Below are 489,966 nucleotides of genomic sequence, written 5' to 3'. Positions count from 1 at the left end.
ATGTGTACACACAGACCCTGTGACGTCCAACAGCATCAGTTTACATAATGGAAATTCTATATATATTCATTTGTGTAGTTGCAAGTTGAGCATTCTTTACAGAAATAGGTAGCGTTTTAGTATTTTTGCTTTACTTTCAGTGCAATAATTGTCATTGCCATGTTGTTTGAAGATACATAGTATGCATTATCAAGTACTTAAGTGGTGTGCTTGGCATTGTACATTAAGAGGATAATATTTAGTTCATTATGATAATTATGGGGGAAAACAAACCCCAGGGAACAGTAAACATCTAACTTGCAAACAAAGACCCACTGGGAAAGATAGACTAGACCTGCATTTTCACACAAAAACTTAAAAAAAATTGCTTATTGCATTTACATAGCTTGATTAGGTTATTTATTTTAATTAATCAGTCAGTGTTTGTAGATTGTTCCCCATTAGCAGGTGTAATTTTCATTTCTCTCTGTGCGCAACACATTTTGCTTTAAGTCCTATCTTTTCTACTGCAAGTATATGACCACTTTCACTTTTATTTTACAAGCAGTGGGAGAAGAGATTAAATTATCTCTGTGTTCTGTAAAGATATGCCAACTCTGAGCCCTGGAGCTCGGTGCACATCTCCTGGAGTAGATGTGGATTTGAATAGATAAAGATATACAGTGCAGCATTTTAGCAGTATACTTACTGGCACAAAAGCTGTTTGCAGAGTACTGCTGTACCACTTCCAGCTTTGATCCAGCTTCATGTGCTGCTAGGCTGGGTCTCACATTCCTTACTGCCACTGGGTGTAGTATATGTGAAGCCAGCTCAGCTCAGCTGTAGCTCATCTACCTACACAGAATCTATGTAAAAGATAGGAAGATACCAAAACCACATAAAAATCTTGTTTTCTGTCGAAGAAAGCCATCTCCAATATCTATCTTCCATATTCTGTAGCAAAATTATCTTTGCAGAACACCTGTACTAACTCCATTGTGCACTATAGTATATTTAAAAACACATCATGACATATAGGCCTTACTTAAACCTATAAGCACCTTAAATCAGAGAGATTCCTCTAAATGTATTTATTAAAAGGTTCTCTGTCTGTACCAGTGTATCTTACAGAAGGTTTCTCTTTGCTGAAAAACATGCTTTAATTAGATTAATGCATAGCCTTATATAAGCCAAGGCTGGTTACCCCTTTTAGGAATATTCCAAACGAGTTGTTGTTTGGATGGCTGTGTCTGTACTTGCTGCTCTGCTACACAAATGTTTTTGACATAGTACCCACTGAGGATTTTCTCAAAACTTACATATGTGAGTTTTTTGAGTGCCTGATAAATAAAAGACCTTCCTGGGATCTTGGACAAAACCCACTTCTGGGTGACTTAGTACTAAGCCAATGCAAAAATGTCCGGAATTTGTGAAGTAAGGGAAGTGACCCAAGCCATGCTTAGACTGGGAAAAGTGAACAGTACTTTTATGCAAAAGGAAATCCCAATTACTATGCAAAAGGCATGCAGAGCTCCAGTTCAGGTCACGGAACAGTGCATTAAGCTCTACAAATTGTGGAAAACTGTACAAGGTAAGATAAAGGCTAGCATCAGGAAAAGGCTAGAGGTATTACAACAGATAACATTACTGTGCAAGAATTTTAAAGATTTTCTTGACACACATCATGAACCAAGAAGTTGGCAAAGTCCCCACTTCTGGGGCATAATCCCCAGGAAGAATAGCTAATATTGAAACTTATGTTTGGACTAACCACCTGAAGGCAAAAGGTGCACAAGTCAGCTTTGCAAAGAAAAGTTATGTGAGAAGCACAGTGTGCATGTAGCTTCAGTACCGCTTTGCAACGAATGTGTGTGCTTCAGTGGAATAAGAGAGTGCATGATTTCTGAAAATGAGGAACAGTAAAGAGGAATTTATCAATTATTTATTAATTTTATCTAGTCTTTCTCCAGCTCTCTGAGGACACTACTGCAGGAATCCCAAGAGACATGGGATGCAAAGTAGAGAAAGACTTTGGGAATTGAAATGGCTAGTAAAATCTGTAGTCATGAGGGACTGTGACAATGCAGATAATATGAACTCCTGGATGACTTTTGCACATTCCACATAAATGTATATATTACAAGGACACTTATATAGGTCTGGACTGTGAGTGGACATGGTGGAATGCAGAAGCAGAGTATATTTGTACCACACAACTGAAAAGATGAAGTATTAATTTCTTTGGCTAAGAAAGGAGTTTGTTCCTTCAATAGGGATGACCAAGGATATCAGGTTTTGCAACGACACTAGGTATCCTATCAGTGGACATGAAAGGATGAGGGAAAACTTTCTCTTTCTTACAAGAAGCTGTAAGAATTGCTATTTCTCTAGCTGGAAAGTATACAGTTAATGACAGGTTGGGTCTATGACAAGTGCAATAAAAAAGCATTATGTATTCAAGAGAAATATAGGGGGAAATGTGTTAATGTAGTAATGAGATGCGTGTGTGGCTGATATATCAAAGACAAATGTCAACTTATCTATTTGTTAATGAATCTATTAAAAGCTTTGTTTATACTTGGGTTTTTTTTTCCTCAAGCAGTGTCGATTGTGCAAATACTTCATTAAATGTAGGAGCTGGAGCCAAGTGAACCCTTTTAAGTCTAGAATCATGTCAATTAACCCAATTTAACTGCATTCTTGATCCACCTCTAGTTTTTTCCCGTTTCATTTTAGATTTTTTGGATAAGACCAGAGGTGCATTGAGTGATTCTATGTGACTGAATGACTCTATACATCCTATTTTACTAATAAAAATACAATCTGTGCTCTCAAAATGGCACAGTACCACGGAATATAAACCCAGCACAAGCACCAAAATCCAAAAGCTTAGTTAGAATGAGTCACTGACGAAAAGTTGGCATGAACAGCCCAAGATTCCCAAGCTCAAGTGAGCTGGTGAGGAGAGAAGAATCCTATTTAAATATGACAACCGTTTTGTGTTGAAATATTTCCTAAGATGCATTTTTCCTACTGCTGAACAGCTACTTTGTCAGTACCAATAGTTCAAAGAAATTTGGCTTTAAGTTGAACTAATGAGTCATTATATGTCTAGTTGCAACCTATACATGTAGGTTTGCCACTTGGACACAAAAATGTTTTGATTGGAGATATTTTTAGAGTTTATAATAAGAAATGGAGTTTTATCTACAGCTAGTTGCATAACTCTAGGACAATTTTGTTATTAAATATAATGTATAGTGCAAATGATTAGCTTGATTTTTTTTTTCTTTAAAGCAAAAAATTACTAAACTAAATGTGAAAATTGGCAGCAACTGTATCTTTCATTATTTCTAACTGACTAACAATAACTGCATGAATTTTCAAATTGCACTCATATGGTCTTTTCAACTAATGAAAGATCAGATGTTGAACAAGATGAATTTAATCCTAGATTTTTGACAGCTGTGTCACTAGGATGTGGTCAAGCCTGAATGCAATTCTGTACAAAACAGTTTTACAAGTTACAAGCTGGTAAAATGTTATGCATAAAACCTAAAATTGTAATGTTTTTCCTTCTATTATCTCACTGGTGTACATCTCATTATCTTTGGAAGACATATGTGATATCTCTAAGTAATTAAATGAAGGACTTTGGCTATGAAAGTGTTTCTGGGATTGGGTAAAGGATCAATCATATGATGCCATATGCCTTTGCAAATGGGTAAATGATTTTTTTTCCCCCTAAGGTGAAAAATAATCCTTTTAAGGATTTAAAGAATAGTTACTGAGTATCAGTTGCTGAATATATTAAAATTTTAAGACTACAAGCATTTTCATTCACCATCTCAGTTCTTGTGTTTATCTCAAATTCTCTCAAATAACAAAGAGTGTTTTTAATAGTAAAAACACAAATGTAAAGTTGTTTATAGGTCAAATAGTGATTTTTTTTTTTTAATATAATTTAAAACTTTTCAGACCCTCCACAGCTTCTTATAAATCCATGGCATTTGAGCAATTCCAGTATCTGTGAAAATCCAGGATTACCATTGAGCAAACAGAATTCCATGCCGAAAAAAACGTGATTGAGCACACTGTTGTTAATGTATTTCTCCAAAGAAACATTTAATTATTCAGTCCTTCTGAACAATGTTACAATAGTAACTTCAACATAACCTCTCATTTGGTTTTCTCATTATGCTTGCTGAAGTTAATGGGACTATATGCATGCTTAAGCATATACTCTAGAGCTTTCTTTATAGGTTGTAGGTCAGAATGGCAAGGGGATAATATTTAATCAAGGAAACAAGTTTTAGTTCAAACTTCCACTGCGCTGTTATGTCTAATAGTGAAGGAAATTATTTAAAATCTGCTGGCACCAAGTCTGTATTCAGCATGATTTCAAAACCACAGGATGGTCTATTAAATTTTTCTGGCATGTGAAACTTGGAACATGAAAAATTAAGGGACTATTCCCACAAATCCCTTGCTTGCAAGAATAAGTACTTACAGGGCTGAGCTGAAAAACCTGAGGTTCCTTCTGAGTTTTCACTGGAAGCCAAGCAAAATCAGGGACTTAGAGTGCAGGCATCCAGCTTGGCACTTAGCTTTTATCTGAGCTCAGACAGGATTCAGATCCAGTCGGTATGTCTGCTTAAAAACCCCTGAGAAAAACAATTTAGCAGGAACTCTTAAAAGCATGCCTAATGAGTAATGAAGAGGTGTCTGCCCCACAAATGTAGCTTAGGCCACTGTTTGAAACCTAACTGCAAATTAAAATATGGCTGAAGAAGGAAATCTCCCTTAGAGCTGACAGCCTAGTGGTTGCAATATTTCTCTAGAAAGTGACAAATTCTGGTTCAAATACCTTTTCTGCCATTTCAGAATTGTCTGTATCTATTTTAGGAGTGAATATTGGCCATCTTTCCTGAAGACTTTTCCAAGGAAGCAGCATGTTTTCAGTGTTTCAGCTGATTGTGGGTCACAATTATTATAAGATACATAAATTCTTATATCAAGAATAACTGACATATTTATGCCATAGAAGAAAAACAAGTTAGCATCTTATTTAGGAAAACCAGTGGGCATTTATTCTTTTGCTCCCTGGAGTATTTCTGTATTTTACTTTTAGCAGTCTCTAAAGAGTTTTGTGAACTGCCAGTTTTCTAACTTTATAGAGCTGAATCCACCTCTAAAGCAGGTCTTCCCATAGACACACAGCACCAGTTATTCTCTTTTAGGAGGGAAATATTTATAATTTAGACATGGTATTCCCTAATTTTGTGTGATTGTGCTATGTGTCAGATATCTGCTATATATTAGATTGCATCCTTTTTCCTTACTGTGGCAAGTTAACAGACTCAGAAATAGAAATTTAAGGTAAGCTAAGCTTTAATCAAAACTGAGTTTTTCTTCCTTTGATACTTGGATATAGAGAATATTAACACACTCCAAAGCATGGGAACACTACCTAATGATTCCTTTGCCTTGGATTTATCATATTCTCACTAGGGTCTTTACATTTTTTGTACAGAAAATTTCAACAATGTGTGGTTTAGAAAAGATGATTATACTGTAGAAAAGTAGGAAAGTTCTATCCTATGAAACGTCATTAAGTGTGATTCCAGTGTTTGTAGATCAATTTGGTGAACTTCCATCTCATCAGAACAAATAACACTTGCATTATTCAACACGTACAAATGTTTGATCCTGCAGTTCAAACAGGAAGATTTACTAAAATCAGTATTATCACTGAAAATGAAAATTTTACAGAATCAGACCAGTATTTTTTGACTTTAATCTAATGTTGGCCTAACCTTAGTATTATATTGTCCAAAATATTTTTGAGAATTCTGGGTAAAGTCCCAAGCCCCTTTAAGTCAGTTGACTTGATCAGGTGCAGAGGTTCACATAATCATATTTTTTTCTATTGCAAATCAGGAAATTGTAGAGCAGAATATGATAACTTTTATAAAACATTTCCTTCTGTGTGAATGAATACTTAATACTGCTGCTTAAGTAAGAGTGGAAGAACTGACTGTAGTGCCAGATGCACCTAAGTCTAAGAGGGTGTTCCATTGCTCTGAAGAACTGCTGAAGCTTTTAATATTCAGGCTTTTTTATCTCTAGTCTCTTAAACCAGTGCTGCGCAGAGTGCTTTTAGAAGTGAAGAGGGACTCTAGGTATGTAGACTTGAATTATCAGTATTTCTTTCCTTTTCTGTGTGCAGCTGTGCTGAAATTTGTATTGAGTTTGGCTTCTGAAAACAAATGCATAGGCTTGTATTCAGAAATAAAGTCTAGTGTATGTGCTTTACATCTTTGGTTTTGTCAAACCTAGCTTTTTATTCTTGTACTATGTTTTGAAGACTGGAGTGCCCTAGAAAGATCTTTCGTGCCATTAAATGAAACTCATGCCATGGGGGTCCCACAGGGTAAAACCAACTGTCTTACACATTTTACCTCTCTGACTACTGATAGGAATCTTTGGGTTTTTTTCTTATATTAGCATGAGCCAATGAATGACTGAAATGGATAAGAACCACCACTATTTAAAAAACAAGTAAGTTACACATGATGTATGTAACTCTGTATCTATATAAAGAATGCTTTTGAGAGGCATAGGATTATGAAATCCTGAGAGGTTCAATGTATTTATATTGAAAAATATGAGATGGAAATAGAAACAGAAGAAGGCAGATCTGAAGCCCTTCTATGTGTGTGGTGCTTTGCAGTTTTACTGTAGCTAGACAGAAAATGTAGAAAGACATGCATCATTATTAACAACTCTATTTGTGGTTTGTCAGTCTTTAAAAGTCAGGTAGTTCCATAGTACGTATCTGATATATGGCATCTATTTCCATATCCCTTAGTCCCTGGCTGTTAAATCTTAACTTGAAAAAGTGTATTGGGAACTCAGGAGGTGTCAAAAATTGAATTGTATTTTTATCTCTAGTCTATAGGAAAGGCAGAGTCTGGTTGTGACAAGCTGAAGCAACCCTAGGGTGGAATGCTGCTTTTTTCTGGTCAGCAATGTGGAGCTGGTTTCTGGGAGCAATGTGTTGTACAGCTCAGCTATGCACTGGGTAAAATAGTAGCTGCTTCTTTCCCCCGTCCCCATTTCCTTTTCGGGACACAAATGTTGTTTTCTTTTTATCTATTCATGCAGTACTGTGGAAATGTTTATTTTGACCAAGGCTGAAAGATTGCATAGGTAAAGGCCAAAATTCATCTGCCTGGTGGTAAAGCCCCCGCTGCTGCAGATACAGCTGTGAAGAAGTGCTGAGAACACCCCCCATTTCACATTGCATACAGATCTGGTCTATGCCAGCTGTAAGATGTGCCAATCAACTAGGCAGCACATGACCTGACATGCATCATAATTGCGAACGTTACCAGCATCTGCTTCTCACTCCAGGATGAGATTATTTTTCTGGTGTGTATGAAGAGAAAACTTCTCACACGGAAAGGGGATACCTTGGTTAGCCTCCTCCTGATGGTCTAAATGTCTCCCTTATACCTCTGAACCCTTTCCTCCAAAAGAACAGAATTGCAAAAATTCTATTATTTGGGGCAACTAGGTTTCAAAGAGGGTTAAGTAGTGTGTGCCACTGTATTTGTGATAGTTGTCTTTGTAGCTGTGCTGATTTTAGTACAGTAGCATATCAAAGAAGGAGGAGGCAGTGAGACAAAGGTGTGACGCAGTAATATTGCAATAAGCTAGGAACCCATCAGCATGTTCTGCTAGATGGTCAGGTCATCAGTGTCAATGTACTGGAATTCAGATACTGAATGTGACAGAGCTGTGGCCATCCCCTCGACTCTGAATGATCCCTGAACACTGCATGGGTCCAAGATTAAAAGGAATAGAGAATAAACCCTGAAAAGAAATGTTTCCATTAGGGGCCAATGAAAGCAACAAAGAAACTTGAAGAAGGATGAAGGCAACGGAAATTTGAAGGAATGTTGTTATGTGATGACTAGTGGGGAACCAGCCAAGGGAAAAAGAAATAATGTTAGTGGTCAGGGATCTCCCGTACACCTAACTCCAAAGGAATTTCCTTATTTTGGTTCCATATTCTTCATTGATGTTACATAGAAGAACAAAAAATGTTTTCCTAAGGTTATATTGGAGTGATAGATACCTACTTAAACATTAACGCAGCAGCTCTTTCAATAATTAGGTCGCTATTCAAGTAGGGGTAAACACAGGCCAAATGATGTAATTTTGTGTTTAAAATTGCAAATCTCTCTTATTCCGTGTGGCTTCACGCTAGCACGTTCTCATTTCCAAAATCACCTAAAGCAACAGTTTTTGAGTAAAAGCCAGGGGAAAAGCCATACAGTATAGTTGCAGTAGATTTAATAGTGATTACACTTCCATAACTGTACGAGTTCAGTTGCATTAACATGTTACTCAGAAAAGAGGTAGCATGGCCTGTGTTTGATGTGCTTTTAACCACTGCCGTTAGGGTCCAATCCCAGACAGCATGTTCAAGCATAACTCCAGTGGAACAGAAACTAAAACCCTGAATTATGGTAACAGAAACAAAGAACAAACAAACCATTTGCAGTTGCTAGTATCATAAAACCTGTGTGAGGTTTTCTGCAAACTCCTGCAACCTACCATATGCCAGAGGGATGCTACAGATGTTGTGGCTGTTGGCAGGTTGATGCAGAGCCAGGAGAGGTAATGTTTCATTTAGTACCTTCCTCTTGAAGCCCCTGGAAATAGGTTTTCTGCAGTTTCCTACAGACATTTTCCTAGAGCAGATTCTATCACCAGTTACATCATGTAAAACTGACTTAAATTTATATAACTACTACTTTTTAAAGTAAAGCACAGCAAATATGTATCTGACACAGTGACAGGGAAACATATTTATAACAGGGAACACCAAAAAAACAGGTTTTACAGGTCATATAAAATGTATGTCAAAAAGGAAGAGATGGGAATTTTCTTTCAAACTGCTAAATTTATTTGATAAGGAATTTGGAAAAAATCAGGGAAAATTTCTGTCATTTTGGGAAGAAGTAGAAATAAGTATCTCTAAACTTTTTATCATAGCTATTTCTTTATTAAATTCTGTGGCTGGGGTAATTATAAACTGAATTTAGCCCTTTATGACTGGCATTCTAATCTTCTCTCAAGCATCCCTGGGCATACTTTTGCTCTATATTTATTTAAAATCCAATTCCTCAGGGTATCCAGAGCAGAAGTGCTAGCAAATACCTGAAAGCAGTGAGCCCTCTTGGGGTCCTGTCTCTTGCATATCTTAAAGATTATCTGGCTTCTGATCCAGCTCTTGAGTAGCATTTCCATTTCATTAGATATTATGAGGGGCCAGGAGGCATCCATGCAATAATTCCATAGCTTTGAAAACAGAAATCTCTTTTACATTGTTTTTCAGTCAGCAAAACTTGACAGACCTAAAAAAGCAGTAACTATTCAGTTTTAATTCATACTTAACTTTTACCATTATTATTTTCTTCAGGAACCTCCCAATTTATTTGTGAGCTACTAAACGGTGGTACCTGGAAAGGCATACTTATATCCCTCTTGGGTTAGTGCAGTTTCCTCAGCCTGCTCTAAATTATGTAGTGAAATATTGGAATACGTTAAACATTAATACTAGGATAAATCAACCTGAGATAATAAACCTTGTAGTTTTTCAGCATATTGGATGAAAAGACAAAAATATGCAGGTAACTGTGTCTCACAGCAACATCTCGGAGACAGAACTGTGATCCAAATAGTCCCCTCTGATTAAATTTGAGTAAAAGTTTCAGCAGAATGTACTTTTGGCAGGACATTCAATATCTAATAGGATCATTTAAAATTTAGGCTTCTAGAATAGTAACTGAAATGCTTTAAGGTCAAGGCTTAGAGCTTTCCATGTTTATTGCCCTTGGTGCATCTACCTAGAGCCCTCTACTCTTTGGGCAGACCCTCAATTGCTTTTTACAGTCAGCTGGATCAAACTCTGTGTGTCATGAAAAAGGTAGGTATAGTTTATGAATTGTATCATCTGTCCTATCAGTTGGAAATGTATCCTTCATTTCCACTTGCTGGAAAATGACTTTTCTGCTGTTAGGCACAATAACTGAAAGAACAGAGGTACATTGAAAGAACCACAGGCAAGGGCATAAAGAACAGAAATAGTGCTTTTCAGCGTGACATTGTTTCACAGTTACCTACTCTTTTCCCTAGTTTCTAGGAGTAGAACAATATTACACTCAGAGGAAAGATTCTGGGAAGTGAAGTATGCATTGAATTTTGGGACTATGTAACCTGACAATTAAATTTTGCAGATACAAAGATAAGTCACTATTTATGCTTTATGCAACAGAAAATAGTAGGGGCTGTCTTTTTTTGTCAAAATTTCAGTACTGAGGTCCGACTCCATTCCACATTCCTTTTTATGATGTGCATCTATGCTTCTAAACTGACCCCCCGCTCTGTGAACGAATTAAAGACCAAGAAGCAAAGAATATGACTTGATTAAGGTTTTGCCTTGAAGTTTTCAACAGCCCCAGACAGCAGTACTCTCATGTTTTTGAGCTGATGAGCATCCCTGCTGCTCAGCATGCAGGTGCCATATCTTTGCTGAACTTGATGCCAGTGTGTGCATAGCTGCTCCTAACACATAAAAGAAGGAAAACTCAGAAAGATTATACTGAGGGCTACAAAGTTGTAGTGTGGATGGAAGCTGCTATTACCCAGGCAAGAGCCACCATAGTCTAAAACCTGCTCTGTGCCTTCTCTTGTAGCTGGTACCAAAGCTACCTCATTGGTTTTCCAATTACTCCAGCACTGGGAAGCATAAGAGGAGTGTACATAGGCCAACCCAAAGCAATGCATGAATACAGCTGAAGTTGCCGTGAAGGAGCAAGCTGGGGCAGAGGTGCTGGCTTAGCTGCTTTATCACAGCTTTGCACCTGTGCAAAGCAGAGGAGAGCAGCTGCAGGCAGGTAAGTTAGTCTGGAAAAAGATGCTTGTTTGCTTCTGTCTGGTTGGTACAAAATCACTTGCATATTTACATAACACATTATAACCTGGAGGCGTCTTCTGGATGGGCACAGGTTCCCATGTGGAATGTGAAATGATGCTCTGCAAGGAACCAGTGTCATTTTGTGAACTGCTTTTCTACCCCATCTAGCTTCCCTCTGTTTGGCCAGGTTAGAACGTAGATATCATCAGTACCAAAAGGCACAAAGAGAAAATTCTTGTCAATGGTAAATTATGAGGTAAATTATGCTAGCAAGTTTTGTACTGGAAGACAAGAAGGGACAGAACTGTCTTGGGACTTCTAGATTTGAGCTGGATTGTTATGCTGGACTGAGCTCAAGCCTGACAAAATTGAGGTCGTGTCCTCAGACTGACAAGGCAGAAGTTACTGTATATTCCCCTTTCCAAAGGAAGCAAGTGTAATAATTTCAGCACTGAGAAATGTTACTACTCAAAATTCTTCCATATTATTCTTAGGTAAAACAACAGATGCCTAACCAAAAAAGCAAGTACAGCACTGCTCCTATTTGTCAAGGTCTGAATAAGTCAATTCATTATACGCAAAATTTAGAACACGTATTCAAATTACCAGTCTGTTTAATGTGTCTATGCAAAGAACATGTTAAACAGAGAGATATGACATCCAAATACTCCTTTGCCAGTGGAAAAACAGCCCCAGGTTAATAAATGAAAACAGTTGTACATCTTTAACATTAGATGAGCAGGAAACATAAACAAGAATAAACAAAAATTAGCCTGCAACTTATGATGCTACCCTAAAGGAATAACAGTATGATACATAGAGGTATCACATAACATTTCAGTATCATCACTTTATGATATCTGTACCTTTTCTTTTCAACAGAGGCTGCTCGTATTCTCTATAACACCTTCTGTTGGCATGTTATGAGTAAGTGTGATGGTCCGTTAAATCACAGGTACTACTCACTGTAATTATATCTAAGAAGATTCTTATGTTTTTCACTGCTTAAAAAAAATATTATTAAATGGTAACATAATTTTTTCAAGAAGGGTTTGCAAATATGTTTTTCAGCTGTGGAAGTTTCTGAAGAAATACCTCTTTGTGCAAAGACAAATTTAAGACTGTAAGGTCAGTATAAATCTTTTTTGATTTCTCCTATTTATTAAACTCATTCTGGAATATTAATTCTCCATACAACTATTACAGACTTTTCCTTCTCCTCACTAATTCCTTGTTTTAGATGTTATATATTTATATAATTTGAAAATATTGCTCTGTACAAAACTTTTTATACCATGTTCTTTATTTGCATTCCAAATAATTGCTGTAGGAGTTTCATATTCTTTGCAGAAGGAGAGATATCTCCAGAAGTATTTTCTTTTGTTTTCCTTTCGTCCTCCTCCCCTGTGTAAACACTATTCTAAAAGTACATTTACCAAAAGACTATTTGCTATAAAAAACATCCCCATGCAGAACAGCAGTGACATGATACACCACAAACACACTTGTGTAGTCTTTATCAATGACAACAGAAGCAGGATGAAGTGAAAGAAATAAATATGTGATTTAAATCAGCCATTTGTGTATTTATTTGAGATTCTTCAAGTGAAGATGAATAGCAGGTTTCTAAATGCGGGTAAGCAAATGAGTCATTATTTGTATTACAGTGCAATACAGTTGGGCAAGAGTGACACTACAAGAGGGAATAAGCAGTCATATCTAACTGTTTATTCTATTACATTCATCACCACGGGGTGTATCTGTACATGTCAGGTCAAGGGCAGTAATCCCTGTTCACATGAATCATTCTCAGTGCTAATGAAAACCATCCCTGATGCAGCGTGCTCAAACACCAACAGCTTCATTGGGTGACAAAATCAGACCAACTCACTTCTGCAAGCCAGAATTCACAGGTGAGGCAGCAGAATGGCTAGGGGGGATTCAGGGTTTAGGATGGAGAACAGATTAGCAGAGCCTGTTGAAGGAGATTAGCACTGAAAATAAGGTGGATAACATTTAACTGGAGAACAGTGCATCATAAGCTATGTCTCCTTCCCACCTTGGCGTTCGAGTTTCAAAGCCAGAGTCTCTCTCTCTCTCTCTCAAAAAAAAAAAAAAAAAGGCAACTTGGTTCTGAGTCAGTTTCCAAAGAGTAAGTTATAAAGTTATGATGACAATGAATCCTGATTATCTTTCTTCACAAGCTTCTTGGAGTCAGGGAAACAGAGATGGAATATAGTGGCACAGGAAGGAGGTTTTATCTTCCTTTTTTATCCCCCCCCCTTCTTCTTTCAGTCAGTGCAAATTCTGCATACATTTTCTCTGTATTTTAAAGTGTCCAGATAAAAAGAATATGCCTGGTCAAAGTGCTGATACGTATAGATACATGTGTGGATGAAAAATTAAAAGTCAACTGTGGAATACCTTTTCAGCACTGTGGCAGTGACGGCTGCGATTTGAGATACAGGTGGATTTATTACCAAGATTACAAACAAAAGTTATGCGCATTATTTGTCCTTAGCAAATATACTGTTTAGCAAAGCCCTGGGAATACAGCTGCACTTTAAACTATTTTTTCTTGCCTGAAAATTGCCAATATTCCCTCTCTCTGTGCCTGTAACTTTTTAATCACAAACCCTAATTTTAGGAGGGCAACGAATTTCAGAGAGTGCGGTGTTTCTTACATTGCAGCGACGTTTTTACAGAAATTATGGAGTCCCCATGCCAAAGCAAGGGGTGGAAGGCACTGGCGGGGGCGTCCCTGGGACTCTAGCGAGGAAGAAGGGGCTCGGCGGAGGTGAGGGCGGGAGGCTGCTATCTCACCACACATGGGCTTGTGGGAAGTGGGAATCTCAGGTTGAGTTACTCATCGTTTTGGAGTCAGGAGTGTGCAGAACCAATGATTTTGATGGCAGGAGGTAACGTACACATGTTTTTCAGGGAAGGTGCTGTGGGAGGACTTGCCGGCGGGCAGGAGGAGGCTTATACCGAGGACTGCCATCTCCCAAGTGTGCAAGCCTTCTGGTCCAGGAAGCCCACCACCACCACCACCACCGCCGCCGCCGTTGCTGATGTTCTCCCTCTGCACGGTATGAACAGGGGGCTGCCGCCGCCGCTTTACCCCTCGCCGGCGGGCGGCGGCGCTCGGACCGGAGCGGGCAGGGGCCCAAGCGCTGTCCTACGGTGCCCCGTCCGCGGCCGCGGGGGGCGCGGGGCGGTGCTGCCCGGGGCTCCGCGCTGCCCGCCCTCGCTGATTGACACCGGGCCGGGCGGAGGCGGGCTCGCCGGCACCGCGCCGCTCCTCCCGCCGCCGCCGCCTTCGGGCAGCGGGTCCCGCGCTCCACCGCCGGGCTCGGCTGGGCGCGGGGCCGGGCCGGGTCCGCCGCGGCATGGCTGGCTCGCTGGGCAGGGGGGCGGCTTGCTGGCGGATGCGGAGCGCGGCGGCAGGCAGGAAAGAGAAGCCGCCGGGCGGCAAGCCCCAGCCGCGGCACGGTAAGGGGGCGGCCGCGGTGAGGCTTGGCGGGGCTCACAGCGAAGATGGGACGGGGAGCGCCGAGGTCCGAGCGGGGCACCGCCGAGGCTAACTTGCTTGTGACTTGCCTTAGCCGCGGGGCTCTGCTGGGGCAGCGGGATCCTCGTTTCCTTTCCCGTACAGCGGGTTGGGAGGGAAGGGAGCTCCCTGCCTCCGAATTCCGCCGAGCTGCCCCTCATGGGTTTTATTTACCGCGTACCGGAGCTATGGGAGAGGAAACGGCTTCGCGTGCATTTTGGCATTTGCTTTGATAGCGGCTTTTTTTGATTGTTGCAGAAAGCATTTGCAGCCTGGCAAACGCTGGTGAATCTGGGGAGAGTCCTCGAAATCTTTTTTGGCTTGCATCTGTCTGGTCTGAATGCTTGGGAAACACCGTTAAAATCACTGCTCTTGTCCCCCCTTTACTTGTTCGGGGAGACAAGATGCTCTTTTCCAAGGCTATGCTGTGCACAAATGTTCTTTCAAAATCAGATCCTCACTTTGGAAACAGAAGGGAACTGTCTTGCGTGAACTGTTGAAAACAAGTGTTGAGGTTCGTGACCTCTTCGTTGTGTGCACATCGGTGAATGCGGTTACCCAGAGCTAAACCTGTCATGAATGGTTTCATTACTGTGCCACTTGGCTGTCACTGTAGTCTGCTTTGATGAGCAAACCCAACTGCTCGTGGATCCGCTCGCAGTGTCTGGAAATCTCACTGGAATTTGTTCTGAGTGTAGGGAACAAATAGGGGAACAGTTTGGGTGAGTAAGTGGGTTTGCAGAAGTCTCCCACCTAGCCCCTCAAGGATAAAGTAACAGTTTAAGTTGTGTTTGAGTTCTGCTTGAATCTGTGCTTGTTTGTTGTTGGGTATGTTAGTTTCCAGAGTAACTTTCTGCCTTTTTTTCAGAGAAAATTATTTGGCTGAGGGAGTAATTCGCACTCCTCACAAGTATGAAGAGTGCTGTAGTGCATGCAGCAATCTTGATGACAAAGATGTTGTGATGATGGGCAGCCTGGCGTTTTAGGTGACAGTGTTCTGAAAAAGGTGCTTGCTATGAAAGTAATAACCCTGAGTGCCTGTCTGAAATGAGAGAAAACTAGAAGTCACTTCTCCAACCGACTGTCACACAGGTATTTCTGAGCTGGAGTGCTTTGGCAGCCACACCTCCTCTTCTGTTTGGCTTGTTTGTGCGTCTTTCACAAGGCAAAGAGGAAACAGACTAAAAGTCTGAGCGAAGGTTTTGTCAGTGGATGTCAGAAAACCTCTAAACGAAGTGACTGTGCAGAAAAGGAAGTGTCATCCAGTTAGAGAATGGAAGTGGCTCTTTAACAATAGTTGTAAATATTTATCCTATGAATTCCAAGTGTGATGCTGGGAGTGGGGAATAGCAGATGAACAAAAGAGTTGGTGAGATCCCTCTAAGTTACATCCATGTTATTTGTGGGTGTTACGCAGTAGCTAGGCACACAGTGGATGCAGTGAGGTCGGTGGGAATTTTGCCACTGACCTGAGAAGAGCCGTGATTGAACCCATAGACTGTGTGGTGTAAGGTGTGGGGCCAAGCTGAAAACCTTTGCCTGATACAGCTATGCAATTGTGGCAAAGTTTGTACTACTGCAGTATGCTGCCGTGGTCAAAATATTATCAAAGTAGCTCTACCATAAATTAGTTAATTTAGGGAGATATTTTGTAACCGAGTTCTAATTTAGCTTAACAAAAAAGGTGTGGCGTGCTTCAGTCTCTCAGTTACTTCTTCCAAATGTTTTGTAAAGTGTCATATGTCACTAAATTCTCATTTAAGTAATTGCTGTAACAACATGGAACACTAAATTTAAATGCAGCACATACAGTTCGCATCCCAATTAGTTTTCAACTGTACTTTAAGGATAATCGTTCTTTCTGCTGTGCTGTCTTTTCAAGGTACACTGTCATTATTTATCAGGTCATTTACTATCCTTTAGGAGCTCCAAATGTAAGCAAAACCAAAATTAGACCTAATTTGTACATCCCTAATACTGATTATGTTGTACAGGGAGATTTTTGGGGAGGAAGAAAAAAAAGGTGTAGTATTACTTTAGCATGCTTCTTAAATTTTCAAAGTTACAGAAACTCTCTGTTTTCCAAGAATGGGTTCAGGATTTACCTGAAATTAGATAAATTTCAGCTTTTTTTAGACAGTATTGATGATTTCATGCAGAAATAGGAAATTGACATAAAATGTTAAAGCTGTAGCATTAGAGGGTTTGTAGGTAAGATAAACTTAAAAATACAAATGTGCTGTGTGAGCTGTCAGCAATATTTAACTGGCAAGCAGACTGACTGGTTTGACTCATGCGTGCGTGCAGTCATCAAAGTGAAGTGAGAACTGTCCACAAGAGAACTGGAAGTTATTGAAAGTATGGAAGACTTTAGGGGCAGTAATGTTGTTCTTTCCTATTCTCTCTGCTGCAAAACCATTTCAATACGCCACCAGCCTGTGTTGGTGAAATGTGGCATAGCCCTGTGTATCTGAATGGCACTGTTATGATTGACACCAGCTAAAGACCAAGCACAATACTTCTGCGTATGTTTGGCTTCAGATATGTTTATTTGGGCATCACTTCAGGATCTAAATTGGCAGAGTGCCTACTGAGCTGGGAGCACCTGAGCAAATCTGCCATTTAACTGAGTCAAGTTACAAATACTTGCCAGCTTTGACATTCTTCTCACCTTTTATATGAGCAATTATGGAGACTATTCTATACTTTTCAAATATTTGAAAACACGAGATTTTCCCTGTTACTTCATGTTCCGAAGTTCTTGGTTTACACTTTTTATAGTTTGTAAAGTACAAGCATTTCTATCCATTGTGGTCTAGGCAGTAAACAAAGTCTTTGTCAAGATGCAAGCAAAAACTCAAGATCCTGTTAAGATGATGAATAATAATGGTCTTGTAAAAAGCCTATTTTTAAATGATTTAATGTTGGGTTGGCATTGACACCTTACTTGTAAAGTCTCCTAAGAGCTTCAAAACCTAGGTGGAAGGCTACAGCCAGAATTCTCTAAGTGGAAGATGTTAATGAGTAGCATCACGGAAACAACAGTGTAAATCAAGTAGTATTTTACTGTGCTACTTAAGAAAACTTAGAAATACTTGTATGAAAAAATCTCCTCTCTCGAGGAGTAGTTACAGAAAGAGTGTGACTAGAGGTTATGAAACACAAAGGTATTTTCAGTGGTGTCAAATAACTGAAAACAATGGAGAGAAAGCTTTTTAAAGCTATGTGAAAGTTAGCAATAAAACAATCACCAGTGGAAAACAGAGCAAGTAAACAGTGCGGGATGAACACGTGGGAGTGTGTGCATACAGAGGTGTTATATGTAGTATGTTAACACATATTTTAGACAGAAAATGATTTCTTAATTTATTTTATTTTATTTTTTTTTTAAACTGTCACAAATTTAGGCTGGGGAGCAGAAGTCCTCTGTGCATCAGCCAGCACAATGAAAACAGTTGGTATTGGGCCAGTACGTTGGATCATGCCCAGGTAGCCTGGATAAATGAATGTCAGCTGTAGCAGCACAGCTCTGTTTTTCACCTGGGCCTGCTGACCAATTTTAGTCTTCACCTGTCTAGAGCTGTCACAGAACAGGACAAAAAAATGTTGTTTTGATTTCTGTTTGGTGTTTATTCCACTTGAGTGTAATGGAAAGGCTGTAACGCGGTAAGGACAGAAGTTAGCATATAATCTCTCTAGAGAAGTGGACTCCTCTAACTGTGTTGAACTGGTGGAAGAGCTACATACAGACCTGCACGTTGTTTTCCTCTTGTATAAACTTAGATATATACATATATGCTACTGACTTCTGGTTGCTGCTGGACTAGACTAAATCCACGCTTAATGGCAGGGAAATAAAGTTGTGCTTGAGTTTTTCCACTTTCAGATGTTCTCATCTTCTCACATTTCTTCTTGAAACATTCCAGAATGTGCTTCAGTATTTTCTGTCAGCTTGTTCCTTTCTTTTCCCTTCTGTTTCTCCTGGGAAATAATGTTCTTGGTCATATTGAGGTAGTCGTAACTAAATCTTCTGTTTTGTTGGAGGCATAGTTCTCAATGCCTCACTTTTTACACTTGGCTTATTGTAGTATTTGTAAAAGTAAATGTCTGAAATTCATGTAGGCATTTTTTATATATCTATTCATATATATAAATCTAAAAATAGAAGTTGTCTTCTTGAAGCAAATAAACCTCTTTTCTGTGATCAGCTGGAATAATCTGCAGGTAGACTTTAAAACTTAAAGCATTTTTATAGCCTGTATGTTCAGAAAGTGTGAACATTGATGCTATTTCTGCTTAGATCTACTAACACTTTGTTGCCTCAGCCACTTTAGGGTCTCACTAGTCAGTGAATATGTGTTTGTCATGTGTAATGCAGATCTTGCTGTGAAGGCATGGCTTTCAGAACAAATAATGGGTTAAGATACAGGGTAAAAGAGTTAGTTTACCACATGTATTTTTAACTTGCTTAGTCTTTTCTTTAATGCAAGTGCCAACTGACCTCTTAATCAGACTATATATGTAATAGGTACAACCTCTTAAAGAACTTTAAAGATTTTTTAGGACTTAAGTTCCATTCTGTGTATTTTTTTTTTGTTTGTTTTGTTTTTAAAATCAGTTCATAATCGTGTTACTCTAAAAAAAGGTAATACCCTTTGTGGCCAGTAATGGTGCAATAAAACCAGTAGATACCTCTTGCATGCCTGCATGTGCCTTTTCTCCCCTAGGTCACCGGAGAGGTTATTTATGATACTGATAAAACCTAGCATTATAACTTGCACAGTTAAAAGTAATCAGAGCTACTGATCCATGGTTTATTTTAAATTTGAATTTACAATAGAATGAGAAACCCACCATCTAGATCATCTCCAAATACAGTTTTACGATATTCATTTAAATCTAATTTTGGCACAGGAAAGCAGTTAAGAAACCAAAGACTTCCCCTCCATAACCAGATTTATTTTTCTAACCTTTTTTTTTTTATGAAGATTTGGAGAATTTTAATCACACAGAGGTCATAAATCACTTTACTGGGAAATGCAAGGTGTGCTTTAAAAGCTGGGGGTGGGGAGATCACTTTCCTGATTATTTGGTTCATGCTGTTTAAAATTGTGAAGCTGGGTGAAATGATTACTCTGACAGAACTATAGAAACTATCTCATTTTAGTACATTCTGAAGCATTTCATATTTTGAGTAGCCCTGGCTCAGGGGCATTTTATACTCACATCTGGAAGTTTCCAGTGTTAGTATTCAGTTTAGTGTCTCTGCCTTTGTCTTTCCATTTAGCCTTGCCATAATACAACAATGAATCATCTTGTCCATTAACTAAAGTTGGAATGTCTGTTTATGTACTGAATTTGTTTCCTCACGTCAGCATAATAATTGATTGGAACTGTGGCAACTCTGACTGCTTTCCCATATGTATTTGGGCTGGACTTTACCCAGTGCTGTTCTGAGCAGCAGAAGGATAAGCCATCCCAAAACCTGGAATGTCTTTATCCTTTTAGGATTCAACCTCTCTTTCTCATGAAACTGTAGGGTAGCATTTGCATATTTGTCTCAGTGTATATGAAATCGGAGAGAGGCCGTAGTATCTCGAATCATACAAAGTCACGGCAGAGTTGCAATACACATACACGTATATCAGTTAAACCAGGAATATTGTTGTAGGTTTGCTTTGTTGTGTTCTGTTCTGTTGATGGATTTTAAATAGGTGCTAATTAAAATATTGAGGCATTAAATGAAAACAAAACTATAGTGGCATTCTTTGATTAATAATGTTAATAGAGTGAACAAGTGTCACAGTGCAAATGAAGGGGCCATGTCTCAGGGAGGCTGCAAATTCCAACGTCTTGCCATGTGAGTGGGCTTGCAGATAGTGCTCCGGTTGCTAGTTAAACAGTGTTTTGAAAATAAAGGTCTTTTTATTAACAAGCTATTACACTGACTGTACCTTGACTCATTTAATAGCACTAAGCCTTTTTTTTTTTTTGTGGTAGTATCATTGAGATGATTTTCTTTATTTCCATTAAAAAAACCCCCAACTTTGTTGCATTTGGAAGGTAAATGCTGAAGGATCTGCTAATAAATAAAACTGAAATGTTGTGTAAAACATACTGTTCTTTTTAAGATGGCTTTGGGATCTTGTGTACTGTGATGTCTAAGAATATTTTTGTGTGCTCTCTGTGAACAATTTCCATTAAGAGTTGTTGATGCTGCATTCCTGTGGAAAATACCAAAAAATAGAAATGAGGAGTAGGAATTAGTGGGTAGAACTTTCTCCTGAAGGCAGATTAAAGTAGAACTGTTAGTTTGTGATAACAAACCCAGGAGCCTGTGGAGGGAAGTGAGAAAAAAGACTTGTTATTGTCAATGACTGCATTGAGCTTTGCTGTACAAACCATTCCAGTATTTTGTTCAATACTTATCACTCTGAAGCTCTGAAACTGCAGAGCTGTCTAAACTGCTGGCATTTGTAGTGAGGGGGAGGAATGGGAGGTTGGGAAGAGATAGATACTCTTTCTCCAGAAGCTGGATTGAGTAAATTTGCATAGTATAACCAGGTGTCCTACCAATTTCATCTTTTTGGCTGAGAGTCACTGTGGTTTCATGTGGGAGGTCATGGTTGCTCCTAGAAAAGAAGTGAGTGTGAGTAAAGTTTTTTAGGGGGTGAGAGGAGGTTCTGTTATAAGAAGCTGTATATAGAAAGATCAAGGTACCCTTGCGATGCATTTGCATCATCCAGGATTGCAAAACAGATGAGATGCTGTGTTTGATGGTGGGCATAATGTCTCTGGGCTTTTGCATCGCTTTTTAATACAAGATATCACAATAATCAAATCTTGATGTGGTTAGTATACAGCTCATAATGTTCCAGCCTGTGTTCGAGGGAATGGGAATCTTCAATTTTTGTTGAAACCAGAGGTGTGATTTTTTTGCTGTCTAGCTATTTGGAATTTCAAGAGAGATTCAGGTCTCAAATCCATTTAAAAACTGGAGGAACGTGCTTTTTAGAACACACAAAATGCTTTAGGGAAACACGGTCTTTTCCAGTCTGAATGACGTTGGACTTCTATAGATTCTCTATGGCAGGCTGCTCCCATCCAGGTATTGATTTCAGTTAACATTTAAGTAGCCTGAGGGATGGTCAGTTGTTTGTGTTAATGGTACAGTTGGGTGCAGCCTAAATTGCTTCAAGCCTTTCGCCTACCAAGGCAAGTTCTAATGAAGCAAAAATGACCTCATCGCTGGTTTTATTCTTTGTGCAACAGGAGGATATCTTGTTATTTTTTACTGAGAAGTAGTAACAGTCTAATCAGTCCAGCAGCAATTTTTATTTATTTTTTATTTATTTTTGTATGTGTATAGTCTTTGTTTCCTGAATGTCCAGGATGAGGAGCTAGTCCCAGCTCAGCTACTTTACTTTTAGGGAGAGGACTGTATTGTGAATGTAAAGATGGGAAAAAGATCACTTTTCAGAAACTGTAGTGACTTGAGTGAGCTTCTGATCTTGGAATGACTTGATTCTGTGTGATCAAGCTATTTGCTGAATGCACTATATCAGTTGGTAAGCTTATTTTCTAGGGTTTTTGAATTCTACTGTTTTGCCACTTGTTACGGGGACTGAAACACACAAATGATCTCACAGAATGATAATTAAGTGATACCTGAGAGTTTTTCAGAGTTCTTAATAGCTTTGTTCCATTGCAGGGACAGTAGTTCTGGAGATGCATCATGGCTAGCTTTATTTCCCCTATCTTATTCCTGTAGCACCATGATGGGAATTTGATGGTAGAGGGACATTTTTACCCAATGCTTTTTGTATTCTGCAGACTGAAACTCTACTATTTCTAAGTGTAAAAAGAGGAAAGTTGCCAAATTCTGTATTGCATTCTTTATATGAGTGACAATAATATATGACTTTTTTGTTTTAGTCAAGATAAACTCTTTAGTTTTAGTGAGTTCTGATCATATTCAGCATATTTAATAGAAACCTGAGGAATTAATAGAATAATTGATGTTGGAAGGGTCCTAAGGAACATCTTTAGTCCAGTCTCCTGCTCTGTGTCAGCTGAGATCTGATCAATCTGCCCAGGGCTTTCTTCAGTCCAGTCCTAAAACCATCCAGGAAAGGAGAATCTACAAAATCTGGCTGCTTTTTCACAAGTCAAGATTCAAAATCGAGTCTGCAAACTGGAAAAATGGGAGTTCTAGACAATGACCCCATCTTCCTAGAAATCAGGCCAAGAGTAAGTGGTGCCAAAATGATTCCACTGGTAATCTGAAGTATCACTTGCAAAACACAGTGCAAAATGCTGCATTTTAGGATGTTCCAGAAAAAAATACCGTGGAAAGCTAACAGTTTGCCTATATGGTTCTTGAATAAAGTGATAACTATTACTAGGCTTGCAATCGCTAATCAGAATTCACCTAGAAGAACAGTAACTTTTTAAGAGATACGGAAGTGTATGCCAGCTGTCTGGCCCTGAAGCTATCTGTCACAAAAATCGAAGTGTGGATAAGATTTTCTGACAAGAAGGGCCTGGCAACTTGAGTAATTGAAATATTCCACTGTATTTATATCACAGCGATCTCTGGTCATTATGATGGAGCTCTGTAGCAGAGGCCATTTCACTATGTTCTGTTAGCAGAAAACTTGTGTGCCTCACTGGCCATGAACCAGATATTCTGCATGTCAGTGGACATGCATTCTTTAATTCTGAAGCTTGTCTCTGGCTTCTTTGGCAAAGAGTCTGAAACCCTGACATTCCGGTTGGATGTGGTCTCACAGCCCTCTCTGGGTCCCACCATGGGGTAGTAACATGGCTGTCTGCTCTGAGGCTCCATGTACCACTCTGCATCATGTTGGGTGGGTTTCTCTGGAAGTCACCTGTGTCTGTCTTGAGGAATCTGTGAAAGAAGCTGCAGTTGCGTTTTGTCTTTATGTCCTGGTATCTTCCAAGGAAGCACTTTATTTAACAGCCATTGTCTTACATATCCTAATAATTGCTCCTCTTTGTTATATTTAATTAATTAATGCTTCTGCATTCATGTAATAGGATACATTGGACCATGGACACTGTCAATGCACTCAATGTAAAAGCATTTTCTTTGCTTAGTATTGTAATAATATCATTCATTGAGTTCTGTGACCATTAAATACTCAGTTTGAAATTTTTCTCCTTGTGTTCTCCCCAACTGTTTGTTGCTATTGTTATTATTTCAACCTGGTACCTGATTTTATCTTTGTCCCTCTGCCCTTTGAAGGATTTGTTTTTAACAAGTACATGGATAAGCGTTTCTGTCAGTACAGGTCTGATTCAGAAATCTTTATTCAGTGGTTTTCCTAGGACCTTACATTCTTAGTAATACTTCAGGTGTCAAAGTTAGGGGCAACACATGGTTTAGAAATGAATTCAGTTAAGTCTTTTATGATTTTCCTAATGTAGGGAAAAATTAAGGACTGTATCTGCTATCAAAGCTGTGAAAATTTGGCAGTGGCTGATCATAATGGCAAGGCAGGCTTCTCCTATTCCTAATCTTTAACATGTTTCTTGAGAATTAACACCTGCGCTAAACCAGTTGTATTTTTAAATGTGTCTATGTGCAAGTAGGTGTGTATGAAACCAATCTGTGTAGCAGAAGGAATTACAGTGAACTAATAGCTTTTTCAGAAATCTCTGTTCTCTGGCCATAATTTACTGAGCCTTGAATCTGGTGCATTGGAAATGTGCTGCGTGAAGGGTAACATGAAGTATTTTCATTGTCAGAACAGCACCGCATGGTGCATGTGTGTTACCTTGTTTTGTTTGTATGTTTTTGCTATAGAAGAAGATAGCAATAACAGCAGGCACTACTGAGGAGCGTGGCTAGGAGCTCTGCTGCCATCTGTGTTAGCACTGTCTGTTCATGTTGTGTGCTTGTTTCCATATGTATAGTTTAGCACCTAGTTTCTACAACCAGCCATTGGTAACATATCTGAAAACAGTTGTCATAATGAAAGTCGATGGCAAGCAGTCATTTAAGAAGTTAATTTACTTGTTTTCAATATATATGCTCTTTTTACTTCCCCTTTTTTACTTTTTTTCTTTTTTACTTCCTACTACTGTAGACACATTTCGTAAGATACTGCTGCTCATTCCAAATTTAAACTCATCATTTCTGGCTTTGTACATTGTAATAACCTCCACAGCAACCACTGTGATGCCATAAACAGAGGGTTTGACTTCAGGTGAAGAATGTAGGCAGTAAAAGCAGAAAAACCCATAAAGGAAAATGTGGGACAATGAGGAGCACAGGGAAAGTGATTATTCTGACTTTCTGGGTAGTGATTCCCATCCTCCCCCCACCAACTTTTTTTATCTTTATTGATAGCTGAGAGACAATAAATTCTTTTAAAATGTCACAGTGGAACTTTCATTTCAGGCAGTATAATTGAAAAGCTATGTAAGCAGTGGGGTCTTATTCTGTATAGGGTTTCTTTTTCTCTTCTTTCCATTCATTTTTAAAAAAATCACTTTAGTAAATCCACCGTGGGAGGATAGTTTTGCTGCTGTACTTTTCCCGGGATGTGGCAAGAGAAATTGCATTTGCTGTTCAGAGGACGAAATTAAACTTGCTCTGTCCTGATGATCCACTACTCCTACACCCAGCACATTCCTAGGAGAGGCTCCTGTGTGCTATAGGAGACAGTGCCCTGAATGTGCTTGCACCTGCTCTTGTGCATGAAGAAGCAGGAATAGATTCGGGCCCACGTAGCTCTCAAATTAGAATTAGGTACTGTGTGGAGTGCCTGTGTGTGTGTCTGCCTCCTCTCTGAGGTGTCGCTTTTGGAAAGGGAGACTTCAAACATGTCACTTTGCTTATAGAGGTTGAGATTACTTGCCGTTCTGTAACATATTTATACATGCTCAGAAAGGTCAAGGGTCTATGAAGCATCAAGCAATTGAGGGATACCCATTTTCAGCTTGCATCGTTTCATGTTAAGAACATACTGCTAAACTGTAAGATCAGTAAAAAGGAATTGGCAAAGGCAGATTCCCATTATGGCAGCCGAAAGAGCAGACTGTTATTTATTTGTTTACTTGGGTGGCAGTGGGAAAGGCAACTTATCCCCCACACTTTTTCTTCTTGAGTAATAAAATCTCGCTCTTCAACCACCCATCCAGTAGAGATTATGTATATAAACCTCTATTTCTCAGTTTTTGTGCTGCTTTTACAGCCATCCACTTCTTTCTTCTGGGCTGTGGCTTCTCTGTAGCTGCTTCGGGTGGATAAATGCTCAAATGACATTACATGCTTATGTAGCGCCTTCACTACATGCCTAAAAGATTGCACAGCAGTAAGTACTTTTCTTACAGATTAGAAGCTGAATGCATGTAATGCCTATGGAGAAAAAGTTCTTCAGTAACATCAGAGAAAGCCCAAGGATCAACAAGGATCTCTGTTTAATATAATACTGATCCTGTGCTCCACAAAGCTTGTTAATGTGAGGAGACTCACACTATATATATATATATATATATATAAAGTTAGCTCTTTATATTTGACAATTCCAGCAGTTTTCATTTACATTTCAAAGCCAGAGAGCAGCTCAGAGCAGGCCTATCTGTAATTCCTATAGTTCCTCTGTGTGGATGGCTGTTTCTGTAAAACTGACACAGTATGGGCAGTTTTCATCAATTTAATTTGTTCCATCTTCTCAGATGAGCCTTTAATCTCCTGCTTACTGATCCCTGGTTTATAATCAGATTTGACAGCGATAGGATGGTGGTAAATATCGTGATGTGAAAGTCTGTAACAAGATAGTGCTGTCATTTCTTCTCCTTGCTCCTCTGGTGAGGTGAAATTTTATTAGTGAAGTGTGGATAACTGAAGCTTAAGCCTGCCAAGTTTCAGGCCATTTTCAGGTCCGTCCGTTTACAAGTAAGCCTCTTTTTTTTTTCCCACTGGAAAAGGCAAGAAAAAGGGTTATTTGTTGACTTGCTTGGTAATGTTTTGGAAAGCAATTTTATGTCAAGTTGATTAATTATTCTGTTTCCCCATAGGTTGATAACATCCTGATTTCAAGTAAGACCTGAAATAATAGATATTTGATGTGTGCATAATCATTTTGGTTCCTGAATAAAGCCATTCCTGAATGGCTGTAATGCTGTTGATAAAAACCTTGCAGTTAAGGTTTTTAATAACCTTAAGTTTATGAATGAAAATACGATTAATAGCTGTGTTAAGCAAAGCCTGTTCATGTTTGGGCTTTTTTTTTTCCACTGGTTTGTATACATGTTAGCTGCGAAACTTCTGCATCTATTTTGCTTCCCATGAAAATGGAAGAGTCGTTTTTGCTTTTTAAGCCATCCTCTGCATAATCTTAAATCTCAAGTTTTGCCACAAATTAGTTCAGTAAGAATATTCAAAATATAGAAGGTTAGGGGTATATACAAACTGAAATGTATACCCAGGTTTATGTTAAGCATAACCTGGGCCTATGGAATAAAGCAGTTTTGTCCAAACTATAAGATGGTAGCAATCATTTTCAATTTCAACAAAGAGGGTTTTTTTCTTCAATATTTTTACTTGGTTGTGTCTCCCCTATGCTTTTTATATTCTTATTTATAATTCTGGCATTATCCCATGGTAGCCTGTCTGCCACCAATCTTCCTGTTACCAATCTTGGGAGGAAAAAGACTAAATACGCTACCATATATTCTCTCTTTCTCTCCCTCTGCTTTTCATGATATGCTAATTTCCATGTCTTCGCTGTTCCAGAAATTCTTTCCCCTTTTTAGTCCCCATAACCTCAGTTAAATCCAAGTGTCACTGTCAAAAGCAAGGATTTAAATGTGATTTCCTTTCCTGCTTAACCTCTTGCTTTTCATTTTTAGGATTTTGTGTTCCTGCAACCTGCCTGTTGGAATTTCCATCTGGTGTGCTACATATTCTTCTATTAGATCAATATGAATTATTTGCTGTTGAGATATAGCTCGTAATTTGATTTTCTTAAACTAATTTGTGGGGTTTTCCATGGGTGTGAAATTCTTCAGGATTTTTCCTAACAGTTGTAATAAGAGTCCAAATTGTCTGGAATTTGGAGCCTGATAAGCCCCAAATTCCATAGCTCCACATGCTTCCCTAGGTCATAGTACTGTCACTTTCATTTATGTTTTCTGTTTCATGTTTGTTCTGTGCCACTAATTCCAGGAAGACCAAACAGTAAACTTTCTAGGTGTAATTTTACAGAAAGAACAGAAGAATTTTTTCTGAGTGAACTATGCTCCTAGCTATACACATCAAAACCAAACTGAAATCACAAGATCTACAGATGTACATAGAATCATAGATTCATAGAATAGTTAGGGTTGGAAAGGACCTTAACACCATCTCGTTCCAGCCCCACTGCCATGGGCAGGGACACCTCACACTAAACCATGTCACCCAAGGCTCTGTCCAACCTGGCCTTGAACACTGCCAGGGATGGAGCATCCACAACTTCCTTGGGCAACCCATTCCAGTGCCTCACCACCCTCACAGTAAAGCACTTCCTCCTTATATCCGATCTAAACTTTCCCTGTTTAAGTTTTAACCTGTTGCCCCTTGTCCTATCACTACAGTCCCTAATGGAGAGTCCCTCCCCAGCATCCCTATAGGCCCCCTTCAGATACTGGAAGGCTGCTACGAGGTCTCCATTGTGTACATCACACAAGTGCTGGTGATGATTGTCCTCATTGGAAGCTGCTGTTTCCACTGATGTGGCTGTGGGATAATGTCTTTGATGTTTTGAGTACATGTGACTTAGAGAACTCTGTGGAAATAGCTGATGCAAAGTGAGAATCTGATTTGGGAGGTGCCCACACTTGCATGGTAGTGAGGGTCTACATTAGTGCTCTTCACTGGCAAATGGTAGAAATCCTTTTTTGTTGGGTCAGTGTTTCTGTTTCATCCACCCTTCTTTTGGGTATTCACTGGATATGCTATTACAGAACTTTGAGAGAGAAACTGAAAAAGTTCCATGCAGTAAATGAGCATTACAACTTCCTTATTAAGATACTTTTCCCTTTGGCAAGCTTTTCAACTTCAGAGAGTATATTTCTTCTCCTGCAATTAGAATTAATTTTGTATGTCTTGACAGCCAAGTTAGTTGAAGTAGAGTAAAACTCCACATATGGCAATCACTGAATACTCGGATCTACCAGCATTCAATAGTGTCCAACTGACCATGAGGCAGAAGTGAACTCTGAAGTGTGAGGGAATTGCAATGTGTATGGCTAAACTGAAAACCATTGCTGTTTGTGCCAGTGTGTGAATTGACCTTTAATTAGAATTATACATTTTGCAACTTTAGATGAAAGGTGGTAAAGACTGCATCAACTGAAAGTGAATTGCCCAGGGTTTTGGAGGTTTATTACTGAGAACAATACAATCCCAATGAAAATATGAATTCTATATTATATAGAATGTATTTATATTTAATGTATGTTATATCAATTTATAAATTATATATTAATGTATAGGAATAGGGTGCTTGTTGTGGAAAAGAATATGCAAAGCTCTGTATGAGAAGGGACACAGCATTGCCTGACTCTTTTGAACAGTTAAAGGGAGTTTTCTGGCAGTGAGTGAGGAGCTGGTTTTAATGACTTGAACATATAGGGGCATACAGGCAATGTCTGCACAGTGGTTATTTGCATTTTAGAAATGGGAACAGGTATCCAAGGAATTTACTGAGGCAAGTTAGTAGGTTTTTGACAGTAGAGAAAGATGCGTGTGCTGGGGAAAGGTAGCATCTGTCCAAGTCTGCATGTATAGGGGTTATATGTTGTTGGCACTTTTTGAAGTTGCTGATCAGTAGCTTCTTGAGTAAACAGTTTAATTTTAAAAGTGTGGAATAGTTTTGAATGATGAAATATGAAATATTATAGCAGTGATAAGGAGAGCAGTAGCAAAGGTTATGATTAAGAAGGAGACAAGCAGTAGAAGCAAAACAGCAGAAGTCCCACAGGTTTTAATTCTAGATAAAGGACATGATACAACTGAGCTTGCACAAAAGTTAGTATAGTAGGTTTAAAAAGAGATGTGGAGAAGATTATATATTTAACTGGTTAAAGAAAGCAAAGAGGAGTGTAATACATGGTGGTCATCAGTAATGATCATTCCAGTTCAGCAGCTGAAAAAGGTATTTGACAAGTATGCTAATGACAGAATAAAACAGCAGAGAGAGGCTTTTTAAATCTTTTTAATCCTGGCTCTTAATTGAAGCCAGGAAGCAAAGGAGAATACTGAACTGAAAGTCTTCTGGTATCTATTCTTTCCCTGTGGAAAATTTACAGTTCTCCAAGTAGAAATACAATTATTTTTAAGATATGTAATTCATACAGTGAAAAAGTTGCAGGTTTGTGTGTTTGTGGAACTGACCTGATTTGTGGATGAGAAAAGTGAAGGCAGCTTTCCTATATAAAGATCAACTCTTTAGATTAGCTATTGGATTAACAATGAGGTACTTCATTTAGTAACGTTTTATCTAAGAGGACAGAAAATCATAGACCTGCATCTTTTAATAAGCAAGTTCACATAGAGTGAGTAGTGAATGAATAGTGCCTCCCAGTTCTCATCAAGCAACTGATCAGTTCAGGCTGAAAGGGGTATGGGTGTATCGGGGGGTTTCTTTCCTTTTTAATTTTTTTTTCCTTTTCTCATTTTCTCATTTGAGCCCAGAAATACAGATAGTTGGTCTGCACCTGCAACTTCTTGTTGTCTGTGAGTAGGTATCACTAACGATGTCTTTGGAGTTAGTCTGATGTTTCCGATGTTTCAGTGGAAATCGAAACAAACACTAGGGGCGCTCTTGGATGTTGAAATTGGTGCTGGTAATGTTCTTTCTGTGAGGGAAGGAAAATTCAAGTAAGAGGCAGTAGAATATTGTGATATTGGACAGTAATAACTCTTTGGGGCATGCCAGGCAGTGCTTGTGTCTAAATCAAAGGATGAAAGGGAAGGTACCTCTTGGGGCAAACTGGAAAGATCAAAGGAAATCCTAAGGGTGTCTGTGGTTCTAAAACTGCATAGAGACAGCAATGTTAGCTGCACTGGAAAGACTGCACACAGTGGTGGTTGCTAGCAGAGTCTTTAGGGACATAAGAAACTACAGCACAGTAAAATTGCTAGTGGAGCTACCTAGGAGACTGATAGTCAAGGTTAAAATGGCAGTTCCCTAGTTGAGACTGTTTGACTGCTCACATTACTTGAAAGTGAGACAGTAGTACAGCACAGGGACTCCAGTAAGTTAGAGGAAGTGGATCCTTTTATTGCTGTCAGCAGCCTTTTGCAGTCCATGCCACTGCCATGCAACTGGCAACACGTGGAAGTAATTCATGCCAATCTTTTATGCCTATGTCTCAGCCTACTAAACCTGCTTTTTCTGGTTCCTAGTCTAGATTTCCTTCTCCTGGCAGTCTGAGGCTCCCTAACGCTCTTGATTCTTCCCTGTATTTTCCTAGCCCTTTTTCTGTCTTCTAAGCCATTCACATCCAGTAATTGAGCAAACAATATTTTTCCCTAGCCTAATTTTCCCAAGAGTCTTTAGCCATGTTCCCCAAAAAATTCCAGCTAGGACAGACATGGAACTATGAAAAATAGCATTGCAATTAAAGTTTGGCAAAGTTCTAAGCAACGGAAGATGGGGTCTTCCTGATAGCAAATGATGGCAGTGTTCATGTGCAGTGCTATCAGTTCTTCCTGTAATGACAACTTTTGACATATATTGACATAAAAAAACATTGTCAAAAGTTTGGAGGAACAAATTATGCCCAGTGCTCATACTCAGAGTGATAGGAGGCATTTGAAAGAAAGGGACTGATGAAGATAGATGGAAATTAAAAATACACTTCTCTCTGATGCTGTTGCTTAATGTTCTTAGATGTGGCAGTCAGGGATACTTTGTCTAAGGGAAAAAATGCATTCTTTTTTTGTCTTTAAAGTATTGTGTGTTTGATAGGGCTTTGTGGTATTTGTGTAGATATTGTGTACTAATTTTTAAATGTTAAATTACCACATTGTGCAATTTGAAAAGAGAATTCAGATATAACACATGAACATTCATTGAATTTCCTTTTTGACACTGAATAAATTCGATTGCAGAGAAATTCAGCATTGAAGTGAGGAAGCCATGTTTTATGTTCTTATTTGGACCTCTGTCTTTGATTGAATAAACTACATTTTCTTTAGGCCTTTTTAGAAAACAAAGTTTCCTCTGAATAAATTTTTATTTTAGTGGATAAGGTATTTCAGTATCATACACAATTGAACCTGAAATACATACATATATATATATATATATATATATATATATATATATATATATATATATGTTGTTACATTTTTATTTCAAACTAATCCTTCCTGGTCGTAGAGTAACTGTCTTCTAGAAATAGTTCCTATTTTCAGTGGGAAGTTTGTATCCAGAATAACTGTTCCACTTCAGGCAGCCGTGTTCTTTCAGACTAAAATATCTTTACACCTGAATTAGTTGATCTGCATGCCCTTTATTTCTTTTATGTCATTCACCATTTCAGTGCTGGTATCCAGCCAGTTTTGCCCCCTTGTATTTTAATTCATGTGAAGTTAATGCAGCTGGAATCACACAATTTTCAAATCACCATGCTTTGTTCACAACTACAGTAGTCCAGGGCTCCTAGACTCTCTTCAGAGTGAGGAACAGTGTCCTGGCTATGTGAACACTGAAATGAAAAATTCTTGGCATATTTGGAAGCATGAATAGAGAAATGCAGAAAGGGACCAGGCCTGCTTCAAAATAAACAAACAGGAAGGGAGCAAGCTAAGAAAGTGTCTTGGGAGGACTCTAGGAATAAAAGCTGTCTTAGTGCCTGTATCCTTTGATGAAGTACAGGGCTAAAAGTGGGCTGATGTGATGAATGTGCCATGGTGCTGCATTGCCCTGAAACATTTGTGTTTCAGATGCAGCAAGTTCATTCTGTCCTAAAGGCAGATTTAAGTTGAGCATCTTCTCTTCCTGTTGCCTGGTGCTAAATATGCCAAGCAAGGAGCTCAGTCATGCCAGTTATGCTTAGCCTCTGGCACTGTTAAAGGCATTCCCACAAAGATGGTGGAGAGAGCGGGCATCCTTTGTCCCCAGGCACGGAGAAGAACAAGCTTATAATTTGTTCCGTGTTATTTTGTTCGCTGCACTTGCATTGAAAAGCAAGTGAAATTTTCCAGGGATAAATGAAACAATAGCCTGGGCTGGGATAATTGACTAAGTTTGGAGTGGGTGGGAGCAAAAATGAAAATGGGCACCAACGTGAGCTTGGCTTGCACTGTGACCACCCTTGCATTGGAGGTCTCTCAGAAAGGCTGAGTGCAGAACAGCTGAAATTGCAGCCGTAGATGCTCTCTTAGGAAGTGTCCTGTTTTTCTGTTGGAAGTGTCCTGTTTTTCTGTTGGTTCATGCGATGGGCAGATACATGCCAGAAAGGGAATGGGAGTGTATGGTTGGGGAGAAGATGAAGGACTAGACCCACTTGGGCTGCTTCAGGTATGCAACATTTGGCAACAAATCACTCTCCTGTAGCTGCAAACAGGGCAATAGCACTAGGCAGTGTTTATGCCATGTTTTCTTTCCCCTGCCACTAGATCACCTGTTTTTGCTCCTTTACAGTTTTAAGCCTCTTGAAGGCATGCCTCAAGGCAACATGCTGATAATCTGTGGAGCTGTACATTGGAGTGGGTATTGCTGATGCTAATACCCACTCTTACAATGCTGAACATGTCAGTTATTGAACAAAGGCTCAGTACAAAAAGGCTTTATGATCATCAGAGTGCTACTAAGGTATGATAGGAATGTCATCAGATACCAAAAGGGAGGGAGAATACATGCACTGTTTATTGATGCTGATATGGAGGGAGACTTGTACTGGAATAATAGTTTTGTGTAGTGTATCTTTAAAGTTGTCTGTAAACAGCTCAGGGTAGTGTGACCCTTATGGAGAAAAGTCTAAAATAGCTGCTGAGGATCTGAGACATCTCTGTAAGGAGTGAAAGAGGGCAGAGGAGACATGTGTCTGATCTCTAAATGCCAGCAGAAGGCCAAGAAAGCAGATCAACTGAGGGGGAAGTACCTGGAAAAAGCAGGGTCAAGCAAGAAGGGCATCTGGGCAAAGGTGGAAATAAACAGCTCTTCAATAGACTGTACTGTTGATGATGAACATCCCAAGACAGCCAAGCACTATGCACTGTGATGAGGACAGGAGGCCAGTTAGAGACCACTGAATGATCACATCTGTTTTGCAGCATTTTACCACATAGGAAAGGGAGACTTTGCCTTCATGATTTATAACCTATTGACACTAACTTATGAGCAGTCAGAACTCCAGGCATGTTCTGTTACATCTCCATTGTTGTTTTATATTTTGTTGTTTATATCCAGTTAATAAACTTATTTTTTATGGTGAAAAACATGGCGAAATAATCTCTGAAGTGCACATTCCTCCTAATGACATAAATTCCTAATAACTTGTTTATGTAAAGACAAAACATGAATTTTCTTATGTACAGTAAGGAATAATTTTTCCTGCCATCTACCCTCTAGACTCCGACTGGGAATGTATGATGCAGCTCTGACCCAGATTCACTTACCCTCTGGACTACCTCTTAGAAACACCCTTTTTCATTGTTAGTAGCATCTATAAAAGCCCTTTAGCTTTGCGCCTTCTCCCCCCCCCCCCCCAAGTCTGTTAAAGGGGATCTCAGATATAATTGCACAGATTACAGCAAAACGCAGCAGGCATACATGACACAAACGCTGTTGCTTCCAAGCATCCAGCCTTGTCACCCCCAGTTTACTTTCAGTCTTACAAGTACCTAGTTCTCTTTCATTGGAGTAAGTGCAGCTGAGTTTCCCAAGATCCTGGCTAAATAATCTCACTGCTGCCTTCCTCTGTGTTAATACATGGTATTAAGCCAGGCTATGAAGTGCCCTGGGGAAGACCAAGACCTCATTTCTCTCATTAGCCTCAGAAATTAATGGAGAAGGCTAACAAATGCTGTTAGTGTTCAAACAGAACTGAAAATCTCGATCAGTTGGTTGTTGTTTCCATGAGATCAACTATGTGAATTGATGTATCAGAACAAAACTAGTTGGCTGTCTATCAATAGGAACTGAAGTGGTGAATTTCTAGTTGGTAATGACCACAAAGTTAAGAAACAGCGCTCATGTTAATGGAGTAGCACTGAAAATAGTTTCAAATGAAGGCATTTTCCCAATGATGTTTTGTTTTGTGTTACCACAGTCACAGATGGAGAATGTTAATTTAAGCAACAAACCCTTTCTAGCTGACCAAGCCTCAAAGTATTGGTGACCGATGAAGTTGGTCTAGGAAAACTTTTCATTGTTGTTCTCATAACCATTTCCTAGCTCATGAAACACAATGCAACTGCATAACAGTGATGAACGTAAGATAATTGACTGCTTAATAATGGTGAATATTGGGATGTACTTTGGTAAGTTGGTAAATAGTAGTCTGCAGATTTTGAAGAAATCTATCTTGTAAGGAAAAGCAGTCTTTTACAAATACCTGATGTATAACCTGTTTCACTGAATGTCTTAACACAATTTACTTACACTCCTTTTGCATTTTTTGCAATATATGAGGTATGTATGTGTATGTATGTAACTTTTCAGTAAAATTATCCTTCTAAATTTTACATGAGCATGTGCAACTGTCTGCTTTTTAGAGAAAAGTGCATGGGTTTATGGTCAGGAGTTGTCAGAAAATTGGCACCTTTGAATAAAAATTAGATAAAATTCTGAGAAAAATAATTTGAAATTGTAACCTTTCATTTTTGTGCATTATAGCTGACTTCATTAGTTATAATCCTTCAGGTAATGAACAAAGATGATTTGTATGTCTGATTAAGACCAGTGTGACTGGAATTTCGAATTCAAGGACATTCTTTTTTCCCTCGCAGAGTCCATAAGGCAAGAATTGTTTGTTTTGTATTTTTTCTTTTTTCTTAAACTTTCAAACTAATAATTAAAGAATACAATAATCTCCTTGGGGAAAAAAAAAAAAAAAAAGCTAAATGCACTACCCTATTTAGATTGTTTGACCTATTTAGGAAACTAAGAACTTTGATCTTCTGGACTTTATTCTGTCAGTATTTGGCATCTACCAAGGAGTGCATCAGTTATTACCAGTAAATATGAAACACCTATGAGCTACAGTGAGGTCTCTGAAGAGAAAGCAAAGAATTACAGATTCAGTTTGCTGTAATTTAAAATGTGAACCCTAAAGTAAATCAAACATCAGGTTCATGAGGTAGAAATCACTGCTTTTTGCTTTCCTGTTGTACATGACGTGATTTGCATGTTCATGACACAGTCTAACTGGGAGGAAAACAAAGTTAGTATTTGAGAACATCTGAAATGAACTAATGTTGTGATTTGTGCCAGATGGGTGCCTGAAGTAATTACAGTGTCAGTGCTTCCTAAGTAGGGTAACGATACGGACCTAAATCTGGTCAGTCTGAAGAAATCTATTTTGATGAACTTTCAAGTCTGTTTAGCTCAGACATATGTTGAAAGATAACCTAACGGGATGTTACTGCAATCTGCTTGTATTTCCCCAAGGTATTGAATACACCATTGATGTAATTATACTGACGATGGTCTGTACAAGTACTGAGACAAAAAGGCCAACGCCTATTGTTTTTCTGCTTAGTACGAAGCCTAAAGAAAGAATCACTTTCACCTTGGTACTGCGGTATGTTAAGAGCTAAACTTTCTTGGGAATCTTTGTTGAATTTATTTTTGTTCCAGTTATCATAAACTTCTGGATTTGGGTGTTGAAAGGGGAATAAAAAGAAACAACATAAACAGTTAAACAAGTCATCTCCTTTCCTTCCCATTCCTCTGGTGCAGCTTAACCCAGACATGTATCCTTAACCCTTCCTAGCATCACCTTCCCTTATTTTCACTGCAGGTTAGGTTCAGTATTCCCTAGATCTTTTGTTGAGATGAAGTGTGGGAGGTAGGGTCACGTACCATAATGCTGTATTTCTGCCCTTCTCTGTTTTACTTTTTTCTCTGCCATTCTCTTTTTTAATATCCTTGCTCTAGAGTGGCATGCACAGGCCAAAGTTCCCCTGGGGGTGTCCCTGCCCTAACATGGCTTCCCCACAACTGCAGTCCCGCAGGGAATCTCCCTTTGGCATGGAGAACCTCCTGCCCAGGCCAAATCTCCACTTGCATTTACAACACCATGTCTCTCATCCCTTGTGGCTGCTACTGGCTCTCTTAAGCCTCTCGTAAATCTGCACAGCGTTTTGGGTACAATGGGTGGTTTATGCTGGTTTCGGAGCTCTCTGGAGCTGGATGTCACCAGCTCAGAGCTGCCTTCCACACAGGGCACTGCTGCAGCCCCCTGTTGCCAAAACCCTGCCCTGGGTACCCAGTACACATCTGTAGTGCAGATTTTCCTAATCTTTTCAAGTTTTACTCTACAAAAAACAGTGCACAGGCAGACTTGAACCTACAGTACTGAATTAGGTTAGCTTTTGGAGGAAACAGTTACCTTCAAGGAAGGGCTGTTCGATGAATAGCCCATAAAGAAACAAGACTTTGTAAAGAATTATTCCTTAATTCTTGGTTTTGTGTCTTAGTCCTTGTGTTTCATTAACATCGGAGTCATCTTTCACCTTAAATAAGAAGAGACAGCTGTATTTCCTCACAGACTCCTTCAAGATTGCTTTTTAGAGGTAAGCATCATACTCATTTACCTTAAGCTGCAGAATGCTTCATGCCCTTATTCCTCCTTTTAATATGTTATTTGCCATACTACTGAAATAGTCATTTAGCTCATTTGGATGAAACAATTTTTCAGTGAGCAGAGGCAAAAGAAAGCCTCAGTGCCTGGGAGCAGGCACTGTCTTACCTGTATGCTCATACCTCCAGCAGCTGATGGTCATCTCCTGGCCTCTGTAATCTGGCATTTCAGCAAGGGTACATGTCCGGTTTGCTGACTCAGGATACACAGCCCTTCCTTAGTGTCCCACCTAAATCTTGGCAGATGTGTCCCAGCTGTGTCATCTAAAGAGCTCAGGACTCAACTAACTGATTTATAGTTCATCTGTGTGAGCCCAGTAGCGTTGGTTCAGGTTGGGGTCTGAAGGCTGAGAAGTGGAGCCTTGGTTAACACTTCCTGCATGTTTTAAAAGCTGTTTGAGTTTGTTTTCTAAGTGGTCATATTCTAAAATTTATCTTCACTTTAAGGAGAAGAACTGGGATTTGAATGTCTTTTTGGATACCACATATTGAATTGAACGCTTCTAGACTGCAGCTTTTCTAACAGACGTATCCTATTCATCTGAACAGAGCAGTTTGTATATAAATTGTCCAAGACCTGTTTTAGTCAAAATAAGCTGGCATTCAGGCTTTACGTAAGCTGAAGAAAGTATCCTTTTGCAAAGCTGACTGCAAGTCAGTAGACCAAATTGTGTAAAATTAGAGTTTGGTATTCCAATTTAGAATTACATTGAGAATGGAGGGTAAAAGGAGAGATCATTTTGTGCTGAAAGTTATGATTAGGACAAAAATAATTTTAGCATAATAGTCTCTGTTTGGAAAATGGGGTTTCATTAAAATCACCCTTCAGCTGAGCCTATCAGAGCTGTCAGTCACAAGAAGAGGCCATTAGACATGAAAATGTCCAGAAAGATTGTAGGTGCACAGCCTGTCTGTTTGTATCTTCCACGCAATAAATACCACCACACATTTTGATTTGGTAAATATGAGAACAGTCTAGTCAGAAAGGCGGAAGCAATGAATTTCTGAGGTAAGATTCTTGTGTGTGGGGGGGTGGTGGTGAGTGTACAACTTGTTCTGAATTCTGTGAAGAGCTTAGATGATACAATTTTTTTCTGCCTTGTAACTCATCTGTAGTGTTGTTGAGTTTGGTTTCAGATGTGATGTATATGTATGATATTGGACATTGCGTAGTGCTTACAAGTTTTGGATAATCTGTGACTTGGCAAGACATCTGCTTTATTGAGGTTAGGAGGTTAACTGCATGTTTTACCCCAAGAGTTTTTCAGCAATGAAACACTAGGGTCATCTTCATGAAAAGAATTATAAATAATGCCAAAACACTCGTATCTGTTATTGGAGTAGTATATATCCCAAGGTGATATTTTAAAAAGAGAAACCTCTTTCATATTTGTAATATTTTCTGCACTAATTGACTTGGAGGCCTTTATAGTGCTAATTGAAAATGCCAAAAATCTAAATAATAGTATTAATGTACAATAGTTCTCTTTTTCTGTTTTACTACTATTTCTAAATTGCTTGCTTTCTGAATCTTTCTGAATGAAATGGTACTGAAATTGCAGTTCCTATTTAGAGAGAGTGAAAAAAGCCAAGCTTGGAATATTTTTGTTGTCTGTGATGGATGCTTGACATCCAGTATTTTTGATATATATAAATAGATGGCAATTGCCATTTACCCATCCTATTTTATGTGACATGCTATCAAACTTGTTCTGTCTGCATGCAGCACAATTTCCACAGAATATGGTGATAGCTTTTGGATTTAGCTTTGAGGGCTTTTGTATCAGTTGCATTTTCTGATTTATTTTAGTACATGTATTCAAGCCATTAGAAAGCGAAGGCTCTCAGATTTATATGCGTGTGATCTGAGGAGAAATAACACTTGTTAGTCTAAGGGTGGCCCTCAGCCAACAGACTCTTCCTTCAAAAGAGTAACTTGACCAGTGTATGTACTTTGGTTACAAGAAAGAAGCAACCAAGTATGAGCAGGTTTTTTTTTGTGTGTGGGTTTGTTGTTGTAGTGGGTTTTTGTGTGTTTGTCTTTCCCTCGCTATTGTTACATTCTGTATTGCATATACAATATATCATAGGCAACTTTGACTTCTACAAAGACAGATGGTTTCTTATGAGAAGTTTCCCAACTTCCTTTATTTTCCCTCACTTTTATTTACATCAGTCTTCAGTCAGCCTCCTGTTCCCTAACATGTACAAACTCATCATAAGATGAAGACTCTCTTTGGACTAACAGCCATAATATATCTTTGTACTTGCAGTCTGGCATGGACTGATTGGTTTTTGACAATTAGATACCTGCAAATTTCAGCAGCTGGTATGTTTTATCCAGTACATTGAGCGCTATTGGAGTGGGCAAAATCAAATAGAACTAGCACTATACCAGAATAAACTTACACAGGCAATGAGTAGTGGACAAAATAACTAAGAAAATCAACATTTTCTTTAAAAAAATAAAAAAATCCTGATGTCATTGTCTTGATCCTCAAGGTAAACTGCAAAAAAAACACAAACCCAAACAAAAAAAACCACCATTAAAAATGAACATCAGTGCTAGAAATAAAATTTCATTAGATATGAAGTGCAACAGTGACATTGGTGTTATGGCAGATTATCGTTTTTCCTGAGTAACACTTCCTAACTCCCAGCTGTTGTCTAGGAGCTAAGTATTTATTCCTCATGCTTGGGTAATGTATTATGAGTTAATTGCTTCTAGCCTTGCTAAAAGTGTTTTTTCTGCTCAGTAAGAGTCTAGCTCCCCTTTTCTAATGATTGTCTAATTGCTCTGGAACCCAGCTAATTATATAAACCGAGTGTTTCCAGAGTTTTACTTAGCTTGATGTTCCTCTGTTTTTCAAGTCTGGTCAAAAAGCTTTTGTTTCCTTCAATACCTCTGTTTCTGCTGATGTAAGAGAAAGGTAGTATCTCTGCAAATGCTACTTCAGCTGTTCTTAATGCACTCTTCTTGCTTGTCCTTGTCTCACCTGGTCAGTAGTTGGAGGTTGTAAAGATTTTTGGAGGTTGTAAAGACTGAGTTGGGGAGAGATTAATTTCATTCACCCTTGAGGCACTTAAAAACTTCATCATGGGGGTCAAACTAATCAACTAGGCTTCCTTTGCAATGGAGAGGAATAGGCACAAGCAAAAGATACTTTTGTTCTTTTATTAAATGGGGGAGAAAAAACAGTCTTAACCTTGAAAAGGTCCATCCAGTTCATGTTTCTACTTTTCACTTCAAAAATGACTGATTCTGGAGCAGTGTTTCTGCCCGGATCTCCAGGATACAGTCTGGACTTGGTGGCTTACCAAAATCAAGATGGAGGAAAGGCCCATTGATTTCTGTGATACCATTCAGGTGAGTGCATTTAAGTATAGGAAAGCAGTGACTAGAGAGCTAATTACTGTTAGGGATTTAGGAATAGGATGCTGGTATTTGTTAGTCTGCATGCAGAACAAAATGTCATTAAAATAGTAATTTTAAAGTCTGCATTAGTTGCACTTTATATCTGACTCTTTAATGCTCTACTACAGTGGACTTTACGTACCAATATTGTTTGCTTTAGTGGCTGACATGTAATTTTGGGTGAAAAATGCTGCACTTAACCTCCTATTATTAATCTTTGAGACTTTTGTACGCTTTCCAAAACTGAATTACATTTGAATTCTGTAGTAAAGTGTTTTAACTAACCTCTTCCTCATCTGACATTTCAGTAGTGTGGCAGTTTTTTTTCTCTGCCTTGAAAAAAAACAAACCCAAAAGTTTTATGCTAATGTTACTAGTTATCATTATACTAAAATGAAGATCAAAGAACTTATACACAACTTGGAATATATTTTGTAATTATTGTGGTAGACAGTGGTTTTTTTTTTTTTTTTTTCAAAACAGTACTCCAGGGTGTCTCCAATTTCTAAACTCAATTAAATGAACTACAGCTCTGTTTTAATAGGTTTCAAAGAGAGACATGTTCATTCCCATCTGCATATGGTGTTTTTACCTGGAGCCTCAAGAAGACATTTGTGGGCAAGTTAATTTTAAAAGGGAAAGGAAGAATATACTAAAATATGTCTGTGAAGATTTACTAAAGGTTGCTGAACTTTCTATATTGTGTATTAATATTTGTTTTCAAGTGATGTGCATTTAAGCTGTGTATTGTTTTCTGGGAAAAAAAACCCAACCCAAACCTCCTGTTTTCCTGGTTATGGTTGGAATGTATTTTCTTGTACTACCAAAGCAAAACCTAAAGATGTAGGTAAGTACCATCACAGAAGGAGAAAGAGACAGGCAAATATGCTGTACTTTTGGAAATGCTGCAGAGATTTGAGATGTTTTAGTTATAAATTATTCAATTTCTAGGGTTGCTTTCCTAGTAATGCAAGTTCATCCATAGAATAGATCGTAAGAGGCAGTAGCAATTACAAGTATTTTTAGCGAATAAATATTAGAAGTTCTAAGAGAGCCATAAAACTAATTATACCTTTTTTAAAACATTATGTTTGAGCTACAAATAATTCTGAAATAGTTCTGAATACCTTTAAGTTCATACACTTCTCAAGTGTAGAAATTAAATGTTTTGGCCCGCAAATACACATCCTATATGCCTATACACTGTGCAATTTGTACATAGTACAGATCTGACTAATGGTGTAAAGTTGATGTGCAAATTTAGTCCCAAAGAGAAATATGTGTAACTTAGATGGAAAGTTGCAAATTTTCTTGTATCCTTGGCAAGAAGTAGAAAGGATTTAAGTGATAAATTTGTGTATCTGCTTTTAGCTGATAACCATTTGGAAACTTCAGTGAATTTAATCTGCCAGAGCTATTGTATTTGGAAGTTTATAGAATGCAAGACCAAAAAATCTATTTCCTGTGACTTTACAATTTAATATAGGGTTATTAATGCTGTCTTAGTTCAGCATATTATTTTTTTCCTCTGCTTTACAATGACATATTATTTTGTGCTTGCATATTTTTCTTATATGGAAAACTGTTGGTTTTAGTTTCATATCTGATTTGGGAGATGGGAAAATCTTTTCACAGAAGTGTTTGTTTATCCACTTTTCCTACACGCCAGTCTAATAGGTGGTACAGTTTGAATTACTGTTATTTTATAGAAGGTCTTTAGAGAGAAGGATTTAAATCTTATGGTCTCATATTCACTTTTTCATTGAAATAAAAAGTAAATGGTTTTGATGGTCTGTTACTAGTCATAACATTTAGATTAAATGGACTAGAAAATAATCATGCTTGAGATAAGAGTGTCCATAGAGTGCGTAGCATGTCATCCTTTACAACTGTCCTTCCATTTATATTTGTTATTTATTCACCTTCCTCAGCAAGGACAAGCAAGATGAACTATATTTGAGTCAGTAAATGCATTGGAAAGGGGTTAGTTCAGTGACAGTGCCTCTCTGTTCAACATAGCTGGATTTAAATTTATTAAAATTCCACATCCTGCATAAAAGCATTTAATGGAAACTGGACAGTTGGACATGGATTTGTTTTGAAATTCAGTTAGTTCTTCAATGACTAAGGATGCACTCAAAGATCCACAGTAAGATTTTCCATGTGTATTCCTTGGCAGTTGGTTAACAAAGTGACGATAACCTAGTCTGTTGGGACAACTTCAAGGTCCGTGGAACTTACAATTAAAGGCCAAGTAATTTTTTGTGCCTGACAAATTGGTGCTTTCATTACCTCTTTGTGAGCAAAGGTTTTCTTCATTACGTTTGTAAATTAGTACTGTTTGCTGCTGGCCTGTAAAAATACTACTATAAAGCAAATAATGTAGATCAAATAGCTCTATGACAGTGGAATTAATAAATGATTAGATAATCAATTTTTATGATTGATTGCAGAAAATTAAGCAAAGATGACTTGTTGGCATTTAAGTCAAGTAAGATGATCTCTGTAGCCTTTTAACTGCATGTGACTGAACAGTGAAAAGTAAACGGATCAGATAACTGAAGTCAAAATAAAAATTCCCATTGTATAATGGGCTTTGAATGAGCACCAAAGAGAAAAAGCTGGAAGTAATGCAGTACTTGCTCACCTCTCTTGAAATATTTTCCAAGTCAGCTACCAGGGCAACTTATGCTGCTCCCAATTCCATTCTCGTGTGATGTTCTGTTGTACTTTTATTCCCTATTTGCATTTTATTAGCATTTGCGGAAAGCATAAAAATAGAAACATTTAAAAAAGCACTCAGGTCCATTGTCACAGCTTAGACTAATTACGCTCACTCATTTAACATGGCTTTGAATTAATAGCCAGGTTTTATTTGGGTTATTAAATCAGGGACTTTCTTATATAAAACACTTGCAAGTTTTAACAGGTATTTTGAAATGATGTGCAAGATGGACAGCTATTAAGGTTGCTAATATCCCTGTGCCACTACTGTGGACAAGAGAAGAAGAGAACATGCCTTTCATGTTCAGGCACAGGGAAAACTACATATATGTCAAATTTCTACTGTAGGTAACTGAGGGCCAGATATTCACATACAGGTACACAGGGCGTTACTTGTCTGTGACACGTGGCCTCCTGAAAGAATGTGGCATGAATGTCACTGCTTATTTTCTCTTCCCACAGTACTACTCTGATCTTGCCACATCCCATGGTATTTCAAAGGCATAAAGAGGTTTTGCCTGGTGCTGTTTCATTTATCATAACTGATTATTTCATCTTCTCATTTTCTCTTGGAACAGTGAACATTTTTCCCAACTTTATTTTTTTTAATATGAAGAGTTCAGAGCACTTTCTACATTCTCTTCTGTGTTTTGTTCTCATCGTGTCTTTCTTGTCTCAGACTGGTTTTACTGACAGCCTGCTGCAATATTAGTGAGGTTGCACTGGATTTCCAGGCAGATGCTTGCTGAAATCGTTGGAAAGTTGCAGCCCTCTGAGTCTGTCACACAGCTATTTCTGCTGCTGTGGCCTGCAGGCTTTTGCTTCTGGATGAGATCCCTATGTGCATTTCTGCCAGTGGGCACATGGACGTCCTCTGCTACTCAGCGTGTGTTAGTGTGTTGGAGCTTACTCTACCGGAAGGTTTTGGCAGTAGTGTCACTCATCAGGTTGAGTGAATGCATCCATGAAACTTGGGCATGACAGTTACTTGGGGAAGAAGAAAATAGTAATATCTTTTGTTCTCAAATGCTTTTTACAGTTAATGACATCTTAATAAACTTCATTGCACTCATTAACTTGAAAATAATCAAATTTCAGTAACATGTTGTGAAGCAGATAAACTATAAAACATAGCCATTTTCATGGGTAATATGAGGTGAAACCTTTGCTGTTCAATTCAAACTTCGAGCTTTGTGAACAAGGCTACCCCTGTAATTTTAATGAGGTGACCTGAGAATCTTTAGCTTACCCAAAAGCTGCAGATTCCAGTGATCTTGAGAAAACATAATGAAAATCAGATTTTAAGTTAATATTGAATATTGCAGAACTCGTGATGGAGTCAGAATTTTCATAATTCACAGCAATTCCATTTCCACTGAATGGACTGATTGATCCCAACTTTATCTTTGAGTGTCATTTATTTTTGTTGTGGTTTGTTTATTTGGGGAGGGTGTTTGATTTTTGTTTCCGGTCTGAGGATTCTTTATGATTTATTTTTAAGTAGGTACAATTCATTTGATTATGTGCCAAATATGATGATTTCCTTTTAGCATTATTGAAGCCCATTGAGAAATGGTCAGATTCAAACCTGAAATGAAGCTGGTAGTTGAACAGGAGTTTATTCTCCAGCTGAAGTCACTTGGACCTTTCCTCTGCCTCACTCTTTTCTCTCAGCCCACTGGGCTTTGGGATGACAGCTTATCACATGGAGAGACTACTTGAGCTAGCTTTTTCTGTCATGAACATTGTAGTTTCAAGCTGAGTGACACTTAAGACAGAATTTGAAGGTTTTTCAGTGCCAGAAACTGGTAGGTGCATATATTTATAATTATGCTGGTGATAAACAAGGGTATATGGACACAGAGAAGTACTATTATAACTTCTGTTGGGAGGCTGTCCTGAGTTCAGCAGTAGCAGTCATGTTTTCTCCTTAGTAGCTGGTGCAGCGCTGTGTTTTTGAGTTTTGGCCTGGGAACAGCGCTGATAACACCGATGTTTTTAGTTACTGCTCAAATGTTTGGTCTGACCAAGGACTTTGTGAGTCTCATGCTCTGCCAGGGAGAAGGGGAGGCCAGGAGGAAGCAGAGACAGGACACCTGACCCAAACTAACCAAAGTGGTATTCTATACCACAGCACATCATGCCCAGGATGTAACGGAGAGTTACCTGGAAGGTCAAGTTCACTGCAGGGTTGGACTAGGTATCAGTCAGTGCTCGGTCGGGCTGGGTATTATCGGTCGGCGGGTGGTATTTATTGTCTTCCCTTGTTATTGCCTTTATCATTATTATTATTGATGGTAGCAGTAGTGATATGTGTTATACCTTAGTTACTGGACTGTTCTTATCTCAACCCACGGAAGTTACATTCTTTCAATTCTCCTTCCCATTCTTCCTGGAGCAGGGGGAAGAAAAGGGGGGGAGTGAGAGAGAGACTGTGTGGCTGATTTATGGCTGACTGGGTTTAAACCATGACAGAGGTGTCGGTGATATATCCTTAGACAGATTATATAGTATGAGAAAATACCAGTAAAACTTTAATTAGGTGTGGAGTCTGCTGTCACTCCAGTAAACACACAAATAAAGCCGTATTTCTGTTCCGTAGTGTAGCTGTGATGATAACATATGGCCTCCAAGCTTTTAATTTTTTTTTTTTTCTGGAAACATTTATGAATCAATACTTAGCCCTTCTGGTAGAGAATAAAACAGCAATTAGGAGCATTCCCTTACCCATTGCCTTTTCTTTCTGTCTCAGCACGTAGGCATATTATTGGTCTAGGTGGGATGAAAAGCGAGCAAGAGCTATTTAGAAAACCTCTTTCAAATACTGGACACCTACCCTATTATGTTTTTTTCCTAATATAAAATGTCACTTACATTAGAGATTTTTATGATATTTTGACACTCAGTAAATATATGAGTTTGAAATTAACTAGACTTTTCCCAGCACAGTGATCCTGATGTATCCATATTCTTCAGTATTACATAGGGTTTGCATTTTGGAATCCTGATGCACCTAAACACGTGTATCTGTACCTAGAGGAAAAGGTATGTTGTAAGTGCATGTAAATAAAGTGCTAGTATCTGAATGTGAGTAATTTTATATCTTGCACTTGCAAACAGTATGCTTTAGAAGAAATATTTTTCCTTGGAAACTCTGCTTGCACGGATAATTAAGGGAAAAAAACCCCATCATGGCTGCAGAAACTGTGGAAGGATTTATGTTTGTTCTCAGGTGTTCTTTTGTATTTGAGAACCTCACTTGCTGGGCTTCTCTTCATGATTGGGAAGGTGTGTTTGGGATGGGGGTAGGTTGAAATTCCAGGTGAGACTGTTCAGGGCAATTACTGCCTGTGCAGGTGCACTTGGCATCCTGGCAGTCACACCAGTAAGACCAGACAGTAGTTGAGATGAGTCTGCAACCTTTGACTCAGCAGAGTCTCCAAGCGGATCTTTCTCTTGCATCCAGGTATTAATTTTCTTATTAAATTATATTAAAAATAAAATGTGTTGGTAATTTGGTATTTCAGTTGTCTTGGTGTACCTGAAATTTTGTGAAGGTGAGTGATGTGGATCTAAGGTATATGACAAAATGTGGCTGTGCAGCATGCTGTTTGCAGAGTGGAAATTCTGTTGCAGAGGTTCAATTTATTTGTTTTAAATTGTAGGTTTTTAATTAAACAAGCAAAATGAGAATAAAGCCAGGCATTAATGCTGTTACCTATTTTGATATTGAATCCTATTTCAGGTTCCCTGTTCATTTTCAGGCTTTGAGTTGTTGAAGGTTTTTCTGTTGATAATACCTGAATGCATCCTAGATACTAAAAGGAGTAAACTTGGAGCTTTTGGTAGAAAACAGAGTTTCTGGCACACAGGAAGTTTTGGAAACAGATTGTGAGTGTTAGAATAAGTCTATTAGCGGGATGTTTCTGCAGAAATGATCAACACTTAAAAGTCAACAGCTGAGATTTACATTATGTGTAGGTGTTAGACTTCATAAGGTACTGTTATGACTGAAGCAGTTTATGCATGTTGCAGGCTGTCCCAGTGCTCTGAAGACCGAGTTGTCCTGTGTTGCACTGGTTTTACGTCCAAGCATAGGGGTTAGAAGCCTAGCTCTGTTTTTCTAGGAAATAAACAAATAAATGAATAAAAAGGCAGCAGAGTAGTGAGGATGGCCTAGCAAAGCAACATCTAGGTCGCAGAGTAACAAGAGAATGGTTATGGGAATGGCACCTGCTTGTGTTTCTCTGAATGAAGTGGATTTCATAAGGCAGGAAAATGTGGTTTCCGTTGTTCCTCTTGTGCAAAGAGTTAATGATGTTTTAATGAGTTTTGGGGTTTTTCCTTGGTGTTATCTGCAACTTTTTGTGAGGTTGTGTGGCTGACTGTAAATGTACCCTGGTGCTTGTAGGGTTGCTTCTTGTAAGCTCCATCAGGTTTCCAGACTGGCTGTTGGAACTGCTGTAAGTTTAACTATTTTTGTTTATTAGAGTTGAAAAATGAGGCAGTAGGAGGCTGCATCTCCTTCCCACAGCTTTATCCACTGGCATAGAGGGAGTGGGGGGAAAATTGTACCTTAAATGTGGTGTTCAAGATTACTAGACAGAGGCTCTAAAAAGTTAAAATTGCTATCCGGAGGCATGCTAATTGTCTTCTATTCTCCTGTTGAAATGTTCTCGCAGCAGCTTGAAATAACATTAAGTGAGGCTCCTGAAAGACTTTTAAATGTGTAGTAGTAATTGTTTGAACTCCAAAAAACTAGGGGGAGATTACAGCAAAAGCCTGCTTTTTATAGCACAGTTGGATACCAAGGCTTTACTCTTGTATGTCTGCTCTGGTCTTTCCATTTGTTCATGGAGTTAAGGTATTTACACAGCTGTGAAATCATTTTGAGGTGTATTTATTTAAGATCTTCTCTAAGGAGTAGCCTCCTGAGGTGGGGAACTTGTTTTTTTGAGAGCCCCAGTGAGATACCAGTTATCACGGGTTCCTTGAGCATCCTTCATCTCGACACAGTGCAGGCTATATAGTACACTGAATTCTGTTCAAATGCAGAAAAAGACAGTTTTGAATGTGAACCACATTTGCGCTACTTTACACAGCAGGGGCAGCTGTTTTAAGGATGCTGAAGTTCACAGTTCTTAACATGACATCTGAGAGGTACTGCATCAAAGCCAGGCAAAGTACATTAAGTGTTCACGGAAGTATCAGTAAGTGTGTAACCTGCTGTGGACCCTTTTAGAGAGTGCAACATATTTTTTGCTCTGCAGCGCTAACTGGAGATGTCCTTGTGTTTTATGAGTGGAGATACTGAAATTCTATTTGAGTGTTGTGTAATAGCACAAAGATAGTGGAGAAATCTTGCATTTGTTGCTTCCTGTGAACTTTTTTTAAGGCCTCCAGTCAATCTGAGTTTCAATATCTCACCACCTGTTCAGCTTGCTTCAGAATTGTTATGTTCAGCACTTCCACAGCATTTTGCTTTAGGAATGAAACTAAAACTAATAAAACCCAGGCAAATTTCATGATGGAAAAGCTGTTACAGCCTCGTTGTATACCATAGCAATAGTTCTGACAACAACTGTATTTGAAGAGTTCCAGATTTGTATTCCAATCTAGTAGTGTATTTTCTATGACGAATCTATTAATTATATGTATGCATTCTTGTTCTTCACTAAAGATGATCGATTTATTCTGTCCTAGTAGTAAAGACTTCTGTATTTTGATACTGAAAATTGTGGGTTCTTTTCCTTGAGTCACCACTGAGGCTGTATAGCTAGCATATGTAATATGTTTAAAAACTGATAAACACCATTTAGATAGCACTTACTTTTTTTCTGTCTCTCTCTCTCTGCTTCCAAATATATGTTTCTCTTTCAAAAGCAAAATGTAATTATTTGGTGCCTAGAGAAACACCCAAGACAACGTAGAAGTTTGGTGTTCTGATAATTTGATGGTGATGTTGACTGAAATTTTTCATATCCCTCATATATAAAGTTGTATATGAAGCATAATTTGGAACCCTGTATATTATGTAATTTGCAAGACAACAGATTTGTGATCAATTATGGATGTTATTGTAACAATTGAATACAAATATGGCGATTTTTTTGTTATGGTCCTAGGTGAACACTTCCTGCTTCCCCTGCCTTTCTTCTCTCCCTCCTCCCCAAGATGGAAAGGATTGTACCACACAATTTAATAGATTCTAGTTAAGATACATTTTATAAAGAGTCTCACAGTAATGCTTTGAGCCCTTCAGAAACAAATGTGCATATGACAGTATGCGAAAATTGATGAGTGATCACATTTTAATGGATGTGGGGTTTCCTAGCATGAATAGGAAAGAACAGAGAAATTTGAAAAGAAAATGGTGTGATGGCATAGATTGTGCTATTGGTGGTAACTGAAGGGCAAATTTGAGAAAGCATTTGTTTTCTTGAATAGCTCTGCTAATTAAGTTGAACCTAAATGGACTCCTTTGAATCTCTTTGGTGGGAGAGATACAACAGTTACTAATGGCTAATGCATGAATGTGTTTTATCCAATAGCTGATGCAGGGGATGAAAAAGCTCGTTGAAATATATTTGCTGGTTGTAGGTAGAGAAGAATTAATTACAAATTTTAATTCTTATCTGAGAACTTATACCTTGGAATTTATAGCATGGCTAAAGTTAACTACAATTTGTTTGAAAAATCATATGACAAGCAGGAAACTGTTAGCTCCCTTGAAAGCATTTACTAACCAAAATGTTAAATTCCTCTCTTATAGTTTTCTAACTATACTGCAGAAATATAGAGAGTTTAATTTCTCAAGTTTAAATTAAAAAAAAACCCAAGCCAACAACCCAAACCCCAAAACACTTGGGCATACACAGTCTAGCCTTGCAATGGGATCACTCTGGGTACAATGTATTTTAAGTTTGTTATTGATATATCTAGCTCATAAACCAGCTTGAGGTAATTCCCAGTGATTGTGATGACTCTTTAATTATGAGAGCAAAGCTAATCAGCTGAAAGCTGTCCTCTTGCTGATTTTTGCCAAGCATTTGTCTTGACACCATCAGATGCTTTTTTTTCCTATTTTTTTCAATATATATTTCAAGCCAGCAAAAACCTTATGAACCGTCTTCTGTTGAAGAAACTCAGTTGGTATGACGCTGTGAGTGACTTGTTTATGGCAGTACCAGTAAAACGGTTGGCAGCTCTTGGAATGCAATTCTGTAGTAGTAGGTTGTCTTACGGAAGAGAGGGTATTAGCTAGTTGGGGGAGCAGTGAGGGAAGGGTCTTTATTGAGCACAAATGTATCAGGCCTGCTTTGTTAAATACAGCATATATTTTCAAGTGTTTATTGTATAATTACCTTGATTAGATGAGAAAAAAAGTGCCTGGAACTAATCAAAGAGGTACAATTTATTGGTTTTATAATGTTTTCTTTTTCCCCTTGTGGCATGCAGGTGCTTGGTTTGAGTGTGAGGATGGTGGTGCTTATCCTCTATGAGGTTTGATTAATATCTAACTCTGCATCATGGAAGGAGCTAATCAGGTATTCAATTGGCTAATTTGCTTCTCAATTTGATTAGGAATATACTAATCACTTAAAATCAATGTGAAATATGTTTAAGGTTTTTGACTTAAAAGTTACAACCATCTTTAAGGTGGAGAGGTGGGAGGATCTGCTTACTACTAACAGTTTGATGCAGCATTAAGTCTGTGGCAGCTGCAGCTTTTCCAAGAGTACCAGAGAGAAGAGAGGAAGCTCAGAAGCAGATGCTTCAGGACTTGCTGTTACAGGCTGCACTTGAACTTGTGTCCCTGGTGCCTGCTGCTTTTCCTAGTCAAGAGCTCATTTACCTAGTCAAGAGTGAAAGTGAGAAAGCAATATCCCCCTTGCTCAGCTGATTACTTCTGTTCTCACTCTTGGGATTTCAGTGGGATTTCCAATTTGTAGGTGTGGTTTGGTTTTTTTTTTTATTTATTTTATTATTTTTTTTTTTACATATCCTGACTGTAGAAAATCTTAATTTTAGTATTTAATTTTGCTTCATGACAGGTGTCACTGAGAAGGTGGCAACATGTGAAATACTGTCACCAGTGGTGTTGGGCTTTTTCTTCACACTGTTGACAGGTACTGCTACTTGGAGAAATGGAGCTGTTTCTCTTCATAGGAGAAGCCTTTGCTGTTCATCCTGTGTGTTTCCTTTTTCTGTTAATGGTAAAACGCTCTCTCCTAATCAAATTAAAACTTGCTTCCTCTGTTGTTTTTCTCTTCGCTTGATAAGAATTGGACAATGCTTGGCCACTGCTTTTGTTATACATAGATTTTCACTATGTTTGCTCATTTACTGATGCTCAGAGTGCATTATGAAGCCTGGACTCTATTAAAATGAATGGCAAGAGGAGATGTAGTTGAGCCCTTGTAAACATAATAAAAGTCAGAGTTAGCTGCAGATATGCAGCTTTATTTATTAATAATGCTTTCTGCTGTTACAAATCTGTAGGGGTATCTCTGCTATGGCACAAAGGCTGTATTTAAATCCAGATAGGGAAGTAAACTAGAAATTAAGCTACTAAGTCTATGCGCTTCCCATTTATGTTGTTGTGTAAATTAATGAAACCAAAGTCAGATGAGCCATCTACTGAAGACATAAGAGACCAAACTGCACACCTCTGTGAGACAACTTGTTAAAATAAGAATGTAATGGACTTCATTACATTAGTTGCTTTTTGGTTCAACTTTAAAAACATAAACCAGCATTTTAATTATTATTTAATCGATATTTAATTTCCACTTAAACAATTTTGTGCCTTCAGCTCTTAGATGTCTCATCTGTTCACTTGTCCATTGCCTGGCCATGTTTGCAGTGGTAATTAGCTGAATGTTGGTTTGAATAAGAATAAGGAATTTGTAGTTGGAGGCTGAAGGTGTAGTAAGGATGGCAACAATATCTGTGAAGGTGTTCCCTTTGTTTGTCTTTATATAATGAGTAGGGGAATTGATGTATCCCCATCTGCTTCAAGTAGATTTAATATCAGCAGTAGCAAAAATTTTCTTTAAAACCGTGTTTGACTAAAAGCCAACACATTCTGGCCATGTGTTTATCAAAACAGTAAAAAGCCTGGGACCTGAATGATAAATATTGTGATAATTGTTTTTCATATGTCACCTTCTAAAAGGCAATATGAATTTGGCTTGTGGATGACGGAAAAAAGTAATTTTAAAATGTAGGAACATGAATTCTGAAGTTATGGCAGTCTTCAGCTGCCTCTGCCTGACTAGTTCAAATTAAACATTATTTGCAGGCCTTCTCTAAGGAGTGGGCATGCAGAATACAAGAATGCATTTTAATATTTGATGATAATTGAACAACCCTCATTTTTTTCCCCACCTTTTGATAGTATGTGTCTAGATAGAAGGGTGAGTGTGAATTTTACCTTGAGCTGAGTTTCAAAAAGTCTGAAAGTGTTTGTATTTCATTCTCCGTTTTAGTCAGATGACCCTCCTAAGTTGAATAGGGCAGACATAGAAAAGCATCACTTTTCCTAGTCAAGAGCTCCTTGACTTTACCTCCACAAAAGTCTAATGACATTTCCATAAGGAACCTGATCTTGTTCTGCTCTGTAACTGCAGAAGACTTTGCTAAGATGATGTTCATGACCTTTGATTATTTTTTGGCACAATATCCATGAGGGATTACATTCTTAAGTTAGAGCAAAGTTTGGATGCTTTGGTTTCATGACAGGCCGAAGTGTTTTTTGGGATCAGTGTGTCAGGACAAACCTAGAGAAAGAGAGACTATGGCTAAGCCAAGGCTGCTTCAAGGGCTGGCTGAGCAGTGTTTTACTTGCAGAATAAGTATATTGCTAAGCTCCGAACGTGAAGCCCCCCCTTTGCTATGAATACATAAGGTGATATTCCTCTGGGAATATTTGTTTGACTTCATGAATATTTAGTTTACAATGTGTTTTGAATGCATTGTTACCATATTTCCATTTTAAATACTGCCATTAACAAAAAAGAAAAGAGGATGGCATAATAAGGCAGGGGAGTGTGTGTCTTTATGTATGCTCAATTAGCCTTAGCAACTATTAATTTATGGCCAGATTGTGGCACTAATACTCACAGATGGAGCAGGATATTGTGGAAAGGTTCTGCCCAAATGGCTGAGGCTGCAGGCACTTTCTCATTGGGAGGAAAAATGAGGAGAGGATATTCCCAGTGTGATTTGGTAGTGCCTGCAGTGTGGTAAGTTCCGTACCTTTTAACTGCAGTGTTACTAACCATGAAAAACAAACAGTTCTCTGGTTCAGACCTTGTATTTCTTCAGCCTGTTCTGCCTGTCAGTAGGGGTGCAGGGTGCTGACGATTCTGCTCTTTCCAAAGAGTATAACAGCTGGGAATCAGACTTGTGCTGTCTCTTGTTACTCTTTCCATGGTGTTTCTACAGAAAAAAACCCAAACAAATGGAATTAAAAACTCCACAACCCTGAAAACCAGATCTGGGCACATCACATGGCTTTCTGGCAAACAGTCAAAAGAGTATTCCGCTTTGTGGCATTCCTTTCTGTCGTGGTTTAAACCCAACCAGTTTACCCACAGTAAATATGCAGTTGCCTACTGGTGCTCAAATGGCATGTGATAATGAATTTTCCCAGAGAAATGGCAATGTCATTGCAGCCTTCTTAATAAAGGGGTAGCTTTAGATAATCAGGAGTATGTTACTATTATGTAGAATTAAAAATATATTTCCTATGGTGTTAGGCTCAAAGAAATGTGAGACTTTCATTAGGTTGTTAATAAATCTGCCTGCTCCTTCTGAAGAGCCAGAGACTGTGGTAATGGCTTTCAAAATGCTGCTGACATCAGCCCAGTAGTTCTTGCCATGACTGAAAGAGCAAATAGTTGCCATTTAATTCTAATGCAGCGAGATAGCCTGGAGCTAAATAATACATTTTTGTTAGTAATTATTTAGCACAATCCCAAAGTGAAAAATAAATTTACATATGACTTGTCTGTTTTCGAGTATCTTTCTTAAAGGGTATATGGGAAAACAGAAGGGAAAATAACTCCCAAGAGGATGGTCTGTTTGCATTATTTCAACTTTTAACATTATCATAAGCCTTTAAATAAAAATGAAATCTAAATAAGTTACAAGTTTTAAACATTAAGGACTCCTGCATGCAATATTTAACAATATTCCATCAAAGATACTACCTTTTCATGTGAATATATGAAGACAAAACCACTTCCCTAGGTCCTTAGGTACAGAACTCCTGTGATGGTTTTCATTAATATTCAAGTAATTGAACATATGCATTGAAGGCTGTGTGAAATTCCTCCTCTTCTCACTCAGTAAATTAAAAAAAAAATACCAATCTTTGTGAATCAATTTTTATATAACTTTAAAATGCAGCACTGGTTGTGTTGAACTGAAAGTAAAATGCAATGAAGGTTTGTTTGCAGGTGATGTGAGACCTGCTCTGTGCTATTGTGAGCACTCCAGTCACCACTTCCAGTGTTAGCATGCTGGAGGCCTATATTCAGTGTGACTCTGGAAAATCCTGAAAACAACTGTACTGATGAGTAGCATTTTTCTTCAACAAACTCCTTCAGTGGAAAGTGCTGTTCCTGAGTTTTTATGCTGTATTGCTCCTCTTGTATTTTATTTTATTTTTGCATCCCTTTGGTTTGGTTCCTCCAAGCTGGCACTGGTTGTACCAGAATTGCAAAGTTTCTACTCTTGTCCCAGTATTGCAGTGCCTCATTGTCAAATGTTGATGCCACAGTATGTATTAAACAGGATAGCACAACATCACTTTTCTCTGACCCTTCTCACACATGTGTTGTTTCACTGGCTAATAAGCATTTCTTATGAGGAAAGGCTGCGAGAGCTGGGGCTGTTCATAGAATCAAAGAATGGTGTGTGTTGGAAGGGTCCTTAAGGATCATCTAGTTTCAACCCCCCTGCCACGAGCAGGGACACCTTTCACTAGACCACGTTGCTCAAAGACCCATCCAGTCTGGCCTTACTTCAGGGATGAGGCAGCCACAACTTCTCTGGGCAACCTGTTCTAGTGTCTCACCACCCTCATAGTGAAAAAAAATTTCCTTATATCTAATCCAAATCTACCCTCTGTCAGTTCAAAGCCATTCCCCCTTGTCTTGTCACTACATGCCCTTGTATAAAGTCCCTCTCCAGCTTTCTTGTAGGTTCCCCTTAGGTACTGGAAGGTCTCCCCAGAGCCTTTTCTTCTTCAGGCTGGACAAGCCTGACTCTCATAGGACAGGTGCTCCAGCCCTCGGAACATCTCTGTGGCCCTCCTCTGGACTCGCTCCAAGAAGCCCACATCCTTCTTGCACTGGAGGCCCCAGAGCTAAACAGCTGTTCAGCCTTGAAAAGAGAAGGCTTGAGGGGGATCTTATCAATATGTATAAATACGTAAAGTGTGTAAAGAAGATGGAGCCAGGTTCTTTTCAGCAATGCCCAGTGATAGGACCAGAGGCAACAGACATAGTAGGCTCCATAGCTGAACATCAGGAATCATTTTTTTTTCTGTGAGGGTGACCAAACACTGGCACAGGTTTCCTAGGGAGGTTGTGGAATCTTTTATCCTTGAAGGTATTCGAAAGCTTCTGGACATGGTCCTGGGCAGCTGACTGTCGGAGGCCCTGCTTCAGAGGGGGGATTGGACCAGATGATCTTCAGAGGTCCCTTCCAGCCTCAGCCATTCTGTGATTCTGTGAAATGCTTGATCTGGTGTGTTACAGCTTTGGCTTTATAGTTGTTTTTCGTTTGTGTTTGAGTTTCAGGCAAAAAAGAGGGGAAGAAAAAAAAGGAAGCATTAAAACAAACCTGGCAGGCCTTGTTTAAACAGATGGATTGAACGAGAAGAGAAGCATAGTCCTTTGGGTTAGCTGGAGCTGTAGATCTTAGTCCTCTGAGAGTGGGGAAGAAGTTAAATCCAGGGCTTCCAAATGAGCTCATGGCCTAGTTTGTCTGATCTAGGCATACTCAGCAGTTGCTGACTGGTACTGGAGAGGCAGCACAGGGACCTCAGAGTGGGAATACACACTTGCCAGATCTGAGAGCTGCTGAAGCTGCAGTTGCCTCCAGCTCTTCCTTGGCACATTGACTGTAGATAAATGGGGAGACTAATTATACCCAGTCAGGGTGTAGGCTGTCGGTCCCACCATCTCCTCCTTCACCTGCAGCCTGCTGTCTGTTACGACTGAGTGGATAGCTCTTGAATTTGAAGGAAGGCTTACATGAATGTTTTGTGTGCTGCTTAGTTCTAGTGTAAATGAGCTTGTCTTTATAGAGACCTTTTTTGTTCTTGGGTGCCTTAGTATGCAGCAGTGATTGCTGTTTTCCCTTAGGAGAGGTGATGAGGATGCTTTTATCTTTCTGAGGCAATCTAATGTAAAGCAGATGAGAAGAATAACAGCAATTATAAATGCTTCCTTTGATACCTATTATTTTTATTGATGATGCTTAAAATTTACACACAGAATAATGTTTCTGTGACTTTGTGTTAAGACTTTTAAAGTCGAGTTTTCATTTGGAGATTTTATATTGGTGAGTGTGTGCCTTTGCTAATTTTTTACAAACTGAACCGCAGCGTTAAAATAGTCTGTTTACATTGACAAGCGAGGGTAAATCAGGTTGTAAAGGCTGCCGAGCTGAAGGTTTTGTTTTTAAATATTGATTTGGACTGGCTTATTCTGAGATGAGTGCGTATGGGGGAGATGGTAGATTCAACCAGTTTGAATCTAGCCTTGAACTATGATTCATAGTAATTAGATTATTAACATTTGCTACTAAAATACATATGATTATATTTAGCTCCATTCATTCTTAAGATGGCCCATTAGCAAGCAGGCAGTCCTCAGCATGCTCCTGGAGGTTTCTGAAAAGATGTGGCATTTTATTGTAACACTGAGGAAAGGGGAAGCACAGCATGGTTCAGGCACCTGTATGATTGTGGCATTTGATTCTTTCTTTTAATTGGCTTGCCTTGGGATTGACTTGCTTTTCAAGAGAGTCACATTTGGAGAGTAAGGGAGCTAGATTGTCCTCAGGTAGTGGCCCTCAGCATAGAGTTGAAGGCCTAGTGCTGTTTGCCACTTCACAGGGACAAGTCAGACATACAGGTTAAAACTGGGACAGCCCGAGCACTGTTTTAGTTACTTCGTTACCAGCTGCAGTATTTGCTAGATGTGAGGTGAAGGAATTATCTTTGTCCACTAAAACTCCAGACAATTTAATCTTCCTACAGAGTAAAGATGAGAAACAATTCACTTGGGTTTGGTCCTCTGTAGTGAGGCTGCATGTTACTGCTGACTTGGAAGCGTGGGCTTACTGATGGTGTGGAGTCACAGGATTGAAATGCCTTCTCAGTCTGATCTTTATCAAAGGCCAGGAAGATCTGAAAATGGTTGTTCCTTATCATGGCTAAATTATACGTTGCATAGAATACCTAAGACTTACTGTTTTATATATTTTGACTTCTTGACTTGTAACCATTTAACACCTTGAATCCGTGTTTTTTTCTGAGTTAGGCTTTAATTCACAGACTAATAAACTTTTTTTAAAAATGGCATGTTACTGGGTTACCATCTAAGTCATGCTTCTCAAGTACATGATTTATGCAGAAGTGTGTTGTTTCTAATCGATTACATGCCTTTCTGCATGCTAGTAATGACTTCATAATTAGAGCAAATAAAAATACATTAGATTTCAACAAGTAGTAAATAGTGCTGTAGGATTTATGGTGACTTACACCAAAGGTGTTAAATCCTCTAAGGAAGTGGAACAAGTAGGTAAATTAATGATACTGAGTGACATCTAATACCTTGAGAAACTAATTCCGAAAATAGATTAATATAATTATGGATTTTATCCATGATATGCTGCTAAAAGCCAAGGAGCTATCAAAAAGAATACTGTATAGTGGCATGCTTTCAAGTTATTTCTTTCAGTAGATCTGACAAGCTTTCTGTAGCTAGGCTGGAGACTAACTGTGGAAGCCCTCAGCAGCCAACGTCTTCCTCTCGAGGTACAGAAAGATGGCATCATTTATCACAGGCTGTACAATGGGTAATGGCTATAGTGAATGAACTGGTGACCAGTTGCCTTCTCTAGCTGGAGGGTGTCATCTCTTAAATGTCTCTGCATGGCATACTGCATGGAGCTGGGATCATCAAGCTGCATGCAGGTGTATTGATTTTTCAGATGCTTGACAACTAGGAAAAGAATTGAAGCACTGGAATTAAGATAAATGGCAAAAAAAGAGTTGTTATTATAAATACCCTTGCTTTTTTATATATATACTGCCAAACAGTAGAAGCCTGTAGCAACTGAAATATTAGTGTTTTATGCCTTATGTGTAAGCTTCCAGTATTCTGCAGTTTTTTGCTGTTATTTGAAGGCTGGTGCTAAAAGGGGAGGGGAATGAAATTATTTCTTAGGCCATTTTTTCCTAGAACATTTTTCCCCCCTCTCCCAAATCTACATAAAGTTTTAGCTATTGTGTTTTGAGATAGTGCAACTGGAATCGAGTCAAGACAGCATTCTTAATGTGCGCATCAGATCTCCCATCTCACCACAAGAAGAATAATCCTTCAAAATTCTAGGTCCAGAGCTTTGTTTCAGGTGATGTCAAAGTAATTGAGTATATCTGTATGGATTTGTGTCACTGTTAAATGCAGTATGTGTATTTGTGACATATTTCAAAGTGTTTGCATTAGAAAATCCTGGCACATCCAGATGTTTGCTCTATTTTCTTGCCTGTGCCTATGGGAAAATATGGTCATGGTTAAATGGCAGATTCTTTTGTTTATCTAGTTCTAACTGGAAAAAAAATAAATGCGTAGGCCTGCTACAGGGCTTTCTCTCTGTAGAATGGCATTTTCTGGCCGTACAACTTGCTTTTACTGAAGGATTCACTGGTGTCCAGAGCAACCCACAACATGACCTTGCCGGTGCAGTGTAACTCCTTAGTTAGGCTCCTTCCGCCTTGGTCAGACAGCATGGATTCATTTTTCAGTTGAGGTAAGAGGTTGGAAATACAGCAACAGACCTGTCCAGTTATGTCTGTGTAGGGGGACTGAATGGCTCTTCTGTCTTGCTGGGCTCTGCAGTGTCCCCTCTGAAGACTCGTATCAACCTGGAGAGAAGTTGAGGGAGCTGGATGCTGCTGGAACTGCTGCCCACTTTCACAACCATTCAGCTAGTACTCACCTCCCATATCTGACTGCTGCCTGCTGTGTTCCACTGCCGTACCTGGTTGCAGGTGGTGAGTTTTAAGAGATCTGATGGAAACTGGAGACCGAAGATGAGACATGACAGGCCATGTGTTCTAGAGTACCCACTCTAGTTGTTGCTTGGGAATGGGAAAGTGTTACTCAAGTAATGTGTTTCCTCTCATATGCTCAAGGGCACCCTGTAAAAAGAAGGCTGTGAGTGTTCTGGAACTATGGCTTGAAGCAGGATTATTGTAGTAAAAATTTACTCAGTATTTCAGCTGTTTTCTGTTCCAACACCATCTCTGGGCAGCTGAGATGAGATTTCAGTAATTTTAAAATACATTTCATCAAGATGCCTTTGGGAAGCTTCCTGAGATTTCCTGGTAATTTCATTAAGTAACTCTGCTGTTAGTTATGCACAAATTTTATTTGGATGGACTTTATTAAATGGCCTTTGACTTGATATTTAAGTAGAAAAAGCTGCTTGTGGCATTTGAAAATGTTCAGGTTTGGTTGTTTTGTTTGTGGGATTATTTTTTTTAAAGTTTGTAATTAAGTTTTATGACCAGACTTGCAGTTATTTCTCCTCTGCTTGAGTATGTGTACCTAGAACTGTATTTTCATTTTTAGCTCCATTATGTTTGTTTCTGTACTTAAAATCCTCTGAAAGTTTTCTCAGGTATCTAGAATATAGCTGTTTTAAAAGGTTCATTTCATGAAACTGAATTGTTTTTTAAAGTGCATGTGTGGATTTGCGTAATCAGCTCTCTGAAAGGGGTCTAATCTTTCGTGTTGTTCATGAACAGTGTCTTATACAATTTTGCCTTCTATTCTGATTTGGAGCTTTTAGACAAATAATGTAAATGCCAGATTTAGAGTTATTAATGGCCAAGGTTAAGAAAATGAAAATTTTATGTGCCTGACATTTTTGAACTCCCATGTTCTCAGCAAATCCCAAATCTACTGAGCAGCCGTGGTGAAAGTGAGAAACCATTACTAATTAGATTAAGAAAAAGTTAGCATGCTTCAGGCAGGTTGATTATGTGGGCTATTTAAATGGCTGTTTGATGGTAGGTGTGCATTTTATTTCTCTGGCAAAAAGATGCATGTAGTAGAGCCCGGAGTGCTTTTGAGTGTCAGGATGGGAAACGCATACATTTTTTTGTTTGTTTTGTAGCGTATGTGAGGCAATATCCGTTAATTTATATTGAAAGTTACGGAACAGAATTAAGGGGAAAACAAATGCAAGTTTTCTGATACTTCAGCTTGCAGTGAAAAATGCAGCTAATACACAATTATGGGAAGCAATAAGTGTGCCTTTTGGTTTTCTGGTTTTTAATAGCTAATCTTTGAGGGAAAATGCCATCTTCACAATAAACAGGTATAATGGGGGGGGGGGGGGCGGGTGTGCAAATTCTAATTTTAAAACTGCCTCTGACCCTTAGCTCATTGTGGAGAATATAGCTCCAACCATATAACAGGAGACTAAGATTTAAATGTACATCCAAGCAAAATGTCCTTAACCTTATAGATATTCTTGTGATCTTGTCTTGAGAATTGTCTCCCTCATAATTATTTCAGTCTTATTGGAAGATTCCAGACCTTCCTGTGTTTTGTAAAACTAAATTCTTCCAAATGTCCATATAGGGCTTTTAAAAGGGGAAATAACTTTCTTTTACTTGGGGATTTCTGCTTTGTTTCTCATCTGGTTTTATCCGTATTTATGTAAATAGTAGCTTCTAAAGACAGACTCTTTTCAAAGCTTTGGCCTGTGTATAAAATCATTAGTACATTCTGAGAAGAATTCCAGAGTATTCTTATCTTTTTATATACGTATCTACATGTAAAATATGTTTATATATATGTAATCTAACAACTCCTGAAATGATATATGTTTATAATATATATACAAAATTTAGGAACTATATATATAAATTTATGAAATTTATACCTAGACAACAAGGTAGACTTCTAGTTACTTTTGATAGCATGTAAAATATCAGAGAAATGTTACTATTTGGGCCTTTTTGTCTTGCTGTCCAAACAAAATAGACATGAATTTTTTTTGGGCAGCAAACAAAATGTTTTTGTGCTTTCCCCCTGTATGTATTATAATATGGCCTGCTTTCCTCTTGACTGTCCCTATTAAGTACATTTTTCTTATCTTTTTTGAGTGCTATATTCAGGAAAAAATGCTAGATATTAAATCAGATAAAAGGTGAGACAGTATTTTTGTATTTGTATTTATTTATTAAATATAAATATTTTAATTCCATTAATAGATCTGGAATTGAGAATGGTGCCGGAAATTTGGAGAAGGATAGCAGTGGTGAGAAGAACAGTCTAGAGATAAAATTTGGTTCAGGAAATAGGTTTTACTATCCCTAACACAGAGCTGAACCAATATTGATTATAGAAACTTGGCACTTTTGGATTTCTACATGGCCTGGTACTGTATTGGAGTCCCTTGGTTGTTTGCCTATTGTTTTGAAGTACTGTCCTTGTATTGAAACCTTGCTCTGCTATCATCTTTACCCCATTTTTCTGTTCTTCACCCTTTTGCTGAAAACATTACTCTGTATAGGGCTAATTTGACTGTTAAGAATAAGCTACATTGCAATATTTTTAGTACTTCAGTAATCGTCATCATGGCTTGACTTCGTGAAGCAGATTTGGGAAGGGCTTTACCCATGCTTACGAGAAGCGTGCTGATGACTAAGAAGGCCAATGTGGGATAGGCAAATCGGTTGCAAAAAGCACAATGAAAGTTCTCCTTGGGTGGTATAGGCGGGGCGTGATTCTTTCTACATTGTCTTTTCTGCTTGAGGCTAGTTCTGCGTGTGTTCTCAAAGGAGACAACAGCATTATGTATGGTGTGTCTTCAAGTCTCCCAGTTGGAGGCCAAGGTGGACCACTGATGTTAGTCAGTATGACCAAGGCTATTGTTTCAGGGGGTCCTTATATCTTTTCTTTGGGGCACTTCTCTTGCGGCAACCGGTGGCAAGTTCACCGTAAAACACAATCTTAGATAGGCGATGATCCTTCATCCTAGAGACGTGCCCTGCCCAGCGCAGCTGCAATTTCATTAATATGGCCTTGATGCTGGGCCCCTGCCTGTTCAAGGACAGTGATATTTGACACATAGTCAGTCCAGTGGATGTTTAGAATTGTACGGAGGCAGCGCCGATGGAAGCGTTCGAGGAGTTGCAGGTGATGGCGATAGATAACCCATGATTCAGACCCATATAAAAGAGTAGACAATACAATGGCTCTATAGACACTAACCTTTGTACTTCTCTTCAGGTGTTCTGAAGGCTCTATATGCTTTTGCTATTCTGTTGTCTATCTCTTTGTCAATCGTGGCATCCGAGGAGTTAATGCTTCCCAGATAGCTGAACTGCTGAACTGACTTAAGCTCTTACTCACCAATGGTAACGTGGGGATGGTGATAATCTTGTGGTGCAGGTTGGTAGAGAACTACTGTCTTCTTCAAGCTGACTTTCAGCCCAAAATGCTCAACCGCCTCCGCAAAGCAAGATGTTAAATGCTGCAGAGTTGCTTCTGTGTGAGCAACAAGGGCGGCATCGTCAGCAAAAAACAGTTCACGGACAAGATGATTTAAGGTCTTAGTGTGGGCCTTCAGTCGCCTTAGATTGAATAGGCTACCATCAGTACGATATCAAATATAAATGCCGTTTTGTTCATCGAGGTCTACCGTAGCCCTTTGGAGCATCATGCTGAAGAAGATTGTGAATAAAGTTGGCACGAGAACGCAACCTTGTTTCACACCATTGGTTATTGGGAAGGGCTCAGAGAGTGCATCGCCATATCTGACTTGGCCTTGCTGATCCTCATGTAACAGAATAATCATTTTGAGGAACTTGGGATGACTAATTATTCCAAGATAAGCCACAGGCCTTTTCTACTCACAGTGTCAAAAGCTTTGGTGAGGTCAATGAAAGTTACTTATTATGTTCTCTACACTTTTCTTGCAGTTGTCTGAGAACAAATACCATGTCTGTGGTACTTCTATTAGCTCTGAAACCACACTGACTTCCAGGTAGAAGTTCTTCTGCAATAGCAGGTACTAATCTGTTTAATAGTATTCTTGCAAGAATTTTTCCAGCAATGGAGAGCAGAGTTATGCCTCAGTAGCTTGAGCAGTCTGACTTTGCACCTTTTTTCTTATGCAGAGTGATGACGATTACATCATGAAAATCTGATGGTAATTTACCTTGTTCCCAGCAGCACACAACTAGCTTGTGAAATTTAGCATGAAGTGCTTGGCCTCAGTGCTTCCAGATTTCGGGTGGCATTCCATCGACCCCAGCTGCCTTGCCAGTTTTCACCTGCTGTATAGCCTTAAGAGTCTCTCCCATGGTAGGGGCTATATCCAATTCATTTTTCACCAGATGTTGTAAAATGTGCTAGATTCCTTCGCATTGGACTACACGCTTAGCACTAAAGAGTGTTTGAAAATGTTCAGACCAGCAATTCAGGATGGAAATTTTATCTGTAAGAAGCGTTTGGCCATCTGCACTAAGTAAGGGACTTTGAACCTGAAATGTGGGTCAATACACTGCTTTCAGAGCCTCATAGAATCCTCTGTGGTAACCCAGATCTGCACATAATTGAGTCTTCTCTGCTAGGTTGAGCCACCACTTGTTCTGGATGTCTCGAAGTTTCTGTTGGAGTTTACTGCGTTCAAGACGAAAGGCTCCTTTTCTTACATGGCAAAGTGGCTGAGCGAGGTGTGCTTGATGGGCAGATCTCTTTTTTGTCAGCAATTCCTGGACCTCTTGATTGTTATTGTCAAACCACTCTTTTTTTTTTCTTTAAGGAGAACCCAAAGGATTCTACGGAGGACTGCAGGATGCTGTTTTTAATGTTGCCAAAGCGCTTCAGGAGAAGAATCTATAAGACAGTCTTCAGGCCTAGTTTGAAGGTTAGCCTGAAAGCTGTCCCTCACTGCAGCTATTTGGAGATTATTAACATTGAGCCTTCTCCTTGGAATATGCTCCCTTAGGTTTGGGCTTGAAGTGGAAGTTAAGTTTGCAACGCACAAGGTGGTGGTCTGTTTGACATTCTGCAGTAGGCATCACTTGGGTGTGACAGACATCACGAACATTTCTCTGGCGCACTAAGACATAATCTATGAGGTGCCAATGTTTAGATCGAGGATGCATCCAGGTTGTCTTCTGGCTGTCTTTCTGCTGGAAAATAGTGTTGGTGATGGGAAGCTGCTGCTCTGCACAAAACTCTAGCAAGAGGTGACCATTACTATTGCAGCTACCAACACTGTGCTTGCCTAGTACTCCTTTCCAGGCTTCAAAGTTCTTACCTACTCGGGCGTTGAAGTTACCAAGGATTATGATCTTACCATCTATAGGAACCTTTTAAGTGAGGCGATGCAGGTCAGAGTAGAATTTGTCTTTTTCTGCAGAGGCAGCTTGCAGAGTTGGAGCATATATGCTGAAAAGAACAACATGTTGCTTATTGTGTAGTGGAAGACATAAGGAGACAATACGATCGGCAAATTTTCAAGTTTAGAGATGATAAGAGTTTTTAATCATGAAGCCAACTCCAGAAAGATGACTTTCAGTTTTGGATTTGCCTGACCAGTAGAATGTACAGCCGACATCATGTTCTTTAAGGCTACCTTCCTCATGAAGGTGAACTTCACTAAGAGCAGCAGTATCGATGTTGAGTCGTGACAGTTCTTGGGCAATTAGCACAGAACGGCTCTCTGGACGCCCACTGTTCTCTGTATCAAGCATGGTTCTGATGTTCCAACATGCGAGTGTCAATCTGGACACACCTTTGGAGGCAGGTGTATGCCTTTGTCTCTTTAATCGACCGCAACAGAAGATGCCCGTTGGCCACGGCTAGCCAACCAGGTGGAGGGGGAGATGAGCTGTGGTTAGGCCACCTTTTCTAGGCCTCTCTCCATATGGAGCAAGCAGTGCTGTCCTTGAAAAAAGGCTGCTTGATCATTCAGGATGTTGCCGAGCAAGACTGTCATCTCCTGGGTCAGTCTTGAGTGACCGATGTCCTGAACTGCCTGCATGCAGGGTTGGGTCTGCGACTCCCAGTGCACCTTATCACCTGCTGTTTCGTCCCTCGCCTGTCACTACAGGGCTTTGCAAGTGTGAGTAAACCCTTTGGGCCCGCGCAGTGGATTTTTTAGGTGAGGCACAGAGTGCGGAGAACTGGCCCCACCCTTTAAAGCTGAGGTTTAACTGCCAGGGCCTAGCGAGCTTGGACGGTGACAGCAAAGTCCTTAGGTCATAGATTTTGTTAGAGTGGCCTTCTCTTAGACGGATGGCCTTACAAGGCTAAACGAGCTCCATCTGCTCGGGTTCAAAGTTAGAGTTGTCCTTCTCCTACGATGGTTACCCAAAGGCTAGTGAGCCCATCCTGCCCATGGACACACTTTGTCTGACCCTTCAGTTGAGACCTGTCTGGCATGGGAGACCCTACCGGAGGCATATGCCACCACCAGCATAGCTCCCAACCTCACAAGGGCGTGCAAGCTCTTTCCCCAAGACAAGGGGGTGTCCGTGAAAGACTAAGAATAAGCTGCATTATGATACTTTTAGTACTTTGGTAATATATTATTTACATATCACTGACATAAGTACTGTGTGGAACTCCGTTATTGACACCTACACAGCAGCATTTCTTCAGTCTTTTTATGTTCATGCTGTCTGCATATTGTGTGTTTAGGTAGTGTTATTGGTATGTGAATCAGAGATATTTTATGATGCAATGCATTGTTCCTCTATACTGCATGTATTTTTTGAGTCTGTCTTCATATGCGCCCCTCCTTCCTTTATTCTTACAGAAAAATTTCTTCATTATCTGTCATATCATTAACTATTACATTTTCCAGGAAAGTATCTTTGGGGTATTCTTGTATTATCCTTGTACAAAGTATCTCCTATAACTTGTTCATTAGTGGTTTTTCCTGTATTATTCCATGAAACTTTGCCAGTAAAAAGAAATTCTGCTTGTCTCAGTCATGAGTATCATCACAAAATTAATCAAGATTAATCATATGAACGAGAAAAGAGCATATTTGACTTGTGTTACTCCACAAGTAAGTGAAAATAAGCCAGCTGTCAAATTTTAGTGTCTTCTTCCGGAACCATGAAAGTGTGTTCTTGTGGTGTTGTCTAAAGCTGTGTAGTATCTTATCCTTTTAGAGATGAATGTCCACTACTGGTGTTTAAAAAAGCCAAGCAATGTCAGGAATTACTAGGAAGAAATAGAAAATAAACCAGAACATCATTACGACACTGAATGATTCCATGGTGTGCCTGTGTGTTCAGTATTAGGGTCAGTTCTGGTCTCCATCTTTCAAAACACATGCAGTAGAAATGGGGTAGATTCTAAAGAGGTGATCAAGTATGATCAAGGGTATGCAATGACTTCTGTGCAAAGAGAGACTGAATTGGCTTGGCCTGTTTATCCCCCAAAAGAAGGAGCTTACTTTAGAACATTATAAAATTGTAAGTGGCATGGAGAAAATGAATAGGGGAGAAAGAAATATTCACTGTCATGTCTAAGAAAAGAACAAGAGGGAATAAATGAAACTAGCAAGAGCTGGCGTAAAGCAAACAAAAAGAACTACAGTCCATAGGCTCCTTGCTGCACAAGGCTGTAGATAGTAACATTTGACATGGGCTTAAGGTACGATTGGAGAGTTTCAAAGAAAAGAAGTCCATGAAGTACTCTTTTAAAACAAATATAAAGCCCACGCAAAAACAAACAATGAAGCAAAAAAAAAAAAAAAAAAAAAAGAAAAAAAAAGAAAAAAAAGCACCCTTAAAAGAAACCCCTGCAATTTCAACTTTGAAAATCCACAAACTGTTGGAGACTAAGAGGATATTCAAGGTGTATGTGCTAGGTACTTGCTCTATTTTGAAACTCTTCTATATGTCCAGTCAACTTCTGTTGTTTCAGACATGCTGGATGGAATTGTATTCTCTCTTATACTCTTGTGATCTAGAGCAGATTAGCAGATAGAAGAAAATTGTTTTTCCACAGGTTTTATTTTAAAATGATACTTTGTGGAGTGTTTGTGTATATACATATCCAAAGATACCTAAAAATATGTCCATCACAACCAAATGTTACTCCACACACTTTAGTTTAAAGTCATATGCCAGGATAGGAATTTGGTTTCCCAAATTTTGCACCTGTAACAGTGATAAAATTCTTTATACTCAAATGAAAAGATGCAGAAATCTATTTGGGGCATCATGGCATTTGTTTTAAGGCTTTATGATTTAATTTTGTAGAAGTATAATTTGAAGTAAAACCTAGATATTTGATGGTATATTTCAAAGGCTATGTTCTTTGAAAATACAAGTGGTTCCACCTATTCCATTGGTATAACCCCTGCTTTTAAGTAGCACTTGCTGGAAAAGCTAAATAGTAGAATTTTTTATTTTCTTCTTTTTGTGGCATGCTCTGTCACTAGACTTTAGCACTTACATTTCTTGTCTGGAAGACAAGAAAGCTTTATCTTTCAGATTGCACCAGCAGTGTCATACAGGCATGTAGCAAGGAAACCCTGAAGATCTTACGGTTATTTTCTTAAGGGCAATGCTCAGAAAATCATTTTGGTGGTGCTGGAAATGTGCCGGTATGAGCAACACAATCCAGGATGTACTTGAAACTGGCCACTTTGCAGAGCTTCAGTGCAAGGACCATTTATCAGATAGTCAGCCCAGCAGGTTGTGCAAACAACACAGTCTCCCAGTCACCTTCTAGTGATAATAAAAGGGTATGAATGCATTGTACTTTGTACATTGTGTACTGTGAAAAGCGTTAGGATTCTGCATGATTTATTGAAACAGTTGTATTGAAATAATCATTGCAAATTTTAAAAGAAGAACAGTATCTCATTATATTTTAAGATGAAAATTTGTCAGTGGGTCCTGCTTGTGCATTTCAGTTATTTATAAATTCCCACTGTCTTCAGCTATGCACATATAAATCATTTTTGCTATAAAAAGGACCAACCAATTCCTTCCCAAGAGGCTTTTGCATGGTAGAAAGCAAAATAAAAATAAAAATAAAAAAATCCCTTATAATACAGATCTGTGATATTGTGTAACTTAAATTTCTCTTGCTGCTTGACATTTACTTACCCAGAGTGTATCTCAGAGAATGGTTTGTCATTGTGGTGACATTTTTTTTTTTAATAAACATGAGTGTGTTAAATGCAAATAACTACATTAGTGTGACATTATTACTGGAATTTACACACATAAAGTCAGGAATTTCAGAATAATGATTCCCACAGCTATCATAACTTGACTCATTTCTTACGTGAGGTGTACTATGTTTCTGTTACCCTCTGTAAGCATTTGTGTCTTGTTAAACACTGAATATTGTTTCTGTGGTTGGACCACTGCCTTTCCCATATGCAGCTTTGGATTTTGCTAAGGTGGTAATTGTGTTATTATTTCCTCAGCAGTAGTTTAATGTCAGTGAAATAAATACAACGAGAATCCAATGCCCTTCAGTCTGAAACATCTCTCTTTCCTCAGAGATTATTTTAACCTGAATGGGACAGTGTCAGGGAGTGAAACTGTGCAGGAGTCCTGGCTAAGGGATGTTGACTCATCAGACCTTCAGTGCAGACTAAGCAGAATGAAATAATTTCGGCTTTTGTTTGGTTTGTTGGGGTTTGGGGTTCTTTTTAACCCCAGGGCATGTTTTGACTGGGCATAGTTCACCTTTATGTAAGCATAAAATATCTCTACTATAACTTTTCTGTTAGATTGTTGTAGCATATTCCAGTAATGGGTTTTCAGTTGATGCAGTGACATTATTTTCTTAGGTGAGATCAATTAACAAAACATGCAAATGCTCTGGAGTTAATTTAATTGAATCTAAATGAACAGTTATGCCAGATTATCTATATTGGCAGGAGGATATGAATCTTTTCCTCAGAAAAGCTGTATCGGAAATCTTTTCAGCCAGTGTTACTACCAAATCTTTGAAATACCAGTTTGAGTTTATACATAGCTTGCTTGGGAGGGAACTGCAGGTTTGGGAAGAGAGGTATCGACATGCTCAGAACTTTTTCTTAGAGCAGTGGGAACTGTTTGGAAATAGGATACAGTCAGCACAAAGTGGGTAACTGCAGGAACAGCAGTTTCTTTATGCTTAAGTGAAATATGTTTTTTCCTTACTTGGCTAAAGTAAATAAAAAAGAAATGCATTAAATGCACGAAACATGGTATATTTTCACTCTTGTAGGGTTTTTTTAGAAATAAATATCCTTCTAATTGGCAAAGGACACAGTGTCGCTCTGTAATAAGAATGTCATTTTAAGGGCAGGCCCTACAAGACAAAAAATCCTTTAATGCTATTATTAGGAAGTCTTGTAGCTAGGAACAGAGGGCAGGGTTGTCAGGCAGTCAGCAAGTGTCTGCAGCTGAATTGTTACAGTGGATACCTAGAAATCTGGCATCAATTGTATAGATTAGCCCTACACCCTGCAGTATTTAGGCCGTTCAAGGTGGCATCTCCACAGGCTTTTCTGCAGGACAGCTGGCAAAGAAATGTTTTGGTTTCCTATCTGAAACTAGGCATTTTTCATTGTTCTGCTTTTTTGCCCTGTTTTAGTTTTAATGTCTATGAATACTGTAGGCTTTTGTGTATGCACTTGAAGTCAGTTTGCTCAGTTAATCAAATGGCTATTAAAATCTAATTGTCCTGGTACTTTGTGTACATGTATTTGTAAAAAATATCCGAGTGCATGGTGAATGATGCTCTTTAATGTGTTTCACGTATGTTGAAAACAAACAAAAGGAACTTAATTCACTTGGAGGATGCCTAATAAATTCTTGAGCTAAGACATTTTACCCTATGAGTGATTTTTCTTTTAATGATTTATGGCAGTGACTTATATGGAAGTGACTTATTTGAAATTTCTTTCACCTTAATGACTTCTGTTGGTGGAACAAAGCTCCAGCGTCATCAGCATTCTGTGCCTAAACCTGCCATCTGCTGAGGAGCTGCCAGGTACATTAACTCTTGTCAACTTAACAGAGATTTGTTGTAAGAGAAGCTGCCTTCTTTTTAAGAAGTTCAGACTGAGCCTTAACACTTAATCTAAATACTGAATCTACAGGGATTTTTCGGGAGGTAATTTTGAATATTTATCAGTTGATTAAAGTAGCTCCCTGTGTCAGTTTCAGTCATGAATTGGCCTTATATGTGTTGGAGTCAGTTTATCATGCTGATGGATATTAGGGTGCAACTGAGTGTTTTTCACATAAATTGGAAGAACAGTTTGGTAATCCCCTTTTACAAGCTGTAACAAAATCCCTCAGAGTAGCTCTGCAAACATGTCCATCTAATGCAGTAGCACTAAGCAGCTAAAGGTTAAATACCATTTTCACCTTCTGTTTTTAAGGTAGGCTGTCAGCTGTGTCAGAACTGTTGTGTGATGCAAGCTTATTTAAATATAAATAGGCATCATAGGTAATGAAATTTCAAGTGAGTAAAAAATGTAATGACTTGGATATTCATCTGTTTGTTGACTATAAACAGAAGCACTGATTGTAGCAAATAGTAAGTTATTTTGAATTTGTCATACTGAAATGAGAAGTACGTTTCATTTTTGAAAATATAATCACAGCAGTGATGAGCTTCTGTGCCATGCTCCAAGTACATTGTGCTTGGAGTTTTAGCAAGCAACAGGTCTGACTATTGCTTTTTGCCACCTTTGCCTCTTTTTGCTGTAAGCTCTTCCAGTAAATCGTGTATAGTTTGCCCTGAAAGACTAGGCTTCGACACTTCCCTGAATTTGAGTTTCCTTTCTGAAAAGATAATCTGTTTCACTGGGTTCTAAATAATACTTTAATACACAAGTATAAAGTTTGATATAAGTACAGGAAGGTACCTTCAGCTTGGAAGCAAATAAAAAATATTTTTTTTTGTCTTCTGTATACATCTGTAAAATTAGTTACTTTGTGATTAAGTAATTAATTAAAAGAAGAATCTCATTTGAAAATAATGCATGGAAGTTGTGCTAAATTTTTGGACTTACAGTGTGAATTCTAATTTCCAGGTGTTTCTCTTCACATTTCTTTTATGAGCTGTTGCCATCAATTTAGAATCTGGAAGATTGACCATATCATAATCATGTTTCCATCTGCATTAACTTCATCAACACGCTTAGCTGCCAGTTCTTGTTTCGTTAGATAAATTGGCAGTTTCGTATAGCTTGATGTGGTTTATCTGACACATAATTTGGATAATTTGTGAGTTTTTCTCCTTTTAATCTTGGAAAGCTGGTGATTGGAAGGGCACGTTGGAAAAGGTTTCATTAGCGTTTAACTGCTCGATGTCTGGCATGTTGATTTGCATTTGTGTGCATATCCAGTCCCATGGTGTGTAGAGGGGGATTTCTGGAAAAACATTGCTGGCTGCTTCCTCCTCCTTTAATTTCCTATTTTCTGGCATTTCTGGGGCTTCAGTGTGTATTTTGTCCTTTCACAAGTGCAAGTTCTGATGCGCAGAGTTTAGAATTAGGAAAGGTAACCATCCATATCCTATGCATACTGGACTTCTTCAGGAAAGCCTTTTTATAATGTTTTGGGGTTTTACAGATAAACACAGCATTTCTGTGCCCTCATTTTTCCAGTTTCTAGGTTTTGCCATTCTTCAAATTCCTGTTTGGCTTCTGTAAATTCATGATAACCACATTGGTAACTCCAGAGATACATGATTAAGATTTTACTTATCATATATGAAGATGGAAAATAAAGCTATTTAGTTTTTCCACTGTTCTTGTTGGAAAATGCAGAGTTCTTTAATTTTACATAGTATTAAAAGTTGCATTAATACTGTCTTTTTTATTTTTTTTATCTCTTCTCTGTACATTTTTTGATTTGTACTGTCTGTAGTTCTTAAGTGTTGTTGTTGTTATTGTTTTCTTTTTTGTACTCTGAGGATTCCATGGGAGTTAGTATCAGAAAGGTCATTCAGGTTTTTATACTACTGTGATCTGAATATTGGATATTAGCAAATTTTGTTTTTACCATTTTCATGTTTTCCGTTTATATGTTTAAACGTGAATGATCTTTGCCAATTTTGATAGAAGGAAAGGTTAAAACTGTTCGGCAGAAAGTTTCAGAAGTAACTATCTTATTCTTAGATTCGAAGCTCTTTACGTGTTTCTGAGCAATAATCAAGAAGCAGTAGATAGGAAGTTGATAGGGCAGTGGGGAGCCTTCAGAGGGTATAAAACCTTTTATCAAAAATTTATAATTTTGATAGATTTGCTTAGTAAAAAATGACAAACCAGATCCATAGCATTCATGAAGGTTCTCCATATTTCTGTGCTGACTTGTCCTCCAGCCCATATTGTAGACCTGAATCTTCTGCTGACTAAAACTTTTAATAATTGTATCTTTTTCAGTGAATATTCGGAAAAAATGAGATTTTTTTTTTTTTAATGCACTGATTTATAGATATTTGCACAGTGAATTTCCAGATATTAATTTCATTTAAATGAGAGTTAAATATTGCATCTTTTCTGTATTGCAATACCAGCTACCTTAGAAAATCTTCCTTCGTAGAAAATCTTCTTTGTAATGGGCAATACATGGTTTAGACAAAGAAAGGAAATGCAGACACAGAGAAACATTTACTGGTTAAAATTCATAGTGGATAAAACTTAAATTTTCTTGTATACACTCTCACTCTTGTTTTCCTCTCCTTCTCCTCTTATCCCCTGTGAAATCCCTGAATTACGAATTTTAATATAGTGCTGTGGAACTGTTCTGGTGTGTGTGTGATTGTTTGGTTGGTTGGTTTTGTTTTTGCTTGTTTTTTTTTTCCCTTTTATTTTTAATGAATGTTTATATATGAAGGAAGCAAGTATTCCTTTGCAAGTGTTGGCCTTCTTTATTCGCAAATGGTGATGGAGACCTATATATAGACATATTTTAGAGAAGACTGATCCAAGGAGGTGCCTTTACATCTATGCCCGTTCCTCTTCAGGCCAGCTTTGGGGTTGCTGACCACAGAAAGCTGCCATAGTCTTTATGAATCTTTGAAATCATGATTATTTGAAGTAGGATTAGGAAGAGGAAGAGAAGGGTCAAATTGAGAACTGCATCGTTTTCTGTAGCTCGGTTCTTAAGATACATGAAATGTATTTACCTCTTTCTGTTCTTTTCTGGTGGCATTGCTTTCCCCTCAGATCAGTAATTTGCAGCCATTGCATGACTACACTTGGCAGTTTCATGTGTTGAACAGGATGCGGCCTTCTGCTTAGGCAAAAAGGGGATTTCAAAATTGCCTTGAAAATTCAACCAAATTGAGTAAGTGATTGTATTGTTCAGACAGGTAATAGTGAATCTGCTTTATTGAGCTGGTTCTTATCTGTCTTCTCCCTCCTTTTGCCCCCCTTATCTTTTAGGATAAAGAGACTGAGTGCCATTCAGTTGGTCTGGAATGGTTACAGCTGTGAGATAATATTGGCTCTTCAGTTTGTTTGCTGAGTAAGGCAGTATTATACTTGGAGATGTGCTTTACCTATCTGTATCACTCAAATGGTGTGTGAGTGAAGAGGCATGTAATTGATTTAGAAAGGATGCCTTTTCAAATGCAGCTATATATTTTTCATTAACAATAAATAAATGAAAATGAATGAATTTTGTTCTATATTGTATTATTCTCTTTAGCATCATAAGCTTACTTTCAGGTATTCTTTATTTCTGAGTATGCAGATTTTTGCAGCCAAACAATATACTGGGAACCTACTCAATTTATATGTGCCTCTAGGAAGGACAGGTTTTTGAGACTTTATTTTGAAGCAAAAGTTTTGTGCGTTTTTTGCCAAGATGTTTAAAGGTTTGATGTGATTCAGTTTGATTTACTAGACTTATATTTAGATGTTTCCATTGTTTGCATTCTGCAACTAAAGCAGTTTATCACAAAAATCTGTCTTGGTGTTCTCAACATAAGAATGATAATCTTCCCAATTGCTCTCCTGACTTGTCAATGTGTGCAGTCTGAAAATGTTCTCAGACATGATATCTGGTGTGATGATATTTCATAAGACAGAAAGTTTGAGTTGTTGGCCAGAGAAAGAGTAATGCTTAACACATGCTATTCGTGCAAGCATGTGACCATCTTGCTGTACTTCTTCCCTCCTTCCCTCCCTCAAGCCCTGAAGAAATGTGCAGAACTAATTACAAAGTTTAATCCTTCAAAGACTGGGCCCAATTCTTGGATATATGGTACCTTGTTAGAGTGTAATTGGTTTGAACATAATAGTAGAGCAGTGTACTGTGAACATGGTATTTAGTGGCCAAGTCTTTTGCAAAGATTTTTTTTTTCCTTTTTGGAAAGAAACCCCCCTCCAAAACAGAACCCCCCAACCAAACTCCAAACACATGGATTTTTCATATCTCATGTGTACTACTTAGACTACTACTTAGATCTCGGGGAATTCATGAATATTTTGGCCTTTTTTCTTTACTTTTTTAGACTGAAGGATAGTACACAAGGATGATACCATGGATACTAAATTGGTTTTTATCATAAATCTGTGAAGACACAGTAACTTTTTTTTCCCAGCTCTTCTGTTATTATGGAGATGTTTTCCAAAACCAATTCTTTTGCTCATCCTAGAGGGTTGTTTGGCTCTTTTAAAGCTGTATTCAGTGCTTCATATAAAGTGAAGTTACTTGGAATAGATTTTGATGCTTATCTCCTGCAACAGACCTCATAAGTCAACTGTTCAGACTGACGTTACTTGGCTTGTTTAGCTTGGAGAAGATGACCTCATTGTGGTCTAAAGTTCCTCATAGTGGCAGTGAAGGGCAAGGTGCTGATATCCTTCTCTGGTGACCAGTGACAGAACGTGAGGAAACTCAATCAGACTCTGTCAGGGGAAATTTAAATGGGACATTAGGAAGAGGTTTTTCACTGAGAAAATGGTTGATCACTGGAACAGGCTCCCCAGGGAAGTAGTCATGGCACCAAGCCTGTCAGAGGTGTCTGGACAATGCCCTTAGTCATATGGTTTAGTTTTAAGTAGTCCTGTGAAGAGCAGGGAGTTGGACTTAATGATCCCTATGGGTCCTTTCTAACTTGAGATAGTCTACAATTCTATGATTCAAGTTTGCATAGAAATGGAGGGTGACAGCAGCCATTAATATTCTGCTAATGACAAAGTGGCAATACTGAGCATATTCTAATGTAACATTTTTGCAAACTGAGAATCTAAGAAAGGACAGATAAGTTAATAACAAAAGAAATTTTGTAAACACTGATCAATATTAGCTTTTCTTTAAGAAAACAAGTCTGAAGTGCAAATGTAAAGTAAATTAAATATTTTCAATGAATGCTTCTTTGCTCATTAAATCTGGAGAGAATTAATATTTTGTGCATTTTAATTTAAACTGATGTAGCTGCTCAGAGAAACTTTTTGACAGGAATTCTATTCCATGGTTGTTTATCATCCTCATTGTAGAACATCTGTCTGCCTTAAATCTACTGTACTTGTCTGTGAAAATGTCACTGCAAATGGATTCTTCTTAATAGCTAGGATACCTGTAATTACTGTATCTAGCTTTAATATAAATGCTTTATGTACTCCATGTGTCTTCTGCAAAGTAATGTGATTTATTGAAATGTACCAGAGTCTAAAAGCAGGTTTGAAAGTACATTTTACTCCATTTCCAAAATATCTTATTTCCTAGTTGTCTTCAGAGTAATTTCTCTGTGGTAAGTCCCTCATAAAAACAGATTAGGAGCAGAATCGTATAATTTTGGAACACTGGATGGGGTTCAGTTATATTGATGTAAGTCCTGATAATCAAACGAGCTACTATATACCTGCAAAGTGTTCTGCAGTTCAGAGAATCAGAGGATGTCTGAGGTTGGAAGGCTTCCACTACCACCCTACAATTAGGTATTTATAAAAATTGATAAGATCCCCCCCTGAGCTTTCTCTTCTAGGTTTATTTTGTGTTTACCTATTGTTCATCTGTGGGCACTTTTCATACACTTATGTTTCGCTGCTTTATAGTGGTATGTGGAGATCTGAAGGGTTATTTTTGGAAACTTTCTCATGGGATATATTACGTAAATCTAAATCCTGAATTGACAGGTAACAACATGTTCAGGTTGCTTTAAGCATAAATTGATGAATAGTGACAAGAATAAATAGCGATATTGGGTAAAAATACTGAAATCGTTCTAACTGAAAAAAGAAAGCCCAAAGCATAAAGGAGCTGTCTGGCTGTCAGAGATTGAACTTTAATCCTGAAATCACTTCCAGAAGACTGTTTCTGTTGTATTTACAGGAATGATGTGATGCTGAATGAGCCATAGAATGGGTTCCTTTTAAATTACCAGATCAGTGGTAGCCCTGCCTACTCTCCACTGAGGTTCATTAGATCACTCTTTAAGTTAAGAAGTGTTGAAGTGAAAACAATGCCAAAGAGAAAGATCTGTTACCAGTTATTTGAGATGATCAAATGCAGTTCAGGTTTGTACAACTTCTTCATTAGAAGCCCGTTCTGCCAAACTTGGAACTCATTTGTATAGAAAGCATAATCAATAACAAAAGGGATTTTTTTTTTTTTCCTTGCACTCAAAGGATGTGTGCCTTACCAAGAGCATCAGGAGTAGTTTCAAGGTCCCATCTTTAAAAGTACTGGCAAATGTTAGAGAGTGAGAGTGGAAGAAGAAAGGGCATGGTACATAATGTTAAAAAATGAACAGCAATATCTAACGAGTATGAATTCTGTAGTGTCCAAGAGTTATTATTCTTGCTTCTGCTTTAGATTCATTTGAGCTTCATTGGAAGAGACTTTATCCTTCAGCCATTGTGCTCAACCAAGATGACTCCAGCTTTTTTTGCAGACATTCTAATTAGTCGAGCAGAAATGTATGAATGTAGTTGTTGCCTTAGAGAATCTGTCAGCAACCAAAATTGTAATTTTAACTGCATACTATAGCAAGTACATTCTGAATCTCTAGATGAAGCAAAATATAGAATAGCTTGTATTTTAACTTCATGCACTTCTTTACTACTGCTTCCTTACATAAGTTGATAAGATATGCATACCTGACAACTAGATTATTTTTTTCAGTATTATGTATTTTTTATTTTGCAAATAAAATTTCACTTCATAAGTTAACCCTTTGTCCAGGAATACTTGTGCTTGTGCAGCTGATAATAGTTGTTGCTGTCTAGAGAAACTCAAGATCAAACCTGTTAGAGCTGGCTTTATGTGTCATCTCAGTTGAGTCCCACTCAGATTGGATTCAGTACCCTGATGAGGAGTAGCTGGTTTGATGATGAGTAGCTGGTTTATTCATGTGCTGCAATAAGTTCCTCTGTCAGAAGAGCTCACTGTTCTGCTGTGCAACATGTGCACATTAAGTTCAATGCAACTTCAGTTAATACAATTTACAGCATAGGTGCTACATAGGTGATGCATTACAGCATCTGTGTGATCCAGCATGTATACGTATTGTATGCCAGACTCTTACTGATCAAGTTCTGTGAAAATGTTTCATTTGTTTTTGAATAGCTTTCCTTCTCAGATTCAGAATGAGAAATAGTATTTTATAAGCTCAGCTTTATTTTCTTAGAAGTCTGGTCTTGGGCAAACCAAAACCTAAACCAACTTCAGGTTCCATATTTTTTATTTTGCATGCTAACTATATTTAGAACATTAAAACTTCTGGGCAAATATACAGATAGTCACCAAATAGTGATATGGCGCAGAAAATCTACACGTATGTACAAAAGAAAAGTGTTAAATTGAAAAAAATAGACTTAATAACTCAGCTGTCAAATTCAGCCATAATCTCCAGTTCTCACTTTTCATGTCCTTTGAGATAGTTCAAACATGGTGCTTCTCTCACAGAGTACTGTAATGCACAGTGGAGAAAAGGGAATTCTCCATGGCTGATGTGCAGCAGCCCCACAGTGCCTGTCACTCATGTTTTGCACTGATTTTTTTCATTTGTTCTTTTCTTCTCTTTTTTCATCCCATCCTGTTGCTGGAGTTGTCATGCTGAGTTTTTATGCTTTCCAATACCTTGATCACTGCTGAATGCCTGTGTATAGTTTTTGTACCCAGCTGTGGTGAAAGCATGTGCTATTAAGATGTAGAAGAAAGCTGAGGCTTCCTTGCTGAGGCAAACCCTTGAAAAAAACAGAAACTTTGTACAGAAAAAAGAATACATTTTTGCAGTAGTGAAAAACTTTTTTTTTTTTTTTTGGTAGGGGGGATTGTGGTTTTTGCTTGCTTATTTGGTTTTTTTTTGGGGGGTGGGGGGGGTTGTGTTTGACCTTCACCGTCGACTTTACCTTCCTTCAGGAATCTGTTCCAGTGTCACAGTCCTAATTTGAATGACAGTACTGGGAGAGATTTTACTTCCATCCACCGTGTGAATGAGTTCTTGTTTCCCAAATTCTTTCCGTGTTTAGTGCAGTGCTAAGCTCATTTTTCACAAAAACATAAGGAAATATTAAGGATTTTTAAACAGATTATGAATATTGGTGAGTGTGACTGAATGCCAAGACAAAAGGGAGGTAAATCTGTTATGCAAATCTGAAGAATGAATGCAGTATCCTAGTGGTATGGCAGGAAGCATTTATAAAGCCATATGTATTCAAGATATAGTCCATAATACAGCCTAGTTCTAGTGATCTCTGGCAGAAGTATGAAGAAATGACACTCGAGTGACCCTGAGCTGGAACAGAAATAAAAGAAAAAAACTCTTACACTGTTATATGAGGAATTCCAACAAATTACTCTGGCCCTGGAGAAGAGCAAAATGCTCTTTCTTAGCAGATGCCGGAAAAGATGTTTCTTACTTGACTATGGTTTAGCCTTTCATCTTAGAATGATAGTCTTTCAGACAGTACCATTCATTTATCATGCTTAATTATATGTTCAGCTTGTGATTTATTCTAACGTTTATATTCTTTAAAGCTTCAACCTAGCCATTTTTTACCCATCTTATATTTGTGTGGGTGATATTTCCATCCCTGTCTTATGGGATCTTCTTTACAGGGCTTTTCTCCACCTTGTCAATTTAATTTTGAATTTAATCTTTGCCTCTGATGTGCCTTCCATTCCTTTGTGCTTGATGTAATCTGACAGTTTAATAAGTATATACTGCATTCTATTGTCCAGATGTTAATGAAACTAATGAATAATATTGGGCAGAGAACATCCCAGCAGAGCCTGTTAACACATATTTCTCATTTGGAGAAATGACAGTTACAGCTTGGTCACTGTTTTCTCATAACTTCAGCATTGATCTCATAGAAGTTTCATTTAGACCATTTTTTTCAAAATGGGAAAAAGAATGGAAAAATGGTATGAAGCAGCTTCAAGATAAGTGTTAGTGTCTGTTTTTCCTCTCTCTGTAAGGCCACTTACTGCCTGAAGAGGTGTTTTTACGTGATTGATTTTGACACTTTCATGTTGGCTGTTATTCAGCTTTTTGATACTTTTTAGGTACCAAGTTTGATTATTCTGTGTTTTTCTGCAAGTTGAAATTAAACTAGATTGTATCTCCTTAGTTTTTCATCTTTTCCTTCTTCCTGCTTCTTAGAGGCAGACTTTGTATTTGCCTATTTCTAGGTATCTTACACTTTATCTGTCTTCTTTGAATTCTCAAAATTAATAACTCAGACTCTGTGTGTTGGGGAGTCATGTTTGTTTATTTTGTTGTTTTTTTTTTTTGTTGTTTTTTGTTTGTAGTTTGTTTGTTTGTTTGTTTTGTTTAACAATTCCAGGTCAATAGACAACAGTCTTGTGGCATTTCTACCCTAATACTGTTGTGTATCAGTTGAATTATCATGATTCCTCATTTTCCCCTCGTGCTATTATTAATGGGCATAATGATGAAGAATTGAAATGAAACGGCAGACATTTATTTGCTTGTAATTGTTGAAGGGACTAGCAGTGGTGATAGAGTTAATTGAATATGGGCAAGTTTGTTTACTGGAGAGCTCAGCCTCTAACAATTCGTTCATCATTGCTCAGTGAGTGAAGGAGCATTTTGTGCTCTTGCTTAACAAGGAGTTCTCAAATCAAGGCACAGACAGTAGATTGTTGTAGTGTTATGAATATTGCTAGTTGTATTTTCACTGTATAAATGTTCTCTCCATATGGACTGAGGCTGATTAAAGCTTATTTGTGCCTCCTATGTTAGTTACTAGTTAGTTACGCCTATGTTACTAGGGAGATTCATTCAGTGTGTGGTACTATAATTCTTTGCTTTATTTCTGGTGTTTAACTTTTTCAATACTGTTTTTATTAGGTTCCACAAAAGGCAGTTTATGTTTATACTTAGTATTTAATTTTTTCCCTGCCAAGCAAGTTCACGGGAAGCAATTCAGTTTCTTGTAAGGTAAAGGTGAGCTACTAAGGTGAGTCAAAACTCCGTGATTGGTGCAATTTATTAGATAAAACCGCACATACTGTGGGAATCCAGGAACATACCATTGCATAAGGCCATGGATTAATACTCTAATGAAACAGGTGCACTATACTGCTTCCTGTATATTGTGACAGGTTGAATGATGCCTAAGCTGTTTAAAGTTTCCTTTTAACACCTTGCTTCTATAAAAAAAAAAAAAACCAAACACATGCATGAATGCAGTATAAGTGTAGATTACTAAAAGCTCCTTTTTTATGACAAAAAGGAAAAAAAAAAGAAACCAAATAAAAAGAAAACTGCATTAAAATCTGTTACTTGTTTCTTGATAGCACAAACTAACAATCCTCATTAATAACAAAACCTTTATTATGAATGTGCCTTACATTTCTGTGTTTACAAGTGGCATGCATGAGAATGCATATATGAACAATAACTATTTTGTGTAAAGATCATAAAATCACAGGATGATTTGGGTTGGAAGGGACCTTAGAGATCATCTAGTTCTTACCCTCTTGCCATGGGCAGGCACACCTTCCACTGGACCAGGTTACTCAAAGCATCATCTAACCTGACCTTGAGCGTTGCCAGGGTCTGGGACGTGACCTTCCTTTCTTTTTGTATCTCAGACCATTTACTCTGCAGAGGTTAAAAAGGATTAAGATACTGCATGTAATTTGAGGTATAAGCCTATTTTATTAGAATATATTATAAAGTGTAGAAAGCTACTCCCAGGCACCTCCCTATATTTTAATACAGGCAACTGCCCTTTGCCCCTATAACTTCCTCTTGCAGTTTTGTTTAGAGACTGCCCACTTTTTCTTTTCTCCATCTTAATAATGGATATGAAAATTTCCCAGCTGCTTCCAGCAGAACTATGAACCTATTGCACTCTGTCTGTTAAGAAATCGTTTTCCACAAATCAAAATGAAATAAACTAGGAAATTGTAGTAAATGTTATCACTTTACAGTTAAGAATCACTTTACAGTTAAGAATTGGGCTGAAAAAGAAGCTTCTTTTTCTGATGTAGGACTATCTAACTACCCCTTGGAGGCACTAAGTTATTAACATGGTAATGATATTTCTTTTAATTATGCTGACCAAGTTGTAGGCAGCGCAAAAGTTGCCAGCAGTTGACATTTGAAAGAGTTTTTGAATTACTAAGTGGAAAATTGAAGAGAAATTGCTATTTTACGGTAGAGTGGATCTTTGATTAAATGTTACATGCAGTCACCAGTTTTCCCAAAAAGGTGTGAAGTGCAGCACACTTCAGAAGCTATTGTGCTAGTACAAATATTATACTCCTTATGTGAATGTATTTTAAGGGAACATGGCTAATACTCTCTCTGGGTCTAATACAACTCTCTGGGTTGCTATTCCCACTTTAATATCACTTCAGATCCTCTCAGAAAGAGGAAGAGGAGTAAATAATTGCCAGAAGGAGGAACAGTGCAACCCAGAATATGGCTCAAGTGACTATTGATTTCAGTAGAATAATAGGGAACTCAAGAAAGGAAACAACCAAACAAACTCTAGTTTGCAGGAGAACTCAGCACATAGGTAGGATTATATTGCAACATACAGTTAAATATTCTTGAAGTTTGGTAACTTTCTTTTTTCTGTGGCTTGCTTTTGTCACAGATTTAATATGATTTCATCCAGATTTGTGATTTTAGGGAAGACCTATTCTTGGTTCTTTTTTTGATTCATTGATAAATAATAAGTGGAGGTGTCTTCTAAAAAGGCAGATAAGGGCCCCTTGCTCTTTTGGATCTTTAAATCTATAATGCCAAGGCAGAGGACAAAACGCCTGTCCTTGAAACTTCCTGCTAGAATACTCTTTGTGTTCAGTAAGATACATAAAAAAAGTGTTGTGGTTGCTGTTAAATGCTGACATTGAAGAGGTGATGTTTACTGGGATATATTGGATGTCTCTAAAATCTGAACGGTATGATTTTAAGTTTCTTTTGATCCTTTTTGTCAGCCTCTAGTGTCGATTTAATGTGTTTTAAATAAAATTCCCGGATTCAGAGCAGACTCATTAAAGACTTTTATAATGAAATGTTAGAGCAAGTGAGTTGTGTTTCAACATGAAACAAGGCAAGCCTGAGCTAACCAAGATTTGTGAACCTGGACTAAATTTAATATATTCTCCCTAACTCTTTTTTTTATTTCCTTTTTTTATTTTCTTTTTATTTGGAAAGAATTTGTAAATCAAATAAACACTTGAAGTTTTAAACCCATAGAAATTAAAGATAAATGTATGCTGAACCCCAAACTCCTGAGTTTCAGTTTTTGAAGAGGATTGATGTTCAGCAGTTCTTGGATTTTCACCAATGTTTTGGAGGTTTTCACATATCCAGTAGAATTTGATTACTGAATTCTAGGTGGAAAATCAAACTTTTGGAGCGTGCCCTTGTGCCTCAGTTGTACTCTCTAACCTGTATTTCTGTTATGAAAAAGCAGGAGTTAGGAAGCGGGCATGTCATATTATTCGCTGCTGATGTAAATTCATGTGTCTGTCTTCTCACCCTTCCCCATGAGATTTGGACTTTATGCCTGTGTTGTGAAACCTACATGTCATCCTCTTCTGTTAAGTAACTGCATTTGAAACAGACTCTCTAGAAGCAGAGTTGCTATTTCGGTAGAAGATCATATTAAGTGCAGCAGTGGTATTGATTTATGCAGAGTTCAGGTAACACACTCTGGAAATGCTGCGTACAAATAAAATTAAGATGACCCCAATTCAGATTCTTCACTAGAGTAGAGATAATGAAGAATCATTTATAGAAATAATTTTATTTCTGTTGAACACCTAAAGTAATTCAGATTAGGTGAAACTCCTGATTGTGGTGTTATTACTAGGGGGAGAGGGGACAATTGTTTGCGCTGTGTATCTGTTTGACTGTGTGTTGGTCTTTGATAGATGATATTGACAACATTGTAAGCAGAGTTTAGTGTACAATGGGAATGGCTGAGAGAAGGCTGGGGAATGATTAATCTGCCAACCTATCCACTCTTAGCTGCCTGCCCCGGAGCAGGATGTTGCACATTCGGTGAAGAGTGAAATGTATGGGCACAGTAGATTGTGAGTCCTTTTGTGTGGCTAATCACCTCTTTGTCCCAGCAGCGGTTTTGGTTAGTCCCTGTGTGCAGTTGTTTTAGTTTTTAAATATTAGGATTTTTTTTTTTCTTTGTAGGGCTGCCTTGAGCCTGCAAAATCCTGATCTTAACTCTCATCCCTGTAAAGGCTACTTGGGTTTTCTACATTTTCTGCACTTGCACAAGCAGGATACATTTGTCCCTCGGTTATAAAAATCACCTATTTATTTCTCAAACATTTTCTACTGGCTTTCTAATTTTGTTCCATAATTGTCTTAGAAAAATATTTCCTGTCAAGTACTTAGACTCTATTACTCACAACTAACTTCTCACTTGTTGGCTAGGTTGATAGAATGGTTGGGATTGGAAGGGACCTTGAAGCTCATCTAGTTCCAGCTCCCCTGCCATGGGCAGGGACATCTTCCTCTAGACCAGGTTACACAAAGCCCCGTCCAACCTGGCCTTGAACACTGACAGGGATGGGGCAGCCACAGCTGTTCCAGTGCCTCACCACCCTTACAATAAAGAACTTCTTCCTAATATCTAATCTAAATCTACCCTCTGTCAGTTTAAAGCCAGTGCCCCTTGTCCTATCACTACATGCCTTTGTAAAAGGTGCCCTTTATGCAGTATAATCCTTAAATATCTGAAAAGACACATTTACCTACAGTCTAAAAAAGTCTGACCCACACTGCTTTGGTAACAGCATTCAGCTGTTCTGGAGAATGTTACATGTTCAAAGTACTCAACACATATTAGCAAATTAATCAATTAAATTAAAGAACAAAGTATTCTTCCAGCAATGCAGAAGAATGTGCTTAGCACACATTACAGTACCAATAAATGGATTCTAAATCTCTGTAGCAGATTTAGAGGATACACTGTACTGTTGTCTGGTGAACACATTTGGGTAAGTGTCTTAATCTGACTCAAAATTTTATGCCACAAAATGGACAAAACCAAATGTAATTTATCTTGAAGTCCATGTGACTACTGATAAGTATTTGTATGCTTCCCTTATGTAATGATGTTCTTATGATTAACTATTTTTAATTATTACTTAGTGATTGCTTTTTAAGAAATTGTAGAAATATCCATGTAAGTTAGACTAAAGTTAGAGCATACTAATTGCAGGTTTTATGGTTTGATTTGGTTTTAGGCTAAATTTGGGCATGATTTTGAGGTTCTTATTCCTTAAGAAGAGATGGTGCCAAAACTAAACCGTCATGTCAAAGATTTATTAATGTCTAAAAATTTCACTTCAGCCGTTTGTGTTTAGGGTGTACCTAGGATTGTTGTGCTTCCTATCCAGGAAGCACTAGATTAAGGTGATAATGAACTTAACTGCTCTTTATATATGATATTTGTGGAATTTTTTCCAACTGAATTCCCAAATGGCAAGATACTGAATAATCTTCTAGTGTAATTTTCCTTTAAATAGCAAACAGAAGGGAGCAGGAGGCTATAAAGTGTACTGCTGATCTTCTCTCCATGCTAGGCATAGTATCGTGCTAACAAAAAATACTCTGATGTTCAAACATAAAAAAAAAAATTGTCAGTTTTCCTTAAAAGCACTATAATAAAGTTGGGTAGACAAGGAAGAGCAGCAGAGCAGAGTGGGGGTTCGAGGAAAGGAGGGGAATCGTCCATTAGTATTAGAATCTGTGCTAGGTTAGGAGCTCAGAAAGCATGAATTCAAGTTTCACCTCCTACTTCACTTGGCAACTGCATGGTTCACTGAAGTGTTTTTGTCTGGATACAGGCAGGAATTGTATAAGGTTTACAGATATGGTAAAAGGCTTTCAACAGAGTCACTGCTGGCAGGACCAAGTGGTGTTGTGCAAGGTGTTAAGTGTTATTCTGTATGGTATTTTCCTCAAGCTCCTACAGGTAATGAGGAAAATAAAATAGGGCTTTTATCTGATCTTCTCAACTTCACTTCTATTTCCAGTGCTAAAATATTACAGTACTTCATAATGGTCTTTTATTCTAATAATGCATTTAATTTAAAGACATTTCTGCTATATTTGAGAGTTCAGAAAGTTTTTTGTCTCTGTTGTATCTCTGTAGGAACTTTCTCAGTTTTTTTAGATGGTCCATTATTTCCTTTAATGTACTTTGAAAAAATAATACTTTTTGTAGTGGGAATGAGAGATCTTTGGGCTTCACAATAATGCAGTTCTAGACTGCATGTTCTTTTCTGTGATTTCTTGCTGATAAAAGATTTAAAAAGTTATGAATATATCTTAATAAAACTGCTCCTTTTTAAAGGAATTATTTGTTCTGTGTGATGAAGTATTTCTGTGATGAAGAGTTCAGTGTAATGAGTCTACTTTGAGAAAGGGAGTTGTACCTAGCAGTGTGGAAGCAGTTGGGGCTGTTAGAGTAATTGGGTAGGTGGTGGGACAGGACTGTTCTGCAGCCCTAGTAAGTGGTCAGCTCCAGATGCAGCTGTTTGATATAAGGAACTGGGAGGAAGCATTAAATATAAGTGCTCTAGGAATAAAGCTATCTTTGCAGTATTTTGGGGAGAATCTTATGTGAGTGATTAGCGACATTCTGTTGGGACAAACAAATGAGCTTAGTGAAAGTGATGTAGAAGTAGAGGAACAAATGTGAACGTGAGCGTGGAAACAAATATGAGAAACTAATGAGGTTTGGTGTGTTGCATAACCAAGAACAAAACATTTGTTAAAGACATGGACTGTACATGTTCTGGGCACATTTAATTCAGAGTTGCTCATAAAGAAGAAATCAGAATCAAATTGAATAACTGCAGGGAGACAGCCTATGGACTGTGAAGAAAATGAGTTTTGACTGCATGACTTTCTGAAAGGTCAGCCTTATGGTACTCTCCTTTCTCTTTGTTCCTTGGCATAATCCTGAAGTGCAGTTCTAAGGTCTGAACGTCCCACAATTTACAGAGTTACTGTTACTCAAATGGACACCAAACCATACCAATCTAACATCTGCAGTGGCAAAGTGGATTTCCTCTAGTTGCATTGTTTTTTTATATATGTGTATAAATATATGTATAATTTTTTTCCTTTGCCTTCACTGGTGAACCATTAGTAGAGAGGGTTCTTGTTTCATATAGTGAAAACAGAAAGTCCTTGCATGCATGCAGAGAAATATGACTGGTTATGAAGGTAGTTAATGTTATCAAGTGGATAACTTGGATAACTCCAGGATCCTCTGATTTTCTTACTCCTGAAAATTGGTGGAGCCCGAAAGTTTGTCAGAGGGTGAATTTGGCAAAGTTAGTGTGAGAGAAGAGCTCAGGGATGGAATAGCTTTGTTTTGTTATACTCTTTTATGCCAGAATTTAGCATTTTTGATTGTACATTTTGTCAGGGTTGGTGGTTTTCATGTCTGTGGTGAGCAGGAGACTCCTGCAGACAGAAATAAAAGCATCTTGTGTCATCGTTTGTCAGTGCTAATCCCTTTGCTGACAAAATGCTCTCTTGAGTGAAGAACAGCCTATGCTGCATTCACAGGTGTGATAATATATTGTGCCATTGTGAAACTTATATCTAGGGTGTTGGCTGCTTGCTTTCATTTCATACTTTGACACTTGGGCACTTGTTTTTTCTAGTAGGCTTGTTCTCAGAGAAAATCCACCTTCCTTCTGATACCTCTTTCACTGGTTGAAATGGTGACAGCACGAAGAGTGGTAGCTGCCTTATCTCTCACTTAAAACTCGTAAGTGTTGAACATGTGTTAGTAGGTGCTGTACCAATTGGTTGTAATATGAGCACATTCTTGTACAGAGCAAAATTTGAAATACAGTGATGCCTTCTTTGCCTCTGTCTTTACTCCTGCAGACTCTCCCCGAGGGCCCCGGATTTCTATAGCCCCAGAAGGAGTCAGGACAAAGGAGGAGTTTGCTTTGGTAGATGAGGATTGGGTTAGGGATCAGCTATGCAATCTGGACATCTGTAAATCGATGGGTCCGGATGGAATGCACCCACGGGTGCTGAGGGAGCTGGCAGAGGTCATTGCTAGGCCACTTTCCATCATCTTTGGTAAGTCGTGAGAAATGGGCGAGGTGCCTGAGGATTGGCGGATGGCAAAGGTCACACCAGTCTATAAGAAGGGCAAGAAGGAGGACCCGGGTAATTATAGACCGGTCAGCCTTACCTCCATCCCTGGAAAGGTGATGGAACAACTTATTCTTGACTCCATCACTAGGCATATCAAGGATGAGGGGGTCATTAAGAACAGCCAACATGGTTTTATGAGGGGGAAGTCATGTATGACCAACCTTATAGCCTTCTATGGGGAAGTGACTAGGTGGAGGGATGATGGTAGAGCGGTAGATGTAGTTTTTCTTGATTTCAGTAAGGCATTTGATACTGTCTCCCACAGCATCCTCATAGATAAGCTAAGGAAGTGTGGGCTTGACGATCAAGTAGTGAGGTGGATCGAGAACTGGTTGAAAGGAAGAAGGCAGAGAGTTGTGGTCAATGGCGCAGAATCTAGCTGGAGGTCTGTGACTAGTGGAGTTCCTCAGGGGTCGGTGCTGGGACCGGTGCTGTTTAATATTTTCATCAATGACCTGGATGAGGGAACTGAGTGCACCCTCAGCAAGTTTGCTGATGACACAAAACTGGGAGGAGTGGCTGACACACCAGAGGACTGTGCTGCCATTCAGCGAGACCTGGACAGGCTGGAGAGTTGGGCGGGGAGAAACTTGATGAAATTTAACAAGGGCAAGTGTAGAGTCTTGCATCTGGGGAAGAACAGCCCCATGTACCAGTACAGGTTGGGGGGTGACCTGCTGGAAAGTAGTGAAGGGGAAAGGGACCTGGGGGTCCTGGTGGATAGGAGGATGACCATGAGCCAGCAATGTGCTCTTGCGGCCAAGAAGGCAAATGGCATCTTAGGGTGCATTAGAAAGGGAGTGGTTAGTAGGTCAAGAGAGGTTCTCCTCCCCCTCTACTCAGCCTTGGTGAGGCCGCATCTGGAATATTGCGTCCAGTTCTGGGCCCCTCTGTTCAAGAAGGACAGGGAATTGCTTGAAGGAGTCCAGCGCAGAGCCACAAAGATGATTAAGGGAGTGGAAGATCTCCCTTATGAGGAGAGGCTGAGGGAGCTGGGTCTCTTTAGCTTGGAGAAGAGGAGACTGAGGGGTGACCTCATCAATGTTTACAAATATGTAAAGGGTAGGTGTCAGGATGATGGAGCTAGGCTTTTTTCAGTGATATCCAGTGATAGGACAAGGGGCAATGGGTGTAAACTGGAGCATAGGAAGTTCCACGTTAACATCAGGAAGAACTTCTTTACTGTAAGAGTGACAGAGCACTGGAACAGGTTGCCCAGGGGGGTTGTGGAGTCTCCTACACTGGAGATATTCAAGGCCCGCCTGGACAAGTTCCTGTGTGATGTACTGTAGGTTACCCTGCTCTTGCAGGGGGGTTGGACTAGATGATCTTTTGAGGTCCCTTCCAACCTTTGGGATTCTGTGATTCTGTGATTCTGTAATGTTGCTTAAGCCAGAAGACCCAGAGGCTTTTGCTCTCCTTTCTCATTAAAATTTAAGTTTGTGCAAGGAAGGTTGAAAAACTGTTGTCATATTTTTTTGTGTGTGTGAAAAATACTGACTTTGGCCAAGCTCTTAAAGAGAAAATTTCCAGTGTTTTTGACCCCAGATGATTAGCTCAAATAGCCCTGTTGATAGCTCTTTCAAAAGCCTTTGATAGCTAAATCTGGATATATATTTACATATATATTTTATTTGTGTATACATAAGTACATGCAATAAATGCTAGTTTCCTGTCCTTTTTGAGGTTATTTATTCCACAAGGAATAAATACTCAACAAGGGTTGAAGCTAGTTGCTGCAACAGAAATAAGTGTGCTCTGTGGCAGATGATGTTTCAAAAAAGTCCATGTAGACTCCTAAGTGGTTGGTGGCCATTGAGAATGGTTAACTTCCTAAAGCCATGTGGTTAGTTTTTTGTGTGTTACACATTTTTGAATTCTTCAATACTGAAAAATTGTGTCTGTAACAAAATAGTAAAGATAGAAGTCATAGAGTGCTACAAGGGGAAAACCAACTGCTCCTTCTGCTTACTTCTGGGTAAATACTTTGCAACAAATTTATTTTATTTTATTTTATTTTATTTTATTTTATTTTATTTTATTTTATTTTATTTTATTTTATTTTATTTTATTTTATTTTATTATTTTATTTTATTTTATTTTTTTCTTAAATAAACACAGATCACTGCAAAAAGTCTTGATATAGTAAGAAATATCCAGTGTAAAGTATCACTGCATTGGTTTGTATGTGAATTCTTGCAATGAAAGCCTGAGTTTGTTGAACTCTGAGCAGTATGTGGAATGAGGTTTAGTGAATGAAGAGCAAGTGCACTGATTAATAATCAAGGGATTTGTGGAAAGCAGTTGGTGACAGTGAGTGTGTGTTGGTTCCAGATGTGTATGTCCTGTAGCAGCAAGGCATGCTGAAGTGGAAAACACTGCTATACTGTGAGGTAAGCCATGCCTGTTTGCTTTCTACCCATGAGTGTTGATTGCAAATGATATCAATGGGCCAGATTTAAATAATGCTAAGTAAAAGAATGATGATTTTATCTAATCTAGGGAAATGAGGGGTTGGATGGAATAGTCTCTTGTGTGCAGTGTCTTAGGGGAAGGTCACTTGTTCAGTTGTTTCGTTTTAGGCTGTGTTTTTGATGGCTTTACTTACTTGCAGTGTTTACTCGTCATATGACTGTGACAAAATGAAAATGTGACAAAGATTTCAAATGGATTGCCATCAAAATGAAACAAAGTAAATGAATGTATATTGAACGGTGTGGCTTTTCTGTTGTCCATAGCGCAACAATTTTTCCTTCTATAAAGGAAGGACTTTTTTCAGGAAAGAAACAAGGCTGACAGTATCAGGGTTTATGATAGAAGTAGTAATTTGACATAATATTTACTTCTGTTACTTTACAGATCTTCTTAGGAAACTAAAACCAGCTGATTAATGAAATTAATAAGGAATGTATTGTGGCCTTTTGAGTCATACAGTCAACAATGAAGTTTTAGCTATTGTATCCTTTGTACTTTTTCATCATTAAATCAGAAAAGCTTTGCAATTTTGCAAAGCTTTTGTTATGTAAGAAGTTCTTAGTCATTCAAGTGATCCCATTAAAATTCACAGAGACTGCTATTGTGAATAGCCTGGTAGGCTGGGTTTAAATTAATAAAGGAGTCTCATTTCTGTTCTAGAGTAAAGGTATATCAAACACTGAAAGTGCTCTAAGTGTTCTTTAACCCAAGCTATAAAAGATAGCATAAATTTGAAAAGTGACAGTTTCTATAATGCATGGCAAGAACAGCAGAAATAATGGTGACTACTGAGATGCTGAAATCACAGCATGAATTTTGAGGCAAAAGGAAAATAGGGATCTGATTGCTTTTCTTGCACCATTTGTATTCCAATGTGCCACTCACTTCAATGACAGTCATCCTGACTTGCACCTCAATAGAAGTATGCTTATCTTGCCATTTTATGAAAATGTATTCACTTAGATGTTTGGTTTTTAATAGAAGGAGTCCCATGTTGTGTAAAGCTCTGTCAGTAGCTGGGGGTCACTACTGTCCTTGTATTTAACACTTCTCTAACTTGTCTGAAAAAGATGATTTAGGTTGAGGTCTTGTTTATGTCCAGTGAGGCGCAATGTTTTAGACAATGAGGTTAATCAGAGAAGGTATTTTTGAGAAAAGTCTTGAAATACCAGGCTTCAGTATTCCGCCAAGTATTCTAACCTCTTGTCCTAAAATCATGTTTCAAAATGAGTTAATCCTGAAAATTTCATATATATTTTATCCAGTAGCCTTAAATGACCTTCAGTGCTAATGAGTATTTAATGCCAAATAAAGCTGTCATCCTGAAAAGTGGTTTGGTAAGTCCCAGGGATTTTATAAACTTATCCTGTGTCTAATAGAGTTTAAAAGCTTCTTCATATGAATCAGCAAGGCTAAAGGAAGAAACTTCATAGGTCTTACACAGAGCTTTGAATTCTACCGTGCATGACTTCTCAGAGGTTTTCAACAGCTTTAGCCTGTGATGATGGGGTGGGAGAAATTGCAGATGGCTGGTGGAGCTGGAAATATTTTACAGACTCAGCAGCAGTACTTTTTGCAGGTCACAGTGGCTGAGCAAAATGCTCAGGCTTCCCAAGAGCAGCAGTTCTGGGTCTGTGCTACGAGCATTTGCCTCAAAGTGCTGTACTGCTGCTGCAAAGGTCTCTAGAGAAAGCTGGAGAGAACATGCTTTCCGTGTGTTTTGTGGTGTTATTCCCAAACTTTCTGTGGTTCTTTTTCACAAGTATATTTTTCTTTTAAATTTTTTTATTTTTTTTTTATTTTTAGGACAAAAATGACTGCCAGTCATGTGAAGGATGTTTCAGAAGTAAGCACTGATGCCTTTTAATTGTTAGCAACCCATGGTGTGTAAAGCCTAATAAAAATAATATGGTGGTAGAATCCTGAAGGTGGTGGTCCAAGAAAACTTTGCTCAGAAAGGATATATAAATATACATGCATATTTTTTCTGTAAAACTGAAGCACCTTTCTTAGTTTAGAAGCCCATTTTGTATTTCAGCAATGGTAAGAAAGACACCGTCATTGACCAATGTGTTCAGAAAGCTCCTGGGTCTCTCTCGTAATGTTCTAGATTTTGGAAGATATTTCTGGAATATATTGCAAAGCCAGCAATTTCAAACAGGGGCTATTTTTACAAGCAAAGTGAAGCAGCAGTGCCTGCTCTATAGAGGGACTATGGGCTTGAAGTTTCTAGTTTGACCATGTTTTCCTCTATTTCCATATTTTCATTATTGAGCTGCATATGATGAAATTGTAGATAGGTAACATTTAAGAGATCGTGGTTCGATAAAAACTCACAAATAATTTCAAGCCCTCTCCCTTATACTTTACCCTAAAAACTGTTTTAATGTGTGTAACTTATAATAAATATAAGCAAATTGTCCCTGGTGTTCCCTACCCTAATTTTTCATACATGAATTTAATGGAGGGATGAATTACACTTGTGGGACAGTAATGCAAGGAAAAGTTACTGCAATAAATATCTCATTGCTCACTAGGTCCTCTTAGGTCATGATAGGCTGTGATACATTTTCCTGGACATACACTCACCCTGTGGGATGATGGCAGTCATATTTTGAAAATACATTTGCATTCGCTAATAATGAATCACCTGAATTTATCCCAATAAAAAATCATCCCAGTTTCTCTTTTCAGTAATTAGATCCCTTTTGCACAGTTTTATTTTTGATGCATAAGCATTTCTATAAATGCATTACATCTGGGTGCTGTGATGAAAAGCTTATTGGAGATGCGACACAGACAGATAGGCTTTTGTGTTAAAAAATTCCTCAGCTGTGAAAGTGAAGCCCTATGTTGGCCATGTGTGAATGTAACAAAAGAATTTAGTTGCTGCTATAGGATACTGTGTCATCCTAGGGGAACATGAAAAGGTCCAGGTATCCCAATTTATCTTTCAGAGTTTGACTGATATATGTCAAAAACAGTCTGGTTTGCTAGACATTTATCTCTGCATCCCGAATACTGATGAACAGATTGAAGCAATTGACATGAAAGAACATTATAGTAGTATAAGTAATAGAGGAGCTGACAAGGAGAGGTGCCTTGCTTGACCTCGTGCTCACCAACAGGGAGGGGCTGCTTGGAAATATGATGCTCCAGGGGCAGCCTTGGTTGCAGCGATCATGAGATGGTTGAATTCAATATCTTCAGGACAGTGAGAAGAGTGCGCAGCAAGCTCACTGCCCTGGACTTCAAAAGAGCAGACTTTGGCCTTTTCAGGAACCTGCTTTGTAAGGTTCCATAGGATATAGCCCTAGAGGGCAGGGGACCCAAGACTGTTGGTTGATGTTCAAGGATCACCTGCTAGAAGCTCAGGCGTGTTTCATCCCAATGAGAAGGAGGTGCAGCAGGAGGGCCAGATACCTTCTTGCATAGGTAAGGAGCTGTTGAGGAAACTTTGAGGGGAAAAAAGAGGCTTATAAAAGGTAGAAGCGAGGACAGGCGATCTGGGAAGAATACAGGGATGTTGTCCGGGAAGCTAGGGATCAGGTTAGGAAAGCTAAGGCCCAGTTAGAATTAAACTTGGCTAGGGATGTTAAGGATAAGGAAGGGATTCTGTAGGTACGTAGCGAATAAAAGACAGGCTAGGGACAATGTGGGCCCTCTCTGGAAGCTGTCCGGAGAACTGGCTACCCTGGATTTGGAAAAGGTTGAGGTTCTTAATGACTTCTTTGCCTCAGTCTTCACTGGCAGATGCTCTGACTGCACCACCTAAGACTTGGAAGGCAGACACAGCGACTGTGAGAATGGAGACCTTGGGCCCACTGTAGGAGAGGATCTGGTTCGAGACCATCTTAAGAACCTGAATGTGCGCAAGTCCATGGGACCTGATGAAATCCATCCACGGGTCATGAAGGAGCTGGCGAATGAAGTTGCTAAGCCACTGGCCATCATATTTGAAAAATCATGGCAGTCAGGTGAGGTTCCCGACGACTGGAAAAAGGGAAATATAACCCCCATTTTCAAGAAGGGGAAAATGGAAGACCCAGGGAACTACAGAGCAACCAGTCTCACCTGCGTCCATGGCACAATCTTGGAGCAGATTCTCCTGGAAGGCATGCTAAGGCACATGAAAAACAACAAGGTGCTTGGTGACAGCCAGCATGGCTTCACTAAGGGGAAATCCTGCCTGACCAATTTGGTGGCCTTCTATAATGGGGCTACAGAACTGACAGACAGGGGTAGAGCAGTTGACATCATCTACCTGGAATTGTGCAAAGCGTTCAACACTGTCCCACACGACATCCTTGTCTCTAAATTGGAGAGATATCAATTTGATAGGTGGACCACTCAGTGGATAAAGAACTGGCTGGATAACTGCACACAGAGTTGTGGTCAGTGGCTTAGTGTCCAGCTGGAGACTGTGGGAATCGCTGGGAGACGAGCTCATCAGATGATGACCGACAAGTCTCGTTTATTGCTAAGCAGATGGATACTTATATACCTTGCTTGCATGTTTATAGTTTGGTTACAGAGAGATCATTGGCTTACAGCTTTTACATGTTACAAGATCATTGGTTTGTAGCTTCTACATTTTTGCAGCTACACCGTGCACCCCCCCACCATCCTCCTTCTCATGCACTTATCACTTAGTGGCCTTGGCTGTGATTGGTCATAGTATGTTGCTGTTTGCCGGTGTCCTTCATTTCCTCATTATCTGGCGTGAGAGGTTTGCACCATCTTCTACACAGATGTCTTGTTTCAGCTCGTTGATGGGAGCATGACCTTTTGACCTTTTTCGACAAGCCAATCCTCCACAGGAGACCAGTAACAAGTGGTGTCCCTCAGGGATTGGTGTTGGGACCGGTCTTGTTCCACATCTTTGTCAGCGACATGGACAGTGGGATTGAGTGCACCCTCAGCAAGTTTGCCGATGACACCAAGCTGTGTGGTTCGGTTGACATGCTGTAGGGAAAGAATGCCATCCAGAGGGACCTTGACATGCTTGTGAGGTGGGCTGATGCCAACCTCATGAAGTTTAAGCACGCCAAGGGCAAGGTCCTACACCTGGGTCAGAGCAATCCCAGGCACAGCTACAAGGTGGGTGGAGAAGAAGAGATTCAGAGCAGCCCTGTGGAAAAGGACTTGGGGGTGTTGGTCGATGAGAAAATGAACATGAGCCAGCTTCAGTGTGCGCTCGCAGCCCAGAAAGCCAACCGTATCCTGGGCTACATCAAAAGCAGCGTGACCAGCAGGTTGAAGGAGGTGATCCTGTCCCCTCTACTCTGCTCTCGTGAGATCTCACCTGGAGTATTGTGTGCAGTTCTTGTGTCCTCAACATAAGAAGGATATGGAACTGCTGGAATAAGTGCAGAGGAGGGCCACGAGGATGATCATGGGACTGGAGCACCTCCCATGCATGAAAATAGGCTGAGAAAGTAAGGGCTGTTCAGCCTGGAGAAGAGAAGGCTGCATGGAGACCTCACAGCAGCCTTCCAGTATCTGAAGGGGGCCTACAAAGATGCTGGGGAGAGACTCTTTGTTAGGGAGTGTAGCAATAGGACAAGGGGTAATGGGTTAAAACTTAAACAGGGGAAGTTTAGATTGGATATCAGGAGGAAGTTCTTTACTGTGAGGGTGGTGAGGCACTGGAATGGGATGGCCAGCGAAGCTATGAATGCTCCATCCCTGGCGGTGTTCAAGGCCAGATTGGACGGAGACTTGGGTGACATGGCTTAGTGTGAGGTGTCCCTGCATGTGGCAGGGGGGCTGTAACGCGATGATGTTAAGGTCCTTTCCAACCCTAACTATTCTATGATTCTAATATCAGCCTCTCATACAATAACAAAGACATTGGCTGTCAAGGCATAACAGAGAATATTCATTTTAAGTTATATGCAGTATATTTATTCTTCTCAACTAAAAGTGCGCTGTCTACCCCCCAAAAAAAAACAGGCTGAAAGCTACCAGAAATTATCTTATTGTTGCCATGAATGCAGAACTAAATGCATCCTCTTTGTGAAAGAGAATGCAATGTAAATTGCAAAACCAAGATAAACAACAGTAACTTTCACCTGCTCTTATAAAAACATCTGCTAACCTTTCCAAACACAACAGACTCTTACCTTGATGTGTTTGCATTGCTTGGAAGACGATCTGCTCTCCATTAAATTCAACATTAAATGGCCCAGTGTGTGTAATGAAGCAAGAAAATAATAATAATACGAAATCCTTACAACTGTAAATGCTGCCAAAGCTACCTGAGTATTTATAATGAGCAGATAAACTGGAAAGAAAAAGAAAAGATTACTTTCGTTGAAATATGAATGATAACATTGAAATACAAGCCCTAATTCATCAAGCTTTTTTTATCACAGGTGTTTGCAAAAGTACAGTTACAAGGAAACAAAATGTACAATATTTTGTTTAATCTGGAACTCTCCTAATTGAACTAAAATTGAACTAAAATGAACTAGAAAGAGCTCTTCTGCTCTTCTAGGTTTTTCTGCTTTAAATGTCCTTTGTTTAAAAAATGCCCACATAACAATTCCTTATAACAAATGTATTAAAAGAGAAAATGAGATTGACTTCTAACTTTTAGCTGGGTTTATATGTGGTAAACATTGCTGTTTTCTAGGGCCTCAGAGCTTTTAAAAATTGAAATCATATACTTTGGCAATCTTGAAAAGTTATCTTGCAAACTACAGGAAAATAACAACTACTGAAATAGTTTATATGGAAAAGTACAAACCCAATCTTTTGGCATTCCTCTTGAAGGGAAAAGTAATTCTGAGTTTTAGTAATTCCTTGCTTGTGACCTTTAATTTCCTTTTTTCCACCATGACTACATTTATTGCCAGTTTATTTTATTCAATGTCTGGAGGCTGCATTTGATATGCATAACAAAGATTGTAGGGGATGAACTATCTCTCTCAAAATTACCATTCTCTATTCTGCAATGTTTTTTGGGGGGATTTTTTTTTTTTTTTTTTTTTTTTAAAGCAGAATTCCCAGAGAGCTTGCTCATGTGACTTGCCTTTTAATTCTTTTTCTAATTCATTTTGTTGATGTATTTTCATCAGCATATTGCTGAAATACTTAGCCACAGAAGAATAAAAAAGTGAATTGTGTTTCTTAAGAGATAACCTATCAATAAAATAGAGACAAAACACTTAAAGTTAATTCAAAAAATTACCTACTCTGATACAGTGGTTGCTAGTGGTTGTATTGGAGTATTAAGAACAGAGCTCAGTTGTCTGCAAAAATGAGTTGCTCCTTATGCCCAAAAACCTGGTCATGCTTTTGCTTTCTGCTGAGATATAAAGATTTGACTGGATGTTTAGTTACTAGGAAAACCAAAGATCTTTTAAGGTGGTACATGACACTTAGAGGATATCTGGATGACTGGTTGTAGGCTGATTTCACATTAGGGAGTTGATCCAGAGAGGTAGAAAGAGGTGATTTCTACCTGTGAAGTCAAAAGTAATATTCTTCTATCAGAAATATTGTGGCCACAGGACTAGGGAAGTGATGATCCCCCTATACTCAACACTGGTCAGGCAAGTCTTGTGAGGAGTGGCTGAGGGAACTGGGGTTGTTTAGCTTGGAGAAAGGGAAGCTTCTTATTGCTCTCTACAACTACCTGAAAGGAGGATGTAGCAAGGTGGGTGTTAGTCTTTTTTCCCAAAGGAACAACTGATAGGATAAGAAATAGCTTCAAGTTGCACCAGCAAAGGTTTAGACTGGCTATTAGGAAACATTTAGGGTTGTCATTCATTGGAATGCACTGCCCAAAGAAGTGGCTGAGTCACCATTCCTGGAGGTATTTAAAAGATATGTAGATGTGGCTGGGTCGTGGTTTAGTGGTAGACTTGGTAATGGTAGGTTAATGTTTGGACTTGATGATCTTAAAGGTCTTTTCCAACCTAAATGATTCTGTGATTTTAATTGCAATACCTACAACAGTTCTGTAGTTTTGTACAGGTTGAGTGTCATATTTTTCCTTTGCACATCCTTTTTCCTTTAGACCCTACTAAATGGTCTTACTTGTATATAGCTCAGAGTTAACTTGAAAAATCTGCATTATTTTTCTTTAATATCTGTGCTTACTTCCTGCCTTCTCAGAAATAATGCTTAACCCAAGATTTTGTTTAGTAGAGGGATTCTGAATCGCAAACAATCACTTCTGTGCCTTCCTTTTGAGCCAAGCCAACTCAGTGCTGTTGACTGGAATTTTGAGGCTGAGTGGAATTCCCAAATATGGAAAGCAAGAATATGGAAAAAAATAATACACTTCAGGGTGCGTAGCAACACCAAATTTTCTTGGTAGGCAGAACCTTCATAGCGTTGCTAGCTACACCTTTTGCCATTTTAACTACTGCCTTCTATACACCGTCTGTACCACAAGATACCCCTGTTGGAGATGAGGGTGAAGCAACGCAAACAGCCTGCTTTACCTGCGCGGGAAAAGCAACCTTAAGGACCTAGGTACCAGACACATAGCTGAATACATGTCTTTAACTGGCCCCATTTTAGGCAGAAATCTCTGTCTTCACAAGGACCGTCTCTGAAAGCAGATTGAATAAAAAGCAAATGAGGGAGTTTTCATGGCTTGGCTTTGGCTGTAAGTCACCACGGTAGTGCTTCTCAGATTTTAGAAGCTGATGTTTGCAAATTAATTGCTTGGCCTTTAAATAGTTCCAAACCACCCAAAGTGCTCTATTATGTTAGTACAGGCTTGAGAAATAGATATGCATTACTAGCTAATTGAATAACATATGGTGTTGATTAGTGCTTAGCTCTTTATAGAACTCAATTAAAAAAAATGACTGCAGTATATTTTGAGAGTATGAGATGTCTGTTGGTTGCTTCTGGCATGAGAGAACTGCTGAACCAAGAAATGATGAACTTCTTCTGTTTAGTTCATCTATAAGTTCCTTTAGGAGCTTGTGGTGCACGTGACTGTGGTGGGAGATAGGCTGGAGTCTGTTCATTTGCAGCAGGATTGAAATGCAGCCTTTCCTGAAAGATTTAAGTGCTCTCCTGGCAAAACAAAACAAAAGCCCAGGCTTTTTTGTTTTCTCTGCTATTGCTCAAAGTATACAAATATACAGTGAGCCTGTTTCAAATGGATAAAAATCTACTCTTATAGGGTTCAGTTTGTAGAGTTGCATTTCTTGGGAGGAATCCCAGGACACAGACATTAAGTTATAAAGCCCTTCAACCCCAAATAACCTCAGTCTCCTCCCCCCTCATCCTTCTCCCTCCTTTCCCTTCCCTCAGCAATAAACATGTGGGGAAAACCTGTCTTTATTTCTTTCACTTGATGCAGTTTTTGCTCAAGAGATTATTTTCCTCTCAAACTTCACAAAAATTACCGGAGATGATGATAATTATGATTTTCTTATTATTTACATAGATAATTGAAGCGGTATAGTAGCTAACAGCAGAGATCAGACTGGGAGGAGCTGGAAGAATACAGAAAAACAATAAACAGGAAAATAAAGTGTTTCTGACTTTTTTTATCCCTTCCACATAAGCTAACTCTTCTACTGTATCTTTTGTGGATTTTTTTAAGAGAAAATTTTGTAAATAGTGGCTTCAAGCGTGACGTGTGCTGTTTGAGATGGCAACAAGAAATACTGACTTCTGTCTGCAGTTTTGTCACTGACTAGTAATTCAGCTCTTGGGTGTATGATCTGACAAACTCTTCCTTTACTGTTTAGAAGCAAGTGATGGTTATTCTTACAGTCCTAAAATTCTTAGTAGAAAAGCCTACTGACAGTGTAAAATTATTTAATGCATATATTTTCCAGGTTTTCATCAGCTTTCATTGTATTGTATACTATTTTGTATTTATTTTTTGTCTGAAGGACAGCAAAATCTGAAAAACTCAGAACAAAGGAGGTCCTGAAAAATCAATTATTTAAAAAATAAACCCTTTCCAGTCCCAGTAGGTTCTCATTCCCCCGTAGCTCTTCTGCTGAAATGACGTTCATTCATCCATCCAGACAAAACAGATGAGGCCTGCAGCATATCCTGAAGGTTACTCAGGTCATTTGGGAGGGAGCTGCACTTCAGAGATGCAGTGCTTTTCACTGGGAGTGCCCTTTCGCCGTTTCCACATTGTGTGTCCTTCTCATTATGTGCTTGTAACTGCCACAGCAGCAATGTGTAAAATAGAGCATTCATGACCTAAATTACTCTGGGCTCAAAACCAGGAGCAGGTGCAACCCTCCTCAGAACCGTAAGGCTGCAATGTCACGACCACATCATCCAGTGATAATGGAGGTGGAAGAGGCAAAAGCTATTTTACTTTTGTGTTCATGATCTTCCCCCAGGCTGTCCTGCCCCCTCCATCTATGTATAAAATAGATGGCAATATGTTCATTTTTAAGCTTCTCCCAGGTATAAGTGTCGAGAGCCTACATTTTTTTTTATTCAGTGAGGTCAACCTAGAGGTTGTAAAAGCAAGTTAGTTGTTACTGGCTTCTTGTTAAAGGTGCTGGAAGTACCCAATGCAGCAGGGATTTTTGCGAAGCATGAAGGGTAAATAGGGAGTCCTTAGCATGCAGATGCCAGTTTTGGGAAGGTTCCTGTCGTATATGGGCTCACAGTATGGAAGATATTCTGTAAAGGCTAATACAAAGGTCACCCTACTGCCATGGTTGTTACCAACCAGTAATATTCTATCACTTGACAGATACAGCAAAATATTTATGAAGTTTGAAGAGATTTGAAGACTCTAGTTCCAGAAGGGTGTTTGTGTAGCATGCCTGTAACATTCCCCCAAGATGTGAGAACTGACAAGGTGATAATTAAAGAGAAGATCTTGATAAGTCATTGATCTTTTTTTTTTTCTTAAACATTGTGCTAGCAACAGTTTCTTTGAAAGCAGCTGCTACCTGTTGATATCTGAAAATTGAGTTTTATTATTACCTGCAAAAGTTCAGTCCTTTTAACATTTTCAGAGGCTATTATGGCAGGCAGAGTGAGATTCAGCCCATCTAACTTGAGATCTAAAGCAGACATCTGTAAAGGAAGAGGAATACATGTTCCTAGGAAAAAAACCCACCTATGTTTATAATTTTAGTCTATTTCACAGGGAGATGACTCTTTCCATAGGCCCTGTGGGTGAGATTTACAGTGACTGCAGAGTCTAGGGGTGACTGCGATGCAAGCTTCTACACCTTTGATTCCCACTTAAATGTCTTTCACAGTTTTGGAATGAAATATTAGAAATCCCTGAATATTGTAATTAGGGGCCTTTTCTCCTTTAATGCTGTGTCTGTATTTTTCTGTCCTTCAGCTATTACAGGAATGTGTTTGTTGTAGCAACCTGTTTGGAAGCATACAGGGAGATATTCCCTAAGATGTACTGTATCATTCGTCAGTGGAAGGTGGTCTGCATTGAGTACAGCTGGCTTACCTACATAGTGGTCTCTTACTATTGGATTCATAAGTCTCTGTTGGTCTCTTAAATATACCCAACATACTTGACTATTACATGCGCTGTGTCAAGTCACAGTGACTGAGGCAGTTCTGTGCTGACAAGACAATCTGGAAACTGAACAGTTGTAATACAAATGAGCAAAGTTTCCTTTCAATATCCTTGAATAGAAAGCATGATGTAGTCTTGCATTTAAGAAGGTAAGGATTGTTTCATGGAGAGGATGTAACTTCTAATCCCTTACATTCACGCACATTTCAGCCTCTATGTTAGCTATGCCAGCAAACACCACAGTTCGTAGTTGTGCTGCTTTTCCACATGGGACAGTTTTCTACTTCACAAAGCTATAATGTTATGCAAAGTTCATTTTACTGGTAAGCATCATTGAGCCAAAATTGAGTTCAGAACTCCAGGGAAAATAAATGTAAGCATTTATCCACAGTGCTGTTTCAATTGGCTTGAAATTTTTCAGTCTTCATCAGGGTACCTAAAGTTTGAGAAGTTAGCTTTTTTGGGGAGGGAGAGGGAGAGGGTGGTGGAAGGAGAGGAGAGGAGAGAAGAGAGGGAAAAGTTACCTGCAAAACTGATGGCTAAGATATGTAACCGTTATAGTTAAGATTAACTCTGTAATGTGGCAGCAGGGAAAGAGGGTTTTCATTTAATGCCTATCGATCAGACTGGTAAGATATTTATAGCAATTAAAAATTGCATTTTAAATTAAGATTATAATGTTTTCTTCTAACCATTTTCCATGGAATTTTCCAGTAGAATAAACTAAGCATTCTTTTCCTTACTCCCACCAATCAAAATTGCTGCCTGAACATTTCAGTCGAAAAAATAAAGTATGCAGTAATGAAGGCACAAACTGGAAGTCTGCTGCTTTGCAAGAGTTAATCTGCAGCTGCATTAATTTAAACACTGGTGGATCTTTACAAGATTTCACAAACTTGATGTTTTTCTTCTTTTAAAATACTAGTTGGAGTTGCAAATTGTATTTTATAAGTATACCAGCAAGTTATACTCAGTAGGATGTCTACCCATTCATCCTTTGCTGTCTTTATTTCCTTGTCCTTTAAGGAATATCAGGTAGGAAGACCTCAATGTTTTAAACTGCTGCTGCTTTTAAGAATTCTTTTGTGTTAATGTTCAGGATTCTTTTTTTCCCTTCAAAGCATTTGTATCCAATCTGCATACTGAGTACTGCTATGTAACACCGTTTTACAACATCAGATCAAGTGGTTTGTACAGGTCTGTACTATTTCACCTTAGTCCTTTAGTAATGCCATTATATACTCAGAAATCCCTTTGTATCTGTAAAGGAAATGGTAGCAGACTGTAATGTAATATGTCTTCCTGAAACTTTTGTTTTCCTAATAGATACCTGGTCTGCAGTTATCATAAAATCATAGGATAGTTTGGGTTGGAAAGGATCCTAAGATCATTAAGTTCCAGCCCCCCTGCCATGGGCAGGGACACCTCACACTTAAGCCATGTCACCCAAGGCTCCGTCCAATCTGGCCTTGAACACCACCAGGGAGGGAGCATTCACAGCTTCTTTGAGCTACCCGTTCCAGTGCCTCACCACCCTTACAGTAAAGAACTTCCTGAACTTCCCATACTTGAGTTTTAACCCCTTACCCCTTGTCCTGTCAGTCCCTAATGGAAACTCCCTCCCCAGCATCTTTGTAGGCCCCCTTCAGATACTGGAAGGCTGCTGTGAGGTCTCCATGCAGCCTTCTCTTCTCCAGGCTGGACAGCCCTGACTTTCTCAGCCTATTTTCATGCATGGGAGGTGCTCCAGTCCCCTGATCATCCTCATGGCCCTCCTCTGCACTTGTTCCAACAGTTCCATGTCCTTTTTATGTTGAGGACACAAGAACTGCACACAATACCCCAGGTGAGGTCTCACGAGAGCAGAGTAGAGGGGCAGGATCACCTCTTTCAACCTGCTGGTCACGCTTCTTTTGATGCAGCCCAGGATACGGTTGGCTTTCTGGGCTGTGAGCGCACACTGAAGCCGGCTCATGTTCATTTTCTCATCGACCAACACCCCCAAGTCCTTTTCCACATGGCTGCTCTGAATCTCTTCTTCTCCACCCACCTTGTAGCTGTGCCTGGGATTGCTCTGACCCAGGTGTAGGACCTTGCCCTTGGCGTGGTTGAACTTCATGAGGTTGGCATCAGCCCACCTCACAAGCGTGTCAAGGTCCCTCTGGATGGCATCCCTTCCCTCCAGCGTATCAACCTAACCACACAGCTTGGTGTTATCGGCAGACTTGCTGAGGGCGCACTCCATCCCGCTGTCCATGTCACTCACAAAGATGTTGAACAAGACCGGTCCCAACACCAATCCCTGAGGGACACCACTCGTTACTGGTCTCCAGCTGGACATCGAGCCATTTACCACAACTCTTTGTGTGCAGCCGTCCAGCCAGTTCTTTATCCACCAAGTGGTCCATCCATCAAATTGATATCTCTCCAATTTAGAGACAAGGATGTTGTGCGGGAAAAGTCCAGGTAGATGGCATCAGCTGCTTTGCCCCATCCATTAGTTCTGTAGTCCCATCATAGAAAGGCCATCAAATTGATCAGATGTGATTTGCCCTTAGTGAAGAATTATCCCCTTCTTTCTCTAGATTTGACAGACATGTGAGAAGGCAAAAACATATTGCAGCTCTAATGCCATCACAACTTTCTAATGAAAGAGAAATCAAATCGTAGATGCTCATTTTTTTTGTTTCCAAGGTGGAATTTCCCTTATTACTTTTCTGTGTCTCTGTTGACTGTGCATTTTATAATTGCTTTTTCTGGAACAAGATGCAAGACAGAAGTGTTCTATATGCCAAAAATAAGAATCTCATATATTATTAGTCTGTGTTGACTTGCATACTGGAAGGATGCAGTAACATGCTAGTATACTTTATTAGGCTGCCAGCTTATTTGTTTAAATGTTTCAAAGAGAATTAGATATGTGTACACATAGTATATAAGATTTGTTTCATTTACTAGATTACATTTGCTTACAAAGTTTTACACCTTGGTTAGAAGACACCTTGTATTGCAGTAATCTGGTGCCTTTATGACTAGCACTGTATGTCTAGAGGTATGTTTTACTTGTAATTTTAAATTTATACTGCTCTCTAGTGGAGAATACTTTCAATGCAGAAGTATATATATATTAATGTAGAGATGTCTATAAGCTGGGATTTCTGAAAAGTTACTGTCATCCAGAGCAATTCAGTAAAACTAATGCTATCATGTTAGAATGTAGTCCTTGTAATGCTTTGATTAAAGACTGAATGTCTAAACTTAAAAATATTTCAGACAGATGCATATACCTCTTTGGAATGAACAATATCTCCAGCAAACTCTGCTGCTTCCTCAGGAGAAACCTCCTCCTTCCATTAGGAGAAGTATGCTACAGATCTACTATAGAAAAACCTCAAGTTTTCCCCTAAGCTTCCATTCTCATAATGTCTTATGGGAGGGTTGTAATTTGTCTATAAAAGTTCCTATCATCTGTTGGTATAATAGGTTTGATTTTATTAAATAACTGCTTTTATGCTGGGTTTTTTTTTTTTCCTCTCTAATTTTGCTTTGGAATGAATTCTTTAGCCGGCTTTCTCATTTCTTGCTGTGGGCAGTTAAAATCCTAGGTACGAATTGACTGCGCACAAAAAATGAAATAGTAATACTGACTGAACAGGTTGAGTGAGGTTTTAATGTGCAGCAATTGTGGAGCTTTTTCAAAACTGGGTCTCTGCTTGCTTAAATAAGATTTGTTGCCATAAAAGGAAACAATGCTAGTTAGATAGCAGACAAATCTGAAAACTGAGATTGGGACTATTTTGAATATTGGTAGGTGTTAGATTTGCATCTTCAGATAAATTGATCTTTACGATTTGATTGGAAAGCGTTTGAATTCTTGGGAGGACTGGCAAAATGTTTTGCTGATGAAATTCACAATATTTGAAGCTCTCCCAAGTGATTTGCAGTATTATGGTGTAGTCAGACCTAAATCTGAAGGCCTGTTGAGATTTATTTTTAGATACTGAACCTTGTCTGGATCTGGGATCAACTGAGTCTGTAGCCCATTTTCTTGTGTTGCTGCAATCATCATTTTTTGTCTCTAGGTTGACTGATTTGTCAGGTAGAGATCAAATAGTATCATCATATTTAAGTCTGCAGTAATTTCGTCACTCTATGTACCGATTAGATTCTTTGGCTAGACCTTCATTTATTCACTAAGTCTAGGAGAACAAGCAATTTAAAGTTTCATATGCTATATAAAGGTCTCATCAAGATGCTAAGTTGGTATAAGATTTTGCACTCTGAATAGCAAATTAGGCTTGCAGTGCACAGAACACTTCACCTGCTTCATTTCTGCTCACCTTTAATCACAGAAACTCATGTTTACATTGGCTTCACTTGAAGTTTTGCAGATGAGATTATCTTCTCATTTCTTGTAGTTGTTACAGCTTGGTATTAGCTGAATATAAACTAACTACCCTCAAATTATAATCCTGGGAGGTTAAGATAAGAAACTAATAGAACATGTTCATTGTTTGTCTTTGAACTATTTTGAATGAGACAAGTTATAAAATAGATGGGCTTGAAAGCATTCATGGGAATAGGAGGGGGGTGACTAGGGGTTGCTAAATATCTAATTAATAAACTCAGGAGTGGGGACTATGCATTTGAGTTTCGCAGAATAAAATATAAGGGGGTTATTTTTTCTTCTAGTAATTGCAGCACACCAAAATATGTACATACAGGAAACCCTGACTAACTCTCCTCCCCCTCACTCCCCCCCCCCCCCCCCTTTTTTTTTTGTTTGTTTACCCTCAAAGCATGGGTTTTCCAGGGGCTGCAGCTTCCTTTATGGCATGTCTGCCTGCTCTGGTGTGGCGTTTTCCTTGGGCTGCAGGTTGGCTATCTGCTCATTGAGGTATTCTGTGTGCTGCAGGGAGACAACCTGTGTCATCAGAGCCTTCACTGTGAGCTGGAGAGGAATCTCTGCTCCAGTGCCTGGAGAACCTCCTTCCCCTTCTTTTCCACTGTCTACAAGGCTGTTTCTCTCACATGTTTTTGTTTGCAGATGTAGAAATCTTGTGTATATTGTTTCGTGTTGCTCATCGCTTATCCCCCTTATGTCTTTTCCCCACAGAAAACATGAAGAAGCCGTGGAGCCCTGATTTACCAGCTGATAACCAATCATACAATTCAGATTTCACATCCGTCCCCGATAGAGAGGGTGAGAAAGAGTTAGCACCTGATGGCACTGAAGAAAAGAAGGAGAGAGAAAAGAAACACACAAATTTCACTTTGTGTAATGTTTGTAACATTCAGCTGAACTCTGCTGCTCAGGCACAAATCCACTACAATGGCAAGTCCCATCAGAAGAGGTTAAAACAGCTCAGCAATGGCAATCTCAAAGGTGATAATGGTAAGCATTAAAATACGTATACCTTTTTGCCATTTTTTGTTGAGAGAATTGCAGCAATGTGCAGTAGAATCTATATATGTGAGTCTAAACATTTTTTAAATTCAGACAACAAATTTTTTGAACTTAAGACAAAGGCTTCTGATGGCCTCAGAGTGCTTGGTGTCATCCCTAACGTGAGCATCTGGCAAATAGCTAAAGGTATGCCATCTGTGTTGTTAGAAGTGTTTTCATTTTATGTTTTGCTTATGTGATGATGTTTATTCAGATTCTTTCTCATTCCATTTGCATTTTGATGGTTTTCAGCATAATCAGTGATATTCCATATTTCACGGTCGACTGAAAGGTTATACTTGCTGGGGGTATGGTTGCTTGATGAATGTAAGGTGGTTGCAAAATAAATAAATTGAAACAAATATGTTACACAGAACAAATATATTCCCAAACTCATTTCACTTTAGTCTGCTAATTCAGGTTCAACCCATAGCAAGCATATGTCTGTTTAAAGATCATAACTGAAGTCAAATAGAGATGGAACAAAGGTTATTTTGGTTTTAATTGATTTACTTGGCAGCTTTGGGAAAAGCATTTTATAGTAGGTTGCATGTTTTTCTGTCATCAGAGTGAGTTGTATGCCTCAAAGAAAAATGTTTGTGCTGTATGTACAAAAGTAGATAATAGAGGCAAATTATGGTCCCTGACAGGAAAAAACAGATTACTAGGTTATCATTTTCTCCGTGTTATAACACGTAGTAGTCAGCTTTGCTTTCTATGGGTAGAGTTGTACTGTATTGCACTCTGCTTCTATGTACCATGTCACAAAAATAATGGTTTTAATATGATGTAATTAGGACTTTGAGACTCCTTTTTCAGACCTCACACTTTACTTAATATTTTGTACTGTGAGTTGCTTCTTGTCTGCAGAGGGATATGCATAACATGAGTCCTTAGACAGGTATTTTAATAATCTGAGGAATAATGTAGGTATGTTACTGAAGTGTGTTGGATGTGAGTGCTTTTCTGTGCAAGAGGTGTGTTGCTCATTTCCTTAAAATAAAACAATAAAACAAACAAAAAACCACTGAGAAGCACAAATCCTTTTGTGCATACGTAGCAGGACTATAACATGCGCTGCTGTTCATAGTTCAGGCTTATGAGGAATACCACTGCTATTAGTAGGAGCTGTGAAAATGCATAGAGATTGATTTCCTAATTTATTAAAGGTGCAATATGGTTATCCACAAATGCATTTGTTCTAACGAAATAAACAAAAAGTCTAATGTTACTGCTATCTTCCTTTAAGGTAAAATTTTATCATTATTTTTAGCACAATAATTTTGCTAATGGTAGAGTGTGTTTTTCTCCAGTTCATTTTTCTGCTTTTATCCATAGTAATGAAAGAATTAGTAATTAAGCAGCACTGAAATTAGTGTCAGAGGGCTTCAGTAATGCTTCAACATTTGTATTCTGGCAGGGTTTCTTTTCCTTCTTAAAAGTATCCCTGCATCATGTGTACCTGCACCCATTTGTAGACAGAAAAGAGCAGATTGACTATCTAGCTTTTTGTTTCAAGGTGCAGTTATTTTTTGGGGTTCCCTGAAACTTGAGGCTTTTCAAATCTGGCAGATCTTTGAGTATAATCAAAAGTAGCACTCAACCGAGAGAGCTACGTAGGGAAGAGCATAAGGGAATGATATTCTCATGTTATTAGACTTGGAGATTTCATTTTTTTAAACTGAACGTTAACTGAAATAGACACCGATATTAAATATTTCTTGCTAGAAGTCAGAACTGTATTACAGCTGAATGTCCGAGTAACCACCCCTCTCTGCACTTTGAACAGAGTCCTTGTTAGAGATCCCTCTTGTAAGTCAAGTAGAAATCGGAACTTGACAGACCTTCCCAGTAAGTTTTCTTAAAACTGGTAGTTATGAAATATGGGCAGTGTTTTCCAAATGAACTTTTTGTTGATGAGACCCCAGGAAGCCCAAGCAACACATGACCATGATTAAAAAACCTTATGACTTGACCCTTTCAGTTTATCATGTACACACAAATGATGCTTTTTGAAGGTCACTGAAGTAACTGTTAAACATGTACGATACGGTTTATTCAGTGTACTGTCATTGGTGTGCATATGTCGTTTATGAGAATGGTATTTCTTGTTTAGAAGTATGATCATCACAGAAGACAGCTGTTATGCTCAATGTCCAGGTTAATGGTCTAATAATTCTTGAGATTAGATTTTTCTGTAAATTAAAATTAAGTAAAGGCTGTGCTTCATGAGATTATCTTCCAAGGCCTCATCATTAGTAGTTTTTCATTATATCTCATGTTGAATGAGTGAAGTGTTTGCACTGTGCACAAGAAAACCCCGTTTCCAAATGCAGCAACTCATGGACTGTACAATGGGTTGTATATGCCTTTGCAAAATTGTGTGCTTCCTTGGAACTAACATATGTGGAAAGGCTGGGAAAAATACTGGAATTGTGACTTACTGTTTTGCTTTATCTCTGAATTATTCTATCAAAGCAGGGCAGGTTTGTGTGTTTCATATTGCAAGGGCTAATAGAAATGCAGGACTGATTGTATGGAGCAACAGCCCATGTTTAGTTCCAAAATAATTTGCAATGGACTGCTGAACAAAGGTAGGGTTCAGTTGTATTAGCATTTGACTGTGTAATTAATGTTGTTATCATCTTCAAACTGTATGAAGTAGCTTTTATCTGCTAGAAGAAAGTAACAGCATGCTACTATACTGGAATCTCATAAGGTAAGTTACTTAAGCACAAAACCTATTAACATCTGCAAATGTACAATTGATAGATAATGTTGCTTTTTACCCCACAATGCACATTTCTTTGCTCCTGTATTGGTATCTGTTCTAATTTGCACACCTCCCCAGATTTGCTCTAGAAGATTTTGCTAGTTGTTTATTTGTTAGCTTGGTAGCTTTATTGTATGATACCCACTTGGTTCCTTCCTGGGTGCAGAGCAGCCTCTGAGCAGCACACTTGGCAGTCACAAAAATGATGTGAACCCATCGTTTCATGTGTCATTACTCGGTACAGTGATTTGTGATGACTTCACATGACATAGTGAGACGTCAGCAGTTTGTTACTGAACTGTATGTGCTTGGGAATAACAGAGTTTTCTGTTTCTTCTTCCTAATAATTGCTTGTTATGTCGCTTTAAAGGAATTCTTATACTTTTCTCTTTACACCCTATAATGTAATCCTCTTGATGGTGACTTTTTGCCTTTCTGCTCTAATACATGCAGTAGCAAGGTGACAAGTAAGTCAGTGAAGAACTTTTGAGGATTAAAAGAGGGCAAAATGAATTTTGTGTCTGGTCTGCTGACATTGTACCACTTCTCACAAAACCAGGCTGGAAGCTGTGAGAAGAGGTGAACTCTTGTGGGAAATAGTTTATTCTGACCAGTAGAAGCAAGACTTGTGTTTCTACTGGCAGAATGAGAAAATAACTGTGGATGTGCATGTGCGGCAGTACCAGAGAGAAAGCTGATATTTGTAAGACTTCTACGCAAACCAGAATTTCCCCTGTGCTTTCTTTTCTGTAAATTGCTGAATCATCATGAGTGAATGAGGCATGGTTAGGGCAAAACCTAAAACTGCTTACCTCTGCAATACTTCCTACAATACATTAGATGACAGGTGGAAAAATAATGGAGAAGAGAAATGGCACAAAATTAATAGAAAGCTTTTCACTTTAAAAATTGGTTTCTGAAACATTATGCTTTTAAAACATAGGAGCCAGAGAGGCATTTGGCAGTAGCTTCTTTACCTAGGTCTTTGAATTCATAGCCCAGACAAAAGACTATCCAGTTTAGCAAGTTTCATTTACTTTCTTTTAAACTAAACCTGCCTACAACTTTTTTTTCAGTGAAATGTCATCTTAGAAAAATCTCATTGTGCTGTGAGCAAGGACGGTGAATGCATGAAAGAAAGGAAAAAGATCAGAATTAAATAACCCTTTTTATTTACTCCTTGCTAACTTCAAAAAGAAAAACTGTTAATTCAGCAGGAGATATTATTTAAGAATGAAGAATAATTTGCTACAATTATACTGACATGTACCCTAAGATATGAAAAAAATTGTTTCACACATATTTTTTTTTTCAACTGCATTTGGTGGTTGAATGTAGTTTCCTACAACTCTTGAGATAAGAATTTCTTAGTATCAATGCTGTAAATTTTTTTGCACACTGATCATTGAAAATATTTAATCTTTCATGATTTTTTTTTTTGTGTGTGTGTGTAAACCTTGACTTTTTTACTGTCTTGCAGGTAGGAAATCCAGAATATCACCTAAACCACATGCAGATCCTCCTCCTTGCATTTTTTTTGTTGTTGGTTCTTTTGTAGGTCAGTTGCTACACTTGTGCTGTCAAGTTTTTTGATCATGAAAGCTGGCAGCTTTGGGGCAGATAGAATCTTACTTTAAGGTGGTAAACTACAAAGATACAGCTTTCAGGGAAATGGAGTCACCTGCTCTTTTCATTGCATTAGTCCTCCTTTCAGAGACACAGGATTGGATAAGGCATTGAGTGATGGAGGAAATCATCAGACAAAGTGTGTTTTCCTTCAGAAGAAGGGACTCTGTGTTTGTTTCCTGGGAAAGAGGCATTGTCACATCAACTTGAGATGTCTCTGGAAATCATGTCTCTTGCAAACTTTTTTGGTTTTTTTTTTTTTAAATTTTCTGATGCGGAGCCTTGTGGCTGGTTAACAGTAACTCTGATATGTGTTATCCTCTGGTTGTAAGCCCCTAGTTTGTGGCTTATAGATACCAGTATTTTGTAAAGAAGCAGAGCAGGTTCCTTCAGGGCATTCTGTAATACTTCCCAAATATCCAAGCTGGAGATCTTTGGACAAGTAGGACTGCTGAGGGCAGTGTGTTGTCACTTCCACTGTGCTCAGATGTGAATCTTTCTTTTCATTCCAAAGCACTTGTTTATTTTCATCATGTTGCTATTCCATTTAGTGAACATAGTTTCTGCTTTTAAGAGCACTTGATGTGCTTTTAAAGCACTATTTGTGTTTGCAGAATCATTTTTTTATTATATTCGGAAATTTAATACCCACCATCTGACATTGTAGCTAATCACTAAGCTTTATCACGTGGTAACATGGGTATCATTGAATGAATGAAGTTCAAGAAAGAGCCAGCTCACACCAACCACATGCATGATGTTCATATTTCCCCTAATAAGTGCATTCATTAGGATGCACTTGGCTTTGTGAATACACAAAAAATAATGGGTGGAAATTGTAGACAAACTCTTTACACATGTGCAAATATCCACTGCAGACTTACTATAGTTAGCTGACTGCTATCTATTGCGAATAAATACAAAGGGATGTTACTAAATTTTAATACAGACCAATCTTAGGTAAACCCTAGCATTGTAGCAAGTTGTTGGGAGGCTGGGGAGAAATTTTGATGAGTACACCTGGAATAACTTCTGTAATGCCATGGAGTCACTAAGGTCACTTATATTTTAGCAACCATCAAAACATTATCATATATAAATCCATTATTTTGGATTTGGGGAGGAGAAATTCATTGTATTTAAACAATTTTTTATGTAGTGTGGTCTACTGAATAGCATGATAATGAAAATAATATAGGAACCTAGAAAAATGTGGTTAGTTATGATTAGTTCTTCAGAAGCTGGGGAATAAGTGGAAATTTATGGCTAAATATGCTTAAGATGATATTGAAGTTCCTTATTGTTTATCAAGGGCACTTAAGAATACACTTATGTCCTTTGTTGAAGTATGTTTTTTGTCTCAACTGGCAAATTCCTTTCCTGTCTAACCATTTTAGGTGACATCTGAACAAAACCTGCTGTGGCAGTTAATTATGAAACCATTTCACTTATATGAAGAGTCTTAACCATCAAGAACATCTGCCTAAGGTCTAAACAAACCTCTTAACTGTAGGTTGAAAAAGTTAAAAAGAATTGGTTTTTTTCTATTTTTCTTCCTGAATGTAAGACTGCACAGGTTCACTTTTTATATCCCCAGCTGTTTATCTTTTGGATACCATTCCAAAGCAAGATGTTTAACAAGTTGTCTTCATCAAAAGGACATGAATGTTTGTTAATGAAAGATTTCACAACTGTGTTTTACAGCTGGAAGAAATTCAGAACTGGGTCCTTGCTTTGCTGCCTTCTAGCAAAGGTTTGTAATTGCTATACTAAGACAATAGGGGCTGAGGTACTTAAAGGTTTCTTCAACAGCACACAAAGGTTGCTGTTATATGCAGGTTAAAGTTTGAAAACCTTCACCCACTGTGTGCCTGCTTGCTATGTAAATTTTATCTTCTTCCATGCTTCCAGTTCTTATTCTACGTGTTCCAAATGTTGTTCGCTTATGGTTCACTTGTACTTTTTAGACACTTATGTCTGCATGTCTTCAGGCCTTTATGTTTCTTCTAGATGTACAACACTTTTTCTTCTGTGTTGAAAAATAAATGCCCTTTTAGTCCTCAAATCTGTGCTTAAGATATGCTTGCAAAAAGCAGGAAATAATGTTATCTTGCTCTCTTGGCACTTCTGCCTAACACCAGCATAGTTGGTATCTTAGGGCTTCAGGCTAGATCTATTTGTCTGAATTGGTTTGTTCTTCCGTTTTAAAGTTAATACTGTTTTAGGTGTGTTGTCTTAATGTTTTCTGCTGTAGCATGAATATTGATAATCAATACTAAATGAGCCGTGTAAGGTTCAGTTACTCTGGGAGCAATCCGTGTCCATCTGTGGTGCTTCTGAACTGTGCTGAGATGTTGGTCTGCCATTCTTTGCTTCTCCCTGAGTGTGGCACCAGTCTCGTTTCTAAGAGTTGGCATTTGATCTCTGCTTACATGTACAGCTAACAAACTGTTGAAACCTTTTTTGCAGGATCTCCATTGAGTTCTGATTATATCACGAGGTCCAATATAGATTATGATGAGCATGGCTTTCTTCCAGACCTTCTCAGTAACTTGTCATCTTTTAATATGATGGGATTTCTTTTTTCTTCTGCCCTGGCATCTGGTAGGCAACAAATCATCTATGAGTCATGACAACACACTAAGTTTATCAACAATTCCCAGTATTAATTTCCTGAGAGCTAGCTTTTCCAGTATTCAGTTGTTTTCCTTATTCCTCAATGAGGCTGCAAAAGGAAAATTTTGTATCTCTCATATGATATGATTTTGTTTAATTTTTAGGATATTACATAATATAAGGAGAATTTTTAAAGTATATCTCAGTAGAAGAAAAATAAAGTACTAGTGACACATATTTTGGTAATACTTTTTCTTATTTATGACTTTTTACTCCTTTGTTTGAAAATATACTGTTTTCCTTGTAGTCACCTCACTGAAAGCTTTAGTTAATTTTTTATCCTCTGACATGTTTCACCATAGGGGAACTATCTCAAGATTAGTGTTTTAAGACCATCTCCAATGAAATTAATTATAAGCTACTGTTGATTTTAAGAGAGGGAGGCATGTTCCACAATCCTTTGAGGAATTACTTGATGAATTAATGTTAGCACATGTTTATGCCAGTTCAGTTTACATCATTGAGGAAGCACCAATTCTAATCTACAGTTCACACTACTACTGTGGGAGTGAGTTAATTTGTATAATGTCTTTCCTTTGTTTCTCACATTAATGCTTATACGTTATCCTGGCTGGAGTCCCCGTGCAGACAGCAATGTAGATATGTAGGCATCATCAAGAATTCCTCTCAGTTTTCCATATATATGAAATTAGAGAGCTGGAAAGATACACTAATTATAAGCAAAACAGCTCCCTTTACTAAACTAATTCTTTGTCCTGTAATCAAAATTTAATTTCTTAAAATTCTTCTCTAGACACTTTATGTCAGGGTAATATGTCTTTAAATGTAAGCCTTCCTAGTGGGGATAGTATAAAAAATATTATATGGAGTATAACATGAATGTGTGACTTTTTCACTATAAAAGTAATACTGAGGCTTTAGCATCATAATGACTTTTAGACTAGAACCAAAACCATGGCATAGTCTCCCTCTGTGCTGGATCCCATGATGTTGTAGAAGAAATGAGAAAGTAAATGAAAAATAATTTTCTGATCAAGTATTTTAAGAGCTTTAAGCAATTTCATTCATAGCTAAGTACAGTGAAAGGAAAACTGGAAATGTCAAAATTACTTCGATATCTCTGAGTTCAGTTGGTTAGCAATTTTGTGAAAGATTATTCAGAAATGAAGTAGTATTATTTTTCTTCTGTTGAATCTTTTCTATTTGTAATTGTTCTTGGGAACTCAGCTCATCTGTCCACTTTTTTTGCCAAGAGAACCCCATCCCTACCTTTGAGAAATTCTCATTCCATCACAATAGAACTAGCAATACTGTTAAAAAGTGCATAAAAAAAATTCCTCCTTCCACTTCCATTCCTGTCCTCAAATTTGGTAGAGGTTTGAATCTTTACAGCTTATATTGTGAATAGATGTTTTCCCACTGGGGAAAGACAGAACTTGTCTTTTTCTTGGTCCTCTTATTTTAACTATTTTGATAATATGTCCTAGGTGGTGGTTTGTTTTTTTGTTGTTGTTGTTGTTTTGTGTGTGTGTGTGTTTTGCTTTTTTTTTTTTTTTTTTCTCTTTCTGTGTTTTTATTTGATAATCAAATGGAAGAATAAACAATCATTCCATGGTCATAGTTCTGGCTGCACTTAGCTCCATTTTTCTCATTTTTGATTGAGTCATTACTAGTCATAAAACTTCGGTATCGTAAAACCACTGATGTATAGTAAAACACAGATGGATGCGTATGCATAGCTGCTTATTCTCAGTAAAATTCCAGTTTCAGTGCTGCCTTTTTCTCTTTTTGCTCTTGCAAAAATAGTACCTTTAATGTGGGTTTTTTTTTTTTTTTTTCTTTTTTCTTTTTCTTTTTTTTCTTGTTTTTTTTCTTCCCTGGAAGAGGTAGCAAAACTCTACTGATAAAATGACAGCATTCCTCTTACCAAAGGCAGTTAAGGACTGTAGAGAAATGCAGAAATACCAACAGGGATGTCCTCAACTAAGTACTAATATGTGATACTCTGAAGTATTATTTTTATGTGGTGTAATAAAAATTAGATTTCTTTAACAGAAGCAGCTCATCTTCTTGGCATATTCTCTGACCTCACACCCATAGGACATTACAGTCAAGCCTGTGGGAGTTTTTCTTGTGGAATCATATACTGGGAAATTTTTCAGTGGCAAGCATAATAGTACATTTTCAGTGGATCTGTATGGGAAGAATATAAAATAAGGATGCCTGCAAAAGGTAAATGTCACTTATGTCTTCAGAAAAGGCAAGAACTAGAAGCCAGTCAGTTATCAGTGGCTGAGAAGTATATGGAGCAAGTCTTTATAAAAGCCATTTGAGGGTACATGAAGTGAAGGAAAGTGATTTGGAATAGCCAGCACAGATTTACATGCAGACTTTGTAAGACCAATCTCATTACTTTTTGTGGTGAAGTGTGAATATTTTTGGACTTAAAGTTTTTGTCATGGTCCATCATGGTCTCCCATAGGATTGTTATAGCCAAATTGGTGAGATAGGGTTTGGATGAGTGGAGTACAAAATAGATTAGAAAATCACCAACTATCAGGTTCAAACTGTCAGCTATCAGTCTTTCACAGTCATATAGACAGATGGTTGGTTATGGCACTCCCCAAGAACTGATAGTGAGGTCAATGCTGTTTAACATCTTCCTGAGTGACCTTGGTGATAAGATGTGTTGAATGCTTACCGACTCTGCAGATAACACTAAATATGATAAAATCAGTAGTGTGATAGTGTACGAAGCTTGAAAAAAAAAAAAAAAAGTCATAGGAAGCTCAATAAGCTGCAAGAGTGCCCTAGCAGTAACCTCATGAAGTTCAAGAGATGCAAAGTCATGAGGTCCTGCATCTGGAACAAGTCCTGCAAGTACAGGCTGGGTATTGACTGGGTGGAGAGTAGCTTTGTGAAAAAGGACCTGGGTGTCCTCGTGGGCAACAAGTTGAACATGGTACATGAGCTTTTGTGGAGATGAAAGCTTAACTGCACACTGGGCTGCGTTTGCAAAGGGGTGAATAGCAGTTTGAGGGAAGTGATTACCATGTGCTCTGTGCTTTTGTGATCATATCTGAGTACTGGGCACAGTTTTGGGCCCAAAATGCAAGAGCAACATCAACAAAAGGGAGTGAATCTAAAAGAGCATCCCTGAGGCAGTCAGGTAGCTGAGCACATGACTCATGAAGATAAGCTGAAGATCTGGTTTTATTTACTGTGAAGAAAAGAAGGGCTAACGGGGGATCCTGTTGCAGTCTTCAAATGCTTGAAGATTTTAGAGAGAAGATGGATGTGAGCAGTGAAAGAGCAAGAAGGTATAGTCACAAGTTGCAGCAAGGGAAATTCTGGTTAGATACATAGAAAAGAGCATTCAGAACCTCACTGTAAAAATGGGTAAGCACTGGAATAAGTTACCCAGAGAGGTTGTGGAAATTACTCTCTGAAGATTTTAAGAACTCAACCTGGGAAGTTAGTTCTACTTTGAGTAGGAGGTTGGGTAAAATGAATTCCATAGATCCCTTTCCACCTAAATTAATCTAAGGGTCTGTAGGAAACACAGTGGGAAAAAATCTGTTTTAAAGTTTCAGGGGTCTACTTGCTTAATTTGCATCTGGCAGGAGCAAGATCTATACAGCCAAAGGCTGGTATTTTTCCTCATAGCTGTGTGTTTAAAAATAAAAAAACAGACAAAGCTCCACTCTGAATGTCAACTTGCTGATGTTCTGTGGCAGAGACAAAACAAATAAAGTAAAATCTGTATTCTTAGGAAGGCTTTGAGATGTAAAACAAACTCTTGACGCCTTTTTTAGTATTTTTATTTTTCCATCAAATTGCCTGTAGCAGTCAGAACTGCTGTTGATGCATGTTGCAGTCTATCTAGTTAAAGGTTACAAAATTCTTATCCTCTAAAAGGGGAAATCTAGGAACAAAGCTACTAGTATACATAGACCTTGTTTTTTAGACCTTTCTTCAGTCGCTAGTGGTGAGAGAAGGAAGAGGCTAAAGAATGCAGTAACAACAGATATTGTGTTGTTCAATGATGTATTAAGACAGATTTGATCTTCGTGGCAGGCCAATATTAATAGCCATTCAGACTTACTTATCTTAAAAATGCATTAGCTTTTCATGTAAACCCTTGAAGATGTCAACAGTAGACCCTGCCAAAAAAACAGTCATGATCAAACAGCTCATTAAAAAATTTTCCAGCAATTAATACTGAATTTGTGTTGTCTGAGTTGTGTGTGTGTGGTATTTTGTTCTAACAGATCGTATCTCATCATGAAATTAAGTTATGATTAATTAAAAAGTATTTTTTTTTTATGTGGGGGGAAACATGTACATGTCTCTTGAGAATTGTTGTAATCTAGTATCGAAACTACCACACATCAGTAATGGCATATTCCCAGTGTTTTAAAATCTTGAAATGTTTAAGGAAAAAACATTGCTATAATAATTCACTATATTTTATTTGATTTCAACACTGAGTCTTTTGATGTCAGTGACCCTTGTCACAAACAGAGGACATATGCTTGAGAAAGCCAAAGAGAAGATCCTGGAACTGTCAAGCTTTGAAAAATGTATATTATTCAGAACTGCAGCATTGGCATTTAAAGACTTACTACTGTGAAATAAAGTGTTTCAAGAACAGTGACAAGCCTCTCTGGTCTTATGCTCCAAATTAAAAGATTCTGAAAACAAACAATGCTTTAGCTAAAAACTTTAACAATTAAATAAGTTTATAGCTGGCTTAGAAGTCTTAGTACTATTCAGCAAGGAAACATTTTAATTTTTCCAACATTTTATTCTTTACAAGGAAAAAGATTTTATTTCAACAAATTTACTCTTTGTGAGATTGGATGTATGTGTAAATAGTTATAAATTATTCTATGTGTTTTGGTATAGGCTGAAAATTTAGACTGATTAAACTTATATACCTGTAAATCTCTTTGCAGGGGGAGGGGGAGGAAATAATTAAATAATTTGTTTCTTTTGTGTTTCCTTTGATACTATACACAGGCCATCTACAAAATCCATTGACCGCATTGAGTACTAGAGAGGTTAAATTTGAATATGTGTGCTTCTGAGTACAGTGATTTTTATATTCATACGCACATATATGCACACACACAAATTATGGCACAGCTTTTTCTTAGTCTGCATACAAATATGCGAGCTCTTGGGCTAGTTTGGAAGAAGATTTTAGTGCTTCGCTCTACTCATCTGTGCCATCTCCATGTTAGGACAGTCAGTCCTGTATGGTAGTCACCAGGTAGTTAGTTTTTAAGTTTTGAAAAATGTAGTGAATGAATTTTCTGCTGAAGAGCTGCAGTCATTTCTTTTCTTTTTGAAAGAAATTTTCCAAACAATGTGTCTTTATTTTGTCAGATCAGAAGCCATATCAATGATGTTTTCAAGTGAACATCAGTAGGAGTAAAGCTTCCCAGTCCTTAATGGCTCTGGAAACCTGAGTTGCGTTTCTTCTAATTCAGTTTTCTTCACTGATGCTGCAAATATTATAGACCAGGGAACCTGCTGTTATACAATATGACTAAAGTTTTTTTCCTAAGTCTTAATTATTTTTTTTTCCATTGAATGCAGTCCGTAAAGCCTCTTACACTTTTAGTATTTGTATTACATTATGGCTGATGTAAACCAATACTTAACAAGAACAGGTTTTACTGCTTTTGACAGATATCTAGGAGTATGTTATTTGTTGCTAGGATTACTGAAACATCATATCTTTATGCAAGATTTTTTTTTCCTCACTGGGAATATGAAGTAGGGTAGTTACTGTACAGTGCTATTAAGATATCCCTAGTATATTTTGGTAAAAACCATATCCCTTGCTGTAGCCATTCTTTTTAATTTCTTTGAAGAATGATCTTCATAACATGGCTTTCTTCTTTTGCCAACTAACTGTGTGTATTTTGGTAAGCGTCGCCGTAAAAAGCTTGAGTAATCGAGCTTAGCTGATCCCCAAAGTTACCTGGAAGGAGAGTTGTCACCATGTCTTACTGTTTGTGGATACCCCAAAGATTTCTGGTTAATGCGTTCTGACAGAGTTTCCCATATTCTGCAGTTCATCTGCTATGGATGTTATTCCGTTAAGATGTGGTGACTGATGGAGCATGTGCAAACACAGAATGGCAGGACTGGTGAGTTTATAGTGCAGTTTCTGAAGACAAGGCGGAGGCGGGGGGGGGGGGGGGGGGGGGATCAAATGATACCCGCTTCATCCTCTATATTCCTTTGATAATAAAGCATTCCACAACATTCTTGAGACCAAAGCAGGCAGGAATATGTGCACAAAGCACAGCATGGATTTTTGAAATGTGCTCAGGTTATTTGTTTTGTGTACAAATGTGCCTAGGTTTTCTTTCCTCTTGACATTGTGTAAGGTCAAAAACCACCCACTGTGATCCAGAGAAGCCCTACGGGAAAAGCAGGGTATTATCCATACAGAGGGTAGTAATCAGGCCAAGAGCAGCTTCCTACTAGGCCATTTTGCTGTAACAATATGTGAGGTCAGATTCATACTGTTTAATCTCATGGAAAACTTTACAAGGGCTTGGTTCCCATAGAGAAGTGCTCTCTCTGGTGGTAAAAGGCCTTGTGAACAGTGTCATGAGCCGCATAATGAACTTTTATGTAGGATAAAAGAGGATCAGTACCGTGACAGGAGACTAATGAAGGGATAGTAAGATTCAGATGGGGCTAGGTCAGTGCTGTTTCATGACTCGTTAGGAAAATGAGGCACAAAAAATAATTTTTATAGGATGCGATTAACTTGCAGAGGTAAATATAAATAGAGAAAATTATTAGAATGGGGAAATGAACAACTGTGGGGAAGACTACGGGATAGGGGAGGGAAGTGTTTGTCTTGTACATCACAGTAATTGAAAATCTGACAAAACATGAAATATGTTTTTCTTTCTGACCATCTTGAAGTCATTATAGAAATTACCATTAGCTTCCATAGAATTTATATTCCACTTTCATTTAAATGCCTGGTGCATATATTTTCTACTCAGATGGGCTCCTTCTTTCAGATTCCAGCAGGTTGGTGTAAATTAGAGAATTTACAGAGAGGGTGACCAGGTATTTGAACAGGCTTCCCAGGAAAGTGGTGGAATCACCATCCCTGGATGCGTTCAAAACCCGTGTAGATGATGCAGGTTCTTGGTGGATGTTTTTCTCTTCTAAAAACACTAATTGAACTGCGAAGTTTGCTTATGTCTTTTGGGGGTTTTAACTCGCATCTCTAAAGTATCTTACTGTTTTATATCCAAATATTAAATGGTGCCCTGGAAAGAACAAATGTATCAAATGTTCCTTTTTGCCTGTACAAAGCACAGGCTGCAAGTGGAAGTACAACCTTATGAAGTTTAACCATGCCAAGTGCAAGGTCCTACACCTGGGCAGGAGCAATCCCAGGCACAGCTACAGGTTGGGCAGAGAAGAGATTCAGAGCAGCCCTGTGGAAAAGGACTTAAGGGTTGTGGTTGATGAGAAACTTAACATGAGCCAGCTTCAGTGTGCACTTGCAGCCCAGAAAGCCAAGTGTATCCTGGGCCGCATCAAAAGGAGCGTGACCAGCAGGTTGAAAGAGGTGATCCTGCCCCTCTGCTCTTGTGAGACCTCACCTGGAGTATTGTGTGCAGTTCTGGTGTCCTCAACATAAAAAGGACACGGAACTGTTGGAACAAGTGCAGAGGAGGGCCACAAGGATGATCAGGGGATTGGAGCACCTCCTGCATGAAGACAGGCTGAGAAAGTAAGGGCTGTTCAGCCTGGAGAAGAGAAGGCTGCATGGAGACCTCATAGCAGCCTTCGAGAGTCTGAAGGGGGCCTATAGGGATGCTGGGGAGGGACTCTTCATTAGGGACTGTAGTGATAGGACAAGGGATAATGGGTTAAAACTTAAACAGGGGAAGTTTAGATTGGATATAAGGAGGAAGTTCTTTCCTGTGAGGGTGGTGAGGCACTGGCATGGGTTGGCCAGGGAAGTTGTGAATGCTCCATCCCTGGCAGTGTTCAAGGCCTGGTTGGACAGAGCCTTGGGTGTCATGGTTCAGTGTGAGGTGTCCCTGCATGTGGCAGTGGGGTTGGAACTTGATGATCATAGGTTCTATGATTCTATAACCTCTTTATATTCCAACTTGTTCTTCCATAAACAAACAGCAGCATTGTTAACTTCAGTGTGTACAATAACAAGAGAATTATGTGTACAATAACAATATTATGAAGGAATAAAAAAAAACAATTCTTTGTGGTATGCTGCCATTTTTACTCCTCCTTCCTGTCTCCCTTGCCACTCAGACATTATTTTCTAACAAATTCAGTTAAACAAATAATTCCATCAGAAGCTCCCTTTCAGCTTTATTTTTAACTCTCCTAGTAATACTGAAGCATCAGCAGCCACCAAATTTTCATGATGTTTACAGAATTGCTGAGAAGTTACAGCTTTTTTTTTTTTTCTTAATTTTTCTTTGTGAAGTCCAAAATACCAAGTTTTTATTGTTCAACATTTGATAGCATATAAAACCTAATATTCCCACGGGTATATTGGATCCTATGTATTAGATCCCCTTGGCTTTTTACAGTCAGAAAGAAGAATAATCCTGGTGGATATTTCATTTATCTGTCAATTCACTGGTGTCTCAAGCTGCTACTGCCAAACTCTGGAAGCATTTGTCCTGAGTAAATACTTGATCTGTAATTTTTAAACTGCCTCTGGGAGGTGAGATCAGATGTGTAAGAATGTGATTGTGTTTATTTTTTACATGCATCCTGCTGGTAGGATCTTTAGGGATTTGCTGTATTAAAGATATTTATGAGAAAATTGCTCTTGGCTGCAGTTTGAAAGGAAGCAATGTAGGACAGGGTATGCAAACTGGGGACTCTGATCATAGAGAATGGGTAGAGTCTCCTAGATCTGGAGTCCCTTTCTGATACCTAGCACTCAAGCAAATTAAGTCAATGTGAAAAAATCTGCAGTCACATTTCCACTTCAAAGATTTGCTTGTGTATACAGTGTCTGAATGTTCATAATTTCAGACGTGACAAAATATTAGCGCAATTAGTCATGCAATAGATGGACTCAGTATGTGCTGTTGTCTGTACTTCAAATAAGCCCATAGTGTGGGCTTATTTGAAGAGCAAGATCTTCAGGCATCTGACTATTATATTTGGCCTTTGGTGTGAAACAGATGTTTGCCATTTGTGCACATGAATACTTCTGTGTTCTTGCAGTCTTTCTGCTTTAAAGAGAAGAACTGGTCAAGAAGATTGTAAGTAAAATCTGGCAAGTTTTCATAGCAGTTCAGCAGCGTGTCTAGGTTGACGTTTCTCATGAGTATTAGGTAGTAGAAATGATGGAGCAAACAGAAAAAGAGGAGTTACGGAATCAAGTATGCGAAGTTTCTTTCACTAAGGATGTATTTTTCCAGTAAGAAGGAGGAGCTATTTGCCCTCCATTCAGTAAGAGATCTCAAGCAATGCAGAAAACTGTTGGACTCGCTTTCAAAGGTCTTCCAGGCTAAACGATTCTATGAACTAGCTGAAGTCTATATAAAAAAAGTAATTATGAAATCTAACATTTATGTCAATTTTTCTGACCAGAATAGTTACATACTATATTAGTAATACACATTTGCTGATTTATAAAAATATATATGCACATGTGCACACACATACAGAGGGTTTTAATTAGTTGCTTAGTGTATAAATCTCTGCCCCTTTAAATTTGCTGACTGAAAGTTTAAGAATTCCTGCCCTTTGAATGTTCAGCTTTCACAGAGGTTACAGTAAATCTCTTAATCTCCCAAGCACTTATTCTCCACTGGGTTTTTCACAGGCATTTATCCACAGGACATTCATTTCCAATATGTATTTAAATCCAGGAATAACTACGTGGGCTTTGAGCTATCTGCTTTCATGCACTCATAATGGGCTTTACCACAGGAACTATGGATGAGCTGAAAGAAAAAATAGATTCAAGCTCAGTCATATTTGGCTTCCATTTCAGCTTAAACTGAGTCTCTATTTATTCTTGGTGAACAGGGCATTAAAGAAAACAATTATTTGAGGGTGAGGGAAGGGGAGGAAGGATACACAATAAAGGATTCATTCTGGCTTTAGGGAGAACACCAGAGTATCAGGTTTTCAGGCTTATATAATGGGGCGTAGTTGGATCTATTGGCAGAATTGGGTGTGAGGATTTGAAGCATATCCTCACACCCAATGCCCCTGAAACAAAACCTGTTAGCACTTATTTTCTTCTTCCTTACAGGAACTATAGACCAGATTCTTAGATGTAAATGGTCATAACCTCTCATTGTCCTGTAAATACACAGTAACTCACAGTAGCATGCTTTCCCATTACTTAGTAAATTCTTTGTAGTTAATATGCAAAATGGCCCACTTTTTTGTAATAGAAACTTCATATCAAATTAATTTTATGCTGTGAAAGAAAATGCAGTATTCTTTAGGTCTGTCTGACTTCTGTCATTTTTTCTGCTGTGCATCAAAGAATTTGTTTCAGTTTCATTAAGAGTGTACTTAGGGAAGGCAAGTGGAGGAAATTGAAAGAAACTGTGCAGAGGATGCTTTTAGTTCTGTATTTCCAGCCTGTGTAAAATGACCTGAATTTGAAAACTATCTTAAATTGTATCCGAAAATACGTGTGCTATTGCCAAGGAGTATAAATCATAGAATCATATAAAACATAAATCAGAGAATACTTGTTGGAAAGGACCTTGAGATTATCTAGTTTAAACTCCTCTGCCCTTAAACAGGAGTTTATTCATATTCTTCTGTCATTTTTTTTTTCCCATCCTATTTTCCTCTCTGGCATCATTCTCCATTATAACTGTTCTCTTTCTCCATTCTTCAAGACTTTCACAGAATCAGAATTGGAGGATCATTAGGGTTGGAAGGGAACTCTGGGGATCATCCAGTCCAACTGCCTTCCAAAGAAGGGCCACCCAGAGCAGGTTACACACGAATGTGTCCAGGCAGGTTTGAATGTCTCCAGAAAGGGAGACTCCACAACACCCCTGGGCAGCCTGCTCCAGGGCTCTGACACCCTTAGTGTAAAGAAGTTCTTCCTCATGTTGAGGCGAAACTTCCTGTGGTTTAGTTTATGGCTATTGGTCCTCATCCTGCCACAAGTCACCAGTGAAAAGTATAAAGAATTGGAACAGTATTCATTATTTTCTGGTAAATATGCTTAAATTGAGATTTTACCTTTGAAAATATTCTTACTAGGGAGCGTATAGAGTGATGATGAACTGTTCAGTAGAAGATAGATTTTTGTCTTTCTTTCGAAATTGCATGTCTTGGTCTCATGCAGTGCTAGTACTACAAATAAAAATAAATGGGCTAATTATACAATGATGCTTATTAAACTCTTGAGAAATTCAGTCCCTCTTTTCTGGTGCTGGAAAAGTCCAACACAGATGTAAATGTCTGGATAGATGCTTATTAGGAAGAAAATTCAGGTCAGATTTTGTGAGATGCTGGTTAAGCTTGGGCCAAGGAATATCTTGAGGGGAAGTGATGGACTCACACCAGTATCTTGACCTCTCATGGTGACATGAAAAAGGAATTGGAAAGGAGGAAGCTAGTCCAGGAAATTGGACGAGTACCAGTTTGAGGTTTAGCTTCATAAATTACTGATATGCATAGCCTAAAGAACAGATCATACTTGATCTAATTAAGTGCTATCCAGCTATTTAATAAATAATTGCCTGACCACATTTACTAAAATCCTCTGGTGCTAGGAAGAGAATAGCAATAAGCCTGAAACTTGCTTTTTATGTATGTATCTCTTTTTCCTCCTCAAGGGATCAAAGCCCTGGCCGACAGTTCTAAACAAGTCTCTGATTCAGTAAGTTTATACAGTGTTGTCTGTTTTCTTACCAACTTAAGCAAACACTTATAAGAGAATTCACAATATTTCTTTGACCAGGAAAGTATTCTTTAAGATCACTGCGCTTGTTAGATTATTTAAACAAGATGCTCTTCAATTGGCCTGTGTGCAACATCCTATCCTGGCACTCCAGATTCCTAGCTAAAGTAAACTTAAAAAAAATGTTCAAGGTGAAACAAAATAATTTAAACATTGGATTACTTTGACGTGGGAGATTTTAAAACTGGAAATCTGTCCTTTAATAGATTAGTGGTCAGTGACTTCTTTTCAAAACCAATGAACTGTTTGGTCACACCAAGTTCTTGTTTGTTGTAGATTGCTGAACATTGCTGATGAATGTGTATGTGTCCTAGCAGTAACATTTCTTAGTAGAGTTGACTATAGCAATAAAGAGAAATTGTCTGTGAAAGAAACTTGTTTGAAACACCATTTAACTTGCAAGCCATAGAGGTTTATGCTGACTGATGGCACATTTAATGATCATGATCATGTGGACCAGAGCCAAGAGAATTCTCCTGTTCAACTTACTGAATTGTTCTTCATTTCTTAGGACCCTGGATGTTACAACCCTTCCTTTATCTTTTAGTTTTGCAAAGTAAATGTAAGGAAGCAAGATAAAGCCGTGCTCTTCAGAATGTGAAACCTCAAAAACTGACTTCTGTTTCTCTTATTGAAAAGCTCATAGATTGAAATGCAAGTTTCTCTTTGTCACTTAGAGATTTGGCATTTGAGATTAATTAATTTTCTCAACATTTAATAACTGCATTTTAAATGAGGCCTGTCTTGGTGTTTAATTACTGGGAATTTATGGCTGTCTTGACATTTCTAATATACCACTGATTACAGTGGAATCACTTACAAACTTGCATGCATTTTAACTTGTTTGCTTATGAGCTGTTTATTCATCCACATTCATGGGAAATTGCTATAGCAGAAGGGATTGCTGGTACTCAGTATGCTGCTGTATGAATTAGTTTACAGTGGCTTCTTATCTGGCAAATTATCTAATAGTCTAGCAGGCATTTTCACCTACCTGTAATAATGATGGAGAAATTCAGTAGTGTAATAACACTTGTATCCAACCCAAATACAGGTGTGGAGTATGAGACATAGAGTTTCCTGACTTGTTCAAAATCTTGCAGGGAGTTTCTGGCAACTAGAACTAGAATGAAACATACCTGATATATGTTCCAGTTTTGGCTTACCTTTCTTCGGATATTTGCAGTCCAAAGCTGGCAGGTAATTCACTTACTGGTCTCCATATTTTCATCAAAATCTGTGGTACATCTCTTTATGCCCAGCTCTCTGACCAGAATCAAATATATACATAATTGTAATATTTCTTTTAAAAACTAGACTTATTTTAGTTCAAGGATTTTTGTCCTTTAATAAATTCCCTCTGATAGTAGTTTCTAATTCTATGGCTTGTAATACAATGTAAACTTTGATGGTAGCAGGTCTGAGAAGAAGGCAAATTCTGCAGAGAATACGCTTACATGGATATATTTCTAGGATTGAAAATGGAGTATTCAGCTATGTTTTTTTCCCCCAAACTTTGACACAGGAGTGGTTTGTGAGAGTAGCTGCATGCCTGCTGAAGCTTATTTTTCTTTGAATTTTAGTTTGAGGATTTTCTTACTGCTTTGTAAAAAAATACCAGGAAAACAGAAAATCCCCAACCAAAACCCAACACCCACTCCTCCCCCCCCCCCCCCCCCCCGACAAAAAAAGCAACCCAAATCACCCACAAACAAACAAAACTCCACCAAACCAAACAACCACCCACAAAGCTCCGAGAAAACAAACAAACCCCGAACCAAACTTCAGGTCTTCTTTTATTGGGGAAAAATGAATAATTTTAAATTCTTTTAGGACATTGAATAACTTACAGCATAAATGTTATGCTGTGTACATTATGTAAAGCATAATAACATAAGAAGTAGCTCCACCGAGTACAAAATGGAAATTTGCAGCTATACCAGCTACACTCATAATGCTTAATTTATAAGTAGCAAAGATGAGGTCATGAAGTGGAAGTTACAGAAGTTCTCAATACCAGCCAAATTAATAAATTATTTTGCTATTCTGAAATATAGTTGAACTCTTCAGGTGCTGAAGGGTAGATGCCAAGAAATTATGGTCAAATAGTCAGGCTCATGCCAATGAGCTGTAGTTCCCTTTGCTTCCATCAACCACACGGAGCTTTATTGTCTGAGGGTCTTCTGATATTTCACATAGGCTTCTGTGACTATCACTGTCTTTTTGTTGTTTGTTCATATTGTCACTTTTGCATAGCCCGTTTAACTGTAATGGATGGATGGATTTAAAAACCATCTGCAGCTACTATTAATATCACTCTTCAGTGTGTGTATTTCCACAAGCATTTGGTAACAGCTGTTTGAGCAGAACACTTTTTGATTTACTTCCTTTGAATCTAATTTTACAGTACCATTTCCATTTTTATTTGACTTAGGTAATACTTGTCTATCAGAAAATATCAATCATAAGATTTTAGGAAAGTAATTTCCAAATGTCCAGTAAGGTATTTGAACTTAAAGGGAAAGCACACGTTGTGTGTCAGTAATTTAGAATCTAACCAGTTTATTTTAGTGTTATTTCTGACAGTAGGTTATTGGAAGTTTTGAGTGTTTCTATAAAGCTCATTTGTTTTACTTTAATTATATGTGTGTTCTTCTGGCAAATCAAAGAAATTATTTACTGTAAATGCTGTACTAAGCATATATTTCTTGAAAAATTTAAGATTACTGTTAGATTTTAATGACTTCAGTGGTCATATATATTATGCTTACTACTTGATTACTGCTTCATGTGTGATTTACATCTGGGTAGTAGAAAAGCTTTCTGATTAAATAAAAGGTTATACAAACTAAAAACATATGTAGCTTTTAATCAGGTCAGGAAAGCTAAGGCCCAGTTAGAATTGAGTCTGGTCAGAGATGTCAAGGATAGCAGAAAGGGCTTCTACAGGTATGTTGCCAATAAAAGACAGACTAAGGATAATGTGGTCCCTCTCCAGAATGAAACAGGAGAACTGGCTACTCTGGATTTGCAGAAGGCTGAGGTTCTTAATGACTTCTTTGCCTCAGTCCTCACTGGCAAGTGCCAGTCTGGTTGTGCCACTCAAGTCTTGGAAGGCAAATGCAGGGACTGGGAAAATGAAGACCTTAGGCCCACTGTAGGAGAAGATCAGGTCTGAGATCATCTTAGGAACCTGAATGCGCACAAATCCATGGAACTGGGTGAAATCCATCCATGGGTCCTGAAGGAGCTGGCAAACAAAGTTGCCAAGCCACTGTCCATCATATTTGAAAAATCATGGCAGTCAGGTGAAGTTCCCAACGACTGGAAAAAGGGTAATATAACCCCCATTTTCAAGAAGGGGAAAATGGATGGTCGCACTAGAACAGGTTGCCCAAAGAAGCGGTAAATGCTTCATCGCTGGCAGTGTTCAAGGCCAGACTGGACAGAGCCTTGAGCATCAGGATCTAGTGTGAAGCGTCCCTGCCCATGGCAGTGGGATTGGAACTAGATGAGCTGAAGGTCCTTTCCAACCCTAGCCGTTCTGTGATTCTATGATTGGAGTTTATTGCTAGAAAGAAGAAAAGGAAATACTTCGCCCTACATAAATTCTTGTGTTCTGCAGGAAATTCCTTCACTTAATGTGGTTAAAGGTTGGGATATGGAGGAAAAATCAGTGACCTCTTTAAAAAACAGTTGACTGAAAGTAATGCCACTCATATTTGGAGCAGTAGAATATATTTGCCCTTGTTATATTCTAGATTGACTTTCAGTAATTTTCTTTGAAATGACTGATTTTCCAGACAGTTGTGGAATAGTGGTAACAATGAGCTTTTAACCAGAAGAAGGAGTACACCAGGTTAAAAGTAGGTTTTACTGTAGTCTTCAGAACCACAGGACACAAAGAAAGGAAAAGACTCTGAAAGTTAAAATCTTTTCAGCAGCTACTTTGGTGCCACAAGTGTCATTCTTATTTGACTGAAACAGGCTTCCCATGTTCTAGAAGATGTAAAAGTGCTTGGTGGGAACAAGTAACAAAGATGTTTTATATTCTCTTTTACCAGATTATGGTTTTAGATAATCAGTATATTTTCTATTTATACTGTAGTAAGGAGTAATACAAAATTTTCAGTTAAAAACCTTCATTTGGTAATGATTATGCAAGCTAAATTATTTCTTGCTGTTACAAACTGATGGTGAGTGAAGCATATAGTACTAGGAAATAAATAGAATCCCAACTTTTCTTGGCTCTCTGAGGAGGGTTTGGCAGGTCTGCCTATAGAGTTATTGATCCTTCTTCCTTTGTGACTCACCACCTGGTCAGGCTATTATTTGCAGGTTAGCTGATACTTATAGTATTTTTGTTTTGGCATTCAGGAACTTATAAAGGGTTCACTGCTTTGAAGTGTCTTCATCTTGAAGGGCAAGAAATGTGCAAGATCGCTTTCTGAATAGGCTTTTCAGGTATGTCTCTAGTGTGAGACTGTGCTGTGCATCTTCTACCCTGCGGTCTAAGGTAAATCATGGACTTGGAGGAAAACTCTTAAGTGTCTGATACCTTTAATGAGGATTTTGTTTTGAGAGCAGGATATAACACTGAGTGCGTGTTCTCTGAAAATAGATGTGATGATGACATTGCTGGGATCATTTTCCATTTGAGGCTTCTATATTATCCTGAGAGCTGAATTTTTCTTGTTGCCTTCATCATGTTCACTGGGTAGGATTAGTTCTAAGTCAGTGTTAGTGATTTGGGTGTACAAATCTAAAATCTCCAAACAAATTGTACATTTCAGGCCAATTGATTCATGACAAGCCAGTGATTTCCAAAAGTAATACTCTGTGCTGTACATTCTGGTGACTGCTTTACATTTCAGCACTACAAACGGAATTTTGGGGGGAAGAGAATGCTGTTTTACAGCCAATTTTTGTAGGATACAGCCATGATTCTGGTCAGCATTGTACTGCTTCAGCTGAGGAAACTGCCCTAGCTGTTTTTCCATTGACATTGGAAATAAAGCTTCAGTATTTAGTACTTCTTTTTTATTATTTTTATTTATGGTTTTTTTAATTTATTTTTAAATACTAGTCAAAAGACAAAAGAATTCAAGTACTTCTTCTGAAGCAATATTGTCTGTTTTCACCATAGGTGAGCTTGTATCTCTCTGAAAACCAAAGAGCTGTTGTAGCAGGATACCTTGTTGAACAAACTATCTGATGTTGTCACTTCTCTTGTCATAATAATCATAGCTTTAGCTGGTGAACAACACCACTGAAGCAAGAGTTGATTTTTTTTTTTCTAGACTTTATATTGTTCCTTGTATCAGATGCTAACTTGCAGTGCTTCTTCTAGCCTGTCCTGAATTTCTTGGTGATTTACAGCTGTTATTATATTAAGGTACCAGCCAGATTACATTAAAATGAAATACAGTTCTAGCTGTTTGGTTTTTTTTTGACAGGTGAAGTGCATAACAGTTCTGTTTACTAGTCCTATCATTTGGAAGGATCAAAGGAAGCTTGATAGTCTGAAATTTAACATTATGTCCCTTTGAGAGTAAAGTAATCTGTTTTCATGTCACCTAAAACCAACTAATCTATGTCAAAACAGGAGAGAATAATTCCAGGTTTTTGTGCAAAATATACAGGAAAAAAGGATTGTTGATGTTTTGTTTTAAATTTAAATGTGCTTAAGTAAGTGATAGCTGTTTATCAATATAAATATATTTAAAAAAATATATATATTTAAATATATTTAAAAAAAAAAGAAAAAAAAAAAAAGAAGAATTTGCTCCAATACTTGCAATAGCACTCTAATTGCAGAAGGCGAGATGCATTTCTGGAGTAAAAGGTAACAGCTTAAAAATGCTGTCTTGGCTAGTTCTAGCTTTATGTAGCTAAAATGCTAAGCCACTCCAAAGAGAGCCTTTGATGATCCATATGCTAATACTTCATGGCCAGCATTACTCCTTATTATCAAGAGATCTAATAACTTTCCTTGGCAGAGGTTGCCATCTTCTCATGTCACCACCGATCTCTACCAGCAGTTTTGAGTGGGTAGGTTCATGAGAGGCCCATGTGTTTTTGCACTGTTCCACAAAGATCTGCCCTGCATGGCTTCATTTGGAGTGTGCTTTTGTGAACATGGTATTGTTACTTGCCTCACCAAATTTCAAGGAGGATTTAAGACTAAATATCACAGTTGAAGTGTTTTGTTTTGTTCACTAGCAATGACTTTCGTGTGACAGCTGCTCTAAGGGTTGTGGAAATGGATGCATAAACACATAGGAGAATTTATCTCTCTGTAGTCATAAATCAGTCTTCTGGCAGGGTTCATTCATGGTTTAGTTTGTTGTTCCTGCTAGACACCTATAACCCCTTGTTAATATTTCTATCATTGTTTTAAGAAAAGGCTTTTCTGAAATGTAGGTGACATTTATATTTTTGCCATGCTGTTATATCCCTCTTAATACATTTGGGATCTACCTTCTATGATTCTCAAAAGCATGTATTCAAGAACTATGTTTTTGTGTGTAGTGAACAAAATCGTGAACGTCAAAATTCCCAGAGGCAGCACTTTAGTTTAAAAAACAAAACCAAAATAACACCCTACCCAAAACCAGCAAAAGCTCCTTATCTGGGGAGTTTAAACTAGCTATCTACAGACATTTCCTGAGTATTTTTTTCATCTACCACTGCAATCCGTGTAAGATACATTGCCTAAAAGGATGCAGGCTTAAGAATTGAACTTGGAGACTGATTTTGAAAGGTAAGATGAACTCCCTGTTGAACTGGCTTGCCTGGTTTCTTTTCAGAACATTTTTAATATGAAGAACATGTGAAGTGTAGGTCATGTTTTACGAGAAGTTACTTGATACTTTATTTCCATGGAACACTTGAAAGGTTTTGATGGAGTATCACTTGCTCTGTGCTAATGTTATGCTGTGGCATAAAGAATGACTTTATATGTTTACTTTGTATGTTTACTTTGAGTGCTTCCAGTAGGTGATGAAGATTTTAATTTTGGGGTAATATGGTTTTCTGTGAAATTCAGTTTTGCAGTAACATCAAGGAGACATTAAGGGTATCTCTATTGTGTCTGGAAAAATTGTACAAATTGCAGTCTTCTGGATGTGGTTTTTTTTGACCAGCATCTGACATAAATGTTACCATTCTCTTTATCTTCATCTCCAATTTTAATTAAATGCAGGTGCAAGACTAAATAATAACTTCAGCACTGTTCCCACACAACAAATCCATGTCACTTCAGAAACATTTGATGTCTGTTGCTGTTTCCTGTCTGCTTGTGAGAAATGTTTTCCTTAGGAATTAGTGTCTTATGGAGAACCAGCGGAGCTGCAGTATTTGCTGCAGGTTGCAATCCATTGTACAGCGCTAGAAATCTAATCTCTGTAACTGCTGTTTCTGAGTAAATACTTTAAGTGGCAGATTCTTAAAGAACAGAACTCACTACTTGGGATATAATACATTCTTGATCTTTTCCCTTTCATAATTTTCTACCTGTTCTCCATAATCTGCAACTTTCAAATCTAGTAGGGTTCTTCAGGATTTCATTGATTTATTTTTGAAGAGCAAATCAAAGATCCTCAGATCAAACGAATGAAAGCTCAGATACGTACTGAGTTTTTCTGTATGTGGAAGTTAATTTAACCTACAGTGCTTTACATAATTTCATATGAATTATATTTTTGATATATGGATGGGAATTCTTTGTGTTGTATTTTGTCTTGGAAACATGTATGGGAAAGAATTCTCATAATATTTTTTAATGAATTAGAAATATTTCTGCTAAACCTGGCTACCCTTAATGTACTTTTCACTAGACTAAAAAGGGTTATTTGTCCTATGTGAAATTTTGCCACATTCTCTGAGCCTGGTTCCAAAAATGGTTAATTTTCACACAAGTGAGAAAAAGATCTTGTAGTTAATTAGTCTAGTTTTGGCTTCTGAATATAGAATTAAATTAAAGTCCTCATTTTAACTTTTTCAGTACTTTTTACTTATTTCATATTTAACTCCCTGCCTTACTTTTGAATGCAGAAAACAAAATGAGTGTTTAGAAATACTTAAAAAAATAAGTATACCTGAGGATTAGTTGCATTTTCCCCATCTGAAGTCTGAGACAGGAAATTCTTTACAAGCATTAAAATTCTTTTTTTTTAGTATAGTAATAATTCAGATTGTTACACAGCATGCTTTTTAATTTGAACTTTTAACTATTAAGGTACTAGTTCAGTTTTCCTATATCTGATGAACTTGTAGAAAATATCTTGAAATATAACATCAAGAGCTTTTTGTCTCTGAGAAAACAGGTTTAGAGGTTTTCAACTGGTTCTAGGAATGAAGACTGTTGACTTTTGGTCAAAACTGTAAATGCTGTATTCCTGGTTTTGACAAAATTGCTAAATGTTGTAATTTATCATTTTATGTGTGTGTACACACATTTTTTATATATATATATATGTATAAATGGAATGTATGTGTTACTCTAACTCTATAATATGCCGTGTAATATGCCATAAGAGAAATTAGCACATTGAATATCTGTACCTGAATTTGCATGCGTTAAATGCTGCCAGTATTCTAAGTTGTGAGCAAAATATCCTGTACCTTTGCAGCACTCTGTCCTTTCACAGCCTTCTTAAAAGACTTAAATTTAGTGAGTCCAATCCCTGAGGTTCTGTCTTTAACCAGTGGAATAATTTGATCTATTTCTGTTATCACGTCAGAAACTTTTAATTTCAAAAAAGAAACAGAGTTCTAAAAATATTTTCAATGCTGCATATAATGAGATTTGCTTTAAATATTCTGCATTGAAAATATGAGCCAAATAATTGACTTGTAATTGAACAGCAGATCACTTCTTCCCTACCTGCAGTGCCACCCAATTGTTCTTGTTTTTCTAATAATACAGATTGCAGGTGTAATTGTGAATAACAGAAATGTGCTTTGTCAGTTGCATTTCTGTTGAAGGTTTCTGACTTTGCTCAAGATCCAGAATAGTTGTTTCATAAAGCATCGTGTTTGATTTTCAGTGTATAATTATGTTAGTGTTTTTCTTTCATTTTGTTAAATGCTGTAGTACTTTTAAACTTTTTGTAACTGAATTTCGTTCTTTTTAGAAACTGTGTACTTCCAAACTCCTACGCTCCCATTCCAAGCTCTTACAAAACTGTTATTTCATTATAGCCAAAACTGCAGTTAAATGCTTTTACTTGATGTTTATAAAAGGTGACCCCATTCTGTTGATGTCCTGGTGGTTCATGAAAGGTCGACGTATGCAGGCTAAGGAAGAGGCTAAACCATTGTTTTTCTTCTATTTCAAATTTATAAGATTTTACACAAGTCTAGATTAGTTGTCTTCTAGGCTTATTATTAAACCTTTAATTTTATTTACAGCCATTAGGCCTTTACATGAATGCTGTGACTGTATTTGGTAATTTTTAGATGATTGCTTATTTTCTTCACGCACAGATCTAAAAAATTCTAGTTAATAGATTTTTTCCCACTGGATAACATAGTATTTATGCCGCTAGGTATGTTGCTTGCCCGTCGTAACTATTTGCAGGGTTTTGATTATAATCTATTTTCCTATTAGGTTTGTTAGTCCTTTTAATACTTTAAGAAGATGAATTTTAAACAGATAAATTTATTTCTCCAAAATAATTGTAGCTATATAACTTTTTGCTGGAAGAGTTACTGTAGTATCTCCCAGCAAAGAATACAGCCTGGATGTGTTCTGTTGTTTTATGCTACCCATGAATATAAAACGGAGGAGACTGTTAAATAGCTGGGTCTTGATTGAAGACACTCCTAGTAGAGGGTAGAATAGCTTGAGAAAGTTGTCGTAATTAATTTTATACTGAAATATCTGAGGGAAAGATTGGTCATGGATCACAAACCTCAGAACAGCTTTCAAACACTGCCTTTACCTAAAGTTCTGTAGGTTGGTTGCAAAGTTGAACACTTATGGTAATGAATGAAGTCAGTTGGCTGGCAGTCAGCGGCTTTTTATGGCATCTTCCCTTGTTGTGGCATTTTATGTAGCCTGTTAGCTCAGGGATGAAATGATGTGATCCCACGTTTGGTAGTGCCACTCTCTCCTGTTAGGTGTTTAGTATCCATGAGAGGGCACTATAGCATGTATTACAGATGTGGAGAAGAGATGTGTGGAGAAGAGATACATGGAGAGGCTAAGAGAGGCAGCATGTCTTCAAAGACATCTGAAAATAAATCTGCTAAGCGTCTTATGCTATTAAATTGAAAAACCAAGTTTAGCTACTTTTATTTCTGCAGAAATATGAACAAGTTTAGCGTATGCCGAGACTTCACTGTAATTTAATGCTAATACTCTCTATGCAACAGTTAGCAAGAGAAGATAGTACAGGTTTTTGAAATATTGCTTGTTTTGTATTGCTGGACACTGAAATTATTTAGGTACGTATGTTTAACTAATTTATTTCATGATTGGAATAAAAGTGAAATGAACACACCAAATACTCTCACCTCCTTTTATTTTTCCTAGCTCATTGGCAGCAGAATAAAATAATAATAATCACTTTTCCTTGTTCTTTCTGAATCCAGGCAAACCGTTAAAATGCTAAAAATCTGACACTGTAATTTTAAATTATATTAGCATCTGCAGAACTAGATTTTCAGTTTTTCTACATGAGCAAATTAAACTAATAACATGCCCCCAGCCCCTGAGGGGCTGCCATAGCAGCACTAGGCACAAGTAATATCCATACTGCAGAGCATGAAGGAATTCTGCTGAGGTGAAATTGAAGCCTGTATCAGGATTTTTTCCTGGTGGTTACCTGTATCAGCTCTCCAGAGAGTACGTTTAAATGCTGAAGCTTAAAGGCTTCCATGTTTTGAGAGCTGGGAGGCTATCTAACATCAGAGTGTTATTTGTGCACCAGCCCAACTGTTTCAATTACCAATTTATCGCTGGGGAGCAGTAATGGATTTTTAAAGTTTGAAGATAGATCTGAGCTCTTACTCTCGAAAAGAAAACTCATAATTCCATTAGGAAGATAGTGTAGATGCTGAGCAGCTACATGATTTAACCCTACTGTTTTCAGTAGCATTTATTAATATGCTTTTATAAATCCTGTTACAGCTGCAATATTGCCCATTCTGCTTACACTGTAGTATGGAGCTGAAGTCTGTGTGAAAATACTGGAAATTGTGTTATTACTCCTATTAGTTTAATGTAATAAAATTGCTTTATCCCTTCCTTCAGACTCATGGTCCTTTGGCAGACTTAGTAAATGGCTGTGAAAGCCCAAGAATCACATTATCACCTCTTGAGAGGTGAAACATAATACACGTGTTTGTAGTGCATAGTTCCACTCTCGCTCTGTTCCATGATGCACCTAGACAGGCAGTTAATTTTCTGCATGTGCTTACATTAATTTGGGAAGAGCAGGAAGCATTTAAGGTAATTGTCTGAAAAATCTGAAATAATATGTTACTGCATATCAGTATAATGGGATATTATTTCGGTATTTTTGTAAATAGCTAATTTGTATTAACTGCCATTAAGAAATGTATTCTTCTACAGCACTTTTTCTGACCACGAGTGCTCCAAATTTGCAGCCTGTTTCAAAGGCATCTAAAATATGCTAGTCAGAGGAGTTTCATGCAGAGGAATTTCATAGTCCAATATGGAGTGATCAGGACAAGATAGTTATGTTTACATCCATCATAGTGTGTGTCTTACAGCTGGGACACCTTCTCCCCCTGCTCCCTGTGGGTGACCAGTAGGAGCCCAGCCTAGTTGTAATGCCTGCCTTGCAGTGTAGATGTGCTCAGGTATTTGTTTAGTCACCTCCCTGTAGATTTGAACAACTTCTTTCTGTTTCCTCTTCCTTAATTCTAAGTACAGTTTATTGAGGGTTGGAGAGGTGGTTTTTCATTTATTTTGTGGGTTTTTTTGTTTTGTTTCTTCCAAATAAGGTCCCCATGTCAGATTTCCTTTTGATTTCTGTGAACTGGTATTACATTGGGAATACAAAAGGAACAGCTGACTGTGACTGGTTTGCTCTAAGCTGGATTTTTCTATAGCCTATCAAATAGCTCTGTTGAGGAGGGTTACCCAAGAGGTGTTTTGTTAGTGCTGCTGCAGGGCTTTTTAAATTATGAGACAGTGTTCTCAGGAATGCTGATGAATTTCAGTGACAACTTCAGTAAATCAGAAAAACCATTTTCAGCTGTTCTTTTAAAGCTGGTGCCTTATTCTTTGTGGGGTTTGGCCATACAAGAGACTCTCTCAGAGGGAAAGAGGTGACTGTCATTTCACAATTCAGAGCATTAAAAAAATAATAATTTAAGGTTTTGTATTGGTGCTTAATACATTTCAAGAAAGATTAGATTAGAATGGTTTATGGACCTATCAATTCTAGCGTGTCTGTAATTGAGGGAGGGGAAGTGGGATGAATTCTTCAGTATGTTTCTAATACTCATCATGAATCATTTTGTCTAGCGTGTCATTCAGAACTTCAGCTTCAGAGCAGCCTGTTGACAGCAGTTCATGTGTTAGAGCCATGTGGCTTAGCAGTATGTGCCAGAGATTTTCTTAAAAAAAGGTGAAAGATATTTTGCATTTATTTATTTTCATTTTAAGCATGAAGGCATTTGATGTCATAACCGCTTAATTCTGGTTGGAGAAAGTGGAGTGCCCCTAATGGGACATTGGGAATTTATGGTATGGTGTTGAAACCAAGATCGTGACTAGGAGCACTTCACACCCTGTCTGTCTAAGCAGTTACGTCTGCGGAAGGTCATATCTTTGCCTCCCATCAAGATTCTTGTATAATGCAGAATGTCATTTGTATTTTTAAAATTGGTATAAAATGTTGACTGTCCTTGGAGTGTGATGGCTACTTTAAAAATTCATATTGTAATTTCTATTTTAGAAACAATTCTGTCCACAGTTGCAGACTCCCTGAATCATACGACCTGGATATCAAATAGTTTATGTGTGTACTTGTGTACTTCAGCTGGTTGAACTGGAAATGTTTCATCATGCTACATAACATGTTTATTTGCACAGGTAATCTCGTTTACCTGTCATGGTCTGCTGTGTGTGTCCTCATTGCAGGTGACAGGAGATATTGGTAAAAAAAACCAATTCCTGGTTTCAGTATTGAATACAGTCAGTTATGCTGCATAATGAAATCCCTAATTTCCCCCAGTTAAATGGCTTCATAAATTTTTTAATTAAAATAATAAAGAAAAGTAATCCTAGGGATGAAATCATGTCTCACTTAACTAAAATTTGACGTCAGTTATTCAAGTTTGAGTTCCTACAAGCATGTCTGGAACATGGGGAAGAACTTGTTTGCTGTGAGGGTGACTGAGCATTGGAATAGGTTGCCCAGAGAGGCTCCTTCCCTGGAGATGTTCAAGAGCCATCTGTACACAGTCCTGAATAATGTGCCCTAGGTGACCTTGCTTGAGCAGGGATGTCCAACTAGATGACTTCTGGTGGTCCTTTCCACCCTCAATCGTTCTGTGATTCTGTGTCATTTAATGGCAACAGCAAGTGGAAACTGCTGTATGGGCTAACAAATAAAGCCATAAGACTGCCAGTGAAGTGTGATGCACTGTGAGTTCAGAGGTCCTGCCATCACCCACTGGTGAGTCCAACAGCTGGTGGTACAGAGGACAAATGCATTACATCACCTTGCTGTGAAAGGGTAGATGAATTGACTTAGGTTACTTCCCAGCATTTTCCTCTTTAAAGAAAACTCCAGAGAGTGAACATAACAGCCCTAAAACCTCAGGCAGAAACATAACAACCCTAAAACCTGGCTACAGAAGAGAACTTGTTTACTGCCTTTTTTTTTTTTTGAGAGAGAGAGAGAATAAAACCAAAATATTCCTTAACTAATTTTTGAGGGTATAATTGCTGGTTTGGTTGGTTGGTTTTGGTTTTATTTGGGTTTCTGTTTTGTTTGTTTTTTGTTTGTTGTTTTTTCGTATTTAGTTCTTTCTGATTTATTCAAATCTTCCATGGTCTTTGCATTAACATTTGCCAACTAGAATAAATCTAACTAGGACTGTTATAACTAAATACCTGATTAATAAGAATCATTCAGACTGGAACAAACCCCTAAATTCTTATCTCCAGGCAGAAAATAGTCATCCCCTTTAATCGGTGATAAGGGACTCTACTCTTGAATGAGAAGGCTGATACTCCCTGAAAAGGATATCTACATGTTTGCTTCTCTTATTGGCTAGAATGGATGATTATGAATGACCTCTATTTTTTTTTCCAATTTTGATTGCTCTGTGTAAGATTCTTAGTTTGAAGCCTGCTTTTATTGCTTATAATGACATGTCAAGAGTGTAAATAGCTCCTCACTTAAATGTAATACCAGAAATAATGATCAGCTTAGGTCAGGCATAAATTCTGCAGGGTCTAATTTTACATTTGGTTCTAGTGTTTCTTTTTAACTCAATGTATGCCTGTCTATAAACACTAATTTCAGCTAACTAGTGATGTCAAAGTTATGCAGTCAATCTATAAGCACAGGGAGTTATCGCTATAATCCCATGGCAGCTGATCTATTCTAAATATGTATCTAATGCTGTCGTTTATACCTGAATTTGTGTGTTATAGAGGGAATGTGGGGGATTGTAGGGCTACCATTAAAACACGGAAAAGAGTAATTTACAACAGCAGTGCTGTAACAGTAGTGCTAGCTCATGGTTCTCAGTGTAAAAAAAGTACATAGATTCAGTCAAAAGAACTAAACGTAATAGTATGCAGGATGGGTAGGAAGGAATCTAGTGCAGGCATTCTTCAAAGTGGCTCATGCTGTCATAGCAAGAAGTACTTGGCACTGTTGAAAGCTCTGACTGTTTCTAGAGCTTTGACATGCTGTAGAATAATAATTTGTAACGTGTACAAGCTCCTAGGTCAGCCTGAGGAGTTCATAAAAGCCAGCTGCTGACAACTTGTACCTTGCACTTGTGCCTCGTTGGCATGAACTGCATGAAAATAATTCTTAATTTCATGAGCCCGTGTTTTTTGTTTTATTCTGCTTTTCCACAGGGCCTTTGCCTCATTCAGTGCATTATGATAAGTAACTAATTCTTCTTACTATATTTTCTCTTTTTACTTGACAGTATTTTAAAGTTAACATGCTTAACAATATAGCTCAGGCAGTTTTAAACTCCCAACTTAATGATACCAAGATCAAAACCCATCTAGTTTTTACGTTTAACTGATTTCAGCATGTGCCATAACACATTTTGTTGCATCTGAACACTTACAGTATGAATAAGGAAATTATGAAATATGGGCTCAGTTCATTTCACTGGCTTCTGAAAGGCAAATAGTATTTCACTGTGGTCAATTTGCAGTGTGAAAACATTAAGTGGATCTTGGATGCAATGATTTTTCAGCTACTATGACAACAAAACTATTTTAGTGTTAGCTCAGACCCAGATCTAGCTTAGAAATTAAAGATATCATGAAGAAGGCATAATGGGCTTGATGGGGCACCAGATACCCTTCTGTTGATTTCTTTAAGCTTTGTTACACGTTCTGCTTACAGTTGATAAGGCAGGAGGTGATATGTGGCTGATTTTTCAGCAGCAACAGATGGAAGGCACCAGCAGTAATTGGAACAGGTTAAGCAGAGAACATGTACATTCTTGTACTGCATTTCTGTGTGGCTGTAGAGGTGCTCATAAGTCCTGGAGGCTTTGACAGCTTATTCCCACATGTTTACAGTTAAGAAACCACAGGAAGCTGCTGAGAGCTGCTGCTCTTCCATGGAGAGCTGGGAACTGCTGAGGAGGCTGAAGGCATATTTGTGTTCATTACTAGTCCCTACAGACCTCCTAGTTTGAATGCTACTTTAGGGCTATGCTTCTGCATTGACTGGCTTCAGTATCCCATGCTATTAATAGGACACAGCCCTCTACTAGTGACCTTAAAGAAGAGGTGGCATCTAGGGGCTCACGAAGTGCATTGTATTTTAGCGTTGTTAACCTTGCCTTCATTTCTGTTCCCCACTGTCCTCTGTCTTGTATCCCCACATTTTCTTCAAGGCAGATGCTTCTGCTTTGTATGCAGAAATAAGAGAAACAGGTAGGAAGGGATCAATAATGTTAAATCCAATGCAAAAGAGTTGGGTTTTAGAAAAAAAAAAAAATCTGAAGAATTTTGCAGGGAAATTTATGTTATTTCCCATGGGTTACATTTCCCACTTGGCAAGGAACATGAAAATAAATGTAACTTGTAGAATTAAACTGGTAGTAGTACAGTATAATAGACTGCACTTCAGGCCTGATTATTAGTGTATCTATAAGATTGTTCTCATTTGAAGCTTAAGGGTTAAATCTGTAGTTTCATAGCCAGCTATCTAGTAACAGCTTAGCATGTGAACAACAGGAGCCAAAAATCTGGGTGATTGATTTAGTACCTGATTGCATTATATTTGTTACAACTTCCCTAAAGAGTGAATTCCATGCTTGCAAGAGGTGTCAGATTGACAGCTCTGGAGCCTTACCTACCAAAAGAGAACATTGCTGACAGCAGGAGTTTGAAATCTCTCTTACTGCCCCAAAACTCGGACTAGTAGGATTCAGTGCAGAATATAAGGGTTCAGTTTTGTCCTCAAACCATTTAAGACTTAGTTTCTCTGCAGAGGTTAGCAAGCTCTTGCACTGCATAGGGAAGGCAAAGCTCCATGAAAGGTGTTAATGTCATATGATGGAAGAGCCCCAGATTAGTGTTGTGCACATGACTGCTGACTGTGGAGCAGAGTTAGAGACCATCCAGGAGCTGTGTCTGCATCCCGACCTGTGCTGCTTTCCCAGACCGTGCGGAAATGGACCATCCAGCTTCTCATTTGCAGAGGGATTCCCCATGCAGTGTCGTCAGGATTTGGGGAGCAAGGGGGGAGAATGAGTGGGGAACAGAATAAAGGAGAAGAGTCATCAATTGCTTTCTTGTGCATACTGGCACTCTTGTGCTTTTAGTAGTGTGGAGAGGAGGGCCAAATCTTCCTGTAGATGGCTAACTGCAACCTTTACTGGACTTGCCTTGGTTTTAAGAATGAGCATTTGTATTCTTAGGTGCATGTGTGAGGGAGTGTATGTAACTTCTTTCTTAAGTTGGTTCTTAATGATGGAAAAGTGTTAGCAATTTTGGCCTAGAGTCTTTTGCTTGCTTTTATGTCTTTTAGTGGTTTTCTTCAGGGTTATGCATTTTACTCACTCTCGAACTTCGGTTTTGTGTATGGTTTTTTCATTATGCTTTCATCTGAAATAGCATGACAGCCTCTGAGTGTGGTAAACTGTAAATATGAATTATGCTGGTGGAGTCTTTGCTATCAGTGGCTCCTGATCCATCAGCATTATTGCAGATGAAGATTGTTTTCAAAGGGCTGAGAGATTGTCCTGACTTGATGGGTGTCCGTGGAGCCACCTGGGAATTGTGCTTTGACCAGCCTGTGCTTCTGCATAGTCTGCTGCTGTACTTCTGGAGTTTAGCAGTGGGTTTCAGATTTATATCCATCCAAGCAAGATAATACAGAAAAGTGAAGGAAGGAAATAACATTTCCATCAGTGATTTTATCTGAGCAGCTGAAGTTTGAAAGAAGTTCAGAACCTTTAAGATTACTCTTTTAACCGTAAATAACTGAGAGAAGTGCAGGTAATGGGGTTTTCAGGTAAAGCTCAGATGAACTGAAATGTATTTAGTTCTGTGATAGTCCTAGAGAAAATTGGTGAAAAATGCTGTTTAGAACAGGATTAGATAAAACTCTGGAAAACATATTAAAGCATTAATCTTGTATTGGCAGAATGGAATAGATGATTACTGCTAAGTTATTATTTATTGGATCTACATATCCAGTATGTGAAGGAATTTTTATAAAATCTAATTTTGTATTTTCTCTGTTGGATTTTAATGAGTGGTAGTTTCTACTGAAATAGTGTCTTAACAAGCACATGCCAGCATCCTTGGCTTTTCAACCTGAGATTTATTAGCACTGCATTAGTGCCCAAGGTTGTCTCTATTAAAAACTTGGTGTTTGGGAGAATGGAGAGCCAGCAGATTTTAATCATAAATTAGTACTGTGATTTGGCTCCAATCAAGAAAAAACAATCTTTTTTGTTTGTTTGTTTGTTTGTTTGTTTTTTCTGAACTGCTGGCTTTTCTGTAAAGATGTTCTGTTTCTCCCAGACCTATAGCAACTCCAGAGGGCTTGTCAGCATTACCACAGCTTGGTTAGAAACAGCCAACAGGATGTGGAATATTTGTGCAGCCTTTTAATTCCACAAGGGAGAAAACACATTTGCTGATTTAGATGCAAACACAAGAGATGGTGATATAAAATGCAAAGAAAGAGTAACACAGAATATATTCTTTATGTGTTTTGCACTGAATATGTCAAAGTATTGCTATTCATAATTGAACATAAGTTCAAGATTGAATACAAGATTAATTGTTAAATCCAAAGTTGAATGGAAGCTAACCAGTCTATCTGTTGGGTTTTTTTTTGGTTTATCTGGATGCTCTGGCTGTTTATGTTGGAGAAGTCTGTTGCTTTTTAGAAGCCTGGACATTATAATTTTGCTTAGAGAAGGAAATCTGAGCTTTATATGAAACTGGAACAGTAATAAGCAAAATGGAGTTCAGAAAAGTATATTTTTGCTCTCTGTCTTTCAGATATAGTGGAGGAAAATTTAGTTTGTGTACATGAAGTCAACAGTGAGGTCATTCAGTGTCCACACAACAAAAATTTGAAAGGGAGAATATCATACCAAGAATTTGTATATATTTCTTTTACTGAATTCTGCTAAAGCTCATTATAACTGTCATCCTTCTCAAATTTATGGACAGGAAAAAAAAAAAATCACTTTTCCAAAGCAAAAAAGGGGAAGTGATTGCTTCCTCCCCCTCATCACCCCCAGCCATTTTCAAGTGGATGCCTTGACTGTGCAGAAATCTGTTGTTTGTGCTAAGTAAATGTTTGAGCACTGAGTAATTTTGTTTCTGGCCAGTGTTGTTAAATAATTTTCCATTCTTCATAAGTGTTTTATGTGATTTATCCCTAAATAATGATTTCTTTTATTTGTTGAGTGCATTTTTATTTTTCATGTGAGAGGGGTCTGGTTCAGCACATAAAGTACTTTGTCAGGATTATCTGATGCTCTGAGCTCCTTGCAGTCCATAAATATTCAGACTTGCAGCATGTGAGTGAGGTCAGAAAGTGATATCTCCTCCTTTTCTCAGGTAGGAGAGTGAGGCACAAAGAAAGAGAACTAGCTCCCCAAAGGGATCCCACTATTCATATCCCGCTGATTTCACAGGGAGATAGGCACTTAACTATGTTTCTGAAAATGGCTATCTGGCTTACTGAGAACTCACAAGAGGTCCATGGTAGACTACTGTTATAAACCTCGGTCTTCTAAATTTTGATCTATTACCTGGCCTTCCTTCTTTCCTTCTTTCCTTCTAGGGAAGTTTAAATGTTTTTCTTTCATTTGATCTTTCTCAGAGAGAAAGGCAAAAGGAAGGCTTCAGTAGTAGCTGTAGCACTATCTAGTAGTATCTCTAGGTAGTTTGAATGGGGGAATAGGGAGAAAAGAAGTTAATTCATATTCCTCTTCAAAGTTTGTTTTAATTCTGACACAGTAATCAAACTGATCATTTTCTGCTAAAGTGTATGCCTGAATACTGCAGACCCATCTTTGTTTGACTTAAGTGTCAGAGCAATGCTTTGCCAGCCTTTAATATGCTGAGTATTTCTGTGACCATGAAGCAACCTTCTATAAATACATTTCAGCAGTTGTACATGGCTGTCTGAAGAAGTCTTGTCTGTAAAGATCTATTTGCAAGTGTCCTTTTACCCCCCTGTTTTGTTTGTTTTTTTTTTTTTTTTTAACAAGCAGCTTTCAAAGTCTGTTTTTATTTTTGGCAGAGCTGTGAGCTTTCTCTCAGGGCTACTCACATTTCAGAGAACAGGTGACTTGCATACTTCTTATTTATAAATTACAAGTAAACTACATCGTCAGTACAATATATATTTAAAGCATCTTAGCTAATCATATTGCTAACAGTTTCCAGTTCGTTTTAACATGCTCTGAATTTCTGGTTGGTATTTTCAGGAGTCATTTCTTTGTTTTGGTTTAGGTGTTGGTGTGTTTTCTTTTTTCCTTACCCCCAACTTGGAGACCTCAAGGTAAGTCTAGGTATGTTGAAAATGACATTTTCAAATAAAGCTCTTTTTCTGCACTCGGTTGTACTTTGTGTGTATTCTCTGGAGGGGATAATTCTCCTATATTTGCTTAAAATCACTAATCATTTCCTGTTAGAAAAGAGAACACTCAAAGATTGCTAACAAATGGTACATGCGGGAACACATAGGAAATCACAAAGCATCTTATCAGCCCAAGAAAATGAACTCCTCATCTCTTGGCTGATTGAACACCGTAGGGCTATTTCAGGAATTTGTTTGTTTCTTTGTTTTAAATTCTGAATGAGTTGTATAGAAACTTTTGGGAAGTGGCGTAACGATCTGCACTTCTTTTGTGCCTCAGTGATGGAAAGAACTTGCCTTGTGGTCCCCAGGGCTTAATTCGCTGTTGGAATCATCTGCTTGACTGTTGAAATTATGCCAGTGGATAATTCTGCCCCTGATATTCCAGGAAACAGAAAAATGGATGCTGAAAACTGCTAATATCCCTGGTCTGTAACCAAATATCCCATACTTATAAGGGTGGGGGAAACAACATTTTTTTTAAGGAGTGATGTATCTAGCTCCAAGATCAGGCAAACTGTATTTTTGTATTCATGTACAAGTCAAAACTTATTTCATGAAAGAATGAAGGTTATTTGAGCACCGTCATGTCTGTCACACTATGTATTAGAAACCAGGAAGCTGAGCAACACAATTAAATAGAAATAAAAGGGAAGGTGCTAACACTAGAGCAAACTTAAAAAACAGCACTTCGTACAGTCACCTGAGAATTCAGATGCTGCAGTCTCCTCCAGCTCCAGAACTCTTGTTTTCCCCTTTTGTTGTCCAGCTGTACATTGGTTTTCTTCCTTGCTCAGCCTCTCTGACCATCTGACCTCTGTCAGATGGTATCGGCTCCTTTCCATACTGTGATTAACTGCACTGCTTTTGATCTGATCACACGCAAGTCACATTCTACCTGGCAGGGTCTGTGAGGGAAATGCCATCTCTGTGCATGGCATGGGTGTCTAGGGGAAAGCCCTCTACAATTCCACCCTCTTACCAGTTACCAGGAAACCCAAGCCTGGCATGGTGGGATTCCTCATCTGCCTTGCCCTCTGCTGAGACTGTAGGAACAGAAGCCAAAATAGGCAGGAGCAGTCCAGTAGCCCTGGCACTTTCTTCTCTGGATGGCAGTGATTCTTCTTGGCAGATGGCTCTGCCTGAGAGGTTTCAGTCAACTTTCAAGCCTGTTTTATAGCTCTTCTCCCTTTCTACAGTTTCAGAAGATGGGAACAGGATGAGAGGCAGTGAGAAGACAAACTGCGTCTGAGGGTGTCACAAGGGCATAAGGTGCTCAGGCCATGTAGGAATATAATCTCAAAGCAGAAACACACATTGGTTCTGTGTACTCTAACACTTAGCTGTGGTACAGTCACGAGAGATCAGTATCAGAGATCTCCAGACTCACAGTTTGTTCAGAATTGCTTTTGTTTCCCGTTCAGAGCTAGACTGCCTTAAACCGTGAAGATAATAATTGTTATCCTGCTATTTGCACCATAGCTGAGATACCAGTGCCTAATGGAAAGCAGCATGGTGGCAGCAGTAGATTTTAAGATTACTGTAATGGAAGTTATCAATGGCTGCAGAAACTTGGTAAGGAAAAAACAGTATTCTTTCTATCAAGAAAATTTTTCATTTGTAGACTATCAAAATACCCAAAATAGCATCAGCATTTTCAGTGTTCAAGTTCAGACAATGCATAACAAACATATCGGTGAGGGTGTTAATAATTCATAAAATGTCCCTAAGTAGGCACTGATGACATACATCATAAACGTTTGAGCATTTTATAATTGCATTTCTTAATCACATAAAAATGCATATGGTAGAAAGGAATGTCTCTCGAGGCCTTTATACAGAGAAGCATGATTAAGGTGTGTTTTTAAAAGTGTGCAAATAGCATATGGCCTGAAAAGATAAACCACGTGATGGGAAAAGTAATTTTCAACTATCTCTGGGCACAGTCTGCTCACAATAAATAAGTGAATGCATCAAATTGGTTATAGGTAACAAATCCAGGTATCCCCAGATTCTGTTTAGAACATTGTTTTTACATGAGAGGGTCAGAGAGTTACTCATAGGTACTTGCATGAACAGATTTAAAGCAAATCGGTCAGTCCGATGTTTTGTTCTATCTCCCAAGCACATATGTACTTGTTTCCTTCTGTGCATTAACCTTACAATATACTGTCAAAGTCCATCTGCAAATGCTTTTCCTTTGTCTCATTGAGATTGCGTCCGGTACTTAGTTGGTGAGCAGGCACAAAACAAGGTGTGACATTACTTCCTGACATCATAAGCAAATCTTGCATTTCTTGTATCCATATACCCTTATGGGATTATGAGGCTCCGCAAGTTACCTAGAGTCTGTAACCTGTCTTGTATTTTTTTTCTTGCTTTCTGTCACATCATTTAGACTCTCCTTGAAGCATGCACCATCATATTTTGTTGTATGGGTATATATTTGTAGTGGAAAGGCACCTTGACCCACCTCTGATCTGTAGTCTAGCTAGCTATTATGTAAATTTTAGCCTTTAATAACCTTGAATAATTGCTTTTCAGTAATATTGATTGGCAGCAGTTATCTGTGCTATAGTAGGTTTATGTTCTGAGAAAAGGAGGAGACTATCACTTGAGACAAATCCTCGAAAGTGACCTCTTGATTTGTGGAATACATACAAAACAGCAAATCCAGCATGTTGCTGAGGTGCAGCAATAAATATATTCTGTTTGCTTAGCATGGGCTGGAGTTGAAGTGCCCTGAAATATGTGTGATTGTTGTTATAGGCCTTATTTTAGCCTGTAGTGTGTTTATTGATCTTAAATGGAAGTTACATTTTGTTAAAGAGATTTCAAAATCTACAGTGAAAGATACACATTTAACTGCAGTGTAAATTTCTCTTGATTTACTCAGTGCATTTCAAATCCTATATAAATGTGTTTTCTCCTTGTACTTACTAGGTTTATCTTGCCCTGGCCTGTGCTGAGCTCTTTTACACCTCTGTGAATCTTTATAGTTCAATATATTTTTTTCAAAGCTTATGTGCTGTACAGCTGAGCTGTTGGAAAGAACAAAAGCGTTCTGAAACTGTTCAGCAGGTGAATCGAGACTGTGCCACTTTCCAGCAACTGCTTAGTTCAGCACAGCATTTAACTTAGCCTCCAAGAGTTCCCCTGAGCCCCAAATCAGCATCAAACTGAAAAGCAGCATGGTCAGGATAGCACACTGTTTCCCACAGCTTCAGAACATTTATTTTCTTTTCAACTTATCCTCCAAGCAATTGAGTCTCTAAATTGGCATCACACTATGTGACATGCTTAGGAGGGTACATCACTAATAGCATTAAATTGCTGATTTCTCTTAAAAGAAATACAAAACAAAAAGGAGCCAGACAAAAATACAAAAGTTTTCTGATGTTAATGGAGCCTACAGATGAGACGGGTGGAAATAACTGCTTGTACAGTCATTATCAGCTTTGGCTTTCTTTCAAGTACCACACTTCTTTGGAAGTAGTTACAGCTAGCGGCTTCTTGAGAAATTATGTTTTGTGAAAGCAAAAGGGTAGACATGGTCTGATTGAAAGCCATTTAATACGGTGTGCCTGAACAGTGCCACGAGATTCAGTTTCTGCCTCTCTCATGGCTGTAGTTTGGGATGGAGTCATTAGTAGCTATGAGAAACAGATCATTCTGACCATCTTCATGGCTGTTTTCTGGACCTGCTCTTTTACAAATGTGACAGATTCACTAGTCACAACACTCGTGCAACAGTTTCGGGTAAATCCCTTGACTTTCAAAAAGCAAGTGGTGTTTGTGGGAGAGTTGCAAAATACTAGTAGCAGTTTTATGGGGAAGCACCCCCCCCCCCCCAAGACTAAAATAATATCAAATGACCTTTGCAACCTGAAAACCTCATTAGTTCTATGCTAATATACATGTATCTGAATCATCATTAGAAACAAACTAAAGCTGTCAAACCACACCATCCAAATTATGCTTTAGTACCTTCCTTTATGTCAGTTTGTTGGGATTTTATCAGTGTTATCTTTCATGGCTTTGAAAAATGGTTGCACAAAGAGTTTTTTTGTTGGTACAAGTTGATAGGATTCTGCAGTATTTTCCTAATACTCCTCTTTTTGTCAGTTACTCTGCTTATTTGTGTGCTGTCACAGAAAAGTACTCTTTGTGTTTTGAGACAGAACAGAAGATGTCTTGTGTGCAGATAGCTGCTTGTACTTTTTGCAGGCATTTCACACTGTTTTTCCCTGCTGTGTCCATTGCTGGCAACAGATTCAGTGCTGAGATAATCTGACTTTGATTGCCAAAGTGCTTATTTTATATGGTATCCAAATTTTTAGTGTGTCTATTGCAGCCATGCCAGAAAATAGATGTGGCAGCATTTGGATTTGGCAAAATAATAGAGTCTGTAAACTCTTTTTTTTTTTTCCCCATATAGAAATAGAACTTTAAAAGAGATGAATTGTGCTGAGTGAAAAAGATTCTTAATATATATTAGTTATTTTGTTAATGACTTTGTACAGGAAAAGGGGTTGGTTTTGCAAATGGGACTGAAGTATTCTTTGTCTGAAAGAAAGCGAGTGTATAGGGAAACTTAGCAAAGCACATATAATCTTTCATCCTCTTTAACACTTCGCAGTTTAGGGACTGCAGTTGGAGCCAGAGGTGATTTCTGTGTGTTTAGCACTTTTCAGAGGATTATTTCTTTTTCCTGTTGGTCTGCTCAGTCTCCCTTTGAACCCATGTAATCCTTAACCATCCACAACATTTACGGGCCAGAAATTTCACCAGCTTGACTGCTCATTGTATGAGGAACCATTTTGTTTCTTTCAGTCTTGCTGCTTGCTTCCTTTGAAATGTCCCAATACTTGCATTGGAAGAAGCTGTGAGAAGTTGGACTTCTAGCACACTATTTTAGAAAGAACAAGCTTTCCTCATACTGTCTCATAAGTTGGATATTTGGGGTGGCAAAAGAGCAAAGTATCCTAGTCATTTATAGATTTCCTTGCAATATCTCTATGAATTAGGGTGCTATTAAGTAGAAGCATGGAGAGGCTATCTTTCAGATTTTCAGATGTCTAGAGATACACAGATAATAATGCAACAGGAATTCCAAAGTACACAATTGTCTAATTCTATCATCTTCTCATTTTAGTTTTCGGTATACTGTTTGTCTTAATTGACCATAGAGTATCTTGCTGAAAATTGAACAGGTATTCTGTACTGCAGCAGAAAGTTAATACCTACCTCTAGGATGTCAGAGTAGAATCTGCAGTAGTGGATCATCATCTGTCTTGGATATAGAAATAGGTTTTTGTTGACTTCTGTAGGAACAACATAGATCCAATTCAAGCCAGAAACAGTCACCTGCATTTGTAGCCCTCAGGACTGGTTTCTCAGGGTACCTCCAGCATAACTGAAGCAACATCTGTACCCTGCAATAGCTAAGGAGCACTCGGGTACAATACTTGATTGCAGTTCTCCATGCTCTTCTTCACTTGAACTGTGACTCGCTATGTAGTCCCATGTAAGATGTCCTACCACCCACTGTAAGCATGAAATAGCAAGATGAGGAGCTGAGGGCACCCAGGCACTCTTGGCAGTGGAGGGAGGAACACTCATCATGTGTGCTGGGGAAAGTACCTTGGTGTTTACTTCAGGGCCAGGGCATCACCTTACATCTGGGGCAACAGACTGGCTACTCCTTGCTACCTGTTCAGTGCATTGCTGCAGGAAGTAACAGTTGAGGATCAGCAGCTGGTCCACAGTGCTCCTGAGATCACCATCCTTTTCAAACTTCAGATCCCCTAAATGTACCATAGAGAGTGTCTGTGTCATTTTCATTCTGTCCCTGATAGGTGAGGAAGCTGATGTTGCTATAGTTTGATGCATCCAATTATTATAAGATACTGTACTAAAATGGCTATTTCCTGCTATAAGCTGGTGGCATCAAATAAAAGGACACCAGAATGAGTCAGGTCTAAGCTGTTGTAATCAAACAAAAAACTTCAGTGCTGAAGTTTAAATAAGATTCTATTTGGTATATATTTTGCAATCCCTTGTGAGTTTGTTTTATAATGACAATTCCGTCAGTCCTTTGAAGAGTTCCCTCAAGTATCTGTCCAGTTCTTAGAATGGTGATAGTCTTTTATTGATTTAAATGAAAACCAGCAAAATCTAACCCTGTGAATTACAGTGAGGCTAAAGATACCCTCTTTCTAGAAGATAAAATGCCAATGTAGAGTTGATATTCTTTTAATTGGAACCATATTCTATGTATAGCTCATCTCTTCCATTAGTTCTATAGGGACTTCCCATTTTTAAAAATACTTTTAGAAATGTCCAGCTGTCTGTCCAATTTCTTAGATAACTGCTGTAATGAGCACTGTATGATAATTTTAGTTGTTTTACAGCTACCTGTAGCTGTCTATTTCCCTTCCAGTCTGAATAGTTCTGGGGTTTTGTTCCTGGTGTATTTTACATTTGACTCACCTGCTTTTTATATTGAGCAGGAAAACAATAACTAAGTTGTTTAAAAAAAACCTTGCACTCTCATACAAGTCCTAGCAGAAGCTATTTTATTTTTGACATATAAAGTTCTTATGAGATCAAAATACCACTTATTAAAGACATTGTATTTGAGTGGTCTTGTCTGAATATTGACTGTTGTATAAACATTTTAAAAATCATGTTATGCTAAAGAATCTTCATATGCAAAAGGTACACAAATTTTTTTGCAATGCATAGGTAAATGTTTACTTGAGGTAGAATGAATGTAGGCTTAACTTGTTCAGAAATGCAAGGATGCTCTTGACATAGAAAGGAGGAGGTACGCTGAGAATTCAAAAGGGAGGAATAATTAGGAAATTGTCTACCAAGGTTATATACAAAGCCTCAATTTCCTAGATTCTTAATTTTGGTATCTTAGTAAAATGCTAAATTTTGTCTTCAACCTCAGTGTTTTGGTTAGGTGTTAGCTACACATGGATTGATTCACACCATCGTGTCCAATAGAGCAGAAACTAACAGAAAGACTTCACAGGCTGGTATGGAGAAGAGTGCTTACAAAGCACACAGAGTCCCTAAGTACTGCAGGCTGAGGAAGGACACTGACATTGTACCAAATATGCTGAAAGGAGCTTTCTTCTTCTGCTCTAGTGCTCTTTCTGCAGAAGTTGTGAAGTGTCACAATGAGGATTATGCTACATTAAAAGCGCTGTTCAAAAGGAGAGGCTGCAAGACAGTCCAATGAGAGACTTAAAGAAGGAATAGTATTTGGGGCTGTTACAGTTGTTAAACTCATCTAGTAGTTTCAGTAAGATGAACTTAGTTTTCTTTTTAAAACGGTTTGCCATTATATTATCAGTATATTTTTTAAATAATAACGAATTTTCAGAAGTCTGTTCTATGTTTCAGTGTCACTGCTGGTCACTGACTCCTTAAAAGAAAAGCTGCAAATATGTTTCATTTCAGTCTGTTGTGAAAGGACAGTCTATATAATATACAGTGCAGTGTACTGGAGCATGAGGTCTGAAAGTAACGGAATTTCAGTATTCATCTCCCAAAAGCTGACACTACAGTTTTGAGGATTGGTGAGGAGTATGAATTTTCTAAGATTAGAAAAGACATCTCTAACTGAGAGAATAGAGGAAGAATATAGTAACCAACCCTCCAGCTACAATCCACAGCAATTTAAATTTGTGGAACAAGCACTTTCTCATGCATGCAAGGGTTCTCTTGACATAGAAATTAAAAGGTTTATGAAGAATTTCAGAGAGGGGAATAATTAGGAAATAGCCTGAGATAATTCTTCTTGGTATGTATTTTTTTTTTAAGAGAACAGTCAGTTTCTAATAAATGCTAAACCATTGAGAGAGACACTATTTAACCGTGTTTGAACTATTTTAATTTGCCCTGCGTATCTGTGTAACATTAGATGTTTGATTACGTCCTTGGTCTTTGGCAGTCTAAAGCCATAAAAATCAGGAGGTATTTTTCTCTGACAACTATACCATGAACACTTTTCTTCTCCCTCCAAGGCATTTCAGCCTCCGTGACTGGTCTTTCAAACTGAGTTTCTGTAATTTGTCAGAGTATGCTGCTGAAAGAAAATGTCAAGCACAATTCTCTGTTGAGGTTCATGACTGTCATGTAATATTAATTTTTCAACAGTATATAAGGACACTACTGTTGAATTTTAGGGGTGATCATTTTGATACAACATTCTGCTGCCATAACCAACAAATGTTAGCATGTGGAAGGTCTTCTTTTCTTTTATGGGAACAAGAAATGACTAGGGCTGTCTCTGGTGAGCCACTGCATTGAATGCTGTAGAGGTCTGGGTTATTATACTGTGTTCTAAAAGCAACTTTTTTTTTCATAGAATCACAGAATTATTTAGGTTGGAAAAGACCTTTAAGATCAGAAAGTCCCACCCTAAACCTGACACTGTCAAGTCCACCACTAAACCATGTCCCTCAGTGCCACATCTATTGGGTTTGCATGGCATGGTTTTGGTAGCAGGGGAGCTTGAGGTGGCTCCTGTGAGAAGCTGCTAGAAGCTTCTGCTGTGTCTGATAGAGCCAGTGCCAGCTTCAGGACAGACCTGTCACTGTCCAAGGCTGAGTCCATCAGTGGTGGCCCCAGGGAAAACAGGGCTCCATCACATCTAACAGTTAAGTGGGAAGACAAATGGCAACACTCCAAATATCCTCCCCTTCCTTCTTCCCCCAGCTTTATATGTAGAGCATGGCACCATATGGTATGGAACATCCCTTTGGTCCCTTGGGGTCAGCTATCCCGGCTGTGTCCCCTTCCAAACTCTTGTGAACCCCCAGCCCGCTTGCTGGTGGAGTGGTGTGAGAGACAAAAAAGGCCTTGGCTCTGTGCAAGCACTGCTCAATAACGAACACGCCCCTGTGTTATCAACAGTGTTTCCAGCACAAATCTACACTAGAGCCCCATACCAGCTGCCATGAAGAAAATTAACTCTATCCCAGCCCAAACTACTGCATCCTGTCCCTATGTGCCACTGCGGGGAATGAGGTACTAAAAATTGGGAGTGAATTTGATCCTGAGAAGGGAGGGGTGAGGGGAAGGTGTTTTAAGATTTTGGGTTTATTTCTCATTACCCAACTCTGATTTGACTGGCAGTAAATTAATTTCCCGAGTTAAGTTCTGTTTTGCTTCTGACAGTAATCGGTGAGTGATCTCCCTGTCCTTATCTTTACCCACAAGCCTTTCATTATATTTTCTCTCCCCTGTCCAGCTGAGGGAAGAGGAGTCATATAGAGTAGCTTGGTGGCATCTGGCATCCAACCAAGGTTGGCCCACCACATGCACCCAAATTATTTCAGAATTCATGCATTCCACACTAGCTTTTTAAACAGATTAGTTAAAGGCAATCTTCAAACGTCACTCAGCTATGTAAAAGGTTTCCAAACAAGAATATTCATCAAGCCATATTGGAATATTCTGTCTAATTTCAATTTATTTGCTTATGTGAAAGATTGTAGAAAAACTCGTCTTCAGTTGAAAAGAACGTCTTGAAAATCTTTTGAAACTTTGTAGTTTTTTAATCTCACTTTAATTAATTTACTTGTCCAGAGAACAATTCTGAGAATGATTCTGTAGCCTGGTGGTGAGGTCACTCATTCCCACCTTCCAGTCGCTGTACATGTAAACCATTTTAACAAGTTTGTGTTAATGGTCTAGACTGAGAGAGTGCCTCTCTCACAGCAGACTCTATGTAGTTTAGTGTTTATGGAACATTGAACTACAGTCTTGAACTACAGTTTATGGAACTACTGAACTGATAGTCTTGATTGACAACCCAACTTCAGGATTTCTTTGAAGTAGTATTTCTGACAACCCCAGACGCTGCCTTAAGTTTTCAGAGATGTGTCTGAGCACCAGATATCAGGTATGAGCATTATTTTTCTTCCCATATTTTGGTGATTCATAGCTAGGCCTATGAAGCCAGTGCCAGAAAACTGGAATATTGTGGTGTCATGGTTTAAGCCAAGCCAGTAACTCAGAGCCACACGCTGCGTTCGCTCAGTGCCCCCATCTTCTCCCTCCCCCTGCTCCTGGAGGGATTAGGAGGAGAATCGAAAGAATGTAACTCCCATGGGTTGAGATAAGAGCAGTCCAGTAACTAAGGTATAACACAAACCACTGCTGCTACCACCAATGATAATAATGATAAAGAAAATAACAAGGGAAGAGAATGCAACCACTCACCACCCGCTGACCAATACCCAGCCCAACTCAAGCAGTGATCTAGCTCTTCCGGGTAACTGCCCCTGGTTTATATACTGGGCATGATGTGCTGTGGTATGGAATACCTCTTTGGTTAGTTTGGGTCAGATGTCCTGTCTCTGCTTCCTCCTGGCTTCCCCTCCTCCCTGGCAGAGCATGAGACTCAGAAAGTCCTTGCTCAGAGTAAACATTGCTGAGCAGCAACTAGAAACATCGGTGTTATCAGTGCTGTTCCCAGGCTGAAAGTCAGTAACAGCACTGCACCAGATACTAAGGAGAAAAATGACTGCTACTGCTGAACCCAAGACGTGGTTTGGAGGAGAAATTAATCCCTTACATTTAAGATATTAATTTTTACCTTTGTATCCATCTGAACTATTGAACAAATGTTATCTTGATGTAAATTGTTCATTAATGGAAGGTTGTCCAGCTGTGAAGGTATGGTGCACATTTTCTAAAATACAGTTACTTTCTGGCTGACATATGCTGGGCACTTAGAAACAGAAGTACCTAAAATCACTAATAGTCTTTTAAAATTCTTTCATGGTTGATATATCTTGGAATTCTTCACGGTGTTGAAATATGTATTAACAGATCTTCATCTGTGCAGAAATGCACAGTGGCACATTACTTTGAGGTTAGATGGTTCAACCCAGTGTTGTTCATTCCTTGACAAAACATGAATGAGAGCTTTCAGCAGGTTTCCTAAGGTTCTGCTCATTTGAATTTTTGTCTTTTTTAAGATTTCCAGACAGGATTTTGAAACATAGCACAGTATTGGCTCTTCAGGGCAAATCATTCAACTGAAGCCTGTAACACAGTGCTTCCACTTTCAGATCTTCTAGTAAACACCTGATTGGACCTAAATCATAATTATCATCCCCTTTGGGTAGTACCAGAAGGGTTCAGGGTGTAGGGCAACTTAACCTTGGCAACACATCCATGCTAGAGCCATCCTCCTCATTATTACCTAGTTCTGCTTGTGAAGCCTCATACCTATTGTACAAGGACACCTAGGAAGGTGGGGTGGTCACAGGGGAGAGATGCCTGCTACACCAGGCAGGAACTTGTCCCCATTGTCCCCTATCTCTTAAGTCATTGTGTTCAACCAGGCAGGGAATCCTCTGTATCATGCCTTCTGTCTGCCTGTCTGGTCTGTCTCGGGAAAGGTAGAGTGCATTTCCAATAGCATGTCTTTCTTCATCTCTGATACTCCTCAACCTACTCATCTACTCACTGAGCTCTGTCACTAAGGGCTCCTTTCACATGTGTGGGAGGGCTTGGCCATCATTGCTTCTGGCCTTGCCCATGCTCATCAACTGCAGTTATATCTTTCTGGTTCCACTGGTTCAGGAAACCCTGCTGTGCACTGCACTAGAGCATTTGAGTGCCGATCATGTCGGCAGGTGAGGTACTCGCTTCAGCAACTGGCAGTCTTTAATGTCCTTTGGAAAACTGAAATACTTATTTGTGGTGAAACCTGAGTTTTAATTTAAAACCAATTTACTAAACCTATAAGGCTTGTTTGACCTTCAGGAGAAGGAAAAGACAGTTTGGTCTTGTAAAGTCTTAGAAGAAGATACGAAAACCAACTTTGATAGTGTTGCAAATTCTAAAACTATGACTAAGGAGATAGCGAACGGTATTAGCTGTCCCGTACCATTGCTCAGATGAGCTAAAATAAACTGTCATATTACGTGACCTATAAGTGGTATTAGGCATTTTATTACCTTCTTGCTATCCACTTGAGCTCTAGACCTTTATTAAAGATTGTTTACAGAAGTTATTGAATGGCACTGGTTTTATTTCTAAAGTACTGACGGGATGGCATTAATGTCCCTTAAATATAAAAGGAAAGAATGAGATGAATTGTAAAATCATGATCTAAGTGCAAGAGGAAGTAAGATAAATATAAACCAAGCTTGTACGTTCTTCCTTGCCAAGAGTCTCTTTATATGCCAACACGTCTGCTGTTACTTTAACAGCTTCTATCAAAGTAAATTGCGAAGGAAAAACATTAAAAGAGTAATTCAGTGCACAAAAAAAATGCTTCTTCAGAGTCACATTAGGCACAGACTTTGCATAAGATCTTTGCTTTCATAATGTATTTGCTGCTTTGATGATGTTAAGGTTATAAGGATGCTAAATGGGGATGGAACATTTTTGATTATGGGCATCATTGATCTTGATGAAACACTAGGTATGACTTGGATATAGAGATGCAGCCCATGTTTTTTATTTCTTTTTATTAATAGTTTCTTTGTCTTCAGGGCTTCTGCTTTGTCCCCTGTTCTGCTGTTAATATAAATGTGGTGACTCTCTAAAACCTTTTTAATTTTAGATTTTGAAAGGTGTGTGTAAAAGAAAATAGCTTTAGTAAGCAGGAAAGGTCAGAATCACAGAAAATGTTCCATTTCTTTTTAATTGTCATAAAGAATACATGCAGCTTGAAAGATACTTCCACCTATGGTTTGTGTGTAATTTTGGAGCTAACAGTCTATTTTGATCAGTCAAATTGTTATTAAGATGTATATCCTGGCTATTTGTGGCTCAAATGAGTTTGAGATTACCCATTTAACAATATCTAGCAGGTTGGTCAATTTGTAACACCATTCTTTATAGGTGAGTAATAGTGATTACTGATTTTGGTACACTTTTTGATAGGGGAACTGTGTTTGAATGTTCTTACCCATTTCAAAGTAGTCCAACTAAAAACTAAATGGGATTAGCAATTTGTCTATACTGTCTCACCTCAGATAAATTTACTATAACTAGAGTGATACAAAAACAGTTAATAAAGTAGGATTTCTCCTAAGATTATAGTTAACAACAGATTTTTAGTCTGTTGCTAAACTAATAGGGCTTTTTCTTTGTTTCATAAAAACGTCTGATAATGTGCTTCCTTTAAATTCAGTTTACTACTAGGTCGTTGAATTCCCCCAAACTGTTACAAATACGAATATTTTTGTGTGATTTGGTGAAGACTCTTCTAGTCTGCCTCTTGTACAGCTGCTGTGAAAATACTTGCTTAATCAAAAGATTTACGTGCCCTTGGGTACAATATGTCATGAGTTGTGTTTCATTACTAGTGTACGCATTTTCTGCTGCTGGAACATTTGCTGCTTGTTTGGAAAGGTGTAGGAAAATTCACTGTACAGATAACAGATAATAAAGCCATTGAGCTTGAGGTAATTGCTTGTGCTAAACTGAATTTCTTTTGCTGCAGGCCATATCCTCAGATCTTTGACCCATCTTTCTGAGGGATTAAATCAATTTTTTACCAGTGCTGTATTGAATTTTAGTAACTATTGCTATTTGTTGATAGCTGATGGTTTGTTTTGACCCTATTTGTTATTATTGTTTGCTGCTAAAATGTAAATCTGACTATACTTATGTTTATTATAAATAGCCAGTATTTTTACACATTCTTGGTGCATAAAGTAGTTCTGTTTGGTCTTCAGCTGTTTTCCTTCATGAATTTTACACAGAGAGGTGCCAGTTCTCTAAAATTATATTTAGTCTTCACTAAAAATTTAGTTAATTTTCAGGACAGAGAGTATATCAATTTATATTTAATTGATTATTAACTTATTTTTATCAACAAGCTGTTTGCTTTCCCTCTGCAAAGTCAAAAATTGTTGGTCTTATAGTAACTGAAACACTTTTGGAATAGCAAATGCAATTATTTCGAATCAGTGATAAAATTAGTAGTAATTAAGTGCTTAGTACTTCCTATATATTTTCAGGAATACCGAGCAACTAATAGTGGCTGAAGAATATCTTAAGCTCCTGTAGAGCAAATTCAGTTCAACAGACTGAGCTGGGGAGAGAGTTTGTTTATTTTTCACTAAATGGTCTGTGCTGACAATGAATATTGTAGTGATAGAAAGTTTGCAAGATCAGTTTGTTTTAAGTATACTTGAGTGTTGATTCCTGCAGGGTTTCTGAGGCGGCTTCTGAGAAAAGGAGAAAGCGAGAGCAGAGCAATCCTGTGGGGAAGGATAAGTATTTGTTAGAAAAAAACCAAGATTTATTAGAAAAGGACTCCTTGTAGCCCATAGCAATATTACTCATGATTTCATTCACTGGGATATTGAAATGATATGAGTATTTTCAGTTTTGTTTCTTCCCTGCGGTATTTAACTGACTTTTCTGCTTTCATCAGGGTTGTTCATCCCTATATGCTGAACACTTTCCTTGGCTGATGGTGACTCCCTGACCTTGCCAGGGATTTTCCGGCTTTATCTGCGAAGGCTGATAATTGTTTTAATAACAAGTGCTAGCTCAGTAATGTTTAGCCACTCAGGCCTCCTCCCTCATTATTTTTCTTCCCTGGGGGCAACTGATCTGAAAACAACCTCTGGTCTCACCTGAGGTTTAAAGATATGAAAATTCATTCAGATCAGTTATCTTTCCTGCTGTCTTCCTTGATTCTGAGTATGGTGAGCTTAACTGAAGTTTGCTAGAACAGCTGGTATAAATGGCTTGCCCACTTGGAGTCTACTTTGAATCCAGCTGCTTGTCCCGCTTGCATGAGGCAAACAGAAAAGATGAGCAGGAGTTTTAATTACATGTACATTTCAATATCATGTTCTAAATATTGTTAGTAGCTTCATTGCTTGCCCTATTCTAAGTCACGTGCTGCCAGAAGTTCTCACTTCTGTCTGTTCTCAGTTCTCAGCTCTCAGCAGGAGGCTTTCAAGCTGAGCCCAGGAACCCTGGCACACACAGGGCATTCCCAGTCTGTGTTTATTACTGTCGTAGCCACAGGGGACCATAGCTATGGACTACACTAGTCTTTGCCCCAAGAAACTTACAAAGAAGTGGTGAAGTTACTTTAGAGAAGCTCCTTATTAACTAAAAACTCAAAAGACAGGGAAAAAAAACCCAACAGACTTCTAAGGATCTCCACTGTCACTTCTTGGGTAAAATAAAAGGGCTGTTGTTCATTATTCAGGGTCAAGCAGTGTACTTGGTTAAGCATTGCAGAGATTCATACTACATAATAAAGCTGATTTCAGTGGCTTATGAGGACATTTTCCGGTATAATTTTATGAAGTAGTATGTTAATTTTTAATGGAAGAACAGAATTTGAAAATGCAGCACTTTAACCTGCCATTCTCTGGTGTGTAGTGGATCTCTCCTGAAGTATTGTTAGTGTCAGCAACAGCAGCATTGATAATGAATTTAGATAATTGTTGCACTGAGGTGTAGTAGATCCCACAAATAAAGCATTGGACAAGAGGGAAGAAGCTGTTCTCTCTGTCCCTGACAGGGGCAGTTTTGGTAATACTAGCTCATGGCACGGGGCACTAGATGACCTTTAAAGATCACTTCCAACCCATACGATATTGTGGTTCTAAGAAGAAAGTGTCAGAAGATGAATGGAGTGCTACTGATGTCAGTCTGTAGTTTAACGAAGTATGCATGTCTGAGACTGCCTTTTTTTTTTATAGTAATTTTAGTACTTTGATAGCATTTCCTAGAAGTCCTTCAGGGTGAGAAAAATGGGCACTTGTAAAAGAATATCTAAAAGTCTACTTCAGCGTAAACCACTGAAACCTATGCCACTAAACAGTGGCTCATTGCTGGAAAATGTTGTGTCAGGTAGGCGTGATAAGATTCCCCTGGCTAGATACACGGAGAAGGAATCTGCCCCTGAGTTCCCTTCTCTTTTTGAAGGTACGAAAAGATCAGTACAGAGTCTGATCAGTACAGTCAGCAGAGCCAAAAGTATAATCTACCTCTTTCAAAAGACACATCTAAAATAGATTAATAAGCTATGTAGATCTTCCTTAGGCTATGGAAGGATATGACTGATGAAGACAGTCATATATATGTACAAATAGTATATGTATATTTTATATACATATATTTTTTAGATGTGTAAAGTTAGTGAAACCTGTGGAAAACTAACAGTGAAAGAAAACTGTGTCCTATATTGCCATTTAGTAAAATGATCTGAAATCATGGAGGAAGGAATCTACAGAAATCAAACTAAGCTGGCAATTAAGTACCACACAGCTGCTTTCTAACTTCCCTTCACCAGTGGGATAGGGAGGAGAACTGGAAAAAATACCCCTGTGTGTTGAGATAAGAACAGTTTAATAATTGAAGTAAAGTAAAATAATAATAATAATAGTAGTAGTACTAGAAATGGATATATATGTGTATATATGCTCTCAAATATATTTATGTATATATATATATTTATTAAAGAAAACATTCAAACTTCATTTTGGATTTCGTGTAGTACCTCAGAGAATTCTGATCAAAAAACAGCTGTTTTCATCCTTCAAGTTCTGACTGCCTCCACAGGCAGAGTAAAAAGGGGTCTCAGCACAACACAGTTGGTTGGGCACAGGGAACTCCTCCATGACCCACTTGACAGCATGCTGCTCTGCAGGCTGAGGAACAAAGAGAACATCCCTAGAATATCATGGAATCCTCCTTATAAGTTAAATTTAAGGTTCAGTTTGTGGCTTAGCAGATGAACATCCTGAGTATAATCAAGTAACTTTCTATTTTAGCTATTAAAGTGGAGTTCAAATAGAAATTTGAAAACCGAGCCTGTTAGATCTGACGAGGTGCATGTTTCTAAAGCAGTAGATGAAGGAAACAGTCATTACTTGGTGGTGAGGATCAAGTATTTTTCCTCCAGCATTACATGGGAAATCATAGCATATGAACAGCCATAAAGGTAAAAAAAAATAAATAAAAAAAATAAGAAATTAGCATTGAATGATTGAATGTGATAGAAGTAAGAGACGAAAGAAAGGTAGAAAGTGGGTCTCTGATGATCAAAAAACTTAAGAACTGATCTTTATGATCATAAGGGATTGCAGCAAAGCTGCTGGAGGAAACATTACAGCACTGATCAAGAGTAGGGATGACTACTTAATTTTTTTATTTTAGTTACCAAAAGAGTTTCAGGTTGAAGACATGTTTATGAATTTGCATGGAATTTGGCATGTGCCTCTGGCTGAAAAACAGTGAACAGTTCTCTTCTGTGATTGTAAGTAGTTACTGAAGCTGTAAGGGATAAATATTTGATTGGGAAAACAAAGCTTCCCCCACCTCCTAATATAGTTACCATAAAAGAAATAAAAATAAAAATTTGAATGTTTTGGTTTCAAACTGGATCAGGCACTTGACACAACCTGAAACAGTTTTATGTTAACTTGTAATTTCATCCGAGAGATTGCCTAATGTACACTGCTTCAAAGCATTTTTCTTCTGATTTTTCTATTCAGCCTTTTGCTGACTTAACAGTGATTGGTGACTTTAAAGAGCAGATTTGGAAAGGATGTAGGGTAGGTTTAAATTAGACATTAGGAAGAAATTCTCTACTATCAGGGTGATGAGACATTGGCACAGGGTGCCCACAGAAGCTGTGGCTGCCCCATCCCTGGCAGTGTTCAAGGCCAGGTTGGACGGGGCTTGGAGCAACCTGGTCTAGTGGAAGGTGTCCCTGAGTGTGGCAGGGTTTGGGAACTGGGTGATCTTTAAGGTTCCTTCCAACCCAAACCATTCTATGATTCTATGTCTTCTAGAGAAGATTTTAAATACTTAGATGTTGTTTGTTTAGGAGGGGTGTAATGTAATTTAATGTTCCAGCTTGTGGTTAGTTTTCATCCCTAAATTACAGAAGTAATCCCAACATTGGCCAGAAACTCAGAGCAAAAAAAGTTATTCCCATCTTTAGTATATTTATTGTATTATTATATTATTATCTTTTCACTATATTACATATAATAATACTATATTATTACATTATTATATATTATATAGTATTATTCTATTTCTTTATTATATTTTTTATTTTTTCTTTATTACCTTCATGGATCTGGACCTTAAATTCTTATTCTTTCCCTGCAACAGTGCTACAGTGCATTTGAGTTTCATCTATCCCATGTCCCAGCAAAGCAGTGCTAGATCAGTGTTTGTTTTTGCATAAATGCATGCATATGCTTTTTCTTGCTTCTACCACATACTTAGCATGTTGTTTTGTAAGTCTTTATAATGAGTTATGAAATACTATTTTTGTTGCTAACAGGTTGCCGCTAAATTGAAACATGACCCACGATAAATTAAAACTACTAATCTTAATTTAACTTCTGTTTGAGGTCTCAAGTGTAAATTTCAGAGGCATTTATGTTTATTAAAAATCGAGATCCAACAGTAGAAAAATTAATTATTGGATATTAGCCAGTTAAAATGCACAAAATCATAAAGTGGGTATCTCCATCTAACTCCAGAGGCTGCACAGCCTTGTTCTGGACAGATACTGGTCTTTCAGGAGTCAAATAGTCTCATGGCATGAAATGGTGAGTTCTTGCGCGTTGGGTATGGGCAGGCAAGCCAGATTTTATATGGACTGAGCAATTTTCAATCGAGTTCTAACCAGGAACATTCTTATTTTACTCACACTTTAGATTGAACTTGACAGACATTACAATGCTCTTAACTTCTGTATAGGGGTTGAAGGGTCTTGAAATGTGAAAATAACTACCCAGGTTGCAAGAATTAGAATCTAAATTTAATTGATATCTGCACTATTTTCATATGTATTTCAAGTTTCTATAAATGAACAGATGAATTTATATTCATATGTAAATATGAATAGGTATATGCTCTGTACAGCTTCCTGAGGAGGCGAAGTGGAGAAGGAGGTGCTGATCTTTTTTTTCTCTGGGATAGAGTGATGGGATACGTGGGAGCAGTGAAAGCTGTGCTGGGAGTGTGGGGGTTGTGGGGTGTGTTACACTGGACCGTAGGAAGCATTTAGCTTCCAAGAGGGTAGTCAGATACTGGAACAGGCTTCATAGAGAGTTGTTCAATGTTCAAAGCCTGGCCTGGATTTTGCTGGCTGCCTCCAAGCTCACAGAGACAGGTAGACAACAGCTTGGTCTGAATGTGAAAAGAGGTTCATGGAAGAAAATTAGAGAGCTCTTTGCATTGTAACGGACAATTTTCTGGTTTTGAATGCATAACAACTAAATATAAGCAGGGTTGGGCCTGACCCATTCCATTCTTGCTGGTTTTTATGCCTTTATTTTTCATTTTAAAAAGCAATAATACACGCAAAAGCACAGTGTTATATAGCATGTATATCTACAAGTAAAGACCGTCAGGATCGAAATGAGTGGTTGTCAGGATTTTGGTTTCTTGGCTGGATGATATGTTAGATATCAAGCCATAATTCCATTTATTGACTTTCCCAGCAAAGAAATAAATCATCAAGGTTTTTATAGCATTTGCAGTAATTGACTTGAATGGCTTTCAGCAGAAGAAAATAGCAAGCAGACTGTAGAAGTATTAAGATAACCTGAAATATTTAGATTGGACTGTTTCTATGCAGTACTGTTGGGATCTCAGGAGCCTGCTTTACAGTGCAGAAAACATGTTGGATTTACTTTGGATGTACTTGGATCAGAAACAAAGTACTATGTAAATGTTTTCTTATTCTACAGGTAACCAGTAACTGTATTATGTATATTGTGTAATTACACACACAAAAACATTGGTTTCACTGTGGATTTTATACAAAACTATATGAAAGATACATACAACACAATGAGAACATACTTTTCCAAATCTAGAGCTCTGCAGAAGATGGGTGCTCCAGAGTACTCTGCTTCATGACAGTATTCAAAGCTTTTTGTGATTATTGCAATGCATTGGTTTATTTTATAAAGTGCTTGAAGCTTCATATATTTGAAAAGATGAATCATGACAGAAGTGTGAATAAATAAATTTTCATTTTGTCAGGTCTTTGGAAATATGGTTGCTATAGTGTATTGATTTTATTTCAGTTTTTAAGTACTGAATGTAATGTCTTTGGAAGTGTAATCTATATATTGCTTATGCATTATGGCTTGTTCCATCTTTGGCATGCAATTTATCAGTGTCTTGATAGAAAAATGATTGCAAGTTGAGTCACAGACATGTATGGACATAATTATTTTCAGTTCTGTTTCTTAACAAGTTTTTGTTAATATTTTTACTTAAAAAAAGATCTGGAAATAAGTTTGCCTATTGTCATTCTCTTCCAAGCTAGCAGACAGTGAAAAACACTAGCGAAAGGATATGCAAAGCAGTTTTCAAGGTATCTGACACAAATACTCTGAACCACTTAAAAATAGGTAGTTTTTTGTTGTGGCATGAGTAAAAGGTACCTAAAGTAGAAGTGTGTGTTCCTCTCATAGCTCTGCACTGAGGAATGATAAAATGTAATATACAGTAGTGGTCTGTTTTTATTCTGTTGTTCTAGAGATCACATTTCCAGTGGAGGCGGAAAAGGTGTAACTGGAGAAATTGAGAGCAACCTGCCTTGTATCTTTTCATAGAGGGAGAATTGTTGTTCTTCTAGCAGTAATGTGAATTTATTCCTCTGTTTCCTTTGCTCTTAATACTGATGTCCAGTATGAAGTGTTACATCCCAGGTCAAGTAAGTAATCTGATCTGAAACACTTTCTTCTTGCCAAAAATGAGAATAGGAGGGACTTGTGGTTTAGTTTGACATGAACTGAAGCTTCCTTATTTTTGCCCAATAACTTAAAAAAAACCCCATGTATTCTGCTCAACTCTTTTTATGCCAACAAACACAAGGATTTATTTTTAACTCGTTTAGGTTAATTATTGGCCTGTAATAGTGTAGTGATGTCATGTTGCTGAATATATGTATGAGAGTGCGCTTGATTCTAGCTGGCCAGTGCTTCCTCTGTTGTTCTGGTGTTTTCTTTTCTGGATCACCATATCCATTCGGAGAGTTTATGAATAAATTTTCTCCCTGGTCCTACACTTTTTGATTTTTTTTTTTAAATACTTTTATTATCAGATCCAAAAAGATTCTGATAGGAGAAATCACTCTAGGCTATCCAGCTATGATATTAGTCTGTCTGAGTTCAGACATATTGTTATAAGATTATAGTGAACGTTTCTGAAATATTTACTTCAAATCACTTCTTCCAAATAAAAGGGTGTCATGGTTTAAACCCAGTCAGCCACACAGGAGGAGAATCGAAAGAATGTAACTCCCACAGGTTGAGATAAGAACAGTCCAGTAACAAAGGTATAACACAAATCACTACTGCTACCACCAATAATAATAGTGATTGATAAGAGAAATAACAAGGGAAGAGAATACAATACCACCCACCAAAACAAGCCCCACCGAGAAGAGAGTGCCCTTTCGGGTCACTCCCAGTTACCTCCCTGGGCATGACGTGCTGTGGTATGGAATACCTCTTTGTCTAGTTTGGGTCAGGTGTCCTGTCCCTGCTTCCTTCTGGCCTCCCCTCCTCCTTGGCAGAGCATGAGACTCACGAAGGCCTTGGTCAGAGTAAACATCAGTATTATCAGCTCTGTTCCCAGGCTGAAAGTCAAAACGCAGCGCTGCACCAGCCACTAAGAAAGAGAAAAATTGACTGCTACTGCTGAACCCAGGACAAAGGGATACAATGAATTTCTCTTTTTCTTTTCCCCCAAACTGCTTGCTTATTTCTGAAGTAGAAATACCGATGTATTCAAGGTAACTTTTTTGTACAGGAATTTTGAAGCTACTCCTTGTAAAATTCCTACTAGTAAGTCACTTACTCTAAGATCCTGGGAAAGGAGAGGAGAAGCCTGACACTGCTGGACATCTTTTGAGTCCATCTGCTTCATTTCTTGCTGAAAAGATCTGTATGATAGTACTTGAGAGGTACTGTTTTATTTTCAGTGTAGTAAGTATGGCTGAACTGAAACTGTGATTAAAATCCTAAAAGCAAAGTTAAAACCAAGATCACCAAGGAAGAATTCTTGCTTATAATAATACAGATTATGATAATTTAAATACGTGTCAATGAATTGAAAATATAGGAGTATGAGTCTGTATATTTCCCCTGACAACACTATCAATGATCCATTCATACAGTACCAAAAAGAAAATAAATTCTAACAAGTACAATGAAGGAGGTGGAAGTGTGAAGTGCAACTTGTCCTCTACATGCACTTTTGAAAAATACATCTTTAGACTTTAATGTTTTACTTATAATCAGGATCAATGTTTTGTTGACAATATACTTTCTAGCAATAAGAAAAAATGGCATCAAGAAAGAATGGCATATTCCATGCAGCATAACTGTTTGCTTGCATTGGGGTCTCTAACACCAGGCTTCAGCATCACTAAGTGATCATGCAGTGCTTGTTATAGTTTGTCAGGTGTTCTGGCAACGTATATGTCAAGATGAATAGTTGAATGTTAAAAACCTTTTCCTCTCTCTCTGTTTTTTTAGATACAAAGCATTTTATACTTACTTTTTCAGTAAGAGAGAGATACTTTGTGCATTTGCAAAGTACATATCTATATTTAATCATTGACTCAGTTAGGTTGGAAAAGACCTTCAGGATCATCACATCCAACCATTATCACAGGACTGCCAAGTCTACCACTAAACCCTCTCCCTAAGGGCTTTGCCTACTCATTTCTTTGAACACTTCCAGGGATAATGTGTGTATACATGCTTATATATCTATATACATAAATGTACAAGTGAGAGCCATCCCTTTATTGTTGTGGTTTAAACAAAGTCAGCCATAAATCACGCAGTCGCTCTCCCACTCCCTGTCTTCTTGCCCTCCCCCTGCTCCTGGAGGGACGGAGAGGAGAATCGAAAAGAATGCAACTTCCACGGGTTGAGATAAGAACAATTTAGTAACTAAGGTATAACACAAATCACTGGTGCTACCACCAATAATAATAATGATAAAGGAAATAACAAGGGGAAAGAATACAACACCTCACCACCAGCTGACCCATAGCTTGCCCAACCCCACCCCACCGAGCACCAACCGATACCTCGTCCAACCCTGCAGAGAACTAGCCCTTCCGGGTAACTCTCCGTTACATCCTGGGCATGATGTGCTGTGGTATGGAATACCTCTTTGGCTAGTTTGGGTCAGGTGTCCTGTCTCTGCTTCCTCCCAGCTTTCCCTCCTCCCTGGCAGAGCATGAGGCTCAGAAGGTCTTTGGTCAGACTAAAACATTTGATCAGTAACTAAAATCATCAGTGTTATCAGTGCTGTTCCCAGGCCAAAAGTCAAAACACAGCACTGTACCAGCTACCAAGAAGGAGAAAAATGACTGCTGCTGCTGAGCCCAGGACACTTATTTACAGGAGCTAGGAAAATAGTGCCTGTTTTTTTATGCGTTTTTCCAAATATGAACCCTGTTCAATGAATATGCAGTTCTTGTAATGTTTTTCTCATATGGAGATGGAGATAGATTTTACGACTTTTTTTTCTGCAGTCTGTCAAAAAAAGCTGATTTAAAGAAACAGCTTCTCTTTCCTAAATGCCTGTTTTCCACACCAATTAGTTGAGTGAATGTTACTGTCAGAAAGCCTTTTTTAATGTCTTCCAGTGAATTTCAGGAAAGAGGCAAAGGCGTTGCTATCTCCTTGTCTGGGTTGGAGCTAACATCTATACCCGGACACCAGGTGGAGGTTCTGACCTAATCTTTATCCTCTTGAAAATCAATGACCATTTCTTTGCTTTGAAGTTAAAAAAAAAAAAAAAATGAGCTCATAGGACTGTTTTCCTTGTGGGGCGGGTTTGGACCATGGTATACAATGAAAAAAAGTGCTCAGACCACTGAAGACAGAGTAGGTTATCTCAGTCAGGTCTAGTGAAATGTGAATAATTTTACAAGAGGAATGAAGGCAGAAGGAGGCTAAATAAGTTCCAGAATATTTCAAACATTAAATCATGGACTTGTATCTGAGTATGTTTCTGTTTTCTGACTGTCCTTTTTCTCTCTTGTCCTTCTTCTGTGATCATCATTCTAAAATGATGCAGTACGTAAAGAATTGCCAAAGCCTGAACATAAGTTTTCTCTATTTCTTACTTTCTGGAGGGCTGAGAAGTGTAACCAATAGGAAAGAAAGTATGGAAAAATGTCTTTAATGCATTAAAATTAATTTTCCTACACTTGGAGAAGGTTTCTGTGCAGGGGACTGTCCCGTTCTTCCCCTGTCCATTTCTCACTGGAGAGGTAGGCAGATGCTTTGAGCAGCTTAATGTTGAACATTATGCTAACTGCAGTTTTGGATTGATGACAGGCATTTTCCCTTATTGCAGATCAGCTTGTGCACTTGCATTTTTTCCTCACCTTTTCTTTGCAGCCCAGGGAACTGGTGGAGAGATTTCATTCCCCTGACAATTTTGTTCCATCTTTCGGTGCTTCTTTAAAGGCCTTATTCAGTTGGTTGTTCAATACCCAAGTAAGTCAGAAATGAAAGTGAACCGACAGATGACATTTCCTGTAGGATATCAGAAAGAGTCTTGTATAGTGAGTAGGTAACTCTCTGATACTTTGGTCATTAGCCAAAGAAAGCACTGTGCTCAGAGACATTTGCCTAAACTTTGTGTTCATTATTAGCACTATCTTATCAAGTTGAATAGGGAGATGGATGTTGATGGCAACCTGTGTTATAGTTTTCACAGCACTGTCAAGTAGTATGGTTTATAAAATAAGAGTGAGCTGCATGAGATGAGCTGCTGTCAGACTGCTTCTATTGCAGTCGTATATGAAGGCATGCTTTCATGTGTGCAAGTCACATGAAGGCATGACACAGTGTTGACTTAATACATTCATGCATTGGCAGAATGAAGACAATCCATACGGGGCATGATAATTTACAATATTTTTGTAGTAATTCAGGGGGTTAAACTGATAAAATTCAGATTTAAGAAGCAGCAGATTGTGTCTTCTTGGTGCTTGTTTTTTATTTTTTTGTTAAGGAAGTAATATCTGTGCAACATTCTTTTGTGAAGAGTCATTGACTCAAATTGTTTCCTCACTAGACTGTTCTGCCAAAGCTGAGCATCACTACTGTCAAGTACTTTTTCTCTGAGCTTTCTCATTATTACGAACATTCAGCATCAGTGCTCTCTCATTAACAGCTGAATTAAAATCTACACCAAAAAAAGTTTTAATCAAGTTAGCTGAATGAACAGAGCTATAGGAGCCTAGACAAAAGTGAACAGTAGTTGTCTTTTGGATCTGAAGGACCATGGCTGTAACAAACCCTGTCTTTTCTCATTTGAGTTGTGGCAGAAATAAAAAGTTGAATTATGTGGATAGTACAGAGCTGCAGTAGCTCAGTGAGGAACCTGTTTTAAAGCAGGAGAGAACCTCAACCCTGTAACTTGCAGTTCCTCTGCAATGCTTACTTCAGGCTTCATCTTTGTTTTAAAAGATTGATTTTCTCATCTATGTGAAAGCAGTCAAACTGTAAAAGTGGTGGGTTCTAACAGGATGATAATTCTGCTGTAGGCTTTCTTCCACTGCCATTATTGTTTTCTTTCTTATTTTTTTACCACTGTAAACTAATTGTCAGATTTTCAGTGTTCACATGTGCTGTTTTTGGAGATTTCCACTGCCATAAATGCCAATCATTGTATTTGTAGATACCAGTGAAAAAATAATCCCAAACTGTTGTCACCAATAAATGTTTTCACTTATTGTAATTATCCAGCTCTATTTTTTTATTTTGGTAACATTTTTTATCCCACTTATTCATGTCATTCACTGCAGCACAGTGGTATTAAAGTGTGGGGTACCTTGTCATGATGCAGGCTCTTGCATTCACAGGATGTAGCAGTGTGCTTTGATAGTTGGTTTAAGAGAGTGGCATATTTGGTGCCTGCAAGCTGGCCAGAACAAGCCACAGCTCTTTTTACTGATGCCTTTTTTGAAGCAATTTGGGCTTTCAAGTTGAAGAATGTTTCTACTAGCTGGTGTCACTAGAGCATATGACAGTAAGACAAAAACAGAGACCTGAATTACAACTGTAATACTTGCATATCTCCTTTTCTTCTTGTAATATTGTTTCATCCATTCCTTAACAAAGTTTAGCTGTTATAAAATAACTGCCTTTTCTGAATAGTTTTCCCACTGTGATGCTCTGTCTTGTTAGATGTTTTCTGCTTACGTGTGCTTGTTTTATAGGCATGGATAGACAAAATGGAATCTATCATAAATTATCACAGTTACCAGTGAGAATAAATCAAATCTTGAAAAATAATTCAGTGTGCTCCTGGGAACAAGTTGGGTGTGATTCACTGCTGAAATCTGTGTTAAACAAAGTATCATGACTGCACTGGTAATTAAGTCTTTCTTAGTGTGAGTTTGGAACAGAAATATTTTATTTAACGTATTTTTGTGTCTTTTAAACTTTTGTAGAGTGTTCCCTTCACCCACTAGACAAATATTTTCCTTTTTAATTAAAAAAAACAAAAGGGTCTGATTAATTGGAAATAGATGCCATATGTTAAAAAAACACCAAGTCATCTGCTTATGTCTGTCTTGTTTGTATTGTGTCTGGGAAACATGGTTTTAACTTGCTGTCTTTCCTCTTGTGCTTAGCTGTTACTCCCATGGGGACTAGAAAGTCTTATAGTCTTAAAGTCTTAATAGATTATCTAATCCCCAGAGACAAAAGGTCAGATCTGGCCTGGTACATATCAGTCTACCTCTCTTGGAATTAGTGAAATTAAGACAATTTGCAGCTATGTGGGATTTGGCACAAAGGGTATTACCCATTCTTATCTATAATGAAAGAGCGATATTGAGATTGTGAAATGAAGTATTCAGAAGACTAGGAAATGACCGACTTACACGGCTTTGATGTTATTGGAATGATGTTTGAATTTTTGTTTTAAGTTAGGGGATGTCCTTAAGTATGGTCCTGATTAGAAAGCCTTTCATCGAATTGTGAGCTTTGTATTCCCCTTTTTTGAGCCATCCACAAGGAAGACATTGTTAGGTGCAGTTCAGAATAGTACATATGCATGTTCTTAGTGCTAAGCAGGCAGTACTACTTGAGTAGACGTTCTCAGGAAACAGGAAACAAGCTAGAATATAGTGATATGTAATTGAAGGTACTTCTCTCAGGTAAAAAACTAAGTAGGAAAGAGCTATAAGATATTTTCCCTCTATACTGTCAATTAACATTCATAGTGGTGCTTAGGGATTCATATTTTCACCATTATGGCTGACTCAGAGCCTGTACGGAATTATCCATGACTATTAATTTCTTTCAGCTTTGTTTTAAATAAAATTCCTGTGATTTTTCTGTGAAAGTCTGAAGCGAAAACTAAACATGTATTTCTGGGTTAAAAATATTATTACTTTAGAACAATTACTATATTCTTAAAGTTCACTTTCTTGCTTTGCTGATACTACTTCAGAGAGGCTTTCACAATTAGGGGTGCAGAAGTAATTGTTGATGCCCAGTTTAGATACACAAAATGTCAAAAGAGTAGATCTCTAAAGGGCTCTCTGTCTGGATCATATTGCTACATACATTTTAGATGTTATCATAGTTACTGTATGTAAATGTGTATGTTTGCTGTAATCTTTTAATGTAGTGGTAGCCCATTGTATGTGTGGTATAAATGTGGCTGTCAGTACTTTATTTAAAAGCTGTATAATATGATCCATGTAACATGCCATATTTTTTGGCATATGCATGTGTCTTTATGTTTACATGCATGTACACATACCATGTTTTGTGTATTTATGATGAAAAACATGAAATGATGTTCCTGTAACATGTAATGAGGGCTATTGGGATTATACTTCCAAGTTAAACAACTCTACAACCACCTAAGTGTATTAGTTACTATGACAACCTTCTAAAAATACCTATGCAGTTTTAAAAAGGACAAAGCAGTCTACAAAAAATGAAATTGTAGTATATGATTGAAATCATATACAATTATATATGTTATCATAAGTCATTAATAAAAAGGTGTTGTTTTAAATAAGGAATTGTTTGCGTAACGTCAAAATTACATGTGTTTGACATGCAGGAATCATGAGAGCCCTTGAGAAGCATAGCATGGAGTTTATTTGTCAGAAGCCAGTCAGGCTCATGAGGAAAAGCTCACCAAGGTATTTGGTGAAGCTCAATGTGCACCACAGCGGCCTGGTGTTGTAGGATCCAATGCTGTCTGTGGGAGAAGGGAGGCACCAAAAATACAACTTGTTATGTTCCAAACGTCTTCCTACTCTTTAATCAAGCTTAATTTCCTCTCCAGATCTTGTAAAGAAAAGAGGATTGCCAGTAAATAAATGTGAAAACTATCATTGAGCCATTAAGGGTATTTGGTCTGAAAGCCGTGACCGATCCATGTTTAAGCAAAGCCTGAGCCTTGCTCCAGAAGTCAATGTATTTTTGCACTGACTTGGCAGTCAGATATATTTGGAAGTGTTTTGGTAATTTTGCAGAGTTGTGACATGTTAGGGCTATTTCCAAAAGATGTGGAGCAGTGCGTGGAGTTGAATGAATGACTCAAAGATTCAAGATAACTTGCATTAATCAAAAAGATTTGCTATATGTGACTATTGATGATGCATAATTATATGGTCACAATTCTTGGGAAAATTGTTTGCTCTGTGGCTGCTGAGGTCACGGGTAGTTGTTTTAGTAAGTCATATTCCATCTATAGACATGGTTCAAAAAGCATTAAGAAGACTTTTTTTTGTGAGAAATCAATAAATTGGTACTTGAAGGTGCACCCACTGGAGCACATTGGGAAATGATAAAAATTCAGTTCTCAATTATGATTCTCGAAAATAAGTTCTCAAGAAGATAAAGACTATAGTTTTCTTCACAGTGAGAAAAGATATGAGCAGCCATGTCAGCGTGTTTTGTTTAGCTTTACCAGGTGTGTGCAATAGTGTATCTTCTGGTAGCTGAGCTGGGTGAGCCATAAAAGCTGTACTGAGGAGCTGGAGTTCTGCTTATGGCTAGCGAATGACTTTTAATAGTAAACTGTTTTGTCAGAACAACTGGGTGCTTTGTTCACCAAAATTATTTTCTTAACTGGCTGATGTTCAGGAGTAAAACTTTTTGAGTGTAATTTAGAGATCATCCATTTTCTTCCTTTTACCATTTAAAATGCATGAAATAAGATTACTGTCATTATAATTCTTACCAACTAAAGAATCTTTTCATTTCATCAAATTACCACACATTAACTCTTTGCTGATTAGGAAGTAGAATACAGGCCATTTGCTTTTTAAGGTGTGTAATTTAAAAAGAAAACCAGAACAACCCGCAGCTGTATGATGGCAGGGGAGAAATTAGTTCAGAGAATGAACTAAGTGCATTATTTATTTTTAGAAACAGTCTGAAAGAGATCTTAATTTGTCATCATGGAGTGCTAAAACTCTGAAAAATGTTTAGCATTTCTTTAAGCTGGTGTGCTTTTCAGCTGCTTTAGGGAGAATTTCACATTCTAATTTTTAATTTTTTGCTCAGCCTCTTCATTGAAGAGTTGATGGCTTCAATCTCATTAAAATGTGTGGCCCAGTTTTAGGAAATAAGGGGGAAATGTAGAAGGCAAGTAGGCCAAAAGAAAATTAGAGATGAGAAGTCCCTGGCAATTTCTTGTTCAGAGAGAGTATTAGACATGAGAGAACGGTTATCTGGCAAGGTTGAGACACCTTTGTTTAGTTCTGACGAGTTACAACCTACCTCATATACAAGAGTTAAAGAAGGCTTTTTTTGTAATTATTTTGGCTCTAATATAGTCAGAATTAGAAATTATTTTGCATGCAGCTCTTTTGAGAAGAAAATTAGTAATACAAATACATTTTTTATAAACAAGGTAGCTCAGGACTCATGATCAGCATAGTTAGGAGAATATTCCAAGAAGAAAATAGACTCTCAGAGATATGGGAAATCTACAGCTTAGATTGCACCAAATAAAAGAGATTTAAAACCACTTAGTGACATGAGCTAATGTTTCACTCCTGAATGCTGACAGCTTCAGAACTTATGGCAGTATAGTATTACAACGGTCATGTTGACAATTACATTGTGAAGGCAAACCTAAGTATTTCCAGTGAAATGATTGCAGTCCTTTTACTGTCATTTTGTGGTGAGTGAAAAATAATATTTATTGTAACTAGAATGAAAGATAAAATAATCTACAAAAATCAGTAGTTGATATATGCAGCACTATGCGTCCTTCAAAGGGTGGGAAATAATTTCTTACAAAAATAAGGTTGATATATAATGCCCTTTGAAATATTTTTAAAAATTATATTGGTGTTGAAGCCTCCTACAGCCTCAAGTCATGCAGTCCATTTGCTTAATGGAAGGCAAAGGCGATCCCTTTATACAATCATCAAAAGAGATGTATGTTATTGTTCCTTAAAAAAGAAGGTACAAAGCAGCTGATAATTTAAAACATTAAAAAGCCATAGTCAGAAATGAAATAGAATATCTGCCACTTGAGAAAAAAAGAGGTTTTTAAAAAAAAAAACAAAACACAACTTTAATTAAACTGTGTGTTAGTGCAAAAAGAAGGTAAAACCATGACACCATATTTTCTTAGAAGAACTTCGGTTTCTTTTTCCTCTTTAAACTGCCTGACTTCTTTAGTGCCTTTGGTGTAATTTGCATGAAATCTCCTCTTTCTCTTTTGTATCATACTAGACATACTTTCCTGAATTTTTTTTATTGTTACACTTTCCATGAAGTAACAGAAAAAAAATTCTACTATCAAAAGTGGAAGACGCTTTGGTTTTGTTATTGTAAAGGAATGAATCAGTCTTATCAAATGTGCCATGTAAGTGGCTCTATTTTTTTTTCCAATGACAACTTATTGTAATTTAAGTACTACCTAAACCGAAATATTTCAGCTGCAGAACTAAGGGTTCCAGAACTTCACTGCTTGTTCTGCTGTCCACCAACTACCTTCAATGAATGAGTGCGCAGTGCAAAATAACCCATTAGTATGACACTATTTATAGCAAAGTAATGGGAATCTATGTATAAATGCTCTTTTGCAAATAATTGAGTCATCCTTACAGCTGCAAGTAAGTACAATTTGCCAAAAAACTCCACTCAAATTCAAGAATGGCATTTTGAAAATTTAGCTCCCTCTTTTAAATAGTACATGCAAAGGCTGATTATTCGAACTGTAAAGAAAGCAGCTGACATTTATATACTAATATATGTTTTTAAAGTAGTCACAGGTTAGCAACGTTAATATCTTCATCCAGCATAAATGGGAATTGAAGATTTAATTGTAACCTTAATGGTAAAAACCGGGGATGGTTAAGTCCAATGTATGCAGTGAACCACAGGGAGCATTTTATAATTGTATTTACTGGGCTTTTGTTGTAATTAGTTTGCCATAGTCTTTGCCAAAACTCAGTCACTTACAGAAAGGTGAAATCCTACATCCTGCTATACTTCATGATTTTTCTGAACTGTATGAGCTCTAATAAATGCTGCACTCTCTATATATAAACTTAGATTTGCCTTATAAGCTTTTATGGAAAAGTCTATACCTACCCTGGACACAGGTACATTAAGCACCAAAGGAGAAGAAAGCAAATCTTCGTATGATAACTTAGAACACAGGATGTACTTACATTTTCATAATTACACAGGCTTGTTTTACAGGGAATGTTATAAATTTTAATTGAAAATTGTAGTAATATAGCACTATTGGTGCTTTAATAATTTTTGTCTGTATTGTTATTCTTGACCATCAAGTCTTTCACAGTCTACCTGCTGGACTAGACTGAGTAATTAAAATTCAGTCCACCAAATGAAACTATTTGCTAGATAGCTTCATGTTATTGGGTGTGACATACTGCCTTGAAAGGGAGGCTCAGGGGCTAATGTTGTGTTTCTTTGAGGGGCTTATTTTTCCACATTGAAAGCTAATAAATCTCAGTTTACTTCCTAAGCTTAGGTCACAAATATTTGTTAAATATAAGCATGCACCACACACAGAGAAACAGATCTAAATCAATATTTAAAACAGTGTTGCAGTGAGATAGAGATACTAACTGGCCTAAAAGTTAGGGAGTTCTTGTTGAAAGCAAAACTTACAATAACCAACAGAAGCTTTTAATTTTATTATTTACATATAATAGTGTCCACAGTAGTCTAGCACTGCATGGCATGAAAAAGTATTCACCTTTTTACAAAGACATTGCACATCAGAAAGGGGATACACAAGCTAAAGATGCTAAATCTGATGCCCAATAGGTCCTTTGGTCCAGGGCTTTTATTGTCTCCTGAGAAATTAAAGTAATGATCCATCAAGTGGGATCAGGAGGAAGGGAGTTTGGAAGATGCTGGGAGACAAGCTCTTTTGCATTAAGTATCCTTGAAGAAATTAAAGTCCTGTGCCAAAAGCATTGCGTCCTAGGATTGTTTAAATAAAAATTACACTGGTGCATTTAAGACACAAGTTGAAATTATGGTATAGTTAATAAATTCATTAAAGGTACAATGAACTTTTGTCCTTTTTTGCACCTTTACACTAACCTGAGCCTAAATCATCTCTCCAATAGAACTGCACCATATGAACCTACATGCTTCTTGGAACTGTCTTCCCCCTAGCCCCCCCTGTCATTCACTATACTTTCTTACCTGTTTGCTACATATTATTTGAGACTATACATCATTATGATTTCTGTCTCTAAAGATTCTAAGTCCTGGCCTTTATTGCTGTCCCTACATGTGTTCCTTATTGTCTTCTGATATAGTATTATAATCCTTTCATCTCCAATTACAGATATTAATGCCCCTTCCTTCAACTGATGTACATTTTTCACTGTTTTAATAATGAAACTGCTTTCCTATTCTCTCTCTTGTTCAAGTTCTTAATCTTTTTAGTAATTAGAGTTTTTTAGTAATAAGGTATGGTTACACTCTATCTGCTTTTGGCTGTTATTTGCCTCTTAATTTTCATAAGTTCTACTCACCTTGGATGACTCTGTCCATTTTAGACTTGCATCTGCGTGTTATTGCATGAAGTGTTTCAGCTTAAAGTGTCATCTCATAGTTACAACATTTACTCTGTCCTCCTCCATCTCTCTTCTCAATACCTTTTGGATTTCTGAAAGAAGTTGACTACCAAGGGGATTGTCTAAATTTAACAGCATATTGGAGATAGGCAGGCTTATTTATAAGAAGTTGTTTGGTTTTTTTTTCCTAAAGAACAGTTGAACATTAAAACACTTGTAAGCCATCAAAATGAGCATTATCTGTGTCACTGTGCTATCTGATCACAGTTAGTTTGGTTCTTCCTACTCCCGTGCTGTCATACTGGTCCCCCTCCCTGTCTTGCTGATGCTGTGTTTCAAATTATAGCATATATTTTTCAGGATGGCGACTGTCTTTATTTACAGACTTACTCCCAAGAGGCCCACAGCCTTGATAAAGGCATTGAATGGTACAGCCATATAGATAGTAATTGCAGTTCAAGCGAAGGTCCTAAACTAGCTTCTTAGAAGGAAGAATCTATTGCACAGCAAGGTCTTTTGTACTTCTCCTTTCTGCTACATGACAGAGTCAGTCCTGCAAGGTTATGAGCTTTCTGTAACCTGTTGGACTCCTTATTGCACCTTGCAGAACTCTTCACCACAACAGAGACAGGAGTCTTGTTTTTATCTTCCTCTTCAGGTAAACTTGCAAGGTCTGAAAATCATACTGTAACAGACTTGCTATGTAGAAAGAGGAGTTGTTTTTGCATAAGAGGGCTTGGAATCTTTGTAGCATGGATGCGGAAGGAAGGAGGAGAATAGTCTTTACATTTAAAAAAAATACTTGAAGAGAATAAGTTTTAGACAGCATATGTGCAGAAAAAAATACAATATAGTGCAGAGTGGTAGATTAAAGTGCATCTTGTTAAGGCTTCAGTACTTAACCTCTAGGAATAAGTTTGAATTAGAACTGAAAAGGGAAAGATAAAAATCTGAAGGTATTTTCATCAGATACCTGAAGGGTCATTTGTGATGTTCTGACTAAACCAGCAGATGCTTTTTCTGGTATGAGTAGCAGCAAAAGGAGGAATATGTTCCTGCTTAATAGTTTGACAGATTTCATCACGAAAAGTGACAAGAACCAAGCCAGAAAAGGGAGGCCCTCATTGTTATTTAAGCAGAAACAGTGAAGGCAATGTAGCATAGCTAAAAGAAAGCAAGCACTTTAATTTAAAATAAATTTGCAACACTGACTTCATGTCATGTTTTTGCCAAATTGGCAGAGGATATTAAACTCTTTTTCTGAAGGACAAAATCCTCAAAACTGTTGTTTCTTAAATGTTCTTTAGGATAGAATAGTTTTAAATCTAGTAAGGCTGCTTTGACACTCGGTTGCAGGATTTTCATTTTGTCTAACTAGGATTTGCATAATCATGGCAACATAAAAACATAGGAAATATAACATTGCACCTTTTGAAATAAGCACATCTGGTGGAGGAGATAAAAATACAAGGTGGCTTAATGTTTCCATTAGCTTATCAAATGCTAGAATGCTGTTAATGACAAAATTCATAATTTATATTTATCGTTCAAGTCCTAGAGAGACCTACAATGAGATAAATTAGATAGACTGCCTTTAACCTTGTGGACCAGATGAGGTTATGAAGCAGTGCAGATGACCGCAGATAATATAGTGGAAAGGACCTCTGATGTGATTCTGTGCATTGTTGTTACTAGAACAGGAGGTTGCCTCCTGACTTGTTCCTCCTTCTTTAAAGGGGAAAAAAACTGATTTCAACCATTTACTAGGGAAAAGAAGAATTTCATATATTTTATTTAGCTTTGTTTGCATTTGGCCAGAATATTATTCTTGCATTATGTGCTATCTTATATTCTGCTGTGTAAATCGGGAACTTGCTCACCTGCAGTGATTGAAAGGAAAGCTCTTTCATGCCCTTAGATGCAGAAATAAAGGTATCACCCACCCTAAGTTGTCATGTACTGTGACAAGTATGTGAGCTGGGGCATGCATTATGAAGAGCTTCCTTTTGTTTATAAGCACCACAGAATGTAATTTTTCACGAGTATCAGAATAAAGCTAACTGACCAGTCTAAATGTTTTTTGCTATATGCGCAGCATATACATTGCAGTGTGCCCAAGTGTGTAAAGGCTGAGTTGTATCTTGCAGAATTTTTCCTGAAGTGGTATTTTAAGCATAAATAACCAGAATTGTAAGAGTTCCTTTTTTGAGAAACAATTTGTTAGAGAAACTTAAGACTTGACAAATTATAACTGCAGCTGGTGTATAGTGAAGCTGCTAAATACATTTCCTGTTAAAAAAAAAAAAAACAAAACAAAACAAAAAACTTTTTTTTAATTTTATTTTTAACCTCAATAAGTACTTTATTATTTTAGCAAGTTAAAAATATAAATACTTAAATGATATGACTGCCAATTTAACTTGACTTTCAGACTCATCACTCTTCCATAATGAACAGTGTTATTCTGGACAATTCACAAGACAAACAGAACCATGTTAGAACTGGATGATGAACACAAATTCTGTTTCATAGATAAAATCAGAATGTAAAATTTTTGATATTAATTAGAATGAAATTAGAGTCCAAAGTAAATTCCATAGAAAACTGCTGAGCATTCCAACTCCCCTGAAGTAATAAGCTTTAGTAATGTTTCAGTTGGAGAAGATACATGGGAAGTCAACACAAATAAATTCAGAAGCTTTCAGCATTTCTTTTTGTGGTACTACTTTGCACATAGGTCGCAACATTCTGCCTTCAGTTTCAATGGATGGTAGGGTCTGAAACGGTTATTAATGCTATTAATGACCTCCTTTTAAACCTGCTAAAGCTTCTTTCAAATGAAGACATATGTAAAGTGGGGTTTTGGAATAATCAAACTATCTACTTACAGAACTATCATAATATACTGCTGGGCCCATCTCTTTCTTCTCCAAAGATGACATGTATTTTAGCTATAATTTCTAGCTCAGAAAACTTTGAATTTAAGCTCAGACCATTTTTCCTCAACTTGAGCAAGGCTGAGGGTTCTTGATGTTGCACCTGGCTTTAGTGCTCACCATGAGTGTAAGCAGACTTACTTTTTTGCTGCTAGGATGGAAGTACCTGTGTGTTGTGACATTAAGCTCAACAGCTCTTGCACACCTGTCAGTGTTCATGGCTTTGGGGAATGATAGTTTGTGCTTGGTTTTAGTTTTGAAAGCAGAATATCTCATAAAATTAAGAATATGATTTTCATTAGTTTTACCTTAAAAGTAATATTATTTATACCACTTTTTCACTTTGGTAGTTCTTTGTGTGAAATAACATGGTTACCATGCATTTGGAAACAGTTATTGCAGTACTCTAGGTTGCCGTAACATTTACCTATATACAGTGCTCCAAATGCTTATGGGATGACATGAAAATGCTGACTTTCACGCATTTTCAACTGTTGTGTTTGTCACTATACATACTAGGAGCTAGCTGTAAAACTCCCAGGAGGTCTGAAGTTGTTAATCTGGATATCTTATCAGCTTGTTCTCTGTGGACATTAACATGGGTATTAATATTCAGGGTCTCCCATGTATTGCACCATTATCTCAAGCTGTCTAATAATTTAAATGCATTTTTATGATAACGCAAAACTAAACACACTGTATAAATGTCTGATGTTATTTATGCTTCAGTAAACTATTTTCACTCCAGATAATTTGATATTTTTGTCAAAAATACCAAAATAGCCTAATAACATTGCTTAATCCCAAAATAACATTCTTTCAACTTCCAGATGAATCCATGTTCATGACATGTATCCATGTTCATGACACTAACTGGCAGCAGCAGACTCAAACAGTGTTAGAGATATTTTTTTTTTCTATTAGATAGAAATAACAAATAAATTCGTACCACATAGTCTTACATATTCTGCTAAACAAATATAGTAAGTCAACATAGTTTGACAGTTGCTTTGAGCCAGTTGGGTAGCTGATTTGCAGAAAGTAAAGGAAGTGAAAGGAAAGATGCAATTCTATTGCTATTAAAGTCAATGGCAAAGCCTACACGCATTTTGGATTTGAAAGATATTTAAGAGGATGTTTCTATACGGACAGAGATTTTAGAATGGAATTTTCTTATTCGTTAGACATGATCTATTTGAAGGTTAAGGATTCTATTTTCTTTTGGTAACAGGCAGTGATTAAATTAATTTCTTGTTGCTGTTAAGAGAATCAGCATTAGGAGGGGTTAAGCTGTGTTCTGTTCTTTCATATGCATTAATGGCTATTGTGCAGGCATCATGGTTGTTATTCTTTGTAACTGAAAGCCTGATCTTGTCCATAGATTCTTTTAATATTTGAACATGGAATCCCTCTTTTTATATTTTTCTTTTTCCTGTTTATTTTCCCATTTTTCTTCTTCTAGAGCTTTTAAATTTTTGAGGAATAAGAAAGTTTGTATGATACCATAGATAGCAAATTTAATATTCTGAGCAACAGGTCCAATCAGAACCTTAGGATTATGTCTGTGAAATTTGCATGGTGGAGGAAAATTACATATTCACAGAATAGTTACTGAAAAATACCCCACAGTGATTATGCATATCCTTGCTCTTTGATTGGCTAATGATAGGTTTCAGGCAATCACAGTAAAGGAAATAGCACATTATGCGGGTTTTTCAAAATTAGCTTGTGCGAATCAGACATCTATAGTCAATCAGAATGCAAGGAAGCAGATAAATTTTGAGGAAAGATCAGAATTATTTCAGTAGAGTAACAACCCTTTTGAGCAGAAGTGATTGATTTGTCTTTTCTGAAACTTAAAAAAAAAAAATCATATTTCAAGAATAAGAAAGCATGGAGAATATCAGTGTAAATGTTAGGCCAAACTATACATTAGAGTTTGGGGATTTACGAAAAAGATATGCCATCTTTGCCAACTACTGCATCTACATGGCCGTTATAACAGAAGCACGAGTTTTAATTTTGCTATTAAAATGTAAGACATACATTTAAAGGCTTTGAGATTAAATTTTATGGTTGGACCTTCTCATGATGAAGAAGCCATTTCCTGTTGATCTGTTTGTTTTTCCTGAACACCCTTTTATTTTTTCTGAAATTGTAACTGTGCATTCTAGCTGAGCAGCTAGGCAATAAGGCAATATACTAGTATTTTAAAGGTTAATTTGATATTGCTACTTTCATTCAATGGACTTCTGTAGATAAGATGAAGGAAATTGTGTGCTGTAACACCTGCTCTAGAATAGTTTCAGATTGCTAAAAATGGAGGGCTTCATTATCTAGTCTGTACCTAAAAGGCAGACTGTTTTTCTTGAGAATCTTATAGATGTAAAAAGTTCAATTAGTAAGTGTATTCCAAGAAACATATGGCAGACTTATGTAATTTGAGGGCTAATACCCATACAGGAATTGCCTAGAAACTGTTATTATTCATACTGTGTTTGTCACATGGAAGGTGATTTGAAATTGCAAAATGATGTCATTTGTTACTTCCTTGAAATCTTCACTGGAGAACCAAGGTTGGTTTATCCCCAGACCTTTCTCATTTTATTCTTTAGGCTCTTCTTTAATTTTGTTAAATATTGAAAATCAAAATACTGACTGTTCTATGCATAGAAAGGTGTTTTAATTCATCCCCTTTAAGGTTCATCCTGGAAAATAGTTTTCTAGCTGTAACTGCTGGTAAATTATTTGCAATTTTAAAGCCAAAAAGGCCTGGTTTTTAAGTTCTGTCAACATCCTACCTAGTGATGCTGGCTGTGAGGGGATTTTTGTATTACTGTATATAATTCGTAGGGACTGTAGGGATAGGACTAGGGGTGATGGGTTAAAATTTAAACAGGGGAAGTGTAGATTGGATATAAAGAAGAAGTTCTTTACTGTAAGGGTGGTGAGGCACTGGAATGGGTTGCCCAGGGAAGTTGTGAATGCTCCATCCCTGGTGGTGTTCAAGTCCAGGTTGAGCAGAGTCTTGGGTGAGATGGTTTAGTGTGAGGTGACCCTGCCCATGGCGGGAGGGTTGGAACTAGATGATCTTAAGGTCCTTTCCAGCCCTAACTGTTCTATGATTCTATGATTCTATGATTCTATGAAATGGGCAAAGCAAACCAAAGAATTAATTCCCTTCTTCCCACTGGCAGGCATATGTTAAGCCATCTCCAGGAAAGCAGAGCTCCATCATGCATAACGGTTACATGGGAAGACAAATGCCATCACTCTAAATGTCTCCCCCCCTTCCTTCTTCTTTCCCTCACTTTATTTACTGTGTGTGATGTCAGATGGTATGGAACATCCCTTTGGTCCTTTGGGGTCAGCTGTCCCAGCTGTATCACCTGCCAGCTCCCTCTGCACCTCCAGCCCATTCACTGGTGGAGTAGTGTGAGAGGCAGAGAAGACCTTGGCTCTGTGTAAGCACTGCTGAGCAATAACTAAAACATCCCTGTGTTATCAACACTGTTTTCAGCACAAATGCAAAACATGGACCCATATCAGCTGCTATGAAGAAAATTATCCCAGCCAAAATCAGCACACAAAATAAGGATTCTAGATATACTGAGAATTCATCACCAAATTTGTTGGCACAGTATTTAGTAATCCAACAGGATCAGCATACATCAACTACAGAAGACTAAAGCATCCTTTCAGTGCTACTTTTCACTATCTCATTATTTTGCTATGAGTCTCATGAAGTGTACTATCTTTTCTAATGTCCAGATGTTGAACTCTAGGATTGTAACCTTGTAATGACAGCTAAAATAATACTAAGAAAAGAATTTTTTAGGTCTTACAGCGTGCAAAGAAAACGTTTAAAAGATGAATACAATTTGCCAGGAGACAAATAGAAGTAACTTTTGCTGTTTTATACTATTTCTTGTTTTTAATTTTTTTGTTGTTTTTTCTTTTTTGTTTTCTTCCTTTCTTTCTTCCTTCATTTCCTCCTTTCCCCCAGAGTCCTTATGGGTCCTTTCTCAATCACCCGAACAGTCAGAGTTTAGTGCTAAGTGCTAATATTCAGAGAAGGTTCTAAATCTTCCTATTTCAAAGAGTTGAGGGAAGCATGGCCACTAGAAACATGGAGCTTAGTCCAAGTAAAAACATCCTCCTGTTCTTCTTTCAAACCTTGTTCCATCAGGTGGAATATTCTCAGGACTCCCCACACCTACAGGTATGTCCTGTACTGCTGTTGGTTACACTGAAAAACTTCCTTCATTTCCAAACCAAAACTGCATCCAGATTAAGTCCAGTTTAGTGGCATAAAATGGTGACAGAATTTATATTTTAAATTTTTATGTCTCTGTGTTTTAGATTTATGTTTTCTTAACTTAAAAACATTTGGATTACAGTATGTTGTAGATTTAATTGTAAATAGCATATCAGGCTAGCACGATTAATTTCTTTTTTATATTTCCTTCAACATGTTTGTTAGTAGATGTCTCCAGTAAATATGCGTTCTGTAGATAGATTGTTCATCATGAGGAGAAACATAGAAAGTAACTCAAAGGGCAGGTTGTGTTATTGTAGTTCCACGGAAATATGGTTGCAAATAACTTGCTTCAGAGAGCTTAAGTGGCTTGGATAGCTTGGAGTAAATTGCTATTTTAACAGTGCAAAGGTGCTGGAATCGCTCCCTAGCACGTTCCACTGTAGTATACAGAATAGTTCAACTTCCTTTGCAGTGAGCTCTGCCACTCATGCCCTGCTATGAAGACATTAGACAACGACTGAAACATAATTACTCTTTGAATGGCAATCAAATGGCTGTGATTTATGATGGAAGGTTTTCCTATTTGTAGTCTATTAGTTGTTATCATAGAAATATTCTTGCACTGGCCTTGTATTGACCAATATTTGGGTAAGAATTACTGCTATTTCTTGTCAAAGAATTCCTGTGGGCCAAACCGGTAGTCCCCTTTTTCTCCTTGGCTAAAAACTAGGTAATGCCACTGCCCTTGCATGTTGGGGAACCCCATTCCTCTCTGTTTCTGAGTTTTGTTATATGTAACGTAAGTAATTCACTAAAAATGAAAAATTCAGGAATGACATCAACATTTTGCAAGATAATAGTTATAGTAAAGAACCATGCAGTTTTAAGTTAGAAAAATATCCTTCATAACCCAATTTTTGCTCCTGCTCCTTCTCTAAATATTCCTAAAACCGTGGTAAGACAGTGTGGCAAGTAAAGGCATGTTCTGTAGGCATGAGCAGAAATGGAAATTGTGAATAGTACCACAAATATTTGAACAGACAAATTCAATTAGTATCAACAGAAAAGAATGTCAGTGTTATGGAATAGCTGAAAGTCATGCACAGCAGGAGAAGCAAACACAATTAGGGTGAACGAGTGTCTAGAGTAACACTGGGGGACTTTTTTGGTGTATTTTGTGGTAAGATGTGGGGAAAAAATGGACTATTCTTGTCAAGATTATCTTTGGTTCAGATCCCATCATGTTAGCCACATTTCTGTGTGCTCTGCTTATTCTGCCAGTACAAAATAGTTTTGGACTAGAAAGGTTAGACATCCTCATTGGTAATGGATGGGTTCAGAAATTGGAATGCAATCAAAATATAAGTACCTTTGAAAAGGGAAAAATGAAAGTTAGTTCCTGAGTAGGAATTATTATTAACAAGTTGGAATTTGTTAATAATATGTGAGCTGTACATGAATTAATTTTTATAGTGAAGTTATTCATACTTATTTTTTTGAGTACATGGAGCCTTTATTTCAATGATTAGTAAGTGAAGTCATTCATAAAGGAAGTCCTCGTGCATTGCAACTAATGTTTAACCTTTTTAAAAAAGTTGTTATTGCATAGTTCAAGAGAAGATCAAATGCTGAATATTTCTATGCAGTAAAATGCCAAAGACAAATGCAAATTCCACTTTTTTGTTTCATCAGCTATCTACAGTGAATATAAGATTATTGAAAAAAATAATGAAAGTAATACAGATTTACCATTGTTATTATTGTTTATCTCCTAAGGTAGCCATTAAAATCAAATGTTGCCTAGCTATTGTCATGTTCTCCCCCTGCTGTTTGTGATAGCTTTAGAAGAAAATCCTCTATATTTTATCATTTAAAGCTCCTTTATATGTAAGTTTACCTACAACAAAGGCAGGAGAGTAATTTTAATTAAATGTGCAATATTAAAAGCTACTTGCAGCTCATAATAAAGCCTGAGAAAAAAGCCCACTGTTTACTGTATAGTTTTCTAGATGCTAAATGTGCTTTTGAATGTGGAAGGGAAAAGCAGAGAGCTCTTCTGTTCTTCAGTGACACAACCCAGGGGCTGCAGTTCGCTGTAACCGACCGCCTCACAGAAAGCAATGTGAAAAGATGCAGATTAACCATATTTAGACGCACTGGTTTGATGTAACATCAGCTTGCTTGAATTAATGTCCTGTGACAAGCCCTCCTTTGCAAAACCTTTAGAAGCAAACTGTTTCTTTGTCTACATTTTTAAGCTTGGCTACAGCCTCTGGTAGATTCTGCATTGTCTCTTGCATACCGTTTTTTGGACAAAGTCGAATCATCATCTCTGAAGGACTACCCAAAGGGTATACACCAAATTACTAGTGGTTTATTCAGCTTTGACACTTCCCAGTGTGATCCTTACTGCCTTTTGTAAACAAGCAGGCAAGGGAAAGGCTCCAGAGACTTTCTTCTATTCATTTCTGTAATAGTTTTCTTGCCACAGGAGGCTTAAGAAGATTTGTACTGCCTGCTTTCTTTTCATTAGCAGTGAGTGCAATGCTGTTGGGTAAGTTAATGTGTGAGACTATAAAAAGAAAAGCACAGGAATTGGGAAAAAAACCAAACAAACTGTATTTTCTCATTGATCTATTTTTAATGTTATTTTTCTTGATTTATTCTGCATGGAGTGCAAAGAAAAATAAAATAACATGTAACAGTTGAAGTACGTTCAGTTCTCAGCCAAACAGAGAATTAGAATGTAGCTGTAGTCTGTTTCTTGAATGCAATACTATGCTTCACTGGGTTTTGGCAGAGCATGTTAAAATTCTTGTTATTAGACTGACAAAGAAACCAGACTGAATTTTCAACACAATCATACCTTGTCATGAAATGTAATAATATTTAATGATTTCTTTGTATTCCTGTATGCAACAAAGTGCCTCAATCTTTGAGCCTTACTTTGACCTCTGTATTGCACTAACCTTTTATACTTAAATTACCTTTATTTACCTTTAAATTTTTTCCTCTGTATTTCATTCTGAATGTTTACTTTAATGAAAATTTGTTGAGAAAACTCCAAAAGTTTGGCAAATGCATTTATACTTTCCTTAGTACAATAGCTGTTTTCATCAGATTAAAATTTGACTCTGTGTAGAAACACTTCAGCAGTCAGTTTTGTGTGTTGTGACAGTTAATGTGTAAATCTACATCTGTATATATAAACATAATAGCGTTTAAAAAAATACTACTATGCCATCATTATTGTTATAATTTTCCCTAAATCTCTGGGCTCATAAAATTTGTTGCAAACAATGCAGAATAGGTAATGAATATAAATTAGCCTTAAGAGAATAGTCCTTTTAGAAGGGGATTAATACAGTTTAAAAATCCTATTTTATGGACTGGTGGATGATAACTCATGCAGGACAGTATGTGTTAAGAAGAATGAAACTGATGATAAATGCTCATAGTCCTTAAAAGATTACTGGATGCTACGTCTCTGAACTTTTTAATCATGCTGCTTTTACTTTGTCTCCCAACACACACTTAAATTTCTCTTCTGGGATATAAGGAATACAGTAATGACTTAGGAAAAATGCTGGTAACTCAGCTGAAACAATTCTTTTTAAGAGGGTAAGCACAACTCTGCCTGGTAGACCAGATGTTCAAGATTTATAAAGCAATTTTTTAGTGAAATACGTGGGGGTTTTTAAATGCCAAGTTGGGTTTTTTTTTTTTTTAATTTTTTTTTTTCCAGACAGTTACTGGTATATTCCTAGATGTTTTGAAATATTCAAGCAGAGGTAACTGTTGATAGATGTAACTCAGCACTATTTTATATTTATAGAAATCACATTACCTCCAGCCATACTTGTCAGCAGCTCGGCTCTTTTGATTCCCAGTTGCCGGAGAAATGTAGCTTGAAGCATTATCAGTATGTGATATCATTAATCAAGAAACCAGTTATACTCTGTTTTATTTCTATTTGCATACCCATGACTATAAATTACCAGTCACAGTTACTCAGCCCTCAGAACACTATAGTCACTGCTTGATGGTTTACTTGTATTCTATTTGTGTAGTTTTACTAAGAGACATGACTCAGTAGAAGCTAGCATAGATCATAGCCTAAAAATGGCAGTTACTCATTAGAAGTTGTGTAGAGAAGTAAATCTCCTTAGTAAAAGTTGTATAGGGGAGCAAATGCTTCTCTAGACAAGCATTTGCCTCTCAGATAGAATTATAATTTTGCAAGATGCAGTTCTTTATGTCTAGAAAGTGTGGCTTTTCCCTTACTGGTATTTTATTTTTGCTAGCTACGATAGCTCAGTAATAATTTGGAGAAGAGAGCTTGTGAAATCTGGAAGTCTGCTTGGTTGTGGTGCAGGGGCAGTTTCAGTTTGCTGACCAAGTTTTATCAGATAACTCCAAAATATTGTTCCCTGGCATAATAATCAAAACATTTCTGGATAGCATGTATGAGCAAACATACATGCAAGCAGCACATGAACACATTTTATTGAATTTAACATGATTAATCTTTTGCCCTCCTTATGAAATGTGCATTAGGGCTGTTGCAGCTATTGACTTTATTTTTCTTTTCCCATTTCTTTGTATTGTGTACATTGATCTATCTTTATTAAAAGTTTATCTCATGGTAGCCATGGGATAAAATTATTGCATGGCTGAAGTCAGTATCAACATTTAGCACCTGAATACAGTCAGTTTATCACCATATTGTATTTAGACAGTACTCAGACTGCAGTGTGCAAGGCAGAGGATGAAGGGAGAATTGCTACAGTGATCCAAGCTTGAAGTTTTGTAGCCATATGCTGCAGAAGTGGGTAGTGTCATAGAGGTGCTTATAACCAAAAAGAAGTCAGCATAATTCTGATTCATTTCACCTTCCTCTACCTTTCAAATATTTTGTAAAGCATTTAACTTAAAAAATTCAATATAGTACCTTAAGAATGCCATTTGTAAACTAATAAAGGTGATAGGTGTATTTCTGCTGCTGCAAGCAATTGTGTGAGCTTTTTTTTTTCTTTTTAAAGGTCCTTGCTATGTACAGTTTTTTTTATGAGATATTTTCTTATTATAGGAAAAAGAAACCAACAACCACATTTGCATAGCCTTTCAGCAGAATATAACTTGTAATAATTCTTTTTAGAGACTATTTTTAACAGTCCCATTTTTAACTCCCATTGAATTCAATAGGCATTTTCATGATTAAAACCACCCAGAGAAGAATGTTGAATACAGTTCATTTATTCAAATGCAAGCAAATCTTTCAGCCTATATTTTCATAACAATCTGGTTATTACACACAGGAGAAGCCTAAGCTCTCATGCATTATTTGGGTGCCAAAAAGATGGGATCTACTCTTTTAGAGCTATTTGTTATTTTGACAGTGTGGCTCCAAGCTACATTGTACTAGATAAACCCTTAATATTACATAACAGATAATGAAATATTATTTCTTCATCTTCACTGCCTCTCTTCACATGATTAAAAGAGATTAACTTTGTTTAACATCACTTCATATTAATTCCTTATGGTATACCTGCTACTGAATACTGATGTTCATTTTTGAAATATGCATATTGGATTTTTCTTCTCATTATGACACAGTCCTCATTATAGCACATCGAACTTAAAGCTAGTCGTCTTGTCATATGGTACGACACCTTTTAAGGGAAAGAATGATGAGGAAATTGGAAAGTAGCTTGGGACAGATTTTCTAATGCTCCTTGTGTTAATTAGGTGACTCCCAAGGGGACAGGGGATCCAGAGAGGACAGTTAGAGGACTGCACAAACTCCCAGAAAGGGAATGAGGAAACCTTAATGTACCACCATGTGACTTGAGAGAGAAGACTGAACAATTTTGAAAAAGGCCAGAGGTATGGGAGATTGCAGGAGACTTTGTGACACGGAAAGCTTGCTTGAATCCTGTCAGACATTGAAGATGGCTCGTGGAGTCCATTAATAAAGAGGAAAATCATGCAAGATTATAGCCCAAAGGAGGAGATGATGTATGAAAAAGGCTTTCCAGAGATGTGAAAGGGGTCTCCCAGAGGTAAAAGCTGGCTCCAAAGGAGCTGGAATAGAGGTAGGAATCCGAATGTATTGGAGGACAAAGCGTTTGAGTACACTTTATTAAATCCCCAAGATGTTTTGTACTGTGGTTTGAAAATTCATTGGTAAGCATCAGCTGAAGGTCCAGAAGGCCTGTACAGAACTATCTATGCCATTAGGGAGCATTACAGGGTAGAAGGATGCAGATGGATTTCAGTTCTTTCTCCTCTCCAGGCTAATGAGAAGTGAGCCATATTCAGTCTGAAAGTGATGTACCTATGTTAGTATGTGCTGCCATCAGCTAACTTTTGTGTGTTCTGCCATGGCAAATTGGAATCACAGGTTCTGGACTGGACCACATGAGCTTGTTCAGATTTCAAACTTCTATCAAAAACTGTCTACTGTCTGCTGGTTACTCATGCAAGAGCTACCTTTCTTGACTTACATAATTCAGTTAGGAAATTGTCTTGTAAGGAAGAGATGATAAAAGATGATCAGATGATTACAGATGAGGAGGCAATGTAGGTTTCTGAAAGACATGTATATAGGATGTTGAGGAGGAATGCAAGTTAATGGTACAATTTTATTGCATTGTTTAAAACCATAAAATTTGCTAGATTCTTAAAACTTAAAAAACAAAGTTTTTAATGAATGTGATAGGATTTGTTTGTTATTGCCTTTGGAGTTGTCAAATGTGTGAATGGAATTTGCTGTATAAAGAGAAGTTTCATCAAGGAATTTTCTGTGCCATACGAGAGAGATGTAGTGGAAACTCTATAAATAAAGGCATTATATTTGTGATGCTTGTTAGGTTGTGTATAATTGTATTGAAGAGAAAGAGTTTTTTTAGTTATATTAGTTTGCTTTGGGTATTTTGCCCTGTTGCTATGAGAATGCTGGGAAAAGTAAAGTTATTCCAGTATATTTATTGGGATGCTAACTTCATCTTTGAGAGTAGGAAAGTACAACTCCATTTTATGTAACTTAAGCTGTTCTCAATAATGGAATAACTAGCTCTTCATCTGCACTGATGCTTCTGTTTCAGAGCTCTACCTGATCTACTCTTGTCTGTTTAAGAAAAAGTATATTTAGTGCTTTTATGAACTGGCCTAAGCTTTACAGGATTTATTTTGAAGTCCAGCTGGAGGCTATTCTGTCTCTCTCTATATATATCTTTTTTCTGTTTCTCTATCCTTATTTCCTGATACTTTCTCAAATAGTTATTCTCCAGACGGTTTTTCCCCCCTTCTTTTCCTTCCTTTAGAGCTGCATGTAAGAACAGTTGTTACACATTCTCCTCATGCCTTGCTATGTGCTGTGGACAGCATAAGTGACTTACATAATTTTTACACTTAACATATGAGATCATGCTCTTCTCATATGTGCTCTACCACATGACAGAAACAGTGCAAATAAAAATGGGAATGAAAAGGATAGCAATATGGTTTAAAAAGAGGAAATGCTAATCATCATCAAAATCAAAGCCAAAATGGATCTCTTTCGTGAACCTGAGTACTTTACGTGAGATTTAAAGATCATATATGTGTGTGTATATATATCTCACATAACATATATATATATATAGTGTGTGTGTGGTTTAGATACATATTAAACAAAAACAATTGCTGGCTAAGAGTAACTATGCTCACATGAGTAAAGTTCCATAGAGAACTTTTCTTTGTAGAAAACCAATACAGTTAGGTCTGACAGATCTTGATAGCTGGTTTCATGGGAACTGTTGAGAACTTTAATTCAAAGCAATATTATGTGGAGATGCATTACGGCCCTAGCTGCATTCCCAGATCAACAGACACTTCTCTCACAGGCCTACTTGAAAGATTTTTAGCAAGGTGTTTATCTGTGATAAGTCTTTATTGCTCCTGATATGGAAGGTCCTTGGTGACCAGCCAGCGAATCTTTATCTATGTCATTTGTCCTATTCAAGTGTCTTTCACAACTGCTCTGTTGAACTCAGCAGATTTATATTGTTCAGGCTTGATAAGTGCTTCATTGATCAGTTTTCTTTCCGTGAAGAGAGAAGGCAGTAGAATAATATAATCTATGCTACTTTGACTTATGCTGACTGAGAGCAATGCAACACAATGCACCTATTTTTTGTGAAATTTCCGCAGGCTAGCTCTGGAACAGGTACATTTTATGGTCCATTTGGCATGCTCTGTATATCTGTTCATACTAGAACTGATATCCTTTTTATCAAAGTCCATCTTTCATTATGTAGCATTTTATTTTATTTTTTTTTTTGTCAAGCAGAGAACTGGAATGGTATCCATTAACGCAAAAGTAATTTTAGTCTCCCTGTGATTAGGCTGACTTGATTCAGCACCTGTTGGATGAAACAGATACATAAATCTTTAACCTCAGTAGAAGTACCCTTTAAATCAATAAGAATAAATGAAAAAGGATTAATGTGTTGTAATCACTTGAGAATGCTTCTGTTCATGAGGTTGACAAGTGTTTGTGGCCAGTCAAGCAGTTAACAAACATGTGGCAATTCACATCTTTAATATGCATTCACTTGGTTTTAGCTAGTCTCTCTTCATTGACTTTTCAGCACAAAAAGAGTAACTGTTTCAAGGGGGCAAGGGGATTTTTTGTATCTGCCATTTTAGGCGCCTATCTTCCTGGACAGCATAATAGGTATTTGATAGTTGGATCTGAATTCCAGGTCAATGTCAAGTTTACTTACTGTCTTTAAACAGTGACCTGCAGTAGGAAAGAATCACCTGGTTTCTATCAAGCTATTTTACTGCCCAAGATCCTTGGGGCTACAGAAGATAAGGCTGATATGTTAGAGGGAAGGCTATTACATTCTCACAGTTCTGAGGTAGATAGAGCTCAAAAATATGTTGTAGCTGTAACAGAGGATGACAGAAAAGTTTCCTTGCATGTTCTGAATTTTCTTCTAGGTTTTGCTTTGAAGAATAAAATAGTCTGGTGAAAAACAATATATGAGAACTTTCTTGGCTGAGAGAAGGATGATCTTTTATATGAACAAGTAGGTTCACTGGGGCTGGGAATGGCAGCTGGAGAATCTGCTCCAAAGAAAACTAAGACAAGCAGCTATCTTGACATCAGTACAGATTTCTGGCAGTGTTGCCACTCTTGAATGAATCTGTTTTTATTACCTGCTAGGTATATTAATTAGCATTCACTTACTCCTTAATCAAGCCATTTTCTTTTTGATACAGAAGTACTTTTACTACATAGACGTCTTGTTGTTATAGTCTCCTAGCAACAGAAACTTTTCTTAGGCTGACATTTGCTATCTCAAGAGTTCTGTAGCTCTGTGTCCAAATTACTTTGAATAGCCTTAATTTTCCACAGAGTTCCTAAAATTTAATCAATCTCATCTTTTGTTAGTTTGATTTTATAACAAAGGCATCTGATTAAGTTATTTCCTGAGCCTTGGTTACAGTATCATCCCAAATGTGAGTATTTTAGATAATACCACAAAAGAAAAAAAAAAAGGAAAAAGTTCTCAACCCATTCTGCCTGCATCTTGAATGGGTTATATTACTAAGATATATTCATAGAATCATGGAATGGTTTGGGTTGGAAGGGACCTTAAAGGTCATCTAGTTCAAATCCCTCTGCCATGGTCAGGGTGTCCACAACTTCTCTGGGCAGCCTGTTCCAGTGCCTTATTGTTTCTCAGGCATCCGCAAAATCAGTGATCTTGAATAGAACTTCTGCATTTACTCTTTTAACTGACACAGAGCCTCTGCAGTTATTGTTTGTCATACAGGTGCTCTGCTTCACATCTAGATAGATAAATTCAGAGGGAAAATTTAGGAGCAAAAAAGTCACAAAGTCTTTGTTTATGCAAAATAAATGCATATCAGTGGAGAATGGCAGCAGTTATTCATCCAAGTCGTAGATGGGGAGGACCTCTGGATGTATTGCATCAAGCAGTCCACTGAATACTCTGCAGGCTTACTGTCACCTTTATTGCTCTGAGACTGGCTCCCATGTATCTGCCTGGAATTACAATCAGACCTGAAAGTGCTGGCATCAACAATTATGTGTATGCAGCAAGTACACATAGTGTATACAATAGAATTGTCCTACACCCTAATATCCTAGTCATGTGTCCTGTGGTTATGTCCAGGACTGACTGTCTAGTGGTAGCCAGATTGCAAAAAGCTACCTAAGATTTGGAAATTCTGGACAAATGCATGTTTTCAAAGTATTCTAGGATCACTATTTCAGGAAGAGAACAGCTTGAGTATAGGAGAAATTAGGTGCTTGCTGAATTTGGACAGAACATCCTCATGTTGATCTCTGAGTTACCTCAATTCATTGTGATCAATGCAGCCACTGAATGGCAGAACTGGTACTTACCTTGCTTATTTATGTCTGGCCACTAATGATCTTTATGCAGTCCTACACCTTCAATTAGTTCTACAAGATTTCTGTTGTTCTTACCTGTGGAACTGCCTGTGGCTTACTGAGGACTATGTACTCCCAAAGAGCAGATCCCTTAGTTCCTGACTGTCACTTTATGCACACATAAATGCGAATTTAATGTAGTACTGGAGACGAAGGAGTTGTACATCTGTAAATAGGACTTACCTTTTGTTTACCATGGCACAGAGAGGAGTGATTTTTTTTACCTGTTCCTTGTTAAATTTCTAGCTTCTCAATGAAAAACAAATTGTTTGATTCTTGGCTCTTGACAGTTTTATCAGGAAGCAGATGGTGGCAGTAAATGACGTATTTTCTCCTTATGCAAACCATGAGTACCATGGTACAAACCATGCAGGGTTTTTTAGGGAAGTATGTGAATATAATGTGTGGATTCATATGAAATTCCTGTGTTTTGTTGTTGTTGTTGTTTTTTTTTTTTTTTTTATAGATATTCTACCTTCTCGATCTCTGGTTTGATTTTTTTGTCCAAGTGCCATGTGGTCTACTGCTTCCTTGGGATTCTGATACCACTTTGGCACTTGGGAGCGCCTAGTCCTGGTTATAACCCATGCAGCTCACTTTATTGCATTTTAAGACATACTGCACTCACAGTAACAGTCTGTTTCTTAGTTATGTATGTTGCATAAACACCAGGTTTTATATATGAAAATGCAAGATGTTCTATATGTAATATGGTTGTAATAATACTCTGTGGCTTTCTGAATCAAAATGTTTTGAAGTAAATGGGAAGCCAGCTATCTGTACAGATGGGAACTTGGGAACAAGCTGGTTTCAGGATACTTGACAGTTATTAGCTTGGGGAAACTCCTCACAAATAAAATATCACTATCTTCTGAATGAAGCATTTAACAATTGAAACCCCCTTTTTGTAGCTACAATAAGGACATCCAGACCTGGAACAGCTGTGATATTTTTCTTTGAACGTGAATCACAAATTCCTATGTCACTTTTTGAGTTGATCTGCTTATGTGACCCTTTATATTATAAAGATCATGCCTTTAAGCTTGTAGACATTTCCTATTACACTATTCAGGAAAAAAAGGTAATAAAGCTTAAAAATACCAATAAGCAGTCACAATTAAAGTTGTGGAAGCTTATGGATATGGAAGCTTATCCCCCCAAGAAAGAGGTAGTGTTGTTTGGGTTTTTTTGTCTGATTTTTTCCCCTTCAGAATCTGTTTCTTGTCTTGACTAGAAGAGCTCTGTTCAAACTTCCTGTGAAGAAAGCTGTGACATAAAATCTTCAGTTTCTCTGGAACATGGCATGAAGTGTGGACATTTCCCTATATCTGTACCAACTTTGCATGTTGAGTCAATCACTTTCTCATTTCCTCTACTTTAAAACTATCATTGTAATTCATAATGAAGATCATATTGGTAGAACTGTGATATTATTGAGTTTGTAAATTACTTGTACCTCTGAATTTCACATCTTTAAAAAACACATTAATTCACATAAAACTTCATGTCAGCATTATGAAACCGATCAACATTTTGTGCAAGAAAAACATGTTTCTAATTTAAAGGAGGTTTGCTTGAAAAAATAGTTTCTCAAAATAAACTTCTTTACTGTTTTGTAAAATAGGGTTCTATCACTGTCTTAGCACTCCTAGTACTTATATCTATAGAAACATGCTTCATGAGAGTATTACAAAAGAAGGCCGGTTTATGTACTAGAAGATAATCTGTCTGTCTTTTCTTGGAAAAAAGTGGCTTGTGCTTCCATATTTTTATTTCATTTTTAAAATGTGTGGTTAATATTTCTATTTTTATTACTTGTACGTATATTCTTTGCAGTGAAATAGAAGTGTTCCTTTTACTCTTGTGATTGCATTAAAAACTTAAATAGCATTTCAAATTTGAAAGCATATGATTTGCTTTAATTTGGTGCCCTGAATTTTGTATTCTGCTGGTTAAGCAACAGACCTACAATTATCTGACAGAGGCTGCCTTCTTGACATTTTCCAGCTTGTTTTTCATCCTCAAGTAGAGCTGCATATTTTGCATAAGCTTTAGATAATCATGTAAACTAGTTGCATCACTGAAGTATTTTTATTTCAAATTCAAATGCATTGAGGGTTGCATATATGAGCTTAAAATAGTTTTTGCAGATCTTCTAATCTAATGTCTATCTGATTTAAATTGTTCTTGAATCTCTTTCCCTCACCTTCCCTGTCAAGGCAAAATCTATTTAAATTTAAATCTACAAAAATATGTGAGCCACTTATGATACATCTGTAGAAATTCAAGTATTGTTATAGTGTATGATATTTAATCCATATTTTTTTTTCCTTTCTCATATGTACTGGATCTTCACTCCTGAGTTACATTAATTGTTAGGTGCAAATATTGTGAACAGTTCTTCTAGGGCAAAGCATTGGGACTCTTCCAAACAGTTAATTATTTGTACAAGTTTTGAAAGGTTTGGTGTCCTGGGTGGTTAGAGTTTCTGGTACAGTTTTTGCTGAAAACACCAGGTATACTCTAAAATTACTTACTCCTGAAGGGTTAATGTTAGCCGTTAGCGAATAAGCTGTTTTTTTTTTTAAGATCCTGGTGAGCAGCAGAACTGCTCTCAGTTTTCTTATAGGATCAAAATACAGATCTACTGAACTGTCAGGTATAAAAAATGGGAGCTCTATATCATACTTAATTCAGCTCAGGCCGAAGCACTGACATAAAATATAGTGGTCTAGGTTGCGCATGCAGAGAACATTTTACAGATGCGTATTTGTCTCTTTCCTTCAGCTGTCAGCCCAGATACATCGTCATATATCATTATCACTTCTAGCAATGACACTGGAACATCTTCAGCAGTAGTATGCTTACTGTGCACATATAAATATAATTCATGGTAGTTACTTCCCTATGGAATATTCCACAGGCAGAGCCACCTCATTTCAGGATTAAAATACCTTGCTACCTTCTTGTATCATAAATAAGCCAAGTTTGTATTGGTGCTTAACTTGTTCAACCCATGTACTCTTCTTGTTGTGCGAGTGCAAAGGTGTCCTCACTCTTCTTGTTGTGCGAGTGCAAAGGTGTCCTCATACTGCACTGAGAGCTAAAGGTAAAGAAGTGGTAAAGGTATCCTTAGGACATACATACCTTTTAGAAAATGTTGTGCTAAATTAGCAACAGAAGAAACGTACCCAGGGAATTTAAATGCTCAGATCAGGTCAATTTCATATCTTGCAAGGTGAAGAAAAGAAAAACAAAACAAAACAAATCCCAAAGTTTTCAAAATTGTACACTTCTTAATTTTCTGAAAGACTATAAGGCCCTAAAAGCCAGGTTTTGGAGGGTATTTGGGTACTCAGAAATCCAAGCAGCTACCTGTGGTTTACAAAGGACACCTAGCTGCTTTACTTGTACAGAAGTTGCCTTTCAGTTTGTCAGGCATGTAACTTAGCTCCTTTTGTTAATTGTACAGTGTTTATCTGCATTTTGGAGTACCTATTAAAATTAAAATGCAATTTTAAAATTTTGCTTTCAATCTCCCAGTATGAAACTCCTGTATAACCTGCTAATGTGTCTGAAAATCTGGTTCCTGTTTCAGTCATTGAACTGCCGGGAAAATTGTATTCCATTTGGTACAGGCTCTAAGTGTACTCCAGCATACTCAAGTGTAATGTTCTCTGCACTTGAACTGTCTTTGAGCATATGGGAGTTTGAATGTCTTTTATGACTTAAATATGATCCGTGCTAATTGTTGGTACTACAGGAGAATGTGTTTTTTAGAGCAGGTAAAGCTGTCACAAGAGGTGTGAACGATTTAGTATTCATCTTTTAATTGTTCCTAGTTATTGCTAGTTTACACAGGGTTGTTTGATTTGGTTTAGAGATAATGTGGTTGTTTGTCCAATGGATACCCAAATGAAACCATCAAATTAATTTCCTATGAAATACTGAGCCGTAGTTAAATAGCAAAGACTTTGTAATGGTAATAGTAATTGTCATTGGTAACAAAAGTGTATGTGAAAATTTGATCATACAAAATGCATGTATGTTAACTGTAGCCATTCAAATAGTGGCAAATGGCTGTAATCTTAATTCCTAGCTTTTTTTTGTGACCGAATAAAATTTGACACTCTGTAAACATTATAGAAACCAGAAAGGAAAAAACATTCTAGGTAAAGATATGCTTATTTTCCATAAAATCTTTTATTATCCATATCAAAGTTCCTAAGGAGTACAAGATTAGCTGAACAGGAGAAAATGAAGAGAGAATTGCACCTTATGGGTGTGAAAATATAGCTCCCCAAGTCTTTTCATTGTCTGTGTGTTTGTTTAGCCAAAGAATAAAGATTAGACCAGTAAAATTTGAAGGTTTCCAGGGATGGCGATTCCACCACTTCCCTGGGCACCCTGTTGCAGTGCCTGACTTCACTTTAAGTGAAGAATTTTTTCCTAATGCAGTCTAAACTGGATATGAAATCATAATCCAGTTATGTGTAGATCTCTTTGGTTACTTAGCTGTTGAGTTACAAATTTGATTGATGCAAATAACTTCATTATAAATAAATGATTTTATTTCTAAATCCAAATCTAAATGAGTTAATCTTTTCACGGAACCTACTATCCTTGAGAGAAGGATATGCTTTCTGTACTGTTTAACAGATATGAAGGTCAGGGATTAAAGCTCAGCAGAATGACAGCCATATGTCCATTTTTGAACATAAAATTCAAGTTTTTGCATTAATATCCCCATCTCCTAATTTAAGTTTTTAAGAAGTATAAAAAGGGGTCTAAAACTCTAATGAAATGTTTTAAGTGCTTAAAATAATACTCGTGGTGGCTTACTTTGAAAGTAATTTTGGTGGGTTTACTTAATTTAGTCTTTTCCTGAATAAATGCAGCAGAGTAAACTGGTAAATAACAATCTGTAGCCAACAATATCCAGGTGGTCTTGGAACCCTAAGTAATGCTACAAAACATGTACTGCAGATTGCAAGGAAATGAATCAAGGATAGGATGGGAAGCTTTATTTACTTTTCTCTGTAAGTTCTTGCTTGTGTGGTGTATACCTGACCTTACTGTTATTTTGCCACAGTCAACTTGTATTTCACTGAATCCTAATATATATAGATGGAAAGTGTATTTGTCTTAAGCTGTGAGAATTTCAGGACAGATGGATGAACAGAGAACATCACTTGCATTCTTTTAATCCCATCTGGTTAGTAAATGCTAGCAGGAAAGAAGGAACATATGTTGCTTTAGCTTGCCCTGTGTCTTGCCAGAAAACACATTAGACTGGCATTGTCCAGGGGTACATACATCCAGTGCTGGAGATACAGTGTAGATTTTCATAGGTGTGAGAAGTTCTTACTAATAGCAGAGGAAAATTTAACAGTCCTACCGAAATCCTAGGCAATTGTTGATCTCTGGAGATGGTATATGTGGGACATACAGAATATGACTTACGACGTCATATTGCCAACAATGAGTAAGTACATCCAGACGCTTGTTTAATAACTTCACATCAGTTCTTTTTCCTCACCTGCATCTGAAGTAGGAAGAAAACTTTGTCGGGATTGGTAGAATAAAAACACATGGGTTAAACTGTGTGAGGCAAATTTTGTTCTAGGCTACTGCTGCCCTCCACACCAGAGAGGTTCCCTGACAAACTGGAACTGAAAATAAACAGAAAGAACATGCCCCTGAAGGGAGATGAAGGATGAAGCCAGTGCTTGAACTGCCTGATTCATCCCTGCTTTTCTCCCATCCTCTTTCCAAGGGTCAAATAAGCACAAATGCGTTGCAGCCCCCATGCAGCTGGGTGCCAGTGGGTACTCAGCCTCGTGCCACAACAAAGACATGACTTGCTGACCTACACTAATGACACAAGCGTAGTGATATTGACCTTTCTGTACCCACTCGTCAGTAAGTTCATGCCCAAAGGTGAACAAGTCTTAGCAAGTGTGTATAGAGGGTTAGTGAGAGACTACTGTCAATCTTTACTAGGCACATTAGATTGCCAAGAAAGTAAGTGAGAGGTCAGCTCAAGGTAGCTATTCCATAAGAATTTGATTTGATTAAGACCAGGCTATGGCCTAGCTAGATGGGGCAGGAGATGGTGTGGAGAGTTTTGCCATTAATTTAAATGGGAGCACAATCTTTTGCTAGCCTGCAATCTTTATCATTTATAGCTTGTGATTTCATTATTAAAGCAAGCTGTTTGGTGAAGCTCAGAGGCAGAATTTCTATTGATTATTAGATAGCTAGCACTTTATCTTTTTTTTTTCTTGTTTAAATATAAGCTTGTTTATTAGCTGTCAAGCAGCTGTGTACTCAAGTATATAAATGGCATTAGGAAAAAAGGCATTTAACTTTTAAAATCTAAATTTACTTTCTACGTAAAAATAAATTTTCTTTGAAGATTGTTGGTATTCAGCAGATTAAGCTGTTTCATTTTTGCCAGTTTTTCACTTTACTACCTTTTTAACAGCAAGATAAAATATCCATTGAAACTACAATTATAATGAAATGGCACAATATAAATAGACGACTTTCATCATAATGCACTGGTTTTAGAAATGTTCATAATTTAAACAACTATGTTCCTTGACTTCTTGCCAATTAAGTTTAGTCATCTAGGGACTGTGAATTTTAATGAGAAAACTCAACGGTCTTTTACAGATATGATCTGTTGGCAGGAACACAGTCAAACAAGGAAAGGTTTAATCTTTTCTTTTCCCCTTATTTCTTTACATATCATAAAAAAGATAAGAGGAAAAAAATTAAGTGGCAGAGGAAACAAAATCGCTGTACAGAAAATGGTTTATAGCTTTGTGTAGATTGAATGTATAAAAAAAAATCTTTGCTTACTATCGCTTGAAATCAATGTGACAGGCTTAAAAGATACAAGGCATGTTAAACAGACCCATGAAAAAATTAAAATTAGAAGCAAACTGTAGGCAATAACTGTTACTCTCTGATTATTCAGATAGTTCTAATGAACATTTTCCAAAAATTTTGGATCCAGAATCATAAGGAAAAAAAAAATAAAAATAGGAGTGGCATAAGATACTTCAGATATTAAACTGTGGTCCCTGTACTTATCTTTCAGTGGCCAAAGCAGAAACCCCCTGGGGGTTAGAATTAAATTAGCTAAATGACTAACAGCTGTCTTACAGGCATGAGACTAGATAAAGCAACCAAGCTGTAAATCTGTGCAAACTGCATGAAAGACTACATAATGCAAATTGATTAGTTTAGGACTTGCATTAATGTGGTTGTGAATAAAAATAACCGACCAACAAATCCTGTCCTAATTTTAACAGCTACTGAAGAGAAAAAACTTAACAGATGGGTCATTGTGAGGTATGAGGCTACAATAAATTTACATTGTGATCAAGGAAAAAAAAAAAACGAACCTAAACTACTAATCCCCATGAAGTAAGAGTTCTAATCTATGCAGAAAGACAAATATTTGAGAATTTAACTTGGATTGATAAATGGCTTTCATGAAATACCAATGCCCTTTGCATTTTGTAAAGATGAAAAATATGAAAACCTTTTGATTTACAGTCAAAGATAGAATATGTGATGTGGAACACATATCACTAGATAGTTCATAAACTATTGAAAAGTAGCGTACATTATTAGTACTGATTAGTTTTCTGCTGTTTCAGGAATATAACATTTTAAATTAAGAATGGTAGAAGCATTGACTTAGTTATTTGCATTTCTTAAACCTACGGAACCTGGTGTTAAATCTGTTACATAGTATTTCTTGTGTATTCAAAATTCTATGTCTTTTATTCAGTTGATTTTTATCACGTAAAAATTAATACTGTTTAATGAATGCTTTATTTGTATGACATTTGTGAGTTGTTGTCCTGGGTTCAGCAGTAGTAGCCATTTTTCTCCTTCTTAGTAGCTAGTGCAGTGCTGTGTTTTGATCTTTTGGCCTGGGAACAGTGCTGATAACGCCGATGTTTTCAGTTGCTGCTCGAATGTTTGGTCTGGCCAAGGACTTTCTGAGCCTCATGCTCTGCCAGGGAGGAGGGGAGGCCGGGAGGAAGCAGAGACAGGACACCTGACCCAAACTGACCAAAGAGGTATTCCATACCACAGCACGTCATGCCCAGGGTGTAACTGGGAGTTACCTGGAAGGGTTGGGACTGCAGGGTTGGACGAGGGATCGGTCAGTGCTTGGCTGGGGGAAGTGGGGTGAGTTATTGGTCGGCTGGTATTGAGGTGTTGTATTCTTTCCTCTTGTTATTTCCTTTAGCACTATTATTATTGGTGGTAGCAGTAGTGATTTATACCTTAGTTACTAAACTGTTCTTATCTCAACCCGTGGGAGTTGCATTCTTTTTGATTCTCCTCTCCGTCCCTCCAGAAGCAGGGGGAGGGCAAGAAGGGGGGGAGTGAGTGAACAAGGTTTGTGGTTGGGTTTAAACCATGACAGTTGTAAAATTTTATGTCATAACAAGTCAAGAGGTGGTAACCATGGGATGGTAAAACCACAGTAATATCAGTGACCTATATTCTTTCTTTAACTGCTGTGGCTTTATTTCACCTTACTCTTTATTTATTGACCGCTACATTAATATTAATGTGGATTTGTTCTGTGCCATGTGCTAAAAGAATGTGAAGTTTCATCAAAATGTAAGGCTTTTGGATGTAACCTCCTTGTATGAAGAGATGAGTTCTCAAAGCTTTGGGCATTGAGTAGTATGCCTTTGTGATGTTTTTGAATGCAGATAGATAGAAAATTATTCTGCCTATTTTTAGATTCAGCCAGAAGTCACCTAGCCGTAATTTGCATGAAAGTAAAGCCCAAGGTGATAGGCGAGATATACTGAATCAGGTGCTGTTGCAGCCATACAGCTTCTGGCTAGGTAGAGCACAAGCAGAATAAGTTAATCTACACTGTTTCCCTGCTCTGTTCCCTAAGTTCCCACAGCCACAGAGAGTGTAGATACCTATCTTACCTACATGCACTGAGAATACACCATCAAAGAGATTTTCTGCCTCTGCCCCTGCAATGCCTGGCATGTTTTATGTCTTTCTAATACCAGTCACTATTGTAATAGAGCATCTGTAATCCCAGTTCTAAAGCCAATCCACTATGTCTGTGATACTTAAATGCTCACTTGACTTGAATAAGATTTCCCTCAGTGATAACAGTACTTACTGGTCTATAGAGAGTCCTGGTCTCTCTGATCGAGCAGGCACTGATTAATACAGTATTTCAGTTGTTTCAGTGTGAAGGAAGAAGAACAGAATTGTATTTTGGCTTCCAAAATTTTACTTGAACAATTGAAAATGTATTCAGTTTGCAATACTTTGGATTTCTTTCACTGCTTCTGTGACATAGGAAGAAGTTTTTAGTTTTTGATTTTAACTCGTGAATGAAAAATGCCACAATCTCAGTAACTTATTGAGGATGGCAATTAACATTATGGTACACCAAAACACCTAACCTTTTGGTTTGAGTATTTGTGTACAGTACTCCTGTTGAGGAGAAAATCATAGAACCATAGAATAGTTAGGGTTGGAAAGGACCTTAAGATCATCAAGTTCCAACCCCCCGCCATGGCCAGGGACACCTCACACTAAACCATGTCACCCAAGGTTCTGTCCAACCCAGCCTCGAACACCACCAGGGATGGAGCATTCAGAACTACCCTGGGAAACCCATTCCAGTGCCTCACCACCCTCACAGGAAAGAACTTCCTCCTTATATCCAGTCTAAACTTCCCCTGTTCAAGTTTTAACCCATTACATTTGTCCTGTCACTACAGTCCCTAACAAAGAGTCCCTCCCCAGCATCCTTATAGGCCCTGTTCAGATACTGGAAGGCTGCTATGAGGTCTCCACACAGCCTTCTCTTCTCCAGGCTGAACAGCCCCAACTTTCTCAGCCTATCTTCATACAGGAGGTGCTTCAGTCCCCTGATCATCCTTGTGGCCTCCTCTGCACTTGTTCCAACAGTTCCGTGTCCTTTTTATGTTGAGGATACCAGAACTGCACACAATACTCCAAGTGAGGTCTCACGAGAACAGAACAGAAGTGAAGGATCACCTCCTTTGACCTGCTGGTCACGCTCCTTTGGATGCAGCCCAGGATATGGTTGGCTTTCTGGGCTGCGAGTCCCTGGAAAGGTGATGGAACAACTTATTCTTGACTCCATCACTAGGCATATCAAGGACGAGGGGGTCATTAAGAACAGCCAACATGGTTTTATGAGGGGGAAGTCATGTATGACCAACCTTATAGCCTTCTATGAGGAAGTGACTAGGTGGAGGGATGATGGTAGAGCGGTAGATGTAGTTTTTCTTGATTTCAGTAAGGCATTTGATACTGTCTCCCACAGCATCCTCATAGATAAGCTAAGGAAGTGTGGCCTTGACGATCAAGTAGTGAGGTGGATCGAGAACTGGTTGAAAGGAAGAAGGCAGAGAGTTGTGGTCAATGGCGCAGAATCTAGCTGGAGGTCTGTGACTAGTGGAGTCCCTCAGGGGTCGGTGCTGGGACCGGTGCTGTTTAATATTTTCATCAGTGACCTGGATGAGGGAACTGAGTGCACCCTCAGCAAGTTTGCTGATGACACAAAACTGGGAGGAGTGGCTGACACACCAGAGGACTGTGCTGCCATTCAGCGAGACCTGGACAGGCTGGAGAGTTGGGCGGGGAGAAACTTGATGAAATTTAACAAGGGCAAGTGTAGAGTCTTGCATCTGGGGAAGAACAACCCCATGTACCAGTACAGGTTGGGGGTTGACCTGCTGGAAAGTAGTGAAGGGGAAAGGGACCTGGGGGTCCTGGTGGATAGGAGGATGACCATGAGCCAGCAATGTGCTCTTGCGGCCAAGAAGGCAAATGGCATCTTAGGGTGCATTAGAAAGGGTGTGGTTAGTAGGTCAAGAGAGGTTCTCCTCCCCCTCTACTCAGCCTTGGTGAGGCCGCATCTGGAATATTGCGTCCAGTTCTGGGCCCCTCTGTTCAAGAAGGACAGGGAATTGCTTGAAGGAGTCCAGCGCAGAGCCACAAAGATGATTAAGGGAGTGGAACATCTCCCTTATGAGGAGAGGCTGAGGGAGCTGGGTCTCTTTAGCTTGGAGAAGAGGAGACTGAGGGGTGACCTCATCAATGTTTACAAATATGTAAAGGGTAGGTGTCAGGATGATGGAGCTAGGCTTTTTTCAGTGATATCTAGTGATAGGACAAGGGGCAATGGGTGTAAACTGGAGCATAGGAAGTTCCACGTTAACATCAGGAAGAACTTCTTTACTGTAAGAGTGACAGAGCACTGGAACAGGTTGCCCAGGGGGGTTGTGGAGTCTCCTACACTGGAGATATTCAAGGCCCGCCTGGACAAGTTCCTGTGTGATGTACTGTAGGTTACCCTGCTCTTGCAGGGGGGTTGGACTAGATGATCTTTTGAGGTCCCTTCCAACCCTTGGGATTCTGTGATTCTGTTATTACCAAGTATTTCCGAAGTGAATTAATGCATTTGTGCTCTTATTAAATGTTGTATTGTGCTGAAGTTTAGTTTGACTTGGCATTGGGAACTCAATCAAGTTATCGTGGGAAGGCTGCAGCAAAATACATACATGCATACACACTGCTTTTTAACATTCTTATTTACTTATCTCAATACTTGATCAAAACGAGTACTTTAATGGTGACCATAGAGCTTCAGTGATAGTGTGGTAAATGGGAAATGAAAAAGTAGAGTATGTTCTCTGCAGAAGGTGAGGGAAGACAGACACAGATAAATCAAGTGTGTTTTTACTGGAGGAGATAAGGTTGGAGCCAATCCTCCCTTTCTGTTTTTCCTTTGTTCTTCTTCTTCTACAGTCTGTGACTGTCTTGCATCTTCTTGTTATTTTCAAAGTGTGTGGGATATTTTACATATGTCAGATAAAAATTCTTTGTTCTGTTTTTACTGTCCTAAAACCAGTTCTAGCCCACTGCCAAGGCTTCTTCTTTTGGTGATCCGTAGCAGACCATTTGTGACTTGTAGACTAGGGGCCTCTGGTGTCTTCCTGTGCCTTTGTTCTCTAGGCTTCTGGTGCTCTTTGGGCTTGCTGTCTTGATGGACCTTGCTACTCTTTAATATCCTGTGCCTTGTCTGTGATATGCAGAAGAAACATCACCGTGTATCTTCTTTTAGTTCTTGGTATAAAATTCTCCCAAAGTTTGCAGAAGCTTCCAGTTGCTTGTGGTTCTAAGGAAAGGTAGAAAACAGCAATGGTACCTTATCTGAGTCAATCTCTCGAAGTTTCCAAAGGCCTTCATCTTTGTTCTTGATTGTGCATCATGCACCTGGTAACTTGGAGCTATCTGTTAAAAACATTTTGAAATCTTACTTTGTATGGAAGGGATTATTCAGCAATTGTATTTGCTGCTGGTATCTGGGGTTAGCTCTGCCTTTGTGACAAAGTTTGAGAGGCTGGTCCAATAAATGCCAGCTCTCTTATCTGTGTCCTTTCTTGTCGAAGAAGGTGATATTTTAGCATTGACTTCAAAGGGTGATGAGTTGGTTACTGGACATATCCTGCTGGGCAAAGGCCAAGAAGGAATTCTAGTGAAAGAGGGCAGCATAAGAGGGGTTCCTGCTGATTGCATGATATATTCATTCAGTACATATGGGTAGCTTAATACAGCTGTGCCTGTGCCTCCGATGCCTGTTACCAAACTGCTAACACTCCCAAGTCACACATACCGATTTAAGGTCAATGAAACAGTGGTTACAGAGCCTCTGAGACCCCTCCCATCCATGCACGGTTTCATGTTCTCTGTTAGGATGCCCACAAATTCATCTCTCTGAGTCATCTATATCTGTAAATTAAAGTAGAAAAAACTTCATTGGAGTGATGCTGAAGGTATGAAAATATTTTGTAAAAGTAACTGATAGGAAATGGGAGTTGTGAATAAATGCGAGGTTCTGTTCTATGTCAAAACATGCATCATATTCTGATAGAGCGGAGAAACTGATGCACTAGGTTGTGTTGAAATATGATACCATTTACATTGTTTCCTTGTGCATACCTATTTATAAAATTGAGACAACTGCACAGATAGAATACACATACTTTTTTATGAGCAGCAAAAGCCAATTTATGTCCTTTTCCTCTTTTAGAAGATAGCTTAATTGTTTCAAATAATCCAGTAGAGGAATCCAAGCCACAATTCAGGTGACATTATTTCCCAAGGCATGGTGGAGTGCTTAAATTTATGATTCCTGAGTTTTCAGCCAGATTAGCTCTATATGTGGTGTGCTTTACTTGCATATATTTAGGTGATTCTCTCCTCATTAATCTGTTCTACAGATATTACACCATGGCACTGTGGCCATGATTTTTTTTTTTTTTTTTTTTTTTTTTTTTTTTTTTTTACATTTTTTTCAAGCTGGTGGTTTCATGGAGAGAGATTTTTTTTTTAATTTATTTATTTATTTATTTATTTATTTATTACCTTTTTCAGAACAGAAGTTAAAAATATATTACTGTTTCTTTTTACAGGAAAAACCAGCCAAGCAAAACAATCAAACCAACAAAACTGATTAAATGTAATTGCTTCTTCCACTGGGTCATTTCAGATCTTTTCATCTGGAATGCTGACACCTGAATCAGCATTTTGCTTCATTGTAGGCACAGTATAGACTATAAAATTAAAGCAAGCTGTGCATTCAAGCTTCCTATTTCCTTGTGTAAAAAGTAAAACTTCCACGTGATGTCCTCTCAAACGAGAGAACTGCTTTGAGAGCCAACATAATTGTAACAGGGTAGCATTATTTTTTATGACTTACTGATTTCACTTATGTTGGAGTCTTACCATGAGTTGTAATGACTATCTGTCCTTTATTTGTATAATCATAGAATCATAGAATAGTTAGGGTTGAAAAGGACCTTAAGATCATCTAGTTCCAGCCTTCTTGCTCATAGAATAGTTGGGGTTGGAAGGAACCATTAAAGAGCATTTAGTCTAACCCTCAGTAATGAGCATCAGAATCTAGTAGTTCTGAGCAGAGGTTATCTTCAAGCACAAAGTGGTTCCACAAAAGCAAACTAAGCAACATGTTTAAAATTAAGTATATGTGATTTGCTAGTTTGTGGCTTAGCAACTTTGTGGCTCCAAGCAGATGTTTACCAAGTGGGCTTATCTCAGTCACTCTCTTTGCTAGGTATGCAACATTGTATATCAGAGAGAACAGTAAGTAGTGTAGAATAAAATGAAAAGCAAAGTGTAGCTATGCTGCAGTGAAGTTTGTAAATGAAAGTGTTTCACAGTGAGCAAACCGGGAGGTAAAAGTAGCAGTAACAAGGTCAGCAGCTTTCTTGTAAGCTGCGTTGTCTCTGGAATTAGACAAAGCCAAGAACACTCGTATTAATTAGTCACAGTGTCTTGAGCTGATACAGCCTTAAGAAAGTGTATCTTGCATTCTGGGATAGGCAGGAACAGAGCAAATCTTGGCCAAAATTGGAAGCTATGTCTTCCTCTTCCCTAAGGAACTAATTTTATCAATTTGTAATGCATCCCTCTGAGATGCCAATCATACTTTGTAGGCTTTGACAATACACAGAATTTAAAAAGAAAAACCCAGCAGAAAAACCAAAACAAAACCCAACAAACTGGTAATATATATATATATATATAAATTTCCTAAATCATGTAAGTTTTTCTTTCAAAGGTCTAGCTTGACTTAAAAACCTGAGGTCTTTGGAGGAAACAGTTTGTTTTGAAACTTAAAATGTTGAAAAGTTTCATTTGCAACCTGTAGATTTTGTGTGGCATTTAATAAAGTCATTAAAAATGCTGTCAATATCTGATCTAATTGGAAAGAAAAAAAGCATAAATAAAAATACCATCCCCAAAGGGATTTGATCTCTTAGCCTTAAATGTGTGTGGCTGTTACTTGTTTATTAGGCTAAATGATTAAGTACATAAGCAAGTGTGAAGAGTTTTGAACGTTAAATTTACCACTGGAGGGAGCCCATATTCCATAAATGCTGTAGGAAAAAAAAAAAAAAGGATTATAATTTTAAAATGAAAAAATAGTGCACTTTTATAATATATTTTTCCTGGTGCTGACTTTGCACGTATGCAGAATTTCTGATATACTTACCGTACTGTTCATTTTTATTCCTTCCACATAATGTGGAAAAATTAAAGGTCAGAAGTCAGAAAATCTGAGTTGCCTGCTTGGGATATAGCTTTTTCCAAAGAGATACTTTGTAAAAAAAGTTATAATAACTGCCTTATTTTTAACACTGGAGTAAATAGATACACCACTAGAAAGTTACATGAGTGTAGTCTTTGAATTTCTTGGTCTTTAAGTCTTTGACTATCATTAAGTTTCATTTTTCATAGCAATAATAATCTTCTAAGATAGGTGGACTTGCCAGTCTGATCTTTTATCTTCTAAGCCCTCTGACTTTTTAAATATGATCTGTAGTTAATCTGTTCTAAAGCAGGGTTCAAATGTCTAAAAAAGTTACCAGTGTAATGCTGTTTGTCATCATCTTATAATAACCAGTTGACAGGCAAGAAGCTATTAAAGCTTTCTTCTCCCTTGTGGGTTATTTGAATTGTCATTCTCCATTTTTGCAGCCCGTGTACTCAAACCAATTTGTGATAACATGACCAGAAAGCTAAATTCAGTAAAGAGTTCATGCTGACATTGTTATTCCACTCAAGAGGCCCAGCAGGGAGAAATGCTGCTATAATTCAGATAACATGATGAAATGAGATCTGGTATCACAAAGACTTCGGTGGATGAAGAAACATAAACATCTCCTCCTTTTATATAAATTAGAAGAAGATGTGGGGTCATACTGAAGTTGCATCTCCTCTATTTAACTTTTTTACAGGCAGTTCAGCTGAATTGAGGGCTGGGGAGACAGTTGAATTACAATATGTTCACTCAACACATATTTTAAGAATTTAGATTTACTTTGGCAGGTAGCTTTTATTTAGAATATTTGAAGTAGGTCAGAAGAAAAGCATGCAATGAGTTATATTTATCACAGCGGATACTTTTAAAGTAAATTACCTAAGCCTGAAAGAGTTTTAAGTTTCTATAATTAAAGTGATATTGATTTGCTGTATATTTTAGAGAATCATTTTTTTGGGAACATGCCACAGAGCAGAATATCCTTGCTCTTAGCAGTGAGACCATAGACACTAATAGTTTATAGTGGAAAAGCTCATTTCCTACCTACTTTTTTAGCATTTTATTTCAAACATTTTGCGTCTTGATATTTGAAATGGGATGTTCCTTTTCAGTTTGGTTTCATTTTTATGTAAATGCATTGTAGCCTTGCTAGAATTATGGTTTGTGGATTTGCATGCACCTTAGTAACTGAATTTAGCTTGCATGTTATATGTTTCTAAATGTGCCTCAGGAATACCTGTATTTACATGATAGTGTAGCAAAGCAAATTAAATGAAAATTAAGGTAGAATTTATTGAAGAGATTAAAGAGGAATTATTACATTGTAAAGCTATATTGAACTGAGGTCAGAGATATGTATTTTAGAAGTTACTATTCTGTACTGTCAAATTTCAGGATTGTTTTTCTGTAAGAGTTCTGACAAGTCATAGGCAAATAATTTTAGTCATTCTTGCTAGTTTGTACTGAAAAAAAACCCCAACATGTACTCAGATGAATATCTGCAAATTTTAATGAAGAAAATTGGCAACATAGCAGATAAAGAACCTTAACTTTAATTAAACCCAAATCAAGTTAGTATAAGTATTGACATGGGGAGTTTCTGAATGTTTCGCTGGTTTCAAGATAAACAATGTTTTCAGAGTGTTTCTTTCTTGTTTGCACAGTTAGAGGCTTTGCTGCCTAAAACGTGCTATTAACCACAAGGGAATTCCATTCTCAAATGGCTTTCCAACCTTTTCTTTAGTATCAGGTACATTTATCCTCAGAACAGCTTTTCAGTGAAATGTAAAATACAGTAAATAAAATATCTGGCTTCTGTAGTGTTCTTTTGATGTAGGCATTTCAAACAGTTCAACCATTGTTTCTTTTCATTAGGAAAAGGTAGATAAACTGAGTTGCAAAGCTGAAGAAAGCCCAAGTAAAAACAATATTTCTGGAATCTTGATCTAGCTTAATTCATTAGATTGCATATCTGCATATCACCATTTCTGCATCCTCACACACTGTGGAAAATCACAGGTTAAATCTGCTTAATATCTCTAAACCCTCTTTTTTTTTTTTTATTGAACAAATCTGCATTATTCCTCCATCTCAACAGTGGGTTTAGTCTTCCTTCCTTAGTGGATGCATAGCAAATGACTATTGGCAGTGTTTTCAATATTGTTTATATCTTTGCTTCACAAGTATCAAAAGATCAGCTCCAAATTAAGGGGAGAAAAAAAAAAAATAAAAAAAATGGATGAGATCTGAGAAAGCAGATGGTATACCAGAAACTGTTTCATCAGGAGATACAAGAGAGGCCTTTGTGACCTTGATCCCTACCTTGGTGTTCCAAGGGGTTTTCCTGCTTGGGCAAATAACTGACTCACTCTGTCTCCGGAAATTTGATATGAAAATCTTCCTCTGTTTTCTTGAATAACTTGTGGAGTAAAACAAGGAAAGAATTGAGCATGACATTTTAGAAGAAAGCTCATACCAAAGTCTATTTCTAAAAAAGCCAACTTGTCATGTTCAAAATTCAGCTTTATTTTTCTCAGCAGGAGGAGGAACAAAGCTGAAAAATAAAAAAAGGAAAATCAGATTTAACTGAATACACTTTTTGTTGCAGAAGAACACGAAAGTTGCATGGAGGGAATGGCACAAATGACTGTGTATCCCAAATACCATGGAATCACAGTAGATACCTGCTAATTAGTTAAGTCAGTTGAAGAGAAAGACTCTAAATTTCTGCCCTAACCCAAAAGAACAAATTTGCTTCCATATTTGTCTTTACAGTTGATATATGAATGAGAAGTTGTAATTTTGCATACTGTAAAAGACCAAACAGTTCTCTTCAACAGGTTTTTACGTACCAATTATTAGTGCTTTCTTTTGGGCAAAGGCATTTTTTGCTGATCCCAGACATTCTTTAAAGATAAAGGTCTAAACCAGAATGATATCCTTCCCCTGTGCTTGAGATGTTTTGGGTTTTGTTTTTTTTTTTTTTTGAATGCTAGTACAAGCTAGAGGCAATAGAAACAAAAATGAAAAACATACCTAAGTGCCGGGTACTTAGAATTAGAAACATGGAAAAATTATTTGTAGCCCCAAATGTTGTTAAACAGATTACATTAAAAAAAAAAAAATAAAAAAATTACAAAGCCACCCAAATTTTCAGGATGAAACTAAGAATTTATGCATATATCATAGCAATCCATTCCTTTGCACTTGGGTACAGGTTAAAGCAAGGCTGAATTTGGCTGCACAAGGGAAGAATGTGTTTTTCAAAATTCACCAAATTGTGTTGCAGTGATTTTCTGAACCCTAGCCCTATGCGAGGTCTCTGCTGGTGAGATGTAAAGTGCTTAATTTTTTCTTCTCCTAAGATGTCGTGCCTGACACAAGATTAAATGTGCACATAAAAGCTTTTGGTTTATTGTGAATTGCAGTGCTTCGTATGTGACATAAAATGCAGACTTGATCCCAGTATGGTTTTGGGACTTTTTTGAAGATGTAGAAGAGTTAGTATAAATTGATTGTCCTAATTTGAACATAATGTGTATTTTAAAAAATTTGCTTAGGCCCTGTACTAAGTGCTATGGCAAGCATATCTCAAAGTGAAATTTGAGGAGAATGCAGTGGCTGGTTTGGGAGGACATCTAAGTGACCTGAAATTGCTGAGTAGAATATATAAGTGGTAGGAATTTTTTTTTAAATCACAATGAAAAGTTTCTTTGTTTTTGTTGCTGGTTGTATCAGTGAGTCATAAATAGGCAAGTTATAACTTCTTTGTGGCTGACTTTTGTAATATTACTGTAAATATCTATCTAATTCACAGATTGAGCTAAATTAGCATTTGGAAATGTATTAAAGTCTTTTAATTGAACTGTTTCTAATATCATAAAGTATTAAATTATGTGAAAATGCAGCTGTTTAAAGTAGGATTGAGAATGTGTTTTTTATTTTGTTTTTAAATTGCAAGAGGGAAAAAGTAAACAACTTAAAAATTATGTAACAAAAGAATGAAATGGAAACCCAAATTATGCAGCCATCTACAGGGCATATTTTAATGACTGTCACAGAACTATTTTTATAGGTTTTGAATCTTTTAAAAATCCAACTGTTACTTAGAAGCTGACCTTATTAAGTGACAAGGGATGGCTGTGGCTTTGGTATCTATATGATGAAGCAAAATGAACAAGTCATGTGGATTAGAGATTTAGGTAGTTATATGAGTTGTGCTTTGTGAACGGTATAAAGGAAATGAATGCGGCTTTCTATTTTAAAGAAATCAAGCAAATTAAAGGGTCAAAATAAGGTGTTAGATGTATAAGTTCATATAAATACTCCTATTTCAAAATAGCAATAAGATAATAAAAACTTTTAAGGACATGTGTCTTTAAAAGGACTGTGGGTTAAATAACAACTATAAGGCTTGCTTATTAGCAGACTAACAGACGTTCCCTTCCTTCAAAAACTATCTGTTTATTTGTTTCTCTGGAACTGTGACACAGATTAATTTTAATAAAAATACCCCTGTTTCCTGAGATCTTCATTAAGAACACCAAAGACCACTAAAGAATCACCAAAGCTAAGCGGGTTTTAATTTATCTCTGAATAGCCCTGTGTCTTAGTGGCTAGGGGAACCCTCTCATCTGTTCACACATACAAGGGAGTTCTGCAGCTTGATGTAATCTGTGGCCTACAGAAGTGGTACAGAAGGGTAGGGGCAGAAGTCAGTCCCTTCGGTCCACAGACTCGCTCAAAATATAATTCTCATCTTAACAATGCTTAGCTAGGTTTTAGGAATATTGAATTAGAGACTAGAAATGTGTTTTGTGACTATAAAGGAGTGATATTGCTAATTTAGAGTGCATGATTTAGTTATGTGGCTACTATAAAACATTTATCATATCAAACAAGAATACTAAGGATTTGGTTTTATGGAATTTTTAGAAAGTCTGCTCAGTTTGGAAACCTTATTTATGTTGCAGCACTTGCTCATCTGGGTCCCACTAGACTGCCCATTACACAGAGTCTAGCAAGTAGCATAAGAAACAATTCTGCTGTGAACAGAAAAGGTTTCACCTTTCTTTTGCTTATTTATTCACACTAGCTATTATATACTAACATCAAATTTTGTGTAGTCCTGTGGAGACTTGGACCAGAGAACTGGTTTGGTAGAAAATTAACCAATTTTTTTAAAGTTTCCAGTTTTATAAATTCACTAATCCATCTTGGAGATAGATGTGAGGAGTGTGAGCACCAGAGCAAGGAAGGCAGTAGGGTTTAGTACTGAGATTGCCTCATTTTGTAGAAATGTGGGGGTGTTTTTGGATTAAAGTGACTTGCTTTGCCTAGAACCAGAGCAGAGAGGGTAAGTACAGAAAGTTAAAGAAAGCAGAGTTCCTATGTGGAAAAAATATTGTGGACAGACCCTTCCCCCCCCCCCAGCATTTATTCAAAAAGGACTAAAGCAGTTGATGGTAAGGTGGGTTTACTTTCACTGCAATAATGGTCCATTTGTAGGAAGATTGAAAAAAGTTTCACCAAAACTTAAAACCATTAAAACACACACATTTGAGCTTTTATCACCACAAATAGTTCTAACTGTCATGCTTTTAAAAATTATGTGATTTATTCTTCTCGAAGAAGCATCATCATTTTCTGTAGTTTCTCTGTAATTTTAGAGTCTTCATACAATTAAACTTTGGTGGCTTTCCTCAGAGTAAGGGTTCTCTCTTGAAATTCCCCATTGCTCCTTTCAAGCTTTCTAATTAAAAGTAGACTGCAGAAAGTTTGAGTGTTTGAAGTCAGCCGTATAGTAACTATGAGGTCCTTTGGCACACACTATAGGCAGGAGTTCATAATTTATATGTTTCTGTGCGGAATAATTCTTGGTATTGAGGCAGCAACAATAAGAAGTCTTTAAGAAAAGTCCTGAAGTGACATAGCTGGTGACTTGAGATGTAAGGAGAATGAGTTTGCTAACACATTTGGTCTACCTAAGTAGCAACACAATGAAGACATATTGCAAATGTGAGAAGATAGAAGTAAACCACAAAATATGTAAGTTCTTAAAATGCAAAATAAGATGTCTGCATTAAGAAGCATCAGAGGATTTAAAGGTAATTTAATATCTTCTCCCATAGCCCAGTCTTTGCAGTGTTATGTCATTAAGCAATAAAATGGAATTTCTGCAGGAAAGATATCTTGTGTTTTCAAATCAGTGACATAAATCTAACCATATGGATTAGGAAGTCATCCTTATCTCCTTACAGTCTAATCTGCTGATGATACATGGTGTGTTCTGTTGTCATTTCTTTAATATGGTAGGAGATGAAGAACCCGTAAGTCATTTCCAGATTACCTTCAATAACATTTTCAGAATGCTCTTTTAATGGTGATAATTTTCCATAGAAAATTGTGTAGAACTGCCTGACATGGATGATGAAAGTCCAATGAAGAAAAAAATAAAAGGCAACTGTTATAACAAGAGCTTATTGCTATCTCTTACTCCAGACTTATTCCTCATGATTAGTCCTTAATCTTCACATATCAGAAAAATCCATGTCTGGAATTTCTGCAGATCAATGGAAGCATGCACATCCGAATAATAAAGAATTACTGGTAATGGATTTCAAGTATCAAATATAAGCAAATGTTCTTACTAATGTATTTGAAAAATATGACCACGTAAATATGAACTCTTGGCAATAAATGCTGATAATTTATGCATAACTTTTGGGCTTGTAAAATTTCTTTTTTTGTATTTTAAATTGGTTAATGCATCACATGCTGTGTAATGCCCCTTGATGTTCCTGCTGCAGGTTTACACTGGTTTGTACATGTTAAACTTTTTCATTGCACCACTGCCATACATTTTTTAAGAGAGTGAGTCGGAAGTATGATATATTTGGGGAATCATTTATTTATTACGCTCTTAATAGTATGGAAACAGACTAAAGAGATGATCTGAGGAGGGAGATGTGTTCCTTTCAGTAGTTCTTTTCATTCATCTCCTTTGTAGGCAGAGTATGTTGAGACTGTGAAATCCTGTTTTACCTAATGAGTTGTATGAAGTAACAGTCTCTTATCAGGATCAAAGACTGATGATGTCAAGAACGGTTTATGAAGAATGGTGCTTTATAGTATTTGGTGGGGTTGTCACAAAGTTACTCATGTAAAACAAAACATGGAAAACTATATAAGGTTTTCTTACATAAAGATGTCCTTTTAAAAATTAAAGCAGTGCTGCATTACAGTGGTGGCTACTGAAGTATTTTTTAACTTAGAAGGTAAAATCTGAGAGCTTTTTATAGAATCAGTAAGTCCTATATAATGACTAATTACTAATAAACTAAATAACATTAACTCAGGGTGTTGTGACTAGTTCAGATTCTTGAGTATTAAATAAGAATAAAAGCAGTTCCCTCTGCTTCAACTTTGTACTAGATTAATGTATGGCTTTTGATGCAAAACAGCTATATTAACTGTGAAGACAGCAGCAGCTGCAAAGGTAGCAGAAAGCTAGCAATAGAAGCACAGAGATAGCAATAAATTGATCCCTTGTGTTTTCTTATAAGTATACATTCTGTCACTTAGATAACTTTACATTCAGTCAGGAATAATTTATGAAAATAAACTATTCAATGTCAAGAGAACTGTATTCATTGAAGTCATGGCAGACAGCAGAATGGTCTTTTTTCTATATCTGTGATGCCTTTTGTTTTTTAACCTGATAAGGAGCAAATTATTTCATCAGATGACTGTCTTCTTAGTGTCACTTTTGATAAGCCAAATGTGAAGGTTTTGACATGTTTTAAAACTCTTGATATATTTGTATGTAAAAAGAAAGAGAAAAAAGGGAAAAGAAAAAAAGGGAGAAAGAGAGAAGTTAGCTCTCAGAATGAGCACATAGCAACCCAATTTTCAGAGTATACTGATGGCATATCCAAATGAAATTGGGAATGGCAGTAGAAATGACCATGCAGAGGCTAACTAGTTTCTTCACTTCTTTTGTATTTAAAGGAAAGCAGTCAAAAGCTGGGGTTATTTTTAACACTCTAAGATTGGGTTTTATGCTGTGTTTTGAAAAGTAAGATGGTTACCTTGTTTTATACAATATAACATAGTTTATTATGTAGTGTGATGTTTCATTTTAGAAATATCCAGAGCTACACACCACTGAAGAGTTCTCTCTCATTTTTTCTGTTGTACTTTGGAAAGAAACAGGTTCATACATATCAATAAAATCTGCATCCAGGGCATATCACTTTTATTTCTCTCATTTGTGTCTTTTGATTTATTGTGTGTTTACATTCATAAAAATAAATAAGTCTTGGCAGCATATTAAAAAAAATAATTGCTAAGAGTTAGTTTCATTATTCATAATGAGCACATCTATGAACAGTGCTAGCCAGCTGTAAAACCTGTATAGTCTTACTAGAAGGTACTTTCTTGTGTATGTGCATGTTTGATGCAATAAAAGAACATCAGGAATTTAGCTGATCTCAAGCATGTGCCAGAAGTCTAGTTTCCAGGCTGCTCTGCAGGGCTGAGAGTTCAGATTTGAAATAGGCATGGGGATTACCAAACTTAACCCCTTGTACTTTGGCTGAAGGAAATATAGTGAGACTTGTCTCAGGATCTCACTGCACTGCTTTTAAGAACCTACAATTGAGTAGATTTCTCTAGTTTGCCATGCTTCAGTGTTTAATTACCATAATCATTAGAAAGATTTTCCTGGTATTAATTCTACGTTTTTTTTTCTGCAGACTAAAATGATGATTCTTCTCTTGCTTTTGTAGACTGACATGGGGAAATGGCTCTGACATGGGGAAGGAGCTGATGACTTTTTATGACGAGGACATAAATGGACATGTCTTTCCAAAATAATTTGTTTTCAAATTATAAAAATCTTAATTCCTTACACTTTTTTTTCCCAGGAGATCTAGTTGTAGACCTTGTTTTTGGATGAAGAAGCCCATGAGTAGAAAGCAAAGTTGACAGATTTCATTCCAGTCATCACGAATCGCATTGTGAATAAATCCACAAATAAGGTTTGTCTTTTTTTTTTAAGCAGCGTCGCATTCCTGGTTTGCATTCAGATAATGCTCACTGCAAAACTGCAGTGACAACTGAGTTTTTCCTACTTGGTACTTGTGAATTTGTCTTCTCCAGATTTATTGCTGTCCTCAGCTGAACTTTTGCTGACTGCTTTGTTCATTGCAGAGCAAGTCTTCAACTTGCCAAAATCATTTGGATCTTTGGCCTTATTCTCCAGATACCTATCCTACAGGAGAGGTTGCAGTTTCTCCTGATCTGAAGCTTTAGACATGGTGAATGTATCTATTTCCTTATTGCCTTGATGAAATTTGCCCGTGGAAGCTGTTTCAAGACACCTTTTTTATATGACTGTCAGACACTGATAATTAGCTTTTTGGTGCAATTTCATTTTTTAGCTTTTGCCCTTACCTTATGTAAGTGGCCTGTAAACTAGATTCCTTAGCTTGAGTATGCTTACAATGGAGGGTACTGAAGCCTTGCTGAAGTTTCTGATCCAATGCCACAGTATACATTCAAATGTTAGTTATTGGAAGCAGAGAGGGTTGCTATCTCAAGCTAATGCTGATAAAGCCATTCAGTACCACTATCTTTGCCTCACTTCTACATGTCGTATGCAATTTGTAGCACATCTTGCTGATATATTTGTCATGCATTCTTCTGTTGTGGCAGTGCTGAAAAGTATTTTCACTGAATTAACATCTCATAGATCAAAGCTTTAATATTAACAGAGGTTCTCCATAATGGGCTGCAATCACTTTATACTATTAGTAGGACATCTTCAGCTCTCTCTGGATTTACCTTGCAGCTTTCAGTTATGAATCACATCTCACTTTCAGATGGAGTTTTTTCTTTGATGGTCAGAGTGATGTCTAGGATGCTCATGCCCTGCGATACGCTTTTGGCATTAGTATGATCATTTATGGCATAAGAACTCTATTAAGAATTCGTTGTAAACCTAGAAAACTATTTTTAAAAGGGATCTACATGCAGCTTTTATTATTTTATTTAATTTTTGTCTGAGGAAGGGGCAATGACATTTAATTAACATTTTAGGGAAAGCTGTTGACTTGAACCACTGAAGTGGTTTCATCTTGTTGGCACCCTGAAAACATGTACTGAATTTTGGAAGTGGAACTGTGGCTTCTTTTGCTGGCAAAAGAAAGGGACATGACTTACAATATAGATAGTTGCATATATAGGGGGTCAAAAGAATCAAAAGGCAGAAAAAAATAATGCTGACATTTGCAAAATTGCATTCCTTGGGAAGCTTTGGTATTTTTTTTAATTAAAGTGAAAGACAAAATTTTGAACACCATCTTGGAAGCTGTGTCAGAAGGTTTTTGGTAGTCACAGGTGAACGAGATAAGGTTTTGCTTCCTTTATTCTCAACAGGTTTCTTTGACCAAGGAAGTGCAATAAAAGATGTGTTCAATCAATATTGAAAGAAAGGTATTTATTGCTCAGGTATTGTATATTAAGTTCTACAATTTTTACAGTAATGAGGTATCCACAGCTTACACAGAGCAAATATTGGATCTGGATTTTTTTTTTTTTTTGTTTATTTGGCTTTTTCTTTGCTTTTCCTTTTGGCCTGTAAATATTTTTTCCCCAATATTTACCGGTTGAGGGAGAAGCCACACTGCAGTACTTTTTCACTGAAATTGCAGGGAAAATGGTTTCAGCAGCTCTCTCCCTGATTCCCAGCCAGCTGGAGGCACGCAGCTGCCAGTTCCCCACCCCTGCAGCTGCCTCCAGAGCTGTGCTGGATTTAGCAGAGGTGTGGTACTGTGGTTGAGACAGGCAACTGAGGAGGATGGCTTTGTAAATGCCTTCTGTGGTTTTGGAAGGCTGCACAAGAACAGTCCTTTCCAAGACTAGCTTTTACACCTGGAAATATTCTGACTAAAATAGAATGTTCAGCAGTAATATGTTCTATATTATATTTATTCTTATGTTATGACTCTCATTAAAAGCTGTGTGTGATGTTCAGGATGCAGGCAGGAGTGTAATATTAATTAACAGTAGAGATCTCTGCTGCAGAAAAACTTGGAACTTTCTAAATGAGCATTTTCTGGTCATAAACAACCACCAAAGGCAATCAGATCTACAGCTGGAAGGATTATTGGCCATGAGTGATTATGTGTTCTTTAGCAGAGAACACATACTTGGTTCTTGAGCATTTTTCTTTTCAATTGAAGTAATGACAAGCTCAATTAAAGAGGATTGTATGCTTGTACCTTGATTGGGGACTGGAAATTAGGATATGGGATCAGCACAAAGGTACTTATCTGAAGTGGTTCCGAAAATGGGAAGGTGGAAACTAGGGGTAGGGGTAGTTATTTGGATGTGATTTTGGTGGTGACTCTTATTTTGAGACTGGGAATTAGCTGAGGAACCACAGAGTTTGCTAAGTATGTCAGTGGAAGTATTAGGCAAAGGAGACTGAGGAAGTTATTGGCTAGCATGGATTTTGCTGTTTTAAGTTTGGATAATGCCCCTTTTTTTTTTTTTTTTTTTTTGTTTGTTTTTCTGTAGGCTGTTCTTTTTTAGTTTAATTATTGTTATAATACCACTGCCCCTCAATTATATCTTTCTTCCTTTGCCTGCATTCCTGGCTGTGATACGTCAGCTGCACTCCCTTCCTGTGTTGCTTTGATTGCCATGCTGCTAGATCTGAATAGATCTGTTCTGTGATTTTTCCAAATCTCCCTTTACCACCAGAAAGCTAATTTTCTGGAAAAGTCCAGTGTACTGTAGCTACCTGCACTTCCACAACATGTCTTTTCCTTCATCACCATTTTCTGTTTACAGTCCTTTGTTCATCTTTCAAACAACTCCTGATGCAAACATGAAATGTGGAAATGAACAAAGTCTGTAATGATAGAAAAACTCTAATTAGGAATTAAAAAATGGCAGTGGGAGATGGATGAGTAGAAGAAGTAGTAAATGCAGGGAACTTTTTCACAGCTCTGCTCCTTGACAGCTTTCTCCAAAGCATCTTTGTAATATTCCTTTGCGGGTTCATGTAGAGAAACACTGCTGAGATCTGGGTAAGCAGAGGACAAAAAAGCATCTAAGGTCAAAAATCATTGGTATAAGAGGTTTAAAGCTAAGAAGGTAGCATCAAATGATGGAAATAATTGGGTAGTTTCTTCAGCTTCTCTTTAGAAAATTAAGCCCTTCTCTGTGTTTAAAATTTGCAAGAGCTCTCTGCCTGAAAATATTTGTCTGGCTGTCTGGAATTTCTAGACTGTGGTTCATTAGCTATTGAGGCTGAGAAAAACACTGACATTTTAATGAAAATGTTTTAAAAGGTATATTTGATTTTTATGTGTTCCCTAAGCATGAAAGGAAGCACCTTAATAAGCATATATGACAGAAGATCGATCTGTGTTCTGAATGTATCATGTTGAATATTAAATCAAAATTCAGTCTTCAGAGTTTGAAAAAGAAATTGTATCAGGCTCAACGTGACCTTAAATATGATGCTACCATCAGTGCCTTTATGATAAGTTACCAAAAGCGATAATCTGTATCTGTAATCAGATACCGCCACAGTGTCTGCGGAGTTTGTTTTCTTCTTATGCAGAAGGCTTCATTCAGTTAATCAAAAAAAGTGGATTTAAAAGCAGAATGCAATATGTTAAGATGCAAGACCTGGCAAGTTTTGTGTTTCTTCAGTAGTATAAAATCTGAATTGCTTTAGTTCTTGATGGAATTAAACTTTTCCCTAGATGTCTGTGATATTACTGCTTTTTTTCAAGAGGCACTGAAAGCTGGCAAGGGGATAAAAGAGGAAAATGTTTTTAAATATTTTGTTTTAAAGCACAAAAGTATATGTCTGTCTCTGTGTTTGTGTGTATTAAATGGATGCCTGCATACTGTTAGCTACTGGAATTGGCAAGCACTCATCTCTGAGTTTCATGTTTTTAACCAGGACTTTAAGCTTATGAATTAGTTATAGAAGAGTAGGAATCTTCAGAGTAAACTTCAGAGCTGTCTCTGTCTCAATCTGGAGAGAAACCTGGGAGACATGTTTTCATCCAAGAATGTTTGGTTTTATTTGTCTGAGGAAGAAGCTGAGACAAGTAGCCTGCTAAATAAGTAAATATATAGTCACTGTGATGGTAAGAAGAGCAGATTTGCTATATAAATTTGGTAGTGAGTAGGATGGTTGTAAAGGTGAATCAGGCAGGGCTGGTGAGACTTCTGGGGATCACCCCAGCAATTCTGCTACGTGGGAACAAACAAACAACAAGAAGGGTCAGCTCAAAATCTAGAAACATACATGTTTTTATCACGTTTCAATTTCTGTTGAAGTCAGTAAAGAGACTAATTTTCTCCTGATGTCCTTGACTGAGGCAACTTTGGATCATATCCCTTAAAATACATTAGATCCCTGCTACAACAGATCTCTGATCTGCTTTTCTTGTAATTATGTTTTATGAAGAAGTCATACATTTATTGCTTCTTTGATTTCTAAGACTAACCTAATAATTTGATTTTGGAAGGTTTTGAACATGTTTATCATAGATCACACAGCACTTGAGAATTTATATTTAGTTTTACTTAATTGTGTGTTGAACAGAAAAAGTATAATTTGAAATCTTTTCAAAAAAAGGAGTGCTCTTTTGTGTTCAGCCTAGCACTTAATATTATTAATTAATGTATGAAGTACAGACTGGCACAGATTCTTGCCTTCCTTGAGTTTTAACTACCCGTGATGGATAATACAATAAACAAACCTGTCTGGCTGTTGAGCATTTTAAATGCTTCATTAAAAAAATAGTTATCTTCCTGTTTGAATTGGCACCATGTTTATTTTAACAATATTGATTAATTAGGTTTCTGTTTAATGATACATATGCAAGGTAGAGGATATCTGGCTGTGTATAGTATAAAGTACTCATCGAAGTGAGGCTTGAATTGAATGCAGCAGGTCCCTGCCTCTGCAGCTTAAACGTGTATCTAAATTCCTGCAAGTACAGAGCTTCACAGGCAAAACACAGGTGGAATACGGGAAAATGTTGATACTTTGCAGGGGGAAAAGTGAGAGCGAGACAGCATTTTTAGAGGCAGGAATCATTATTTTACGGAACACCACCACCAAAACCCAGAGCCAACAAAAATTAGTTAGGGCAGGTATGTGAGATTGCTTTGAGCTTCTTGTAGCTAATTCTAGTAATTCAAGAATGAATTACTTAATTTTTTACAAAAAAATTGTCAAACTGTCTGAATTGGCTATCATGAACTGCAGATAATTTGCTTCTTAAGAAGGTGTGCCTGCCTATTTTGTATGTGTTAAAGCAATTTAGGATTTCATGGTATGCAAAAGCATTTGTAGGAGGAACTTGTGGATTAGAAACAGTGATAATCAACAGCTATTTTTCAGTTGATATGTTTTAAATTATTGGAAATTGTTTTAGAACAGGGCTGATGAAGGCTGCTTGAAGCTATCTGTGTGCATTACTGTTTTTTGTATGGACCCTTGTAGAAATAGACTTATGCACAAACAGTGGTCTTTAAATGGGATGATCTCTTTCCATTGCTATGACCTTGTCCTTATGAGTTTGTATAAATCTGCTTCCTTCATTGCTATGTATCACACAGAAGGTGCTAAAAATAACTGTTTGATTTTTTTTTTTAGTGCATACTGAAACAGATAAAAATATAAAGTATATTTTGGTTTTATGTAAATCATGCTGGGCTGATAGTACTCTTTGTAATGTCATTTATTTCAACGCACCCAGCGAAAACTGAGGACCTTAAATACCATCCCCACAAATAGTCTCTGATTCCTGCAAGTAGTTGTTTTCCTTAAGTGTCTATCCAACATATGGATAACATTTTCCTTCTATGGCAAAACCAATTAAAGTAGGATAGAGCTATAGGAACATCATATTACGATGTAGATTCAGTTAATTTTACTTGCTATCTTCCTGTAACTCACATAGCATCTTGAGACATTAATGATCTTCCCTTTTTATTAGACATTAAAATTTTCATACTGTGCTATATTTTCCTTTGTTTTAAAACTCTTGCCTGGCTTGGAAATTTAATATGAAGAGCTTTGGCCTGGCCAGTCACTCTTAAGTTTTGATAACAACGGGAAAAGTTTCTCTTGCTGGACTGAATCATTCCTTTGGCAAAGGAATCATAAGCATTCAAGCTTCAGCTTCTACAGACATATATGGTGCTATGATAATAGTGCATGGAAAAAACAGATACTAGAGTTACTGCTCTGTAGCTTGGCTAAGTGCATGCCTGAATAGATATTATCCCATTTGTACGGAACTTTGTTGAGTAAAATTGTGTCAGGTCTTTTTTTTTTTTCCTCATGTCAAGTTACCATGTATGCAGGACTACTTGTATTCTGTTCTCTTTTTAGGCAGCAGAACTACAAAGAACTGATGTTGAGAATGACTACTACCATCTTAAAGACTGTGAAATAGGTTTTTCATGGGAGATGGGAACAAAATTAGGCTGGCAGTCATTGCATAGTAAATGAAAAGGAAGTCTTGCTTTTTAACCCTTTCTCGTGGCTCTGTAATTCCTCTGTTTCCTTGCCAAAATTAATTTTCTACTAATTTAACTCTGAAGATCTTGGCAAGCTTTGGATTTATTTTTTTTTCTTTTTGACAAATAAATTCCTCCCAGCTTTCCCAGCTTTTTGATTGTGATCACTGCCATTGATGGGTTGACACTTTAGATTCCTGCAGCTGCTTTGGGTGTTTTTAATGCATTTCAAGATCAGCAGCATGGAGGCAATACATTTTAGTTTCTGATCCTCCACCAGGTGTTAATTCTGTTCTGTTGAAACTGGTATTAGTTAAATGTAAATGAGTCTACAGCCTGCCATTGTGAGTCTTGTAAGCTAACATTTAATATACATGGTAGTTAAATAGACAGAGTTTTCCCCAGACGGAAAGACTCTTTATGACTAAATAATTGCCAAGGCCTGATATTTATGTTATACTGTTGCTTCTTTAGAGATAGGCCCAACTTCAGATCCCATTCCAGTGAGATCCAGTGATATTATTACTAATGTCCTCTGGTAAAAATGAGAGAAGATCCAAATTCTTGATCCCTAATATGTAAAAATGTATAGACAAAGTATTAGTGCATGCTCACTTCAGGGGGAAGATACAAAGGGTGGGAATGAAGTACTTAATGCTGAGTTGCATGGGATCAGAGCTGGGGCATGGCCAACTGGAGAAGAGAAGGAAAGAGTAGTGAGAAATTTCTGGAATGCAGCCATGTGGGAATAAGGATGTGGGGAAAGACTGCAATGGAGAACTGTCAAATGATGGGCTAAACGTTGCCTCATGTGACTATGTACTAATCAGAGGTGGATTATTAATCAGATATGATCTGGAGCATGGATACGTGGGGCACATCATAGGGGTGAAGTCACTGCACACTAACAAACAGTTACGTATTTCTCCACAGCCATGTGGAAGGTGAGGGGGGCAACACCATTGAGAGGTTGTATTTTTGTAATCTTAGTATTTAAAATAGGACGATGAGATCTGGGGGTTTTGTCCCTTTTTTTGTTTTGTTTTGTTTGTTTGCTTTTTTCTTTTGGACTTCAGTGCAGTTGTTCCCTGTATGGCCAAAGTAAACAGTATCTATTTCCTATTTGCTATAGAAACACGGAAGCAACCATACCAACTCCTTGCTGCACTCTTCATTTTCAGTAATGCTTGAGACAATGTTTTCACCCCATAAGGCTTTTTTTGAAATGTCTTTTTAATACATTTTACCTGGAAGTAAGGTTGTTGAAGGAACAAACATAAAGAACAGCTGCTTCAGGATATGGCAAATTAATCTTCAGGAATGCAATATCCTCACTCAATATTCTTTGAAGAGTAAGAGAAGTAAATTGAAAATCTTTGGTTGGTAAACATCTTCCTATCATTGACACTGGGACTCCATATATCGCTTGTCTTAGTGACAAAACATACCGTGTTTTTGATTTGCTCCTTTAAGAGATACTTGGGATCTAGATCTGCTGTTGTGGTGTTGGCTGGACACCACCAATGTTTATAATATATATTTAGCATATTTTGCACTGCCACCGTCTCATTTTTGTTTATTATTATTAGCTCCTTAACTTCCCTTGGGGAAAGGCAAAAGAAGATGCAGATGAACAGAAGGTACGGTTGTATTACTTGTCTGTTACAGATGTCTTTCTAGAAAAAGTGTACTTGCTTTTCTGTTCTGCAGCGCTATATGGAATTAGTTTCCAGTCTCACTAGCATGTGTAGTGTGAATATACAGTGTCCCACTGTATTAGCCATGCATAATGCATGAGTTTGCCTTGCAAAGTTCCCTTACATTAGAAACAATACACAATTACACATTGCTTCAAGTGGTATAACAGGGGAATAAGGGCAAAGAAAAGAATTTATTTGGAATAACTTAATTTCTTAAAGTATTTGTTTACAGTATGAATTTCAGTAATTAATGTATGGATTGAAACATTTTGCTTATCTTCTTCTTCCAGCAGTAGTGTCAGCACCTATAGCTGCACAGAAGGAAGCCAGAAAAGCTTCCAGACGCAAAGCTGACAAGGGCAGTGTTTCATCTGCAGGCTCAGCATATGCTGCAAAACTCCATACGTTACTGCACTAACGGGAATGTGTTTGTATTTCCTGGCCTGTTCACCAGTGTGCTGTTTAGATTATCTCTTTCTCCTGAATGTAATTTTTTCCTTTTGGTATTACAGAATGCATATCCCAAAACCTATATGTAGCTTTTAATGTAATAGGAATTGTCCCTAATTCCTTTCCTGTTTTCAACCTTGTTCATCTTCAGGAGTCAGCTAAGCCATTTCTGAACTAAAATCTCCTTGTTTCTCTGTAGCAAATTCCTTAGTAGCTCTGTTGTAAATGTTGGTATTACAGTATATTCACTCTAAAACTGAGCTTTAAAGTGTAGAGAGTTGATAGTGCTGTGCTATTTTTATTGTTTTCACAAATATAAGCAGGAATGCACACATTTGTCTCCTTCTAGGACAGTAAAGCAGGGTAAGATTCTTCAATTAACCCATTTTATACATTATTGACAGGAAGAATAAAATCCAGTGTCTGTTAAAGCAATGGAAAAGTTCTTTATGGATGAATCTTCTAAAATTTTGAATATACACAAAGAAGCAAGCAAATGCTTTGGAAGCATGGAAGTTTTTAATTTACATTGCTTTCTTGTGCATTATTGACATTGATTTAAAAATAAGATCATGGTGGATTTGCCGTAAGTAGGCTATCAGTTTATTTGTATGAGTAAACAATGAAGGGGCATGAAAACTTCTACCTGGAGAATGCAAGGGGAAGATGATTAGAATAATCTGTTCCCTAAGAGGAAAACATGACAGATATTTGTGCTAAACCAGAAAGGTCTGAAGGATGCAGGGAGGAATGGGATTATCTGGTAGGCACCTACTCCTAAAAGGACATTAGCTGAGAACTACAGTTTCATTGTAAATTTATTAGGGCTAAAAAACCTGAGCCCATTACCCCTGTTTCCAGAAACTGTTAGGTAATACCCACATATTAAACGAAAGCAATTGTACACTTTGCCTTGCTGTGTTGTAACTGACCCATGGTATTTAATTGATTTATACCTGGAATTAATCAACTTTACTTTGAGTAACCCAGTTTTTGTAAGTAAAAGGGATTAATAAATGCAAGAGGGAAAAATAAGAGATTCAGAAACAGATGTTGGACTCATTCATTGTAAAAGATAGTTAAAACAGATAAATATGGTGGAAATCTGATAAATGATTAAGGTGAAAAAACATAAATCTAAAAGCATATAAATAATTCAGACCCAATCCACTTATTCTGTCTCAGGTGAAAGAAAACTATTTATGTTTGTTAACAGAAAGCATGTTTTTGAAAAAATACATTTAAGTGAATAGTCTTATCTCATTATATGGCAGTCAGCTGAAGTTCGTGATCATAGAATCATAGAATCGTAGAATCATAGAATAGTTAGGGTTGGAAAGGACCTCAAGATCATCTAGTTCCAACCCCCCTGCCATGGGCAGGGACACCTCACACTAAACCATCCCACACAAGGCTTCATCCAATGTGGCCTTGAACACTGTCAGGGATGGAGCACTCACAACCTCCCTGGGAAACCCATTCCAGTGCCTCACCACCCTAACAGGAAAGAATTTCCTCCTTATATCCAATCTAAACTTCCCCTGTTTAAGTTTTAACCCGTTACCCCTTGTCCTGTCACTACAGTCCCTGACGAAGAGTCCCTCCCCAGCATCCCTGTATCCCCCCTTCAGATACTGGAAGGCTGCTATGAGGTCTCCACGCAGCCTTCTCTTCTCCAGGCTGAACAGCCCCAACTTCCTCAGCCTGTCTTCATACGGGAGGTGCTCTAGTCCCCTGATCATCCTCATGTCCCTCCTCTGGACTTGTTCCAGCAGTTCCATGTCCTTTTTATGTTGAGGACACCAGAACTGCACACAATACTCCAGGTGAGGTCTCAGAAGAGCAGAGTAGAGGAGCAGGATCACCTCCTTCGACCTGGTCACGCTCCCTAGTTTCCTGGACAACATCCCTGTACTCTACCCAGGCCGCCTGTCCTTGCTTCCATTTTTTATAAGCCTCTTTTTTCCTTTGAATTTTCCTCAGCAGCTCTTTATCCATCCAAGGAGGTCTCCTGGCCCTCCTGCCGCACTTTCTTCTAGTTGGGATGCAACACTCCTGAGCTTGTAGCAGGTGATCCTTGAATATCAACCAAGAGTCTTGGGCCCCCCTGCCCTCCAGGGCTATATCCCATGGAACCTTACTAAGCAGGCTCCTGAAGAGGCCAAAGTCTGCTCTTTTGAAGTCCAGGGCAGTGAGCTTGCTACACGCTCTTCTCGCTGTCCTGGGGATCTCAAATTCGACCATCTCGTGATCACTGCATCCCTGGAGTACCACATTCTCAATGAGCCCTTCCCTGTTGGTGAGCACAAGGTCAAGCATGGCACCTCTCCTTGTCGGCTCCTCTATTACTTGCAGAAGGAAAAAAATAATAATAAAATAATTAATAATAAAAAAATAATAAAATAATTCCAGTGATGACTGGAAAAAGGGAAATATAACCTCCATTTTCAAGAAGGGGAAAATGGATGACCCAGGCAATTACAGACCTGTCAGTCTCACCTCTGTGCCTGGTAAAATCTTGGAGCACATTCTCCTGGATGGCATGCTAAGGCACATGAAAAACAACAAGGTGCTTGGTGTCAGCCAGCATGGCTTCACTAAGGGGAAATCCTGCCTGACCAATTTTGGCCTGGAGAAGAGAAGGCGGCATGGAGACCTCATAGCAGCCTTCCAGTATCTGAACAGGGCCTATAGGGATGCTGAAGAGGGACTCTTTGTTAGGGAATGTAGTGACAGGACAAGGGGTAACGGGTTAAAACTTAAACAGGAGAAGTTTAGACTAGATATAAGGAAGAAGTTCGTTACTGTGAGAGTGGTGAGGCACTGGAATGGGTTTCCCAGGGTAGTTACGAATGCTCCATCCCTGGTGGTGTTCAAAGCTGGGCTGGACAGAACCTTGGTTGACATGGTTTAGTGTGAGGTGTCCCTGCCCATGGCAGGAGGGTTGGAACTTGATGATCTTAAGGTTCTTTCCAACCCTAACTATTGTATGGTTCTATGATTTTCTCCTCAACAGGAGTACTGTACACAAATAATAAAACCAACAGGTTAGGATAAGTTTTGGTGTACAATAGTGTGAATTGCCATCCTCAATAACAATTACCGAGGTTGTATCATTTTTCATTCATGAGTTATAATCAAAAACTAAAAACTTCTTCCTATGTCACAGAAGCAGTGAAATAAATCCAAAATATTGCAAACCATAGGCATGAGGTGTCCCAGAGCATGGCAGGGGGTTGGAACTAGATGATCTTAAGCTCTTTTCTAACCCTAACTATTCTGTGATTCTATGATTATTTGGGTGGACTGCTGGTAGGTTTCTAAGATCAAGCTGTACTGCTACGCTAGTTAAAGATTCATCAAACATGTGCACATGTCATCACACCTGTAGTCTAGTTATGGCCTCTTAATGCTCTGTATGTCCCAGTCAGTAAAAATGTTTCCTAGTGAGATTTGCATTGTTACCCCCATTTTCTCCTCCACCACAGAAGCCCTGAAATGGCACAAGGAATGAGAAAATTGGTTGCAGGAAGCACAGCTTAAAGCCTGCCATTTTTTTATTCTGTCTTGTAGGCTTGTGCTCTTTCTGGAGACTTATATTTAAGTATCTCTTTAGTATGTATGAATATTTGTATCAATTTGTCTTAAGAGACAGGAAGGGAAAGGGTTTTTCAATGTTGACTAAAGAATAGCTTTGTCCTAAGAGGCATAACAGATCAAAAGATTTGTTGCATCTGATAGACCAACTCTTGCATGCAATTGCTTAAATGTATGCATGTGCAAATGTGACCACTTACACAATGTACACACAGCACATCTTAACAAAACTTTGGTGTATACAGGCAGTATTCTGTTAGTTTATGCAAAAAATATTCAGCCACTTGTCTTGCTTTGATTCTCTTAATAATTTTAAGGGATTATCTTTACTCCAGTGATATTTTCTCTTGAGGAATGCTTTCATATATTTCAAGCAGACATAAACTGAAATGAAAATGCTCACATTTCATTTTGGAAACTGTTTGCTGTCAGGGTCTGACAATGCTTTTACTTGTGCCATAATATCATGAATTTTTGACAGGACTGTGAAATCAACAGAATTTTGAGATTTTTAGTGTCTTGGGAAGTTTGGATACACCTAGAAAAAGAATTTGCACTTAGACCATACTATAACCCCATTGAAATGTGGCTGGGTGAAGAAGCAGCTATGCACACTGCACCTTACGTAAGTCAAATATCCTAATTTTCTGGTTTTAATTTTGATCTCTAATATAAAGCTTGGAGTTTCTTTATTTGCTAGAGGGTTTAAGGTGGGTGTGTTTATTCTTGGGAGCTAAAACTCCTAAATCATTGTATCATTGTCTTCAACATCCCATATGTCATATGAAGATGACAGTGGAATTTGTATGCTAATTACAATGTATTGAAATGTTAGAAGATTGTGTTGTGGTTTGTTTTTTTTTTTTTTTTAATTTCTTCTATCACAGTTATCATACATTACATTTACAGACTTTTGCAGGTTTATTGGAATATGTTTTCTGGATGAGAAAAAACTGTCAGCCTATGGAAGCTGAGCAATTTTTAGGTGAACAGTTAAGTCAGTGCATGTTTTGGGGGATAATTAGTAGTTGCAGTTACCACTTGCAATCAGTAGAGATTTTAAGCATTGGAATAATTTAAAACACTCTCTAATTAATCCTGGCCACACTGCTGTGAAGCAGATAACAAATGCCATACTGTACAACCATGTTAGAGCTGATAAATTGAGGCACAAATCTGCTAAATTTGCAGTTAAGCCAGGATTATCACCTACTAGATCTGAATTCTAGTCAGTCACGTGCTTTAACCACTAGCACTCATGTGAATTAACAAAGAGTTTGCATCTCAGAAAAGAAAACCCTTATTATCAGAGATTTTCACATTTTTCCTGTTAAGTAACTTGATAGGAGCATGATGTTCTGTGGCTCGGGTCATTCACCAGCCTTTCTAATGCATATGTATTTATTTAAAGGCAGAGATAGACATAAAACTCTGATGTGGCACATGTAGCTATTTTCATTTCATTATAATGTGATCCCAATCCCGTACAAAATTACATTTGCTTAGTAAAGACTCCTTTTACACAGCGGGCTTTTGAGCTGAAAGAACCACTTTTGAAATAAAAATAATAAAAAGAATAAAATAATAGCCTTAGTGTTAGATGCACTGGATGTGGGGCTTTTATGTCTTGAGTTCATGGTAGATGAGAGCAATTACACTTATTATTGTCTGTTACACAAGAAGTAGTATCTTTGTCTAAAGAGTCTGTCAGGCGCAGCTTAAATCTCTGCATGCTTATTTTTCATCACAGACAGCTAAATTCTATTTCAGTTAGAAACTTTTCCAGTCAAAGAAACCCAGCACCTAGAAATTCTCCCTGGTTAACCAGAGGAAGTGTGTAGCTGTGTTTTATAGTTAAAATCATTGTACAGGTTGCATGTGAGTACCCTTACTGCATTAGAGGTAATTATATGCTACAGGAAAATATTAACAAGTATAAAGCAAGATCAGAAGATACTTAATACACTTTTAAGACAATTTGTGTTAAAGGATCATATCTTATATAAAAATTAGGTCCTTTAGGAAGTCATTAGTTAAAGTCAGTATTTTAACCGGTATGTTCCTGCTTACAGCATATTTAATTTAAGAAAAATAGTAGCATTTGCTGTCTTTCTTACATCTCTCTGAAGTATTTTGAAAATATTTTGAGATTTCTACTTCTCTACCAATCTATAGTTACACCTTTTCTGTTTTTTAAAATAGTCAGCTTGGACTTGTTTAACTGCAACTATTTGGAAATTTTAAGTAGGATCATTTTTTGTCAACAACATGTTCTCATTTTTTATGATAATAGATTAAAAGAAATAATACAAGTCTTTGTGACTGACACAAGCTGTCAACAGCTGCTCGGTTGTACAGCAAGAACCTTTTTTTTGCATGTGCATACACAACCATAGATGCATATATGTATAGATAATTCTGAACAGTGGTCAGGATTTCACAGGGAAGTGCAATGGTATCTAAGAAAACTTATAGGTGTTCTAGGATTAAAATGCCCTAACACATAAGTCTCTTAAATGTGGGTGTACCGTCAGCTGATTCCACAGCCATGCAAACAGTTGTATCCTTCTCTTAAGCTTGCAAGTGGTACTGTGTTTTAGATAGGGATCATAGTGGAGTTAAGAAAAACGTGTGTGATAATCAGTATTAGTTCTTGGCTGGAAAAATAATAATATTGCTGTCATTGCATCTTACATTGAAAAAGGACCCTATTCCACCTTTACTGAAAGGCGAAGGGAAAGAATTCATGCTGGGCTTGGAAATGAGTTTTTTTCTATCCTAGCTATTAAAACAGTCATGTGAAAGTCTGCATGGGAAGCACAAGCAACTGGAAAGCTTTTCACTTAAGCATGTCCACGGTCCTGTCAAGCCAGCTATTTCCCACTCTCATTGGCAAATTTGATGTCAGGTTTTGTTTACTCCTTGAGTATTAAGTTTCAGATAGGGTTTCTGTTCTCTTGATTTTGTATGCACACACCTGCATGAAATATCTCTATGTGCATTATGTACATATATTTATAGAACATTACGGGCCAAACCATATTATATGCTGCAGCATGTGAAATTATGTAGTAATGCTTGCACTTTTCAAAGTTGTTTTTAGAAAGAGGTAAGAAGATACTGTGCTAAAAAGTGGAAAAGTGATTTAATGCTCCTGCTTACCTGTATTATTAAGCTCATTTGTGTAAGTCTGATATTTTAGTTCATGTTAACGCTTAGGTCTTTACTCCATGTCCTGCCTGATAGGACTCTGCTGGTTGGACTAAACAAGCCTTTGTTTTGAAAGTTGTATGCTTTGAAGATCTGTAATTTCCTTAGCAGTAAGCTCCCTTTCGTTGCAGTGGGAAGAGGACTAGGAGCCTCTGCTTCTCTGCTTGAGAGAGTGTATTTAGAGAATAAGAGGAAAAAGAAAACTCAGGGCTGGAATAGGACGTCACCTGTAGTAATATTCAAAGCAGCACCTTCCTAACTCATACATTTTCCTGGGAAGTCTTGATGGTCCAGTGGAAAAAACTCCAAAATCTGTCAGAAAACCTAGCTTTGCTATGGTGTGCATAACAGATTTCATAATGCAGCTGGAAAGAAGCTGGAGAAATTACATCTTGCTGTTATATAGATCACTATTCAAAGAAGAAATTTCAGCTTAAAATATGTTTCTTAGCTTTTAAATTTCCTTTACTTTCTTTAAAAGTCCGTATTGTTTTTTCCCCACGCACATTGTATTTACTTTGTAATAGAACAAACAAAAAATGAGGTTCTAGCTTTTTATTCAGACAAGGAAGAAGTTCTACTAAAATGTTTTTTTATTTAAAAAATAGTTTATGCTAATGAGCTTATATTTTTGGAAAGTGCTTTCCCTGTGTTCAGGATTGCGTGCTGTAATTCAGTCAAAATGGAGTAATTTAAAAGTTCAATTTTCTGCACTCTCTGCTTCTATTTTTTTTTTCCTCCTGAATATGTTATGTTCTGTAAGAAAGACACAAAGACTTTGCTTTGAGTATTTTTATGCATTAACATAATGGCTGATTTGGACCAGATTTCTGCACAACAAAGGAAAAAAAGGCCAAACCCTGTTGTTAATTTCACAAATGTTAAATATTGATATATTAAACTATTTATGAGGAATTGTATTCCTGCTATTCATTACTGTATTTTTTAAAACACACATTTAAAAAAGGCAGAAAACCCTCACAATATTACATGCCCTCCTAAGTTTTTTTCTTACAAACTATACAAGCTTGTTTATATCATCAGAGTTAATGTAAGGGGACTTAGCTTAGTTATTGTTTTATTTATCTGTAATACTAATCTCTAGTTAGTTACATAGATTTTATACTAAAGATATATTTGATGCAGATCCTCCAAAAGTACTTGTAGATATTTTTATAACTAGCTAAGAGGGAACATAGAGTTTATTCGAAGCCTGAAAGCAGAAGTGTCTTTAGAGGGAGGAGGACTGTAAGGGAGGAGAGCAAACACCTTAATAGAATCTGAAAAGCACATTCCTGTTCTGTGATAATAGATGCCATAGCAAAATATTTGCCAGTTTTTAGCAAAGCTGATAAGACCAGTGGACTGGGAGAAAAAAGTTAGCAACTCAAACAAATACTGACTATGAATGATTTAACTAGAACATTTATAAATAGTTTTTTTGGCGTGAGTGAAATTCAAACAAGAAAAAATGGTGAATTTTGCCTAAGTGGTGTAATGACAGATCAACATAGCTGGCCTTAAGGTCATTTTAACGTTTGAATAGCAAATATTTTCCATGCAGGAGGGCCAGACGTTTAATCTGTGTCAGAACAGTGCAGATTTTACTGGAGAAAGTGGTGGTAGCACTGATTTCCAGCATTTTTCGAAGAAAATGTATTGAAGATAAACTTGGCTTTTTTACTTAATAAATTTAACAGATTAGCAGATGAAATCTATATTATCACAGACAGAAAAAGGATCCTCTAGATAGATATCACAGGCTTCTAGAAAACAAAAAAAGTTATATGAATATATGCATATGCATATATGCACATAAATATACCATCATTACGTACTTACACACAATTAGATGCAATTCCCTGTGCCTGGTGCATAACTACTAATTGGCTAATCAAAAAGATTTCTAAACTCCTAGTTCAGTAAAGATTACCTGGATGATAATTGCCATTTATTCTTTTCTTCGGGCAATTTAGTTTTAAATCCAAGGAAAAAAGGTATGATTTTTTTCCATAAAGTTTCCAGCACTTCTTAATTTAGCTAGTATATATCCGTATCTGTCATTAAAGAGTCAGAATATAGGAGAAAGTAATTAGGAAAAATAATTAATACTTTAAAAGATAAAAATGAAAAGAACACTTAGGTACTGTGAAGATCATATTTAGGACAGACTACCTAAAGAATTCCTAGTTTTATTTAAACCAGTTTTCTAATCCCCTGCTAGGCCAATTCATACATAATATGGTAAAAGGACATGGGTTCTATTTTTGGGTCTGCAGTCATATTTTAAATGAATCGTATTATTCCCCTGTCTCATTTTCCACATTTCTAAATAGGGATAATAAGATGTATCTGCCTTGGCAGTACATTAAAGACAGTATAAAGCTCCAAATTAGTAATTCTTATTAACACATGCAGTTGCACACCTAATGATGAAACTAAAATAGGAGAGTGGCCAAGTGTCACAGAACTGAAATCTTACCCTTTGTGGAGAAAAGTTAAAAAGCACTGATTTGCGCATATTTGCAATGTATTTGAGAGAGAGAAATTAATTTATTTCACAGCAGTGTTCTGACATATTGAGGAAATAGAACACAAAGAAGGTGCTAGCATGTTCATGGAAACCCTTACTTGGAAAGCTGATGTTTTAAGCAGCCATGTTACAGGATAAGTCCAACTGGGAAGACCCAAAAGTGCTTCTGGCTCTTGGGTGCTGCTGTGGGCAGTAGCTGTTCTGATTTATTTACTGTAACTCGGGCATGTATTATTGTCCCCTTTATGTGCTGTGGTTCACATGAGAAGGAAATCCACAAGTACCTTACCCAAAGAGATGCTGCAGGTGTGGGCCCAATCTCAGTGGTTCAGGAGCATGAGCATTTTACACTTGCCAGCAGTTAAGAGACAACCCAGAAAAGTACTACTTGGGTTACAGTAATGTCCCACATTTATTGTAGTGATATGTATAACAACTCACAGAAACAGTGTAATGCTGTAATATGATTATTGACAAAGAAGATTTACAGTATTAAGCAGAATAAAATTTTAGACTTAATGTTGGTTTGGTTTTTTTGTTGGCTTGTTTTTGGTTTGTTTTCTTTTTTTACAGAAAGAAGCTAGAAGGATTGTTTTTGATTGCATGCATTTCTATAGTGTTTTGTAACAGAACCATTTATATATTGTGCAAATACATGGGAACTGGAAAATCAAAGGGAAGAAAGCCATTAATCAGCTTGCTAATGTGTTTTCCTTATCAGGCTGAAAAGAGTGCTAAGAACAGGCAGGTAGCATACATTATGAAAAAGAGACGGACCATCAGATATAGCTTTGTGAGGTAAATCTGTGCAGTGGGAGAGATTTAACTTTTCCCTTTATATAAAATTTGCAATTCCATAAATAACATGATTAACAAAATACTCTTGTGTGAATAATGACCTGGTATAAATTTCTGAATTTACTTCTTGTTTCCCATATGACATTAGGCAGGTAACACAAATCTCCTGTATCATCAGTATGTGTATGCCTCGGGAGTAACCTTTTCTGCCAGTTCATTACCCATATAAAAATACAGTATTTCATCCTCCTTTGATGTGTCATGTCATCTGCCTCCAAACAATTGCAGCTGCTTGCTGTAAGCATCCAGGTGATTAAAGCAATCCAGAACCTTAGCACTATGGGGTCTAGTATGAGGAACCCATTCTCTCTGTGTTTTAACCACTAGCTAGTTTTGTGTAGTGTCTTTAAACTGTAAACAGTAATAAAAAAGCTGTAACAGAAATAAAAATAATTGTATGGATAAGCTTGGCCTTCTTATTGTTATTTCTAATGTGACCATTCTTTAGGTTAGTTTAATGTTAACAGCCACTTAACTTTGACAGTTATATAGTTTTGGGAAATTATTTTGCATCTAGTCATCCTAAGCTTTAATTTGGAGTGCAGATAAAACTGAAGTGCCAGAAGGGGATTCTGTCCCAATATAACGGCATAGCTGTGGTCTAGCTAGTCATCTTTTATTAGTGACTGTCCACCTTATGGTTTGCCAGATGTACTGTGAGAGTAGAAAAGATGCCATTTGACAATGGCTGGGATACAATTAATACAATGAATGCTTGGCTAAAATTGTATTTTTTTTTTTTGTACCATGCATCATTAGGTATTTTAGGTAATTAATGACTGCACAATAGAATGACAAGTTGATTCCAGCTTTGATGTACAGCTCTATTCAACTTGCATAAGTTGACTTTAAATAAAGAAAGCAACAGTGTGTCATAGAGGACTGACAAGACTGATTTCTGTTCTGCTTTGGGGAACATAGTGAGATAATCTGGTTTAGGTCATATATTGCCATTTGCTTCATCTGCATTTTGCAGCATACGTTTTGAAAGAGGCCATCTGTGGATCTAGAGATTTCTGTTGTAATACTATTACTGAATTTGGTTTCACATATAGAGTCTTCTGGTTCACCTTTGGGGTATTGGTATTGCCTGTTCACATGATATCCTTCGGTCAGAAATTTCATCTTTATACAGCAGTGATTGCATTGATTGTTAAAGAAGGCCTGTTGCAAAAGCAAGTGAATTAAAGCTAAGTGCATACTGACAAGCTAAACATACAAAATACAGCAATGTAACTGAAGAATTTATTACAACATCTGTCTTTCTTTAGTTTATTTTTATTTTATAAATTATTAAAATTTGTATTTATGTTTCCTGTTATGTCAGGTTTGATCATCTTTACATAGAGATGATTCTGCAACAGGCTTATAAATTCCATGGACTGTGAGGCCACTGTAATTTATTGTGATGGACAGACTGTCTTCCAGAATACCCATCTGACATGTAGGATAAGTATGTTCTTGTATCTTGTTTACCTGAAAAACCTATAAATTAAAAGGACATTCAATTAATTAAAAAAGATAAAATATTAGTGAGTGGCCAAGTTCCATTCAGTTCTATCAAAAGTAATAAATTAAAAGAGAACATACAGTAAGTACCTCAAACTGGCTTGAATAAATTTGATTCAGCACTTATCTTGAATTCCTAAGAATCCATTAATTTCTTTCAAAGAAAACATAAATGAATACACTAAAGGTCTGCACAGAAAACCCAAATCATTAGTACTCTGTTGGAAGCTATAATTTTATTAATAATTGCTTTGAACCTATATAGTAATTTTTATTCTAGTGCTGTAAAAGAATTTGCTAGTCATCTGTGTTGATGCAGAAAGAGAGATACTACTTATTTTACACTGTGAGATAACCTTTGCTGGTTTGTCAGAAACAGCAAATAGTGATAATATGAAGCTCTTTAGAGTGTGTGCATCCTTGAGCCAGATGTTTAAAGTTGCCAAAGCATCAGACATGGTTATATTTATATACCCAACTATTTCACTTAACCCTGAGGTGAAAATTTCAAATTATTTGCAATCTACAGCTAACTTCAAGGTGATATCTTGTGAAGAGCTGGTGGAATAATAGAATTAATTACTGGCTAGAATAATGGAAATCAGAATGTGTGATGAATCTTATTCTTAGCTGTGCTCCATATCTACCAGAAACAGTTGGCGAGGATGCAGGGGAGGAACAGGTTAAAGGTACTGAGTTCTTTTACCTTGACCCCTCCTACAGTTCAGGACATACTCAGGAGAGCCTTAAACTGAATTGGCTGGGTGCTGTTCCTTGATGCTTGGCACATGCAATGCAGAAGAAATCTACATCATCATCTGCTGGGTGCCATTGTGGGGTGCTGGTGGGAGAAGGAGTTCTGTCAGTCTTTCATGCTTGAGGAACTTCCATTTTGCTGCTGCCGAAGCTATTGATGTTATAGCTAGTGCTTCAGCTGGAGCAAAGGAACTGTAGACATGGGGAAAAACTTGGTCCCATGTCCAAGCAAATAATTACTCATAATCTCTACTCTTGAGTGCAAGCCAGGAGAAGATGGTGAAGGCATGCAAGAAACGAGTCTCACAGCTTATCCTGAGTAAGCACATGGCAGTAAGCTTCCAGGCTCCCACTGATATTAATAGCTGAGCTATAAAAATTACTTTCAGTTTAAATCCAGGCTCCCCTATTGATTTCCAGCTTGATTTTTATATGAACGTCCCATCTCTCTCTTATCAGCTTCATGCAGCTCTAGGTGGTTTGGCACTTTGTGATGTTCTTGACATTGTTCAGAGAGATGTTAAGTTAAAGCTGAACAGCTTCCTTGACCTGAAATTTAAACAGGAATGTGACAGTCCTGGAATTTTACTGAAGACTCAGAAACATGTCTTCAAAAGTACCTGAAAACTGCCTGTTAAGAAGCATTTCAGACAAGCACATTGTTAGCATTAACTATTTAATAATTTGGAGCAAATATTAACTGGTCAGTATTTTCATAGGCACTGTTCGACTAGAGAACAAAAATTACTTAGGAAGGAGATTTTTATGCTAATCTGAAGTCCATGGGAAGCTTTTCTTCCCTTGCCCCACCCTATTTCTTTTCACAGGAATACATTAACTGATATGGGTGCCTTTTACACATGATGGAATGAATAAACCATAGCTTTCACAGACATTCTGTCTGGATTAGCATCAGCTGTGTGGTTTTGCGCTTGTTAAAAGAAGCAGTGCTGCTGGGGTTGGAAGAGATACTGGATGATGAGGATGTGGTCCTGTTGAAGAAGAAGGTATGTTAAGGCACGATTACACACACACACCCCTACCCCCCCAGTTTCTCGGCGGAGGTTTAAATGAGGACTGGCAGTGGTTGGACATGTTACAGAGAGCAGAGAATGAATGATAAACCTATTATTTTTAGTCATAATTGAAGTGCTTTGCTGCAACAACTCACTGTCCAAAGGCTGCAGTTACTGTTATGAGTTTGTATCCCTTTTTTTGTAATGGGTTATTGCTTGTTTTCCAACTGACATCTGAAATTGGCCAGGAACTGAAAACTAAAAATAGGAAAATACATCAAGAAAAAGAACATACAAGCTTTTAAGACCTTTGAAATGGCAGCATAGGGGAGTTTTCTGAGGAATGGGCTGGGGAAATGACTGTAAATTGTAAAGAACTGTCTTGTGTGGTAATGTCTCCTTTCCCTGCAGTTGCTGTTTTGATGTTGTATTTGAACTCACCGTAGACTCCTTTCTGATCCTTTAGGTCATGCTAACTCTGCTAGTTAGGACTTTATGTTTAGGAGATTATAAAGAGCCTTCATTGATCTACCTTCAGGTCTTATAATTTGTTGCCTTGTGATCACATTTTCTACTGAATAGAGCAGAAAACTTTCATATTCATGGTTGGAGTGTGTCAAATCAGATGGAGATCTATAGTAAGTTTCCTGGATGGTACTCAATGCTTTATATATATATACCAACAGAAAAAACTCTTCTGACCTTAACGGTGATGAAAAATATTTGTTTGGAATGTGTGTATGTGGTGGATTGGGGTTTTTTTAGTGTTTCCTTTGGAATTTAAAAGTAGATTGCCAGGACATGCAGAGAGGAAACACCTGAATTAAATACATGGAGAATCTGAGGAAAAACTCCAAGCAACAAACCTAATCTTTCCTTGATGAGCTAATTACTCTTAATAGGCTTGCAGAGAGCTTTTAGGGGAAGGGAGTAAGATGTGGATAAAAGTGATGTAGAGAATTTCCTAAACTATTACAGCATTTTCACACTTCGCTGTAATCAGATACTGGCTGATACTAAGAAGTCTTGTGCCCTGTTAACATATTGCAGGATTTAGAAGAAAGTCTGTGAGATAGCTATGTGCAAATGAAGAGAGCTTATAATATGAAATAAATGTGAAGAAACTGTCTGTGGAAAATAGCATAACACATCAGGAGATGCAAAATAAAAGTGTTTTTTATTTATTTGACTTGGATATAATTTTTTTGTTTGTAGTTGATAATACGAACTCATCAACATACAGGTGTCTATCTGCATACATAATGGTGAATAATTTGATATAAATATGTTCTTTCTATACTAGAAGCAGTTCATAGTTATACTTTGGATATTTTTGTTTCTATCTGTTGATTTATAGTTGGGCATTTTTTGTGTATATTAATATAGTACATAATGAAGGCTAATTCAAATAGCGTTATGTTTAGGTGGTTCTGAATTTTTAAGTAGCTTTTTTAGCTTGTGAAGAAGAATTGTGTGGGTCCAGCTGTTGTGGCAGTTACAGTCTCCAGGGACTCTTTGCACAAATAAACAGACTGGATTCTTAATTCAGTAGAGAGCAAGCACAGCAAGAGAAGCACTCGGATGATCCAGTTCATTGTATCCCTGTTGCTAAGCAAGAAAGGCTTTTGTACCAGTTGGAACGTTTTCAGATTCTGTGGCTGCATTCCTAGATGAGTTGCAATAATTAAATGTGAAAGCAGTGATTGCCAGCGTTGCTTGCCAATTCCAGTTTTACAAAAATGGGCAAAACCATCTGATCAGCCCTAGACAGAAACAGAAATTTGTTTGACCTATAATTATGTGCCAAACCAATGGTGGTGTAAGTTTAAAGACACAAAAGCATAAAAATTCTCCTAAGCTACAGATTGTCTTCCTATTCCAAGAAGAAATAGTAGGAAATACTATACTTTTTGGTAGGGAGTACCCTGGAAGGAGGAAAGTGATTCTCCAGGAATAACAGCCTCTTTTTTATTAACCTATTTCAAGGCTCCTTGAACTTCTGATTTTGCTAGGCAATGAGTAAATTCTTTTCATGTAATAGATGAGGTTGGGTGTTATCTGTAATCTGCTGGTTGTCTGGTTTGTGTTATCTCATCAGCTTTTTTACCCACCTCTGACTGAATAAGAAGGGAGAGAGAACTGAACTGTTTGCTGCTTTTCAGTTGACAGGGGCAGAGAAGTGGCAATAATGAACTTTTGGGTTTCATGTGAGTGAAAAGGCCTATACAGTTGTTGAATGGACCCTGTGGAAGTAACTAACACAGGGCTATTGGTGGTTCTTGTTGCTAAATGCTGTAGAAAGGTCTGATAATAGGAGCCCTGGTACCACTTGGAGAATAAAACAAGGTCTGTTAAAAATGTGGAGAGTTTGTTTGATTTTGCAAATTTATTTAAAAAAGGACAAGTATGTTTCTCCAACATAAGACGATAAGGAAAAAAAAAAAAAAAAAACAAGGTGAGAATTTAATGGACTACTTCGTTGGTACTAGAATTTTTATTTATCTAAGTATTTTTAAGTTTTCAAAATTTCACAGTTTCTGTGTAATTTCTCTGATCTTCTGGCCTGCACATAAGCTTGTTTCACAAGTGATAAAAGACTAAGTGAGAAAAGAGGTGGGACAACATGCCTCCTTATTGAATTCTACCTCAATTAGGTAGAATTCCTTAGAGCTCCTTGCTAACTTGCCTACAAGAGGCAAGATGTATTGAATTTTTTTTGCAGCTGTTATATTGACGTGAGCCTCTGGGTAGGAAGCAGTTAAAATCTAAGTTTCTTCCATCATGAAATGAGACAAAAATGGTAGGTATTCAGAAATGGTGGGTTGTTTGGTGTTTTTGTTGTTTTTTTTTTTCCACTGAAAAATAACTTTGCATTAAAACTTATAAACAGCTTTTGTGACTATAGATACATTTTCCTCTCTTGTGGATAAGACCAAAAAGATGAGAGTTCAAGCCACAATTCAATACTGGGGCTGGATGATTGCCTTCGAAGATGATGAATTCTCAGCATGGAAGACATGCTTTGCTATGTGCTTTCAGAAGAAGGTACATAAAGGTAATTTGTGAGGTCTCTAATATCCAGTAAGTATTTTCCTTTATACAGGTCAGACTGCTGTAAGTTTTAGGATGAATACAAAATTTGAAGTAAGTCTAAAGTTATTTTTATTTTATTTTTAGTTTTACTATTTGTATGGTTAGTATCATAGGGCTCTGTCAGTTTGTTAGACTAAGTAAGAACTTGTGTTGGGCATGGTAGTTAAGGAGCAGCATCAAAACAACACAAAGCAGCTTTGATGAATGGTATAGGAAAATGTCCTACTTATTCTTCCTTTGGCTGCAAATAGCTTCAGCCACTACTTTGAATTTACCAATAGTGCTAACTTATTTCTTCTTAATAACTAGTTAATTTTTCACTTGATTGATTGTTGGGGTTTTTTTGCTGAACCCTTACCCTTTACTAACAGCTCTCATTGCAACACATTTTGCTTGTTTTAATGATGGCTTGTATCAAGAGTTACTTTGTGTCTTATTTCAAGATGAAAGTCATGTTTTATCATGTAAACAAAACAAAAATACATGGAGAGGAATAGCTGTGAATAATGCACATGTATAAATAATTTACATATGACAGAATGATACATGATGCTTATGTTAGAAATGTGTTATCTTCCATCTTGCTGTTACTGTATTGTTTCATTGTAGCTTAAATGTGTAATGTAACATTAATTATTTACTTTTTTGTGTTGTTTAATGTTACACTGCGCAATAGATCCCTTTCATAAAAGCTGGAGCTTTTGCTCTTTGGTGATCTGATGTGAAATCCCTTTAGCATTTCAGCTGCTATATGTAAGTTCCATGAAGAAGCAGTATAGATTAAATAGGTGTCAAGGAATGCAAAGTGATCAGTACTAACATGGAAGGATGAAAGACTGGAGAGTATTTCTATGAACACATTCAAAATGCTCTGTGGTTGATGGTTCCTCAAAGGAGGATGCTTGGTCATTTATCCATTGAACCTATCCCAAGATTTTTGCTATTCATAGTTATTATTTTGAATAGACTATCACTACTTTTTATGGAGAAAGCTTGCAGGTAAATGCCCCCCTGTGTGAGGGCATGGACCAAAGTCTCACTTTTTTGGGCTTCCTGACTTATTACTTTCAAGGATGAGCAGCCATTTGGCTGAGTTGGAAGGAGCTGCTTGGTTGCTTAAGCATCTAGTCTTTTACCTGTGGTTTAAGTCCAGTCTTTTGACTTTGCAGTGCAAACATAGGCACAAGCTTGCGTACTCATGTACACTAAGAAGCTCTTTATCTTGCGTGCAGGAGGGCCCTGGCTCTCACTTGGGAGGCTGCACCTCCCACAGCGATTTGCTCTCAGCTCCCCTGGGGGAGTTGAAAACAACAGGAGAGGAGTGCTTGGGGAGCGCATGAGTTAGCAGGAAGGATCTTGTGAAACTTCAGCAATATACTCAAATGATTCCTTGCCCAGTACTGCTGCCTTAAAAGCAGGCAAAAATTAAGCTTCAGACAAACACCCTGGATGTGGGACAGTGCTGGCACAAAATAGTTACTATGTGCTGAAAGGAATAAACAGTATTTTGAAACAGCTCCCCTGTGGAGACAGGTCCTGGCACTGCCCTAACAAGGAGTGCAATACAAACAAGTCTTAAATCAAGAGATATTTCACAACTTTAGTAGGTGGGGGTTTTTTGAAACTCACCTTGGGAAACAAATATTTATGAATAGTCACTTCATAAATGCATTCATGATGAATATTCATCTGCTGTACAGAGGAGTTTCTGACTCGGATTTGACTTGCATGCACGTACTAGGACAAATTTTCTACCACAGGCAATTACAATCGTTTAAAGCATGACATGATGAGAATAAAGAGTAGAAAGAGCAGTTGTAGTTGCCTTAATGATTCTGTTTCATCTAAGAAATGATTCATTAAATTTGCAAGAACGTCTGCCATATTATTTTTTTTCTGATTTCAAGATAAATAATATAGAAGGTTATGATATTTGATTTTAAAATAATCCATTATATCTGCTATTTTATAAGTGTAATTCATGTTGAAAGGGACCTCATGAGGTCTCTAGTCCAACCTGTGTCTGAAATCGGGGTCAGCTGTGAGATCTGACTGAGCTGGTCAAAGCTTTATTTGGTCCTTGAGAACCTCCATGGATGGTCATTGCATATATTTATTATGCATATTTGTTTTTCTCAACTAAGGAAAATACTCAGTCTTGTGCTGAAACTGAATGAGACACTGAAGTTACTGTGGGATGAATCTGAGTTTTCAGGAGCAAGGTAGTAACTTCCAGCATGTTTTCATGCTGGTGTAAGCAGGAGGCAGTCTCTCAGTAGAAAGGGGGGTGTTCCCTTGCTGCTAATACACGCAAAAATGTGAATTGTGGGCACCTGCCATCAAAAAGTAATTCATGTTGATGTTGGTCTACTTCATTATGATTTGGTTTTATTTTTGTACCAGTTTTCACTGGAATTTGCCCTCTTATTGTCAGTTGGAGTGAAGCAGTTGAAACACTCCAAGTGTTTATCTCAGTTCAAATCTAAGTGATTTTTTTTCCTTTTGGTACTTCCACAAAGTAAGATAGTGAAGGATTTCTGTGCAGAATTATCGTAGTTTCTGTCAAGGCTTCCCTTTATGGCAACATGTCTTGACCTGCTCTGTCTCACCATCATGGCAATGAAAGGTTATTGAGGATAGATAGCTACTTAGGCCAGAATCATGCTAAAGCTTTGCATTAAATAGATTTGTTTAGAATAGATTTCATGTTTTTTCCATCCCGGCTGCACTTCAGGCAAGTGATTACCTGTAGTTAGACATGAATGTCAGCAGAGTGGAAAGCCAGGTTTTTTCTGTCTTTAGGAAAACTGTGGCAGAGACTTTGTGTTAACTCTCACTCTCATCACTTATTTTTAACAGAACTGTAATCACGTTCCTCAAAGTCATGTTCCTATGGTGTGATTCCAGTACTACAAAGAGGCTGTTCTGATCATCTGGTGTTAAATCCACACCATAGTCACAATTAGACACTGGGAAAGCTACAGTTATGGAAGATGCACTTACTCTCCCTCTGATTCCATTCCTACACAGGCATATCCTCCCTTTTTTAATTAAATGTCAGGGAAACTCTCATCTGTGATATCCAGAGGGGGAGTTTTGAGCCTTACAAGGGTTAGAAATGTAGGAAGAAAACTTGGCTGTAGGCAATTGAATCGTTATTCCTTTACATTTTTTTGATTATGGAGCAAGAAATCTAAACTTATATGTGTTATCCTGCATGAATAACTTTTGTTGACTCAACCAATTTTATGTATTGTTTAGAGAAAATTGGAATTTATGCCTCCTGGGCAATTAGCAACATGTTATGCCACCTTTTACTGCATTTGTGGTTTTGATCTTGAATAATTCACATGCTACTTACAGTTCTAGTCTCTTGGTCACTAGTCAGTGCTTACTTCTGGTTTTATTTTTCCTTCCAAATTTCAGTCATACAGGTTAAAAAAAAGCAAACTGTATTGGACCTAACAGGATACGCATTAATGTGGCATGGACTTGGACTGACCACAGGAAAAAGCATTTGTGATTAAATACTAGGTTTTTACTCACCAATTTAAAATTATTAAAATGATAGAATATTATCTACAGTGGCATGAATTTCCAGCCTCTATGATACTATATTATTTCATCTTTCTGTATTTGCAGATGCGTTTTTCTTAGTGTTATGAACAAAAGCATCTAAGATTGAAGGCCCAAGAAAGTTTTAAAAAGAGCTTACCTATAATATTTGCAGTCAAGAACATAAGAGTGTGGGGTTTCCACATTGATTTTATAACCTGCCTCTCTGCCAGGACAGCATGTGAAGTACTAATCAAACAGGGTATGCTGTGTTTTCTCAAAAGTGACTAAGCTTCCATTGCTAATCACTACAAAACCTGAAAGTTACAACAGTTTTATGATAAAAGTTGTTTTTATAACACGTTTCACTTCAGTTTAAGGAGAATTTGTGATTTGGCTAAGAGAGCGGTCATGAGAGTGGTAGTGGTACCAGTGTAAGTAATCATCGCCATAAGCTCATACAATTCAGTGTTAGCTTTATTTTGCCTTCATTGTTTAATGAGGTATAGGATGTAACTACCAAAGCAATAAATATTGCAAAATATTATGTGTATTTCTGTAAGGATAATTTTCATGAGGTATGACTGTAATTCCTTGTGTGCTTTATTTGTCTGTACTGCCTATGAAGCCTAATACGTTAGTCTGAGTCAAGCCAGGCAGGATATATAAACAGTATGTTGTTTCTGCCAACTACACTGGTAGCTTCAAGTGCTTTGCATTATTTATTTGAAAGTGTCTGTTGCTTAAACACTGCCTTTGACTACATGCTTTTTAAGCGACAGGAAGTCTACCAGTTTGGATCCATTTAGTGAAAACGAAAAGCCTTTCCCGTAAATTTTAAGCTGCAACAATAGGAAACAGTGTCAGAAATGGTAGTGAATCGAGTTCTGTATGGAAGTGGTAATTGAATCTTCTAAACAAATGGTTGCATCCCTGTCTGTGCTTTGACTTTCATTTCTCACCACTGCCATTTATACAGTGAGCATGTAACATGATTGTGTCATCCTCAGCTGTTTAGGCAATCTAAAAGATTCATAAGAAAATGACTGACAGTTAGTATTCCTAATTTAAAGCACATGATTACTTATTCTGGATAAAATAGTCTTGAGCGTTATAGACTATATAGATTATTCCATGCGTTATATATCCATAGATCTATAGATTATTCCATGTGTTATTTAATAAGAGGCTTCAGCAGACCAACTAAGATCCAGATTTCAAAAGCCTTGAAGATCCTACAGGTTTATGTTAGTATTATTAGTAATATATTAGGACTTGTACTTAGTATTTAATTTCCTAAGGAGCCCTGCCAAAATGCTGAGAACTGCAGAGACACAAGTCTTCAGGCAGTTAATTTCTGGCACCTGCACTGAGTTCTCTGTATAGTAAGGGGAATGTCTGGTGGCGGTTTCCAATTTTGCAAATCCTGCATACAGACCACCATTCAAGCTCTGTGTTAACTGGACAAAGGTTGACAAAGCCACCATAGAGTAGGAAATATGAAATACTTCCAACAGAGGTTCCCTGAAGTTCCTACAGTCTCAGATTTGCTGACACTTCATGGTGGTCAATACTTCTGCAAGCAGAGTGTCAGCGTATTTTTCCTCACAATGAGTAAAATATTTTACAGTATTTTTATATGCTGAGTATTTCACTGAGGCTGTTTAAGAAGAGCAGTCACAATCCTTAGTCATAGAAGACACAGACTTGAGAACCTACCGGAAAAATGAAGCACGTTGTATCCTCCAAGGAGTTTCTTAGTATTAGTTTGACTCAGTAAAAAAGAAAATGATAGGCTGAGAAAGTTACTTTAGAAGAATTGTCCTTAAAAATACTTGGAAAGCCTTTCTACTTGTTTCATAATGGAAAGGATAAATATTTTGTTTTGAAAGTGTCAGAATGTTTTTTAACTTGAGTAGTAATTTATTGTGATATTTAAAAAGCGATTTGCAGTGCTTATAAAATAAAAAACCCAGAATGTTAGAAAGGGGCAAGCCTTTCAAATTGTACAAGTATTTAGCTTTATTTATTTGATGAGAGTTTGTGGGATAAATATGAGTCTTCATAAAATATAACAATACTTCTTTATTGATAATACTTGTTTAAAGTGAAAGTTAACACCTACAAAATGATAGCAATTTCTTTATTACTGAATTAAATTTTTAATAAATATAGTAAAATAAAATTTCTAGCAATGCCTAGTTGGTCACAAATGTGGGGTGAAAGTGGAAGGTGTAGGAGAAAACAAAGTACTGTCATGTTAATGAAAGAAATCCTTATTACCGGCTTTGTACTGGGAGACTTCAGTGTTATGAGAGTGCTGACCTTAGATTATTGTCAGGGTTTCCTGGAATATGCAGTCTAAATAATTATTCAGCAACTAGCTGTATTTCAAATATTATTTTATCTGGAGCTTGGAAATAAGATAATGAAGACATTTTGCTTGAGATCCATGGTTTAGCATAGTTCATGTCCAGTGAGCTTTTCATGACTTCTCAAAACCAAGTTTTACAGTGCAAATGTAGTATGGTTACAAAATGCAGGTGGAAAAAGGTGACATTGGGCTGAGCTGCTGTTTGGAGATGAGATTTTATTTTGATTACATTTTGAGATACAAGTTCATTCACTTCTGCATTAATAAATTTTTTTGCCTGGTTTCTTATCTTCAGTGTGTGTGCATATGATATGTAATACTATTTGAAAACATATTGTGTATATTTAGGACAAAAATGGGATACTTCACATTGATTCAATATAAAAACCACATAGAATTTAGAATCTTCCCTGGGGTCCTGTCCTATTCCCATTTATATTGATACCTCCTGGTTGTTCTCCGTTAAAATAGGCTTGGGGTCACAGTATAAATTTCAGAATACAGAAGTATTTGTAATTCTCTTTAAAATTACTCTGATAACCCCTTAAACTATACTTGATGCTTTAGTGTTTCTTTTGTACGGATGGTAGTGGCTACTCTTAATAGCTGATAGTTTGATGGAGAAAAGCAAATTGCAATTTTTTTATAACACAACTAATATAGGCAGACTTTTGTTTCTATTTTTAACATTAAGAAAAAATCCATAGATGTCCAAAGGCAGATTACAAGTTAAGGAAAAAGGAGGGATCAATTGGAAAGGTAGCTATAAACAACCTTTGGAATTTAATTAGCTGTCAGGGTCCTGGACCATACCTATTGATGAACGTTTTATGAACTAAATAAAACAGTGATTTTCCTCCCAACTGGCTAATATAGATAGTATACGTAAGACTTGTTGTTATATCTTGTTGACTCTTTATTTCTTTCTTTCTTTATTATACTTTAATAGTTAAAGCCCTTGGGATGCTTGAGTCTCCTTTGGATATACTGTCTTCAGCTGCCCGAGAACATAAGGAGAGTTTAGCTGGGACAACAGATACAATATGTTATGTTTGGGAAAGAACAATAGCAAATCCTATACCTCTTTCCCTCTTGAGCAAAGAAAGTAAAGTATCTCTCTAACAGGTCCTGTCACTGGAAGGTTTTTTTATGTGGCATGTCTGGTTCATCTTATTTTAGTGTTATCAAAGGGATGGAGCTACATCTGGAAGGGGAGGCTTTCCTCAGGGCTTTATAAAAAAAAAAATGAATTCTCAAACTAATTCTTGCAGCTTGATGGGAAGCACATTGGTTCCTGAGACTTTCAGACTCGTTTGCAGGCGCTTGGGGGTTTGTCTGTCCACAGGACTCTGCTTCTCGGGAAACAGTGGGCGCAGTTAATGTGTCTTGAGTTTCTCAGTTGAACAGCATTAATTTTTCAGACTAGTGAAGTTTTATAGGTTTAAGAAGTATATATTGTGAGTTCAGGCAAAACAGAAGTTTACATTATTGCCTGCCAAATTAGAAAAAAAAAAAAACCCACCAAAAAAAAACCCCAAACCAACAAAACTCCCCAAAAAACAATCAGAAAGCTTTAACATGAGGAAGTTAAATAATCAGTGTAGCCTTAGGGTTAATCAGAGGTGAGATAATTTCCTTTGCATTGTTTAGAATTGTTGAGGTAAATCTCGGCCTTAGGTCAAGGGGGATAATTGAAATGGTAAACACCGCTTTGTGGGATGCTAAACCTCACAGTGGGAGTCTGAAGCCAGTTGTGTGAGGGAGGTGCTTGTTCTTGTCCCAGGCTGCTCTAAGCAGCAATTACAATGAGAATTTTCTGTCAATTTGTCAGGGGTGGGAGTCCCTCTGCTCTCATCTTTTGGCATTTGTAACCTGTCTAATGCTGCTTATCAGAGGATGCACAGCTCTTCCCTTTTGCTGATTTCTCTCAGATTACAGCTGTGCCTCGTTAGTCCATTTCTTTAGCTACACTGGCTTTCCCCAGTCAACGTTCCAAGACTGCTATCAGTCCTCTAAAATCAATAAGAGCATTGATTGTACATCTGTTCTCTTAATTTTACAGTCTCTACCATGTCCATAGCTTTTCACAGAAATCATGTAGGGTATGAATAATCCAGGCATCCAATTTAGCATTATATATAAGTTTTAACTTCATAACTTTTGTTAGTTGCATACCTGAATACATCCATATGAAACACTGATGTTTCTAGACTAGGGGGCCAGTTCCTAATGCCATTACTCACCTTGCCTTGTACCTTTCAGTTGTAATGGCTAACACACATTAGGTCTGTTCACATAGTTCAAATCTGAGTAGAATAGCAGAATTTCATTTGAAAAAAAGTAAGTCTTTATAGATGTTAGAAAATTATGAACTTTCAGGTTTTGTAAGTGATAATATCTAAAGAAAACTCCTGAATGTCTGGAATGCAGCAGTTTCAAGGGCAGCTCAGGCAGTCACGTCGACAACTTACCATACCTGGTGTCTGAGGATCAAAATATCCAAATTAGTATTTTTCTTTAAGCTGACTCTTTCATATAGGAAGACTCCTTTAGCAAGAAATTATGTGTATTTTCTCTCTGTTCATATGTGAAATATTTGCCGTAATAGAGGATAGATTGTCATCCATGTGAGCTCTATTTTCCTGTTTTGTAGAAGTGTATTACACCCATTCCTGATGTTCTTGAAGCATTAAGGTATTTTCTGTTTTGGGCCTATTGCTAAATGCCAGATAGTTTGGAAAAGTGGAAGTCAAGAAAGAAATTTTTCCAGATGCTGGAGATCATAATATTTGTTATTTGAGTCTAATGAACGTTTGGGTCATACCCTTGTGTATTTGGAAATATGAGAATAAGCACTATTTTTCCTTTAAAAAGTAATTAATGCAAAACTGTTAAAAGTTTTTCTTGTTGATTCATGGTTAATAGTACATGGAGTTCAATTTATATTTCAACTGTATATATACTGTTGCTTTTAGCTTTTATGTTAAAAATATAACCAAGTAAACAAAACTTCATCTGGAAAAAAAGATAAATGAGACTATTTTTTGATAATAAAAGTCAGCAAAGCATAGCCTGATTCCTTGTGATAGGGACAAATATAGTGGCACTAATGTGCTTAAAAGGCAACTGTTAGTTTTTAATGACCATAAGAGATTTACTCTTTTAGCAGAGCTACTATAATAATAATCATACATAAAGGAGTACTTCACGCAAATTCAGGAAATTATAGTCAGAGATTTAGCTAGGGAATTTGGTTCTGGTTTGAAAGATAACATTCATTTATATATACAAAAAAAAAAAAAAACTTCATTAGCATACTTTTATTCTGCAGGCACTGAAAAGCTTTGATGCCCACCAAATTACATAGATGTAACTTAGTTTTAAGAGTTACCAAGCACTAAAGATATAAATAGCCTTATTATTCTGTCACAGTTAGTGCAATACTGTTCCAGAACACTGCTATTCACAATTGGAAGCATTATGAAAGGGTGTTTTCCCCCTCCACACTTGTGTACCAGATTAGCTTGATTCTGAGATAACTGACTGAAAGTGGATGTGTGATTTTTAAGACATCTGGTGAAGTGCAGACTTCGACATTAAAGGACTAAAATGATTCTAATGGGCAGACAATGTTTTTGTGAAGTGCAACTTCTGATTCATAATGTAGCGCCAATGGAATATTAGTAAAGTAATTTTAATGAATAAGAAAAGGAGTCAGACCAAATGTGTCACTTTGATGCTGGAGGCAATTTTCACTTGCTCACATCTATGAACATCTGTTTGTATATATGTATATAAAAGTGTAGGGCCATTGGCGACTGAAACCAGTGGAGTTGCAGTTATGAAAAACTGGAATAAAGAAGCAGGTGTTTGGGCTCTTAATTTAGAAGAGCTCATCTGGGTGTCACCAACAAGTATCAATAGTAGTGGTCGTGGCTGCAAGATTCATAGCACTTTGAGAATTTCTTATAAATTGGAATTAATCTCTCCCTTTTCTCCAAAGATACTCATGGCATACTATATAGAAATTAGTATCAGACAGCAAAGATAAATATGATTACAACAGCAGTGGCATTGATCTTTAATGACTATACAAAGAAATGCTTCAACTTGGCTGAATTAGGCACTAAGAAAACCACTGTTAACTTTGTTTTAGCTCTGCCTGCCTTTTGCTTGGAAGTTTGTATTAATCACTGTGAGTGTATCAGATAAAAATGAAGAAACTGGAGAAAGTGTTGAAAGTAATTGTCATTCTCTGGAAAATTGATTCAAAGGAACTTAGTGGCAACTTTATAGTTGAGAAATTTTCACAAGTAATACTTTTTGTCTTTACTTGAAAAAAAAAAAAAAAAAAAAACAAAACCAACCTGGTACTACTATACTCTAAAAAGCTGCTAGCTGTTAATACCCAAACTGTACTAAGTGATAATGTTCTTATACCAGACTGATAAACACCTGTACAAAAGATATAGATTGCTAGCTAAATTAGTCTGGTAATCCTGATAAACCCATAGTGAGGTCTATAATATCTGCAAGGGCAGAAAAGTATTCTGTAAAACTTGCCTACAATCTGTATCTTCAGTCTATGCATGTCAATCAAATTATTTCAGGAATGGCTTTAGCTTCTCTGATAGACAGAATGGCCTGGAAAATTTCCTCCAAATCTGTGTCCCCAAATTTAACTTTCAGCAGGTTAAAGATGATGATTCCTAGGTTAAGGCTTTGAAGCTGGCTGGGGCTTTCATGGTGGCCCTAGATTGGAGGTGAAATTAAAGAAGTGTTTGATCTGATTCTTCTTTTTCTTATTTTTACTGTTTCCTTCTAAAGGAAGAGCAGGAAGAGCATGTTTAAAATTAATGGTGCTTGTATATAAACAGCAACAGAGGAGTTGCCAGAAATTACTGTGGCTCATAATGCAGCAACCACTTTGGATTATATTCTTTAATCGTTATCACATTGTTAAAACACATCCCTAAAGTGGCGCTAAAATGGTTTGCATAATCTGGCTTAGCAACATCACATGGGAGCACAAAGGTGATTTTTAAATGCAAGATGGTTGCAGATGGCTTAGACTTACGCACAAACTGTATTAAATTCTGTGTGGTCTTATGAATAGAAGAGCATTGCATATAAAGCTAATGAACTTCAATGTGTAGTCATGTAGGCAGAATACAAGTGATTATATACTTACATAAGAAATTCTAGCATAGGGAAAAATTGCTTCTTTTGATGGCCACATATTTTATCCTTAGTAACTTCTGCCTGAAGAATATACATTAAATCTTGTTTAAGAATGTATGAGGTAGTTGATGTATATGAGGCAGCAAATGATTCTGTCAGAGAGCTGACTGTTGATAAAGTATGTCAACCAATGGCTTGGCAACTGTACTTGCAAACTTCTTTGTAATCAATACTGTATTAATCATTTAGTTTCTGCCAATTTAAAAGAGATCCTTTCAGGGACTGCATCCAGCACAGTGAAACGTGATGTAGCATCAGGATTACTGTTGCATTGGGAATAAGAGGTAAAACCAGGAAGTTTTAAATCAGTGTCCCACAGCGAAAGTGGCATTTGTCTACCTGGGTGTAATTTATGCACGGTAAGCTGAACATATGGGAACATTCCATTAGATACCTTTCGTCAAGCAGAAGAATACAGGCCACATTGTCAGCCTGGGTAACCACCGTGATGGCAAGTTGTACCTGGTAGGAGATGATTCAACAGAGGCAGTAGGTGTTATTCAGAAGGTTTGAGCTTCATTTTTTCTGATCCAGATTTAAAAATGATACTTTGCTGATGTTATATTATCACACTTATGTACAGAGGGTCTTGTCAGAGCTGAAAATCTGAAACTCAGTGCCATGACTAGTTTACAAATATGTGAGGTATTCAACAGAAACACATAACTTAGATGTTGCATGTCATTTTGTGTTTGCTCTCAGCTTCGCTCTGTAGATATTACAAGTAAGGATGGAAGCCAACACTGCCAAAGAATTTTATGGTTATTTAGATATTAACTGTCTAGGTGCAAAGAGAATTGCTCCATTGACATAAGCCACCTGTGCCTTTTTGTAGCTGTTAACAAAAGTTAAGTGTTCAAGTTCCTGAAGTAAGTGGGATCTAGAGTCTTTCATGATTTCATGTGTACTTACATGTCATGTACTTTTAAAATTATATACCCCTGCTTATTGTTGGGAGCACTTTTAGACAGACATATCACAGAATCACAGAATCACAGAATCCCAAGGGTTGGAAGGGACCTCAAAAGATCATCTAGTCCAACCCCCCTGCAAGAGCAGGGTAACCTACAGTACATCACACAGGAACTTGTCCAGGCGGGCCTTGAATATCTCCAGTGTAGGAGACTCCACAACCCCCCTGGGCAACCTGTTCCAGTGCTCTGTTACTCTTACAGTAAAGAAGTTCTTCCTGATGTTCACGTGGAACTTCCTATGCTCCAGTTTACACCCATTGCCCCTTGTCCTATCACTGGATATCACTGAAAAAAGCCTAGCTCCATCATCCTGACACCTACCCTTTACATATTTGTAAACATTGATGAGGTCACCCCTCAGTCTCCTCTTCTCCAAGCTAAAGAGACCCAGCTCCCTCAGCCTCTCCTCATAAGGGAGATGTTCCACTCCCTTAATCATCTTTGTGGCTCTGCGCTGGACTCCTTCAAGCAATTCCCTGTCCTTCTTGAAAAAAAAAGCAAGTCAGTGGCATAGTTTTTGTGGCATATTCTGACAGCAAACTGTGAAATTCTGGTTTTCTTTTTCAAGTAAATTTGCTTACTCTATGGCGTATCTTCTGTAAGATGACCTGATATGGGGTGGGGGGGGAGAACAAACAAAAATACCCAAACCAAAACCACCCCATAATCCACTTTTTGATGTAACTTGAGTACAAAACTTAAAAAGCAAGTTTATTTTAATTTATTTTCATTTTATTTTTCATGCTGTAGAAACTGATGACAGTGATAAGAGTTCAGTTTTCCTTTAAATTGGTTGAAACCCATAGAAGGTTTCAGGAATTGTCTTATAAATTATCAAACACTTCATGAAAGAACTCAAATCCCAAAGGCATATAGAATACTTGAATGTCAATATTTGTGATGAGATTTGTTTATAAACATACTGATATGTTTGTTCATCTGTATACTCCACATATGAGCAAGGTTCCAAAACTGTCTGGCCTATACTTTAACTGCTGGAAATGTAGTAGAATCCAAAATTGTGTAAAAAGCGCCCTTTTTGGCCAAGCCCATATCCCTTTTTCGGCACACATGTGCCAGAGCAGATGTGGTGCGCAGCTGAACACTATTTACTGCATGGGAACATCCAGCTGATCAAAATTTCCGCACTGATCTTTCATTTCTGTTGTTTATGCGAGATCTACCCTACCAGGGAATCCGATACAGGGATTTAGCGTAGGCATTGAAGGGGAGATTTATTATCTTTAGAAAATAAGCTAAGATATTAACAGGGTGCTATTACTTGCAACAATAAATACACTTTGGAGCCAGACCTTGACAAGTGGTGGTGTTATTAAGGAAGGCTTTTCATGGCAATGTTTTTGCTTAGGCTTGCTGGATGTTTACAGAACAGTTGGCCATGGATACTGCATGCTGGAAATCCTGTCTTACTCATTTGCTAATATCAAGCTGTGAAGTGAGATTTTTCACATACTGATCTGGTTTCCTAAATTTTAAGAATTAAAAAGGATATGGAAATCTGCATGCCTTTGTTAGATGTATATATTTTTTCATTAGATAGATGATGAAAATATATGCAATATTTACATGAGATCCTTCTAATTGGAATTGGTCTTTCGTGCGTTTCAAGAGCTTCACTCAAGTGCAGGTGGAAGGCAGACTTGGCTTGATTGACTGTAAAATGCTTCCACATTATGTGTGTTCTCTGAAATAAATATGAAAGAAAAAAATATATCCTTTGTGTCTGGAAATGCAGTTATCACTGCCATAAGTGTGAGTGTGTGTGTGGGGGGAAGTCTGAAGAGAGAGAAATCAGGAGGTGAGGGACAAAGAGCACTCCCGAAGATGCTGTAAAATCCCTACAAACCAAACAACCCCCCCCAAAACCAAAACATATACCAAATGAGTCAAATTAGGTAGTAAATGCATCATAATATATATAGAAAACATGCCACATAACTATTCCTTCTGTGAAAAAATTTGACTAAGGTAACATCGCTATATTCCAGGGTGTACAATAAAGTACTGTGTCTGGGGGAGGGAAGCATGTGGATGTATTTCCTCATCTTATAATTGTTATAAACCAAAATATTGATGCTCTCAAAAACCTGTTAATTTATTTCTTTCCTTAAATGTTGTATAGTTACATGCTCCAGTGAAGGGTCTGTAAAAAACAAATATAATGCACTATGTTGAAAATGGATTCTTGAGAAAGATCAACAAATGCTGTGTGCAGCAGAATGAAGTTATCAAAATGCAAATATTTTAAACAACAGAATTTAACAATTGCCAAGATAAGCTATTCCCTCAAAGCACACTGAAGACATTTCCTAGTTTACATAATGTAATTAAATTCAAGCCTGAAGAATTCAAATTTGTCCCAAAGACATTATTGGCAATGTGATTTAATGTGGTGATAAGGATGAAAATGTAGCATGTTTGAAGGCCACAAGAGTATTATAAAATTACGTTTGAAAGCTGACAACAATTGGTTGCCATCATTTTCTTTGAAAACTACTCAATAGTGACATAATGAACAGAAGACCTTTTCCATTATTAGCAGCACAGCCTCCTCCTGATACAATTTGGGTCAAGTTCACTCCTGTGTAACTTCCACAGTCTCACTGAAGCTATACAAGGAGAAAATTACCCGGTTTTGTCTTGGGTCAGGTGGGGCAACCTACAAAAAAAAAACAACCCCCCAAACATGTAAGTGAACACAGTGTAAGGAAAATGTGAGTCAGTGCTTTCTTACAACATAGTAAACCATTTAGTTTATATTCTTTCAGCAATATGAGAGATGAGTACAGGTTTTATGTACACTGCTTTCTCACAGTTGGATTTATTGTTTATATGATGGGAGACAGTGTGAGCTGAGTGTCGCCCTGGAGTCAACAGCTTCAGGGGCTCAGCCTTTTCTCTGTCTCTAGCTAATCTCTCTAATTATATTTTAAACCCACATTTCATCTGCAAACCAGGGATATACTGTTTCCCATCTTATAAGATCAGCTAGTTAAAATGCAACAGCTCTTGAAAAAAAAAAATAATATTATATCATAAATGTTCATGTCCTTTCATCCTTTTGTATTATGAGTGCCTCAAGTCTGGTAAATTAGGACCTCATTAGTCAGGGTACAGACAGATTAATTCTGTGAAGCATATCTTGGCACTGGTGGTGGGGATGTCTCAAAAGGTGCCAGTGTTTTGGTGTTGATGAGCAAGAGTCATTTAGCTTTGCTGAATTGAAAGAGTCTTTAACTAGCGTTAAAAATGGAGAGAACTCTTTGGTTTGCAATGCTTCCTACTGGAGAAGCTTTACAGTCAAACCACCTCTCTTGAAATGATTTATTTGTTCTTTAACAACTTCATGGTGTGACCGCTGATTGACAGTGAAGTGGTGTTTATAGCATTTAGCCAGTCATCAGAAATGACTAATTATGCCTCCCTTGGAATGTACATGCTTTGATGACTCATGTAATGTGCTCTAATTATCTCACAATTTGATATCTCTGATACATTTAAAAATATGTACAGATGTAGTAATGGTGCTTAACATCTGCCTTCCTTAAAGTTCCATAAATTAAAGATTTTGTAATTTTTAGTCAAAAATTGTTGCAGCTCCTGTGGTGTCCCATTCCAAAGTAATGGGTGTTTCTTGTTCAGTCAGTCGGTCTTGGATTTGTCATTTTACAAAATCTTCTAGCAGGCTTGAATGCATGTAAGTCAAGGAAAAAAGACCAAAGGCTAATCCATTAGTAGTCTCTCAGATCTGACCTTTCTTTAGAAAATATTCTGTGAAAACTTTGAAATGATCCTTTACAAAAGGGTAAAATACTCTAGCAGAAAAATCATGAAATATGTAGTATGTGCAACAGCAGGATCAAACCACTGGTTCATCTGCTTCTCCACTGAAAAAAATCAGATTAAGTAGTTATATAACATATAAAGAACAATCTGTTTCTTGAAGTTTGCTATTTTTATGTTGCTAGACAGAAAAAAAAACAAACCATAAAGTAGTAAAGAAACCCTGAAAGTGCTCATCATAAAATACTACTTGAAATCCTCTAAACTATGCTCTTCTGTGATTATTGTTGCCTTAAACTTATATAAATCTATTTTTTTAATTAAAAATTATCTAACTCAAAGAAAAGTCAATAAATAAGTAATACTTAAACCCCAAAGCAAACAACCTAACAATGTATTGTGCCTCCCTCCACTGGTATCTCAGAATAACACATGCACCACACCTTATTATTTTTCAAAATACACAAAACCTATTAGCAGGAATCTATTCACCAATTTTATGGTTGAGTTTTTCAGTTTAGAATTGTATTGTAACAGTGCACTTGCATTTTTACCTCGGGGTGGGGATGGGGGGAAACAAAACATTAGGCTTACAAGTAGCTTACCTGGATGTTGGGGAGAGATGTAACTGTTTTGATTCAGACCAGGGTATTTCATTTGGTCTTACCTATCCTTCATTACCCACTGACACAAGAGAGCTATTCTGAAGATAGTGTTTTATCATTTGTCCTAGGGAAGTCTTTATTTGTAGAGCTAAACATTCATAGCATAAGACAGGAATTGATAATATCAGAAGCTTATTAAAGCACTCACCAGGTGTCTAGGAGACAGTAATCACAATTTCTGTAATAAATGGATGAGGGCAGGTGATAGGAGGTAAAGCATGTGCTTTGGAACTGTGGATATTAATCCTTGAGTAAGGGGGATGAGCCTTGGGTAGCCTGAGGATTGCTGGTTAACCTCCAGCTGGGACTAATCTTCTCATCGTTCGTGTGGCTCCAATGGACTTACACCCAATGGAAGACCCTCTCCAGTGATCTTGACTAAAACCATGGTTAGTTCTTATTCTTATGCATTGGTTGTGACATTCAACAAGGATGGGGGGAGGGTGAAAGTGGTTTCTAACCTGACTAGAACAGTTATGATGCCCAGAAAACATAGGTGTCATCAGTCATGACAAATTTTGATGTCCAGCAGCAATGAGCAGGAACCCACTAGGACTTTACTAAGGACGATCCCTAACACTAATCATATTGTAACCTGTTAAATTTTGACTATTATATTTAACCTTTTCCTCATTCTAATCAAATGTCTCTGGGATACTGCATAGAAAGTAAAAAATAATACAATAGAATGCAAATTTTATCACTCCTAATTCTAAAATTTGATTGCCCTGATTTCCAATTATGAACAAAAGATCACTGTGTTGAGCAAGGATGAGAAAGAGAAAAGGGGAAGCAGGAATCCTAATGTGACTATTTACCGGTACAGCAAGCTAATTATGCATCTGAGAAAGCATCTAGCATTGTCATGTTACACTGTATGCATAGGTGTGTGCATATGGCTGAATATAAATAGGTGTGTATATGAGCATCTGTGCATTCTTTATGCAATATTGCACTACTAGTGCACAGTGCTTCCTGAATTTGTTCTTAGGCATTGGTTTTAAGAGATGTAAGCAAAGATGAAACATGGCCCAGTGGATTTTAATGTATAGACAATTACTCTTGGTAAAAATAATTACTTGATTAAATGCTCTGGTGGACGGTGATCAAGGAAGGAAGTGGTAGATAAGTAATGAAAATGCATCAGTACAAAAAGTATCAACACCTTATAGCACATGATATATTTATTTATATTATATTTAGTGGGATAGAACAGGCACTGCAGGCTTTTTGCACGAAATGGTATAACCAAGGACTTTTATTTCTTACACTATTTTCTATGAAAGCTTTTCTGTAAGTGATGCAGTTTCTATTGCACAAAACTAAACTGCCAAATCACTGCAGGCCGCAGATGAGCTAGAAGTCACTCTTACATTGCAGTCAAGTCTGTCTGAGCAGTCAGAACATAAACATTGATGAAATGACAGTGAGTTCTTTACATACAGAGAAAGTAAAGGATCTGCAAGTGAAGTGAGTGTAGCAGTCTGCATGCCATCATGCATCTTCATGAAAAACTCATCTTCTTTCTGCTATCTGCAGATCATTCCCCAGCGCTAGGCAGAGATACAGACATCTCTACAGCCAGCTTTCCCTCCTTTAACACCGGCAAAATGAGATTGTGTTGGCATAACATAGTCCCTCTTGTCCAAGATGAGTTCATAGACTGTCAGTATGCTTGGAACAGTTGTCTCTTATCTACGGAGTCTGGAGAGATACAGCTGGGGCTTTCAAACCTAGCTGAAATATTTTCAGTTGTCAGTACATTGTAGGATTATGAAGTTAAGCTATAATCTACACCTTCATCTGTGATATACTGTTCATCTATATAGTGCAGACAAGAAAAAGTTCTTTGAGGCAAGGTCTGATATTTAGGCACCTACAGTAACTAGACCTATTTTTAGAGCTACTGAGTGGCCAACTGACTAAAAATCAAATCACTGAATTATCTAAAACCAGCAGCAGTACTCTGTTAATGCTGTCATGTCACAAAATTATCCATTTCTTAATTATTTTGGCATAAATACAGTTGTATTGAGATGGGCTCTGAAAAGTGCATATTGAAGAGAGAGCTTGTCTTTGGGATACAGTTTTCATTCAGCTGTGGGCAACAGAATTACTTATAGGCTGCTATTATGGCAAGGTGTTTTCAAACCTGATAATTAAATTCAAAGGTATGCCAGATCAAAAAGAAACTGTACAGGAAAAAGATGTAACAAGAAAGTCAGGAACAGATACAGACAGGAGTTTTTTTTCTGTACATGCCATTCTGAATTAGAATGGCAGGAGGCTCTGTTAATAAGATCAAAAGGTGAGAACAGAGATGAAACCTCTCCTTTTACTGTTAATTGTTACAAACCGAGTAGGAATGTATTTGAACACTATTGGCAGAGTCCTAAACAGCAGTACCTTCCTCCCCTCCCTCCCTTCTAGGAGAAAAGTGCTGGAGCCTTTGAAATTTGAAAGAAAGAAATTATTTCTGGGCAATCTTCAATTTTTTTTTTTCTTTTCAGTATTAACACTAACTGGCTATGTCATCTAACAGCCACTTGTGGCATCTTCCCATTTTCTTTCTTACAGATAAGCATAAATACTATAAATTAATCCACAGGAATTGTAGTGGAACATGGCTATTGTAGGATACCAGCTTGGTCGTTCAAGAGTAGTGCTGTACATTTTTGAGACAGACATTATTGATCTGTGTTGGGTTTTGTTTGTTCACTTGTATTTTGCAGTTGTTGGTCTTGTTTGGTTTGGGGTTTGAGGATTTTTTTTTTTCATAAGATGGAATATTAATGCACTGTGTGGTCACATAAGAGCCAAGGCTTTTTTCTCAAGCTCATGTTATAGTTAATTCCTTGAGAGATAATTCAATTCTTCTTGTATAAATTTCATGCTGGTTTCACTTGCAGGTGTTGTTCATGTTCTGTTCTAAATTGCTGCTTAGTGCTGCTGAGCACAGTTGGTAGTTGCTGTGATGATCCCAGATGGAGCTGAATTTCAATGGGTATGAGTGATCTGCAGGGGTCCCGGATCTTTTGAGAGGTTTGGAAGCCTTGGCTGCAGTTCAGCTTGCATTTCTCAGAGTACGTATGTTAGGTACATGTGCATAGGTATCTGTGAGTGAATTGGGTGTTTAAGCTCCCCTTCTGATTAATGAAATTCTAGTCAATATAGCTAATGGAGGAGAGAGACTTGGCCAGCCAAAGTTGGTGTCTATGTCCAGATGTGGTGTGTAAATCTTGTTGACTGCATCAGTTTGATCTCTGTTGACTCTGATGGGAATTTAGACATTGAACTCACAGGCAGGCACCCACATATACACCTAAAAACATCGGTATCAGTTTCTGAGTAAAACCCCACCTATAGTGAGATCTACTATGGAAAAAAATTAATATCACTGATACTGACAATTTTTTTCTTTGCCTGTGTTTCTTTGCATGAGCAAAATGCTTACACATCGACACGTGAATCAAATTCAGCGTTGGTGTGAACAAAAACAGTACACATTTTTCAAAACTGTCTCATGGAAAGTTGAACACTACTGTAACTTTCATCTTTTTATACCCTCAAATTAGTGCTTTGTCTGCTGCCATTTTGTCCTCCTCCTCTTTTTGCATGGCAGTTTCTGATAGATTGCAACTTGCTCAGCTTCCACTAGCATTTCCTTTGATAGCAACATCTTGGATATTAAACTGGGATGTTAAAGGGGAATTCAAACGCAGCATGTTTAAGTTCTGTGAGATTAGTTAAGCTGTTTTATAGTCACTGGAGATGAAATTTCTCCTGCCTACCTTTAACTGGCTGAAAGTGCATTGTCTAACCAAAGTTAAATGTTGATACCCCTCTGTGAATTAGTGGAAAGAAATACCTGCAGAGAGGAACTGAGCTTCCTCCTCTCAGGTAACAGTTTACCATGGGATGAGTTACCCCATGAGACACCTGTAGCACTGGCTAGTTTAGTCAAGATGCCTCCTTTTTTGGTAGTTACAGCTGGATGTGTCTTAAGCTCCTGCCTGTTCTTGGTTCCAGACATGATGCTGGCATCTTGCAGATGCTTTGGGTACTGCTGCAAAGTAGCTCAGCTTTCCAAAGCAGGAGAGAAGCTGTAGTGCTGTGCAGCTGCAAGTGTTTGTGTCCCTTCCTGGCTTAGGTCTCTGCTGCAATTTTGCTCCTCTCTGTCAATCCAGTATAAATCAAGGTGTTCTGCACCCACTCACTTATCTCTGAACTGCTGGTACTGCTCCAGCTACCCCAGCTCCCATGACTGGCACGAATGCTTCCTGATGAACTTCCACAGTCCGAGCTTGAATCAGAGCAAAACTTCTCCAAACACTTCTTTTTGGACTGCTGATAAAAACTTCCTGTTTCTCCCTGTATAGACAAGCTCCCGGGCTTTTGGTCTGCTTTACTGTTTTCCCTGTTACCTTGAGGACACCAGGCTCTTATTCCAGTATTCACTCTCAGATCTGGCCTTTCAAATTCACTGCACCTGCGCTTCAACTCATTCTGCTCAGGGACCCTTGTAGGTCCCTGGGACTGCATCTGCTGGCATTTGCCTCTTGCAGTTATATATTGAAATCGTAGCTTCATGCCTTCGTAATCACTAGGAAATGTAAAATCATGCTGCATTGCTTTTTTGTTTGTTTCTTAAACAGCTCTATACAGCATCAAGAAAACAAAGGAGTATTGTTTCATGTCTATATCTTGAATTTTTTCCATTTAGGGACTCAAGGGTGTGAACACTGATTTGATTATATTCTATACGAGCAAACAGGATGCAGATAAAATCTTTTACATATTTTGTGTTTCAAGCTATTTTATTTCTTAAAGGAAGATGAGGCACAGAACTGATTGGGAAGAAAAATATAGAAAGGCTTAGAAAGAAAATTGACACTTCCTCAAACAACTAGAGGCCACCAGATCACAAAAAAAAAAAGGTCATTTCATGTTCATAAAATTGAATGCTTTGGCTAGAAGTCTGTTCTGGTTCAGCCACAAAATAAGGACAGCAACTGGAAATTAAAAAGCAGCTTGGAACAAAATCATAACAGGGGAAGTGGATACTATCTATACAAATGAAAAGCAAGAAGTATGGAAAATTTATAGGGAAAGCCAAAAATAGGAAATGAAAGATCTGCAGTTGGCCCGGCAAAAGACAATAAATAAAGTTTTTAGTCTAATAAGGACAAAAATCCTAATATTATAAGCCACTAGATGGGGATAGTAAGATTGTTACGAGTGATTTGAAAGACATATAAGTATTAAAGAAATATTTTCATTTGGTTTTTTGAAAAATGTTTGGTACTGTCCTCATGCTATGGTGTGCTGAGGCACAAAATGCATGGAAGAAAGACAGGAAGATGTCAAGCAGGAGTTACTTGCACTAAAGTTAGTTTAGAATCAATAGGCTTGCTGAGGAGATCCCCATTTTATTGGGGCACCTTCTTGAAAGAAAAAATAACCAAACCCCAAACTGCCCAACCAGAAAAGAAACCCCAAACAAAAACCAAGCAAACAAAAACTTCCACCCCCAAAAGCCCTGCCTAAAAAAACCCAAACCACCCATGTGAAACCACAGGGGAATACAGGAGTGCTAATGATTTGATGGTCCTGAAATTTAACTGACACGTATAATAATCACATTGCTATAATTTATAAGCAAAATGAAAAGGTCTCTAATTAATAATGCAATAAATATTAGTTATTTTAGTTTAACGAAATATCAACAGACAGAACAGGCAGTATAAATAGGCTATTTCACTATGTAATATCTGAGTTTGTTACTTGAGACTTGTTGTTTGATTGATAAAGATGATTTTAGAAAGAATAGATGTGCATAGTTACGGCCACTGATTTCTTTTAAACAAATACAGCATACGGCATGTACACACCTGATTAAGAAGGGATTGTTGACAGGTCCTTTACATACCAAATTTAGCTAATTCATGATGCAAATCAGAAATGCAAAATTCAGGTTGGACTTAAAAATGGATTGCATCCCGTAAATCAGAGTGCAAAAAATAATATAGAATGAAAAGCTATACAGAATTTTTCAGTCCCACATCTACATTTATGAGTTTAAATTTATATACCATAAATTTATAAATTTGGAAAATATAATGCCTGGGTATGGTGATAACTCTTGAAACGTATGTCACAAAATTATAGAGAGTGTGAGAAAGATGGATAGAAAAAGTCAAACACTAATTTGTTCACCTCACCAAAGGTAGTGATGGATTGTCTACATGTGATCTACTCAAAACCCACGCATTATTTAGACAAACTGTGCTAAACACAGTACAGAAATAAAGAGGAACAAAGGATAGACTATGTGTGTTGGAATTGATGTTATCACTAGTTCCAGTTGTCGTTCTTTGAGTGAAAAAATAATAGGTTTTTGTGTGTATGTGTAAAAATATCTTTGATGTGAACTCAGATAAGCCTATTGGTCTTGTTTGCCTTTAAGACCATCCCTCTCTTTAAAATTTGTATCAATATATGTATGTACTCAAGCTTCTGCACCAGTTTTGTGCTCATCTATATTAATTATCTCAAATCCTGTCACACGCTTAGGAGCAAAAGATGACAGGAGTGGGCACTTAGTAAAACAATAAGCAGCAATAGTGCTTAAAATGTTTGCAGCATTCTGTTTCTTCATGTAGTAACTACCCATATTCATGGAAAGAAAATTCAGAGAAGTATGACCTTTCAATTACCACATGTCGTCTGTGCTCAAACTATAAAATGCAAGAATAGCTTTAAGCTTACAAAAATGCATATGGTTGCTATTTATATTTCTTACACTTTGTATGTAGAAAATCCCAGTTGCTTAAAAACAACAGTGCTGCATTTACTGTTATTGAACTGATAAAGTCTGCATGGCAAAGATTTGTAAAGGCTCTCAAAATCAAAGGTGGGTCTTTGTTTACCTCTTGAAGATGCTTTTATAGGAGGTTCTGGTTAGCCATTTCCAATAGAGAATGGAACAGTTGATCAGATAGCAGCTAAACTAATGAAAAGCATCATGGAAGTGACAGGAAGATTAATTAAGTTCCTCCAGTTGTATTCACGTGTGGCAGTACAGAGTTCCTTTGGGTACTGCTGCAGTTAAATGGTGACAAATATTGCAGATTTCCAGAAGTGACACTTCTGAGTCAAGGGTAAAAAACACATTTGGTAGTTTTAGCCAGTGGAGAATGTGCAAAACCAAAGATGAGCTCTATGGTTAGTTAAAATATACAAATGTAACTTATTCCTTCCCTTCTTATCCTTTAACATAACCTCAAGAGATTAGTAACGAAACACAAAATCTGCATTATTGTGTAGTATGTCTTAAACTACTCCAGATGGCTTAAAAAATAAAAACAAACCAAATTTCCTGCTGATGTACTTAGTATATTTGAGTTGAGGCACAAAAATATGTGCTCTTGGAAACACTTTCAGTTACTTTTGGAGCCTTACAAAGCTGTGGCTTGTTTGCTGTTTTTAATTTCTGCACTGTGGTTACTATAGTACTAATAGGAATGAATTATCAGCAAGACATCAATTTCCAAATTATGTAGAAGTTCTAGCACTACTTTACTTTCAAGACTCTTTTACGTTTGGGATGCTTTTGGCAAATTAGCAGGTAAACTGTAATTTAGATTGCTTCATCCACTTTATTTTCAGAAACAACTGTTAGCACAGTGCATTTTTATTCTTAATAGCTGTGTATGTACAGTAGATAAAACTTATTTTATGAAAATCTGGAAACATTTCAAGTGTATGAAATCTTTTAGCCTACTACACATGATGCGTAAGTTTAAAATGTTGTGTCACTAGCATATTTTGTTGCCTACTATTGTATTTCTGCCAGCAGAGTCCCTTGATATGTGTCTGTATTTGCAAGGAAAGGTTTGTGGTCAGCCTCACTAATTGAAATTCATCAAAGCCAACTGGTAAAAGTCCGGGTATAAATCTAATATTAGTTGCCTCCTGGGAGAGTTCAAAACTGGAAGAGAGTTTTCCAGGAATCCTAGGGAATTAACTGGATGCATTAATATTAAATATTAATTGGTCTCGGCAAAAGACATGCCTGAGAGTGGTTTTAATACTTGCAGTAGAGGCATTGTGTAAATCAGTGGATAGATAAAAATGAGTAGAAAGCACAGATATCACAGCTAGTTCACGAAGTGGCCTTCTGGCTCTAGACCAAATCAGGGGTGTGGGGTAGCCTGCAGCTTTCCCAGGTCTGGAGAAATGGAGGGTATACGTTGCACTTCTGGGACATTTGTAATCTCAGCTTGCTTTTTGTTTATTCTGAGGAGGTAATGCCTTGTGGAGTAGTCTGCATTTTGAAAATCTGTCCTCTGTGGCAAACCTGCTACCAAAGTGGGGTTGTCAAGGTGAGAAAGAGCAGAAGAAATCGAGGTGGAGATGCTAGTAGGAAAAAAAAGAAAGTTGGCAGGAGAGAGGATTTCGGGGAGTAGAAGCTACCTCTGTTATTAGAAATATAGGTGTGAGGTAGCTGTTTTAGCAGAAGGTATTTTTCTCATGTTATCTTTATGGCGTTGCTGCATCATAGTGGTTTTGGGGGTTTTGTTTTTATAGGTGAATCATGCATGAAAATATGTTAATTTTGCAGTTGACTTGCATCTGTAGCAAAGATAAATGGTGGTTAGCCTGTGCTGGCTTGTTGATGACTGGGAGTTTTCACCGTGGGCTGACATCATGGGCTAATTTGTTCATTTATTTTGCATGATCCTGCATGCCCAGACCACGTCTACTCGGCTCTCCAGATACACAAGTCTTCGCTGCTTCTGACTTCCCCATGGTTGTGTTCAGCAGAGTCTTCAGTGTTTGAGTTAAAACACCAGCCATGTGGGATCGAAATTACTAACCTAATCCTCACTTTCACTGGCAGTGGCAGTATCCTATGTTGAGAATAAAATTTATTCTTTGTCCCTTGCTTGACACTTCTTTTTGCAGTTTATTAATGTAGCATGTGTGTAAATGAAAGTAGAATTTGGTATGGAGTATGTGAATTTGGGCTGTGACTGCTTTCCAGGAGTTGCTACCATTTTTCCTTCTCTCTTGTGTGTGTTTGATAGTTGAAATGGAAAGAAATTGAAGAAAACTTCTTGTTTTAGTTTCTCTTTGGCTGCTTTGATTGTATGCTTATTGTAAGAATGCAAATAAGATGCAAAAATGGGGGAGATAGTCCTGATTTCTTTGCATCCTAAAGGGAAAAACAAAATTGAAAGTAACATTCAGAACCAAGTAGTGGAGAATACAGAGATCTACATGGCACTTTGCTGTTTATGCTGGCCATCAGACTCCACCAAATTGGTACAGGTATTGTAACAAAGCAGCCAGCTCAAGAAAGCATGTTTAAAGGCAGCATGATTGTTGCCTGACTACTAATGTACACAGATACGCACCACCTGTACCCAGGCTCTTAGCTGTCCAGCTGATGGCACAGATCAGGCTTATTAGCTTGGAGGAAAAGACTGGAGGTAGCCTACATCTTGCAGGGTATGACTCCTGGTAGAATGATCTCAAGCTTTTCTGTGATAAGGTAAATGCAGCCTAAGAGGCAAATGCTGTGTCTGGGTGCAGACTGTCCTGAAGGACACCACACAGTGCCTCTGCAAAAGCACTTTGGAGCTAGCAAAGGAGATGAAGGATTTCATAGCGAATTGATTCTCTGAGTTTTTACCCTCGCTATAGGGAAGGGAGGGAATATTTGTGCTGCAGAAGGCTCCTAATAGTAGCTTATACCTACTGCTCAGAAGATACAAAAGTGGCTCAGCTGAGATATTTTAAACCAGCCTTGGAGGGTGGTATTGTCTCCGATAGCAAGGTCTCCTTCCCTATGCAGAGAAGCGAATAAGCATTGTAACGATGATGTAGAGGAAAGGAAGGTGCCACAAATACCCTCTGTTACTTGCTGTCCAAACCCTCTAGTTAAAATACCAGCCATTGTTTCTAAAGAACTTCTTTCCCCCCCCCCAAGGGGTTTCTAGGTGATATTTCATCACTGCAATTTAGGAATTGCTCAACTTAAGTTTCTGTTGGGCAGTGTGAACCACACAAGAGGTCTTGATCTTCATCCCTTGTGCACTGTGGCCTGAAAGCGTGCTTCTGCACTGTGTGCTTTTTTAGTGGTGAAGCTGTTTATTTTGCAGTTGATCTCATTTCAGGTATGCCTCTTCCTAGGGGCAGTTAGAATAAGAAAGGGCACTGAGAAAGGCTAGGCATCAGAAACAGAGAGCTGTGGGACTTTCAGTGAGGGAGAGGACTGAAATTCATGCCCCAGTTCCCCCCAGCAGTGTTTAATCTTGGTGACTTTCATACAGGTAGCATGAAACCTCATGAGAGCAATGCTGCGGAGGAAACCTGCTGAGGCATGCGTAGCAGTGATGTATGTAAGGGCCCTTAATTCTTCTGCTGCAAGTGGAGCGTTCATTGGCTGCTGTGCTGGTGGCATAATTTTGCCCTAAGTGATTGGACCTCTTGAAATAATAGTTATTGCATGGAGCTTTTACAAATAAGAAGTGGAGCTTTAAATGAATTATACCGGTCATCCTCTTTCCTGTAGAATAAAAGCATTCATCCCATTAGAACCTATTATAATGAAATAAATGCTTCGGCATACTGTCCTTTTTTTTTTTTTTTTTTTTTTACCTTTATCTAGTTTAAGTGTATTATCAGTGATACACGCCAGACTGACAGCAGGAAACCGATGCCCTCTATAGACTCACAGAAAAGACATAATACCTGCATAAATACAAACTGCATCTTCTTCACCACACTGCCACACCAGTGTGTGTCAGATCCATCCCAAGGCACTGCTCTCGGAAGGCGGAGAGTATTTCGGTATTTCTTTGGTCAGTCTCCCTCTGAAGCTGCTATGAGTTCATATAGAAGCAGAGACTGTGGAGGGACCTGTTTACAACAAACTTAGGACCACTTCATTTGTCACAGCACAATAAAATAGCTACCATCTGCTAATAACTTATCAACCTGGGACAGAAAGGAACTGGAAACCTGGAGGGTGAAAGGTTGTAAACTCCATTCCAAATCCTTGCTGTCATGCATCTCCCATCCTCACGCTTTGTTGTTCATGCGAAGAAATATTAGTTTAAAAAAATCAGTTTGGCTCTATTGAAATTGAGCTACCTATTTGCCAGTTGCTTTTTAAAAATAGAGGCAGACTGAGCTTTAGCCAACATTTGGATTAAAATCATTTATTTAAATGGAATTATTGACTTATTTAAAAAAAAAAAAAAAAAGTCCCCAGGGACACGATTTTGCAAAGTGCAAAGCGTCTTTACCTTCTACTGAAGTTGGGGAATCGGGGCACTCGGGGCTTCTCCTGGAGCCTGCACTTCAAAGAAAAATAACAATATATGCTTTGTGTTTCCCATCTATTATGCAATTGAGCACGTTATGTCACTAACTGAGCTTGCAGCCAGAAAAAAAAAGGGGGGGGGGGGGGGGGCAAAAGATTACATGCCATTTCAGAAGGTTTTTTTTTTTTTTCTCTAAACCAGAGTTACGTTAACTGGGATTTTAGAGCATGTCGTTGCTAGCCCGTTAAGGAAAGGATCTGTTTGTAGTACTCTTAGCCCTGATGTCACAGGCACAGCAAGGACATCAGAAGGAGGAGTCAGATTACAGTAAGAATGGGCAGTGCAGCATGCAGCCGGAGTAAACGCTAAATCAGACAGGGATTGTACCAGGGATAAGACTGCCTGCAAAGCGCTCATCCTGAGGAGGCACACTGCTCACTCACGCTTCTTGTGCTGGGAAATTTCCACATAATGTAGAATGAAAAAGCTCCGTTTTACATGTCAGCCCTGCGCGGGAGCTAATGCTGAATACACAGTGGTGGGATCCTGACTGCATGATTAATGAGAAACATAATGTATTTTGGTAAGTGTTAACTATGATGTAATTCTGCTTCTGCTCACATTATCAATAGGAGTGATTATTATAAATTTCAGATTCAAGAACATTTCGTGCTGGCACGCACCAAAAACTGACAACTGGGGAATCCTGTCGGCTTTGCAGTTTGAAAGGATTCCATTGTCTGAGAAATTTTCTGTTTGAGTGGGCTACAGCATAGTTTTAGCAGCTTGAAAAATAAGCCAGATAAGATGAACTCGTACTCAGTTTGTTTTAAATGAACTTGTGTTTCATCTGCTGAGAGGGGATGAGAAATGGTTGTGAGGCATGGGAAGTTTTAGACGAACTTAATGTAATGGACAAGCTGCTACTGCACTGTTTGTGGTGGGGAGGCACAATAAGCCTTGGTATTTCATTCAGCTTTTAGTTTGAAGAATTCAGAGATGCAAAGGCAAAACAATGCTTTATTTGCAGTGGTGTGTTTGCCAAGTGCTCTGCATTATGCAGATCACCGGTGTGGAGCTGGCTCCGAGCATACCACAAAATGCATGTTCTTTTAAGCCTTTAGAGGTTTTGGAGCTATTAAATATTTGTGCAGAGTTTAGTTTTGTTGCTTGATGGAAATCTTCCTTAGGTTTACAGCTGAGCTGGCTGCATACTCTAAAAACATGCTGGAGCGTAGAGCTATGTCTAAGCAACGTAGTGCTGGTGCTGCAGAACTGAGCTGGGAGGTACAATTGCGATATAATGCTGCAAGTTAGTACTGCTAAATAGCAAGAAAAAGAAATAGGAAATTGGGTTGTGTGATGGAAAAATACTATTCCTGACTACTTGAAACCTCATCGAGCCTCAGTGTTAATTTATAGCTGCATAATACTTAGAATGAACACAGAGCAGAGAGTTGGAGGATTTCTGGGACATTCAGCAGCTTTCCCAGTTTCATTAAATATTGAATCAGGAGTTCTCTTCAAACTTTAAACAGATGAACTTCTGTAATATTCTGAGCCCTGGCACAAGAGTACTGTGCTTTCTGACATACCATGCATTATTTTCTTATTTTCATAAAATAAAAAAATATTTGAGGAGGTGGGGGGGTGGGGTGGGGGGGTGTCTTAAACAGTGAAACCCATCAGTTATTAACACAGATTGATTTTGCCTGTCTTAACAGAAAAAATACACATTGGCTGTGTTGTCAGAACTGTTCAGAGTCCCTTTCGAAGATAAACATGCAATGGTTTAGCTTTGCTATGTTTTGCAAAGACTGAGGAACAAAAGAGAAGCATTATGGTATAGGGTTTGAGTATTTGGATAAAGTCTCTTCACTATTTTTTAACAGTGGCGTTAGGTTAATTTCTCATTTGTTTCTTTTGGGTTATTTTTCTACCTTGAGTATCATTGCAAGCACAAGATGGATTTTTTTTTTACAGTCAGTTGCCTGTGTACTAGGATTAGAAGTTATGATTTCCCGAAGTTATACGGGTTAGGGTATTAGCAATATGCTAGCTGTGTGGTACTTACTTCTATCGTTTTTTTTTCTGTATATAATTTTCAGAACCATGTAACATTGGTCAAACTTATTTTGGTGTCATTCCTTTGAAAAAAATACAAACCACTGTTTTACACGCATATTTGTTTTCTGGTGCAACACAGGTTTTTAACTGGAACAAACTGGATTGTGTTTCCTTTCTGCTCTGTAGGAAATTTCACTTCTGAGAGTACAGCTGAAAGTTTCTGTTAGGCAGGTTCTCAGTCTGCTTTGTTCAGTCTGAGGCTTCCTTTAATCTGAAGTTTCAAACAAATGTTCTTGTTTCTGTCTTTTGCGTAACAAAGCATGAGTTAATGGGGATAATGTTTACCTGTGGTTGTTCTGGGTGTTTTCCTGCTCTGTCTGTGAGAAGCCAGAACATCTGTAATCTCACCTGTCCCTGTTGTAGCACTTACTGCACAAAGCAGTATGGCACACAGCTGGGTGAAAGCTTGATTGCGTACATCACGCACCTATTTTGACTTAAAATTGCTATAGATGTCATTTAGACAATATCAGGATTTTGTATTTTCTGAGGAAAAAGAATAATTTCCTTTTACTATTAGTGAAGAATTCTGCAGTTTGTTTTTTAGTTTTCTCAGGATATTCTACTATTAGGCTACCAGAAGTATAGCAAAGAATGAAAAATAAAACATTTCTGCATGTTTGTATGCATCTTGCATGATTTTCTAGGCATTCTTTTTTGATTGCTGCTGATGTAAGGTGGTATAATGGGAACACACATGTACAGGGTTAAGATTGAAATAAATACTGAATAAAGTACCATGGACCTAACCCTCCAAAAGTGTGATTACTATAGAGCATGAGTTAATGGGTGAAGTGAGGTTCTTAACAGTCAGAGAGAAAAGTTGTTAAATTCAGGAATCAGCATAGTGTTTATTGCTTTCTTTAAAGCTGAAGTCTTCAAGAAGATTTTGGGCTGAGCTATTCTACTATTCTACTACATTCTAATATGTATATTCTAATATTTGAGCTGAGCCTTCAAATAACTAAACTTATTGTGACCCTTGTAATTGCACGAGCCTTTCTTTTATATTGCACCAGAATTTTGATGGAGTGGTTTTAATAACTACTAATTTTCACTCACCGTGCTGTGCTTTAGAATTTGTTGTTTGGTCACCGTGGATACATTTGTTACTTATTGGGTTGGTTTTGTATTCATCATTTCAAGTTGAATGGAAATATGGAATGGTAATAATAATAATAAAAATCCTAAAAAATATGTAGTATGTTTATAGAGTAAGCCAAAAGCCAATGAAAATAGTGAATTTTTGTTAAGTGTTCTAACATGTTGGCATTTTGCACTTAGAACATACGTACCTATCTAAAGCAACTTTTGCTTGCGTTTATCATTGAGTTAATAATTTAGAACAAGATAAATCAGTTGTGACCAATCTCAGCAGCTCTGAGAAGAGAAACGGTGGCTGTCAGTGCCACAGTGCTGATGTTGCATGCCAATAAAGGGACCTCCTGTAGTTCTGCTCAACACAAGGGTTCTTCTGTGGCCTATGGTTGTAGCTGGACGCTGCCACCTCTACCTTAAAAGGTCTTGTGGGGCTGCCTTGGCTCGGCCACCTCACCATCATCATGCTTTCCTTGGCCTGGCAGGGCGGGCGGCTCATGGGAGCTGGCTCATCCTGCGAGCGTGATGGCCGCGGCGGCCGTCCCTCAGGCTGGGCAGTCAGTCTGGTCGCTCAGGTGGAAATCACTCTTCGTTTTTCCAGAAGGGAAGGGGGGAGAGCTTCTGGTGTGTGCTGTGCACCGGCGCCACACTTGGCGGTCGTCAAACCAGAGGAAACGCTGCAGTGATATTGCAGTTATGGGACAGTGATCACTGGTCCTCAGCGCTCGGCAAACCCTGACTGGAATCGAGAGCAAAGCCAGTCCTCCACCCCCACTGCCAAAAATATCATTCAGGCACCCCCATATCTTCCTGTTACTGTAAAGAAGCTCAGCTAAAAAAAAAAAAAAAAATTAAATTAAAATTTACAATGAAAAGGAGAAAAAAAAGCAAAACCTCATACTTTTTTTTTTCCTTCTTTCCACCCTTTGTGAACCTATTACTGTTTTTAAGTATCCTCTGTTCTCAATGTTTCCATTCATATTATACAAGAAATCTGAAATATCAGACTGAAAATATCCTATGGGATAAAATAATAGAACTGTTAAGGGGAAACAACAATCTGCCTGAATATGCCATCATGTTTCTGTTTGCGTGCTGGCTGTTTTCATTTTCGGTGTTGGTTTTTGTCAGTCAGCGTTGTAGAGTGTAGTAATTCATCTGCATACGTACTACTATTCTGAGTATCACTTTATATTTTTGGAACATTTTCTTGTAGAAAAACTTCATGCTGGATGAGTCACGAAAGGAAAAATAACACCACACCCCTCCACCCCCCAAATCTCACCGCCTCTATAAAGAAAACACACATTGTACAAGCCAACGAACCAACCAACAAAACCTGTTTCAGCAGTTTCAGTGAAAATATCTAGTTGTCACTGGTTTGTTTTTACATTATATTTCCCTAGGTTAGACACTGTGGAGGCCTTTTGTAGTATTTCTGTTTGTCTTCATTTAAGGCAGGATGAATCTGTGATGATAAGTCTGTGCTTTTAAAATGTTTTGGGAAACACAGATACTGGGTTATTAACTGTGTTTTACCACCAGCTATCTGCAACAAGAAAGTGTGGTTAGTATATAATGGATGCTGTATGTGACAGAAGAATTCAGCTGAGCAAACCAGTATATAGGATCTGAAAATCTGTGTGCGTCTGTTGTTTACACTTGGAATATAGCAGCCTCCTGGGCAGTGAAGTTCATATCTTGAAGCACTGAATAATCATTAATGCGTGTATGCATAATAATAATTAAAAAAAAATAAAATCCTGTTTGAACTTACAGAAACTGCTCTGTGGTAGATTGTAACCTTTTAGATTCTATTACAGAAACTGTTAATTTAAAATACATCTAAATATATCTAGTATGTTGCCATAAATAAAGGGTGATTTTACCATATCACACGCACAAAAAACCTCGTTTCCAACCCTAACCATTCTATGATTCTACGATTCCCGGTGTTGCCCTTCTTGAGGGTAGCACAATTGCTCCAAAACCAAAATTAGAATTAATGATTTCTTGCTTCATTAGAGAAGATGAGTTCACAGTTGCTTCAGCTGAAGGTCTGTGTGTGTGTGTGTGTGTGTGTGTGTGTGTGTGTGTGTGTGTGTGTGAGTGTTCACATGCAAGCATGCATGTGACTGTGTCTGTACATATTTTAACTGGGATGACTGTAGAATTTGATCTTGTATCCCTTCTTAGCAAATGCCTTGCTTCTGTTAAGAAATCAAATGTTGAGTAGAAACCATTTTTTTTTTTAATTTTGTTACAGTGTCATGCCTTTATCCTTTCCATCTTTTTTTCTAAAGAAGAATTCATATAAATATTTTTATAAATTATTTTAATAAGACCTTTTGAGCATGGAATTATCATGCGGCTTCTACATCTCTATAACTGTATGCAGATATCCTTCCATATTGTTTTGATTTTTTTTTTTTTTAAATAACGTAGTGGCAACTCTAGAAATTTTTGTAGTTACAAAAATATTAAGCAGGTTACAGGAATCCTTTTGAAGCTTTTGCTTCTCATTGCTCTAAAGAAATTGGTGGTACTTGCAAAAGAAGAAATATATTTGGACTTGATAAAGGAAATATTTCAATTCGTATTAAATCGTGACAAGTTCTTGAAATGCAATAAATGTCATAAGGGCTTCAATTTTAAAGAAGGGTTATTATATGTAATATACTGCAAAGATTACTTTTGCAACTGAAATTGCATAGATGATTGGTTGCCTAGAAATTCCAAAGCCTGAAGTGTCTGAGGTCGTACTTGAATCAAATTGCTGCGTTTGAAAGTGGGAAGAAGCTTTGCTCTGTTGTAGGGCTAAGTTGCTACATGGCACAGCCACATTGTGTAGGTCAGCCTGTATTCACAGTGATTTTAGCAACGCATTCTGCAAAGTCTACTTGGGGCTGAGAAAACTAGTATGTGAAGCTGCATTATTAGCATCCTCATATATTTAGACCTCCTGCCCATTTTGTTGACCGCTTCTTTCAGTTTCTCAGTCTCATGCTCATCAACACATTCCCCTCAAACAACTTTGGTTTTGCTTTGTACATGTGCACCATAAAGAGTTATTTCAATCATAAGAATGGTGTGACAACCTAAAGTTGGCAAGGGTCTGGATCAAATGTGAAATGTGCAGCTGTAATTTGAGATAGAAGTTGTAGGGGAGGCCTTTATGAAAGTTTGATTACTGTATCCTCCTTGCCTCTTGTTAACATTATGATAATAGAGTTCTGTCTGTTTTGATGCTTAAAATTATATCAATTGAAAGCTTCTTTAGGTTTGAAGAAAAAAAAAAGGTAAGACATCTCGAGTCCTTATCTAAAGCATTTAAACAAAAGCACTTGTTCTTTCTCAGGTTTCTGGGTTCCCCCCCCCCCCCCCCCCATTTCTACAAGTTGGGGTTATATTAGTCTTTTTCTTTTTTTTTTTTTTAATACTTCAGCTAGCTGGCTGAACCAGTTGTTTGGAAATGAGGGAAAATTCTTTCATCACTATGGGATCAGGTCCTGTCTCTATTACCCAGCCAACTAATTTACTCTGTTTTATAGTCCCTGCAGATTTCAGAATTTAAAGCCATAATGTACCACTTGCTTTTAAAGTAAAGCTTGAAAAGCTCCTGGGGTTTGATAATGTATAGTATCTTCATCTCTGAAGCAGTTACAGGAGACAGATAGAAAAATGAGATTGACTGGGAGTGTCTGCTAACTCTGGGTATGGCTGTTTGAAATTTTAGCATATATTTAGGATCTCAAAGGTGTTTGGCTCATATTGGTAATTTTTATACTTTATATGTTTATGTGTTGTGTTTATTGCAATGCAACCTGACAGTCTCTTCCCCAATTCTCTCCTTCAGAAAACAAGATTAAGCCTAAAAAGTAGGTGTATGTTACAAAACCGTCTCTAAATATTAAAACTGCTTTGTTAAGAACAAACGAAGAAAACTAGGTTTAATTTACTCTTTGATTACTACTTCATAGTGGTTCTCTTGTTTATTTACTTTTATGGTGTAATTGAAAAAGCAGATAGATAGTACAGTTTATTCAAATGAAAGCCATGAAAACTTTCTCTGTTTTTTTCTGTTGTTGACCTTGTTTACTCAATGTGTGCACTATGGAGTGTAGTATGTTAGGAAGATGGAGGGAGATAATGGATGTGTTTTCCAATCCAGTTGCCCATTGTTGTACTAGGGATCAATAGCAAGTGAAAGTAAACAAAAAAAAAATATAAAAAAGGAAAATCAAAATATGCAATTGTGGGGATGGGGGAAAATAAAAAAAAAAAAAAAAAAAAGAGGAGGAGATGGAGAGGAAGGGAGGAGGAAGCCAGTCCTGGCAATATCAGTGTTCTTCCTGCTAAGCCAAGTAATTTTTCAGAAGCGACCTGGGGGTCTACTGTCTCTATAGTGCAATGTTTAGCAAATAAGGTTTCGTTTGCTGGTATTTACCTGTGATAGCAAATCCACTCACATCCTGTCAAAACCAACCATGTATCAGGAGCATTTAGTTGCCAGATACGTGACTTTTACATAGCAAGCACACGACTCCTTTGTTTTTCTATTATTACTGGTAAGTTATGCTGCTTTAGCTGCAAATTTTTCAACAGTGGAAGTTGAGTGAGCTTGCCTGCTTTTAGGTAGTGCAGGAAAAAATAATATCATTGCTTCAACTGTTCATGCAGCATCTGTTATTTTTAGTAGCCATTTTCATTTCTTTAAGAAGGAAATACTGACAGGGATACATAAAACTTTACCTAATCTCTTACTTAGCTGCAATCCCTGTGTTTGTAAAGGATAAATTCTAACAAGTCAAGTCAAACAGGCTATAAAACGTTGTGTATGCATATGTAAAGATATATTTAAATCCTTTCCCTTTTTGCTTCCCTCTTTGAGGGCATGGCAGCCACGTAAATAGGGGTGCTGTAAAGCCATTTTAATGCATTAGTTCTAGTATCCCTACATGCTTTTAGTGCTTAAGACATGATGTAATCATTTACAAACATTTGTCTCGCCAATCCTGACCACAGTCTGTCTACCTTGTAAAACTGCCTATTTAGTCCTCCTCTCCACATGCAGTGCTAGGGTGGCACTAATTTCCAAGTAACACAAGTAATTTCTGTTTGCTTAAATCTTAGTAGCACTGAGTATTTGGAAATTGCATTGGCCCACATGGTATTGTTATTCTCTCCCCTTTATTTCTTTCCTAAGAAAGGTTCTGAATTAACTCTTTTGCAATTGGGTTGAAGTAAAAAGTTTCAGCACATTTATACTCAATAGTTTTCCTTTTTTTATTTTTTTTTCCTTTGCAGTATTTTTAAAGAACATTGAAAATACCTTCTTCCATATGTACAGCTGACAAACCTACTCAGTGTTAATTAGCAGCCCACCATTTCAGTTCCTATGGGTTCAGTAGCAGCTGGACATATGTCACCGCTTTGGATGTGCTGTATAGAAAGCACAATGCCTTGCAGAAATACCTACATATGGTCAGATCCATGTATATGAGGCAAGTATCCTTCATATCAGTATTTAGCTCTACACACTCCAACATTGCATGTAATAGATTACCTTACCAATACATGCAGGTTTGCAACCTAAAAAGAATCAGTGGTCTTAAAGAGGGATATTACTACACAAAAATAGCCCACACAGATACGTTACTTCACATGGATGAACTTACTGAATGCAGTAAACAAACACTGAAAGACTGAAAACATATTAAAAAACCTCAAAGCAACATTTAAAATTTAACAGTGTTGATACCATCAAAATGTGGTTTTGATGCCATAGTGTGTATATAAATTCTGCTGGCAGAGAAAGGCAGGCAGGCACAGGTAAAGCACTGTGGCATGCTGGTGCTGCTGCAAAACAGTACTGGCAGCACCACCCGCACAACCAGTCCTCTGTTTTGCCTGTACTGACTACCTTAAAGCAAAAATGTCATCACATGCTATCATCAGCACACAGGGAAGAAAATCTATTAAAATAGCCTGAAATAAACTGTGTGAAGGCAATGACCAAATGATGCTATGTGTAACTGTGGACATCCAGAAACTCTACAGATTTTTAGGAAGATAATACAGATGGTTAGAATGTTAATTTATTTTTATTCCTTATTCTCCTCTGTCCGGATTTTTTTTTTCCTTCCTCAGTTAAATATATCCAAAAGAATCAACACAGTGAAGTAATGCAGCACAGAACTAGGTAGGCAGTCTTTGTTGATACTCAGCATTGAAAGAAAATTAACAATTAATACACCTAAAATATCCCTCAGCTTATACACATCACATGAACATTGCTAGAATAAGCTTTTTGTGCATTTCTAGTATGCAGATTTCTCCATGGCTGTATCTACGAAGATAACGATTGCATGATATATTCTTGTAATTTTTTTAAAGGACTTTTTTATGTTAAAAGCTATGCCAGAAAATTTTCAGTAATACAAAGCTCACTTAAAATTCATCTGGAGACAGAAATAGTGCCATCTGACCTCAGGATATATTCAAATGAATTACAAATGGTTTATATCAAATATCTCTTTGAGAGACCCCAGCTGAGCTAATATCTTCCAAATCATAAAGATAAGAAGAAACAATGTTCGTTGTAAATTATTAGCCATTTTTAGGAAGCTTACAGTAATAAATGGCTAATGTTAAAGAAGGTTTAAAATAATAGTTCAGTTCTAGGAAATAATGTAGGGAGCTGGTTTTGATAGTATATTGGTTGAGGTAATAGTGACACTTTGAATGAAGTTGGGCAGTTTTTGAAATCTGTTGATATAATGCATGTATGGCAACTGCGGGCAGGTACAAAAAACAAAAAAAAGCTCTTTCAAGTTCAAGAATCTTTCAGTAAAAATTGAGCTTTCCTCACTGATATTGTTTTTACTGAGTCTGATCTGTTTTTCATATTGAAGAAAGAATTTTTCAGAAAGCAATTATTATTTGTAATGAACTGTAGAAAGTGTCGGACTGTGTTAATAGATTTGCTTGAACTCAATTTCATTTGCTGTACCAAACATGCTGAGAAACTTCTATGGTCCCACAGTAAAGCAAAAATTTCAATTGTGCTGGAAATATTAAATCAGACCTAGTCTAATTAAGGTAACTGTCAAATAATTTGGAACAGTTTTGTTTAGTATCTCAAATAATTTCAGATTTGAATTAAATGCTTGTTAAAAGCTTAAATTGATCATCAGCAGTATAGTTGAACCATTTGGGGAGCAGTTCTGGGGCTGGAGGACATTGGCATGCCCAGCAGCATGGCCAGCATGTGTTTCTTCCTCACCCGCCACCAGTCTAGAAGTACAGGAGGAAGCGCTGATCCATTTAGATTGCAGTTCCCACTCAGACAGTCGTTCCCTGTCTTGTAGCCAGAAAAGGGGCTGACTGTGATGGAAAAATGAGCTTGGGCAGTTGGATAACTTGAACAGCATTGGCCTTGCAATTTCCCTTGCGTGGGGAGCTCCACGTATGGGAACATGCATCTGCAGGAGGGAGCATGCTGCCACAGGTTTCCCCATGGTTGGAACTATATGATCTTAAGGTCCTTTCCAACCCTAACTACTCTATGATTCTATGCTAGAGAAGCTCTGCACACCTGTGGGGGAAGACTCCATCAATTCCCTTGTCCACCTGAGCTTCCATTGGAGGGCTCAGGAATTACCAGGCACTGAAGGCTCTGCAGATTATCTTTTTTACAGAAGGTAGAAAGCAGCTTTCCACTGGGGGAAAAAAAAAAAAAAAAAGAAAAAGTCATTATTACTCTTAATAATTTCCATTACCAAGTCATCAGTGCCAGTAATGACAATGGTCAATTAAGTCAACTGAGCTATTTAGTTCTACACATCCCTAAGTCCACATCAATTAGCATTATTAAAGAAAAACAACAACAAAAAAAAAAAAAAAACCAAACAAAAACCAAGCAAACCCAAAAAAGAACTTAAAGCCACTGTGACTATCCTTTGTAAGTTTACATTTGCAAGGAGTTTATCTATTTGGATGGGGACTTTCAAGCTTTCCTGATTACCTAAAAGCTGTGTAGAATACCTCTTAACTCACTGTAGTCCTATTTACGTTCTGTTTGGTTTCAAGGGGGCAACCACTCAAGTGATTTGTTGAACTGGGATGCCTTTTTTGTCTCATTAAGGAACATTATTGGCGATATCATTAAAGAGCTCAGGACAATTCAATGAATAGTTTAGTAGTTTACGGTGACTGTCCTCCAGTTAACAGATTTTAGTTAAGCAGAACAGCAGCACTAAGGAAAAGCTCAGATTCATTTTCCCTCCCTCAAGCAGAGTTGGCTTAACATTTTCCTTAGAGGATCATCTCGTACAGGTCTATTGAAGTTTATGACCACAAATCATACCAAGCTATCATTTCTGTGGGTTTGTAGCTCAGCCAGAAAAAGCTGCATGTGGGAGAAGCTCATTTCTAGTCTGCAAGTTTCTAGTCTGCAGAATTCTGGTTTTAACATTTCTAGTTGTGTGCCTGGAGCTCCTGAATGGACATATATTAAAATTGTATATGGATAAGAATTCCTAGTAACAAGCTTAATTTGTAATTAGGATGTCAGTTTGACTTCTGAATATGTCATTTTGGAAAGACCAGATAACATTATACTGTTATAATAAATAGCAAACTGGAAATTTATAGTGAATTTTAGGGTGAAAGAGAGAAAATCTTGTACTAAATCATGTCTAGTCAGAGGTCATTGCCTATGAAGAGCAATCACTTAAGAAAATATTCTCAAAAATAGATTTCCACGGAAAAAAAAGGTTTGTAGTCCCCGCAGGCGTGTTCAGGCACCGACTGCCTTCCATGTTTTTTTTCAGTGTGCATTAGCCTTTCTAAGAAATAGCTCATGCCACTTTTTCCTAGCTTTCAACAGGGAGAAAGAATCCTGAAATCACGTGAATTGGCAAGCTTTCCAGTTTGGGGCTTAAAAAAATAAAATAAAAACTAGGCTAAAATCTACTTGCTTACATATGCAGGAGAACTTGTAGGGAAACACTGAATGATGTATTGATGCAAGAAAGATGGTTTTGTGGGATCCAATTCTCAGCTTATACTTCTGAAAGCATGTGGCCTATTCACTTCAAGATGTCAGACACTGAATTATACTGACTTTCTCAGTCTCTTTTTGCTGTTCTTAGGTCTCCACCAATCTTGGTAGTCTGAGTCTACTAATTTAGTAGCATGACCAGGTTTGGCCTTAGTAATGCTCTACAAAACTTAGTGTCAAACAGTGCATAGTGGCACAGCGTGAACTCTGCATTCCTTTCTTTTGTTTCCCTGTTGCAATGTTATTCTACAAGCAACTTTAAGCACTTCATAACAGTTTTGTTAATACAGTTGATACTTGACCTCGGACACAGAGATACATTTTACTTTTAATGCTTTTGGAAGCGGAAATACTCGTGTAGCTGAATATCTGAGTCATTTGATGTATTCTGTTAACTGAAATGGTAGGTTAAGTGAGGAAAAAAATGTGATTTTTTTTTAATTTTTTTCTTTTTCTACATGTGGTAGTAACAGAATCTACATAACAACACCCAACAGCTGTGTGTGCTCTAGGTCTTCTTAATGCATTTTAACTATAATTTAGCTATCTGAAGAGCGTAATAAGGAAATCGTAACATGTCCCATTAAAATTCTACTATTATCCAGACAAGATTACCACATATTGTCCCCAAGTCCAAGTGAAGCAGAATAGCCAGATATACAGGTTTGCAGTCTTCTCAGATGCTAATCAAATCATTCTGTAATGCATAAATGAAGGTAACAGATTTATGATGCTACAGATACCTAGTGTCTGAGTTTGAAGAGCAGAAAGTGTAAAGTCCCAAGCCTAATGCAGATACTTAGACAGAAGAACTGTGCAGGCATCAGTGGTGTGGGGGTGAAGAAGGGTATGCAGATCTTACATCTTGTCATGACTGGGCCCACATCCACTGAAATCTCAGCATTTCAAGTTAACACACCCAAAACACTCTGCTGTGGATCAAGTGATTTATGTATTTATGCTTAGTTGCAACTGCAGGTCCGTAAAATTGGCTTGTGCATGGTCTTTGGAATGCAACCCTTATATAGGCAAGTTATGTTTGGTTTCATGTTTCTTGGAGGCTTATATGCAAAATTGCCTTATTGCTTGAATTGATACCTCTAATTAAAGAGATTCATATGCTTTAGTAGTTGTCCTTTAGTATTACAGCTCAAAGTAATGCCCAGTGTAACTCTTCTTAAATGACTGGAATTCTGGGGAGATAGGTCTCTCTTTCTCAGCGACTTACTTACAGCCAAGTTTCTGAGTGCTTTTTAATGGCATTTCTAGATCTAAGTATGTTCTTGTCTCTGGAATAATCCTATTCTTTTTTTAAATATGTGATGTCAGAAAGTAAAGATGGAAATCTTAGTGCATCTTTGGCGATACACATAGAGTACCTTAACTTTCATCTTACGTTTACAGTTTCTTGTTTTGTTTCTGTTCTTAGGTGGTCCATCTTGCTGGTTTGTAAGTTTGCTTTGTTTTTTCAAAAAAGTATTAAAGTAGAAAAATATATTCTGGATTATGCAAACAAATTTTCTCCTATATATGGTGATGTAGGTCAAGTATCCAGGGGTTTGATTCATCCTTCAAATTAAACACTCTTGGTAAAATTTTAATTCCTTTTTAGTAGAATAGAATTGTCTTTGTTTAAAACTCATTGTTATGGAACATTTTAAATGTTTAGTTGGATGGAGTCATTCAAATAAGAGATAGACCCTACTTCTGCATGCATGAATTAAAAAAGAATTAACTTTTCTGATGTAATTCGACTGATGGGAGGAATTGGAATAGTTAAATATATGCAGAAGTATTTGCAGGATTGAAGTTTTGTCTGTGGCTTAGCAAATCCTTGCATTCCTATAGCAATCTGACAATAGGTTGGCTCACTTCACTGGTTTAATATAATTTAATTTTCTTGGAAATATGCTGTAAGATTACCTCTTATGGAAAGCAAAGATGATTACAGTATGTGAGTCTCCCTCTGCTCCTTAGCAGCAGAGAGGGAGGATGGCAGAAGAGATCCTACTTGTCAACATACAGTTCCATTGAAGGCTCTTTGCACTTTCCTTGCCATGTTAGCTTCTCAGGTATTGTAAGGTTATTATCATCAGATTAATATACCAAATCTGTTAAAATTCAAAGGTGGTAGGTTTTGGAGATGGTAATTTGCTCTTCTCCAGTAATAAAAACATTGAGAAATCACTTGAAGAATTTGGTATACAATTCAATTAAACAAATGTCTGTGGCCTAAATTTTGGGGATTACTTTTCTATTTTAATGTGAAAAAATAGTACGAATATGTGAAATAATGTGACACAAAGAAATCAAATTATGATTATAACTTTACTCCAAATAGTAAAAGCGAAGCAATGCAATGACTTTGTAAGAATCAGAGCAAATACTTCCATATATAGCATACTCAATAGCATCTGGAATTGTAATAGATGGACTTAACATTAGGAGGCTGCATGTTTCTGATCCTTCTCATCTGCGTGGATTATCAGAAAAGTCGGCACAGCAATTTTTCTCCTTGGTTCTGTGTTCTATCATATCATGGTTAAAGGCTTGGTAGCAATGCCTTTCAAAAATCACATTTAGTATCTCCCAAATAACTGTGTTACACAGGAGAACCAAGGTTAGTTCTGTTTTGTTCTTTCTAGCAGAGAGAGGCTTAAAACATGTCAACCAAGACATTTTTTTTTCCCCTCTGTTGAGTGACAGTTTTATTGTGTTATGCCCAAGGCTTGATTTTTTTCAAGCACCTTAGTAACGAGATAGATAAAAGATATTCTTTGACTGGAATGAGCTGAAATGTTTGAAGTGGGTTGTTTTTGTTTCGAGATATATTTACAGTTAGTTCAAGGAATGCTGAATTCTAAACTATGAATAACTGTGAAGGCAAAATTGGTGAATATCTGACCTGAGTTTGTGATGCACACAAAGTGAAATTTTAATAGCTATGTAGGGCCATAAGTAAATATTCTGAGCAGGGTGATTGCATGAGCAAGAAGGGACCTCTCTACAAAGTTATTTAAAATTTTATAACTCTTTCCTATGTTTAGTTCCTAGGACAGAGGCTATAACATTTTAAGATGCCTTGATAGAGGACCAGAACATAGCCAGGCTGATAGAAGGACAGGCCAGGAAAGGTACTTGAGCTGTTATCATACTCCTTTTTCTTTACAGAGGGTTTCAGTCTGCTCCTGAGCTATGTAAAAATGCAGATGAATAGCATTTGTCCCTTCCACTATCCCTTGCCATCACTAGCCAGCAGTGAAATCTGCATGTGAAAGTATGCAGACCATTTCTTGCCACTTTTTTTATACCACCACAGGGTGGTTTTTTTTTTGTTTGGACTGGTTTTGGTTTTGTGTGGGTTTGTTTTATTGTTGTTATTTTTTTGTTGTGGTTTGTTTTTTGGTTTTTGTTTTTCTTTTAGAAATTCCCCCATGTAAAATGGTAACCCAGCAATACACAAGGTACTGTCCTGCTGCCTTTTCTTTACAGCTACAAGCTGTGTGGTCCACTCTGAAAACCTTATGTCAAAATCTGTCAGAACCCATAAAAATTTCTTTGCTTTTTGATCAAGGAAAAGGTTCTGAATGCAATGAATAATCGTGTATTTATCATGGAATAATTTTCTGTATGCTTGATGGTAAAATGTTCTTAAGGAACACCTGGATAGGATACAGAAGAGCTAAAAAATCATTTATTTTATATAGCTTAAAGAAATATGAATATACTGTTGGCTTAGGTTTGTATTTTTTTGGCCAATAGTTTATGCCACCTTACTGAAAACTCTTATGTGTATGTGTGTAAATGTAACAGGATTGTAATCAATAGAATTGCCCATCAACAAGCACAATTTATATTAGCCAGGGGCAGGGATTCCCATTCATTAAATCTGTGGAGGACAAGCCTTTATCTGTTTCCATGGATGTAGCCTGGAGCATCCAATATGTCATAGATTAGATAAATTGGGCCTGGCATGCCTGTTTCTGGAAAATAGGACAAAATTTTGTCCATTGTGTCTTGTTTGCAAAAGCAGTGGTGATTTTCCCCCACCTATAGAGAAGGAAAGGAGGTTCTTTTCCTTGCTTAAAAAACTTTTTTTTAAATTACAGGCAGGTTTTACATAGAGATATAAAAAAATGCACCTGCCAGCATTTTCACAAGTATCAAGAGATGGACAGTCAACCTACTAACTGCCACGTCTTCCAGTTCTCAAAGCAATTGCCTACATCAGCTCCGTCAGGTGTAAGCTTGCCAAAAATAAAGTTTCCGTAGCCCTTATTTATAAATAGCCATTTTGTTAGAACTTCTCCACTGAAAAAGAATGTATTCACTTTCCCAGAAAGATACTAACCCTGTGGTCAAGGGATTTTTGTGGGCTGCTGGAAACCCAAGCTAAATTCCTTGGTGAAATGAATACACATTTACACAAACATAAACTGCTCCTAAAAGAGATTATTGTGCAAGTATCCCAAGTTTAGTCAACAGTCCAGCTATTAGGACATTTCCCTGAGGTGTTAGACTTAGAGTAGGCTTCAATACAGGCCTTTAATAAAAAAACAACCTTGATTTCTTTCACTTTTGAAACTTTTATAAGGATCTTAAGATTTGCTTCCATAATAAGTAGATGTCAGAGTGTGGCTTACACACAGATCTTATAGAATCATAGAATCATAGAATGGTTAGGGTTGGAAAGGACCTTAAGATCATCAAGTTCCAACCCCCCTGCCATGGGCAGGGACACCTCACACTAAACCATCCCACCCAAGGCTTCGTCCGACCTGGCCTTGAACACTGCCAGGGATTGAGCAATCACAACCTCCCTGGGCAACCTGTTCCAGTGCCTCACCACCCTACCATCTTCAGAGAACATAAATTCATATGGAACTTTACAACACTGGAAGGAAGTTAAACTTTACAGTGTTTTCCCCCTCTCTCCTATTCACAAGCAATGGCATAAGCCAAATGTCCTAGAAGTATAGTTACAATTAGTTATCTGTAACTTTGTGATTGCAGGGGCATGTACAACACTAAAGCCTGATTCAAGGGAGATCGTAATTCTTATTTCATACTGGCATCAAGCATGGTTTCAAAATCATCCTCTGTGACAGAGAACAGAGGCAGCTTTATGGAAGTGAATTCAAGGTAGTCTGATTCAAGGTAGTCATGGGTTTCTCTGCTGCAGAAGGGTCATGGCTGGACTATATTAGTGAGAATAAAGGTAACCTGCTTGTACAGCGGAGCATTTAGGTGTTCAGAGAGTTAGCCAAATGCTGTTGTTTCAAGCCCTCATGCCTTTGGAATTTATACTTTCTTTCTTTTTTCACTTTATTTGTTATTGACAGCTCAGAGTGTTACTTAAAGGTGAATTTTTGTGGATTCTTATCAAGAACAAGATTTTAATGGCTCTAAGCTCTGGTGCTTGAGTCTGCCACCATAGACACCGTGATTTCACTGTGCCATAAAGCATTTGCAGGACCTCCTTTCATTGGCAGTCTTTCTGGCTCTAATTTGTAGGGAGTTTGGTTCAACTCTGACCTCACAGCGTTAGTATATATGGGCCAATGCTCTTACCAAACACTGTATAAAATATGTTCGTGTGATCTTTCTCATATATAAGGAAGCCATTGTTTTCTTCACTAGTCCTAATAAAACTTTTTTATGGTACCTACCTGTTAAATTTCATCATGGTGTGGGTTTTTTTTGCTTACCTTTTTTGAATACAGAGACTTACTGGTTTGTGGAGTAGCTATTTTCTTGATTGTAACTGTGTCTATGAAAGCATAATTCCACAGTTTTTGGAAAGAAATAAAAATACTTAGTCATCAGGATATACTGTGAACTAAAACTTAGAAACTGTTTTCCAGCATAGTTTATGACAAATGTTTATCTCTGTTTAAAAAGAAGAAGAAAAAAATCATTTGACTTGCACAAGAGCAGTGTGTGACTGCAATAAATAGTTTTTGGCAATGTTGTTAGTATTTTCCAGATACAATACAGTCACACAACCATTACTTTTAAAGTATGTTATAGCATGTCCTATTTAAACTTTATTAAAACTAAATCTGTGGCTGGATGTAGAATTTCCATAAAACATCTGTTTAATTGATTCTGTCCAAGGTTTAGATTTCTCTCATTGATTTCCAACATCCCATTCTTTTATTTACATTCTTGTTCTGCCTGCCTGCCTTCTTACTTCCTTTAGCTTCCCTTCCTTTCCTCTCCACTTTTCCCCGCTCCCAAATTTGATGCAAACTCCTTGCCCTTAACATTATATTGAGGGGTTTATGTTTTATCAGCACCTGCTCTCCTTTCATGGTTGACCCCTTGCTGAACTTAAAAATCTACTGCAGTCCAGAACTGCTCATCATTTGCATCCCTAGTCTTTGTCAGACAGATGAAGAATGACCAATATGTTGATCTGTACAATAAAGCAAAGATTCCAAGAAAGACTGTGATGATCTGCAAATTTCTAGTGAATTAAGGGACTCATCTCTTCATGCTGGAAGGCTGCTAGCTTGTTAGCATGCATGGTTTTTTTGTCTTATGGGCATGTCCAACTTGCTATATTGCAACTGCTGCAGTTAACCTTCAGTTTTGGGCAGTGTGGCAACAAACCAACATCTGATTTCATGTCTCTGTAAGTGTGATGTAAGCTGAATTCAGCTGCCTAATGCTGAAGGCAGTGACTCTGATCTTCAAATATTCAGGTGGTACTTGACAGGAAGATTTTCTCTCTCCCCAGAGTGTAGCTGGCCCTTCCCTCCCCACCCCACCTCCCTATTTATGTTTTTCTTTTGTAATTGCCTGCTGATGAAAATCCAGAGATTAGTCATTCCTGGACACAGTGCATGTGTGCTTTGAGGTGGCATACAATTCTGTTCTAGTAAGGTTTAACAGTTTACGAAGCATAACTCTTCCCCTGTGTCTATGGGGACAACAGACTGCAAAGAACTGCCTGGTGTTTCTTTGCTTCTCAGTACAAAGCATGGGTTGCCTGCTAGGATAACTTCAATTTTTCATCAGCTGCTTTTACCCAGTCTTGGTCACAGATAGAGCCTCAGGCTCTTGATTTCCCCCCTCACCCTCCCGAAACAGCTCTCTCTCTCCTGAGGGCTGAACTGGTTTTGTTTCATTGAAGTTATATGAAAAGTTATATGGGATTTAAAGACAATTAGGCCACGTGATCTAATAGTTGGGGTTCGGGGTTCCTGAGAAAGAATAGTATGAAAGATATTAATGTTTGCTGGTTTGGTCTACTTTTCTTCAGGTATTTCATTCAGAGTGAGAAATCAGGTATTTCATTGGTGAGAAAAGTTCCTAAGCCAAATAACTTGAAGTATTTGTAATTTAGGAATGCATATGGGAAAAATGGTATGATGTATAATTTATCTCAACAAGTGTGTTTCAAACCACCATGAGCTGAATAGGACTTTATGTTCAGGAAATTGTCTTTTAAAACCCACCTCTGTCTACTGTGGCTCTGGCTGTGCTCACTTTCCATTTGTAAATCCTGTACTTTGGGTTCCACTCTACTTTTTCAGTGTTCAGCACAAAATGATAACTTTACTCTGTTGCCTACCTATGAAAGAACATAATCTAACAGCTTTAAACATATATATGGGATTTTTGTGAATGAAAAATTCTGATATTATGATCATTTCTGGTGTATTGTGTAAATGTTTATGTCTTTATGCACAGGAAATAAAAATGAAAAATGTGGTTCTATTTCAGTAGGTATGCGTTTTTCATTTTTGTTATGTATATATACAAAGTGTGTATATTTTGTTTACCTATGTATACAAAACCTGTGAGGTTAATCCCAAGAGAAGTCCTGTCCCAGTCCATGCAATACTGGCAGAGATTCACAGGGAGATATTTTCATGTCCTTTGCTGTGTGCTACCTGTGAGACCAACAGCCAAGTTGATCTACATAATGGTAGACTTTCCATCACTCTTCTGTCTGTGTACCTCTTTCCCTCCTTCGCTTCTTCCCTCTCTGTGATGCTAGCTTTGACCTCGGCAGACTTTGCTCCTTTGGCTTTTATTCTGCCATCCTTCTCCTAACTTAATCACTTCCCAAGTTGATCTACCTTTTATTCAATACAACAGTAGAGGTTTTACAGCTATCAGAAGAGTGAAGGGATGCTCTAGTAACATGCAATAAGTGTTGGAATTAAGTTCCACTTAAAATGTGCAAAAACTAATTCCAGTGAGTTATTAATAGAATTTGTTCAAGTTGAGCTTTCTCAGTGCTAAATGAAAGATGCATTGCTGCACAGTGCTGTCCTCATAGAGTTTACTAGTAGAGTGTGTCTATTTCATTCTATTAGTTATATATTTGTCTCAGTTGTATGCTTGTTTCATTTCAAGTAAAGACATCAGAAGTTAATTGTTATTTCTTTTCCAAGCATGCTTTTGAAAAATGGCACTTTTAAAATTGTTAAGATATTCATCATAAAAATGAAAAATTCTTTGAAAATCTGTTTGCAATACAGCATTCTTCTGATTAATAACCCTTGAAAATCTATGCTCATTATACTGTAAACATGACCTTTATAAAAACATCAGAAAAATCAAACTGCAGAATATGCCAGGTCAAGAATATTTTAAATGTCAAAAAGTGTAAATCTTTAAAATTAATGTGATTTTTAGAATACTTAGCTGACGCTTGTATTTTTGCTTTATTTCATTTATTTATTGGGAGGCGGGGGAGGTTGTTGAGTCTTCACAGTTAGGATCTGTTGGGAAACAGTGCCCTTAATGCTGTTCAGCAGCTTCCTCCATGTCATTCAATACTTAGATCCATTCAGTCTGTAACAAGATTTTTGCTGAGCCTGTAGCTGGTTAGATCTGGTAGGGTCTAGTAGAAATCTAGCAGAGGCCACTAAGCACATAACTCTGAGCCACTGGTTAGGAGACATCCATGATGCAGTAGTGCAGTCAGTATACCACTGTAAGAAAATTTATTTACTTGCTGAAAGATGTAGAGAAGCCCTGTATATGCAGTTATGGGGACATGTGCATTTGTAACACCGTGCCCTTCCTCTGACTTCATGAATTGCAGTGCTTTTCTGAAAACACTCATGCTTCCCACGCAACTCAAGATACACCTCAGCTTGAATCTGAATGTAAATATTTCTGCTGCAGACTGGGAATCATACTGTGGGTAGCTGCTTTATGTGGGAATAACTACCCAAGATGAAGACATTATGGTAATGAGAAGAAAAGGGAAAGCTGTTTTATCTTTCATATCCGGACAAACTTTTCTGGCCTGGCATTAGTGCTTGGGGGTAGGAATACCTATATGTATTTCTAGCTCACTCCAAGTAAGGCTTTTCGCTTCCTTGGACTCACTTTCTTACTAAAGAAAGTAAAAATCTGTGTAAAACATGAGCAGTAGGGGAAAGTACATCAGAATATAGAGGTGGGAATACATAGTTTGCCAAAAGAAAAGAGAATTGTCAGTGTAGATACGGAGTCATTGGTCCACTCATCTACCCTCTAGCATTTATGGTTGGGAAGGAAGAACAGGTTTTGACATTGACTTTCCTATCATGAGATCTCCCAAGTCTGAGTGAAAATGCATTCAGTTCTCTACTAGACTAGCAGGGAAGGCTGTTGCAGTGCTCAGAACATTAAGTTTAGGGACCTAGGGCTCAAATTCATTCACCTGCCACAGATTCTTGTGTGCGCTGTGAGCAGGTGACTTATGCTGTCTGCCCTAGGTTCTTAGCTGAAAAATGGGGATAGTCTCTTGCCATATAGGAGTGCTCTGAGAATTAATACCAGAATTCCATGGAGTAATATAAAGCTGCTGGGTATTTAACATTTGTTTTTTTTGTTTTGCAAGGCAGATGGGAATGAAAAGCTCACCCATTCTCACGGGGGAGGAGAGGAGGTTCATGGGCATTTTGCTTGTTTATCTTCTCCAAAGCCATGACACTGGTGGTCTTGGGCTTTCTGACTGTCTGGTAGCTACAATGGCTGGTACTTGGTATGGGCAGCTGGTAATAAGCAGGGCGGCCAAGTTACACAATTTCTTGTTGTTTCCTTCTACTGGAAACAGCCAGAACTTTACAGAAAGTGGAACACTCAATTTGGATCATTTAGTTTTCAGTGATCCGACGGCTTCCAATAGGGAAAAAAAAAAATCATCCAGATTTGTCTGACCAACTGGAAAAAACCTCAAAGGATTCTGAAGAGCTCAATTAGGTAGGTCATGTTGCTAAAATAAAAAGCTTAGTTGCTGCCTTTGTGCAATTTATAATCCATAGAAGATGTTGCTTCTAGTGAATTAGTGGAATTCATTGTCAGGCAGTGTTAAGTACTGAAGTGCAGATCATGTGTTATTTTCAGTAGATATAATGTAATTAAAAAAAACCAAAATATTCAGTAAAGTGTTTCCTGTGGGCCATAGCATATTCTTGGTATGAGGAGAAGGGGATAGTACTTTATGGGGTTTGTGGAGGCTCTGACATTAGCATCTTTCTGAACTGTAGTAGGTAGGGTCTTCACCACTGTGCACTTTGTTCCTGTTCAGACAGACTGGACTTTATTGTCTGTAACCTGGGCCCAGCTGTCTGTCAATGCAGGAGCAGGAGGGAAGAAGGTAGTGAAAAGGGAGCAGCAGGATTGTCTTCTGAAAGTAAGGACAACAATGAAAGAAGATAATAGATATCAGTGTATTCATGCAAATTTTCTTAGTCCAGCATCATAGTAGTAATTTCACAGCGTTATATGCAAAAAAAAAGAGAAATTACTCCTTTAGGTTTACAGAGGGGTACATTTTTCAATTAAAATTCTTATATCAGGTTATATGATTTTATTTTACAAAATGCTAGTAAGTGTGAAAAAAAGACTGAAAACCCCAATATGATGCATGGCCACAGGCTTCTAAAGCTACTATTACTAATAAAAAAAAATCTTTTTCTAAACTAGCTCACTTTGCAGGAATTGCAGGATAGATATTGTCTCTAAGCAAAATAATACTTTGAATAGTAGCAAATGACCAGTGATTCAGACTTTTCAGGTGAATAGTGTGTATGCTGAAACATGCACTCTGTAAATAAATAGTGCATATTGATCTGTGCCAAACTGAAAGAGTTCTAGTTTGGATTAAAAAAAAAAAAAAAAAAGGTGGGGGGAAGCAGGAAAGAGGTTTGAAAATATTTGAAAATATTTTTGTAATGAATAATTTTGAATTGTTTGGATTTGGATGTTTGAAATTTGCCAATATTTAAATAATAAAAGTGGTCAAGTATCTAAGTACAAACTATAGAATTTAATTTGGAGTGAAAGAAATGTTTCAGCTGACACAATGATTTTTATTTTTTCCCCCTAATTGTCTTTATTTTTTTGGTTTGGGCAGTGAACTGAAAAATCAATTACACTCAGATCTCCACAACTGAGACAGTGTTGCATTCATCCTCTTCAAAGTGACTAGCCACTGTTAACATTACTAACAGCAAAACTTATGAAAGGAAAGCTTGTATTGCCACACAGTGTACTTGATCCTCCAGCTGTCTCAGGAGAGGCAGCAGTATCAAAGCCGGTGTGGTTGGAACCCCATTTTGAGGGTGTTTCTTTTCTAGTGGGTGTAAAATATTTAATGCAGTTCGGGTTTTTTCTTTCTTTTCTGAAACTAAGAGGGATTGTATGAAACAATATGTTTAAATGTGGATGTCCTCATTTTTTAAATATTTTCAGGATTACTTATTGGGATATTTATTATAATGAAAACGCTCTCCAAGATAAAGTCTATGAACCATACAGGTGTTGAAAGCACTTTGTTTTAAGATCCTCATTTCCCTTCCTAAAACAAGAAGAAAGAAAACCAAAAAAAACACACATGCACACAAACCAACCACAACAAAAACCTTGCAAGGAATGGATTTTCTGAGCAATAAATTCTCAACAGACGTCATGTATTTGTTCTCACATGACCTCTTTTCAGTCCATATGCAATACTATGTAACCTATTAAACATTTAAAAGTGTATCTGTTTATGTACATAAAAGCTACAGATTGCCTGTTAGCTACCTTTTGTATGCTGAGTTCATATTTTAGTCATTTGAGTACTATAACTACTAATAAGTAGTTCAGTGATTAGGCAAATCTTACTACTTATTACAAAACTGAACGTACCTTTAAAGTGACAATTCAACAGTTTTTAAGAAAAGTATCTGCTGCAAAAATGAAGACTATCGTACAATGATAAAAGGGAGTACCCTAGTGACTATAACTCTTGGCAAATTACATTAAGCTAATTCCTAAAAGCCAGATCTACAATTCATGTCACATTGTCTTTTTTTATATCCCAGAGCAGGTTATTCTTTTTTTCTTTGGATATCTTTAATTTTTCCATTCTATCAGATTCTCTATAGACCTAAGTGTGATATCTAATATTTTAGATAAAGAATGTTCATTATTCATCATGGCTAGCTTACTGTTCTTAAATGTTTATGTCTTTATTGCCTTTCTGAAAAAAACCCTCTCAAATATACCTTTTATTTGGCCCACTGGCAAACTAAATTCATAATGAAATAAAAGTTCTAGCTGATACTGAGTTACCCAAAAGTAAGGTTCTTCGCATTTATAATATAGAACATATCCCTTCTTTTTTATACTTTAAAATAGCCTGAATTAGTTTTCTTGAGAATTTTCTAGGGAAAATAAATTTGTTTGGCTCAGGTTCTATCCTAATATGTCTTAAGGATATATTGTAATGCTTACTGGGTGTGAACTGTCAAATATTAGGATCCTATATAAAAAAAATATTACTGATACTTTTTGAAGTTATCTTTTTAAGTTGCCTAGAAGTTAACTTTTAAGTTGGAAACCAGTGATGCATTCCCAGCTTACTCCACTGAGTCATACCAGCTGAAAGGTTCTCGGAGCTCCTGCCAAGGCAGAATGCGTATATTGTTTTGACCCCAAGTAAGCTATATTGGGAGAGGCATGAGATGGGGTGGAAAACTTGGGAATTATCTGTATCTTGGAGAAACCAAATTATGATACTGAAAACAGACTGCAGGATGTAAGGGAAATTGAACATTACTTTAGGTTGTCTCTGATGTATTTAAAAAGGCTTGTATTTAAATGTGGCCAGAAGGAAAGAATTGCAAAGTAATGAAGGAATCAAAATGGAATTCTGCAGAGATTTGCTTTTTTACTCAAAGTTTATGGTCGTAATAGTTAATGATGGAAGAACTGCAAAAGATTTAGATTAATGGAGTATTAGTTTAGAATTCCTGCCCAGTTCACATACCTCCAAGTTCCAAATGCATTTCAAAAAAATTATCTACATTGTTTGTGTCTGCAAAATTTGGGCTGAATAGTCTCTCCTAAGGAGAGACTATTTGATAATAGAACTGGTGATTCTTTTTCTGGAAACTAAACCTGCAGTTGAGTTTAAAGGTTTGGGAATGAGTGTGCATGAGGAAAGGCTGTGCAGGAGAAGATGCAGCATATCTTTCTCTATAGCCAAGTCATGAAATACAGCAATAAGTGGTTGCCAAATTGTTGAGTTGTGTGTTAGGGGACCTGAGGGACAAGGATGTTAACTTCCTCCAGAAACACTAAGAAAACTTGTTATATATTATCTTGTATATGAAAACTACTCTGCTTTCTTACATCTGCTTATTTGCATGGGAGACTTTCTTATCAGAAAATGCTATTTCACTGAAAGCAAAAATTTCACACAGAAGGTGTTATTTTTTTTGTAAGGAGTTCTGACAGAAATGTCTTCAAGGCAAAAACATCAGCATTTTTAAAGAAATCTGATTTCTTCTTTTTGGAATGACTTCTCATTTTAAAATGTATTTTCATTTCCATAGTGAAACGTGGTCTCTGAAGTCAAAACTGGGGATAAGGGGAAAACAATATTTCTTTATATTCCAACTCAAAAAAAATAAAATATGATAATTGATTGTGGAATGAACAGTTTGTGGCTGAACCTGCATGAATCATCTCTTCATCTGAATGTTTGTCTTTCCTTGGTTCTGGGTACAAGGAGGGTGTTGCAGTGATGAAGTTCATGTCATTATATCATACCAGGTTTCTGAAGAACTGCCTGAATAGGCTATGCATCAAAGAGTATGAACCTCATGTTACACACATGGCTTTGTACCACATAGGCTGTCCGTGCTCAGAGCATAATGCTGTATTGCAAAACAAATTACCTAGTGGTAGGGCAAAATGTCTAGTCCCAACTGGAGGTAGAGAAGTGCATCCATGTGTGAAAATGCTGCTTGATTGACACTAGAGGAGTTCTCAAAAACTGTCTCAATGAGATATAGGAAGGGGCAAAGGTCTGTAGAAAGCTTTTCTTCAGATTTGTTTGCTCACAATTACCTTGGATGCATACCCAGTGCCTCTGGCCAAGAGATTATCTTGCATGTGATTTAAATTGCCTGAAAATTGAAGAAATGAATGATTACTTCAGTCTTGGTTAAAATGCTGAGATAATGAAGCTTCTACATTGTATTATATTATTCGTATGTTTCCTGCAAAAAATTAATTTCCCAAATATCTACAACATTGATCTCATATTTAAGATCTGAACGTGCTGCAAAAATTCTTCCTCTTTAAAAAGAAATTAGACTGTAACATCACTAATTTGTAATACTGGAATTAGTAAATAAGTTGGTATCCTCCTATTTTAGGTAATTGTAGCATGCTACTCATAAAATGTAACTTCAGCCCTGTGCTAGCCTACATTTTGTGGAAACAGCTATATATCTTAATATATATCTTAAGTCAGGCCATGCATGCACCTAGGTTTTGGCAAGGATGTACATGTGAACTTCAGGTTCAGAGCGTCAAACACAGGCTGTGGACAAAGTCTGTCAGTGGTGTGGGTTGTTATCCTATCTTTATTGGTCAAAGTGAAACTCCAGACCTTGCTGGTTGGAAGACTGCAAAAAGGCTGACATTGAATCTTCATTGTGTGTTGCTCAGCATTGTTGCATCTGCATAATGACTGTGAAGGCCTTTCTGTAGAAGCTTGTGACAAAATAGTCATAGGCAGTCCCGATGGTTGCTCATCTCAATCCAGTGTTCAGTAATACTAGATAAATAAAAAAGATGTATGTCTTGCTATACTAATTTTCTAAGCATGCTGTTGTCACACATAGCACCACTTATTTTCAAAGTAAATTCCCCTTTATTAGATTTAGTGCACCTCTCTTACTTTACCTTCAGTTTGGCTTTCTTGGTTATTACGTATTCATCCTATCATCATTTCTGCCCTTTATATTGCCTTCTTTACGATAAGAATTTATCTATGTGTGCTTTTCAAGAACCTTTCCCTGTGGGATTCTACCCCTCCCCAACTCTCTGCTAATGTATTAGATGGGAAGTAGTTAACATTGACATTCCCAAATGTTGTCCAAAGGTTTTTCAGTTAAGCTGACTCACAAAAACAGTTGCCATTGCTTCAGGTTTCCTGTTGCCAATTCTAGACTACATCTCTGCTCATGTTCAGTGGAAAGAAGTGCTAATTTTTTCAGCTGTAAACATTAGAGAATATCTTTCAAGCAAAAGCTCAGATTTCATGATACCTATCACATGCTCCATCGTTCAGGGACATGTCTGACACTATTGCAAAAACAGAGAAAACAGAGAGCAGCTGTGCTCCTGAACATACTAATTTTCTGTGCCACTCTAGCCAGGACTGTGGTAGATTTTAAACTCTGTTCCAGGGGCTGTGAGTTCCAGCCAAGGTCCTGCAGAGCTGGCTGAGCTTTTCCATTTAAAGCGTGTTCTCGTCCCCAGATGACTTTGTGCAGCCCTGGCTGGCAGCGGCAGGTGTGTGAGCGCCTAGTCATGCCACGGGGAAGGTTCACAGAATGGAAATATTTTACCCTTCATAGCGTGGTATCCTAGGAGAGTATGGGATAGCAGTGCTGATGCTGTAGATAATCCAAACCTGTGAGTCTTTCCTCCATAGCATGGAGATGACACACTCAGTGAGCTGTGTCTCCAAGCACAGATGATATTTCTCAGTCTAGTTTGCATTTTCATCTGTGAGTTGTAGGATATTCAACCTGCTTCAGATTCTTCGCTATTACCAGACAAATGCTCACCTTGGCATTTCTGTGATTCTGTACAATCTCAGGTGCAACTCAAGAGACTTACTGAGGTTTATATTAGTAGGAGTGATTTCTTCCCTTCATTATATGTGAGAGAAAAAATATTTCCAGCATCTAAAAAAAATTACTTCATTGGTCTTTCCTATTCAAAGGGAATAAGATTGGCATGTTCAACACTACCCTATCATCATTGTGACCTGTTCAATTTATTTTTATGCTGGTTTCGTAATAATTCCATGGGAATGTAGCAATTGCCAATGCAATTGCAATTATTAAATACTTGATTCTATGATGGCGAGCTGTGGAAAGCAGAGCTGCTTGGCCTCTGCTTTTCTGTTGCTCTTATCCTTAGCTGCTGCATTCAAAGAGTTATTTGCTACACTTTCAAATTGAGGAAAATGTAAAAATTAGTCAAAAAATGGCAGTGACTCTATGACAAAACCTAACGTGAGCTTGGAGCAAACCCTCATCCAATATCTTTAGTTTACTAATGGATAATGTTTTCCTTTCAATGATTTTTAGTGAAATCTTTCACACAGGACCTGAAATTTGGCAAAACCCAGTCTTTGAAAATTTAGCTCAAGCTGATTTTATACCTAGAAGCAGAACTGTGGATGATCTGTTACAACTGTTTAATTAAATCCTGTGCTGTTAGCCCTCATTTAGACATATTTAATGGCAAACCTTGTTAGCAGATTTGCTGGCCAAATACAGAGAGATTCTGTATATCATTCTGATTATATCTGGTCTTCTAAAGAATGTATGCAGCTTGTCTAATGAGGTGTCTGTATGAATGAAAGGAAAAGATTCCGGCTCTCTTCCGTCTGTTGGTCTGTCTGCCTGTGTCTCTGTTCAGTCAGTAGGGTAAAACTCCCTTTTTTTTTTGGTTTTAAAATGTTTCTTGTATTCTTACAAGCAGGTTTTTACAGTCTGCTGCCTGCCTCTCAGTTTAGAAGAATACTGACATTTTAACAGTTTCCTAGGATCCAAGTACTCTTTAATTAACAGGGAATTGATGTTTTGGAGTGCAACCAAAACATGTGAGACATTGGAAGCAAGAGAACAGGCTTGGATCTTTCCAGTTTCTAGCTGGCTGTGGCAAGGAACAAACAACTAAGTAAAATAGGGTGCACTGCAAACAGGTAGTGACTTATTGGTATGCAAGAGGATTTCTTCATTTGCATCATGTTCCCACAGAGCTAATGGTTGGTACCATTAGGCAACAGGAACTTTCTGCTGCACAGAGTCTGAATCAGCTCCATCCCTTGCAAGAGCAGAAAATGTTTATCGATACCTTTCCACAAGCAGCATTGTGGCTGCTGAAACTGTTCTGAATTTAGATTTGTATTGATCAGCTGTTGAGGCAGCAAGGTATGTTGTGTTTGTGAAGTTTAGGTTGGCTCTGAAGCGGTAAGGCTTTGGAGGGTTGAGCAATAAGGTTGGAATGAAACACTGAATTCATAGCAGAATGAGACTAGCTGAAGTCGTAAAAGGAAGTCAGACATACACTGAACTATATTATTCCAGATAATCCAGGGAAGGAAATGGTTTATTAGTTAATTTTAAATAATAGTAGACTGATACCTGAGGTAATCACTGGCAAAGAATTATAACCATCACTGAGGCAACTGTGCTGTTTTTCAGTAATGGTGTAATTTGTGGTCAAATAATAATGTATTTGTTTAATCCAGTATTGACTTTTTATTGTTGCTTTTTGGGGTTGGCTTTTTTTCCTTCCCCTTAATCACAGTACTTGCTGAATGCTTCTGTCTCTTTCTACACATAGGTGGTACATGCCAGAGCCCTGCTCTTCCAGCCCTAGTGCGTCCTCCTGCTCCACCTTTGCAGCCATCGCTGGATATTAAACCATTTCTTCCGTTTCCTCTGGACACTGCTGCAGCAGTCAATCTCTTTCCCAACTTCAATGCAGTAAGTACACTCCTAACAGTTACTGTCTACCTCGGTGAGCCACAGTTTCCATGAAAGACTCAAGAGGGCACAAAGTAGAATTTTATGTACTCAATTAAACCTGGAATATTCTCTCCTTTACTGAGGGCCAAATAGCTCTTTCAGATACACTGCTAGGCCATAAATTAAAGCCTAGCAGAGTGTTAGTCAGAAGTAATATAGAAGGAAAAAATTATATGATCCCAAATGACATTCAGTGAAGTTGCAGGCCATATTCAGTCCCTGGGCTTGTGAGTTTCTCATTTTAATTTAAGATGGGCAGAGTTTCGCTAGCTTACAGTTTGCTGCATCTCTGAGAGTGAAACTCTCAGGCTGATGGCATTCTGCCTCCCATCTCCAACAAGCTTCCTCAGAAGTACTTAAAGTATATAAATTGGAAGGGCTACAAAAGTTAAGACTGTTGGTGCAATTAAAATATAAGAATGAGAACAGCATTAGCTGGTATATAAGCTATTCACTGGCAAACAATCCAGTGTATTTTTTCAGGTTAGGTTATGTTGTTTCTCACACCTTAGGTTAAAACAAGGTTAGTTATCTCTTTAATTTTTTTATTTATTTATTTAGTCATATTGTGATTATAGAAATCTTATTTGTCCCTAAGTATTTTTATTATTTTACTGACATTTGTCATGAGTGTTTCAATTTTCCTGTTTCTGGCTGAGATATTTAATGCTTTAAAAAAAAAGAAGTCCATATTGTTTTTACGCTTATTTTGACTTGGTAGAATTATGCCCCTTTTTACTTTGAAGGTGCTCTGGAAAGTCCTTTTCCTTGTGTATGTATACTAGATCTAGGGGAAAAAAAAAAAATGTGTGCGATTACCTACTTTGAGAGACAGAGAGGGGTGGAATTTGCCATGCCAAAACAATTCTAATTAACATGTGAAAACCTTAATTACAGTAATTGCAAGTAGCAAAAGAACATGCCCATTCTAAAAGCAAATTTTAGTAATCAATAGCAAATTTCCGTAATTAAATGTTCAATTATTTGCCTTTTATGGATGTTCATTTTACTTTCAAGTAATTAAAATGAACTAATCGTAAAAAGTATTTATGCTGTCTTAAATTCATTCAATTAACAGCATTAATAGATATCAGAGAAACTATAAGCTGCAAGTCTTAAAATGCTCAGAAACAATGTCAAAGAATTATTATTATAAAGAAACTATAAAATTTTAAAGTTTATATAGGTCTGCAGCAGAGTTTCGAACAGTAGTGGTTTTAATCAAGTTACTGATATCTGAGACTTGTTCACAATGCTTTAGGGGAGGGGTTTTCACCAGTTTTGCTTTGTGATCAGTATTTATGTTTAATGCAGTAGGCCAGATGAATTTTTAGAGATTGCCTATTAGATTTATGGAGGTTTCCTTTCAGGATTTTCCATAGTTTATACAGTCATTTGATTGTTTTGCTAATTGTTTAACTCTGCTTAATTCAAATGCAATTTTAATGATGGATTTTAATAAATAGTTGATAAGCTTGTGTTCTTCCATAGACTTGCTGAGCTTGTGTTCTTCCATAGATTTGCAGGTTTTTTTCTTACAATGACTGATTTTATACTGCAGGTATTTTTGGGGAGGGGAGGAGGAATAGAAGGTGTGCTCATATTAATTTGTAAGTAAGAAAGTAAAAATAGACTCCTTCCAAACCCTGTTTTTCCTGAACATCATCTTAGTAGTATATCATTTGGTATAAGCACTGTAGTTGGATTTTACGAACTTCTTCCCTCTTCAGTTTTTCAGTAAACTGAGCCTATGTTTCAAGAGTGAGACTAGCAGCCCCTTTTTAACAGCACTCTGAGCTTCATTCCCACGCAAAGAACTGCTTCCTGTGATGTGTGGCAATCTGTCAAATCCACCTTTGATGAATATGTCAGTCCTGAATATGAGGATGCTATAATCAGAGCTGCTGTCACCTGCCTTGCTGCTCATAGTCTTTGCCTTGCAACATGACCTTTGCCTTCTTGTCATGTGTCTTGACATGCAGCATCATTCTCAGTGTTCCCATTTTCATTCTGAACGGTGTATTATTGAACACTGCTATGTTTAGCTCATATGCCAGAACTGGTTAATGGCATCCTCCAAACATGTAGGCTAGCTGAGAAGTTCTGCGTGTTTCCAGTTCTTTCCAAGCTGGCAAATCTTTTGGGTACACATCATCAGCTGCTCAGCATTATCAGCCTAAGGAGAAGGTAATGTCTGACACGGGCTTCAAGTATGTGAATGCGAGACAGAAAACAAGTGTTTAACCCCAAAATTATCTTTGTAAATAGGCATGCTCATGAACTGTTGTGGCTGTTGATAATACTGTATATTCATTGACAGTTCTACACAGTGTCAGCAGAAAAGCATTTATGTTCTATGGCTAAACCAAAGTCAAGCAGGTGATCAGTAAAAGAACACCTGAACTGGACATTCTTTTAATAATTTGCTTTACCCTTGATTGAGACATCAAGGTCATAGATTGTGTCTTAGGAAATGGATTTCTAAAAACTTCTTGACCCTCTCACAGTTCCACAGGAACTGATGAGTTTGTAGCATGTTCAGACTATTTTCCAAGAGACTAGAAAAGTCCAGAGTTTTGGCCATTTACTGGCCACTATTCAAGAGCCTTCACTTGAAAGGAGCATGATCAAGGAGAAACTTCAGTAAAAATCAGTCATGTTTCAGAGGAAAAAAAAGTGGTCTCTCATTGTGGCAATCTGAACTCAAGAGTTTGGTTCTGATAGGCATGAATGTCTGAGCTAATCAGGCTAAGGTCACAAAAGATAATGGAAGAAAATAGGCAATTTCTCTTTTTGTCTTTTTTGTGTGGAGAAAAATACAGAAGTTTGGTTGTAATGCAGGCAACCTGTATGTCTACTTTGGTATGAGGTGAGTGAACTCTGAAAGTTCCCATTCATCTCCTTTTGGACCGGGCTTTGATGAGCCATGTCTAGTGGAAGGTGTCCCTGTCCGTAGCAGGGCAGTGGAACTAGATGATCTTTAAGGTCCCTCCCAACCCAAAACATTCTGTGATTCTGTGCTCTCTGCTGACTATAATGAGGGACCAGCTCAGCTGCATCTGCATTTAGTTAGATGAATCCCACATTTGGGACAGGTCATAAGCTATTCACAGCTGATATATTAAATTCCACTCAGAAATCAGATGACAGAAGTGCTGACATTGAATGTTTACAGAGGAATGTTCCAATTTGTCAAGCAGCTAAGCTTCTAATTTTATCTAAGGACAATCTTAAGGGAATTTGGTATCCAGATGAACTGCATAGAAATATCAGGAGAGGTGAAAGCAAAAGTAACTTAACCAGTGAAGAATTTCAAGCACACACAAAAGAACTAACAAAACCAAATACTGATCTTAAGTATCAAAAATAATAATACTAAGGTGTTGCATTTTGTAACAGGTTTTTCACTATATTTCAGTTTATTACAAACATAAGATTATTATGATGATTTTGCTGTAAAGCAAGCTCAGTTTTTGCTGGCCACCTTAGAAGAAAACATTCAGCAGTGATTTCAGAGAATACAAGAGATAACGTGGGGTGTGCAAACCTTTATAAGTAATATCTTTGGACACTGAGGAGAGGTAGAAATAAAGGGAGTAACATAAGAAATGCTGGGAAAATAACATGTGAACCTTTGAACCATTCCACTTGAGGAAGAACTTTTTCTATTTATATAAGAAAGTATAAAGCAAACATGGCCATTAACAATCTGGTTAGCTGAACATTTGTAGGTGCTAAGCTCTTAATTCTGAAGCAAATGGGTACCCTCAAGTCCTATAGAAGAAGAAACTTTAACAGCACAGCTGTTTAAACTGAAAACAGCCCAGTGATGCAGGCCCTGAAAAGTCACAAGTTCATTGCAAGTTTATTGGGTATTACAAGATTAATCAAGTGTGTGGGATTTAAATGGCTAAATTTTATGAATGAAAGAAACTACAATTATAAAAAATGCTTATGTAGCCTTTTAAAATATGATGTGAAGATTGTCAGAGGAATAGAAAAATAAATCATCTATTCTGAAAAATGTTTGGGATCATTTAGCAAACAGTTGGTGTACTTCTGCTTTTACATCTTCAGATTGAGATGCTCTAAGTCTGTGTGCTTCTGAGAACAGGTTCTTAGAGAAACAAAGCTTTAGCAATTGTATTGAATATGTGCTGGTCCGTGGGTGCATGTGAATGTGCATATGTAGTGTTTCTTCTGTTCATAAGCCAGTGGTTTGTTGCAAAGAAATTTCACAAAGCATCGAAGTCTAGAAGTTAATTAACTTGTAGGAAAACATTTGCATTTATATGAGTCCCTGGACTAAAAGGAAATGCTTCATTTTGCTAGACATCAGTGTCAGCCCTAAGTGATCCTCCCATAGAAAAAAACCTCAGATCTCTTTCATGGTCTCCAAATCCCATCATCCTCCAAGCGCAGGTGTATCAGAAGCCAGGTTTTGCTTATTTTTGAAGCTCTCAGAATTACATATTTCATCTTCCTGAGAGACAGAATTTAGTTTACAAATCCGGGACTTTTGCTGTTACAAGGTGGAAAATCAGACAGTTCATTCCACTCCTTGTCCATTTATTCTTTGAAGGATATGCTGACCATTTTTCTGAAAGAAATCTAAAAAATATTACGCTTTGTAGACTGTAAGATAAGCATAATCTGTATTGGAAAACGTCCACAGTCTTGAAGATATGAGTAAGTGCTTGCAAGCGGAAATAGAGATGTTGCTTGAAAAGCTCCATCCTGACTCCACATTAATGCCTGATCTCCCTCGTTGACAATGAAAAGTTTCCCAATTTTCCAAGGAAGTATCCTTTGAAAAAAAACATGATAAAAATATAGACTAGAAATGTATGACTTGGAAGAGCAGTGGCAATGTCAGAACCGTACTAAACTGAACTATTACTGTACATACATTTCTTTTTCACGATCCTTCTGTAGTAATCCTTGTTCAGTCCCCTGATTTTTACTGTTTGCTGACTTGACACCAGTAGCCCCGGGTGCAATATTGAAGTCTCAGGTTTTCACCGTCCCCCAGTGGAGGTTTGTCATAGGAGGAGGAGGTAACAATGGCTATTTCCTTGAGGGTTAGGGTTCCAGCAGAAGCTTGAGTTAGGGTACCAATGTAGTACTCCTTGCTTCCTAAAAAGCAGCCTGTGCAACAAGCTAGCAGCTTCCAGGGCAGCACAAAGGCTGCATTCTCCATTTACAGAGGCAAATCTTGTGTTTGTAGGTGTTGGTGGCAGGAATTTACGGCTGGCTTGTTTCACTGGGAGCTGCTTTTCTCCCTGCTCAGGTCTTGCTTTCAGGCTCTGCCTGGCCTGCTGATAACCACTGAGCTAGCTCGTGCGGAGTTCGTGGTTGGTTGGGGAATGCACTCTTCTCCCATTGTGTCCAGACAACTGAGAGAAACAGCGTAGAAAACCTGCTTGCTGACAAGTATCTCTGGGAAGTTTGTGCCAGGAAATGCGGAGAAAAGCCTGTCAAAAAGCTGCCAGAAGACATTTTAAAAAAACTTTTCCTTAGGCTCTTGTCACAGATAGTTTTTTATCTAGAAGAGAGATACATGCTGCAGAAATGGTGTGCCAATTTTCTGGATGTTATGAATAAGATGTAACTTTTGATAGTGAAGCGTGGAGGAGGAATCCGAAATACATGTTAGTTTTTCTAAACATTAGCAGCCTGAAATTCACAAAATAAACCCAGTGGTTTTCCGTGTCTCTACACAATGGTTTTGTTCCATGTTTTCTGACTTAATTGAGCAGAGGAGATTAATGAGACTACATTTCCTCATCATATACAATCCTTTAAGATTCAGTACTGATGACATGCTGTCAGAATGCTTTGTTTCTAGAAGAGGATTGTCAGGGGACAACACAATGGCCTCAGTTTCATGTGAATCAAAATGGAATACTGCCTATATAGAAGAACTTGGCAGTAAAAATACAGTCTGTGCTGATTTTAATGTTATTTCCATGAGAAGGACCTTTATCAGGTGGAGAACTGTACTGCACCAAATTGTTAATTTATCAAAGGGGATTATTGCTTCTGGGAGTATTCTTTGCATGGCTGCTCATTCACACATGTCTAGAAACAGAGGGTTTGGCTTGCTCTTTTCCTTTTCATAGCATTACAATTGAGCTGTAAGGTAGCTCTACTCTTCTTTATGGTCTATATCTCTAGTGCTGTTTAGCTGAATATTTTTCAAAATAGGGAAGACTGCAAAAATAATACTTGGGTTCAGGAATTCTTCATTATAATAACATTTTCATCACTGGCCAGGGCATATAATTAAGAAGCCTGCAGGGGAAGAAGAGGGATTAGAGAATGAGCAAACACAAGAAAATTCTGGCGATTAAGATGTTTTTATTTGATGCTTGCAAAACAGAAATGAATCAACATTAGTATGAAATATTCAGTTATTTGAATTGGCCAGATTTATTTGCTGTACATATAAATCCTTAATCTACACCATGGGCTCTGTTTGAAATAACAGTAAATCTCTGATTCTCTGCTGCAGAGGAAGTGTTCACAGCTCAGGAGACATGGTGAAATTAAGCTCTTCGTCTTTTTCCAGTTTTGAGTCATTTTTGGGTGGATGCAGATCTCCAGGAATACTCTATCTGCCTGTTCTTCTTTATGGTCTATGCTCTTTGTCACAGACAGGGAACAGAGCTCATATTCAGACTTTGTATAAATGAATGTTTCTGCAGCCCTCAGGTAACTTTCCCATGGTTGCCTGTCATTGTACAACTGTTGTTTTTCCAATGAATAGTGGCTGGGGAGTAGTGTCTCAGCTCCCTAGGAGTTGTCTCCAGAATGATTGCTTTTATTTATTTTAGACTTGATGGATCATCTTACTAAATCTAGCCTTAATCCCTTTGCAACCTCCTTTACAATCTCCTCTAAAAATTTTTGGCCTCTGCTTGCAACTTACAGCTGGGACTCCTTCAAGTTTCAACCCAGGTATGAACAAAAGTTTGTTTCTTATGTTTCTCTTAGTATTACCTTACATTTTAACAGCACTTTCTGCCCTGGTTTTGGAATTGCTTTATTGGGCCCATGGCACTGGGGTTGGACTAGATGATCTTTAAAGGTCCTTTCCAACCCAACTCATTCTCTGATTCCTCACAACTTATTTGAACAGTTTTTGGATTATGTTCCAATTAGGGAATTAGCAGTCTCCTATGTTTATGATGAGCAGCTATCACCCCTTTCCACATAAAATACTGCAGTTTTGAGAGCTTAGAGTAGTTCGCTTATGGGTGCAAATGGGTAGATATAATAAAAAAAAAAATCCATTATAAAGTTTTATTTTTATTTAAATTAAATTTGTACCAAGGGTGCTCCAACCTTCTGTGATAGGTTTCAATATAAATTCAGGTTTCTAGGATGCACATTCTCCTGGGGAAGCAAATGGTAAGATTATCTCAAAATAGCCTAAGTTTATGTCATTTCACCTTGCTGAACATTGTAATACCTATCCTTGAATTCATCTCTGTAATTGTAATGTGGTTGTAAACTAACCAACCATACCTGTTTCCCAGTTGCTGCCCAGTTTTATGTGTGTCTTTGGTAAATCTGTTTTGATTTATCCTGAAGTTCCAGTATGTATATATGGAACACATATATGTTGGGCCTTCTCCAGCTACCGTCTCTGTTGGAATTCGGCTCTGTGGCCTTATTCAGGGTCCTCACAGATGTCTTTCTGGCGGTCATTTGGCAGTTGCCACCTGCAGATTGTATTTACTTTGTGGGCATAGGTAGGATGTTGCTCTTCGCACATGCTGAGCATATAGCATGTGCACTTCCACCATCTGTCTGATAGCACACAGCTTCTTTAGGATTTTTCTAGCAGTATTTCACTCTCCAGTCAGTCAGCACCTTACAGCTGAAGAACAGACATTTGTGCTGTTTCTTTTGCCACGTGAGAATGGGTGGACTTCTAACTAGCCTCCACTAATTTTCATGTCCATAATTAACTGAAAAGGTCTGAGGCAGAAGCATCCTGTTTGTATAAGCTCATGACTACACTATTCGATAGATGTTCATACAGTAGATTATCGAATCATAGAATGGTTTGTGTTGGAAAGGACCTTAAGATCATCCAGTTCCAACCCCGCTGCCATGGGCCAGGACTAGACCATGTCACCCAAGGCTTTGTCCAACCTGGCCTTGAACATTGCCAGGGATGGAGCATTTACCACTTCTCTGGGCAATCCATTCCAGTGCCTCACCACCCAGAAGTAAAGAACTTACAGAATCATAGAATCATAGAATAGTTAGGGTTGGAAAGGACCTCAAGATCATCTAGTTCCAACCCCCCTGCCATGGGCAGGGACACCTCACACTAAACCATCTCACGCAAGGCTTCGTCCAACCTGGCCTTAAACACTGCCAGGGATGGAGCACTCACAACCTCCCTGGGCAACCCATTCCAGTGCCTCACCACCCTAACAGGAAAGAATTTCCTCCTTATATCCAATCTATACTTCCCCTGTTTAAGTTTTAACCCATTACCCCTTGTCCTGTCACTACAGTCCCTGATGAAGAGTCCCTCTCAGCATCCTTATAGCCCCCCTTCAGGTACTGGAAGGCTGCTATGAGGTCTCCACAGAGTTTCTCTTCTCCAGGCTGAACACCCCCACCTTTCTCAGCCTGTCTTTGTGTGGGAGGTGCTTGAGCCCCTTGATCATGAAGGCGTTTTGTGAGCAGTGTTGTAGGTTCTACATGATCTTTAGATGGGGAGCTCCACATACTTAAAAATGACGCACAGCAAGCTTTGTTTTCTGTGTTTTTGTTTTGGTTTTGTTTTTACTTTGTGGTTTCTTGTTATTGTTAAAACAATCAATAGGATCTGAATATCTCACATGCTGGTTTGTTTAACTGACAGTTACTAATGCCGAAACAGTAGACTTTCTGAGCTATCTCAACCTGCCTTGCACATTTGCAAGGGCACTGCCCAGTGCGCTGACAGATAACTTGCTGTTGGAAAGTCGTAGTCCCCAAGGCAAAAGCAATAGCACAGACTTTACTGGGGACTGAGGGTCCGTCAGGCTTTTACTTTACACGCAAAACCTTCTCATAAAGGCAATAAAATTAAGTACTCTTCAGATTTGTTAAATCTTGATGAGTGGAATTACTTAAAACTAAATTTTATAAAGCATTTTGTAAAGCATTTTAAATAATGTTTTAATCAGTTGATGTTTATACCTTTTGTCTTAATAGCACTCCATTGAAAAAGATCAATGATTATTTTATTCTGCAAAGACTATAAAACTTTAATGGGTTGCATAATAAGTATAACTCATAAAATCTACAGTTTAAATATAGATGGTTATTAACCTGCTTTGAAAAAGATGCAATTAAAGTGAAAAGGAATTACTTTAAAACAATTATTTGATTACTGTAGTGTGAGGAGGAAAAAAAGTGATAAAATTCTGAAATCAGTATTATTTCTGTTGATTAGACAGACATTTGAAAAGATTTAAAATAAGGCATGAATCTTTCCTAGCCTTAGGCATGTTTGTGCTGCTAATCTTGCTGAATAACTATTTACTGAAGTTTCTTGTACAACCTGCAGTTCATTCTTCTTAGGAATTTCAAAGATGCCTATTGAAAAAAGCATGAGTTTGCATGACAGGTAATTTTACACACAGTAAATACATTCCTAAGCACAATTACCTCATTAATTGCTTATTCATAGCATGCAGTAACAGTGCTATGTTATTCAAGAATTTGTCCTAAACCAGACTCACTTTTATCCTTATGGTAATGAAAAGGTTTGGGACTCACTTTTTGACATTCCTTTTAGTCACAGTATTTTGAGCTGGTAAATGGCACATGTTGAAGAACTTATTTATCTGGAGTCATTGATGCAGTCTCTGATGGGATATTTCTGTAATGTCCGTGTCCTGTCTAATTTATTTTATCCCAACTTTTTTTTTTTTTTTTTAGAAGGGAAGAAAGTCCCCAAAGGTTGTATATTGGACTTGTACAGTAGAACTGAATGTAGAACTCCAGATTCTCATGCAACTACTGTTTTTCCTGGCATCTTTCCTATGGCTCTGAATGCTTGAAGTGACACTGTGTAAATATCCATATAGATTAAATTAGTAATCAAAATCATTCATAAAAATATAGTATATAAACTTGTATCTATCAGGAAATCAGTGTTTCTCTTTTAAATACATTGGTTTATATAAGATAGAGGCGTATCAAATTCTTACTATATAAAAGACAAATCAACAGTTTCCTGTCAAACATTATATTTTGTCCAGAATTAAATGTTTTATAATATCATGAATAGAACATTTTAGATTACTTATTGTACTTGCATAGTATTTTTATCAGAATAAAAAAAAAAAAAAAAAAAAGGTGTCTTTTTATTACACAACAAAAGCAATCATTTTTAGGATTAAATGTCTAAACGACTCACAACAGAAGCCTAAATAGTCTACAACTCAATGAAAATGTCAGATACAAAAAAAACATGTAGGAAAGATATTCTTAATTACAGTTAGAGGTGGTGTAAAAGCTGCTGGAAAACTGACCAACAGAAGTTTCTTTCAGTGGTTTCTTACTGTGAAACTGCTGGGATGTTCGAATGGCACAGAGAGCAAGCATAAAGAATGGAGGCCATGGCAAGCTTTCCTGCAGTTGAGCAAAATGAACCCTCTGAAGAGAATATTTGAAAAAAATTTTGGGGGATTTGTATTACTTTTAAGTTATTCCTGGGACATTTGTCAAAAAGCCAGAAAAAGTGTTAAGCTGCAGCCTTTACTTCCCTTATTCCTGCATACTTTCCCCAGGCTCATCTGTAGTCTATCATGTCCGTGCTTTGTTTACACTACAGGGAACTGTGTCCATCAGACAAAGATATCAATTTTGGATCCTTAAACAGTATGGGCTAATTACAGAGTTGTGTTTTTTTTATTTTTTGTTCAGCAGTCCACACTCAGAGAAGTCAGGTAGCTGATCTGATGTACCTGTGCATCTTTGGTTTCAGCAGGTAGGGCAATGAGATTATAGCAAGGTAACAAAAGCCAGGACCAGGCCAAAGCATTATCTTTTCCTATAATTCTTCTCTGACAGCTTATGGAAAAGCAGAAGAGTAGAAAACAGATAAAGCCACTCTTGCCAGACTATGCCTCGAGTGAGGTATGTTTTAGGAAGTTCTTAAGCCAAATGTGTTGCCTTGGCATGTGATAGCCTTCCATGAGTTAACATGCTGAACTGGATGGAATCGGCCGGAAAGTTTGTTTGTTTTAACTACTAATGAAGTAATTTGAGTTTCCTCATCCCCTTCTCTAGACGGTGCCAAGTAAGGGAGATACATGGGGCATCCAGAGTAGTAGAAATAGATGGGACTATATGAACTATGACTTGGTCATAAGCAGTAGAAGTCTAAGGAAGATTTTTAAGGTGCTGTGCTTGTGGAAGCTGGAAGTGGATGGAGAAATGTCCATCACCTTGCTGGTATTTTGCGTTTGAAATGTACTGATTTGCTAACAGATCCAACCCATTACATTATTGGTGTTCCTAGGACTCGGATGACAAACATAAAGCACAGGCGTGATGCCAGAGTTACTTATAGGAGCACCTTCCCAAATGGCAGTATCATCTCTGGGAAGCAGCAAAAGCTATTGTTGGCAGTGGGAGGTAACGCAAGAGATTGGTGTCTGGGAGAGAAGCAGCAGTACTGAGATTGCCAGTGAAAGGGCTGGAAAATACTAGATACATGGTATTGGGCTTGGAAGAGAGGTACGAGGAACAGCAGAAGGGTTTCAAGAAGAGAGACTTGGAAATAGCTCAGAACAGGTATTTGAAAGATGCATTTGCTTCACACACAGAGTCACAGAAAGGTAATGGTGGAAATATTGCAAAGCAAGTTAAAATATCCAGTTTCTACTCAGAGTTTTTACGGCTTTGTTCCTGGCAGGAATGGTTCCTTTCCTTTTTAGTTGCATATTTTTTTCCCAAGAACTTAATACCTCCTGAAACATTTAGAAGCAAGTTGGTTCTCTTTATATCTATCTTTCTTATTTTCATTTTACAGGAGCTATATCTGCTTGAAACCTACCTATGTTTTCCATTCTAAATTTGAAAGAGAAATTACCTTGGTAGTTATTGAAAATATGTCTCAAACTGAACTAAAACAAACACAAAATCAGAAAGAGAATGCGCTTCTGAAATCAGAGAAAATCCTTTAAGAACAAACCCCCAGGTACTATAAAATGTCATGGCTTCACAGCTGTTCACTCTGTTCCTCAGTAAGGATGCCCTGATGAAGGGGAATTGTTCTTAAATTTCTGTGCACAAAGATGATAGCATGTAATTTTGGTCTTCAGTGCCTTTCTTTTCCATTAAGCCAAGCCATAAATAAAGGTAAAGTCTGCCTCAGCAAATACTGTGCATGCATGTCTCCTCTGTAGCATCATAAAAAAAAAAAAAAAAAAAAAAAAAATCCTGTCTTTTCAAACAGGCTTTCTAAAATGTGAAAAAATGCCTGTTTCAGATGACGCCGAATTGCACAAGAACTAAGGATATGCAGATTAGCTTTTACTTCATTTGCTAGGACCCCAACATTCATTTGATTGCAAAAAGTTGTATTTCATTTAGAATTATTTCCTTTAGCTGTTTTCTTCACAAGACACTGCAAACTCAGAAATACAGAACATGCAGTGTATAAAATTCTCATCCTTACTTACACATTTCTGTGATTTGGTTGCCATCTCTGTTTCATACTAGTTGGATTCACAGTAAAACACTGTAATATTTCATCTATGTTTTTTAAAACAGCATTTCTGTGCACTGGAACACACCAGGAGAAAGGCTGTGAAGAACTTCACGTTCAGTAATTAAGCATCTTAAGTATTTGTTAAGCTTTTCAGTAAAACCCAAGATTAATCAGTAAAGCAAAAAGACACTTAATACTGCAATAATGTATTATTTAGTATATAACTGCTCTTAAATAAGAGGAGGATTAACAATCATCTGCTTTGGTCTTTGGCTATCATTAACAATGTTTAAGTCTTCCACCTAAGCAAGGATTTAAGATGATTATGCAAGCAGCAGATCTTTTAGATGGTTACAGCTGGTGATAAGTATGCATTATTCCCGACTTATGAGCTGTGCTAAAAAAATTATTGTCTTGCTAGGCTTTTGTCACAGAACAGTATAAAAAGTCATTGATTTCAGTTAGTTGTTTCTAGCTGTTCATTATACAGAATGAGGGAGAAACTCCAAGTATTAAAATAAATTTTGTTTAGGAAGCACATTGTTGCTCATAGAGATAATTCCTAAAGGAATTGGCAGTTTCACTGGATAAAAGTAGCCAGTCTTACAGATAGCACCAGTCAGGTATTTTTTGAATTGAGAGTTCTATATGGCAACAGAAGCTTGTGTGGACTCATCACAAGCTTAGGAATTAATTTGTATGCTGTTTGTAGTTAGCCCAAAACTCTGGATGATGAGATAGCCATGCACTGTTTTCGTTTTTGATTCTCATTGTCTGAGCCTGAAGTAGCCTTTTTGATGTACTTCTTCCTGAGACCAGTAATACTGAGCATGTAGAACAAAAGAAAATCTGTTCAAGTTACTCTAATGAGTTTGAAACCAGAAGTTCAGGTTGGAATTTTAGTCTTTCGAAACATATCCTCAGGCCTTATTTTATTTCATCTCATTTATCCATTATTAATTTTACACAAGAGATGTCAATTATGAGTAACATTAATTTGACTTTACCATTCATCAGTTCTGTTACAAGGTAATCACTAACAGCGCATCTTTCACTTCTGCTCATTCAGCTGATTGCTAGCTGGACCTTCCTTTTGAGTCTCCATGAAGAATTTTATAAAATAAATACTGCTAAAATATCAGTAGGTAACCTCTTAACCAGGTCTTTGGCTATTGGTAATTTGATTCTCAGCTGAGTCCTTCTTTTGGAGCAAGTCCAGCTTAGAATCATAGAATAGTTAGGGTTGGAAAGGACCTTAAGATCATCTTGTTGCAACCCCCCTGCCATGGGCAGGGACATCTCTGTATCTTTTGGCATGGACAGCCTAAGCAGGTTGGCAGAGATGAGTAACTTCAGCAAAATGGGTCTTGACTAGTTCTGCAGATTGCTCATCCCCATTAGGTAATGACAATTCCCAGGGCCTAGTCAAGCTTATTCTGACTTTGGTAAAGTAATTTTTCTCTTTTAATGCTCTGATTTACTTCCCATTTCAGTAACAGGGACTGATAGTGCATTAATGCCCTCAAGGCTCTGTTTTCATGCTCTGGTTGGTGTTTTGAAAATAAGACTAACATTCACAGAAGGCTTGGAAAATGTGATGGGCCTGAAGAATCTGACAAGAAACAAAGATTTACACATATCTGCCCTATGAAAGTTTTTAATGCTTCTATCCTGTGTGCATAAGTTACAACTCCCTGATGCCTTCCCCCAAACTCTACAAAATGTTTAGTAGTGTTGGGTTATTGGGATTTGTCAGTAATGACTGCTTGATACCATCACCTGATTTCTGTTTTCATGTGAATATCTATCACAGATATGCTTAAGGCAAAACTATGCTTTTATACCTAAGGGCATTTTTTCCATTGTTCCATCGAGAGAAAAAAAAGATATTACTGGTAAATCCTACTGTTATTGTATAATCTGTCCTTGGGCTACCTCATTGATCCATCTCTTGACAAGCATGTGAAAATATTGCATAGCAGTACACATTTTTAGGTTGTTAAAATGTTTTTTCTGCTCATCCTGGCTGTACAGCAGAGCAGAGTGGGACCGCTTCCCTGGGACAGGGGTAAAGGCTCCAGGCATGGAAGATGTGCTGAGTTCCCTCAGCCTCTCTGAGCATTTATTGTCCGTAGATCAACAACAGAGAGCCTGCTTCTCACTGTGAGGGTGGTGAGACACTGGCACAGGTTGTCCAATGAAGCTGTGGCTGCCCCATCACTGGAAGCGTTCACAGCTAGGTTGGACAGGGCTTGGAGCAACCTGGTCTAATGGAAGGTGTCCCTGCCCATGGCAGGGGGGGGTGGAATTAGATGATCTTTAAGGACCCTTCCAAACCAAGCCATTCTATAATTTAAACAAAAAATGTAAATGAACATATTTGATCTGTGAAGACAAAGGGCTTAATCCAATTGTGTACTAGACCTCAAAATCACATTTTATATAATGATTTAAAAAGGAAGGTGGTAGACCTGTATAAACTTAATGGTAGAAAAGAAAAGCAGATTACCATAGACTTATTTGACATTTACTTGGAAAAACTAGAGGTAGAGTAAATGTTGAAACAAATTTCCAATATTTTGTTTATTTTAACTTAGAAATTTGCAGTCGTTAAATAAAATTATTCATTATAATGATGTCAGTTAAAAGATCAGTGCTGAAAATTAGTATATTTAAATATATTAGTAAGATCTGGGATATTTAACTTGAGGCCATCCCAATAAAAAGAAAAGAAAAAAATCTGGCTTTTGGTTCTCTCATTTCTACATGCCTGAGAATTCAGGCGTGTGTCAAAGTATGCCCCTAAGCCTAGGAAGATAATAACTAAATTATGTAATGATATTTCTTGCAAAAATTTAAGTTAGAGTGGATGAGATGAATCTGATCTATATTGGTGTCTAAAAGCAAAGTGTCCAATCTGAAATAACCATTCAGCTCCTTCCAGAGTTCAGTGTGAAAAGATGGGTAGCCACAGAAAGCATCTTATCCCATCTGAGGTGCTTACCTGGCATGGCTTTAACTATCTGCACGAGGTGCTTGTGTTACATAGATTCTATACCAACTGTGCTATCTTAAAATGCTACACCTGAAGTAGTCAAATGACACAGGAAATTCCATTTATAACTTAGGAACAATTTTTTCACAATGAGTGCAACAAAACACTATACTGATTTCCACAGGGAAGCCGCGGACTTTCCATCTCAGGGGATATTCAGAATTTCAATAGACAAAATCCTGTGTGAGGGCCTGGACAAGGCTGCCAGTTAGTGCTGCACTGAGAACTAAGGAGCTGGAGCAGATGATGTCCAGAAAAGTTTTCTTAAACTAAATCATTCAGTGAATTGTAAACAACTACAGTAAAGCAGAGACTAAGACTATTGTGTTTAAAGGAGATAAGAAACTATAAAGGGGAGGTGGTGAACAAACAAAGCTGGAAGGATTGTGTCCAGCCTGAAATGCTTCTGAATATCGCAGCTCAAGCAATGCAAGGTTGATAGGGTCAAGTAATATTGTGTTAGATCAACAAGCTAGCTTCAAGTGCATAGCTTCAGTGGGTGGTTTTTTTTGTTTTTTGTTTTTTTTTTTTTTTTTGTTTATTTCTTTCCCCTTCAGCTTTTACTGGAATACAGGAATCAAACAGAAAGAGTAAAGGATGAGATTAGAAGTAGAAAAGGTATGTGAAGGTACTGTGTGATGTTATAAGATAGATCTCTGGTGAAGATACAGTTTTCCTAAGTTTGCGATCATTGCATTATTGCTATTTTACTCCAAAGAGCTCAAAATAGATTTCCAGTGCTCATAGTCTTGGTTCATCTCTGGCTAACTCTTTATAAGTGAATGCAGGAGGATAGGGAGTAGGAGTAAAGAAAGATACCAAACACAGAGGTTGAACTGTGACTGACTATACTGGCTCATATCTAAAGGCTGACTCTCAAAGTTGTGAATCTTAGGACTGCGATCTAGAAACAGTGACTAGATTCCATCCAGACTTGGATGTATGTGTGGCTTAGTGACAGAGGCTATTCAAAAGCTGTTGGTGTCTGTGTATGGGGAGGAATGGTAGAAATTTGTGGGTTTTATTAAACTGTGACATCATTCCCTAATGGATATTTATAAATCATCTTTTCATCAAGATGAGGCCTCTTCTTAGTAATTGAAGTTACATTTCAGCATTAAATTAAGGAATAGTAATTTCTGAGTGTTTGGTGCCTTGAAAGCAAAAGAAGTTAATACTGCTTATATACACTATTTCAAACTTCATACAGTTGCTTGAGCAGAACATATGCTGGTTGAGTGCTTCAATTAGACAGTGAGATGTTCAGTTTGGAAAATTCACACTGTGAGGGAGAAGCTCACAATTAGAGCTTAGAGTCTGGTCTGCATTCTGCTTGCCAAAACATCTGCTGCAAAGTGATGTCTTCTTTTGACATTGCATGAAATTAAATTCCTTTGATTAACTTTTTCCTACAGTTTAATAACATTACTGTTAAAATTCAGGAGGTTTGGCTTCTGTGTATTTGTGTGGGCTTGCATTCTTGTTATTTTCCTTTAGTAGTAAAGTCAGGATGTGACCACAGATAACCACAGATAGACTATTCCCATCTGATAGCATTACCTACTCATTGTGTAGGCTGTTGTATTTGTAATGTGTTAACCCTTTAATTCCTCTCAGTACCCAGCAATGTGTTGCTTAAAGGCTAAGGCACATGGGTAGGGAGTAGAAGCTGCTGCAGTGGGCACTGTATAGTCCTTCCTTTTTTAGATATTCATACACATAAAAATTTAAATTCATCATGGTGTGAGTTGAGCAGGCTGTATAAATTCAAGCAACAAACTGTGTTCAGTCTTTCGTTAGATTTGCAGTTAAGAAATTTACTCTTCTTTCTATTCCAAAGTACACAGACAGCAAGAAATAGCGGACTACTCTAGGACAACAACATTCTTGTAATATTATGTTCTGCAAAGAGATGGGGATAAACTTCTTTATGCTGGCTGGAAAACCAACTTGTTGCAAGCAAGAGTAGATCCAAGTTTCTGAGCATCTCAGTCATCAATGATTTTATCCTGCATCCTGTGTACCTCATTTTCTCTTTGGTGGGTTAATTGAGGTGCAAAGACACTGGTATTTACTTCAGGTCCTATAGGAGATAAGTGGGTGAGCATGAGATTGACCAGAATTCCTCTAAACCATACTTCCTTTTCTTTTTTTCCCTAAAAAATATCGTGTAGTATCTGCTTACTGCAGACTCATCTCTGCAGCAGGATGAGGTAGCTGTCATTTCCTTTCACACCAAGACTTTGGTATGAAATGGAGATCTGAAAATGGGTCATTATCAGCCCCTCAAATGTAGCACCTGTTATTTTAAACTGATTTACTGATTATCTCCATTGCTCAGAGATACCAAATTTTCTCACATAGTTTGGAAATGGCTTAATGGTTTAGATGCATGAACTATGTCTTTCATAGTCGTTTCCAAATAGTGATGTTGACTGTAACTAATTAGATTCTGATTGATGTATTTTAAGTTTTAAAAGATTAGCAGAATCTTTTAACAAATAATATATTTTTGAGTACACTTGTGGGGAGGGGACTGAAGGAAAGTATGATATCGTATTTCATTGCACCTATTTGCTTTAATCTGCACTGGTTATAACATTATAGGGGTTTGTGTGTGTCCATCATAGCTCCTTAGTATTGCTGAAGCCTCAAATAGCATCACAGAAATAGAATCACAAAGCTGTATGTCATTATCAAGGATGAGGGGGTCATTAAGAACAGCCAACATGGTTTTATGAGGGGGAAGTCATGTATGACCAACCTTATAGCCTTCTATGAGGAAGTGACTAGGTGGAGGGATGATGGTAGAGCGGTAGATGTAGTTTTTCTTGATTTCAGTAAGGCATTTGATACTGTCTCCCACAGCATCCTCATAGATAAGCTAAGGAAGTGTGGGCTTGACGATCAAGTAGTGAGGTGGATCGAGAACTGGTTGAAAGGAAGAAGGCAGAGAGTTGTGGTCAATGGCGCAGAATCTAGCTGGAGGTCTGTGACTAGTGGAGTTCCTCAGGGGTCGGTGCTGGGACTGGTGCTGTTTAATATTTTCATCAATGACCTGGATGAGGGAACTGAGTGCACCCTCAGCAAGTTTGCTGATGACACAAAACTGGGAGGAGTGGCTGACACACCAGAGGACTGTGCTGCCATTCAGCGAGACCTGGACAGGCTGGAGAGTTGGGCGGGGAGAAACTTGATGAAATTTAACAAGGGCAAGTGTAGAGTCTTGCATCTGGGGAAGAACAACCCCATGTACCAGTACAGGTTGGGGGTTGACCTGCTGGAAAGTAGTGAACGGGAAAGGGACCTGGGGGTCCTGGTGGATAGGAGGATGACCATGAGCCAGCAATGTGCTCTTGTGGCCAAGAAGGCAAATGGCATCTTAGGGTGCATTAGAAAGGGAGTGGTTAGTAGGTCAAGAGAGGTTCTCCTCCCCCTCTACTCAGCCTTGGTGAGGCCGCATCTGGAATATTGGGTCCAGTTCTGGGCCCCTCTGTTCAAGAAGGACAGGGAATTGCTTGAAGGAGTCCAGCGCAGAGCCACAAAGATGATTAAGGGAGTGGAACATCTCCCTTATGAGGAGAGGCTGAGGGAGCTGGGTCTCTTTAGCTTGGAGAAGAGGAGACTGAGGGGTGACCTCATCAATGTTTACAAATATGTAAAGGGTAGGTGTCAGGATGATGGAGCTAGGCTTTTTTCAGTGATATCCAGTGATAGGACAAGGGGCAATGGGTGTAAACTGGAGCATAGGAAGTTCCACGTTAACATCAGGAAGAACTTCTTTACTGTAAGAGTGACAGAGCACTGGAACAGGTTGCCCAGGAGGGTTGTGGAGTCTCCTACACTGGAGATATTCAAGGCCCGCCTGGACAAGTTCCTGTGTGATGTACTGTAGGTTACCCTGCTCTTGCAGGGGGGTTGGACTAGATGATCTTTTTAGGTCCCTTCCAACCCTTGGGATTCTGTGATTCTGTGATTCTGTGATTTCTGAAACAAGGCTTTGTTAAGTGCTATTAGTGTTATGTCAAGCAAGGGTAGATTGAAATGAAAATGAAATTGCTTATCAATCCAAGAGACAGTGTATAAATTCTGTAAGAACTACTTCACCTTTCCTACTCCAAAATATTTCTGGAGTTTAAGGCATGGTCAGGCAGACACTCTAGCTGAGTCTCAAACTAAACTCTTTTGATAACACACATGTATTACAAGAAAATTCTTTCATTACTAGTATAAAAAGGGAATAAAATAGGTGTTTTAAGTTTGCATTGTTTTGAAGTAGGACATTCAGCAAACTATTTTGCATTTGAGCTACTACCATTATGCAGCTTATGTACTATGCTAGTCCTTGAGGCAAGTATCACCACATCATCTTTGAAATGTGAATACCTGAAATGGCTGAATGAACATGAGCTGGCACATAAACCTGTCAGACAAAAAAAGGTTGATGGCTTCTTGTCCTTAACTTAGACATGTTGTCCAGTTCATACAGAATGAATTCTGATCTAAGATTTACTTAGCTTGATTTATTTTATTCCATTTTCTTCAAAAAAAAGCCCTGAGCTCCCTCCAAATTGAAATAACTGCAGGCATTGCTAGATGACAGAACAACATGCGAGTTATTACTGAGTTATCCCCTTCCTAATCAGGTTACCTAAGTGAGAAGGGATGGAGTAATGCTTGTCTCCTAAATTTTTCATTAGGAGGAAACTAGGCAACGTGACTGTGATGAAAGCCTCTTTGGAAAAGGGGTGCATCGCAAGGAGCTGTGTCAAGAACAGCAGACAGGAGAATGAAGGAACAGACAATTCTAACCCTAAGGCAATTTCTCCACTTCCTCCAAGAACTTTAAAAGCAAAGCCTTAAATGTCTTCTATCAACCTATGCATTTATTACTGTGCATGTGAGGTACTGTACCTCTGAGCTACTGGTTTCCCATGTTTTTTTCCATAGTAGTTTATAAGCTCTATTATTATGCCTTCCTGATTATGAATCTCACAAGAGAATGCCCATTTTTCTTTTTACTAACTGTATATCATCATATGCCATCATTCAGTTTCTCATCTTCAAGGTATTCTTCAAGACTCCTCCTCACCAGTGTCCCACTCTTTATGTAATTAAAACTCTGTATCTAGTAAGAACAAGTTCAGGATGTGTAAAACCCCCAAATTCTGGCTTGTTTGTCAGTGATATCCTCACTGACAAATAGAAGAGAGGTAAGTCCTAATAATGAAGTTCAAGGTGGGGAGTCAGAAGGGATAGGGAAAATTCCACATCTCTCAAAACTGTTTTTTATGTTTGTACTGACATGTCCTCTTTAGTCATATTTTTTCCTGTATATCTATAGCCTAAAGTGCTATCTGCTGCTGAAGAGTAGAAGCTCTTTTTTCAGTTTTTGTTGGAGTGATTGGTCTCCACCAGTAGCTAAACTGGACTTCTGTCATTCAGCAGTATAAACACTGGATGGCAAAGAAGAGCAACTGTCAGCAGAAAATGTGACTAAAGCAGATATTAAACACAGTGGACAGTATGTTGTTGCCACTTCTTTCTAAGTAACTCCACACTGATATAGTAGCATCGGTGAGTTAAGTTTGCTCTCTTATCATTTAGACATGGTTATGAACTTTTCCCTGTTTATGAAAAAATATTTTTCTTTAAAGAAAAGAAGAAAAAGCACCAACAAAAATCAATCATGCTTTGGAACAGGTATTTTTATATATGGCTGTGGAGAAGTTTTGTTGGTTTGTATGAACTTTGTATTTGCGTAAGATTACCTGCTTGGTATTATTCTGACTCAAGAATGAAATCAAACAAGGCTTCAAGGAAGGAATGTGTATTGAAGAAAACAATGGAGGATATGCACCTTATCTCTAGAAATTATATTGATTCTTCTTACAGAAAAATAATGAGCTTGTCACCAAAAATTACTGATGTTTCTGTTGCCATCCAAGTTAGCAAACTTATATTTTGCAGGCCAGAGTCTAAGCCGGAGAATATTTAAGCCATTAAAAATTCTTGCCTAGGGAGAAAAAGCAAGTGAACAGCGAGTGAATACTAAGGCACATTGGGAAAATGTTGGAGGAAGGCTCTTCTCTCCTGGCTCATTGTCTGTTTTTTACTGGGGTAGCATTAATTTTCTTCGTATATCTGGTACAGTGCTGTGTTTTGAAATTAGGATGAGAATAATGTGATAATGCACCGATGTTTTAGTTGTTGCTGAGCAGAGCTTACACTAAGTCATTTTCAGCTTCTCATACTGCCCTGCCAGTGAGTATGCTGAGGGTACACAGGAAGCTGGGAGAGGACACAGTAAGGGAATTTGACCCTAATTGACCAAAGGGATATCACATACCATATGGTGTCATGTCAGCATTAAAACTGGAGAGAGTTTGGCAGGGTGTTGTGGCCTAGCAAACCACTGACAAGCTCGGCATCAGTCAGAGGGTGGTGAGCAATGGCACTGTGCATCCCTTGTTTTGTATATTCTTTCATCATTATTATTTTCTCTTCCTTTTATGTTCTATTATACTGTCTTTAGCTCAACCCACGAGTTTTACCTTTTTTTCCAATTCTTTGGTGTTTAGCTGCCTGCTGGGTTAAACCACAACACTCAGCAATACCTGTTGCTTCCAAACAGGTAACTGAGTTATCCCAAGAAGCACCGTGATAATTCTAACAGCCAAATCTGCAGACTTTGGGTAGGCTTAACCTTTCTCTTTACAAAGAGAACCTCTTAACAAAGGTGTTCCTGTGAGGAACTGTTAGAGGCCCCTTACCAACTTCTGTCACGGGCACCTGAAAGCACTTTTATAGATGGTTACTTCCCATAAGTGTAGTTGTAACAGCATCATCAGCACTGAGATTCAGGTTGTTTGGTTAGGCCACTGACATCTGCACAGAGGAAAGTGCAAGCCAAGGCTCGTCACCTAAGAGGTATATTTATGGAACAGGGTAATTGTAACAGTCCCCAGAAAATGAGGTGGAACATTGGGTGTTCTAGTAGATATGAGGTGGAGCAAAATGCAGGAAATGGGAGAGTCTTGTCTTCTGTGAAAATTGCTTACTGAGAGACTGGGGGTTAGGTCACAAGCATACCTTTGTGCCACTGCGTTAGCTGTTAACACATATATTGTGAAAATACTATTTCTCACTTCTTTTCAAAGAAATAAACTAATAGAAGCTTAATAAAATAAACAGTTTCCCTGGTTTGGTAATAGGAGCAACTGAGGCAAACATGGGTAAGTGGATAAGTAGCAGGTCTGAGATTAAACTTCTATATAACCTGAAGAATTGCTTCCTTGAAAGGACTTTTTTGGGTTTATTGAACATAGGGAGTCTTTACACCAGTCCATTCCAGTGCTTAGCTTCCACAGCCTAACATAATGGAGTTTACTCAGCAGATTTGTTATTAAATTACGAAATCAGAATTAGTTGAATCTTGCAGCTTCTGCAATTACACCTATATTTTGTAACATCATACAAAAAACTTTGTTAATTATTTTTGACAAATGCAAGTTAGCTGCAAAATGACAGTGTGTCACAGTATGTTGTACAAATTGGTAATGCCTTAAGATTAATGTTTAAAAATAAGATGTTTATGACAATGTTTCTAGGACCATGAGGTCTTTGAAAGCATCATACTCTATGTTTCTCATGTAACTCTCATGTTTCACGTTGTTTGAGAAGGGGCTTACAAGCTAGATAAAAGGAATAGTGGATATTCTTATGCAGAACAATATGGCAGCAAATGTATAATATCACAGAATCATAGAATGTCTTGGGTTGGAAGGGACCTTAAAAATAATCTGGTTCCAACCCTGCTGCCATTAAACCAGGTTGCTCAAAGTAAGAATGAATTAGACTACTTTTAGCATATGAACCACCTAAAAGCTTGCTTTTCACACTGTACATATTACAGATTCATCACCGAGTCCAGTTCTTGGTAGAGTTCTCTGTAAAAAATAGCAGTCAGATAAAGCACCAAAGGTAGGATGTTATATTGCTGTGAATTCAGTATGGACTTTAGGCCCTAATTCTTCAAAGCATTTAAGCATGAATTTACACTTCAAAGGAATGCAGGATGACCTGTTACCCAGCGACTTTTGGTGAATGATCACATTGCATTATAAATTACTAAAAGGCAGAACTCTACCATGCAGAATGGTCAGTCCAGCTCTCTTGCTAACATAATATGCATTATTAAAAGCAAGTAACTGAATAGATTGAACAATATTACCATGTAATTTTACTTATATTCCTTTTGCATTACAAAAATATTTGTCTTTAACATGGTGTTTGAAGATATGTTTGCATGTTTTACCATTTGCTTTTGAATTTAGGTCAGTAAATACCCTCTCTAGAAACAAACTTATTTGCCTTTATGTAAAGTTCAGAGCAAAAGCATAATGCTAGAGATGTTTATAAATTTCTAAACTGGGGGGTTACATGGGAAAGTATGCCAAAGATTTCAGCATAGAAACACTACTAGGCCCTGCAATAACATCTGATGCACTAGCAAGAGAGCACCAGAGAAAAGCTCTGTGTTGTAAAATGTGTTGTGAGGGGTTTTTTTTACTAAATATGCTTTGTAAGCAGAAGCATTAAAGGTAATTTTTTAAAAAGCATTGATTAGAATAAAAATTAAAGATGGTATTTTTAGTTATATTGCTAATGTGCCAGACTGAAAATGGAAATATTGGACACCTACTTAACATTTACTGCACTGCAGTCAGATCCATCCTGGCAGGGTTTATCTGCCATCTCAATCAGTTCTCTCAGGAAAATGAAATTATGTATTTCTCTTCGTGCTCTCAAAGCAGCAAATTCACTAGGTCTGTTGTATTTTTTGATATTGGGTTTACAGACTTTTCCTTCTTTTCTCTGCAAGCTTATCAACATTTGTAAGTCAGTATGTGTTTCTAACAAGCTTCTCTTGACCTACTGCTTAAAATTCTACAGTCCAGACAGGTAATTCTGAATGTGGCTGTATTTTCATTTGGAAGGTCATGGTAGAGTGACAGAGGGAGGAGATGATATTCACAATACAGCATGTTACAATACTTAGAGCTTATTCGTGTATCACTAGAATGGAATTCTTACCAATATGTAACATATTCTTATAGCAGTATAATTAATTTTCTGAAGGGGTCAGGGGCTTTTTTTCCCTATGTAGTAAATTATGCTAAGTCTTTGTGAGTTAATTAAAAATCTTATCTGTTAATTATCTACAAAGCGTGCAAAATAGCTGTTCACGTAAATTCTGAAGTTAGGATTTTATTCTTTTTATCACTGGTATCTTACTGGCTATGTTAGAAAAACATGCAAATATCCTAAATATTGCTTTAAAACTGAATTGGAATACATTAAATTGCAGTTAGTGTCAATTGCCACGTTTATATTATAAACTGAACATTCATTGTAACTGATGTAGGGAAAAGGTATGAAACAGGGTATGCCATTATTATTTGTTATATCTCACTTATATAAATACCAGTGATAATAATATTACCATTTTTGGTAGTAATATAGCATGTCATAGTTGTATACCATTTTTGGTCAGGGTCTGGAAAGATAAAAATCATCCTAACTCTGTGATGTTTACTTGGTATAATACCATTATCAGTAGTCTGAAGGATTAACTCTAAACTGGATTTTTGTAAGTACAGAATGGTTAATGTTTTTTGTTCTCTTGCTGTAAATAAACCTCTTGTTGTTGGTTTGAAACCACTAACTACTACTGCCTGTAGCGAGGGGAATATTTTTCAGATGCAACAGTCACCATTTGATTTTGATTGAAGCCACAACTCGCTTATGTGAGTGCCTATTCATAGTGGAGGGAGAGTATTTTGACGGGTTTGCTTTTTTTTTTTTTTTTTTTTTTTTTTTAGTGTATGTGTTGGTCTTTGTTTTGGTTTGGGATTTTTTGTGTATTTGTATTTGTTGTGGGTTTGGTTTGGGCGTTGGGTGTTTGGTTGTTGTTTTTTTTTTTTTTTTCCAAAAATAATTGAGCCATATAATAGCTTCTAAAGCTCTGGTGTTCACTGCAAGATTTATTCTCTACTATTAGTTCCTGGTATGTGAAGTGATGGTGCATGGATTTACAGGCAAGAACATAAGGAGGATTTCTAAAAAGACAGTGCTTTTAATGTCATAAAGTCAAAACCAAAAGAGTGCAAAATTAAGTTAATGGTAAAGATTTGGCAGCAACGCTTTTAAAACTAGTGCGAGTACTGAATGCATAAAATCAGTAATCAAGTTGGGAGTCATATGTTAGAAGCAGCAAATGCGTTACATTCTCTACAAAGATGACAGTGTTCATTTTTCTTATTAGCTAATTTAACCACCAGGTTTTTATTGCTGCTTCTGCTTAGTCCTTCCATTATTAGCTGAAGTCGACATTTCCCACCAAAGTTCATCCTTGGTAGTAATAATTTGCTGCCATATAAAATAAATTACTTAACATAAAAGATTTTACTGATTGTAGTGCCAATTGGCACTTTCTTGTTCTCTGTCGAAATGAGCACAACACATTGTCTATTACAGCTGCACGACTACCCTGTGACCATAGTGTGTTGCAAGTTTTAACATTATTGCTTCTGTATGTATTTTCCCCTCATAAATTATTCTTTGCTGAAGAATGTTAATTAGTAACTGATAGATATAAAGATTGCCAGGGACAGCCCATTAATTCCATTTACCTTAATGGCACTTAGATCATAGCTTGCAGTACAGCTGTATTCAGACTGGATTATAAATGTAATTTTTTGCATCATTAACTACCCTGATTAATCTTAGACAGCAAAAGAATAATTATAGAAACATCGGACTTGCAATGTGCCACTATAAAGTTGTAGCTTTGCTCTTTTATATTTACATCATTGCAAGCAACATAGGTTTTGAAAATTTAGACTGGGAAACAGTTTTTCTCCTTTTAATAATTAACTTGTGCTTTGTACTAGTCATTTCTCATTTCTGCTTCTACTTGGATTTTTTGAGGCTTTAGTTTGTTTGTGATTTGTTGGGTTTTTAAGTGCTTTTAGTAACATTCTGCTTTTGACTGGTGCAATTACTGGATATTTGCATAGTAATTGACCACCATTAGCAAAGTTCATTCTGCTCAGAGTATTAAGGAAAGCACGTATAGTCTGTTTGATTTCTATTGAGGCTCATAGATGAGAAACTTACTGCCAGAAGATGTCATTTGGATTTTCACTTTATGGTCATCATGAATGTCTGACAAACGATTCACTGTTTTGGATCAAAAAAAAGAATACCAGCCTCAGACAGGAACATACAGGATGAGGAGCTGATCTTCCAGAGAGCAGCTGGGAAATGACATGTTCTACTTGAATTCATATTTAATGTTAACAGTTGGGAAGCCTGACCTGCCCAGTATCATAAAGGCTTTTAGCATGTGAGGTTTTTTGACTTGTTTTAATTTGGTCTTAAGAAGCAAAAGGTGATGTAACCCTACAATGGTTGTGTGCCTTTGGTGTAGTATCTTTTTGATGTTATATATATGTACCCTGACAAGTGCATAATGCTACTTAAAGTGTTAAATTTCCAGGTGCCTTTAATAATAAGACAAGAAGCGACAGAGAGAATTTGCACTGGTAGTGCCATTTCAATAATAATAAATCCAAAAAGAAAACTGAAAGTAGTTACTTTAATTGTATTGTCTCAGAAATGCCATTAATAAACAGATAATGGATGATTCTCAAGAACACACTGGATTTTTTAAGATCAGTTGACACTGCTGCATGATGCAGATATGCTGTATGGCTTCTCATATAGAGTGTGAACTGAAGATATTTTGAAGGGGAAAAGGAGAACTTCCCAATATTTCATTCAAATTGATGTTGCACAGATACTTCTTTAATAGCACAGATTTCTCATGAGTGGCAGATACGATTCCATTTCAGTATAACAAACTACACCATTTTTAATTGTTTTGAGTCTCCTCATTTTCTCTCAAGCTGTAGACAAATCCACTACGGAGACAATCTGCTGCAGAAATAACAAGTGTACATGGGTAAAGTCTTCTCAGTAGTGCCTGAAAAGGCAGCAGCAGTCATAAGAAGGCACAAGAAAAGAAGGGTAGATGTTTGGTGCACTGAAGTTCACAGCTGTGTTTAAAGGAAAAGTTTTTTAGTTATCCTATTCCATAGCAGAGCTATTTGTGCAGAATCTAGCTGGAGGTCTGTGACTAGTGGAGTCCCTCAGGGGTCGGTGCTGGGACCGGTGCTGTTTAATATTTTCATCAATGACCTGGATGAGGGAACTGAGTGCACCCTCAGCAAGTTCGCTGATGACACAAAACTGGGAGGAGTGGCTGACACACCAGAAGGCTGTGCTGCCATTCAGCGAGACCTGGACAGGCTGGAGAGTTGGGCGGGGAGAAACTTGATGAAATTTAACAAGGGCAAGTGTAGAGTCTTGCATCTGGGGAAGAACAACCCCATGTACCAGTACAGGTTGGGGGTTGACCTGCTGGAAAGTAGCGAAGGGGAAAGGGACCTGGGGGTCCTGGTGGATAGGAGGATGACCATGAGCCAGCAATGTGCTCTTGCGGCCAAGAAGGCAAATGGCATCTTAGGGTGCATTAGAAAGGGTGTGGTTAGTAGGTCAAGAGAGGTTCTCCTCCCCCTCTACTCAGCCTTGGTGAGGCCGCATCTGGAATATTGCGTCCAGTTCTGGGCCCCTCTGTTCAAGAAGGACAGGGAATTGCTTGAAGGAGTCCAGCGCAGAGCCACAAAGATGATTAAGGGAGTGGAACATCTCCCTTATGAGGAGAGGCTGAGGGAGCTGGGTCTCTTTAGCTTGGAGAAGAGGAGACTGAGGGGTGACCTCATCAATGTTTACAAATATGTAAAGGGTAGGTGTCAGGATGATGGAGCTAGGCTTTTTTCAGTGATATCCAGTGATAGGACAAGGGGCAATGGGTGTAAACTGGAGCATAGGAAGTTCCACGTTAACATCAGGAAGAACTTCTTTACTGTAAGAGTGACGGAGCACTGGAACAGGTTGCCCAGGAGGGTTGTGGAGTCTCCTACACTGGAGATATTCAAGGCCCGCCTGGACAAGTTCCTGTGTGATGTACTGTAGGTTACCCTGCTCTTGCAGGGGAGTTGGACTAGATGATCTTTTGAGGTCCCTTCCAACCCTTGGGATTCTGTGATTCTGTGATTCTGTGACTGCAGCTGCTCCTGAAAGCCGCCATGGTGAAAGCTTACCTCCCACTTGATCAGACTCTCTTTTGGAACAAGAATCAAGAGCCACATGAAATGTGGTGAGGGGTTAGCCAAAGTAGATGCTCTGAGTTGGGAGAAGGGGTTGGTAGAGAAAGCAGTGGGTTCAACTCTGCGCTCAGGCACAAACCTCTGTGGTGGCCTTGAACCATTACTTGCTCTCAGTTCCTGTCTGTAAGTCAAAAGTGATATTTCCTGGCCTTTTAAGTCTGTCACAAAGATCCTGATCATTAATGATTAATCCTGGCACATGAATGTGTGGTGCGTGTATGAAGATCTGGACATAATTGTCAAAGCTGAGATCCAAGGTCAGGTATTGGTCTGAACTTCTTCCATCAACATGTCAAGCAGGAATAAGTCCTGGTAGATAGGGTTCACTTCTAATATAACTTCAGTATAAAGCTAAAAGAGCTTTATAGGAGCAGGAGGAATGACATTTTTCATTGGTGATGTTATTTTTAAAATCACACATAATTAAACGTGTACGAAATAAAACCAGCCTTAGGGCTGAGAGGCCTGCAGACATCTAAGAAGACAGAAGCAAGCCCTCTGAGGTTTTCACTGCACTTTTGGTGTCATCTTAGTTTTTTCTTTCATTAGTTGTTGCTGTCTTATCAGGTCCCTCTTACCTATTCTGTGTTGTAGATATCTCCAGGGCAGAGCTTTTACTGTAAAAGCAGAGACAATACACCCATTGATATTCATAGGCATCAAATTATACATAAAAAATGAATCCTTCAAAATCAGAGCTGAGCTGTTTGTTCATTGTAGTTTCTTTTCTGAAAAGATATGCTAGCAGTGCAGAATGTCTAAGTACTTGGCTTACAAGCAACAACTAGACAGTTCACAGGCATTAAAATTGTCTGTGTTCACATCCGTAGGTACTTGTGAGAGGTACTCCAGACATAGATGATTTTGAATCAATTATACACCTGTGCTGTCTAGTGCTAAGGCATAAGGTTGTGAATGAGAACAAGTGGATTTGCCAAAAGTTCTAGTACAGCTCAGTTTTCATATGTTAATTACCTGCATGCAAGTGGCCTTTGTAAAGCACTGTGAAATACTCAGATAAGACATCCTATTGTGTTTAAGTTCATAATGTACATTAAGTCATTTACAACCTGTCTAATTCAAAATACCCAACAGCACCCTAGCTTCACTGAATGTTGAGTGATACTGCCCTTGTGTCTGGGGATGAGCTGAAGTGATGGAAGAACTCTCAAGACGGCTTGCCTGCAGTAACTCAGTGTCTAGATGCTTTGTCCCTTCCTTTTTACTTAAATTCTTGTTCCCATCTGCATGTACTAGTTCATTTGGGACTCCACCCTGGGCTGGAGTGGAGAGGACGCAGAACCTCCCTTCTTATCCACTGGACTGTAGTCTGCAGCTCAGTCCTCACCTGGTCAATGAACCTCTGACTCCTTGGGTGTCTCAGGGGCTGTATATATATCCCAGTGTAACTGGAAATAATTTGGGATAAGGGCGTCCAGTTTGAGTTTACTTGACCTAAAATCACGGAAAGACGAATATCAACAGGAAGTAACTTTAAACAATTGGAGAATTCATGAAAGGAAATGGACTAGTGCCAAGCCAAATTACTAGTATGGAAAGAAAGCATGTCACAATCTGCCATGACAATGAAGTAGTGAATTAATTCCCTCTTCTCATATTGTCCTTTCAATACAGGGAAGAAAAAAAAAAAAAAAAAACAAAAAAACCAAAACACACCCCCCACCCCAAAAAAAAAGTTTTTTGTCTTTTTTAGTTGTATGAAAATTTATTTCTGTTAGTAGAATTCTGGAAGGAGTGGAGATTGCTATTCTAAGCCTGTTTTGAGATATCTTGAACTTTTGGGCTAGTATTTCTCTAAGCACATAAATAGCAACAAGTTTTCTTCCATTGTTTCATTTAGTTCTGGTTTGATCTATAGAAAGCTCAGAAGTCAGGGTCAGAATGGTACCTCCCTGGCAATACTTTTTTCTAAATTTTAATTTTGATGTATCATTCCGATGAAACTTCAAATAAGAAATTGCATGGAAATGTACGCTGTTAACTTTTCATCTTTTTCCAAATGATATAAAAAACGTACTGGGAATTATTTAATGCACCACATTTCAGAGATGGGTAGGAAGGGATTAAAGCACTTCAAATAGTGAATGAGCCATAACTATATTCTGCACAGCTGTTCAGTGCACTCAGGATCACACTAATGATTCAGTCAATAAGACTGACAGGAGATTTGGAATGGCACACAGTGGCAATCTGTAGAGAATTACGCAAAACTGTACAGTCCTAATGTGGGTACCCAATACAGGTATAGGTATGGTTTTTTTAACAAGATAATACTATTTTATTTTTGTGCTATGAAGAAATTCTGCAATGTTTCAACTGGAAACATTAGGAAGTTGATTTAGTAATGTAGTAATATCCATTTGTTCTAAATTACTTCTTGTCTGTCTTTTCCTACTTTCTGCATCATAAAGAGCCTGAAAGGTAAACCAGGTTGATCTTAATTATGCAGTTACAAATACCTGATTAAAATGCAAGCCACCTTCTGACAACCTATTTCTCTCATCTTTCTGGCATCTTGCTCAGCCTAGTGCTAAATTCTAATATTGTTTATGCATACATAGTTACTAAGCACAGCAAGGTTCATTTTCATTCTTAAGCTCTCAAACAATATCAAGATAATTTATTATTTTTTCTTCTCCATTTTCCAGTTTCATAGTTCTCTTTTAGTGGAAGTGAGCTTCCTGATAACACAGTCTTGTCCTTGTTCAGGCAGGTTTTAGAGCTAATAATGTTATGGAGGAAGTAAGCAGGTTAATGTCTTCTTCTGTGGACTGTTATCTAAGAACTGAGCAAAGTTAAAATGTTTTTTGCATACAAGGAGATGTAATGATCTTAGTGATCTGTATGAGGGCTATGAATATAGCTGTACTATATTCATATTTAACCGTGATCTGTTAAAAAAGTATATTTAAATGCACGTGTAAACTATAGCACTTCAGTTCCCATATGTGAAGTGTCTGGGGAATGTTATTTTTCTGTGTTGACTGCTGGTGATGAAATTAAATAAAAAGGTCCTGAATCTCAAGATGTAATGCAATACGACGACATTTGGTCACATAGTTTTATTTCTTTTAATTTTCTTAAGAAGAGCAGTAGAACATTTCTTATGAGAAGGCAATGGAGATGTTTTATGTGCTTTTATTTCAGTGCTGACCTAAGGCAAAAAAAGAGGAGAAAAAAGCATTTGTGGTCAAATAATTATACCAGCAAGTATCTACACTTGCACCGGAAGTGGAATGTTTCTGGCAGATTTTGAAGACAGACAGATAGATACCCATTTGAGAAGCAGGAGAGAGTTTTCTAATTACTCTGTTGCTGTGATAAAAATATTCTGTCCCCGTAACATTTTTTTTTTTTTCCTTTCATGGGGTAAGGTATGGATTAAATGATGCCCTGATGTCCCTTTTAGTCTCTTATTCTCTGGTTCTACAAATATGGGTTAAGAGCTGTAACTTCTCCCACTGTTAAGTCTTAACTCACTACAACGATTTTTGAAATGTTTGAAAAGCACAGATTTGATAGACTGTTTTAATAGTGTCTAAAGCATATCTTGGACTTTTTCAGGTAAGAATGTGTAATTCTAAGTATTCCAGCTATACTCTACACCTTAGTTCTTAATGGTTTCTTTGGAGTCACTAGGATTAAAATGGTGAATAAGAAGAATTTTTAGAATGAGTTAAAATAGCATCATGATCAGAAAAGTTGCATTTCAGAATTAATTTCCCACTCATTAAACACACATATACACAGTCACTTCTTGGAAGCACACGTAGTAGTTTGCAGAAACCATTTTGGACTCTTGTAAGCAATTCACTTGTAAGGGTGAAACGAGTGCCTCTGCCAGTTCTCTGTCTGGCACACATCTTGCTTTTATTGTTGTTGTGATTAGAGAGACTTACTAGTATTAAATACCAATTATAACATTTGGTCCAGTTTTCTGAAATTCATTCACATGCAAATGATGTTATTGGGAATTTGTTGCATAACCCTCATTATGCCTGCCAACCTTTTGTTCCAGTCTCTTAAGTACAAAATATCAAAATGCCCTCAGCTTTTTTTAATGTGTTCTTTTTCTCATAAGCTTATTTTTGCTTTGTTCTTGGTTGAAGCTGAGGAAACAAATGGCATTTGTGAACCTTAGGTTTCTATCTTTATTGGTATCTTTAGAGATATCTTTAGAGAGACTATAACGTTTATCTCTTTTTGCTTTAAGCAATCGTTTCGCGTTTGATCATGTTTTTACCATATGCCACTGCTCATTTAAGTGAATAGCTGAAAAGAAATAATCCACCCCTTCTTTCCACACCGCTTTGGTAATGCTTACTAGAAATGGAGTAATTCTCCCACTTTCAATGTGGTGTGTTTCATGTTAGTCTGTTTTTATGCTGCAGTTGTTGTATTGACTGTTGTCCACTGGATAACTGAGCAGTATGTCAAGCATGCTGTATTTGGTTGCCTTTCATCTTCTGTCATTTGGGAGAATCTTTTAGGTGTGGTAGAATTTTGTGTGCTCTTTGGATCAGCTGTGTTTGCGGAAAAAAATGGAAAACATATTTTGCAAGAAGTGGGACTGAAGTAAAAGAAAGGGCCATCCTATTCCAGCAAACCAGTTGAATACCACCCTCAAGAGTTCTGAGAGATACAAGGGAAGTTTCTTAAAGTGAACTTCATAGCAAAGACGACTGAGACGACTTTTCTCAGACAACTTTATGGCTTGTGTGTCCAACTTGCAGTCATAAGGCTGTGTTTAGTGTGTGTTGCACCTTCACAGATTAATCTGAAGTCAGGAGCTGTGTGGTACTCATATGAAAGGCAATATAATAGTAAGTACTATTAGGTATATTCAATTGAGTAACTGCAAGTAGCATACATTTTCATTCTTCATTTCTGATAAAATACCATATTGTATCTAATAAAGAAGTTTTGAATATAAGTTAGTTATACTTGTGAGTTACTCGCATCTTGTGTCAATGAAGACTGCAGGAGAGCGAATGAATAGTCTAATTCCCATTGAGAGCAAGGTTTCAGCTTTATACAGTAAATGAGGTCTAGGGCTATTCATTGAACCCCTTGGACAAAACACAACACTGAACAGTTGCTCATTAAATGGGCATTGGCCATCTTCTGCACAGAGCAAAGCCAGAATCTTTCAGGAAAAATATGTGAAGATGTTTTTAAAATGTTAATTCATAAAGGTGTCAAGGCTTATGGGTATTTCATGTTTTTAAAGGCTTGATCTGCAACCTTAATGTTCTTTTAGTACGGTGTGTTTTTGTATTTAGCATACATACACATACATACACAGATTTGTTCCAGTTTGACAGTCCTTCACATGCTGTTTAGTGTGTTTGATTAGCATAATCACTGTCTGATTATTTCTCACTAGCTCACATATGCAAATTCTTGTCTTTTGACTGACAACCATTATTAGACAATCAGAGTATAAGGATTTGCATAATCTGTATGTGGTTACAGTATTTGTGTGCAATACCACTGTGAATGCAAATCTTTTTTGCTCTGACTGGTTGCTGTATATTCAAGCAGTTTGCCAGAAATACTGCTGCTGCCTCAGCATCTCATTGCCAAGGAAATATCTACAAGAACAAAAATGAAAGCAAGAGAAATACTAGTCACATCAGAAAGGTGACAACTGCTAAAATTGAATAGCTCTATAAGTAAAAAATATATAGATAAAGAAACAAATAAATGAAAAGTCCGTACAGTCTTATAATATTTCAGCGAGAGAATAAAAAGTATACTTTGGGAATTCATTGTGGAGTACTATTCAAATTACATAAACCACTTACATTGTTTGGGAAGTGACTGCAGTTTTCTTTTTTTATAGATACCACATTTAAAAAAAAAAAGTAATTATTCTGTAAATATTGCACACTTTTGTAGTTGTTTCAGGGTTTTTTTTATATATTATTTTATATTTAACTCGATTGAGTAATATTTCTGATTTATGTACATGAAAAGCATAAGGCTAGTTCTACCCTATTTCACTAATAAGAACAGAAATGGTAGACACTAACAAAAGATGTGTAATGCTGAGTTCAATTCACTGCATAATTATTCACCATAATTACTAGGGCAATACTGAATAAATTAGCTATAAAAGGATAAACCATGCATGGTAGCACATTTAGAACATGTATTTTAACTGTTTGACATCATATTGTTCTACTTGTACATGAAACCAAAATATTGTTGAACATTTGTGCATGTGTGTGTTTAATTATGCTTACTAAGCTCTTCCCATCATTCCTTTTGAATTGTGTTCTTTGGTTATTTTGTAAGATTCTAATTCACAGTTTAATGTGATGTTGGAGAAAAGACCTTGACTGCCAGCCCTAACAATGGGACGTATTTCTCATGGAAATACAGAATGTCAAATATACTTAGGATCAAATCACTGAACTGTTGTTGAACTGTTCTGTTTCTGACCAGAATATTAAGAATGTGTTAGGTAGATTGGCAATTTTAAGTCTGATATTTCTTGAAAGCATCACATCTAGTACATGTGCTGCTGAGATTTTAACATGCACAGTTAATAAATACTTTCAGGAGGTTTGACATGGATGTGCACACACAGAAATGAACTGCAGTATGTGACACCCAGTAATTTCAATACTTCCTGGAAATTATAGACCTGTTGCATGTGCTTTGTCCAGCTTGAATTTGCATTTGCAACAGATGTCAAGTATCTCCTGGAGAAGAAGGAGCTACCACTTAGCTGAACAGTGCCCATAATATGGGCACTCTATACGGGCAACATAAGGTTGACTGTCTAGTAGTTCTCAAAAATACCAGTTTCTGCATAAGTAATAATATAACAAAGGACTATAATAAACATAATATTGGTGCATCTGTACAGTTTGCCAGCATAATTGCAGGCAAAATGATTGTGAATTATTGATGGTACTGAGATCAGAGAAGAGCTTCTCAGTTTTCAATTGGAAATAGTAAAATTATAGCTGAGAATATTTCTGGTTCAGAAAGTCTCCCACCTATAAATGACAGTTGTTTTACATGATTGAGCTTTCCTATAGCTTTAGTAACTGCCTTTCTGTGTTTCTAATAGTATGTCACAATTATAATGCAATAGGCAGTTTTATGTTTGAACCATTTGGCATTAAGACTGCATCTACCATGCATTTTTTAAAAAGGATTAAATTCACCAGTAAGTGTAAACTGATGCATCATTTTATTCTTTTTTGCTTGGTAAAGGCATTGTGTATGTGTTTGGCACAGGATTTACACTGTTTCCAATGCTCTTACTAGTTTCACGGTTTGTTGGAACATAAGAGAATGGTTGAAAGGAGCCACACTGAGTTATCTTTAGTTCTTATCAATTTTATAATTTAGATATTCATGTAAGTCTCAACTCATATGTGAGAATACGTATACCTTGACTGCGAGTATAATATTACAGTGTACTTGTTTGACTTAATTTTTGTACTTACAATTAAATATGTTTGTAGAAATACAGACTCTACAGTAAGAAACCATACTCAGAATATTATTCCTTTAATGCTATTTTCATTATAATATTGCATTGTGTTAATATCTGGATTTTAGGAAGTCCTGAGAGGTGTTGCTAGGTTTGTCACTAAATTCACTTACCTATTCAAGTAATGGACGTCAGTGTTTTGGTAGGTAATTTTTTTGTAAATTACCACTAAAATGGTCTACAGCAATTTTTTCCTGAGAGCTTCAGTGACCTGATGTGATTTTCTGCTCACTTAGCATAGGATCATAGTGATTTAAGTCAATCTTTTGCAGCTAATTTCTTTTGCTTTGAGGTAAAAATACTTTCTTGCTTGGTTGTTTTAGGCCTACCATATGTTCTGAACAGGCTTTAGGCATGCACATTATCTTCATCATTTGACTTAGGTGCTTTTATTTATACATGTTAGTGCAATTCCATTAGTTTACTGTTGAATTCAAGCATTTGAAATGCACATGCTTGTCATGCCCCTTTGTTTTAATACACAATTAAAAAAATGCTCTAAAACCCAAGCTTCCTTTGGTTTATATCCATTAGTGATTTGAGCTTTCATGAATCAAACTTTTAATCTCTCCTTTGCTACCAGTTTGTTGTTGTTGTTTTTAACTCAGATGTACTATTATGCCTCTGGGATAAGAGGTCACATAAAAAGGACTAATAAAAATTGTATGTATTTATCACTTTTTGAAATTCGGGAAGAGCTATGTGTTAGAATTTCAGTTTCAACATAAAAAAGCTCTTTACAAAAAAAAAAACACAAAAAACCACACACAAAAAAAAAATCACACACACACAAAACCCTAAAAGAACACTTTATTCTGTAGAAATTATGTAAAATTTACATTTCCCAAGGTTCAAATTCCTCTGTAGGTAAAATTTGCCAGGTTGAGTTCTGCCTTCAGCAGATATTTAATAGAATTTAATGGGGAGACTTAACTACAGAAGGCCTTCAAGGACAGCAGCTACAGTGATTCTGGAAAAGTTGCCAAGGCAGGTAGGGTAACATGGGCTCTCCTGTGTAATTTTCTAGGTGATTTTGTGGTAGTTGTTTCATCCAGAAAAGATCATGCAGTTGCCGCTCTTTTCACCTGCAGCCTGCAAAATAAAGAGCTCTTTCATGCAGTATGGTAAGCACAAGAACAAAGACGACTTATGATCATTGGTCTGCCAAGGCTGAATTTGAAACAAGCAAGCAAAACCAATTGAGAGTGATAAGGTCAAAGCTGACAGTGGAGAGAGGGGCCAATTTCTGCCGTGCCTTTGCTTTAAGTCTGCATTTTGCTGAAGTATGGTGAGCCCCTGAAGATCTTGAGAAGGGAATACAGTGCTTGATCAAAGAAAGTGAATAATATCATGTTGCCACAAATTTCAGCTTGAATAATTGAAACATAGACAATAGTATTGTAGTTCATTTTATGTATTGAAAGCAAAAATTAACTGAATGAAATATGAAACCTTTCATATTTGCCTTCATTGCCCAAGCTGACAGTTACCTTGTGGGTTGCAGTGAATTTTGAGCCATATACTGTCCTTTGACCAGAAGGAAAAGTGTGGCACAGTCTGTGTTACATAGTAAGATGTACCTAGTCCTGGATAGTAGAAAAGCAAAAGATCATGAGCAAGTCAAACACTGGGAAGCTCACCCTCTTTTTGTTGTAACTTACAGTGCAGACACATTGGTGATGGGAAGTAAAGGGACATTTTGCATACCTTAGTCTTCTGCACAGATTTGACAGCTGAATAGTAATCTTTCATGTGAATTGCAAACTGCTCTGTCCTTCACTGTAAATGGGAGTAAATTAAATCAGTTGCATCTAAGTAATAAAATAAAACTCCAGTGATTGTAATACAGCACTGGTAATGAGTAAAGAGCAGATTTTATCAAAGTTTATCATGATAACTTATTTTGAAAGCAAATACCACTTACATAAGCTGAAATACAATTTATGTGTATAATTACTAACATTCAGTGATCCTAGAAGTGCTTGGAGATTCTGTTAAGTATCTCGCCACTTGCTGATTATCTCAGCTCTGTGATATTATTTCCCTCTTTATACTTCCCTGCGATCCTTGCTCTCTATTTTCTGGCAATCAGCTGCCTCTCTTTGTTCCTCTGACTCTCAGCAGGGCTCCTCTCTGTCATTCAGTATCTGTGAGATGTGCTTATCATGCTGCACGTAGCTACCCTGTTACCTCTCTCAAATTTCCTGCACAAAACTTCTGGAGGTTTATCTGGTGCTTTTGGATGTTTATTTGAAATTTATGGATTGGTGGGGTTTCCCAAATGAAATTTCCGGGAGCAAATAATAGTGCCAAATACCACTCTAGCATACTGCCCTAACTTCATTAGAATCGGGGGCTGTTTGAAGTTTTAATTCTCCTTTGCAGTATCAAAGACCCAACTGGCAGAGAAGAGATTCTTACTTTGAAGCAGCTTTTCTTAATCAAGTTGGAAGCTATCTAGAACGCTTCTTCATTTAGAGCCACAAACACAATTCATCCAGTTCACAGTAAGGCCATGTAGCTATATATCTAGAAGTCTGCATCTTTAGAAAGAGAAAGGGAAGTGTGCAGATGGGTTTCTGTATCAGCAGATAAAAGAGAAAATCTGTGGAGTAATTAGGAAAGAAACTCCACATTTTTCAATGAGAGAAAAACGAAATTGTGTACTGAATAGACCAGTTCTACAAATTCATGATTTTTCTCAATTCTGAAAAAATTACTTGTCTCTTTTTAAATATGTGAGCATCAGTTCCCCCAGAAATTCAACCTCATTGGAAGCTAGAATTCTGACTCTGAAGGGTGGGTAAATCCCGGTCAAAAACCAAATTGTTCATTTTATGAACTATGGTGGTAATTTTCATATGACCCTCAGAGAGCTTCTTTGTTGGCTTTCTTGACTTGCGGCACTTGTGAGATAATGTGAAAGAGCTGAACATGTTAATACTAAGGCTGAACAAATACCATCTCACAACAGTGGTTAATGTGAAGGAAAACAGTTACATCAATCAAAGAATGCTCAATTTCTTGTTACAATATGCTGACTTATTCCTGTAGCCAAGCTTAAGGTCTCCCTAAGTATTTCAGACATGCAGTGGCAAAAGGAACAGTGCCTAAAGTAGGCTAAATTTCTCCAAACGTCAGCAGTGAAATAGTATCAGTTAAGACCAGGATATGCATTAATGTTGAAAATTGCAGAATACTCATCTGTTGGTTCTGCTGGCATAAGAAGTCACCGCTTGAGTAGCAGAGCAGTTGAAAAAAGAAGAGCTGTTAATATCTATTTACTTTCTTATGCAGTAGAGTTCTTTCTGGCCTATAGCATTATTGGACTGTCAGCTTTTTCGAGATCATGTTACCGAGTAAAATAAGTGCCCTGGTACATGGTTTAATCACTGCAGAAAGTCTTACACAGCATGTTGTAGTGTTTCAAAGCTTGATATGCATAATTGTTATTTTGGGGTTATGTTACAGTGGCATCCCTAGTTTCAAGGTAGGATTGGTGTTTTGTGAAATTTATGAGATATTTTACTTTCACATCAAATTGAAGAGGATGTCCAAACTGAGTATTTCTTCCAAACCTTTCTCTAAAGATCTGCCATTTTCCTTATTTTCCCTGTTCCCATTTTTTTTTTTTAGATTATGAATTTCTCTTCAACAGGAATTAGTTTAATGACCTATTTCATATCTGACACTGAACAGCTGTCAGGTGATGAAATTTTCTGTAGTGATCTGTTCTGGATTCACTGCAATAGAGGCCGTGACTGTCTGCCATTACAGTTTCCATGAATATTTGATTACTCTAAGGAAAAGCTCTGATTCTTTATTTATCAAATAACCCTTTGCTAACAGACTAGGAAAAAGTGAATCATGGGAACATGAGCATAGAAAAAAATATTTTTTCTTAAGAAACATACAAATTGTTGGATTTAAAAAATAGCTATAATATGCTTCTTTTGAAGAAGAAATATAAGCAATTTTGACCAATGAATTTGGGGAACTTGATTTCAATGCTCCATGTAAAAAAGTCTCTTGAGTAGCTTTTTTGAAATTCTTACATTTCTTTTATGGGACCCTCACTTGCAGACACTGCCAGATCAGCATTCCGGTAGAGGTTGATTCAGAATTCATCCTCAAAGCTGAATTTATTCTAAATAGTTTCTTCTAGATGGCTATGAAAATAATCCTTGGAGGATTTGTATATTTCATAGGTTGTGTAGAAGTTGATTTATAGAAAAGGTTAACTTATTGGTTCCGAGGATTATTTTTCTTTTCATAATACTGAGCTGCTGTGTTATTCCATAATAATTTGTATATAATACTCCCTCACATTTGCATTGATCCTTTTTTAAAATTTATTTCAAATATTCTTGTTTCATTTAGTGAGCTTTTCTATGATATATAAACAACCCAAGAAGTTGATGTTTTGATAGGTAAACTTGCTAAACATGTACAGCTTTTATGTTTCTTCATTAAATGGAAATTGGTACATGTAGAGTTGGACTAAGATATGTATTTCAAGATAGCTAATGACACTTTTCTTTGTTCTTTTTTGTATTATTTCTTTGTAAAATGGCAGGAATAAGAAATGCTCATTTTCAAAGTATGACATGATGCAGAATCTGTTTTGAGTCTATAGATAACATAGCATACAGTGGAACAGCAAAAGCTTTCATTTTTCTCTTTCTTCTCTCTTTACAGATGGACCCAATTCAAAAAGCTGTAATAAATCATACGTTTGGGGTTCCTCTTCCTCATCGAAGAAAGCAAATCATATCATGCAACATTTGCCAGCTGAGATTTAATTCTGATGTAAGTTGATCATTTTGTATCAGATTAGAAATGTGTACTTATCTTCTAGGATGTGCCATAATTTGCATAAATTGAAACTAAATGAAACGTTGTGATTTCAGTTTGTGGCTCAGCAGATGAAAAGGCTGTAGGATGCTTCAAATAAACACAATTATTTGCTTATGTTTATACACCCGGCCAGATTTTCCCTGCGGATATATCCCTGCAAACTCATCAACTTCCGTTGTGCTACACAGAGTTTAAATAGGAAAATGGACTGATCCATAGCTGCTAATAAGGCTGAAATATTTGCTGGGTCCTAATTCTTCTACCAGTCCTGGTTACGTTTGCCTCCCTTTTCAGCCTGTAAATGTTAGAAATTATTCAGATATACTTAAGAGTCCTTGTGGATCTACCTTCCTTTTTCTACTGTTATAGCAATATCTATATTTAAAATATATTTATTTATATATATTTAATATATTTATACATTTAATATAATTATATATTTATATAACAGATATAGCAATATCTGTTTAGCCAGAATTGAATTTTAATGTTCCTGTCCTGCCAGTAATAGCTGTCAAAAAACCAAACTTCTCCTCCAGCAGTGAAATAGAGCAAGCTGAACTGGAGATGGTCTGTAATATACAGAGGAAATCCATCCCCTATAATTACCCAAGGAAGATGTGCTGTTGTGCTCCTTGTGAAGAAATACGTATTCTGTCACAGAAGGGCATCTTAGAATTTAACTCCTTTATTTCTTCAGTATCACTATGTGTACAGACAAAACCTGCCATAGTACAAGATATATTCTTCTGCTACTCTAGTCTCTCCAGGAAGTTTCTTGGCATAGACATTGCTGGTGAACATTTATCTTCCCTTACCAAATGTCTTTCATTTACTACCTGTTTAACTAATATAGATATGGTAGTTACTTCTGACAAAATAAAAATGCTTGAATTTAGAGTGATGTCTAACCCAAAAACATCCATAAGGTTATTTCCTCATGCTGGTCATATGAAGTGAAATAATTCTTGTTTGCTGCTGCTTCTTTGTAGGCATATGGACAGATTGTATCTATTTTTAGTTTATTAATTAGTTATTAATACCACGACTTGTCAAAAACTTAAATTGAACGTTGAAGCCTTCTTTTAAAGATTTACTACCAGGGTATGAAAATAATGCAGTTCTCTTCATTCCCCTAAGCTTTTTATTCCTTAGAAATAATTTTAACAAGATACCAATCACAACTTCCAGACCAGTCAGTATCAGGTGCTTATTTTGACTGATGACTCCAAGTTTTCTAGTTCACAGAATGAATGGACACCAAGGAAGGGTAATGCATTCTCTGGAGCTGCTGTCCCCCTCACAGATAAAAACAGAAGAGTCAAATTTGGCTCTTCCATTTGGAAGCCAAATGCTGGAATTAGAACTGTGAATACTGGCCCATTCATGTGGAGGGAACGATAGAGGCTTCTGGGCCACAGTGGATCTCACTGACTGAGCAGCCCAGCCTCGTCACTTACAGTTCTCAGCTCTGTCTTAGGAAAAAGCATGTCACATGGAATCATACATAGTTTATAGCTTGCAAGAGACATCAAGCACTTCAATGTTACATACCAAAGTGAAACATATCCTTTCAAAGAGGGTATACCGTTTGTTAGTCTGCAGAAAGATCCAGACAAAAGCGAGGATGAACATGGCATTAAAATTAGTTATTAGCAGATACACAACTTGGACTGATACACAGAGTGGAAAATTTTTGAGCTGACAGGAGATGGGCATTTTCCAGAATAAAATGTTTGAAATAATTCTACACAGAAGCAAATGTCATATCAGTGGATACTGATACTTCTTACTCAGAGGTTTGGTATGCTCCCATACTGATCTTTTTCTGCTGCTCTTAGAGAAGATTCCAACGAAGAGAGGGTGAAGAAGCAGTGGCCATTTTCAGAGTCTTCTGTGATGTCAAAAAATTTTAGAGGAAATCTATTAATTTAGTCTCTTCACACCAAACTGTTGGATGAAAAGCTGTTAAGCAGATACTTAGTTGTCCCTTCACACCTTCAAGTGATAAAGGTTTGAACTTCAATTTGCCAGTACTATGTGGTGGAAAGTTGTTCTAACACTCCCTTCTCTCAAAGTAGATCAGTATGGTTAACTTTATGGAACTGGGAGACCTTCTTGCTGAGAATGTTTCTGTTGCCACTTTTAATATTCACCTAATTTTCAAAGCAATCCTAGTGATGCTAATTGATAGAGAGACTGTGATCCAAAAGCTGCCCACTGATGAATCTGGGACGATTGCTCTCCCCCTTTTCCCTACCCCACAGAGGAGATTTGTAGATATCTTTATGGCGGTCTCTTCTCCTTCCCGTGCATATAGTTATTACTGCTGTAAATCACAAAGTGCTCTGCTGAGGCTTTTCAAGAAATAATAAGTAGTCGGAGTTCCACTGCAGTTTAGAAATGCTTTTCTGCAGTGTGAGGGGAATAAGAAGCGTTCTTTCTTTGCTTGAGTAATTCTGAATGTCCACCAGTTTTTAAAGTAAAAATGTGATAAACTGAAGATTTGATGTTGAGACTTAAAGATTGCTTTGAAGAAAAAGAGCTACTAGCTATCTTTTTTTGGTTACTATATGAACAAGGACATACATTGTCATTTTTTTTCTCTTATTATTATGAAAAAGTTTAAATTTACTGAATATTCCTACCTTTCACTTTCATCATATTTTGTTTAACATGATTTAAAACCATTTTGTTTAGAAACCCAGGGCTTTGTGGCTGTTCTACCAATATGTCATTATTTTTAGATGCTGGAGATAAGATTTATCCAAGAGTAATGAATAGAAATTCCATTTACCTACTGCACGACAGTATTATGAAAATGTTTACAATAAAACTGGTCTGTGAGATTTTTCATTTTTGCAGAGAATACAGAATTTTCTCCCATTTGATACAGATTTCTTTCAGGACAGAAGAGCTTTTTTCTGGTTGCATGGTATCAAAATGACGTTTCAAAGAAAAATGAGAAAATGCAATGCATAGTCTAAAATCGTTTAGCTTCTTTCTAAAGGAGTTATCTATAAATCTTCATGACAGCTGTGTGTTCAGTATTTCTTTTTAAAATAAATCTTCTCATACAAGGGAAGGGAGGAATAAGCAAGTTACCAAAGCATCTCCATGCTGAGAAAAAACATTAGAACAGCAGAATAGGTTCTGTGGAGTCCATTTCAAGCAGTAATTTATTTTGGGGTTGGTTTTTTTTTCATTGAAAGAGATGTATTTGTAACACTTATATTCACATTCTGCATTCAATACAGGGCAAACCATTTAGGTATGTGCCTAGCTGCAAGTGTGCATGTTGCCTCTTAGACTTTGGCAGCTGCTGATAGCTGTTGCACCAGTTCAGAAGAACTGTTAGATTTATGCTTTGTAGTAGACATTAAACATCTGCTAAAAGCATCCTGTAAAATGAAGTCCAGCTTACTCCAGTAAAACAGCTCATGTGCCTTCAGGTAGCAGTAAGAGTAAATTATATGCTGTAATGAGCAATCAGTAAAACAGGCAAACCCCAAACAAGAAACCAAAACAACCCCAAGGCTTGAAAACAAATTTTATTCATTTTTTTTATTACCTGTCTAGTCTATTTGATCTTCCTTTGCTCACATTTCTAATTTCATTATTTGATAAGGATAGTGACAATCTCTGTTTAACGGGGTCATTCTTGCAAAGGCATTCTCTCTCTTCCCTCTTGTTTAATGCAGATGGCTGAATGATAATCCAGCTTGCCTTTAGAGAAAGGTTGAGCAGCATTTTTATGTGCTCACAGGATTTGAATTCCATTATGATACACTGTAAAATATTTCTAGATATATTAGTGAGAAATTATTGTTTCACTTAAATAGCAACACTAGTAATATTCTGAAAATCATGAGCTGAATGCTGATCGTGCAGTCCTTATTTATTGTTTTTTCACCTTGTTTTTCGCCATCTCTATAAAGCCAGGAGTACTGCTGAATCGATATATAGTTCAAGTGTGCGAACTTGGAAGGATTCAAAAAGTGCTCTTCCAGTAAAAGAATGGCGAAAGATTTTTTTTGAGGATAAGGATGCAATATAGGTCCAAAGTATTTTACTATGGTTCTAACTTTCATGCAGAAAGAATCAGGACCAGAGGACATCTATTTAGGTTATGCTTGGTATCTAGAACAAATGTTTTAAGCATCAATTTGTAAGTACCTAGGGGATAATACGGTGCCAAGAAACAGGCAACATGAATTTGTCAGGAGCAAATCATGTCAAACCAATCTAATTTTCTCCTTTGACAAGATAATTGGTCTAATGGATAATAGGGAATAAATATATGTGATACATTTTTACTTTAATAAGGTCTGATACGGTCCTGTGTGACTGTCAAGAAAGTAGGGAATATGGGCCAGTTGAAATTATTAAAAGTTGGTTGAAAAACTGCACTGAGAGTAGTTGCTGATAGTTTCCTGTCAAAACAAAAGATCACTACAAGTCAGGATCTGCAGATATCTGTTCTATACTTGCTGCTACTCTAAATTTTCATTAGCAATGCACCTGACAGACTAGAAAGTACATACACCAGGTTTGCGGATGACACCTATATGAAGGGTGGCAGCACTTGGTGGAAGGTGTCAAGTTCAGGACTGCAGTCCAAAATTATCTTCACCAGTTGGAGAAAATAGTCTGGAATCCCAACAAGTACAGTAAATAAAAGCATTAATGATTGTGCTTAGACTGAAAAAATTAAATGGTACAAGTAATAAAATGAGAAATGTCTGCCTTAAGGGCCAGAAAGGAATTACAGTGAATCACAGTCCAAATATACTTTAGCAATTGCTGATGGGGAAAGAAAAGAAAAACAAAACCACCCACATAATCCTATGATTTTTTTTTTTTCCCAAGGAGTGTTGCATTTATCAATAGGTAAGTATTCAACTGTATTTGAAATTGGCAATGCCTCAGGTGAAGAATTATTTACAGCAGTGGTGTGAAGAATTACTTACAGCAGTGGTCATCACACTTTAACAAAAGCATTGTTAGCTGCACAATTTAGAAGACATCCAATAGTAAGACTAGGGAAAGTAGAAAATACTGGGTAGATGTACAGTGGAAAAGACAAGGGAAATATAGTAGGTTTTTCAGTATATGAAAGGCAGTTAATAAGAGAACAGTGACCATTAGATCTTTGTGTTCCTTGGTTTTGATAGAAGAATAACTCTAATTAATTATTCAGATTAATTTGATTCAAGATTTTTTTTTTTTTTTTTGTACTATTTGGTGAAACAGTTCTAGCTGTAATGGTAGTGAAGTGTTGGAAGGAAACATGTCAAGGACATTTGCCAGCAGAGGATCTTAAATTAGACACCTGTTTCTGAGGATGGGCAGGAAACACAGAGCACAGGTCCTGAGCTGAGAGAGATTACATGACCTCCTTCTCGACTAATTTACAAACCTGGTAATCCTCTGATTTGGAAGAGATTTCATCTCTTGTCAATGCCAAGTGATGGTCACACCTGGCCTGTGGCCTCTGTTTGCAGAGAGAACTTTCAAAAGTTGGCCATTAAGAACCAAGAGAGGCTGATACAGCTAACTGCTTGAAGTTTTTTAGTATTTCACCATTCTGATTTCAAATCTCTTAATTTTTCAGCTTTCAGAGATATGTTTAAATGGTGTTTGAAGTCATGTGTGTTATTTGCCTCACTCACTGTTTTTGTGTGTGGCACATGTTCTTATTCTTTGCATGTTTTACTGTATCTTCAATTATGGGTTGGATTTAGATTTCCAATTAACCTTTAGATTTAGAACCCTGCTTTGGTATGAACTCAACAATTTCTGCTTGAACTGTAATTCACAGCTTTCTTAATCAAATTCACTTATTGCAGGTATTGCCATCAAGCACATTTATCTATTATCTTTAGGCAATTTTACTTCTGGTATTTCCGAACCAATGCATCTGTGTTCTGTGAGGTTATCAGCCTGATTCTTTAAGGAGATTCCCTTGTGCAAATACTTACAGAAGCTCAGCATCCCCTTAAATTCAGTCTTATTCTATGAGGTTATGGTATTAATTATTAATTGCCGTATTCATACCTCACCAAGAATAAAACTTTGTGCAGGATTAACTTATATATATATATATATATGAAAAATTATACTTATTTATATATAGATATGAAAAATTATTTTCATATATATGATTTATATAGTTATATATCTCAATTTCATATATATACACACACACGTGTGCACGCTACTTCTGTATAATAATGCACCATCTTTCCTGGACTATGAAGTTCAGTGTAAGGAGAAAAAAATTCGGATTTCAGTTGCACATGCCATTCATGTGAGATAAGAATGTGAGTTCGGATGGAAATTCACTCATAGATCTACACTTTTCCAAAGATACTGGTTTATAGTATTCATTTGAAAAAAATATCAAGTAATCAAAGAAAGTGATTAGTCAAGAGATTTCGATAAGATATGTAACATTTGCCTCAAAACATTGTGAAAACCTGTCCTGGGTTCAGCAGTAGCAGTTATTTTTCTCCTTCTTAGTAGCTAGTGCAGTGCTGTGTTTGGATTTTTTGGCCTAGGAGCAGTGCTGATAATGCCGATGTTTTTAGTTGCTGCTCAAATGTTTGGTCTGGCCAAGGACTTTCTGAGCCTCATGCTCAGCCAGGGAGGAGGGGAAGCTGGGAGGAAGCAGAGACAGGACACCTGACCCAAATTGACCAAAGAGGTATTCCATACCACAGCACGTCATGCCCAGGATGTAATTGGGAGTTACCCGGAAGGGTATGGGGACTGCAGGGTTGGAGGAGGTATCGGTCAGTGCTCAGCTGGGAGGAGTGGGGCAAGTTATTGGTTGGCTGGTGGTGAGGTGTTGTATTCTTCCCTCTTGTTATTTCCTTTATCATTATTGCTATTCGTGGTAGCAGTAGTGATTTGTGTTATACCTTAGTTACTAAACTGTTCTTATCTCAGCCCATGGGAATTGCATTCTTTTTGATTCTCCTCTCCTTCCCCCCGGGTGTAGGGGGAGGGCAAGAAGTGGGGGAGTGAATGGACGGGCTGTGTGGCTTATGGCTGACTTTGTTTAAACCATGACAAAACCCTAAAGAATTACTTAGAAAATAATTTAAAATATGTGATTTTTTTTTTTTCATTCCAAAAGTCTAATCAAAGAGCACACAATATTTTGCATTTACATTGCATACATGAGAAATTTGAAAACAGCCTAGGGTTTTTTTTTCCCCAGTTGGGTATTCAGTGGAGTGTTATTATAGGCTTAGCCTGAACATTTTAGAAGCATTACCTGCTATTTCCTAGACCCCAGTTTTAAAGGCTACAGTATGAACTGAAGCCAGGTCCTATGCAGCTTTGATCTTTCCTATGCTAGAGAATTAAAACTTGGTTGTGAGTAACCTTTATTCATGTAGGAAATAAGTAATTTAATTTACAAATGACAAATTCAAGAATACTTTGTTGAACGCGGTCACAATTTCGTATAACCTGTAGTTTCTTAAAGCTTCTATTAAGCATTTATAAAATGCTTAATAAAAAGTATAAATAATTTCCTTTATTGTATAAAGTATTTTGTCCATAATTTTCACCTTCTATGCAGTATTTTATGCACTGATACCACCTAGAAGCCAAAATTATTCATATCTGACACAGCACCCTGTTTAGCTTCAGAGTACTTTTGGGGGTGTTGAAACAAGTCCCCTGACTGATAGCCTAAGGATTTGAATATTTCCTTGCCTCTTAAGCACTGCCTACAAACTAAGTGTTTTGGGTGATCCTCAGTAACTGCTCTAAGTGGTCTCTCAGTGGTCCACAAACTACGGAGCTCTCTACACAAACTCTTCATTAATCCTTGTACCTGTCTCCTCTCTTGTAGTGCAAGTAATCTGTCTTGAAAACCTGTACTTTTGCAGAACCTGGCCCAGCCCAGAGGCTGTATCAGGCTCACAGAGACAGTCATTGAGGATAAAAAGGTGGTAGGAAAGAAGGACAGTTTTAGGGTTTTTGAACTTCAAGAAAGCACGCTCTTAATGTCAGTGGATTACTCAGTCTGTTACTGATGGGGAGCGATGGAGTGCCTCAGTGTCTTCTATATTCATGCTGCAAGGCTTTCCTCTAAAAATTCATTCTTCATTCACATTCAGCAGTGGTATTTGGAAAAAGAGTTTCTAAATCAAGCATTGGAACAGTCTTCCCAGGGAAGTGGTGGAGTCACCATCCCTGGAGGTATTTAAAAGGCATGTATATGTGGCACTGGGGGACATGGATTTGTGGTGGACTTGGCAGTGCTAGGTCAGTGGTTGGACTCAGTGTTGTTAAAGGTCTTTTCCAACCCAAATGATTCTATTCTATAAACTGAGGAGAAAATAGTAGCTTTCAGCTACCTGTTCCCTGCACAAGCAGAGGTTATAGAGAAATGTTCAATATCTGTGTCAACTGAATATCAGAATCAGTATAGGAGCATGATCCTACAGAGCCTAACATTCAACTGATCAACAGCTGTTGCCGTATTAGGACTTAAAAGATTTTGTAAACTAGATTTTTTTATTCACCTTTGTCAAGTCTTATTTCCTACCGCTACTCATCCTACCAGGTTATTTCATTTTCAAAGCTTTCACTTTTTTTTTTTTTTTTTGATAAAACAAGTTAATTGTGCAGAAGTTTTTGATGTCTCTTGAAAATTATTTGTTTGCTAGAAATGATCTGTGAATAGGCAATGACTGTCTCTGATAGTCTTGTTTATAATTTGCAGAAGATTAATGACCAGTATTCTGACTGTGGAATACAAAGACAAATTGGTTTAAAAGGTTTCTGCTTTTGGCACTGAAGTGAATGGTTGCAGCATTTGCCCCTTCGTAAGCAGCTGTTAACTTCTGCTTGGGCATAGATGATCTCAGAACTGCAGAGAGCAGAAGAGGGAAAGGCAGAGGTGAGAGTAGTTAATCAGAACAAAAATCGTAAATAAAAGCAACTTCCCTTCTGTGTTTGAACGCATCCATGCTTGCTGCTGTTAGAAATTTTCTTTCTCTCAGAAATTATTACATTAAAATATAAGAATGTACCAGAATACCTTTTACTGGGGAGCGGGAAACAAACCTAAATGATCTGATAGGCCCTAGATTTTCCAAAATCTGCTGTCAGTGTCATGAGAGTGCTTAATGTGGATTAGCTGTCACTTACCAGGATGACTTCCAGGCAAATTACAAATGTATTTCCAGTGGTTTTAATGAATTGAGTCTTGTAGATACAATAGCATCAGAAAGATTTTGTGCCTGGAGGAGAGTGGAGAAACATGAGAAGGAAATTCATATGCCAGAGTTGGACAGATAGTGGTTAATTTCCTTGGTAGTGAAGTTTCTTTGAAGTGTTTGGCTGGAATTATGAGAATGAAGACAATTCTTAGTCGTTTGAACTGTACATTGAAAAATGCCATTTTAAACCCAAGGTGATTGGTATTGGCAAGGAAAAACATAGACAATAGAAGAAGTATAGACAGTATAAAAGGGGATAAAAGTGTCTCTTCCAATTCACTCTTGTTCCATTCATGGAAACTGCCCATTTGCACTGCAGGGAGAGAAACCTCTGCTTTTATCACTTCTTGCCATATAGTTGTTTGTGTTTGAGGCAGTTTTTCCTGTCAACTTCATCAGTCAACATGGGAATTAAATCAGTCAACTCTAATAAACAGTTCAAATTTATGAACAAGTGTGGTGGGGATTCTACAGAAACCACTTTCCATAAGTGAATCATCACACAGAAGGAAAGATAAATTGGATCTTTGCTGTGCAGTCTTTATCTAGCTTTGTTTGATCTGTTGTATCATAGAATCATAGAATAGTTAGTGTTGGAAAGGACCTTAAGATCATCTGCTTCCAACCCCCGTGCCATGGGCAGGGACACCTCACACTAAACCATCCTACACAAGGCTCTGTCCAACCTGGCCTTGAACCCGCCAGGTATGGAGCATTCACAGCTTCCCTGGGCAACCCATTCCAGTGCCTCACCACCCTAAATGGAAAGAACTTCTTCTTATATCCAATCTAAACTTTCCCTGTTTAAGTTTTAACCCATTACCCCTTGTCCTGTCACTACAGTTCCAATGAAGAGTCCCTCCCCCAGCATCCCTATAGGCCCCCTTCAGATACTGAAAGGCTGTCTCCATGCAGCCTTCTGTTCTGCAGGCTGAAGAGCCCCAACTGTCTCAGCCTATCTTCATGCAGGAGGTGCTCCAGTCCACTGATCATCCTCGTGGCCCTCCTCTGGACTCGTCCCAATAGTTCCATGTCCTTTTTATGTTGAGGACACCAGAACTGCACACAATACTCCAGGTGAGGTCTCACAAGAGCAGAGTAGAGGGGCAGGATCACCTCCTTCAACATGCTGGTCACGCTGCTTTTGATGCACCCCAGGATACGGTTGGCTTTCTGGGCTAAGAGTGCACACTGAAGCCGGCTAATGTTCATTTTCTCATCGACCAGCACCCCCAAGTCCTTCTCCACAGGGCTGCTCTGAATCTCTTCTTTGCCCAGCCTGTAGCTGTGCCTGGGATTGCTCCGACCCAGCTGTAGGACCTTGCACTTGTCATGGTTAAACTTCATAAGGTTGGCATCAGCCCACCTCACAAGTGTGTCAAGGTCCCTCTGGATGGCATCCCTTCCCTGCAGCGTATCAACCGGACCACACAGCTTGGTGTCATCGGCAAACTTGCTGAGGGTGCACTCAATCCCACTGTCCATGTCGCTGACAAAGATGTTGAACAAGACCGGTCCCAAAACCAATCCCTGAGGGACACCACTTGTTACTGGTCTCCAGCTGGACACTGAGCCATTGACCACAACTCTGTGTGCAGTTATCCAGCCAGTTCTTTATCCACTGAGTGGTCCACCTATCAAATTGATATCTCTCCAATTTAGATACAAGGATGTTGTGTGGGACAGCGTTGAACGCTTTGCACAAGTCCAGGTAGGTGACATCAACTGCTCTACCCCTGTCCATCAGTTCTGTAGCCCCATCAGAGGAGGCCACCAAATTGGTCAGGCAGGATTTCCCCTTAGTGAAGCCATGCTGGCTGTCACCAAGCACCTTGTTGTTTTTCATGTGCCTTAGCATGCCATCCAGGAGAATGTGCTCCAAGATTTTACCAGGCACGGAGGTGAGACTGGCTAGTCTGTAATTTCCTAAGTCTTCCATTTTCCCCTTCTTGAAAATGGGGGTTATATTTCCCTTTTTCCAATCATCAGGAGTTTCACCTGACTGCCATAATTTTTCAAATATGATGGCCAGTGGCTTAGCAACTTCATTTGCCAGCTCCCTCACGACCCGCAAATGGATTTCATCAGGTCCCATAGACTTGTACACCTTCAGGTTCTTAAGATGGTCTTGAACCAGATCCTCTCCTACAGTGGGCCCAAGGTCTTCACTCTCACAGTCCCTGTGTCTGCCTTCCAAGACTTGGGTGGTGCAGTCAGAGCACTGGCCAGTGAAGACTGAGGAAAAGAAGTCATTCAGAACCTCAGCCTTCTCCAAATCCAGGGTAGCCTATTCTTCCTTATAGATTTATTTTAAAAAATAATTTATACAGTAAAGAATCTGAAATTCTGGATTATTAATGATAGGCACAGATAACAGATTTCACTATAAAGATGGCAATGTATTATCTAGTTTCAGTCACCAGTCAGAGTCTGGCTCACTTTCTTAGGCACTGATAAAGAAGAACTGGCAGAATAGGAACAGGCAGGGCTATATGTCAGCCTGGTCTGCAGAAACAGCACATAGTGAAGAAAATGTGCAGTTTTGTGTGATGTAGAAAGATCTCCATCAAAATGAGTTAGACGATATAAATTGTGGACTTTATTTAAAAAAAATAATAAATCCTATTTTCTTCCAAAGTGCATTGAATTTAAAGTTGCTTTTTTACTTGGCTTTAATTGGTTATACTGTATTCCAGCAGCCATAAAACCTTTTCAAATTATTTTACACTATCTCTGCACAGTTTGGGTGGGGTTTTTTTTCCACTTTATGGTACAGTAAAATTGAACTCCCTTGGGTACCTGTGATACATTTGGGGTTTTGTGCTGTATTTGTGCAGCCACCTCTTGTAGCAAACATAATATTTCCTTTAGAAAGAATTAATATTAAACATAACTGCCCCTGTGTAAACAAATTCTACTTCAGAACCTCCAGGCCTAACTTTTTCAGCTCCTTCCTTCTTTTATCACTCCTCTCATGTCTTTTACAGTCCCTGGATATAATGCTATTCTGTGTACGTAACTCACATCAGAGATAACAGCTGGGAGTCTGATCCTCTGAAGGAGTGGAAGTGCAACCCTACCTCTGCTTTTCAAATCTTTATATTGGAATAAAAAAGTACATATTTGAACTATATCTTTGAGCGTGTATTGCCCCCACTCATGATTTTTTGATTTTTTTTCTTTTTTTTTTTTTTAATCTCAAGTGAAAATGAGGTCTTTAAAGGTTTAAAATGGCCAAAGGGGACTGACTTCTTCTCAGGAAAGAATCCAATATGGCACTTACACCTAATTCCCACATGGCCTTTGAAAACCTTTATTATGAATTCAAAATGTATTCAAACTGAGGCCGTGCTCGACTGGTAGACCATGCATGTTCTTTCATATACACATAGTGTTTGATGCATTGATCTCAAACTGTGATTTTAAAAATACAAGGGTTTATTCTGTTTGGGGTTAATATAGGTCTCATTGTGTTGCAGTGGAATAACTATAGATACAGGTGCACAGTATATGTACTGAATTCCTTTATGTTAGCTCTTTTTGGAAGGGCATAAATGTTTCATTTTATTCATTAGAACAGAGGTTTTAGAAGGTAGTTTCTGAACAGGTTTTATCCTTTCCCGGCATAGACTATTTTCTCTGCATCAGTGGACTTGTCATGATAATCAACTTTTTTGTCCCAACCATCAATCACTCCTGATTACAGCTGGGTAGAGGTTCTCTTCTGTTGATCAGCCCATCAGTGCACATAATGTTACACCTGGAGACAAGTGAAAATCACCCCTCAATGGGAGAATCAGTTGCCTTCAAGCTTTTTGTCTGAAGTATTTTAATTTACATATAGTCTTGTTGCAATTGTCTCTGCTTGCTTTGATTTTATTATTTCTTTGACAAAAATAGTAAGTTCAGTTGTTCTGTCCCTACATGATTAGAAGAAGAATGCTTTTCTATTTCAAATAACATCTTATGTTGTGATTTTTTTCGCTTCCTTTTACAAATATTTCAATAATTACTTCTATATAAATAAAAATTACATGGTTATTTGGTACTTCACTAGGAGAAATTTAGCATATGCTAGCCTAGAATTTTTGTAGAATCTATTTTTCTGGCTTTTAATCAGATACTTGGCTAGGGTAATATTTATCTTTAGTATTCAATTTATATGAAATGGCTGTGTAACAAAATTCATACCAATGAAATCATTAAAAATCAAAGAGATCTTTCTTTACAGGAAATAAGGTGTATAGTTTGATCATAACTAAATAGCACACTTCTGAAAATGAGGGTGTTCTATGTATCTAAAGCCAAGCATCCTTCCTTCCTTGTGATAAAGGTGTTTTTCAGTTATCAGAAGGATGATGAAATTTCAGCTTGAGTAAACCCTTTATATTTTCCTAATATCTTAAATATGACTTTAAATTAGCTATCTGAGTAACCAAATGTATTTTAATTGTACTGTTCTTATTCCTACCACAGTCACTTGTCTTTCAGGCATTTTTTTAAATTATCATTGTCACAAGTTTATACTTTCACAGTATCAAAAAACCAAAACATACAAGATGACTGTAAACCTTCAAGGTCTACACGATGAAGTGTAAATGAAGAAGAAAGTAGAATGTGAGAGTATGGGGTAATAAAAATTTGATTAGCAATCATGTTTTTACATAAAAGGTTTAATTAGCAGCAGCTCATTTTCCTATTCCTGCTGGCCATTTTCAGGACAGTGATACATTGCTTTTTTGCAGTGAGCCATGCCTCCAAATAGAAAGTGTTATGTTTTCATTAGATGCAGACACTTCAGCATTATTATCACTCACCTCAGTCTACACGGCAATACAAAACACGTCCAAATGTCATAATTTAATGGGCCAATGTTATATACAGTAATTTTAAAACTATGGGATATGCGCTCAGATGCTTTGTTTTGTTTCTTTTTAAATTGATGATAAAAGCACCAATTTGCAAATCAAATAATCACTCAAACAGCCTCACTCTTTATGTTCTACCTACTTGAATACCTTGTTTGCCAAATACAGGATTTCATCACTTGTCTAGAAGTTGCTCTTCCAAAGTGTTAACCTGTTTACGATTTAGCAATTAATGTGAGTATATTGCATAGTTTTCTTTTTACAGGGTACATCGATCTGCATTATCTTCTTAGACTCTTGCCACTTATTTTAATGACGTAACAGAAAATTTTCTTTGTTAGTGAAGAAGCATCAAATATCTCTGTTCAATAATACTATTCTAGTCAAATAGCCTACCAAAAGGTACTTGTCATTGCTTGTCAGCTTATTCTCTAACATGATTTTCATACCAGAATCTTAGGTAGTGATAAATAATTACAATAAAATCAATTTATAACTTAAACACTTTCTGAGAAACAGCAGTGAGTAACAGTATCAGAAGGTGCCATGAAACATGGAGTATGTGGAAATAACACCTTGGACACTGAAAAAATGAAGGTTTTTACTGCATTTAACTGTATTTTATTCTATATAATTCCTAGTGGCAAAGGATTTTTGTTTCTAAAATTAGTTTACATGATTGTGTCTCATTAGTGATTGAAAAGGCTGTAAGATTGAAACTTCCTTCAAAGAGATAAGAAAATGTACATCATGTAGTTACAGGATGAAAGAATTTTTAATAAAATGACCTAAGATGGCTGCAGAATCATTTTAGTTATTCTTCTAGAGTCTGGGCCCTATGTCTCAATTGTCAAGGCAGGCCTTGCTGGCAAGGCAAGCCAATGATATATGAGATACAGCGAAAAAACGGCAGTTTTTGTAGGCTTATTAGCTTGTCCTGTCCTAAATTAATGCTTGTGGAGGTGGTGCTGCCCACAAAACAATTGGCAAGAAGTAAGGAAAGAACAGATATTCAGGAGAAGAAAGGAGCAGATGCAGCGACATTCAGCAGCAGGAATCATGAGGATTGGGTGTGCAGCAAGATACGAGAGTACTGGTACAGACTCTTAGGTAAAATAGATTGGGTTGTATTAGTGCTCACCACTCAGTCATTTCTTTCTCATAGGGCTGATTGCATTTGCCCAAAGGATTAAGTAGTTAAGTCACATTTCAACTCAGGGCACAAGTTCTCTGATCCTTCCAAGAAGAATCTAATGTTTTATTTTGCATTGTCTGCACTAATAGAAGGAATTGAAGAGGACTTTCTATAGAGTGGAAAATGTGCACTTCACAGTTGACAGAAGTTTGTTACAACATTGTAAGGCTAACAAGATGAGAAACCTGATTTCTTGGACTCATGTCACGAGAGAAAACAGAGTTTTCATTGGTGTTTCTGACCATGTTTGCTCTTTAGAGGTCAAAAACAAGTATAATTTCTAATGGTGGGAAGCTGAATTTTTGTATGAATTTTACAGGCGCTACACAGCCTTTGAATTGCCAGCACTGGCAGCCTAATGATCAAAAGCAAAATCCCTTGTTGAAAAGGATCTTGCCTAAGCTATAGAACCAAGTTGTGAGGTTGTTTTTTCTCTCTCCAGATCCTGTAGAAAGTGCGTGAAATTAATCAAGATAAATTTGATCTTTTAAGAAAATGAACACTAACAAAACATAAGCCTTTGCTCTGATGACTCTTGGTAACTGTTTTTTTTGTATCATTTAACCATTTGGAGGATTAATTCAGTTGTAGCTGTGATCTCTGTTGTAAACATTAGTCCATGCTACTTCAAGTCAGAACCAACAGCAAGGCCCCAAGAGAAAGTAAACTCAGCATTTCTGTCATGTGTCTTGCTGAGTGTCTATTGACACAGATAAACAATCATTAATTGCAAAATACACTGGAAATCTTTTCTCAGGAAGCATGTTATCGGTATGGTCTGAATTATTCTGCAATAATGATCTTAAAAATAGTAGAGATACTGTTTAATGGGTAATTTACTTAGAACCTGGAGAATATTACGGCTCATTTATACAAGGAGCCTACAGCTAAATGTCTGTGAAGTATACAGTGCTTTACAGATGCGTAAGATGAGATCTTTTATCTAGAGAGCTTATTTTCTAATAAATCAGAAATGAAACAGGAATATAAGGTAGGGAGAACAGCAGGGGATCGGTGAATGAATTAATGGAAAAATACTTCCTGAAACCCATATTTAAGCTTTCTTGAAAGAGGGAGGGTTTGACAACCAGTAGGCATATGATTCAACTTATTAGATAACATGTTAGAACATTTGAAGTCAAGCCTGTAAAAAATGTCTGAAAGTAAATAAGAATAAATGTATTTTCTGAGTTTGTAATTTATGGAATAAATGGTTGGAGTAGGTGTGTTTTTTCTAAGGCACAGAAGAGGGAGAAGGAGCTATGTAAGAGAAGAGACAAAGAAGCAATACTGAATAACAGGTGTGATGATGCAGAGTAGGAGATCAATATGTGAAAAGAAAGGAGTCTCTGAGTCTGTCATAGTTCATAATTAAATTTGGGTTATCATGACAGAAAAGAGATGAATTGAGAAATGGAAAATTTCAGGTGGCAGAGTAAACAGTGGAGAAAACTTAGAGCCATCGAGGAGCTATTAATGCTGAATGATCATAAAGACAGTCTTTGAAAGCAAAGAAGTCATCCCAAAGAGAATGTGTCTAAGTCCAGAGAGTAAAAAGTCCTGAAGACAGAATCATGGAATACATTTGGCCTGTGCAAGTCTTGTTTTACAACTGGGAGGTTTATCATCCAGACATTTGCCAGCTGAGGTTATTTAGGATTCAGATCTTCTCTATAGTCAGCCTTAATAATTTTTTATTATTTTCCCCCCGACTACTTACCTACGTAAAAGTTAAGATATCTGAAGTCTATTGATTAGTGCTTTTGTGGTGTTTGCAGAATGGAATATTGACAGAAGCACTTTTAGAATAGCTGCTTTAAACCTGGATTTTTAAAATTAACAGAGATTACATGTTGTCCCATTCAGAAAATCTGCTTTTATCCAAATGTTCATTTCCATATTCCCTGGATGGGAAAACAAAGGCTGAAGGTATTTATCTGCTTTTCCCGTCAATGTGCTACCCTCCACCCCCACCATCGTCCTCATGAAACCAGCTTGGTAGTTTATTATGGCTGATCCTGACATGAAACAGGTAGCAGAGTAGTAAGAGATTAATTCCCAGTGAAGAGGTATAGCCACTTACAGTAATTGGACTATGAATTTTAATTCAAGCCTTGAAACATTTGTTGTTGCAGTTACAAGAATCTGTGTGTTTTGCAGACATGACTCCTTTTTTTCTTTCTATAAAAAGAGGTCCCACCAATACTAAATATGCATTTTTAATTGGGCATTTATATTCATAACAAACTGATTGGTTTGAACTGTAGCTAAGAAGGCAGGATTTTGCTCTCTTGGGGGGGCTAATAGAGGCTCATTGCATTTTGGTATGCTGTTTGTAGGAACATAAAAAATTGCATTTAGGACAAGCTGGGGGCCTTTATTATTTCACTGCAAGCTGTTCTTGTATGTGCAAAGGTGCATTTTCAGACTCTTAAGCGATGGGTTGGCCTTTGAGCCCCTTTGGCTGGGGAGAAGCATAACTTTCATAATTCTCTTTTCTGAGCACCACAAAAGGTAAATCAACAGGGTGATGACCTTATCATTAACAGCAAATCTTGAGTGATTTTCTGAAATTCTTGCACTGTAGATAACCACATACAATTCTCTGTGACAAGGTCATCCTTAATAATGTCTGTTTAATGAACAGTAGTGGACTCCACCCTTTTTGAGGTATGTGAGTTCTGTAAATGGGGAGAAGAAGAAGGGACTGTACAGCCGTGTGAAGCAAAGATTTACGCAGACAATAAATTCTATTTCTGGCTCCTGTGGTAATATGCTATGTGGTTAAAAGACACATGGCCTATTATGTGACCTATCTGATCAGGTAAAGAAGGTAGGGGCTATCTCCTGCAAAACATCAGTGTGTCTCAGACCTGTATTCCTGAACCTGTAGAAGTCATAGGCTTACTGAAAGGCATGTTTGCACATGACTCAATGAACAGTTCAGCTACAGATTTAATCCATCTTTAGCAGACAACTGCTTCTGCTCCTACCACATTTGGACTAGCATACATTTTGGCTTAGCCTGAAAGCTCCCACTTAGATTCCTGGCCAGTTGTCTGCCTGCAGAAACCTGTTAGATTGACCATGTGTAAGCCTGAAGGGGCTAATACATCTTAAAACTCTCAGCTGGAAGTAATATCTGTTTTGTATTTGGAATGCAATCAGAGGTATGTTTTAGGAGACTGGAGGGCAAAGACATTGAGGTTGAAACTGTATCTGCAAGGTGAAATTGAAGAAGCACTGAATTAAAGATTATAGCCTCAACCCTCTTAAGAAAGTATTAGAGGTTAAATCATATCCAGACTTGGTAGGACTCCGGGAGCTAAAGCCAGTTGTCCTGAGCCTAGCCTAGTTGTCATATTTCTCTGTAAATGGCTTCACAAAAGTCTTGCAAGCTGTTAGATGTTACACACTGCACATGACATTCATGTGTCTGTCCTGATGGCCTTTGTGATCTCATTTGCAAAGTGGGGCTTCTTGAAGTTCTGTTGTCATCAGTAGGGCTCTGGATGATACCCGAGATTCTCACATCTTCTTTGGGGTAGTCACAGTGCTGTACAGTTCAAAATGCTTATTACTCAGCAAATATGTGCATTAAGTGGTGATAAATTCTGCAGATTTGGCTGGCGGGGTAGGTGGAACACACTGGAGCACTTCAGCCAGAGCTGGGAGTGGAGGCCTCATGAGGTTCTGGGGAGACTGGCACTCACAGACTGAGGGGTGACGTGGTTACAGCCTAGGGCCACCCTGAACTCTGAAACTGGGAAGATGCACTGGGGAAACTAACTGTCTCAGGAAAGGTAATTTGTCTCAGTTAGATTTAAATGACCCACTGGCAATATTTATCATAATGTGATAGGTCATAGCAACCTACACCTGCAAGTACTTGCTTATACAACCAAAACATTTGTAGTTTGCTATTAGCCTTCCATATCCATTGTTAGGTCATGCACCCTTAATATTCTTTTAAGATAGGGTCCTTGATTTTTTGGTCTGTCTGAGATTCATTCATATTGGAGTAAAAGTCATTCTTAAAATTATTCATAGCATAAAGCACTGTATTTGGGAGATATGTTGAATTATTCTATTCAGGTTTTATTACATTTTGGGTGTATTTTTATTATGGATGGACTCGGGTATAATTTGGCTCTAGGATCAAAAATAGGAAATTATTCTAAAATGGAAAGAGTCCCAGAGATTCTGTTGAGATTGAGAGTTCTAAGGGTTATCTGCCGCCTTCTGAAGTTTTATTCTTTAGATAGCATTATGTAGTGTTTCTGATATATGCTGCAGTTTTATATCTGCCCATAAACTTCTGCACAGATTATTTGGTACCCAGTAAACAACTCAGGACAATGGATTATATCTCTCTCACAAAATGTAAGAGTCTTTGTTAGCTTTATAGCTGGATGTCTGCTGGATATATATATCTCAAACATACTCAACATTGGAAACCTTTCCATCTAATACAGTATTTCTGGTGAGATGGCAGGTTGCCTGTGATGTGTGTGTGTAGCCATATAAATATTTATATACACACAAGCATAAGTTTTACTTTTTTGCTGCAATATTAAAAAAAAAAAACAACAACAAAAAACCAAAAAACAAAACCAGGAAAATATTCCTGTGCAGATGACTCAAATGGTGTGGTTGTCTCTAGCAATGTTAAGTAGAAGCTGGTAAAGAAAGAACAGAGAAACAAAGCAAGTAATTTCTATTTGCATAGAATTGTTCTGGGTGTTTTCAATTTTCATTCTGTAGATATATTTTAGAGTGTATGGATAGATGACATACCAGTAGCAGCTGAGTATGAGTACGTATCACCAAGCAAGATGATGCGGAGTTACCCAAACATGCTGTTGTGAGGGTAGACAAGTATTATATTCCAAGTTGAATATTACATGGTTTTGTGCTGAAAGCATGGCTTTTCTTTTTCTTTTATTTTCTTTTTTTTTTTCCTCAACTGGAGTGTTGCTGTGGTGTTGTACATTTTGTTTTGTTGGCTCAGTCAAAGGCTGTCCATCCATCTTTAAATTCTTTCCACTGGGTCCAGGTGGAGCATCACACTTGCTTTCAAGACTTTTCCAGGTTGAAATAAATGTCAGCATTTCTGTTGACTTAAGTGGTGCCAGGATTTCACCCACACAATCTAAACTTAACATGCTTGGGGCTTTTTTGTTGGGTTGTTTGGGGTTTTATTTTGATTTGTTTTGTTTTTTCCTCAGCAAGTTGGTCCTTGCAGTTTCCAAAGCGCATTGAAAACAGCATGGTTCATTGTTTCTAGACTTCAGTCTATAATGAATCCATGGGAGTGAATGTTTAAAACAGTTGTAAAGCTCCTGCCACAATGTTGTTTCTTTACAAGAATAGTAATGAAGTATATTAGTTATGCTCAAAAAATAATTCCTGAATCAATTTGCAAGAATTTGATCAATAATATGAATGTTAGGAAGGTAGCAGAACCATTCAGGGTTATAATAAATGACTAAGAAAGTTCTTTTGCAACACAGCTTCCAGAGTAATTTGCTAACTTCCTATCATGGGTGATTTCAACATAGATTTCAATGGAGCTTGGACTGTTGAAGCAAATAGCTCATTCTTGAAGATCTTTTGTTGTTTTAAACACATTGAATTAGCTCATTACTGCTGAATATGGGGTGGAAAATGGCATCTGTTTACACTGCAATAATATAAAAATTACTTACCAGTAACAGAATAAGGAGCAATTTGCAAAAGCTAATCATATTTGTGCACTTGTCTGCAAAAAAGTAAATTGTTAATACACACCCAAGGGAAATAGCACTTACTGGTTTATGCAATTTAATAGTAGTGTTAAGCATAATATAGCAAAGAAATTTTTTTAGGATTCAGTTTTAAAAGTCATAAGGATACGAACACAAAAGGCATAGCTGTCCCATATTGTTCCTTCACCTGTACTTAATGACAGTTGAACTCCAGAAAGCATTTTGAAACTCAGAGTGCTCAAATCAGTGTCAAGCTGTCTATACACCCCGAATGTACACCTCGGATGTACAACACCAGCTTAGAAACCTGCTAGTTTTCATTAGTGAGAGTTCCATATTCATTTAGCTGGAGGTTTTCAGCTGGATGTCCTCCATAATGTAAGATTGGGGTGCTGCAAAGCATACTGAGGCATGCTGAGAATTATCACAGCAGAAAGATCATAAGTGTGAACTGAGAGCTATGTACAATTTCAGTTTATCGTTGGAGGTGAAGATAAAGATTCTTCTTTTCATTTTATTCAGAGAGGATTCAGAAATCTCTACAACTTTTTACCAGTTTTCCAGAAGTAGCATTGTAGGGGCCAGGGCAGCCAAGTTAAGTTTTTAACCAAAAAATTCTACATGGAAACTTGCAGTGTTTCTCCCCTGACATTTTAGTTTTCTTCAGAAGTCTAGATAGGAATGCTTTGTTCTGAACTCTTATCTCAATGCAAAATTTATAAGGAGCTTCAGTCTCTTGTTTAAGAACTGTATATTTCTGTACATTTGCTTGTGGAAATATTAACTGTTTATTTTTAAAGGCTAGAAGGAAGAGGAATCTTGAATACTCTTCATTATTTGCTGAGGTATTTTAATACCTCATTAATTCTGATGGTATAATTTCTTCTTGGTTAATGATGTCATCAAGTGTCTATGGCTAAAGTTTCATAAAAAGCAAACTTAAAAGTCTTCTGTTTCACACAAGTGTTGGGTGAATTAAGACAGCATTTCTTCAGGTGTTAAGGTCATGTCTGCAAGGTTAAATTACCTTTCTTTATTAAACTATAGTATTTCTTAATCACTTCAGGAGCATTTCAATATTTGGAGGACATGGGTGGAAAATGTTAAATGTTACTGACTTACATGTACTAATTTACATTTATCAGATCTCTGTAATTCTTAATTCTGAGATGTAAGTCTGGGTTTTTTTTCATTTCATATGAGTTACAGTTACCATAGATGGGAATCAGCACTGAGGAATAACAAAAGAAAGAGCAATAAGTAAGTACAAATATGTTAATAAATATTTTGAATAGGTATGAAGGGATTTGCCTCCTCCAAGGAGTCTGGAGTCTCAGCATTAAATTTCAGTACCATTTGGAACTTCCACTTTTTCAATAGTCTCTGACCAGACAAATATAAGATACTAAATGATTTCTTAGGTTTTAAACTCAGAAAGGGCTCTTACAGCTGTCTAGTTTGATCTTTTTTATGTTACACAACATCAGTTTTGAACCGGAAAACCTGTGCTTGACTAAAGATGAGAAATGTAAAAGGCAATGTGACTGAACCTGAAATGCAGACCACCTCTTAAGCACTTGCCTTGGAATCAGAATCAACTAGGTTGGAAAATACCTCCAAGATCATCAGTTCCAACCATTACCCACGACTGCCAAGACCACCACTAAACCATATCACTGAGGGCTTCATCTACACAGTTTTTGAACACTTCCAGGGACAGTGATTCCACCACTTCCGTGGGAAGCCTCTTCCAATACCTGATCACCCCCTCTGTGAAGAATTTTTTCCTAATATTCAATCTAAACCTCACCTGGTAAAATTTGAGGCCTTTACCTCTTATCTTGTAACACTTCATCATATAAAATGTGCTGTTGATTTCAGCGGGGCTGCTCTTATCCAGCAAGGTTTGTAGAATTGCAGGCAGTTTCCTGTAGCTTCAGTATTTTGTTTTGGTCAATGGAAGAAAATGGATTTTCAGATTTCAGTGTAATTTGAAATAGAGGGAATGAAGGTTTGTAGGAAGAACAGAAAATATAACAACTGCAGTGTAAATAGTAAGTAATGTAGAACATTCTCATTAAGTTTTGTGTAATGTTTTGTATCCCTAACCATGGCTTACACACAGGAGTAGTGGGTAACTGAAAGGAGTGAAAGATGCTGATCTGTCAGCTTTCTACTGGAAGATATTTTTGCCTGTTCTGTATTGATAATAGTACAACAATCTACTCGTGGTAGTAAATAACCGCCATTTTTCAGTCTGCATAGCTTTTGGAACAATTGACTCTATCCACATACATGTACTACTTCAAGAACAAATAATTGCCTTTATAACTGTCATCGCCATTAGGTCTGTGGGCACTATGTATATCTAAAGGTTATTCAAAATACTAAGGCTCTGACCCTTCAGTAGCTAATAGAACTTGTGGGATGGCAAACTTTGTAGGTATACACAGCAATGCATGGACTTCACTGAGGCTCTGAATGTGTTCATGGCATCGCCCAAGAATGATTGAAGGCAAGGCAAAAGGAACAAAATTATGTAAAAGAGTAAATATAACTGTATTGTAGACTGATCTTCAAGTTTTCCTGTGCTTTACAAACCTTTGTTTCTTCTGGTTATTTTGCTTGTTTTTCTCAAAATATTTTTTTCTTACTAATAGTTTAGATAAAATTAGTCTTTAATGCATATTTGCTTCCATGCTATACCACTAGTTTTTATCACCACTTAGGCATTTATTTGTTATTAATATTAATTTCTTATATAAAACATATTTGGGTTGAATTTTGCTTGTTGGTTGTTTTTTGGTCTTTGTTTAGTTGTGGGTTTTTTTAATTCATTTTACTTTGGTTTTTGCTCTGTCATTTTCATGTAACATATATCTCCTCCCAAAGAGAGAAGTCCTGTGTCCTACCCTAATAGGACTTTTTGAGCAAGTCACTGGCATAGGACTCAAGATCTTAGAGATACAAAATTTGTCTAAATGAGTCAGGAACTGGTGGGTTGAGAGTACTTTTATTCCAAGAAAACACACTGCCTCTCTTTTGATGTTTCTGTACCTGGAAGGCTTGGATTCCTCTTAGAATATGAGGAGAATGGACTTGTAAACTCTTCCATCTTAGTCCCAGCCTTAAATTATAAATCTTTGTGTAGCTGTGAGAACTCTTCAGTGGAAAAGTTCACATATTATTTTACATATATTTACAGCCTTCTACAAGAAGGCTGAAAATTTGACCTGGGAAGCATCTAACTATAGTCAAGTCCACATAAAACAGAGTTCAGGAAATCTGAGTATTTATGTTACTTATTTGTGGGGTTTGAATTTTTGCTTATGGGTAGGAGATGATATAAAGGACACAGGACTGATTTGTACAAAAATAACTACTGAAATTTAAATTAAAATCCAAAATTAAATGTTTGTGTAACCATATATTTATGAAAAAGAATCAGAAAGTCAAATCTACATTTTTCTGAAGACAGACTTGAAATAGGAAAACTTCTAATAACTTTAGTATTAAAACCAGTAATTCTAATAAAAGTTTTAAGACTGTGCTTAAGAGCATGGTAAAAATACCTCCATGTACTCTCTTTTGTGGTTTTCTACATGCAAGTTGTATTAACTTGTTTGTAATTTCAAATATAGAGTACAAATAGTACTGAACTAATAGGAATTTAAATATTAACCTTTTAAACTTCTTTTTTCTGTAAAATTTCTTGTAATATCTTTGTGCCTCACCACTATTCTCTGATGCTTTTGATTCAGTCAAAAAAATCTGCAAATCAGAATTCAATGAGATTGCTATAATGAATGCAAACAGACCAAAATGGTTTCCTTGGCAACAGAAACCAGGTGAAAACACTCAGACAAACTACGCTAAACCCACCCACTCAACTTTCTCTATTCAGTTCACAACCTGGATCCTGAGGGAATCAAGTGCTTTATGCTCACACAGTGTAAAGTTTGTAAATGAACTGAGGCTCTGGGCAGGTAAGTGTATGTGTACACCCTTGATTGCCAGTAGCTGTTGGGAACTGTGACAAATTGAGATTTAAAAAAAAGGTGTTGACTACATATCCACCACTGTTATTACTTTTTAGATGACAGCAGAAAATACTGAACTTTTAAACACTATTTAGAAAATTACTGTCTTTAAAATAGTTATTTTAAATTCAACAGCATCTGTTGATTTTAAGTAACCTTGTTTGTGTATAACCTGAGTATTGAATTATATTCACATTATTAAACTCATTATTAAGTAAATCACAACCATCTTGAGCTTATTTTCTTTGTTGTTTCATAGATAAATGTATGTCAGCTTTCACTTTTAGTATAGCCGTTATTGACATACTATTCAAAGGGTGTTAATTAAAACAATGAATATGAGATGTGCATCGGTTGCTATTGGAGGGAAGCTGGGGTACATTTGTACAAAATTATAATGGTATATACGATTTGCTCAAGTTCTCAGCCCCAAATATATTAGTTCCAAATTCAAAAGTGGAAGCATATATGTTATATTTATTAAACTGAATTAATACATTGTTTATTTTATCATGTGTAGCACATAACGGTGTGTACAGATTGACCTGTCTTATTCTGAGGTTAATCTGTGATGAATCACTTTGCTAATCTGAATGAGAAAAAATAAAGAAGTTTAATATTTTCTTGGAATTCTGGCTACAGTAAGATTCACCGTGGGGAAAATAAATGATCTGCCATTTAATACAGTACAGATGGTATTAAATGTTAAAGTTAATTTCCTTGATTTCAATTTGCAAAAGAGAATGTTTCATCCCCTTCATCAAAAGAGCTCCCTGAAATGCAACCATTATTACTATGGAAGCCAACATGTAAGAATTTCTAGCAACTAGAATTAATAACCTTGTCAAAATGAGTTAAAAACTGATTTGCACAATTACTGATTAACAATATAACTGAATAACAATAAAAATGATAAAAATATATGATAAAGTAAATAATCTGTTTATTGAATTTCAACATACAATGAACTTTTATTGTGCTGTATGAAGTACTGGTGCCCTTAAAAGAAAAATGCCAGGTATGGGAAGAGCTATCTTTAGCTATCTTGCCTTCACTATATATATTTTGACACTGTGTATGTCTACTTAGAATGCAGAGTGAAGTATGTTATACCTAGGCAAGTTTTGTATTTTGTTTAGATCATTTCAGATAATGCCATATGCAGTGGCAGCCTACAGCTCAAACCAGATGTGTGGTCATAAAGATGCTGCAATATGGGACAAGAAATATCAAGCAGAAAATTTCGACTTTCTGCATCTGACCAAGATAAAATAGATTTTCCTTTCCATAATGAAAATATGATACTTCTTTCCATAATGAAAATGAAATTGATTTTACTATAGGATGGATGATTTTGCCATAAGAATGAGGTGAATGCCAATCTCTCACAATGTGATGCAGACTCCTGCCAGGTACAGTATCTCACCATTATATAAATGGCTCTGGAAGAATCCCAAGCACGGGGAGTGGGATGGAGCAGCTTTGTGAATGCAGAGGAGCTAGTGAGCTCAGAAAGCACCCATTCTCTCTGATCCTTGAGTCTCAGTGATCCTTGAGTTCATGAGTGTATTGAATAAATGGTTTTTGAAGGACAAGAGGAAAGAGAAAGTTTTTCTTTACATGAAAAGAGAAAACTGAATACTTGGGAATTGATATGCTGGGACATTTAATGTGTTCTGACACAATAATGGAGAAATGCTTTCTTCTCTGCAAAAAGGTCCTTTTTGGTACTTGCTCTGTTATTGTGTATTTGGCTGTAGGGAAGGGGGCAAATTGATCAGTCACAGTTTTGGGGGCAAAAGCCTTCTCTCAGAGCGTATCTGGAAGAAGTAATATTACATGCATCCTTGGTGTTTTATACCAGTTACATCCCAGTGCATAATATAATTAGACCTCTGGTTATGTATTACACAGTAGTGTTGATGATAAGAGTTGCACAAAAAATTGAAATGACACATTTGAGAAGATGAAGGTAAGCATAGCAGAAGGAAGGTATGATGACAGGCAACATTTATCTGTACTGTAATTGACTGCAGATTGAGTTTGTATGTATCAGACAAAAGTCAGGATTCTCGTTCAGTATGAAGCATGTCATTGTGTTGACTTTACCTTTAAAAATTGCATTACATGTTTTCACTTAATCTTCTGCAAAGTTTTGTTTGTCTCTTGTATTGTGAGTCTGTGAAGCTCTGGTGAAGTTCACGAAATTCCTCTGTTTTCTAGAAAGGAAGTGTAGGACTTGTTAGTCCTGAATTCCCTGTGTGTACTCACTGGGCAAATAAAACAGTAGGCCTTATAAGAAATTATTTTTGAAAAATTAAAATACCCTCAAATAAAAGGTTACCTACTAAATAGAGTAAATACATCTCAGTGCAAGCGACTGTATGATCCTCGTATCATCTGGCATGGCTCACAATAAAAGCCCTGCCCTAGGCAGAACCAACTGTTGGGCGTCTCAAGGCTGTTAGACTTTCTCTCAGTAAGCTTCTCCAGTTTACTTACTGGAGAAGTTCCATAGGGATCAGCTCAGGTTATGTAAATAGCACATGCCTGGTAGTCTACAGATGTCTCAGCTGCATACTGCAACCTTCCCTGAGCAGTGCTGTCATCACTGACTTGCAAGGCTTTGGAGTCATTAGAAATAAGTATGATGCTTGTTCCAAAAATAAAACATGTCTTTTGATTTTTACCACTTTCTTTTGTGCTTAGAACATCTGTAAAAAGGTATTTGAAGTACTTACTGACAGCCTAACTTTAGGAAAATGTTCTGTACTCAGAGACTGAGACAATGTGTAGCATAGGTATCTCATAAACAATTTCCCTCATTTCATCAAGGATAGAAGCCCTCTTGGCTTATGCAGTTGTGTATGATTGCTTTCCATGTGTGCTCAGCTCACTGACAGTTTGAACCTGGAAATTTACTGGTTTTAGATCTTTTTAGTCTGGAGGATCCTGACATCGGTTGCTGATGTGTTAGCAAAAAATTGCTACTATTTTACTGGGAATAACAGCAGAGGTAATGGTAGCATCCAGTAGCTGGTAGGAAAGAAAGACATGATGTGGTCTACTGAAATCTCAGATAGACAAAAAAAGGACTTTTCAGCCCCCTTATTCGTGGCTTTCTAAGGGTGCAGACAGAATGCAGCCTTGCTACTAACTGGTCAGATGACAGCATAGAGTAGAGCATTCTCCATGATGAACATCTTTCAAAATGCATTGTAAGGTGGAAAAGGCATGGTGCAGGATAGTTGGACTGAATATTGTGAGGAAGACTTGGTGAAAAATATTCACAACACTTTTTTTAAAAATGTTCTTTGAGCTGGCTTTTACTATGAAGGTATTGCCTAGAAGGAATGAATGAGGCAGGAAAACCACCTCTAAGACTGTAATATGAGGTGGACCAGGAGAGATACGGGGAGGATAGAAGATGCAGTGTTGTGAAGCTGAAAACTCTCTGAATAGGAATAGAACTCTTTGTCTCCATGCGAAAAATGAAGCACAGTGTTTTTGTTGGGCCAATGCCTAAAAACTTAAGTGAGAAGACATAAGATTCGGTGAAGTACCTTAGGCAGACAGGCAAACCTTTGAAGACTTCCATGTAGTTGTAAGCACATACTATCTGGATTGTTTAAAATACTTCACCTTTCTCATGATACTTTATATATTGCAATTTGTTTGGTAATATCAAGTCCTTACGGTAATTGTGGTACAATATTGCACTTGAGCTGAGTTTTTACATTATGGTATATAGAAATCTTTATGGTACGTGTATGTGTGTTTATATATATACACCCAATAAATCATTATATAGACAAATGCATTTTTTATATTCTAACAATTTGGGAAGGTTACAAAATATAAGGATTAGAAAGGTCCCTAATTATTCAAGATGGATACAATGAACCAGAGGAAATTATGTTTTGCAAAAGAGATGTTTAATTTGACTTATACCACTCAAATAAGCAGGACTTCATTACAAATAACCTTGAAAAGTGATTTACTGTTAAGACATCTTGCCATTTCCTTGAAGTAATTCCCATAGACCAGAGTTTGTTTACATGTAATTTGCAGGATCAGAGACCTCAGAATTTAGTTAAGGATCCTCAAGTTTTCATCTTCAAGCATGAAGTAATAATGTACCTTTTTGTTTCTTGTTAGACATCTTTTTCAAGAATAGATATATTTTTTAAAGTCACTCTAATATTGAACCAGCAGTAACTGACATACTCCTTCACACTACTTCTTCACTGACTGGGCCACATGTTTAGCTGACGGTGACTTGTCTTCACAGTGCTAGGGTTAATTCTTTGTATCAAACATGGAAACTATGATGTGAGAAGCAAACTTGGAAACTATGATGAAAGAAGAAAGTAAGCCCTTTCTGAAGGTTTTCTTCTAATATGTTCTTTTATAATAATGAAGAGAAACAGAATTTAATATTAGAGGGATTTAAGATGGCTGATTACAAAGTGTTCTGTAGAAATAAGGATTTTTTTCTTTAGGATTGTCCAGTATCTCTTTCATCTGATTTTATGTCAAACAGTTGTTTCTCAAAGGGGACTTTCATCAAATGATGTCTTTCATCAAGATAAGCAATTATAAAAGTCAGTACCCCTTTTCAAAACATGGAAAGGGAAATCCTCCTTTGATTTCCATTGGTTTCTACAGATGTAGGGTTTCACCTGTAACCTCCATTCATAAACTCATCTGAGCACAACTTCTAGCTCAGGTTGGTACGGTAATATATGTATGTATTATCTATTTGTATTTTGCAACTGTTGGACTCCCTCTCACCTTTCTGAAGGTGTGCAGTCTCTTCACTCAGTTAAGCATCACAGCGGGCACCAAATAGTAGAACTAACGACTTTTATTCTTCTCTCTCAGTATTTCTTAATTCTGAATGAAAGTTGGGAATAACTGCATTTTCTGATCTGTTATTTTTGTACTTAACCTACAAGTAAATACTGGTTAAGCAATGAGTTAGAAGTAAATGCCATTTAAGCAGTGAGGATAATTTTAGTTCTCTTATGGCTGCAAGAAATGATTCAGTGAGATACCATACTTTACATTGCTGTGTGGAAAAAGATATTTATGAGCATATTTTCCATTTCCTCCTACAAGGGAAGATAATGACGGACGTTTGGTTGGGGTTTTTTGGAGGTTGTTTTTTGTGGGTTTTTTAGGGCTCCAATTCAGTTGTAGAAGTTCAGCACAAGCTAATTTGGAGCTGCTTAAATGCTTAAGAGCAGTCTGTGTGCTCTTACATAGAACTACCACTAACATGCTAGCTATAGTTATATTGAAACAAGCTCAGATAGACTCATGTCCCCACGGAGAACAGAGATTTAAATGTTGAAATAAAAATGGCATAAAGATCATCTCTAAGTATAGGCTGTGTAAATTATCAGCTCTCTGTGGAAAGTGAGTAATGGACAATTCTGCATATCAGCCATTGTACTTGTAAATTTGAGCAATGTGTTTCTACTATGGAGCAATTTCATTCATATATTTCAGAACATTGAAAAGGTAACCAATTTGTACATAGACCCTTGTTGTATAAGCCTTGTACATCCAACATTCCTTGAGTTGAGGTGTGTGAAATTGTAGCTGCAAGAATTGGAAGGGAAGTGTGGGTGCAAGAGGCATAAACCTGGGGTGCTTCACCAACCATTTTGTGAATAAAGTTGAGCTGTGTATGAAACTAATATGAACATTCAGTATTAAAGACCATATTCTGACTACCTTTTTTATACTTGAAGAATTACACTGTTAAGGAGAACAAGTGCAGTCAGAATCTGGAGCTGACTAAGTTTTACTAGAAACTATAAAAATATTTGACATGATAGCAACATGAGGATGTACTGTATAATGTCATTTTTAATGCATCATTGTAATTTGACACTGGTCTTTCAGTTTAACAGTAATTAATATCTCTTATTTCTGTTTGGCTTACAGTATGTCTAATGTTATGTGTTGGGAGTTGTGAAAGGTGCATGATTGTGCTGTTTCTGTTCAGGTTGTATCTAGTTAATAACTTCACTGTCCAGTGTTCTTTCAATAAGGGTACCTAATAACAATATTTACATTATTTTAGGTATAGAGAAACTGGCTTTTCAACCAAACTGAATGATGCATCTCAATATACAAGAAGAGCATATGCATGTTTGAAAATTTATGCATGTGTACATTGGTTTAGACAAGTTCTCTCACTTCTTCCCTAATCATCTTGAGCTTCTCAAATCTCAGGCATCTGGAAGGAATCATGGTTTTCATGAAAGCTGGAAGTCATAAATCTCAAGATGCATTAATATGCACTCTTATATGACGCTCAGTAGAACTTCCTGTCACTCCCAAATTCAGCATATTAAATAACATTAAATGAAGGTCTAATGACTAACAGATGCCAGATAATGCAGGTTTTTTCAACCTACATGAGTGGCTTAGTGAGTCAAGTAACTGTTGTTTTATTCCTTTGATCCTTTGAGTTTGTAGCCAGTAAATTATATACATGTTTTTTTCTTATTATTATTCTACAACATAAAGCATTTACCTTTCCTTTATGTTCTAAGTATCTGCTATTCTATTTAATGCCAGAAGCAAAATGTTGACCTTTTTGGGTCCTTTGGCTGATCCAACATAGCTGCTTTTTATTTCTGCAGTTCTGTAGTACCTAGATTTTGACTATTTTTCTATAATCTTGATTTCTCATTCAAGTAAGAAAGCTGTTGCTTTCAAAACTTTGAAGCTCAGAAAAAAAAAACAACAAGCAAATTTTTGAGGTTGTTAAACTTATTAACTGGAAGACTTTCTTTTAAGATTTTAAATAATTATGAGAAGAAATAAACTCTGAATATTTATACTAATGCCAGTGGGTTTTGTATAAAGTTTAATCTTTACTTCAAATGTTATTCTTAAAATATATTTTCAACATAAATTAAATGCAAGAAAGTTGGTATTAACTCTTAGAATAATAAGGATACTTTCCAAGTAATACATAAATCTTAATAGCGATATACATCTGAATCTATTTTACCTTAACAATATCAAGTAGCCAAAATACTTTTTGGACTGTGACAGGATTTGTGTGAGCTTTCTCCTTTGAAAGGATGCTCCTGGCTTTGAATTTCAAACATTTTTGTAGCAGGTGAACAAAGTAATCCTTTTTTTTTTTTTTTTTTTTAGAAAGCCAGCTAATTGCATGTCTGCCTCACATTCAGTTAAGTCTCTGGTGATGAGCTTTCAAGAGAGTGTTTTATGTTTTGCTTCCTTTTGTTTGGGCTTTGGTTTTGGTTTTGGTCTGGGTTCTTTTGGTTTGTTTTTACTGTCAGTCTTTGCTGAGAAGTTCCTGATACCACTGTTAAGAGTAAACTGTTTTTGAGGGAAGCTTTGACTAAATCTCTAGTTTGAAATAGAAACTGGAAAAGTGCAAAGCTAGTGGGAGGAGAGTGCCTGCTTCCCCATTGCCTGAGAGGTTTTTTTTGTTTTGTTTTGTTTTTTTAATATGAAAGCAAAAGAAGTCTTGACAGAAAAACTAATGGTAGCATGGTAGACTAAAACAACCTTATTTTGTTAATATACTATTATGCAGTTATACTAATTAATCTGTTTGGGGTGGCTTGAGTATTTTTTCCATTGTTTTTCAAGCATCATTCTAAATATGATTTTCTGTTTGGTCACTACTTGGATAATGTGAATGGTACCCATTATTGAAAGGTAGTCTGTATTTGTACTAATACAGAGAATGCCAGTTTAGAAATGAGCCTGATTGCATGGTTCATTTTGTTCTCCTTTGTAGAGCCAGGCTGCGGCCCACTACAAAGGCACTAAACATGCCAAGAAGCTCAAAGCACTGGAAGCCATGAAAAATAAGCAGAAATCTGTTACTACCAAGGACAGCGCAAAGACTACCTTCACTTCCATCACTACCAATACCATCAATACCAGCTCTGACAAAACAGGTTAAGCGACAATCTTTGTTGGTTTTGTTTAGCTTTTTGTTTTGGTTTCATTTTGTTTCGTTTCTTTTTTCTTTCCTGTTTAATTCCATGTCTGTTTGGTTATGTGCTTGCCGCATTGATTCATGCTCGATCCATCGTTCTATGTGATATTGATTTGTTTTAGTCCTTTCAATAGGCTGGTGAGAGTATGATAGTCATGACTGATTTCTCTTAGTGAAAAGAGGCTTATCATTCTTTTAGGCCAGAATGCAATACTGACTTGATTAATTTTTATAGTGGCCAAACTATTACATATCAACTGATCTAAACCTCCTAGTCTGTATGCAGTATCTCTCCATAAATAATTGCATATGGCACATTTCTTTTGACCACAAGCAAGTAGTAAATTGCACTACTTGTGTCTAGAAGCCTCTTAAAAAGCATTACGAGTAAACCCCTAATTTTCATAAATTTTGAACATTGCATTATTTTTTTTAAAATGGCTATTGCATGGTTTTGAGTTGGAAAATAGCTGTATAACCTCTGTTGCACACAATCAGGTAAGTGCTATTGTTGCCAATTATTCTGCTTAAATGAGTCTTTAGACTGCAAAAATATTCTTTAAATTATTGTGTGGGTGAAAGTTACTCCTTTGCAAATAAAATCTATGTGAGTGTTTGGTAAAGTCAACAGGATTTGATCAAGCACACAGCTTAAATATGTGGCTACAGTACTGGAAATTTCAAAGGAAGGTTGTAAGTTCACTGAAGGGTACTCTAGTATGTGACAAGGCACAACTGCTCTTGTGGCTGAAGGGATACCGTTGCATATTTGGTCATAATCAACCCTCCTCCAAACAAGCCAAAACCAGTCATGGCAAAAAAGCCAAAGCTGTGAAACAACAGAACCTTTCTACTGGTGCTGGAAAATACTCATTTGGAACTGCTTCTGATGAGTAAGTTTAGCATTGTAAATAGACATACACTAACCAATTACAGTATAACAAAAAGGTAACTTGCAGACATGTAGTACTTTCTGTAAGATACATCTTAGCTATATTAGTTATAGACAGACTCCTCTATGTCTATCTGTCTATCTAAATATCTTTATTCTAGTACTTTATTATAGGCAACGTACTTTTTGTGGAGATTTATATCCTAATCATAATGGGATGGCTTTAAAGCCAATTGGTACATTGTTTTCATATTTGTTACAAAAAAAAAAAAAATCCCAAATACTTTTGTTTATATGATGAAAGAAAGTAAGTGAAGCATGGGAGAATGGAAACGATGCCAGAAGTTATTTATGAAAATATGTATGTTTCTAAACTTACAAATACTTTTTAAAAGTTTCTCCTACTGTTGCCTGTTAGCATGTGCAGTGCAGAAAGGGTGATGTTGGGTGGAAACAGTGGTTTATTTTTCATGAAACATGATCTAGTGGTTGGTGAAAATAATGGGGAAAAGGTCTTTCTAAGCTTTAAAATTTATTATTCAAAAACTTTTATCTTATGCTGTGTAAGTTTCAAGGTTTTTCCAAGGTGCCTTAAAGCCAGTCTGAGTCTTTCCATTGGGCTTTGATTTAGATCCCTGACAAGATGTATGAACTGTCTTGTATCCAAGGTCAGTAGTACAAACCAGTTTTTGTATCAGTATAAATAACAAAACATCAAAAATCTAACAAAAGCAATGGCCTATGCAGGAGTTTCCTCAGCTTTACACATTGTTTATGACTTCCTGGATTAATTTCATAGAGTATGTTTATACGTATATGTATGTACATGCATACATATATGTATTCTATGTTAGGTATATTTACCTTAATGGCACTCTAAAAGACACATATTAATTAACAAACAACCCAAAATCTGACAATTTCATAAAATACTGAGATAATTCAGCTGCTTGGCAAAAGCCCTACTCAATTGGTGATGTTCAAAGAAAGGTAGACAGTTCAATCCAAATACAGTTATTACAGGTCAGCATTGATATGAGTGACAATAGAATAGCATCCTTAGTGTAAATTATCCTTTGTAGATTCAAGCATGTATACATAGCAGGAGGGAAAAAAAAAATTGGGTAGCCAAAAGGATTCAGTTTTCTGTTAAACATGACATGTTAAAAAATTCATAAATCAGATTTTCTTTCCTTTCCAGTTGTTCTATGTCTTGTGTTTCTTGATAGAACTTATAAGGGCAGAATGATTTCTGAAATCCAGAAGAACATCAGAATGTAATGCACTGTGTGAATTTGCACATTTGTAAATGATCACTGTAAAAGTCAAGTATTCTGATAGTTGTATGGAGCTCTCAGGTAATAGTCATACTAATGAATGTAGTTCATTAATTAATCTTTCATAACTACAAGTAAATTCTTTAAGTTAGTGAATCCTTGCATTTATGATAGTTTGGTACAGAAGTGTTTATACAGTATTTTAAAACTTACAGCTGAAGATTAGTACTTGATCCCAGATGCATTGAGGATAGGGTCATGTTCGTATCGCCTCCAATATATCATGTACAGCAGTGGTTAAATGGTGAGTTACATGTCAGTCACAGCACATTGCTCAGGACTTCAGTTCACTGGTCCCATGTGCCCTTAGCAGTTTCAGCAAACAAAATGTCATCAGGAAATCTGTAGTCCTTTGCAATGAAGATTATGAAAAAAGACCACACAGTATACAAACTGATTCAAGAGTTAAAGCAGCAATTTGTTATGTTGCTTATTCTGGAACTATTTTGTTAGACATGGTGCCAGCGTTATTGCAGTAAATAATGGAGACTGCACAACCTACAGTGTAAGCAGACTCCTTAAAACCTTTCATGATTTCTGGTGAATCGTGTAATAAGGAGAAAGCATGAAATATGGGGTCATTTTGCTCATTCTGGGAAAATTGCTATTTTATTTTTTTACCCCTTTAAACAAATTTTAAGAATTATTAGAACGCTTGAACTTATGAAGAGTTCATAACTCGTGAAGAGTTATGCTGTCAGCCACATAATGTACAATGCCATTCTTAACATGTGGGAACTTTGTTACAAATTCTATTATTCAACATCATTTCTGGTCAGCAGATGAAACTTGCTCCTGAAGTAACAATTTCAGTCCGACTGTGAGAATTTTAAAATGGTGAGCAGGTGGAGATATAAAAATGGAAGGCAGAAAGGAGAAGGAAATTGGAAATGATGTGTCAAGTCAGGGTAACCTTTGAAGGAAGAAGAAGGGAAGATGGCATGAAATGGAGAGGTTTGGGAAGAGATGGTTTGGAAGCCACAAATACCACAGGATCACAGAATTTTTGAGGTTCTGTGAAGGCACGACAAAGGGGCATCTGGAAATTGACAAGGCCACCCCTACAGGTCAGAGCAGAGTCAGCTAGAGCAGGATGCTCAGTATCTTTTACAGTTGAGTTTTGAACAGCTTCACAACTTTTGCTGGGCAGCAGTTCTAGTGTTTGACCACCCTCAAAGTAAAGAATTTTTTAAGTGAAAACTAAGAAACTATAAGAAAAAATACAAACAAGCTCAAAGAAAAGAACTAAAACAGGAATGAGTAAAAATTACTCAAATCATAAAATTCTGCTAATGCATGGCTTTAGTATGTTTGCACTGGTTTTCAGTCAGGCAAATAACATTGAATTTATGGAACATTCACTACTGTTATGAAATGTATTTTACCTGCAATTAAAGAATTAAAGTTTAAAAAAAATGGCTGGGAACTGACTGAAGTGCAAAACTTGTTCTCTTGCATGCTAAATTCTTGATTCTTTATGTCTTTCTGTTGAATTAGGTGGCAAATTCTGAGTTTTTATTTCAGAGCTGGTTTATTCTTTTTAAATGTATTCATGCCCTGTTATATACTGTCCTTCTCCTAGGATGGCTGCCTGAAGGCTAGTGAGCCCTCTAAGTTCAAACCTGGGCAGATGGAGCTCGTTTAGCCTTGTAAGGCCATCCGTCTAAGAGAAGGACACTCTAACAAAACCTATGACCTAAGGACTTTGCTGTCACCGTCCAAACTCTCTAGGCCCTGGCAGTTAAACCTCAGCTTTAAAGGGTGGGGCCAGTTCTGCACACTCTGTGCCTCACCTAAAAAATCCACTGTGCAGGCCCAAAGGTTTTACTCACGCCTGCAAAGCCCTGTAGCGACAGGCAAGGGACGAAACAGCAGGTGATAAGGTGCACTGGGAGTCAAAGACCCAACCCTGCATGCAGGCAGTTCAGGACATTGGTTGCTCGAGATTAACCCAGGAGATGACAGACTTGTTTGGCAACATCCTGAATGACCAAGCAGCCTTTTTTTTCAAGGCATCCCACATTGGCCTTTTTAGTCATCAGCGCACTTGTAGTAAGCTTGGGTAAAGCCCTTCCCAAAATCTTCGTTCGCGAAGTCAAACCGTCATCATCATCATCATCATAATCTACTGTATTGTCTTTGTTTATTGGGCTTTTCTGATACCTCTATAATACATTTTGTTACCCTTCCAATCTTTAACTGTGCTTCTGTGGGGTGACTGAAGAGTTTACAGATACTGGGAGTAAAAGCTGATGCATATCTTTTGCCCTAACATCAGCTTACGCTGGAGCTGAAATTGGTCTGCAGATATGTAAGGAGCGGTGAATAATGTGTTATATAGTATGCGGGATGTCTTACGCCATTACTGAGATGGAGAATTCAGCTTTAAATTGAAAGGGTGTTTTAACAAAATTAACTCAACTGAGCTGCTTGGGCTTTTCATCTGTGCTTTTGGTTTCGTTGAGTATATGAAAGAGAAGGGCAGAGGTTATGAAACGTGATATTCATTGAGAGCCTACGTGGAATTTCTTTGACTAACTATAGACATATATATTGATGCTGATTGCACTGGCTTTTCTTTACTGTGAGAGGAAATCGTGTCAATGAAGTCTAGGGCACATTTCATCTTGTTCTAAAGTAAACTTCTATAATGAAAAAGATGAACTGCTTAATAAAGGTAGACTGCTGGAGTACGTATGGTTTAGTGTTAAAATACATTATATTCAACTATAGGTGTTGAAGTGAACACTTCCGATTAGACCAGTGTGTCTCTCTCAGGTCTCTCATAAGGAATCCGTGGACTCTTCACTAGTAGTCAGTGTGTGCTGCTTTGTTTAGGATTCAAAACTTCTGCTCTAAGTTGCAGGAAAAAGGTTTTAAATGTATTGCTCAAATGAAGACTTGGTTATAGGAATCTTTATAGAAGGGTGACATATACTACAACAGTTTCATTTAAAAATATGAAGAAATATTCTCTGAATATATTTATATGAATATATTTCTATGTGTTTGCAATATTTGCCCTTCTCTGTTAAAGACAGGTAATTAAATGTTGTCTTCTCCAATATCATGGATTAGCACACCTTGCTGGCTTTGTTTTAGCACTTAGATTGTCAAAGCCATGTGTACATTAGCTCTGTACATATATGTATTTGTGCAGTTCCTGGTTCAGCTCCAGAAGCTATAACTGAAAGGAAATCCCATTTGAAAATGAAAATTAGTTTCCTGTTATCTCTGCTTTCCTTTTATTACCATTTTCGTTTTATCTCCCTTACATTCAGGTTTTGAGTTTTGATATATCTATTTGTTTATTTGTTTATTTGCTATAAGCATACATTTTGTTAACGGCTAGGCTTTAAGTTGTAGGAGGGCTTCTGTATACTTAGAGTTATTGTATTATTTCTGTTGTTGCTTGGTATAGCTGCATTATTTTATCATCCACTCTTATTTTGTTTAATCCTTTGTTCTTAATGACAAACCACCTTAACTTTCCTTTTCTTCTGTATGCATTAACATATAGTTAATGAAAAGTGACACTGCCTGTTTATTAACATTTTTATAGATAGCAGATTTTCTTGTAATTTTTATAACTAAAAGAAATAATGTTTCTAATCACGATACAAATGTCAACTGTATTTAAAATTCAAAATAGTATTTAATATTATTCAAAGTCTGCTAGTGGATACAGAAACAATTTACTGTATGATCCTAGTGTGCAGTTGTTACAGTTTACGCTGTGGATACCCTTGTATATATAATTATTATATTAAGGGCGTTTAAGAAGAAAACTGAGAGCAGTCTGTTTTTATAATTTAGATGCTGTTTTGTTTCCATACTCTTTGTTGCATCATAAAGTGTGCTTTTATTTTGGCAAATGATTTCTTCAGATCATTTCAGCATTGCTTAGGGCACAGCAGAATTAACAGACTAACTCTGGATATAGGTTTGTGACATTCTGGATGTAAATGGATTTCCTTTACACATCAAAACAGAACAGTGACCTTGAAGCTTGAATTTGTTAGGATTTTTATTTTACATTAACTCATCCGAGATATTTTGGGTGGACCATTCCAAAATTGCAAGTGTGAAGTAATTGCTCAATAATTAGCACAACACAGATGGATTTCAGAGCCAGCTATAGGACTTCATGGCTTACTTCCCAATTACCCCATTCTGAAAGTTCAACTTTTTTAACTTCATTTAATGAAAAAAACTTTAAAAGAAACTATATTCTGAAAAAGATGTTCTCATTTTATGATTCTTTTCTCATTTGCTTGGAAATTGGAGATTACCGATTCCCAGCTATCCATTCTCTTAATCACATGCTTTGGAAATTCAGCCCAAACCAGTAAAATTTAACCATGCGACAAAATCTTTCACTTTAAATCATCTATTCTTTGACTTTTCTGTACTTCAGACAATCTGTGGCTAACTGCAGCACAAAATGTTATCAGCATTCCACAGACTGTTGTACCAATTTTGCACTAGAGCTCAATGGTAATTTGGAAGACAATAGCTTCTCTTTTGATCTCTATGTAGAACTAGGGTTTTTTCTTTCTTTCAGAGTGTAGCTAAATGGCGATATAAAAATTACAGTAATTTATGTGTGCCTCAATTGATCATGAATGTTCAGTAAAATCCTTCTTTGCTTGCATCTATGTATGCTGAAAGCATCGTCATATGAACACCATGTGTTTCCTATGCACCCAGCTGCTTTTGATTGGGATTGCCTTGACAACAATTTTATGCTTGAATAATCCTGCAGATAGAAACTGCTGTCAGTCACAACATCTGATCAGCCTATTGAATCAGTATGGAAGTCCAATACAAACAGTGGTATTGTTTCTAGGTCTAAAAAGCATTTTCTATTGAAACATTAAATAGGGTCTTTCATAGTATCTCAAGGAGATGTCAGCTTGGTTGCTGCATCCCCATAGTTGTAACTGCTAGCAACTTTGGGAGTAATCTGTTTATCAGATACTCATTTAAAGGTTATTCTCCAGTATTGCTCTAAAAAATGGATCAAGCACTATAGCACGTATCTGCTTAATGACTCATCCTTCGTGGTGTGTTTTGCTGTTTTGTTGTTATGTTGGGGATGGCATTGGTGCCAGCTAATAGGACAGGTCTGAAGGCTCCACAATTCCTAGACACTGGGATTAAAAATTTAAAATGCAGTATTGCAGTCCTTGATCCTTTTTCAAGTTTTTATTGTAAAACATCAGTCTCAGAAGTTTGTTACTATTGTAAAATAGTTTATTTTGTCAGTTTATGGGCTAATATGGAATGGAGCAAAAACTTCTTGATCCAGTGCTCTCAGATAGGTAGTCAGGTTTTGTGAGTCTGGAATTTTTTAAATGAGGAGGCAACAGAAAAGTAGGTAGGTCTTCATTTCAGTGATCCATGTTTCTTCAAGCTGACATCGTATTGTCTGGACAGTGTAGAAATAGGAAGTAGTTGTTTGTTACCTGTTTGAGGATTGGTTTAGCTTTGTGGGGGACATTTCTAACACAAAGGCAACTTCATGTCCAAAGATGCTTTACAGCTTGCTTAGATTATTTTCTTTTGTTGTTCATGTCATGTTCTTGCCATGCCTAAACCAAGAAAGGAGGAGAGTGATGTTAAGAATATGAGTAAATTTACTGTGCCCTTACAGTACCATTCAGAGTCATATAAAGACAACTGGAGCTGGAACAGTTGTATTGAACATAGGGGTATCTGCTTTACCCAGACCATTTCATTGGCCATTCATGTTACAGGAACTCAGCATAGCAGATATAGTAATTTCTATAAACAGACTATCCTACTTGCATCTAGTAAGTGTTCTCAGAAACAGGCCAAAACTAATTGCCATTCAAAACTACTGTAAGAATGTTAAGAACAATTTTATTTTGCAGGTTATATTTATTCTATCTTCCATTTAGTATTCCATATTTTTCAACAATGTATTTGAAGTATTAGAGGACAGTGATTTCTTTCCTTAGCTGGAGAAGTCTCATAGATGAAATTCTTTGGTACTGTCATTCCTTTGTTAAAATATACCTTCCACTTACTGTATTAATGGAGTTAGGCTTTGCAAATATTAATTTTATGTTTGTTCCCAGTCAAACAAAGATAACACGAACTATAATACCGGGCAGGACCAAATACTTTCTCAGTTCCCACCATTGTCCCTCTTCTTACACCTAAAAAAAAAAAAAAAAACCAAAAACAAGCAAACAAACAAAAAAAAATTGTGTTTTTTAAGGTTTGCTGGCACTGCAGTTGTCACATAAGTAAGCCTAAACTCATCTTAACCTTAGTAAGGTATTTTCAGTACCAGCAAACATCAAGTTATCGTGAGACAAAGCATAGCTGTGACTGCAGTATCTGTTTGGGGACAAAAGTAAACACACGACTGGTCTTCATGCACTTGAATTCTGTGCTTCTTAGACTTTAGTTTTACATGTAGTAAATGGCTTGTTTTAGGTAATTTAGGCAGGCCACACCTATAACTTCAGAATAGGCATGCTAGGAGTCTCTTATTCTCAAAATCCATATAGTTTTTCAAATATCTTGAAGGATTATTGTGTATTTATAATTTAATTTTTTGCATTCTGTACTCCATCATGATACATGAAATAGCAGTCTTACAGTATTAAAACTCTCATTTTATGGAATTACTATCAAAGGAGCTAGAACAGTTTATGTAAATTCAGAATATTATTATAGGAAACAAATGAATACAAGATTAAATATCATCATGGGAATTAAAAAGGCAGTTTGAAGAGTAACAGTAACTATGAAAATGTGTCTGATAGATTTGATTTGAGAAGGGGGAAAAAACAGCTTATTTATGTAAACTTGGTTATAATGTTGATGTTTAAATGCTTTCCATGCTAATGGTAACATTAAGTGTATTTAACCAGAAGTACGAAATTAGACCTCAGATCAGGAAAAGTTGCTTTTTTAAAAAAAAAGAAAGTTGTTTGTTTATTTTTTTTTTTTTTTTTTTAAAGAAAAGCAGATAAAGACCTTTCTGGATAAACTGTTCTGGTTTTCTGTACTTTGTAGACACTAGAAAATCCAGAGGATTAGAAGAAACTTAATGTTGTGTCAGTATTCACAAAAGGTAAATGGGATGAAATAAGTATTTATAGGTCTATCAGCTTGACGCCAGTCTTGGGAAAGATAAAGCAACAGCTGACAGGGGACCTGAGTGCTGAAGTAAATACACAGTTGTATAATGACAATGAATATGAATTGGTAGAAAATTAGACTTTCCTACCTAAAATTGCTTTTATGAGATTACATATTTGATTAGTAAAGGATAAGCATGCTAATGCTTTGTGTTTGCACAGCTCTAGAATGTGGAGAAGTTAAAAATTATCTAAGCTATTGGAATGATACAGAATGAATATGGAACATATTAAGTGGACTTACACCTGCTAATTATAGGCCTTGGAATGCAATCCAGGGTATGAGGCACGAGTCAGTATAGAAATATTCCAGTGAAATCCTTTTGGAGTAGTGTCTTAAATTCAGTCAAATCTTACATCATCAGTTGCCTGCAAAGAATTGTAAATTCTTTGCAAATTGTAAATCAAACAAAAACCGGAGTTCTGGGCAAGTAATAAAGATGAGCTGGAGATTCATTGAATCAAATGATTTTAATACAACAAAATGTGTTGTTCTTGGGAGAAAATAATAATTTATTAAAAAGTTGTAGGACTACATGTAAAGATGAAGATGACTTGGGAGTACATGGTTAAATATCAGGACCAGGAACTAATGACGTTTCCAGAAAGCCTTGTGAAAAAGCTTTTTTTTTAAGGATAGTGGAGGACTGTAAAGAGGTTTGGGGTTTTTTTTAGTACTTTAAATTAACTCTGTTATCTATTTCCAAAGAATATCATAAAACTGACTGGAAACTTAGGGAAGATCTAATACAACTATTTAGGAAGGGGTTAATAGCGAAAGACCAAACGGGATAGATGCATGCAAGTTCATTATTTACTTTATCAAAGGGAACGTGAGCAGTATTTTGATTACAGTCTGTAAAAATTTGCATTAAAACAACAATCTAATAGTAAAACAACACCTAGTAGTTGGGAGGTGTAGCAATATCCAAAGATTGCAAGTTAAAAATAGCTTCATTCCACAATCAAGACAAAACTTATTTACACTGAGAAGGTTTATAATATATACAAAATCTCATGTGGGATTCTTATAATCATTTGACAAAATCTGTTGATTTGACTCAGGAATTAATAATGGGATTCCTCTGAACAGTGTTCAATATTGAGTCAGAGAAAACTGTGGACATACTGTATTTTTCTGGCTTCAAATATGTATTTTTTCTTCCTGACTCCTCCCAGAGAAATGTCTGGAGACTGCAGAACTTGTGTATTATACATTTGAGGTTTTCTTTAATGAAGTCCTTTATGTGGCAAGTTTAATCAAGTACTTAAATTTAAATATGAGAGCAATTCTTTGATTTCAGTCAAGCAACATGCATTTTCAAAGCTGAAGGATTGATTCTTGAAGTATGTCCTACCTAGGTCATAATATTTTATCTTTCTGTCTTTTGTGCAGGACTGGACAAGTGAATAGTGCTTGATTAAATGAAGCCCTAGAAAATTATAATTGCTGGTATAGATTTGTCTGGATATACAAAGGCTTTATGGTGCAAAGCTGCCTACACCCAGTCTCAGTGTCCTTAATTATGTCACAAAACTGACTCCAGATAATTAAAGATGGTTTATTTCTCTGGAAAAGTAACTTCTTTCTATTATAACACCTGCTGTAGTATTTTCGTTCTCTGTCACTACCAGAATTCGAATTGAGAATTAAAATTCATGTTTTAATTCCCAAGTTGTATACTTTCAGCCATTAGTTCTACTTCTTTCAGTCAGGATATGGTAGTCTCCACTTGCTTGTTCCACCTGTGATTAAGCCCTACAGTAAACATTTTAGAAGATTCAGAAGGATCTGCTTATTGAATCTAGTAGATCTGTACTGATTAAAGAATAGACAGTAGTATTACTTTTAGTAACTCATGTTTTCAGCTAAGCATTACAGGGAACGCAAATTTTAAAAATCACACTTTTTTTTATCACACTTTTCAGTTATCTCATTTCTGCTTGCACATAGCCATTTTCTTATATTAGAGCACTCCAATATATTTTGTAGTTCATTCACCTTATCAGAGGAGTCCTGAGACAGCTGCCATTCAGTTTTAATCCGTTCTTTAGCTACTTTTTATTTTTTACTATTTCTGGTTCATTTTCTGCTCTGCTGATTTAATAGCTGCAAATTTCTAGCATCATTTTAGCAGATCTGTGTGAAAGTTGCTTCAACATATTACCCACTTTAACCATCTAGTCAAATTTGCTTGTGGTAGTTGCCCTTAATAAACAGACATTTCGCAGTAGGAAAAGATAGTTACATTTTCCCTGCTTTCAAGTATGAGGAAATATAACAGCAGCCATTAATGGCAATATAAAGGGAGCCTGAAATACGTTGCAGATCTTGCCTAACAACCTCATCATGCTTTTCCTGCACATGCTTCCTAGTTGTTAGTTCCTTGTTACAGCTCCAGATACAAGGCAAGGGCAATGGTTTGGAGAAGGTTTATCTCCCTGATAGAGTATGACTAGTGTAAGTGAGCTCCAGCAGCACAATGTAAATAGATCATTAGTGGCGGGGACACCTCTAATGTGTGTGCATGAGTGACAATGCTCACAGTGCCTGCAAGCATGCTACTTGGTGAAAGCTTCTGTACAAAATCAATAGCATGGATGGCAATATCTCACAATGTGAATCAGCTCTTTTATTTCAAACTGCTAAGAACTGGAAACTTTTAACCCAGTAAGAATTGCCTTTGTGGCAATAAGCTTATGACTGACACTTCCCTCGTGAAAATACACACATACTAATCCATCTACAAGAATATTTTCTGGAAGCACAAGCCAGGTAGCTGCTTTTGTTTTAATGTAGATACATTCATGTACATTACCTAGATCACCTGGATTGTCAGACGCTGATTTACAAAGATGAAGAGGGGAACTGAAACGGCTGTCATTTCCCCTGATCTTTTCTCACTGTAGTTTGCCAGCCTTGAGATACTTGTGTCATGAGTCCTACAGCTCCTGCTCCAAATATCAACAGTGAGCATGGTAACTGCAGTTCTGAGTGGACAAGGTGAATTATGCCCATTATGAGCAGAAGAAGCACATGGAAACTAATGGAGTAGACATAAATTTTATACTGACAAAACTGCTGCCTTGTTGGATTTGGGGGTCCAACCTCTGTTTGTACGGGGGCTGCATCTCCTCTTCATGTTTTTGGCAGATAACTGAATGCCTTTTTGAGTCAGTCAGGGCACTCATTGAAGGCTCACAAAATTGTTTAAAAGGCAGATAAGTGTCTGAATATTAGCACTACATAATTGTACTTAACTAATGGGTTTGACTCAATTTAAAGGAAAATCACCCAGCCTGATTCTGAAAATTTAAACCTTTAATCATCACTTTTTTGTTGTTGAGAAGTTTTCACATTTCACTGCACAAGTGTGAAGTTCTTGTTTGTAGTTCTGTTTTTTTCTATGCCACGGGATTCTTCAAGCTGTCCACTGTGATGGCTGTTCAGAAATACTGAGTTGCTCCTGGGTGGCCTTTTTCTTTTCCAATGGTTTGTCTAGCTCCAAGTCAAGGTCCCTGCTTGCCCTCTATCACAACTGTGAAGATGGCTTCATGACTATGTCCTGCTTTTTGTTTTAAGCTTTCCACAATTGCTAGCTAGCTTTAAACAAAGGAAGAAAATACATGGAGTTTTGAATTGGCCCACTCCTACTAATTAGCATTAACAGTGTGGTTGTCAACACTGCAGCGTTTTGTTTTACATTTTTGTCCATCAGTAATAGTCTAGGAGAACCACCTGTGACTGGAAATCTGTCTCATTGTTTCCTTCAGGTAACAGTCTTTCTAGTACTTTAAACATATTTTTAAAAATGCAGAACTTCTTTCCAGGACACTTTTAATAAACCATTGAAATGAGACTACTAGGGGAAAAAACTAATTATGCAAGGGGGGGGGATAAAAATCCAAGTGTTACAAATACTAATCTGGTTCATCTAGAACAGGTCAAAACAACAACCCACAAGCAAACAAGTAGGGAATCGGAAAACACTCAAACCCAAAACCTAAACCAGAAAGCTGGAAAGAACTGTTTCTTTTCTGTTCTTGCAGAGCTATGCTCCTTTAAACTTAGTGCTTTTCTCTTCCTCAGATACTATAGACACTGTTTCTAATCAAGATGGCTGTCATTATGGAACTCACGAGATATACTGCTGACATTTCCAACCTTACATATTTGAGAGTTCATTTATCTTCCTTTAGTAGTGTGTCACCATACTCTGGGCTACAGCTATAGTGTGCACACTTGTTTTGTGGTTGGTGGGGAGAGCTTTCCGGTGGCTGAGCCCACCCTTTTGCCTACTGAGTCCTGCAGTACAAGTTTGAAGAACATGCTTATCTTTTTCAAAGTTATTACTACATTTAATGCATGTTTGAGCAGTGTCTGAATTGAGAGACAAGATGTGATATTTTACCAAGGTATGGAAGTTCTGTGGTACATTTGATGTGGGGGTTTCTTATTGGTTTGTTTTGCTTAGTTTAGTTTTAAAATATTTCTCTGATTATGTGAACTGAGCTGTGCTTTGGCCACCTATTGTTTGGGGTTTTTTACTCAGATGGAAATTATACAAAATAACATTCCATGGAGGGGAAGTGGGATGGTATTGGAACTAGATGATGTTTAAGATCCCTTCCAACGCAACCTGTTTATGATTCTCTAATTCAAATAACATTTACTATTTGGAACATTTCTTTAACCTATCAGCTAGAGGCTAGTGAAGCATCAGTGTGACATAGACAAGATTCCTCTCTTGGGTCTCTAAGGGAATGAATAATTCTGATGATAGAGAAGCATAGGACTTCATTAGCAGTACAGTTGTGTACAGCTTCTTTTGTTGTTTTCATGCTTCAATTATGGCAAAAACCTGCTTGTTTTCCAGGTCAGACATGTTAAACACACAGTTTCCATGAAGACTTTTAGGGTTTAGCTAGGGTACTGTAACTACCTATCTGTCTGGTGTTTATATTTCTTTGTTTGGCATATTCCACAATAAATTTTAGTCCAGAATGAATATGAGGCACTTGATTTGTGCTGTATCCTCTGCCAAGCCGTAAGCATTTCTGTCTCCATAGAGGAAGGGACTGTTGCCTACCTGGGGAGGATTGCTTACCAGGCCTCCCAGATCACAACATTAGCAACTTCAATAGAAGGAAAATATAACTGGTACAACATAGCAAAGTGAATTAGCTGCTTTGAAATTATGCTAATAAAACATACTTGTTTCCCTCTATTCAGTCCAGTCAGGTAAGCTTACATACGGCTATGAACATGCTTTTCTGTGTACTATGACCATACTGCTCTTCAGTGGTCACACCTTATGCATTTCAAAAATTGCACTGTAGATAGTTAAAAATATTTATTGTTTGAATAAGCTACATGTTTGCCATTGATACCAGGAATGAGAAATGCTCTCTCTGAATATTTGTTAAGATGACTGAGGGCCTGGCTTTCTAGAAAGTAAAGTCTAGACTACACTAAGTATGAGCATGACAAACATTTATCTTGAGAACTTTGACATCTCACTTAGACTGTTAAAATAAATCATATTAATGTCTTAGAAAACACAAGAAATTGAGTCAATTGATTATAGTGTGCTTAGTTTAAAATTTTTTGCAACTCTTTGCCTGAGGACAAATAGACTTGTGTTATGACACCTGGTAGCACCTGTTTCCCAGTAACTTGTTTTTCAGTGTTTTGTTCTGAGTGAATTAATGAACATAGTTATATTCTTTCAAATATTTATTTATTAAAATAGTATCATGTCCACTGTGAGGGTGGTGAGACACCAGCACAGTTTGCCCAGAGAAGCTGTGGCTGACCTGTCCTTGGCAGTGCTCAGCGCCAGGTTGGATGGGACTTGGAGCATCCTGGTCTAGTGGAAGGTGTCCCTGCCATGGCAGGGGGTTGGAACTAGATGATTTTTAAGGTGTCTTCCAATCCAAAACACTCTGATTCTGTGAAGCTGAGCTGTGATTATTATACAATTGCTGATAAATGCTGGGTCATGAAATCTACCCTCTGTACACCAGGGGTCTGTAAATAGTTTTTATAATGGCTCCTAGTCCATAGGTCTCTTTGCGCTATGACCGTACAGACCGATTTTATTGTCTGTTTATGTTGCAAAACTTTAATGTAATTTGTGATAGTACTTATGTATCCTCTGAAACTTCCGACCGTATTTCTTCAGGCAAAACTTACTACAGCTGTGTAGTGCTGTAGTAAACCTGGCAGCCAGGTTTATCATACTTTATGCTTGTAAACATTCTGACTGTGATCTCAGAGTATGTAGGGCTAATGAATTTTCGTGAACAAGTCCTCTCCTAAGGAGGAAGAATTTGTTTGCTGTTACATAAAATAGAGATCACAACTAATGGAAGTTCTTTACTTCTGTTTAAAACATCCCACCACAAACAAAACACCATAACAACTTTTGTATCATAAAATTTCTGAAAGGACTGAATTGGTCCAATTTTTCATGTGGTCTGTCAAGCCACTAAGATTAGGACTGATTCTGACTGATGTGTAGTTATCAAAACTTACATTAGTGAAGGGCTGGATCAAGAGAAGAAAGGGTAAATTCAAACAAAAAAAGAAAATCTTTGTATTTAAATAACAGCAATTATTGGAGGTTCTGCTTGTATTAATATTGTCTGAGCACATTATAAAGCATTTGCCATAGCTAATGCATTCCTGTCAAATCAAGCAATATTAAAAGAGCCTTTTATAATGAATATTAATAAAAGAGACAGCCATAAGTGAAGTAAATTATAGAGGCATGTAAATGTAGTATTAACTGCTACAGCAAAGTTGTCTTCTACTGTAAATCAATTTCTTTCTATAATGTTAGTAAAAAATTAGGCCACTTGGTAGTCATCTGCAAGTTGCTAAGTGTTGATACGGGTTTTCAAGTACTTTGCTCATGTGTCTAGCTCTAAATTAAAAGTCATATTCAGGAAAATGAGTTTACAGTCTGTGCTCTCAGCTTATGTACTGTGCTATAGGTTCTGCACAGCTCTCAAGATTCTTGTTCACACATCAGAATATCTGTCTTCCATGCAGTCATCTATGATGATTTAGGCAGGTTAGCAAATAAGTAAAAGAATTGCCTCCACATTAGAAATAAGATGCATGAATTTAAGTTTGGGCTGTCTTTTTGGATCCAGTTTCTGAAAATGTCAGTGGAGTTTTTTTGGTTTTTGTTTGTTTGGGTTTTGTTTGGGTTTTTTTTTATTCAAGGTTTTTTGGTTTTGCCTTTCAGTGTAAAAATACACATCTGCATTTGTGTTAGCGTTTTTGCATTGATCTCAATTTTGATGTGTCCTGGTTTGGAATAGGAAGTGAAAGTAGGATTTAAGGATTATGTGCACCAAGTTAGGCTTCGTAGTTTTACCACTGTATCGGTTTTGTTTGCTTCAGGGGTTTTTTGTTTGATTGTTTTAGGGGTTTTGTGCCTTTGTTTGTTTGGGTTTTGTTAGTGTTAATTAGCTACTGACATCCAAGCCATACCCTTACAGGAAGATGCTTTTGGAGAGAAATTATGATTGTTATGTGTGGTCATTATTTGGAATGTCTTTCCCTATTGCCAAAACTTGATTCAGAATCTTAATAAATGCATGATAACTATAAAGACTTTCAATTAAGGTGTAATAAAGATAAAATATCATTCCTGTTTAAGTTGGAAATCAAAGATATTTTTCTTACTGTTAATGGGTGAAGACAATCACACTCTGGGAGTTTTGAGAACAATTGCCACATGTTATTTTTGTTGTTGACATCATTCTCATCATTGTTCTTCGATGGCTAATCTTTTATAAAAAGGGAAAATGGAAAATCTCTAAGATAAATGGTATTAATTATTTTGAAATGGTAGTAGTATTTCGATTCTATGTAACGCTATGTCTGAGGAGCATTGAATAGAAAAAAATCTGTAGACTATTTTCCAGATGAGCTAGTATGGAGCAAAGGTACCATAGAATTTGATAATGTAATTAATTTCTGTCTAGTCACAAGTCTTAGATATTTGAAGAGTGGAATTTCAGCACCTAAGTCTGAACTTAACCTTAAATTCGTAAAGCTTGTGCTCATCTTTTGTCTACGTTTCTGAGTCATCTCAGTTTTAGCATTTAAGTTCCCCTCACTGGCATACCTAGTGTCACCCTTTGTTCTGATATTTCACAGAATTCAGCAATTAAAGATTCATCAGAACATCTACAATTAATGTTGATATATGCTTTTATATCATATCTGATATTTAGCTTATGTAATGATAAGAGTGTAACAGTCAAACAGCATCTTGGAAATAGGTCAACAGCCACTTACAATTGTGCAACTGTTCTAATTTATCTACACATATAAATCCCAATAAAAATTTTTAGGCCAGTCACTTTTCAAGATCACCTTGGTCCATGTACCATTACCTCTCAAATGTGAAGCATGTATTTTAAAGCCAAACAAAGCTGAAAAACATACTTTACAACAAGCTGTTTATATCTTTCAATCCTTCATCAACAGACAGATCTTCAACATAATCAGGGTTCTTTTAAAGGAAATAGCTATAAGGTTGTTGTTGTTTAAACCAAAGAAGCTATAAGCATAGTTTATATTTTACATACAGAAAGTTACACTCTGTATACAGCTATGTCTACAGACAATTATTAATCAGAACAAAATTTTATAACATCTTCAGTCAGCTGAAGACAGTCAGAAAACAGTCTGAGTCATGTGGAAATTCTGACCAATTTCAGGAAATTTATTTAAAAAAAAAAATATAAAAAGGATATTTAAGAAGGATACTTAATATTTTTTACTGTATTTTACTCAGATTTTTGGTCTTTTTTTTTTTATTTTAAAGGCAAGTTAATAGAAGGATGACAATTCAGCTAAAAACTACTAGGTTTGTAGTTATTGTTTGTAAACTAATGTATAACTATAAATTATTATTTGTTGGAATTGCTACCTTTGAATAATTTCTTTTTTTTTTTTTTCTTTATAAACTAGAACATAAATGAATAGGAATAAGTATGCCAAGATTTTAGCGGTGTAGATGTGTGTCACCTGTTTTTCCTATTGCCCTAAAGAACGCTAAAAAAGTAAAAAAGTAGTTCAGAATTTTCTAGGTAAGATTCTACCCTCTCTCAACTTTTTATTATCTATTTCTATTTAAGAGCAAACCTCTTATTAAACAGCAAATCCATGAGTTTCACTAGCAATGTGAGAAAGCATTGTCACATCTATTGGATGTTTTTTAATTGCAGTATATTGCATGGGCCAGATTTGTTCTGTGAAGCAAATAATTTCTGTTACTGTTCTTTGCCCAGCATGTCATAAAGTACTCAGTGAATTTTAACTGAAAGTGAGTTTACTAGTCCTTTAAATCAAAAAAGTTGATAATGCTGTTTGTTTCTGGACAGAATTTATAGATGGAGAGAGAAATGTATTTATGTTTCCTAAACAGTAACTTTATGAGTTGGATTTTAGTCTTGAAGGTGGAAGGAGGAGTCAAGGGCAAAGATTTATTCACGGTGATTGATGTCCTGGTCAGCTAAGGTCCATCTAAGTTGAAACTTAAATGTTTAATGCCACCTTCACTCCATGTAGCACTTGAATTATCTACTTTTCAAAAATAAAGAAAAAAAACATTAATATGCAAATCAAGCCTGTCTCATACTTGGGCTTGAATTCATCTCACCTAGCAATTAGGCAATTCAAGTTTACTTTATGGAAATACATGTTTTTATAGTCAATGGAATTGAATCAGCTCTTGTAGAGAGTATTTTATCTCACTTAAATACAATTCTTCAGAAGAGATCACATCAATTGTCTATCCCTTTCTAGAGCCTAGTGGTGAATGTGCAGGTGTAGACTAGGTATATCTCCCCTACATAGCAAGTTGTGGGTATTGTTTTGTTCAGTGAACACTAATGGCATTTAAACATCTTTCTGTCTCTTAGTTTAAGTCAATCCCACACTATTACACTGTCCTTAGTAACCTTACTACTTTAGGTTGAGGTACAAATAAGAACCAAACTTGAGCTTCTCTCTCTCTGATTCCCACCTTTTTTATTCCTGAACTGCATAATTAATTCCAGATGTCTACATTCTCTACCTGTCACTGCCTTTAACGTTGAGAACGTGCTGCCAGTTAAGACACCAGGTTCTGGCTCCTTTTGCCTCTTGAGCTTCTCAGCTTGATACATAATACACATTACCATAAGACACTTTCTAAGCATGTTTTATCAACACTGGGTATGCTAATGTTTACTCTTAAGAGAATCTCCAGACAAAGTAGCTCTTAGCCGGTCTCCGTTTCCTTCAGACTAGCGATAGTAAAAGTAATATAATGACCATGTTTTAGCAGCATATTCCCCATCTGCACTCTCAGTGCTTCACAGGGGCCAGTTTAAAGCATCTGCTTCCCTCCCAAGCTACTTGTGTACATATGCAACATTTTCATCTATTATCTTTAGCTTGACATAAGAAGTACTGGGCCCTCTCAGCTAAGCCAAAAGCAACAGTTTTTCTTGCAGACTGTGTAGAAGAGTAATCTTTGAATAGATGCAGGAACTTTCAGACAATCTTACTCATGCTGTTCCTGTTTACCATTTGGTGGCTTAAAATGTTAGAAGTGGAAAGCAGTAAGTGTTTTTGTATTTGGTAGGAACTTTGAGAAAAGCACTCAGGGCCAAGAAGTTGTTTATGATTTTCACCGTACAGCTTATTACAGGCAAAAACATCACAGAGAGAGAAGCATGTAAGCAGAATGTAAAGTTTTGTTTTAAGTATCTCCATCTTGTGTGTGTCTTAGAGTGTGGACTTGTACAAGTGGAGGTGGCAGTTTCCTGAGAACTCGTATAAACATACGTGTCATAATGAAAAGTTATCTGTGCATTAGTTGGACTTACCTGTACACTATGGAAATGATTACGGGTCCTGTCACTCTTTGCTGCATAATTTTATTGATTACAGGAAAAAGAGGTTACTTGAAGACATTGTCCAACAGTTGAAAATACTTTTTTACGTGAGGTATATACATAAGAACTCCTGAAACTCCTCTACTTATCCGTCCCCCCTCCTCCCTTTTTTCTCGTGGAGTGGTTCCTTGGGAACTGTGATTGTTTTAACACTTCCATATTAAAGACATTCCCTTCCATTCTTAGTCATTTTTATTTATTTCATAGTTATCGTTGATACTGATTTTAATTTTCTTGGTTAGGAGTATCTTTAACTTATTTTAATAATGAAATCTATTTTCTTACATTCTTTGACTGCTTTCGATTGCATATTTCAAGAGAAAAAAAAGAAAAAATTTTCCATCTGACAAAGGGAGTTGGTTGGTTTGGGTTTTTTTAGTAAAGAAATTATGAATATACTTCAGTGAAAGTGAAACTGTTCTTAACAAAAAGCTCTTAGGTGAATAACAGTGACAAGTTCAGAAATCATCCTGTGTTTGTGTGTTCATATCCATGGAGGTTGCCATTAATATCCGTTCAGATGGATTTATATACAGATTTAGATTTATATACAGATTTCAGATTCAGATTTATATACAGAGTAAGTGTAGAGAAATGAAGAAAATAAAGCTAAGATAGAAATAACGAATTTATCCATTTCAGTCTCACCTGTCTAAAGACATGCAGAAATAGAAACGTTAACATCTGAATATATGCACTTTTTACTCCAATATTCTTGTTCCAGAGTCCTCTAAATGAAAGAAAAGTATCCAGCATTGACCTGTAGCTTTTTTTTTTTCTGCTTTGTTTTTTTTTTTTTCCTCAGTATTCTTTAACACAATATCTTTTCCATTCCAATTGGAATTTATTTCATATAACCGAGTATATTGGCTTTAACATTCTAAACTATTAGCACCCATTCAAGGAATTCAAAATGTCATCAGTAATGGGTAGTTATGACATTCATAATGATTTTTTCCTAAAATGGACAAAAATGACTTCACAGATTGAATGCATTCTCTCTGTGCATTCGCATTTGTTAACTAGATGATCATTAAGGTTTCTTCCAACCCAAACCATTCTGTGAAATAATAATTCAGCTTTCATCTCCTAGCCAAGGGGGAAAGAGCATTCCTAGCAAGTACTAATTGATTATTCTTATGTCTCTGTGATTTTCATGCTGAAAGTTGCCTGGCACACCATGTAAATATTGCCAAGGATAAGTTATTTCAATAATTCTACCAGGACTAAGAAGTCTGCAGGGGAATTTAGCCGTGTAGAATTTAGGCCACAGGAGGAAAATTCTCCTAACGTTAATTAAAACTCTTGGTGTTTAAACTTGCATGTTGAAAAAGGAACAAACAAAAACTAGCAGTTCTTGGGAGGTCTCTAGTCATTTAGAAGATTACACATTAAAGATCAATAGAGAATATGAAAAGATGGTGTTTTTGTGTAAGATTATCTGGGAAAGTTCTAGTGACCCACCACCTGGAGGGGAAATAAAAAGAAAACAAACACAAAATGTACAAACCAAACTAAATCAAAGTAGTTGTACCAGAAATAAGATATAGCACAATCTTTTGTCAAAGGAATATTATTGGGGGTGCAATACAAGATATTTTACTTAAAATTCAGTGTGCTGTTTCACATATTTTAAGCATATCACTTTTATACTCTCTGCCCAAGGTGACAATGAGATTCCTTTACAAAAAAAAGAAAAAAAAATCCATTTTCTTTTTTCTTTTAAAGTAAATATTCATAAAGGGGGCCTATAATTCCTGCTTTTCTTCTAAGACCTACATACAAGTTGAATCTGCACACACAAAAAAAGAAAGTCTTCAACAGTAAGACTAGATTCTAGACTGCCTCTTTCATGGAAGTAAATGTTTGATTCTGGAAGTCAGAGTTCTGATTCTGAACCATATTTCACACTGTATTTGTCAATACTATATTCACTGTTATCTCCTAAGGCAGCTGGTTTAAAAATGAATTATTTATTTCACTGGGACACCAGGGACAACTGTCCTTATTAGGGCTTAGGGGTTTTTTTTTAGTGAAAGCTACAGATTTAGAATTCATTGACAGCATGACATCTCTTAAATGGGCAAGGCACTGAAGGGCAAAGGTCCTAGAAAGTAAAATATTATGTGCTTTGCAATTTTCCATCACGTAATTTGAATAGAAGGAATTAAGTCATTTTAATGTGACTACATAGTACACATGGTGCAGTGTCCAAAGGGCAAGTTAGCAGGTCCTAATAATTAAAGAGCAAATTATTAAAAAGGAGTAGTGTGGATTCCTATATTTTTATCAGCAGCTGAAGGAAGTAATCCAGCAACAGAAGACAAGCATACTTTCCAGACCTTATTTCTGTCCCTTCTCTGACCAGCAGTAGGTCTGGGGTACAGAGAGAAACCAAAGGGTGCTCAGATATTCCTGTTATTCCACTTTCACTTCTTCCTTTACACAGACATGTGGTATTACTAATGGTCTCCTATGCATCATGGTTAACTTCATTAACTGTCACTGGACTATTGAAAATCTTTTCTGGAGAAAGCTTTTTGCAGTGATAGCTGACTATGGTCTCAGCTATCACGCTTAACAAAAGGGCAGTGAACACTGTTTCTGTCTCCTTTTTAAAGGGTGGGTTGGGCACAGGTGTCATAGAAAGGCTATAGGAAATATTTCCATCAGAGCTTTTGTTCATTGTACGTTCATACATCCTATCCCCCTTTTGCATTCTCTGCTCCAACTCTTACTGCTGCCATGCCTTATTCTTGTCCTCAATCTGTCAGTCAGAGACAGATCTATTTGGACTGCAATGCAATATTAACTCTGCATAGTTACAAATTAGATTTAAAAAAGCCAAGTATAGAAAATATGAAAATCCACAGTTATACCTTTTCATAAACTGTCTTTTATTCTTTGTATGTTACATGTGTTGCTAGTTTTGACTTCTTCTGGTTTTATATTTATGTTTCAAAAATCAGTATAAGAATTAAATTATCCACATGCATAGTTACAAAGTAGGAAGTAATTGTACCCATGCAAGAGGAATTAATTACTTAATATAATATTCCTTTTCAATAAATAAGTTCCATGGTTCTGTGATTTACTCTCTGCTTTCATGAAAAAAACAAGTACATTTTCTAGGCTGACAGGAGGCAATATTTGTCATCCTTTTTTTTTTTTTTTGACACTTATGTTTAAACAGGTAATTAAAATGAAGCTTTGTATCATAGAATGCATTTATTGGACAATAGCCTTTTAAGTACCAGAATTTTCATTCCTCACGTATTTTTGCTCCAGATGCCAATGTCACCAAAATTATATCCCATACCAGCTTTGAAAACTAATCTCCAGTCATTTCTATGTCCCTCCTCTGCCTTTTTAAGTACAAAATTACGTCATTAGTTATAGTTCTGGAAAAAAATTAACACTTCCTCTGAGTCTTTATTGTATTGATTGACTGAACTCTTTCCATTTCAGGTCACTTATGCAGCCTAAAATAATTTTCAGCACATTGAGACAATTAATCAACTACCTGCTCTAAGACGATAGTTGTTATATTAGTTGTGCACCGGAATTATAACTCTTTGATTTATGCCATCACATAACATGCATACGAAACAAACCAGGTAGATATGGGCAACCCTGTAACAACAAAGACCTCATTTTATTTAAAAAGAATTTATGGTGGGCCTTTAATATAGAAGAATGAAATTCAATTTTGAAGAATCATTTGGTTATGAAACTGCAGTGGGCGAATGTAATGTGTGTCTTCAAGCAGATTATTGTGAAACAATAGAGCAGTAGATTTAGAATAGCCAGGGTATACACTAAAAGGCATATCCTGTCAAACACAGATGAGGAGTAATATCAGCTTATGACAGTAAACAATCAAGGAATCAAACTCAGTATAACACATAAGTGAAGATAAAAGAGCAAACAGAGCACTGTTATTGTTGAAGAGGAGGATAGAGTGTAATGTGGGGAAAATTATTTTAGTGCTCCAAGGGGCTTTTAAGATTATGTTTGCACAGCTGTATGCAATTTTGAGCACATGTAGAATCTGAGACCTTAAAAAGACAGAGAGGTTTAAAAGCTTCACAGAATGCTAAACTAGCATGAGTCATGTTCAGAGGGCTCACATATGCAGAAAGCCTGGCAAAACTGAGGCTAAACTAAGAAAGCTGTTTAGGCAAAGTTATTTTCCAGTTTTCTAGGATGCTGCAGATAGTGAGCACTAAAGCACATTAAATCTTTTAGCAGGGTTGTGGTAAAAGAGCTAAAGACCAGATGATGAAAGTTAAAATGCTTGGCTAGCTTGTACCATCAGAATAGAATAGATAGTGATAAATATGGCTTGATTGGTTTCCAAGTTAGTTCATGAAGAACACTTAAACTACAAAGCTCCATGAATTATTTTCATTTTTGGGGAGGTGACAAAAATGGTCTGAAAATATAAAAAGCTCTGAAATTGTGCAAGTTGTTGTGGACAGGTGTATGCATATAAATATCTTGTTATCTATGTTGTCTATAAAAAGCTAAAGGCTGGTTCAGGTATTTATCATTATTCAGTGGGTGAAGCACTGGCCAGTTACACGGTCAGAGTTATCATTGTGAAAAGTTTGTAGAAAATATCAGTCTGCATTGCTAATTTATGCTGGTACAGCAGTACACTTAACAGATGTGTGTAAGGGGGCAATGTTGTGTTGATGTAGCTGATTTCATTCAGGAAACATGTATCAGGACTAGGGACCTTTGCTGATAGCCCCAAAGGGACTTTGAGGTGGGAACCTCTCATACTAGCTGGGTTGCTGAAAGGAGTGACCATTTTTGGCTGTGCTCTTGGTGTGTGTGAGGCCTGCTCTGAGCATGTGCCTCTCAGAACAAGTATTTTGAGGTGGAAATGCCAAATTCAGGATTTCCAAAAGGCTGTAAGAGAAGAATGGACTCACCACAATAGCAAGCAACCAAGCTTGGCATGTGTAATACCAGAACTTCTTTCTCCTAAATAGTTTTAGCAATCAAATTGAAGACTCTCAGGAAGAGTTACATTTTTGTGTCATTTGCTTGCTTTAATGCCCAAACTGCAGCTGAACTGTAATTTCAGTGATCAGGCCCCATTGGTGTGTGATTCTATAGACAGTGTTTTCACCATTTCACTGGGACTGTCTTCAGTGTAATATCAGGGCATCCACACAGAGCCAGGAACTCAAGGAACTCATCTCTTCTGGGATTAGAAGAGATAGACATCCAGTGACACCCTGTTATTGTCAGGCTTTAGTGTTTTTACTGGGTTGATGGAAAATAGCCTTACATTAGGTTGCAGTGGAAAATAACAGCAGTAGCTGATACCAGATGTAAGGAAATAAACAGTAAATGTAGGGAAGAACTCCTTGATCGTTGGTTAGTATTTGGTTAGTAAATTGATGTTCCAGACAGGGTCATTCTTATTTCTGTTCATTTACCATACTCATCCCTCCTTGCTCCTTGTAAGTGCTCCATCCCTGCCTGCACATTCTGAAATTATAGCATTCCACCCACTCCTCATTTCTCATTAGGATTAAATAGTTTTAAAAAACACACTTCTGGAGGATGCCCTCTTTGATGGCCTTTCGTTGTCTTGCTAGTGATGTCAGATAGGATTACTTGTTCTAGTTTCTGTCAGCGGTCCTAAATGGAAATCCTTCTTTATAGACTGTAAAACAATTGCGCTCTTGCACTGACTAATTTAAAGCTACAATCTTGAGTTTCTGGTTCTTGTTTGGGTTTGCTTTGTTTGGGGTTTTTTTGTTCGGTTGGTTTGGGGTTTGGTTTTATTTTGCAGGTTTGGGTTTTTTTTCATTTGAACAACATTTTTAAATATTTATGCAGACAAATCTTTTACTTTATAGAACTGGATGTACCTCAGGTGACCAGGGTGGGGGAAATTAATGCTGTGGCTAGACCAAAGGCTCGCCTGAAAGAGCTTTAAAAAGTACAGGTTTGATGTTTTTAAAACTGTCAATTTAGCTAGTTTGAAACAAAAAGATATGTCTGTTTTCGCACAGTTGAGGACATAAGCAAGCTTCTAGGCACAACATGATGAACTTCCCTACAAACACTCCCTACTGAAATGGTGGTGGTTTGGCATTTTTGTTTATTTGTTTCCCTTTGAAGCTACTGTTGGAGACAGAATGTTGACCTCAGTGGACCACTGGTTGCTTTCAAGTGCTATAAATTTCCTGTTTATACCACAGCAGTGATACAAGGATCTCAAATGCATTAGTGCTTGACTGTCCTGCATTTTAGACTAGATATTTTTGTGGACAAATTTCATTATTCCATACTTGAGAGAGTGGAAGTAGATATCTCTAGCTGTGGTTCTTTGGGGATTTTTTTGGCAAACTATTGCTTTTTGGAGATCTGAAGAGGTTTGCATAGTATACACAGATCTGGGCATGAGAGATAAGTGGACAAAAGAAGGGATGAGGTGAACAAAAGTGCATGATAAATGCCTGTTTTTTTTTTAATTTATTCCATGGGCCCCAGTCATGTAATGGTCTTTATCTATGCTGGAATACCAGCATAATGCTTAAATTACAGTACTTTCTCATAACCCGTTTCCTGTTTATTTCAGAGTGAGTATATTTATTTCTTAATATGAGGTTTATACAAGTTGTGGGATTTTTAATTTCAATACTGATCTAATTATGAAAGTGTAGAAGAGCCCAGTTCTCCCATTAGTTCCTGAATTCCAGGAAAGGTATTTGGAAACTCAGTCATACACTGCAATTCAAAATATTAAAAAGTCTATTTTTATTTCTCTTCTCTATTGCATGGTTTTTATGATCTACTTCATACTCTTGCACATTTGCATACTTGAATTTACATCTTTTAATACCTATTGAGCAAGTGTAACTTGCCATTTCCTCTTTTTATAATACAGACATTTTCTGAGTGATTTCTGGACATTTCAAGTAAATTACTGCATTTTAAAAAGTTGATTACTGCCCTGTCATACATCTGATGTTGCTCAGTGTATGCTTTTGCACTTTGCTAAGTGTTAATCAGAAACTAAAAATCTATGAATAACCAGACACAAGGGAAGACATAATTACCTAGCAAAAAGTGACTTCACTATAGTGGTTCAATGCTTTCAAAACAATTAAATTATACTAAGAATTGGGGGTAGGGGTGAGGCTGTTAATAGTTTCAGCTATACAGTAATTTTTAATCACAGTGAACCATATTAAGAAGTTAACAGTAGTGAATAGTATTAGTGTCTCCAAAAATCTGGATTTAGCAATCCAGAATGCTTAAAATCCCATTCTTACAGGACCAACATCATGCTTAGAAAATAAGGGGTGGGTTTAAGAATTATGGATGGCAAGCTGTGGGTATCAAAAACAAAAAGAAAATTTAATGAATATTTAAGAGATGTTCATTAAGCCTCTCTCCTGCCAAAATGGACATGTTGGGGAGTGCCATTTCTCCCGCCTGAAAATATTTATGGTGAAATTCTCACTTGTGCTTCTCAGTGAGGTGGCAAAGCACAACTGCATCACATTAGCAGAGGGCTGATGCCGAGCAGCGCAGGCCGCTCTACGGTGCAGCAATTGCACTGCACATAGTCCCTTCCTTCCAGGGGGCTCCACTACCTGAATCCTTAATATCTATAGGGGGGTTCTTCTGTCATTTACCAAAAAGGCACTGGGAAATTACTGCTGCATGGCAGACCTGCTACCTGCTGCAAGCACTTGTATGTTGCTGATGAACAACATTACAAGGGATTAACTTTTATGTTCATTACCAACTGGTTTAAACTGCCAAAGGTCTAGTTTGTAATAGCAAGCTGAGAGCTAAATAGTTCACCCAGTCAGACACCAAACAAAAGGAAATTTTGGAAGAGTTTGTCAAGAAAATATTTATGTGTCGACCGTTTTGCCCCCCTCACTCTTAGCTCTCTTTCAATATTGACATTATCTTTCATTTGCACAGTTTGAATGGAAAGCAAATTTCGCATACTGCATGCAGTAAATCTCTGGCAGTGTGTAAATCAAAGGAATAGCGTGTATGTCAGTTGTTTTAATTTTGTAGTCAATAGGGCTGTTTGCTAGCACAACGGTGGAGTGTGCATCCAACAAAGTAGAATGGATGTCTTACACAGAGATGTCTGAAGACTGTCTGAACTTAGAGCAGGTTTTGTGGTGGTGGGAAAGAAAGAATATGATAGATGTGATTTTGACAGAATGATAGGTGACTCTACAGTGAAAGGTTCATGGGAATTAGTGCTAAGTCTTCCATAAAATCATCTAATTACAAAAATAAAGCACTCTGTTCATTGTGCTCCTTTTACTATTTCAGACTGTGAAACAGCTGATACAGGATTTCATTCTACATACACAGAAAAAAAAAATTTATTATATTTAAAAATTGGATTAATTTTCATTTAAATATGTACTTGTAATATGCTCAGTGTAGTCATTTGCAGCAAAATAAAATAAATATTTAAATAATTTTATTTTCATTTAAAGCGTATACTCTTTAACCTTCTCTTTAGTTATATGTACTAGGGCCTGTTTGTCACCTCAGACCCCCAAAATTTAAGGACCTTATGAAAAAAGCCGTAGAGCCTAAATTCTGGCTGCTCCTCCAGCTGTGATATGCATCTCACTGGGAATATGAGATAATATCAGAACTGTGTAAATCTTTCAGGCAACCCAGGTTACTTCAGAAGGTTTAAAACATAGTTTGGAATTGATATGCTTGTCAAGACAGTCTCATTTTAGTGTAGGACAGATATTATAAATCACTTCACACTGAACATTTTGTTTTAAAATTATAGGAATGGTTCTGCAATACCATATGTATTATTATAGGAACAGGTAGTATGGAACAGGTAGTATGGACAGGTAATAAAAATGAATATTTCACATACTTCTGTAGGAAACTGTAATTTTTTTTAGAAATATTTTAAATAAGAAATTCTCTTGATTCATGGACATCTTTATTTTTATATCAGTTTATATTCTTTTACATTAATTGCATTAGCATATAAGAAGTTTATATAAATTGTTTTAGCTTCTGAGTTTCGGCCTCCTTGGCCATGATTGTTCAGCTGCGATCCCTGAAAAAAAAAATGCAATCTGATGAAAGAAAGCAAATTCTGGGCAGTTCTTTCCCAGACAGTAATTCATGATTGATGGAAAGTGCAATGTTAAATCAAACACTTCTAGGCTAAGAACATGGCCACATTATTTTGGCCAGATTAACATTTTAAGTACATGCACCATCAAAAGCCTGTGCCCAGTAAGCCATATTTTAACATGCATGCAGGAGTTAAATGCATTATTTATTTTAAATTGAGCCAATTTGATTCCAGGCCCATAGGCAGTTCTGTGTAATATCCGACCACTCTCTCATTCAGAAGTGCAGAGAAATAGTTAATGTCTTTACTTCTCTGTAAGTGATTGAAATACCCATGTGCGGGTAATGTAGGCCAAATAGAATCTCATGCAATGCTGAGATTAGATGAGAGCAGTTAGAGTTAGCTTGGTCTCTTCAGTCAATCACTAATACAGATAGGTTGATACTGTAATGGAAAGTTGTTTGTTGGTTTTGCCAGAAGATGAACGTAACAGGTACTCCTGGTATAAAAAAAAAGACATGCAATCCTTGTCAGCCCCTGTTGCCTCCAGTAAAAGCATGTGCCCCAAGTATGTCTTTGGCATGTTGTTTATTAATACCGTGGTCTAAATCTCCTTGAACACTGATTAGTTTATGTTCTCCTGTCCAGATATGTGTGAGACCATAATGAGCCTCAAAGTATGATTTATGTAAATGGAGTGAAAAGGCTGCTGTTCATAGGTTTTTTGAATATATTCAATAAGAAGCAAGTCAGCATGTGCAAGCCATTATTTATAATGTTCTCGAATGATCCATAAAATCCTTTCACTGGGTCTGGAGGAGAAGCACAGTCACTATCTTAAGAGTCGCACTTGTGGAGAAGAGCTTGACATCTGTTATCCATTAAGCTGGAAGTGGAGAGAGCATCTGAGGCTGCATGCCTGATAAGAGGTAAAGTTTTCAGTTGGACAACATTCTTAGCAAAAGGTACTGGAATATCTGCCTCAAAGGGGCTGGAATTTTGGAGGTATGGTTAGTGATGTATTATTTGGCCATCATTCTGAAAAAAAAAAAACAAAAAACCCCAAAACAAACAAAAAAAAATCCCCCAAACAAACCTCAATTTAAGCCATCCAGTTAAAAGGAACAAAATTATTAATTGCCCTGTTGTGAGAGACAGTAATTTATTGACAGATTAAAACAGAGGAAACCGAAGCAAAAACAACTAAAACACCAAAATCAGCTTTGTGTTACCAACAAGATCTGTTTAAAAACTTGTACATTTTTTGCTGCTTTCTACTTCCTCTTTAAAGGTTCAGTGACATCTACCCCATGAGTGTGATGACAAAATAAGTTATGAAAGATCATGTGCAATATACAGCTCTGTATTTGTCATTTTTAATTGGAATTTTATTTTCAGGGTTTCTAACCACCTTGGAATAATTCTTAAATATTTTCCTTCCCAAGATAAACATAACTTGTTTGCTAAATTGAAAGACCTACTGAATTGCCTTGTCAGAAAGATACTTTGTGTATTACTCAAACCTGTCCTATTCATTTAATGAAATAATATTGCAGTATTTTGATAGTCCTTTCTTAGGTAAACTGCATGTGATCCTTTTACCTAAGTTGATATTATTTTAATCTAATTTCAAAATTTAATAGTTTAAACAAAAAAATAGCCCATTTCTCTGGATTGCCAAATTCTATTTGTGTGACTAAATTAACAAAATTTGTCAGAAGTTTTCACTTATTAAAATCTGAATTGTAATTATGTGAATAATTTCAACTTTTCAGTTTTCTGCAATTAAGATACTATTTAAATATTTTGGATAGGATTTCAAAATGTTTTAAATTTTCTTTATGGCTAATCAGGGAGTCAAATTTTCTCTTTCAGTGCATTAAATCAGTGTGAACGAGTCCATTAGGTTGCTTCTTGGGTAACAAAGGAGTAAGTTTTCCCCTGTTCTAAGCAGAGGAGACTCAGTACTTGAGATGAGAACTGGTAATTAAGCCAAATTTGGTGTCTAGATAGAATAATTGATGTATTCAGTGAGGAAGAAGTGTAATCTGGAGGAAAATTGTTTCAGGTGGTTGCTACCATCAAAGTACTTTTGGTTTTTTAATGATCCATTAATGACTGGTTTTTATTCTACCTTCAGACATCTGAGAAATATATTTATAAACCATAAACCACTTCTGGCTTTTCTTTTATTTGGTACTGATGCAGGACAGAAGTTTCTAAAACTGCGATAGACCAATTCCATGTTAACTTTGCAGCATTCATCTAACAGCAAATGTTTTGCTCAGTTATTTCATGAAACACCTGTTATTTTGTCTAAGTAATTCAAATTATCATCTGAGAATCTAATTAAAAAAAAAAAAAAAAAAGGTGTTCCAAAATGATGGTAGGCATATTTCTGGGTGAATTTGCAAATGTGCCTTGAATTGTGAAAGAAACAATCATGCTGTACCTGATACTCAATATTAAATACTTACTAACTTCTTCATATTATCCATAAAAATTCTTTACAGAAAAATGTTTGTATATTCGTAGGTGAAGGTTGTTAATGATGCTGATATCTTCTTTGTCAGACAGATCACTCTGGCACTATATGAAATACATGTCAATATCGAATCATCCAAAAACATAGTACTACGTCTGAGTATTGCTTAAAAAGGAAGTGAGGATGTGACTTATGATACCTTCTGTGTTTGAAACTCATGAACATAGGGGAGAGGATTGGGAGAGGGTTTTATTTTTTAACTTAGTGGCAATCTTATGTTTTTTCTCAAAATGAAGGTTCTTGTATTTTGCATTTGTCAGTGAACACAATAGTGAGCAGCTTTTTTGACTCTGCCAGTGTGTGATATTCCTTCCCTGAACAGTGAAGATAAACATGTGACGCAAACATCTTCTGTCACACAAATGTATGTATTTTTTAAGCCTGTGATCAAAAGCTTTCCATCAAAAAGAGAAAATTGTTCTCTATTCTTTGTTTCCTTGCCTGTTGAACACTCACAGCTCTGGGCTTCTGTGCAGATTGCTTTCTAGGAGATTTCTTTGTCTTGTTCCATGCTGGTTTGGTATCTGCTTTTTTATTTAACTTCTATTCTTGGAACAGCTGTCTCTTCACATGTGCTAGATAACCCCCATATCTTTTGCTTCTTAAAATCTCCATAAAGCCTGCTTCTCTTAAATAGCCTTTCACATTTTTTCATATATACTCTCACAGCACACCTACTTCCACATGTTCTTAATATTCTCGGGTGACAGCATAAAACCTACAAAGACTTGGACTCAGGCTTGGTAGTATAAATTAATTGTGCAAATTAAGGTCTAAACCTGTTAGAACAATGGTTTATTTTCTCTTTCCCTTATGCTGCATGCAGGTATGTGAAGTATTAGTATTTTAATCATTCTGATTATATCATGTATACTTGCTAGGAAAGTCAATAAGTAAAAAAAAACCTTAGAAGTTTTTATTCAGACTTCATACTTTGTGTGTAGGTACAGCAGCAGAACCCATACTTTGTACTTCATCCGTAAGAAATCTTCCTATTGCCCACCAACTCTTAAAAATTAACCAAAAGAAAGAAAACCTTACAGAAAGTGGGCTGAACACATTTCTATCAAGAAGCTCAGAGTTCAGTATACAGCTTAAAATATGCTAGGAGATCCCCCTGTCACTGAATGCTGAAGCAGCTCACCAGCTCTGCAGCACTGGGAAAAAAAACCACAACAAACCACTTTGTTCAACGCCTGGTGCACAAAGAGGCTGATGTCCCAAACTGTGCCATACCTGTGTGCTATTTTTTTCAAGAGAGTGGTTTACAAGACCATGGTCAATACTTCAGTCTGAAAAATCACAAGTCAAATATTGTTGGTATTACTACTACCACTGTTACAACAGTTTGAAACTTTGTCCTAAATTTGGTTAAAAGTTCAGAGATATGCAAATATAGAAAGGTTAACTTTTGCGGTCATGTATGTGGAAAGGAGTGCTCACAATAAAGTAGTGATTCAGAGAGAAAATCAGGTAACTAATTATTCATATAAAACCAGGCAACAATGTAGTTGTTTAAAACAGCAACAAAATGGAATTTTCTTCATGGAGGTAAACAAGGTAAACAATTTAGTATTTCACAGAGTAAGCAGTGAGGTGTGTCCTTGACAGACGTATTCACAAATGGAGCTGCTGTATATTACTTACTAGCACATTTTATTACAGACATTTTAGCATCAGTATGGTACATGTTCAAAATGCTAAAAGTGCACCTTAACAGGAGATGAAAAGCACTGTCAGTGGCTGAAAACCGTCTTCCTTGCACAACAAAATGAACTGGGGAGGCAATAAAGATTCTTTGGTAATATAAAAACATTGTGGTGTGTGTGCATGTGCACATCTAAGTATTTCATTGTGTATAAAATAATGCAGCACCCTGATTACCCTGCGACTGTGCAGCTGGAGTGGGCAAGCATAAAAACATAATTCAATGCTAAGGACCTATAGACCTCTTAGTGATAGGGATTTACTAAAGTAAAATTGTAGCTAATCAGTTTTTTCTGTGAACTCTGTAAGATTTATGTTTGGAACTCATAGGAGTAATTCTAGATGAAACCTGTGGCTTTTCACCTTGAATTTCTTTGAATTTATTTAGTCTGGCAGATCTGGATTTCAATCCAGTCATGTTTACATAGAGGAGGAGGAAGAACTGATGAAATGCTGAAGGGTTTTCCATCTCCCATTAATGTCATGCATCCAAGAGGAACATTATGTGATATAGGAGTGATTATGCAATTCTTCTTGTCATCTGGATGAAAAATAACTTTGACCCAAAGCATCCCTTATATCCCTGTACCTCTATTACTGTAGAGGTCTGTTCCAGAATTGTAAGAGCTCTCATGTAACTGCCATAACTTCCAGAAAAACAGTTTTCGTAAGATCTCGTTGACTCTCTAGGCATTTTGGTCTGGAGTAGAAGATGTAGAAGATGGAGTAGGAGACTGTCACTTTGGGCTGCAATTCTGTAAGCACTATTTGCAAGGTTTTATTATCATTGTCTGATCTACACTGATGAATGAGTTTTCATCGAAATTAGCATATTGCACATGCAAGACAATTAATGTTCCACATATGCAAAGTGATAAAATTGTTTCCAAAATGGATAAGTATATTGCACAGTAATTAATGAATTTTTAAGATACCTGCACAATAGGTTGGACTGTTGGCTTTCCAGGTTGATATTCCAGATGCAAAACTGTCTACTTCATAAATGAATTATTGGTTCATGCAACCGAGTACATAAAACATCAACCTACCCTAGAATTTTGCTCTGTTCTCCATTTCCTAGTAGAGAGGCAGTTGGTATTAAAGGATCATCTGTGCATAAAGCTCAAGCTAGTCGTCCATTGGTCCCAGCAGAACCCTTGTGTAAATGACATGAACAGAAACATGGACAAAAAAGTGCTAGTCTGACATTCAGGGTAAATTGAGTGAGAATTTTGCAAATTTGACAGGTGATTTAACAGCAGCTGCTGATACTGGTGATATAAGCCAGTGTAGTGCAAGACTTTGGTCATAAAGCAGCAGCCTGTGAATTACTGAGCTCTTGGGCTGGTGAAAAAGAAGAAAATCTGGAAGGAAGAAGCATTAAAAGCCTTAAAGTTCAAATGGAAAAAAGTAGTATATATATAGACAAGATTAATGGAAAATGCTTAAACGCTGAGTAGATAAACTTTTGAGCTGAATATATTTCCAGTTTATAAGAACATTGCTGAGATATTTTTCATAATTGCCAAACTCATTTGATTCACTGTTTCTGATGCAAACATTACCTCTAGGAAGCTTGAAACAGCAAAAAATATTTACCATTTGTTCCCCTCCATCATGCATGCAGATTGTTTTTTTTTATTGTATGGATGCTGGCATTATTTATTTTCTTTTTTTAGAAAAAACATCATTGAAGCATTTGTTTTGGAAAAAACACATATAAAGAACTACATGGACTTTGCTACCAGGTATGAGAAATTATATTTAAGAAAAAGTAGGTCACAATTTAGGCCTAAAGGTGTTGTCATCCTCCCTTAAATTCATCTGGTTAGTTCTAGTAATTATAATATGACGTACAAGAATATGTGAAAAGATAAAAACACACTATTTTTGTAGAAGGGATGTTTTTGAAAATTTTCCATAGATTTATTGTTGCAGGAACTATTTATCTGGTACCATTTTTAGTGCTACATACAGAAAAATTCTGATTTGTGGTCTCAACCTGGATTTGAACACATAAGCAGCATAACCAGGACTCTGGTACTGCAAATTCAGCCTATAGTGACTGGGGAGTTTCATCACTCCTAGTGATTGCTTTGGGAAGGACTTGATTATGTTATGTTATGACCAGTAGTACCAGTTGCAAACTTAGCAGAATCACTGCAGTAACCTAAATCAGCAAAAGTGAGATTATACAAAGTACTTCTCTGGTTTTAGTGGTTACTTTTGATAAGAATTAAGAAATATTTTAGGTAAGAAAATGTTGTCAAAGGATAACTCGGTAGTCAGAGATAAAGTGTAATCAGCTCGCAAGAGACCTTCACCTATGTGTAATGGAATGAGAAGCCCAGAGTTTTATTTATAAGCTATATCTTTGAGGGAAATACTCTAGATGGGTGTGCTTTATAAAACCTAGCAGGCTTAATTTCAGAGATTTTTTTTTTTTTAACACTGATTATCACAATATTTTGCTAAAACTTGTTTTCCCTGGGTTGTCAGTTGTTATGTGGCACTTTTTCAGTATCCCGACAGAGTAAAGAGATCTTCATTGGACTCATCTCATTTGGCACTTGTAGCAGCTGCACATTTGGACTGATTAAAAGTATTAATAAATTTGGAAAAAAGAATAGCTATCCATCTGCAGATTTCTTGGCATTAGGCGCAGATAGGTTAGATCTGCAATTCCCCTGTCCACATTGTCTATCCTGTTTAATTCTGCCCTATCTGCTGACATTTGAAACAGCTGTTGCAGCCTGAAGTCACAAAAAGAATGATGTTACCAAGCATGGATACTTTCCAGTCTGCAGAGAGATACATTGATCAGTTGACTAAGTTATAACTAATGCATTAGAAAAAAATGCTTGCTAACTCTCAGGTTCATGCACTGAATGATTTAAAGGTATGTCTGTTTCTTCAGAGGGAAATGATCCATCCACAAGCCTTGCTTATGTGGTTGCAATGAACCTAGAAATGTAAACTGGGAGGCAAACCATGCAACAGAAGTTTGAAGGTTGAAATCAGTATACACAGTTTTTCCAAAGCCAGGCAAGTTCTCTGACGTAATACCTAAATAATGTCAGTCTCATGTGCAACCACAAACTTACCTAATATGGGGCTGAAATGTCAGTTATCGTGGACTATGTCTTTAGATCCCAAAAGAACAAAAATTAGAAGGCATTTTAATCCATCTCATCTTTCTGGCATCACGAAATCCTGATGTCAATGAAGTATAAGAGGTCATAGCCTTATGAAGACAATGTTGATGATTACATACTGAAATGAACAGTAAGTGGATTTTAAGTGGTTGCTTGCTTGCTTATTATATGAGGCTTTTTATTGACTTTTACGACAAGTAGAAAAGTAGACAGGCAAGACATAAAAGGACACACAAAAATGTATAACAAATATCATGGGGAAAAAACAAACAAACAAAACAAAAAAACCCAAACCCAACCTTGAAAAATTCCATTTAAAAAGAAGGAAAAATACTTAGGAAGTCATCTTGGTTGCTTGCTTTTAAGAGCTCTGTTTTGACTTTTCTACCTTTACTTGGTTTCAGACTGTCTTTAAGTGCTATGGATGGTTTGCAACTTAAAATATAGCCCTAAAATGTGAAGGGTAAAAAGCAGTCATGTATTTGAGGTCTGCTTATATTTAATAAGCACTGAATACTTTGCTCTCATAGCTAATAGTGATCCCACTCTACCTCGAATTTTTAGCCTCACCCTGGGTAGTCTTCTTTATACTGTATTTGTAAGAGTTCTTTCACCATCTCAAAGCTGCATCTTCTACTGAATGCTGTAGCATTTGAAGTGTTGAAGTATCCATCTCTATTGTCAAGTGTAGACTAAGGATAAAAGGAATGAAGGGTTTTGCTTTGATGTGAATTGTGTTTAGATTATTACACTGCTTACCTACAGGAACTTCACCTTAATCTCTTATCATAATGTCTGAAAGCTATAAGAACAAGTTTATAAAAGCATAGTTTTGGAGCACTGCTTCTCATCTCCGAGTCGTGATGTTTATGACTGACTTACAGTTTTTGCTATTGGTTTCATGGGAGCGGAAGCCTAGATTTGATGCTTTGGGCATTTTTTCTGTCTTCTTTTTCATCTCACAAAAACAAATCTTACAGTTTTACAAGTGCATTCATTTTTCTCATGGTCATGGATCAAGACATCCAATGAGCTACAGTTTCACTTGATCTCCAGTTCAGAGGCTTTGAGAAGGAGGAACCAGTATTTTTTGGTCAATTTACAGTCTTTCTCTTTCACCCACCAAAATAAATTTTAAAAATCTATATAGGTATATCTCCCGAGACTGTAGCTAAAGTACCACTATAATCAATTGGCTTACAAGGTCACAACTGATCCTTTTACTGAAGGAGAGCTAAGCATGCTCTCTACCAGCCTGCCAAGTGGCTAATAGATATGCATTACATAGGGAAACTGTTTGTGCAAGTGTTGGTCAAATTCTTTATACTGGGAATTAATCCTTTCCAGTTTTTATGAATAAAATCACTAACATTCTCTAAAAGGCCAAAACCTGCATTACGTAGTGTGTATTTCTGTTTCAGGGACTGGCATATTTGAAGTTTCGTTTCAGAAGAGCTGTGCACAACCTTTGTTGAGTTTTCTAAAATGCTCTGTGGTAAAAAGTGGTCCTAAGTAAGTGATGCTAGGCTGAGTGAAGGTGTGGCTGTGGACTGGTGAGCTGATTTTTGCAGATGTGTGACATTTTGTACTTGCATGTTCATGTAAAAAATACTTAGATGGCTGAAAGGCTGTTGAGGTATGCAAATTTCACTTATTCACCTAGACACTGTGGAAACATGAATATGAAAAATACATTCAGTTATTCATAAAATAGCTACAAATTAGGGCAACTTTCAAATATCTGTGCTTGTGTTGCTGTTTTCATGGACTCTTATTCCTGTATTTTTCTCTGTCATAGTGTACATGGAAGACAGATTTAACTATATGACAGAATGAAAACTAAGGAACCAGTAGTAAAGCATATTATGCTCCTAAGGAGAACTTTTATTTTCTTTCTTTCTCCTTTTTAAGACCGAATGCTGGGTCTGAATGATGTCAGATCTAGTCATGTCTGAATAACTGTTGTGTACAAGAAAGGAAAAAAAGAAATACAGTGGGAGCTAGGGTATGATCTTGTAAGTGGTGTAGTATTTGCAGCCACATTTAGAAGGGAAGCCGAAACCACTTTTGTTGCTACTGTGTTGCGTTGTTAGGGGAAGGATAGCATACAAAGGAAAATGTGGCACATGTAGAGAATGACAATTTAGGTTTACCAAAGAAATTGATAAAAAACTGTAATTATGCTCATTAATATCCTCCCCTACTGGAAAACAGAATGTGAAAAGACCAACCATTACAGAACTAGCACAAACAGTTTGTAATTGTTAGCAGCCCTACTCCTGTTGCACAGGGCTGTTTTCTTTAAATGTACCTCCATGACATTTCTTCTGAACAGATTGTCTATGACTAACTGCCTAACAATCAGACCACTTAAAATGTAGCGTTTCCTCAACATGACAGAACTTTTGTCTTTGCAAGTACTGGCCAAGCAAGACAACAAATTAACTGTGTCACTATGAGTATTAGCACATGTCACTTTTAGCTTTCCAGATAACATCAGCTTTTAATGTCAGCCTTACAAGCAGATGTATAAGAAAAGGCCAAAGCATAGAAGGAATTAAATGCCTCATCCAGGAACCTGCATATGTTTGCTAAAGCTAGTCTTGGGCTGCCATTTTGATGCTTTCATTAGTATGCCATTGCTTTCTGCTTCTGTCACTGCAAACTAAGAGCAGTCTTTCCATGTTAAGGTCTCTTCTGCTACCTTTGTGTCTTAAAATGCAAACCCATTATCGTTTTATGTGTACTTGGTTGAATCAAAAAATATATTTGATTCCATAAGCTTTGAAACTCGGAGTATCTCTGTATTGTGTCATTATGAAATACATTTGTGATTTGCACTGTTACTTGTGTGCAGAACAGCCAGAACGCCTTGGGCTAGGAGGGCATCACTTCTTCCATTTTGCATATGTAGAGAGCTTGTCTGATAAAAAGCAAAGCACTAATAACCTCTCTGCTGGGTATGTGTATGGTGCCAGGGACTGCCACTGGAAGGGACAAAAAGAGTTGTTTCAAGTTCTTCTGACAAAGAGAAAATTTTATGAGAGGGAATTCACTAAATTAATGAAGCAGGCAGGTTTCTGTTGCTCTTTGCCTAATTCCAGGACCATCTATCCACCGAAAGCACATCCACTGTGCTTTGCTTGTTTTTTCTGCCAGCTAACGTAATTAGACTAATAGTTCCGTTGGTTGCAGGCTGCCTGAAGGTAGAAGACTGACACGATAGCCAACAGAGACTGCTAGTATTGCACAAAATAATTCTTTTATTTAAAAAAAATAAGAAAAAGCAAGACAAAACCGTAAACCATGCCAAGAACTGTGATGACAGCAAGTTATTTAGAAATTGTTGGTCTGGATTGTCTGCACAACTCTGTAAATATCATCCAATGCCTTTAATTGTAATGATGACACAGGGTGTTTCATAAGCCCTTTGTTTCAGCCTAGAAGCAACCTGTGTTGGGTTGGAGAGGGGAAGGAGTAGAGGGGATGTAAGTAATTGCAGAAACATTTATTTTAGATTATGGAGCCTGCTGGAGATGTAAAAGCAACTTAAATAGATGGTCATAGTAACTGCAGCTGTGAGTAGTAATAGATCCTTTCACAGATTCTAGAAATTGCAGAAGATTTCCTTTCACTGGCAGCCACTTGGAAAAATTCCAAGGAAGAAACCCCTGTAAAAGCATTGTACTGAAGAGGACTACTAAAAGTCTAAATAGGATAGCAGAAAAATCAAAACACTTATTTACTCTAATGATTAAGGTTAATAACACTACCATCTCCTGTTCTGTTCTCTCATCAATTCCTTATGAAATTTGTCCCTCCAAAATTTGGGTGCTTAGTGTCTCAACTACTTATGGAAGAGCAGGTGGCTGTAGAGAAAACCTTTGCTGATCAGTCCACAGAACGCATCTGCTACAGCCTCTACTTCTGGTGTACTCCAAGACAGATGTCTGGAAGAATGTATGTCTTCTCAGGGCTCTCCTTGCCTTAACTAAACTGGAAAAAAGTTACACAGTTACAACAGATGCTAGAACAGCTTCTGACAATTCCTGTATTAGACACAACGTTAGTTTATTGCCAAAAGCAGATTCACCAGCTCAGTGCTCTCCAGTAAAGGAAGTAAGCTGCTGTAAAGGGTATAGTTTGAATTATTACTGGAATCAAGACAGGAGAATGCCATGAGGTATTACATTTGTGGGGGTGGCCAGAAGTCAAAGTTCTCTGAAATTCTGAGTTGGATTCCAGTTGTTTTATTTCTAGGTTCTAGGACTTTAAATTTATTTTGAAACTTAGAGTTTAGATGGAGGTTTTAAAGAGGACATTCAGCTTGCTTATAATGAAAAAAAAAATCAACTCCCTACTTAAAATGGAGAGTGTTCCTATGCAATCTGCAGTGAAGTTCACTAATTCTTTCCTTGTTCCATTTGATTAATGAAAGCAATGTATTTTGTCTCCTTCTGCCAGTGATTAATACTTCTCAGCACTCCTTTGTTTTAGGTGGCAGATTGTTGGGGGAAAGATTCCACAGTGAATTGGTTTTGATATCAAGTTTTAAATAGGGTTTGCCAGCCTACTTGTTCTCTGAAAAATACTTCTCAGTCTCCAGTAGTGTATACCCTGGACCGTGTCTGCTTTATTTCTCTGTTAAAGAGAAAGGAGTGTAAGAAAGAGAGCCCCTTTCAAAGCTCACTTCCATCACTGTAGTTGAAACAGAACAGCTTGGCTGCTGCTTCCTTTCCCATATCGTCAGGGTAGGCATGTGGGGGCAGCAGGAGTAGTAGGCAGAGACTGACTGAATGAGTTAAGTACTAGTCTTGGTAAGGGCAATTCATTCTTCCAGGTATGTGGCTTGAGTCAAAGCCTTAATGGGTGTTTGGGTGGCGAGGTATTCTTTTAAAGCCATTACTGTCAGTGACACAGACAAAAATTGCTCCTTGAATTCTCCTTGGGGAAGTACTGCCTCCAGTACTCACTATGTATAATTCGGTTACCTAGACCTTGGTGGTGAGGCAGGGCCTATTTTTAAGTAATATTTTGGACTGCCTACACTAGTGATTTACACAGTGCCAAGGATGTTCCTGGACACGGGAATGCAATCATCCATTCATTTCCACTGCTAGAGCTGTCTTTGGATGACTTCTGGCCAAAGTTGAATCTCCCAGATGACCCTGAGCATAGTCTGGAGTTCAGTATCAGCCAAAGCGCAACAGGCAGTTCATATGCAGATGGCCTGTTTTGGAGGATAAGAGAGTTTAATACAGGTGGGGACTGCTGTGCACGTGTTGGCCTCCATGCTGCCGAAAGGTACATTCAAGGCAAATTCATTTTGATCTAATATATTTTACAGAAACTTTTTCTTTAGTGGGCTATAAGCTTTTTAGGACTCATTTTCAATTCCTTGGTTTTCTACCCATGGCAAATGCCTCTAATGCATTGTTTCTGCTCATGCATTAGGGTGAACTACAGATGCATTTTTGATTGTGTTTGCTTTCACTTAAAAGTTGGGAAATGCGTATTGAAGCAAGTGCAGATGTAAAACTGGTGGCAGTTTGCCAGCACAGCCTTTGATGTTGCCAAGCATGAGACACCTATGTATAGGACAATCCAGCTTTCCTTCTATATATGTGATCAAACCACCATGTGCATGTTTTATTCCTTATCTTAAAAGCAGCATTTTACATTGCAGCCTCCAAAATAAAAATTTAACTATCAAATGGAATCCAGCACCCTCCTTTAAGTTAGAGTCAAAATAGAAAATGTATTGTTTTAGTAGGGCCACTGAGACCACAGTCTGCAAAAATCCTCTTTGCACTTGACTTTGAGTTTCACCCTTTAAACAAACACTTTGTCCTGGTTTCAAATTCAATTTTTCACAACACAAGTCTTATTAATTAGATGGCAAGAGTAGCTACAGCCAGTGACCTGTTCTTCTCTTGCAGCTCCTTGTGTGGCGACACTCACTCGTAGCTGATGAAAGCTATTTTACTTCTGCCTGGCTGAGAAGAAATCTATATAATAGAAAGGACAGCTCAGTGCCCAAACGCAGCTGTCAACAAGAGTTACTTAAAATAACTTGAAAAATAAATGGTTTCTCCTCATCGCCTCCTTTCCTTCCAGTCATATTTTTGTCAGCTACATTTGCCTGAGAACCCAAAACTCAGACGCGGTGTGACATTTCCCTACCTTCTGCCTTCCCTTTCCACAGGTCTTTTACCCCCAGCTGTTGCTGTTGCTGCCAGCTCTGTTCAATTAACCTCAACAGGAATGCAGTCATCCCTCTGCAGTTCATCCTGTTCAGGATTAATGAACTGTGCTTTAAACCAAGGGAACTGCTGTAAAAATGAGGTGTAATTTCATTAGAAAATTGTGTACTGCTAATTAATGAAGAAGGTCATTTTAGGACTTGGCAGAATTGAGCTTAACTGGGGAAAAAAAAATCTACGAGCAAAAATATGTGAAGTTTGCTGCTTTCTCTTCACTCTCGCTCTCTCTATGGGCACTTTTTGTCACCAAACATCCTGTTTTCTGTCTCACTCCCATCAGGTCACCACTAAGGTGTGTCACCAGGAAGCATGGTATAAAGGCAGCAGTAAAACCACTTGTTGTGGAACCGCTTGTTTCTTCATCCTTTGTTTCTGAGTGATAAGTGTGCATAATGTAATTTATTAAAATGTTAAAAAAAAAAAAGGACTGGTCAAATACTGAGGTCATTGCTTCTCCAGTGATGAACCAAGAAGATTCATGGTATTTTACTTTCATGCTGGTCCTGAAAAGTTTGCAGTCCTTCAGTTTCCCAATAGTGCTTGTTCTGTACATTAGAGCAAAAGTTTGGGTCATACCTCAGATACATTTAGCCTTTCACTTTCTGGATATCAAAAGCAATCTTGATGGACACCTAGACAAGGCACAGTGACAAGGAACTATAGAATAAAAAGTGACTAAAGAGACAGGGTAGTGACAGGAGAAGGGAGCGAAAACGGGTGAATGGCTGGTGTTTGAAGATCAGAAAAGGCAGCATGTAAAAATTTCTAAATTCTGTTTCTGTTTGGTCATACATAACTTTATTTATTACTTCAGAGCTCTTGACTCTTCCATTGTAGCTTATTAATCAGTACCCATCCTGTAAAAGATCAGGTAAATATCAAGATTTCCAATATTTCATGTCATTACTGAAGGAGGTCTCATCATTAAGTAAACTGTCGGTCAGGTACTTTAATCCTTTATACCAAAAAGCCTGTATGTATGATATTTAACTCTCTAAACCATATTGTTGTAAGTAGATTTTTCTTACAAAAAATTTCCATGGATCCTCCCAAATTCTAAAAATATACTTCTGACTCTCCAAGTAAAAGATAATCCATTCTGGGAAGTATGTATCTATAAAAAATAGATTGAATCCAGGCTTTGAATATAAAACAAAGTCTAATGACTGGAATTTTCATAATATGATACTGAGATAATTTTCTGTACGATATATTGTAACGGGCTAAATATCCACTAACCACAAAATATGCAAGTTTGTATTCTGTGCATATAAAGGAGGAGGAGTTGATATATTTGAGTCAAAGATCCTCAAAGTATTTTGTTTAAGAGCCAGAGCCAGCCAGTGTGCTAGCACACATGCTTATGTTTTAGCATGTAAGTACAGAAAGTCAGCCAAGCACTGGAAAAAAAAAAAAAAAAAAAAAAAACAGTTGCAGTTATTTTGGGGATGGTACTTTGTTTCTTATGTACTCCGTTGTTGTATTTATAGATTCAAAAGAAATTACATCTTATCTTCAAATGTAATTACCAGAGGGGACATGGAAAATGGGATTTTCAAAGCAGCCCAAGGAAACTAAGGACCCGCCTCTTAGCAGGCAGTAAAATAATATGCCAAGTGTCTTTTGGACACACCAATGTCAAGTACCCATATGGGGCATTCTGTTACTTGAGTCAGAAGTTCTAGTGAGAAGAGGATTTGCAATACAAAGACATTTTATAGTATAATGAAATATTTCATATCAAGTTTTGTTTGTTACAAAAAAGAACGTGCTTTCTAGTTTGTGCAGGGGATGGGTTGTTTGAGTTGGGGTTTTATGTTTTGTTTGTTGGTTTTTTTTCTTTTTTCCTGGACAGCATTATGGGCCAAATGCTCAATCCTTTCATTTCAAAGGCAAAGTTTGATTTAAATGAGATCAGAACGTGTGGGTATGTGCTAAATGAGATATTTTTAAATGTGTGCCACTAGAGATTGCGGAATTAAAAACACATTCATAAATAGTTGTTATTTCTTTGAAGTCAGATCACTTCTGTCTATGGGTCTATTTATGGTTTCAGGATAAGAAATTCTGACGCATAGTAGCAGGAACTGGTGAGTAAAACTTTCACATAGAAGAAAAACATGAGTTGTAATTTTCTGTTTCTTCAACATAAAGAAAATTTGTGAGTCCTGTAGTTGGGATATAAAATTAATCTTGCTGATTTAGACTTAATCACACACTTTCAGTTTTACACTTGAACTGTGGTATCTGTAGTACCCAAAAGAGTCAGTTCTCACAGAGTGTTTTTCATTTGGCTTTGTCTTGTTAAAATATTTCTTTGATTTTGCCAGTGACCAATGTTAGATCTTAATGGTATTTATCTATTATTTTTATTTTGTGGCTATATTAAGACCAGGAACACAAACAGATTATTTTGAATCCTGAAGTGTTCCCTTTTTTTGCTGCTGGAGTCCAGTTCAATACAATATTAGCAATCAGCTTCTATGCCAAAGCCAAGCAGTGACAGTTGCAATAATGAATATTTGCTGCAGGCCACTGGTATGAAAATAGCACAGTGCTGCAAGCCTGCGTCACCAGAAACAAATCTTGCCTTTGACTGTGACTGAATTCCCAGCTTGATTTTAGATCATTTATTATTGAAATAGTTCTTAAAGCACTGTCATAATATAATGTTAAAAAAATGCTGATTCAGTCTTCAAGGCATCAATTCAAATGCCTTCCTATTCCTTTTTGGTTGTTTTGTTGTTGATTTAGTTTATGGGTTGTGTTTTTTTAATTCTTTATACCTTTAATGCTGTGCTCTGTATTTAGGGCACTGAAATGTGTACAGGCAGCAATACTGTAATGTATTTAACTCATGCTGGTTAGGTTAGAAGTTCTGGTGAGAAGAGGATTTGAATTTCCTCTTTGTAAGCTTAATTGACAGCTATTAGAATGTTTTCTCTTAATTCCTGCAGATAATTCTAAAGTTTCTATGAGGAGAAACAGCTTTAAATCTGTGGTGGCTTTTATATGATGAACTTGGGTGGTTTTCTTGTCCATGTTTTGAGTCAGTAATGCATTCCCTTTAGTGGAATATATAATGTATTTATGCAGGACACCTTTTGAAAGTGCAGAATATGTACACTGAACTTTGATTATTTTTTTAATTGAAGAATATGAAGAGTTTAACATTTTTAGTTGAATTTCTATATACAATGCTGCTTTCATGTGTGCATCTCAAAATACCTGCAAAAGGACTAAAAAAAAATCAATTGAATTTTCTTTTCACTTCAAAACAATTACATAGGGAAATACTAGATGACATAGATAAAGGAGGTCAGATATTTGAAGCTGAATAAAATCTACAGCTATTTAAGTTTTTGTTGGTTTTCATTGCCTCAGGTTTTCCTTGCTTGGGGCAGAATACTGACCCTTGCACTGTAAAGCTGTTAAATGGTGATTTACATATGATGTACATATCTAATTTCCTGCAAGATTAGAATGCGCACCAGAGTTGCCATCAGTCCTGAGAGAATGTTAATATCTTTCCCTCTCCCTAGTGCCATCAACCCTCTGCCTTTCTTTTCACCAGGAAAGTACATTGGCTGAACCTACTACTCTGTGGTAGAACCAAGATGGAGAAACTGAAGTTCTAAGACCAGTGTTATGTACTGCTGGGATCGGGCTTTTGAGGAAGATAATTTCACTGTGGCAACTTTCAACTGAAAGAAAGCCAACGCTGACTTTCAGATTCTTTGGGATGGGAAAGGAGTGACTAGTTAAATGTATAATTTTGTGGACAGATCTACAAATGCTTCATCTACTCATCAGTTTCCCAACAAAAACCTTAATATTTCAAAACAAGTTGGGTTTTCTTGAAACATTATTGTTGGTCTGTAAAAAAATAATAGCAGAATGTTCAGCAAGTAATACTATTCCTTCTGCACCAGTATCTGACATGGCTGGTATGTTCAGGATATAACCACCTCCAGACTCATTCTCAGGAAAAAAATAAGGTGTTAAGCAGGATCTTATTTTTGCTATATGCTTTAATGCCTGGCAATATGTAGAATATTCACATGGCAAACTCTGCTTTCTTGGTTTTATGAATAATAATTGTTAAAAAACATTTGGGTTTTAAAAATTAAATGGGAAGATATATACAAACACCACAAAATATACAATGTATAGAAATTAATAGGTCTTGAAGGGTCAAATCCCCACTGACTGAAAGGGAATCATACCTGGGTCGGTTGCTCCTGCGGATATTTGGTCAGTCAGTTTCAAGTCCTCCAGTAGGCAGTATTTCCAGATCTCTGCAGGTAGGCTATTCTCAGGCTTTAATATTAGAACAAATTTCCTCATGTCTAATCTAAGGCTCTCTTGATGTAATCCAATAGTCTGTGTCCTATTAGGAAGGATCAGGGAAAAGAGTTTATTCTCTTATTTTCAGCTACAGATCTGCAGATCTAAAAAATGTTTTCTGTGTTTCCAAATCTTCCATATTCACAGTCCCTGTTTTCTAAATGTCTAATTTGTTTTGGCTTCCTCTCCCTCTTGTTGGTTTCCATTTATATTGCTGCTGGATTAACAACAAAGCAGGTAATCTTTCATTTTTGACTTTGCAGTCCCCAGACTGGACACAGGGCCTTTAAGTGCTGATTAGCGGAGAAGAAAATACTTCCTATAGCTTTCACTTTGGACATCCAGTATGGGGGGAGTACCTGTTTCATAACACGATGATATGAGAGATCTCTGTTCATCTTGTTACCTGCTACTGAAAGCTTTTTCTCATAAACAAGCAAAGAAAACAACACAAAATCACACAAACAAGTCCTCTAAAAGTAGTTTTGGGGCTGTTGTTCTTCATCCTGTTTTAATAGATCAGATTAATCCTACTGAGTGTGGACTCCTGCAGTTGTCTTTGCTGAAAAGTATCTAATTTTCTAGACTGTTTCTCAGAATTGTTTTGAATCATGTCTCTGTGTTTGTGGTTGCTCCCAGTTTGCTGTTGTCTGCTAAGGTATTAGGTATGTTCTTCATTAATGAAGTCGTTGAACAATCTGAAACACATCTCTGCAGCATCAGTCAGTTGTGTCCCTCCTGCACCACAGCACATACTGAGATCTATCAGCAAAAGAATTATTATTTTGCCTGTTCTTATAAATTGCAGTGAATAAAGCACAGTACAGGTAGAGCACCACTAACACCAAGGGATGTATGAAAGAAAATTAGCTGTCTATGTTGGAACATACCCAATTCCAGGGATATCTCAGTTAAGTAACTATGATTTCTTACAGGAGAAACTGCTACTCAGTAGGACTTAATATGACAAAATACAACAGTGCAAAGCTAGAAGAGCTCCTGTCCTTACTCTCCTTTTCCTGTCCCTTACTTGCTGTCTTCTCCACTGGCTCACTGTTGTATCTTGCTGTCCTCTATCCTGCTAAATACTTAACTACCATATGAAACTGCCATATCCAAATTTCATCTGTGCATTATTCAAACCACAATATCACTGTGTATTTTCTCTCTCTTGAATTTGAAAACTACAGAAAAAGCACAAGTTCTTAGATGCAAATACTAGGTTTGCAAAGAGGTTTAGGTTTATAATATGCTTACAGTTTTTCCTAATATACCAATGATATGAAAAATGGAAATCTTATTAGTGTTTGTGTAAGTCTCAGATACAGAATTTTGCATATGTAATTACTATTATTAGTATTTATTGTTATTATGTAATAAGGGGTAATAATAATAGATGGATAAATATATACTGTGTATTATTCATTACGTATCATTTTGTATTAGTTTTGGCTAGTATCAAGTGAAGCACCGATTTAACATTTTATTTTAGCAGATATCAAGAACAGACAATTATTTTAATATTAGTTTTAGTACAGAATGGTTAAACTTTAGCTTGGCTACTCATAATCAGCGTTAGTATGGCAGTTTATGCATCTGAAGCACTGCATTTAAATTTTAACTATTATAATGGTAAATTACACAACCTCTTCTAGTGGATTATCTTTCAGTTGCACAGCGCAGTTTTAATGACCTGTCTTTTCAATTTATGAATTCTGTATTTACTGTGTGTTAGCACAAGGCAGGAGACAGAATACGTCTCATTTCGATACATGGGAGTACTGTATTTTGTAACCACACGAAATACGAAGAATAAGGTCAGATTTAGTTCATTACCATGAGTTAAACCATCACCAGCGCAATCTGGCTCTCTGTGCAGTTGCAGCATTAGGATGAAAACAAGCAAATGCTAAAGGTCAAAATCACTTTTTTTGTGTTTCCTTCCGTCTCCTCTCTTTGCCCACAGATGTTACCACAGGGACACCAGCAATATCAACAACGACAACCGTGGAAATCCGGAAGAGCAGTGTTATGACAACTGAGATCACCTCTAAAGTGGAGAAAGTCCCCACAACAGCCACTAGCAGCACCACATGCCCTTCCGTGGAGACTGAGGAAGAAAAAGCAAAAAGACTGCTGTACTGTTCACTATGCAAAGTCGCTGTCAACTCTGCCTCGCAGCTGGAGGCGCACAACAGTGGTGAGATGGAGCTTGCTTTTCTCCATTTTTTCCTTCTGTCTCAAGAGCTGTGCAATTATCTTCCCCTGAATAGATTAGATCTCTTGCAGCAGGGGACAAAGAGGTGGCAGAAAACTGGCAATTACAGGGAATTCATTAACTATTAAAGAATAAAAATGACAGGCAAAGAGTCTTTCATAAAGGGGGAAGAAAGGGATTTTATTGCATGCAAGTTACCCATTTTCTTACATTTTAGCTTTTGCAGCTTCCAAACCTTATAGAGCTAAATAACAACTCATGCTTCATTACCTTTGGTGTTCAGAGTTTGCATAGTTTTGTTTGTGCCAGCTAGCAAACTGAGTATGAATGCCATTAGTTTTGTTTGAAATCTAACAAATTAAGGCTGAAAGAGGGAGCGTCAGTTGGAGTCCAATAATGAGAGTTAGAATTCTTAGATCCATATTGTCTGTTAATAACCTGTTAAAATTATGTATATTTTCCCTTTGTTTTCATCAACTGATAGCAACTACTGTATGAAAGTTTCTTAATTTCCAAACATTTTCACGTTGTTAGAGCTAGTTGCTTCAATAATTGCCAGTCACTATTTTAAGCATCTCATTGATTGGCTGTGTGGTGAGCAGAGTTAAAAGATCTTGGGATTTAATATGGTGGTAATGACCACCTATAACCATCCTACAGAAAATCTCCTGATTTTGGATGTCAGGGGTTACCTGCCAGCAGGGTAAATAGATTTAAGAGACAGACAGAGAGCCTAAGGTTTGAAACATAGAGACAGTGATCATATACCTGCAGCAAAATGATCAGTGGTTTCATGATGTAATAAAATAGGAATTAACTTTGGCATGTCTGAAGAATCCACTTAAATTTAAAAGGAAATGGTAATTTGTTGGTATTCAAAAGAAACAAAGCCTAGTCAGTTTTGAATGCTGTGTTTGATGTATGCCAGGTCTTCAACTGGTAAAAATTCAACTTTATAAAGCTATTTAACTTCACATAAGGGTTAGACTCAACATTTTTCTGATCAAGATGAGAGTCAAAACATTATTCTTAATATTTAAACACAACTTTCCAAGTTTTTGCTGTCTATGCTGATAAACTCTGTGTGTGCTCACACGCATGCTTGTTTAAAGTGCACACGTGAGTGCATATAGCAACTACCCTTGGAACACTAATTCTGTACGCAGAACAGTCTGTTATCGTCACAGCCTGCCTGTGTGGAAGTCAACAGTATAAGAATTGTTCAGTCTGAATAAAGGTAACACTACAGGACACTTATTTTCTATCCAACCTTTATTTTAATAAAAATTCAAGTGCAATTTTCTCACATGTACGTTCCTCACACATTTCGGTTTCTGTTCAGGCCATTGAAGATCCATAGGTTGCTGCCAAAAACCTCTGCCGCTTTTTGATTTGAAAGCTAATTAGTTAATTACAGATTTAAATGTAAGATACATAAGACATACTGTTTATCAGTGCATTCAGGAGGACAACAAATCAAATCCAACTACATCTTTAATAGCTAAATTACTCTTCTTTTGCAGCTACAGTTCAGGTTTTATTAGCAGTAGGAGTTAATGAGAAAAGTCACACCCATTTAACTTCACATCAGGATACCTGATTGTGCCACTACTTACTGGTGTGGCTGCTTTGTTCTAGTGCATTACCTACAGTTATGTAATTTAATAATGAAATATCAGATGTTAAATACTGTTACATTGGTATGAATCAGATACAGACAAACACAGGCATATTCCAAGAACAGCATGTGGTACCAAGCTAAGGCTCATATGATTTTCTTTTAAAAAGAAAATAAAACAATGAATGCAACCAAAGTGCCAAAGTTGTTTCTGTTTCCCATTTCTAATGTCTCCAGGGACAAAGCACAAAACTATGCTGGAAGCTCGGAATGGAAGTGGAACCATAAAAGCCTTTCCCCGGGCAGGCGTAAAAGGCAAAGGACCTGTGAATAAAGGAAACACAGGCCTTCAGAACAAAACATTTCACTGTGAAATATGTGATGTGCACGTAAACTCTGAGACACAACTGAAACAGGTACTCAGCTAGCTTGTAGAGTGTGAATCCTTGGCTGTTCTTTGTTTTCATGATGATAAAGTACCAACACAGTCAGCATGTGTCAGTCTAACAGTTTACATCCAAATGGAGCTTACAGATTTTGCCCTTTGTTTTGGCTGTCATGCTGTATATTTTGGTTTGGATATGATTTTCCCTTACACAGATTATGTTTTCTCAAAATCTCTTGATTACTTGATCTCAAAAGGTCTTTTCCAATCTAGTTGGGTTTATGATTCTATGATTCTACATATATTTCTGTAAAGAGTTATAGAAGCTGTAAGCTGCAACATGTTACAAGTGTCTTTAGACTACTGTAATTGTCATGAGTTAATAAACCCTGCCATTTAGTGTACTGCATGATATTGGACTTGACAAAGATGTGGAGGTGTGTGCAGGCAGTACTTTTGCAGAACACTGAATAACCTGCTTAAAAATGCGGGCTGGAGACGATTTGTACTATTTTTTTATCAGTGTAACTCTAACTGAGAAGCATGACCTCTAAATTGCAATTACACTAAGTTATGTTCAGTCATTCTTCAGATGAACAAAGCCTTTGTTCTGAAAAACACTTAGTTTAATTCCATATGCCTTTTGGAATTAAACTTGGGGAACTTTACAAGAATGAAGATAAATTCACTAATGGACAATAGCAATACTTGTCTTCTGCTTTCAGAAAAAAAAAAAAAAAGCCCAGTTCTTTTGTCTTTTTTTTTTTTTTTGTGAGAACTGTTGAGAATGGAAATCAAAGAATATAGTACTGAATATAATACTGCAATAGAGTCTGTGTAGCAGGATTTTTGTAAAATCTCATAGATTTCATTAAAAAGATAGTGGATTGTGGGGGGGGGGGTGTGTTCACTGTCAGTTTGGTGTGTAACCATCTTTCAGCTGAAATCTTAGAAAGATCTTCAGGTTTCTTAGGGTTTTAAACAATTTTGTGGCCTTCCCCCCTGCCCCCTTTCCAATAGTGGATACTCTACTATCTAACATTCTTCCAAAATTTCTGTCAGCAGCGGATTGAATTTGATGGGTGCTTTATAAATGGGGAGGAATTTTTCAAAGGCTTCTGTCTTTGACCTGATTCAGGTCCTGTTGAAGTTAGCAAAGGTGATAAAGTGATTGACTACAGGGGAAGCAGAGCTGACCTGAGCACTGTTAAAAATTGCAGTTCCAGTATGTGATACACAAAGGATCGTTCAAATTGGAATAGACCCCGTTTCCATTTGTTATTGAATTAGTCAAAGTAATGCTGCTGTAGAGAGCAGTATCCTTCAGTGTTGGAACACCCTTATGAAAAGCAAAGTCTGAAATGATCTATTAAACATCTATCACTCTTCCCCCCCCTCCCCCCCCAAATGTATTTTAACAGCACATAAGCAGTAGAAGGCACAAAGACAGAGCTGCTGGGAAGCCACCTAAACCTAAATACAGCCCTTACAACAAACTCCAGAAGGGAACACATCCTCTAGGGGTAAGTCAAATACTTTATGGTTGTTTGGGTTTGGTTATTGTATTTTATTTTATTTTACTATTTTACTTTTATTTTCACCAGGCTGAGTAGGGGGTTTAGAAAATGTAGGTGGAAAAATGATTAAAATGAGAGGAATATTGTCAGCAATGGGAGTATACAAGTGTATAAGCCCATGGAAGCCCACAAGGGGCTTTTTATATACTCTAATGGGTGTTGGCTGCAACCTTTAGGTCCTCAGTTTTGTAGCTAGAACTGAATAACCCCAGGAAAGAATCTTGTTTCAAAGGTAATTAAAGAGCAAGAGATGAAAGAAACACCCAGATGTCAAACAGGATTTTTCCAGTTTTCACAAAGGATGATAGTGATGAAATGGCTAAATAATACTCTATAAAACATGAAACCTTTCTTCTATTTAGAAAAATTATTCAGATAACAATTAAAATAATTGAAATAATCCATCTGTCATTTCATTCCACTCAATTTCAGGATAGTTTTGGTCACATTTTTGACTGCCAGGATAAACTATCTGTAACACAGTTCTTACTAGTTTCAATAGCTGAGAAAAATGTTTACTTTTTAATAAAAAACCCTCTAGGATTCTGCCATCAGTTAAGAAACAGTTTATATTGTGGGTGGGTTAGTGAAACATCTGACATTTATCTCCATCAGATAAACTGCATGATTGTTTTATGTGCTCTGGTGTTTCGTAAGGGTTTATAGATGGTTTTGGCAGAGGCAGGATGTTGAATCCTTGGCCTCATAGAGATTAGCTCCTTATGCCATGACCATCTTCTTTAATGCTGTTAGAATATGGAGCTTTGTCTCTGTGAAAACCCAGTTCTCTTTAAGTTAAAGCTCTTTCTTGACAACAAAAGTTTGTCTTTGTTGGGACCACCCTCATGAGTATATATTCATGCATGATTCAGTTGCGTAGGAGCTTTCCTAAATGTTGTAGTGTAATGCAGTGCCACATTCTGGTAGATCCACTGGTAGGGATATAGGCCCATAGGATTTTCCAGTAATCCACCAGGAAGACCAAGGTCTCCAGTACATATAAGCTATACTGAAAGGAATAGAAAATATGTATGTGGTAAGTAGGACAAGAAATCACGAAAGCCTTTCTGACAGGATTATTATTCCTTTAGGAAATCCATTGTTTCCTAGGGGATGAAAATAACTATTACATTACTGTTACCATTGTGCAAAGTTCTCTGTTTATGAATTTTTGTAATGGTGGTTTTTGAGAACTCCAGCCAGGATCATTTAGTTGCTGCATAGACAAATAAAGGCAATGTATCCTTTTCCTACTTCCTCACTCCCAGTTGCTCACAATATACAAGTCAGGCTAGAGGTGAGCAAAGAGACCAAGGGGACTTAAGAAGGAGTGAATGAGTTAGTAATTAATGAACAGATCAGTGTAGTAGAATCGATCAGTGTGTAGAAGAACACTTAGAAAAGATGACAGCAGTTATCTATTTAGTCTTTTTGGTTTTGCATAGAAAAAGTACCAAAATTGCTGTCATTTGAAATGCAGAATGGCACAGCAACAAGCCAAAGATGTGCTAATTTAACTTTGAATGTAAATGTTTTTTATGACCTCTAGATTATTCTTTACTCCCCCTTAATTTTTCAAGTCATTTACTGTCCCTGAGTTTGTTTCATTGAAAATGAAACAGCTAGTGGCTACTTTACTTTTGATGTTGACTTTCCTGTTAACTGATACTTGCAGGGTATTGTGTATACTAAAGGTTACTAGCTTTGCAGCTATCGTGAAATCAGAGCCGTGTCGATAAATTAACTACAGAGTTATCTAACTTCATTAGAAGTTTTTGATTCCTCCAAGAATGGGAAAATAGCCCTAGCCTTTTAATATAAACATAAGTCACATAAAATCTTTGTTCTTCGTTTCAAAAAAAAAAATTATGAACATCATCAAATTTTTTTCCACAGAAGTTAGGAAAAGGATGTACTGGATTTTCATAGCTGTTCTAGACCAAAACCTTTCCATTGCTGTGTTTTCAGTATCATCTGTACTGCTTTGCCTGGTCTGGTTTTGCATGCTTCAGAGGAAACTTTATGAATTCCCATGGTACTATTGCAGAGTTTAAGAAATCTTGTCATATTGGGACTTACTTGATATTTCTTCAAGACGCAAATGTCCAGCATGTATAAAACGCTACACTGGAGAGAAAAAGTTTATCAGACATTTGATAGTCCAAACTTTCTGCAATAAAATAACTCTTAGGAAAATCATCCTTCACTGGAAATTCTAGACCTCAATCAGAGTCCTGTTGGTTTGGGCTGGGGTTTTCTGTACTTTGTACACAGGATTTTTAGGGTTTTTTTCTGTGTGTACTAAACAGTATTTACTAAAGACTGTAAGGAAGGAGGAAAAAGTCAAATGCTCAGCAAGGAAGAATACAGCGTGGATCAGTGGGTGTCACACCGATCAAGGAAAAGATCAGATCATTGCTTTTCATAGGCACCGTGAGGAATTTTATATCTAACATGCATTATATCCTCCTTTAAGAGAGTATGAGTATCTCTCTCAGAGCTTTAAAAAGACCTTGAGGCCAGCAGAATTGCCAGTGGGTATTGGGAAAAGTAAAAATCCCAAATCCATCTGACTGGTAAAGAACCATAGGCTTTTTAGAATATAGCAATAGTGTAATGAAACTCGCTGGTGGTTCATGCCGGAGTACTCCTGGCCTTACTTTCTGACTAGTTACTCACCAAGGTACTGGTGAGTTGAAAATACCAGATTGATAGAGTTCAAGCTCTATTTGAAAGTCCCTTTCAATTCAAGGATGAGAAATTGTTTCCCTGTGAGTGAGAAGTGTCTATACTTACCATGGTATGGTATATATATTCATATTCTCTATATGCAATACCACATATTCAGGTTTATGTTCTTTGCAAAGGGCCTTACGTCATGCCAGGACACAGACCCACTAAAAGTCCATCAGAGCCAATGGGAACTTTTCCTTGCCAGTGGATGAGGTTTCTATTCTTATCTCAAATTATAAAACCAGAACAACAAAGGTATTCAGGCTCCTGGCATCTCATTAGAAACTTGAAGTCCCACTGAAATCTGCAGAAATCTATATAGACTACTCTGATGTTCATTTGTATGCACACCAAATGTAAATTCTCTTAAATAATAATGGACCTCTGTGAATATATTCAATCACTCTGGGAAAAGCATCAGGAGTTGTTGTTTTTTTTTCTTTTTGGAAACTAAATGAGTTGTATTTGGTAATAGCACAACTCATGATTTACATGTTTTTAAAGGAGAAGCCTCAGTGACTAATAAAAATACCATGTTTTGGCATGTGATGTAGGGAAGATTCTTTTCATGGCAACATTTTAAAATATCTGCCACTTTTTCACAGCCCTTGTAAGAGTGAACAGTATCTTAGTCAAGAAAATTTGAAGATGCAGCTAGATGACGTAGGGCAGCACCCATAGAGTTGACCACCTATTTGAACCTGTGAAACATAGAAGATTTTCATAACTGGTGCAAGACAAACTTTGCTTTTTGTTTGCTTGCTCTTGGAAACAGGAGCTAATAAATCGGAGCTAGCTGGAGATCTTAGATTTTAAGTAGAACTTGCATCCTAACAGTAAAAACAAAAGTCAGACCAGGGAATAGGATACGTTTTCATTCTGCTCTGTTCTCTGTCGTAAAGCTGTCCAGATTGGGGTCTTTTAATTGATGGCTAATTCTTCTTTATTTAATTCTTGTATGGTATGTGCAGCATTACTTTGGTGCAGATTGCCCAGCCCCTATTTTATTTAGTGGGACGTGTCCCTGCCCATGGCAGGGGGTTGGAACTAGATGATCTTAAGGTCCTTTCCAACCCTAACTATTCTATGATTCTATGATTCTATTTAGGTTTTCTTTGTTTTCTAATCTCATGTTAAATTGCAAGTCTCAGCAGTAAGGTGTGAACACTGAAACTGCCTGTCCCCAACCAAATCCTGCTCACCCTTGTCCAATCTGTAAGATCGTATCTCCTGTCACAAGCCTGCAGCTCACAGAGTCAGTAGCCACTATGAGGCCTCTCTTGCCTGATTTTGCACTTATCATCTTAAGTCAAGCTCCCTGTGGTGTTCCTAATATGAACAAATTATGTCTCTCTGTTTGTTTGTTTTCTCTCTTCCCCACAGGTAAAATTAGTATTTTCAAAGGAACCTTCAAAGCCAATGGCTCCACGGATCCTACCAAACCCGCTAGCAGCTGCAGCAGCAGCTGCTGCTGTGGCTGTGAATTCCCCCTTCAGTCTTCGCACAGCCCCAGCAGCCACCCTTTTCCAGACTTCAGCACTTCCTCCAGCACTCCTACGACCAGCTCCGGGGCCTATACGGACCACTCATACTCCTGTGCTGTTTGCTCCTTACTGAACTCCAAACAGGAATTAATTGTACTGCAATAATTTTTCCAAGCAAACAAACAAACAAAACAAAAAGAAAATCAAGAACATTGAACTATGCAGTGTTTATTTATAGTTTAAAGTATATATGAAGAGCCAGGACTTTTGATAGAGAACTGAACAAATTCTAAAAGGGGGAATGGGCAGTATTTTCTCCAGATGAGAACATTCCTCTTGAGTATTGATCGTTTTAGAACTGATCTCCAGCATTGACTTGTAGTGACATATAAAACTTATGAAGCCTTTGACTGTGCTTTTTGGCACATACTTCCCTGCAATGTCTTTCCTGCTTTATGAAACAACTTACAAATTTGTCTAAAGGGCATTAACTGGTTCCAATGTACATAAAATACTTTATTCTGTAGATTAAAGAAGAAGGAAAAAAAAAAAAAGAAACACTGTGAATAGTAGTACCCTTACCAATCCTCCTGCAAAATCAGCAGTTAATGGGTATTTATCTGAACAAAAGTAGATATAATAGATGTCTTGTAAAACAGTAGTATTGTGTCTCTATCTATGCCACTAGGTTTCTAACTGAGTTGCAAAAGACAAAATGAAAAAATTATGTCACTTTGGTAAGTAGTCAAAAATGATGACAATAATGTGGAGCTGTTCCTGGTGAGCAGAAATCGCTTTCCTCACCCAGAAAAGAATGGGCATGAAGATAATCTATGATTAGGACAAAGTAAATGGTAAAGAAGATTTAGTGAGAGAAAAAAATAATAATCCAGATGCTGTACACAGAATAGGTCAAAATTCTATTTAACTGAGAATGTATGTGTACAGTGTGTACTGTGTGTGTATATTCAAAAGGTGTAATACATACAGGATAGGTCAATGTTGAAGGCATGCCAGTGGACAGCTAAAACTACACTCTTGTCCTGAAACAGGCCTGATAGCTTAGTGTTGAGCAGACAGAAGACACAAATAGGTTGCGCAAAGTGATAACTACCAGGAGAGAAATCCTGGCCTCATTTAAGTCAGTATAAAGTTCTGACTGCAGTGTAGCCAGAATTTCCTTCCAAGTATGGCACATATTCCTTTTATATCACACCAGTGGGAGTGTCTATAGATCCAGGTAACATTTTTTGCAACAGGCTTAGTCATAGAAGCAGTTTTATTCTCTTATTTCCTACTGATGTGATATAAAATGTCTTAATATACCTATAAAATGTAAACAGCAACACGTGAGATACATATTACAAGATAACTGCACATTGTGGGTTTGGAACAAATACAACCTTTAGGATCTGAAGGGACCCTTGAATTCTGTAGCTGACCTTTATATAAGGACAGCTTAAAGCCTTATACATTTACTGTGAGGCTTAAAGGGGTTGACTGTGTCCCTTTAAATTGAGATTTATCAGGGGTATATATAGATATATTGTATATATGTTAGAGTAAGAAAAATAACTTATAAACAGAAAATCTACTATATAAAATAATTATATAACCATTGAGTTTCACATGTGGGTCATTAAGTGGTAAGTAACAAACAGCAGAGAAAAATAGACTTCTTGAATCTGATTTTTGCTGCCTGCTTTTTCCCATAGGGAGCTGAAAAGTATCTATTAATATTATGGAGTGCGCTGCTGAGTGGCATGCGACCACTCTGATGTGTAGCTATGTGAAATACCTACCATACATTTAGGAGGAATAAAATTTAAAAACATAATTTAAGTTTAGATGTGGAAATTATTTGAAAGATTTTCTTAAAAGGTAGTAATGCAAAATATTGACCATATGGTTGCTATAAGATGCTGCCTGTGGTTAATGTGAGAAGTTGGGAGATACAGAGGATGGGAATATACAGCACTTTTGACTTGCAGTTCATCAGTGAGCCTTCCATATACATCGTTATTTGCCATTTTTTAAAACCTCTCTGCATTTAGATTTTATAAAAAAAATATATATAAAAAGAAAGAAGAGGTTCCATGGATGTCTGTGTCCAAAGAATTCCAAAGAGATGCATTTATTTATCTACAAGTGTTAAAATAAGTTCTATATTATGTATTTGTATTTCATCCAGTTTATTTGCAAACGTTTGTGCCTTGAAATGAAATGGGCTTTTGTTTATATCTAATTCACTCCTATGTAGCCATGAAGAAGATGTGATGGTGATTTCAGGGCTAATTACTACCTGGATTGCTTTGGCCCAATTTCCAAAACAAGAAGAATGAGTAAGTTCCTGAAGCCAAGTTTAGGCACCTAAATAACTAGGGGCTGACATTTAAAAGGGCTCCCTAACTCTACAGCTCCCAGTAAAGAGGCAGTAAACAAACCAGCCTTCAAAACCTGCACCTAGCACTCAATTAAGAAAATGCCTCATTTTATTTGGGTTCATAAATGTAATGTAGTAATGTTCAACTCCTCTTTGCAAACTCTTGGCCTTGGTCTTTTAAGCCTGCTTTCAATCTTCCATCTTTTTGCAGAAGTTGTAGTGCCATTGCCAGCTGTGTTCATATCCCTCCTTGAATAGAGCACCACTTTTCAAGCTGTGCTCCATGAGCCACCGTTTATCTCCAGGCCTTTTGTAATAGCCTGTGTAAGTAAGAGCTCGCTAAACAGAGGAGGACCAGCATTTTGGGAAGGCAGAATATCTGGGCAGATCTTTTATCCATGAAAACACAGATGGGAAAAGGGGAGACCCACAGATATCCTGTAGGCTCTTATGCATGGCCTTCTGGTGCATGGACACCTGCTGTACATCCTGCCATATTGTTAAAATGCCATCAAAATCAACAGGATGATCCTTGCCAAAATGTGGCCTGTGGCATGTATGGAGGCACAGTACCAAGGTCAGAGTTAATACAAGTTTTGCTAGAAATAAAAAGAGCATCATTCCAACTACTTACATCAGCTAATTTGCAATGACACGTTCCGTTTACTTGGACCTCTTTTGTCACAGTGCTCTATGGAACAAGTTTTTGTTCACACAAGTCTCTTAAATTTCAGCTGTAAACAACAAAGTCAATTCTTTTTATGTCTCTTACTCACTACCTAATAAAGGATAAAGCCTAAATGTTAGAATGCATAGTGGATTTTCTGTGCCTTGCTGTTTCACCCTGCTCTTGGTCAGTAACAAGTCAACATACCTGGGATGTCAGCACAACTGTTTTAGTATATATATATATATGTCAAGGAAAATATCGGTACAGCAATCTGATTGGGCAAGGGGAGCTTCCCGTAAAGGGTACGTCCACAGTATACAAAGGAGCTGACAAAGGAACTATCACACAGAAAACACTTTACACCTACTTGTCAATACATCCTATATAGAGAGCACTATAAAAATGTGTCATCATATTGCATACTACAGTAATACTCCAGGGCCAGAAGGAAGCCTAAAGCACAAGGAAACAGATCATTTTGTTGAAGACACAGTCACTCACTGGAATAACAGTGTGAAATCAGCCTGCAGGGAAATGGCTGGGTATGAACTAAGAAAAACAAATAGGTTCAGGGATGTTTTCTTCAATTCTATACAAAGTGTTAAAGAATGACTATGCTGTTCTGACCCAAAGAGATGGTATTTTTGTGGGAGGGATATATATATCTAATATTTTTATGCTGTCTGCATTTTCCAGCTATCTCTGGCTTCAAACCTTTGTTCTAAAGGATCATCGTTGCTCTGAACCATGAAATTAGTTACATTCTTGAAAGCTGCTGTAAAAGCTGATGTGAGAGGTCACTAAGCATATGGTCTAAATATGATGATCTGAAATAATAAAATAAAAAAAAAATGAACTGGCCATGTCGAGAAATATTGTATTTGAAAAGTGGACATCTTTTTTTTAAGATAAATTAAAATTATACAAAATTAAGAATAGCTAAATAAAGTTAATATAGCTAGAATAATTACATTTGTCATTTTAATACTGGAATATTACAATTAGCTTTGTATTTTAAAAGATGAAAAGACTTTTTAGATGCTGAATCAATGCAAGGATGCTATAAGTAAATTTAATGTCTCACAGTCATTATCTTCCAGTTATACCAGGAATACCATAACTGCATGGACCTGCCCTTAGTCACTTAGGTAGAGTGTTGGCCTTATATTCCCTGAAAGCTGAAATAATGCTTCTTAGGAGCCCTTGCTTCTGCTTTCTACTCCCATTAAAGACATAGTTTTTAGGGTCTTCTCAAAGCATCTTGGGAAATTTTGCTTTAATACCTCTTTTTTTGCAAAAATAAATGTAATTTTGTGAACATAAGACCAACACTGAAAAGGTTTCTTCACAATTACAACATTCTTGTGGCTAAATATGAAGCAAAAATAGCCAGATTATTTTGCTGCACAAATCACTCTGGAAACAGTTAAAGTCAGAAGCCTATACCACTTTATAAGGTGTATGTTCTTTTTATTAACATAGGTGTCTGAATCTCCATTTTAAAAATTGACTTCAGCATAGCTCAGGCTTCAGGGCTCTGAGCACCTTAAGCTCACAAGAAAATTGCTTTGAGCTTCTTATTTACCTAAATGCACATGAAAATGTGAGGCTGTGCTATGTAAAACACTACAGGTTTGGGTTTTTTTTTACATCACATCTTTGCCTGTTCTCATTGTTTATCTGTGAGTGCCATTACTTCAGTGCTTGTGAGTCATACAGGAGCTTCTGTGCTGACATTCAGTACGTGACTGAAAGAAATAGTAACACTGATAAATCTTATCTTAAAGTAGTTGAAATCTCAAACTCACAAATAAGGGTTTAGCCAAGAACAAGAGCTTTATGGCCTCTCGCACCTACGGGTTTATTAAAATTCAAGACCATTTAGGACTAAATGTACCTATCTGAAGGAGGGTTATTACAGAGCCTGACCTGAAATGTCAGGAGCTGAAAGAGGCTGCGCTCCAGACTGAAATTAAGAATACCCTGAAACCATAATGGTTTTAAACCTGGGACTCCTGAAAGCAGTTGCAAAGATCTTTGACTTCAGTAGAAGCATTTTTTTTCCCTGAGTGCCTGAGGCCTTGTGCAGTCATGCTGTGTACTGCAATTAGGTGTCATTCAACTCTGATTCTGTATTGATACATTGATAAAGAAAGAAACTTGGCTCAGCCTAAAATGTGATTAGTGGCTGCCAAGTTCTTGTGATCAGCTTCATGCTGGGATGATTCTTGGATGGTGAAGTAAGAAGAGTCAAAAGAGTCAATGTAAAGAAACTAGTAAACTAATCTGATGCTTTTTCCTTGTGCAATGTTCTTATATGGAACTTGTGAGTCATTAATAAGCTGGGACATTCAGGAGTTCCTGCATAAAAAATATGGACCTTGAAGGTCATGAGATCTTACTGTTAAAAATAATTTTGATGAGAAAGATGAGGAAAAAAACATAAGACTTTCTTTGGCTTAGGTACTTTGTAGCAACGGTCTTCGCACTTGTCACTGTCAGCACACTGACATTTGTGCTGTTCATAGCAGGAGCTGATTATTTTGCACACGTAATTAGAAGCAAGTATAGTTATTAATATTCATTGCATAGGTATTGGAAACTCAGTTGCAGGACACAAGAATTTTGCTTGGAAATCCATGCATTCATATCTGTTCATACCAGCCAAGATACCACAGCATCTCTTCAACACCTGAGTCTCCAGAAAGGATATACATATTTTTTTATTTGTTATCATTACTATTTGATTTGTCTCCTATGTTTCTTTATTCATAGTTTCATCTCTCATATGAGTGAACAGAATCCATAAGTTTTAAGTATGCGCTTAAGAAGCTGGTATTCATCAAGCCCCTGCTGGATCATTTGGTAAGAGTCAATAAACCGGATAAAAAATTTAAAGCAGCAGCACCATAGTAATAGAAATATATTATGAATAGGGAGCACGTGTATGCTACAGTGCTCTTTATCTAATCTAGTCAGAGTTTTATGACACACACAATTCTTTATTCTTTTACAGTTGCCTGAAATATTCTTTTGGGATTCTTCAGAGGTTTAATTAAATGTAAATGTTATTTCTTATGTTCAGTAGCAATAGCTACGTATTTCTGAGAGCAGAGGCAATAGAAAAAAAAGTCATAAACCATTTTCTCACTACAAACGCCTGCAGGATTTGTTAAGAATTTCAACCCTCTCTACTTGCAGCTGATGGCTGGTGTTTGCCATGGGAACAGTTCTCTTTGACACATGTATCAGGTGAAAATTGTCTGCTCAAAACACAGTCTAACAAGTGCAGATATTCTTTTGGGGAGCAACAAAGTGGGAGATGATAGCATATGGGCAAAGCTATGCCTTTATAACAACCTGTTATAACTTTCTCAAAACTGCCTAGTGGCTCCATGGGAAGAGGCACCTACCCCACAGGTTCATAATGTGGCCATTCTGTCATATTTATAACATAGAGGATATCCATTTGAAGAAAATCTCTAAGTGCTTCAGCTGGGGGGATGATGCCCCACCCAAGTGTAGTCTTTCTTTCAGATACATTTTCACTGTAGTCTTGTCCATGACATATTGCCAGTGCTGCCTGAATCTGTTTTGTTCATCAGAATAAAACCATGAGTATTTTTTGTACACAGAAGGAGCACCCAAGAACAAAAAATAAAAACGTTATGAGCCTCAAGTTGGGTCACATTTTTTTTGTACGTCCCCCAGTTGCCCAAACCCTACCAGCTTGCTGAAATGTAGGTGCCAATCAAACAGAAAAAAAGCCTGTTTCTGTCTTACTGGTTTTAGAATTTTAGAAAGGAGACGGAAGCAGCTGTAGCTTTTTCTCTTATGATTTGCATACTAAAACCACGATGTGGTCGATCAGAAAAATGTCTACACATATATTTCCTCTCTGTATATACACAGCTCCTACTTCCCTCTCATCTCCTTCCTGAATCGGGGGTTTTTTGACTCCTTCAGCAGATGGGACACTGCAAAGAGCATTTAAAAGGCAACAAACCCCAAACCAAAACACACTCACTTATAGGGTGTATAATATGGGTATATAATATAGTACCCTTTTATTCCCTTCAGTGGTATAACCCAACCAAGAATGTGTTTGAAGTCCTGCACTGAGCCCCTCATTACAGTATTGGCTGCTTTAAATAGTGAACACTGAAACTAACCTTGTTGGCTTTGCTACAGTTAAGCCTTCTCACTGTCTGTATAAGGTTCTCTGTTCTCCTCTGGGGTATTTTACATGGCAAGTGAATCCTTGGAAGAAAAACTAGAGCTATTTTCATCTCCTTTTCAAAGCTATGAAAAGCAGTAGGGAAAAAAAATAAATGTTTTATTGATATCTACATTCCAGCTGTCAGGAACTTTGCAGCTGCAGTAAATACTTCAGAAGCATTTCAGTTCTGCTCCATGAGACAGGATGCAATGGATTACTATTCCATGCAAGACGTGCTCTAATCCAGAGCAGTATGCAAATCTTCTTCTGCTCTATGCCACCAACTCACTAAACAGCTTAAACTTCAGTAGCAAAGCCTCAAAACCTACCAGGACCCACTGAAAGCACTGGAGATGAAGAGCACATGTTGTATGATATGGTGTCAAAGAACTACCAGGAGGGCATACAGGTAAGTCAAAAGCTGCATTATATTAAGGCAAGAGAGAGTAACGTTTCTGGCAATTAAATGTAGGGAAGTTCCTTCTGAACTCAAATGTGAGAACAAATTTAACTCCAACAAGTGCACTGCAACAAATAGGAACTGGAGGAATTTGGAATCAGACAACTACTTTGAGAGAAGCTAACTGAAGTGAAGGCTGCAAGGATTATAGCATTAGGAGTATTATTAGGGTCAGGAGATAATGTAGAAAGCTGTTCCTCAGGAGCCATTCTAGGTTGCATCTGGTTTTACCGGTGATTTATACACAGAAAAAACGTGCCCTTGAAGGTCTTTGATAGCACACAGTAAGAACTATCATCAACCTAGAGAGGAGCATCATATTTTCCAGAAAAAATAAAGTAACCTTGAGAACTAATATAATAGAAAGGAGCTCTAACTCAATAGGAAAGAGAGAGACAATTATGTATTTAGAATCTAAATAACAAGTAGCTCCAAGAACTCAGCAGCTGGAAATAGCTGAAGAGGAACATAACTCACAGGTATTACCATTGGTGACAATGAGTTACAAATTTGATACAGCTGTTAAAAAAAGAAAAAAGAGGGAAAAATTATATTCTACATGATTCCACCACAGAATAAAAAAAAAAATATTTTGATAACTTCAGTGAGTCATGATGAAGAACAAGTAAGTCTTTTTAAAAAAGAGTTGAGGGAAAGTGGAGAAAATAGTACATGAGAAAACAATATAATTGCATTTATATGCTTAGAATAAGGAGCTGAAGGATGAGGGAGAGAGGAATCCAACTGCTCCTTACAAATCCTGGGATGATAACCATAAGGAAGCAGGTCAAAAGAGGTGATCCTGCCCCTCTACTCTGCTCTTGTGAGACCTCACCTGGAGTATTGTGTGCAGTTCTGGTGCCCTCAACATAAAAAGGACATGGAACTGCTGGAACAAATCCAGAGGAGGGCCACGAGGGTGATCAGGGGACTGGAGCACCTCCCGTATGAAGACAGGCTGAGGAAGTTGGGGCTGTTCAGCCTGGAGAAGAGAAGGCTGCGTGGAGACCTCATAGCAGCCTTCCAGTATCTGAAGGGGGCCTATAGGGATGCTGGGGAGGGACTCTTCATCAGGGACTGTAGTGACAGGACAAGGGGTAACGGGTTAAAACTTAAACAGGGGAAGTTTAGATTGGATATAAGGAGGAAATTCTTTCCTGTTAGGGTGGTGAGGCACTGGAATGGGTTTCCCAGGGAGGTTGTGAGTGCTCCATCCCTGGCAGTGCTCAAGGCCAGGTTGGATGAAGCCTTGGGTGGGATGGTTTAGTGTGAGTTGTCCCTGCCTATGGTAGGGGGGTTGGAACTAGATGATCTTGAGGTCCTTTCCAACCCTAACTATTCTATGGTTCTATGATTTTATGTTCCAGCATAAGCACATGGATAGTTGCCTATAAACTTACCAGTGAAAACCAGCTGGAAATTGGAAGATATTTCTAAATGTTAAAACACAGAAAAGGTGTTGAAAAGGTTCTAAGCAGGCACAAATCCTCAGATGAGCTCTGTCCTCATTAAGAATGAGGTTTTGTGCTGTAGTAGTAGCTAACAAAGCATTTTGAGCCAGTCATAGAATCATAGAATTGTTAGGGTTGGAAAGAACCTGAAGATCATCCACACTCAGCAGATCTGTGCTGGTTTTTTTCTGTACATACTTAGCGTGTTGCTCCAAAAGATGTCAATGACTTCATGTCTTGATGAGTCAGGGAGACAAATATAAGAATTACGAGGTTGGCATTTCATAGGAGAAAGACTTCAGAATCTTGCCCAGGGTCTATTTCACCTACCCATTCACATGACAATAGCCAGTTAGAAAATTAAGTGTTCCAAATCTTAGCATAGGTAAATACATTTAGCAGTGACCTTTTAGACACTGCCTGTGAGCTGCAACAGTCTGTCACATTATTGCTAAAATAGGTTTCAATATAGTTCTCCTAGACTATCTCATGTCAAAAATACATCTGTCATGATCAGTTGCTAAGCATAGTTCATGCTTTTAAAAATGCTGACAGATCAGGGAAAATATTTAACAGTACTGAAAGCAAAAAAGAATGTTCGCTGAGTTAATGAAAATATGCATTTTTCAAATTCAGCAAGGCTGTACTTTAGTAGAGCTATACCTCTTAAATGTTGCTTGTTTTTTACCTTGGGCAAGGACTGACTTTGGACTTTATGGCTGAGCATCCCAAAGGGAGAAAGAGGCCTGCAACAGAGTCCTTGCAACAAAATAAGAGGCTGAAGTCAAAGTGCAAGGCTTCTTGGTTCCTCTCTCATTTCAGACTCCTCACTGAGTTTGCTGAATCCTGTGAGTTGTGTTCTTCAGTGTATGAGTGCCGATAATGATGTGTGGTTGTGCCAGTTTGCTAAGGAGCCATTCAGTTAAACTGTGGAGCACCTAAAGTTCAGCAATAAAATACAGGCCTTATTGCAGTTCCTGGACTGGTTATGTGATGTCTGAATTTTAGCACTTTGCATTCAGTTCAGGCTTTAGATAATAATTAGGTAAATAATTTGCCACTTGACATCTGCCTGTCTTTTATTTTAAAAATGTTCCTCCTTCCAAAAGTCACAGATTTACTCCATTCAGGAGGGGCTGGATATAAACTTCATGCTTCATGCTTTGGCACATTGCAGCTCTTGTTTCTGCTCTCCATTCTAATGCTTATTTTGCTATCAGGCAAAATGGGGGAAAAAACCAAAACAACATACCAACCAAACAACCTCCTGCCAAAAGGACCCTAAGAACTTAAGGGTTAAAGGTCAGTGATATATTCAGTATATTATTAGTTGATTTGAAATATTCTTCCATGCAAAGTGTGTTCCAATATCTTTTACAGAGTTAAAAGCTTTTTGTGACTACAGCACAAAAACACGATCCAAAATGTTTTGGCTAAAAAAGGAAGCCTTCTGTTTTCCTTATAACCAAGGCCAAAACAATTTTGATTTCTGGGGTCTTAAGTAATGTTCAATACAGTTTATTCTGAGTTTCTCATAAACATCTACAGTGTAGATTTGCACTTTAGTCCATTGTTTTATCTTTAATTTAAGCATCCTTATTATGAGAGCAGTTAAGTTCAACGTCTTCATAGATTCTGTTAACATCTGTTAACGGAAATCTGTATTTCAGAGCTATGCAGAGTGTGGTTGAATATTTCATCATTTTATTATGGCTTGACCATTCTTTATTTTTTTTTTCACGGAATTGATGCTTAGAGGCTCTCTGTGATCGTAAAATAGAATTTAATTTTGTGGTCATTAAATGCAGATTTAGGGACTGTGGCAGAGCACAATGACAAAACTGAGTCTCCCATATGCAAGATGTGTGGGGAAAAAAAAGTAAAAAAAAATTGTTGTTAGTCATTTTGGTTTCAGTCTCAGAAATGAAGAATTTTTGTAGTGGAGTTTTACTACGTCAAGCACATTAATGGAACAGGTTTGAATTAGGGATTTTTTTTTTTTTTTTTTTTTTTTGCGAAGTTTTGGGTTGTTTGGGGGTTTTTGGAGTGTTTGTTTTTAAGCAAAACTTAACATGTTGGAAGCTCTCTAGGGAACCACTGTTTTTTTAAGAGTAGCAAGAGTGGGATTCTCCACAGGGCTAGTGGAGCTGGAAGCCAAGGGTGCAGCAAGGCAGCCAGGCAGGGGACTCTCCAACAAGGGTGTAGTCCCACAACAAGGTGAGGAGAGCCAATCTGGTGGCAGTGACCAGGTAAACTGAGATTCCAGGACTATTCAGGCCAGGAGCAGCAATGCAGTCATGATGAGAAAGGTGCGATGTCAGGCACAGGCAAGCCTACAGCTTCACTTGGACATCCTCCAAGGGAAGAGATTGGCTTCAAATGCAGCTCCTAGGCCAGGGGACAGAGGGCCTCAGAACCCTGACAATATTACCACATACTTTGTAAAGAGTAGAAGAGATGATTTTTACTCTAGAAGTCACAGACTAAAAGAAAGTCAAAGAGCAGGAAAGGAAATGGAGGCACTGAGCTTTATATATGATCACAAAGAAGGATCGAGTAAAGGTAGTTGAGCTCTTCTCCCTATAACCAGCATTTAGGTGAAACACTAGTATTTGCACCATATCATCATGCTCTATCACAGAAGCTGAAGTTTGCAGTGAATACAGAATCTCATTGAGGACAGCAGGAATAAAGCTTAAGTATAAATTACAATGTGCATGTAAAAGTTTTTTGTGAACAGTGGCATGCCTTTCGTGCTTACACCACCACTAATTCAAACCTAGGGAGAATTCTGTTTCCTATCTGTTAGCCTCTCAGAAAAAAAATAAATCCTGAGTTGAGCCACAATTGTTTAGCAATTTATAAGAAGTGTTTCCTTTCACTGCACAGAGTTGTTTGTTGGATAGAAATACTAAGTTTTAATTTTAGGGGGGTGGTGTGTGTGTCCTTTTATAAAGGCTGAGGGCTGATTTGAAAGTTCAGCGCTAGCTCCTTAGCAGGTCTAAATCAGCATAGCCCCATTGGCTTTCAAGGCCTATAGCAGTCTTCGGTGGCTTAGCTTGGAACACAACTGTTATTGTCAAACCATAATCAGGGAGATGGCCCCTGTAAGAATGTTTATATTCTGCATTAAATCTGCTGTCTTACCAGAGAGACCATAGCTGGAAAATCTTCCATGGGAACTGCTATTTCTACTTGTTCTCTTCTTTAATGCTAAGCCACTAGAGATGCAGTACCTTAGTCATGGAAAAACCCTCTTGTCTCCTAAATGAAGTAACCATTAATAGTTGCATATTATTCTGACAGAAACTGTAAATAGCTTACTATTTTATAGACTCAGAATCTACCAGTTGTCTCAGGTTTTTGCTTGACTGAGGTGTGGCAGATGGAAACTTTCCCATTCAGAGCCCCCTGGACACTAATAGCTTAAATATCTGCACATGGCCAAAGCACAGATTTGTGTGTCCCAGGACTGCTGAACAAGAAACTGTTCTTATAGCATAAAGATCCTCTTGTAGCTGTCAAAAAGCCTGAAGTGCTATGCCTGTGTGCTTGTACCTTCACCTCTTCCCAGTCTCTGTTACACTTCATGGTATATCATGGGTTAACACAGACAAGAGCTGAGACACTGATGGTGAATGGAGATATAGAGCATGAATTGAAAATATGGATCTCTTGCAAAAGTGTCTTGGTGGTTTGGTTTGTGGTGGGGAGGGGGGTGCGGGGTGCAGTTCTGTGTAGTGAAGGCAGCATATGAATCCAGCTTTGTGTGCTGACCATTCCTGGTGTTGGGCAATTATTCAAGGGCGGCATCTGCTTCTATACGTGGATTCTGAAGAAGTGTTGTGTTTGATTAAAGGAGAATAAAATCTGGTCTAAGAACCTATCTATCTAGTGATTGAACTGTCATGAAACTGATGAGTAAACATCGGTTACAGGGCTTAAATGATACACTGACTAGCAGGCTCAGCCCAGTATAAATGGTTGTTTTGCCCAAATGCTATTTCCCCTACAAAGTACCTGGGAAGAAAATTTTGACATTCATAATTGCATGTCTCCCTGCCTACTGAAGAATTTATTACACTCTTCTGACTATAGTTCCCTACCAGGTTTTTAAGCCAGATTTTCCTAGTCTTATGTCCTTGGCTTCTTCCACCGTCTTCCAAAATCACAGAGCTAAAGACTCTCTGCTAGTGCTGACACTGCTTAAGATAAACTTCTTTGCTGGCATTGTCCTTGGTCTGACAATAGACACAAGTTAATAGGAGGGAAAAATTAGTTTGTAGGACAGATAATGTCTAATTAAAAGCCTGTCTAGAGAAAAGCAGCTAAGATTGCAGGATCTCTGCTCCCGGCAAAGAGAAGTCATTTGTGATACACTTATTGATTCCTAAGAAAGATACTAGGCTTTAAAATTTAGATGTTATAACACTTGTGTTGTAGATATGTGGTTGTGAGCGGAGGTCAGTTCCCTTTGCAAAACCCCTTTCTTGTCCAGTAGACAGGCAGGTGGCCAAGCCGCTCAGCAGGAAGCCCCTAAAATGTATGTGCAGTCTTAGTTAACAGAGTGTGTGGTTACAGTTTCTTCCTGCTCTCTCTGCCTTTATTCCTTTATGTTGGCATTCTGAAATCTGGAAAAGCATTGTGCATAGGTTTAGTATTGGGATTGGGCGTCAACATTGTCAATACCTGAGTTGTGGGGCAAGATTTTTTACAGGAGGGAAATGCAGGTACTTGTATTATTCAAGCATTTCTTGAGCTAGAGAGAAGGAATTTTGTGGAACAAAATGTTTTCTAATTCTACTCAAAATTCTATTCAAATTTTATGTTTAATATTTAGCTCCTTCTGTGGGTTCCACTGTTACGGCCTAGCTGCTAAAATCTCCAGAGGCTTCAACAGTGCCACACGCTGTGCTCTTCATGTACCATTAGGGAGCAGAGGGGGTGACCACAATGTGAAAGATCACAGATCTTCTTCCCAAGGGTGCTCAAAAATGAGCCGAGAGGGGCTGGCACGTGTGGATGTGTAATTCGTCTCTGCCACTGCAAATGTACGCAGGGGCAGAGAAACGATTGGAGAACTCTTGTTTTTATCCCACTTGGCTCACAAATCACTTAACTGTTAGCAACATGCAAATGTAAAGCAAAGGTAAGCAATGCAGCGAATGATTTAATACAGATAAAACAAACTCAACAAAGAACATATAGGGAAGTAGCAGGGGATAGTTAGATTTGTTGATTACCCATTTATTCAAAAGAATGTGCTTCTGTTCAATATTGACCTGTCCTAACCACATCATACTTTGGTTGTGGTGTCCCTAGAATTAATATATTTCTTTAGTTTTCTTTCCTCATTATTTTCCACTATTCATTCTGTGTTCCCCAGTTTAGTTGCGTTACCAAAACTTGTCTAGTTCCACTTGTTTCTGCAAAGTAGAATCAGTCTATCACTAAAAACTGGTCCAAACTACCTTACTTGATGAAATCCTAGAGAAGAAAAAGATATTTTGATATTTGGTCAGGTGTTTGGTCTGTAGGCCAGTCATGGGTTTTCTGCTTTCGAATAGTGGTATGGAATTGTAAACTGTAAGGGTACTTTCAAGATAGATAAACAAGTAGTAACAACCCACTTAAAGAGATTAAAGCCTGCTATGGTCCTCATCATCTTAGTTACATGCACCTTGGCCTACTGCAGTAGTTATCACAACACAACTGCTGTTATCCCTTAAGGACTCGGAAACTGATACACGGCTCCAAACAGGGACTTCAGGCATAACTTCTTACTTCTAGTCATACTTCTTCCTGATACACATAACCAGTGCAAACTTAAATCCCTCTTCGATTTCCACTTAACTCTAAAGATGTCAAAGGCAGTTCCAGATATTCAGTCATCAAATCACAAAATAATTTTGATTAGACCACTGGAGCTCATCAAGCCCAAGTTGAAAGCACAGATAACCTTCAAAGTTAGGTTGTTCAGGGCTTTGTCTAGCTGAGATTTTAAAATCTACAGAGTTAGACTGTCCACAGCACCTCTAGACACCCTGGTTCAGAGCTTAACCATTGTTACTTTTTTTTCTGCTATATGTCTATTTAAAATCTCTTACTGGCAGAATATATTGCCTCTTTATGTTTTATTAAGCATTACTCTAGGAAGAGTCCTGCTTTTACCTTGTCTCTCAGTAGGCAGCAATTAATTCCCTCCCTTCTTAGCCTTTTCTCCTGGCCAAACTCACCCCCTTGTAAATTGTGTGCTTTATACCCTTAACCAGCACTGGGACTTGTTGAACCTCATGCAGCTGGACTTGATCCAGCCTGTCCAGATCCCTCTGCAGAGCCTTCCTATCCTCAAGCAGATCAAGACTCCTGCCCAAATTGATGTTGTCCGCAAACGTACTGACGGTGCACTCGATCCTCTTATCCAGATCATTGATAAAACTGTCAAACAGAACTGGCCCCAACACTGAGCTCTGGGGAATACCACTTGTGAGTGGCCGCTAACTGGATTTAGCTCTTTGGCCTTGGCCATCCAGTCTTTTTTGTTTTTTACCCAGTGAAGTATATATCAGTCCTAGCCATGAGAAGCCAGTTTCTCCAGGAGAACGCTGTGGAAAATGGTGTCAAAGGCTTTTCTAAGGATAAAAAACATCTACTCTCAATTTCAGCTTTTTTTGTCCCCTGCTGAATTTTAGTTGCTGTACATCATGCAAGACCTGCTGGAAATCTGTTTTCCAAACTCTGTAAATCAGTTACCTATATATCCTCACAAACTGAGACAGCACTCCCTTTGTCCCCTTTTATTCCTGGTTTAGAAACTGTGGTGGGTGGTGGTGTTTTGTTGGTCTTTTGTTTTTGTGTTTCTTGAACATTACTCCCTTGAAAAGAAACTATATCAGAAATGTGTAGAGACACATGAATTTGTTGCCAGACTTTGGGAATACATCTGTGTCAGCATATAAAGATTTTGTCTTTGTTGACATAATGTATAAAACTAAAATGAATCAGAATAAGATTTGTCTAATTAGTAGCATCACTCTACGAAGAGCTGCCATGATTTAATTGTGATATTTTATTAGTATATAAATAATTGCTTTAAAATGTTTAGTCTGGATTTAATTTCAGAGTGAGTGCTTGGAAGGTGCTTCATATAGTACTGCATGTCACAACCATGCTATGAAATAAAAGTACACAATGGTGAGCAGCATGAATCCGAGACTATAGTTAGTATGTCATTAATGTGGCCATTAAGTTTTCATGTTAAGATTTATTATGCTGTCATTACAGCACTTTTCTTTTTGATGTATCAAACCACTACTACAGTACATATTTGTTGACATCTCATCTGTTTTAGGGAGGCAAATGATTATAAGTTACCAAGGAAACTAATAAGCAGTATTCAAGGAATGGGCTGCACAATTCTTTTTGCTAGATAGCAAGTCACTGTTGTTTTAATTTCAATTAAATTACACCTACTTCTCACACTGATAACAAAAACAAACCATGTACAATTTCAAAAAGAATAAGCATAACCATATCCATTTACCAAATGTAAATGAGCATTGCTTTGTACCTTATACAGATGGAAGATATAGAAAGATGTAATTTGTTGAAGGTTTTGTGTACTTTATATGTGAAGTACTGTATCTTATGAGTCTGTAGAAAATCTTCTCTTCCACTAAGTCCACAAGAGTACACAACCAGACCTTAGCATCTGAAGGAGTTTTTAAAACTGTGATATTCAAATTTGGTTTTGCACATTTCATTGCCTGTGCAGTTTGATACAAAATCATTCACTCTGAGTGGCTGTTTCTGTGCTGTTCTGTGGAAGAGGAAGTTTGGCATAAAGCAGATCAGTGGGGTTGAAATGGATTTAAGCTGGAGACCCAAATAGAAAAGGTCACCCACCCCATCTCCCAATCAGATTACAATGATGAGCTGTGCAATTCCATGAGTAAAAAATCAAATAGTTTAATTTTTTTTTTTTTTTTTTTTGAAAGCAAGAGTAGATCCTCAGGGGACTATATCTTTGAAGCCATATTAGCTGTTGTTAGGAATGGTTGTGGGTATATACTGTGGACGCAAAAAATAAGGATATTTGTTCAGGGAACTGATGTTTGGGAAAAGTACCATTAATTTTTAAAGTAAGGTTGAATATTCTTTGTTATTCTTTTCTGCTCTGTTTTCCTGAGCCTGACATATTCTGGAGGGTTTGGTTTATTGAGTTGTACCACATCCCCCAACCTTTCCCATGTTTGTAAGCTTCTACTCTCCATAGGTCCACCAAAATATCTGCAAGGCAGCTGGAGAATAAAGCAAATGCTGCTGTTGCCTACACATTGCTTAAATTGACTGTCAGTGGGCATGGTAGGTTAAGAGGGCATGCTTAGCTAAGTCCCAGGAGAGACAGAGAGCTGAGCAGGACATGCCTACAGCTGACAGAGTAGAAGGTGGAAAAAGGCCAGGGGTTTGAAGAGATAATATTAGCAAACATTGCTACCATGATTATTTCTTAGGTACCTTCTTTTTCCTCACTTGCTGGGTTTTCTCTCAGTAATAGTAGTACTGCCTTCACTGTAACATTTGCTCACTAGAGCCTATGCAGAACAGATACGTGTGCTATAACTAGACCAGACCATCCCACGTTGTTTACTTTGTGCATGCCATAAAAGGGCTATTCTTAACTCCTCATATCAAGCTGAAATGAAAGTAAACATGAGTGTTACTTGATACTGATAACCTTCAAAAACATCATATTAGCTGGCTAGTGTATCTTAGCGCCTGTGATAGGAAGGTCAGACAAGATGGTCACTGTCCCTTAAGCTTTAAAATCCCTGAAACTGTGGGAGATGTGAGGGGATCAGATGAAAGCCTCTTTAGCTTGTTTCTCTGGACAGCATTTCTTCAGAAGTATTTTTGGCAGTGGGGTTGGGGGGGAGGGTTGACAGGTTCTGTAATGAAATACAATAATTGCCTGTGGCAAAATTAGATCAACAAATTGCATAAACTGCTGGTGGAAACAAGGAGTTATCCACCTCTTATCAGAAGCAATTGAATTGTCAGTTGATAGAAATACACCATGGTAATTCAGAGTACTGCTTTCAGTTAATGGTGTGGTGATACCATCCCTCCCTCTCCCATCTTTCTGACAATATGCTGATACGAATGCTTGGTGACCATACTGCAAGCAGCACAGTAACGATTGCACAAGCAAATGTATCCTGTGACCCCCATCCAGGCAAAGGATCCAAACCGTGGTTTTGAGCCTTGAAACCACTGTAAATGTAGGGTTTTTTTAAGCCAAAGCAAAAATGCTTTGACAGGTTCAAATATTTCTTTTTATATCTAAATCTGTGAATGTATATATAAACAGATTCACATATACATATGTATATATGTCAATATATATATGTGAAAAATTTGCCACAATACAGCAAATCTCTTGTGCTGGTGTGAGTGAAGCAGTGGGGGATACTTGGATAAGCAGTGCATGAAAAGGGCAAGAATGGACAGGTGGAAAGAAAAAGGTAGGGGTGGTATATGGAAAACCAGACTAATCCAATTCTCTTTTGGTCTTCTGAACTCCAGTTCTGCTTCTCCAAGCCATATGATACAAGTAGCTTTCATTGATCCTATCTGTAGTCTTTATTTCCCACAGGCTTGACTTGAATACCTGAGGCTGGTTTTGTAAAAGTCCTCAAAACTTCATGGGACACAGCAGGGGGAAAAAACTTCATGAGCATTTTTTCTAACATACTTCCACCAAAAGGTGTAAACCTGCTGAAAATTGGCTGCACAGAAAACTTAGAAAATAATTCTGAAGTTTCAGATATAACAATAAAAATTTTGCTTGTGTTTACAAATATGAAACCTTAATTTAGTCTGGCACCTTTGTGGAGACTGAAAACTGAATTCTATGATGATATTATCTGTCAAATATTCTATAAGTCTGGAAGGTAGGTTACAGCCACACTGATCAGTTTGGTGTTCTAGTTAATAAAGTATGCAAATGTGCTAGTTACATGAAAGCACATGATTCATGATTTACAAAGATGAAATAATGTTAAATTCAGAAGAGTATTTCCTGCAGAAGAAAATGTCATCCTAAGAGAGAAATTGTTGCAACAAATAAATACAATAATTGAGTGTTTAAGGAATTGGAAACGAAATTGAAGTGAATGAGACAGTGAACAAAAAGAAAACACCCAACATTCTGTAGCATCTTGCAAAAAGTAGCTAGGATTAAAATTATCACAGATAGTATATTCAAAAACAATTATGAAAAGACAAAATGGAAATACATTCTCTAAAAGTATTAATCAAAGACAATAGTTACAGGATCAATCCTGTTACAGTCCATCAATCAAACTTCAAAGGAAGAAAGCAGTGTTAAGTTTAGATTCAAATTAATGAATTAAATTATATAGTAACTCAGAAAACTATTTCTGGATTTGTATAAGTAGACGGCAGTCCATAATTTTCCCCTGTGGAATAAAGATGAGAATTTTTAAGGATTTCTCCTGACTAAGTGCATTTTACATAAATGCATAATGCAAAAGTGTAAGCTGCAGAGAAATGTTATGGTTATATGCAAAGTTTAAATTATGTGACATTTAAAGTATAGCTCAGAATATGCATATATGGAATACAGCGTATTTATTTCTTGGACCCAGATCGAAACCAAATTGCTTTCATGGCAGCTGCTTTCACAGAAATGACTTAAGGATCAAGGGGGTTATGTCTGGGAAGGGGGTCTGCCCTCATGGGCATGAAGTGTTCTCTAGCTCTTAAAAACACAAGCAAGTCAATTAAAGAGAAGAGAGGAGTTAAAAAAACAGCCAACCATCCAAAAACCACACACAAGGCAATTAAATGAAAATGGAAATTGTGATTGGAGGCATGATACTGTCCAGTATACAAAGAGAAAGGAAATGATAATCATCAAGATCTTGCATTAAGTGGCTGGATTGGGCAGTACTTGGAGCAGAATTGGTCGAGCTCTCCCAAGAGTTTCTACAGTACTGTCAGAAAAGTGATAAGGGCATGCTGAGGGGAATAAATGAAATATTTGTTTTCTTAATGAGCATCAAGGGTCCCTCTATCTTCTATTTGATATTATTCTGTCCAGGCTACTTGAAATGAAATCACAGGTGGGAAAGCTGCAGCATAACATAGTGGTGATGATAAGGTGATATCAGAGACTGGCAATAGCTTGTAGGAAACAACAGGGAAGCTAAGGACTGGACGACTACCTGCTAGCAGCAGACTATGTTTGCTCATGGATGGATGTTTACTTCTCCCAGGCTGCAGCATAGGATCAAAACAGATTCTAAAATTAGAAAATTTCTAGTCTAAGGGAAGGCTTGAGGGGGTTTTAGCAATTGCTGCAGTGTTGTTGCGAGATGACACAATTAGAACTTCTAAAGGATGAAGAAGAAATGTAGGAAAGGCAGTCTGCTCATTCATGAGGTAGGGATAACTTCTCATAGAAAACATTAACATTCAGGTAAATAAATATTACTTTAACTATTTAGGGCTAAACATTTAAAAGGTATCACTACAACGAACTGGAAAATTCCCTGGCAGACTCACAGAGCCACTTTTGAGTCAATAGTCTTACATGAAGTCCTCCAGGCTCCTGAAACAATACCCATTGCATGTCTCTTTGCATCTGCCTGAAAGGTAGAGGAAAGCGGCAAAGGCCCTTTAAAGCCAATGAGGCAAAGGCCTTGTCCCACTTCTCAGGGCACAGAGTTGTTGCATATACCTGTTATGAATTCTCTGTATGCGCAAAAGAGTTTCTTAAAACACAGTGTATGTGCTAAGGCTATTTACACAAGGTAAGAAAGGATGGTCTGATCTATGATCCTGCATTAGACAAATGCATTGAGGCAGTCTCTACACTGTAATTTGGTATAGGTGAGGGATATTTGTTAGAAACAGAACCACTTTTCTATCATGCTGTTGAGCTGTCACTAACCCGTCTTAGACACACTTAGTCTTTGTGGCTTTAACCCTTCAAATAACAAACCTTGCTGGGCACCTTCTAGTTTTGGAACATGTTACAGGGAACCACGAAGGAGTCTTGATCAGCCATTTTGCATTTGCTTTAGAGGGAAGGAACATAATATGAGCCACTAATCTTGGCTAATGAAAAAAAAAAGTGGAGTATTTTAGTCCAGTCTGAGAATGGCAAGATCACATTGTACACAGAGCTCAAGATTCCATGTCCCACCTCCCCAGCCTTCATTGATGCATATTTAACAGGATTATTAATACAAATACGCGTTGCATTACAAGGGAACTAAATAAGAAGAAGGCAGACAAATAAATTTGTCAGATGTCACAGGAATCAAAGAATAAACCAAAAACCTACTTTCAAGAAATACTAGGCAGTACCTATGGTCTGCTACTTGACTTGGAAGGAAAAAGTAGATGGAAACTTGATAAGACTGTGGTAGGTTCCATAAGGGAAGACCCAATCAGATTTTTAATAATCTTCCCTAATAGCCTACTATTTATATCAAGCAAAGAATACTTGCACAATTAAAAGCATATTGAAAAGATGATCCCACAGAGCATCAACTGCTGCTCTGTAGTACAAATGACTAGAACAGAATCCTTTAAGAAATATTATCCTGTCATAAAGTTACCCTTTATTTCCTTGAAGCTGTGCTAGTTGTACATGCTGTCTTACAGAGTCAAGTCTTGCAGTCAAATTCATTAGCATGTATTTGGGTGGCAAACTGTTTTTAAATAATGAAAGACTAGAGATAAATCGCTATCATTAGTGCAGAAGGCAAGGTTTGGTGTGGGACCATGTACTTGATCGACACTCACTATAAAGTTAATAATGTCTCTTAAGGTTTTCTATATTCAACTTCATTAATTTAGACATGGTCTAGATACAGCAGTGGCAAAATTAATAATTTCAGTTCAAATCCCCGAAACTGACAGAAAAGGATCAGTGCACCAGCTGGCTTCGATTCACCCTTGCAGAAGTATATTCTTTTAAAAACATGTTTTGGTTTGAATTTCAGTGCTTGTAAAAGGTTGAGATATTCAGATTGAGACACTAACCTTTACTTTTCCTCCTTAGGTGAAATAGAACACACGACCATGTGCACACACCACCACCTCCCCCCACCCCCCCCAAAAAATGTAAATAATACAAGTGCTTAGGTGATGTAAGGATAAAAGTCAGCCTTGCAATTCTCTGTGAGAAGAGGTCATGTACGGGACTTTGGTAAAAGCTCCCTGGGAGTTTTCTAAAAGACCCTGAATTGCTGTTTTTGACAAAGCAATTAAACTATGAAAAGCAGAGGAAATCACCCAGTGCAGACTGAAATTTGTAGAGAATAGAAGGCATTTTTACCCTGTCATTATGATTGAGAACAGAACAAAATCCTCCCAAAAGGACCTGCAGCAGAAAGGATGGCAGAGTTCAAAACAGCATTTAATGGGGCACTTCCACTACAGAACAGCACAAGTCCAGTGTTTGGATTTCAAGCTGTGACTGCAGTGCTGGCAGCATGAGTAAAACCCCAGGTCACCCCTCCAAGTTAGCTGCTCTGCCCATGATACCAATGATGCCTTTCTCTGTCCCACTTAATCTTTCTCCTATTTAATCCCAAGGGAGCAAGGAAGGTCTGTGGCCTGTTGATTTAAGTATTTATGTGACAAGTTTGCATTTCATTAGCTGTAGACCTACTTTTTCTCTTCTGCCTATTACTGGAAGTGTAAGCTATTATAAAAGAGCTGAATGGTAAGAAATCACAACCCAGGTGTGTTTTACCAGATTATCTTTCTCTGTCTTTACCGGGATTATGTTTGATTATGACAGCATGCATTAAATGTTTTCTGGACCACGTCCCTGGGACACTAAGCAGAACAACGAGGTTCTGGATCTTGATCAAGCCTGTGACAGGTGAGGAACTGAAATCTGCTTGGAGAGGGGCTGCTCACAGACAGAAATGGAGCTCTGGCTAGGGAGAGCCTGTAGAGCAGGTTGAGATGCCTCGGCAGGAAAAGGACAGCTCAATGTTGACTATTTGGGGATTACAGCACACATGTTGGACTGCACATGTATGAATTTTGCCCAAGTTCAGTTTCAGCACAGCTGAATAGCTGATGTAGATGACCTAATAGCTAATAGACCTACGTCTGTGTGCTGAATTATGGAGAGGCTGAGGGAGCTGGGTCTCTTTAGCTTGGAGAAGAGGAGACTGAGGGGTGACCTCATCAATGTTTACAAATATGTAAAGGGTGGGCGTCAGGATGATGGAGCTAGGCTTTTTTCAGTGATATCCAGTGATAGGACAAGGGGCAATGGGTGTAAACTGGAGCATAGGAAGTTCCACGTTAACATCAGGAAGAACTTCTTTACTGTAAGAGTGACAGAGCACTGGAACAGGTCGCCCAGGGGGGTTGTGGAGTCTCCTACACTGGAGATATTCAAGGCCCGCCTGGACAAGTTCCTGTGTGATGTACTGTAGGTTACCCTGCTCTTGCAGGGGGGTTGGACTAGATGATCTTTTTAGGTCCCTTCCAACCCTTGGGATTCTGTGATTCTGTGATAATTGGTTATGAGTAGCCAAATTCTTCCAGTGCCTATTCACATGGTGCCTTTAAGACCAAAGAACATATGGGGTTACAATAACATTAGTGAGAATTTTGCACACATAGCGATTGGTGATTTTCACCTTATGAAAAGTATTATGTATAGAAAACATGTTCTCACTGGCCCCATAAAAAACAGTATGCAGCAATTACAAGCAGACTAATAGGTTGTGTCATTTTTGGCCAGCAGCAAAACATTCAGCAAGTTAGATGCTGTTAATCACTTTGTTTTAAATACCCTTTTTTTTTGTTTTGGGTTTTTGGTTGGTTTGGTTTGTTGGTGGTTTTGTTAGGGTTTTTTTTTGGTTTTTTTTTCAGGGTTTTCTGTTTGTTTTGGTTTATTTTTTTGGTTTTTTTTTGTATCATGAAAAATATGCCTCTTCTGCTGCTGTTTGCATAATCAGTGCTTCAATGGGAAATGCAGTTTTAGCAGCCATGATTCCACATGCAGGACAGATGACTGGAGAGTTCTATAGTAAATTTTACTAAATAATAAATATGTTAGATCAGGAACAGCTGACTACAGAGCTCTAAAAGTGCCTGCCAGTTGCTTAATGGTCAGACCCACCCAGTAATGTCTGAGCATTGGCCACTATACGGATGCCACAAGCTCTGCCACTGTCCTCTGTGGCGCCCAAGGCTCAAGGTGGGTACAAGCAAGGAGGGTGGTTTCATGGTGCAGCTCTGGATGGCCAACTTCTGGGTGCTGTTGGGCTCTGTGCAATAAGGTATGAAGCACCGATGATTCCTTTTAAGTTGAGGCACTTCTGTACATTCTTTATCAGGTTTCTTGACTTTCCATGAGAAAACCCTCTAAAATTTAAGTACTGATCACAATGAAATCCAATATGATTAGATGATTAGTCACTCAGTGTCAGTAAACCTGATATGGTATCTAAAATGAACATTTTTATTCAAGGATTTGTCTAGCTTCTAATTGAATAGGTATGACTGGGACAGATTTAGATAATGTGTTGAGCTGTCCCACAGTTACATAAAGAACTTTGGCAAATGTGTTTTTTCCCCCTTTTGTTTGGTAAATGATATAAATCCAGAGGTGAATGAGGTAGTGCCATTGGTCAACAGAACTGGATCTATCTTTGTACTAAAAGACTTCTTAGACTTGTAGAGATTTGTGGTCCTCTTGAGAGTCAGCAAGAGAATGTGCAGGTTTAGTTTTGAGACCATCCAAAGGTTTTCCTGACAAATGATTCTCTCATGAGGCTTTTGACATGTAATTCAAACCATCCCTACAGCATGTATACTGCACCCTGAAGTACAGTATCCTGGTGAGCAGGTTTGGAAAAAGAGACAGCTGCTGGAAAAAAAGCAGGCATCATTCCCACAGCAGGGATAAAAATGAATAAAAGAGAAATCTTTATGACTGATGGTATAACAGCTTATGTACTTTCATTAGAAGGGAAGACAGGAGAGTTCTGCTTATACCAGTCACATGGAAGTACTCAACTCAAAGATGGCAAAAGCTCTTTCAGCTAGAGCTTAAGTTGAAAGTCAAAATATGAGCAAGAAAGGCTGTTTTATGGGGCTTGAAAAGAATCCTGATTATAAAAAAGAAAGTGTGACAATCGCATATATGAAGGAGGGATGCTTTGAGGATCTATATGTGGTCCTGAGTACTGTTACTTATTGTGTCTGAGTGTTGCTATGCTGTACACTGGGGGAATTAGACAGAGTGTCTCACTCTGAGTGTTACAGAAGTATATGTTTAAGAGGCTCTGGTTTACATCAGTTAGGACCAGCCTGTGTTTTATTCAGCACTTTAAGACAGATAAAACCCTGACACTGAAGCAGGTGTCTTGTCAGATGCCCTTAGTGACTCTGAATAACGCAGGAGCTGGCCAACGAGTGTATAAATGTCTCCATTTTCTGCAAATTACTTCCTCAATAATACATATAGCACAGTAATCCTTTCCTTGGGATTCTCCCCCAAACTAAGAACCTTAACAGCTGATCTACCCTAGAAAGTTACAGAAATAACAAGGGGAGGAGAAAGGGATTTACTTACCTTATGTTCCACGTCATTCCTAGTGTGGCTCAAATAAATTTTGTATAATGAAGCTTTTCACACATTGCATATGCATTAAAATCCCTAGCATGGCTAAAGCTTGTTAGACACCCAAGTGTGTTAATCCAGGGTATGTCACGGTGCCTTAATTATCAAAACAATTTTTAAAAAAATCTGAGCACAGGGAGTAGTGGTGAGCACATCAGGAACCAAAGTAGTTACATTTCAGATACTTGCCTTTGGCATGTCTCTAGGTATGTACTCTGTTTGTAGTCGCTTGTCATACTGAAGCCTCTCCACCGGCTTTGTTCTGGGCTTCACCTAGCAATTCCTGTATTCATACACTCAGACTACAAGCAAACAGCTTCAACAGTTATGCAAAAAGTCCTAGAATGGATACATATCCCCAGACTATGCTCTTCGAGCATTCTTTAGCATCTCAGTAAGAGGTGCTCTCCTTTCTGTACTTTTATCTAGATATGATTTGTCATTTACTTACATATTGTTTAACTTGGGAAGCTAAATATTGGGCACCTTCTCATTCACCTAAAAAAAACCCTAAAAAACAAAAAGAGAGAAACTTGGCTCTATAGGTGTTCCCTTAATGTTTTGTTGTTTTTACATTTCCTGCTGTTTCATAGGAAGAAATTAAGCATAGAAATATTAAAAATAACCCTCCATTGTGATTTTTAAATAATACCAGATGTTATGAAGTTAACTTTTTTTTTATTATTTTTTAATTTATTTTTCCCCTGTGTCACTTGGCATGTTCTTTTCTATTGGATGATTATAGAAAAGGTAGGGAGCTGAACAGCGAGCACAGACTGGAGCCAGAAACTGGCAAGAACTGAGTGCAGGCACTTGCCAAGTTTCCTGCTTCCCCACTAGGAAGAACTGCACTTCCCAAGCCTCAGGCATTCAGAGGGGAATTTTCTGGCTCTTTAGAGCAAGTATAATGATGAATGATACATTCCCTTTTTTTCCCTTTCTCCTTCATCTAAACTGCAAATGAAATCAAACTGTGCTTTTCTCTGAAACTATGAGAGTGTGTTAAAAAGGCAGACAAGAAGCTTATTGAATTTAGAGGAAACCTACAGAAAAGAAATGTCAGTGATTGCAAAGCAGCAATCTGAACAAGAAAAACAAAACTTCTCCAACTACCTGCAGCTCTGAAAATAAAGTTTTTAATAACCCCAAAGTCTATGATATTTTGTCAAACGTTTCTTACTTTACTTCTATCTCCAGATATGCACCTGAATCAGTATAAGATTCATTCTTTTCCAAAACTCTGTGTTTTCTTTCTGGCATTTGGTATATTCTGTCAGATAAAGAGATTCCTGAAGTTGATAATAGTGGAAGTTATGCTGCTATTTCTTCACTGAACTCCATTAATAAGAAATGTCAAGTACTGTTCGTAATAGTTCCATTCAAGAGAAGAATTCAAGAAAAGCTAGTGAAAAATTGTGTATCTGTCTGCTCAAGTCTTTGAAAATCCCTGAAGATTTAGTATAAAGAGTTGTAGTGAAATGTTTCAGCCGAATGAGGGATAAAAGAAAGTCATCCTTCCCTTTGAGCGTGTCATGAGAAGGACATTGGGGAGCACTATAGAGCAAAACATTGCTGTTAATCCAAACCATGGGTTTTCTAATGGATTCTTATGGATTTTTTTTTTTAATGGGTATTGACTTTGCCCTGTGCGTGCTGCATACATACACTCAATAACAAAGGACATGTTCACAGCAATGAATCTGAATTATATATCTGAATGTATATAATAGGAAATGAGTTTGACTTCCTGCTCTGATCTTTGCATGTGGAGCTGAGCTAATGAAAGCAGTGCCATTGAAAACTGTTAGGAGACAGACCTATTTGTTAGTTTTACCTATGTATCTCATGTGGAACTTCAGTCCTGTGAAGTCTCAGCAGGGGCACTACGAGCACCACTTATTTCCTCCTTACATGTAGGTAACTGGAGCCATAGTGTTGCAAGAAGGAGCTTCAGCAGTCTGCGGGGTGCTAACTAAAATGCAGCAAAATAATGAGCTTTTGATACCAAGCGTTTCTTTTTTTGTACATGTTGCCATAAGAGTGGGAAGAGACTGAAGAGGTTTTGTGGTTGTATGGAAAGAAAGGAGATGGCTCTTCCGAATTAGGTCCGTACATGCAGAGAGCACGTACTGAGGATAAAGTGCAAGAGAAATTATCTTATGTGTGTATACAAAAAGATGGTAAAAAAAAGGTATTCTCTGGCACAGTTTATATAAGAAACAGAGAAAGTGTCTCTGCAATCTGCAACAGAGACAGATTATAAGGCACATGTGACAGCTTGTAATTTGTGAACTGTTTTCACATGAGATTTATTCTCACAGATGCTCACCAACACAAGGATGAAAGAGGCAGTATCCATGAAGCAATCTTTGTTAAGGTCTGATCTCACAAATCATTGCAAAACAAAGCTAGATGAATGAGAAAAGCCAGTAGATTTTTTCAGTACAAACTGCCAATAAAAGTTTCCTCAAGAAGGATTCATATAATGAAGCAAACTGTTAGTGGTCACTGGAACTTGGAATCTGGAGGTAAATTAAGTGGGAAACTTAGATAAACCTGAAAATCTTAAAGAATTTTTAAGAAATATTACACTGGCGATTGGTGGCATTTATTGATTTCATTCAGTGATTATACTGAAGATAGAGGTGAGGGAAGCATTAACAGTGATGACAGCAAATATTTAGACCCACCCACAGAGCACAAAAAAATAAAACCAGGTTAAAACCAGTGTGATGTAATGGCTGGATTATGAAATAGATGTTCTCAAAAGTAAAAGCAGCAGACTTTCTCAATATTTGGAAAACTGAAATACAGGGAAAAGACCTGCAATGCACCCTGATGTTGTTATTAGATAGGGATAATAGAAATAACAGTTTCAAATGTGCTGATAAGGTGGATTAATCCTATATGTTTAATCTATTGGTTTGTTGGGGTTTTTTTACATTTCTAGTCAATCATTTAACCGAATGTACTGGTTTGGACTTGAATAGAGTTAATTAGCTGATTGACTAGAGGCACAACTAATGAACTCTGCTTATTTCTGATGTTGCTCTTTCATGCAGTTTGAAAAATCATTTCTGAAAAAAGTTTGCAGAGTTTATACTGTCTTTTGAAGATCTTTGTTCCTGTCAATAGTTCCAGTAAAGTGTACGTGATGTGGGGCAAGGCAAGTACTTGTGGAAACTGCAGAAATTGTGGAAAATCGGGAAATTGGGAAATACTGTTACTGTTGTTCTTCTAAAAAGATGATCTGTCTTATTGTTCAACAATACTGAAATGCTACTTGGAGCAGAATTAGCACAGTAAACTACAAAAGATACAGTGGTCTGCAGAGACCACCGGCTTTCTTTAGGATTAAGATCTATGCATAGTAGATTTGAGGAACAAAGATTCCATTTATACGTGATTGATATGTTTGTATACCTTTACCTATTAGGAACTAGAATTTAGACGACATATTGGGATTTCATAGTAATATGGTATGTTGCGAACGGTCAGCTCGTTACCAAACTATGATTGTTACAGATACCTGCTAGCAATGAGTAGTAACTACTGAGTTAAAAATCAACCAAACAAAAAAGATTTCTCTAAGTCTCCTCTCCAGGTGGGAAGGAGGCCTTGATAAGTTTAAACTAAAAGTAAAAACAAATGGAAAAAAAAACTGTTTTTTTCACAGATGTCAGGCAGGCAAAGTCCCCTTTGAATGGATGACAAATAACACAGTCTTGAGTCCAAAATGACACCCCTATTCATACCTTCATCCAGTTTTAGACATGAAAAGAGATCATTCACGTATCAAAACTCAATCTCTGAGGACAAAGGAAGTCATTACCACCTCAGATAAAATTAGGTTTGGTCCTGGCTTCCATCTGAATATTGGCTATACACTTGATAGTGGCTCTCTCTCCCAGAACACATTTCACTATTTAAAGAAAAATTTTACTCATGTTCCTTAGTTCTAACTGCTACCATTCCATAAATACCACTCTTCAGATGATATTCTATCTCTAGATATCATCTTTAATGCCTAGCATAAAAAAAGGAATATTCTTAAAAGCAAAGAGATTTGTGCAAGTTTAACCCCAGGCCAATTCTTTGTAAACATCAAATAAAACAAAGTCACTGCTTTGTTCACAGTGAACTTACAGTGTAAAGATCAGCTAGAAATAGCTGTAGTATATAGCAAGTAAAAGGAGCAAAAGAGTCAGTATTTGCTTGTTGTGATAGGCAGTGTCTCAGACTACTAATTGCTGAATTCAAGTCACCAATATTTGTGTAAATGTAAGAGGGCACATTTTTAAACACTGAAAGGAGAAATTTTCGGAGGCACATACAGATAGTTCCTCCTGCAGCTAAGAGAAGCCTGGGAGTAGCACAAAGCTGCTACTGTGGAACTTTCATAAGCAGAAAAGGTGGGTTTATGGAGGAGTGGAAATGGAGATTGATATTTCATGGTGAGTGGGACATCACAGGCACACGTTTCAGTGGAATGGAAGAGAGATAAATGGAGAAATGCAAAAGAGAGAATGACAAACCAATAACAGTTTGTATACATCCAGAATTATCGGTTGCTATTCAGTCAAAACATATGCAGAACATGTATTTAGACTTGGAAACTCCTGAATCCTAAATAATTGGTATAGTTAGTGAGATTCTTACAATTAAATATATTCCCTACAGTTAGAGTGTTCAACCGGAATGGCAGAGGGCCAGTTTCAATGCCTATAAGATCATGAAACTGATACTTCTGACATTTTTTTGAACAAGTATAGGCAAAGTAAGGTTCAATAGAGACAGAAGTTTCAGCTATGTGATAAGAGCTAAAATATGGAAAGAAATCCAGTGTCTTGAAGATGTTTGCAGAAAGATTCCCCACAATATCTTACTCTCTAAATGGGATTTGATGGGTAGACTGTTTGGTGGATGAGAAATTGCCCCTCTATGCTGCTCTATTGTTACCTCACCTGGAGTGCTGTGACCAGCTCTGGAGTCCTCAATATAGGAAATATATGGACCTGCTGGAGAGGGTCTAGAGGAGGGTCACAAAAATGATCAGAGGGATAGAACACTCTCCTGTGAGGAAAGGCTGGGAGAGTTGGGTTTGTTCAATCTGAAGAAGACTCCAGGGAGACCTTATTGTGATCTTTCATACTTAAAGGGGCCTATAAGAAAAATAGAAAGAGAATTTTTAGCAGGCCTGCTGTGGTAGGATAAGGAGTAATGTTTTTAAGCTAAAAGAGGTGCAGAGGGTGATAAAATAGCACCACATGTTGCTCACAGAGGTGGTGGATGCACCATCCTTGGAGACATTCAAGACCAGGCTGGATGTGGTTCTGAGCAACCTGATCTAGTTGAAGATGTCTCTGCTTACTTCAGGGGATTGGACTAGATGACCTTTGAAGGTCCTTTCCAACCCAAACTGTTCTAAGATTCTATAACTTAGAAAGAACTCTGACTTGAAGGCGATGTCCATGCTATAGGCCTAAAAGAAAGAGTGGTAAAGCAAAACTGTTGGCACCAGCACCAGCAGCACAAGCAACAACAACAAAAAAAGGAATCTAAATAGAAAAAAAGCAGACAACTGAAAAATTGAAAGTACAGTTGGTGAGGAAAAAAAAAAATATGTAAAGAAAATCTCATTAAAATTCCCCAACTCACTGTCACACAAGTTAGTCTTTGCAGAACTTGCTCAAGAACACAGCCAGTACTTCCCACTAAGCTCCAGCAAGAAATATTTATGATTTCTATCAATTTATTGTCCTAATTTCAGTGTGCTTGGATAATGAATGAGGTCAGACTGTGAGGTTGAAGCTACTGTGTATCATGAGGGTTATTTGGATTTGTAAATATTTTACCTATCTGATATATTGTGTTTTTTTCCCTAGATATGTTTCAAGTGTATTTTGCAAAACAAGAAGAAGTGGATTATGAACAAAGGAACATTCTATTCCAACTGTGTTGGAGGAGGTAAGAATAGGGAGGGAATTAGCTAAATATAAATGTTTATAAAGCATTCTTTAGCAATATTAGCCTGCAGGATTTCTTTGAAATCTGTCACAAACTTGAGAATAGAATAGCAAAGATACAGGTTGAAGTCCAGCTTTAAATATTTTCTCTGATATGTTCTTTAGTATTTTATATATTTATTTATTATTAATACATTTTTCTGCTTTTAATTGAGACCTCAAGGGAAGAAAATGTATTTTAATTTATGGCAATGAGTTTCAGTCCCTGGATTTCTTTTTTCTTTTCTGGTATTATAGTCTCAAGACTTATTTTGCTAAGTTATGAAGAAGAGGAAAAGATCTACTAAAGCTGCTGTGGCAGGAAGAAACAGCAACAGAAAAAAAAAAAAAAGAATAAAAGATTTTGTAGGTAAAATGCATTGCAAAATGCATGATGAGGTAGATAGTCAAGGTTCCCCATGCCTATGGCCTTTGCAACGTTTCAAACAATGCCTCTTAGAGGAACTCTGGGCTCTTTAAAAAACCTGAAAGTGAAAGTTACAAGTGGTCCCCTAGTCCTGCTCTACCAAAGAGCTGCTATGGGGGTGTCCAGATTCCAAGTGCCATTCCAGTGCATGTAGGATACAGATGTGCACTCAGATGTGTGAATTTGTGTCTCATGGAAAGGTTCTTCCAGCTGGAAAACTTTGGGAATGACAGTTCTGGCCTTGAAAAATGGAGGCATAGGTTCAAGGTCAGCCTTGACCCTGTGACATAACACAAGTTAGGGTCAGTCCTAGTCTCTCTTATTTACTTATCTATTTTTTTTTTAATTTTATTTTTATTTATTTTTATTTTTACCAGAAATGTTACTGAGGAATTAGGAAGACTTTCTTAACACAGGTATTACTGAACTGGATTTAGTTCTTGAAGCAAAGGAGCAGACAGACTTGATAGAATGTAATTTGTGAGCAGGAAACAACATTTTATTAATTGGGGAAAAAAAAAATAAACAAACCTTTATTTCCCTTGATAACTGTGGATTTGAAGACATATTCATGTAGGTTTTTTCTTCTTAATCTGGCTACAGTGATGACATGAAATTATTTTAATTCCTAGTGCTCTATATTCAACAGTGGTTTCCAGTCTGCAGCTCACACAGACTTGAGTAACGGGTTAAAACTTAAACAGGGGAAGTTTAAATTGGATATAAGGAGGAAATTCTTTCCTGTTAGGGTGGTGAGACACTGGAATCGGTTGCCCAGGGAGGTTGTGAGTGCTCCATCCCTGGCGGTGTTCAAGGCCAGGTTGGATGTAGCCTCATGTGGGATGGTTTAGTGTGAGGTGTCCCTGTCCATGGCAGCGGGGTTGGAACTAGATGATCTTGAGGTCCTTTCCAACCCTAACTATTCTATGGTTCTATGATTCTATGAGTGTCTGCAGGCTAGTTCTGAATGTGCCACTAGAGGTAAATTAAGAACAACAAAACAATTCTCAGAATTGTAGTAATTTTGTATTCACCATCTAAATTCCACCTTCTCCTGGAATCTCTTTAACTGTCGTGAACAACAAAAGAAAAAAAAATGCTGAAAATTGCTTCTCTCAACAAAAGCAAGACTAAAAGTCAGTTCAAGTTTGTTGGCTTTTAATTTTTCTTGCTTTACAACTTTAGCATCATATAGGAGAAGAACAGTAAGTTATTGCTAGCCAGCGATGTATCATAATACTTCAAGGTTAAAGCAATATTATGTATGCTATTGCAGGCATTACAACCTGCTCTTTTATCTCTAACAAGAATGAAAAAAGATTATGCTGGTCTTTTACCTATGTAAAAATATTAGGAATATTTATTAATTTCTTGTAGGTGTAGTTTCCATAAAATATTCTTTTACTTTTTTTCTGACCCATTCTTGAAAATAATTTTGACCTTTCTGCACATCAAAGAAATATGACAATAACAGACTACTGTGACCTTCCTGGTCAAATTAAAGTTTGTGTTAACACTCAGTATCTTAGTTAGGATTCAGTTCTGAAAATAAAGTTATGGCACATACAACCTGCTACAGAGTTAAAGAATTTACCTACTAAAATGTATTTAAAGCAGGGACTGATTTCTTTTGTGCTTTGCATAAGCTTAAGTTGATAGTGCTATATAAGTACAATTTTAAAAACCTCTGTTTGTGACTTTAAATACGTTTAATTCAGTTCTTTACTGCAGCCAAGTCAGGAGTTTATTCTCCTTGATGATTAAAGGGAAATGTGTTTCTACTTTTTTAATTCTGATTTTTATTGAATTTGCAACAGTTTCCTTTGTCCAGTACCACTTACAAAGACGTAGTCTTGATCTGATTTGTATAGTGCTTTTTGTTCTCACATTCCAGAGCCATAAAATTAATTTTAACATTTAATTAAAAAAACTGCTAAGTCAACTGATTATTAAATAGATGTGCTTGTACAAGTAACAGTATTGAATATATTATGCCATTGATCTGCTATAATTATGTCTTCTTTCATCAGTGAAGTTGAGTTACTCAGTTCTGTCTATGGCTGATGAAAATTACATAGCTACAGCAAGATTACTTTTTGTGAAGGCAATGTAATAAAAACAAATGGTGGACATCTGATTTGCTACCTTGTATTCACTGCTGTTGATTACTAAAGAGAGATGAATCTGAATCATTGGCTGATTTTAACTAAGTACATATGAACGCTTACAATATCACATGAAGATATTTGTATAAATATTTAATATAAATCTCTCTGTTGTAACTTCTTTTGCTTCTAGCTATTGACTCCACAACCATTGTAATTTGCACTTTGTCATTTTCAGGCAGTGATATTTAAGCTCACTGTAGGGAAGAAAATATTAGAGCCAGGATCCACAAGACTGTTTCGCAGTCCCTCACAGCATGACCCGTCTCTGCTGGGTGCAATGGCAGCCGTATTTCTTCCTGAGGAAGTCTGAGGTTTGATGTTTACTCTGTGAAGCCCCACACATCCTTAGCAGTAGCAGTCAGTCCCCTGGGAAGTACAGAGTGCCTGGAGAGAACAAAATTTGTCTTCTTTTTCTTTCTTTCCCCTTTTTTTTTTTTTTTTTTTTTTTGGCAGAACTTGGGTCTGAAAGGTTTTAACAGGGCTATTTATTTGACATTATGGTCCTACATAGTTGATGTATGCCTCTGAAAATCTGCATGAAGTGTTGGGCAGGTGCTTCTTGAAACAGTGAAAATTCAATTTCTGCAAATATTTCCAGGGTATTATCAAAGCTGTAATGGCTGAAATAACTAGAGTTCCTATAGCTAGTTCAAGCTAGAAGGTAAAACCTTTCTGGATTGGATGCTCAGGAGCAGAGGGATTTGATAATTAGATTTAATTGTGTCAGCCTGCATTGCCTGATAAAATTGAAATCAAATACTTTGTTGGCATGATGAGCTATGTAAAGTAGTGCCAAACTGTAAAAGAAAAGAATCAGACCCTCAGATGCTCTGCTTCTGGCTGGAGGTATGGCCTGCCCAGTGTTAGTCTGCTCTGTGACAGGGGGTTTTATTCTCTGTCTCATTTTATCTCTATTGTTACACCCTCGTTTGACTCCAAGTTTCTTCACAGCGAACTGCTGTTGCTGCTTTGTGTGCCTATCTCTAAAAGGATGACTGTTCCTACTAGTAACATTGTCCCTGGCTGTACGTGGTTGGAATTGAATAAATGAGAGATTGTGGTACTGGAGAGTGACTGAAACAGGGGAAATGTGCCTGAAGCAGGCAGGTATTTAAGCTGAAGAGAGGGCAGCTACTAGGGACTGTTAGCAACAGAAATGATTTTTTTTTTTCTTTTTGGCAGTTAAAAAAATATAGGTTGATAGTTTAGATTGCCTCAGACAGATAAAATCTTTCAATAGTAAGCACAGAGGCTGGTGACAAGACAGTGGTAGTCTGGAGTGATGGAGTGAACTGCTGGTGAAATGGAAGGTATTCTGCATAATTGGTGCCTCTTACAAAACACCAGCCTTGCAGTGTAGCATTGCTAGGGATAAGTCTGCTGGAGAGAGGCGAGGTAAAGTGAGGAGTCTGAAGAATGTCAAATTACCTGTTTGAGATAGTATATGAGCATGGTGTTCATGAATATTCTAGTCTATTATCAAAGCAGGTGCTAAGCTGTATCTGTTTGAGAAGGAAGTTGAATCCTCTTTTCCTGACATGAAGCCCTACCTAGGAAATGTTGCTGGCCTCTGTGCTGAGATATAGACCTATTAATTATCAGCACCTCCTTCATATAAGCTCTGGCTGTACCAAGTCTGACACCAGGATACTGGAGAGCTGCGATGCACCTCTGGCTGTGCTGTGAGTGTACAGCTTAGCTTTGGGTATTTCAATGCCCTGTGCTGCTTTCTCCCTTCCTCAGTCTCTTCCAAAAATACAGGTAGGCATGAGTGATCTTCTGCTGTTTCTATGGACGCTGACACAATGTACATGAACTACGGCTTTGAAACTCTGCTGTAGTCAACATATTGTTACTTTGTTACTTTTTGTCAGGTTTTGGTTGAGAAGTCAGGCAACTTTGGGTGAAGGCATATGTTTAACATGTCTTTCCCATGCCTCTAATGATAAGAAGTGATTGAGCACACCCCAGTTGAGAGTACATGTAAGGGATGCAGGGAAGACTTGGAAATGGATGGCTCTGACCATCTGAGCTACCCTGACTTTACCATATCCATTGTGTCATGGTGATTGATGGTATACACATCCTTGCCTACGAGGGACAGACAGCAAGACATAATATTTTGTATTTTAGCTTCAAGATTCTTCCAGCATGATAATGCTGTTGTGTGTCTAAGCCACTTGCTGTTTTTCAATTATAACTTTTGAGTTGTTTTTCTAGTCCTTTGGAAGAAAAAAAAATATCACAGAGTATCCTGCTGGCTTGAATATTCTGTAAGTGAACCTTCCTTTGCACTGCCCTGCTCATTACTAGAATTAGTCTCAGCAAAAATATTTAGTATTTATGTGTTGGAAAGCTGTGTATTAAAGAGAGGTGGAAGGGTTCATCGTTAAGATAAGAGAGCAAATCTGACTGAAAAGGGTTTTCCAATAGCATAGAGTAGGAATGTGGAGAGCACAGTGCAGGTTACTGTCAGCAGAAGGACAGACCACAGTTCCAAGATATGATGCTTGCAGCAGACTGCATATTATTTTTGGCAGCAGTAAAGCAATAACCCTGGTCTCCTGTACTAATAATAATTTAATCATGGCCCAAAACTTTTTCAGGCTTCTTTGCAAAACCTGCACTCCACATTCCTGTAGCTAGATAGCTATTGATGCTTAGCTGGTTGATGGAAAGCTGCCTTACTTGTGAGAGCACAAGTTATGCATCCTGCTGGCTTTCATGAAATTTATTGCATGCCCACCTCTTTTTTAGAAAATATATGTAAACTAAGTTATTTAAGTGCTTTGAAAAACCTACTCTTAATGCTATGAAACTATGAGTGGAAAGATGCTTATGAGGTTACATTGAGTAAAGCCTTTGGCACAGTTCACTACAGCAGTAAAATTCAGTGAGAAAGTGTTGAAATTGTGTCAGAGGAAATTGTTCCAGCAGGGAACTCGAGACTGTGAAAATAACTATATATTGCTGCTTTGTGAAATGTTAATAGACAATTTGGGGAAAAAAAAACCCAACAACAAACAAACAAAAAAACCCTTGGGCCTTGTAGTTCCAGATGTTGGGGGGAAAAAAAAATTACAAAATGTCACGTTGTTTTCCTTGTGATACACTGAAGTATGGGGCAGAAATACAAACACAATAGAGGATGGAAGGCAGCCCATAAGAAAGACTTGCACTTAGCAATCAGGAAAACAGTGCTAAAGGGGGCTCATGTAATTATTCTACGTTACAGCTGAAAATATTAGGAGAAAAAAAGTTATATGAGATAAAACAAAGGACATTGTAAAGTCCGGTGACAAGTTCATGCAAATTAAACCCATTTGCCATGCCTTGCAAACAAAAAGTGTTCTTTACACAACAGAGAGTTGCTCTAGGAACCGGTTATCAGTGTTACTCAAGCAGTGTCTCATAAGCATACTGAAAAAAAACACAGAAAAGGTGAAGTATAGCCTAATATAAATGTTTCCTCTGCATGGCTCATTTTGATGTTAATTGTGCAGGCCTGCAGCTCTCTTTGGGTGAAATTTCTCTTTCTGCAGAGCAGAAACACTTATGTTACAATTAAAACCCTATTTTCGGTGCTCAAGTGAGATTTCTATGGTGTACAGACCCAGTGTTGAGGTAATTTCCATGTTATTGCTTTTTCAATACTTTGTCTGCAGTAGGTTATGCCATGTTCTCAGCAAGTATTTATGTGAGGAACATGGTTTAAGGCAGCATATAATTTTTTAAATAGAGGGTAAAAGAAAGGCTACAGAGATTTTCCTGTGGCTATTGTTACTGCTCATCCTTGCTACCTAGTTCTCTGTAACATGGCAGTTGCACAAAACATATTCTACTAATGAAAAATGTAGGTTTAAGATTGACCTTCTTTCAAGTCAGAACAAGGGCAGTATAGTCAGTTTAAATACACGAGAAGGGTTAATCTGAAATTGCCCCTTCTGGATAATCTTTTATCTTCACTGCTGTTTTCTTTAAATACTTCCAGCTGCATAACTACTGTAATAGCTATCCTAATTTTCAGCCAATAGCCAAGACAACATGAAACTTCACTCTGGACCAGTTTGATTCTCAGTTTTACATTTGACTTCAGTGGAAGCAAAAGCACACTTTAAAAATTTTAGTAGAATACAAAGGTTTCGGATAACCACAGTGTTGTTAGTTCATAATCCCTACTAAAATCCTTTTTCTGGTAAATCCAACAAATTAACAAAATGTTTCTTGGAAATTATTTTGGGTTTGCACGCACAATAAGAAAGAACAGAGCAGAGAGCCTACAGTCTTTTGAAATGATGCTGTAATTTGGTGTACAAGATCATGTCACAGTTGCTGACAAGCTGAACACCACATATTTGGTTCAGGAAGTGCACCCATATTGAAATGAAGTTTATGTTCTTAGTCATTATAGGAGAGGATGAAAAGGAAACTACTTCACTGTTTTTAGTGAGGATAATATAATGGATTTTTAAAATCAATTGCTCTGAGAGTAATGGAGTGAGGCTTCCCACATCATTACTCTGCAGACATTCCTTTTGCCTGCTCCTCCCACTACTCACAGGATCTGATTTTTGGTGGTTCATTCCTTGTGTCACTTCTTTGGAAAGATGATTTTGCAAAAATCTATTTTCCCTTCAGGAATGCTGTTGTGAGCTTTCTTTTCAAGGAGGTGGAGGACACCAGTGAAAATTAGCAGCTAAAAAAATCACAACAAACTAAACCGTTATTACTATTTTTTAATAATGGTCTAAAATGAGGGTGAGAGCAGTGTTTAATGGCTTAGGAGCTGGGTGTCCCAAATTCTGTTGCTAGCTCTAATAAGGCTCTGATCATGACATAAAAACATGCTGTTTTTTAAGTCAGGGAATGCTTTGACTGCCTTGAACTCTATGTTGTGAGTGAGAAGGCTGAATGTTTGTGGGGGAAAGCCAACTGAGCAGATATCCTGGTAGATGTCTGTTATAGAACACCTAGCCAGGATGAAACTATGGATGAAGTATTCTTCAAACAACTCGAAGTTTCACTAATGCTTGCCCTTGTTCTCATGGGAGACTTCAGCCTACCAGATGTCTGCTGGAAGTACAACACAGCAGCAAGGAAACAGTCCTGGAGATTTCTGAGGGGTGTGGAAGATAGTGTCCTAACCCAGCTGGTTAGTGAGCCAGCTAGGGGAGATGCCTGGCTAGATTTGTTGTTCGCAAACAAGAGAAGCACTGGTGGGTGATGTGATGGCTGGAGGCCATCTTGGGCAAAGAGATTGCAAAATGATTGAATTGTCAACCCTTGGCCAATTCAGGAAGAATGTCAGCAGAACTTCTACCTTAGACTTCTGGAGGGCTGACTTTGGCCTGTTTAGGATACTGGTTGGCAGAATTCCTTGGGAAACATTACTGAACGACACAGGGTCCAGGAAGGCTGGACACTCTTTAAGAATGAAATCCTTAAGGCGCAGGAGCAGGTGATACTTATGTGGTGAAAATCAAACTGTCTGGAAAGAAAAGCAGCCTGGCTGAGCAGGGAGATAGAGCTGGAACGCATGTGGAAAAAAAAAAGAAAGAATTTATCATCTGTGGATGCAGGGTTTGTCACCCCATGAAAAGTACTAGGATGTTGTTGGGTTATGTAGACAGAAAGTTAGAAAGCTGAAGGTACAGATGGAACTAAATCTGGCCACTGCCATAAAAGACAATAAAAAGTACTTTTACAAATATATTAGCAATAAAAAGGGCCAAGAAGAACCTCCATCCTGTGCTGGATACTGTGGGAAACCTAGTGACTGAGCATGAGGACAAGGCTGAGGTACTTATTGTTGCCATTGCCTCAGTCTTTAATAGTCACACCAGCCATCCTCAGGGTATTTAGTTCCCTGAGTTGGATGGCAGAGGTGGGGAGCTGAATGAAGTCTCCATAATTCAGAAAGAATTGGTTAGCAACCTCCTGCTCTACTTAGATGTACACAAGACTATGAGGCTGGATGGGTTCCACCCAAGAGTGCTGAAACAACTGGCAGAGGAACTTGCTATGCCACTCTCCATCATCTATCAGTAGTCCTGGTCTAGTGGGCAGGCCCCAGAGGATAGGAGGTTGGCCAGAATGACACCTCTTTACAAAAAGTGCAGGAAGGAAGACCCTGGAAACTACAGGCCTGTCAGCCTGACCCCAGTGCCAGAGAAAGTCATGGAGCAGATTATCCTGAGTGAGATCACACAGCACGTGCAGGAAAACAGAGCGATCAGGCCCAGTCAGCATGGGTTCATGAAGGACAAGTCCTGCTTGACCAGCCTGATCTCCTTCCCCAACAAGGTGACCTGCCTGGTTGATGAGGGAGAGGCTGTGGACACTGTCTCTTAGGACTTAAGTAAAGCATTTGACACTGTCTCCCACAGTGTTCTCTTGGAGAAACTGACTGCTTATGGCCTGGATGGGTGTATTATTTGCTGGATTGGAAACTGGATGAGTGGTAGAGCCCAAAGACTGGTGGTGAGTGGTGTCACATCCAGCTGACGACCAGTGGCGTGCCTCACGGCTTGATGTTAGGGCCAGTGCTGTTTAACATCTTCATTGATGATCTGGATGAGGGGATTGAATAATCAGTAAATCCTCAGTAAATCTGAGGATGACATCAAGTTGACTGGGAGTTGATCTGCTGAAAGATGGGGAGGTTCTGCAGAGGGATCTGGACAGGCTGGATCAATTGATTGTGGCTAATAGTATGAGGTTCAACAAGGCTCAGTGCTGGGTCCTGTACTTGGACCACAACAACCCCACACAATGCTACAGGATTAGGGAAGAGTGGCTGGAAAGCTGTTTGGCAGAAAAGGAGCTGGGGGTACTGACTGACAGAGCTGAACATGAACCAACTTGTGCCCAGGCAGCCAAGAAAGGCAACAGCGTTCTGGCCTGTATCAGTAACAGTGTGGCCAGCAGGGCCAGGGCAGAGATCATCTCTCTGTACTGGGCACTGATGAGGCTGCATCTCAAACCCTGTGTTCAGTTCTGGGCCCTTCACTACAAGAGAGTCATTGAGGTACTGGAGCAGGTCCAGAGAAAGACACTGGAGCTGGTGAAGATTCTGGAGCACAAGTGTGATGAGGAACGGCTGAGTGAACTAGGGGGTTTAGTCTGGAGAAGAGAAGGCTCAGGGGGGACCTTACCTGAAAGGAGGTTGTAGTGAAATGGGGGTCAGTCTCTTCTCCCAGGAAACAAGTGATAGGATAAGACGCAATGGCCTCAGGCTGTGCCAGGGGAGGTTTAGATTGGATATTAGGAAAAGTTCTTCAGGCATTGGAACAGGCTGCTCAGGGTAGTGGTGGAATCACCGTCTCTGGAAGTGTTCAAAAACCATGCAGATGAGGCCCTCAGTGACATGGTTTAGTGGTGGGCTTAGCAGTCCTGGGGTAAAGGTTGGACTTGATGATCTTAAAGTTCTTTTCCAACATAGTCGATTCTGTGAGTCATGATTCTGCTATTATTTTATTTTCCTACCTTCTGGATGTTGTGTTTGCTTGGGCTCTAAATCTCCTGTGCACTGTTTGTGCAATGCATGGTGTGCACAGTGCAAAAAGGTCATTGATCCACCTGGTATTTTGAAGTCCTAAGACTGGAGGTGGCTACAGTTATGACTTAATGTCACTTCCATGAGCAGAAGCCTGCATCTCATGATGCTGCACCTACTCTAATAACTATGGATTCTAGGAATAAATAAATAATATATCCAGTCTTTAACTGCTGCCAGTCTGAAGTATAATGACTGCAGGGGGTGAAAAGAGAAGGGGAAGGGAATGAATAGCATCAGAGATGACTAAGGTATGGTCCTAGCTTCCCTCTGGAGATTCAGCTAATCACCTACACACAGTAACCTGACTCTCTCCAGAGCACATCATCTACCTTTACACTGGACTATTTAGGCTGACACGCATTCCCCTGAGATAGTCTTCCAGAGTTAGGACTGTGGTAGGTTTGCCAGTATCAGCTGCTTTGGCACATTTTGTGAGTTTTATGGAACAGGAAAGGCTTTGCAACAGTGCTTGCACCCTGGTAGTCCACAGTCTGATTGTAGACTATATTTATACTGTTAAATGCCTTGTGAATTGCAATCCGATTTTTGTCCCTCATCTTAAGTGGGGAGGGAGAATGTGTCTATTAGTCCCAGAACAGGCACAAAGAAGTATTTGCAACAAATGAATGTCAAAGGGCATCTCTGAGTTGTTCAATACAGCCAGAGTGAGTATTTGTAAGTGGTCAAATTCAGCCCAGAATATCAACACTATTTGCATGGGAAATATTGATTTAAATTATTTTCAGTGTTTTTCCTTTGACTAAAATATTGATCTTAAACTAATTACCTATTACTAAAGGTGACTGTAAATCCAGTTTTACATTTGGGAAAGGGACTTCAATGTGGCCAGGAGTTCATGCCTTATAATTGAAGCTTAATTAGAAACAGAATAAGGATGTCACAGGTCTAAAACTTTAAATGCATTTTTACTGTCAGAAGCCTGGCTTTAATAATAGAAATAAAGAAGATGAAATTGTTTTTAATTCAAATAACTGCTCAAGTGAAAATAGACATTTTACCAAAGAAATAAAATTCCAAAGCAGCAGTCAAACTACCTTTTTGTTTTCTGTTACTTTCAGTGTTATATAGATTCCAGCTAATGTATTTGAAATCAATAATTAATACAGGTTGGTGAGAAAGGAATAGTAGCTTCTCCTTGCATGTACATCTCTGTCATATGTCTATGTGATTTTTTGATTTTAATTTATTGCTTCATGAAAAACATGATGCAGCCCATGACACCAGGAGCAAAACACTCAGGAAAAGCATATCAGACCCAAAAAGTCTTTAGCTAAAGAGCAAAGTGCACTGTCAGAGCTTAGTGCAGAACTGTACCCAGTGCTTCCCACAGAACACAACTCAACTAAAATAAATAAATAAAAGTATTAGACTTTGGTTTATAAAACTATGTCTGCCCTAGTCAGTTAGTGGCATTCTACAGAGAGTAATAATGAAGGGACAGGCTTTCTAGTTCAGTAACATTTCTCCAGTTAGAAGAAGTGGTGAGGGATGAATTTATCACATATACTGTATCAAGAAGCCACACTGATGAATTCTCTGTGTCTGTGCTGGCTGTGTGGGGAAGGATGAAGAGGATTATAGTCCTAGAAATGCCAGTATGCAACACTTCAGTTTTCTCAGTGCTCAATCCGAAGAGGTTGGGTGCTATTCAACCTGAATTTTGCCTTCATCTTCTTTGACCATAGAAAGGTAGCTCTTACCCACAGTGCCATACATTTGCAATAGGTGAAATACCATTTTCTGACTGCAATATTATGGTCCACCAAAACTTCTTATACAACAGCACAGAAGAGATTTTTGGAAGAATTGGACAGATGAGGGCTCTTTAAAGAAGACCTCTGAGGGAAACACTTCCTCTTGCTGAGGCTGGCAGTGTTCAGTGTCAGCAGCTGAAAGAGGCCCAATCCAAAGTAAGTTGAAATTACCATAAAACTACTGAATCCATGATGTTTGACACTAGATAGCCAAGGCTGTTCAGCTATGTCAATTTACATTAACTCCCTTTAATAACGGACAAACTAATTTAAAGCTGAATATAATGCATAATGATTAATAGGATTATTGAAGGCACTTTGAACAAAAAAACATATAAAATGCTAATAGTGATGTATAAGGGCTTTTTGGTCCTACACAACACTCAGAAAAGATGTGGGTAAATGATGAAGAAAGTCACTGTGACCAGTTACAGCTGGAAGGGACCTTGAGTCATGTTGCTGCCCCAGTGTCTTGGTCAGAGGATTGTTCTTGGAGGCAGATGCATTTAGCACCAGTGTGATAGCCATAAGATCCGCAACCTTGGCTGTGCGATATCTAAATTTGGAAAGACTGACTGCTTTTGAACCGTGTATGAGAAGAAGCAGACTTGGGGTGTTCCCAGGATTGTCTTCTTTCTAACGCCCTCTCCTGAGAGGCCTATTCACAGGCTTTGGGTGGGCTCAAAACAAAGGCAATCTGTATTAGTGAGGCCAGTAAAGTCTTTCTATATTTTTGTTAGCAGCAAGCTGTTTTAGAGCTTTCTGTGCCATGAATTGTCAAAGAACTCAAACTGCGTATTCTGCTTATGGACCTTTTCTTGAACTATCCATCAGGGTGGCTTTGGGAATAGAAGAGCAGTGATTCTTAACAGAAGAACAGAAAATGGAGCAATAAGGAAAGGTAAGCCAACTTCTTTGTTTGATTTCTTTTGTGAAATGAGACAAAAAGAAGAGAGAGAAAAAGATATTGAGCAATCTAGACTAGGAGAGTGAATAGTCTGACACACTGCATTTTCAATTCATTTCCTTGAAAAAGAGGCTCTGGGGCTGCCATTTTCCCTGTTTTATAAAATATCCTTATGCTGTTTGATGTCAGTTTGAAATGCTCTTACATTTACCCCTGTTGACCATGATGCACAGTATGAAATGGGCTAAAGATAAGACACAGCACTCTAAGAACAGAGTTACTTCTGCCTCCTCTCTTGTTTCTGGCAGCTCTGTTGCTTAAGTTTGTTATTTATCTTGTTCTTCAGATTTCCAGAATCTCCTATTCCTTCTTTTCCTGCCAGCTCTTACAGAGATGGAGAAATAAGTAGAATAGAATGATATTCTTTCGATAGGCAGACTTCACAGTTACAGAAATTAGAAAAAGGAGAGAGTCCAGCAAAGAGGTAAGTTTATGGAGACTTGTGTTCCAGTGTACTTTGCTAGAGACTTTATGGATCACCTGCTTTTAGCTTAGCTGCATCTGAGTTGTATGAAAATAGAGATGGAGAGTATGTATCTATGTTTTGGAGACCTTATGAGGCTAAACATGAGCGTGTGGTGTTCAGTACTTTGAGAACAGGAGTTATATAAGCACTTTGGACAAGTGTATTAATCATGTATCTCTGACTGCATCTCCTGAACAATCTGTCTCACCAAGACTCAGCTGATATTGAGCAGCTTTTAGCATCTATCACAGTAAATACAAAACCCAGAAACATTTTCTTTGAGATGTTTTTGAGAAACAGATTTTGCATGAACCAAATTTATGGTTAAAATACAGTGTTTTATTGCCCACAAAAATTGGATGGGCTCAACACATGTCTTGATAATGTAATAATAAATATCAGCATTTGGCAACTCACAGATATAAATGTGAGAAAATGACAATACCTTATGTTTTAGTCAAGCAGGTAGACAGAAAATTTATTATTAATCTCTGTGGACTATTATAGGCATAAGGTACTAATGATTGTCCTTATTTATTCGGCATACAGTCCATGTCAAAGGGTGTCTACCTGATTAAAAAAAAGCAAGGCAGATTTGAGAACGGTTTCCTATGTTTAATGCAGAAAGGACAGCAAAACATGTATTTTGCCATCAAAAACTACCTTGCTTTACTTTAATCTAGCAGGTTACCTAGTTGCTCCCATCACGATTATCTTCTGAGACACAGTGTTATCAGGAGGGTTTAATGGAACATTCAGTTTAGTGAGTGCTGCACTATCAAAGTTTTGTTTACCTTTTAAAAATGGTCTTGTAATTTCATTTGCATCCTGTTCTACTCAAGCACAGATGCAGTGTACACAATGCATTGTAATTAACAGAGAAAAGTCTGAAGAAGGATGAACGCATTCTTATAGCCTAAATCCATCCTGACTGGCTCAGAAGGGAAATGTGGGTACTGCTACACCCTTTGGGAAAAACTTTGCTTTGATTAGCCTTATTGGTCACTGAGGGCCATTTTTTATTCTAATGAAATACAGCTGCAGGTGCCTTTTATATGTATATAAATAAGAAGCTTGTTAATGCTGAAAATTCCTGAGGGACTAGCTTGTGTGTTCAGTGTTTCTCTTTGATACCCAAAGCAACAGTAAATAATTATTTATGTCCTATGTGCAGGAAGAGAACAGAATGTCTGCACTCGTTGAACATATCTGACATAAATTTCCATTCTGAAAATGTCTCTTTTGCATCTGTTTCCTAAATTTGGACTAGTTAAATTCATGAGCCAAACTTGGCCTTTTTAAAAGCCTTGGAGCATAATGTAATTCCCTGAGGTATTTTTTCCAGAGGTTTCTCATGCAAATCAGGGGCACTCCATTTTGAACTGCTGACTAAATATTATAGTATGAATGCACTTAAGTCTTCAGATTCAATTACTGGAAACAACCACTTCACCTGTAACTATTTTATGGCCTTTATCTCTAACAAGACTAAGTTGATTCACTTGAAGTTTTAGGTGTTGCTTTTTTTAATGTAACATTAGAATTTTTCCAAAGAGTTTCAGGCAAAAAATCTAAGATATTCGTGGGTAGAGTAAATTTAACTCCTTTCTCTTTTGAAAGATTTATTTAAGTGCTTTTGCGGTTTATATGTCCTCAATGAACTTCTGCTTAATGGAACAGGCCTTTTCAGGTTTTGAGCAGATGATAAAAATAATAGAATTGTGGTTGTTATTATGAAGCAATACAAGAACACGTACACTGTATCAGAACATCATGACAGCATAATCAGAAATGCATTTTGCAGTATATAGACTGGTTAAATATTTTACAATCTATCAGATACTGCTCACAACTGGAAAGAACTTTGCTTCACTCATTATTCAGTAGATAAATCAGTCATACCACATTCTGAAACTCTTTTAAGGAAACATTTACGGGAGTGAAAATGTAGCGGTGTTTTCATATACCATTTGAAGACTGTAACAACTAGATAATTGGCACTGCCATGTATGTAGCATCAGAAACATTTTATTAAAATTATTAAAAAAATAGGAATATATTATTTCATTCTGTATGGGTTAAGACTTGTTATATCTGTAAGAAATAATGTTATTTTTTCTTCTCTGCACTGTATAGATTGCTGCAGTCATCAAAGATATTATTTCATTAATTTTATTGCAGTAGTTAAGGGAAAAGAAATTACGATTAAATGGATGAAATCTTATCATAAGTCGTAAACTTTCCCACTGAAACATTTTTTATTCAGGATGTGTAAAAGTCCAAAACTATAACTTTTCATAGAAACCCACCAGTTTCAATAAAAATGAGAAAGCAAAAAAAGACTTAATATCGTAGTAGACAGAAAACACCAACCTGAATGCAGAAAACAAGCTCCTGAGATGAATCATGAGAGAATTAAACCATATTGTTCAAGACATTCAGTGAAGCACCATGTCTGGCAGAATTTTACTGTTCTGCTTACTCTTATTTGTGATTTAAGTTAAGAACTCTGAAAGAAATGTTTTTCTTCCTCTTGGAGGAAAATAGACATATGGTAAATCTGGAAGTGTTACAAAACAATAATATGAGCAACTACTTTTATTTTACTTCACTGGCTTGAAGAAAATTGACAAAATATTTTCAAATACTATTTCATTACAAAATGCAATTAATTCTATACCTCTCTTGGGGAAAGATTTTGCCTGGCAAAATTTTGGAACAGATTCTCCTGGAAGGCAGGCTAAGGCACATGAAAAACAACAAGGTGCTTGGAGACAGCCAGAATGGCTTTGCTAAGGAGAAATCCTGCCTGACCAATTTGGTGACCTTCTATGATGGGGCTACGGAACTGATGGACAGGGGTAGAGCAGTTGATGTCATCTACCTGGACTTGTGCAAAGTGTTTGACACTTTCCTGCATGACATCCTTGTCTCTAAATTGGAGAGACATGGATTTGATAGGTGGACCACTCAGTGGATAAAGAACTGGATGGATGGCCGCATGCAAAGAGTTGTAGTCAATGACTCAATGTCCAGCCGGAGACCAGTAACGAGTGGTGTCCCTCAGTGATATGTGTTGAGACAGATTTTGCTCAATGTCTTTGTTGGTGACATAGACAGTGGGATTGAGTGCGCCCTCAGCAAGTTTGCCGATGACACCAAGCTGTGTCGTTTGGTTGATACGCTGGAGGGAAGGAATGCCATCCAGAGGGACCTTGACACACTTGTGAGGTGGGTTGATGCCAACCTTATGAAGTTCAACCATGACAAGTGCAAGGTCCTACAGCTGGGTCAGAGCAATCCCAGGCACAGCTACAGGTTGGGCAGATTCAGAGCAGCCCTGAGAAGAATGACTTGGGGGTGCTGGTCGATGAGAAAATGAACATGAGCCGGCAGTGTGCACTCTCAGCCCAGAAAGCCAACCGTATTCTGGGTTGCACTAAAAGGAGCATGACCAGCAGGTTGAAGGAGGTGATCCTGCCCCTCTACTCTGCTCTTGTGAGACCTCACTTGGAGTATTGTGTGCAGTTCTGGTGTCCTCAACATAAAAAGGACATGGAACTGTTGGAACAAGTCCAGAGGAGGGCCACGAGGATGAGCAGGGAACTGGAGCACTTCTCATATGAAGACAGGCTGAGAAAGTTGGGGCTGTTGAGCCTGGAGAAGAGAAGGCTGCGTGGAGACCTCATAGCAGCCTTCCAGTATCTGAAGGGGGCCTATAAGGATGTTAGGGAGGGACTCTTCATTAGGGCCTGTAGTGATAGGACAAGGGGTAATGGGTTAAAACAAACAGGGGAAGCTTAGATTGGATATAAGGAGGAAGTTCTTTCCTGTTAGGGTGGTGAGGCATTGGAATGGGTTGCCCAAGGAAGCTGTGAATGCTCCATCCCTGGTGGTGTTCAAGGCCAGGTTGGACAGAGCCTTGAGTGACATGGTTTAGTGTGAGGTGCCCCTGCCCATGGCAGGGGAGCTGGAGCTAGGTGATCTTAAAGTCCTTTCTAACCCTTACTATTCTATGGTTCTATCATTCTATAAAAGGGAAATTATGGGGGAGAAAATTTGGTGTGAGTGCACAAAACCAGGTAATACTGAACTGTTTGCCTGAAACACTATAACCTTTCTCACTGGATGTCAATAGAGTCCTTAGATGAGTAAGGGAAAGTGGATAGGTATCACTGTTTCACAGCCTTTCAAATTAAGGAGATCATCTGAATCACTGTGCTTCATACTTGTTACAAATCAGCCCTGCTTGCACACTTTACTGGCCTTATACAGAGCAGTTGCTATTACATGTCTAACTTTAATAGTGCCTTAAGTTCTATTTCAATGACAATCTAGTGTGGTTCTGACATTCCATTTGTCTACAAGCAGTTTCCTGAGATTGTCACATGAAATAGAGTGTGTGAGCAAACCCACAAAAAGAAAAATTTTTCTCTTCACCCTTTGTTTTCTGACTTAGTTTCTTTAATGCTAACTAAAACCAATAAAGATGTCACTTCAACACCAACTATATTTTTATGCCTGAGCAAGTAATTGGAAATGTCTTGTACAAATTGAACTTCATCAGCTGAAAACACTGTCTCCTGGGTCAACTTTGAGAAATGGTGGCTTAAATGGCACTTTCAAATGAACACTTTTTTATTGTGTTGCGGAGACAATGAAACCAAGAAAAGTGAGAGCTGATCCATTTTTCTTCCCATGCGTTGTAAAAAGAACTACTTACATTGCTGCAGGTGGACACAACAGCATGAACCCTTCCACTTCCAGGTGTCTGAGACAGCATAAGGGCTTACTTCAGGCTACAGACCATTTCTTATGGGCGAGGAAAGGAAGAGGAATTACCTTACAGCTTTGAAAGTGTTGTAAGTATTATGCTGGGGGAAATCCTCAAGACTTAAAATATGTAGAAGGACAACAATATATACTAATCCGGTAGAGGAACAGTACCTTTATAGTATCAGTTAAAAATCCTGAGTTTTGCTATAATGAAAATATATATAAAGGGATCTTGTAATAAGAACTCAAATGTATTTTTGTAACAACAATAACTTTTTGCTGTTCGCTAGAATGTCATATACACAAATATGAAAGCAGGTGTAAAAGTTTACAGCTCTACCCCCTACTCATAAAGCAGAACATAAACCAATTCATTCATCTACTTTTCATGCCTGTTTGTGTGGCGGCCAAGGACATTTTTGCAGGTTTCCATGCAATCTGTGAGAGTGAGTCAGTTGATGGCTGAATTTGGCTGGCTTAGTTCTTTTCAAAAGTTAGTTAGCTCTAATTCTGTATTTAAATAAAACTGAAAATATGAATTTTGTAATAAATAGTTGGAATATTAAAAGCAAGAAGGAAGATACAATGGCATTCAGGCTAGAAAGACTTCAGCCTTTGGAATGCAAACTCTGACAAGGAGCAATCACAACAGTGGGATTAGCAACTGGATTAATGTTTTAGCTGTCTTTTGTTCATTTGATCTTACTGTATTCTGATTACAAGAGATGATGAGAAATGTTGCTTATTTGTGTGTAGTTCCCTATCTAATTTAAAAGGACATACAGGAATTTTCTTCTATTTTATTGAGAGAACTTTTGGTAATTTCCTGAAGGAGAAATCAAATTAAGCATGGCCAGGCAACGAATTCACAAAGTGAAGATTCAAAATATATCTGGAGAAACATGAGAGTGGACAGACCACTCTGCACAGGGTTTCAGCATGCTCAGCATCCAGAGTCTCAGGATATAGAAGTCATTTGATGAAGGACTCAGACCAAAATGAAACCTAGAAGAATAGAGTGTTTCTGTGTGCTGACATTTTCAAGAGTTCCAGCAAGTTACCACTCATCCTAACAGAACACTTTGCTGGGTATTTTTAACCCTGCTAAATATGGTGTTATGCTAGGCCACAATGGGCTGAGTAAGAACTCCCGTTTGTCCTTTTTGCTCAGTCAAAAAATCCCGGAAGATATAAGACTGTACAGTGATCTTCTATGTATTAAATTTAAAGAGTGTTAAGAGTCTAAATTGTATTTAGGCTGCAAATACCTTCAGGCAGGGTTGATGTTATGCCTTTTTAATTGCATGGCCTGAAATCTGTGGGATCTCAATATCTGTTGCTAACTTTGTGCTATTGAAGCTCTGGCTCTTAACTCAATTACAACAAAGATTCATTCAGGCATCATTTTTTTTCATGCTTCCTCCATCTTAGAATCCATTATGAGGCATTCTAATGTGGATTTCAATTTTTGTTTGAAAGCCTTTATGATACTGTGTTAAGCAAGGCTCAAATTCAAGAAAAATTTCTTTGATTTTTAAATATGTGCCTAAACCTTGCTGACCTCAGGAGTTGCAGTGAAGGTTCATGGTACACAGGGAACACAAATGTGGAAGGCATGCTGTGTAACTGAAATCCAAATTTAAAAACAATGTGTGAAAAATAGAATAGAGCTATAAAACTAAAGAAAATAATTGAATAATTGTGGAACTGAGATGCCAGGGTTCATATATGTGATTTAATTATGTTTTCTGCAGCAACAATGTGGAAAAGTGCTGCCTAGGGAACTGCATTTTACTTATAGGAAAGGCAGAGTGTTCCACTAAGCATTTCAATATTCAAAACTTTTTACATATAGATGGTGATTCTAACATTAATCTAAAGAAATACCTTTTGAGAAATATCCTCTTTCATATAGTTTCTGGATTTTGATTGAATGCTAATATTTCCATAGATGAAATACCTATTTCATCCTTCTACTCTCAGGCAGCATCAGCTTTTTTCTTGATTGATAGATATTTGATGGGCCCGTCTTAGTAACCTACGATAATGGAATCACCACTCTTTTCCCAGGCAATGTGTTTCGATATTTCACTATCCTTTACCATTTAGAATGTCTTTGATAATGACTAAGCTGGACTTCCCTTGGTGAATTTAAGTCCATTACTTCCTGTTTATCCATGAAGAGCAGATTATTACCAGCTCCTTGGAGGAGCTTTT

At 37.5% G+C, this 489,966-nt stretch overlaps 1 protein-coding gene across 9 annotated transcripts; it reads left to right on the top strand.

Moving 5' to 3' along the window:
• The first annotated feature begins 13,986 nt into the window (after positions 1-13,986).
• Positions 13,987-440,926, top strand: ZNF385D (zinc finger protein 385D). Of its 9 annotated transcripts, none has more exons than XM_065666054.1 (11): positions 14,374-14,461; positions 64,387-64,488; positions 64,578-64,682; positions 107,488-107,766; positions 305,463-305,605; positions 346,963-347,073; positions 380,009-380,171; positions 429,686-429,919; positions 431,793-431,971; positions 433,362-433,463; positions 437,634-440,926. In XM_065666054.1, exons 4-11 carry the CDS (start codon positions 107,493-107,495, stop codon positions 437,865-437,867), a joined length of 1,440 nt encoding a protein of 479 aa, XP_065522126.1. In that variant the 5' UTR covers positions 14,374-14,461; positions 64,387-64,488; positions 64,578-64,682; positions 107,488-107,492; the 3' UTR covers positions 437,868-440,926. The 9 variants fall into 9 exon arrangements, with proteins under 9 accessions (XP_065522131.1, XP_065522124.1, XP_065522126.1 ...); XM_065666056.1 differs by lacking the exons at positions 14,374-14,461; positions 64,387-64,488 and adding exons at positions 46,935-46,956; positions 63,733-63,821; XM_065666055.1 differs by lacking the exon at positions 64,387-64,488 and having other exon boundaries at positions 14,379-14,461.
• Positions 440,927-489,966: the final 49,040 nt, after the last annotated feature.

This window comes from Lathamus discolor, chromosome 2 (assembly GCF_037157495.1).
Source record: "Lathamus discolor isolate bLatDis1 chromosome 2, bLatDis1.hap1, whole genome shotgun sequence".
NCBI classification, from domain to species: domain Eukaryota; kingdom Metazoa; phylum Chordata; class Aves; order Psittaciformes; family Psittacidae; genus Lathamus; species Lathamus discolor.
This window is presented reverse-complemented; position numbering and strand designations above follow the sequence as displayed.

Bases quoted from the DNA above. Each gene is read 5' to 3' on its own strand.
- ZNF385D (XM_065666052.1), top strand. From the start codon at position 14,359: ATGGCTGGCTCGCTGGGCAGGGGGGCGGCTTGCTGGCGGATGCGGAGC. The intron at 429,920-431,792 runs GTGAGATGGAGC...TAATGTCTCCAG, and splicing joins GCTGGAGGCGCACAACAGTG to GGACAAAGCACAAAACTATG. The intron at 433,464-437,633 runs GTAAGTCAAATA...TCTTCCCCACAG, and splicing joins AGGGAACACATCCTCTAGGG to GTAAAATTAGTATTTTCAAA.